The 576,716-nt window shown below is 38.4% G+C and overlaps 4 protein-coding genes, 2 long non-coding RNA genes and 1 pseudogene across 27 annotated transcripts in view; 4 read left to right on the top strand and 3 right to left on the bottom strand.

Moving 5' to 3' along the window:
- Positions 1-13,878, bottom strand: part of MARCH7 (membrane associated ring-CH-type finger 7) — a 55,651-nt gene extending 41,773 nt beyond the window's left edge. For 2 of the 6 annotated variants that reach the window (XM_025405446.1, XM_025405442.1), the window contains exon 1: positions 13,486-13,635. The gene's annotated coding sequence lies outside the window, so the exon portion shown is untranslated. The other 4 variants (XM_025405440.1, XM_025405445.1, XM_025405443.1 and 1 more) reach the window with 3 other exon arrangements.
- LOC112636649 lies at positions 13,657-32,796 on the top strand. The gene is made up of 3 exons (XR_003122211.1): positions 13,657-13,778; positions 15,190-15,367; positions 30,573-32,796. It is a non-coding gene; the product is annotated as an uncharacterized LOC112636649 (long non-coding RNA).
- Positions 32,797-99,924: 67,128 nt separating this feature from the next.
- BAZ2B (bromodomain adjacent to zinc finger domain 2B) lies at positions 99,925-410,399 on the top strand. 4 transcript variants are annotated; one of them, XM_025405435.1, is made up of 37 exons: positions 99,925-100,929; positions 161,084-161,126; positions 240,051-240,197; positions 274,790-274,957; positions 276,195-276,388; positions 284,021-284,224; positions 284,538-284,933; positions 290,583-291,189; positions 292,796-293,089; positions 294,687-294,747; positions 295,524-295,632; positions 295,900-296,001; positions 311,198-311,408; positions 318,619-318,711; positions 318,828-318,889; positions 322,796-322,861; positions 324,593-324,658; positions 326,083-326,127; positions 326,371-326,397; positions 327,644-327,709; positions 341,205-341,345; positions 343,969-344,223; positions 345,208-345,422; positions 346,882-346,956; positions 347,760-348,003; positions 355,809-355,871; positions 357,353-357,497; positions 379,003-379,652; positions 380,075-380,348; positions 380,522-380,677; positions 381,845-382,005; positions 391,508-391,818; positions 392,204-392,339; positions 396,588-396,734; positions 403,604-403,869; positions 404,458-404,601; positions 408,947-410,399. In XM_025405435.1, the coding sequence occupies exons 3-37, from the start codon at positions 240,053-240,055 to the stop codon at positions 409,098-409,100; spliced, it is 6,453 nt and encodes a 2,150-aa protein (XP_025261220.1). In that variant the 5' UTR covers positions 99,925-100,929; positions 161,084-161,126; positions 240,051-240,052; the 3' UTR covers positions 409,101-410,399. The 4 variants fall into 4 exon arrangements, with proteins under 4 accessions (XP_025261220.1, XP_025261219.1, XP_025261222.1 ...); XM_025405434.1 differs by lacking the exon at positions 326,371-326,397 and adding an exon at positions 269,383-269,571 and having other exon boundaries at positions 391,508-391,713; XM_025405436.1 differs by lacking the exons at positions 99,925-100,929; positions 295,900-296,001 and adding exons at positions 101,575-101,776; positions 269,383-269,571 and having other exon boundaries at positions 391,508-391,713.
- LOC112636648 lies at positions 100,082-101,873 on the bottom strand. Its single transcript, XR_003122210.1, has 2 exons — positions 101,717-101,873; positions 100,082-101,423 (listed from the first exon to the last, which is right to left on the bottom strand). It is a non-coding gene; the product is annotated as an uncharacterized LOC112636648 (long non-coding RNA).
- On the top strand, positions 260,070-261,052 carry LOC112636412 (annotated as a pseudogene). Its single transcript, XR_003122177.1, has 2 exons — positions 260,070-260,086; positions 260,185-261,052. The product of XR_003122177.1 is annotated as an F-actin-capping protein subunit alpha-1 pseudogene (transcript).
- A 30,394-nt stretch (positions 410,400-440,793) lies between the features above and the next one.
- Positions 440,794-491,013, top strand: WDSUB1 (WD repeat, sterile alpha motif and U-box domain containing 1). 9 transcript variants are annotated; one of them, XM_025404619.1, is made up of 11 exons: positions 440,794-440,999; positions 444,602-444,803; positions 447,312-447,496; positions 451,642-451,734; positions 455,447-455,540; positions 462,037-462,070; positions 463,924-463,964; positions 464,041-464,147; positions 465,528-465,707; positions 472,595-472,735; positions 490,620-491,013. In XM_025404619.1, the coding sequence occupies exons 2-11, from the start codon at positions 444,667-444,669 to the stop codon at positions 490,775-490,777; spliced, it is 1,170 nt and encodes a 389-aa protein (XP_025260404.1). In that variant the 5' UTR covers positions 440,794-440,999; positions 444,602-444,666; the 3' UTR covers positions 490,778-491,013. The 9 variants fall into 9 exon arrangements, with proteins under 9 accessions (XP_025260404.1, XP_025260408.1, XP_025260400.1 ...); XM_025404615.1 differs by having other exon boundaries at positions 440,800-440,999; positions 444,382-444,803; XM_025404616.1 differs by having other exon boundaries at positions 440,993-441,230; positions 444,382-444,803.
- A 2,852-nt stretch (positions 491,014-493,865) lies between these two features.
- The window catches only part of TANC1 (tetratricopeptide repeat, ankyrin repeat and coiled-coil containing 1), a 262,804-nt gene continuing 179,953 nt past the window's right edge, over positions 493,866-576,716 (bottom strand). Inside the window, exons 7-27 of one of the 5 annotated variants that reach the window (XM_025404493.1) lie at positions 576,001-576,187; positions 562,960-563,223; positions 557,162-557,284; positions 555,728-556,009; positions 554,245-554,396; positions 551,347-551,578; positions 550,024-550,190; positions 547,389-547,996; positions 540,950-541,058; positions 539,583-539,705; positions 532,106-532,342; positions 529,620-529,805; positions 527,346-527,424; positions 509,230-509,363; positions 507,508-507,631; positions 506,691-506,866; positions 502,178-502,310; positions 500,758-500,849; positions 498,568-498,714; positions 497,638-497,738; positions 493,866-496,954 (exon numbers count right to left, since the gene is read on the bottom strand). In XM_025404493.1, coding sequence (XP_025260278.1) covers positions 495,523-496,954; positions 497,638-497,738; positions 498,568-498,714; positions 500,758-500,849; positions 502,178-502,310; positions 506,691-506,866; positions 507,508-507,631; positions 509,230-509,363; positions 527,346-527,424; positions 529,620-529,805; positions 532,106-532,342; positions 539,583-539,705; positions 540,950-541,058; positions 547,389-547,996; positions 550,024-550,190; positions 551,347-551,578; positions 554,245-554,396; positions 555,728-556,009; positions 557,162-557,284; positions 562,960-563,223; positions 576,001-576,187 — 5,088 coding nt within the window. In that variant the 3' untranslated portion in view covers positions 493,866-495,522. Of the gene's footprint in view, positions 496,955-497,632; positions 497,739-498,567; positions 498,715-500,757; positions 500,850-502,177; positions 502,311-506,690; positions 506,867-507,507; positions 507,632-509,229; positions 509,364-527,345; positions 527,425-529,619; positions 529,806-532,105; positions 532,343-539,582; positions 539,706-540,949; positions 541,059-547,388; positions 547,997-550,023; positions 550,191-551,346; positions 551,579-554,244; positions 554,397-555,727; positions 556,010-557,161; positions 557,285-562,959; positions 563,224-576,000; positions 576,188-576,716 lie in introns of all 5 variants that reach the window. The other 4 variants (XM_025404494.1, XM_025404498.1, XM_025404495.1 and 1 more) reach the window with 4 other exon arrangements.

The following is a 576,716-nucleotide window of genomic DNA, read 5'->3' as shown; positions in this document are numbered from 1 at the left end:
TCCATTCCCCTAAAGATAGAATATTTATTCTCTGGAGAATAAAGATTTCCTAGATAATACTCTTGTGTCCTCCACACCTCCCATCTCCCACACACGACGTACAATCACCTCTGCAGGAGTTTAGACATGGGTCAGTCTAAGGAATAAAAGAAAATTTATACACTCAATATTGAGACCCAAAGACTCTTTCATGGTCCTGTTTCTACAATGCCATCAGGAGACTAAGGGATTCTACTCTTGGATCACCAAACACCAGTGACAAGATTTCTGAATGTCATTTGCAATGTCTTCACTTCAATAGCTAGCCTTTCACTAAACCATTCTATCCTACAGCAAAGGCTGCTAGTCACCAAGAGTTTCTCATCAGGACTTTTAATGCTTCCTCTAACTGACAAACATCAAGGACTACCATGTAATCAAGGAAGGCCTCCAATACGAAAGAAGGACCAAAGTAAACAATAGTAACAACAAAACTTTAAGATGCTGCAGGGAGAGGAAAATTTGGGGGAAAGGGGCTTATTTCTATCCTCACAGAGATCAAATAACATTCATTCATTGGGACGAAATGTTTGCCATCTACCCATCTGACAAAGGGCTAATATCCAGAACCTACAAAGAACTTAAACAAATTTTATAAGGAAAAAATCAAACAACCCCATCAAAAAGTGGGCGAAGGATATGAACAGACACTTCTCAAAAGAAGACATTTATGCAGCCAACAGACACATAAAAAATGCTCATCATCACTGGTCATCAGAGAAATGCAAATCAAAACCATAATGAGATACCATCTCACACCAGTTAGAATGGTGATCATTAAAAAGTCAGGAAACAACAGGTGCTGGAGAGGATGTGGAGAAATAGGAACACTTTTACACTGTTGGTGGGACTGTAAACTAGTTCAACCATTGTAGAAGACAGTGTGGCAATTCCTCAAGGATCTAGAACTGGAAATACCATTTGACCCAGTCATCCCATTATGCAAAGGATTAGACCCAAAGGATTATAAATCATGCTATTATAAAGACACATGCACAAGTATGTTTATTGCTGCACTATTCACAATAGCAAAGACTTGGAATCAACCCAAATGTCCATCAATGATAGATTACATTAAGAAAATGTGGCACATAAACACCATGGAATACTATGCAGCCATAAAAAAGGATGAGTTCATGTACTTTGTAGGGACATGGATGAAGCTGGACACCATCATTCTGAGCAAACTGTTGCAAGGACAGAAAACCAAACACCGTATGTTCTCACTTACAGGTGGGAATTGAACAATGAGAACACTTGGACACAGGGCAGGGAACATCACATACTGGGGCCTGTCGTAGGGTGGGGGGAGGGGGGAAGGATGGCATTAAGAGAAATACCTATTGTAAATGACAAGTTAATGGGTGCAGCACACCAACACGGCACATGTATACATATGTAACAAACCTGCAAGTTGTGCACATGTACCCTAGAACTTAAAGTATATAAAAAAATTCATTCATGAAATAAGAACAGGATGGGTGAGAATACAAAGACAGCATAATCAAGAGCTTATGGAAATTCAAAATGCCATATACTTGTTAAAATGAGATACACTGAAATAAATTCAACATAAGGATTGGGAGTAAGCTGCAGAAACCTCCTGGAAAGCAGAACCAAAACAAATAGCAAATGTAACATGAAAATAATTATCCAAAGTTATCATTTGACTGTGGTTACAGAAAAAGGAAATATAGAGAAAATTACCAAATAAACTTTTCTAGAAACGATGAACAGAACTCTCCAAATTGAAAGGGCTCAACACTACGTAAGAAAAAAGACCAACACTAAGCACAATATATCACCGTGAAACTGCAGAAACCAGAAGTAATGGAAAGATCCTGTAAGTTACTAGAATGGAAACAATGGGTCACATACAAAGAGAATGTAATCAGAATGGCTTAACAGCAACAATAAAGACTTAAGACAATGAAATAATGCTTATAATACTGAGAAAAATGTTTCGCCTTGAATTCCAATCTAGCAAGTAAATTTGAAGTGGAGAACAGAACATGTTTTCAGACATGGAAGGTCTCAACAAAACAATAAGACCAAAAACACAACCAGATGAAGCTAAATGAAAAGCATGTCCTAGAAATAAGGGATTGTGAGGCAGGAAATAACAAGATACGAAACTCAGGAAGGAGCAATAAAGGGGAAGTTAAGGAGGATGGTATGCAGAAAGCATGGGAAGCAAACAATTCAGACTGGAGCAGGACCTCAGGTAGCAGAAGTTCTAAGGAAAAAAAAAAGCATCACATGGAAACTATATCTCATTGGCATGTGGTAGAGATGATGGTATAACTAGAAAAAAGAAGGTAATTTTAAGAATTAATTTTTTAACTTGGAAAAACTTAGCTGTTCATGAAAGGAGGCATGATTGTACTAGGTGAGCTCTTTAATATTTATATACTCATAATAATGTAAATACAGACTACTGAATCAATTTGTTACATATTGTGAGATGGAAGTGGGCAGTGGGAAATAAGAATGGTAGGAAACAATGAAAAACCATGAAATAACCATATAAGCACCCTGTTTAGAAAAATGAAAGTATGTAAGTCCTAAAAGAAATAGTAAGTAGTAGTGGGGCACTGCCTTTGCAAAGTGGGACTAGAGATGGGGTAAAGGGTAAGGAAAAGGACTGCTCTTTTCCTTAGAAGCAGGATGACCATATTTCCCTATTTGCCCAGAACAGTCCTAGTTTATGTGCTGAAAAATTCTAATTTATGCTTATTATCCCAGAAAAATTATTAGTAGTGCCTATGCTGTCTCTTAAAAGTGGCCTCATTTGGATGATAAAGCTTATGGTCACCTAAATTATAAATCTTTTCTACCATCGGCTTTTTACAAACTATATACGTATTTGGTAAGTCGATACAAAATACTTCATTAAAATAAGAGGTAAATCCTGAACTGGAAATTTAAAAAGGCATTCATTAGGGGAAAGAATATTAATGGTTAAACATTGACAATGCAAAAGCCCACGAACAATTTAACAAGTAGCAGATGTGGTATTTTATCAAGGTAGCTAAGAAGACACTAAAGGTATATGCAATCTGAGAATTTTTGGGAAACAAAATGCTTTAAAAGACATACGCCAATATTAAGTTCTACGACAATAGTGCTTCCTAATAATACCTCTCATGGTTTACTCTGACTACATTTATACCCAGTTCTTACTTGTAGAACTAAACTAACCTAGTAGGAAATCTGCTTAAAACAAACCTCCTTGGGAGAAGGCAAAGAGGCAGAGTCCTCTGAGAGAGATAATTTGATACTGTATGAAACTATTTTTGGCAACTCCTCCACATAAATTGATTGAATTTTGACAATGTAGGTGTTACAGGAAAACTTACGTAATTTGGTTGCGTAAGTTGTAGGTCAAAAGCACAAAATATAGTGAAAAACAAAAATGTGCAGTCCTTGAGAAACTTCTATCGAATCACTTAGAAGGTTCTAAGATGCATCTTTCTAAGTTCATTCATTCATTTAACCAAGTTTTTTGGATACTCATGCACTAAGCACAGTAATTAATACTCAGCAAGCGAATGAGGTAGGGGGATAACACTAAACATTCTGAGATGGTGCCTGTAAAGAAACTGTAGTCTAATAGGGAACAAACTACACAAATAATTACATAACTTCAATAGCTCTAAGTGCTACAAAGGAAAAGGTATATAGGCCGGGTGTGGTGGCTCACAACTGTAATCTCAGCACTTTGGGAGGCCGAGGTGGATCACTTGAGGCCAGAAGTTTGAGATCAGCCTGGCAAACACAGTGAAACCCTGTCTCTACTAAAAATACAAGTTAGCCAGGTGTGGTGGCACGCGCCTGTGATCCCAGCTACTCAGGAGGCTGAGGCACAAGAATCACTTGAAGCCGGGAGGTGGAGGTTGCAGTGAGCTAACATCAGGCCACTGCACACCAGCCTGGGCAACAGAGAAAGACTGTCTCAAAAACAAAAAAAAAAAAGAAAAAGGTATAAGCAAGAGCAGACCAGTGGAAAGAGGCATTTGAAGCTTAATGTTTTAAACCAAGACTTAAAAACAGTGCAAAAAAAGTTCACACATACACTCTTTCTTCAATGGTCAATGAAATGGTCTTTCCTTCTGTCACTATATCACGTTTTTTAAAATTCAGATTTCATTTCAGAGCTGGACAGTTAGGCTATCTTTCTGTCCGGTAATAAGAAACTTATGACCAGGGCTGATTGCAGGTATGGGCTCTGAGCTTCATTAAAAGTTTTGCAACTGCCATAGTGAAGTACGCCTCACTGAAGTCCCAGTCATGATAGATCCACTAGAATTTTATGCTCATATTCCTCATTAACAAGACTATGACTGAGGAAGGCAAGGCACTGACAAGAGGCTACACTTTCTATTCTCCAGAATTGGTACTGAGTGTGTAAGGAATGCAATTAGCTACAAAGCCACAAAAAAAATCGTATGATTAGTATTTGAGATTTTTCACTTATTGAACTTTTTGACTTGTGAGATGAAAGTTTCTGGATGAAGATTCTCTGAAGCTGATAATGCAGCTGCTAGTTTACCTAATAAGACATACTTTTACTCTGTTAAGTATGCCTTCACCTTAAGGCATTTTAATAGTGGCTGACACAGCAACAAGAGTAAAAAACCTGTATTCATACCAATTCAACAATTTATGTAGTCCGTCTGTATCTCAAAAACCTGTGGGCTTGCTTTAGCTACGAAAAAAATGAACTGTTTTTTAAATGGGTGACTCCACTCCTCTGGGCATCCTAAGAAACTCTGAAGAAATCCAGGACATAAACAAGGTAAGGACTCTTAACAGGCCACCTCCTCACAATAAGGTGGACTCCAAAAGACCACAACCTCAGATTAAGAGTTAAGCTATTAGGCCAGGCGCAGTGGCTCATGCCTGTAATCCCAGCACTTTGGGAGGCCGAGGAGGGCAGATCACAAGGTCAGGAGTTTGAGACCAGCCTGGCCAATGTGGCGAAACCGTCTCTACCAAAAATACAAAAAAAAAAAAAAAATAGCTGTGCGTGGTGGCTCGCATCTGTAATCTCAGCTAACCCAGAGACTAAGGCGGGAGAACTGCTTGAATCTGGGAGGCAGAGGTTGCAGTGAGCCAAGATCATGCCACTGAACCCCAGCCTGAGCAACACAGCAGGACTCCGTCTTGAGGGGTGGGGGAAAGCGTTAAGCTATTAATAGAAGTAAACCAGCTCTTGTGCAAATTTGCAGCCCAAGTTAATGTTGCCTGCTTGGTAAATGGAAGGTCAAATCCTGAATTTGGTTTAAGGTGGTCCCAATTCAGTAATCCACCAGGAACATGGCAGAAGCCAACATAAATCTTGCTAGAGGAATATGCCTTCATGCTAACTTTCAAATTATTTCTACAAGTAATTTTTCAAGTATAACGAACAAAGGATAACTAAGTATACAGCAAAATAAGATACCACAAACAAGGTCTTCGAGACACGAGATGAGAGAAAAAAATGGAGTAGCAAAACATCAACTGAAGCATTTTAGGCAGATTATAAAACTATGCTTTGTGTGTTTAAATAAAGAGAAGTTTGAAAAATACAGGCAAGCAACAGGAAACTGCAATAAGAGCACTTTTTAACAAATACACAATAGCCATAATATAAACAATACTACGAGGATAGGACACCCAAAATGGAAGACATTATGTAAGATAATTGGCCTCGACTCCAGAAATCCTCCATGGCTGGGTGTGGTGGCTCATGCCTGTAATCCCAGCACTTTGGGAGGCAAGGCAGGAGGATCACGAAGTCATGAGTTCAAGATCAGCCTGGCCAATATGGTGAAACTCCATCTCTACTCAGAACACAAAAACTAGCGGGGCATGGTGTCACGTGCCTGTAATCCTAGCTACCTGGGAGGCTGAGGCAGGAGAATCGCTTGAATCCAGGAGGTGGAAGTTGCAGTGAGCCGAGATCACACCACTGCACTCCAGCCTGGGCGACAGAGCAAGACTCTGTCTTGGGTTGGGGTGGGGGGAACTCCTCCAATATTCTTGGCCTCATACTAAGCACTACGCAGTGGCAGTCCACTACTGGAATACTCTGAGGGTAAATAAAGCAATAATAAAGCTCACACCCATCTCAACTACAGACAAAACAAAGTCAACCCATCATACTGATAACCCCAACAGAAGTAGAATATGCCCGTATCAATGCATAAATATTATTTATTTCAGTCTCTAATCTGTTCTTAGTTTAGCATTTAGTCAAAACTTGTACGATGCACAAAAATGCAAGGAAGAAAAAATCAATCCATTACCAAGAGATAAAATGGCAGAAGCAGACCAAGATTCGGCCCCAATGTCAACAAATGAGCAAACTGATGGGCTTAACAGTAGACTAGGTAAAACTGAAAAACTGGGGAAGGAGGAAATAAGCTAGAAAAAAATCCCCTCAAACTCAATTAGTATTAGGATTATTAAAGGAAGAGACATGTTGGCTCCATGGGTGAGGACCCAAAGTCATGGAAATGGATAAAAGGCAGATTCAACACAAACTTCTTAAGTCAGAAAGGATTTACCTAACAACTGGGAAAGGAGGGAATTATTTATAATACTGATGAAGAACAAACATTTTACTGTTTTTCTTTCAGGGGGCTGGGAGGGGGTGGGGGGGTTGGTCAACGAAGCACACCAAGATTAGTTGGTTTTAAAGAATGAGCTGTCTGGACGGTTGTGGTGCCTTCCAGCACTGTGGGAGGCCAGGGCAGGACTGTTTGAGGCCAGGAGTTCAAGACCAGCCTGGGTAACACATTGAGACCCCGTCTCTACAATAAAGAATAAGCAGACCAGCCTGGCCAACATGGTGAAACCCCGTCTCTACTAAAAATAAAAAAAAAATTAGCCGGGTGGTAGTGGTGCATGCCTGTAATCCCAGCTACTCGGGAACTGAGGCAGGAGAATTGTTTGAGCCTGGGGAGGTGAAGGTTGTAGCAAACGGAGATCGTGCCACTGCACTCAGAGTAAGACACTATCTCAAAATAATAATAATAATAATAATAAGCAATCAATCAGAAGTGCCCAGAAGGTCCAGTAGAATGCTGTAAATAAAGTTTTGAAAACACGAGAGCAGTGTGGCTGACAGTAAATTTTTCAGTTACATACACTGATTTATTTACTTTTTTCCAGATATATATGCTACCTGCTTGCCTTCTACTTGTACTGTACCTTCTATTTGGCACTCTTCCCACCAACTTATCTCTAGTAGAATTTGGGGTACTATGAAAAAGTCAACTGAAAAACTTCAGGCAGTTTAAGAAAACATTAGGAGGAAAGGAGTTCTACCAATTACCGTACTTATGATTAAAGCTTTCTCTGACCATAACCACAAGCTGCCTACCAGGTAGAGCTTGGATTTTTAGTTTACCAAATTTGGAAAGCTGTGAATTCCTAAAAGCAGTACAATGTCCAAAAGTTTTTCTTTGATTCTGCTTATGAAGATTTTTCTCAAGTATTATATATCCCCTTCCATTATGCTACAGATCACTGTGTCCCATTATTACAATGGCCTTGTTCAGATATGTCAAGAGTCACACAGTAGTCATAAAATAACCAGCCTAACAAAAATGCCTCAGCCCTATTAACACATGCTACCTCCCACACCTAAAAGTCTTTTCCTGTATGTTAATGTATTAATAAATATGTATTTAACATATTAGTAAAATTCGTATCACATTTTTTTCCAAAATAGAAAACTGAGGCTAGGCTAGGCAGGAAGTAAGTTAATCTTTGTCTAATTTTGCACATCAGCCAATTTCTATTTGTAGAAATATGCTAGTTGAGTGGAAGCTTTAAAGTCTGCCCCTCACTTGGTATGCTTGGGTATGACTCCAGGTATAAACAAATGCTTAATCTCCTCACCTATAAAATGGTGAAAATGATAGTATCAACTTCACAGGTATATTGTGAAGTTTGCTGGCACACAGAATGTGTTCAGCAAATACTAGCTGTTATTAACCAATACCATCAGTGTGAAGGTTTTCATATAAACAGCTCAGTAGAAATTTTGTTGGCTTTTTCATTATTTGAAATTTACCTTTAACACATAGTAAAACATCTTTCAAAGTCATTCAGATTTACGTACAGGATATTCACTGCAGGGTAAAGAAACCTATACAGGATTACTTATATTAAGTGTATGCATTAAACAATTGGAAAGAAAGAGCCATTTTTATCATTTTACTGTTATCTCAGGTGATGGCATTATTGATGTGTTTTTTTCTTCTTTATACTTAGTTTTCAAAAAATTTCTTTAACGTACTTTGTTAATTGAGGGCAACAATTATTTGCCAGAGGAAAAGGCATTTTTTAAATAACTTGTATTACGTAAGTTCTAAGGAGAAGAATTCCCATTCTAACTTGCTGGTTTACAGCCTTAGTAGCTACATACCACAAAGTAGTAAATACTAAGTAATACTCTTCTAGTAAAGACTAAGTAAAAGATAAAGTTAAAATACCTCACAAAACGAAGTTCAGATTACCTGAGGATGACTTAAAGTTTTTATCACGAAAAATTGTAAACATACACAAATAATGATCTTCCATGTACCAATCAAGTCTTCAACTATTATCCATATTCAACCTCTCTAACCTATTTTACCAACCACTCTATTATTTTAAAGCAATCCCAAGCATGACATTTTTGAGGCTATCTATTCTTATAGTGGTCTAAAGAACCTATCGTAAATTACAAAATATGGCTACAAATTTCCCCCATCCTAGTATTAGCCCTCTTTGTAATGCAATGTTGCTGCTCTGCCTAGGATGAGGCAGTCTTACTTCCCCACCCCAGTCTTGCGTGACTAAGAGAATGGATTGTGACATTGTAAGATTTGCAAGGTTGTAAGAGGTCTTACAAGCTTCCCTTAGAATGCTGTCCCAAGACTCCTGTGTCATAAATGATCACACAGAGCAAGGCCTATATGTCCACCAACACTAGCTGCCAAATATGAGTGATGCCACCTTGGACCTCCCAGCCTGGGAAATCCTCCAGCTGAATGCTGGTACATGAGGAGCAAACCCCGGCGAAATCGGTAGAACTGCCCAACAGGCACCTAGAACTGTAAAAACCAGTTGTTTCAATCCACTAGGTTTTGAGGTGGTTTGTTATGCAGCCATAGAGCAAAGCTTCATAACTTATCCTTATTTTCTACTGTTACCATACTATTATCTTATGCTGGCAGTCTCTATAAACTCTGATTTTAACTGAGTCTAACCAGGGAATTATCTTAAATATCCAAGGAAGATTACAAGTATTGAATTACTAAAAGTACACCACTACTATAGGATAAACCCATGGCACATAGGCCAGAGTAACCACACAAAATACCAATGTAATCTTTCTTTTTTTTTTTTTTTTTTGGAGACAGGGTCTCACTCTGCTGCCCAGGCCAGAGTGCAGTGGTGCAATCACTGCAGCCTCGACCTCCTGGGTTCAAGTGATCCTCCCACCTCAGCCTCCTGAGTAGCCTGGACTATAGGCACGCACCACCATACCCAGCTAGTTTTTGTATTGTTTTTTCCTAGAGACAGGGTTTCTCCATGTTGCCCAGGCTGGTCTTGAACTCTTGAGCTCAAGCAATCTGCCTGTCTCGGCCTCCCAAAGTGCTGGGGTTACAGGAGTGAGCTACCATGCCTAGCCCCAATGTAATATTTCAAGAGTCTCGCAGAAATACAAACACACAGTTACAATTTCATTATTTACGTATACTTTGCATATCCTTTTCTTAAACAAAAAAAAAATTTGCTTCTGAGGAATTTTTTTTTTCTTAGTGGGAAATCATAGTAAACATGGAGACTTGGAAGCTAAGGGTGGGTCAATGAGGGAATCGCTTTGAAAGTATACAACATTTTGGGCCTTAAAATGAAAAAGTGTCTCTTAATTTTTAGCTGACACATATTTAAAACACAAAAATATGGTATGCCCAAATCTTAAAAAATTAGAAAAAACTTTAACATCCCATGAGAAAATATGACTATGATGTTAAGTCTACACTACACCACTTTAAAAGACAAACTGTTCTCCTTGAAGTGAATTTAATCTGTAAGCATCAAGTTTCGATCTTCATTCAATGAGTGGAAACCATTTTAGGGTTCTTTCTACAAAGTGTGAAACATCACACTAATGTACAATGATCATAATGGAAAGATAACTACTTTTAAGGTTCAAAACTTGCCTTCTTTTTAAGCTGTTGACAAAAATGGGTGTAGAGCAGCAAGCAGGTGATTTTAAAACTAGGTGTTCGACTTACCTAGTCTAACCAGTAGAGTCAGAGAAATATATTTGAGGGCAGGAAAAACCAGCTCTGACCATGTAAGTTCATGCCAGGGCAGAAAAGTTGAAAATTTAGATTAATGAAAATTAAACCCTGGCATGCTTTTACTCACACTCAGGCCTGTAATCACAGCACTTTGGGAGACTGAGATGGGAGGATTCCTTGAGCTAAGGAGTTGGAGACCAGCCTGGGAAACACGGTGAAATCCTGTCTCTATAAAAAAAATATAAAAATTAGTCAGACATGGTGGCGTGACAAGCTACCTAGGAGACTGAGGTGGGAGAACTGCTTGAGTCTGGGAGACTGGGGCTGCAGCAGCCTGAGAAACAGAGTGAGACCCTGCCACAAAAAAAAAAGAAAAAAAATGTATTAACCCCCCCCCCCCCAACCTAAACTCTCAAATTATAATTTCATCCTCCCCAATCTCAGACTTCTTGGCTTATCCTATTATTAGGAAATACTGTATATTAAGATAAATTTTTTGACAGCAATTGAATTCTGCTTTGGTGAATTCGAGAAATCTTAGTATGAACTTAAAATCTAATTCCTTTTAAATTGTAATCATTCTAATACGATCAGTTGATTCACTTATTTAACAGTTAAAAGCTTTGTTAATTTAATTTGTTGTTTAAAAGTGAAGTCTAATGCAACACCGCGCATTTCATTCATGCATGTCCCACTGTTCTTTATTACTGGCACTTAATTATCTGTGGTAACAGAAGGATGTATCAGCAAAGATCATCTAAAAAATACTTTGATTTTGTTAAGGAACACAATAGCTCTCCATTCCACAGCATAGAGCACTAACTTTATTTTTATTTTTTTAGACAGGGTCTCACTCTATGGCACAGGCTGGAGTGCAGTGGAGCTATATCATACTTCACTGCAGTCTCTCCAACCCATGAGCTCAAATGATGGTCCTGCCTCAGCAGCCCAAGTAGCTAGTAGTAGCAGTGTGCACCACTACACTCGCACCATCATGCCCGTAGAGATGGGGTCTTTGTGGCCTGGCTGGTCTCGAACTCCTGGCTTTAAGCGATCCTCCCACCTTGGCCTCCCAAAGTGATGGGATTACAGGAGTGAGCCACCACACCCAGACACTAATTTCCTAGTACAGTACAGAAAGTCTTTTATGTCAGGCTCTAACTTACCATTCAATGTATGTTTCAGCTACAGGAACAAATCATGAATTCCTAAAACAAACCATAATATCATGACTTTGCACAGTTTATCAAAGTCCTAGTGATCCTTCACATCTTAGTTCAAGCAATAAATAAATCCCGTAAAATTTCCAAGAGTAAGCACCCCTCCCCTATGCTCCCACAGAATTACTGTACAGTCATACTAAGATAATAATAGTTGTTTATACATTAGTCTGATGACTAAACAGTGAGTTGTGGAGGGCAGATGCCACATCAAGCTCATTCTTGTAATGTGAAGCTCTCCATAATTTGTAATTTGACTACAACAAATTACAAATTATCCAAAAATGTTTAAAGATATTTGACAGATTTTGCATTACAAAATTATTTTCCAACAATAAAATGTCCAAATGTAGACAATTCTTGAACATAAAGCAGATAAAGAGTTGTGTAAGGTGGGTATTGAGCGGACTAAAAATTGGCTACATGAGAGTCATGGATGACTTCTGGGTCCAGTTTGTTACCTGACACCTTCATGTAGAACATAATCTGGGCATTCTCGTGCTTTATCTGGGAAAATAAGCCCTCTTCTAAAGTGGCAAAAAAAAAGAAATCATTTGTACTTGAATAAGTAGGAATTGTTATTCAAGACATCTGACCCAGCATGAAACTGGAAAAAAACCAAGATTAGTATTATGTCCCCCCAGTGACTGCTTCACACACCACCTCAGCAAATTTAATCCTCTCTAGAAATGAACTGCCATGTTTCTGAGACAATCTCATGAACATAAACAACTACGGCAAAAATGAAAACTCAAACCCAGGTCTTCTGAGTCTGGTGCTACTGCCTCATGCACCAGTCCTGTCTCCCGAAATGCTGTAGAGCTGTTAAATAAAAATATTATACTGACCTCATTTCTCAAACAAACTTTTTGCTACCTCAAGAAAAAGATCTAGTTACACTACATATGTTCCTTCTTAATAACTGTACACTATTGGATTTTTAAATCCAAAATTCGTATTTAACCCTACATCTTGGATCTGGACAGAAACGTGGAGATTTAAAATAATATATAACCAGAAAAACATCTAATCAATCGTACAAAATAGGGGAAAAAACCTCGCCAAATTCAGTTTTGACACATTTAACTAATAGTACCAAACAACATTAGTCGTGACGAATTTATTACCCAGATAGAGACTTTCCCAATATATTTACTTTGGTACTTGGGAAAAAGTATTAAGTGCAGCATTTTGGGGTGAGTGGGTGGACACATTCATCTTCAATACGCAGTTTCACCAAAATGAGGGAATTTCCTACTCCCAGTGCCTTTCATATTTTTACTTCTTAGGCCAACAGGTCCATTTGTAATACAACTACCTACTTCGAGTTGCAAAACCCACAATTCACCACAACACAAAAATAACTCTCAGGGCGTCACGATATTCAAAAACTGACGTTACCAATAAGACAATCTTGGCCGAATCTAAGGCGCTGCCGAAGTCACTTCGACTCGAGGCCCGGCTGGCCGAGCCGGAGCCCTGCCCACCTTTGCCCCGCGCTCACCGGCGAGCTCACGCGCGACGCCCACGGCCCGCAGGGCTCCGAGGACCCCCCCGCCCCGCGGCCCAAGAGGAGGCCGCCCCGCGCCAAAAGAGGGCTCTGGCCTCTTCCCCTCACCCACCACACGTTCCTGAGGAAGACACACTATCTGTCCCCTCCACCCGCCACAAACTCCACCACCCGACAAAAGGCGCCTGGCAGAGGAGGCCTGTGCCGTGACCCGCTTTGCACCAGTGGCCCCGGACCAAGCTCCTCCACCTCATCCTGAGAGGAAGCGGCCTCCGCGTCCCCAGGCCTCTTCGTTTCCTCCCCTCCCCCACTCGCGGCCTGGTCCCGAACTAGCTCCCGGGACGAAGAACGAGCTCCGCAGATCTTTACCCCGGCTCCTGAGCCGGCACTGACCAGTGCGCGTCCTGCTCGCAGCGACCAGCACCGCCGCCTTCCTCCTTGGAGTTCTAGGCCTGTGACTGAGGAAAAGCAGTCCGCAGCGAAGCACAATGGCGCCCGCCCCTCTCCCGGATCCGGCGCAGAACCAGCCGCCACCGTTAAGTGCCCCTCCCTGCTCCTCCTCCCCCCACTTCGCGGACTTCCTAGCTTCTCGCGAGAGTGGCGGAGCTGCGGGGACCGAGAGCTGCGGGCGGGCTGGAGGTACCCCACCGCGGGGTGGTGCTCTGACTGCTGGAACCGTTGAAGAGCTGCCCCCGGGGAGTCAGCGAGGCGCCACTGGTAAGCGGCAGCGGCTGGCTGGCTGGCGTACCGGCAGCTGGGCTGGCGAGTGTGCGGGCGTCGGACGCTGGAGGCCCGGCCCTGGGTGGCTGTCCCCGCCCGGCTAGCGTCTCAGAGCCAGCCCCTTCCCTCCCGGGCGCCGGGTCCCCGCCCACAGGCCAACCTGCAGGGCCCCGTGCTCGAAATAACGCCCAGCTCGTTGGCTTTTTTTTTCTTTTTCTGGCGCTTGGTAAGTGGCGCAGTGAATGTTGAATTGAATCAAGCACTGCCTTTTCCGACCTACCCCTCCCCGCTTGCTTCCCTGCCCTCCCTGTGTGATCTGACTGCAAGCTCTTTCCCTTAAGAGTTGGAGCCTGTTTGTCCAACCTTGTGATAATTTCCTTGTGGTAAGTAAATCTTGGTGATGGTGATCATGTCTTTTTAAATCGTGATAGTAACCTTTAATAGCGTAGCCATCGATTTTGCAGTAAACAAATTCACCTATTTAGAAAGAGGGAGGAAAATTGTGAGGTGAATGGTCAGGTGAATATTAGATGAAACTTTCAAAGAACTGTAAATGTGGCAAACTAAGATGTGAATGAGTACTAATAAATAAAAGGAAATAGTTTAGGGAAAATCTACATCTAAATATGTGGAAATATTTAGATGATATGTTGATTTGGAATAATGAATCAGAAATTCTTTAATGGAAAAGATCAGTTATTGAAACTTGGAAGAATACTGAAAGGCACTTGATTTTTTTTAATGACCTATTTTGTTAGGGTATTAAAAGCTATCCTTTGGATCCAAATAATTCCAATAAGTGAAACACAGTGTTTCTATGTATTTGTCATTACATCAGAAGGGAATGGAGTATCAATCACTATCCCTATTTTACTGTACTGGGGACAAACGACTGTACATGTTTCACTATGATAAATTCTAAAATACTATAAATTTTAAAGATTTAAAGTTTAGTATTTTAAGTTAGCATGTAAGTGCCAATCTAACTTTTAGGATATGAAATGAAAATAAGCATCTGGTATGGGGTAAAGTGAACAGAGATTACTTTTGAGGAAATTAATTTGCCCTTTAAAGAAAAATAATTTTTTTCCAGCCTGTTTGTGTGCCCCTGCATTATTGTGGTTATAGATACACGGATGTATACACCCTGAAGAACCAGACTATATGGGTTCAAATTCCAGCCCTGCCTCTTACTACCTTTGTTATCTCAAGCAATTCCTTAATCTTGCTAAACCTAGGTTTCCTGTAAAACGGGATTAGTAACAGTACCCATGCCCTATAGGGTTGTTTAGATGAGATAATGCATCAGTTCCTGAAACACAGTAAGCATTCCATAATTGTAAGCTATTACATTCCATGTCTAAACCACCAATAATATTTTCTCTTTCTGTGACTTAATATTACATAGGTCCCTTAGACATCTTCTCAAGATTATGCTAAGAGAAATGACTGCTCCCTCTTCCTGAGCTATGGCAGTCAGACCTGGCAGTGGTAACTACTCTACAGAACTCCCAAACCTGGCAAGGATGGTGCAGATTGTGGCAGATTATGGCTTTGTCTCCACCCAGCACTGATGATATTATGAAGTGAGTATGACACCAATTTCCTAGGTTAAACAGAACTTCTGATTTTTTATTGGTGCTAGTAAATAAAGAGCACTGATGAATATGTTTTTATTATTTAAGAATGGTTATTGTGTTTCTTTTTAATGTACTCTCTCTGATTTTAGTATTCAGGTAATTATCGTGAGTGATAAATAATTACTGAGATTTTGCTACGGTAAAGACATTTTGCGGCCGGGTGTGATGGCTCATGCCTGTAATACCAGCACTTTGGGAGGCCAAGGTGGGTGGATCATGAGGTCAGGAGATGGAGACCATCCTGGCTAACATGGTGAAACCCTGTCTCTACTAAAAATACAAAAAATTAGCTGGGTGTGGTGGCAGGCGCCTGTAGTCCCCGCTACTTGGGAGACTGAGGCAGGAGAATCGCTTGAACCCAGGAGGCGGAAGTTGCAGTGAGCCGAGATCACACCCCTGCACTCCAGCCTGAGTGACAGAGTGAAACTCCATCGCAAAAAAAAAAAAAAAAAGACATTTTGCTAGGAATTATGGATGTGAATAGGTAAAACATGGTCATGGAAAATGACCATAGTTTCTTAACTAAAAATCATTACAAAGTGATTTGACAGGCAAGTGTTTGAAGTCAGAACTGTTCCAGACAATCTAGACACCATGTTTGCCTTTTATCCACAGAGTTCTCCCACTTGACCTTTCCTTGCTAAACTTTTTATCCTTTATGAGTGACTCTGATGTACCTTTCTGTATCTAAATATCTTTGTTCACCACTTGCGCTCACCACTTATCTTAGTTTTCATTTTTGAACTTGGCTTCTTCTCTAAGTTAGCATCTTATTGACTATTACTAATTTTTCCCCTTTTATTTTATAAACTTGTCTGTCATTTACCTATGGTCATTCAGCCCTTTACTTTTAGGTTTTGAGTATTTCTTCCACCTGATAGCTTAGAATGCTCGTTCAGATACTGAATTTCAAAGTTCTTGTGTTCCCCTCCTTTATTCATCCCACAACCTAAACTTCTAAAAAGCTTCTCTTTGGTAAGGGCAGTTGTAGAGATATCCTTTACTTTGCATAAATAGTGATACATTGAAAAGATGTGGGTTCATTTGCTTTTTGCAAATCATATAATTTTTTATTGATACATAGTATTTTTATATATTTATGGGGTACATGGGATATTTTGTTACATACATAGAATGTGTAATGATCAAGTCAAGGTATTTAGGATAACCATCATCTAGAGCATTTATGACTTCTGTGTTGGTAGTATTTCAAGTCTTCCCTTCTAGCTATTTTGAAATAATACAATATGATGTTGTTAACCATAGTCACTCTACTATCAAACATTAGAACTTACTCCTTTTATCCAACTTTATATTTGTACCCATTGACTATCTTCTTTTTGTCCCCACCCCCCACCACACACATACCCTTCGCAGCCTCTGGTAACTATTGTTCTACTGTCTACCTGCATGAGAACAACTTGTTCAGGTGATCTGCCTGCCTCGGCCTCCCAGTGTGCTGATTACAGGCGTGAGCCACCGTGCCTGGCCGAGGATCCCTGCTTCTTTTTTTTTTTATTTTTCTATCCAGCCCAAAATGTCATGAGGACTTCTACTTCTAAGGGATATATTACTTAAAGGTCCACTGTTTTAAGTCTTTGATGTAAGGAATTCCTTTCATAACAAAAATAATAAACTCTTGATTTAGTGCCTTTATGCATTTTTATTTTCCCCACATCAAGTTTTATTTAAAGTTGCCACATTTAGTACATGAACATCCAAAACATTCTGTTGGTTGACTTCTGCCGGATTAGCATCAAAAACTTTCAATTCTCCAAGCCAATATTTAAAAGAATATAGAGGCCAGATGTAGTGGCTCAAGCCTATAATCCCAGGACTTTGAGAGGCTGAGTCAGGAGGATGCTTGAGACCACCCTGGGCAACAAAGCAAGGCCCCATCTCTACAAAAAATTTTAAAAATTAGCCTTGTGTGCATTGGTGCATGCCTGTAATCCCAGCTACTTGGGAGGCTGAGGCAGGAGGATTGCTTGAACCCAGGAGGTTGAGGCTTGCAGTGAGCGGTGATCATGTCACTGCATTCAGGCTTGGGTGACAGACTCTGTCTCTAAATAAATAAATAAATAAAAGGATATTAAAACACATAAAGAGAGTACTATCTTGAAACCCTCTCTGAGAAACCTCTCTTACATCTAAGCTTACAGTCTAGATCTCACTGCTTCTAGAAAGATCATTCCTGCTTTTAGTTGCTCTAGAATATCTGGCCTCACCATGAATAATCCCCAATTTGTGGAACACTTGGAATTCAAACCTTGCACACTGTCTGAAATACATAGAATGCTTAAGAAAAGCAGATACATTTTATTCATGTTTTTAAGTACATGAGGCCTCATTCCATTTCCCAGGCTGGAGTGCATGGTGGTACCATCATAATTCACTGCAGCCTCAAACTTCTAGGCTGAAGCTGTCCTCCTGCCTCAGCCTCCTGAGTGACTGTGACTACAGGTGTGCCACCACTGTGTGGGACTAGTTGTTTTTAAATTTTTTGCTGCCCAGGCTGGTCCTGAACTCCAAGCCTCAAGTGATCCTCCCTCCCCAGCCTCCCAAAGTGCTGGAATTACAGGCATCGGTACCACATCCAGTTAACAGCTATATTTTATTTTATTTATTTATTTATTTTGGAGACAGAGTCTCACTCTTGTCTCCCAGGCTGGAATGCAGTGGCTCAATCTCGGCTCATTGCAACCTCCGCCTCCCAGGTTCAAGCAGTTCTCCTGCCTCAGCCTCCCGAGTAACTCAGATTACAGGCGCCTGCCATCATGCCAGGCTAATTTTTCTATTTTTAGTAGAGATGGGGTTTCACCATGTTGGCCAGACTGGTCTCAAACTCCTGACCTAAGGTGATCCTCCCAAAGTGCTTGGCCTCCCAAAGTGCTGGGATTACAGGCGTGAGCCACTGCACCCGGCCAACAGCTATACTTTATTATTATTTTTAATAGAGATGAGGTCTCAGTATGTTGAACTCTTGGTCTTGAACTCCTGGTCTCTCATGATCCTCCTGCCTTGGCCTCCCAAAGTGCTGTGATTATAGGTGTGCTCCACCATGCCCAGGCTTATTTTTTTATTATTGATAAAACTAGGAGTTGGAAAACTGTGGTACACGGGCCAAATGTAGCCCACTACCTGTTATTTTAAATACTTTTATTGGAACACAGGCACGCCCGTTAGATTATGTATTGTCTGTTGTTGCGTATTATATATTAGGGTTCTCCAGAAAAACAGAACCATAGTATAAAATACATTATCTGTCTGTGAAGATATTTATTTTAAGGAATTAGCTCACGTAATTGTGGAGGCTGACAAGTTTGAAATTTGTAGGGCAGGTTCACAGGCTGGAAACTAAGACCAGAGTTGATGCTGCATTCTTAAGGCAGGATTTCTTTTCTAGGAAATTTCCGTTTTTGCTCTTAAGGCTGATTGGACGAGGCCCATCAACATTATCAAGAGTAATTTCTTTAAAGTCTACAGATTATAGCTATTAACCACTTCTACAAAATACCTCCACAGCAGCCCAGATTAATGCTACTTAAGTAACTGGGTACTCTAGCTTTGCCAAGCTGTCATATAAAATTAACCATCACAGTTTAACTGCTTTCACCCTACAATGACAATAGTTTAGTAGCTGTGACAGAGATGGTATGACTTAGAAATCCTAAAATATTTAGTACAGAAAGTTTGCTGACCTCTGGAGTAAACCATAAAACCAAATTGAACTAACCTCTGTTCCTGTGATAGAGTTCAGCCAAATGTGCACGTGCGTGTGCACTCGCACACACACACACAGACAGACACACACGAACTTCAGAATTATAATAATCAAGGACCATGCTTGGCCTCCATGACCACTTCAGATTACATTTTTTTGAGATTGGAAGCAGAAGGGGATACTGATATAAATTCCTTGAGCATTCCTTCTGCCAAGTTAGGCAGCATCCTGTTTTATCTTAAATTTTTTTTTCATGTCCACATATGTGTACAATTTTATAAAAAGCTATGTATGTGATTGTATCATACCTACTATTTTAGTGTAGTCCTTCTCTTTTCCGTTTTTCACCTTTTCCTTGCCTTTTTCTTTTCCTTTTTAATTTGGCTCTTCTGCCTCTGTCTACTACTGCACAAACATCCTTTGCAGCTCATGTTGACCAACTACTGTGTATCTTCCCACCTTATTTTCTGCATGGTCACACAATCATAAAAGAGTGTGTGTGTGTGTGTCTTACATATGTTTATAGAAATACTGGTATTGATGGAGTTTTTTTTTGCCATTTAATTTATAAAATGAAATCAAATTTAAGCATGCATCTTCATCTAACTTTTTTCATTCTATAGTACCTTTTCTCTGAATCCCTATTGATATTTAGTTGTTTAGCCTTTGCTTTTGATTTGTAATAGATATTATCACTATGCTGCTTTCACAGTGTTTTTTTCATTTCTATTGATTTTACATGTATTTTTTGCCATGGATAGGTTTATATGGTAAAATGTGTCAATGATTTGTTTAATAAGTTCTAGGTTTCCAATTTGTCTTAAAAAATCTTACTTATCCCTTGATATTATCATGCAGTATCCTACATTTTCCAGATTGTGCTTAATTATTCTCAATTGATCTCTTACATCTTAAAAAATATCATTTTTGTATATGGAGTAAGGTAATAGGATCTAATTTTATTTTATTCTCAATAGATAGCCAGGTGTGCCAGTAGCATTCCTAAATAATCCATTCTTTTCTCTGTAGTTAGAAAGACCACCTTTGTCATATATTGAATTTTTAAATTTATGCTGAATATATTTCTGGGTTTTCTATTCTGAAAACTAAACTATTCAGAACTATAAATGTTAAACTATTCAGAAAACGAAATACTGTTTATGTATCTTTTGAATCTTTCTCATTTATTAATACTGTTCTGTTTTTCTGTCACCTACTTGTTCATTTATAAGAAGTGGTAACTAGGCTGGACGTGGTAGCTCACACCTATAATCCCAGCACTTTGGGAGGCTAAGGTGAGCAGACCACTTGAGTCTGGAGTTTAAGACCAGCCTGGGCCACACAGTGAGACCCCATCTCTACAAAAAAATACAAAAATTAGCCAGACTTGAGGCGCACACCTGTAGTCAAAGCTACTTAGGGGGCTTAGGCGGGAGAATTGCTTGAGCTGAGGAGGCAAAGGTTTCTGTGAGCTGAGATTGTGCCACTGCACCCCAGCCTGGCATCCTGGGCGACAGAGCAAGACCTTGTCTCCAAAAAAAACAACAAAACAAAAAAGGCCGGATGAGACTGGGAGCGATGGCTCACGCCTGTAATCCTAGCACTTTGGGAGGCCAAGGCGGGTGGATCACGAGGACAGGAGATCGAGACCATCCTGGCTGACATGGTGAAACCCCATCTCTATTAAAAATACAAAAAATTAACTGGGTGTGGTGGCAGGCGCCTGTAGTCCCAGCTACTTGGGAGGCTGAGGCAGGAGAATGGCAAGAACCCAGGAGGCGGAGCATGCAGTGAACCGAGAGTGCACCACTGCACTCCAGCCTGGGCGATAGAGCAAGATCCGTCTCAAAAAATAAATAAATAAATAAAAAAGTAAAGGCCGGACACGGTGGCTCACGCCTGTAATCCCAGCACTTGGGGAAGCTGAGGTGGGTGGATCACCTGAATTCAGGAGTTTGAGACCAGCCTGGCCAACATAGTGAAACCCATCTCTACTAAAAATCCAAAATTAGCTGGGCGTGGTGGTGCACACCTGTAATCTCAGCTACTCGGGAGGCCGAGACAGGAGAATCACTTGAACCTGGGAGGTGGAGGTTGCAGTGAGCCGAGATCGTGCCTTTGCACTCCAGCCTGGGCAACAAGAGCGAAACTCCATCTCAAAAATAAAGAAAAAAAAGAGAGAGCAAGTGAGAGAGGGAGGGAGGAAGGGAGGGAGGAAGGGAGGAAGGGAGGAAGGAAGGAAATGGTAACTGTGTCCTCCAGAATCACCCAATACACCTAACTGATTTTGCATTATACAGTGCATGTTATACTACCAGCATGCCTAGGAATGATGTTAACTTATTTTTCCCACTATTCCTGTTTCACTTTCTTAGCAGTTGGATAAAGCCATTGAGTACATATACTCCAGTTATTTAGAAACACCTCATCTGTACTTTTGCATATTATAATAATAATTTAAAAACTATATACATACAGCATATGTACTACTTAACTAGTTTCTCAAATAACCCTATTTTTTATCCCAGAGTCCATTCTAAGTTTCTCACCCTGGAGCTTCAATGCTCTTGACAGCAAGCATGCCATTTATACCAAGGACAGTATAGAAGAAATCCTGCATATTTTTTTATTACATCATCATAAAATGGTATGGGAATGGTAACACACTTAAAATATTTATCTTATATTTATGTTTGTAAGTCTTAACTTTAGCATGGCACATAAGCATGTTGGTGGTAATGGTTGATTGTTGTCTTTGAAGCTGAGACCTCTGCACTTTTCAAATTTTTCTTTTTTTTTTGAGACAGGGTCTTGTTCTGTTGCCCAGGCTGGAGTACAGTGGTACGATCACTACTCACGCTAGCCTGGACCTCCTGGGCGCAAGAGATCCTATCACCTCAGCCTTCCAAGTAGCTGGGACTACTGACTGACTTTTGTATTTTCTTTAGTGACAGGGTTTCGCTGTGTTGCCAAGGCTGGTCTTGACCTCCAGGGAGGTCAAGCAATCTGCTCACCTCAGCCTTCCAAAGTGCTGGGATTACAGGCGCAAGCCACCACACCTGGCCCAAAATTGAATTTTAATTCTGTTTTTAGAGGCTGTGTAACTCAGCGCTTTTTTTGTTTGTTTGCATAGGATTAATTTTGCCTACATTTGTGGGAAAGCTTTTTCTTTTGCAGGGGCGGGGGGCGGATGTGATTATTTCATTGTTTTAAAGTCCATTTATTAAGGTATTTTTTAAACTTATGTTTATCACAAATAGTTACTTAAATGGAAAGTTTTGGCTGGGCGCAGCCGCTCACACCTATAATCCCAGCACTTTGGGAGGCTGAGGCGGACAGATTACTTGAGGTCAGGAGTTCAAGACCAACCTGGCCAACATGGTGAAATCCTATCTCTACTAAAACAAAATACAAAAATTAGATGGGTATGGTGGCAGAAGCCTATAATCCAAGCTACTTGGAAATCTGAGGCAGGGAGAATTGCTTGAACGCAGGAGGCAGAGGTTGTAGTAAGTAAAGATTGCGCCACTGCACTCCAGCCTGGGCTACAGAACGAGACTCCATCTCAAAAAAAAACCCTCCAGCCTGGGCTACAGAGCGAGACTCCATCTCAAAAAAAGAAAGTTTTTTTTTTTTTTTTTTTGAGATGGAGTCTCGCTCTGTAGCCCAGGCTGGAGTGCAGTGGCGCAATCTCGGCTCACTGCAAGCTCCGCCTCCCGGGTTCATGCCATTCTCCTGCCTCAGCCTCCCTCTTGAGTAGCTGGGACTACAGGCGCCTGCCACCACACCTAGCTAATTGTTTGTGTTTTTAGTAGAGATGAGGTTTCACTGTGTTAGCCAGGATGGTCTCGATCTCCTGACCTCGTGATCTGCCCACCTCGACCTCCCAAAGTTCTGGGATTACAGGTGTGAGCCACCGCACCCGGCCAAAAGAAAGAAAGTTTTAAACATGTTTTTGCATATTGGGGTCCTAAGATAGGAATGAAAATGTGAAAAATCATTTTAATGAATATATGATTTCCTTGTAAGCCCTGGAACAGTCTTATAAGCATAATGATATGACTGTTTTGCATTAGGCTTCACTTTCTTGTGTTAATAACCAAATACTTTCCGGATCCATCTATTTCGTTATTACCGATAATAATACAAATTGAAGAACTATTAAAATAAAAATTTTTTTGTAAAGTTTTATGTCAAGACTTTAATGGGATGTATTAATAAGTCATTAATTAAATGGTAGCATTAAAAATTGGGCAGATGAAAATCTGTCTTTTCAAAGTCTGGGTAAAGAGTTTTTAAGTTAAATTTTAATAATTCTTGATAATATCCAGAAATGAAAATAGCTAGTGTTTACTCTTGTCTGTGCTTAGAAGAAAGCTACATAGACATAATTAGCATTAATTCTGATTGAAAGAAAAATGTATGGAAAGAACTAAAAATATGATAACACTTTGCTTTTTAATCAGCCAAAATGGGAGGAAAACAACTCTTACACATTGAATAGAAGCTTTTACATCTTGCTTAGAAGTTTTTGGATTTTGCTAGCAGAACCAACAAAATTAGCACAGATACGTAGTGAAAAAAATCTACAAAAACTAAGGTAGATGTGGATATAAAATATAAAATGGCTGGGCACAGTGGTTCATGTCTGTAATTCCAGCACTTTGGGAGGCTGAGGCAGGCAATCACCTGAGGTCAGGAGTTCAAGACCAGCCTGGCCAACATGGTGAAACTCTTTCTCTACTAAAAATACAAAAATTAGCTGGGCATGGTGGTGTGCGCCTGTAGTCCTTCCTACTCAGGAGGTTAAGGCAGGAGAATTACTGGAACTTGGGAGGTGGAGGTTGCAGTGAGCCAAGATCACGCCACTGCACTCCATCCTAGGCGACAGAGCAAGACTCTGTTTCAAAAAATATATACATATAAAATACATAATGTATTATAAAATATATTGTGTTATAAAAATATACAATATACAACATTAAAATATATTATAAAATGTATATTATGTATTATATATACATAAATAAGACTAAAATATGAAGTCAAATTTTAAAACTACAAATACGACTATTAAAAAATACATCATACATTTTTAATTAGTTGTAACAGAACATTTCTCTCTTCCCTGAATTTTTTAAAGTTTGAATTTAGCATCCATCAATCCATAGAGATGAGTAAGTTTCCTCTATTTAAAAAAAAGAAATGATATAGATCCTCAATGTTTAAGAATGAGACTATATACTCCTATTAAAAATCAAGAAATAATTAGAGTAGCCTTCATTATTATTTACAGAAATTAATGAGAAGAGGAAAAATAAAAAAAGAACAGATTCTGTTTGTGTCTATAACACTTTGTTTTAAAATTCTTGCTTGAAATCGTATGTATAAATTGTATTTTACAATAAATGTGTCTTTTTAGTGACATTGATGTTTCATTTATAGAATATATTAAAACTTTTTTTATTGCCATTGATTAGAAATAAATTTTATTCTGTAGTTTTTATGGGAGACCAAGCATTCTTCTATTTAGTACAGTAAAATTAAGTTTTGTAATATTTTTCTTTAATGAAGAATGTGTTTGCCAATTAAATTTGCTCTAATGTTAAGCATGATTAAATCACATATTTAATCTATGTAACAACTAGGAATTTAATATAAATTTTACTTGAATATCTTTCTCTCATAAAAACGAGATATCACTTTATGAAATTGAGAAATTATTTGTCTTGCCCATTAGTGTAAAAAGATTCTGCTAAATGGAACTTAAGTTAGATAGAATTCATCTGTGTGTTCCACATCCTTGGATTCAACCAGCCACCTATCAATAAATATTCGAGGAAAAAAACAAGAAGAAACGACAATATAGGGCAGGACATGGTGGCTCATGCCTGTAATCCCAACACTTTGGGTGGGCGGATCACGAGGTCAGGAGTTCGAGACCAGTCTGGCCAATATGGTGAAACCCCCTCTCTACAAAAAAATATGAAAGTCAGCCGGGCATGGTGGCGTATGCCTGTAGTCCCAGCTACTTGAGAGGCTGAGGCAGAGGAATCACTGGAACCCTGGAGGCGGAGGTTGCAGTGAGCTCAGATCACGCCACTGCACTCCTGCCTGGGCCATCGGGGCAAAACTGTATCTCAAAAACAAACAAAAAACAGTAATAAAAAAATACAAATTAAGGAACAGTATAACAATTTTTACGTAGCATTTACATTGTATTAGATATTATAAGTAATCTAGAGATGATTTAAAGTATACAGGAGGATTACGTAGGTTGTATGAAATAGTACACCATTTTATATAGGGGACTTGAGCATTCATAGATTTTGATATCCACTGGAGGTCGTGGAACTACTTCCCCCCTATAATAAGGAACAACTGAAATTGTTTTGTAAATTCTAAGTCTGCTATTAGTGAAGTTCTGTGGTCTGAATGTCCTCCATAATTCTTAAATAGTATTATAATACTACCAATGCGATAGTTAAGAGCTGGAGCACTTGTGAGGTGATTGAGTCATAAGGGCAGAGCCTTCATGGATGGGATTAGGGCCCTTGAAAAAGGGCTTGAGGGGAGTGGGTTCACTGTCTTTTCTGTCATGTTAGGAGACAACATTCCTCCTCTCTAGAGGAAGCAGCAATAAAATGCTGTCTTGAAAGCAGAGAGTAGCTCTCACCAGATACCAGTCCAACTGGCACCTTGATGTTGGACTTCCCAGACTCCAGAACGTTGCAGATAAGCAGCATAGATAAAATTCTAGGAGTTGTGAGTTGATAAAATTCATTGTAATTAAGAGTGAATAAAATATATTGTAGGTTTTGTGGATATGGCTTTACAACTGGGCCCAGAAAAGGATGGGATTCAGATGGGTAGAAAGAAGTAAGAAGCAACATTAGGAGTGACTGATTAATCAAAGTGCTGAGGCAAAATATTAAACAGCATTTTTCCACTGATTTATTGTAAGCTCTGTGAAGAATAAACTTTGAAAATTCATTTTGTTTCTAACCCCAGCTCTTTTTTTTTCCTCTAAGAGACAGGGTCTTGCTCTGTCACCTAGGCTGGAGTCCAGTGGTGTGATCATAGTTCACTGCAACCTCAAACTCCTGGACTCGAGTGATCCTCCTAACTCAGCTTCCCAAGTACCTAGGACTACAGGCGTGCACCACCACACTCAGCTCATTTTTTAGAAAAAGATGGGTCTCACTGTGTTGCCCAGGCTTGTCTCAAACTCCTGGCCTAAAGCAGTCCTCTCATCTTGGCCTCCCCAAGTGTTGGGATTATAAGTTTGAGCCACTGTGCCTGACCCTGGAGCTTTTAAATAAGTGTTGATGTGCTTGGACCAACCTAAATATTGATTTTCTATACAATCCAAAAACTTCCAAGGAAAGTATATCACAATTTTACAAGGGAGGTTGAGACTGTCCTCAGTTGTATGTTCTCAGCCCCACTGAGGATACTGGGTATGTCTGCTACTACCCTATATTCCTTGCTCTGTTACCACATGCTACTTCTGATATCCAGGATTACCAGAAGACAGTTCTTGCAAGCTATAGGCACTCAATAAATGTTGAAGTAATGAGCAGACACGTTGCTGTAGTTTTTTGTGTTTTAAATTGCTTAAAGAAGTGAAGTAGTAATTATCTGGCACTAATATGTTTTGGACAGATAGAGTAAATATTGTTTTGTTGCTAAAAAAATCTTCAGTTCAAGTTACTATTCAATTATGTAAGAAATATTTATAACTATTAGAAATTTAAAAATTACTATTGCTTTGGTTAAAATTATAAAATGAATAGTCAGATTTTTTACTCCTAAGAAGCATTGAGAAAAAAGCTTTGATTTAGGGGATTATTAAAGTCATCTCACTATTTTATAAAAATATGATGAGAAGGGCTAAACATTCTTAATACATGAAGTAGCAGTACATATTAAAATATTTTTGTATTGAGAAAAACTAGGCAGTTTGCAATACTATATAATATATAGTACTTACTAGAAAGGGCTAAATATTCTCTTCTTTTTTTTTTTTTTTTTTTTTGTGGGAAGGTGGGGGACAGGGTCTCGCTCTGTTGCCCAGGCTAGAGTGCAATGGTGCAGTCACAGCTCACTGCAGCCTCAAACTCCTGGGCTCAAGTCATCTGAGTAACTGGGACCATAGGTGCATGCTACCATGCCCAGCTAATTTTTTATTTTTTTTGTAGAGATGGGGTCTTGCCATATTGCCCCGACTGGTCTCAAACTCATGGACTCAAGCAATCCTCCCCCCTCAGCATCCCAAAGTGTTAGGATTACAGGCATGAGCCACTATGCTTGGCCTAGTAAAATATTTTTATACTAAGTAGAGAGAGATTTGTGGAAAACTCTTAAACTTATACGGTACTGCAACGAAACTTCTAGCATTGGTGATTAGCATGCTAATATGTACTGGGCAAATTTATAATTGTTAGTAATTTGCAATGGAGTCTTTTCATTCTGATACTCAAAGTATTTTACAAACACTAAACCTTTCAAAATCTCTCTAATAATAGGTATTGTTAAATTAATTACATATTTCATATGAAAAAACAAAAGCTGAGGGAGGCAAAGTTACTTACCTAAGATCACATAGTATTTAACTGATGGAACCTGAGTAGTTCCAAATTTCCATTACTCAACTTTAACCCCCATATAAAATAAAATCAGTGTAATGCTAAGAAATGCTATTGTACCTCCAAGAATAAACTTGACAATAAAAATATTGTCATGACAGTTTAAAGAGATGTCTTTATTAAAATGAGTATTCCAAGGTAAAATCCTCTAAGTATAAACATATGTAAGATATTTATATTTAAGAAGTTAGTGATTTCATTCAATGTTTGTTTTTAATATCATGATCATTAAGTTACATAGATTCTCTTCTGGTAAGCAAAGTGCAAAAAAAGCCAAAATTGCTATAGACCGTGATTCAAATACTCTTTTCATATAGCCAGGGTGATAAACTACTTATTTATTGAATTTGACTGTTTAAATATAAAAATGATTGTCCTAGTGGAGAGAGCCCCTAAACAAAAGCAAGTAGCTCGTTTTGCATAAAAGACTTTTACATTATTTTGTATTTTAGTGAACAGTGTTTTTTTCTGTGTAATTTCTGATATCACATGATTTATGAATTGTTTGTTATGGTAGGAGTATAGTATCTTTTGGAAGAATTTATCTTAGTATATATTAACCAATGAGTCCATTAAGATTAGCCAATTTCAATATTATCCTTAAGCAGGTATTACCATTGCAATACTAGAATAGACATATCCCAGACCATTAAAAACCTGATAATTCTTTATCCAGAAAAAACAAGCAGACAAAATATTTACAAAACTATTAAAAGATTGACTGGGGAACTAAAGTAATGGCAAATGCGTTACTCGGAAAATCCTCACACATCTTCCGAAAAACTATAAAGATGAACACATGAAACTACACATAACCAGGCTGGACACAGTGACTCACACCTGTAATCCCAGCACTTTGGGAGGCCGAGGTGAGTGGATCGCCTGAGGTCAGGAGTTCAAGACCAGCCTGACCAATATGGTGAAATCCTGTCTCTACAAAAATACAACAATTAGCCAAGCGTGGTGGCATGCGCCTGTAGTCACAGCTACTTGGGAGACTGAGGCAGGAGAATCACTTGAACCTGGGAGGCAGAGGTTGCAGTGAGCCGAGATGGCGCCACTGCACTCCAGCCTGGGTGACAGAGCAAGACTCCGTCTCAAAAAAAAAAAAACTACACATAACCATATGTTAATATTAGAAGGCAGAGAATGTTCCAACTTCAAATTATGTGTAAGTAGAAAAATACATACTAAATCCTAGCCAGCCATTATTCATGCCTTTGTGCAAGCTGTAGTGGAAAGCAAGGGTGATCTGGGAAAAACTGCAGAGGAGAAGAAAGAAGCTAGTGACAGGCTTAAGATATTCATCTAAAGACATTTCCAGAAGAATTTCCTCCTAAGAAATACTGATAGATCAGAGGAGACTACAGGGAAGGGACTTACAAGTGTATATGGGCTCAAAAAGGTAGTTTTGGAAAGGCACTCATTAGGGGAGAAGAGGGTAAAAAAGGAAGGGTTAAACTGAAAACTAAACAGTTAAGAAAAATAGAAGGGGCCGGGCGCGGTGGCTCAAGCCTGTAATCCCAGCACTTTGGGAGGCCGAGACGGGTGGATCACGAGGTCAGGAGATCGAGACCATCCTGGCTAACACGGTGAAACCCCGTCTCTACTAAAAAATACACACACACACACACACAAAAACTAGCCGGGCGATGTGGCGGGCGCCTGTAGTCCCAGCTACTCAGGAGGCTGAGGCAGGAGAATGGCGTAAACCTGGGAGGCGGAGTTTGCAGTGAGCTGAGATCCGGCCACTGCACTCCAGCCTGGGCGACAGAGCGAGACTCTGTCTCAAAAAAAAAAAAAAAAAAGAAAGAAAAAGAAAAATAGAAGGGGAAAATTTAGGATCCTGCAAGACAGAAAAATATTTTTTAATTGGAGGACAAATCTCACACTGCCTTGCCCCCAAATCCAACTAATAAAGAAACCATACTTTACTAAAAGCAGAAGTCATTTTTGAACTAGGAATCTTGTAAACTATTTCAAACAGCCAGTCCTGTTCACAGAAAAGAAGTGACAGGATCTTTAACTATATAAATAATTTTGAAAGAAAATAGAAAATGAAGGTAAAATAATAGGAAATGATGTTCATTTACTGAAAATACCTATAACCCCCTCCTAAGAAACACAGGCATAAAAATAGATATATAGGCTAGGTGTAGTGGCTCACACTTGTAATCCCAGCACTTTGGGAGGCCGAGGCTGGGTGATCGCTTGAGGTCAAGAGTTCAAGACCAGTCTGACCAACATGATGAAACGCTGTCTCTACTAAAACAAACAAAAACAAAAAAACTCAGCCAGGCATGGTGGCATGTGTGTCTGTATTCCTAGCTACTCAGGAGGCTGTGACAGGAGAATCACTTAAACCCAGGAGGCAGAGGTTGCAATGAGCCAAGATCACGCCACTGCATTCCACCCTGGGCAACAGAGTGAGACTCTGTCTCAAATAAAATTTAAAAAAAAATAGATATATAGATCAATGGAATAGAACTGAGACTTTATAACTAGACCCTTATATTTATGGTCAATTCATTTTCTTCAAGAATGCCAAGATAATTCAATGGGGGAAGAAAAACCTCTCTAACAAATGATGCTGGGATAAATGGAAATTGACATGCAGAGAATGAAGTTGGACCGCTACCTCACACCATGCACAAAAATTCATTTAAAATGGATTAAAGATCTAGCTTTAAGTACTAAAACTGTACAACTCGTAGAAAAAATTGTTATGTGAATATTACATGTAAGTATTCTTGACCTACTAGTGGTTTTTTTTTTTAAGATATGACACCTTCAAGTATAAGCAACCAAAGAAAGCTGGATAAATTGGACCTCATAAACTAAAACAAACAAAAACCTTTTGCTTCAAAAGATACCATCAAACAAGTGAAAAGACAACACACAGAATGTGAGAAAAAGGTTGTAAATCCTATATATGACAAGGCATCTGTATCCAGAATAAAGAACCTCTTAAAACTCAACAATAAAAACACAAATAATCTAATTGTAAAATAGGTTACAATTATTGTAAAATTGGCAAAGGATTTAAATAGGTATTTTTCTAAAGAAGATATAAAAATAGCCAATAAATGCATAAAAAATAGACAATAAATGTATGCTCAGCCTCCGCAGTCATTAGGGAAATGCAAATCAAAACCACAGGGGAAGTATTTCTTCACACACACTAGTATGGCTACAATAAAAAAGTTAGTAACAAATGTTGATGAGGATGTAGAAAATTGGTACCTTCATATATTGTTGGTAGGAATGTAAAATGGCACAGCTGTTTCAGAAAGCAGTTTAGCAGTCCTCAGAAGTTTAATTATAGTTACCATATGACTCAGCAATATCATTACTAAGTATATACTAAGGAGGACTGAAAACACATGTCACACAAAACCCTATACACAAATGTTCATTCATATCATAATAGCCAAAATGTGGAAACAACCCAAATGTGCAACAATGGATAAATGGATAAACAAAATGTGGTATATCCATCCAGTGGAATATTATTTAGCCTTAAAAAGGAATGAAGTTCTGCTGCATGGTGCAGCATGGATGAACCTTGAAAACATTATCATTAGATATGGGAGCCAAACATAGAGGGTCACATATTGTATTATTCCATTTATATCAATGTCCAGAATAGGCAAATCCATAGAGCTAGAAAACAGATAAGTGGTTCCCAGGTACTGGGAAAAGCAAGAGGTAGAAGTGACTGCTAAAGAGTATAGGGTTTCTTTTTGAAGTGATGAAAATATACTGCAACTAGATACTGGTGTTTGTTTTATGAGGTTGTGAATATACTAAAAGCCACTGGATTATATATTTTATGTATTTGTTTGCTAGGACTGTCATAACAAATAATACTACAGGCTGGTGGCTTGAGCAACAGAAACGTATTTTCTCACCGTATGGAGTCTAGAAGTCCACAGTCAAAATGTCTCAAGGGTTGTTTTCATTCTCAGACCTCTTTCTTGGCTTGTAGATGGCTAACTTCCCTGTGGCCTCACATGGTCACCCCTTGGTCTGTGTGTTGTCTGTGTCCTAACCTCCTTGTATAAGGACACCAGTCATATTGAATTAGGGCCACATACATGACATTTTGCCTTACTTGTCTATTTAAAGGTCCCGTCTCCAAATACAATCACATTCTGAGGTAGTGGAGGTGTTAGGACTTCTACACATGAATTTAGTTGGGGAGGGAGACACAACACTTTAAAACACATGGGTGAATTTTATGATATGTAAATTATGCCTCAATTTTGAAAAATATAAGAACCTACTTTTCTTTCCAAATAAATTTGAAAACTTAAATGAAAAAGTCACTTTCAGCCAGGCACAGTAGTACACACCTGTAAGTCCCAGTTACTCAAGAGGTTGAGGAAGGAGGATTGCTTGAGAACAGGAGTTTGAGGCTGTGCCTGTGAATAGTGACGGTACTCCAGCCTGGGCAACATTGTGAGACCCCATCTCTTAAAAAAAAAAAAAAAAAGATGGCCAGGTGCAATGATTCACACTTTGAGAAGTCGAGGTGCGAGGATCCCTTGAATCTAGGAGTTTTGAGACCAGCCTGGGCAACATAGTGAGACCCTGTCTCTACAAAAAATGAAAACTTAGGTATGGTGGCACATGTCTATGGTCCCAGCTACTTGGGAGACTCAGATGGGAGGATCGCTTGAGCCTAGGAGGTGGAGACTGCAGTGAGCCATGATCTCACTATTGCCCTTAGCCTGGGAGGCAGAGTGAGACCCTGTCTTAAAAAAAAAAAAGTTTATTTTTAAGGCAAATATATTTCATCAAAATTGGCCACATTTGAGAAAGTTCAATTTCTGTAGAAGAAATAGAAAAGAATGTCAAGGATCCACCTCATTAAAAAGCACCAGTCCCAGATGGTTTTGTAGAGATAATCTATGAAACACTCAAAGATAGTCTCAGTGCTCCATAAACTGGTGCAGAGCCTTGAATGTGGATAATACCAATTCCTAAAGACAGCACAAAAAGGAAAAAAAAATTATAAACCAATATCAATTGTATATATTCATACCAAGTACTAAATAAAATATTAGCAAACAAATTCCGATATCATATATTAGGAAAATAAGCTGGGCATGGTGGCTTACACCTATAAACCCAGTGCTTTTGGAGGTCAACACAGGAGGATCACTTGAAGCCAGGAGTTCAAGACCAGTGACACCCTGTGTCTATGAAAAAATTTAAAAATTAACCGGCATGGTGGCATGTACCTATAGTCCTAGCTACTTGGGAAGCTGAGAAAGGACGGTGGCTTGAGCCAAGGAGTTAAAGGCTGTGAGCTGTTGTACTCTGTAGTGCTACTGAGCTGTAGTACCATTGTACTACAACCTTGGTGACAGAATGAAACTCTGTCTCTAAAATAAAATAACACATTATGACCATATGGGATTTACAGTTGACCCTTGAGCAAAACAAGTTTGAACTGCACAGGTCCATTTATATGTAGTTTTTTGTTTTTTAATTTTTTATTTTAAAGAGACAGGTCTCACTATGTTGCCCAGACTGGTCTTGAACTCCTATCCTCAAGTGATCCTCCAGCCTCAGCCTCCTGAATGACTGCGATTGCAGGTGTGTGCTGCCATGCCCAGATTCTACAGACTTGTTTCAATAAATATATTGGAATATTTTCTGAAGATTTGTGACAATTTGAAAAAACTTGCAGATGAACCACATAGCCTAGAAATATTGAAAAAAATTAAGAAGCCAGGCATGGGGGCTCATGCCTGTAATCCCAGCACTTTGGGAGACCGAGGTGGGCAGATCACCTGAAGTCAGGAGTTCAAGACCAGCCTGGCCAACATGGTGAAACCCCCACCTCTACTAAAAATACAAAAAATTAGCAGGGTGTGGTACTCTGCATGCCTGTAATCCCAGCTACTTGGGAGGCTGAGGCAGGAGAATCACTTGAACCTGGAAGTCGGAGGTTACAGTGAGCTGAGATTGTGCCACTGCATTCTAGCCTGGGCAACAGAGTAAGACTCCGTCTCAAAAAGAAAAAAAAAATTAAAGGTATATCATGAATGCATGAAATATATGTAGATACTAGTCTGTTTTATCATTTAATACCATAAAATATACACGAATCTGATATAAAAAGTTAAAATTTATCAAAACTTACACATATAAACAGGTCATACATAGCATCATTCACAGTGGAGAGAAATGTAAGCAAGCAGAATGATGCAGTATTAATAACTGCATAAAGTTATTTGTAGCACATGTACTGCTGTAGTAATTTTGCAGCTGCCTCATATTGCTATTGTGGTGAGTTCAAGTGTTCATAGTAGATGCTTAAAAGGCCTTATGAAACTTATCATCTCCAGATGAGCAGTTCATCTCTTCAGTAAATGGCATTGTATCACAGTAAAAAGTGATCTTTTGCAGTTCTTATGTATTCTTTATCCTGTTTAGTGTAATACCGTAAACCATGAGTAACACTATAGGATCCATACAAGGTGCTACTGGTGATGCTGGAGTTGCTACCAAGAAGCAGTGAAGTCATGACATTACAATAAAAAGTCGAATTGCTTGAGATGTACTATAGATTGAGGTGTGCTGCTACAGATGCCTTTTTTTCCATTTCAGACGGACAATTCTGTAAACAATCTTGTAAACAGATGACATAAACTTACAGTATCAGTAAATACAGTACAATACTGTAAATGTATTTTCTTTCCCGTATTTTCTTAATAACTTTTTCTCTAGCCTACTTTATTGTAAGAATACAGTATTGTATGTAACATACAAAATATGTGTTAATTGACTGTGTTATAGGTAAGGCATCTCAGTAGGCAATTAGTAGTTAAGTTTTTGGGGAGTCAAAAGTTATGTGCAGATTTTCACCTGAGTGGGGAGTCAGCACCCCTGCCCCAACATTGTTCAAGGGTCAGCTGTTTTCCAAAAATACAAGATTGTTTCAATATTGGGAAATCCATTAATATACTATATTAATACATATGGGGATAAATCATATAATTATCTCCGTAGATGCTGCAAAAACCTTTAACAAAAATCAACATCTTCTGATAAAAGCACTTAGGAAAATAGGAATTGATGGGTATTTTCTTAACATGATAAATATATATACACACCTTATATGTATAGGTACACACACACACACACACACACACACACACACACACCCTTTAGTCTTAAAGTCATCATAATGGAAAACGCCAAGGGCATTTTTACTAGTACCATCAGGAGCAAGGCAAGGATATCTAGTAACTACACTGTTATTCATCACATTACTGGGGATATTAGACAGTACAGTTAAAGAAGAGGAATCAGTAGAGGCATAACAGAAGAGAAGAAATAAAACTATCTCTATTTGCAGATGATAAGATAGTATATCTGGAAAACCCTAGAGCAAGGGTTAGCAAACTGAGAGCCAAATTTAGCCATATATACTTGGTTTTGTATTGCCTCTGTCATCTTTTGCACTACACCAGCAGAGTGGAACAGTTGGGATAAGAACTTTTTGGCATACAAAAATGAAATATTTACAGTCTGGTGTTTTTACTGAAAAGATACAGTGTGTGGACTTCTGCACTAGAAAATCAATGATAAAACTAACTCAAATAATTAAAAAATCACTAATAGGCTATAAAATTAGCGTTCAGAAATTAATATTTTGTATGTATATAAATAACTATCAGTTAGAAAATAGAGTGGTAAGGGATACTCCAATTAAATAACAATGTAGAAGATAAAATACTTAGGAATAAATGTAACCAGAAGTATGTAAAAGCTATTTGAGAAAAGCTTTAAAATATTTGTGAAAGACAATCTCAATAAAAATACCAGCATGGCCTTTTGGCTCTATGAGCAGCACCACCGCAGTTGGCAAGAACAAGCGCCTTATGAAAGGTGGCAGAAGGGAGTCAAGGAGAAAGTGGTTGATCCATTTTCTAAGAAAGATTGATATAATGTGAAAATACCTGCTATGTTCAATATAAGAAATGTTGGAAAGACGCTAGTCACCAGGATCCAAGGAACCAAAACTGTATCTGATGGCCTCAAGGTTCATGTTTTTGAAGTGAGTCTTGCTGATTTGCAGAATGATGAAGTCGCATTTAGAAAAATTCAAACTGATTACTGAAGATGTTCAGGGCAAAAACTGCCCAACTTCCATGTCATGGATCTTACTTGTAACAAAATGTATTCTATGGTCAAAAAATGGCAGACAATGATTGAAGCTCCTGTTCATGTCAAGACTACTGATGGTTACTTGGCTTCATCTGTTCTGTGTTGACTTTACTAAAAAACACAACAATCAGATACGGATGGCCTCTTAGGCTCAGCACCAGCAAGTCTGCCAAATCTGGAAGAAGATGATGGAAATCATGACCCGAGAGGTGCAGACAAATGACTTGAAAGAAGTGATCAATAAATTGATTCCAGACAACATTGGAAAAGACATAGAAAATCCTTGCCAATCTATTTTTTCCTCTCCATGATGTCTTCATTAGAAAAGTAAAAAAGCTAGTCGGGAACAGTGGCTCATGCCTCTAATCCCAACACTTTGGGAAACTGAGGTGGGCAGGTAATTTGAGGTCAGGAATTTGAGACCAGCCTGGCCAACATGGTGAAACCCCATCTCTACTAAAAATACAAAGAAATAAGCTGGGCGTGGTGGTGTGCACCTGTAATCCCAACTACTCAGGAGACTGAGGCAGGAGGATCACTTGAACCTGGGAGGCAGAGGTTGCAGTGAGCCAAGATCATTCCACTGCACTCTAGCCTGGGAGACAAGAGTGAGACTCCATTTAAAAAAAAAAAAAAAAAAAAAGAAGAAGAAGAAGAAAAGTAAAAATGCTGAAGAAGCCCAAGTTTGAATTGAGAAAACTCGTGGAGCTTCATGGTGAAGGTAGTAGTTCAGGAAAAGCCACTGGGGATGAGACAGATGCTAAAGTTGAACGAGCTGATGGATATGAACCACCAGTCCAAGAATCTGTTTAAAGTTCAGACTTACAATAGTGCCAAATAAAAAGTCCTATTTGTGAGAAAAATACATGCTTTTTTATGGAGCTGGACAAGTAGATGTAGAATGGAATTCTAGTCAGAAATTGTTTCAGGCAAAAATCAGCAGTGTATTTTACAGTATTTTGTGAAGAGTTGATTACAAGGAGCATGTTTTTACATGCTCAGAATATCTCCCCACAAGATAGTAATCAAGAATGGAAAAAATAGCAACTATACAATGGACATGCATGACATATACCACCTTTACGAAGTTGCAAAAGTTAACACTAACAGTAGTGGAACCAATAGCATGCATGTTGACAGGATGCACAAAGAAGAGCACATCACTTCTGCCGTATTACTGCAAAAATGCATAACCTGAACATAAACATGAAGAACCATCAGTAAAGCCCAAATTGAGAGACATTTCACAAAATAAATAGTTTGTACTTTTCAAAAATGTCAAGGTCATGAAAAACAAAGACTGAAGAATGCATTCCAGATCCAAGAAGTCCAAAGAGGTATGACCTTTAAAAATAATGTATGACCCTCGATTGGATCATGGGCTAGGATGGAAACAATTTTTATTTTATATTACTCTTTTATCATATTTTTGTTATAAAGTACATTAGTGAAACAAATGGTGAAATGTGAAGGTCTGTATTGGATAGTATTGTATTAATGCTCATTTCCTTATTTTGATAAATGTACTTTTAACAGAAATATACATTGAAATATTCAGGTGTAAAAGGGAATGATGAGAAATATGTTTATAAAGGGAGCAGAAAGAGACTGATAAGGTAAATGTGGTAAAATGTTAAGTTTGGGGAATCTGAGTAACATGTATATGGAACTTCCTTGTACTTTTTAAAAAATGAATGTCTGGGCTGGACCTGGTGTCTCATGCTTGTAGTTCCAGCACTTTGGGAAGCTGCTTGAGCTTAGGAGTTCAAGGCAAGCCTGGGCAACATAACAAGACCTCATCTCTACTAAAAATTAAAAAAAAAAACTAGCTGGGCATGGTGGCACATGCCTGTAGTCCCAGCTAGGAAAGCTGAGGTGGGAGGATTGCTTGAGTCAGGGAGATCAAGGTGGCAATGAACTATGATCTCACATTGACTTTCAGCCTGGGTGACAGAGCAAGATTCTGCCTTAAAAAACAATAATAAAATAAAAAATAAACTTTTACTTTAGAATAATTTAAGATACGTAAAAGTAGATAAAGAAAAAAATTTGTCCTATACTCACAACGTTTCTGATACCAAATGTGTCAATTTTCCACGCCAAGCAATTCTCCAGTTTACTGTGGACACCAGTGCAATTTAATTTGATTCTGATACTATCTACCTAGGGTTGGCATCAGACCCCACAGGCTAAGTAAGGCCTTAGTCCTACAAGACTGCCTCAATCCCAGCTTCAGACACCAATCAAAATCCCAGGTCTCCAGTACTTCTGACTAACTTGACTACAAATTGGGAGTTCCCATAACCTCTGCCTCATGTTCAGCAATTTATTATAATAGCTTACAGAACTCAGGGAAACACTTTACTATTACCAGTTTATTATAAAGGATACAAATGCACAAATAGATAAAAAGGCATATAGGGTGAGGTCTGGAAGGGTCTGAGTACAGGAGCTTCTGTCTCCATGGAGCTTTGGACACATCCTGCCTCCTGGCATGTTAATGCATTCAACCTAGAAGCTCTCTGAACCTGTTAGATTAAGGTTTTCATGAAGGTTCCATTACAGAGATGTGATTGATTAAATCATTGGCCATTGGTGATTGACTACAGTCTCCACCCTTTCTTCCCTCCCCCAGAGGTCTGGGGGAAGGATTGAATGTTTGAACCATCTGATCACATGGTTGGTTGCCCTGGCAACCAGCCTCTGTCTTGAGGCTTTTCACCTTAGTAGTATAAATTCAGGTATGGTTGAAAGGAGCTTGGTATGAATAGCAAAACATTCTCCTCCACCTCATTATTACTGAAGAAGCTTCCAGAGTTTTATAAAGTTTGTTCCAGGAACTGGGGACAAAAACCAAATACTCTATTTATCACAGTCGAAAAAAATAGTGCAGTGAGTTATTATATAATACAACCTCAGTTTCAGTTTCCTGTAATGTTAATATTTTCAATTACTGTAGTACTTTTTTTTTTCTTTTTTTTTTTGGAGACAAGAGTCTCGCTCTGTCACCCAGGCCGGAGTGCAGCGCCGCGATCTCGGCTCCCTGCAAGCTCCGTCTGCTGGGTTCATGCCATTCTCCTGCCTCAGCCTCCGGAGTAGCTGGGACTGCAGGCGTCCGCCACCATGACTGTCTAACTTTTTGTATTTTTAGTAGAGACGGGGTTTCATCGTGTTAGCCAGGATGGTCTCGATCTCCCAACCTTGTGATCCGCCCGCCTCGGCCTCCCAAAGTGCTGGGATTACAGGCATGAGCCACGATGTCCGGCCTACTGTGGTACATTTTTTTAAACTAAGAAACCAACGTTAGCACATTACTATTATCTAAACCCCAGACTATTTGGATTTCACCTGTTTTTCTGTTAATGTCTTTTTAAACTCCAGACTTCATTCAGATTTCACTTATTATTTTTTTAATATCCCTTTTCTGCTCAAGATCCAATTCAGGTTACTACGTTGCATTTAGTTGCTACATCTCTCAAATCTCGTCTGGTCTGTGATAGTTTCTTAGTGTTGTTTTCCGGTGAGGTAAACCTTGATATCTTAGTTAAGGTAGTACTCTGCCATATTTTCTCTCTCTCTCTCTTCTCTCTCTCTCTCCTCCTCCCCCTCTCCCCCTCCCCCTCTCCCTCCCCCCCCACCCCCATCCAAGCTGGAATGTAATGATGCTATCATAGCTCAATGTAACCTTGAACTCCTGGGTTCAAGGGCTCCTCCTGCCTCACCCTCCTGAGTAGCTGGGACTACAGGCACATGCCACTACACTCAGCTAACTATTTTTAAATTTTTTGTAGAGACAAGGTCTTTCTATGTTGCCCAAGGTGGTCTTGAAATCCTGTCCTTTAGTAATCCTCCTGCCTCAGCCTCCCAAAGCATTGGGATTACAGGTGGGGGCCACCAGGACCAGCCTCTATTATTCTTTCTTGTTAAATTCCAATTTTTTCTTCTTCTTTTCTTTGGAAAGGAATCACTAAGTCCAGCTCACTCTGAAAGGAAGGAGTTGAGGTCAGGGGGTGCAGTTAAGTTTCTCCTGGAGGGAAGAGTTTCTATATATCTTACATATCCTGTAAGGAATATTTGACTCTTATTTATTATTCATCATATATTTATAACAGTATGAGCTTATGTTTATTTATTTTATTCTTTGCATTATAGTGTAATATTGCATTATGTATAGTGTAATAATGCCATTATGTATAGTGTAATCATGCCAAATTATTCCAGCATTGGCCATGGGGAGTTCTCTGTGGTAGGCTTCTATGGCCCTTTAACATGGCCCCATTCCTTTGTTTTTTGAGCATTTTCTTGCTTTCTGGTACTACAAGATGCTTTTGCCTTTCCTTCTATTTTCTCTCTTCCAGCCCTATAATCAGATATTTCTTCAAGGTTTCTTTGTTCCTTTTTTTAGAGAATGATATTTAGAAACCAAGACCTTGGCACTAAGTAATTTGTACCATGTTTTCTTTAAGTGTAAAATTATTGCAAAAAAAAAAATTTAAGAACTGAATGTTGTAAGATGCACATCCCATTTGTAATTCTTAAGTGTTCTACCTTAGTTAAGCTGTTACATCAGTTACCAAATGTTACCTTATTTATAGATACTTCTTTCTAAATAAAAATTGTATTTATACTTCACTTGGTATCTGGAAGTTGTTAATAAAATTAAACTACAACCTCAGTACAACATTTTTGTATATTTTATTTGTAACGTTTTCCATAAGGTAGAAACACCTTGTCATGTTTTGCTCTTATGAAAAGCATAGAGACCTGTGATTAAATCCATAAAACTTTATATAACAAAACTAATCAGTAAGCAGTCTAGTTTAATATGCATACATAAAAGGGCATAGCAGAGCCATAAAGGAAGGCGTTCTGGACATTACCATGACTCTTTCATGCAATGATACCTCTACCCACAAATTCTACTTTAGTGAATAAGCAGGATGAGGACAGCTTGGCCTGTTTGGCAGGAAATTCTGTGTATGAAAATATAGCATTTCTTTCAGAACTTTTTAAAAATACCTCTTTGATCTATGATATATAATAAGGTTACTACTAAATCAAATTATTTTATTCTGTATCATAGAATCTCATTGTAGAAAATAAATTATTTCTTCCAGAATATATTAGAATGGATACGGAATGTGTGCAAATAAGAGTATAGCTATGCTTTAACTTTTACTGACACTTAAGAGTATATTACCAAATAATGTAAAGGGGAATATGAGTAAAGACAGTTACAGTGTATGGTCTGATCCCTGTTTCCCAGCTACTTGGGAGACTGAGTTGGGAGGATCACTTGAGCCCAGGACTTTGAGGCTACAGTGAACCATGATTGCACCACTGTACTCCAGCCTTTACAAAGAGAAAAAGAAATAATTCATTCTGTCATTGTGTAGACAATATAGTCCAACTAATTACTACTTCTTCCACTTTTTCTTTATTTAGTGGGTAACCAAGGGTCAGTTTGGCAATTTCTTAGAAACATTCCTAGGTTTTACTGAAGAGAAATGAAAATTTTATGTTCACACAAAAAGCTGCACATCAGTGTTCATAGCAGCTTTATTCATGCTTGTCAAAAACCCTAAACAGCACAAATACTCATCAACTTTTGAATTGTTAAAGTGTGGGACATCCATGCAGTGGAATTATTCAGTAGTACAAAAGAACAAACTACTGATAAATACAACAGCATGGATGAATCTCATGTGTATTATGCTAAGTGAAGGAAGCCAGACCCAAAAGGCTGCTTACTGTAATTATTGCATTTATATGACATTCTGGAAAAGATAAAAATAGGACAGGACTAACAGCAGTGGTTGCCAGCAGCTGGAGGACAGAGGAGTTGCCTACTGTGTAGGCTGAATAATGGCCTCCCAGAGATATCCACATTCTAATTTCTAGAACCTGAAAATGTTACCTTATAGAGCAAAAAAGACTTTGTAGATATGACTGAAAATCTTGAGATGGGGCAGCAGTTGTCTTGGATTATCTGAGTAAGCTCTGAATTTAATCACAAAGATACTTAAAGAGAAAAAAGTGTTAATAGGGGAGAAGGTGGCAATATGAAGACAAAGCACACATTGCAGTAATGTAGCCAGGAACCAAGGAATACTGGCAGTCCCTAGAAGCTGAAAGGAATAAGAAACAGATTATCTTCCCTGAAGCTTCCAGAAGGAACCAGCCCTGTTAACACCTTGATTTTAGCCTCATACAATTCATTTCACACTTGTGATATGAGGAACTATGTTTGTGTTATTTTAAGGAACCAAGTTTATGGCAATTTTTTATAGCAGCAACAAGAAAACTAACACAACTACAAAGGGGCATAAGGGAGTATTTTGGAGTGATGAAACTTCTATATTTTGGTTGTGGTGGTGGTTATAACTCTGTTTGTTATAACTTATAAAACAATATGCTAAAAAGTGTGATTTTAGCTAAGCATGGTGGTGCATGCCTGTAGTCCCAGTTTTTCAGGAGGCTGAGGTGAAAGGGTTGCTTGAGCCCAGGAGTTTGAGACCAGTCTGGGAGTTTGAGACCAGCCTGGAGAGCGTAGCAAGAACCCATCTCTTAAAAAAATTGTGTGAACGTGCTGTATGTTAGTTATACTATAATAAACCTGACTAAATTTTAAAGAAATGTTTCATTCAGAACGTGTTTTCCCAAAGAAAAAAATATACATTAGACATGCTGCTTGGTGTCTTGGACAGCCCAAGGAAAGTCTATACATTTGTCGAAAGTATAATACAGATGGCAACTCTATACAAGTAAATAGAGCATAAATAATAATGCTCCATGGAGGGAATGCACTCCGAATGCTTATACAGTTAGCCAAAAATATCAAAGAGTTTAAAAAAAAAAAAGACAATGTAAGGGAAAGTCTGCTGGGAGGACTCCTAGAAATGTGTGTGTGTGTGTGTGCATGCGTGTGTGTGTGTGTGCATGCGTGTGTGTGTGTGTGTGTGTGGTTTTATCTCTAAAACAGAGATGCACGAGAAGAAATGGTGCTTTTTTTCCTCTTCTGGAATAATTTCAAGAGAATGTGGTGTTTGGAACTGCTGCAGCCAAGAAGAAAATAGAGGAAATTGTAGAGAAGTTGAGCTGGTATTCTATTATTGAGTTGATGAATTAGTCAACCCTGGAACTGTTCTATCTTCTCGTTATACGAAATAATCAGCATTCTCTGCCCCCGCCTCACCCAATGCCCCTACATAGTTGGCTCTGCTATTTTGCATAGCCAAGAGCTTCTGTGCACGGTATCTTCTATTGTCTCCCCAAGATTTACTTCAGCATTCTCCTTTCTGCACTCCGTTCTGGATGGTTGAACAATATTAGTAGACTCTCTTGCCTTCTAGTTTCAAATGTTTTGGGTGTAACCCTGACTGTATGTTATCCAAACTGATAAAACTGTCCTTCGATACAGTAATTCTCTCTTTCAATCTAGCATTTATCAGATCTGTTAAGGTTTTTATTTCAATGACTATGTTTTTCTTGTCTAAGATGTCGATTTGTTTCTTTTTCCTTCTTTTTGTTTTTTGGTCAAACTGTGTCTGGTCTGTTTCTTTTTCATATCTATGTATTGTGTCATTTCTACCTGATTTTGTTTTATAATTTATTATCTTTTTTGATGAATGTGAATTCTTTATTACTCTGAACATCTTAAACACTTAAACACTGATTTTTAAAATCTGTCAGATTTGTATAAAATTATTTTTTATAGTAAACTAGGGTTCTGATTATTAATTTTGATAGCTGTTTTACCATGAGATATTCTCTTATGGTAATTTTCTCTTACGGTAAATTTTACCATGAGATTTTCTCTTATGGTAAGACATATGGTATTTCTCTTATGGTAAAACTTACGGTATTGGAATTTAGCAGGCTCGTTTTAAGTAGAAGGAAATTTTAAAGTTTTTCTTTTCCCCCCTTTCTCCTTTACTTCTTGATCTATACTCAGAAGTCTCTCCCTAGCAATTTTGAGGTTACCTCTACCCAAGTCTTGCCCCAGTCTATGAATGGGTTTTGTGTCATCATTTCAGAGCTGTTACACTGTCATAGTATTTAGGGATACTGCTCATCCTGACAGGCATGATCATGAGCTATATTTTTGTCTTCCTGTCTGCTGAGCCAATGTAACTCCACAGAACTGGAGCCCAGGCAATAGGTTGGTAGCACATTTTGTAGCCTTATTTTGCAATAGGGGGTAACAGCCCCTACTGCAAAGGACAGGAATAAGGATAAGGAATATATACAAGGAATACATATTATTCCTGTCCTGCAGCTACCTGTAGTTTCAAATAGTGAGCCTGTCTCTGAACCCTTATTATCACATACAGCATATTTAGTGAGCATTTCTCCACAGAGGCTGAATTTTCAGCTGCTGTCACTGCCTGCTTTTGAACTGGAGACTAGCGTGCCCAGGGTAACAACCCATTCATTAATTTGTATTACTCTTCAGTTTTTGGTCCATATGCTTGTTTTGACTTTGAACCTGATTGTACCTTTTGGTTTTGTACTTTAAAATTTTATTTGACATTTTAATCTATTTTGGAATATAGGAAATAAATCCATGTATATACTTATTCTATCAGAATCTAACCCTGGTATCTAACAAATAGGTAGTATGAAGACATAAAAGCACAGATTTATTGTCAAGTAAGTACAAGACACAAAGCTCAAAGAATTAGCTTAACGCAGTGGATAATAAAAAAGATTTTTCAATTTCTTAACAGGTTGTAATCTTCATCTTCTTTTCCTCTTTGTCCTTGCTTTCCTTTTTGTAAGATTATACTTTTTTCTCGTGTGCACATTGGATTTTGTTCTGGTACTAACCGATGGCAGTCCAGAACTACCCCAGCAGTTTTTCTTGCTCAGTCTTGTAAAAAATCACACATTATTAACGTAATAAGCCTAGGATTAAGAATGTTACAGAACGTAATTTTTTCCTTAAAGCGAAAATAATTTTTATAGATTAGAGTTTATTGAGAATAATTTTTCCTAAGCCAGAGATACAAAATTCATCACAATGGGAGTCCCAACTCTGATTATGTAGTAATTACTGCCTAGAACTGTGCATTGAGCATTGAGGCTGCATCAACAAAGCAAAGTGCACTTTGAATGATTTTTGATGTATGCCATGGGCAGAGAAAGAGGGAATAGTGGCCCAAGTATTTGGCATTTCCTTCCTAGGTTTTTAAGTAAATTATTATATATTCTCATGTTTAAAAGAAGTTTAATTTTCCTATTTCACTTTTCTCGTATATAAATATGAATAACTGTCTTCTTAATGCCAATTCCTGAATAGTGATGAAGTAATTTAGGCATTGAAAGCATTTATTTAAATTATTACTTTTATGGAAGTTACATTTTCATATCACATTCTGTATAAAGGTCAGAATTAGGAAAGGCTTATAATGTTAAATCACCTACATTTAAAAATTATTTAATAGAAGAGAACCTAGATACAAACGCTTATGGCCATTTTATTCATAATCACCTAAGACAGAAAACAACCCACATGTTCTTCCATGGCTGAATATATAAACAAACTCTGCTATTTTACTTTATACTATACTATTCTGTATACTACCACATAGTATATAATATACTCTGGAATGCTGCTCAGCAATAAAAAAGCATGTCACCTTTAACAGAGTCAGAAGAAAAAAAAGGAATGAACCCACATTCGACATCTTGAGTAGTGAATCTCAAAGTCATGCAGAATAGAAACTGTTCTCAGAAAGGTTGCTTCTGTATCATGCCATTTATAAGCTATTCTTGACAAGACAAACATATATTGTTAGAAAACAGATCAGTAGTTATCAGGGGTTAGGGATTGTGAAACTGCAAAAGTAATAGTACAAGGGATTTTGGAGGTGTGTGTGATAGAAGTGTTCTGTATCCTGATTGTGGTGGTAGTTACATAAATCTGTATATGTTTTTAAGTTTACAGAACTATTTACCTCTCCCACCATCAAATCAGTTTCATAATTTTAAGTCAATTTTAGGAAAAAATTGTAGAATAATACTTTTTTTTTTTTGACATAAGGTGGTCTCACTATTACCCCAGCAGGCCCCTAACTCCTGGGCTCAAGCAGTCCTACCTATCTCAGCCTCTCGAGTAGCTGGGACTATAGGCATGCACCACTAGAATGGAAAATAGTACTATTAGTATAAGGTTATAAGTGTGCTGTGTAGGAAGCACACTTTACAGGTTGTAAGTGTGCTGTGATATGAAGTAAAAAGGAAATTCTGGAAGTTAGAATAAAATGTCTAAGAAACTATATGCAAAGAATAAAGTATATTGCAATTAGACACTTGGGATTGGTATTTAGTATTTGTATTTTGTAATGTAAAAAGTATAAAATATCTGTATTATTGATACTGCTCTATTATGGTCTGGTTGAGGGAACTTGATCAAGTAACTTAATTGCTCAAGTTATTAGGTTCTTTTTCAATGGAATGAGAAGTTTGTGCCCTGTGCTTCTCAAACTGAAATACTAATAAAACATTTTATTCCAGACTATGTTTGCATTAACACAAAATGTTTTAAATTATTTAGCATTACGTAAAATAGATGCTCCAGAAAAATGCTCCTTGTTTTTTCTAGTGGCTTCACATAGTCTCTGCCATTCCATTCCATTCTAATTGTAATAGCATGAGACTAGGTAACATAATAGTATTTCTCATAGCTGTAAAGTTTTGGTTTGTGTTAATTTTTGTCAGATAATTTTTTTTAAGTTTTCATCTTTAAGTATTTATTTTTTGAATACTATGCAGAACAGAAATTTAAGACCACTAGATGGGGATGTAAACAATACAGCATCTGTTTCTGGTCCTCTGAAGTAACTTGGTGCAGCTTTAAGTGTAATTCCCAGAAAAGAGGGAAGAAAACAAAGAACAAATCCACTTGTTTTTATCTTCCTAAATGTTACAGTAATCTGCATTTGGGAAAATTAAGCTTCTGAACTAAGAATGAAGTCCTCTCTGCTCAAATAGCATATTGTGAAACCCAAATATGAATGACTTTAAATGACTGTCTTTGAATGACTCTCCATTGTTGCAATATGTGGCATTATTTGTTTTATAAGTGTATTTTGTCCTCACAGATGTTTAATGATAGATACAAAATTAGAAATAAAATGTAGCACTTAAGACACAGTGCAATTTTTTTCTCCTGGGTTTTTCTGCCCCTGTCTTTGATACCATAAAAAATAGTGAATGATCACTTGCCTCTTTTAAAACATACTTTAAAAACTTATATTAATTTCATGACTTATTATTTTAAGTCTTCTACCTATAATTAGCAAAAGCATAGTTACACAAAATATTAAGGATTTCTTTAAAACAAAGATTTGAAACAAAATATCATTGTGTTGTATTCAGTCTTTTAAAGAGTTTAGAAAAAAAATATTAGAAAAGGACAAGGCTTTTTGTTTTTGTAGACTTTTTCCTCTTTCTTATCTTTAAAATGAAGGAAGCTGTGTATTCTCAGGAGTTCAAATTTTTTCTTGAGAATTTTTATCATGTAACTATATTTTATTACTTTTCAAGCAAATATATGTGTTCGTTGGTAATTATATAAGCTTTAATCTTTATCCATCTTTATCACTGTTGAAGATTCCCTTTCAGCACAATACAGGACTTCTGTCCAATAAGGGCTGACAATTTTATTTTAATTGACAACTCAATTTTTAAAAATTGTAATATATATATATGTTACTTATGTAACATAAATTTAACCATTTTACTCGTTTTAAGCCTATAACTCAGTAGCATTAAATACATTCACACTATTGTGCAACCATCCACTGTTTCCAAAACTTTTTTATCACCACAAATAGAAACTCTGTAACCATTTAGCAATAACTCCCTATTGCACCCAGTCTCTGGTAGCTTCTAATCTACTTTCTGTCTTTATGAATTTGCCTTGAATTACTCAACTTTAAAACAACTCTGTGTGTGTGTGTGTGTGTGTGTGTGTGTGTGTGTGTGCGCGCGCGCGCATTAGATACCACTGTGTTACCCAGGCTGGACTTGGACCACTGGGCTCAATCAATCCTCTCACCTCAGCCTCCCAAGTAGCTGTGACTATAGGCACCCACCGCGTGCTCAGCTTAAAATGACTATATGTTTTAATTTTTCCACTTGAATGAGAAAATTTAATATGGTAAAGGTTTACTATTGTCATTAGGAGAAATATAATACCATGAATAGTGGTGTGTGCATATATACAAATAGTTGTGAAGTATCACAAAGAACCAAGCCACTACTATCAGTAAGTTTACAAGATACCTTATTCAGAAAAGATAATTGAAGCCAGGCATGGTGGATCACACCTGTAATCCCAGCAGTTTGGGAGGCTAAGGTGGGAGGATTGCTGGAGTTCAGGAGTTCAAGACCAGCCTGGGCAACATAGCAAGACCTCGTCTGTACTAAAAAAAAAAAAAAAATAGCCTAGGCCAGGCACAGTGGCTCACGCCTGTAATCCCAGCACTTTGGGAGACTGAGGCGGGTGGATCACGAGGTCGGGAGTTCAAGACTAGCCTGGCCAAGATGGTGAAACCTTGTCTCTATTAAAAATACAAATATTAGCTGGGTGCAGTGGCAGGTGCCTGTAATCCCAGCTACTCGGGAGGTTGAGGCAGGAGAATCACCTGAACCCAGGGGGCGGAGGTTGCAGTGAGCCTAGATCGCGCCACTACACTCCAGCCTGGGCGACAGAGTGAGACTCCATCTCAAAAAAAAAAAAAAAAAAAAAAAAAATTAGCCGAACGTAGTGGGGTGCGCCTGTATCCCCAGTTACTTGGGAGGCTGAGGTGGGAGGATTTAGCTTAAGCCTGTGAGATGGAGGTTGCAGTGAGCTAGGATCATGCCACTGCATTCCAGCCTGGGTGACAGAGTGAGACTTGGTCTCAAAAAAAAGAAAGGTAATTGAAACCTTTCAGATAGAAAAGCTGGGATTTCATTATATTCTCTAAAGAGGTGATATATGGGGAAATATGAAAATAGGTAGATAATTATGAAATCAGTTGGGGAAATCTGGAGAATCATTTTCTGTACATTATTTTAGATAAAATTGTACTTTAATTATCTCCCAAAAAATTGATCTGTTTCATTAATATTTCTTCAGATTGTCTTTCTTGGGTTTCACAATTCTATAACTGGAGAGGTTTCCCTATATAAAGCTCTACATACATTGCTATCACATTTTTACCTTAAACTTATTCCCTCATATCCTATCTTCACCAGAAATAGTGAATACTTTCACTAAAGTATACAAATTTTTCCTATCTATGATTCAGGAATCAGAGGATTTTTACAGTTAATAGGCTCATTTAACATTTGTTAAATTGTATTCTGTTGTGCCTTTTTTTTTAACTGAAGAAGTGTGATGTGTTGATAACTTTAAAAAAATGTAATATTTTATTGCCTCTTTAATTTACTTATTATAATAGAGACAGTCTCAAATTCCTGGCCTCAAGTGATTCTGTCACCTAGGCTTCCCAAAGTGCTAGGATTACAAGCAAGAGCCACTGTGCCAGCTTATAATAAGTCTTATTCCAGCCTAAAATGAGAGGATTCTGTCTTGTTTCCCCAGTTCTGTATTTGTGTGTTCCTTCTCTGCCAGTGAGGTACTCTGGCTCCCCAAGAGCATTTTATATGTTTACTCATTTGCTTAATGCTGCAACAAAGACAAAATCATACAAAAATGCTGCTCCAATGTCATTACAAACAATAGACTTTTAAGGTAGAGCTCAAGAAATTTTTGCATTTCTCTTTATTTTCCAGTGAAAGGTATATACTTCAAACACTGTATTCAGAAATTATTTGGATTAGTTATTTTCCTTGTTCTACATGGCTGTATTATTTATTCAAAAATCCTTATATTTATTTGTTTCTTCAGGTATTCACCTTTAGGTTTTCCCCATTCTTTTTTTTTTTTTTTTTTTTTTTTTAAGATGGAGCTTCACTCTTGTCGCCCAGGCTGGACTGCAATGGCGCAATCTCAGCTCGCTGCAACCTCCGCCTCCTAGGTTCAAGTGATTCTCTTGCCTCAGCCTCTCAAGTAGCTGGGATTACAGGCACATGCCACCATGCCCAGCTAATTTTTATATTTTTTAGTAGAGACACAGTTTCACCATGTTGGCTAGGCTGGTCTCGAACTCCCAACCTGAAGTGATTGGCCCACCTCAACCTCCCAAAGTGCTGGGAATACAGGCATGAGCCACTGCACCCAGCCTTCTCCTCTCCTCTCTCCTCTCTCCTCTCTCCTCTCTCCTCTCTCCTCTCCTCCTCTCCTCCTCTCCTCCTCTCCTCCTCTCCTCCCCTCTCCTTCCTTCCTTCCTTCCTTCCTTCCTTCCTTCCTTCCTTCCTTCCTTCCTTCTTTCCTTCCTTCCTTCCTTCCCTCCTTCTTTCTTTCCTTCTTTCCTTCTTTCCTTCCTTCTTTCTTTTCTTTTCTTTTCTTTTCTTTTTCTTTTCTTTTCTTTTCTTTTCTGAGACAGGGTCTCACTTCGTTGCCCAGGCTGGAGTGCAATGGTGTGATCACAGCTTACTGCTGCCCTCACTTAGTGGGCTCAGCTGATCCTCCTATCTCAGACTCCCAAGTAACTGAGACTACAGGCACATGCCACCACACTCAGGTTGTTTTTGTAGAGACAAGGTTTCACCATATTGCCCAGGCTGGTCTTGAACTCCTTGGCTCAAGCAATCCGCCCACCTCAGCCTTGCAAAGTGCTTAGGATTACAAGTATCAGCCACTGCATCTGACGTCCCTGTTCTTTTAAATTAAAAAAAAAAATTAATTATATCATTTACTCTTAAATGTTCTTAAATAAAAACTGTACAAAAATATATAATCAATGAACTGTCATTCCCTCTTCTGTCCCTCTTTCACTCACCTGCTTTAGATAACTAGTGTTTTTCATTTCTGGTTGTCATTCCTCTAGAGGGTTTGTTTGTTTGTTTTGCTTCTTGGTTTTCATTCTGTGTGTGTGCGAAAATATGTATATCTTCATATGTAATTATATATTCTTCTTATGTCTTTCAGAAAAGACAGCTACTCTATGTACTTTTTTATAGTTTTGATTTATTTGATTTTTGGCTAATATATCCTGGATATATTTTTATCAGTTCATAGAGATCTTCTTTTTTTTTTTTACAGCTACATAATTTGTGATGTACAGTGTGTGGGTGTCCGTAGTTTAACCTACTAATGTAAAAGCATTTATGTGTTTTTCCTATGTTTTGCAATTGCAAATAATGCTGCAATTCATCACTTTGTACATACATATTTTTATACATTTAGAGTTGTATATTCAGGGTAAATTCCAGAAATTGAATTGTTAAATCGAAGGATAAACACTTTTGTAGTTCTGTTTGACATTGCCAAATTCTTCCCTATAGAGATTATAGTATTTTATATCCTGCCAGCAATGGTTAAGTTCCTATTTCCTCACAGCTGCACCAACAGAGTAATTGTCAAACTTTGGAGTTTTTACTGGTCTAAAGGTGAGAAATGGTATCTTAGTGTAGTTTTAATTTGCATTTGCCTCATGAAAGTGAAGCTGAATGTATTTTCATATGTTTAAGAGCCATTTCATATTATTTTTCTGAATCATCTGTTTAATTTTTTTGCCTGTTTTTCTGTTGGGATTTTAGAGTTTTTAATTGGTTATCTAAGAGTTCTTTATATATTAGGAATATTAGCCTATTACTTGTAGTTTATGTTGTAAGTATTTCCTCCCTGCTTATCATTTGTCTTTGGACTTTACTTACGATGTTTTTTGCCATGCAGAAGTTTTTCATTTTTATGTAACAGATTTGTCAATATTTTCTTTTAATGAATCTGGAGTTTGAGTCATTTATATAAAGTCTTTCTCAATACCTAAGTTATAAAGAAATTAATATATGTTTTCTTTCACTCTTGGTATCATTTCATACTTTACATTTAGAACTTAGTTCTACTTGGGGTGTATGCATATGTATAGTATGCAAAATTGATCCAGATATATCATTTTCCAAATAGCTATCTATTTGGTTATCCCAACATTATTTATTTAAAAGTCCATTTTTCCTCTAGTCTTCTGAGATAAGCCCTTTACTGCATACTAAATTTCTAAATCTATACTTGTCAGTTTTTAAAATCTTATTCTTCCTCACTGGTCTTCTGTCTATTCAGGAGGAGGAGTCAGGAAGCCGTAATACCTCCCTCTCTCCAAAAGTATAAAGTGGATGCTGCTTATATCTGGAAAAACCTTCACTCTGGTTAGCATCACTGGCAACTGTATTTCCATGAGGATTCTAAGGCCCCAGGATTCTGTACAGGATGTGGTGTTGTTTACTTTCTATTTTCATGAAAATTGCATAGTTTTGTCTTCTTCTTTTTATCTTTCCAACTTGGGAGATTTATGGGGAAGAAAAAGACAATATTGGCCATGGTTGAACATCGTTTATGTGGGTGAGATCCATTGGATTTAACAACTAAAACATTACAATCTGTGTGTTTATGCGACTGACTGGTATAAATTAGCTAAAATAAAATCCTTAAATACATTCATGGTTGTTGACACCACTTCCTCTTCAACATTTTTGAAATGTGTACCATAAATCCTAATTGTCTCAATTGATTATAAGCAGGCTTATATTCTAAAGCAAAATTATTATTTTGTTGCAACTAGAAAACTATTCTTACATCTTATACAAAAGTTTAGAATGTTTATATGGAAAATGAAATAGTAATGCCTAATATAAACTTTATACAAAAGTTTAGAATGTTTATATGGAAAATGAAATAATAATGCCTAATATAACATAACAATATGTACACAAAGGAAAAAAGAAGCAAAATGTTTCTGGGATGAAAATGAGGTGAAGAATTTTCAAGTCACGCTAAAGTTTGACAACATGGTTGTATTCTTGAGTGGCTCCCAAGAGAACTATTCTAAGAGTTGTGGAACAATATTACATACAGTTAGGATTAGTTGTTTTATAAAGGAATTTGTTGATATGATTAAAAATTATATATCCATGAAAGTGGCCATTAGAGGGAAAAACAACATGCTATCCAAATCTGAAAGGCCATTAGCTTGAGCATCTCTAGTGTTTGGTCTTCATTATATAAATATATCAGATTATTTACTAAGAATACGTAAACTATTTCTGCTAGTTTGACCAATATACTGAGTATTCCTGAGCAGAAAGAGTTCATATTTATTGACTGACCAGGCCTCTGAAAACTTCAGCAGGATGGGACAATTATTATTTTTTGTCTAATTGGTGAAATCATCCCAATAAATAACTATTGTACCTGATCTCTTATTTTTAAAATTGAGATATTTATATTTAAACTCATTTTAAAAACATTGCCTCTCTGGATTCACTTTTAAAAGTATTTGAGGTAGTACCTTCTAGAAAGAATTAATTATTTATGTCCTGTATAGCTACCAATTATTTTCTATCTTAATGTATATCACCCTTGCATGCATTTTTTTTTTTTTATTTGAAATGGTTCTTTGGGAGAACAAAAGTATTGCAAGGAGCTCCAGTGGCCCAAATGAATTATAAAACATTAACCAGTAAGTCAGCAGTTCTGAACATCAACCTTGACAGCTTATGAGTGAAGATAGTAAGGGAGGGCCAGATTTAAAGGATCAATATATTTGACCTGACAAAATCAAGGGATGAGGCATATTGAGGTGCAGTTTAGAACCATGAGTACTATTCTTAGAAAAGCAGGCCTAGACACACTTATAATCTGAAACCTAAGATAAAGAAAAAATTATGAAAGCAGACAGAGAAATGTTTGCTTTACATACCAAAGAACAATAATTTGAAGACCAACCTTTTTTCGTCAGGAAACGTAGAGGCCAGAAGACAGTATAAATCATCTTAAAACCTGAAACAATAAATCAGTCATTCCAGAATTCTGTGTCCAGTGGAAGTATCCTTCAGAAATGATGGCAAAATTAAGACAATTTTACAAATGGGAAACTAAGAGAAATTTGTCTCCAGCAGACCTATACTACAAGAAATGATAATGGAAGTTCTTCAAGTGAACAGGAAATGATACTAAGAGAAAACTTGGATCTTCAGGAGCAAATGAAGAACATCAGAAATGGTAAATATCTGGATAAAAATAAAAGACTATTTTTATCCTCTTAAGTCCTTTAAAATGACCTTTGGGTATTTAAAACAAAATTATAACATTGGAGTTTTGGAGTTTTCAGTGTATGTAGATTAATACATATTTACATTGTTAATATACAATAAAAGTAATTTATACAACTACTATAAAATACATAAAACTATAACAATGTATGGTATGTGGCAAGGGGGCAGGTGATTAAAGGGACCTATATGCTTACAAGGTGTATATATTTTACATGAAGAGAAGAGATACAGTGTTCTGCTTGAACTCTGAAAGATTAGAGATGTATATTGTGATCCTTACAGAAATCGCTAAAAATAAAATACAAAGAGGTACAGTTCATGAGCCAATAGAATTGTTAAAATGCCATACTAAGGAGTATTTAAATTATCTTTCTTAAAAGTAGAAAAGAGGTAGCTCGCGCCTGTCATTCCAGCACTTTGGGAGGCCAAGGCGGGTGGATCACTTGAGGTCAGGAGTTTGAGACCAGCCTGGACAACACAGTAAAACCCCATTTCTAGTGAATATACAAAAATTAGCCAGGCATGGTGGTGCATGCCTGTAATCCCAGCTACTTGGGAGGCTGAGGCAGGAGAATCACTTGAACCCGGGAGGCAGAGGTTGCAGTGAGCCGAGGTCACACCACTGCACGCCAGCCTGGGTGACAGAGCAAGACTCAATCTCAAAAAAAAAAAAAAAAAAAGAGGAAAGAAAGAACAACAGGAACTACTGCAACAACACATAGAGATAATAGAGCCAAGTAATAAAATTATTAAATGCAATTCAGTGATAACAATAATCACATTAAATATTAAACATCTAAATACTAAACTGTAAAGGTAGATTGTTAGAGCAGATATAAATGAAAGAACAAACTATACTTCCTACAAAAGATTTATCTTAGGCCTAAAAATACAAATATGTTGGAAGTAAATGAATAGACAAAACTATACCAGGTAAACAGCATAAAAAGAGGAAGCACCTATATTAACATCAGATGAAATCGCTTTTAAGATTGAGAGTGAGTGATATTTCATCATGATAAAAGGCACAATTTGAGAAAACATAATCACAAATGCCTGTGTAACAGCAACTTAAACATACATGAAGCAGAAATTGAGACCATGGTAGAAGATTTTAACACCTCCTTCTCAGTAATTGATAGAACAACTGAAAAAAAAAATCTGTAAAGACATAGAAGATTTGAACCGATTTGATCTAATGGATACATTTGGAATACTATACCTAAATAACTGCTAAATACATATTTTTTGGGGGTTCACATGGTATATTCTCAAAGAGAGACCATATGATAGACAATAAAACAAAACAACAAATTTAAAAGGAATAAAATTATGCAGTTTGTTCTCTTACCACAACAGAATTAAAAATCAATGACAAGATAGGAAAATACCAAATATTTTGAAACTTAACACCCCCACCAAATAAAAAATAGGACAAAGAAGAAAGCAAAAAGGAAATTAGAAAATACTTTGAAGGGAGTGATAATGAGAATACAACAGATCAAAATTTGAGGAATGTAGATAAAGCAGTGCTTAAAGGGTGACATAGCTTCAATTTCTTTCTTTTTTTTTTTTTTTTTTTCTTTTTTTAATTTGAGACGGAGTCTCTTGCTCTGTTGCCCAGATTGGAATGAAGTGGCATGATCTCAGCTCATTGCAACCTCCACCTCCCAGGTTCAAGCAATTCTCCTGCCTCAGCCTCCCGAGTAGCCTGAATCACAGGCATGCACCACCATGCCCAGCTAATTTTTGCATTTTTAGTAGAGATGGGGTTTCGCCGTGTTGTCCAGGCTGGTCTCAAATTCCTGACCTCAAGTGATCAGCCTGCCTCGGCCTCCCTAAATGCTGGGATTACAGGCGTGAGCCCATTTCAATTTCTTAAATTAGAAAACAAAGCTCTAAAATTAATGACCTGAGATTTTAAGAAGCTAGACTAGGAAAAGCAAATTGAACCTAAACTAAGTAGAAGGAAGAAGGAATAAAGATAAGAACAGAAATCCATCACCCAAAAAACAGATGAGAGAAAACTGACAAAACCAGTATCTGATTATTTGAAAAGAAAAACAAAATAAACATGTACCTACCTAAATGATTGAGATAAAAGAGAAAGCAATAAACAAAATTAAACATGCATTCATTATATAAACTCAGTAAACTTGGAATAATAGCGAACTTCTTAACCTGAAAAGGGGTATATACTGGAAAACCCGCAATTAACATCATACATAGCAGTGAAAGATGGAATATATTACCCCAAGGATTAGAAACATGGAAAGAATGGGCCGGGCGCGGTGGCTCACGCCTGTAATCCTAGCAGTTTGGGAGGCCGAGGCAGGCAGATCACGAAGTCAGGAGATCAAGACCATGGTGAAACCCTCTCTACTAAAAATACAAAATTTTAGCCAGGCGCGGTGGCGGGCGCCTGTCGTCCCAGCTACTCGGAAGGCTGAGGCAGGAGAATGGCGTGAACCCAGGAGGCGGAGCTTGCAGTGCGCCTATATCGCGCCACTGCACTCCAGCCTGGGCGACAGAGACTCCGTCTCCAAAAAAAAAATAAAATAAAATAAAAAAATAAACATGGAAAGAATGACCTAATGACCTCTTTCACCATTTATATTTAACATTGTAACAAATGCTGTAGACATTGCATTAGGGCAAAAGAATAACAGCAATAATGTGTATAAAGATCCTAAAGGACAAAGTAAACAGTCCCTCTGCAAAAGCAACTACTAGAACAAATGAATGAATTAACATTGTTAAAGAATATAAGGTTAATATAAAGTGAGTTGAATATTTTATATACTAGTAGCAAACAATTGGTATTTTTTTAAAACTTCATCAAAAGAATAATAGGAATAAATATAACAAAATACATCTACAGTCTCTACCCAGAATACTATAAAACACTGATGAGAGAATTTTTAAATGACTGAATTTAATAGATATACCATGTTCATGAATTATAGCACTCAAGATTGTTGACATGTTGCTTCTAATGAAATTGATTAATAAAACTAATATAATTTCAATTAAAATTTTAGTAGACCATTTTGAGAGAATATGAAAAGCTGATGGTAAAATCAATGTGAAAATGCACAAAAGCAAACAAGCAATGATAGACAATCCTACTTTTAAAATGATAAAATTGGAGAACCTATCCAGATTTCAAGACTTCAAGTTATAATCATAACTCTTTGTTATTGACAAAATGAAAGGCCCGTGGAACAATGGAACAGAATCCAATCTTAAAATAGGCCTGGCACACACATATATAATTAACTGATTTTCACCAAGGATGCCGAGATAATTTAGTGAGGGAATAGAGTCTTTTATTTATTTATTTTTGAAACAGTCACACTCTGTCACCCAGGCTGCAATGCAGTGGCACAGTCTTACATCACTGCAACTTCCGCCTCCTGGGTTCAAGCAATTCTCGTGCCTCAGACTCCTGAGTAGCTTGGATTACAGGCAGGTGCCACTATGCCTGGCTAATTTTTGCATTTTTAATAGAGATGAGGTTTCACCGTGTTGGCCAGGCTGGTCTCAAACTCCTGGCCTCAAGTGATCCACCTGGCTTGGCCTTCCAAAGTGCTGGGATTATGGGTGTTAGCCACCATGCCTGGCTGGAGAGTCCTTTCAATAAAATGTTGATATAATTGACTGCCAAAATGGGGGAGAAATTATTATTAATTCCATCTTATATTGAAGAAAAAAAACTCAAAATGAACTATAAATTTAAACCTAAAGCCTCACACTGTAAATCACTGAGAAGACAAAAAAAAAAAAAAAAAAAAAAAAAAAAGACCAGGAGAAAAATCTTTGCAATCTAGAAATGGGAAAATTTTTCTTAGTTTTATTTTTAATTTTTTTATTATACTTTAAGTTATGGGATACATGTACAGAACGTGCAGATTTGTTATATAAGTATATATGTGCCATGGTGGTTTGCTGTACTCATCAACCCGTCATCTAGGTTTTAAGCCCCACGTGCATTAGGTATTTCTCCTAATGCTATCCCTCCCCTTGCCCCCCAACCCCCACCAGGCCCCGGTGTGTGATGTTCCCCTGTCTGTGTCCATGTGTGTTTTGTTTTGTTTTGTTTTGTTTGCAGATGGAGTCTTTGCTCTGTTGCCCAGGCTGGAGTGCAGTGGCCTGATCTTGGCTCACTGCAACCTCCGCCTCCTGAATTCAAGCAATTCTCCTGCCTCTGCCTCCCAAGTAGCTGGGATTACAGGCATGCGCCACCACACCCAGCTAATTTTTGCATTTTAGTAGAGACGGGGTTTTGCTGTGTTGGCCAGGCTGGTCTCGAACTCCTGACATCAAGTAATCCACCCACTTTGGCCTCCTAAATGCTAGGATTACCACATCTGGCCTGTTCTTAGTATTTTAAAAGTATGAATCAGCTGGGTATGGTGGTGCATGCCTGTAATCCCAGCACTTTGGAGGCTGAGGTCGGTGGATCACTTGAGCCCAGGAGTTTGAAACCAGCCTGGGCAACTTGGTGAAACCCCATCTTTACAAAAAATACAAAAATTTAGCTAGGCGTGGTGGCATGCCTCTGTAGTCCCAGCTACTTGGAAGGCTGAGGTTGGAAGATCCCCTGAGCCAGTGAGGCAGAGATTGCAGTGAGCCAAGATTGTGCCATTGCACTCTAGCCTGGGCAACAGAGCGAGACACTGTCTCAAAAAAAAAAAAAAAAAAAAAGTGAATCATAAAAGAAAATATAATAAATTGGCCTTTTTTTAAAGATCAAAATTTAAATTTTTTGCTCTTTGGAAACACACTTAATAAAATGAAAATGCAGTGAATGCATGGAGGAACAATATTGTAAATATATATTAAAGGACTGGGACTTGCTTGCAGGATATTAACAGAACTTTTACAACTCACTAACAAGAAGAAAGTGACCCATTTAACAAATGAACAAAAGTTTTGCCTAGGTACATCATAAAAAGATACGTGAATGTGAAAATAAACACATGAAATTATGCCCAACATCATTAGTCAACAGGGAAATGCAAATTAAAACCAAAAACACCCATTTCACACACATTACAGTTGTTAAAACTAAAAAAGATGTCCATATGGAATGCTGTTTAGGATGTACACCAACTAGAATTTGCACACACTGATGGTAGACATGTAAAATGGTAATCCACCTTAGAAAACGGTTTGACAGTTTCTTAAAAGTTAGTAACAGGCAGCTGGGTGCGGTGGCTCACGCCTGTAATCCCAGCATTTTGGGAGGCCAAGGCAAGCAGATCATGAGGTCAGGAGTTCGAGACCAGCCTGGCCAACATAGTGAAACCCCGTCTCTACCAAAGATACAAAAAATAGCCGATGTGGTGGCATGTGCCTGTAATACTAGCTGCTCGGGAAGCTGAGGCAGGAGAATTGCTTGAACCCGGGAGGCAGAGGTTGCAGTGAGCCGAGACCACACCATTGCATTCCAGCCTGGGTGACAGAGTGTGACTCCATCTCAAAAAAGAAAAAACACACACACATGCTGGCAACAGGCCATGCATGGTGACTCACACCTGTAATCCCAGCACTTTGGGAGGCCAAGGCGGGAGGATCACCTGAGGTCAGGAGTTCGAGACCAGCCTGACCAACATAGTGAAACCACATCTCTACTAAAAACACAAAAAATTAGCTGGGCATAGTGGCACACGCCTATATTCCCAGCTACTCAGGAGGCTGAGGCAGGAGAATTGCTTGAGCCCAGGAGGTGGAGGTTGCAGTGAGCTGAGATCATGCCGCTGTACTCCAGCCTGGCTGACAGAGTGAGACTCTGTCTCAAAAAAAAAAAAAAAAAGAAAATTAGATAAATTAGACTTTGGCAATATTAAAACTTTTGTGCTTCTAGGGACACCACCAAAAAGGTAAAAGACCACCAATAGAATGGGAGAAATATTTCAAATTATATATTTGATAAGAAACTTGTATCTTGAATATATAAAGACCACTTACAATTCAATAAAAAGCTTATTTTAAAAAATAGACAAAAAATCAAAATAGACATTTATCTAAATAAGTTATATAAATGGTTTATAAGCACATGAAATGATGTTCAACATCATTAGCCATCAGGGAAATGAAAATCAAAATGACAATAAGATACTAATTCACAACCACTAGGATGGCTGTTTAAAAAACAAAAGTAAGGGCTAGGCGCAGTGGCTCACTCCTATAATCCCAGCACTTTGGGAGGTTGAGGCAGGTGGATCATGTGAGGTCAGGAGTTCAAAGCCAGCCTGGCCAACATGGTGAAACCCCATGTCTACTAAAAATACCAAAAAATAAAAAAATTAGCCAGGCATGGTGGTGGGCACCTGTAATCTCAGCTACTCGGGAGGCTGAGGTAGGAGACTCACTTGAGCCCAGGAGACAGAGGTTGCAGTGAGCAGAGATCACGCCATTGCACTCCAGCCTAGGCGACAGCAAGACTTCATCTCAAAAAGGAAACAAAACAAAACAAACTAAGAAACAAGAATCAGTGAGAATGTGGAAATATTGGAACCTCTCATATGGTGCTGGTAGGTATGTAAAGTGGTTCAGCCACGGTGTGGAAAACAGTTTGGCAGTACATGAAAGAGTTAAACATAGAAATATCATATAACCAAAAAATTCTCCACTTAGGTATATACCTTAAATAATTAAAAACAGATACCCAAACAAATACTCATGCATGAATGTTTATAGTAGTACCATTATACAATTGCCAAAAGATGGAAAGAACTAAATGTCCATCAGCAGATCAATAAGCAAATTGTGGTGTATTCTATCCAATGGAATATTATTTTTGGCCAACAAAAAGGAATAGTGGTACATATGCTACAGTGCAGATGAGCCTTGATATCATGCCAAGTGAAAGCAACCAAATACACAAGGCCACATGTTGTATGATTCCATTTGTATGCAATATCCAGAATAGGTAAATCCAGAGATAGACAGCAGATTGGTGGTTGCCAGTGGCCAGGGAATACCTGTTTCATGGGCCTGGGTTATTTTGGGTGGGGGATGGTCAGGGAGTAATGAAAATCTTTTGCAATTAGATAAGATTGTTGGCCAGGCACTAGGACTTACTCCTGTAGTCCTAGCACTTTGGGAGGTGGAGACAGGAGTACCGCTTGAGCCCAAGAGTTCAAGACCAACCTTAGCAGTATACTGAGACCTTGTCTCAATTAATTAAAAAAAAAAAGACGATGGTTTTACAACATTGTGAATGTACTAAATGTCACTGAATTGTTCCCTTTAAAATGGTTAATTTTATATTATGGGAATTTACACAATAAAACACATATACAAACATACACTCACACATTGAGATATCACTACACATCAAATAGATGGAATAAAACTTTTAAAACGGACTGCACTGGGTTTTGACATGGTTGTAGAGGAATTAGAACCCTATGTGTGGGAATATAAAATTGTAAAACTGTGTAGGAAAACAGTTTGGCTTTAAAAAGCTTAAAAAGCTGAACAAAAACCAACCACATGATTCATTCACTCTTTTCTTGGGAATTTGCCCAAGAGAAAAAGAGGATATGGCCATACAGACCCTTGAACTAGAATATACCTAACAGCTTTATTTGTAATAGCCCCAAAATTGGAAACATCTGAAATGTCCATCAACAGGTTAATGAGTAGAGAAACTGTAGTATATCCATACAATGGAATACTACTCAGCCATATAGAAAGATGAACTAGTCACATATTACAATATGGCTGAAGCTGAAAGTAATTTTTCTAAGTGAATTAACCCACACAAAAAGGGAATATATACTATATGATTTCATTTATGTAAAACTCTAAACAAAATAGACAAACCTCTAGTGGCAAGAAATAGATTGTTAGTTGCCTGGGGATAGGAAGAAGGGGAGTAGGGAGGGAGAAAGGATTACAAAAGGGATGAAAAAACTTTTTGGAGTGATGAATATATTCACTATCTTGATTATGGTACTGTTTCACAAGTATATTCATAAGTCAAAAATTATCAAATTGTATACTGTACATATGTGTTATTTTGTATATCAATTATATTTTAATAATGCTATTTTAAAAATAAATATTGGTGGCCAGGCTCGGTGGCTCACGCCTGTAATCCTAGCACTTTGGGAGGCCGAGGCGGGTGGATCTCTTAAGGTCAGGAATTCGAGACCAGCCTGACCAACATGGTAAAACCCTATGCCTACTACAAATATAAAAATTAGCTGGGTGTGGAGGTGCACGACTGTAATCCCAGCTACTCAGGAGGCTGAGGCAGGGGAATTGTTTGAACAGGGAAGGTGGAGGTTGCAGTGAGCTGAAATTGTGCCAGCCTGGGCAACAGAGTGAGACTCTGTCTCAATATATAGGGGAGGATGTGGAGTAATTGGAGCCCTTGTACACTGCTTATGGGAGAGAAAAATGTGTAGTTGCGTTTCACAGTTTGGCAGTTCCTTAAAAAGTTAAACATAGAATTACCATTAAATCTATCACTTCTACAATAGGTATATGCTCAAGAGAAATGAAAAGATATGTCCACAGAAGAAGTCACAGATTAATGTTCATGCAGCATCATAATGGCCAAAAGATGGAAACAACCCCAATTCTATTAAATGAAGAAAGAATAAACAAAATGTTATATATCTATACAGTGGAATATTATTTATCCATAAAAAGGAATGAAGTACTGATTCATGGTACAAGGTTGTTGACTCTCCAAAACATTATGCTAACTGAAATAAGCCAAAAATGAAAGGACAGATGTATAATTTCACTTATTTGTGATATATATGATACCTCATAGAGGCAAATTAATAGAGACAAAATAGAATAGAGCTTAGAGCTTACCAAATACTATGGAGAGAAAGGAATGGGGAGTTACTGTTTAATGGATAAAGAGTTTCTGTTTGGCATGATGAAAAAGTTCTGGAAATGGAAAATGATGATGTGGTTGCACAAAATTATGAATGTGCTTAATTCCACTGAATTGTACACTTCAAAATGGTTAAAATAGTAAATTGATGTTTTATTTATTTTACCTCAGTGAAAAAGTGATGCATGAAATTATGATACTGTAATGAATAGAGGACTTCCAGTTATGGTAAATGGAAATAGTTGATGACTCCTCTTTACAAAAAAATAAGTATAAAAATGGATAAATTTGTCAGAAACAACAACTTCTGTGCACTGGAAATCAACCCAAAGCGGGCAACACATTGAGAAACATTAATTCTTGAAAAACTGTTGCAGTTTTGGGTATGAATAGTGAGAGTCTGTGGCCTTCTTGTCTGGAGTTCTTCCTATACCCCTCCTCCAGGGAACTTAGTGGACAAGAGTGGTAGTTTTACCAGCTTTTGACTGGTCATGGATACTATGACATTTGATGTCAGAGGAATACTCAGAAGTGGAGAGTAAAAATTTGTGTCTTTGCCAGCTAAAATTATCAAATTAGGTTTAAAATGGTGGGGAAAACCCCCAGTTTTGTTAACTAAAAGTTAGTTCCACTTGGGAGACCTGGAAATGAGATATCTGTATAGGGGTTCTCCACACATCCCTTGCTAACTAGCAAACTACACATGTTCAAAGAATACCCAAGAGCATCTGACAAAAAGTAAAAAGACAAAGGACACTAAAGATTTGGCTCAAACTTTTAGTAGGTTCTGCAACCCACACACAGATAATTGGCAAGTGGTAGAAATCTTATTGGCTCAAGGTATTTGAGCACAACCCTGAGGCTGATTGAGCCACACCCGTTGGCTGACCACTGAGTAGTGTTGAAACAGGCAACTTCTAGGAAGCCAGATTACAAAATAATAGTAGGAATAAAGAAACGGAACAGAAACATTCACGGAATAAATTATACAAATTCTCTACAATCTCTTCCAGAAAATAGAAACAAAGGGAATGCTTCCTAACACATTCTGTCAAGCTGGGATTATTTCAGTACCCAAACTAGACAAAAGACATTACAAGAAAGGGAAAGCACAGATCAAAATCTCTCATGAATGTAGATGCAAAAATCTTCAGCTGAGGCCAGCCACGATGGCTAATTCCTGTAACCCCAGCACTTTGGGAGGTCGAGGCGGGAGGATTGCTTGATCTCAGGAGTTCAAGACCAGCCTAGGCAACATAGGGAGACCCCATCTGTTCAATACAAATAAAATTTACCTGGGTGCAGTGGCTCATGCCTAAATCAGACCACTTTGGGAGGCCAAAGCAGGTGGATTGCCTGAGCTTAGGCGTTCAATACCAGCCTGGGCAACATGGTAAAACCCTATCTCTACTGAAATGCAAAGAATTATCCAGACTTCGGTGGAGCATGCCTATAGTCCCAGCTACTTGGGAGGCTAAGGCACAAGAATTGCTTGAACCTGGGAGGCAGAGGTTGCAGTGAGCTGAGATCGTGCCACTGCACTCCATCCTGGGCAACAGAGCAAGACTCTGTCTCCAAAAAAGTATAAATAAATAAAAATAAAATTTAGCTGGACATGGTGGTACATGCCTGTGGTTCTACATACTCGTGAGGCCTAGGTGAAAGGATCTCTCGAACTCAGGAGATCAAGGTTGCATTGAACCGTGATTGTGCCACTGCATCCCAGTCTGGGTGACAGAGCAAGACCCAGTCGCAAAAAAAAAAAAATTTTTTTCAACTAAATATTAGCAAATCAAATCCCACAATGCACAAAAACAATTTTATACCATGACCAACTGGTATTTATTCCAGTTACGCAAGGTTCGTTTAGCAAAGAGCAACTAATGAAATTCATGACATCAACTGGCTAAAGAAATGATATGATCATATCAATAGATGCATAAAAACAATTTGACAAAGTCCAACACCCATTTATGACAAAAATCTTTTTCAAACTGAGAATAGAAGGGTACTCCCTCAAGTTGATAAAGGACATCAACAGAGAAACTACCTCTAAAATACTTAATAGTGAGAGAATAGATGCTTTCCCACTAAGATCAGAAACAGGGCAGAGATGTCCACTTTCACCATTCCTATTCGACTTCATACTGAAGTGCCTATTTAATTCAATAAGACAAGAAAAAGAAACAAAATGCCTGCGGATTGGAAAAGAAGAAATGAAACTATCTTTATTTGCAAATTTAAAGAATCAACCAAAAAATCTGGAACTAATAACTACTTGTATCAAAGCTGCAAGATACAAAGTTAATGTACAAAATCCAGTTGCCTTCTTATATTCCAGCAATGAACAATTTGAATTTGACATTAAAAACACAATACCTTTTACATTACCATCAAATCCGAGAAGTACTTAGATATAAATCTGACAAAGTATGTACCAGAACTATATGAGGAAAACTATAAAACTCTGACAAAAGAAATCAAAGATCTAAGTAAATTGTGAGATATTCCACGTACATGGATAGGAAGAGTCTACTATGTCAAGATTTCAGTTCTTTCCAACTTGATTTATAGATTTAACAGAATCTCAATCAAAGTCATTGCCAATTATTTTGGGGACATCAACAAGCTGATTCTGAAGTTTATACATAAAGACAAAAGATGCATAATAGCCAAGACAATATTGAAGAACAAGGTTAGAGGACTGACACTCTCCAATTCCATGGCTTACTGTAAAGCTACAGTAATCAGCACAGTGTGGTACTGATAAAAGAGAGGACAAATTGATACAGAACACAGAAATAGACCTATGCAAATAATAGTCAATGGATCTTTGACAAAAGAGCAAAGGCAATTTAATGTAGAAAGGATAGTCCTTTCAACAAATGATGCTGGAACTGGACATCTACATGCAAAAAAATTAATCTAAATATAGGCCTTACAGCTTCCAGAAAAATTAGTTAAGCATGGATAGACCTAAAAGTAAAACTGCAAAACTATAAAACTCCTGGAGGATAACACTGGAGAAAGTCTAAGTGACCTAGAGTTTGCAGTGAATTTTTAGATACAATACCAAAAGCATATACTCCATAAAAGAAAAAAATTGGTAAGTTGTACATGATTACAATTTAAGACTTCTCTGCAAAAGACACCATTAAGAGAATGAAAAAAAGAGCCACAGAGTGGGAGAAATTATTTGCAAAATACGTATCTGATGACTTATTCAAACATTCAGAGAAATATTTAAAATTCAAAAATAAGGAAACAGACAACCTGATTAAAAAAATGTGCAAAGGATCTAAACATATAAAGAAAAGATACATATGGCCAATAAGCATATGAAAAGATGCTCAGCATCATATGCCATTAGGGAATTGTTACTTAAAATGAGAGTGTTACATCCAGACAATGGAATATTATTCAGTACTAAAAAGAAATGACCCTATTAAGAAATGAAAAGACATGGAGAAACCTTAAACACATATTGCCAAGTGAAAGAATCCAATCTGAAAAAATTACGTACTGTTTAATTCCAACTATATGACATTCTGCAAAAGGTAAATCTATGGAGACAGTAAAAAGAGCAGTGGTCGTCAAGAGGTTCAGGGTGAGGTAGGGAGAGAGGGATAAATGGGTGTAACACATAATTTTTAGAATCATGAAACTATCCTGTATGATACTATATTGGTGGATACATGTCATTATGCATCTGTCAGAACTCATACAAAGCAACAGAAAGCATACCCCCAATGTAATCTGTAACTTCAGTTAATAATGTATCAGTATTGGCTCATCAGTTGTGACCAGTGTACCACAGTAATTCAAGATATTAATAACTGGGGAAGAGATTTGAGGGGTTATATGGGAACTCTCTGTACTTGCAACTTATTTTTCTGTAAAACTAAAGTTGCTTTAAAAAGCATATTAATTTTTAAAAGAATAATCAGAGACATCAGTAGCTACACACCGCATGAGAGACAAATTCTGAAGTTTAAGTCCAGGCAAGTTACTAAAAATAAATAAACAACACTTTCAGGAAAATAAAACAGAATTTAGAGTTGCTACATGCTCTCTAAAAGTCAAAACTACTAGATATGCAAAGATGAGACATGCTCTGGAAATAAAGCAATCAATAGAAATTGAATCTGAGTGGGCCCAGAAGGTAGATTTTGCAAAGGACCTCAACACGGCTATTAGAAATATGCTGAAAAATTGTTTTAAACTTACATTCAAAGAACTAATGGAAAACATAATAACAGTGACTCAATGTAAAGGGGGAATCTAAATAGATAAATAGAATCTATAGAAAAGGAACCAAATAGAAATTCTAGAACTTAAAAGTAAGAGAACTGAAATGAAAAATTTACTTGATGGACTTAGCAGCAAATTGAAACACTCAGTAAACTTGAAGATCATTAAAAATTACCCAGTGAGATGAGATCATTAGAAATTATCCAATGCGATGTCAGGTAACCGTTATACATGTAATGGGCATCCTAGTATGAGAGTGAGGGGGGAGAAAAAATAATTGAAGAAATAATTAATGAGCACCTCCGAGTTTTGGTAGAAACTTGAGGTTCAAGAAGCTCAACAAATCCCATAAAGGAAAAACACTAAAGGACCACACCTGGAAACATTATCGTGAAAGTGCTGACAGCTAAAGACAAAAAGAAACTCTTGAAAGAAGCAAGAAAAAAACAACTCATCATGAACGGGGAAACAGCAATATGATTAATAGCTTACTGCTGTTGTCAGAAACAGTGATCTCCAGAAGACAATACAATGGCATATTTAAAGTCCTGGGGGTGGGTTTGTGGAGGCAACTGACAACAAAGAATACTATATACTATAAAATTAACCTTCGGAAATGAAGGCGATATAAAGATGTTTCCAAGAAAATAAAAACTGAGAGATTTGGTTAATAACCAGCCTGTGCGACAAACACTACTTCAGATTTCTTCAGATTTCTTCAGATTGAAAGAATGTGATACCTGATAGTAACTCATATCCAGAGGAAAGAATGAAGAGGACTGGTAAAAGTAAATTTGTGTGTAAAAGACTTTAAAATATTTTTTTCTATTTTCCTAATTTCTTCAAAAAACAAAGTGTTTAAAGCAGTAATTATGGCACTTTTTTGTTGAATGCATAACATATAATTGACAATAATGCTAAGGAGGGTGGTAGAAATGAAACATATAGGAGCAAATTTGTTAAAATAAGATTGTTTTAAAGTAGATTGTCATAAATTAGAGACTAATCGTATAATTCCTAAAGTAATGGACTGAAAATAAGCTCTATATACATGTGCGCGCACACACACATATATACACACACAAACATGTGTTTAGCATACTTGTTTAACATTAAAGATCATATAGGAGTAATGGAGAACAAAAAAGGACATAAAGGAAAAAAACAGCAAGATGGGAAATACAAATTCAACTATATCAGTAATTACAGTGAAGGTGAATGGACTTCAGGCAAATGGTAGAGATTTACATCCCTTTATTCCTATGCTACACTATTGTGGCTATATTCCATTTGCCCCTGCAAATTCACTATTCTTAGTCCACTTTGCTTTTTACCCTGGGAGTTAGATTTGTGTGAATTATATAGGTCCATATACTCGCTGCCGTTTGGTCAGTTTCCACCAATGAGGAGCCCTTGAAGAATATCAGGGAAAAGGAGGAGTATGCGGACAGTTATTTATTCCCCTGGCTCCCTTCCCATATGGGTACGTCAGGCTCACTATGTCTCTTATTGGCCATGGCCTTTTCTACACTATTCCTTCCTTCTGGCTACAGCAGCTAATTTTGCTCCCCATAAGGACAGTAAGAACTCCACTGATATTAGCCCTGTGTTATTGTACTGTTTCTTATGGTTCCCTTTCACCCTGTTTTATGAATACATAAACCCTTCTTGAATTATCCAAACTTGAAAGTGTGTATGTGTCCTAAGGAAACCTGGGCTGATATATATACCTGTAATTTTTACGTAGGATGTTTTTTTCACATTCCTTTATATTAGCCATCTTGTCCTTAAGTATTCTTCAAATATCCTTCGCATTTTTCTTTTTCATTCTGAGAACTATTTTAGTCTGTCTTTCACATCTTTCTTCACTTTTTTTTCTTTTTTTTTGAGATAGACTTTTGCTCTTTTGCCCATGCTGGAGTGAAGTGGCGTGATCTCAGCTCACTGCAACGTCCACCCCACCAGGTGCAAGCAATTCTCCTGCCTCAGCCTCCCGAGTAGCTCGGATTATAGGCGCCTGCCACCACACATGGCTAATTTTTGTATTTTTAGTAGAGACAGGGTTTTGCCATGTTGGCCAGCCTGGTCTCAAACTCCTGACCTCAGGTAATCCACCTGCCTTGGCCTTCTTTCTTCACTTTTAATGTGACCGTAGTGCATGTTTAAATTATTTTGTTATTTTCCATTAGCTAATTCCTTACATTGTACTAATAGCCTTTGAATTCATGTTATCATTTTATTTTAATTCCTCTCTTTGACTTTCCTGTTGCATCTTCTTTGAAATAACCAAGCACATGAAACATAAATGTTTGTATTTTCCTCAGAGGAAACTACAGAATATATGCTATTTTACATGTCTTTTTATCTTTTATCTCGGCTCACTATAGCCTCTGCCTCCCAGGCTCAAGCGATTCTCCTCCTTCAGCCTCCCAAGTACAGGCATGCATTGCCTTGCCCAGCTAATTTTTGTATTTTTTTGTGGAGATGGGGTTTCACCATGTTGCCCAGGCTGGTCTTGAACCCCTGAGCTCAAGTGATACACCCATCTCGGCCTCCCAAAGTGCTGGAATTACAGGTGTGAGCCACCATGCCTGGCCTGTAGTTTCTTTTCAAAACATTCTTCTCCTTTTTTTTCTTTTTCTTTTTCTTTACTTCATTTTTTTCCTACATACTTAGCAAGTTCTTCTGGCATTTTTTTCAATAGAGAGCATTGAAGAAGAAAACTTAACACTTCCTCGCTTTCATATTACACTGCTAGCAAATTGTGCTCTTAGTGCTAACTTAGAAGGCAGATTTCTACCTTTCCCTGCAATACCTGTTGACATTTATCTTAAATGGATCTGTTAGCGCTTCTTGGGGTTTTCTTTTGTCTTGGTTTCTCTGTCTAAATTAGTCAGATCTCAGTTCACAATGCTTTGATAATATGTAATATATTCAAGCCTATCTTTCCATCTTTTGTCTACTACTAACATATATCATATATTTCAACCCTGTGCTCCTGCTGCTTTATGTGTTACATGCTGGGAATTATAAACTCTGTAGATACAACAGAGAAAAGCGGCTATGGTGGAAGCTTTGGCAGGCTTCTCGTTCTGGTTTCCTCAGAGTATTACTCCGTGCAGTTGGGATACAGTTGTCTTTTTATTGATCAGTATATTACAACATGTAATGAGAGTTGAGTTCTTTTTCTGCCTGTGTTAGTCCAAGCTGTTCTTGTTGATAGAATGTATTTCTGATTGCATTCCCACTATTATAACAGGAAAAAATTCCACTAAGGTTTTGGCTTATTATTTGTTGTTTAAAGCTCCTGTACTCTTTTTTTGGGGTTAACTTCCAAGTCTACTTAATGCTTTTTTATATTCCAGTGAATCTTTTAAATGTGGAAGAATTTGAAGTTATCTAGTAGAATTTCCTATTTGATGAAGATATGGTACAGAGGTTAAATTAGTATTCCATAGGCTCAGCCAAATGTTGTAAGATACAAGTACATTTTCTGATTACTAGTCCATTACCCTTGCCATTGTTTCATGATAAATCTTTTATTATTTGAGTTTGTCAATAATTCCTTTAGAAGGAACACCAGTGTAGAAGTCAGCATATCTAGATTTTAGTGACAACTGTGTCAATAATTAGCTAAATTATTTTGAAGTCACTGAACCTTATTTGTAATTACATCATGTATCATATAAGCCAGAAGATCCAGATTTTCTTTAGGAACTTTTTCACTTGTAAAATTCAATTTCAAGTTGTTTTGATTTCTAGGATGCCAAGCAAAGACTATCTCAAGTTTCATTTAGAGGTACTAAGTAACATAAAACCTGTAAGATATGATTGTTTCCAACTCTTTGATATGTTCTATTAAAAGAATTATAGAATATCTGGGTCACCTGCATATATGAGGCTAGGTATACATTTGAACAAATTCCCAAATAGTTTAATAGAAGAAATGTTGTAGAAATGATTTTTTAAAAGAATATTAATATAATGTGTTTATTGAATATTTGTTAGGTAAAATTCTTAAACAGAATTTTTAATAAAAAGGTGGTATAGGAGGTTAATTAAAAAGGACACTTGGAGCCAGGTGTCGTGGCTCACGCCTGTAATCCCAGCACTTTGGGAGGCTGAGGCGGGTGGAGCCCTTGAGGTCAGGAGTTCAAGACTAGCCTGGCCAACGTGGTGAAACCCCGTGTCTACCAAAAAGTATAAAAAATTAGCTGAGTGTTGTGGCATGTGCCTGTAATCCCAGCTACTTGGAAGGCCGAGGCAGGAGAATCACTTGAACCCGGGAGGCGGAGGTTGCAGTGAGCTGAGATGGCACCCCTGCCCTCCAGCCTGGGCAACAGAGTGAGACTCTGTCTCAAAAAAAAAAGAAAAAAAAAAAAGGACACTTGGGCCAGGCACAGTGGCTCATGCCTTGTAATTCCAGCACTTTAGGAGGCCAAGATGGGAAGATTGCTTGAGCCTAGGAGGTTGAGACCAGTCTGGGCTACAGAGTGAGACTCCATCTCTACAAAAAAATAAGCTAGGCATAGTGGCACACACCTGTACTTCTAACTTCTTGGGAAGCTGAGGCAGGAGGATCACTTGACCCAGGAAGTCAGGACTGTTAGTAAATCGTGTTTGTACCACTCAACAATGCATGAAGCCTTTGGGCAAAAGAGCAAGATACTGTCTCAAAAAAAAAAAAAAAAGAAAAAGACTTCTTGCATGCTCAACATCATTAATTACAGGGAACTGCAAATCAGAACCACAATGAGATACCACTTTATGCCCACCAGAATGGCTGTCATCAAAATGATAGACAGTGGCCAGGTGCGGTGGCTCACACCTGTAATCCCAGCACTTTAGGAGGCCAAGGAGGGTGGATCACCTGAGGTCAGGAGTTTGAGACCAGCCTGGCCAACATGATGAAACCCTGTCTCTATTAAAAATACAAAATTAGCCAGATATTGTGGCGTGTACCTATAATCCCAGCTATTTGGGAGGGTGAGGCAGGAGATTCACTTGAACCTGGGAGGTAGAGATTGCAGTGAGCCAAGATCATGCCATTGCACTCCAGCCTGGGCAACAAGAGCAAAATTCCATCTCAAAAAAAAAAAAAAAAAAAAGAGAGTAACAAGTGATGGTAAAGATGGAGAGAAATTAGCATCCCTGTACATTGCTGGGCAGAAAGTAAAATTGTATAGCCAGTTTGGAAAGCAGTCTGTCAGTTCCTCAGAAAATTATAGTTATTGTATGACTCAGCAGTTTTACTTCCAGGTATATACCCAAAAGAGTGGAATAAATACATTTTCACACAAAAACATGTACATGAATGTTTATAGCAGTATTATTTATAATACCTCAAAATTTGAAACAATTTAAATATTCACTAATAGATGAATGGAAAAAGAAAATCTGATCTATTCATATAATGAAATATTATTCAGCAATGAAACAGAATGAGGTATCAATAAATGCTATAATATGGATCAAACCTGAAAACTTATGCTATGTGAAAGGAGCTAGTCACAAAAGACCACGTATTTTATGGCTCCATTTATATAAAATATGTGGAATAGACAAATTCCACATATTTTTCAGGAACTGGGGGAAGAGAAGAGTCAGTAGTGATGGGTAATGGGTGTGGTGTATCTTTTGTGGGTGATGAAAATCTGTAGTGATGGTTGTACAAATTTGTGACTAAAAAACACTAAATTATATCTTTTAAAGGTGTAAGTTTTATGGTAAATGAATTATATTTCAATAATGTTTTAAAACCTCAAAAAATGATATCTTCCTGCCAATCCTGACATAGCTGACCCCACGAATGTACTCTTGAAAGCATAATAAATGAAAACCTACACTACTGCCAAAGATTACGATTGGCAGAAAAGTGGTTATGAGAATGTACAAGGTTTTTTCACTAACACTAAGGAGAGAGCTGGAATGAGAAAACACATAAATCACATACTTTTCCTCATAAAATAAAATCAGTTCTGATCCTTGAAAAAGAGATAAACTTTTTCCCCTACTATTAACTCCCCTTGATTGGAATGAGGTTTGTAATAATCAGAAGGCTCTATAGCCATCCCACTACTCGTTTTTGAGATGGCCATAATACTGTACCAACCCATTTCTATTTTTTTCTATATTCACAATGTAAGAGTAATGGTAAAATAAGTGCATTGCAATTCTTGGATATATGATTTCCCACATAAGTGAGGAAAGAAAGTACCTTGATAACATTTTGTGCTGGGGATTATAATCACAATTTTTTAAAGGAATTTTAAGGCTAGTTAATAAAAGGAATTTTTATCAATTAAATTAAAAATACACAAAAAGGATCTTATATTTCTAGATGAGATGGTGTAACTGGACAAAATTTAACCTGCTACCTGAAATAAAGAATAGGAAAATGTGAAACAAGGGGTTTTTAAGACATTGGGCACTGGGCAACAAAGGACATTGTTTGCTGAGAGACATTAATCAAACAAGGTTGGCCCTATTATTGTCTCAGCTTACTGCTGTGAGAGACTTTCCAGGCTCTGTCACAGAAAAGGGGAACAGAGGTAGCACTCAGAGACTCATGTCTTGAGGAGACATTGATGATAGTCTGTAGAGACCAAGGTTGCTAGATATCACAGGGTGCAGTACTGAAGTGGTGAGAGTCACTACAAGAACTCCAGAGATTTGCAGAAGATCCTTGTCATGTTTGCAGTAGAGTACTAATCAGTGTATGAATATGAGGGAGCTACCCAAGGTTAGGGAAAGAACCACTGAAAAGGTTTAGAAGAGAGAAGAGTGTACGCAGTTCTCACAGGAATAGGAATAGTGCCTTTTGCCACCTATCAGAATAGAAAGCCTCACAATTTGTGGGGCATTGGGTACAGTGTTTTAAAAGATCTTGCATCAATAGTGTGGAATCCTTAGCCCTAAACTTAAATGCTCCCGTGGTTCTGTCTGACAAATCTTAAAAGCAAGACCTGAAAGGATTAAATCGTTTCCAATTTAACTGCAACCCAGAAAAAAAGCCCAGGAATCTTTATAGTAATACAAACATGTTCAGCACCTCACAAGGTAAAATTCACAATATATGACACCCAGTAAAAAAACTAGCAGGCATGGAAACAACCAAAAAAACAAAAAACTAAAATTGTGAAATTGACAGATAAGGATACCAAAACTTCTTATAACTGTATTCTGTATGTAAGATAAAGCTGGAGAAAAGATCAAACATGTTAAGTAAAAAAATGAATGATATAGAACAAATCCAAAACAAACTTCTAGTGCTGATAACTATAATGTCTGACATGGAAAACACAAGAGATGGGATTAACTAGAGGTCATATCTTGTAGAAGAAAAGATTGGTGAAGTTGAAGAAATTACAATAGAAAACATTCAAAGGAAGGCATAAAGAGAAAAATTAATTATTAAAAAATGAACATCACTAAGCTGTGGGACACCTTCATAAAAGTTGTGCATCACTCGTATTCAACTATATATATAGCATAATATATTTGTAATGGGACCCCTTTAAGGAAGGGAAGGCAGAAAAAAATACTTGAAGAAATCATGGCTGAGTTTTTCCAAATTTGATGATAGCTTTAAACCCAGAGACAGAAAAAACTCAAACCAAAAACCAAGAAACATGAAGAAAACTACATCAATGTAGGTCACCATCAAATTGTTCAAAAATAGTAATAAGAGAAAATCTTGAAAGCAGCCTGAGGAAAAAAAAGACACATGACCTATAGCAGGCGTCCCCAATCCCTGGGCCATGGACTGGTACCAGTTCTGGTCTGTGGCCTGTTAGGAACTGGGCCGCACAGCAGGAGGTGAGTGGTGGGCAAGAGAAGCTTCATCTGTATTTACAACCACTCCCCAACACTCATACTACCGCCTGAGCTCCACCTCCTGTCACATCAGTGGCAGCATTAGATTCTCATAGGAACACAAACCCTATTGTGAACTGTGCATGTGAGGGATCTAGGTTGTGTACTCCTTATGAGAATCTAATGCCTGATGATCTGTCAGTGTCTCCCATCACCTCCAGATGAGACCATCTAGTTGCAGGAAAACAAGCTCAGGGCTCCCCTGATTCTACATTATGGTGAGCTGTATAGGCCTTGTACCCAAAATGTATAAAGAACTCTCAAAGCTCAATAATAAGAAAACATATAACACAATTTTTTAAATGGCCAATAAGTTGAACAGACATTTCACCCAAAAAGGTAAAAGGATGGCAAATAAGCATATAAAAATGCTCAACATCATTAGTAATTAGAGAAATGCAAATTAACACCACAATCAGATAATACCACACACCTATTAGAATGACTACAATTTTAAAAAACAGACTACCCCCTCATTTTGGCTAGGGATGTGGGATATGTGGAGTACTTAGTCACTGTTGGTGGGAATGTAAAATGTTATAGCCACTTTGGTAAACAATTTGGCAGTTTTTAAAAAAATTAAATACATACCTACCATATGATCCAGCTATTCCACTCCTTAGTATATACCCAGGAAATGTAATGACATAAGTCTGCATAGAGTTTCTTATATAAACGTTCATAGCAACATGATTTATAATAGCTAAAAGGTAGAAAAAAATCTAAATGTTAACCCAAGAGTGTAGGTAAATAAAATCTGGTATCTGTATAATGAAATACAATTTAGCAATAAAAGAGAACAAACAATTTAAACATGCAAACTGGGTGAATCCGAAAATAATTATACTGAATGGAAGAAGCCAGACAAAAAAGAATACATAGTATATGATCTTATTTATATGAGCTTCCCAAAATGCAAAGCAATCTATTGTGATTGAAAGCAAATCAGTCATTGCATGGGATCCATGGAGTTGGGTAACATGGAAGAATGAGAGGAAGCACTATAAAGGAGCAAGAGGGGCTGAACACGGTGGCTCACGCCTGTAATCCCAGCACTTTGGGAGGCCAAGGCAGGTGGATTAGTTGAGGTCAGGAGTTCAAGACCAACCTAAGCAACATGCTGAAACCCCATCTCTACTGAAAAAACAAAAATTAGGTGGGCATGGTGGCATGTGCCTGTAACCCCATCTACTTGGGAGGCTGAGGCAGGAGAATGTCTTGAACCTGGGAGGTGGAGGTTGCAGCGAGTCAAGATCATGCCACTGCACTCTAGCCTGGATGACAGAGTGAGACTCTTTCTCAAAAAAGAAATAAATAAATAAATAAATAGTGGGGGAAGGTAAGAGGAAACTTCAGAAGTAAAGGATATATCCATAATCTTTACTATGTTAAGGTTTCCACGACTATATATGTGTGACAAAATGATCTAATTATGCATTTTAAGTATATGCAATTTGTTGTATGCAAATTACAGTAAGTTTTCACTTTGCATGGTTCCAGTATGCACAAATTTCAGTCATCATACTTTGGTTAAATCTCATCCATCCCCTAAAAACCTTTAAATTTACCACAGAATATTTATTATGAATAATTGCATAAGGTAAATTGTTTACTGCTAGCTCGAAGTCCACAAATCATTATAAATAACAGATGTCTGGCATGATCAGTGGCCTGTCACATTACTTTTTCAAAGTCATCTGGTGGTGATTTTTTAATTTTATTGGTCGTTGTTCAATTCATGCACAGACAGCAAAGCATGTAGTTGTGTTGTCTTCTTGTCTCACAGTGATAAATCTACATGACGTTTTACCAAAATGAATAATCAAGGGAATTGGCTGTGATAGTTAATTTTATGTATCAATTAATCTGGGCCATGGGGTGCTCAGGTATTTATTTGGTCAGTCATTATTCTGAGTGTGTCTCTGGCAGTGTTTTTATATGAAATGTACATTTGAATCAGTAGACTGAGTAAAGGAGATTGTTCTCCCTAATGTGGATGTGAATCAATTGAAGGCCTGAATAGAACAAAAACATTGATCCTACTGTAAGTAACAGGAAACACCTCCTGCCTAACTATTGAGCTAGGAAACTGGACTTTTCCTGCCTTCAGACTTGAACTGAAGCATTGGCTCTTCTTGGGTCTTGAGTCTGCCAACTTTCAGACTTAAACCATTGTCTCTCCTGGATTTCCAATTTGCTGACTGTAGGCCTTGGTACTAATACATAATTGTATGAGCGAATTCCTTACAATAAATATCTTTATACATACATTCTTTTGGTTTTGTTTCTCTGGAGAATCCTGACTAATATAGATTTTGGATCCAAGATGTGGGGTTCTCCTGTAACAAATAACCTAAAATGTGGAAGTGGCTTTGGAACTCGGTAAGTATAGTACCAAGTACCCAGTAAGTGGAACTGGGTAAGCTGGAAGTTTTGAGATGCATCCTAGAAATATATATGTTTAATGAATGATTGTGTAAGGGCTCAGAAGGAAAACAGCAGAGCAGGAGAGAAAGCTTCTATCTTTAAGAGAACACATAAATAATCATGAGCAGAATGTTAGAATGGTAGAAATATGTATGTTAAAGACCATTCTGGTAAGCTCTCAGGTATAAAAGAGGAACAGGTGGCAATCCTTGTTATAAAGGGGCAAAAATATTGTTTGAATTATGTTCTAGTATTTTGCAGCAAGTAGAATTTTTAAGCCAGGGGTCCCCAACCCCTGAGATGCAGATTGGTATAAGTCCATGGCCTATTAGGAACTGGGCCACATAAGCAGGAGGTAAGCAGCAGTTGAGTGAGCATTACCACCCGAGCTCCACCTCCTGTCAGATCAGCAGTGGCATTAGATTCTCAGACGAGCGTGCACCTTATTGTGAACTGTGCATTGGAGGGATCTAGGTTGCACACTCCTTATGAGAATGTAACTAATGCCTGATGATCTGAGGTGGAACAGTTTCATCCTGAAACCATGGCACCCTCCCACCTCGCTCCATCTGTGGTAAAATTGTCTTCCACGAAACTGGTGCCTGGTGCCAAAAAGGTTAGGGACCACTATTTTAAGCAATGAAATTGGGTATTTAGCAGAAGTGACTTTTTAAAAAACTGTTTTTTAGAGACAGGGCTCTCTCTGTCACCCAGCCTGGATGGAGTACAATGGCACGATCATAGCTCACTGCAACATTTACCTCCCAGGCCCAAGTGATCCTCACACCTCAGCTTCCTGAGTAGCTGAGACTATAGGCGCATGCCACCATGCCCAGCTAATTTTATTATTTGTAGAGACAAGGTTTCACCATGTTGCCCAGGTCTCGAACTCCTGGGCTCAAGCAATCTACCTGCCTTGGGCTCTCAAAATGCAGGAATTACATGTGTGAGCCACTGTGCCTGGCCCAGAGGTGAGTTTTAAAGCCAAGTGTTGAAAATGCAGCATAGATTCTCCTTACTACTTATAGTAAAATATGAGAGGCAATAAATGAAGAAGGAATTATTAAAGAAAAAGTTATCAGAACATGGAGATTGGGAAAATTCTTAGCCTATCCATACTGCACAAAACTTGTTCTGAAGAGAACATGAAGGGTGGTATGGCTGAAGAACCACTTGATAAAGAAATCGTGGGTGTACCTCCTGAGTGTAATCGTCCATCTCAGAAGAAGCTAGGAATAGAAATGCAATTATAACAACAAAGACACTGCCAGTTTGAACTGAGGACAGAGAAAGGCAAGACAGAATGAAGGAAGGCGTTCGGACTTCTTGAATTCTACCAGGCAGGAACGTAGAGCTGTTCAGCTGCAAATGTGCACTATTCTCAAAGAAAGGGAAGAGTAACACCAAAGGTGACTCAGAAATTATGAGTACTGCTACTACCAGCAGTAGCCTAAGGGTGTAAGACAGCTTCTTAGTTGGTTTCAGAGGGTAATGCTCTCATAGACAGCCACAGGTGCATGCAGGATCAGACCAAACAGCTGTTGGCATGATATTGCCATCCCAGTAGGCCTGGAAGGTGGGATATCAAGCCAAACACACTCATCTCCAGCCTTAAGATCTAGTGAAGTTTTTCTTACTAGGTTTTAGAGTTGCTGGGGACCTGCCATCACATTCTTCTTCCCTACTTCTCCCTTTTGGAATGGGAATGTCTATCCTATGCATAGCCCACCATTGTATTTTTAAAGCATATAGCTTATCTGGTTTTACAAGTTCACAGCTGGAGAAGAATTTTTCCTCAAGATGAATAGTACCTTGAGTCTCACCCATATCTGATTTAGATGATGCTTATTTAATCCTTTATTAAAAGAGATGTGGTCTTGCTCTGTCACCCACGCTGGAGTACAGTGGCATAATCATAGCTAACTGCAGCCTCTACTTCCTGGGGTCAAGAGAGCCTCCTGTCGCAGCCTCCTGTGTAGCTAGTAATACACGTGAGAGTCACTGTACCCAGGTTAGATAATATTTAAATGAGACTTGGGCTTTAGATGTTTGAGTTGATGCTTGAATGAATTAAGACTTTTTTTTTTTTTTTTTGTGATGGAGTTTCACTCTTGTTGCCCAGGCTGGAGTGCAATGACGCATTCTCCACTCACTGCACCCTCTGCCTCCTGAGTTCAAGCGATTCTTTTGCCTCAGCCTCCTGAGTAGCTGGGATTACAGGTGCCTGCCACCACACCTGGATAATTGGATAATTTTTTGTATTTTTAGTAGAGACGGTGTTTCACCATGTTGGCCTGGCTGGTCTCGAACTCCTGACCTCAGATCATCCACCTACCTTGGACTCCCAAAGTGCTGGGGTTATAGGCATGCGCCACCGCACCAGCCAAGTTAAAACTTGTTGTTGTTGTTGTTGTTGTTGTTGTTGTTGAGATAGAGTCTGGCTCTGTCTCCCAGGCTGGAGTGCAGTGGCGTGATCTCAGCTCACTGCAAGCTCCACCTCCCGGGTTCACACCATTCTCCTGCCTCAGCCTCCCGAGTAGATGGGACTAAAGGCGCCTGCCACCACACCTGCCACACCTGGCTAATTTTTTGTATTTTTAGTAGAGACAGGGTTTCACCGTGTTAACCAGGATGGTCTCAATCTGCTGATCTCGCGATCCGCCCGCCCTGCCTTCCAAAGTGTTGGGATTACAGGTGTGAGCCACTGCGCCCGGCCCAAGTTAAGACTTTTAAGGCATGTATTTTGCATATGAGAAGGATATGAATTACGGGGGACCAAGGATGGAATGTTAGGCTAAATATTTAGATCCTCTGAAAATTCATATGTTGAAGCTCTAAACTCCAATGTGGCTGTTTTTGGAAATTGAGCCTGTACGGTAAGTGAGATTGTAAGAATGAGGCTTGATCTGATAGGATTAGTGTTTTTATAAGGAGAGATGATAGAGAGCTCACTTTCTCCCTCTGCCATGTTAGGAAAGAGCAAGATGGTGGCTGCATATAAGCCAAGAGAAGAGGCTTCAGAATGAAACCAGCCTTACCATCACCTTGATCTTGGACTTAACCAGCTTTCAGAACTATAAGAAAAAAATTTTGTGGGTTAAACCACCCAGTGTATTGTATTTTGTTGTGGCAACCCAAGCAGACAAATATACTCACAACAATGAAAGTGAAGCAAACAAGTAAAATGTGATAATGCCATTAGTGATATTCAAGTCTATCATAAATTGAGTTATAGAAAAAATAGCTGATATGAAAATGTTGACATTGCTGTCATTCAAAAGGTTCTAGATATTAAGTCAGGAACTTAGTATTGGTGAAGTTATCAACATAAATGAGGAAAGTGATTGTGAGGAAAAGTATTAAGATGTCCCAAGGAAAGTGATACAGCAAAAAAGTTTCAAGATAACTCATGAGATACTTGATAATATTGGAAACACAAAGGATAAAATGATGGAACGTGATCCATACTTAGAAAGGAGTATGAAATTCACCAAGGCATAGAAAAGGTGAACATTCCCTACGTTAATTTATAGGAGAAGAAGGAAAGCACTGTTCATCCCAGGAACTCTTGATAGGGTTTTTAACAAAGATAAAACATTTTAATCTCATTTTTTAATGTTTTAAAATATTTCATACAAGATAAATATTGTAATCTTTTTTCATTTTTCTGTAATTTATTCCTACATTAGGAAAGTTTTCCATGTTTTGCCAAAAATTAGTAAAAGTCACAGGACGATTATAATTTCCCCCATTAATTATTAAGAATGTTTTGGCTGGGCACAATGGCTCACACCTATAATCCCAGCACTTTGGGAGGCCGAGGCAGGTGGATCACCTCAGGGCCAGTGGTTCGAGACCAGCCCAGCCAACATGATGAAACCCTGTCTGTACTAAAACTACAAAAATTAGCCAGGTGTGGTGGCTGGCACCTGTAATCCCAGCTACTTGAGAGGCTGAGACAGGAGAATCACTTGAACCCAGGAGGCAGAGGTTGCAGTGAGCCAAGATTGTGCCATTGCACTCCAGCCTAGGTGAAAGGGTGAGACTTTGTCTCAAAAAAAAAAAGAAAAGGCCAGGTGCGGTGGCTCAAGCCTCTAATCCCAGCACTTTGGGAGGCCGAGACGGGCGGATCACAAGGTCAGGAGATCGAGACCATCCTGGCTAACCCGGTGAAACCCCATCTCTACTAAAAATACAAAAAACTAGCCGGGCGAGGTGGCGGGCGCCTGTAGTCCCAGCTACTCGGGAGGCTGAGGCAGGAGAATGACGTAAACCCGGGAGGCGGAGCTTGCAGTGAGCTGAGATCCGGCCACTGCACTCCAGCCTGGGTGACAGAGCAAGACTCCGTCTCAAAACAAAAAAAAAAAAGAAAAGAAAAAATAGAAAACAATCAATCTATGGAAAACATACTGTAGAACAAGAGAAACATTCTCATCAAAATTCAATGTGTATAACACTGAAAATTAAGTAGAAGAAAATCCACATTTTCAATTTCTGCTATAAAGTTAAAGAGTTAAAGACAGGCGTAGGAAATCACAAGGTTGATCTTAATAGAACTTGAGCAGAAAATGCTAACTAAAATAGAAAAATTTCAGAATTAGGCTGGGCATAGTGGCTCAGGCGTGTAATCCCAGCACTTTAGGAGGCCAAGGAGGATGGATCACGAGGTCAGGAGATCGAGACCATCCTGGCTAACACAGTGAAACCCCTTCTGTACTAAAAATACAAAAAATTAGCTGGGTATGGTGGTGGGTGCCTGTAGTCCCAGCTACTCAGGAGGCTGAGGCAGGAGAATCACTTGAACCTGGGAGGCAGAGGTTCCAGTGAGCTGAGATCAGGCCACTGTACTCCAGCTTGGGTGAGAGAGCGAGACTCCATCTAAAAAAAAAAAAGAAAAATTTCAGAATTAGGTAAAAGGGAGTTGAATGATACAAGGAAAGATTCTGAGTAGATTAATTCTTCACTGATATAATTATTTATGTCTATATTAGAGGCAATATGTACCTAAATGTGCAGACATTGTGATACTGAGTTTACCTTGTGAGCAGAGGAGAAAAAAGGAAAAATATGAAAATAATATTTTATTTGAGAGATAACTAAGGTATGTTTATCATTTCAAAATAAGAACAATGTTGGGATGACTGGCTAGCCATATGTAGAAGATTGAAACTGGACTCCTTCCTTACACCATATACAAAAATCAACCCCAGATGGATTAAAGAATTAAATGTAAAATCCAAAACTATAAAAACCCTGGAAAACAACCTGGGCAATACTATTCAGGAGATAGGCACAGGAAAAGATTTCATGACCAGACTCCAAAAGCAATTGCAACAAAAGCAAAAATTGACAAATGGCATTTAATTAAACTGAAGAGCTTTTGCATAGCAAAAACAACTATCAACAGAGTAAACAGACTGCCTACAGAATGAGAGAACATTTTTGCCAACTATGCATCTAACAAAGTCTAAGATGCAGTGTCTATGAGGAAATTAAACAAATTTACAAGAAAAAGAAACCCCACTAAAAAGTGGGCAAAGGACATGAACAAACACTTTTCAAAAGAAGACATACATGTGCCCCACAATCATGTGGAAAAAAGCTTAACATCACAGGTAATTAGACAAATGCAAATCAAAACCACAATGAGATACTATCTAACACCAGTCAGACTGGCTATTATTAAAAAGTCAAAAAATAACAGATGCTGGTGAGGTTGTGGAGAAAAAGGAATGCTTTTACACTGTTAGTGGGAGTGTAAATTAGTTCAACCATTGTGGAAGACAGTGTGGCTATAAATCATTTCTTCTAAATTTTCCAATTTATTGGCATATAGTTGTTCCTGGTAGACACTTATGATCCTTTGAATTTCTGCAATATCATTTGTAATGTCTCCTTTTTCGTCTCTGATTTTATTTATTTGTTTTTTTTTTCCTTTGTCTAAAGGTTTGTCAATTTTATTTTCTTCAAAAAACAATGTTTTTGTTTTGCTAATTTTTTTGTATTTTCTTCATTTCTATTTCATTTATTTCTTCTCTGAGCTTTATTATTTCTTTTCTTCTACTAATCTTGGATTTGATTTGTTATTGCTTTTCTAGTTCTTTTTTTTTTTAATTATTTCATCCTGTCTTATGATGCTGAGCTTTTCCAGTTCTTTAAAATGCATCATTAGGTTATTTATTTGAAGTTTTTCTTCTTTTTGATGTAGGTACTTACAGCCATAAATTTCCTTCTTACAACTGCCTTCACTGTATTGCATAGGTTTTGATATGTTGTGTTTCCATTATTTGTTTCAAGAAAGCTTTCAATTTCCTACCTAATTTTTCATTGACACACTGGCCTTTCAAGAGCATATTGTTTAATTTTCATGTGTTTGTATAGTTTCCAAAATTCCTCTCGTTATGGAGTTCTGGTTTTATTCCATGTGGTTAGAGAATGTATTTGATATTATTTCAGGTTTCTTTTTTTAATATTTTAAGATTTGTTTTGTGACCTAATTTATGGTCTATCCTTGAGAATGATTCATATGCCGAGAAGAAGAATGTATATTCTGCAGCTGTTGCATGAAATGTTCTGTAAATAGCTATGAGGCCCATTTTTTTCTGTATAGCAGATTAAGTCTGATGTTTCTTTGTTGATCTTATGTCTGGGAGATCTGTCCAATGCTGAAAGTGGGATTTTGAATTCACTATTATTGTATTGGAATTTCTCTCTCCCTTTAGTTATAATATTTGCTTTATATATCTGGCTGCTCCATTGTTGGGTATATATGTATTTAGAATTATTATATCCTTTGCTGAATGAACCTTTCTGATTATGTAATGAACTTCTGTATCTCTTCTTACAGTTTTTGTTTTGAAATCTATTTTGTCTATTGTTGCGGGGAAATCAGGGACCCCGAACGGAGGGACCGGCTGAAGCCATGGCAGGAGAACATAAATTATGAAGATTTCATGGACATTTATTAGTTCCCCAAATTAATATTTTTATAATTTCTTACATCTGTCTTTACTGCAATCTCTGAACATAAATTGTGACGATTTCATGGACACTTATCACTTCTCCAATCAATTCCCTTGTGATTTCCTATGCCTGTCTTTTCTTTAATCTCTTAATCCCATCATCTTCATAAGCTGAGGAGGATATATGTTGCCTCAGGACCCTGTGATGATTGCGTTAACTGCACAAATTGTTTGTAGAGCATGTGTGTTTGAACAATATGAAATCTGGGCACCTTGAAAAAAGAACAGGATAACAGCAATGTTCAGGGAACAAGGGAAATAAGACTTTAAACTCTGACTGCCGGTGAGCTGGATGGAAGAGAGCCATATTTCTCTTCTTTCAAAAGCAAATAGGAGAAATATTGCTGAATTCTTTTTCTCAGCAAGGAACATCCCTGAGAAAGAGAATGTGCCCTGAGGGTAGGTCTATGAACGGCCCCTTTGGAGGCGGCTGTCTTTTACCGTCAAAGCCAAAGGGATGAAATAAGCCCCAGTCTCTTGTAGCGCTCCCAGGCTTATTAGGATGAGGAAATTCCCACCTAATAAATTTTGGTCAGACAGGTTGTCTGCTCTCAAACCCTGTCTCCTGATAAGATGTTATCAATGATAATGCGTGCCCAAAACTTCATTAGCAATTTTAATTTCACTCCATCCTGTGGTCCTGTGATCTTGCCCTGCCTCCACTTGCTTTGTGATATTCTATTACCTTGTGAATCATGTGATCTCTGTGATCCACACCCTATTCGTGCACTCCCTCCTGTTTTGAAAATCGCTAATAAAAACTTGCTGGTTTTATGGCTCAGAGAGCATCACGGAACTTGCCGATATGTGATGTCTCCCCCAGACACCCAGCTTTAAAAGTTCTCTCTTTTGTTCTCTTTCCCTTTGTTTCTCAAACCAGCGGAGATGCTTAGGGAAATAGAAAAGAACCCACGTTAACTATCGGGGGTGGGTTCCCCCGATAGTCTATGTCAATATAGCTATTCCTGCTTTTTTTGGTTTCCATTGGCACCAAATGAATGTGTTTTTCCATCCCTTTATTTTCAGTCTATGTGTATCTTTATGGGTGAAGTGTGTTTCCTATAGGCAACAAATCACTGGGTCTTATTTTTTTTAATCCATTCACCTACTCTGTGTCTTTTGATTGGAGAGTTTAGTCTATTTATATTTGTGTTATTATTGATAAGTAGGGACTAACTCCTACCACTTTGCTACTTGTTTTCTGGTTTGTTTGTTTATTTGTTTTGTGGTCTTCTCCTCCTCCTCTCCTTCCTTCCTGTCTTCCTTTTAGTTAATTTGATTTTTTTCTAGTGGTACGATTTAATTTATTTTTATTTTGTGTGCATCCATTGTTTGTTTTTTGATTTTAGAGTACTATGAAACTTGCAAATACTACCTTACAACCCACTATTTTAAACTGATGACAACTTAACACTGCTTGCATAAACAAATATGAGAGAGAAAACTAATAAAGCAATATAAGTTCATCTCCCTGCTTTTTAACTTTTTATGGTTTCTCCTTGTTTCATTGTAACTGTCTATGTCTAGAAACGTTCTTGTAGTTATTATTTTTGACTGTTTATCATTTAGTCTTTCTACTTAAGAGTAATTTACATACCACAATTACAGTGTTATACTGTCCTGGGTTTTTTAAATGTGCTTACCATTACCAGTGTTTTTTAACTTCAGACGATTTCTTCTTGCTTATTAATGTCCTTTTCTTTCAGATTGAGGAAATCCCTTTAAGATTTCTTGTAGGACAAGTCTGGTCTTGATGAAAGCCCTCAGCTTTTGTTTGTCTGGGAACATCTTTATTTGTCCTTCTTGATTTGAAGAATATTTTTGCTGGATATAGTATGCTAGGGTAAAAGTGTTTTTTTGCTGTGTGTGTGTGTGTGTGTGTGTGTGTGTGTGTGTGTGTGTTTTCCCAGCACTTTAAATATGTTATGCTACTCTCTCCTGGCCTATAAGTTTCCATTGAAAAGTCTGCTGCCAGACATATTGGAGCTCCATTGCATGCTGTTTATTTTTTTTATCTTGCTGCTGTTAGAATCTTTTATTTATTCTTGACCTTTGGGAGTTTGATTACTAAATTTCTTGAGATAGTCTTCTTTGGATTAAATCTGCTCGGTGTTCTGTAACCTTCTTGTACTTGAATGTTGATGTCTTTAAGTTTGGAAATTTTTTTGACATCCCTATGAATAAAGTTTCTACCCCTATCTCTTTCTCTACCTCCTCTTTAAGGCCAGTAACTCTTAGATTTGCCCTTTTGATGCTATTTTCTAGATCTTGTAGGCATACCTCATTGTATTTTTATTTTTTTCTTTTGTCTCCTCTGATTTTGTATTTTTAAATAACTTGTCTTCAAGCTCACTCATTTTTTTCTGCTTAATCAAGTCTGCTATTAAAAAGCTCTGATGCATTCTTCAGCATGTCAACTGCATTTTCAACTCTAGAATTTCTGCTTGATTCTTTTAAATTATTTCAATTTCTCCGTTAAACTTATCTGTTAGAATTCTGAATGCCTACTCTGTGTTATCTTGAATTTTTTTGAAGTTTCCTCACAACAGCTATTCTGAATTCATTGTCTGAAAGGTCATATGTCTCTTTTTTTCCAGGATTGTTCCTATTTAGTTCATTTGGTGAGGTCATGTTTTCCTAGATGATGTTGATGCTTATAGATGTTCATCAATGTCTGGACATTGAAGAGTTAGATATTTATTGTAGTCTCCACAGTCTGGGCTTGTTTGTGCCTGTCGTTCTTGAGAAGTCTTTCTAGGTATTCAAAGGGACTTGGGCCTCAAGCCCAATAATGCTGTGGTTTTTGTGGACTCATGCCTAAGGTATCACCTTGGTGGTCGTAGATAAGAGCCAGAATTCTCTGGATTACCACACAGAGAATTGTTCTTTTTTCTTACTTTCTTCCAAACAAACAGAGTCTCTCTCTGTGTGTGCTGAATCACCTGGAACTGGTGATGCGAGTGCCCTTGTAGCTACCACTACTCTTACTGCAGTGGGTCAGACCTAAAGCCAGCACAGCAATGGGCCTTGCCCAAGGAGCTTTCCTTCAGGGTGGCGAGTTCCTCCAGGTCCCCGGAGATGCTGTCTGGGAGCCAGGGATTGGAGTCAAAAACTTTAGAAATTTACAGTCAGGTGTGGTGGCTCACACATGTAATCCTAACAATTTGGGAGGCTGAGGTAGATGGACTGCTTGAGCTCACAAGTTCAAGACCAGTGTAGGCAACATGGTGAAACCCTGTCTCTACAGAAAAATAGAAAAAAAATTCCTCTGGCATGGTAGTGGGCACCTGTAGTCCCAGCTACTTGAGAGGCTGAGGTGGGAGAATTGCTTGAGCCTGGGAGGTTGAGGCTGCAGTGAGCTGTGTTCATGCCACTGCACTCCAGCCTAGGTGACAGAGGGTCTCTAAAAAAATAAAAATAAAAAGCCTTAGCAATTTACCTGATGTTTTATTTTACTGTGGCTAAGCTAGCACTCAAACCACAATATAGAAGCCTTCCGCAGTGTTTCCTCTCCTTTCCACAGGCAGAGGAGCTTCTCCTTGTGGCCAGCACCAACACCAGTCCTCTGCGGGTTCTGCCAGGCCACAGCTGATGTTCAGTTCAAGCCCAAGGACTCTTTTATCAGCTTGTGGTGAATGCTGCCAGGCCTGGGACTCACCCTCAGGACAGTGGGCTCCCCTCTGGCCCTGGGCAAGTCCAGAAATTCTTTTCAAGAGCCTAGGCCTGGACGTAGGGACCCTTAGAGCCTGCTTGTTGCTCTACCCCACTGTGTACAAGCTGGTACCTAAGATTACAAGACAAAGTCCCCTTTACTTTTTCCTCTACTTTTTTCAAACAGAAAGAGTCTGCCACCATAGCCACCACAGCTGGGAATGTGCTGGGTCCCACCTGAAGCCAGTACATCTCAGAGCCCAAGGCCCAGTGTGTACTCCCCAGGTATTGCTGCTGGTTATTCAGGGCCCAATGACTCTTTAGTCAGCAGGTGATGAATCTTCCCAGGACTAGGTCCTTCCTTGAAGGTAGTGGATTTCCTTTTGTATGTCTAAAAATGTCATCTGGAAGCTGGTGCCTGGAGTGGGGGCCTCACAACTCTGCCCAGTGCCCTATCCTATTGTGATTGAGCTGGTTTCCAATATGCAAGGCCAAGTCCTCTTTATTACTCTTAGCTCTCCTTAAGCAAAAGGAGGGAGGTCTCTTTCATTACTACAAGCTAGACTGCCTGGATTGGGAGAGGGATGGCATAAGCACTCCTATAGCCACCCCAACTAGTATCTTCCTAGGTCACATGCCACCATAGTTCACCGGCTCTAAGCCCAGCCTAGCATTAGGATTTGCCTAGGAATTGCAGTCCTTGTGTCCTAGACTGTCTTTCAAGTTTACCTAGGACCCCAGAGCACTTCAGCCCACAGTGGTGAGGCTTGTCGAGAAACTCAAGTGCTGACCACCGCGATGAGTGATTTCCCTCTGTCTAGTTCTGATCCAAATGCTGTAGTCCAAAAGCCCCCTCCATGCACAGGTGCCAGCTAAGCCCAGCACAGCTTTGTTCTCTGCTATGACAGGGCATCACTGAGTTTAGCGTAAGTCTCCCAGGAGCTGCATTCTCCCTCCCCACAGTGGTGAGAGTTTCTCTCCATGCAGCACAACTACAGTCAGGAGGTGGGAGCAGGGAGGCAGTGGCAATTCAAGACCATCTCTCCTGCCCTCCTCAATGCTTCTTTCAGGAATATGAAGTTAAAGCCAGGTACTGTGATTGCTCACCTTACTTTTGGTTTTGTGATGGTGATTTTCTGTGTGCAGATAGTTATTAAAATTTGGTGTTCCATTTGGGGGTTGAGCAGTGTAGGCTTCTATTCTGCCACCATGCTCTGCCCCGTTACCCATGTTATGTTTTTGTATTTGTTTTGTTTTATTTTGTTTGAGATGGAGTCTTGTTCTGTCACCTAGGCTGGAGTGCAGTGGTATGAACATGGTTCACTGCTGCCTTGACCTCCCAGGCTTAAGCAATCCTCCCACTTCAGCCTCCCTAGTATCTGAGACTGCAGGCATGTGCCACCACACCTGGCTATTTTAAAAATTTTTTATAGAAACAGGGTCTCCCTATGTTGCCAGGGACTTTATGTTTTAAAGAGTAAGATATCTCAGCCGGGCGCGGTGGCTCAAGCCTGTAATCCCAGCACTTTGGGAGGCTGAGACGGGCGGATCACAAGGTCAGGAGATCGAGACCATCCTGGCTAACACGGTGAAACCCCGTCTCTACTAAAAAATACAAAAAACTAGCCGGGCGAGGTGGCGGGCGCCTGTGGTCCCAGCTACTCGGGAGGCTGAGGCAGGAGAATGGCGTGAACCCGGGAGGCGGAGCTTGCAGTGAGCTGAGATCCGGCCACTGCACTCCAGCCTGGGCGACAGAGCCAGACTCAGTCTCAAAAAAAAAAAAAAAAAAGAGTAAGATATCTCTTGATTATCAGCTTTGCCATTTGTATTATTATCTAAACAATGCTTTAGATATTCACATGGTTTCAATTAAGCATCTTTTCAATTAGGAAAAGAGACTCCTTTTTAAAGCTGGTAAAAAGAAGCTACAGAAATGTCCTCCTATGATACCTAAAAATATGCACTATAACAGTGTTGAAAAGGGGAAGGGTAGAATAGCAGAACCAGACAAGAAAAAAAAGAAGAAACAAATTATTCACCAGCAGCAACCAGAAATAACAAACAGGATAGAATTTCATCATACATTTCAAAAGATGATAGCTGAGGAAAGAAATAGGAAATTTCCTGAAGCATAGTATGGCGCCCAGCGCCACATCTGCTCTCAAAAAACCGTGACCTTGAGACACATCATTAATATACCTAAAATAGTAGAGGAATAGATTAATGGAGTTTTTGTTTTGGGGTCTGTTTTTTTTTTTTGTTTTTTGTTTTTTGTTTTTGTTTTTTTTTTTTACATTTTTCTTTCTCTTACTCTGTGAAAGTAGAAACAGCTGCTGAGAAGAGATGACTAAAAGCTGAACAGTGAAGAATTAATACTGATTTATTGGCAGAAGCAGAAGCTTCAGGACTCTTGAATTGAGGGAATGATCTAAATTCCAAGGATTATCTCTCAGTGAGAACAAGGTATGTTCCCTTTTCTGAGTAGATAGGGTAAACCTCCCAGAAAATCTCATACAACTGAATCCCATTCCTCTACCCAAAGCTGCACATTAAAGTTGCCACACAATTCCAGCGGACATGTCTTCTTTCTATTCCTCGACTGTAGCCACACTAAACTGCTCATGGTATGGCCATTTTTCTTTGCTATTTGAAAAAGTCCTGTTTGTAGCACCTTGTAGCCATGTGACTTCTGCCATTTGTTTTGTTTCTCCAAAGACAATTTGCCTCTCTTTGGATTGTCTCTTCATTAAATATATGGAGGGAAAAAGAGAGACGTTTTAAAAAGTAATTTTAAGTCATTCAGGTTAGGGATATTTTAAAGTCATTGACTATCTTTTAAACAAAACTCAGTGACATTTTCCGTAAACATTGCTGGTAAAACAGTAAACACTTTCCACAATAAGCAGAAAATAATGCTTTTTAGTATTTTTGTCTTCAAAGGTGGAGAAGAAACTAAAGCTAAGGAAGTTATTCAGTATTGCACTCCTCAGAGTAAAATCCGACATAAAACCACACAGTTGGTAAATTCATTAAACCAGCAGCAAAATAATATTTTGTCTATATTGAAGGCAAAAATCAACTCGTCAAAACTCTTTATACACGTGATACTTTTGGACATTATAATATTAACAATATATAATATGAAAGCACAGTTATTCTAACATGTGCATGCTAATGAATAATTACCATTACAGTTGGATGCAGATTTTCTATGTGAAGGGTATGAGCAAATCTTTGATCTGTATGCAGTTCATATTGGGGGGAAGTACTTGACAACTTGTTCCTTTCGTATTGAAAATTCATGCAAAAAGGGGATGAGATTTTTAAAAATTGACTTGTGATTATTTTGTGAGTCAAAAAAGTTTTCTAAAAATGATGTGTTGAGATCAGTATTAACAGAGCAGCAGCTAAGGAACAAGAAAGATCACCATTACATTAGTTAAAGAAATTGCGCTAGAATATTCTCACACTGCTATTCCTAGAACATAATTGTCTATAAATGTGAACTCTGATATTGCTTCTCTTATTAAAGGTAATAGTGAAAATTGTACTTGTTATTGAATTTTGGTCCTTGTGTATGTATTTTTTAGAATACAGTGAAAATATGGCTGGGCACGGTGTCTCACACCTGTAATCCCAGCACTTTGGGAGCCCGAGGTGGTTGGATCACTTGAGGTCAGGAGTTCAAAACCAGACTGGCCAACATGCCAAAACCTCATCTCTACTACATATACAAAAATAAGCTGGACATGGTGGTATGTTCCTGTAATTCCAGCTACTCGGGAGGCTGAGGCACAAGAATTGCTTAAACCTGGGAAGCAGAGCCGAGATCATGCCACTGCACTCCCGCCTGGGTGACGGAGTAAGACTCTACCTAAAAAAAAAAAAAAAAAAAAAAAAAGAATACAGTGAAAATAAATAGGCAGTGAATATAAAACTCTGGTTTCCAACCTGAAAGATACTGGCTGTCAAGAGAGAAGGTAGTCATGAATTTTTAAAATCAGATATGAGATAACATTTCCTCGTGGCCCTAAAAAAGACGATTTTAGTGATTTCAGGGAGCTTTCCCAAATGGCGTGTGGTAGTACCATGAATAGCTTGAAACTGTCCTGCAGGGCTAAACTATTATGAATTTTAATGCTGAAGATAATATGTGAGGACAACCTATGATGCAAACATGGTTTAATCACTGTCAGGTGGCTTCTTTAACACACTGAGAATATGTATTCTCCTTCCCCTGTCTCCACCCAGAAAAAGTAGTCATTCCTTACTGAGTAAATTGTGTACTCATTTTACTTTGAATATTTATATTAGAGTAATTATCACATTGTATCAGATACTTTGGGGTTATTGTTAACATTCAAATTGTCTCATCTTTGGCCAATGGGAGCCACCTCATATTGGACCCTTCAAATTGGCTACCAAGTCCTTTTGACATGACACCAATAATCTTTCATAATTTCCATGCTTACTGGTGTGACAGGTATTCTAAGCTCATTTTTTTTTTTTTTTTTTTTGAGACGGAGTCTCGCTCTGTCGCCCAGGCTGGAGTGCCTAAGCTCATTTTTTAATATTTCTTGACCCAAATGTGGAGTCAGCCATTGCTTCATGGAATTTTTTAGGGGCAGTTGATGTATAGAGACCATAATCTGTATACTGTGGGTGTGTGCTCGTTGCTATACACTGGTCCCTGTTTTTAGGTATTTACAGTATGCAAGTAAGAAATATGTATTTTTAAGTATAAAATATATAATGAGTTCATTCTAACACATACATTTTAAATTCAGCATCACAGAGTTTTTATGCAACTCAAAAATTAATTTCCCAAAAACACCAGCGTATTCATTCTTTTCTTTTTATTTATTTATTCATTTATTTTTTGACAGGGCCTTGCTCTGTTGCCCAGGCTGGAATGCAGTGGCACAATCATGACTCACTGTAGTTTTGACCTCCTGGGCTCAAGCAGTCCTTCCACCTCAACCTCCTGAGTACCTGGGACTACAAGTGTGTACCACCATGCCCGGGTAATATTTAAAATTGTTTGTAAAGTTGGAGTTTCACCACGTTGCCCAGGCTGGTCTCTAACTCCTGGGCTCAAACAATCCTCCTACTTAGGCCTCTCAAAATGTTGGGATTATACACCGTGAGCCACTGGTGTATAATGGGTCTGGCCATTTGCTTTTTCTCAGACTGTGCGTGCAACAATGTCACAATAACACCACCAATAACAGCCTAAGAATATGGTTCCTGATAATTTCAGTTGCTGTTTTGTCTTGTTGCTTTGAATACTATATACTGTTAAATTAGTGTGTTTTTAGCTGTTGTGTTTTAAAGTCACTTGGAATAATTCTCTGGTTATGCCACCAACTTCACATACAAGTAAGTTCATTTATTTATTTGGGTTTCACTTTTATGGGATTCTATTTTGTTTTTTTGGTTTTTGTGAGATGCAATCTCACTCTGTTGCCCAGGCTTTTAGTGGTGTGGTCATAGCCCACTGCAGCCTTGAACTCCTGGGCTCAAGCAATCCTCCTGCCTTGGCCTCCCAAAGCACTGGGATTACAGATGCAAGGTAGTGCACCTGGCCTGCTTTTTAACTTTCTTTCTGTTTTATAATAATGTAAGTGACTTTATATGGTCCCAAATTCACATCTACAATACAGGTTTTATGAGATACCCACATACTGTACTGTTTCTATTTTTACTACTCTGCTCTCTTCCTCCTTTTAGGTAACCATTTTTTTTTAAGGTTTTATCCTTTCAATTAAAAAATAAGTAAATATTTAGATGAATGGTGACATACTCTACTACGTTTTTCTCCAACTTGCTTTCTTCACTTAACAATAAATACTGGAATTCACTGTAAAGTGCTTCATACTGTATATGTCCCTCATGCTTTTTAATTTTTATTTCTTTATATTTTATTTTTTATTATACTATAAGTTCTGGGGTACATGTGCAGAATGTGCAGGTTTGTTACATAGGTATAAAAATGCCATGGTGGTTCGCTGCACTCATCAACCCATCATCTACATTAGGTATTTCTCCTAATGCTATCGCTCCCCTAGCCCCCCACCCCCCCAACAGGCCCCATTGTGTGATATTCCCCTCGCTGTGTCCATGTTTTCTCATCTCCCACTTAGCTCCCACTTAGGAGTGAGATCAGTCAGTGTTTGGTTTTCTGTTCTTGTGTTAGTTTGCTGAGAATGATGGTTTCCAGCTTCATCCATGTCCCTGCAAAGGACATGAACTCATCCTTTTTTGTGGCCGCATAGTATTCCATGTTGTATGTGTTCCACATTTTCTTTGTCCAATCTATCATTGATGGGCATTTGGGTTGGTTCTAAGTCTTTGCTATTGTGAATAGTGACACAATAAACATACGTGTGCGTGTGTCTCTATGGTAGAATGATTTATAATCCTTTGGGTATATACACACTAATGGGATTGCTAGGTCAAATGGTATTTCTAGTTCTAGGTCCTTGAGGAATTGCCACACTGTCTTCCACAATGGTTGAACTAATTTATACTCCCACCAACAGTGTAAAAGCATTCCTATTTCTCCACATCCTCTCCAGCCATCTGTTGTTTCCTGACTTTTTAATGATTTCCATTCCAACTGGCATGAGGTGGTAGCTCATTGTGGTTTTGATTTGCATTTCTCTAACGACCAGTGATGATGAGCTTTTTTTCATATGTTTGTTTGCTGCATAAATGTGTTCTTTTGAGAAGTGCCTGTTCATATCCTTCACCCACCCCACTTTTTGATGGGGTTATTTGTTTTTTTCTTGTAAATTTGTTTAAGTTCTGTGTAGTTTCTGGATATTAGCCCTTTGTCAGATGGATAGATTGCAAAAATTTTCTCCCATTCTGTAGGTTGTCTGTTTACTCTGATGGTAGTTCTCCTGCCTCAGCCTTCCATGTAGCTGGGATTACAGGCATGTGCCACCACGCCTGGCTAATTTTGTAATGTTTGATAGAGATGGGGTTTCTCCATGTTAGTCAGGCTGGTCTCAACCTCAGGTGATCCGCCTGCCTTGGCCTCCCAAAGTGCTGGGATTACAGGTGTGAGCCACCGCGCCCAGCACCTAGCTAATTTTAATTTTTTTTGTAGAGACAGGATCTAGTTATGTTGCCCAAGTTGGTCCTGACCTCAAACAGTCCTCCCTCCTTGGCCTCCCAAAGTGCTGGGATTACAGGCATGAGCTACCATGCGTGGCCTTGAACACCAATTATCAAAAACTCCATCTCTTCCTCACTGTTTTGAGATACAGCTTTTATCTATACTAAATTTCCATATGTACTTGGGTCAATTTCTCATTTTTCTATTATGTTTTATTGGTTTTTTATGCATGTGCCAGTGTTAACTATTAAGTTTTAAAGGTTTTATAATGCTTTAGTATCTGTTGTGATTGTCCCCTCCACCCCCGGCAAAGCTCTCTTTTTCAAGATTTCCTGTGTTTTTCTTGTTTCTTTTTCCAACTGAATTTTATAACAAATTTATGCTTACAGCCATGTTCTTAATCAGGGATGTTTATCAGAAGCACCTTTAGAGTTAAAGAGGAAAAGAAATACTTAACCCCCACCCAGACATAGTGAATTCTGGACGTTAGGGACATTTAAATTCACATAGTGAATTCTGGACACTGGGGACAATTCTAGATATTTAAAACAATCTCTACAGTTGATTCTGATAATCCTATTTTTTAAAGAGGCCTATAAAGCATCATAGCCAGGTTTTAATTCCAGACTACTTTATGATTTGTTTTCCCTTATGTATTCTGGCCCATAGTTAATGACTCCACCATCTACTGTAAGCCAGAAATTTCTCTAGTCCTCTTTCACTCCTTCCTCTTCCTTAATTCTATTTTCAGTTAGTCACCAAACTGAAATTTTACCTCAGAAATATCTGGCTGTAAATCTCCAACGCCACTGTCTCTTACCATCATTCTTATGGACTGTTAAGCAATCCCTTCATGCTGCAGTCTATCATTTGCACTGCCTATACAGTTATTGTTCCCTCAAAACAAGGTTCATCATACCACTCCTTTGCTAGCCTTTGTTGGCTCTTAGGATAAATTCAACCACTTTACCAGGGTACTTAGGCCTTTTACTCTCAGGTCCCAGCCTTCATCTTGGTCATGACATCCCTATCATCCCTTTATCTCTGTCCTTCCCCATACTGAATATTCCCACATACAGAATTTCTCACTAGTGGATAGACACCAGATCTAGTATCTCTGCATATTTACACTTATTGTTTCTTTCATTTAGAAGACCACCTCCCACCCTGAACTTCTTTGCCTGGTAAGCTCTCAGTATATAAGATGCAATTCAAATGGCATCTCTTTGATAAAGCCTTTTCTAGTCTCCCAGTGAGAATTAGTTGCCTTATCCTCTTTATTCTCACAAAACTTTATTATTTGTATCTTTATAATGTGATTTATATGAGTCTCTAATCTCCCAGGAATTTCACACTTTCCACATCAACCAAAATGTGAGCTTTTCATGTTTTTCCAGCCTGTAGCATAGCACGTAGCATATAGCAAGCACTCAAATGTTTGTTCAATGAATGAAAACAAATAAAGCTTCATTAGTCTGTAGTGACTGAAACAGAAACAAGATATAACAGTGGCCAGCTTGTTATACTGTTGAGATCTCTCGTTTGTTTTTCTTTGTAGTCAGCCTTCTTAGACTTCATTCTCTGTACATGGCAATTCCTTACTCTTTGAGAAACCATCTACAATACCCACAGTAGTAAATTAGATAGCCATCCAACTCTCTCTCTATATCTACCTATTTAAGAAGTTCTGTCTTTGTCCTAAAAACAGATGCTGCTTTATAGAAGAAAGTGCAACAATTTAGTCCATATTGGTGGCATAATTAGTCTGTGGGATGGGTAAATAGATATAGAATTTCAGAGTTAATTTTTCACTAAAATTGGAAAAGATCTGCTTGATCATTAAATTCTTTCACAATTATGTACATGATGCAGTACTAATATAGATGATGATCTTGGGTAGAAGACTAAGTGTTGTTGGGAGTTAAGTTATTTTATAACTATAGCAATTATTTTATCTGAAGTTTTCCCCCTCAACTGTATGATTATGTTATAATCTCTGAAAAGATCAAGTATGATAACATGAAAAAACGGAAGGAATCATATTTTTAAAATAATTTAAGCACAATTTCTTAGTAAGAAGGTATCAAATACTTGGAGTAATTCACTTTAAAATTTCTAGGACATCATTTCTTTTTTAAGAAGAATCAGTTTAAAAGTACAGATTAAATTGAATAGTATATCTGAATTACCAAATAATATTAAGTAATTTTAAACATATATTTTAATATAAAATCAAAGTTTTTATTTTTACTGAAATAGAGAAATAGATTTATGAATTTGAGATATCTGTCAGTCGTTTACCAACTATTTTGTTAATTATTGATTTCCACATAACTTCACCATTGAGAATGTCACAGATATTTCCTGAAGTATATAACGAGCCCTTCATAATAAAAATATGTTTTAAAATGTTTTTAAAAGACATTAAAATCAAGGTTTTCACTGTCACCCCTTTTCTCCTTTTTTCCAACCTTTTGATGATAAGATTATTTTGTTATAAGTTACTTCCTTGTACAATCAAGTAAAAGACAACTTTGCGTTGTATGTGGCTCCAGCTTGAAACTGCATATACATATTCTTATAAAAATTTTTGAATTATGATTCTAAAATTACTCAGGGTAATGATTTGAGTTTTTATATAGTAATCACTTTCATTACATATATTCTGTTTTTTCTGTTGATTAGACATATTTCCACAATTTAAATTAATGAATTTTATTACTTAAAATTTTTTTTTTCACAGCTTTCTTTTCTAAAATCCAGGCAATATAAATTACATATCCTTATGAAACCACTGTTTGGGAAACCAGTGTGGCATCTGCAATGCCAATATTTCAAAATATTATTGTCACCAAAAATTGAACCATGCTTTGCAGTATATTGTTTGAAGTATTTAAGTAAAGGATGTATTCTTAATTATTCAAGTTACAATGTGCCACTTAACTTTATTTCAAGCAAAGTATATTGTGGGAGAATTCTTTATGAAAATCAAGATAACTTGAATCTAGCACATTTTCCTTATCTTTTCAAAATTAAATATTTTCAACAGTAATGCTAATGATTAGGTAAAGTGTCAGTAATAGATTGTTAAAATATTAATATTCAATACTTTACACATAGAAATATCGTTGAATTCCATTTTTTAGTTCCACATACTTAAAAATATTATTTATTTAATGACCACCATTATAGAACAATGCATTAACTTTTTTGTATGTGACTTGGGATAGAAGTCTTAGATACTAAGTGCATTAATACTTATATTTTAATCTATATTTTTCTTCTGGAACATTATTAGTAAATTTTGAGATTATAGAACTGTTGACCCAGTCACACATGTACAGAGCTTGGCCTCCGAGTTAATTAAATATGAGTTAATAATATATTATAAGGAAATTATTGTCCTTATTACAGTTATTAGGTAGTTACTCAAATTATAGCTTGAAAGGAAAGCAGAGCATGGAAAACTCAGGATTAAATTATGCATTTGAACCTTAGGCCAGTTTTTACTGTAGAGACAGTTTGCTGCTAAAAAAGAAATTGTATGTCATTGAAATTAAATGCTTTTCTGGGGATGGAAGATTCCACTTTTTAATGAAATTACTGAGTGTGGTGTAGTGAAATGATTAAAATCTGTATTCCGGGAATGTGGCAGGGAAAAAAAATCAATAAGTGCTAGCACAGCTTTGCTGCTCAATGTGAATCCTGAGAATGAAATAAACTACTACAAAAATAATAATTAAAAACATATCAGCACATTAATTTATTTAGCATCAGTCTCCTGAGACATCATCTTCACTAATTTTTAGCATACATTTTACTATGTAATGAGCAGCCTTCTTTTCAGATATCCCTATTAGACAGGCAGTATTTCTGCCCTTCCCCCAGAGCTCCTGCATTGCAATCATTGTACTTGCACTTATTATGTTACAAATGACCGAGGTAAGGCTGACATTCTCAGTGCATGCAAAAAGACCTAGTCTGCCAAGCTTTTTTTTTTCCTAATGAAGCAGCTTTGTGAAATCTCCCCATGTGTTAATACTAATGAAGATCCTCCAGCACAATTAAAATCACAGCCAGTGGCTGAAGAGGAAACATAAAACAATAGCATCTTTTAAGATACATCTATCTACAAATGTATAAAATATACATAGATGATCAAATTATTCTCCGATAGCTTAATTTTTACTTACTCTTCATCCTGAAAATTAAATTAGGCAATATTTAGTTATATGAACTTTGAGAGTTTCTTGTGTTCTGGAGGGAAAAAACGGTACCTCAGCGAACTTACAAAAAAAAAAAAAACGTATCTTCTTGGCTAACAAAGTGTTATCAAGATTAAGGCTTTCAAAAAAAATTGGTTTTTTTTAGGAATCTATAGGATGGGGTGCGGGAGGGAATGGGGCACCCATTACTACCAATAACTAAAGATTATTGTATCTTTAGTTTAACTTGATTGGTTGCAGGATTTGGGAATTGGGGTTGGGGGAGTGGAAGGGTAAAAACAGAGTTGGAAGAGATTCTGGGGATAGACACATAGCATATGACTGCGTGTGTAGTTTAAAGGAGCAAAGGGCTACCAGTCTTACTCATAACTTGATTTTTTAAAAGTGTTCAGTGCCTACAATTTGCTATGCTTTTTTCTAACCTCTCAGAAACTGGAAAAAAAGCTATCGAGATTAACTTTTACAGTGTGTGCATGTAACTTTAAAACAATTGACTATTTTAACATCTTTTATTTAAATTTTATTTTAACTTAGTGCGTAAACATTACAGCCAGTTTAACTTGTTCGTAGAAAGGCAGTAGAATTTTACCCCGGGACCATCTTGCATCCTGCTTTTTGAGTTTTAACATCCGCGAAATCTCGGCATATTAATTTATTTGGTTTGTAGAATTCTGAGTTTAGGAACAAAAAAAAGTTTAGGTGGAGATGGTAGTTGACCTATGCTCCCTACTCTGTAGCTTTTGTTTTTAAAAAACTAAGTTTTAAGTCCCATTTTCTGTCCTGTCTTCTTTAAAAGCAAAACAAAACATTTTAAGTTGCTTAACTTTTTCCTGGGACAAGGAACGGTGCAAACTCAAAGCTACAGTATTCTTGGAAAGAAGCAGCAACCCCCTCCCTTAGCTCCTTTAGGAGCTGATAGGTCATTTATTATTGGAACTGAAATGGTATAAACAATTCTCTCTCTTTTTTTCCCTTGTTAACAGCAACTTTCATTGTTAGAGAGAGGAGAGAGAGAGAAGCCTTGTTGGTTGACGTCACTTGGTTCATGAAGCCTTCGCCTAGAAGTGAAGCTGCTGAACAAACCTTGAGAAGAATCATCTCCTGCTTCAATCTGCTGCTGGATAGGAACTAATCAGAGAGAGAGAGGCGGAAGACGGAGAAGGAGGGAGTCGAGGGCTTTCCCGATCACAAATCTCACCTCCACTACAACTCTCTTTATACTTTTCTTGCAGAAATAATAATAGAAATAAGGAGGTGGTGGGGTTTCCAAAAATCTTAACCTTCAACCATCTGGGGAAAAGGCAAAAATCCCATCTACCGCAACTCTCAGTTCGAAAGTAAAGGTGAGTTTAAAATCCTCGGGCGTGAGGGGTGCGGGTGAGGATGTAAATTCCCAGTGTTACAAAGCTGGTGGAAACAGCAGCGGAGAAACTGCGCTCGGGCAAGCGGGGGACTCCGGAGTCGCTGCGTGGAGGCGCTCGCCCCGCCGCCCTCTCGCCCTCCGCCGCTGTTTACCCTCGCCGGTCGGTGCGGCTCTTTGTTGTGGTGGCCGGAAGGCTGGGGTGGTTCTCGGGGTCCCGGGTGGAGTTTGGGGGAGGAGGCCGCGGAGATGTGCCGTCCTGGGTGGGAGGTGGGGGGTGCGGCATCAGGAGAACGTAAACTTTATTCCTAGAAGCCGGTGCGGGACTTCGCTGGAGTAGGGCCGCGGGGTGTGCTCCCGGCCGGGCAGGCGCTGCCGCCGCGAGTCCGCCGCCTTTGTGCCGGCCGCCTTGGCTTCGTGTCTCCTTCCTCTTCCCCTTCGGCTTCCAGCGCTAGGTCGCGGCCAACAGTTTTGCTTCTTAAAAAACCACCTCTGTCAGCGTTGCGATGGCCGTTCCTACCCCGGAATATCCGCTGCTCCCCTACTCCCTGCTGGGGTAGTTTCTGGATAACCCCCCACCCCCGTCCGCCTCCTGCTGCCCTTTTTTGCCTCCGCCCCCTCTTCCCTCTCGGACTGATTAGCTGCGCCTGCCACCCCCACTCCCCGGCTCGGGCCTCTAGCTCTCCCGTGTGTAGCTGGAGGCTCTGAGTTTACTGAAGATGAGCGGGGGTGGGGGTGGGGCAGGTGGGATTGGGAAAAGATCTGGATACCTGGGAAGGTCTATGTCAGGACGCAGAAGGTTTGAGGAGCATTGCTTCTCATACAGTAAGGTCTGTGCCTTGGTCTCATCTTTTAGCAGTTCTTCCCCGGGAACGACCGCCAGCTCCCAACTCCTCTGCTTCCCTCTTTTAATCTTCTCGTTACCCCTCCCGCCCGCCCCCGTTCTCTTTCGCGGCTCCCTCCCCTTTAAGTAGTTTCACGAACCCCAGAACTGGGATTTGGGAAGGGGAAGGAAGTGTTTGAAGAGTCAGAGCTGGGTCTGTTGTTTGGGAGATTTTCTCTTCTTTTCTTTCTCCCTCTGTATTTATCTTTTGTCTGTTGCTTCCTTATAAAGAGGGAAGCAGCTGCAGTCCTTGGCCGAGTTGTTGAAATTTATCCCTTTGTGTATATTACAATATCCTCCATTTTTTTCCCTGCCCTCTAAACAACAAGCGTTTCGCCATCTTGGGCAATTTTATTCCTAAGTCTCTTTTTTATTTTTGAGGAAAGGAAAGAAGCATTAGGAAGTGTGTCTGGATAAGGCTCAAAGTTTAGGGAATGTTCCGGGGGCCCAGTGACGTCATGTAAACTTTATGGAGAAATTTTCCCAAGAGTACATTTTTTGCTTAATTTTTCTCCTGTTGTATAGGATTGTGTAACTTACAGGTTACTGATAAGTTGTGTGGCTTATATTTGTGTTTTGCTCTCAAAATGAGTATACGAAGTCTGCGTATTGTATGTTTTGGTAACAGGTGGAAGATTTTGTGCAAAAAATGGTAAACTTTTGTGCGTCATTTGTTATTTACCTAGTTTTTGCGTATTTTTTTCAATTTAAAGGTTTCAACTGTTACCTGTAGTCAGCATATCCCTTTCTTATTTGTTCTACTCTCCCCTATGGATTTTTTGAAAATTAGCTTGGTTAATATTTATGTATGGTTATTTTAGATTATCTGGCTCCCCGTTTATAATAAAATGATGTGAGGTTTTTTTTTCTATTATTTAGATTTTGAAGAGAAATGACTATGGAAAATACCTTAAGATAATGGATACTTTTAAAATTTAGTAGCAGATATTAAGTCAAACAATTGAGTATTTAAGAGGCAGAATTGATTTTAAAAGATATAATCGCTAGCTATAAACTCTTTGTCAGCCATTATGAACAGATAAACAATAAAAACTAGCACTGTTTTAATTTGCTTGTCTAACATAGTTTTTCGCCTCACAAAAGTTGGTTTGGTCACATGACCAAACTTAATGATACACTGACTAGTATATAAATAAGAGGCACTGTAAATTGAATGGGAAAGTGGAATTCTGTCTCCTGTAGTCATTTTCAGTCAGCATATTTACGTCTCTTCTAACAAGGACATGAAACTGTCTGTATTTAATTTGCATTCTCTTTGTCTTCTGGGTTGAGGGAAAAACACTGACTACAATTAACTTAAAAAAAGCTAATAGAAACAATTCTGAATACATTGAAAAGATTTGTCTAACACACAAAAATTTATGTTCTATATGGTATGTTTTTATTTCTGTAGCAGTCTTCTTTGGTGTTATTTATCCAGGAATTTGCTTCATGTAATATGCTATATAGAAAGTTGAATGTCTGCCATTTATGTGAATTGTAGGTAGGTGAAAAATGTTTAAATAGTTAAAAGCACATAGAACAGATGGTTCTAAATTATACATGCAACAAAGGACTAGAAGATTTGGCAGATTATAAATGGCAAGCAACAGAGGATAAGCAGTTTAAGAAAATGGTAGTTAAGTACATTTGATGTCTCACACCTATTGTAAACACTGTACATATTATTGTCACTGTGCTGCATAATCAATAATTTGGACAACATTAAGACACTTGTATGGTTCAGATAGAAAAAAGTAATTTTTACAAGTATTTGAAACAAGTGGTTGAATTTAAAATTATTTTAAACCTATGATGATGATGAAGTTTTTTTTTTTTTTTTTTAGGGAATCAAATTGTATGCTTCAAAAATAAAAAGTTATTTATGAGAACTTAATATTGTGTTCTTACAATGATTGGAGAGAAATAGGAATGGGTACATATTTTAAAATCCAGATAATAGTAGCTTCACTGTTCTCACATATTAAATTAGTGCCGAACTGTAGTACCATTTACTCTTGCAAACACTAATGAAAAAACACTTCTAAACTCTTCAGTCTTGAAAGTGCATTTATTGGAATACTGCTGGCATCATTTATGAAATACTTATTAAGTGAAGAAAGGATATATTTTAGTTTTAATTTTTGAGTTTTGTACATAACAGTATGATACTGATTTTACTTGAATATAGTTTATTTTGAATTTTTAGAATAGATGGATTCTTACGCAGTTTTTTCTTTCTAGAAGAGTCTGTGAGTAATTATATTTAGCATTTTCAAAAAATTTCGAATAGCTTAAAGTATTCAACTTCGTAGAAATTTGTTTTTATTTTTTATAAGCCATTCATTTAAAATGCACATAAGACTGTAATGGAAACCTTAGAATTTTAATTCTGTTGCCCTTTCTCCCATTTCTTTGTTTGCATGTTTATTATAGAACTGCAGTGTAAAGGAGCAGATGTTTTGCCAAACATCCTGATGTGTTGCTTTTTCTTATGGGAGTGCATAACTGTTCCTTCTGATGCATCAACTTGACAGCTGGTTGATTTCATGGAGCTGCTAAGAAGCCATTAGTGGTGTCATTGAATTGAAACAGAACAGTCACTCCCAGCTTGAACTGCAATTGTTAATGTCTTTGTTGCTACTTTTGTGTTACTATACAAGATGTAGGATATCACAGTTGCATGAAAGTTCAGGATTTCTGTCTTATCTCCTTGAAGTAGTGAAAGTATATTTTGGAACTTGATTACTTTTAGGTTTAAAGGTTTCTCAGAGAAGGGATTTTAAGTTATAGTTTCTGAGTAGAACTACCAAAAGAAGAAATATGATTTAGCACAAAGTAATATGGTGATTTTGACCCTTAAGAGGAATTATGCCATCAAGTTTTAGTGATTATTAATATATTTGATTTCCTGGGGGATTAATTAAGTTACCTAGTTAGGTATTTTAAGAGTTTTTTTGGTTACATAAAATTAAGTATTTTGTACCATGAAGTTTTAAAAATACTGCTGCCCTGTTTAATAAATGTTAATCCATGTGGCCGTTTCTTTAAACTTTTGTTGTAGGAGGTAATCAGAAAAGAAAAGAAATAATTATTGGGGAAAGAGGCAGTTTTGTATTTAATTTTTCTTTATAATGAGGCTAGAATGTTATTTAAAAATTCATACAAACTATGATCTAAAATAATTTACTGTAGACATTCAATGATTTTTAAAAATTGAAATTATGTTTTATTGTTATAACTTTTATTGATAGTTTCAGCTATCATACTAAAATGTGTGATACTAAATATGTGATACTAAAATGGTGTGATACTAAATATGTGATACTAAAATGGTGTCATCCCATTGGTGCCTACACATATTCTACTTTTTCTAATTATTTGCATGGTGTTTTTTGGTGGTAGAGGAAATGGGAGGGAGAAAAGAGGAAGAATGAAAAGTGATAATCCCAACACAGAAAAACACATTTAAAAAAAATACATGTAAATAAGATTTAAGGATGTAATATAGTTTATTTATTACTATGTTAAGAGAATTTTTCTAGTCCCAGTGTTTATTGACTTTTAATTTGTAGGTCTTTAGGTGTATTAGGCATTTAAATAATTCTTCAAAGAGCATAACATTTGTAACACTTAAAATAGTTTGCCATTACAAAAATAAAATATGAAATTGATTAGAATATATAATTTGCTCAAAACTTCCTCTACAATATAAATTTTTAACACTTTTAATATGCCACTGATTCCAGAATTATGATTTCCTGAAATCATGAGTTTATAGAGACACTTTCCTTTTAAATAGGTTGTACATTACTGTGACTAAAGCTAAGATTTATATTCAGGCATTATGCTTTCTCAACCCTTTTTATATAGTAGCCATACAACTCCTTAAAAAGAAAATAATTCTATTACCTTTGACTATGACTCAATATTTAAGAAATGTATTTACTCATAACATATTTTTGTTGAGGTAGATACTCATATAAATCAAATTATGGTACATTGAATTGTGTATGAAATGTGAAAAATTTTTTTAAAGTACTCCTGGTGCTTAGTTTATTTTTAGAGATAATATAGTCTTAATTGTACTACACATAAACATCCTGTAGTTTAAGGAGAAATTTTCAGGCATCAGATTTCTTAAAGGAAGGTAATTCTCAATAGAAAGGTCATTTTAAAAGTTAAAACTTCGATTTACAGGTTTTTCTGTTGACCGTAGTAAGTATGAAATTATGGGTAATAAATATATTTAATTCATTTTCAACTACATATTGAGTTATAAAATATTGGCCACATCTTTATTGAAAACAGGAAAAGTAAATGAATATATATGACTTTTAAATGTTTTGAGTGCTATTTGATTTGTGGCAGTCATTATAGAGTTTGAAATGTAAAATATTTAAAAGTATGGATATTTACAAGTTAAATATTCAGTTTTTAACATTAATAGGGTTTTATAAGAGTATGAGGTGAAAATGTAGTTTTTATTCCACATAAAGTTTTACTATATAAGGTAAGAGTATTTCAATTTGTTTTAAAAGGTAAAGTTAATTTTTAAAAATAGTTTTTATAATTTATAAAATTCAACTTGTACTTTGGCTTTTGAATGCGTTTCATTCAAATAAAAATTATTGCATATTGGGGATAAATAATAATGACGGCAACATAGATATGAACCTTTACTAATTTTGTGTTGTGCACATGTGTGCATGGTATATAAGAAAAAGGAGCATTTGGTTTGAAGATAAATCTATTCTTGCATTGGTACTTCAGCTATGTGTAGACATAATTGTGTGTTTTTTCCTGTTTTCTCCTCTTAACACTTTTCCACAAACATGCACTCATTAATCAAAGACGGTGCACTCCTGCTGAGGGCAGAGAGGTTCATCAAATTGGCAGTCAGTTTGGTGTAAAGAACGGTGTACTGAAGCTCTTAACTCGCTAGGACATAAATAAATCTAAGGTCTTTGTATGCAAACCCTAGAGGTTAATACTGTATAATTCAATGTCCTGTCTTTGTTTTTATGATTGATGTTTTTAAATGTTTCAAGCTTGGTGAAAGTCTTCTAGTAGGTCAGGTCTGACAATCTGATTGGCTGTAGTAAGAAAGCATTAGGTTGTCAGAAGGACTTTGAGTATGCTGCAGAGATTTTGATTTTTTTTTTCCTACGAGATCATTGTCATATTGCCTGAGCTGTTATAGGAATGTACCAATGATTGACATTCCCTGCTGTGATAATGGACCTAGTGCATGAAATGCCAATAGTTTGGTCCTATTTGTTCAGAAGCTTACTGCTATTTGTATCCTTAACAGAGCTAACATGTAGAACAAGCAAAACTACTGGGATTTCTCTGTAGAAATAGTGCTGGGATTTGGCTTTAACATGAATTGGTTGCATATTCATAATTTAAGAACAGCTGGTTACAGCAAGCACATAGTCATTTGCAAGCTATTATAAACCATTCCACTCACATGGAGCCTGTGCTTGGTGATTTTTTTTTTTTTTTTTTTTTTTTTATTGATCTACCTGCATTTAAAATCTGGTCACTGCTGCTACAGAAGCTCTTCATTTTAGCTGTGTTTGCAACACAGAACAGGTTTAATTTTAAATATTTAATTTAAACTTAATGCTGAATAAAATGAAGAAGCATTGCAGGAAACAAGTGTAAAAGGTCATGTCTTACCTGTCATATAGTTAATCTTGGCCAGAACCGAACAAACAAACCTAGATTTTACAACTATTGTAATTTTTGGAATATGTGTTTTATTATTTTGTCCATAGATCAGTAACAGGATTATCCTTGATTTGAAAATATTGCTAATAATATTTTAATAGTTATACATAGTTTTGGGAAACAACATTAACAGTAGATTGTGATTAATTAGTCTAAAACAATGTCATCTAATATTTAGAAAAGTAGTAGTATAATACTTTTAGCTTATGAGTGGTGGTGTAAAGCAAGATAGAAGGGAAAATTGACAGGACTTTATAATTGGATTAGAATAATGCTAATCCTAAAACTGTAGAGTTACTGTAGTTTTTTAGAAGGAATCTAATAAGGAGTCTCTTTTGCATTTTGAGTCACTTTTGGAATATTAAGCACAGGTAGGCTCTTACAGTATTTAGATGGCATTGGTAAGTTAGGACAGCTATAATAGTTTCCTGCATGTTGTCAGTAATAACTGTAAGGAAAGAGGAGAACACCTTTACATCTCAAGCTTTCAGTGAGAAGGGTGGGAGGAGAAAATGTTAGATGCTATTTCAGCTCTCCTTTTAGGAATCACAGGGAGCTGTGTTGATTTGTGTGTGTTAAAATAAGTGAATACCTGAGTGATTTATAATGATGCGTTTCCACACATGGTGTTAGGCTCACATGTGCATGTATGTGTTTGTCCCCACACTAGATGATAAAGTAGCTCTCAGCACTTCAAGGTTGAGTTCCAGTCCTAAGAGTGCATTTTACTCTTTCTTGGCTTCACAAATGGCTGGATAGGTTCGTAATATAACAGAATATATGGCCAAATTTAATCTAGCTGATAGTAGGCTGTACTTTTTTAAAAAACAATAAATCCAAAGGTTATTAAAGGATGATGCATTATGTTTTAGTTTTGAGTTGCATAGGATCATAACTGTAATTAGTTAACTTCCCATTATTTGAGATTACATCAGGCGTTTTGTAAATTATTTTATGTCCTCTTCTCTCCCTTTTGACTATTGTCCTTTCATTTATTTCTCTGTTCTTTAGCATCTCATCACAGAATAAAGGAAAGAAAATTCAAACAAATCTGGTTTTCCCTGCCTTCCCCACTTCTTGATGAAGAGGAGTTCTTAGTTTTTGACTAAAATGGAGGTTTAGGATTTTATTTGTCTGCCTTTTCTGGTTCTCATTACATAAATAATTATATTTAGAAAAGAAGAAGTATGAGTTAATAGACTGAATTTTTATTTTTACTTTTTTTTTTTTTTGGAGACAGGGTCTCACTCTGTTGCCCAGGCTGGAGTGCAGTGGCACGATTCCAGTTTACCTCAACCTCCTGAGCTCAAGTGATCTCCACTGCCTTAGTCCCCCAAGTAGCTGGGACTGCAGGCTTATGCGACCTTGCCTGGCTAATTTTTGTATTTTTGTAGAGATGGGGTTCTAGCACGTTTCCCAGGCTACCCTTGAACTCGTGGACTCAAACGATCTGCCCACCTTGGCCTCTCAAAGTGCTGAGATTACAGGCATGAGCCACCACGCCTGGCCTGACTGAATTTTTCTATACTGTGTTAGTAACCCAGCAAAACAAAAAATTTAGTCATTGTTTGAAAAAGTGAAATGACTCAGTGACACCCACGAGAGGAGAATTGCACATATTTGATACACTTGTATTCTAGTATTAATAATAGGAAAAGGAGGAGGCATCTACCTTCATTCTTCAAGCTTTTATTGAATGCTCTCTCCAAGCATGCTCTGGAAGAGCTATGGATAACAATTTATGAAAGTACATAATAGGAGAGAGATGGTTTCTCGTTGGATTAATTAGAAAAGGCCCTTTGGTTTAGGTAGCATTGAACTAGATCAAGAACAATTAAATTTTGAATATTCACAGATCAGGAAGAAAAGATCCAAGAAAAGAAGGACTGCATAAGCCCATTATAGAACAAATGCAGAGCTAGAGCTCTATATTAGAGCCAGTCCATTTGACATCTGGGATGGTTCTGCCTTTTCAAGGTCACCCCAACCCATCCATGCCTCTTCCACTAGAAGGAAAAGAAAATGTCATGGGATCCTTCCTTTCCTCCATTGCTTTCAAAATTGACTGCTTGGCTTTTTCTGGGGAAGATGGGTCAATCAGTTTCAAATCCTCCATTTCAATGATAGGCTTCTTTGTGGAGGCCGGGTTAAAACTGACAAAACCGCCCTTTCTGATCAGAGGTATTTAAATCTTCTGTTTTGAGATTAACTAGAATCCCTCCCTTCTCCTTGGTTCTTTTCCTATGCTTTTGTGAATAGTTTTTCTGGAAACCTAATGCATGATCACCCCTGCTAAGAACATTGAGTAGGCCGGGCGTGGTGGCCCACAGCACTTTCGGAGGCCGAGGGGGGCAGATCGCAAGGTCAGGAGATCAAGACCATCATGGCTAATATGGTGAAACTCCGTCTCTACTAAAAATATAAAAAAGAATTAGCGGGGCGCAGCGGTGGGCGTCTGTAGTCCTAGCTACTCAGGAGGCTGAGGCAGGAGAATGGTGTGAACCCAGGACGTGGAGCTTGCAGTGAGCAGAGATTGCGCCACTGCTCTCCAGCCTGGGCGACAGATCAAGACTTCACCTCAAAAAAAAAAAAAAAAAAAAAAAGAAAAGAAAGAAAGAAAGAACATTGAGTGGAGAACAGAGGGTGATATATGTGTATCCCTTTTCTCCATGATGATGGCTATGGCTCAAAAAAACACTTTACTTCTTTTAGTTCCTTTGGATGAATGCAGAAGACAAGCAGACTGCTGGACTGCTAGTAACGGGCGTATCTGTAAAGACAAAAAGGAGGGCCGGACCCGGTGGCTCATGCCTGTAATCCCAGCACTTTGGGAGACCGAGACAGGCAGATCATTTGAGGCCAGGAGTTTGAGACCAGCCTGGCCAACATGGTGAAACCCTGTCTCTACTGAAAATACAAAAATTATTTTTTTGAGGCACAGGTTGCAGTGAGCCGAGATAGTGCCACTGTACTCCAGCTTGGGTGACAGAGTGAGACTCCATCTCAAAAAAAAAAAAGCACGATTTATAGCCCCTATTTTCATAACATCAATACTGGTTTTCACTAAAAATAGAAATCCCACTAAAAGAGTATGCAAAAGGAAAGATTTAAAAAATTTTCAAAACACAAATATATGAAAGATCTTTTACATAATGTCTTGGCCAAGGACAATAAATTTTAGTGGTTAGTCTTTTCCTAACTTCATTACTACTACATCATAATAATGATGAAATTCATTATTACTGCATATTAATGAAATGTGTTTTATTTGCAGTATTGTGATGAACATTTACTTGCAAGAGATTTGTCATAAGAAAACCTTAAAACTTTTATGTAACCATTTTTTATCTTGTACAAGGATAAGTTTTGAGGTAAATTAAAGATGGAAAACAGTGGAATAAAAGTTATCTAGTGTCTAAGTTTAGTTCGAAGCCATACTTGCTATCTTTTCTGGTTTCTATGATGACATGGTTGTTGATACATGCTTCTGATCTTTGGGTAATGTCTTGCTGTTAACATTAACCATTGTGATGACATAAGCAGCACCAAAACCTGTCTTCAATATTTGAAAAAATCAGGAGCAGCCTGTATGTAAGTCACAAAATGACCTTTTCTTCCTCTCTGGGTTGTTAGTGCAGCATGCTGAAAAAAAACAGGGTCTGCAAGACAACAGTAACTGACAGAGGTGTGGGTCAAATCTCTTTATTTTAAAAGAGGAGTTGCTTTGGAGCCAAAGTTAAGTGTTCTTAGGGTTTGGGCAGAAACAACAAAAAAGGAGACAATTTTAAATAAGATTTCTAAATGCAGTCAGAGTGGAGCATTGTTAGGTAATCAAATCCTCTTGGAACATATCAAGATTGTGTCCATAGTGGTGTAAGTATTTTAGCATTAAATTTCTGTGCCTTGTCATTAATATTTTCTGCGACTTGTTGGAAAAATAACTTATCTGTAGTCATGCCTTGGGGATTTGAAGTAAAAAGTTGAAGGGTTAGGGAAGGGCAGTGTAAATAGTAAACACTTGATCCAGGAAGAGAACATGTAATAACTTTGGACAGTTAGATAAAAGTTTTCTTTGCCCTTTCCCCTGCAGAAAGCCTGTTCGTAGGCACACTTGCCAAAACTCACAAAAGAGAAGAATTGTTTTAAAAAACGTGAAAATGTTTTTGTACTATGTGTGAAATGGGAAGGTAGGAATAAGGCATGCCTGGGAAGAAAAGCTAAATTGAATGTGACCAGAATTTTACTGTTTTTAAATTTTCATTATTATTAATTTTTTAGAGACAGGATCTTGCTCTGTTGCCCAGACTGGACTGAACTGGGAACAAGAGATCCTCCCATCTTAGCCTCCTGAGTAGCTGGGACTACAGGCATGCACCACTCGGCCTAGCTGTTTGTTTTTTTTTTTTATAATGAAGTGTTCTATGATGTAGTACCTTGAATTTGACCTTTTGCATTTTAATATGAAACACCTTTTGTGAAATAGATTATTTTTGCAAATATTTTATTTGTTCCAAGTAGCATTTAATATATTGCAGGTACCAACTAAAGTAATTACATGTACATGGGTAAAAATACATGTTTGTTTCTATATTTACAATCTCAGCACTTTAAAAGTGAGCTAAAAATAATCCTACAGCTACCCATGGAAATAAATAAAAATCATCAAGCCAGGCGCAGTGCCTCACACCTGTAATCCTGGCACTTTGGGAGGCCAAAATGGGAGGATCACTTGAGGCTAGGAGTTCAAGAGCAGCCTGGTCAACATAGCAAGATCTTGTCTCTACACCAAATTAAAAAAACAAAAACAAAAACCAGCTGGGTGTGGTGGCATGCACCCGTAGTCCTAGCAACTTGGGAGGCTGAGGTGGAAGGATGGCTGGAACCCAGGAGCTCAAGGCTGCAGTGAGGTATTATTGCATTCTCCAGCCCGAGTAACAGAGTGAGATCCTGTCTCTGTTTCTGTCTCTGTGTCTCTGTCTGTCTCTCTGTCTCTCTCTCTCTCCTCCCCCACCCCCCATCCTATCTCTCTGTCACACACACACACACACACACACACACACACACACACGCAATATATTGTCAGTTCTTTAGTTGTTTTTTTTTTTTTTTGAGAGCAAGTCTCGCTCTGTCACCCAGGCTGGAGTGTAGTGGCATGATCTCGGCTCACTGCAAGCTCTGCCTCCCAAATTCACGCCATTCTCCTGCCTCAGCCTCCCCAGTAGCTGGGACTACAGGCCCCCGCCACCACGCCCGGCTAATTTTTTTGTATTTTTAGTAGAGACGGGGTTTCCCCACGTTGACCAGGATGGTCTCCATCTCCTGACCTCGCGATCCGCCCACCTCGGCCTCCCAGAGTGCTGGGATTACAGGCATGAGCCGCCATGCCTGGCAGTTTTTTAGATTTAAAAGTAATTTTCCTACTTTTAAGCTGAAAAATGCCCTCCTCACCAAACTTTTTATAGTTATTTCTCATATTTTTAATGTTTTGACATTTAATGATTTTGCATTCCTTTCTGCTAGTAAAACTGTCCTTTTATGCTCATATTAAGGCCCAACTTCCCATCGACACTTACCTATACCGTATTTTCATGTTATATTGCATTCTCTAAAACTTCCGTTATAAGGAATGTTGAGTTAGATAACTAAAGGTCAGTTTTTTAAAGCATTGTCATGTTTTGGTTGTAATTTTGTTTTAACCTCTTGTGATAGGAATCTTTCAAAAAAATACCAATTTTATTAAATATATTGAGAGTATTCAAACTGCTTTCTTTGATAAGGCAGGCTTATGCTGGTAAGTAATTTTATTACATTTTAGATGCCTAAATTAAAACTATTTGAGTATCAAAATATTTTACTCTATAAATATGTACAATTATTATGTGTCAATTAGAAATAGCTGGGCATGGTGACTCACACCTGTAATTCCAGCTACTCGGGAGGCTGAAGTGGAAACATCACTAGAGGCCAGGAGTGTGAGACCAGCCAGAGCAACATAGTAAGACTCCCATCTCTAAAAATAAAATAAAATTAAAAATACACATATAAGAAAGGGAAAAAAACTACTTGAGAATATAACATGGAATTAAAAAAATAAATTCCCATATCATATTTGTGTCATTTGCTTCTTTATGATAAAAGGGTATATGCAGCTGTACAACTTGCCAGTTACTTATTCCTTCTTACAGTTAATCATATTCATTGTCCTTTGACTTTTCTTCTTTAAAAGTGTATTTCTTCACTATAAAATATTAATAAAAGTTTTAAAAAACAGAAAAGCATTAAGATAAAAATTTCAAATGTTCACAATTCTATTATTCACAGGCTACTGTATGCATTATTAGTTTGTTTTATGTTGAAATGAAATATTTACTGAAATGAAAGTGTTCATTAATGAAACAGCAGGTTGGTGTCGTGAACCTATCCCTGCAAAAGATGAGAATGACAGGAGTGGGCATAGAGTGAAATGCTTCTGTGGTATTACCTAAGAAAGAACTAAAATAATCCACTGGATTAAGTGACAAGGACATTAGTGACCTTGGCATTAATAGTTTCAGTGGAGTGGTTTGGATTAAAGCTATAGAAATGGAAACATGTTTAAATAGTTGTGGGGTATTTTTTTGTTTTTTGTTTTTTTTGTAAGGAGCAGGAAAAGAAATTGGGTAGTTTCTGGGAAGGAAATATAGGAAGATGTTTTTTGTTTTTTGTTTTTTTTAAACCGGGGACTGAAGATATAGGGGCAGAGGATATAATTCAGAGATTCTGTGAGAAATGGGAAGAAATGGGTTCCAGACCCATGTTAGACTGATTATCATGAACTGGAATGAGGGATACTCTATTATTGTAACTAGAGGGAAAGAAAAAATGTGGGAATGCATAGTAGTGAAATTGGAGCTTGAGGAAAGAAATTTCAGAGAGTTCTAGTTCCAAATGTTAGCACTTCTTTTAACAGAAATGCCTCCTTATGGCATTTTAAATAAAACAAGTTTTAATTTCCATTTTTAAAATGTAAATTTATGTATTTTTACAAAATGGCTATTACGTAGTTTTTGCATTCTACATTGTTTATTAGCTCTTTATTAGTTATTTGGATTATATCATGAGCATTTTTTTGTCATTAAGTATTTTAAAAGACTGTATAATAATTTATCCAATCTTAGGACATTTAAGTTTTTTTGTTTTTGTTTTTGTTTTTTATGAGAAGGAGTCTCGCTCTGTTGCCTAGGCTGGAGTATAGTGGCACAGTCTCGGCTCACTGCAACCTCCGCCTCCCAGGTTCGAGCAATTCCCCTGCCTCAGCCTCGTGAGTAGCTGGGACTACAGGCACATGCCACCACGCCCAGCTAATTTTTGTATTTTTATTAGACATTGTGTTTCACTATATTGTCCTGGCTGGTCTTGAACTCCCAGCCTCAAGCAGTCCACCCTCCTTAGCCTTCCAAAGTGTTGGGATTATAGTTGTGAGCCACCATGCCTAGCCTCACTATATGTTATTATATGATGGAATGAAATAACATCAAACATCCCTCAGCTTTTTTTATTCTAAGTTATTTCTGTAGGATTCATTCTTAGCGATTGAATTGCTAGATCAAAGAATATGAATATTTTATATATAGTGGTATTCTGGAAAATATTAACTGGTTTGTATATGTGGCAAAGAGAGCCTTGATTTGTAGTGTCTACTCTTTTCCTGTGTAAATACTGCCACCATGGCCTGTTTCAATCCTACAACTTAATGCAACTGAACAAAGTTGAGAAATGTAGTTGTACAATCATTATATAGTATTTTCATCATAATCATACTATAGATGTAAAATAACTTCCTACAGCATAAATAATAAAATGTAAAATAATTAGGAAGTGATGTTTTGAGTGTTTATTACCCTATTATAATTTATTGACTGTAAGTTTATATAATTTATTTAATAATGATTGTTTTTAACAACTAGATTGCAAGAATTCCCAAGAATTAACAGTTGACTCTTGTGAGCCACTATGAGCAAGCTCTAGCATGCCAATGCTAGGTTATCTTTTTTAGTTCTCCTCTTCCTGTTTCTTACTCCCATTTCTGATATGTATGGTGGAATTTTTTACTGCTAGATTGTTGTTTACAATATAGCGATAAATATGGGTGTAGAAGACCAGTGTATCGTTTTTTTCACTTATGGCTCCTAGGTTTATCTTGCTTTAAACTGAAATCTTTATGCATGATGGAGTCTGTTTAAGTGAAAGAAGTGAAGTTTAGATTCCCAACTTACTTTTTTTCCAAAAGAGTCCAGTTTTCCCCAAAACATCCTACTGACTGTTGATTGAATTATTCAACTCTTATGGTTTTTAGTAATTTTTCAGTTGATTTTCTAGGGTTTTCTAGATATATAATCATATACAAATAAAGGTAATTTTTCCACCTTCAGTATTTGTAACTTTATTGTATGAAGAATGAAATTAAGCTGACTACTATTTGCAATGTATTGGTAACATTGGACACTCTTATCTTTTCCTGACTTTGGAAATGATTCTAGTACTTAGTCTTTTTTTATGGTATTACCTTTTGGTTTGTTATACGTGTTTTTAAAGATCATGTTAAGCAAGCATGCATCTATTTCTATCTTGGTTTTTTTTTTTTTTTTTTTTTTTTTTTTGAGACAGAGTTTCGCTCCTGTTTCCCAGGCTGGAGTACAATGGCACAATCTCTGCTCACCGCAACCTCTGCCTCCCAGGTTCAGGTGATTCTCCTGCCTCAGCCTCCGGAGTAGCTGGAATTACAGGCACCTGCCACCACACCTGGCTAATTTTTGTATTTTTTGTAGAGACGGAGTTTTACCATGTTGGCCAGGCTGGTCTTGAACTCCTGATCTCGTGATCCACCCGCCTCGGCCTCCCAAAGTGCTCGGACTACAGGCGTGAGCCACTGTGCCCAGCCTTTTTTTTTTTTCTTCTTCTTTTGAGACAGGGTCTCACTCTGTCACCCATTCTGGAGTGCAGTGGCACAGTCTCGGCTTACTGAAGCCTTGACCTCCCGGGTGCAAGTGATACTGCAGACTTTTTAAATCAGGAAAGGAAGTTGAATTTTATTAAATGCTTGGGAAACATGGTAATGCTTTTTTACCTCAGTGTTGTTGAAGGGTTTTTTTTTTTTGTTCCTTGTTTTATGATTTGTGCTACAGGTATAGATGTTGATCATTTTAAATACTTGGAATAAGGGGCAAGAAGAGCTAGGCAACAGGAAGTATAGTTTCCATATGTTTTTTCCTAGAACTTTTTCTCTGAGTCTGTTGAGATCTTTGCTGTTGTTCTGTATGTGAGGGTGGAACTCTGATTTTAGCAGTTTCCCTGCTTTAAGGAGAACTTGGCACACCTGAAGATGTGAGTGGGAGGAGGGAGAGAATGACTCTCTGTAATCCTGTGGATTCTGAGTTTTGTATGATGAGTCAGAGCTTTTGTCTGCTTAGTCAGATTTGATCCTCACCTTCAAAGCTGTCTCCTCAACCCTAATGAAAGGTTGAGAAAAATAAAGACGATGAGGCCAAAAAAGTAGCTCTATTATTTTCTGCTCTGCGAACATGTGTCCCAAGATCTGTGATTCTCCACTTCTCTTTATAGGCCCCCCATGATTCTAAACATCAGCTATGAAAGTTATGCGTTAGGACATTTCTGAATATTCTCTTACTTACTAAATTGTGAACTTTGCCCTCTTAGGGCATATGCTTATGGAATCAGTGTTATTAAAATAGTACTGGTGTTTTCCTTGGTTCCCACACTAATTTTGGTCCTTTTTGCCCTGTTTGGTGGATTTCGGGACAGGATCATGTGAATGTATGTTATTCAGATTTTAAAGGCTCTTTTCACATATCCACAAAAATCCCCCTCAGAAGAATTAGTGTCATTTTATATACTCTTGCAATTGGAAGTTGAGAATATTTTTTCATTTTTTTAAACAATGAGAATATTATTATTTTAATTTATATATTCTTGATTGTTATGGATAATCATATATGCCTCAATTTGTTAGGGAATTATATTTGTTTCTGAATTATTTGGCAGGAATGGTTCTGGTAAGATTTTTGGAGCAATGTGATCATATAATTATCTTAAAGATTTTTCTTGATCCCCCCCAAAAGGCTGGTCTCATTATGAGGTATGGCTTATTTACATAGGTGTGCAAAAATATTAACCATATAGGCTTCCTTGAGTTAACTTGTGCATATCTTGAGCCTATGCACTATGTACAACTACTAAAGCTACAAAATTAACTTTGTAACTTTTTCTAAGGAATCTGAGCTAGGACATTTAAAAATTACTGATGTTTCCTCTACTCAGGCTAGAAAGCAAGCCTGGGACATTCTACCAGATTTTACCTACTATAGTACCCCCAACTATCCCTCAGATTTCTTTTTTTTTATTTTAATTTTTTTTTGAGGTGGAGTCTCGCTCTGTCGCCCAGGCTGGAGTACAGTGGCGCAATCTCGGCTCACTGCAAACTCCACCTCTCGAGTTCACGCCATTCTCCTGCCTTTGCCTCCCGAGTAGCTGGCACTACAGGCTCCCGCTACCACACCTGGCTAATTTTTTGTATTTTTAGTAGAGATGGGGTTTCACCGTGTTAGCCAGGATGGCCTTGATCTGCTGACCTTGTGATCCGCCCACCTCGGCCTCCCAAAGTGCTGGGATTACAGGCGTGAGCCACCGTGCGTGGCCCCAGATTTCTTTTTTTTTATTTTTATTTTTTTGAGACAGAGTTTCCCTCTTGTTGCCCAGGCTGGAGTGCAATGGCGCAATCTCGGCTCATGGCAACGTCCACCTCCTAGGTTCAAGCGATTCTCCTGTCTCAGCCTCCCAAGTAGCTGGGATTACAGGCATGAGCCACCACCCGGCTAAATTTGTATTTTTAGTAGAGACGGGGTTTCTCCATGTTGGTCAGGCTGGTCTCAAACTCCTGGCCTCAGGTAATCCACCTGTCTCAGCCTTGCAACATGATGGGATTACAGGCTTGAGCCACCATGCTCGGCAGTCCCTCAGATTTCTTAAGTTTGTGGCCTGCCAGGAAGTGATCTTCCTTATCACTTAAAAGGCTGAGTCCCTGTAAGACAGGGACCAGGCTAGTTTTCTAGGGAGGGCTCGTAAAGTCGACATTAGTTCCTTAAAAGTAACTTGTTATACCTGTTTAAGTGAGCATAGTTCTCAAATATGACACTTTAGGTAAAATGTCAGTTGCTCAATAGGTTGAGTAGCTGGGATTACAGGCGTGTGCCACCAAGACCAGCTAATTTTTTGTATTTTTAGTAGAGACGGGGTTTCACCATGTTGGCCAGGCTGGTCCTTAAGTGATCCTCCCTCCCTGGCCTCCCAAACTGCTAGAATTACAGGCATGAGCCACCATATTCGGTTAACAGCTATATTTTATTTTTTATTTATTTTTGAGACAGAGTCTCACTTTTGCCACCACACCCAGTTAACAGCTATATTTTATTTATTTATTTATTTACTTATGTGACAGAGTCTAACTGTTGTCACCCGGCTGGAATGCAGTGGCTCAGTCTTGGCTCACTGCAACCTCTGCCTCCTGGGTTCAATTCTCCTCCCTCAGCCTCCCAAGTAGCTGAGATTACAGATGCCTGGCTAATTTTTGTATTTTTAATAGAGACAGGACTTCACCATGTTGGCCAGGCTGGTCTGTTTTACCAGGCTGCTCTCAAACTCCTGACCTTGTAATCCACCCACCTCGGCTTCCCAAAGTGTTGGGATTACAGGTCTGAGCCACCACACCCGCCCATAATTATTTCTTGAGTTTTCGATCAGTATTTCCTCCGAAAGTAAAATTATAATGGACAGTAAAGACATTGATACATTCCCAGGGATTTCTCATAAAACATAAGTTTTCTGAAATATTTGTACTAATAACACATTATCTATATAATATTAACCTAGGAAAAGCTAAATATCTCTCTTGATTTCACACTTTTCCCATGCAGTTCTTGTGAGAGTAACATATCAAGTACACCCAGTTCTTTCCAGCAGCTCTTTTTCTATGAAGTAAAAGAGTAAGTCGGCCAGGCGCAGTGGCTCACGCCTGTTGTCCGAGCACTTTGGGAGGCTGAGGCAGGCGGATCACAAGGTCAGGAGTTCAAGACCATCCTGGCCAATATGGTGAAACCTTGTCTCTACAAAAACGAGCTGGGCGTAGTGGTGGGCACCTGTAATGCCAGCTACTCAGGAGACTGAGACAGGAGAATCGCTTGAACCCGGGAGGCGGAGATTGCAGTGAGCGGAGATCGTGCCATTGCACTCCAGCCTAGGCGACACAGCAAGACTCCGTCTCAGAAAAAAAAAAAAAAATAGGTCTATGTGGTCTTATTGAGGCACACTGGGAAATCTTAAAGATAGTTTGGTGTATTTAGTGTATTGTGAAAGTTTTATTTTATTTTTCTATATTTAGGATCTGACTGGGGGAACACAAATAGAGAGTTGTTAGGATATTTGGGGTTTGAGTGAGATAGAGTCGTGGCTGCCTGAGAAACAAGCTTTGGTTACTTATTTAATCAGAGTAACAATAAAACATAGACAGGAAAGCCTGGCTGGACGAGGTGGCTCACTCCTGTAATCCCATTACTTTGGGAGGCCAAGGCGGGCGGATCACCTGAGGGTATGGTGACACATGCCTGAAATCCCAGCTACTTGGGATGCTGAGGCGGGAGAATCGCTTGAACCTGCAAGGTGAAGGTTGCAGTGAGCTGACTTGCGTCGCTGCACTCCCCTGGGCAACGGAGCAAGACTCCATCTCAAAAAAAATTTAAAAAGGTGAGACCTTACCTCTTTCATACCTGAGGAGGAACCTATTCATTTTTTTTTTCCTTTAGATGATCAAGGACATCATGAACTCAACCTAAGCACAGAAAATTATTCTGTTAGAATACAGGATTTCTGCTATTTAGGTACTTTACACAGAAGGTATAGAATAGCCTTTCACATTGAAGATGAAGGAATTAACTGGTATTCTAAGGAAGCAAGTCCATCAATGTTGAGTGAAATTTTCTAAAATTTAAAATGTTTCGAACATTTTAAATACTCAAATGAATTAGCAAGAAAAAAAACAGTCCCATCAAAAAGTGGGCTAAGGACATGAGTAGACAGTCCTCAAAAGAAGATATACAAATGGCCAACAAACAAGAAAAAAATGCTCAACAGCACTATTGATCAGGGAAATGCAAATCAAAACCACAATGCGATACCACCATTCTTACTCATGCAAGAATGGCCATAATCAAAAAGCCAAAAAATAATAGATGTTGGCTTGAATGTGGTGAACAGTGAACACTTCTACACTGTTGTAGGAATGTTAACTAGTACAACTACTATGGAAAACAGTGTGGAGATTCCTTAAAGAACTAAAAGTAGAACAATCATTTGATCCAGCAATCCCACTACTGGATATCTACCCAGAAGAAAAGAAGTCATCATATGAAAAAGATATTAATTAATGGCGTTTGCAGCAACTTGAATAAGATGGGAGACTATTATTCTAAGTGAAGTAACTCAGGAATGGAAAACCAAACACTGTATGTTCTCACTCGTAAGTGGGAGCTAAGCTATGATATGAGGATGCAAAGGCATAAGAATGACACAGTGGACTTTGGGGATTCAGGGGGAAAGGTCGGGAAGGGGGGCTGAGGGATAAAAGACTACAAATTGTGTGCAGTGTATACTGCTCAGGTGATGGATGCACCAAAATCTCACAGATCACCACTCATGTAACCAAACCCCACCTATTCCCCAGTACCCTATGGAAATAAAAAATTTAAAAATATAAAAACAGTGGAGAAAGAACAAAAATAAAATGTTTGGTAGCTTCTTTTCTATGTTAGCTGTTATAAATCAAGACAAATAAAATTTACTTTCTAGGTTATGTCCTTCATTTTTATATTCTTGAACAAACAGACATTTAGGGCAGTGCTTCTCTCTAACGGGATCTGTGGTGTCACACATATTTTTATAAAACTAAAATTTGCTAATATGCAATATATTAATCATTGTTGTCTTCAAATGGAACAGTAAATAAGCACTTAAAAATATGTCTCAGTCTTAATTTCCAATATGGTAAACATCAAGAGTTACAACCTATGTAAAATAAAAGCTCTTTTGGAGTCTTCCAACAAGTCTTAAGAGTATAAAGAGGCCAGGAGACCAAAATGCACAAGAATCCCTTCTTTAGAACAATACTACTCCTTTTTGAAAATAAATGCACACTCCGAGCTGTGATTCCGTGTCACTATTGCTCCTGGTATAGTCTGGTAAAAGAAAGACTTCAGCCAAATTTATTTAAGTGTTTAATTGAGCAAAGAACAATTCATGGATCAAGCAGCCTCCCGAGCCAGAGTAGACTCAGAGACTCCAGCATAGTGAAGTGGTGGAAGAAGATTTATGGACAGAAAAAGGAAAGTGACATACAGAAAACAGAAGTGAGGTACAGAAATAGCTGGATTGATTACCGCTTGGTGTTTGCCTTGGTTGAACACAGTTGGAACAATTAGCCACATTTGATTTGCCAAAACTGGGTGCCTGGCACAAGAGCGGGCTATGAACTGTTTATACCTCCACTTGTTAGATATAGTTCAGAATGTACAGAGAAACCTTTAGGCTGAACTTAAAATATGTAAGGAGGCAGCTTTAGGCTAAACTTATGTAACAAATCTCAATGAATCATATTAGTTGTAACTTTTAGTTGAAGTGACTAATTTCTGTTTTACAGAGAAAAGTTGGAGATGAATAATTGAGAACTGTGTCATATACCAGCATTTTAGCAGGCAAGTAGAGTTCATGAGCACACACAACACCACTTTTTACAGCACACATATCTCTTTTTCACCTCTTAAAGTGGCAAAAATTGACACTTCCACTAACAGGACCTAAAACAGCTTGTCATTAGTATATAAAAGCAAGAAACAAAAGCATATGTTTAGCCTGTAATCCCAGCACTTTGGGAGGTTGAGGTGGGCAGATCACCTGAGGTCAGGAGTTTGGGACCAGCATGACCAACATGGAGAAACCCGATCTCTACTAAAAATATAAAATTCACCAGGTATGGTGGCGCATGCCTGTGATCCCAGCTACTCAGGAGGATGAGGCAGGAGAATCACGTGAACCCAGGAGTTGGAGGTTGCGGGAAGCCGAGGTCATGCCATTGTACTCCAGCCTGGGCAACGAGCAAAACTCCGTTTGAAAAACAAACAAAAAAAAAGTGTATGTTTAAAATGATGCATAGTAATCAATGTTTCAGTATTTTATCTTAATTAGAAGTTATTATCCATTGAATAATTATTTTATATCAGTCCAAAGTTTTAGGTTACCTAAAGATCTGAAAAGTATCTTCAAGCCACCATGCTACAAAATATACTTATTGTTGAAATAAAAATTTGCTGGGCCATGCCTAGTGGCTTGGGCCTGTAATCCCAGCACTTTGGGAGGCTAAGGCAGGCAAATAGCTTGAGGTTAGGAGTTTGAGACCAGCCTGGGCAACATGGTGAAACCCTGTCTCTACAAAAACTACGAAAAATGCACTGGGTATGGTGGCATGCACCTATAGTCCTAGCTGCGTGGGAGACTGAGCTGGGAGGATCCCTTGAGCCTGGGAGGCGGAGGCTGCAGCACGTCATAATCACACCACTGCACTCCATTCTGGGCAACAAAGCAAGATTACATGTCAAAAAAAAAAAAAAAAACCTGTCAAAATAATGATTCAATTTACATGAACATGGAAATTTATCTGTTTCATGTTGTAAACATATAGGATTAATCCTAGCTTGTCTGATTGGTTAAAGCCATACATTTTTAAAATTTGAATTTATTAAATTAGTCCCATTTGCCAAAGATTTACCTTTCTTTTGTAAACTTGGGTTCTTAAGATCTTAAAAACTAAAATACTTAGTTTTTCTAATTATTTTTTGTTTTTTAATGCACATGCAGAATATTGGAAGTTCAGTGTTTTTATTGTCTGAGAATTTAGTTCAAAGAGAATTGAAAGGCCTGCAAATGGATAGTGGTGGAGGTTGCACACTGTTGTGAATGCACTTAATACCAGCTAATTGTACACTTAAAAATGGTTATAGAATGTGCCTGATCTCTAATCTCTAAAGCAAAGCAGGGACAGGCCTGGTTAGTACTTGGATAGGAGAATGTAGGCTTTTTAAAAAACTGGCAAAAATGGCAAATGTTACATTACAGTAGTCCCTGCCTTGTCCCCGAGGAGATACGTTCCAAGACACTCAGTGGTTGCTGCCCAACCCCCAGTGGATGACTATGTTTTGTCAATCTAATAACTAGACAACTATTAGATGACTAACAGGCAGGTAGCGTTTATAGAGTGGATATGCTGGACAAAGGGATGATTTGTGTCCCGGGCAGGATGGAGGGGGAAGGCATGAAATTTCATTATGCTACTCAAAATGGCACACAATTTAAAACTTGTGAATTGTTGATTCCTAAAATTTTCCTTTTATTATTTTTGGACGTTGGCCAACTGCTCGTAACTGAAACCTCACAGTAAAAACATGGATAAGTGGGGACTACTGGTATGTGTATTTTACCATGAAAAACAACCCCCAAAACATTTCTGAAAGGGACAGATAACTTGGTATGATGCCCTAGATAGGACATAATCTTTTTTTCCCTTTGTTAAAGTCTTCCACAATTTTTCCTCGCAGGAACATTATTGTTAAGAGGGGTAAGATTTCAACTGATAGAATACATAGAAGTACATTCCAGATTCTACAAAGGTAAAATACAGAGATTTGGCCAAAGTTTGCATGATCACTGAGGAAAATAATGATAGATAAAGGTGAGAATATAGATTTTGGCCATACTCTTTGTTCTCTGATGGCACAGATTGCATATCATATGTTTTATTAAGTGAACATGAATTTTCTTTTTATTACTTTAGTTGTCATATGGAGTTGGGGGCTTAAATTTTTGTTTCCCTTGGCAGTAGAGTAGGCCCATGTGGCGTGAGTTTTGGCCAAACTGCATCACAAATCTTAAGACTTTGCTTAGTCGTTTATTTACTAAGTATCTTCTCCAGGCAGGGAACTCAGTGTTGGGGTGAGAGGGAATAAAGAGATGAATAAGATACTTTATTAATTTATCTAATTCTGTTTAGCAAATATTTCAAAACTTAACAGGTTAAAACATATTTGTTATTGGAGTTTCTGTAGTTCAGGAATCTGGTAGTGGCTTAGTTAGGTGGTTTTGGCTTAAGGTCTCTCAAGAGGTGGCTGTCACACTGTCAGTTGGGGCAGCAGTCATTGCAAGGCCCAACTGGGGCTAGAAGATCTGCTTCCAAGTTCATATAGTCCTTGGCAGGCCTTTTTTCCTTGTCCCTGTTCTGTTGGTGGGAGGCCTTAGTTCTTGATCACATGGTCATTTCCATGGTGCTGTGTCTGACATGGCAACTTGCTTCCACCAAAGTGAGTGGATGAGATTGAGACAGACAGTCTCTTTTGAGAATGGGAATGTTGTGAGAGAGGAAAGAAGATAATTTTGAATATAAAGCAACTTGGAAAAGAACAAGCAGTTTTAAAAAATCTGTTAAAGTCATGATATTGGGCCAGGTGCAGTGGCTCATACCTGTAATCCCAGCACTGGGAAACTGAGGCAGGAGAATGGCTTAAGCCTAGGAGTTTAAGACCAGCCTAGGCAATATAGCAAGACCCTGTCTCTAAAAATAAATAAATAAATGAATAAATAAAATTCATGATATTGAATATTTACAGACTTAACATGATCCCAGAATTTCTTAGTAAATCTACTGAGGAAATGTCCATTCCAGACACATTGTATGTAATTTATTGATACACAGTATATCTATGTGGAAGATTCATATTAACAGATAGGTCTATTTGTTTTTTTTTCTTTTTCTTTGTTTTTTTGTTTGTTTGAGACAGTGTCTTACTCTGTTGCCCAGGCTGGAGTTTGGTGGTGCAAACATGGCTCACTGTAGCCTCAACCTCCCAGGCTCAGCAGATCCTCACGCCTCAATCTCCTGAGTAGCTGGGAATACAGGCACCCACCATCATGCCTGGCTAATTTTAATAATTTTTGTAGAGATAGCGTCTTGCCTTGTTGCCCAGCCTGGTCTCGAACTTAAATGTAGCTGCTTTGCTTAGCTTAAAGGGCCATGTTAGAATCAATTATTTTAAAGAAAGTAAGAGTTTAAAGTGAATTCCTAACTAGGATCACAAAATATGATAGAATATTTTTTAAAAAGCATTACTTCAAGTACTGTGATTTTTGCTAGAAAATGAATCTGGGCATTTGATAATTTCTGGTTTTGTTTTTTGGGTTTTGGGCCACCCATAGTAGGAGTGGAATCAAATTTCTAGAAAAGTTATCAGTAAAATTTAAATATGTTTTCATGAAAACAATCAAGGAAAAATATTGGAATGGCAAGGTCCTCCCTTTGAGTATTTTTAAGGTTGTATGAACTGCAATTTCCTTCTTTTAAAAAATATTTTAGATTATTTTCTTAAAATTAAATTACTGTATATGCCATTCAATACTTTGACTCTCCCCACTTAGCTGTTATCTGAAAGTGGTTCCTTCTGTTTTCCTTATCCTACCTTTGTTGCCATAGAAACAGAAGTAGACTGGGGAACTGGCAAGAAACCCAGCAACTGAAATTAATGAGATAACTCTTCACCTGTAGTTGCCATGTCCCATTACAACTCCTGTTCTAATGGAAGTAAGTGTGTAATGGAAGCCTGTTGATCAGAAAAAAAAAGTCTGGAACTTAATTTTCATTTGCTTCAGAGTTGTTCACTTGCCTAGAAAGCTTTTAGGAAAGAGCTCTTTTAATAGTTGGAAAAGAACTTTTCATTTCTATGTAATGGTTATACTTTTAAATGTTTATAATGTGATTTTTATTCATAAGTAGTAACATCTACTTTTTAGGCAATGAGATTTGATATTATTTCATGTCAGCCCACTGTGGACAAAATGTTTTCACAGATACTACTTAAGTGAACCTAGAAACAGAGATATAGATTTTATAATCTGATAAGAATGCATTAAAATACTATTAAATGTAAGCAGATTTAATGTTACATGTTTATCAACTCAAGAAATGTTTAAAAATAAAAATTTTAAATGTAAAAATGATTTTTAAAAGCTAGTTAGAAGCCTTTTAAAAGTGCTGTTTTACACTTTTTATTTTCCTCTTGAAATGTAAGTAAATCTGATAAAGTCCAGATTGTGAATAGAAGAACTATTAGAGATTGCTAAAAATTTGCTTCTTTCCATTTCACCATGCCCCCCCGCCATTTTTGCAATTAGGGAATGGCATACCGTTTTAAAATTATTTTGCTTTGAGACCCTGAGTTAAAGCATCTTTTCACTGATTGTTATCTTTAAAATTTTCAATTCTTGTATCTAATCTATTCCCGTATATGCTTGTTTGTTTGTTTATTTATTTATTTTTAATCGGACTTTTGCTCTTTCTCCCAGGCTGGAGTGAAGTCGCACGATCTTGTCTCACTGCATCCTCTGCCCCTGGGTTCAAGCAATTCTCCTGCCTCAGCCTCTCTAGTAGCTGGGATTATAGGCACCCACCACCACGTCTGGCTAAGTTTTTGTATTTTTAGTAGAGATGAGATTTCACTATGTTGGCCAGGCTGGTCTTGAACTCCTGGCCTCAGGTAATCCACCCACCTTGGCCTCCCAAAGTGCTAGGATTACAGGCGTGAGCCACCACACCTGGCCTATTTTTGAGGAGCTTTTACTTGTTTTTTGTTTTTGTTTTTTTTTGAGTGGATGATTAACAATAGCCAGTTCTTGCTGGGTGGTTTTTTGTTGTTGTTATTGTTTGTTTGTTTGTTTGTTTGAGATGGAGTCTTGCTCTTGTTGCCCAGACTGGAGTACAGTGGCGTGATCTTGGCTCACTGCAACCTCTGCCTCCCAGGTTCAAGTGATTCTCCTGCCTCAGCCTCCCAAGTAGCTAGGATTACAGGTGCCTGCCACCATGCCTGGCTAATTTTTGTATTTTTAGTAGAGATGGGTTTTTACCACATTGGCCAGGCTGGTCTCGAACTCCTGACCTCAAATGATCTGCCTGCCTCGGCCTGCCAAAGTGCTGGGATCACAGGTGTGAACCACTGGGCCCGGCCTTGCTGGGTATCCTTAAATCTGGTTGACTTAAAGGTTTGGGAAATTCTTCTTAGACTACGTTATTTTAGACTCCTGTCTTCTATAATGATGGTCTTAGAACTATTTTGTGTTTCCCTATCAATAAAAATGTTTTGGAGCATGGATCACCAGTATATTTGTTTATGGATTATATAAATTTACTAATATTCTAGTATTTTATGTCAGATATACACTAATATTATATAAACGAAATAGGATGACATAAAGATTATATAAACAGTGTCTTAAGATATTTTGCTAACTGCAAATGCTTTATATTCTTATTAGCCAGTTTCTCAAAGTGAATTAGAAACTTAGGGTGATTGTTAACAATAATAAATATGGTAACTCAAATAGTTTCTTCTTAAATTTATAGTTATTTTTTGGCTGAGATCATTGTTTTTTCCTCACAGTGTGGCTGGTAACTAGCAGCAAAAGCATCAGCTTTCGCACTTTGTGTTATTTCTTGTGATCCTGTTAACTAGTATTATGTTTAATCCATGTGTTTTTTGGAACGAATCTTTTTAAAGACCTCTCACTTTTTATGAAAGTTTGCTTAGAATAGTATAATTTATAAATCTACTTCATTATAGACCCATAAATTATGATTCTGAGCAGTGTGAGTAAGGATACCACTGTGAGTTCCTCTACAATGTGGAATTCACACTCTTCCTGCCAGGTAGCTTGGCATAAAAAGCGTAATATTCAATCCTGTGAGTGGCAGCAGTCTTCATCCATGTGTTAAATATTAGTAGTTAGCAAACTTTTCTTGTTCTCTTAATAAAAGTTAGATTCTTTATGATTTCTTCCCACATTTTAAAAGACCATCTTGAAAATCCTGCTTTTGAAGAAATTAGTTTGTTTAATTCTGGCATCTGCATGTAGACTTTAGATGCCATATTTTCTTTCTGGTCCTTACTGCTTCAACCTGCCTTTAGTCTTTTTGCTTATGTATATCTCCCTAAGGTAGAGTGGCTGACTATATAAAATGTGTTCCCAGTATTTGAGGAAATAATTTCATATTACAATTTTTATTTTACTTACATTTTGTTTTTGTTTTAGAGATGCATGGCAAGTATTTTCTATGGAATATATGATTTATTTATAAATAAAGTCAAAAAGAGCTACAAAGCTAAGCACTGGTTCTCATCTCAGGGTCTGCTTATTCACCTAGGGAGCATTTTTTAATGTGTTGTATGTTTTGGTTTGTCATAATGACTAAACCGAGCTATTGATATTGAGTCTGCAGGGCCAGCAGTGCTAAACATCTGCAAAGTTTGGGATGGACCCTCCCCACTGAAGAATTGTCTTCGTTGGGGAAATAATGGACTGTGGTCATATTTAAGAGAGGGGTGTGTGTGTGTGTGTGTGTGTGTGTGTGTGAGTGAAGATCTTACTCTGTTGCCCAGGCTGGAGTGCAGTGGCCAGTCATAGCCCACTGCAGCCTCCAACTTCTGGGCTCAAGTAGTTCTCTCACCTTGGCCTCCCAAGGTGTTGAGATTACAGGCATGAACCACTACACCCAACCTATATCGGAGTTATTGTTGGCTGAGATGATTCACCATTAATTCATAAATATATCTTATAGATTAAAATGAAGGCTCATTTAAATATGGTTATATAATGGTAAGGTGTTACCACATTTTGTTTCATTTGGCAAGCAGTTTTTTTTTTTTTTTTTTTTTTTCTGTTGAGCCAGGGTCTTGGTCTGTCTGTTACGCAGGCTGAAGTGTAATGGTACAATCATATCTCACTGCAGCCTCAAGCTCCAGACTCAAGCTATCCTTCTGCCTTAGCCTCCCGAGTAGATGGGACTACAGACACATGCCACCATGTTCAGTTAATTTGTGTAATTTTTAGTAGAGAGGGGGTCTCAACTGTGTTGCCCAGGCTGATCTTAACACTCCAAGGCTCAAGCAGTGCGCTCACATTGGCCTCCGAAAGTGTTGGGATTACAGGCGTTACCCACTGCTCCTGGCCTTTTTTTGTTTTGTTTTTGCTCTTGATATATTGTATACAATTGCAGCATTGAACAACTACTTTGGTAATTCATTTTGCTTCTTTCTGTTCGCAGACTAGTAGGGGAAAACAGTCATGTAAATAATTACTGTATAGTATGATAAGTACATCCGGAGAATTAGATAATGTAAAAGGTAGCTCTGAGAGGGGTAAGGTTTTAGGGAGAAATGCACCAGATTGTTAAACTTTGAGGGCAAGGACTGCATCTTAAAAGTTACATATTTACAATACAGCACTGGGCCTTAAACTTGGTAATTTAGTCAATAAATATTAGCTGGTTAAAAAGTTTCGATTTTAGTGAATTTTTGATGAGTGAATTGAAGTATGTCCAGATGTGCAAAGTGGGAAAGGACAGGCAGGTTTAAAGTTCAGGTATTGTAGGAAGTGCTGGCACATAACATTGGAAGGTGAGGTTTAGATAGGCAATTAAGAAAGTTGCAGGTGATAGGATATTATTAAAGTTTTTCCTCCCATTTTTATGTTAAGTTATTAAAAAGGGGAAGAGACATGATTAGGTTTAGTGAGATTTAGGTTTTAGGAAGGTATGTCTATTGGCATTGTGGAAGATGTACTTGAGGGAGGAGAGAAATGTTATTTCTTAGGTAGTGAACTCTTCAGATCTTAGGTAGTGAACTCTTGTAAGATCTTGTAGGATCAAACTGTTAGTGGAAAATCTAAATTTTAGCTTTTATACATCAATTTATTTTTTAGTTTTAGAGTTTATATTATGCAAACCTCAGTATATTCTATCTGGAATAATTTTAATTTTTCAATACATTTTTATTCTTTAGTTTTTAAAAAATGTTTTATGCTATTTTTAAGTAGGGACAGGATCTCATTTTGTTGCTCAGGTTGTTCTTGAACTCCTAGTCTCAAGCAGTCCTCCTGCCTCAGTCTCCCAAAGTGCTAGGATTTAAGTCTTTTAACGTTCAAGATAAATAATTCATTTATATCAGTAGTGTTTGGATACAGAACAAAAGTAATAATTATTGGTCTTCCTTAAATTTTTTTTTCTTTAGTAAGATACTTAGAAGCCTGAAGTTGATAAACTGGTTCAACTGAAAATGGATTGATAACACTTTTAAGGTAGCTTGGTAGCAAGGTTAGTAGTAATTTACAAGAAAAATTCTGAATTCTATGTAGGTGATTTATTTATGTTTGTTCAGCAGATTTGCGTATACAGCCGAGCACTTTCCCTACAAAAAATCAAAACAAAACTGTTTGGGTCACAAAATAAAACACATTTTCAAGGGTTAAGTAATAACTTTTAGTCTTGAGATCCTCACAAATTCTTTTTTGCTGTGTCAGATGTAAAAAATTATAATCGTAATATCATTACCACAATGTATAGATGATCAATAAACAGTAAATAGCAATGGGTTCTTAGGTTTAATGTGAAATTTTAAAGTTAAAGCTGATGTTGTAAAATAATTACTATAAAAACAATAATCTACTTCTAAGCACATATAAAATGACTGACTTGTACATTCAGATTCTGAGTATGAAATCTGCCTTACTGATAGTTTCTGAGTTAGCAGTGTAAAGGTGACTTTTGCCAAAAATTTGGCATAAGTAGACCTGTAAAAAAAAGTCATTTATTTAAGCCAATAATGTTGAAAAGATTAGCTTTAAATAAGCATTTAGGCAGCAAGCAGGTCACACCTTCTAATAAGAGAGGAAACTGAAAAACTTGAAAGCAGTCTGGCTGGGGCCATTTAGCATAGGGACAAAGTCCTAGTCATTGAATGAGGGCATCACTATATTACAGTGATAAAACTAACACGTAGGAAATATCAAACTGATTTTATTAAATAATTCTGGGTATCAGAAATTGACAATTAAGGAGAAAGAAGTCTGTTAACCATTTTATTTAGAATATTTCTAGTATGGATACTTAACATATTTAAAAATGGCTTTTAACCATTATTTGCAAAATTTACAGCAACAGATTTCTTATCCAATGCAATTGGATTTGATAGCTATTCATTTAATCAAAAAGGTCAAAACAGGAAATCATAAAAAATATATATGCATATAAATGTAAACATTTAATGCAATTTTCACATTCATTTACCATATTTTTTTATGTGTCTGTTGAGGGCCAGACAATATTTTATCTGTGAAGATGGATCCCCTAATTGTAAATCATTGTGTTTTTTGCAACTACATCCCTAAAATAGAAGTTTCATATCACATTCTTTAAAGTGGAGCAAGCCACTTTACTCTTACAGCCAATTGTCTTCCTGTCTTCTTGACTTCTCTACCTGCACACTGATGAGGCATCTTAAATTTAACATGTTCAGTGTCAAAAGTTTGACTTCACCACTCAAGTCTATCCCTATAACAGTCTTCCCCATCTTAGTGACAACTCATTCTTACTGCACATATCGAGAAAACGCTATTGTATTAGTCTGTTCTTGCACTGCTATAAAGAAATACCTGAGACTGGGTAATTTATAAGGAAAGAGGTTTAATTGGCTTATGGTTCCGAAGGCTGTACAGGAAGCATAGTGGCATCTGCTTCTGGGGAGGTTTCAGTAAGCTCCCAATCATGACAGCAGGCAAAGGGGGAGCAGGCATATCATATGGTGAAAGCAGGAGCAAGCGAGAGAGTGGCCAGGTGCTATACACTTTTAAACGACTAGATCTCCCAAGAACTCACTATTGCAAGAACAGTACCAAGGGGATGGTCCTAGGCCATTCATGAGAAATCCACCCCTATGATCCAATCACCTCCCACCAGGCTCCACCTTTAATATTGGAGATTACATTTCAACATGAGATTTGGTGAGGACACAGATCTAAACCATGTCCTGTCATCCTTGACTCCATTCTTGTCTACATTCTTGACTCTTCTTTTCTGTATCTTAACTCCTCCCATATCCCACTTATAAGGCGTCAACAAATTGTGTTGATTCTACTTTCAAAATCTATTCGAATTCTCACCACGTTTTTCATCACCTTCACTGTTCTGTGGCCCAGGTTACTATCATCTCTTGGTTATTTGTAGTGGCCTTCTGAATGGCTACTACTCCTACTCCCGAGTCTGTTCTCAACATAGCAACCAAAGTGATCCTCTTAAAACCTAAATCAGGCTCACGCCTATAATCCCAGCACTTTGGGAGGCCGAGGCAGGTGGATCACCTGAGCTCAGGAGCTCTAGACCAGCCTGGCCAACATGGCGAAACCCCATCTCTACTGAAAATACAAAAATTAGCTGGGTGTGGTGGTGGCGCCTGTAATCCCAGCTACTTGGGAGGCTTAGGCAGGAGAATCATTTGAACCTGGGAGGCAGAGGTTGCAGTGAGCTGAGATTGCGCCATTGTACTCTAGCCTGGGCAACAAGAGCGAGACTCCATCTCAAAAAAAAAAAAAAAAAAAGAATATATTTCAGATTTTTTACAGGTAAAATAACAAATTATGCATTGGAATTTTTTTACTTATATGTATAAGTATTTTGTGTTGCTGTGTATTCTACATAATTATACAAATTTTGTGTTGCGTTAGCTTTCAAAATCCTTATAAAACTGTAGGCAATTCATAAACAAAATAGGCAAATTGAAAAATTATCTTGGGTTGATATTTAGTCATTTACTTAACTATTGATTATTATAAGCATTTAAGTGTTCCCAATGTGTATTTTTATAGGTAACGCCTCAGTGAATATCTTATGAAGTCTTTAATTCAGTAATCTGGAGATACATTCTGTTAGAAGAAATGCATTAAATTTCATATTTATAAAAGAGCCAATATATTTTTGTTGTGAAAAATTTATTTTAAATAATATGAACAGCCAGGCCCAGTAGCTCACACCTGTAATCCAAGCACTTTGGGAGGCTGAGGTGGGCTGATCACTGGAGTCCAGGAGTTCAAGACGAGCCTGGGCAACATAGTGGGACCCCATCTCTTAAAAAAAGTACAAAAATTATTTAGACATTTTAGTGCTGGCCTGTCGTCCCAGCTACTCCAGAGGCTGAGCTTGAACCTGGGAGGTTGAAGCTGCGGTGAGCCGTGATCGCGCACTGCACTCCAGCTTGGGTTACAGAATCTCAAAAAAAAGTATGTGAACTTACCCAGTGCATTTATGTTTTCTGTTGGCTACTTATTTGTATTACAAAACGATATATTCTTACCGGAGAAACTCAAATCTGTCCATTCATAAAGTAGATGTATTCCCTTTGGCCCTGCTGATTGCAATTTCCAGAATTACTTTAAAATGGTTTGCTGTGCATTCTTTCAGACTTTTTTATATGCATATGAATATATATACTTATTTTTTAAAAGCTAGTTAAGTATGCATTATTTCGTAGTTTGATTATATATTTTACCTATGTCACAGAAGTCTGCCATGTGAATATGTATAAATGTGTTTTCTTTGAAAAGATTATACAGTGACGTGTAAGCATTTTTTAAATTATACTTTAAGTTCTAGGGTACATGTGTACAACGTGCAGGTTTGTTACATATATATACATGTGCCATGTTGGTGTGCTGCACCCATTAACTCGTCATTTACATTAGGTATATCTCCTAATGCTGTCCCTCCCCACTCGCCCCGCCCCACGACAGGCCCCCGTGTGTGATGTTCCGGACCCTGTGTCCAAGTGTTCTCATTGTTCAGTTCCCACCTGTGAGTGAGAACATGCAATGTTTGATTTTCTGTCCTTGCAATAGTTTGCTCAGAATGATGGTTTCCAGCTTCTTCCACGTCTCTACAAAGGACATGAACTCATCCTTTTTTATGGCTGCATAGTATTCCATGGTGTGTATGTGCCACATTTTCTTAATCCAGCCTATCATTGATGGACATTTGGATTGGTTCCAAGTCTTTGCTATTGTGAATAGTGTCGCAGTAAACATACGTGTGCATGTGTCTTTATAGCAGCATGATTTGTAATCCTTTGGGTGTATACCCAGTAATGGGATGGCTGAGTCAAATGGTATTTCTAGTTCTAGATCCTTGAGGAATCACCACACTGTCTTCCACAATGGTTGAACTAGTTTACAGTCCCACCAATAGTGTAAAAGTGTTCCTATTTCTCCACATTCTCTCCAGCACCTGTTGCTTCCTGACTTTTTAATGGTCTCCATTCTAACTGGTGTGAGATGGTATCTCATTGTGGTTTTGATTTGCATTTCTCTAATGGCCAGTGATGATGAGCATTTTTTCATGTGTCTGTTGGCTGCATAAATGTCTTCTCTTGAGAAGTGCCTGTTCATATCCTTTGCCCACTTTTTGATGGGGTTGTTTGATTTTTTCTTGTAAATTTGTTTAAGTTCTTTGTCAATTCTGGATATTAGCCCTTTGTCAGATGGGTAGATTGTAAAAATTTTCTCCCATTCTGTAGGTTGTCTGTTTACTCTGATGGTAGTTTCTTTTGCTGTGCAGAAGCTTTTTAGTTTAATTAGATCCCGTTTGTCAATTTTGGCTTTTGTCGCCATTATTTTTGATGTTTTAGTCATAAAGTCCTTGCCCATGCCTATGTCCTGAATGGTATTGCCTAGGTTTTCTTCTAGGGTTTTTATGGTTTTAGGTCTAACATTTAAGTCTTTAATCCATCTTGAATTAATTTTTGTATGAGGTGGAAGGAAGGGATCCAGTTTCAGCTTTCTACATATGGCTAGCCAATTTTCCCAGCACCATTTATTAAATATAGGGAATCATTTCCCCCATTGCTTGTTTTTGTCAGGATTGTCAAAGATCAGATGGTTGTAGATGTGTGGTATTATTTCTGAGGGCTCTGTTCTGTTCCATTGGTCTATATCTCTGTTTTGGTACCAGTACCATGCTGTTTTGGTTACTGTAGCCTTGTAGAATAGTTTGAAGTTAAGTAGCATGATGCCTCCAGCTTTGTTCTTTTGGCTTAGGGTTGTCTTGGCAATGCGAGCTCTTTTTTGGATCCATATGAAGTTTAAAGTAGTTTTTTCCAATTTTGTGAAGAAGTCATTGGTAGCTTGATGGGGATGGTATTGAACCTATAAATTACCTTGGGCAGTATGGCCATTTTCGTGATGTTGATTCTTTCTATCCATGAGCATGGAATGTTCTTCCATTTGTTTGTGTCCTCTTTTATTTCATTGAGCAGTGGTTTGTAGTTCTCCTTGAAGAGGTCCTTCACATCCCTTGTAAGTTGGATTCCTAGGTATTTTATTCTCTTTGAAGCGATTGTGAATGGGAGTTCACTCATGATGTGGCTCTTCTCGATTGTTGGTGTATAGGAATGCATGTGATTTTTGCACACTGATTTTGTATCCTGAGACTTTGCTGAAGTTGCTTATCAGCTTAAGGAGATTTGGGGCTGACACGATGGGGTTTTCTAAGTATACAATCATGTCATCTGCAAACAGGGACAATTTGACTTCCTCTTTTCCTAATCAAATACCCTTTATTTCTTTCTCTTGCCTGATTGACCTGGCTAGAACTTCCAACACTATGATGAATAGGAGTGGTGAGAGAGGGCATCCCTGTCTTGTGCCAGTTTTCAAAGGAATGCTTCCAGTTTTTGTCCATTCAGTATGATATTGGCTGTGGGTTTGTCATAAATAGCTCTTACTGTTTTGAGATACGTCCCATCAATACCTAGTTTATTGAGAGGTTTTAGCATGAAGGGCTGTTAAATTTTGTCAAAGCCCTTTTCTGCATCTATTGAGATAATCATGTGGTTTTTGTCTTTGGTTCTATGATGGATTACGTTTCCTGATTTGTGTATGTTGAACCAGCCTTGCATCCCAGGGATGAAGCCAGCTTAATCGTGGTGGATAAGCTTTTTGATGTGCTGCTGGATTCGGTTTGCCGGTATTTTATTGAGGATTTTTGCATCGATGTTCATCAGGGATATTGGACTAAAATTCTCTTTTTTTGTTGTGTCTCTACCAGGTTTTGGTATTAGGATGATGCTAGCATTAAAATGAGTTAGGAAGGATTCCCTCTTTTTCTATTGATTGGAATAGTTTCAGAAGGAATGATACCAGCTCCTTTGTACCTCTGGTAGAATTCGGTTATGAATCCATCTGGTCTTGAACTTTTTTTCGTTGGTAGGCTATTAATTATTGCCTCAATTTCAGAGCTTGTTATTGGTCTATTCAGGGATTCACCTTCTTCCTGGTTTAGTCTTGGGAGCGTGTATGTGTCCAGGAATTTATCGATTTCTTCTAGGTTATCTTGTTTATTTGCGTAGAGGTGTTTATAGTATTCTCTGATGGTAGTTTGTATTTCTGTGGGATCGGTGGTGATATCCCCTTTATCATTTTTTATTGCGTCTATTTGATTCTTCTCTCTTTTCGTCTTTATTAGTCTTGCTAGTCATTTGTCAATTTTGTTGATCTTTTCAAAAAACCAGCTCCTGGATTCATTGCTTTTTTGAAGGGGTTTTTGTGTCTCTATCTCCTTCAGTTCTGCTCTGATCTTAGTTATTTCTTGTCTTCTGCTAGCTTTTGAATTTGTTTGCTGTTGCTTGTGTAGTTCTTTTCATTGTGATGTTAGGGTGTCAATTTTAGATCTTTCCTGCTTTCTCATGGGCATTTAGTGCTGTAAATTTCCCTCTACACACTGCTTTAAATATGTCCCATAGGTTGTGGTATGTTGTGTCTTTGTTCTCATTGGTTTCAAAGAACATCTTTATTTCTGCCTTCATTTCATTATGTACCCAGTAGTCATTCAGGAGCAGGTTGTTCAGTTTCTGTGTAGTTGAGTGATTTTGAGTGAGTTTCTTAATCCTGAGTTCTAGTTTGATTGCACTGTGGTCCTAGAGACAGTTTGTTATAATTTCTGTTCTTTTACATTTCCTGAGGAGTGCTTTACTTCCAACTATGTGGTCAATTTTGGAATAAGTGCGATGTGGTGCTGAGAAGAATGTATATTCTGTTGATTTGGGGTGGAGAGTCCTGTAGATGTCTATTAGGTCTGCTTGGTGCAGAACTTAGTTCAATTCCTGGATATCCTTGTTAACTTTTTGTCACGTTGATCTGTCTAATGTAAGCATTTTAAAATCATTCCATTGTTGAGGGACATGTAGTTTGTCTCCCATTTTGGGAAACATTGGGTTACACAAAAATATTTTCTTTTCTGCATTATGGATCTCCAAAAGGGGCAAAGGGTGTGCACAATTTTCTGAACTTATTTTACCCTAGAACTTTTCTTTTTTTCATGGACTGTGAATTTTTCAAAGAGTGTATTATATCACTGATACTCCATTAAAAGTATTTTAGGCTCTTGTCAATCTTCTTGTTTTACTTATAAGAAAATTAAGACTGAGTTAATAGATAATTGAAACCACAGTCTGTTTCTTGACTCTGTTGTTCAGTGTTGTTCCTTTTGCTTTGAATTTTTATCTTCATTTAGTACTCTTTCCTGAATTCAAATAAGAAAGCTAAGCACTAGAGTTTTTATAAGGGAAAAAAACAGTTTTCATGTGTTGATACTAGGAAGTGTTAAAATTTGTATTTCTTTAGGTTTTTCTTTTTGTTAGCAGGTGATATCTTGGTAGGTAATTAATGACAAGTAAAAACAAGTGAGGTTTCAGACAGTTTGATGTAGCTTTCTTTAAATTACTTAAGTCCTCTAACACAAATGAACCAGTTCTTTTCTCATATTGAATCATTCTTTTAATTACTTTAAGAATAGCTTGAAAAGCAGTATTATAAGTTTCAGTGTGTTTAGTAAATTTCTTAGCTGTTTCTTTAGCTTTTCTCCTTAAGGTGCCTACTTTTATTTCTTGTGGTGTATAAAAGGACTTTGGTCAATCTAAACTGAAGCAGATATGTTTTAAGATGAGATATTGTTGAGTCTTGTCACATAATTGTTATTAGTTTTCATCTTTCCCTAGGCTGTCAGGTTCCTCTAATCTTAGGGCACATTTAAAGTACTTTTCCTCCCTAACTTAACATTTGCTTGGATCAAGCAAATCATTTTGTGTAGTGAAAACAATCATTGGACCAAGAACTGGTATCCGCTTTTAGTTCTTTTTCAAATTTATTTAAAGAAATCAAAATAGTATTTTTCTGATTATAAAGGTAATGCATACTTATAGAAAGTGTAACTTAATGCAGAAAGAATTTTTTAAAGACAGTTAAATCCCTTAAAATTCTACTATTTGGAGCTAACCTTGTTAACGTGGTAAATGCTCTTCCCTATAAATATACACACACATTTATAAGAATAAGGTCATAGTCTATTGGTTTGTAATTTACCTTTTTAAACAATAATATGTTCTGGAATATGTTATTTCTTAAGTTAATTTTTTTTAGAGATAGGATTTCACTCTGTCACCTAGGATGGAGTGCAGTGGTACCATCATGGCTCACTGCGGCCTTGACCCCCTGGGCTCAAATGATCCTCCTGCCTCATCCTTACGAGTAGCTGGGACTAGAGGCATTCACCACTGCACCCAACTAATTTTTAAAATTTTTGGAAAAATGGGGGTCTCACTGTGTTGCTCAGGCTGGTCTTGAACTCCTGGGCTCGAGTAGTCTTCCAACCTCGTTCTCCCAAAGGGCTGAGAATACACGTATGAGCCACCGTTCCTAGCCACGCTTTCTTTTTTTTTTTTTTTTTTTGAGACACAGTCTCGCGTTGTAGCCCAGACTGGAGTGCAATGGCGTGATCTCCGCTCACTGCAACCTCTGCCTCCGGGGTTCAAGCGATTCTTCTGCCTCAGCCTCCCAAGTGACTGGAACTACAGGCGTAGGCCACCATGCCCGACTAATTTTTTGTATTTTTAGTAGAGACAGGGTTTCACCATGTTAGCCAGGATGGTCTCTGTCTCCTGACCTTGTGATCCGCCCGTCTCGGCCTCCCAAAGTGCTGGGGTTACAGGCGTGAGCCACCGCGCCTGGCCACACTTTACTTTTTAAACTAGTGTAGAGAATATAAATTATTAATAACTGCAGATCATTTTATGGATATACTGTAATTTAATTATTGTCCATTAATAGACATTTAAATGATTTCTAAGTTTTCCAAACTATTAAAGTTCTATGATGAGCATTTTATGGATGTGACTTTTTACCCTTGTGATTATCTGCACAGGTTAAATTCCTGAAAGCGAAATTGCTGGATCAATTTTTTTTTTTTTTTTTTTTTTTTTTTTTTTTTGAGATATGGTTTCACTCTTGTTGCCCAGGCTGGAGTGCGATGGTGCAATCTCGGCTCACTGCAACCTCTGTCTCCTGGGCTCAAGTGATTCTCCTGCGTCAGCCTCCCGAGTAGCTGGGATTACAGGCGTGTGCTACCACGCCTGGCTAATTTTGTATTTTTAGTAGAAACGGGGTTTCTCCATATTGGTCAGGCTGGTCTCAAACTCCTGACCTCAGGTGATCTGCCCGCCTCGGCCTCCCAAAGTGCTGGGATTACAAGTGTGAGCCACACCACCCAGCCAAAACTTTTATACTTGTTACCGAACTGTCTTTCAGAGTGGTGGTATCAATTTACACTCCCTCTAAAACTACTAATTCTGAAGGCTTTGTTTTGGTTTTTTTTTTAAACCTTTGATAAAATCTGATTGGTGCATAATAACTCAAGATTGTTCAAATTTGCATTTCTCTATTCATAAGAGTTAGTTTATTTTCATGCATTGGTCACCTTTATTTCTTTCTTATTTATTAGTTGGTTTTTATTTTTTGTAAAGATGGAGTCTCACTTTGTTGACCAGACGGATCTCTTTTATTTTTTCTATAAATTATCTGTCAACATCTTTTGACCACATTGATGTTATGCTGTTAGAGCTTTCCATATATTTATTTGTGTAATCCTCACAAGAATTCTCTTAGGTGGGTATATTTGTTCTACTTACAGTTGAGGAAACTGAGATGTGACTAAGTAACTTGCCCAAGATTACATAGCTAGTGTATAGTAAATCTAGGAATCAAATTCAGATTTCCTTTACTGATTCTCAGTAAGACCAGCTGGGTTTAGTTGACCTTTTAAATAAAATTGTGGAGCTAATTTATATTCTTAGTAATGTTGTGAAGCTGTTTGTGTCTCAGGATTTCAGTTTCTAGATCTTAAAGGAAAGATATTTTACTACTGTATGTGAATTTTGGTCCTAGCATTTTAGTATGCTGTTTGTAGAATTGAGCTTTCTGTCCTCCAAACTTCATATAGTCTAAAAGCAGTTGCTATGATTGAAGGAAAACATAGAGATTCTTAGATTTTCTAAGAATGTATTTTTGGAGATTTCATATTCAATCATATTAAAATTTTTATCTTTTGAAAATGATATTCTTGAGGACATACTAGTATCACTACAAGAGTTTTATAATCATGTTAATAAAATGCATGTAAATATAGGACTAAAATCATACTTTTTGTGAATTTTGACCTATTATTCCAATTTCTAGTCTGTCAACATTGTTTTGACTCTTCAAATTTTAGAAGTGAGTGATCTAGGGTCTCCATTCCTCACTTTACAGATTAGGAATCTTAGACACAAAGAGGTTCAATCATTAAGTAGTGGCAAATACTGTGGTCCAACCTTAAAAGCAGTTTTAATTTTATTTAAATTAAATCATTTGGGTGTTGGCTTGTTTGGAGGCAAAGGTTTGTTAAGCCTTCTCGACTTAATGAATTCCTCCATTTACCTTTATATCCTTAATGTTATAGCTCTGTATAACTGTGTCTATAATATGGTAAGCACTTGAAACATACCTGTTGAATTGACTTCACTTCTGTTTTTTATCCAGTATATTTTAACCTCTTTCATGCTATCCACTCTTCCTTTTCGCATGGTTTTTTTTTCTTTGGGAGACAGAGTCTTGCTCTGTCGCCCAGGCTGGAGTAACCCTGGTATATATGAGGGAAGGTCCAAAAGGATCCTGAGCATAGGACTCCCTGTGGAGTCACTCTCCATTTCCTGTTCCCCCAGCTCCCATTACCCACTATCCTACTTTCTCTCTCTATGGATTTGCCTACTCTGGACATTGCATGTAAGTGGAATTATACAATGTATAGTCTCTTGTGACTGGCTTCTGTCATGTAACATAATGCTTTCCAGGTTCATCCTTGTTGCAGCATGTATCACAACTTAATTTTATTCCTTCCTTCCTTCCTTCCTTTTTTTTTTTTTTTTTAAATGGAGTCTTGCTCTGTTGCCCAGGCTGGAATGCGGTGGTGGTATCTCGGCTCACTGCAACCTCCGCCTCCTGGGTTCAAGTGATTCTCCTGCCTCAGCTTCCTGAGTAACTGGGATTACAGGCGTGCGCCACCGTGCCTGGCTAATTTTTGTATTTTTAGTAGAGACGGGGTTAGGTTGGTCTCAAACTTTTGACCTCGTGATCCACCTGCCTCAGCCTCCCAGAGTGCTGGGATTACTGTCATGAGCCACCATGCCCAGCCTTCATTTCATTTTCTTACCAAATAATATTTCATTGTATGAGTATGTCATATTTTTGTTTATCCATTTATTATTTGATGAACACTTGAATAATTAGAAATAATGCTGTTATGAACATTCATGTACAAAACCTACATACATTTTGTTTGTGGACATATGTTTGTAGTTCTCTTGTGTATATACTAGGAATAGAATTGCTGGGTGACATAACTCTATGTTTAACTTATTGAGGAACTGCCAAAATGTTTTTTGTAGTGGCTACAATATTTTGCAATCCCACTGGCATTGTGTAAGGTTCCAGTTTCCCCACATCCCCACTTATTAGTTTTTTTGTTTGTTTGTTTGTTGCCATTCTAGTGAGTGTGAAGTGCTATCTCATTGTGGTTTTGATTTGCATTTCTCTGATGGCTAATGATATTGAGCATCTTTTCTTATGCTTATTGGCCATTTGTGTATCTTCTTTGGATAAAATGTCTATTCAAACCCTTTGCCCATTTTAAAATTGTGGTCTGTGTGTGTGTGTGTGTGTGGCTGTCTGTCTGTCTGTCCATCTGTTAAGGTCAGGGTCTCACTGTGTCACCCTGGGTAGAATGCAGTAGCACATCATGGCTCACTGCAGCCTCAACCTCCCAGGATCCAGGCATCCTCCCCCTCAGCCACCCGAGTAGCTGGGACTATAGGCACATGCCAACACACCCAGCTAATTTTTGTATTTTTTGGTAGATAAGGGATTTTGCCACGTTGCCCAGGCTGGTCTTGAACTCTTGGGCTCAAGTGATCTACCTACCTTGGCCTCCCAAACTGCTAGGATTATGGATGTGAGGCACCTGTGCCTAGCTGTGTTGTTTTTAATTATTAAGTAGTTATAAGAGTTTTTTAAAAATATATTTTGGATACAGCTGTCTTCAGATATATGATATACAAATATTTTCTCCCATTCTGTAGGTTGTCTTTTCACTTTCTTAATAGTGTCCTTTGAAGGATGGAAGTCCACATTATCTATTTTTCCTTTGATTGCTTGTGCTTTTGATGCCATATCTAAGAAAACATTGCCTAATCCAAGGTCAAGAAGATTTATGCCTTTATTTTCTTCCAAGAGTTTTATGTTTTTAGCTCTCATGTTTGGGTCATTGATTCATTCTTAGTTCCTTTTTGTGTATGGTGTGGGGTAGGGGTCCAATTTCCTTCTTTTACTTGTGAATATTCAGTTGTTCCAGCACCTTTTGTTGAAAAGATATTCTTTCCCCATTAAATTGTTTTGGCACCCTTGTAAAGTATCATTTGACTATACATGTAAGTAAGGGTTTGTTTCTTGAATCTCAGTTCTATTCTGTTGATCTAAAGGTCTAGCATTAAGCCAAGCTACTCTACTTTGATTACTGTAGCTTTGTTGTAAATTGAAATCAGAAAGTGTGAACCCTCCAACTTTATTCTTCCTTTTCAAGATTATTTTGGCAATTCTGGGTCTATTATTACCAGATTTCTTGCAACAGGTTCTCCTTTCATATCTTACCTCTGTACAGTCTTATTAACTTTTCATGCTAATTTATCTGAAGTTACTTTCTTCAAAGTCACTTATAATCTTTGGCCTAATTCAGTCATATCCCACCCCTCCTTTTTAAATCCTTTTTCACTTCTCTAGAAGACTTTCTGCTTTCCCACTTTCTGGTCCTCCTTTTGATATTTTGCCCTCATAATATTTCTTTTTATTTTCCAGCAGGTAGTGACCACTTCTCATGTTCTAAACACCCTGTTAATCTCTGGAAAAGAAAATTCCAATAAACACAATCCTCATTCTCATGTTGCTTATGATAAATAATATTAAGAGAGAGGCAGGTCCGTTCATGCTAATCTCTGTCTTGCATAAAGGAGAATCTGATTTTTGTTTTTGTTTTGATTTTGATAATGCATGTTGACTTAAGTGTTTTTAAACTTGAAAATAATAGTTTAAAAGAGTGTACTTATATTAAAATAATTGTAAAATATAAAGCAAGCACTATCTATATGGAAAAGTTCAATACAAATTAATTGAACGAACAGCAAAAATCTAGCTCTAAAAAGTGTTACAAACATACCTACGCATAATAATAATAAAATATATGAGTAGTTTAATATATCTTTTATTTATTGTTCACTTTCACTCATTTATTGATTTATCCCAAATAAATGTATTGAGTATTGTGTGTGTTTTTCCAAAAACAAATTCTCCAATTATTCAGCACCAACTTGGTCTCCAACAATTGAATTCCATTCTGACAGTAACTGTTCGAAGTTATTGTAGACCCCACGGTTTAAGGTCTCAGTCCCGTAAGACTGTCCCCACTTCGGATGCCAGCCACCAATAGGGTCTCAAGGTTACTCACACTTCTGACAGGCTGAAACTAATCAGAGGTTCCCACAACCCCCTGCAGTTTCAGTTATTTGCTGGAATGACTCATTGAACTCAGGAAAGTGCTATGCTTACAGTTTATTATAACAGATACAAATGAGCATCCAGTGGGTGAGGTATATAAGGCAATGTGTAATAGGATCCTGAGCATAGGAGCCTCTGTCCCCATGGAGTCAGGGTGTGCTACCCTCTCAGCACATGGATCTGTTTACTAACTTGGAAACTCTACAAATCCCATAATTTAGTGGTTTTTATGGGGGTTTAATTACATAGGCATGCTTGATGAAAATTTGTACTGGGTTTGAATGTCCCTTCCAAAAATCATGTTGAAACTTGATGCTGCCATTGTAACAGTATTAAGAGGTGCAGCCTTTAAGATGTGATTGGGCCATAAGGGCTCCACCTTTATGAAAGGATTAATGCGCTTACCTGGGAAGTGGGTTTGTTATCTTGGGAGTAGGCTCCTGATCAAGAGGTGGATTTGATGGATATCCTCTCTTTATCTCGGGCACTCCCTTGCCCTTCCATCCTGTTATGATGGAGCATGGAGGCTGTCACAAGATGCCAGTGCTATGCTCTTGGAGTTCCCAGCCTCCAGAACTGTGAGCAAAATAAACTGCTATTATTTATAAATTACCCATTTGGTGCCATTCTGTTATAGCAGCAAAATAGGAACTAAGACAATTGGCCATTAGCAATTGAACTCAGTCTCCAGCCCCTTTCCCCTCTCTGGAGGTCAGGAGTAGTACTGAAAGCTCTAACTCCCTAATCATGTGGTTGGTTTTTCTGCAGAGCAGACCCACGATGATGCTGTCCAGCTCTCCCCACCCCATAAATCATCTGTTTAGCATAAAAGACAGCGAATTCCAGGGTTTTTAGGATTTCTGTACCGGTAACTAGGGGTAAAGAGCAAATATTTATTACTACACCCCAGCATCTACTGTATATTATAGGGAAGGAAAAATATATTTCTTTCTACACATCCTAGATTCATGGCTAAGCTTCCTGCACATGCTGTTTCTCATATTTCTTTAGCTTAAAATATTCAGTATGTTACAGTGTCATGTTTTTTGGGAGAGCATTTCCTAAACCCCATCAGTATCTGACATAATCCCGGCTTTTCTGAAATTTGAAGACAGAAAACAAATTGATAAAAAGAAAATCCTGACTGAGGCTCACTGGTTCACTTGCAGTCAGGAGTTCAAGACTAGCCTTGTCAACATGGTGAAACCTCATCTCTATTAAAAATACAAAAATTAGCCAGGCATGGTTGCAGGCACCTGAACCTCAGCTACTCGGGAGTCTGAGGCAGGAGAATCTCTTGAACCCAGGAGGAGGAGGCTGCAGTGAGCTGAGATCATCGTGCCACTGCACTCCAGCCTGGGCAACAGAGTGAGTCTCCATCTCAAAAAACAAAAAACAAAAAAAAAACAAAAAAAAGAAAATGCTAACAATAGGGGATAAATTATTCAATGATAAAGATATGCATAGCATCTTATGAAATATTAGGATTACCACACTTATCCAACCTGCAGGGAGTGCGATGGAGTGCAGCTAGAGTTGGAAGGGAGAGGTCAGAGGTTAAAAAGTATTTCTGAAGAAGGTTGCTTTTTGCCTGACAAGTGGAAATAAGACAGAGACAGAGAAAGGGTGAAAAATGTGCTGGGATATAAATGGCAGGAAAAGGTCAGTCAAGGTGAGGTCACTATCTTCTCAGAGTGATATATAGGAAAGATTTTCAAATTGAGTATTACTTATACTTTTTATGTCCTGCCTTCTGTACTGTGAAATCCCATTAAAAATACTGTAATGAGGCTGGGCACGGTGGCTCACGCCTGTAATCCTAGCACTTTGGGAGGCCAAGGCGGTCAGATCACGAGGTCAGGAGTTTGAGACCAGCCTGGCCAACAGTGAAACCCCGTCTCTACTAAAAATACAAAAATTAGCCAGGCATGGTGGCAGGCCTCTATAGTCCCAGCTACTCTGGAGGCTGAGGCAAGAGAATCGCTTGAACCCAGGAGGCGGAGATTGCGGTGAGCTGAAATTGTACCACTGCACTCCAACCTGGGTCACAGAGCGAGACTCTGTCTCCAAAAAAAAAAAAAAAACCTTTAATGAAATTCTGTTTTCTAAAGTGAAATTGATTTCTAAGTAAGAACATTCTAGGTTTTAAGTTTTAAACCATAGATAAGAATCTTTATTCTCTTTACACTGGTATTGTACCTCAGAGTAAGGTGAGGCACAGATAATATATACAACTTAGTTTAACAGATGTATATTGAAAGCATACTATATGTCAGACACTGTGCACAGACTTTATTTCATCATGGATTTTTTTTTTTTGTATTTTAACCTATTGACCTGGCTTATTTGAATTAAGGTAGACAACAATAAAAATGATCTCACAGGTGAATTAACTGCTGAAAATGACCTAATTTTCATTTATGAACTTTTTTTTTTTCTTTTTATGAGACAGGCTCTAGCTCTGTCACCCAGGCTGGAGTCACTGAGGTGGTCATAGCTCACTGCTGTCTCAAACTCCTGGGCTCAAGCAGTCCTATCACCTCAGCCTCCTAAAGTGCAGGGATTACAGGTACGTGCTACCACATCTGGCTACGTTTTTGAAATACTATGACAATAAAATAGTTAGAAAAGTGAAATCATTTTTTATTTTGAATCTAAAAAGTATATTTTTAAAGTTTAAATATCTCTTATTATATGTTACTTTGTAAAATCCTAAATCTAACAACTTTTTAAAATGCGTATATTTTATTTGTATCTTTTTATGTTTTTTCTGCTTAGTATTAGAAAACTTGCTAGGGAGTTGGGTAATTATAGAAGTTTAGCATTCAATTTGTTTCTTATTTTTATTAAAAGTTTTTTACCTGTCTTGCCTAGGTATGATAGGAAAAGGAAGAACAGAAACTGCGTGTGTTGCAAAAGTTGATATTCTTTGAATTGCTCCCCAATCATTGTTTCATCTTGAATAGCTCGTGTCATAATTTTTTCAGAGACTGTGGGTAGCCATTCTCTGTGAATAATTCTATCTTTTATGCTTGTTTAATTCATTAGCAGTTTGAGAATAATAATCTATTTTTCATTTAAATCTTTTTTTGGTTGTTTTGAGAACAATGCTGAGTGGTGTAAATATGTAATGCTTATGTATCATTTATAATAGAGATATATGTTGAAATTGTAAGTCAAGGCATAATTTGTTATGGAATAGATGACATCTCTTAATCGTTTAGTAAATGCTGCCAGTGCATCAATAAGTAGAAAAAACAAAGATCATCTCAAGTAATCTAGTGTCATGAAAACCCTAATATAAGGGAGAACTTAAAATAGTATAGTAAAACTCATGTACTAAGATAGTAGCGAATTCAAATTTATACCTAATCAATTTAGATATTCAAGTGATTAAGTTTGACAACTTTTCATGATCTTGTCCTCTTCTCCCAGTATTATTGTTTTAAATTCAGCTCTTAAGACTCACAATTAGGAAACTCAGAAGTTTTATTTTCACTTTAGCTGCTAATTGAATCTGGTTAATTAGTTTGAGCATTTATCAGTATCTTCTATTCCTATAACTTTAAAGAAACATGTTGCCTGTTCAGTCCAGAGTAATTCAGGCACTGTCAGTCCAGGCAACCATCTTAGCCACTGTTGAAAGAGAATAAAACTAGTATTACTTTTAAAGTTCAAAATAAAAGAGCTTTTTTTTTTTTTTTAACTTTTCAGTCTGCATGAACTCCTTTCTCATGAATGAGAACTTAAGAACTCATTTAAATAATTTATAGTTAAATACATATAAATACAAATTTGATCATTTTCAGCAGTTGATTCATCCGAGTGATAATTTTTTTTGTTGCATACCTTAATCCAGTCATGATGAAAAAATTACATGCTTTTTCTTTTTCAAGCTATAATCTATTGATTTTGATAGTTTTTGTTGAAAGGCTGCAGCTGTTTTAATATCTATCTTTTTCTGATTATTTAACAATTTCAAGTTTTTGTCGAATGTTAACAATATGATTTTCTATGGACATCAGCTGTTCATTAGCTAGGCAATACATCTGATGGGTGAGGAGGAAGAGAATTCACCAGAGACAGATGAAGGAATGGAGAGTGACTGCTTAATTGGTATGGTGTTTCTTCTGGGAATGATAAAATGTTCTGGAATTAGATAGTGGTTATGGTTGCACAACATTGTGAATGTACTAAAACCGCTGAATTGTACACTTTCCAGAGATTAAATTGGTGAGTTTTATCTCAAAAAAATTTATTGTGATTTTTATTTTTAGTTATTTTTAGTTATTTAAGACCGAGTCTCGCTCTTTCTCCAGGCTGGAGTGCAGTGGCCCAATCTCGGCTCACAACAACCTCCGCCTCCTGGGTTCAAGCAATTCTCCTGCCTCAGCCTCCCAAGTAGCTGGGACTACAGGTGCGTGCCACCATGCCCAGCTAATTTTTGTATTTTTAGTAGAGATGGGGTTTCACCATGTTGGTCAGTATAGTCTCAATCTCTTGATACCGTGATCTGCTGGCCTCGGCCTCCCAAAGTACTGGGATTACAGGCGTGAGCTACCACGCCCAGCCTGATTTTTAAATTGTAATATTGTAGGGAGGAATACCTGAAACATGGGGAATACTGTTACTCTGGATATTTTAAACTTGTCCTGGAATTAAAATAATGTACAACATTCTCAAACCCTCTTATTTTAGCTGCCAAAATGCCCAAGCAATATGCCATGATGAATTCTGAAAGATGTTAAAGAAATAGTCCTACAAAACACATTGAATTTATTACTGGAATATTTTTTTTAATTATTATTATACTTTAAGTTCTAGAGTACATGTGAACAACATGCAGGTTTGTTACATGTATATACTTGTGCCATGTTGGTGTGCTGCACCCATCAACTCATCAGCACCCATCAACTTGTCATTTACATCAGGTATAACTCCCAATGCCGTCCCTCCCCTTCCCCCCTCCCCATAATAGGCCCCGGTGTGTGATGTTCCCCTTCCAGAATCCAAGTGATCTCAATGTTCAGTTCCCACCTATGAGTGAGAACATGTGGTGTTTGATTTTCTGTTCTTGCAGTAGTTTGCTGAGAATGGTTTCCAGCTGCATCCATGTCCCTACAAAGGACACGAACTCATCCTTTTTTATGACTGCTTAGTATTCCATGGTGTATATGTGCCACATTTTCTTTACTGGAGTATTTTTGACAATTCAGCAGAATGACTTACCTCAGATCTCAGTAACAAAAAAATGTGCTTCTTTCAAGAAAATGATTTATTTTTACCTTATGAATACTGTAAGTGATATAAACAAATAAAAGCTGTATATGACAGCCATTTCTTCTTTGCACTGATGACCAGGAAACTAAAAGCCATGTATTTATAGGTCCCCTCAGTAACAAAGGCTACAGGGTCTTGTTAAATGATTTTTTTTCTTTTTTTCTTTGAGACTGGGTCTCGCTCTGTCTCCCAGGCTAGAGTGCAGTGGCGCTATCTCGGCTCACTGCAACCTCTGCCTCCTGGGTTCAAGCGTTTCTCCTGCCTCAGCCTCCCAAGTAGCTGGGACTACAGGCACACACCACCATGCCTGGCTAATTTTTGTATATTTAGTAGAAACAAGGTCTCATCATGTTGGCCAGGATGGTCTGAAATTCCTGACCTCAGGTGATCCACTTGCCTTGGCTTCCCAAAGTGCTGGGATTATAGGTATTAGCCACCATGCCTGGCCCCTGATTACATTTTTAATTCCATCCTTATTCTTAACCTCATCCTATTTTTCTTTCTCCATTTCCTTAGTGTGCGTTTTATTCTGTATATTATGTACCTTAGTATTTTACCTCACATCTTATTTTAGAACAGTAAAAGATACAAAATTACAAAAGGTTTAAAAGGATCTTATAATTAGAGGGGGGAAAGTTAAAAATGCAAATGTGTGTTTGAGTAACTTATATATATTATACAAATATGTAATTAGTAGTCTTTCTAACTTTCAAATTCTTAACTTTTTTAAGGAGACAAGAGAACAAGTGGCAAATAGTTAAATAAGCAAAGGGAAGGGTACTCTGGAAATAAGGAAAATTAATGTAAATGATTGATATATGAATGGCCTCCTGTTAGGTGGTGAATTATAGAATTCAGGGATAATGAAAATTCAAAAATGGAAATGGGTCAACACTGCAGAGGGAGAAGGGGAAGCACAGTGGAGATATTTTCTTAAATTGCTGGCTTTGCTTTTTGTCTAAGGTTGATTCATCTAAATCCAACTGTGATTAATTAAATCAAAGGCTGTACATGACATTTTTATACTGTTCAACTGCATGTATATAGCTTAGAAGGACATGGCTGTCACATCATAAGATACGTCAACATTGCCGGGTGTGGTGGGTCACACCTGTAATCCCAGCACTTTGGGAGGCTGAGGTGGGCGAATCACCTGAAGTCAGGAGTTCGAGACCAGCCTGACCAACATGGAGAAACACCATCTCTAATAAAAATACAATGTCAACTACTTGGAAGGCGGAGGCAGGAGAATCGCTTGAACCCAGGAGGCGGAGGTTGCTGTGAACCCAGATCGAGCCATTGCACTCCAGCCTGGGCAACAAGAACGAAACTCTGTCTCAAAAAAACAAAAAACAAACAAACAAAAAAAACACATGTGTCAACATTGCTTTATGTAATATTTTTAACATGGCAGCCTATTACAAAATAATATTGTTTCTAAATGATTTTTTAATTATCTATTTGTGGTATTTCCCTTCATGATTTTCAATATAGTTTCCATAGAATCCTTCAATTAGTTTCATGTCTTATATTTACTACCTTTTTATTTCCAACAGCAAGGACAGATATAAGCTTTCTTTCTTTTTCTTTTCTTTTCTTTTCTTTTTTTTTTTTTTTTTTTTTTTTTGAGACAGAGTCTCACTCTGTTGCCCAGGCTGGAATGCAGTGGGGCAATCTCAGCTCACTACAACCTTGCCCTCCCTGGTTCAAGCGATTCTCCTGCCTCAGCCTCCCAACTAGCTGGGACTACAGGCGCACCACAACGTCTGGCTAATTTTTGTATTTTTGGTAGAGATGGGGTTTCACCATATTGGTCAAGCTGATCTTGAACTCCTCTGACCTCGTGATCTGCCTACCTCTGCCTCCCAAAGGTCTGGGATTACAGGTGTGAACCACCATGTCTGGCCTTAAGCATTTATTAGATGCTTAGTAATCACTGATTTTGCTTCTGCAATTTTTGCCATCATTTTTTCTCTCTCTCGATCATCTCATCAGCATATGTGTTATACTGTCTCCCATTTTAATACAAAAATAACTTTGAAGACTCCACTCCCCCTCCAGGTATAGTACGATTTCTTTTCACCCTTCAGAGCAAAACTCCGTCAGAGTTGTCCATATATGCTGCTTTCATATCCTCATCTCACTTTCTCTGCTTTTTACTGTATTCATTCTTTTGTCCTTACCACTTCACTGACAACATTCTTGTCATGGACACCAGTGAAATTTATCTTGAGGCCGGCATGGTGGCTCACGCCTGTAATCCCAGCACTTTGGGAGGCCGAGGCAGGTGGATCATCTGAGGTCAGCAGTTCGAGACCAGCCTGGCCAACATGGTTAAACCCCGTCTCTACTAAAATTACAAAAATTAGCTGGGTGTGGTGGCGCACACCTCTAATCGCAGCTACTTGGGGGACTGAGGCAGGAGAATCACTTGAACTCACGAGGCGGAGGTTGCAGTGAGCCGAGATTGTGCCACTTCACTCCAGCTTGGGTGACAGAGTGAGATTCTGCCTCAAAAAATAATTTATCTTGCTAAATCCAGTGGTCATTTCTCAGCCCTCATGTTGTTTTCCCGGCAGCATTTGTCACACTTTGTCATGTTGTCTTTCCTGAAACACTTTACTTGAGTACTTAACTATGTTAAGATCACACTCTTGGTTCCTTGCTACTATTACCACTACCACCACCAGCAATCCTATTTCTATCCCATTGTTCTTTATCTCAAAATTTGGCAATGTCATTTACCCAGTTGACCTCACCAAAACCTTGGAATCATCCTTAATTATGTTGGGTTTTTTTTTTCTTGTTTAGTCATCAGCAACCAAATATAAAAAATAATTACTTTTTTCACCACCAATATGGCTACCACGATAGTCTTCTTTTTTCTACCTGAGTTACTATAGTTGCTCGACTGGTCACTGTGTTTTGATTCTCCTTTCTGTCCCATATCCCCAAGATTATTCCATATGCAGTGGTTAGAGTGTTGCTGGTTTTTTTTTTAATCGAATCACATCATTCCCATAGTCATAACATCCCATATGGCTTTCAGCACATGTGGAATAACATCTAGAGTATTTACTGTTGCTTTCCAGGCCTTCTATGGCCTCTGCCTTGCTCTCCTACCCCCTATCTTACTCTGCACTAGCCCTGGGCATTCTTGTCATTTTTTGAAAACACCAGGCCTTCTCCCCTCAGGGCCTTGGCACTTCTGTTCTATCTGGAGTCTTCCTTTTTACTTCATTAGCAGGGTAATTATCTTCTCAGAGATGTATCCTTGCCATCATTTCACCTCTTTACCCTTCAGTGTAGTACTTATCACTGTAAGAAGGATAGTTTGCAAAAATGATATTGTAGGTCTCTACTGCGAAAATGTAACTTCTATGAAGCAGAGCCTTCGTCTTGTTGACTGCTATACTACCAGGTCTAACACAGTATCTGCCACATTGAAATCATTTGATAAATATTTACTGAATGAACAAAAGAATGATTCGATTCATGTCTTAATGAGTGAATCAGAAAATGTTAAAATTGGATTGTGATTCATATTCTGATTTTCACACTTGTTAAGTTTTTTTTAATTGTAGTAAAATATACATAACATTAAATTTACCATTTTAGCCATTTTAAAGCGTATTCAGTGGCATTAAGTACATTTATTCATATTGTTGCACAACCACTACTTTTTTCATCTTCTCAAACTGAAACTCTGTACCCATTAAATAATAACTCCCACTCCTCCTTCCCCTAGTCCCTGGTAATTATCATTTTACTTTCTGTCTCTATGAATTTGACTGTTCTGGGTGCCGTATATATGCAGAATCATACTGTATTTGTCCTTGACTGGCTTATTTTACTTAGCATATAATGTCTTTAAGGTTCATCCATGTTGTTGCTGTTAAATATTTTTAAGTGGCATTTTTTCACCAAGTACATATAAATTAATTGTATGTATGCCTTACACCCCTCTTTCATCCGTGACCCTCAAAAAATGTTATAAATGTAATTAACTAAACCACAATATCCCTTGTGAAGTCAATAATTACAGTATTGCAAACTGAAGAAGTACTGATAGATTGCCTAAAGTACATAATGAATATATGCCAAAATTCTGAGTAAGGACCAGGGTTATGTAGTCCGTGTTGAAAACATTAGACCAAATTTTTTGTTTGTGATGAAATTATTCTAAGTTCTAGGAAAAACCAAGAGCAGTAATCATTATTTAATTTCTCTAAATATTCATAGCAGTGTTCTTTGAATAAAAGAGTAAAATACAAATTTTCTGAAACTTAATATTTATTAGTGATAACTTCAGTTATTTGATCTGACTAAATATGTCTTTGACCTCTGTATTATTAGAGTCCATGATTAGTTTTCCAGTCTTCACAGCCATAGTCTGAAATTGATTTTTGAAGATGTGGGTTGGGATAGCATCATGTCTGTTCTTTAGCTATGGTGCTTGAAAACTTTATAAAACTGTTACCTTATGTTTGTCTTGATTGCTGGCTTATTCGAGTGATATTTTTGTAAAAAAGCAATCTTGTGAGGGTCAAATTATCTATCAATTTGGCATTTGTGGGCAGGACCAAAATGGACTCTAATTTTGATATAAAAAACTAAAAATTTCTATAATCAGACAATGTGCTTTAACTTAATATTAATTCCTAAAGGTTTAACGTAAAGCTGTCTGTGGGTTGCTACAATTTGAATTGAATTCCCTAAAAACTTATAGTTAGAGAAATAAAAGTATATGTAACTAAAACAACACATAATTTTTCTCAAATGAAACTTCATTGTATTACTTCACCCAAGTGATTGGTTCACTTTTGGATATTGTGTATACATTAACCTCAAGAATGTTTCAATAGCAGTTGGCAGTGCTACTACCTCCTTCCTCTACTGGAAGCCCATTTGTGGCTCTAAAATGGAAACTTAAGAGGGAGTGAGTAAAGATGTTGAGAAGTGCTAACCAGTCTTGAAAGAATAGAGTGGTAAAGTGTGGGAAAACAGGCAGCTTATGTGTGTGTGTGTTTTTAAATTTACACAGTCTAATAGCCAGTTGTGCTTCATTTCTGTGGTTTTTTATCACCAGCAAAACAAAGAAGTTGTCATCTCAGCTCTCGCTAAACTTCATATAATAAGGCTTTTGTAAGCTGTCTGAAAATTTTGTGATTCAACCTATGGGAATTATACCTTTTTTTAGAGAAGTTTCAGTCACACAGAACAATAAAGACAAGTGATGCAAATGAAGAATGAAATGCTTTTTGATGGAATGCCAGTTTTTTGCAGAAAGGATAGTGTAATTATTGATACCTCTCAGTAATTTATGGAAATGCAAATTTAGTTTCAGTCATAATAGTACATGAGAAAACAAAGTAAAGCAATTCTGCCCAGCTGACCAATGTAAAGCAAATTGCAGCTTTTAAATACCAAGCAATAATGATGCAATCTGAAGAGGTTAAAAACTCAGTTCTCCAAAACCCAAGATTCGTTTCCCACAGAAGCTCTATTATACATTAAAGATTCTATGGTAAAATAAACCCATTTCCCCAAACATAAATTTGAAAGACATTTGAAGATGTAAGAATTCCTCTCCTCCCAACTTGGAGCACTTTTATTGAAATGTACATATCCTACCAAATAGAACTGAGGTTTTCTTTTTCCAGTTATAAAAAATGGAGAAAACAATTTTTCAAATATTTAGGAGCACCATTTATGGTTCAGTCCAGGGATGGTTTCTGAAATACATAGTAGTACCATCTGATATGGTAGCCATAAGCCACATGTGGCTATTTAAATTTGAGTAATTAAAACTAAATAATATTTAAAAGTTAGTTCCTTAGTAACACCAGCAATATTACAAGTGCTCAGTAGCCACATTTCACTATAGGCTACTGTCTTAGTTGCTATGAAGGAATACTTAAAACTGTGTAGTTTATAAAGAAAAGAGGTTTATTAAGCTAACAGTTCTGCAGGCTGTACAAGAGGCATGGTGCTGTCATCAGCTCAGCTTCTCATGAAGGCTGCATCAAAATATGGTGGAGAACGTCAAAGGGGAAGCTGGCATGGGTGAGAGGGACCAAACCCAAAGGTCTCTTGGCTTTATAACAACTCAGTCTCACAGGAACTAACCCATTCCCCAAGAACCAATCAAGTCTTCAAGCAAGAACTCACTCATTACTGCCAGAGCAGCACCAAACCATTCATGAGGGATCCACCCCCATGACCCAAACACCCTACCTTATGCTCCACTTTCCTGCAATATCACACTGGGGATAAAATTTCAACATGAGATTTGGTGGGTACAAACAAACCATATCCAAATCATAGCAGGTATATATTGGACAGCAAAGGCACTGAACATTCCCTTCATTGCAGAAAGTTCTGTTGCACAACCCTGGATAGATCACATTGTCACCAGTTTCCCAGTATATAATTTTCTATTTTTTTCAAGTATCCTCCCCTCCTGCCAAAAAAGTATTGCTTATATCCTAAGCCTGTGATTTTTTTTCCCTACTGAATAATAATCTTCAAATTTAAAAAGTCAGTATTTGAAATGATTAGCAAGTTAGGGTTTTAGCCGGGCGTGGTGGCTCACGCCTGTAATCCCAGCACTGTGGGAGGCCAAGGTGGGTGGATCATGAGGTCAGGAGTTTGAGACCAGCCTGGCCAAGACGGGAAACCCTGTCTCTACTAAAAGTACAAAAATTAGCCGGGTGTGGTGGCAGGTGCCTGTAATCCCACCTACTCGGGAGGGTGAGGCAGGAGAATCGCTTGAACCTGGGAGGCGGAGATTGCAGTGAGCCGAGATCACACCACTGCACTCTAGCCTGAGTGACAGAGCAAGACTCCATCTCAAAAAAAAAAAAAAAAAAAAAGTTCTATAAAAATATTGTTAAACCTTAAAAATAAATGCCAAAATATGTACAGTTGACACTTTAAAAAGAGAATGATAAAAACAGTCCTTAACTTCTCCATGTCCATGGTCTATAATCTAAGATAACAACACTGATACATCTACAAATAGCACATGATTTGTGAGATTATTTTTCATATATAAATTTTGAAAATAATTTTTTTATTGTATAACCATACCTTGAAAAGAGCATAGAGCACACAAATAAAATCAACCTGATATATAAATGAATGATTAAATATTTTGTGTTGATTACAAACAAATTTCAGGATTAATCAGCATTACTTCTGTGTTAAGATTGAGCAAAGTGAGAAAAAGCAGATAGATATTCTATTCATTTATTTCATTGATTCCTTTTACTGAGGTAGGTATGGATGAATGTCCATCCTTTGTAGGTATGTATTATTGTAGTTATCCATAGTTTGTAGGTATGTAGTATTGTCAAGGAAAGGTTAAAACTTGAGTATGTTAAAATTGAGTACATAAAGAAAGACTTTGTTTTGGGGCAGAGCATGAAGAAAAATAAAGATAGTACATGCTGATTGCTAGAAAAATACTCATAGGATTGCATATCATGACTTAAAATTCTTTTCCCACATTGGTAGGTGGGTAATACTTGTAGATGTTTTCTGGGGTTAATATTATTGAGATTTTTCTCTGTGCATATTTACTAAAACAGTGACTTGTAGAGAAGTAGCATATAACCAATACATTAGTTGAATTATGTTTTCATAAAATGTAACATTACTTTTTATATGTGTAATTTGAATACGTTTCTTAGTTTTGAAATGATTTGAAAGAATTACCTTTTGCTCGTAAAAGCCACTTAGGATTTTTATGAGCAGCTTTAGGATTAGTCTGGCTTCATCCTCTAGTGTCGTTTTAATTTCACGTGTTTTTTTCCTCATGCAATTGCAAGTACCTAGTGAGTCATGTATAAAAATTGCTATCATGAGGAAGGAATGCCTTTACTAGTTTTTTATCCTATGAGCTTTAGTACTTTAAGTAAACTGTATATATTTTAACTGTAGATCTATCCTTAATTAACTTAAAATTTTTCCAAAAAATCAAAAGTAAAATGGAATTTATCTTTTATTCAGATATGCATAGTTTGAGTGTAACTGTTTACAATAGTTTTAATACCTGTTTTGAATCACAGGGTTTTATAGAAGTAGTTTTTTCCTTCACAAGACTTCTTGTATTGACTCTGTTACCATCAGAAGACTTATTTTTGCATTGATTAAAGTTGAGAGCTTAATGTTAGGCAAGTAGGTCCTTGAAAGCAGTTTTTTGGATACAGAGAGAATAATGTATTTTATCTACGCGGCCACCTTCTTTTTTTTTTTTTTTTTTTTCTTTTAGACAGGGTTACTCCTTCACCCAAGATAGAGTGCAATAGTACGATCAGAGCTCGCTGCAGCCTTGACCTCCCTGGGCTCAGGTCATCCTCCTACCTCAGACTCATGAGTAGCTGGGTGGGACTACAGGCATGTGCCACCATGCCTTGCCAATTTTTCTATGTTTTGTAGAGAGAGGGTTTCACCATGTTGCCCAGGCTGGTTTTGAACTCATGGGCTCAAGCCATCTGCTTGCCTCAGCCTCCCAAAGTGCTGGGATTACAGGCGTGAACCACCTGCGCCTGTAACTGCCTTCTGATCTGATTTGGTATGATAGGGGTAGAGAAGGTTAGTTTAAAGAGAATGTTTCCTGTCTTATCTTCTTTTACCCCTCTAACATTTTTACCCCTCTAAAACTGTTCAATATGTTTTTCTCTTTGGAAATCTTTCTTCATGTGCCTTTATTCATTGTATTTTCTATGTCTCTACTTCTTGAACAGAAACAAAACAAAAAACCCTGCAATTCTACTTCTTATTTCCCATGGGCCCTACTTACAGGTCTCTGCCAAATTATGCTGGCTGTTCTGTTTTTTCTCCATATTCCCTTGGTGAACTCACCCACAGTCTTGGCTTGAACTGTACTTTTATGTAACTGATTTTCAAATCTTAGACTCTTCTAAATTTCTACCTGCTGGTGGGAAGTATCTTCATTTGAATGGCCTCTGGTAACACTGGCCTGTCCTACTATTCTAAACAAAAGTCACCCCACCCTACCGCTGCAGATTTCTTTCATTATGTTAGTGGGAAACTTTGATGTAATCTTTCACTCTTTTGCTGTCCTTGTTCCTAATACTTAGTTTAGCATGAAGCCCTCTGGTTTCACCATTTAAGATTTGGGTTTCCCATTCCCTCTGCGTTTTCTCATCTTCACTATCCAGACCCTCATTATTGTACACCTTTAATTCACTACCCCCGCTTTCCCATCACCCCCTGCCTTGCTTTTTTTTTAAGCTTCCCAAATGCTTCTTGCAGTGACTTAAAAACGCATACCAAGTTGTTATGGCATATTTTCTTTAAATAGGTAGTAATTCTTGCAAGAGTTTCTACTTAAATTTTCTTTTGGCTCCTTTGTAGCTCTTGACATAATGCTGGATGTAGTAGGAACTTGATAAGTACTTGTTCACTCATTCATTCAGCAGCTAATTAGCTATTGGGTTCCAGGTACTATATGTTCCTTCAGGAAGTTAAAGCTGACAACAGCCTCTGGTGGTAAAGAAAGGCCTCTCTGAGGAGGTGGCATTTGCTATGAGACCTGATTGAAGTGAGAAAACCGGTCCTATGAAGAGGGCAGAGGGAAGAGCAAGTGTCAAGGCCCTGAGGTGGAACAAATTTGATATGTTTGGGGATTATCAAAAGGGTGCTTGTGACTGGAACATGGTAGAAACAGGAAATGCAGTCAGGGCACAAGGTAACAGAGGGCCTATGAGGTCATGATAGTAAGCATTGTGGGTTTTATTCTAAGAGCTGCTAACGCCATTGTACAGTTTTGAATAAGGGAATGATGTGATTTGATTTACTTGCTTTAAGAACAGATGTAGGTACTTGAGACCGGGAGTTTGAGACCAGCCTGGGCAACATGGTGAGACCCTGTCTCTCCAGAAAAAAAAAAAAAAAGAAAAGAAAGAAAATTAGCAAGGTGTAGTGATACACACCTGTAGTCCCAGCTACTCAGGAGGCTGAGGCAGGAAAAAAAAAAAAAAAAATAGAAGTAGGGAGGCTATAATGGTAATATAGGAGAGCCAGTAATCATGAACTAGTAAGGTAATAGCAGTAATAGTTTTTGAATTAAGGACAGAGTGAGGAAGAGTAGTTGGTAGGGTGGACTAGGTGAAAGGTCAGAGGTAAAAGAGAAACCAGGAAAAACTCAGTTCTTTGTGTTTAGACAAGTCATGTATCATTTCTAAATTCTGTTTTCCTGGAGTCTATAATAAGGAATATCTCTTTCCTGCCCCTTTGAAGGAATCGTTATGAGGATCTGATGAAATAACACCTGAAAGCCCATTAGGAACCTTAAAATGCCATAACCATGTCTTACTTTTTAACACTAAACGTTTAAGGGCTCATCTCAAATTAGACTTGTTAATAAAGAAATTTCCAGGCCGGGTGCGGTGGCTCTTGCCTGTAATCCCAGCACTTTGGGAGGTCAAAGTAGGTGGATCACTTGAGGCCAGGAGTTCGAGACCAGGCTGGCCAACATAGTGAAACCCTGTCTCTACTAAATATACAAAAAGTTAGCTGGGTGTGGTGGTGCACACTTGTAGTCCCAGCTACACAGGAGGCTGAGGCACAAGAATCGCTTGAACCCATGAGGCAGAGGTTGCAGGGAGCCAAGATCGCACCACTGCACTCCAGCCTGGGTGAGAGTGAGACCCTGTCTTGAAAAAACAACAACAAAATTCTAAAAATTTAGATTTCACAGGGATAAACTGGAAGCCATTTATAGCTTAGGAAGTATTTTTTTCCTCTTCTGAATTATTCCCAGTGATATTTTCAATTTTTTGATAATTTTGTCACTATTCATAAACATTAGCTTGTGGTAATGTCTCCAGTATTAAGTAGATGACATTTTGGTTCTCATCTGTACTGATAATCATAGACAGAAAAGTATTTATAAATAATACCTAATTGTCTTCAGTTTGTGACATATTTAAGATATTGTTTTGCTCTTCTTAGTACATTTTTATTTGTCTTGAAGACAAATAAAACTTGTAACCCAAATGTCCTATAGTTTATTTTTTAATATGTTATGTTCACTCTAGGGTGTTGGTGATTATAAACAAAAACATAACCTGCCATACTATAATAAATAATGATCTATAAATAAACTCCAGTCCTTTTGTGCTTATTTTTGTCATGCTAATTATATGGACCCTGATACTGTAGGTTAATTTCAGTATGACTTATGGCATCAAGAAAGACACAAATTTTGAACAAACTTTTTAGTTTCTGAAATTTCTTAAGTATGCTTCAGCTGATTGCTAATTCTGTTTTCCTATTGCAGGTTTCCCAACAGTGATGTCACAAGATTGACCACATTGATCACAGTAAGACCAAAATGATAGTTAAGCTTTTAAGGAAGTTTGGTTTTCTCTGAGAATGAGAATTGACCTAGAAAACATTTATAATTTGAAATTATTATTTCTTTTGCTAGCCAGTTGAGTGTTAACATTTTTAATGAATCATATCTTATACTTCTAGCTAGTTATTTAAATACTTTTAAAATATTGCTTTAAAGGATTTAAAAAACATTTAAAATGAAAATTACTTTTAATTTACAACTGAAATTATAGGCCTAAATATACTAAATTATTTCAGTGTGAGTTAAACTCTGAATGTCATCTGTTTTGAGTTTTTAGTTTTACTGAAAAATGGCAGAAAAGTTAAGGTGATTCCACATTAGGAAATACATATAGAAGTAAATTACTTGAGATTGTAATGAATTATTAAGGAAAGATTATAAAAATGTAGCATTGGTAGGCTGGGCGTGGTGGCTCACGCCTGTAATCCCAGCACTTTGGGAGGCCGAGGTGGGTGGATCACCTGAGGTCTGGAGTTTGAGACTAGCCTGGCCAACATGGCAAAACCCCGTCTCTACTAAAATACAAAAATAGCTGGGCATGGTGGCACACACCTGTAATCCCAGCTACTCGGGAGGCTGAGGCAGGAGAATCACTTGAACCTGGGAGTTGGAGGTTGCAGTGAGCTGAGATTGTGCCACTGCATTCCAACCTGGGCAATAGAGAGACTTGGTCTAAAAAAAATATATATATATATATAAAATATATACACACACACCCCCCACATATATATAGCCTTGGTAGAGTTTTTAGGCATCTTGCTTAAATTTCTTATTGATATTTATAGGATTTGTAGAGTCTTCCAGATATGGAGCATTTTTTGATAAAGATGGTTCTCTTAAGGAACTGATACTTTTTAATTTTAAGTGTTAATTTCTGTTGTGTATAAGGACATATATTACCTAAAGAAAAACTTTACCAGGGCCTTTATCCACATTAGAAAATTCTAAGTGATAAAATCTGAATTACAATCATGAACGTTATATCATTTTAAAAAAATTCTCTTAAATAACAGATAAATTTGTACTAAATTATTTACTCCATGATCCTGCTGCTTCTTTAACTCTGTTTTAATTTAACTCATTAAATCCAGAAGCATTATTAGAAGTATAAATTCACATATAGATAATGTTTGTATTTATGTTCAATCATTTTTTTTTAAACTGGTTCATTTGTTAAGTTTAACATTTTGCAGAGGCTAGAGAGAAATTTTATTTTTAAAGGCTTTATCATCATAATTTTGTCTACTAATACTTATAGCATATTTATTCATTTTCCTAAGGCAGCATTTTAGCTTTGTTTGATTTGTAGCTCTTTCCTTGTTTATTTTTTCTTAATTAGAACTTTATTGCCCTAACTGAATATTTCATAAGAAAATATTGACATATTTCTATAGAAACCTTCTGTTCAGCATCTAGTGCTTTAGACAACCAAAGAAGTTAACATTAGCATTAAATAAAACCTTTTTTAAAACTGAAAAATGCTGACTCCCACAGCTTATTTTTGCTTTAAATTTTTTTCCCACAGTTTATTTTTAGGGTAATATTAAGAGAGTAATTAATTGCAACTGATCAAAATCCAAGAATTTAAGGAAGAGAAGTGATATTTAATATTATTAGATGTTAAATATCAGTTAAAGAGTAAGAAGTGTTCATTTGAGAGGTTCATAAGTGACTGATACTAGAAACCTTAACTTTGTTATGTCACTGTTGTGAGGCTTTTGCCAGCCCTTTGAGTTAAGAAAAGAGGGTAGATTTCAACATTGATTCAGGTTGAGAGTACTAGTGAGAGAGTAGTTCAAATATATGTTTACCATGTGGCTGGAATAAAATGAGGCCAGGAAAGGGCTGATTTATCCAAAGGAAGTAGAGAGGTCAGGAGACTAGTCATAGATACATAAACTGGTATAATGAGATGACATAGTAAGAACTAAAGGTAAAATGTTATGGTTAGAGAGGGGGATTATATTATGGGCTGTTTCAGAGCTGAAGTGTAGTAGCTATTTATATATTATGTAATATACACTTTATATATGTTTTAATCAAAATTTTCAGAAGTCAGGAGAATTTCTGTTTTTTTCTTTGATGTCACAATGTATATAAATGTCAAAACCTTTTAACTGATCTCCCTTCTTCCTGGCCATTATCAATTCCATTGAAACTTGTACACAACTCCCAGTTTAATCTGATTAAAGCATTGCTCGGTTCCTTTTATTTCTCTACTTGAAAACGTGTGGTGGCGGCCGGGCACGGTGGCTCAAGCCTGTAATCCCAGCACTTTGGGAGGCCGAGACGGGCAGATCACGAGGTCAGAAGATCGAGACCATCCTGGCTAACATGGTGAAACCCCGTCTCTACTAAAAAAAAAAATACAAAAAACTAGCCGGGCGAGGTGGCAGGCGCCTGTAGTCCCAGCTACTCGGGAGGCTGAGGCAGGAGAATGGCGTAAACCCAGGAGGCGGAGCTTGCAGTGAGCTGAGATCCGGCCACTGCACTCCAGCCTGGGCTACAGAGCGAGACTCCCGTCTCAAAAGAAAAAAGAAAAAAAAAGAAAACGTGTGGTGGCTTCTCATTTTCTGTGTGATCAAATCCAGACCTTCTAACTTGGTATTTAAGATCCTTCCTCAGTTTGTCTTCAGCATATTTTCTTTTCTTTCTTTGTTTCCTTTTGTTTTTTTTTTTTTTTTTTTTGAGACAGAGTCTCACTCTGTTGCCCAGGCTGGAGTGCAGCGGTGCAATCTTGGCTCACTGCAACCTCTGCCTCCTGGGTTCAGATGATTCTTCTGCCTCAGCCTCCCAAGTAGCTGGGATTACAGGCACGCGCCACCATGCCCAGCTAATTTTTGTATTTTTAGCAGAGACAGGGTTTTACCATGTTGGCCAGGCTGGCCTCGAACTCCTGACTCAAGTGATACACCCACCTTGGCCTCTCAAAGTGCTGGGATTACAGGAGTGAGCCACTGTGCCCAGGCTGTCTTCAGCATATTTTCTATTATTCAAGAATAAGAACGGTATACTCTACCTAATGTGGACTACGTTCCCTACCTTGGATACACGTTTTGGCTCCACACTTAACATTCATGTTATTCTCTTTACCTAGAATATTGTTTTTATTTTCACACCTAAAAATAATTTCTTCTGGTGAAATCAAACTTTCTCTCTAATAGCATATCCACATATAATCATCTCCCTGAGGTGTTCCCTAATCAGCCTAGTTCTCTGTTCCTAATAATTTGGTAATGCTTAATTTTTATTACTCCAGTGTTACTGATAACATAATTGTATTTAAGATACTTATTTTAATACACATCTTCTTACTTTATTCAGCAAATGTTTGTTGGCATTCATGATAAAGCAGAAAGTGCTAAATCAATTACTATCTTTAGTGTTCTTATGTTAAAATTGAAATAAGGATATTAATAAATTAATATAATTTAACCACAGGAAGCAGGATGGATAGAAAAGAGCTTAGATTTTAGAACCAATAGAGTTCAAGTACTAACGTCACTGTGTACTAGTGGTGTGATTTCCAGCAAGTCAGCCTCTTTGTGCCTCAGTATCTTCACCTATAAAACGATGCATTATTTGAATTTAAAAGGATTATGAAATTTAAATTCAGTTTTTTTTAGCTTTCCTCCCTCTTCCTGATAGAACTTTATGGCTTACTCCTTTACAGATACACAAGGGACGTGAAATCAACCATAAAGATCAGTGATATATCCTAAACATTCAAATTTACCTTACTTACAAATTGTGGCCATTTTGTCTGTTTTAATAAATAGATTTCCACATTATGTATATTAGTGATAACTTTATTGACTTTCAGCAAGTTTCAGCAAGGAGGCCAATTGGACCTGTTAATGTTCTTTTATTTGAGGAAAAGGGAGTGACAACTAGACAACTAGACAGACAACTAGAATGGCAACATCTTAAAAAACCGGAATGAACTATAGAATAGTTTAGAGTACTGTGCATTCCCCTTATGTAATGGGTGAGAAAATCAAGGTTTAGAGAGCTTGAGGGAAAGTAGTGCACATAATAGTTAAGGACATGGACTTAGGGTTAGAAAAACCTTTGTTTTTGTTTGTGTTCTGCTACTTCTGTAACTGTTGTGATCCTGAGTCAATTTCTTAGTCTAAGACCCAATTTTTTCTTTTCTAGAGTAGGGATAATATTATTATGTCTGGAATATTAAATGAAACATTGCTTATAAAGCACTTAGCACAAAAGATGGCACATACTACATTTTTCTTACTCTCATCATACTCATCAATATCTGTAAAGTTACTTGTTTAAAATCACGTGATTTGAGAACTTGGACTAACCTGACTTTGCTTTATCCTGTTAGAATTTTTACTGTTCTGTTTTGTAATTAGTTCTTACTTGATTAAAGATGTCTAAACAGCATTTATAGAAAGTATAATGAAATAATTCAGAGGTTATTTTCTTAAATCTCCCTTAATCCTCTCTCTTCTCTGAGTGTATTTGTGCAGTTTCATATACATGCAGTTTTGTTTGTATGTAATTTCATTATTAGAGTGGCTATATTTTATCTTCAAATATTCTTACTTAATATTTTACTATATATTTAATAATCTGTCACAAGGCAATCTTTTTTTTTTTTTTTTGAGTCTGAGTCTCACTGTCACCCAGGCTGGAGAGCAGTGGCACGATCTCGGCTCACTGCCAGTTCTGCCTCCCGGGTTCACACCATTCTCCTGTCTCAGCCTCCTGAGTAGCTGGGACTACAGGCGCCCACCGCCATGCCCAGCTAATTTTTTGTATTTTTAGTAAAGATGGGGTTTCACCATGTTAGCCAGGATGGTCTCGATCCCCTGACCTCGTGGTCTGCCCACCTCGGCCTCCCAAAGTGTTGTATTACAGGCGTGAGCCACTGCGCCCGGCCGGCAACCTTTTAAATAAAGTGACTTTCTGTTTTTATTAAAATTTCTTGGTTGGGCACAGTTGCTCTCATTCCTGTAATCCCAGCACTTTGGTAGCCCAACATGGGGGATTGCTTGAGCCCTGGAGTTAAAGACCCACCTGGGCAACATAGTGAGACTTTGTCTCTACAAAATAATAAACAAAATTAGCTAGGCATGGTGGCTCAAGCCTGTAGTCCCAGCTACTCGGGAAGCTGAGGTGGGAGGATTGCTTGAGCCCAGGAGTTCAAAGCTGCAGTAAGCCAAGATTGTACCATTGTACTCCAGCCTGGGCTACAGAGGAAGAGCTTGCCTCAAAAAAGAAAAATTTTTTTTCCATTTTTCTTCTTGGTAATTTTATTATGAATATTACTTAAATTTTGTAGAGATACATCTCTCCCAATAGTAATACTTAATAATTGAGGTTTAGAAGGAATTGCTATATAACGTTATAGTATACATACTGTCAGAAATATTGGTGTTAGATAGTAAATTTAAAATGTCAGGTACCTACCACAGAGAAGATATAACCAAGTATGGCAATGATTGATAGTTGTCCTTAATACTGATTTTCCCCCCTCTTCTAATTTTTTTTTCCAGTATATTACTACCTAGAATAAAAACATCGTTTCCCCAGTCTCCCTTGCAGCTAGATATAGTAATCTGACTAAACTTTGGCAAGAGATATATAGGCAGAAGTAGTGTGTGCAACTTTCAGGATGTGTCCTTAAAGGAATGGGTGCACATCCTCTTTTTTGCCCCTTCCTCCTTGCTGGCTGAATTGTGAGCATAATTGGACTGTGAGTGGAAACCCTATACTGAGAATGGATAAAGCAACGGTAAGAAAGAAAGTCCTTACTAACAATGTTACACTGTCCATACTGGCCTGCTTATCCCTGTACTTCTTTGACATGACAGAGATAAAACTCTATTGTATGAGCCATTCACTTTTGGGCTTTCTGTCACTCGTGGCCAAAACTAATCCTGATAGACCAAGATAGCTTGACGAAGAATGTTTATGCCATTGTGGCTGGGTGCGGTGGCTCATGCCTGTAATCCCAGCACTTTGGGAGGCTGAGGTGGGTGGATCAGGCAAAGGTGGGCAGATCACTTGTCTGGAGTTTGAGACCAGCTTGGCCAACATGGCAAAACCCCATCTCTACTAAAAATACAAAAATTAGCCAGGCATGGTGGCACATGCCTGTAGTCCCAGCTGCTCGGGAGGCTGAGGCAGGGGAATTGCTTGAACCCGGGAGGCAGAGGTTGCAGTGAGCTGAGATTGCACCCCTGCATTCCAGCCTGAGCTACACAGCAAGACTCCATCTCAAAAAAAAAAAAAAAAGAAAAAATGTTTATGCCATTGTTAAAATGTCTTTTTTTTTTTTTTTTTTTTTAACATCTCACTTGTTTTATTTGAACTCTACTGTCTCCATGGTTTAAGTCAAGCTTGTTCATCCTGTGGCCTGTGAGCCACATGCAACCAGGACAGCTATCAGTGCAGCCTAACACAAATTTGGAAACGTTGTCAAAACATTATGAGATTTTTTTTGTGTGATTTTTGTTTTTTGTTTTTTAGCTCATCAGCTATCGTCAGTGCTACTGTATTTTATGTGTGGTTCAACACAATCCCTCTTCATCCAGTGTAGCCCAGGGAAGCCAAAAGATGGGACAGCCCTGGAAGTTTTAGGAGAAGAATGGAAAGGGAAATGATTCATTCTGTGTAGCACAGGGGATCAAGAAACATTTACAGAGGAGTGAGACATGTGGTCTAGATTTTTGAAGTATAATGTAGAAGAGAATCTAGAAAGAGGAAATAGGCATATAGACTTGAAAGAACATATGTTCAGAGACATGTAGATGTTTTAGTTTTTGTTTGGTTGTTTGTGTGTTTTCAGACAGAGTCTCGCTCTGTTGCCCAGGCTGGAGTGCAGTGATGCGATCTCGGCTCACTGCAACTTCCGCCTCCCAGGTTCAAGCAGTTCTTCTGCCTCAGCCTCCCGAGTAGGTGGGGTTTCAGGCACATGCCACCATGCCCAGCTAATTTTTATATTTTTAGTAGAGCTGGGGTTTCACCATGTTGCTTAGGCTGGTCTCGAACTCTTGACCTGAACTAATCTGCCTGCCTCGGCCTCCCAAAGTGCTGGGATTACAGGCGTGAGCCACCATGCCTGGCCTTAGTTTAATACTGTTGAAATACAACATTTGAGGAAGTAAATGAGCCTAATGGTCAGCTCTTATAGGAATTTATAAACTAAAAACTTAAAAGTGCTAGATACCTAGTGATGAGTTATTTTATTGTAAATAATTTTAATATTATTTATTGCTTTTCCATTAAATTTTAGTGGGTTTTTTTGTTTGTTTGTTATGTTTTTATTTTTAGAAACAGGGTCTTGCTCTGTCACCCAGGCTGGACTACAGTGGCACAATCATAGCTCACTGTAACCTCAAACTCCTGGCCTCAAGCAATCCTTCCACCTAGGCCTCCCACAGCATGGAAGTTACAGGTGTGAGCCACTGTACTCGACTATCATTAAATATTTTTAATAAATATATTTTGATAAATGTGTTGAGGAATGAAGAACAAAGCTAATATTTATTTATCCACTGATCTTTTAAGATGCTAGGTACTTATTTGAACCTTTAACAATTTTAAAAGACATATCATTACATTTTACAGATGCCCAAACAGACTTGGAAAGGTCAAATATCTTTCCTAATGTGTTGTAAGTGATAGTTAAGTCATTATCTGAAAAGCGCAAAAAATAGTCATTTCCAGAACAAGTTTACTGTGTACTGTCTGACCTTTATTTTTCACTTTTCTAATACCCAAAGTAGAGTTATAGTCAATTTTAAAATATCTGTAGTAAAATATAACAGTAATAAAACCAGAAGTGAAAATCTTTTTAAAAATTTCTATATTTTATAGCAAGTAACAAATCTAAAAGTGTTAAAATTTTTAAATGTAGTACAGTAAAGTTATAAAATATGTCTTAAACATTTTGTTTTACAGAGTCTGAATATTTTGAATAGTATCTTCAAAATTAGTATGTAGCAGCCATTTAAGTTACTTCATATAAATCTATTTCCCATTGCTATTCCTAAATGTATTTTTGGATGAAAGAAACCCTCTGTTTACTTGTACTGCATTTTCTTATAAGTTGTACTGTTTTAACATTTAACAATTAATGGAGCTAAAAGCATGCATGATGTTCTCTGTATGAGTGGCTGCATGTATAAATAACACCATGCTGCACAGATTCAAGTTTAACTTCTTTTGAACAAGTCAAAATGTGTAATGTTACACAATCCCTTGATTTAAAGATACATTCTTATTTATCAGAAAATTCTAAATGAGCTACTGTTTAATAAATCTGTCTTTAAAAAAGAAACTTTACAGATCTAGGAATAATTATAGAAACATCAGAGAATATAAAATGAAAACCAGTTTTCTGCTGTGGTTTGATGTTTTCTTATTGTAATCAGCAGTGTCTAGCATGTAGACTAGGTAAATATTTCCTGAATTAAGGCGACTTGAAATTTAATCTGGCTAGTAAATTGTTTTCTTCCACTCACACTTTGTAGAACACTAATGCACACTTCTGCTGTGAGATGTAAGAAACGTTCGTAAGGGAGTGGATAAAATATAACTGTAGTCTGCAGAAACTAGAGATGAGAAAATGGGTGATGTACACTGAGTTATGGGTTTGTGATATTTAACCTCTTTGTTCTTTTTATATAAATATACACAGAAAAAACCATGGAGGAGAAAGAATTTTGACAAAAATGGAAATTTTTTTTGTTGTATAGTATCAAAAGTTTGCGTGTCATGAATGTTAAAAAAAAGTTTAACTGATACAAATATTCCTGAAGCTGTCCTTATGTGAATGCATTTTTAAATGCATTTTAAAACATTACATCAATGGGTACATTTGCATCAAAATGTAAGATAGTATGTGTAAACTTTACAACATGCAAAGTATGCTGTTGATTTTGCAAATAGCACATCTAATGCTTGCAATTTTATTCTCTGATTTTCTTTCTCCTCAAAAGAAACCCGTCAACTTTTGTTCATAAAATTCATGATTTTTGTCCTCACTCCCCTTACCACTGAATATTTCCTGTTTGTCTTTTTTTCTAAACTCTAGTAGCTTTATATTTTCAGTGTCATCTTTATGGAAAGGAAATTTCAGAAAACGTAGACACTTGGCACTAAACTCAAATGTCACAGTTCATTTCAAATGTTACCTCCTCCATAAAACCTTTGGATCCTTTTCAGTTGGAATTAATCTCTGTATCATTTCTGCCTTTCAGATTTGTTATTTCTGTTATAGCAATTTATTTCAACACGGGGTACATCAACCTGAGTGTGCAAATGTATTCTCCACAGGGAGAAAGGGCTAAAATTTTCAATGTTAATATAAAATAAATTAGTGTGAGCATATTCTTAGATCATGTGGTATGCCATGCCTACCTTATAACCAATTACTACCATGTATTTTCAGGGCTATGATTATGTTAGTCTAATGAGAAAAGAACAACAATAGACTTAATATTATAAGTGGTTCACTTGTATTAGGTGAAAGCCTGATGACATCAGAGTGAACTAAAAGTTTTGCAGTCATTTGAGTAGAAACAAATGATATTAAATCATTAGGGCATACTAGATGTATTAGTTCATTTTCACGCTGCTGATTACCCGAGACTGGGCAATTTACAAAAGAAAGAGGTTTATTGGACTTACAGTTCCACATGGCTGGGGAGACCTCACAATCCTGATGGAGGAAGTCACGTCTCACATGGATGGTGGCAGGCAGAGAGAGAGCTTGTGCAAGGAAACTCCTGTTTTTAAAACCATCAGATCTCATGAGACTCACTCACTATCACGAGAACATCGCAAGAAAGACCCGCCCCCATAATTCAGTCACCTCCCACTGGGTTCCTCCCATGACATGGGAATTGTGGGAGTTACAATTCAAGATGAGATTTGGATGGGGACACAGCCAAACCATATCACTAGACTTATAGGCATGTCAAACCAAAATGTAACTGAAAAATAATGGAGAAATAGCAGTCAGTACCATTTTTATGTTGACTATAATGATATATTTTCATGAAAACATTGTATTCGTGAACACAATACACAGTTTTTGAACTGTGTATTTGAACTGTGTTGTTTGTAGCTTTTATGTGCCTATTTGGAAATCCTTTTGGTATTTGAAAGAAGATCTGGAAGCAAGAGGAAGAGTTTATCCTTATCCATAGCTTTATTTTTCTGTATTTCAGTAACAATATAATAAGTCAGTGGGTGGAGGGTGTTTCACAAAACCTTTTTTCTGTCTTCATAAGGGGTTTATACATAGGTTAAGTTTCAGAAACATTGTTACAGAGTCCTTATATATCTTATGTGATGATTGTGTGTTCAGTTGTTTCACCTATTAGGCTATAAACTCCTTATAATCTAGTAAAGGCATAGATTATATTTCATTCATCCTTGCAGTTTCATTAGAGTCTGTCTCAGTACTTTTTCCTAGTAGTGACCCAGTAAATATCTATGCAGCAAACTTGGCTTTGCTGGTGTGCAAAGTGTAATATAAGGAAAATTAGTGACTTTTTTTTGTCTTTTACTTTGTAACTGGAATGTGTAGTACAGAAAACAGAGAGATAGTATATATTTTAACAATTTGAAATTCATAGGTGTTAACAGATTCCTCTTTTTGAAATTAAATATCTCCTAGGATTTTGATCACTTACAGTGTTGTATGCACTACCTTAATTAGATAATCAATTTTTGTTTTTTTCTTAGCTGAGATCTGTAGAGGGGCGACAGAGAATGAATGATTTCCTGGGAGAGTAGAACTGAGCAAGGAGATGTAACCAGAGTACTTCAGGGAACAAGACATTGCATCATTGCAAAAATGTAGTTTTTTATATTAGAGCAGATTGAGAACATTGGTTCACCAGGGAAGTGGAGAGGCAGGAGAAGGGACTGGGAAGAGATATGGGAAGGTACTAAAGATAACATTTTCCGCCTTTGGGCTGTTGCCTAAAGTTACAGTGCCTAGACAACATTCCTTTTAACTTCAGTGGAAATAAAACTGGAATAAATTAAAATCCTCTCGAATAATATAGTAAGTACATTTTACTTTTCATATTCTGTTATGATAGGTTTTTGTATAATGTTGCCACAGCAGAGTTCAGCTGTCTTGCTAACTTTTTCAGTGTCTTATTTCTTACTTAAATTGCATTACCTATTCCTGAATTTCAAAGCCATTTAAATGTAGCCTTGTCCCTATCTACATAAATTAATTTCCCTCTGCTTTCCAACACACATTATTTTATAGTCAAAGCACTCCTTTAGCCACAAATATAAATATACTGTCGATTTTGTCAGAATGTCTTTTTCCACATATTTCCTTTTCTTGAAGTGCTACTAACTCTCCTTACCCAAAGCCAATCCATTCTTCAAAGAGGTCTTGTAGTCTTTTGTGATAAATGTGACCTTCATTAAGTTCCCTTTCCGCTTGTCATTTGATCCTTATCTGTAGCTCCCCAGACCTCTCTTTTAAATTGCAGAACCTCCATTTGCAGCTCTCTATATAGGATTGGTACCTGGTTATCCCACAGACATGTAATTCAACCTATTCAAACTTGAACTGATTTTCTTCTAATTTTCCAGAAACCTTTTCCTCTTTATATATTCCCTGTATTAGTCAATGATATCAACATCTACTTAGCCACTCAAGGTAGAAATATGAGTTATCTTCAGCTTCTTCTTCACAAATTCATATCTAAGCTGGTATCAAATCCTATTGATTCTCTATATGCAGTGTAATAGTAAGAGCTAATGTTAGTGGAGTCCTTACTGTGTGCCAGGTACTAATCTAAACATTTGACTGGTAGTAAATTAATCCTCTTAACTTTAAGAGTTAGACACCATTATTATCACTGTTTTACATAAGAAAGAAATTATGTACTTGCTAACAAAAGTATGTACCTCCCATAGGAGGCTGTCCAGCCAAAAGAAAAAAAAAAAAAACCAACCTAAATATGATCAAGCCTAATTTACAGGAAATAAGAAGGACACAAGGACATATTAAATTACACCAGGGGGATAGAGTCAGGAAAATCCAGACTGTGGAAAACTCTAAAAGGCAAAGAACCTAGTTTCTTGAGCTAAAAATAATAAGGAAGGAAAAAGAAAAGATTGGCTAGAGCATTTAGAGATTAAAAGAGACTTGAGTCATTATCAGCCAGATCCAATGTACAGATTTTATTTGAGTCCAGATTCAAACAAACAGGCAATTTAAAAATACAAGACGAAATGTGTACATCAACTGAGTGTTTCATATTAAAGAATTGTTGGCCAGGTGCAGTGGCGCATGCCTGTAATCCCAGCACTTTGGGAGGCCGAGGCAGGTGGATCATGAGGTCAAGGGATCAAGACCAGCCTGGCCAACATGGCGAAACCTTGTCTCTACTAAAAATACAAAAATTAGCTGGACGTGGTGGCATGCGCCTGTAGTTCCAGCTACTCAGGAGGCTAAGGCAGGAGAATCACTTAAACCCAGGAGGAAGAGGTTGCAGTGAGCCGAGATCACACCACTGCACTCCAGCCTGGTGAAAGAGCGAGACCCCATCTAAAAAAAAAAAGATTTGTTAAGATTTTAGGTATGATAATAATTTGGGGCTATTTGTTTATAGAAAAAGCATAAGTCCATACCACAAAAGGATAAGCATCTCTGTCAGAGGCAAAGCTTGAGAAAAAAATAAAGTATATTCATTGATCACTTATTTTACTTAGTGTCTCTGATAATAAAGGATTTGCTAAAGGAGGTGATAGAACATTTAGCCTGATAGCATTATCATACATAAAATAAATTTTTATTATTTTACCAATTCATACTACTACTGCAAACAAAAAGATTATTATTGTGTCATACCTCCTCAATAGTCAGTGTTTGTTTCACAGAAATATGGGAAATTCAAGGAAATAAGAATTAAAATTTTTAGAACCTCTATAAAGTGATAATGATAATAATAAGTAATAGTCAACATTTGAGTGATTAATTATGTTCCAGGCAACCTGTCATGAATTTATAGCTTTAATTTATTTCATCCTCCAAACAACTTTGTGAGGGGGAGGTATCATTATTCTTATTTTATAGATGGGAAAACTTAGCTATGGAGAAGTTAAGGAATTTTCCCAGAGTTACATGGCAATTAGTGAAGTTTAGGATTCAAACCTAGGCATTTGACATGGAACCTGTGTCTTTATTGTTATGCTGCACTGCTTGTCTTTTACTACGATACTAGGTGCCGGCACACCTGGCTTATTAATCTTATTGAAGATTCCTTGTACATAAGAACATAACAAGTTGCCTTTCTCTTGCTGCCTTCAAGATTTTCTCTGTGGCTTTCAATAGCTGATTATAATGTGTCTTTGTGTGGATCTCTTTGAATTTATCCTGCTTGAAGTTCATTGAGCTTGTTGGATATGGATATGTAGATTCACGTCTTTCTTCAAATTTGGGAAGTTTTCATCCATTATTTTTTCAAACATTGTTTCTACTCCTTTCTCTCTGTCTTCTCCTTTTGGCATATCCATAATGCATATTGGTTCACTTAATGGTGTCTTACAGGTTCCATAGCCTCTGTTCACTTTTGTTCACTCTGTTTTCTTCCTATTCCTTAGACTGAATAATCTCAATTGACCTATCTTCAAGTTTGCTGGTTCTTTTCTTCTGCCTACTCATATCTACTGTTAATCCCTCTAGTGAATTTTTCATTTTAGCTATCATACTTTTTAGCTCTGTAATTTCTATTTGGTTCCTTTTTGAAATTTCTGTTTCTTTATTGATATTCTCATTTTGTCCATACATTGTTTTCCTTGTTTCCTTTCATTCTTTTGTCTATGGGTTTCCTTTTGCTCTTTGAGCATATTTTAGATAGGGAATCTGTTGCTAGTAAACCTGCGTACAAGAAATGCCCTAATGGGAGATCTTCAGGCTGAAATGAAAGGAACCTAGACAGTAACTTAAAGGCATCTGAAGAAAAATAACTCCAGTTAAGGTTACTACTCAGATAAATAGGAAGGGAACATAGCACTTTGAAGGAAAGAACTAAAAGCCTATGTGACTGGCGTACAGAGAGCAAGAATTGCAGTTTGAGGTAAGCAACCAGAAAATACAGGACATAGTAGACCATAATGAGAACTTTTGTTTGTTTAATAGTAAGGACTTTTGGCTCAGTGCAGTGGCTCACACCTGTAATCCCAGCACTTTGGGAGGCTGAGGTGGGCAGATTGCCTGAGGTCAGGAGTTCGAGACCAGCCTGGCCAACATGGTGAAACCCTGTCTCTACTAAAAATACAAAAAATTAGCCAGGGATAGTGGTGGGTACCTGAAATCCCAGCTACTTGGGAGTCTGAGGCAGAAGAATCACTTGACCCAGGAGGCAGAGGTTGCAGTGAGCTGAGATCATGCCACCGCACTCCAGCCTGGGCAACAGAGTGAGACTTCACCTCAAAATAATAATAATAATAATAGTAATAATAATAATAATAATGGATTTTGTTTGTTTATCCTAGAGCAATGGGAAATGTTTGAAGTATGTTTAAATTATCAACAACTCGATTTTCATTGAGGTTTATAGAAGTTAAATAACTCTCTCAAGGTCATACAGTGATTAAGCGGTAAAACAAAGGTCATAATCCAGGAATGTTTGGATCTAACATCTGTATCACCCCATTTCTTAGAAATACAAATCTAGGAAATGTGTAAAACATTTAAAGGCTGAAGTTTCTGTGACCTGACATCATTATTTCAGCAGATGAATGCCTACTATGTTGAGAGATGTGAGTTTGCCCTTTGCAAATGTAGTCACATTTACATTAATTTTGTTAGCTCTGCTTGTGACCTGTTGCTTCTCAGTAAACAGGTGAACCACAGTGTTCCACAGTGAACATTAGAATAAAGACACGTTTCATCTATTATGATTTCTTCTACATTTCAGTTCCTGCTCTCTAAGGGAGAACTAACAATGAAGGTACTTCTATACTAGATAGTTTCCAAGTGTCATTTTGTGTTAGACTTATGGATGTTAAGTAACTGCTCCTTGTTGACATAACTAGTACTGGTTGTAACTAAGATTCCAATTCATATTTCACTAACTGAAGACCATGCTGTTTCTACTACAATACTCGCAAAGAATATAAAACTAACTTGTGTTCAAGAGACCTTAGTATGGATATTTAGAAATAGAAAACATCATCCTCAGTGCATACTTTCTAGTTGATTGAATGACAGAAACAGGATTATGAAAGAAAAGAATTCTAGAATCAGCTAGCGTGTGCCCTGAGGTGATCTTATGCGACACATTCTTCAACCCACTTATATACTGCCAATCTCTCTCATTTAATTATCTTTATTTTTGTGTACCTCAGTTATAGTATTGATATTCAGTAAGGGAAGAGACATAAAGAAAGCTATCAGATGAAAAGTTGTTTGGTCTCAAAGATTCTGCCTGACAGCACATTCCTAGGTAGGAATTTTTAGCCATTTATTCATTTAGTCATTATATTGTATGCTTCACATACTGTCACTCATTCACTCATTTATTCATTCTACAAATATTTATGGAGTGCCGCTTATGTGTTTCCACTGTCTAGATATTGGGATTACTGTGGTCAATAAGATGAAGTTTCTTTTGTTATTAAGTTTACTTTCTAGTGGGGAGAAGTAAACAAATATATAAGTAAAATATTCTCAATTATTGATAAGAGCTCCAAACAGGAATGGAGGAAGGAAAATGTGATAGCATCTACAGGGAGTCAGGTAGAATTGAGGGCAACATACATATAACAGTCAGGGAAGGTCTCCCTGATGAGGTGACACTTGTGTTGAGAAATGAATCACCAGAAAGAGCCAGGTGTCACATTGTGAAAATCTGAGGTTATAGTGATCACAGTGCCAGTGAGGCTGGAATGTAGTGAGCTGTGGGAATAAAGGTAGGCAGATATAAAAAAAAAATAGTTTACTGGCCGGGCGCGGTGGCTCACGCCTGTAATCCCAGCACTTTGGGAGGCCGAGACGGGCGGATCATGAGGTCAGGAGATCGAGACCATCCTGGCTAACACGGTGAAACTGCGTCTCTACTAAAAATACATAAAACTAGCCGGGTGTGGTGGCGGGTTCCTGTAGTTGCAGCTACTCGGGAGGCTGAGGCAGGAGAATGGGTGACCCTGGGAGGCAGAGCTTGCAGTGAGCCGAGATCGCACGACTGCACTCCAGCCTGGGTGACAGAGCGAGACTCCATCTCAAAAAAAAAAAAAAAAAAAAAAAAGTTTAACTTCTTTCTAATGTGAAGAGAAGCCACTGGAAGTTTTTTTTGTTATTTAAATTTTTTTAATTAAAAAAAAATACAGACAGGGTCTTACTATGTTGCCCAGGCTAGTCTTGAACTCCTGGGCTCAAGGAGTCCTCCCATCTCAGCCTTTGACTCCAAGTGCTGGGATTACAGGCATGAGCCACTGTGGCTAGCCGGGAAGATTTTTTTGGCTGATTGATATTAATAAACCCTCCCCCACCATGTTTAATTTGAGAATGTTTCATATTCAACTTTTCTACTAGTGGAGGTTTTTATGGAGGACACTAGTACATAAATGGTATTAAAGCATTATTATAAATTCTTTATGCTGTGTATGAATTTATATTTTTGGTTGCATTCTCCTGTGTTGCCCCTAAATTATTTACCCTTGATAGCATATTTAAGAAACTTCCATTATCTTGAAGAGAAATTCATGGTTATGATTTATTCCTTGATTTAATAAGCACTGTGGTTGTTCTTTTTGAATTACTTACTAAATTTATAAAAGTAGAAAATGCACTGCTCTTTTTTTCTTCATTAGGAGCTTATCGTCTACTGGAGAGACAGACACATAAACTGGTCATTATAGCTGTGGTAGATGGCACAGTAGAGGTGTATGTTTAATGTTTTTTGAATATAGAAAGCATGATATGATCCTTATGGGTAGAAAGGGCCACATCAAAACTATTCAGTCTATGGAGATTCCCCCCCTCTGCATTTTGAAGCAGAGTATAGGTATCACTATTTGAACAGTGATGCTGATGCTGCAAAAAATCTGTAAAAAGAGTTTATGTTTTCCAACTTTATAGGGAAATAAAGTAGTATCTGTCTTAAGACAAGTGAAAAAGTTGAATTCGTTTGGAAGTAGAGAGTGAAAAAGCGTTATGTTGCATTTTGTTACTGTTGTCCTCTTCCCCTTCTGTTTTCCCTCATCCCTTTTCTTTTGTATTTGTAAGTTTGCATGAGGTGAGAAGATAAAGTGTTAAAAGTTTTGAAGGAAGACTTGGTAGCAAATTTTGCCCCTATGTTTTTTGAGTATTGGGCAGTATGATTATAGACAAAGGAATTGATTTATCTCTGATCGTGTGATAATGTCCTCTGTTGGTCCTCAACTGGGTGCCTAGATCTTTCCCCAATTCAAAACCCTAGGTATAAATATACAGTGCTTTTCGCCATAATATTAAGCAGGCACTTTCATAACTAAGACATACCAGAGTGGTGTGAGAATGCCTGTACAACTGGAATGGGCAACATGACCATAGAGAAAATGATGTGATTTTTTAAGTGTGTTTGCTGAGAAGCAGGAGGAAGGCTCTTAGAAAGTTAAATCAAGGCAGATTCCTAAAATAAAAATGCAGTTACAAATAAATGCAGAGTATCACATGCAAGGATTAAATCAAAAAAGACTGTGGTGTGCAGATATTTCATATATACAGTGAGTATTAAAGAAGTGATAAAAACAGCAGATGTAGCAGAATTTCAAGTGAAGATCGGAAGCCTTTATAATAAAATTGACCTTTAAAGTTAATTGCACATACAGGAGTTCGAGACCAGCCTGGGCAACGTGGTAAAAACCCTGTCTCTACTAAAAATACAAAAATTAGCCAGACATGGTGTTGCGTGCCTATAGTCTCAGCTACTAGAGAGGCTGAGGTGGGAGGATCCCTTGAACCCAGGAGACAGAGGTTGCAGTGAGCTAAGATCGGGCCACTGCGCTGCAGCTTGAGCAATAGAGTGAGACTCCTCCTAAACAAACAAACAAAGAAGTTAATTCCACATAGTATTTACTCATAAAACCAGCATCTTCCTACAGAAGACAATTTCTAACATAGAAAGGATTTCATGAGACTGAAGAAGAGGACAATAGGCTTCTTAAAAAGATGGTAGATTAACATACATGCTTAATTCAGCTAACTGTTGAAGCCCCATTGATTATATAGAAAAAAAAAGATTTTCAAAAAGGCATAAGCAAAGAAACAGGAAAAGAATGAATAGCAACAAAATTCTGGAAGCTGGAGAGCGATGGATAAATAGTAACTGATTTATCAGATTGAGAGAACCCAATAACTGAATTATCAGATGACAGTGAAGAAAGCCTAGAAAAAACAGTTTACACATTTGAAACTCCTAAAGGCTCAGCAATGAGCAGTTCTGTGTATCTCTGGAATGGGCAGGAGGGGAGAAAAAGGTTATAGTTATAGGTACAGGTGAAAGTCTACATATAAAAACTATATGAAAATGGGAAATATTTATTAAGCATTCATGAAACAAAGTCTGTTCAAGTAGTTAGATTCCTCAGTCTCCTCCACTTAACACAGTCAGGTAACAGTGCCTCCTTTATCCCTTTCTCCAGAAGAAGACTGAAAGTCAGACCTTTGGGGATGTACAGTGCAATCACATTCATGTACAGTCATCACCACCATCCATCTCCAGAATTCTTTTCATCTTTCAAAACTAAAATTCTATAAACATTAAACAATAATACCTCATGCCCACTTTCCCCTGGCCCTGGCCCTTGGCCACCCACCATTTTACTTTCTGTCTCTATGATTTTGACTACTGTAAGTACCTCGTATATGTGAGATCATACAGTATTTGTCTTTTTGTTACTGGATTGTTTCACTTAGTATCATGTCCTTGAAGTTTCATGCATGTTGTAGCATGTGCTAGAATGTCCTTTCATTTTAAGGCTGAATGATATTTCTGTGTGTGTGTATGCCATATTTTATTCATTCTTTCATTTGTGGATGAACTCTTGGGTTGCTTTTGCCTCTTCACTATCGTGATATCAACATTTTAAAGTAACATTTTTATTTTGTTTGTTAAGCATAGATTAAATTTTGCTGTACCACATTTGAAATATTAAAGATTGCTTTCATTTGCTGATGTTTGAAGTTCTTTCAATGTCAACAAATAAACTGGTTTTGTCCTAATTCAGAAAACAGATAATTGTATCCACTTTGGTTATTATATAAAAAGAATTGTCGTTACTTTTTTTCTTAACATTGGTTTTTGAAATAAAGACATCTTGGTGTGCCATGTAAAATCTTTGAGCAGATACGTGCAATTGAGGAATTTAGTGAAGATCTTCTTCCTTCATTGGCTTTCATTTTCCTATTAGTTCACCTCATGCTTGTATTATTTTAACAAATTTTAAAATGCAAAAAAGTCAAAACCATCATGGTAGCTATCTTAGTGCGACACAGGGATTGAACACTCTGATCTGATTGTCACTCACTAACACACATGGTATATATTTAAATTTCTCAACCTGTTCTTTCTGGGTTGCTGAGAAATATTCTTATTTTACTTATTATTAGAAATACAAATTTAATACGCTATTATTTCATTAAAAATATGAACACTTTAGAAAATTTTCCATTTAAAGTATTTGATTGTGGCTGGTCTGAGAGCCCTGGTCTTTACACCGAATTGATCACAACCAGTTAGAGATTTCTTTGTTTTTCTTCCTCCACTCCCACTACTTCACTTGACTAGCCTTAAAATAAATAAATTAAATAAATAAATAAATATTTGATTGTGAGCTCCTTGTGGACAAAACTACCTTATTCACATATGTCTTTTCAGTGTTGGAACTTAACCCCTCAAACTTGTTTATAATAAATATTCACTGGACTAAATGAGTTTTTAATGTATGTTTGTAGTCAGTTGCTCATGTGTTCAGCAAATCTATATATAATTTCACACATACTGTGTATCAGTTACTTTCTATTAATTATTCTTTTCTAATGTGCCATTTAAAGATAAAGCATTAATATATGAGAACTTGGGGACCAATTACCAAATCACTGCAGCAGCAATAAATCACAGATCTTTGCCACACAGATATGGTTAGCACTGGCTAAAGATTCAGACAGACAATTGCAGAAGTGATCTGGTAGCTGCAGACCATTTTCTAACATGGATTTTGCTTTGAGGAGTGGAGAAATAATTTTATTTTAGTAAAATGTTAATAATGAAGAGAGAATATTAATGTCTTTAAAGAGAGCTGGGTTCATTATTATCTGAAGTTGTATTTTCATAGGTAACAATCAAAACATTTCTAATTCATTTTGTTTGTCTTATTTTAAGTACTATACTGTGATCATTTTTACATACTGATAATGAGCTTTTAAAGCAAAATAGAGAAAGTTTATTGAGTCATAATATTCTTCAAATAAAATAAAGGTGTATTTTTCTTTTCTTTTTGAGACAGAGTCTCACCGCTGTGTCACCCAGGCTGGAGTGCAGTGGCGCAATCTTGGCTCATTGCAACCTCCGCCTCCCAGGTTCAAGCATTCTTCTGCCTCAGACTCCCCAGTAGCTGGGATTACAGGCACACACCACCATGCCCAGCTAATTTTTGCATTCTTAGTGGAGCCGGGGTTTCACCATATTGGATAGGCTGGTCTCAAACTCCTGACCTCAAGTTATCTGCCCACCTCAGCCTCCCACGGTGCTGGAATTACAGGCATGAGCCACCGCGCCCAGCCAGGTGTATTTTTCATAAGCAAGAGGTCATCTTGGAGATCAAAGTCCATGAGTATGTAGAAATATTTTTCCCAAAGAGCAAAAATTTACCTCACTGGAACATGTGTAGCACTTGCCAATTTAATTATATCTTTAGTTGAGTATATGTTAATAGTAAGTACTGAAAAATTAAGAGTAATAAGCTCTGGTATATGATTTTAATTATTTATTATCGGCATACTGATTTTAATGGAAGAAATAAGACAAGTTTCTAGAAGTTAACTTTTCCCTTTTTTATGTTTGTTAAATTTACTTTCCTATAAAAATTGTTTATTAATTTAGAAATTATGTTTGGAGACCAGGTGTGGTGGCTCACACCTGTAATCCCAGCACTTTGGGAGGCCGAGGTGGGTGGATCACCTGAAGTCAGGAGTTCGAGACCAACCTGGCTAGCATGGCGAAACCCCTTCTCTACTAAAAATACAAAAATTAGCTGGGTGCGGTGGTGCATGCCTGTAGTCCCAGCTACTCAGGAGGCTGAGGCAGGAGAATTGCTTGAACCTGAGAGGTGGACGCTACTGCCCTCCAGCCTGGTGAGAGAGCAAGACTCCGTCTCAAAAAAATAAATAAAATAAAATAAAGAAATTATGTTTGGAGTATAAATTATTTCAGAATACAATGTACTGTCACAAGAGGCATAATGATGTTTTTGGTCAAGGACAGACTGTATATATGACAGTGGTCCCGTAAGATTCTAATACCGTAATTTTACTGTTTCTTTTCTTTTTTAGATATGTTTACCTCTATAAATATTTTTCGTATTCACATTTCAGGCCTATTTCTATTAGAAACACCATTGTGTTACAGTTGCCTACAGTATTCAGTACAGTATCATGCTATACAGGTTTGTAGCCTAGACATAACAGGCTATACAATATAACCTAGGTGTGTAGTAGTCTTTACCATCTAGGTTCATGTAAGTACACTCTGTGATGTTCATACAACAAAATCACCTAACAACATGTTTCTCAGAACATATCCCCGTGGGTAAATTGTAATGATGTTTAGTAAATAAAATTATTTTACTCTATTTGCTTTATACATCCCTTCAGAAACACACTTTATAAGTCCTCCCTGTATTTGGAATCATGACATAGGAATAGATACAAGGTTTTTACTTGAAATTGTGAGGAATCATTGTGCAAAAAATAACAGTATGAAATATTTATAAAATTTTAATTCGATTATGGCCTCTCGTTAAAGGAAAACTTCTAATAATATTTATTCTGTTAACCACAGTTTTCAGATTATAGTTCAGTTCTAGCTTTCCTTAGAAATGTTAAGTAATTTTCTTAGTATGTAGCTTAGTCTACATTACAAGGCAGTTTTTGTTTCACATACGTTTTTATATCACCAATAAAGTTATGATATGCTTAAACATGAAAACTGTATATCTTTTGGCTTATTCTTAGTTGCTCATAAAGGATATTTAATGAATGACCAGCTAATAGCTAAAGCAGGATCAGAAATACCAGGTTAATTCTGAAATCTCTGTTTCTGCCTTCAGTTTTGTGGCAGTTGTGTTATTAGTTATACTTGTTTGGTGAAAAATATTTCTTCCTTTTTGTTTATAAAGTACTTTGTATTTTTTAGCCTTTCATATGTGTAAAAAATGTTAAATCTTAAATCAGTCAGGATTAAGAAGGGATTTTGAAAGATTGCCTGCTTCTACAACTTAAAGTTTGTGGGGAAATTAAGATAATGTATTATATATAAAGCTGAAAATAATGATAAAAATGATCGTAAGTTTAGTACTTTCATTTTGGAAAACCAAACCTCAGAGTGACTTGATCTATATTGCACAGCTAGTTTATGGTGAGACTCTGGTATTGGTGTCGAATTTCCTAGTCCAGTGTTCTTTTTCTGAAAATTAAGTGACTTTCTTCATTTCTCTTTAATGTATTCTATTCTTTCCGTATTGTTTTAGAAAAAGGATTATGTATCAGGCCTATTACTGTTAATGGTATCACCATTTCCCACAACAAGATATCAACTCTTGATATCACTTTAGATTGCTCTTTTCTCTGGCTTCAGATAATCAAAACCTAAAAGTGCCTGTGATCTATCTTCAATATCTTTTTCATCCTTTGTTTTCTTTTCACTCCCACCACCACCCTATCAGGTCATACTTAGATTGCCATATTAATTTACTTTCTAGTTTCTCTTTCTCCAGTATCATGTCTCCTCTTCTTACTTTTTGTGGATAACAGTGCCACATAAACACATCTGAAGTCATGATTTTTTTTTCACACCTTTGTTTATACTATTTCCTTTTTCTGGGAGATACTTTTTCTGTCTCTCCATGTATATTTTAATGTTGCACATTCTTGGAGACTCAACTGAAATCTCATTTCCTTCTCTGTACTGGCCATGTCTACCTAAAAGGACTGTGACTTGTAAAATCTGGGGCCAGGTAGCATGTGTGATCATTTGACATCTTGACACAGAATCCTTTTATCAGAGAGTGCTAGAGCAGAAAAAGACCTTAGATACCACTTATAATAGTCACTTAACTACAGGTGAGTAAGTGGTTTTCCTGGAGTTAAATGATTAACATAAGTACTTAGAGAGTTCAGGGCAGAGATGCAAGTAAACTTAAGTCCCTAACCTCTAATTCCAAAATTCGTTCCTATGTAACACACTTCCTATCACTGTAAAGTGCATTGTCTTTTTAGATGCTTGTTCATGAGTGCATTTGTTATTTCTGCAGTTTGAGGCCATGAGTCTTGTTTTAAACTTTTTTTGTGCTGCCCTTATTATTTTGCACATAATAGGCTTTAACTCATTTTTTCTTTATTTGGTAGAGAACATTTACTTTCAGATAAAAGTGTAAGACTTTATTTCCATTTGTACAGATATTATAGCCAAGGATTATACTGCTTTTGTTTAAAAGGATGGAAGAAGTGTTTTTAATAGTTCTTGGTAGTTAGCATTCTACAAAATATAATTGAAAAATTCTCTGGTTTTATTTTATTGCTATGTAAATGGGTTTTACTTGTTTAAAATGTTAAAAACAGTGATTAGAGTACAAAACTAGAAATGTTATCAATATTTCTTTATTGTTTTAATGTTTTCAATTTCTAAGGAAATAAAATATTTTATAAAAAATAATTTTGTGACTGATTGTTAAATGGAAATATAATATACTTCTCTTGTCTTAGTTTCTAAGCCATTATTGAAAACTACTTAATACAGTCATTTTAGATTTTAAAGTTTTGTGAATATATTTAAGGTACATAAAGCAAAAGGAATTATAGGAAAGTATATATAAGTGTATAGATAATTGAATATATACACTTTAAACTTCTTTTGCAAGTCAGCATGAATAAAAATGGTACTTTAGAGAGCAGCTTAAATACCTCTCAGGTGAATAAAGCATGGGCTTCATGCTTGTAGTTGGGGATATATGTATCATCTGCTGTAGATGTATTACAAAGGTAATGTCAAGGTGAAAGCAGGCTTGCAGAATGGTTGGAAATCATTGATATTCTGACTTGGAGGCTGTAAATGGCTCGGTGGCAGATGGAGTCTTTGTCAAGGAAGAAAAATGGCAGCTTTGGAGCACATAGATGTTTTGCTAGCAGCTCAGCACATAGGCTGTGACCTTCTAGTATTCAGGAGTCTTTTCCATGGTCTAATACATTGTTCTCAGCTCTTATTCACCTAAAGTAGATAAATAGTAGTCATCACATTTCAGTACAAATTGAGGTGTTTCATTATAAAGAAACGTAAATATATTTTATTGTCTACTTTTTAAAGAAATAAGCTTTTAAGAGAATGTGCATTTCCTGTATCAGAAATATTTCTCAATTGGTTTGCAAAAGTAAAAACATCTCGTAGATGTTTTTCAATCAAAAAAATTGATTGAAAATATTTTTTTTAGAATCACAGAATATTAAACCCTAACAGTGTCTAAAAACCCTGGACCAGTCCACTCATTTTCCAGATGAAGAAAGTAAGGGTCAGAGATTGTGACTTAACTAAGACTGCTTAGCTAGTTTATGACTCTTAAATTATGACTTATTATAAAATATCTTTAGTTACAGGTAAAACTCTCTTTAAATAAAACTTACAATACCCAGAGAATACACCTAATTATTCATAACGATGCATAATGATGATAATAATTTCAGAGACTTTTATTTATTTTTCAGTTGCAGATATTTTTACTGGAAAGAATTCAGAATTTTCATTTAATTTCCTTTTTTTTTTTTTTTTTTTTTGAGGGGGTGTTTACTCTTTTTCCCCGGCTAGAGTGTAGTGTCGCATTCTTGGCTCACTTCACCTTCACCTCCTTGAACACCTTCACCAGGGTTCAAGTGATTCTCCTGCCTTAGCCTCCTGAGTAGCTGGGATTACAGGCATGCGCCACCATGCCTGGGTAATTTTTGTATTTTTAGTAGAGACAGGGTTTCGCCATGTTGGCCAAGCTGGTCTCAAACTCCTGACCTCAAGTGATCCACCCACCTTGGCCTCCCAAAGTGCTAGGAGCCACTAGCACCTGGCCTTAATTTGCTGTTAATGTATTGCTATATAGAAAAATTTTGTTAAATGGAGAGTTTATATCTGGATTATAAAGTTATGTATGCATACCTCTGTTCTTACTCCTCAACAAACATTTTATATGAAGCAGAACCTATTAAAGTATATGTCTTGTGTTGACTTATTTGGGTATTTTTAAAAGTCCTTTCTTTTAGAAATATTGCATTTTATATTAAAATATTTAAGGGTTTTATAGATTATTTATAGATATACTGAGACATTTTGAAAAAGTGCTGCATTTATCAGTGAGCATTTCTTTCCGTTTTAAGGAGAATATATGTCACTATGAGAATATTATGTGAAATATGTTCAGTTGGACACTTGATCTATATTGAAGAGTAGTAAGTCATGGTTAAAATTAAAAGTAGAGGCATTACACACCTAAAACCTATGAAAGCACTTGACAATTACAAAAGTTGTAGAAAGAAATCACTGTACATCACAAAAGAAAGTGACTCTGTTTTAGAGGGTGAAGGTTGCTACTTTCCATATTATAGGTAGTCCTTTGCAAGCCAGCGTCTAAGGAAGTGCTAAAGAGAAATTTAAGAAGTTATACTAAAATGTCTGTGCATTTTCTAAAGATATAATTATGTAACAATTTTACATTTGTTTTTGATTAAAAGAAAAGTTTGAAAAGTTAGAGTTGAAAGCTTCCAAAATCCTCAATTTTTTAAAGGATAAAACTGGTCAGATCTTTCATATCGAATGTGGACATGAAAAATATGAACAACAAAAGCTTAAGTGAAAATACTGTTTTTATCAATGACATGTTGATATATAGGTATTTTACCTGTTATCTACTTTAATATAAAATAAATACAATCAGAGGTTATATGATGATCACTAAATTATTCAACAACTATTAAGTGCCTAGTTACATGCATGTGCTAAGGATAAGGTACTAAACAAAACAGCGACTTTGCACTCATGAAGCTTTTCATTCTATCGGTGAAAGAGATAAGTAAGTTATATGTAGTGTATTAGATGGCAGCTAACACTTAGGAGAAAGGTAAAGCAAATTAAGAGTCATGAGTATGAATTAGCCAGGGGTATGAATTAGTATTTGTTACAGATTGGCCATTGAAGACCTCTCCAATAAGATGACAATTTTGCAGAGATCTTAAGGAAGTGAGGGAATTGAGTCATGTAGATACCTGGGTGAGAACTGTTCCAAAGAAAACTATAAATGCCATGATACTGGGAGAGATTGTGCTTAGCATTTTCCAAGAATAATAGGGAAATCAGGATGGCTAGAGTTGCGTGAGCAATGAGAGAGAGTTACAAAGGAAGCCAGAGAGATTTCACATAAGTCAACATTTAAGCATTTAAGTCTTTTTTTTAAAGAGAAGATTGAAAAAAACGCTCTTTAAGCTTAACCAAAGCCCACATTGTTGCCAAACCAGTGGTACCCAAAGTAGTTTTGGTAGAGCATTGGTTGTATGGAGTATTTCATGAAAAAAGTTTCCATGAACAAGTAAGTTTGGAAGATGTAGAGTTAATGTTAAAGTTAAAAGTTTTTGTTTTATTTAAAAACGTTTTCTGAGCCTTTTAAAATGTGCTAATGTGTTTTGTGAATCTCCATCTTATTTGACCCTTCCTTCAAAGAACATCTTATGGGACTAGTGTTTTTCATGCTTTGGTAAGTGCTGTATTAGACAATCCTACAGGTTAACTTGAGGGTAATAAAAGGATTTTCTACAATCGATTGCTATTTCATAACTTCTTTACTATTCTTTTTTTTTTTTTTTTTTTTGAGGCGGAGTTTTGCTCTTGCCACACAGACTGGAGTGCAGTGGCGTGATCTCGGCTTACTGCAACCTCTGCCTCCCGGGTTCAAGTGATTCTTCTGCCTCAGCCTCCCAAGTAGCTGGGATTACAGGCACTCACCACCACACCTGGCTAATTTTTGTATTTTTAGTAGAAACAGGGTTTCACCACGTTGGCCAGGCTGGTCTCAGACTCTTGACTTCGGGTCATCCCACCGCCTCGACCTTCCAAAGTGCTGGGATTATAGTCATGAGCCACTGCACCCGGCCTTCTCTACTGTTCTTAAGCCAACACCTTTCTCAGCCTATTATTAACAAAGACTACATTTCTTTTTTTCCCCTGAAATATTTCTCAAATCCATCTTTTCTTCTCTGTTCATGATGCTTAAATCTTAATGTAGATTTGCATCATGTCTCACCTGGGCTGTCACAGTAACCCCCTAACTAGTGTCTCTGCCCCTCATCTTACTGTGTCCATGTTAATCATCCTCTCAGTGATGACATAATTGACATCAAATTGACAAATCATACTAGGTTATTTACCTACTTAAACTCCTTTATTATCTTCCAACCACTACAGAATAAAATTTAATCTCATTTACAGGGTATATGCAATCTTCCACAGCCTGTCTCCTGCTTACATCTAAAAGTAATGCCTCAATGTCCCATACTTAGTCTCCAAATGTTAAGTGATTTATACTTCCTTAAACCAAGAGGTGGGTATGTAGTCCTTTTGTCTTTACTCAGTGCTGTTATCCCTTCCTGACGTAGCCTTCCTGTGAGAAGGCTTCCAAGTTATAGCAAAAGTAGTCTACAGAAACACTCTCAAGCTCTTCCTAAGTCAGGTGCACTCATGTATAACTCTTATCAAAACACTGGAAATAATGAAATAAAAATAGATATTTGTGTTTTTTCTGCTGCGTATATCTGATACTGATACTTTGTAATGGTGCTAAGTGCCTAATACTTTAAGTGGATACCCAGTAAATGTTGAAATTATCTTGACTAACTAGTTGAAGTCCTGATGAAAAGATTGTTCAGTTCCTCTTCTCCTGTAGTTCAGAACCTGTATGGATCATACATTTAAATGTAGAACTATAAAGCTTTTAGAGGAAGACATAAGTGAAAACCTACAAGACAAAACTTAGTGAAGAGTTCCTCCATATGATGCAAAAACGTGATTCATAGAAGAAAGAAATCTGTAAATTGGACTTTATCAAATTAAAAACATTTGCTTTGCAAAATGCCCTGTTAAGATGATGAAAAGACAAACTACATACTGGGAGGAAATATTTGAAAACTGCTTATCTGACAAAGGACTCTTATCTAGGATACATAAAAACTAAAAACTCAATAGTAAAAAGGCAAACAGTCCAATTAGAAAATGGGCAAAAGATATTCATTTGGCCAAAAAGGATATACGGATGTCAGCTGAACACGTGAAAAGATGTTCAGCATCACTAGCCATCAGAGAAATTAAAAATGATATATTACCACACACCTATTAGAACAGTTGAACTCTTGCTTGAACCCAGGAGTTTAAGACCAGCCTGCGCAATACAGCAAGACCCCGTCTAAAAAAATTAAAATTAAAAATAGCAACAATATGAATTGCTGGCAAGGATATGAAGAAATCAGACTCTCATACATTACCAGTGGGAATGTAAAATGGTACAACCACTCTGAAAAATAGTTTGCAGTTTCAAAAAAAAAAAGAAACACATGCTTACTATATAAGCTAGTGAGCAGAGATTCCACTACACTCCAGCATGGGTGATAGAATGAGACCCTGTCTCAAAAGCAAAAAAACAAAAACTATTAGGTTTTTTCCTTCTACCTCCCTACCCATATCTGAGAAATAAAGTGTTTCACCTCCTTACTAAACCTAAAACTTCATGCTTTTTAATTTTTATTCACTTCTGCCTCCTCTAGAGGCTTGCTTCATTGATCTGCCAAAAGACATTCATTTTTCTCCCTCATGACTGGTTTATTTCATTGTTATCCAAAGGATTGTCCTGGCATGAAGTAAAGTGATAAACAGAAGTGCAAACAAAACATTAAACCTTCACTTCCCTCAAGTGTTTGTGTTAGCATATTAAAGATATACATCTATGTTAATATAAGTAGCTCTACTTATATTAACTACCATATAGTATTCCATTATAAAAACATACCATGATATTTTTATTTATTCATTTTCCAGTATTTCCAAGGTTTTACTTTACAAATAGAACTGCAGTTTACATTCATATACATGACTTTTTATGTGCCCGTATGGGAACTTTTCTGGGTGAGATATCTAGAATTACTGTATTATAGTCTACATGCAGCTTTACTTTACTATATGTTGCCTGATTTCTTTCTATATAATTGTACCAGTTTATGTGACCAATGCATAAAAGATTTCTGCTCTACTTTTTAGCATTTGCTTAATTTTTGTATTCCCACTTTCTGCATATAGAGCCTGCTTTGAAGTCCAATAAATTTTACTTCTACAATACAATTTTTAAATTTCTTTCTCTACTCTAACCAGCTAAGAAGTAAAAAAATAAATTTATCCCTACTTTTATATATGAATAACTTTTATATTTATCCATCCCCTCATTTCTCACTCTCCTGCCACACCTTAGTACAAAACGTCACTTTTGCCTAAATTATCTCAGGAGACCAAATACTGCAATATCCTTATTGTAAATTTCTTCCTGCTTCAATTCATCCTCCTTAAAACGGCTAGATCAATATTTCTAATGCAAGTAGTTTACCATTGTTCACAGCATTAACTTTAAACACTTAGTATGGTATTTAAGGTCATCTCCGATAAGGTTTTAAAGTACGTTTTCAGCCAAATAAATATCTCTCGCACTATTTTTTACGTATGTCCTTTGTACTAGCCAGACTATATTACTTTACTGATTGATAGAGTCATTCAAACAGTTTATACATAACAAGCTTTTATGCTGCCCAGGTACAGGTTGAGTATTCCTTATCTGAAATGGTTGGGTCTAGAAGCTTTTGGGATTTCAGATTTTTTTCAGACTTTGGAATATTTTCATATATATAATGATATATCTTGGGGAGGGTAGATACCCAGGTCTAAACACTGAATTTATTAGTTTCATCTATACCTTATACACATAATCTGAAGGCACTTATGTATGATATTTTAAATAATGTGCAACACGTCACATAAGATCAGGCATGGAATTTTTCACTTGTGGCATCATGTTGATGCTCAGAAAGTATCAGATCTTGGAGCTTTTCAAATTAGGGATGTTCAACCTGTATGTTAACTCTTGGGTGTCATAGGTGCTACTGCCATAAAAGGAGCAACTCATGATTCCTGTTATTAGGGAGCTTGGAAGTCACCTTAAGCTAGTCTCAGAATACATCCAGTGCTTTTCAGCTTTTGATCCTTAGCTTATGTTCTCCTTCCCCTTGGGATGTCTCTTTTCCTAGTTCCTCCACCTACTCACCTTTGTTATTCAAATTCCTATACTACTTTGCAAAGCCTACTTCAGGTATCATTTTTTCATAAAGATTCTTTCTGCCATCCTCAGTTAATTTTGCTCTCAGAGTACTTTATTTATACCACTCTTATGGTATAAATGGTAGTATGTTCCATGTATTTATCTTTATTTTAGAGATAGGGTCTCTCTGTGTTAGTCTGGCTGGTCTGGAACTCCTGAGCTCAAGCACTCCTCCTGCCTCAGTCTCCTGAGTAGCTGGGACTGCCATGTATTTATTTTATTCTTCCAAGACAATAAATAGAGTACTTTGTCCATTCATCTATATTACTAGCATTTAACATAATGCCTTGTAAATGATAGGCCTTCTACTGATTAAAATAATTTAATTGAAGATAACCTTAGTTACTTCTAACTTCGCCAATTGGATTTATTTAGGAAAATATCAATTTTATTTATAAAAAATTTATGTAATTTTAATCCAGTGTTCTTAGTTTAAAATACTACAGAACAAACTTGAGGACTTGCTTTGATAAATAGTAAACTTTGTGATTAGTACAACAACTTTCCCACTTGTTTTTAGACTCTTAGGTAATCCCCTTTGGTCAAGTCAGACTGTCCTCTGTAGAACCATATGAATTGGTTGTATTGAAATACCTTGGCAGCTGCTAGGCACCTCCTCTACCCCAAAAAGCAGCTCTTTATTTTCTACTATTCTGGGTTTGTTTGTTTGTTTGTTGTTTTGTTTTTGAGATGGGGTTGCACTCTATTGCCCAGGCTTGAGTGTAGTGACATGATCACAGCTCACTGCAGCCTTGACTTCCCAGCTCATGCAATCCTCCCACCTCAGCCTGCTGAGTAGCTGGGACCACAGGCATGCACCACCACCACGCCTGGCTAATTTTATTTTATTTTATTTATTTTTTTAACGCCTGGATAATTTTTTAAAATTTTTGTAGAGATGGGGTCTTGCTGTATTGCCCAGGCTGGTCACAACCTCCTGACGTCAATCCGTCCTCCCAGCTTGGTCTCGCAAGAGTGCTGGGATGACAGGTGTGAACCTGTAATCTCAGTGTGTGCCCATACTGGACTTCTTCACAGATTTTATTTGAAGAAAGGCCTCTTCTGCTGAAACAATTTAAAATCTTGCTAAGTGAGTGTAAATTCTTGTTTTTTATATTTTTTCCAGTAATTTATAGAAACATATTATTTCTGCCCACTTATTCCTCATATTACCACAAATTTTAAATCAGTAGTCCATATGAATGAGACTTTAGATGAATAAGCAAAAGATAGGCAGTGGACTTTGGGTACAACAAATAAATTCTCTTGAGTATTCTGTCTTTTAATATGGATTTTTGAGGAGTTGTTAGCATATCAGAAATTACTGAAATTGGTGTATAAATTGTTAGGTACTCTGAAGCATTTTCTAGATCAGGGCTTCCTAAACTTTAATGTACAGAATATTCTGAGTAAGTCTAGTCTAGTGCCTGAGTTTCTGCATTTCTGTTTCTTTTTTTTTTTTTTTTTTTTTGAGACAGAGTCTCACTCTGTCACCCAGGCTGGAGCGCAATGACATGGTCTCAGCTCACTGCAACCTCTGCGTCCCGGGTTCAAGCAGTTCCCCCACCTTAGCCTCCCGAGTAGCTGGGACTACAGGCATGCCACCACACCCAGCTAATTTTTGTACTTTTAGTAGAGATGGGGTTTCACTATGTTGGCCAGGCTGGTCTCGAACTCCTGACCTCGTGATCCGCCTGCCTTGGCCTCCCAAAGTGCTGGGATTACAAGCGTGAGCCACTGCACCCAGCCTTGTTTTTTCTTTTTTCTTTTCTTTTTTTTTTTTTTAGAGACAGGGTCTTGCTCTGTCACCCAGGCTGGAGTGCAGCGGTGCAGTCATATAGCTCACTGTAACTTCGAACTCCTGGGCTGAAATGATCTTTCCACCTGAGTGTCCTGAGTTGCTAAGACTACAAGTACGTGCCAACATACCTGGCTAATTTTTAGTATTTTTTGTAGAGACTAGGTCTCATTATTACCCAGGCTGGCCTAGAACTCCTGGCCTCAAGGGATCCTCCCAGTTCAGCCTCCTGAGTAGCTGGGACTACAGGCACACATCACCACATCTGGCTAATTACTTTTTTTATAGAGATGGGGTCTCGTATTGCCTGAGCTAGTGTTGAACTCCTGGCCTCAAGTGATCCTCCTGCCTTGACCTCCCAAAAATGTTGGGATCACAGGTGTGAGCCACCGTACCTGGCCAAGATTCTGCATTTTTAACAAATAATTTCCATGTTGCTGGTCTATGGACTGTACTTGGAGTAGCAGCAGTGAGCTAGATGACTTTCCAAACCCTGTCACCATGTTTTAGGTTTTCTGGTTTTTTTTTGGTACTAGTAAAAGTAGGCTTTTGGTATCGCACAGATACTTGTTTACAGTGTGTTTCTCTACAGTCTAATGTATAATTTGACATTTTAATAGAAATTTCTGGATTTTTAAAGGAAAATCTGTTGTGTATAGATTGATCTGTGGTTGTGTGGTTTTTTCAAGTCATTCTTCAAAGTTTTAAAAATAGACGACAATTATTAGACTGTCAGTGGCAACTTTCAGAGTTTACATTTAATAAGGAATGTCTGTTTACTTATTTCTGACAGAATTGTAGTTGATATTGCCTTTGGTTATTTTTGCAGGATATTGTTTTAGGTTACACGTTAAGGTAATATAAAAATTTAACAGGAAACTTAATCTTCTGTTTGACTCTGGATGTTTTAGTTGGTATAAGTACTGCTTCTTCTTGTTGTTGCTGTTAAAGCTGTTATTATTATGAATTAGTAGCAATTGTATACCAGAGATTAGCCTGTTAATTTTATCTGTAGCACAGGTGAATTGAAAAACCTAATTTGTGTAAATGGACAACCAATGGTATAGAGATAGCTCTTTAAATAGCCCATACTCAAAAGGATACAAATTGATTCTGGGGGTACATTAATACTTATTTTTTCTTTAAGATATATCACATTAAATACTTTCATAGTTTTGTGCTTTTATTGAAAATTATAACTAAATCATAGAAAATTCCCAGCATTACTTACTTTTGACAAATATTAATTGGTAATCAACATTTTCAGACCAGGATAGTAAAACATTTTGAGGGAAAAGTATTATTTTATTTTAAAAACTTGAGAATAATTTTCATTTTAATGATTATATTAGCTCTATATTATTTCATTTAATAATTATCAGTAGCCGAAATTGTCGAGGAAATTACATTATTACAAAACTGACTTTAAAATATATTTATTATTTTCTTATTTCTTATTAAATAAGTAAGCACTCACCTTGCAATTAAAGTTTCCACATAGAATTTATGTGAAATATTGATAAAAAATTTTTTGGACCTGAGATCCAACAATTCTCTATAGAAATAAACCTCCTTTGTTTCTTCTGGTAGCATCCATTGATTTCTTTTTTCTAAAGGTACACTAATAGTGCTGATAGAAGCAGAACAATTGGAATTTACATTAAAAATAAATGTGATGAATAAAAAGCAATACATTGTAATATAGAGTTGATTTTGCTTCACCCATAAGTTCTAAAATCTAAAGGACAAAAATACTGAAAGGGTCGAGAAAAAAATAAAGAACAAACGATGCAAAAAGAAAATGACACTGAGGTCTTGGTTTAATACATATGTATTTCAGGTTGATGGTTGATTTCATTAGCAAATCTCATTGTTATGCAATGTCTGTTCTTCTGCAGCAAAATGAATATTGTATTCTCACAGGCTCTGTGTGTATCTATTATATTGCAATAAATGAAAATATATACATCTATATCTGTCTTTGGCTTACTCTTTCCATTTTGTTTTTAAGGAAAAGAAAGAAAATTGAATAATCTTTTGTTGTTCAATTTGTTCAAAAGCCATTTCAATTTATATTATGGATATGTTTCCTACTTTTGTTCTTTGAAGTAAACAATTAGAAGGTGGTTAATAATGTAACCATGATAATTATCCTATAACTTTTTAAATGAATAGAATTAATCTTGATTGATTTAAGTTGGTAATATGAGATACTTAAGCATATGTTTTCTAACATATTTTTAAATATTAGGAGTGGTTTTCCTTACTGCAGGAAAGTATGGTAAGGGAGTGTATATATTATGCCAAATCTAAAGACTACTCCTTTTACAATAGCAAAATTATATATTGAGATTACTAAGATTTGAATTTTTATAAAATAGGAAGTTCAGAAATAAATTTCAGTGGCTACACATTGGAAGACTTCATTGAATGGTAATAAAGTAGTAAGCTTCATAAATTTTATGAGTTCAAATATGGATCAAACTGTATTGGATGAAAATTGTCATTTAATCTTAGTCATTTTGAGGTTTGACAGAAGCTTACAAAATAGATTTGGTTTTTGGTAGTGTTCTCAAAAGTTGTCTCACAATTGAAATTATTTTGACAAACTTGAAAGTAGAAAAGCCCAAGGTTTGATTAAATATGGGTTGATTGTATACCATGCAGAAATCACCTTTATGGTAAAAATTTGCCTTCTGGTTCAATTGATGCAATCATAATAAATATCCTAGTTACGCTGAATAAATATGGTCTGTTATAAATATACACGCAGTTTATTAATGCTTTATACTAAGTTTATTTGTATTTAGAGTATTTTCTACATATTGAGCATTTTGTTATTCATGGTGGGTAATATAAAAGAAGAAATTTCAAGATCTGGTAAGGAGATTCCCCAAATAATTATATAGTAATATATAGCTAAATTATGTAGAGAAAGGTTTTATGGGCCCTTCAAATGGAGTCTGAGAGACAGCCATCCTGGAAGTGATGAGACCTAAACTGATAATGAGGTAGGAGCAGAGATACGAAACAACATAAGCATAATCTGGGAGGCAGGAGGACATAAATTTAGGATCTTTGGGAGGCAGAGAGCAGACCAACCCTAAGTAGTAAGGAAGATATGATTTGCTACAACCTATTTACCTGACACGAAAACCAGAATGCATCATTGTTACATTTTATTAGTGTTCAGTCCAGATACTATACCATGGTAGCATGTCGTTTGACATCACTGGTAGATCTTGTTTTTTTCTTGTATAATAAAATAAGAGATAGGAAATTTCCTTGGTATCGATTTTGCTGTCTTTCCCCTCCACCAGTAACAAAAAGTAAATGTTCTGAGAGTATGCAAATATGAATCTAAATTGATGCAAACTGAATGTGAAGACAGAGTCACATTTATCTACTATAGTTAGAAATACCAAACTGGGGAGGATTACAAATCATCATAGATTGGACTCCCAGCTGTTGTAATGAGCAGGATCATGGAAGGAAGATCACCAACGAAAAGAGGAACTCATTTCATTGAAAAAGAAAGGTCCCTTGGCCGGGCGCGGTGGCTCACGCCTGTAATCCCAGCACTTTGAGAGGCCGAGGCGGGCGGATCAGGAGATCAGGAGATCAAGACCATCCTGGCTAACACAGTGAAGCCCTGTCTCTACCAAAAATACAAAAAGGAATTAGCTGGGCGTGGTGGCGGGCGCCTGTAGTCCCAGCTACTTGGGATGCTGAGGCAGGAGAATGGCATGAACTCGGGAGGCGGAGCTTGCAGTGAGCCGAGATCGCGCCACTGCGCTCCAGCCTGGGCGACAGAGCGAGACTCTGAAAAAAAAATAAAAAAGAAAGCTCCCTTATCTTTTGCCTGATCTGGAACCCTGGTTATCACATTTTATGTGATCTGCTGCTGTCATCTAGCATAAGAACCTGACTTTAGAAAATAGAATATGAATTTGGAATTTGAAAATGGAATTTAACATAAGATTCTGGGAATTGTTAGTGTATGTTTAAAGATCCAGATGAGAATTGCAGACTTCCTAGCAAGATGGCTTATTTTTGGGAATCTTTCATTATGTTATCACTCTGACTTGCACTGACGAAATGTTAAAAGAAACTTTTATGTGAAATTTGTTATTTTAATTGCTGTAAAGATTCTATTGAGAAAACTGTTGTGTGCTCCATTGTTGCATTTTTGAAAATTATTTTTAAAACTTCTCTCAATTCTAAGTACTAGAGAAGGCTTTGGAGCTTGTTTGTAAATTACATCTTATAGAGAATGAGAATTTTGTAATTTGATCTCGTCTCCCACTTTACTTTGATTGCTAAGGAGCTGAACCACCCATATCATAGACTTGTGCAAAACCTTATGATAGGTGTTTCTTTGTTCCAACTTTACCTTGTGTTTTCATCTTTCTCATATCCTCTTATTTTCTCTTTTATTCATATTAGTTTTAAAGACGGCATTCTGTTCTTCTTATAGTTTTGTAAGTCATCTTAAATTATGTTGGAATAAGATGGGATATAAATAATTATGTAACACCTATTTATTGTAGCAGAAGGCAAGCAAGTAAAAAGTAGGAAACTTTCTTCCTCCTCTTGTCTCTCCCTCTGCCTTCCCACCTCATTTTGCACATAGTTCTTAATATGGAGGACTTATCTCTGTGGTTTCTTGGACTTTCCAGAGGATAGGGGAATTCACTCTGAAGCTTTTTGTCTATATAGCACTACTAGGTCCAGTTAAAGAATGCCTGAGAGGACAAGTGGGGCTGAAATATACCCAAGAGAAGGAAAAGGTATATTTCTCTAATTTGTCAGCTCTGAGGGCAAGTCTTTTTCCAACTGGTTTTTGTCCCTTCCCTTTTAACTGCATTGTAAATTCATAATATCAAAACTTAATGGCTCTTGATAAAAACCACCTTCAATGAAACCAAATATCATATTTATTTGCTGTACCTCTTTATGTTTTCATTTCATCATGCTCTAAATTTGATACATTATAGGAAGCTAAGATGGTCATAAATCATTGAAACAATTGAAATAATAATTTTCTGATTTAAAATTTTGTTTTGTTTTGGTGTATGAATTACATACTCAAAGCTACTTATGTGGTAGGAATTACATCTTAAATTTTCTATAAAGGAAATAAGAACTGTGTTTTGCATTCCATGTGACTACTATGGTTTTTAAATTATTTAATGTTAATGTGACCAAGAAATTCAGCTGGAAATGTTAACTTCGTAATCATAGTTTTTTGAAAATTTGCTATTTCATGTGTCATTGTAGTAAATTTTAAGGTGGTGATTAGTGATGTTAGCAACTTAATGTGGTTCAATACCGAGTACATACTCCTTGAAATGACATATTAAGTATATGTAATGAGACTTGTTCTGAGATTCTATACCCTTGGCACAGTCTTCTCTCCTGGGTGTTTTTTTTGTTGTTATTTATTATCATTCTGTTTTGTTCTATTTCAGTACATTAGAACTTTATTTTGCAAACTGAATAAATATAAACCTAATTTAAGTAGTATAATTTTAATATCTTAACATGATTATATTGTTGTAAAGGAGTCTTAAGAGCTTTTTGCATTGAAATCAAATCTTACTGTGTTCATAATAGTTAGGATATTGATGCATGGCCTTAGTAAATATAGAATTTTAAAGATAAATGCAAATTTTGTGGATTTACAGAATTATCTAGATTTTTTTATAAGTAGTAAATTAGTTTGTCATTTTGATGGAGTTGGGTTTTTTGTTTGTTTCATACCCATGGCTAATTTAAACCAGCCCTCATCAAACTATACTAGAAATTTCAGAGCACGAAAAAACAGCAATTTGGGGGATTAAAAAAAAAAAAACTATGGACAAAGAAACTTAGTTTTCAAGCTTAACAGTGTTTTTAAAAAATGCTCACAGGTTAAATATTTTACGTTTTGTTTTCTTTTTGATATATGAGTTTAAAATGATGTAGAGAATAGTTTCAAATTATGTAAACTTTCTGATCATAGGAATTTTTTTCCAAAGACTGCCACATAAATTATAAAGCAGTCTTATTTTGCAGGAAGTTGTCCAAATAAAACAATAAACTTATGCTTTGACCACAAAACAATTAATTTTGGTCTTTTATTATAACTCAGATATTTATTTTACATAGTTTATTGTAGCAGCTGAAATGTAAAGACTTTTCTTTATATTTAGCAGGTTTTTGAGCAGTTATTCTTATTTGTTTTTTTTACATCTTTTTAGCATTGCTTTGTTTTTATAGTTTATCTGCCAGAAGTGATTTTTGAAACCTGCTTTTAAACAGTGCCAGTTTTCAAGCATTCCTATCATGTGAGTTTATGTGAGGAATCAACCCTTCTTTAAAAAGGAAGAAAGACAGACCTCTTTATTGTCTGTTTGACATTAATAAAATTAAGAAAAGAACGATTACTTGAGACATAGCCTTACCTGGCTTAGTTTTATCACGTGAGCATTCACGCTTGCTGGTGATCTAAGTGCTCCACCTGCCTTTCAGTTTGTTTACCAGGAAATCAAGATGTGTAAACTGCAGGAAGTACTATTTGACCCTCTCCGACAGTATCTCATTACAATAATTGCTAATCTCTGAATAAGACAGCCATGTTTTGTGAGTAACTGAGAGAGAGAGGGGTTGTGTTAGGTAGATTTTAGGTGTTTCAACAAATAGAGCATTGTAAATGCTTACTTGGATTATGTTTTCAAGATAGCTTTTGATAAAAGACATATGCTGACCTTTGGGGTCAGCAAAGCTAGGACACAATAGTAGGTATTCTTTCATGCCTTTTAACTGAAAAATATCACGGCTTGTTGTTTTGGAGTGCTGTCACTGCTCTGAATCGAAAGGATAATGGCTACTTCCTGATTAAACCCACTCTCCACAGTAAGCTGTTAATGTTATACTCTATGTCTTTTTCTCCTGTAAATGCAAGGGTATTTGGTGTTTTCTTTACTTTTTAATATTGCTTTTTCATGGAAAGATCTCTTAGAAATATATCCTGAAGTTAAAGTTTACAATTAGAGTAGAAACTACTGTTTAAGTTTGGAAGATTTCTTAAAATGAAAAAGTATTTCTGTTTGGTATCTTAAATCCAACCAGCTCATACACATACTGTAGGTTTTGGTTACAGAAATTAGCTTTATTAAATAAAGACATTGAAATGATAAATGATATTAAGCTGCCACTTTCTTGCCACTCTAAGCAAAATTTTAAAAATAACTTTTGTAGTAAAAAGATTATTTTTTTCAGAGACTTTGGATAAACTCTAATTTTATCTTGATTTAATAAATTTCGTAATTCTATTTACATATATTCTCAAAATATATCGATAATTTTAATTATGAAATTAACTTATTCTGAAATTAGCAAAGAGATCCTTATGATATAAAAACAATGTTAAGTATTGAGAATATAAGAAGGGAATAATGAGCTTCTTAGTTTTAATCCTAAATCTGGCCGTCACTCCATCTGTAGTCTTGGGACAATCATTTAAACTGCTTACCTCAGTTTTCTTGTCTACTGCCCTTGTGAGTGCTTAGGTAAAATGTGTATGTTTGTTAATTTCTTTATAGTGTTACAAACTACAAAGCAAATGAATTTTACAAGTATTTTATAAAATGGAGAACTGACTCTGCACGTAGGAAAACATTAGCAGTAACAATAGACAGAGAAATAATTTTTTTTAAATTTATGACTTTAAAAGAAACACCATTACTTTGGCTTTTTAATTTGAAACAGAACTCTTAGTTTTGCTCAATCTTTAATATAGTATTACCAAAGGAATATACATGGGAATATACATGTTGTTGGATACATGACTAAAATGGGAAGTAGAAAGCTTAAAGGTAATTTAGTAAAGAATGACAAATATACTTAAAATTATTTAACTCTTTCTTAGAAGTCTTATTTCTGAAAGTAAAATTGTTCAGAGTAGAGGGAAGAATGTATGTATGTATATATTACGGACATATAAATGTAGGTGATCTACATAGTAAGATGTTTAATTTTTAATCTGTAGTATTAGATATGTTGATTATATAAAAAGAAAACATACGATTATGAAAAATCAAAAGTAGTTACTGAAGAATGTTATAGAACCTAACATCGAGGAATGTTAAAAAATGGAATAATGTAAATAGAATCCTACTTTTGTTGAAAGAATTAAGTTAGTTTCTTTCACATAATGCTTATCAGGGTTATTTTAGGTAACTCAGTAATTTTTGATATAAATTGGCATATTCTGAGGAGATTCTAAAGGTTAAGTTTTGTGAGTATTCTAGCTTAGTCAAGTTATCAAAGTAAAAGTTATAATAGTGCCTCTATTTTAATTTACAATAACAAGTAATTTATGTCATTTATTGAATACTTACTATATGCAAACCTCTGGGCTAATTCTATTGTCATTTAATATTCATGATAATCACATGAGGTGGAGGTACCATTATTACTTCCATTTTTATCAATGAGGAAGTAATTGTAGAGAATTTAAATAATTTGAGTAAGGTCCTTAGCCAGTAAATACCAGAGCCAAGCTGAAAACACACAATTCAGAATCCAGAACAGTCTCCAGTGTCATACCCTTAACCATTGTGTTTATATTTTGGAGATAGTAAAGGTGCTTATACATTTGATTCAGATGGTTTTATTTTTTTCATGAATTTATCAAATACAAGTATCAGGCACTTTAAGGAATTAAGGTAATAGCATTATAAAGCAATACAAAATCCCTTGTCTCAAGAAGCCTGCAGTCTAGTGGAAGAGGCAGAAAATTAATAGGCTGTTAACAGTACAATGTGATAACTGATAAAATATAGGTCAGTACAGGATGCTAAAGGTGACGCCAAGGAGAGATATCCAATGTATTGTTTTATTTCCATATTTAATTTGCATATTTGTGTGTTGTTCTAGGTACATGGGAAATATCAGTAAATGAAACTTTCAAAGGTCTCGGCTTTTGTGGCACATATAGTAGGAGTGGAGATAAATGATAATAAGTAAACTGCATAGCATTTTAGAAGATGACAAATATTATGAAGTAAAGAAAAAGGAGCAGGATGTGAAGGTTAGGTGGTGATGGGATTCGGGGGCTGAGGAAGGATTCACAAAGAAGATGATATTGAAGAAAGATTAAGGAAGTTAGCCATGTGGATACCTTTGGAAAGTCTTCCAGGCAGAGGGCATGAGGCAGGAGCATGATTGGTTTGCTCAGGGAAATGAATGGTTGTCACTGTGAGTACGGGTATGGAGAGAGAAAGAGGAGGTATTGTCAAAGGAAATGAGTGAGTGGGTTATTCATGTAGGGCCTCCATGGGGACTTTGAGGAGCCACTCCAGGGCTTTCAGTATTTTTAAAAAGGATCACTCCAGTTGCTATGTTTAGAATAGATTGTATGTAAAGAGGCATGGACCACCAGATAGAAAGTTCTTAGAGTAATCTAAATGAGAGAAGGTAGTGGCCTAGTAGCAGTTAAATTCTGGATGTTTTTAAGGTACAACCAAAAAGATTTCCAGATGGGCTGGATGTGAGATGCAAGGAAAGAGGAGAAAAGATGACTTTAAGGGTTTTGGCAGCTGGAAGGATGGTGTTGCCATCAGCTGTGACATGGGGAAGAATTTCAGGTGGAGAAGGTTTGGGATGAGGATGAAGAATCAGGACTCTGGCTTTGGATGTGGTAGACCAAAATGTTTATTAGATATGCAAGTGGAGATGTGAGAAAGCTTTACAGAGAGGGTACAACCCAAATTGAGACTGAAGAATGAATTGGACTTACCTAGTCAAGCAGGTAGTTTGTGGTGAAATTTGAGAGCATTTGCTACATACTTGAATGAATCTTGGCATTATCTACTTTGCATATTTACTAATGAAAGTAACATCTAAACATCTAATAAGTAAAAACATTTAAAAAGTAATAAAAATATTTCAAAGAACAAAATTATTCTGGGTAGTCAACTTTTCAGAGTATTTCACTGACTACTATTTTCATGAGTTGTACTGTCTGCTTTTACATATGTTGATTCTCACCTTAGTACTGTAAGGTAAATAGTATTTCTGCTTTACATTTGGAGAAACTGAGTATGAGGGTGATTAATATTCCCTAAGGTCATTGATAGATTAGGTGATAGGCCTGGATTCAAATCCAGGCCTTTAGATCCCATTGACCATGCTCCTTATTTTAAAAATGTATGATGTTAAAATTAAAAAATTTTTAGACTTTTGTTTGAGGTCTCAAGGAGTTGTCTTTTTAAAATGTTAGTTATCATTCTGTAGTGTAACACAGTGATACCCTTGGGACATAAGGTTTTTAGATTCTTGATCAAGGAGTCAGGTCATTTGTTGTTGTTCTTTGAATAACTACAGAGCTTTGAGTATAGTTACCTGTTATAGACACTCCCTCTACTCCTGGTTCCCATCGCTGTGTATAGTGCTTAGTAAGTGCTTAGAAAATTACAGCTGATATTATCATCATCTTTTTCTTTGTACTCTACTGTGGCCTCGGGAATCAACCCAAGCTTGTTGGAATCATGTGTCAATTATAAAACTTCAAAGATTAAGGGCACAAAGACATTCTAAATAATGAAGAATGAGTTTGAATCCACACATTTTATCAGCTTGGAGACCATCTTTATTTCTTTTGCTTTTTTGGCTGTTTTTTAGGCAAGTGAATTTGCTAAATAGCTGTGTTTCTTACTGGAAAACCAGTAATCTCTAAGATGCCACTGGGTATTTTCATTGTAAAATTGAACATAAGTTGTTCAACTTTAGTAGGGAATAAAAGTATAGTTGTTCTTTGAAACATACTTACTTTTGAGGTGACAATGCCGTATTTTAAAACCTTAAACCTTTTGCCTTCTGGATCGAAATAGAATTTATTTCATGTGAGTTAATACTGTTTACATTTATGATGTTTTTAAAGATACTTAAGAGCAAGCATTCAGAGAAACTGCAGGAAAGAAACATTTTTATGAAGCCATATCAAACATATAGAAATACCACTTTTTTAAAAAACCTGTTGTAGATTAAAATAGGATATGAGTCTAAATGGTCATTTTAAGTATATACTAAGGGAATAGGTAGAAACTTTACATTGTCTATATATTTATGTTCTATAAATACATGACTTTACACTAAGTCTGATGTTTTGATACATTTCTCAAAATTTTATGCTGTTTTTTCAAAGGAACAAAGAAGATGTATTCATTCTTCCTATGCCTTTCTCTAAAGTTTTCCTTTTATTTTATTAACTTAAAGATTTCTTTAAGTATAACTTTTTTATGGTCACTGTAATCATTAAACAGATTATTTAAGTAAACAAAAATGTTGGTTGACCCCTACAACATTCTTTATCTAAGTTATCTATGTAATTTCATATTTTAATTAATTCTGCTTATGATTAGAATTATATTTCCTGAGCATTTCTACTTAGTCATAAAAATAGTAGTGTATATGTTACATGTTTGTGTATCACTTCGTTTTAAAATTTGTTTTATTTGGACTATGTCTTTGGTTCAGTTGGGGAAAAGGAAATGACCTGTTGATCAGAAAAAAAAATTCTGTTCAAAGTACTTTATTAGTGCCTATTTTTAAATAATTATACTGAACTAAATGTTATATCCTTTATAAATTTAAATGTCCAGAGAGGCTGGGCGCAACACCTCACCTCTGTAATCCCAGCATTTTGGGAGGCCAAGGCAGGTGGATCACCAAAGTTCAGGAGTTCGAGACCAGCCTGGCCAACGTGGTGAAACCCCATCTCTACTAAAAATACAAAAAATTAGCCGGGCATGGTGTCAGGCGCCTGTAATCCCAGCTACTTGGGAGGCTGAGTCAGGAGAATCGCTTGAACCCAGAGGCAGAGGTTGCAGTGAGCTGAAATCACGCCATCCAGCCTGGGTGACAAGAGTGAAACTCCGTCTTAAAAAAGAAAGAAAGAAAGAGAGAAAAGGAGAGAAGGAGGGAGGGAGGGAGGGACGGGGGGAGAGGGAGAGAGAGAGAAAGAGAGAAATAGAGAGAGAAAGAAATGTCCAGAGAATGAGTATTCTGATTTATTTTTTCTGGAATAGTTTGTCTTAACATTATTAAAATTTAATGTATTTGTGCAAGTATAAAACCATAGAGGGCTACTGGGTCCTGATTTGAAAATCTGCGCTACTACTAATCTAGTTTGGTAAGTAAAGTACAAACAAATATTAAATGAGTCTTGATTTGATAATTTGAGCAACTAATCTAGTTTTACAAGCAAAGCGTAATCAAATATTAAATGTGTTACAGTAATTAAAAAACACCAGAGATGTCAAAAGGAGCATAAGATTAATTGCTCAATGAGTGATATGTAAGCAAAATACTATGAATTGACAGTAAGAGAGGGGTCATTTGAATGACCAGGGAAGGCTCCTTTAAGGAAAAGGAACTAGAACAGCGTCTTCAAGCACCAAGCAGGACTTCAAACATACATTTTTACAAATAACTTTATTGAGATATAATTCACATACCATGCAGTTCACCCATTTAAAGTATATAGTTTAATGGCTTTTGGAATATTACATTTTTTTTTACATTGCAGTAAAACGTCTATAACATAAAATTTGCCATTTTAACCATTTTTATGTACACAATTCAGTGGTCTTAATTACATTCATAGTGCTGTGCAACCATCGTTACTGTCTATTTCCAAAATTTTTTCATCATGCCAAGCAGAAACTCTGTAACCATTAAGTAATAATAACTCCTGGTCAGATGCAGTGGTTCATGCCTGAATCCCAGCACTTTGGGAGGCTGAGGCGGGAGGATCACTTGAGACCAGGAGTTCAAGGCCAGCCTCGGCAATGTAGTGAGATCTCTGCTCTACAAAAATAAAATAGCTGGGCATGGTGGCACACGCCTGTAGTCCCAGCTACTCAGGCCTTGAGCACAGAAGGTGATCGCACCACTGCACTCCAGCCTGGGTGACAGAGTGAGATTGTGTCTCAAAAAAAATTTTTAAATAAAAAAAAGCAGTAACTCCCCATTTCCCTCACCATCTGCTATCTCCTAGTAACCTCTAATCTACTTTCCATCTCTGCAAATTTTCCTCTTCTGCATATTTTTCATAAGTGGAATCATACAATGTTTGTCCTTTTTTGGGTTGGGCTTATCTCACATTAGAGTTTTCAGGGTTCATCTATGTTATAGCATGTAGCACAACTTCATTTCCTTTTATAGTTCAATTTTATAGATATATGTATGTATGTACATATATACATATAAATGTACATGTATACATACACACTTGTATGTATATATGTACATATATAAACAATTGCTTATATATACATGTACATATATACGTATATTTGTGTATCCATATCCATATATTTGTACATATATACAAATATATATAATTATATACATATGTATTTATATGTATATCACATTTGTTTATTCATCTTTTGAGGGATATAGGTGTACAGGTATGTTTTCAAGTCTCTGCTTTCAATTCATACAGTAATTTTACATTAACTTTTTGGAGGAACCACAAAACTGTTTCCAGATAGCTGAATCAAGCATTGATTTTATTCTGTTACACTGTGTAGTGAATGTAAAAGATTAGGCTGAATGAATACTGGCTTCAGCACATATGGGCTATTTTTCTTAAAAGAGAGTAAAAAAGCCATATGTGTGGCCGGGCGCGGTGGCTCAAGCCTGTAATCCCAGCACTTTGGGAGGCCGAGACGGGCGGATCACGAGGTCAGGAGATCGAGACCATCCTGGCTAACCTGGTGAAACCCCGTCTCTACTAAAAAATACAAAAAAAACTAGCCGGGCGAGGTGGCGGGCGCCTGTAGTCCCAGCTACTCGGGAGGCTGAGGCAGGAGAATGGCGTAAACCCAGGAGGCGGAGCTTGCAGTGAGCTGAGATCCGGCCACTGCACTCCAGCCTGGGCGACAGAGTGAGACTCCGTCTCCAAAAAAAAAAAAAAAAAAAAAAAGCCATATGTGTTATGTGTGAAAACATATATATGTGTAAATAGCCACCTCTTAAAGTGAATTTTTAAAAATAAGCATTCTGGTTGTATGTAACCCCAGTTTTGTAATATTTTCTAGAACATGGTCATTGAGTTTGAATTTCTTAGTCCCTAGGAACGATGTTATAAAAGGATGTTTCCACAAGTAATTAGAATTAACAGTGTATTTCTGCCTGTTTTTAAGATATCTATTAGTTGCCTTTTTTGCATTATAATATAAAATCACTCAATTATATCTGACTGGAAAGTGTTTCCAGTATATTCTTTTTAGTCAATTTATTTTCCTTCATATATGTTAATGTTTTATATTTTATAAGTGAGAGAGAAGACTATAGTCATTTCATTCAGCATTTTTGAGATCACTCTTACAAGTATAAATTCTGGAATTCCATATGGATTAGAACAATGTTTATCTGTCTTTTTGTAGATCAGTGAGGGACCACTAAGCCAAAAGGCAGGGTTTATTTCACTGGCTTGATTAGGTTATAGGACTGAGGAAATGGGGTGCAATATTAAAATAGGGAAACTTTGACCTAATTACAAGTTTCCCTAAGAGGGATATATAATATCACAAACCCACAAACAGTAATGAATTACCACTTGTGGATTCAATAAGGAAATAAATGGTAATAACAGATATAATGGGTCATACTGATGAGGATATTATTTAGGACATCAGAGAGTAATTTCTGGAAATAAAAGGAAAGCTAATTGGAAGTTTTCTTTAAATTTCTCATCAGGGGGCATACATGAGAGTGTGTAATGCATAGGGAGATTGAAATAGCCAGCAATTTTGAGAAAATTGACATGGATAGCTCATGGAATTTTTTTTTCTTTTGGCAAACCTCTGAGGCAATTTGCCTTAATATGAATTTGAATCTTAAGTAGGAACTGGGAATGAGATTATAGGGTGTTTAAATCATTAACCAAAGTTGGACTTGGAGAAATCTTTTGGGAAATAAGTTTCCACTTGGTTAAAAGCAAAATTTCAATAATCTATAGAGCATATAATTGTAACAAACTGAATACTCTGAATAACTTACTGAATACAAATTCAATAATTAGATAAGTAGTTTAAATGTTTTTAGTTTGACATTGCTGATCTGCAAGAAAGTAAGGAGTCACTGTGACTAAAACTTAAGTGAAATAGAAAATTTAAAGAGGATAAGAAAGTGTCAAAGCCAACTTTCATTTCAAGGAACCTGCTGAACTTGTGATGGAAGTATCTATTTACCAGGCTGTACAATAGCCCATATTCGAAATCAGATAGATAGGCCAGGCGTTGCGGCTCATGCCTGTGATCACAACACTTTGGGAGGTCAAAGCGGGTAGATTGCTTGAGGCCAAGAGTTCGAAACCAACCTGGCACCGGGCGCGGTGGCTCACGCCTGTAATCCCAGCAGTTTGGGAGGCCGAGGCGGGCGGATCACAAGGTCAGGAGATCGAGACCATGGTGAAACCCCGTCTCTACTAAAAATACAAAAATGAGCCGGGCGCGGTGGCGGGCGCCTGTAGTTCCAGCTACTCCGGAGGCTGAGGCAGGAGAATGGCGTGAACCCAGGAGGCGGAGCTTGCAGTGAGCCAGGATCGCGCCACTGCACTCCAGCTTGGGCGACAGAGCGAGACAACGTCTCAAAAAAAAAAAAAAAGAAAAGAAACCAACCTGGCTAATATGACGAAACCTCATCTCTGCTAAAAATACAAAAATTAGCTGGGCTTGGTGGCACATGACTGTAATCCCAGCTAATCGGGAAGCTAAGGCACAAGAATCATTGAACTGGGAGGTGGAGGTTGTGGCGAGCTAAGATCATGCCACTTGCACTACAGCCTGGGCAACAGAGGGAGACTCTAAATAAATAAATAAATAAATAAATAAATAAATAAATAAATAAGTTAGATAGTGCTGTTACTTTTATTTCAAAACATCTCTACTTCCATTTTGAAACAAGGTGGTCTCTTTTGAACCTCCCTTTTTAAAATGTTTAAGTTCCTTCTTTCTAAAAGTAATCATACCTTTAGTATAACTCTTACTCACTTTGTCCCTTCTCATTTTCTTAAAGTTTTTTTGTTATTCAATTTAGATTACTTCTCATAATAAGTATGAGATTGTAGGAAGATTGTAATGAATCCTAGATCTAATTTGATTCCTAATATCTTAGTGCACTGATTGAAAAACATATCTAATTTTCCAAAGTCATATTAATCCCTTATACACAAGCAGATACACATTCAAAGAACCTTAATGCCTTAGAACTTTCTGGACCTCTAGTATATGTGAAATGCAAATGAAATTTTTTTAGGGAGACCACTGCTTTTCTCTTCAAAGAAACACCTTTCCAATTCTTAGTTTTCACCTGAAACTTGGAATTAATATTCTTTCTAGATATAATTGTTTAGATTTTTTTTAACCTCCTCACTTTCATAGTTGTTTGAAGCCTAACTTTCATCACTAAATCAACTGTTGACCTGTTGCCTAATAAACTTTTTCTGGAGCCTATTTCTTCAAGTTTTGTACTTTAATGTATCAGGCTATATGTTACACAGGAAACCTCAAGTTTTTTGTTCTGAAAACCATTTAACTCTCCTTTGCAGCCATCTAATCTCTCTTTGATGACCATCTAAGCATTTTTCAGAAGGCCTTAATTTGTTATTATCCCAGACTTTATTTTGGGGCCCCATGAATCTAAAACTTTTATAATTATAGTTTAGATAACTGAGTAGAAGTACCATTACTTTTATGTTGACCTGTTCCACAAAGTATTACACCTGACACTGAACAAGAGATTTGTGTGTGAGTGATAGGTTATTCATCAGTCCCACCAGTAGTGCCAGTTTTCAGACTCTGATCTCTTTGAATAGTTTATCTTGCGTGTTAGATTCTCTCGCTTGAATTGCTCTTTCTCTTTTCCTTTTTCTTATCCTCCTTTCATTCTAGGACACAAATTACTGAGGGTGGAAAAGAACTCAGTACTCTCTATTATTTGTGACCCCAAAAGGAAAGTTTTCAGGGTTAAAAATCGAGAGGAGAAAAGACATTGTGGTAATGGTGTTTCCCATGTTGGTCCTGTATTCTTATAGATAACACAGTTTCTGAAATGCAGGCTTTCTCTTCTAAGCTTTTCTAAGCTGTGCCTGAAGTATTCATAGTATTCTTCCTGAAGGTTTGGAGTTTTTCTGGACTGGGCCGATCTGGTTCTTTGTGGAGTTACTGCCCAAGTACCAGGAGATATTCCTTCATCTAAGCAGCTGACAGAAGTCTACATCATCCCTTTCTGGATGCTTTTCTTTTTTATTTCCTAATAAGTATCTGTATGTTCAAATCTGCTTATTAATCATTCCTTAGACATGATGTTGAAATGGAACTTTGTGGATATTCATTTATCCCGTGTAATACAGTGTATTACAGCTCAGATCTCCTGGATAGCTGGGTCAGTAGTTCCATTGCTAAGTCCAGTTTCCCTCCTGTCATCCTGGCTCCCTCTGGATATAGGTGAGGTGGAGCCTCAAGAAGCAATAGACCATGGTAAGGATTACCTAGCAAGGGATTCATGGGTAGAGAGCCTTACCCAGGTAGTCACATGTCCTTGTAGAATTTTTTTTGGAGGGGTGAAGGTCCTGCTACCACCTTTCCATATGCCTACTCTAGTTATAGCAAACTTGCCAGACAGCCCTTATAAGAGTTTTTTTGGGGAGGGGCAGAAGACTCTTGGAAAGGAGAGATCTGTGTTTCAGATTCTCAATTATTACTTATTAATAATTATTAATAATTAATTATTAATTATCAATTATTATTACTCAATTATTATTTTCGTTTGAACTTCAAAATTGACATAATCTGGCAATGGTGAAGCTTATAAAAGCTCCATGGCAGTGATTCTTAACCTTGGAATCTTCTGGAGGGCTTCCCAACCTGTTAATGCTTACCTCCCCACCCCCAGAGATTCTGATATAATTGATCTAGAGATCTGCCTCGTCACAGGTTTATATATTTAAGATCCCCCACGTGTTTCTAATGTGCAGCCAGGCTTGTGAATCATTACATTAAAGGAATTGTGTGATAAACTTGTTTATGAAGTAAAAAATTCATTTTACACTCAGAAAATACTTGAAAAACTACTAGATGACAGGACACTCTGCTGGAATTCGCTTCTATGAAATTACGTATACTTCTTTGCTTCACTGTTTTCTAAATTAAGATTTTTATTGGTCAAGTTTTCTCTAAGTAGATGACCCCCTCCCTTTATAGTGGGCTTATTACTTTTATCTGAAGTTATTGTGTAAGTCATTTTCATAATGTTACTCTTTGTCCATCAAGATTAAAATAAGTTGAGCTTGATTATATAATAAATATGTAGCTTTATAAATTAAGTTCTATCATCTAAGACAGATTGTGAAAGATAATTGCTCTCTTCACCTTTGTTTAAAATATAACTTATATATACAGATTGAACTGGAGAACCAAATAAGTTCATGTAGAACTTTGATAGCTAAAGGAATGTTCTAGACTTGTGTTTTTATGTATTTGTGTGTAGTATTTCATATGTATATAAAAATTGTCTTACTGTTTAAGCTGAGTGGAACCCTATTTGCCTTTTATGAGATTCCAATATGCCTTAAGAGAGAAGGATGTTCAATATGGGACTGATAAACCCAATGTGACTCGATTGATCCCAAGGTATTGATGTGTTTTTAGTAAAATAAAATTAGCTTACACAAATAAACCAGTGGTGCCTAACTCCCTGCCTTTAGTGAATTTGAGAAGTTTGATATAAATACAGAAAAGCAGAGGGTTTTTTGGCACAAATAGATTTCTTGGATGTCAAGTTAAATTTTAAGGTTCAATCTGGACAGAGTGCCATGTGCCTGTAGTCTCAACTATGCAGGAAGCTGAGGCAGGAGGATCGCTTGAGGCCAGGAGTTAGAGGCTGAAGTGCACTAGGATCTGCCTGTGAATAGCCACTGCACTCAGGCCTGGGCAACATGGTGAGACCCTCATCTCTTAAAAAAATTTTTTTAAGATTTCAACACTTTATTAAAATTAAGACGCCTAAGTGCCAACATGCATCTCAGAAGAATTTGTATAATATTCTTTGCAAGTCATGTTTATTTAATGTTAGTATAAATATACTAATCAGTATTAATGCTGTTGCCTTACCAAGTTTACAGTATATTCAAAAAACATTAAAGCAAAATATAGACATTTGACATATTTTATTCAATTCACTACTTTGTGGAAACTTTTGAAGAGATTTTCTGATTTGCCAGAGGAAGCCAGATATCAGCTGGGCGCAGTGGCTCACACCTGTAATCCTAGCATTTTGGGAGGCCAAGGCAGGTGGATCACCTACGGTCAGGAGTTTGAGACTAGCCTGGCCAAAGGGGTGAAACCCTGTCTCTACTAAAAATACAAAAAATTAGCCCAGCGTAGTGGCGGGCACCTGTAATGCCAGTTGCTTGGGAGGCTGAGGCAGGAGAATGGCTTGAACCCAGAAGGGGGAGGCTGCAGTGAGCTGAGATCGCACCATTGCACTCCAACCGGGGCAACAAGAGTGAAACTCCGTCTCAAAAAAAAAAAAAAAAAGAAGGCAGATAACAAAATAAAAAATTGTTATATAGTACAATGTTATAAGTGACTTAATTAGGGAATACACAAGATTAACAAGAAAGGACCTAAGACTTCCTTGTGAGTCAGAACGGTTCCTTAGAAGAAGTTACACATGAGCTGAGACCTAGAGTGTATGTAGGAGTAAGGCAGAGAATAAGGGCAGGGCATTTGAGGGAGAACAAACATCATGCACCAAAAACATAGTGTGGATACAGGAGGAGACAGTTGTGTATTTGGGAATGGCAAGAAGTTTAGTCACCTAATATGTGAGAAGAGAGTGGAAAAGGAGACCAAAGAAGCCAGAGGCCTATTAAACAGAGCTTGTTATGCTTAGCAGAAGACCTGGGATTTTATCATACAAGTGACATAGAAACACAGAAAGATTTTAAGTAGGGGAGTGGCAGGATCAGATTTTTATATTAAAAAGATTACTGCTTACAAAAAAAAAAAACGAACAAAAAAACAGGATTACTCTTGGTAGAAACAGGATTGAAGGAAAGAGAAGCAGAGAAACTTCTTGGAAGGCTACTGCATTATTTCCAATAAGAATTGATTTAGCATTGTACTAAGATGATAGTGGGAGTAGAGAGAAGATATATATGCTTCTAATGTTGGATAAACTTGTTAGTCCCCAAACTGAATTAATATAGCTTTACCAAGTTTTAAAAAAATATATGTACTATGGAGGTGCAAGATTACTAAATGGATGAGCACCTGGGAGAGTTTGGTATGGGTTCGTGACTTGATTTTCTGTCTCAGCATATCATTATATAGCACATGAAAAGTCATGTTAGAGACATTCTACATTTGGTCTTGGATATAGAGTCTAGAATCAAGAATATTAAATTTAAAATTCCCATAGAGAATTCATTAAGTCAAATGGCATTTTGTCATTGAGTATCATTGAGAGATGCAGATAGTCTTTTATTTTGGAGACAAGGTCTTGCTCTATTGCCTAGGCTGGAGTATACAGTGTCATGATCACAGCTCACTGCAGCCTCAGTCTCCCAGGCTCAGGCATCCTCTTGTCTCAGCCTCCTGAGTATCTGGGACCTCAGGCATATGCCACCATGCTTGGCTAATTTTTTTTCCTTTTTGAGGGATGGGGTTTTGCCATGTTGCCCAGGCTGGTCTTGAATTCCTGAGCTCAAAGGATCCTCTTACCTTGGCCTCCTAAAGTGCTGGGACTACAGGTGTAAATCACCTGGCCAGCCTTTTTTTTTTTTTTTAATAGCTTTATGGAGATATAATTCATATACCATACAATTTTTCCATTTAAAGTATACAATTCAGTTTTTAGTGTATTCACAGGGTTGTGCAACCATCAACACAATCAATTAGAACATTTCATAATCCCCCAAAGAGACCCAATATCCATTAGCAGTCACTCTTCATTTTCCCCCAACCTACCCATAGTTCTATATTTTCTGTCTCCACAGAGTATCCCTTTCTAGATGTTTCATTTAAATGGAATCATGAAACCCATGGTCATTTGTGACTGGCTTCTTTTACTTATCTCAATGTTTTCAGAGTTCTTCCATGTTGCATCATTTATCACTTTATTCCTTTTTATTGCTGAATAATATTTCATTGTATGGATATACCACATTTATTCATTCATCAGTTGATAGCCATTTGGGTTATTCTGCTTTGGGGCTATTATGAACAATAGTTATGAACATTCAGGTACCAGTTTTTGTGTAGACATATATTTTCATTTCTTTAGGGTATATGCCCAAGAATAGGAGTAGAATTCTACCTAAGAGTTGAATTGCTGGGTCATACAGTAACTCAGAATGTTTAACCCTTTGAGGAACTCAGATATTCTTAACTTTTCAACATTTGAAGTAGAATATTTAGATGATCATATAAAGTAGAGACAGTTTTGTGATTAAATTAGGTATTATGGTTTTATCATTAGATGACATTATTTTAGTAATCAGAAAACTGTGTTTATAAAGGATACTTAAAAGTTTTTAAAATCATGGTAATGCTCATTTTTAGAATAATGTTATTATTGAGTTTGTACTTTGTTTTACTTTGTAGAAATACTAAAAAAAATTTGGCTCATAGTTATATTCATGATATCACTGTGTTTAACCATTGAATATTTTCACACTAAAACACACACACACGGTGTGTGTGTATGTATATAACATATATATTTGACACAGTATCTCACTCCGTCACCCAGGCTGGAGTGCAGTGGCATGATCACAGCCCACCGCAGCCTCAACCTCCCCGGGCTCAGGTGTTCCTCCCCCATCAGCCTCTTGAGTAGCTGGGACTACAGGTGCAAGCCATCATGCTCAGCTAATTTATATATATATATATAGAGAGAGAGAGAGTTAATTTTTTTTTTTTTTTTTTTTAACAGAGATGGGGTTTCACCATGTTGCCCAGGCTGATCTTGAACTCCTGGGCCCAAGCAATCTGCCTGCCTCAGCCTCCCAAAGTGCTGGGATTATAGGCGTTGGCTATCGTGCCCAGCCATTTTCTTTCTTTCTTTCCTTTTCTTTTTTTTTTTTTTTGAGATAGAGTCTTGCTCTGTCACCCAGGCTGGAGTGCAGTGGCACAGTCTCAGCTCACTGCAACCTCCGCCTTCTGGGTTCCAGCGATTCTCTTGACTCAGCCTCCCAAGTAGCTGAGATTACAGGCATGCACCACCACACCCAGCTAATTTTTGTATTTTTAGTAGAGATTGGGTGAAACCCAGTCTGCCAGGCTGGTCTCGAATTCCTGACTTCAGGTGATCCGCATGCCTCATCCTCCCAAAGTGTTGGGATTACAGGCGTGAACCACCACACCTGGCCTCCAAGCTGTTTTCATATTTTAATGCAGGTTATGTTTAGACATGTTTAGGATGTATACTTAGGGCCTTGTACTATGAAGGAATTTATTTCCTCTGAGCATTGTCACAGAGGGTCTTCATTCTTCCATATAAAAACTAGGAATATTATGATAAAGAGAAGGCCAAGACAATAAGCAAAAAGAACAAAGCTGGAGGCATCACTTCAAAGAGAACATCACGGGAGGCGCCCCAACTTCAAACTATATTACAAGGCTACTGTAACTGAAACAGCATGGTGCAGGTACAAGAACAAACACAGAGATGAATAGAACAGAATAGATAACTCAAAAATAAGATCACACACCTACAATCATCTGATCTTCAAGAAACCTGACAAAAATGAGCAATGGGAAAAGGACTCCCTATTTAATAAAGGGTACTGGGAGAGCTGGCTAGCCATATGCAGAAAATTGAAACTGGACCCCCTCCTTACACCATATACAAAAATTAACTCAAGGTGTATTAAAGACTTAAATGTAAAACCCAAAAGTATAAAAACCCTAGAAGAAAATCTAGGTAGTACCATTCAGGACATAGGCAGGGGCAGAGATTTTATGATGAAAACGGCAAAAGCAATTACAACAAAAGCAAAAACGGATAAATGGGATCTAATTAAACCAAAGAGCTTCTGCACAGCAAAAGAAACTATCATCAGAGTGAACAGACAACCTACAGAATGGGAGAAAATTTTTGTAGTCTATCCAACTGACAGAGGTCTAATATCCAGAGTCTACAAGTAACTTAAACAAATTTATAAGAAAAAAAAACACCATTAAAAAGTGGGCAAAGGACATGAACAGACACTTCTCAAAAGAAGACATACACGTGGCCAACAAACATACAAAAAAAAGCTCAACATCTTGCCAATCAAAACCACAGTGAGATACCATCTCACACGAGTCAGAATGGCCATTATTAAAAAGTCAAAAACAACAGATGCTGATGAGGTTGCAGGGGAAAAGGAATGCTTTTACACTGTTGATGGGAGTGTAAATTATTTCAACCATGTGGAAGACAGTATGGCGATTCCTCAAAGATCTAAAAGCTGAAATACCATTTGACTCAGCAATCCCATAACTGGGTGTATACCCAAAGGAATATAAATCATTCTATTATAAAGATACATACACCGTGTATGTTCATTGCAGCACTGTTCACAATAGCAGAGACATGGACTCAACTTTAATACCCATCAATGATAGACTGAATAAAGAAAATGTGGTACATACACCATGGAATACTATGCAGCCATAAAAAGGAATGAGATCATGTCCTTTGCAGGGACATGGATGGAGTTGGAAGCCATTATCCTGAGCATTCTAACATAAGAACAGAAAATCAAACATGACATGTTCTTACGTATAAGTGGAACTGAATAACGAGAACATGTGGACACAGGGAGGAGATATACACACACTGGTGCATGTCGGAGTGGCAGGGGTGGGGGTGAGAGAGAGCATCAGGAAGAATAGCTAATGGATGTTGGGCTTAATACCTAGGTGATGGGTTGATCTATGCAGCAAACCACCATGGCACATGTTTACCTATGTAACAAACCTGCACAGCCTATACATGTACCCCTGAACTTAAAAGTAGAAGAAAAAAAATATTAATAATAAAGAGAGGGTGTAGCATGCCTCCTGTTAGGTATTTTGTTACGTATTTGGCCAGGAGAATATAGAAAGAAAATCTTTTCAAACTTAAGATACATGGGTAGAAAAACAGCTCAATAAAAGTCAACATTATTTATGTTGATATTTGGGTATTGCCAGTACAGTAAGGCATGGACAAGTGTATGCAATTCAGAAAATAATAAAAATTATGAGAGAAATGGATGAGGCATAATTGAAACGATAAGTTAATACATAATTTGACCAAATGGTATAGTTAAGAGAATGGTAGGGGGAATTATAACTTTTTTGTGTATATTTGGAGATTATCAATGTCAAAAGGAGAAAACTTGGTCGCTAGATTACTGAAAAACGCACGGCTACAGTCTGAACAAAATTAATTTTGTGTATAATGAAGGTTATAAAATTATGTATTAACTTCTCAGGGAACAGCAGTTTTACTATTTTAGTTATCTAAGAACTAAAATAAAAATCACTGTTATCTAAAACAAAATTTCAAATTATACTATTATCTAAAGCTAAGGTAAAGATGGTATTTTTGAAAGCTAGCTTGACAGGCGATCGCCTAATATACTCTTGAACACCTCTTTAGGTTTACCTGTGAACTAAATCTGCTTGGAATTGAAAATTACCTTGACATTTTAAACATATGTTTGCTCACATTTAACTTATAAAATAAATAATGTTGACTTTTATTGAGCTTTTTTTTACCCTTGTATCATAAGTTTGAAGAAAATATTTTCTTCTTTGTATTCTCCCGGCCAAACACATCAGAACAAAATACCTAGCAGGAAATGTACTAGGCCCTCTCTTTGTAAATAACTCTTTGAAGTAAGCATAATTAGTTTCACTGTACTGATTCAGCAACCAAAGCTCAACAGACATACTGGTTGTGTGCTGAATAATACAGTATATTCATAAAACACATACAGAGCTGTAAAAAAGTCATGTAATTAGCAGCTTCCTGGGTAGAAGCTAAAGTGCTCCATAATTTAAAGATGGGAAGTTGGAACCCAAGATTAGTCAGATCCAGCTTTATGGGTAAAGGGACTCTAGGGCCTATATTTAAAGGAGTATAGTGTTTGGATTATTGGAACTGAAAACCAGAATATGTCTCAGTGGTGTAAATGGCATGAGTGAACATGAGAAAAGACAAATAAGCATATTTGTTAGGAAGTTTTCTACTAGGCTCTTTAGCTGGCAGGGAACAGTAACAGAGGAGTATCTTCTCTCCCTCAAGGCCACTCAACTTCTCTGTACATTTACTCTTCCATTATTTTTTTCCAACTTGTATACTTAGGCCCCCAGCCTTAAGGACCTCTTATCTCAGCAACAACTTTCCCTGTTTCTGTGAGTTAAAATGTTTATATCAGAAAGAATCTGATTAGAGTATAGAATCTTTTAGAGACCACCAACACATAGATTTCTGGCCAACTATTGTCTCCTTGGGTTATATCTGTTTCAGACAGCTTTAACCACAGGAATGGGATCATGTGGCCCACTGTTAAGAGACAAGGATTTCCTCAACATCAGGAAGTCCTATCTGCTGAATTAGGTCTGTAAAGAGGAAGCCTGAGTGAAGCACAGGGAAAGCATAATGAGTCATGGACCTTCCTACTTCCTGGATGGGGGTGGAGCGTGGAACTTGTATGAAAACTGTCATCATTTAAAAATTACATCAAGGCAAAAGATCTTTTTTCTTCCTGGTAGTTCGTCAGTGACACTGCCTGTCTCCAAAATCTTTGTGTTTGCGTCTCCTTTGTACTTCTCTCACTACTCTGAATTTAGTGAAGTGAGCACATACATTTCTGTTTCTCAGAAAAATTTTAAAAATTATAGTAATTGAGATTGAGGTTGAATTATGGAGATAACAGTATGACATGAAAAGAAATTTAGAGAAAATTGAGTAGTGAGAACTGTTAAATGATGAACTTTTATAAGGCAAGGACTGATTTATCTTTATTTCCTAACAACTAAACCAGCGTAGAGATTTGTACTTAATGCTCAAAAATAGTTGTTAAATAAATAATAGACCAGCTATTTCAACACAGGAGGCAAAAAAGGAATAAATCCTTAATGTATAACAATTTTTTCTTGAGTTTTTATCAGAATTCTCAAAATTCTCTTCATTATAGTAGCATTACATTTTGTTTTGTTTTGTTTTGAGATGGAGTTTCGCTCTTATTGCCTGAGCTGGAGTGCAATGGCACAATCTTGGCTCACGGCAACCTCCGCATCCCAGGTTCAAGTGATTCTCCTGCCTCAGCTTCCCGAGTAGCTGGATTACAGCCATGCGTCACCATGCCTGGCTAATTTTGTATTTTTAGTAGAGATGGGGTTTCTCCATGTTGGTCAGGCTGGTCTCAAACTCCCAACCTCAGGTCATCTGCCCGCCTCGGCCTCCCAGAGTGCTGGGATTAAGGCGTGAGCCACCGTGGATGACCGTTTTTTTGGTTGTTGTTGTTTTGCTTTTTTAAGACAGAGTCTCACTCTGTTGCTCAGGCTGGAGTGCAGTGGTGAAATCTCGGCCCACTGCAACCTCCGCCTCCCAGGTTCAAGCGATTCTAGTAGCATTAATTTATTTAAAATTTATTATTATTTTTTTTTTAGCCAAGTCTTGCTCTATCACTAGGCTGGAGAGTACAGTGGCACGATCTTGGCTCACTGCAACCTCCACCTCCTGAGTTCAGGGGATTCCTCTGCCTCGGTCTCCTGAGTAGCTGCGACTGACTACAGGCGCACGCCATCACGCCCGGCTAGTTTTTTTTTATTTTTTAGTAGAGATGGGGTTTCACCGTGTTGGCCAGGCTAGTCTCGATCTCCTGACCTCGTGATCTGCCCGCCTTGGCCTCCCAAAGTGCTGGGATTACAGGCATGAGCCACCGTGCACAGCCTAATGTTTTAAAAAGTATTTCTTCTGGCCAGACGCGGTGGTTCACGCCTGTAATCCCAGCACTTTGGGAGGCCGACGCGGGCGGATCACGAGGTCAGGAGAAGAAGACCATCCTGGCTAACACGGCGAAACCCCCGTTTGTACTAAAAATACATAAAAAAAAAAAAAATTGGCCAGGCCTGGTGGCGGATGCCTGTGGTCCCAGCTACTCGGGAGGCTGAGGCAAGAGAATGGCGTGAACGCGGGAGACGGAGCTTGCAGTGAGCCGAGTGAGCCACTGCATTCCAGCCTGGGTGACAGAGTGACACTCCAAGTCTCAAAAAAAAAAAAGTATTTCTTCTTTGATTAAAATTTATATATAGTTTTGGATACTCATATCTGTTTCTCCTATTTTACTCCAATACTACCACATGGTCTTTGTAGATACTAAAATTTATAAGTAAAAATGAACCATAAATTTGATAATTAGAAAATAATTAAAATTATATAATGTCTTTTATATTATAAAAACTATTGTAGATCTATAATATTAGATTCTGAAATGGCAATCTATTTTCAGAAGCACTTTCTTTTTTCATATTAAATGTTTTTATATTTTTTGGAGTATGAGAAAATGCATAACTTTTAATATAGATACCCCTAATAACAAAATTAAGAATAAATGGAATATATTCCAACTGCATATCTTACTTATTTTCTTAATTTGTTTGCTCATCTACACATATGACCCCTGAAAAGACCGCCCCATTTCCTAAATTTATATAATACCATCTTCTAATCCCTAGTACCCAGGTACTGTCACTTAGCTCAATTTCTTACTAGTAAGAATCTGTTTAACTCAGTGTTGTTTAGGTTTCCACTATTGCTCCAACCTACTAGAGTATAAACCCTTGAGGTAGAGTACTTGACCTAATTGACTTATTCATTATACCCCAAGCACCTAGCATGTTTCATGGTGTGGCAAATGCTTTCTGAAAGGTTGAACATCAGATGTTTTCATGAATGGTTAAAGTTTGTATAATTATCACTTAGAGCATCTGGGTGAAATAACTTTGAAGTATCTTTAATTAGTTGAGTATACAGAATAAAAGACTAGTATTTAGGTGGCATCTCAGGTGGCCAGCCAAACTAAATACCCCATATTTCTTTGTCATAGACTGGAAGGTTAAGAGTATATGCCACTGAGCCCTAGAGGAATTCTTAGAATTTTGTGCAGCTGCTCTCATCAATGAACTGTGTGCAGAAAGCCTGAATTCTGCTAGTGTAGTAGTAGTAGTATATGCATTTATATGTGAGTGTGTATGTGCATGTATATGTGAGTATGTTTATATAAATTTATTTATATGTATAAACAGTAGTTTGTATGTGTATATACTAGTAATCATTCTAATATAGCAGCTAGTATGATTAGGGATTGTAAAATCCTTCTGTGCTTCCCTGTAGAAACCATACATTACTGGGAAACCAAATAGATACGTGTTTTTCAAATATCTCTGAGAGTGACCCAGAATATTTCATTTTTTTATGATTCTACTATGTGAATTTCATGACCTTGAATGAGTTATGACCCAAAGTTTTAAAAATATTGCTGTAACTGGGACTGAAGAGTTCAGTCAGTAGAAATGACTTCAAGTTTTAGAGTTGGTAGCCAGCACTTCCTATATATTATTTATGTTTGCTTGGCCTACCTAGTAATAGGCCCTTCTGGAATTCTGATGTAAGTTCTAGCGTAAAAGGGCAGTGGAATACCTAGGCTTTAGTGTATAAATAGGCAGTGGAATACCTAGGCTTCAGTTTCTTTTCAACTCTTGAAGACCCTCCCTGTACAGAGAGTGTCATCAGCATCAATGGAAGGGCAAAGGGAAACCCATGCACACATAACCTATTTCTGCTTTTTTTCTACAATGGCACCTTTTTTTCCTGTTCAATTCTTTCTAACTAAATACATTGAGCACTTATAGCAGGTATATGTTTATGGCCTCTTCTGCCAATAATAACTGGACCTACAATATCGCAAATAGAACAAAATTCTTCCAATTTGTGCTAGGGATATTTCAGTGGAAACATTTGAGAAGTAATGAAAGATGTAATGAGAGTTATTTCAGGTTATCTTCTGAGTGAATAGTTTAAGCTTTTAAGTGAATATAAATAAGCTAAACTCCACCTCAAATAATCTCCCACTGATTTTAATGAAATTCCACCATTTTAGTAATGGTAAGTATATCCTGTGAAGAAAACATGGTAACATTATATTAGTTTAAGTTTCTTCATAGAGCTAACTGCTGATTTGTATGTAATACTTTGTATCACATCCCTCTTTCTCAAGAAAACTTCTGTAAGGTGGTATCTGCCCTAAAGCTGCCAACTCATGTTTCAACAGCTTATTAATAGTCGAGTTACTCAATATGAAACAGGCTTCCTCACTAAGCGAGAGGATTTCGGTGTCTGAGGGAAGAATGTTATCATTTAGATATACACTGTGTCATAAAACTTCCTATAATGATGCGATAGCTGTTGAGCACTTAAAATATGGCTAGTGTGACTTTTAAATTTTATTTAATTTTAATTGATTTAAATGTAATTTTCTGCATATGGTTAATGGCTGTCCTATTGGAACGTACACTTTTAGATATTACTTTTGATACACTGATTTTGGGTTCCTCAGAATTGCTTGTTGTATAGTTGAATGCTGTCCTTAAAAATTGGAATGAGCCGGGCGCGGTGGCTCACGCCTGTAATCCCAGCACTTTGGGAGGCCGAGGCGGGCGGATCACGAGGTCAGGAGATCGAGACCGTCCTGGCTAACATCATGAAACTCCGTCTCTACTAAAAATACAAAAAATTAGCCAGGGGTGGTGGCGGGCACCTGTAGTCCCAGCTACTCGGGAGGCTGAGGCTGGAGAATGGCGTGAACCCAGGAGGCGGAGCTTGCAGTGAGCCGAGATCGCGCCACTACACTCCAGCCTGGGTGAGAGCAAGACTCCGTGTCAAAAAGAAAAAAAAAAAAAAAATTGGAATGAAATGTAATGAGTGAACCTGATTTTGTGTCTAGTTGAAGGTATAACCACACAAAAGAACTGTTTAAAGTGACTTAAATATTTTAGTTTGACTAGTTGACTATATTTTGAGGATCAAAATAACTGTGTTTTCAGTAATTGTATTATTATGTCAGTGTTGGTGCTGAAAGTGGCAAGAACGGAGGTTGTTGGCACATTAACTGAGATTTTTGACATGTTAAAAGCAAGGACTACAAACGTAAAAACAGATAACAAAAATCCTATAGTTCTGAGTTTGAATTGAAAGTCTTGGTATGACCTCTGTCATTGAAGTGTGAAATACAATTATTTTTTATCAATTATTTTTCTTTGAATTTTAAAATCTATGATAATTTTGAAACAGATTTGATAAAATACCAGCTCCAATATCAGGATTTTATAACTTAATAGTTACAGTGTTGCTGTTTTTCTTGTCATATTTTTGTTTTAAAATATGATGTATTAATTTAAGACACATAAATAATGAAGACACATTTTCATTTATTCAACAAATTTTTAATAAACAACTGTTTTGAGTAAAGTATTCCTCTAAGCCTCCGGGAAATATAAGATACTAAAAACATGATTTCTTCTCCCATAAGCTTACTAATTCTTAGGCAAATGTATGCAAATTCATAGTTGTAATACAGGATAAAATATGGTAAGTGCAGTGAAAGAGACAGTGATAAAATACTTTTAAAATATTATGGATTTAGAACTTTGACTTCTTCAAATTGTCAGCAGTCAACAGTGCTAAGGGTTTGGGGTCTCTGACTTTCAGCTTAGGTAATTTATGGGTGTCCATGTCATGGGTGTCATTCATGGTGCCACTTGGACCTGGGGTTTAAAGAATAGGGAGGATTTGATATGCAATTATGGGGCAAGGGATGAAGAACATGTTAAGGAGAGGGATGCAGTTGGAATTAAAGATTTGGGAAAGTATGATGCAAGAACCAGATGATGGTGACTAATTAAGTTTGATTGGAAATACATAGAAAGTAAGTTTTGAGAAATAAGCAAGCCTATAAGGTCAAGCCTAAGGAGTTTGGGTTTAATTTTGTTGTTAATATGAATGGGAGAATAGATATGTGCTACCACAATGACTTTTTTCAATGAATTGGTTCAGGGGAAAGAGGAATCAATTAGATGACAGTTCAGGTAAGAGAAATAAAAAGAAGAATTAGGCTAGTAATAATGACTATCTTCAGCAACAGTTGGCTATAATAGTTAATTATTAATAGGAGAATTTTGACTCCTATTATAGCCTATGGGAAGTTTCAAAGTAATATGATTGCTAAAAATTTAAATTTCAGTTTAGAGCTCTAAAATGCGATAACCTTTAGCAGAAGACTTTTAATACTCACCAATTATAGAGTTAATTTTCTCCCAAACCCTAGTATTATTATATACCTGCTTTCTAGCAGATAGGCACATGTTAAACTAGCAATCATTAGTTTAGAAACCATTAAACATCAGAAATGCACATTACTTACTTTTGGAATGTTTAAAATTACCTTTTAAATCTATAAGCAATTTGGTTGTTGCATATTTTCTAAGCCTTGTTATTGATATCAATAGCCAACTAAAGGAGGGAGGACATAGGTTAGTGAGCGTTGATAGGACTAGAATAAATTTTTGTGAGCCTGCTTTAAAAATTTTTTTCTAAGGTTGATATGACCCTCAGACATATTAAACAGGTAAAATTTATATAAACTTAATAGTAGCTGTAAAATAGCCTCCTGCAAACTTCTGTTTTTTTTGCAGATCTTAACAGGTTCTGAAAAAGCTATTTTTGAGGAAAGTTTTCATGCATTCTAGACAAGACCAGTAATGTCAGAAAGCATGTTATAGGTGCATTTTGTTGTCAATCTTGCCTTTGTTAATGGAGACCTCTGAGAAAAACGGAAGCTGACCAGGGATGCATGCTGGAGCTCCAGAGGTTTGCAGTGTGCTAGCCAAAGCACAGTATGTGTTAAATGTTAATTTCTTTATGTGTCTATAGCGTCTATGACAAGGGTTATCAATATCACCTTTAAAACCTTCAAGTTACTAGCCTAAGCGACATAGGGAGATCTCATCTCTATTTAAAAAAAAAAAAATTAAAAAAAAAATAGCCAGATGTGGTGGCACAAGGCTGTGGTCCTAGCTACTCAGGAGACTGAGGTGGGAGGACTGCTTGAGCGCGTACGGTCGAGACTGCAGTCAGTAAGCTGTGATCACGCCACTACACTCCAGGCTGGGAGACAGAGTGAGACCTTGTCTCAAAAACAAAACAAAACAAAACAAAAAACACTAAACCCCAAAACTTCAAGGTTTACTTTTGATATTATCAATCTGGAAAGAATTAACATGAAATGTTCATATGAAACCATAATACTTAGCCGGGCGAGGTGGCGGGCGCCTGTAGTCCCAGCTACTCGGGAGGCTGAGGCCGGAGAATGGCGTGAACCCGGGAGGCGGAGCTTGCAGTGAGCTGAGATCCGGCCACTGCAGTCCAGCCTGGGTGACAGAGCGAGACTCCGTCTCAAAAAAAAAAAAAAAAAAAAAAAAAAGAAACCATAATACTAAGATTTGGTTTAGGTTAGATGGGTCATACCCATGCAGTAAACTTCTAGGAGGTTGGACAGATTCTATTGCTATTTTGGACTTCTGCATTATAAAATTTTGTTTAAAATAACTGGACCATTTTTTAAAGCTTGGATTGAAAAGTGTAACAAAGGGAGATTTGACTACTGTCTTACATGTTTCAGCTATGTATTTCATATCTGTTTGATGTATGGTTTCTCAATTAAGAATTATTAATTATAAGTAAATTTAGTATTTACAAAAAGAATGTATGGATTTTGCTGTATATTCTTTTAGACACTAGCATTTATGAAATTTTGTCATAAATTTAGGAAAAAATTAACATTATAGGAAGTTAGTTTTTGACACTGACTAAAAAAGAATAGGTGAAAACCAATATAATATAATTCCAAATTTCAGCTTACTTTCAGGAGATAAATTGATGAAAGCTGTATACTTAGTTGAAAATTATCCATTTTGTTCATTTCTGTCTAGATTTCTTTTTCTTACTTTTTTGAGACAGGGTCTCACTCTCACGCTGGCTGGAGTGCAGTGGTGTAGCCAAACCTCACTGCACCCTAAAACTCCTGGACTCAAGCAGTCCTCCTGCCTCAGCCTCCCAAATAGCTAGGACTACAGACAGATGCCTGTAGTCCATACTGGCTGGCTAATTTTTTTTTTTTTTTAATTTAGTAGGGATGGATTCTTCTAATTTGCCTAGGCTGGTCTCTAACACCTGGCCTCAAGTGATCCTCCCACCAACCTCCCAAAGTGCTGAGATTATAGGCATGAGCCATCAAGCTTGGCATTTCAGTCTAGATTTCAGTTTCTTGTTGGGTTTATCTGGTTTGGGGTTCGCTCATCTTCTTGAATCTTTAGGTTTTTATGTCTTTAACCAAAAATGAAGTTTTTAGCCACCACCTCTTCAAATAATTTTTCAATTCTACACCATTTTTCCTCCCCTAAGATTCTGTTGACCTGAATCTCAGACATTTTGTTATTGTCTCACAGGTCCTTGGGTCAGTTTTAATTGTTTTTCAATGCTTATTTTGTCTATTGTTCAGACTGGATAATTTCTGTAGATTACCTTTGAGTTCATTGGCTCTTTTTTTTTTTTTCATCATCTTCATTTTGCTATTGAGTCCATCCAGTGAGGTTTTTTATTCAGATTACTTTTGTCAATTCTAAAGTTTCTATTAGTTTTCTTTATGTCTTCTATTTCATTGCTGTTCTTCCATTTCTATCAAGTTTGTTCTTGATAACTTCAATAATCAGCAACTCGTTGGTGTAACACATTGGGCATCAGGAAATACCTATCCGTAGATAGTATGCTGTCTCTTCATTATTAGGGGAAAAGCATAAATGAGAGGAAATAGGCTCTATGAGTTAATCTAGAATCTTGCTTTTTGGTTAGGAAATAGGCCAGTAACACTGATAGGTTGGTTCTCATGAAATACATGTGGCTTTTTAATGAAAAATCATTTCTTTTTAGTGTTACTAAAATTCTGTGACTCTTCAGGTTAATGGTACCTGGAAATGAAGCTCCAGAGTTTGTGTCTAATTCGTCGCTTTTGGACCGTCCTGGAGAAATGACTATTAATCAGTTTCCTAAAGTATCATCCAAAATAGATTTTACATCTGTAAAATAGCTCATTTCGTTGTTGATCACCTTGTGATCAGTAATTTTTCCTATGCCAAATATAAATTTTAAGGTTAGTTCTTACCCCTAAAAAAATAAAAATGGGTGTGTTTCATTTTTGTGTAATATTTTTTAATATGGAAAATTGAAATAGACTGAGAAGTACAAAAAACAAATGAAAAGTATAAAAACAAATTAAAGTCATTTATAATATCACCATTCTGAGAAATGTTGTTAACATTTTGGTGTATTTCTTTTTTTGTTGTTCTTTTTTCAAATTTTGTAGGTACATGGTATTTTGTGGGTATTTTGTGGGTACTATGGGATACATGAGATATTTTGATACAGGCATGCAATGCATTATAATCACATCAGGGTAAATGGGATATCCATCACCTCAAGTGTTCATCCTTTCTTTGTGTTAAAAACAATCCACTTATTGGCGGGTGTGGTGGCTCACACCTGTAATCCCAGCACTTTGGGAGGCCAAGGCGGGTTGATCACTTAAGGTCAGGAGTTCAAGACCAGCCTGGCCAACATGGTGAAATCCTGTCTCTATTAAAAATACAAAAATTAGCCAGGAGTGGTGGCAGGCACCTGTAGTCCCAGCTACTTGGGAGGCTGAAGCGGAAGAATTGCTGAAACCCAGGAGGTGGAGATTGCAGTGAGCCGAGATTGCACCGCTATATTCCAGCCTGAGCGACAGAATGAGACTCTGTCTTAAAAAAAAAAAAAAAAAAAGGCCGGGCGCGGTGGCTCAAGCCTGTAATCCCAGCACTTTGGGAGGCCGAGACCATTGGATCACGAGGTCAGGAGATCGAGACCATCCTGGCTAACACGGTGAAACCCCCTCTCTACTAAAAAATACAAAAAACTAGCCAGGCGAGGTGGTGGGTGCCTGTAGTCCCAGCTACTCGGGAGGCTGAGGCAGGAGAATGGCGTAAACCTGGGAGGTAGAGCTTGCAGTGAGCTGAGATCCGGCCACTGCACTCCAGCCTGGGCGACAGAGCAAGACTCCATCTCAAAAAAAAAAAAAAAAACCACACACACACACACACATAAAAAATCCAATTCTTTGTGGTAAAAAAAACAAAATTCCAATTAAGCCGTGGCCTATAATCCTAATCTTTTTGTGATTAATTTTCCGGGTGTCCTTTGAGCTTCTTGTATTTGGATGTCTAGATGTCTAGCAAGGCCAGGGAAGTTTTTCTTCATTATTCTTTCAAATAACTTTTCCGAACTTAGATTTTTCTTCTTTCTCAGGAACACTAATTATTATTCTTAATGTTTGCTTATTTAACATAATCCAAGACTCCTTGGAGTCTTTGTTCATTGTTTTTTCTTTTTTTTTTTTTTTATCTTTGTCTGATTGGATTAATTTGAAAGCCTTATCTTCAAGCTCTGAAGTTCTTTCTTCTGCTTGTTTGATTCTCTTGTTGAAACTTGGAAAAAAAAAAGTGGATAGATAATAAAATAAATCACTTAAAACTTCCCCAAGTAGGTGATTGACTCAACAGGTCAGAGTCTAGATGTTTAGCATGCAGAACTAGGAATATGACCACCATGAGGAAATAAGATTTCATTTTAAGATACCATGGGCAGTGTTTTGAAATTAGAAATTAAAGACCAGAGAATAGTGAAAGCACCTCCTACTTGAAGGTGAGAACTCAGATTCTGACGTCACGATGAATAGTGTTAGAAAGATAGCCGTGTTATTAAGAACTGGAATGAGACAGATATTCATTAGACCAGTGGTTTGCCACCTTTTTAAAAAAGCACTGGGAGCTTTTCTTTAAACAAAATCTCACATAGAATCACAATATACAAAACATATAAAGGAAGATCCTTGACACAAGCAATTGGTATGTGGGTCAGAGCTAGAGCCTCTATTTCAAGGTTACTGGGAGTAGGTTCCCTACTTCCTAACACTTAAAGGTAGCCTAAGACTCTGGAGCATTTTGAAAGGTAATTTCTAGCAATAACAAACCTTTAGAAATCTTTCTCTTTTTGTTGACTTAACGGTCATTAATACAATCACATGGTAAAACATTCAAGCACAAAAAATATATGGTGAAAAATAATTCTCCCACCCTAGAATCCAATTTCTCCATTGCCTAGTAAAAGCAGTTACCAATTTCTTATATATTTTTCTAGAAATATTCTGTGAGCATACAAGTATATGAATATATCTTCCACTTATTTGTCTTTATTACAAATGAGATCTTGCTATTTATAGTCTCCCCCACCTTGTTCTTTATATTTAACATATTAGCTAGTATAGGTCTACCTCTTTTTTTTTGAACACCTGCATAGTAATCTAATAAAGATTTTAAAAATCTAATTTAACTATTTATTGATGGAAATGTGTTTTTAAAAGTCTTTTGCAATTATAGTGGTGTAATGAATATCCTTTATGTATACCTTTACCAATAAATATTTGAGTGTATTTCTGGGATATATATTCCTTTGAAGACTTTTGAGTAGGAAAGTAGTAATATTAAAAAGACAAACCTAATCTGAGGGTGACCAGCACCAAGAAAAAAAAAAGAAAAAGAAAAGCCCACATTTTTTGCATGGTATTCACAACCTGTTATCCTCACTTTGTTCTTTAAGACTTAGATACTTTGTTTCTGCCATGTGGTTCTGCATCTTTCCTATTAAAGGGGACTTTTTATTTTAGTTCATCAGACATGTAGTACTTAGACTTTGCTTCCTGGGCTTCTGAGTATACACAGATATTTTATATAGAGTAATACGATTTCTGTTTGATTCTCTGCTTTATTTTTTCAATCTCACGCATTGGTCTCAGTTGCTTTTCAGAACTATCTTAAATATTCTAATTAAAATTTTAATTGTATTTCTTAGTTAAGCAAAGTTTTAGGTCTTTTGCTTGTTCTTTGGAGCCCCTTGGATTTGTAGATGAAAGGATCATCTAACCATACACTGTCTCTTTTTATCTTTCTAACCTTTGTTTCCTTGTTAGACATTTCTAAATCTAGTTAGTATTTAAAATCACAGACTATACCTACAGTTTAGTTGATCCATAGATATTAAATCTTTCTCAAATCTTATTATTCTTTTACATCTTTTTCATAAGTCTTAGGATAACGTCTTCCCCACAGATAGCTCATTGCAAAGGAATATTTAATCCTTTGGATGGAAAGGGATACTCTCTGAATAGATTATTTGCTGAGCAATATGAAAACCAGTGCTTTTGCCCTTGGATAATTTCTCACCATCAGGTCTCTTGAGATAAAAGTACAACAAGAGTAAATCTTTAAAAGATTTAACAGAAATCTGTAATTTAACATGATACACATTTGGAGATAGAATCAAGACCGCCAATGAAAAGAATGGTAAAGACAAAGTGGAATTAAATTGTTAAATATGTTAATGCAGTATTAATTTTGTGTATGTTTTTTGTTGGTTTTGGGGGTCAGTTGTTTTTTAACCACCAAGTTTGTAAAACTCTGATAGGAACTTGAGAGCTAGTTTAATTCAATCTCATAATTTTTTAGGTAAAGAAACTAGTATTTAGGGGAGTCTGAAACTTGCTCAGTATCACAGGTTAACACACAGAACACCTGGTTGCCATCCAGTTCTGTTTGAGGATGTAATGAATTGTTTGTTTATAATGGTAGTTAAAATGTGTCAAATGACAGAAAAAGCAACTCATTTTACATATTCACATTTTAAACCACTATATACCATACTTAATTCCTTGAAATTCTGTTTCAGAAAATGTAGGTAAATAAGAATTTTATGAATAGAATCTTTTTCCTATGAACATATTATTTTCAAAGAATAATTTTATCTGCTGTCTGATAAGGTATTTTGGCCACATCCCCTATTTCTGAATGTCCTTTAACAGACAGCTTTTCATTTGTTGCCTGGTTTTTGTTTTTGTTTTACTATTTAATATCTTGAAGTTTTATATGTTCACATGATCAATTGCCTGGAAGTTATCTAAACAAATAGTTATATATAAACCTTTCTCAGAATTTTTAGAAAATACTGAACTTATATAATAAAACTCTACTCTTAGTGGTTCTAATAAACCAAAAGAAGTAGCATAGTGACTACCTGCTGATATTCTTCCTAATTATCATATTTCTCTGAGGTTACATTATAAAGGAAAAGTAAGGACTTACTGAATCTGCTGTGTTTTGAACTCCCACAGAGAACTTTTGCTACTGTTAGTACAAATAAAATCATTCTTTAAAAAATGTCCTTTCAGGAAAAATATGAGTCTATTTTGTTTGTAATTTCTGCATTTTTAATCTATGCCTATACTTTTTTTTATTACCCTGTTTTTCTTGACTGTATATGGCAATACTAAAGTATCAGTGCACCTGAAACACAGGGAACTAATCATGTTTACATATCTCAAACAACGTGTCTTGGACTCCCTGTTAGCACCTGTTCAGGTTTACAACTACCAGCTGTCAGTGTTCATGAACTCTATGATTACACAAAACAGGAATACTTGAGATACATAAACTTGAACAATATTATCATTAACTGATCATCGAATCCTTTTATAGTACATAAAATCATCATGCAGGGAAGAAGTTGTGGTCTGTCATTTTCATAATTTGGATTTTTATTTGCTCTCAGAATTGTTATAGATAAATGTCATTTTAGTAAAATACAACAAATTTATGTTACTCAGTATGAGTGAGCATTGTGATGTGTGTTAATTGCATGTGATACATTGTCAGTGTTTAAAAATTTGGATAAGATGTAAAATATTAGACTTTTAGAGGGATGCTGACACAAAAGATATCAAGTATAATTTTATCACTTACTACAGTAGCTTTGGGTCATCAAAATCAGCTTGATTGATCTTACTATTATAGTTATACAGAATTACTATTAAAGTTTTAGCTAGTTGAATTTCAAATAATACCCTTTTTGATACTTTAGATCAGAGTTTTTCATCCATAGCAACACAACTTAGTTTGGATAATTCTGTAGGGGGAAGACTGTTCTTGTCCATTTTAGGGTATTTAACAGCATCCCTGGCCTCTATCTCCACTGAATGCCATTAGCGCTCTTCCAGTTGTGACAACCAAAAATGTCACCCATATGTTCCCTGGTGGGAGAGATGGTGTGTCACAAAACCAAAATCATTGCTTTAGGCTACAGGAAAGATCTATAATGAATCAAATGATCTGTAGGCCCTTCATCTTTTGCACATATTTCTCCCTTGGTTCACAACATTTTTTTTTCACTACAGTGTTTTGTGTTAATTTGTGGTTGTAGTCATCTTTAACTAGTTAATTTTCTTTTTTCTTTTCTTTCCATTTTTTTGTTTTGTTTTGTTTTGTTTTGTTTTTGTTTTTGTTTTTGTTTGAGACAGAGTCTCACTCTGTTGCTCAGACGGGAGTGCAGTGGTGCAACCTCGGCTCACTACAGTCTCCGCCTCTTGAGTTCCAGCAATTCTCCTGCCTCAGCCTCCGGAGTAGCTGGGATTACAGGCACCCACCACGTGGGTCTCGCTAATTTTTGTATTTTTAGTAGAGACAGGGTTTCACCACTTTGGCCAGGCTGGTCTCGAACTCTTGAACTCAAATGATCTGCCCACCTCAGCCTCCCAAAGCTCTGGAATTACAGGCGTGAGCCACCGCTTTCAAAAGTTAACTTTTGAAATAAGGAATCCCAGCACTTTGGGAGGCGAAGACAGGCAGATGGTTTGAGCTCGAGTTCAAGATCAGCCTGGGCAACATGGCAAAAACCTGTCTTTACCAAAAAATGCAAAAAATTAGCCAAGCATGGTGACATGCACCTGTAGTCTCAGTTATTTGTGAGGCTGGGGTGGGAGGATCACTGGAGCCCGGGAGGTTGAGGCTGCAGTGAGCCATGATCACAACACTGCACTCCAGCCTGGGTGACAGAGTGAGATCTTGTCTCAAAAAAAAATTAAAAAAAAAAAAAATGACCAAGTTATACATTAGAAACTGTAATCTCTTGAATGGCCTTAAGTTAAAAGATGTACCTACTAGATATTCTTCCTTTGGTGAGTTATAGATGGGAAGTCATGTTATTATACTCTGTTTGTTTTGATCTTGTGATATCTAGGCTGCTTTTGAACACGAAGAATGGATTAGTTCATGATGATTTGGAACCCAAGATGAAAGTAGTATTCTTAACACAAAGGGTCAGAATGAGAGGCCGTTATAGAAGCATAGGTGTCAGACGTGGATGCTCTGGCCCTAACAGAAATCTAGGAATAGATGGTTCTTGGATACCTAAACTGTTTTTATTTTAATGAATATATTTTTCTTAAAAGATCTGAATGAATGAGTTTCTGCAGATTTTTATGTACTATGCTTGAATTATAAATAATAACTCATGTGATAACAGATATTATATTTTGTCAACAAAATGAATGTATTAATTTTTCATCTGTATTTGTATTATAGATGAAAAATCAGTTTATTTGGAAAATTTTAAGATAACATACCTTACCACATTGGTATCTATACTATTGTGAGACATTTATTTTAAATTCTTAACACATAATCTATCTGGCTAAAAAATATAATGCCATGGTAAGTATATACGTAATCTATACATGGTATAAGTCTTAAATATTCACTTCAACATGAATAATCTAGAACATCTTAAGGTTTCTTTTCTTGCCACGTATACACATGGGTAATTATATACATAGATGTTCCTTCATTAAAAACAATAGCTAACAAGTATTGAATGCTAGGTACCCTGCCCTTTACATGCATTATCTCATTTAATCCTCTCAACTACATCTTCTTCAAATCACTTACGAGGAAATTGAGAACTGAGAGAAATTACATAATTTTTACAAGATCACAACTAATAAACTTCAGGCATAGTGTTTGAACCCAGATAATGTTTATTAGCAAATATCTCACCGACACAATGTAGTCTGTTCTTCATTCCTTCAAGGTGTAGGTTTTTATACTCTTTAACTTCAAAGCATTTTTTTTTTTTTTTTTTTTTTTTTAGTGCTTACTATATGGAAGACTTTGTGTTTTTTTGTTTGTTTTTTACTTTTTATTTTGAAATAATTTTAGACTTAATAATAAAAAACACAGTTCACATATATTTTTCATCTAGCTTCTCTTAATGTTAATAACTTATATAACCAGAGTACAATTATCAAGATTATAAACATCAGGAAATTAACATTGATAGAATGCTATTAAGTAAACTACAGACCTTATATAATTTTCACTAGTTTTGCCGTTAATATCCTTTTCTTATTCTAAAATCCAACTTAGGATCCCACATCACATTTAGTTGTGGGATCCTAGGTCTCACACTAAGGAATTCCTAGTCTCCTTAGTCTCCAACCTATGGCAATTCCACAGTCTTCTTTCTTTCTCTTTCTTTCTCTTTCTCTTTCTTTCTCTTTCTTTCTCTGTCCTGTCTCCCCTTCCCTTCCCTTCCCTTCCTTTCCCATGACACTTTCGATGAATACTGGTCAGTTATTTTGCATATCGTTTTTCAATTTGAGTTTGTGTGGTTTCTCATGGTTCAGCTGAGATTGTATATTTTTGGGAAGAATATCACAGAAGCGATGGACTCTTCTGAGGCATCAGAAAATACATGATGTTGATATTTTGTTATAGGTAATGTTGTTTCCCCACTGTGAAACTATTCTTTTCATCTTTTTCTTTAATGGATATTTTGGAGGAGATACTTTGAGACTATGCAAATGTCCTTTTTCTCCTCAAATTTTGACCCACTGCTTTTAGTTACCTTTGGTGCATATGTATTTTAAATCTTGTTCTTGGACTACTTCTTACAATATGGTAAGCCAATGATTGTTTTGTGGATTTTTCACAATTATACAGTTTCACAATTACAAAGGTATTGCCCTCTCAACTTTTAACTATCGAGTTAATGGCTAGGATTTCTTGTGCTTTAGCAGGGGATGATAGTAAATAAAACTGAAAGAATAATATTTAACTTAAAAAGAAAATTTGAAGAGCTAATCCTTGTAAATTCAGGCATAAGACAATCTTCATTCTAGAGTAGCAAAGGGTAGAGTGGATTTGTTAAATTTCTATAAAATGACAAAAGATTATGTATAAGATGAACTTGGAGTAGTTGACCCAATTTTTGATTATTAGAACTAAGAAATGCCTATTAAAAACAACAACTACTTAAGACTAGTGTGAGAGAATTAGTACTTTACATGCAAGAAGACTACTCAGCCACCTAAGAAATCTTAGGCTAAAAATAAATATCTAATATCAATATAGTTGAAAGAAAATAATACATTAATAATGTCTATAATAGAGCTTCTAAGGAAAATGGTTACATAAACATATGTTTTGTTGTTGTTGTTGTTGTTGTTGTTTTTGAGACAAAGTCTCACTCTGTCACCCAGGCTGGAGTGCACTGGCGTGATCTCGGCTTACTGTAGCCTCGGCCTCCCAGGTTCACGCTATTCTCCTGCTTCAGCCTCCCAAGTAGCTGGAACTACAGGCACCCGCCACCACGCCCCGCTAATTTTTTTCTATTTTTAGTAGAGACGGGGTTTCATCGTGTTAGACAGAATGTTCTTGATCTCCTAACCTCGTGATCCGTGCACCTCAGCCTCACAAAATGCTGGGATTACAGGCATGAGCCACCGTGCCTGGCCATAGGCATATGTTTTTAAGAAGTTAAGCCCATTTGTCAATTTTGGCTTTTGTTGCCATTGCTTTTGGTGTTTTAGACATGAAGTCCTTACCCATGCCTATGTCCTGAATGGTATTCCCTAGGTTTTCTTCTAGGGTTTTTATGGTATTAGGTCTAACATTTAAGTCTCTAATCCATCTCGAATTAATTTTCATATAAGGAGTAAGGAAAGGATCCAGTTTCAGCTTTCTGCTTATGGCTAGCCAATTTTCCCAGCACCATTTATTAAATACGGAATCCTTTCCCCATTTCTTGTTTTTGTCAAGTTTGTCAAAGATCAGATGGCTGTAGATGTGTGGTATTATTTCTGAGGGCTCTGTTCTGTTCTATTGGTCTATATCTCTGTTTTGGTACCAGTACCATGCTGTTTTGGTTACTGTAGCCTTGTAGTATAGTTTGAAGTCAAGTAGCATGCTTCTGCACAGCAAAAGAAACTACCATCAGAGTGAACAGGCAACCTACAGAATGGGAGAAAATTTTTGCAATCTACTCATCTGACAAAGGGCTAAATCCAGAACCTACAAAGAACTCAAACAAATTTACAAGAAAAAAACAACCCCATCAAAAAGTGGGCAAAGGATATGAACAGACATTTCTCTAAAGAAGACATTCATACAGCCAACAGACACATGAAAAAATGCTCATCATCACTGGCCATCAGAGAAATGCAAATCAAAACCACAATGAGATACCATCTCACACCAGTTACAATGGCAGTCATTAAAAAGTCAAGAAACAACAGGTGCTGGAGAGGATGTGGAGAAATAGGAACACTTTTACACTGTTGGTGGGATTGTAAACTAGTTCAACCATTGTGGAAAACAGTATGGCGATTCCTCAAGGATCTAGAACTAGAACTACCATTTGACCCAGCCATCCCATTACTGGGGATATACCCAAAGGATTATAAATCATGCTGCTATAAAGACACATGCACACGTATGTTTATTGCGGCACTATTCACAATAGCAAAGACTTGGAATCAACCCAAATGTCTATCAGTGACAGACTGGATTAAGAAAATGTGGCACATATACACCACAGAATACTATGCAGCCATAAAAAAGGATGAGTTCGTGTCCTTTGTAGGGACATGGGTGCAGCTGGAAACTTTCTCAGCAAACTTTCGCAAGAACAGAAAACCAAACACCGCATGTTCTCACTCATAGGTGGGAATTGAACAATGAGATCACTTGGACATGGGAAGGGGAACATCACACACCGGGGCCTATTATGGGGAGTGGGGAGGAGGGAGGGATGGCATTGGGAGTTATAACTGATGTAAATGACGAGTTGATGGATGCTGACGAGTTGATGGGTGCAGCACACCAACATGGCATATGTATACATATGTAACACACCTGCACATTGTGAACATGTACCCTAGAACTTAAAGTATTAAAAAAAAAAAAAAAAGAAGTTAAGCCCTTTCTTAAACAAGCAAAAAGAACCAGAAATAGAAGAAAAAAATTACATCTTTACTGAAACAAAAAAAGGCCCCAGCTTTGTACTACTAGCACTAGTTCTACTCTCATTGCCAGGTTTAAATTTTATTTTTAAGTAGTGCTGTAGCAAAGAACGTTGTATATATCACTTTACCTAATGATACTTTATTTCTCTGTGTGTGTGTGTGTTTGTGTGTTTGTGTCTGTGTGTGTGCGCGCGCATGCGCGTGCATTTGTGCATGTGCGTTTATTTTATTTAAATAAATATTCAGATTAATTCTTCAGGGAAAGTAATATCCATTAAGCAGTATGTATACAAGACTGCTTCTTTTGCCTTCTTGATCTTCCTTGCATTAGTCCTGAATCAGGTTTTATCAACAATAAGAAATACCTATACTTTATAGCATAATATCCTGTAAAAAAGATAATGACGATTTTATATTGAGCTCTTATATGTCAAGTACTCAGCTAAAGTGCTTATCTTATTATGTCACCAAATTATTTCTGCTGTGGAGTACAAAGGCAAACTTTTTAAAACCCTTTTCATCTTTTTTTTACATAATATATTTAAGTAGCAAGTAGAATTCTTGAAGACAATGAGGTTACCAGCTATAAAGAAAAAATAGCCTTTTCTTAAACTCTCTTCTAGGTAAAGAGTAAATATTTTTCTATTTGGTGAAATTGAACTTGGTAAAAATAATTTTTATGGGCTTTACCATCAGACAACCACATGTGTCAGAGTTCATTAGTTACTGTTGTTGACCCAAAACCTACCCTTTGTACATTAGTTGCATGCAGCCATCAGTAGCAACTATGCCTTTCCCATGATGAATGCTGATAAAAAGAAATATAAATTCTGTAAGAATATGGACAGACTCATCATAGCAGTACTGTAGTCTATGGAAGTGATTTACAGCAATACCAGAATATGAAGACAAGTTTTTGAATTCTGTATGCTTGGAAAGCTCATTGAAATGGTCTTTCTAATGATGTTATATGTCGATTTAAGATTACCTTCCCCATATGTATCTATCTTATGAGAAAAATTATCTACATACTTTATGGATTCAATCAACAATTAGGCAAATGCTAGCCTTGCATTATTTTAATTAGTCAATATTTTAAAATGAAATCCAACTATTTTTCTTAGTAAATCCAGTTATTCTGTGAATTGCCTGTAGAATTCAATACAGAAATCTTTCTGTAGTTAGATTATTTAAATGGTGAGAGTTTTCATGTGGCTGATTATAAATTCACTTATAGGCAAGCAGTATCTTTTTCCTTATTATAGATTATGTTCTCTTTAAAGCATCTGTGAATTTAATGACTTCCTTGCTTGAGTGTGGGAACAGTGCATGCAGAGTATTAAAATGAATATAAAATGCCCATTATAGTCCAAATGTTTAATATCAGCATTAGTTATTGCAGTAAAACCAATGCAAGGCTACATCCACAAAGCCCAAAAAATTAATAAAGATGATTAGAAGTGCTTTTGTCATTTTAAATGGGTCACAACTGAGGCCATTTTGAAATCATGGTTTAAACTTGCCTCCAGTTAAACTCTGAAATGTATTTCCCTTTGTTGAGGGGTATGGGGGGTGTTCACTTTATTGGGGACTCCCAGGCCAGAGTCTTGGACACTTAAAACCTACAAGTATATTGCTATCTGTATTTAGAAGATAAGGGTGCAACCCATTCAAATGTGGTGGTATTTTTTTTAAATTATTCATTAAGGTAACATAGGAATTCTGTTGCAAGTGAACAGATGTGAGGTGATTTGGGATGAATAAGATGAATATAACATGTTAATTGATGGTTGTGGCAACACGCATTTGTGTGAAATTACTATATTCGAACCACTATTAATTTGGGGGGTATAAGAAAACTCAAGAGGATTTGGTATACTTAAACTTATTCTGTAAATTGGTATTTTAAATTATATTATTTTTATCTACTCCATATTTTATCTTTCAAAAGACCATATATTTAGAAATTTATATTTTTAAAAGTATACAGAAAGTTTAAATATGTTGAATTATTTTGAAAAAAATTTTTATCTGATACTGAGAATTAACATTTTCCCCTCTCATAGATATGGAGTCTGGAGAACGGTTACCATCCTCAGCAGCCTCCTCTACTACACCAACTTCATCTTCGACACCTTCTGTGGCTTCAGTAGTTTCAAAAGGTGGCCTTTCCACTGGAGTTGCTTCACTTAGCTCTACAATCAACCCATGTGGTAAATACCCTTTTTAAACTCAGTTTTAGAATGCCATTCTTTAAATAATTTGCATAGTATTTTATTGAGCTCTGAATAAAATGTTCTCATGACTTGCATTGACCTGTTGAATAAAGGCTAAGTTAAACACCTAGTCTTTTTGCTTTTTCAGGATTTTACAGTGGGAAAGCACTGGTTATTCTATGCTGTTAGAAATTGTCTTTGAGAGTTAAATCTTGATACCATCATTTGTTTTATCATTTTAATTAATAAATTAGTGAAGTCTTTTAAAACAATAGGCCCAAGAGGGAATGAAATAGAAGGAAGTCCTTGGTAGATACTTTGCTCTAGATTTCCTTCCAGTATTTGAAATGACCTTGTAAGCTCCAGCTACTCCAGTTCACAGATGTACACTAAGGCAGATCATTTACTTGATGGAAAATGTTTTTAAAGTTTAGAGCATAACAAATTTCGCTTAAACATGAATAAAATTTGGCTGAGCGCAGTGGCTCACTGTGTAATCCCAGCACTTTGGGAGGCTAAGGCGAGCAGATCACCTGAGGTCAGGAGTTCGAGACCAGCCTGACCAACATGGGGAAACCTCATCTCTATTAAAAATACAAAATTAGCCAGGCATGGTGGTGCATGCCTATAATCCCGGCTACTCAGGAGGCTGAGGCAGGAGAATCGCTTGAACCCAGGAGGTGGAGGTTGTAGTGAACCAAAATTGCGCCATTGCACTCCAGCCTGGGTAACAAGAGTGAAACTCCGTCTCAAAGAAAAAAAAAAAAAAGAATAAAATTTATATTTGCGTAAAAGGAGAGCTTTATTTCAGAAGTGAAAATATCCTCAATTTTGATTAATTATGTAGAGGATATCTTTAAGCACCTCCCAAAATCACTTTTGGCTCTTTTACAAAGGTGTGGTAGAATACATTCCTTTTATTAAATACTTAAAGTTATTTAACTCATTTATTTATTGGTAGGAAGCATTTTAACTTTAACTATTTCTTATAGATTATTTCATGTTTATAAGCAGTAAACTAAATGATATTTTTCTTATTCAGAATTAAAATTGAAACTTTTGCATAAATGTAATGCATAAATGTTTAATATTTGCTTACAAAATACCCTAGCAAATTGTCAAATAAATGTTTTCATTCATTTTTGTTTTTCCAGTCAATGGAATGACAAGAAGGATGCCATTCTGTCATTATATTATGATCAAACCATTTTCTAATATATTCTTAGGGATTACAAAATAACTAAAATAGCACTATATATGTGTGTATATGTATATGTGTGTGTGTATATATATATCTATCTATACATATATAGATATAGATATAGATATAGATTTTTTTTTTTTTTGAGATGGAGTCTCGCACTGTCACCCAGGCTGGAGTGCAATGGCACGATCTTGGCTCATTGCAAGCTCCACTTCCCAGGTTCACGCCATTCTCGTTGCCTCATCCTCCTGAGTAGCTGGGACTACAGGTGCCTACCACCACGTCCAGTTAATTTTTTTGTATTTTTAGTAGAGACGGGGTTTCACCGTGTTAGCCAGGATGGTCTTGATCTCCTGACCTCGTGATCTGCCCACCTCAGCCTCCCAAAGTGCTGGGATTCCAGGCATGAGCCACTGCGCCCAGCTGCACTATATATTTTTTAAAAATCAATATAACTTCTCTACCCTGTGGACAATCTTCATCAAATAATTAGCAAGTTTGTTCACATTTTCCTTATATGCAAAATGATGGCTGGACTCTAAGTGTCCAAGGCTCTGATGATATACCATGCTCAAAAATAGTGATGCTTATGATTGACTTTTTACCTCAGATAACTTTGTGTAAATGATTGTACTCAGCTGTACTTATGTAATTATATTTTGCTGATTTTTGTAACTCTTCTTTCTCTTTCCCTTGTTGTGAGCTCCTTTCAGTGTATTCTAATCTGCTGTCTTTATATTTATTTCTGAATTAGTCTTTTACATAGTATTCCTAAAGAAATGTCTTTTCTTATGTTGAAGGCTTCAGTAGCATCCTTGAGTACAGATTCTGAGTTTTCTGAACACTTTTTCTCACTTAGTTTTCTGAATTAGTGACATTGGAATTTGCTTGCAGTTCTCATGAGTCACATGTTGGGCACTATTTTTTGTTTATTAGTGGATGGTTGGAAACTGCAGAAGGGATGGAGTGTGCTGAGTTGCTGAATAACATTAGAAATCTTGTCTAGAAAGGGATGCATGTTTTTAATCGTTATTTGCTGCTAGTAAGAAAGGGTGTAGAGTATTTATATTGGGATGCTTACATTGAATGAAAGTATAATTCCATTTACGCAGAAATGTGTCATTTATTAACACATATTTTTAGTACCTACAACATGAGTGTTTTTCATTTTGTAGGTAAAATAAATTTTTCTAAACTTTCACAGTGTTGTAGTCCATGATTAAAATGAAGCCTTTTACAGCAGCCCCAGTCAGGGACTTACAGATAAAACTCCTGTCTCCCTGGAACAAAGCACCTGGGGGAAGGGGTGGCTGTGGTCACAGCTTCAGCATACCTAAACACTCCTGCCTGCCAGCTCTGAAGAGAGCGGCGGATCTCCCAGCACAGCACTGAAGCTCTGCTAAGGGACAGACTGCCTCCTTAAGTGGGTCCCTGACCCCCGTGCATCCTGACTAGGAGACAACTCCTAGCAGGGGTGACAGACACCTCAAACAGGAGAGCTCCGGCTGGCATCTGGCAGATGCCTCTCTGGGATGAAGTTTCTAGAGGAAGGAATAGGCAGCAATCTTTGCTGTTCTGCAGCCTCCACTGGTGATACCCAGGGAAGCAGGTCTGGAGTGGACCTCCAGCAGACCTGCAGCAGAGGGGCCTGACTGTTAGAGAGAAAACTAACAAACAGAAAGACATAGCATCAATATCAACAAAAAGGACATCCACACAGAAACCCCATCCAAAGGTCAACAACATCAAAGACCAAAGGTAGATAAATCCACGAAGATGAGGAAAAACCAGCGCAAAAGAGCTGAAAATTCCAAAAACCAAAATACCTCTTCTCCTCCAAAGAATCACAACTCCTCGCCAGCAAGAGAACAAAACTGGATGGAGAAAGGAGTTTGACTAACTGACAGAAGTCGGCTTCAGAAGGTGGATAATAACAAACTCCTCCGAGCTAAAGTAGCATGTTCTAAACCAATGCAAGAAAGCTAAGAACCTTGAAAAAAGGTTAGAGGAACTGCTAACTAGAATAATCAGTTTATAGAAGAACATAAATGACCTGATGGAGCTGAAAAACACAGCACAAGAACTTCGTGAAGCATATGCAAGTATCAATAGCCAAATCAAGCAGAAGAAAGGATATCAGAGATTGAATCAGCGTAATGAAATAAAGCATGAAGACAAGATTAGAGAAAAAAGAATGAAAGGAAAGAACAAAGCCTCCAAGAAATACAGGACTATGTGGAAAGACTGAACCTATGTTTGATTGGTGTACCTGAAATTGACAAGGAGAATGGAACCAAGTTGGAAAACACTCTTCAAGATATTATCCAGGAGAATTTCCCCAAGCTATCAAGACAGGCCAACATTCAAATTTAGGAAATACAGAGAACACCACAAAGGTATTCCTCAAGAAAAGCAACCCCAAGACACATAATCGTCAGATTTACCAAGGTTGAAATGAAAGAAAAGATGTTAAGGGCAGCCAAAGAGAAAGGTCGGGTTACCCACAAAGGAAACCCCATCAGACTAACAGCAGATCTCTCTGCAGAAACCCTAGAAGCCAGAAGTGGGGGCCAATATTCAACATTGTTAAAGGAAAGAATTTTCAACCCAGAATTTCATATCCCGCCAAACTGAGCTTCATAAGCGAAGAAGAAATAAATCTTTTACAGACAAGCAAATGCTGAGAGATGTTGTTACCACGAGGCCTGCCTTACAAGAGCTCCTGAAGGAAGCACTAAACATGGAAAGGAATAACCGGTACCAGCCACTGCAAAAACATGCCAAATTGTAAAGACCATCAACGCTATGAAGAAACTGCACCAACTAACGGGCAAAATAACCAGCTAGCATCATAATGACAGGATCAAGTTCACACATAACAATATTAACCTTAAATGTCAATTAAAGGCTGAATGCCCTAATTAAAGGACACAGGCTGGCAGATTGGATAAAGAGTCAAGACCCATTGGTGTGCTGTATTCAGGAGATCCAGCTCACAGGCAAAGACACACATAGGCTCAAAATAAAGGGATGGAGGAATATTTACCAAGCAAATGGAAAGAAAAAAAAAAAAAAGCAGGGGTTGCAATCCTAGTCTCTGAGAAAACAGACTTTAAACCAACAAAGATCAAAGGAGACAGAAAAGGACATTACATAATGGTAAAGGGATCAATGCAACAAGAAGAACTAACTATCCTAAATATATGTGCACCCAGTACAGGAGCACCCAGATTCCATAGAGTTCGACTCCCACACAATAATAGTGGATGACTTTAACACCCACTGCCAATATTAGGTCAACAAAACAGAAAATTAACAAGGATATTCAGGACTTGAACTCAGCTCTGGACCAAGCAGAACTAATACACATCTACAGAACTCTCCATCCCAAATCAACAGAATATAGAGCCCTCTCAGCACCATGTCTCACTTATTCTACAGTTGACCACATAATTGGAAGTAAAACACTCCTCAGCAATTGCAAAAGAATAGAAATCATAACAAACAGTCTCTCAGACCACAGTGCAATCAAATTAGAACTCAGGATTAAGAAACTCACTCAAAACCACACAACTGCATGGAAACGGACCAACCTGCTCCTGAATGAGTACTGGGTAAATAACGAAATGAAGGCAGAAATAAAGATGTTCCTTGAAACCAATGAGAACAAAGATACAATGTACCAGAATCTCTGGGACACAGCTAAAGCAGTGTTTAGAGGGAAATTTATAGCGCTAAATGCCCACAGAAGAAACTGGGAAAGATCTAAAATCAACACCTTGTCAGAAGACAAGAAATAACTAAAACCAGAATAGAACTGAAGGAGAGAGACAAAAAAACCCTTCAAAAAAATCAATGAATCCAGGTGCTGGTTTTTTGAAAAGATCAACAAAATAGATAGACTCCTAGCCAGACTAATAAAACATAGAGAGAATAGAATAGATGCAATAAAAAAATGATAAGGTGGATATCACCACCGATCCCACAGAAATACAGACTGCCATCAGAGAATACATCTCTATGCAAATAAACTAGAAATCCAGAAGAAATGGATAATTTCCTGGACACATGCACCCTCCCAAGACTAAACCAGGAAGAAGTCAAATCCCTGAATAGACCAATAACAAGTTCTGAAACTGAGGCAATAATTAATAGTCTACCAACCAAAGGAAGCCCAGGACCAGATGAATTCACAGCCAAATTCTACCAGAGGTACAGAGAGGAACCGGTACCATTCCTTTTGAAACTATCCTAAACAATAGAAAAAGAGGGAATCCTCCCTAATTCGTTTTATGAGACCAGCATCATCCTCATACCAAAGCCTGGCAGAGACACACACACACACAAAAAAAGAGAATTTTAGACCAATATCCCTGACGAACATCAATGCAAAAATCCTCAATAAAATACTGGCACACCGAATCCAGCAGCACATCAAAAAGCTTATCCACCACAATCAAGTTGGCTTCATCCCTGGGATGCAAAGCTGGTTCAACATACACAAATCAATAAACGTAATCCATCACATAAACAGAAACAACGACAAAATCCACATGATTATCTCAATAGATGCAGAAAAGGCCTGTGATAAAATTCATCACCCCTTCATGCTAAAACCTCTCAATAAACTGAGTATTGATGGAACGTATTTCCAAATAATAAGAGCTATTTATTACAGACCCACAGCCAATATCATACTGAATGGGCTAAAGCTGGAAGCATTCCCTTTGAAAACCGGCACAAGACAAGGATGCCCTCTCTCACCACTCCTATGCAACATAGTGTTGGACGTTCTGGCCAGGGCAATCAGGCAAGAGAAAGAAATAAAGGGTATGCAAACAGGAAAAGAGAAAGTCAAATTGTCTCTCTTTTCAGATGACATGATTGTATATATCATCTCAGCCCAAAATCTCCTTAAGCTGATAAGTAACTTCAGCAAAGTCTCAGGATACAAAATCAATGTGCAAAAATCACAAGCATTTTTATATACCAACAGTAGACAAACAGAGAGCCAAATCATGAGTAAACTCCCATTCACAGCTGCTACAAAGAGAATAAAATACCTAGGAATACAACTTACCAAGGGATGTGAAGGACCTGTTCAAGGGGAACTATAAACCACTGCTCAAGGAAATAAGAGAGGACAGAAACAAATGGAAAAACATTCCATGCTCATGGCTAGGAAGAATCAGTCATGAAAATGGCTATAATGTGCAAAGTAATTTATAGATTTAATGCTATCCCCGTCAAGCTACCAATGACTTTCTTCACAGAATTAGGAAAAAAACTACTTTAAATTTCATATGGAACCGAAAAAGAGCTCGTATAGCCAATACTATCCCAAGCAAAAAGAACAAAGCTGGAGGCATCACACTACCTGACTTCAAAGTATACTACAAGGCTACAGTAACCAAAACAGTATTGTACTGGTACCACAACAGATATATAGACCAATGGAACAGAGCAGAGGCCTCAGAAATAATGCCACACATCTACAACCATGTGATCTTTGACAAACCTGACAAAAACAAGCAATGGGGAAAGGATTTCCTCTTTAATAAATGGTGTTGGGAAAACTGGCTAGCTATATGCAGAAAACTGAAACTGGATCCCTTCCTTGCACCTTATGCAAAAATTAACTCAAGTTGCATGAAAGACTTAAATGTCAGACCTAAAACCATGAAAACCCTAGAAGAAAACCTAGGCAATACCAGTCAGAACATAGGAATGGGCAAAGACTTCATGACTAAAACACCAAAAGCAATGTCAACAAAAGCCAAAATTGACAAATGGGATCTAATTAAACTAAAGAGCTTCTGCACAGCAAAATAAACTATCATCAGCGTGAACAGGCAACCTACAGAATGGGAGAAAGGTTTTGCAATCTAGCCTTCTGACAAAGGGCTAATATCCAGAATCTACAAGGAACTGAAACGAATGTACAAGAAAAAAAAAAGAAAAGAAAGAAAATAAAAAACATCAAAATGTGAGTGAAGGATATGAACAGACACTTCTCAAAAGAAGACATTGATGCAACCAACAAACATATGAAAAAAACTCATCATCTCTGGTCATTAGAGAAATGTAAATCAAAACCACAATGAGATACCATCTCATGCCAGTTAGAATGGCAATCATTAAAAAGTGAGGAAACAACAGATGCTGGAGAGGATGTGGAGAAATAGGAACGCTTTTATTTATGCTGTTGGGAGTGTAAATTAGTTCCACCATTGTGGAAGACAGTATGGCAATTCCTCAAGGATCTGGAACCAGAAATACCATTTGACCCAGCAATTCCATTAGTGGGTGTATACCCAAAGGATTATAAATCATTCTACTATTGTGTCCAGAATTGGTGGGTTATTGGTCTCACTGACTTCAGGAACGAAGCCGCAGACCCTCACGGTGAGTGTTACAGTTCTTAAAGATGGTGTGTCCGGAGTTTGTTCCTTCAGACGTTCAGATGTGTCTGGAGCTTCTTTCTTTTGCTGGGTTCGTGGTCTCGCTGTCAGGAGTGAAGCTGCAAACCTTCGCGGTGAGTGTTACAGCTCATAAAGGCAGCGTGGACCCAAAGAGTGAGCAGCAGCAAGATTTATTGCAAAGAGTGAAAGAACAAAGCTTCCACAGTGTGGAAGGCGACCGGGGCAGGTTGTCACTGCTGGCTCTGGCTGCCCTATCTGACCCCACCCACATCCTACTGATTGGTCTGTTTTACAGAGAGCTGATTGGTCCATTTTGACAGAGTGCTGAGCTAGACACAGAGTGCTGATTGTTGCATTTACAATCCTTGAGCTAGACACGGAGTGCTAGAGGGAAAAGTTCTCCAAGTCCCCACTAGGTTAGCTAGATACAGAGTTAGCTAGATACAGGTACCAGTTGGTGTATTTACAAACCCTGAGCTAGACACAGAGTGCTGATTGGTGCGTTTATAATCCTTGAGCTAGACACAGAGTGCTGATTGGTGTATTTACGATCCTCCAGCTAGACATAAAAGTTCTCCAAGTCCCCATCGGGCTCAGGAGCCCAGCTGGCTTCACCCACTGGATCCTGCACCAGGGCTGCAGGCAGTGCTGCCTGCAAGTTGCCAGCCCTCCCTGAGCTCCTGAGTCCTTGTGGCACCTGTGGGGGAGGCTCAGGCCACACGGGCGCCCACCTCAGCGAGGGGAGCTCAGACATGGCGGGCTACAGGTCCTGAGCCCTGCCCCGCGGGGAGGCAGCAAAGGCTCCAGGAGAATTCGAGCACAGCCTCGGTGGACTGGCTCTGCTGGGGGACCTGGTGCACCCACTGCAGCTGCTGTCCCGGGTGCTAAGCCCCTCACTGCTCTGGGCTGCAGTGCTGGCCAGCCGCTCTGTGTGCGGGACCCGCCAAGCCTGTGCCTGCACCCGCCAGAACTCACAATGGCCCCACAAGCACAGGGCGCAGCCCCTGTTCCCACCCTTGTCTCTCCCTCCACACCTCCCTGCAAGCAGAGGGAGGAGGTTCCAGCCTCAGCCAGCCCAGAGAGGGGCTCCCATGGTGCCCTGGCGGGCTGAAGGGCTCCTCAAGTGCTGCAAGAGTGGATGTGGAGGCTGAGGAGGTGCTGAGAGTGAGGACTGCTAGCACATTGTCACCTCTCACTATAAAGACACATGCATACGTATATTTATTGTGGCACTATTCACAATAGCAAAGACTTGGAACCAACCCAAATGCCCATCAGTGATAGACTGGATAAAGAAAATGTGGAACATATACACCGTGGAATACTATGCAGCCGTAAAAAAAGAACGATTTCATGTCCTTTGCAAGAACATGGATAAAACTGGAAACCATCATTCTCAGCAAACTAACACGGGAACAGAAAACCAAACACCACATGTTCTCACTCATAAGTGGGAGTTGAATAGTGAGAACACATGGACACAGGGAGAGGAACATTACACACTGGGGGCTGTCGAGGGGTGGGGCAGCAAGGGAAGGGAGAGCATTAGAACAAATACCTAATGCATGCAGGGCTTAAAACCTAGATGATGTGTTGATAGGTACAGCAAACCACCATGGCACATGTATACCTACGTGGCAAACCTGCATGTTCAGCACATGTATCCCAGAACTTAAAATTAAAAAAAAAAAAAAAAAGTATATGGTTATTAGATATCAAACCAGTGTGACAGACTGAATTGGCTTTTTGTTTTTAGAATTCTCATCACTTTGGACTGTTGGTTAATGTTTCAGTCAATTCAACTAAAGATAATAGAAATCACTGAAGTTATTTTAAGCAGAAAGAAATTTAATATAAGGAATTAGGTACTCAGAAAATTATTGAAGAGCTGGCCCCTGGCCCCTATGAATGATTTCAATCCAGTGGCCATAAACCACTGACAGAACTCCAGGGCTGTTTTGCATTGCCTGCTGGATCTGAACTTGCCAAAAGGATACTTCATGAGCTACCATTTACTCAACTTAACAGTTTTTAATTCTTCCAAATACATCCCGATGGCAGAATCTAAATTACTTTCAGAACCCTGGCTGCAAGAGAGACTGGTAAATGTAGTTTTTAGCTGCCAGCTCCTGCATCATTGGAAGGCATGCTAAAAATAAGTTGAAACAAATCTTGAATGAACCAATTATCTACCCATTTAAACTCATCTGATTATAGCTCCTCTGCCATATCTCCCCAGCTCTGTATTGTAATAAACTTTCCTGATACATGTATATGAACTTTATTCCCATTTCAACTGCCCATTTCTTTAAAATCTATTTCAGTAGTGCATCTAGTAGCTTATGTGTATTTATTACAAATCTCCTTTGAAATCCTGTTCTGTGTAAGAATATAAATTAAACCAAATAGAATAAATGCTCAACTCAAAGTGATATGGCTCTTAACTTTCACAGACAATAGCAAATATCTATTGGTTTTTTATTAAAGATTATAAAGGATTTTTTCAGTACTTCATTTCTTCTGTACTGTGTCATTAATTCTTCTTTATCTACTGGATCATGCTCATCAGTATAAAAGCATGCTGTTAGTATCACCCATCCTAAAAAAAGCAGTATGTACAAAAAAACCTTCTTTTTAGGGGGAGCCAGGGGGAGACAGAGTCTCGCTCTGTTTGGCTAGAGTGCTGTGGTGTGATCACACCTCACTGCAGTCTCAACCTCCGAGGCTCAGGCAACCTCTCAACCTCCGCCTCCTTAGTAGCTGGAACTACAGGCAAGCCCAGCTAATTTAATTTTTTTTTTTTTTTTTTTTTTGTAGAGACTCACTCTGTTGCCCAGACTGGTCTCAAACTCCTAGGCTGAAGCGATCGTCTTATTTGAACCTCCCAAATTGCTGGGATTACACATGTGAGCCACTGCGCCTGGCCCCCAAACCATTTTTACATCCCAATACTCTTCTGGCTATTGCCCTATTTTCTGCCAGAACGTTCACAGCCCAACTTCTGAAAGGAGATAGTTACATATGCTTTCTTCTTGTCTTTTGCACACGTCCCAACTCACACCAATGTCACCTTTCTATCCTCATCTCACTCAACCTCAGCAGAATTTGACATAGCTGATCACTCTCTTCTTGAAAATCTTTCCTTTTAGCTTCCATTATACCACTCATAGTTTTTCTCCAAATTTTTTTATACAACTCCTTCTTAAGTTTTTTTTTTTTCCCCCAGATTCTTGTACTCATAAATGTTGCATTTTCTAAGCCTTGATTCTGAGGCGTGTTATCTCTTGTATTTTTGTTTAAATACACCTGTAGGAAGACTCTGCCCAGACTTTCTCTCTGAGCTCCTGAACATATACATTTTACATAGATATTTCATAGGCATCTCAAACTTAACAGATTTAACATATCCAAAAACCAAACTTTTGGTTTTCTCCCAAAACCTGTTTCCTTCACATTCTCTATCATAAAATGATACCACAATTCATCCAGTAGCTTAAGCCATAAAGATAGTGATCTCTGGATTTATCTATTTCTCTTTCACCCTCACATCTAAAGTCTGTTGATTCTACCTTCAAAATAAAGCTTGAGTCTCTACACTTCTTTCTGTCTCCACTACCACTACCCTAGTCTATTCTGAAATTTCTCATCTGCATCATTGCAGTTCTTTCTAACTGGCTTCCCCACTTCTATGCTTGCCCTGCTTTTATCTGTTCCTCTCAGAACAGAGTGAAGCTGCATATGCAAACCCTCCTTTTAGTTTCTTTATTTTGGTGTGATTTATGTACAATATAATTCACCATTTTAAATGTATACTTTAATGAATTTTGACAAGTGTATATACTCATGTAACCTCCAGGCTGTAGGACAATTTTATTACTCTAGGAAGTTGCCTTGTATCTTTTTGAAGTTAAATTCCTCCCTCCATCCCCGCCCTGGCAATTACTGAGACAGTTCCCTTCTATTCATTGTTTGCTGAGAGTTTTTTATTATGAATTGGTATTAAATATTGTCACATGCATTTTCTGCGCTTATTGAAATGATCATACGGCTTTTCCCTTTTAACTTGCTATTTTGGCAGACTATGTTGATTAGTTTTTTATAGTTAAGCCAATCTTGCATTTCAAGGATTAAACTCACTTGGTAATGATGGGTTATCCCTTCAAAATACTGTTGGTCATGCTTGAAGCAAGTCTAGAAATAAAGCACTGTTGAATTCGATTTGCTAAAATTTTCTTAAGGAATTTTGCACCCGTGTTCATGAGGGTTATTGGTCTATAGTTTTCTTGCAGTTAATTTGTTGGAAATGAGTGGGTAAGATTCCTGCCTCTCTTGTGTTTTTCAAAGAATATAGAATTGATATTATTTTTTCTCTAAATGTTTGGTAGAATTCACTGGTGAAACATCTGGGCCTGGAGAGCTTTGGTTGTTTAAGTTGTTGTTGTTGTTATTGTAAGATACTAAATCATGAGTTCGCCTTTTAGAATGTAGATATAGGCTGGGCGTGGTGACTCACGCCTGTAATCCCAGCACTCTGGGAGGCTGAGGCAGGCAGATCACTTGAGGTCAGGAGTTCGAGACCAGCCTGGTCAACATGATGAAACCCTGTCTCTACCAAAAAATGTATTAAAAACTTAGCCAGGCATGGTGGCGGGCACCTGTAATCCCAGCTACTCGAGAGGCTGAGGCAGGGGAATCGCCTGAACCTGGGAGGTGGAGGTTGCATTGAGCCGAGATTGTGTCACTGCACTCCAGCCTGAGCGACAGAGCAAGACTGGGTCTCAAAAATAAATAAATAAATACATACATACATACATACATAAAATAGTAAAAAATGTAGGTATAGAACAATTCAGGATATCTTTTTCTCCTTGAATGAACTTTGGTTGGTGTCTTTCAAGGAATTTGTTCATTTCATCTACATCATTAAATGTATGGACCCAAAGTTGTTCCAGATATTACCTCATTCTTTTTATGTCTGTATAATTGCTAGAGATGTTTTTTCTTAATCGTTGATATGCATAACTTATGTCTTTTTTTAGTGACTAGAGGTTTTTCAATTTTACCGATTTTTTTTAAGAACAAGCTTTTGGTTTCATTGAGTTTTCTCAATTTTCTGTTTTTTTTCTCTCATTAATTATTTCCTTGTGTTTTCCTATGGGTATTATTTTCTCTTCTTTTTCCTTCCTCTTTTTTTTTGAGACAGAGTCTCGAACTATCGCCTGGGCTGAGTGCAATGGCGCAATCTCAGCTCACTGCAACCTCTGCCTCCCGGGTTCAAGTGATTCTCCTGCCTCAGCTTCCCGAATAGATGCAATTACAGGCACCCACCGCCACCACGCCCAGCTAATTTTTTTAATTTTTAGTAGAGATGAGGGTTTCACTATGTTGGCCATGCTGGTCTTGAACTCCTGACCTTGTGAACCACCCGCCTTGGCCTCCCACAGTGTTGGGATTACAGGCGTGAGCCACAGCACCAGGCCTTTTCTTGTTTTCTAGAGGGAAGCTTAAATTGTTTCTTTAGCACCTTTGTCCTTTTCTTATATATGTATTTAATGCAATGAATTTCCCTTGTAATTGCTGCTGTAGCTGCAGCACATAAGTTTTATGTGTCATTTTCTTACCATTCCAGTAAAAATATTTTCTAGTTTCCTGTGTTAATTCTTCTTTGGCTGATGGGGAGTTTAGAAGTCATTAACATTTAGTCTTTAAAATCGATATCCATTTTAGTTTTACTGTGGTTAGAAAATGTACTGATAATATTTGTGCTATGATTCTTTTGACTTCCTACTTCTGCTTTTTCGTAGTAGACTTCTCTGGGTCTCCTCTGTACCTGTGAAAATTCTTGATTGGCAAAGTATTTAGGCAGAGATAGGTCTCCTTTCCTCTGTGTTTCTTTATTGGGTTTTGTTTTTGCTGTTGGTGGTGGTGGATTTTTTTTTTTCTTCTAAGATTACCCCCTAATCTCCAGTTGCTCTGCCAGTTTGGGGCTCAGTGCTGTGACACTTCATACTTCCTACTGCCTGAGATAATCATGATGAGGGAGTGCACTTAATAAATAAATACATCAAACCCAACAGATCTGCTGTATATAGCTCTGCTTTTCAAGAGTAGATTTATCTTCATTCTCTGCCAGCTAGTTTGTGCTGACCCTGGAGTGCTTTTTTATTCATCCACCGTATACTTGCAGCTAGGCATTTGGATATTAATTAAATTGAATTTGGGTCTCATACTTTCTGTGGTTTGCTCACTACCAAGATTTCCCCTTTACATCTCAAGATGCTGCCTTAGTTCTGAATTCTGACCTCTTGCACCTTTAGTTGATAAGCCTGCTGTTTTTTATATTTGACCATCATTTGTACTTACAACTATGTGGTTTAGGCAGCATTATCAGACCAGAAAGCTACAAAGTCGTACTTTTTACTTCTTGTTAACCATTTTTCCAGACTAAACTCTCCTCTGCCTTCCTTCTGCTTTTGGATGCTTTCCAGTATCTTCCGGGTTTTTTTTTTTTTTTAGCCCAATTTTAGTAATTATCCTCTGTGGAGGATTCATATGACCACCTCACTCCTCCACCATTACCAGCAGTTGTCTCCAATGCCAAAATAAATCACTTACTTTAAAAACATTTTTTACCTAAGACACTACAGATGTGTGGCATGTGATCCAACCTAGCCAATCCAAATATCATCTTTCCTAGACAAGAATGATTGATTAAGGAATGGACACAACATAAGTCAATTAATCAAAGCAAAGAGATTCCATTCTGGGATTTTTCTTGGTGCTGGGGGAGGAAAAATACCTCCCCTTGCACTGGCACCTGCAGCTTCCTGCTCCAGAAACCTGGGAGGAAAGGCCCATCTGAGGAGGTAGAACCAGAAGAGGAGAAATTAGGTCTTGGTAAAATGTTCAGTCTAGCTTCTTCATCTATAAAATGAGCCTTTCCCAAAAGCTTTTGAGTTATGTGAGTCATTAGATTAACTTTTTCACCTAGCCATATCGAGCTGGATGTTTTGTACTTACAATTTAATTTTTACATAAGGCTCTACACTCTCCATGACCTAATCTTGCCTGCCTTCTCAAATTTATTTGGTACTGTTCTCATTCTGAACCCTTATCTTTCAGCCTCCCTGACCTTTTACTTCTTCAGATACAAAACATTATTTCCCAACTCAGAATTTCAAATATGCTCTCCCTCTGTCTGGAAGGTCTTCATAAAGCTGATTCTTCCTCATGCTTTGTCTCAGGTTAGATGTCCTGAGATATTATAATAATTAATTTGATGTGTCCACTTGACTAGCTCATGGGTGCTCAGGTGAAACATTATTTCTGGGTGTGTCTGTAAGGGTGTTTAGCAGTTGAATCAGTAGAGTGAGTAGAGCACATTGTCCTCCCCAGTGCAGTGTGGGCATCATCTAATCCATTGAGGACCTGCAGAGAAGAAAAAAAAAGGAGGAAGAGAGAAGTAGTTCTATTTGCCTGACTGGTTGATCTAGGACATCAGTCTTCTCCCATGGCTGGGACTTACACCATCAGCCCTTTGGTTCTCAGAATTATACCACCAGCTTTCCTGGGTCAGCCTCCATAATCTCAATTCCTTATAATCATATGTAATAAATCATATGTAAAAAACAGAACCTGTTGGTTCTGTTTTCTGAAGAATCTTGACTAATACAGACCTTAATTAGACCTCTAATTATAGTGTCTAGGTAATTGCTGCACCTATCATTTCTTCCATAGCACTCTTCACAATTTATAATTAGACATTTGGTGGTGTTTTACTTATTTGTCAATTCTTCTACATTTAAAGAGCAAGGACTTTATCCATTTTACCAATATGTATCCAGTCAGTGCCTGGCACAAAATATATAATAATAAGAAACAATTATTGAAGAAAGGAAGGGAAGGAGAGATGAATTTGCAGGACTAAGACTTAAAACTTAAACGATAATTAACTCTGATTAATAAGTTTTCTGAGCTGTGCTGTGCATTGCTCTGGTAATATCAAGTAACTATGCAGATTTTAGTTAAGGGTGGGCATCATAAGCTACAGGATAAGGAATTTAAAAGATCAGTTTAGATTACTGAAGAGGCAATGTATGAAAAGCAAACCTGAGGCCGGGCGCAGTGGCTCAGCCTGTAATCCCAGCACTTTGGGAGGCTGACGTGGGCAGATCATGAGGTCAGGAGATCGAGACCGTCCTGGCTAACATCATGAAACTCCATCTCTACTAAAAATACAAAAAATTAGCCGGGCGTGGTGGCAGGTGCCTGTAGTCCCAGCTACTCAGGAGGCTGAGGCAGGAGAATGGCATGAACCCAGGAAGTGGAGCTTGCAGTGAGCCGAGATTGCACCACTGCACTCCAGCCTGGGTGACAAAGCAAGACTCCATCTCAAAAAAAAAACAAAAACCTGGAAGTCAAAAGTTATGGTTTAACTAGAACTTAACAGACAGCCAAGACTTAAGTTTATACTTAGTAGGGAATCATCAGGGAATGAGACAGGCCTGTCCTTGGTGGTTTGTGGATAAAGCCAAAGTTTCTTTGAGTATTTATGTTATACTCTGAACTATTACAACATGATTTTCTTTTTTAGTTGATGTGTTAATGTTGTAGGCATCTATAAATCCTAAATAAAGGCTCTTGGATTTTCTTTCTTTTCTTTTCTTTTCTTTTTTTTTTTTTTTTTTGAGACAGGGTCTCACTCTGTTGTCCAGGCTGGAGTGCAGTGGTGTGATCTCAGCTCACTGCAACCTCCGCCTCCTGGGTTCAAGTGATTCTCTCACCTCAGCCTCCCAAGTAGCTGGGTGCGTGCCACCATGCCTGAATAATTTTTGCATTTTTGGTAGAGACAGGGTTTCACCATGTTGGCCAGGTTGGTCTTGAACTCCTGACCTCAAATGATCCGCCCACCTCGGCCTCCCAAAATACTGGGATTACAGGCGTAAGCCATCGCGCCTGTTCAGGCTGTTGAATTTTCAACTGTCTAGCCTTTTTTTGCAGTGGGGTTTATTTAATGAAAGATTAATGAAAGTATTTTTGGACTATTACTTTACTTCACTTTTTAGTAGAACTTTGTAGTTTTAATTTGGGATTTTAGTAGTAGGTTACTTGAGAAAGGTAATGTGTTCAAGTCAATTAAGTTCTCTTAAAAAAAATAAAGAAAATGTTATAGGTTAAATTGTATCCTCCCCCTCAAAAGACATAGGTTAGAGTCTTAATCCCTTAGTACTTCAGAATGTGACCTTACTTGGTTATAGATACCTTACAGAGCTAATCAAGTTAAAATGAAATCATTAGGTTGGGCCCTAATCCAATGCATATCCAGTATTTCTATCAAAGGAGAAATGTAGACACAGAGACATGCACAGCAAGAAGCACATGTGAAGGCACAGGAAGAATACCCAAGGTTATAAGAAACTAGGAGAGAATCATGGAACCCATCTTTCCTAGTGCCTTCAGAAGGAACATGGCCTTATTGACACCTTGATTTCAGACTTCTAACCTCCAGCACCATGAGACAATACATTTCTGTTGTTCTAAGTCACACAGTTGTGGTACTTTGTTATGGCAGCTCTAGCAAATTAATACACCCAGTCTGTACTTTCAAAGCTAATTGTAATAATTTATGTTCATTATGGGAAAACTAAGACTTTCTTATTTATTGAAACATAAGATGAACAAGATTTAGAATAAGGTAAGTAAAGTAAAACAAGAATTATATTATTTTTAGTTTTTTCTGTTTCCTTACTAGAAGTACAGCTATATTTGAATATAGAAACGTATATAAAATATTCCATATTTTTAGCGTTTTAATCTATGAACTCTAATTTTTTTCATTAGATCCAACAAAAATTATCACAAAAGAGGAACTGTCCTTATCTTTTAAGAATAGTCATTTGCCTGAGTATTGATGCATCATTTCTTGAACAAGGCTTGTTCAGCATGTTTGATGTTATTAAATGGCAGCTTTCGTTCCCAAAGTTAACACGGCTCCCAGTGACTTGTTTTCTAATAAAAATGCTGTTTTAGAAGAAAATGGTAATTTTACAGTGGCAAATCCTAGCAGATACCAGCTTAACCAAGTGATCAAAGTTAATGTCACCAGCACTACATAGTAACATTATGGGCCCTAGATATATTGCTCTGAGAAGGGCACATTGACCATCTTTTCTAATAATGCATCACCTCTTCTAATCATGAGAACACATCAGACAAACTCAATCAGAGGGACATCTTACAAAATACCTCTGACCAGTGCACTTCAGTGTATTATAGTCATACCAAACAAGACTGAGGAAATATCACAGACTACAAAATTAGGGAAACACAACACCTAAATGTAATATGAGATGCTGGATTGGATCTTGGGATAGAGAAGTAACATTGGTGGGAAAACTGATTAAATCTGAATAAATTCTTTATTCTAATTAGTTAATCAAAGTTAATTTCTTAGTTTGGAAAGTTGTTCTTTAGTCATGTAAGATGTTAACATGAGGAGAAGTAAGGTTGGACAGAGAGTATATAGGAACTCTGTGTACTATTTTTGCAACTCTTGTGAGTCAAAATAATCTCAAAATAACTGCTTAAAAATAAAAATAGGCTGGGCACAGTGGCTCACACCTGTAATCCCAGTACTTTGGGAGGCCAAGGCGGGCAGATCACGAGGTCAGGAGTTCGAGATCGGACTGGTCAACGTGGTGAAACCCTGTCTCTACTAAAAATACAAAAATTAGCTAGGCGTGGTGGTGGGCGCCTGTAATCCCAGCTCCTCGGGAGGCTGAGGCAGGAGAATTGTTTGAAAACGGGAGGTGGAGGTTGCAGTGAGCCGAGATCGCACCATTGCACTCCAGCCTGGGTGACAGGGCGAGACTGTGTCTCAAAAATAAAAATAAAACCCAATCTGAATAGACATTTCTCAAAAGACATACAAATGGCCAGCAGATATATGAAAAAACGCTCAACATCACTAATCGTTAGGGAGATGCAAATTAAAATCACAATAAGATATCATCTCACACCTGTCAGATTGGCTTTTATCAAATAGACAAAAGACAAGTATTGGCAAGGATGTGGAGAAAAGGGAACCCTTGTACACTGTTAATGGGGATGTAAATTAGTACAGCCTTTATAGAAAATAGTATGGAGGTTCCTCAAAAAACTAAAAATAGAATTACTGTATGATCCAGCCATCCTGTTTGTGGGATTTACCCAAAGGACTTGAAAACAGTTTGTCAAAGAGATGTCTGCACTTCCACGTTCATTGCAGAACCATTAACAATAGACACGTTAAGGAATCAACCCAAGTGTTCATCAACAGATGAATGTATTTTTTTTTAATCTGGTATGTACACAATGGAATACTATTTGGCCTTGAAAAAGAAAGAAATTTTCTTATTTGCAACATCGTGGATGGAATCAGAGAACATTATGCTAAGTGAAATAAGATAAATCAGGCACAGAAACACAAAATACTGCATGTCTCACATGTGAAATCTAAAACCATTGAACTCAGAAACAGAGAGTAGAATGGTGGTTACAAAGGCTGAGGGATGGCCAGGCGCAGTGGCTCACACCTGTGATCCTAGCACTTTGGGAGGCCGAGGCTGGCAGATCACAAGGTCAGGAGATCCAGACCATCCTGGCCAACATGGTGAAATCCTGTCTCTACTAAAAATACAAAAATTAGCTGAGCATGGTGGTGTGTGCCTTTAGTCCCGGCTACTCGGGAGGCTGAGGCAGGAGAATCGCTTGAACCTGGGAGGCAGAGGTTGCAGTGAGCTGAGATCACGCCACAGCACTGTGGCCTGGCAACAGAGCGAGACTCCGTCTCAATAAAAAAAGAAAAAAGAAAGAAAAACAAAGACTGAGGGATGGGAGGAATGGGAAGATGATGATCAAAGGGTACAAAATCTCAGACAGGAGAAATTTTATTTTCTCTTTTTTGAGTTCTATTGCATAGTGTGGTGAATATTCAAAATAGCTAAGAGAGTAAATTTCAAGTGTTCACACCACAAAAAGTTAAGTATTTGAGGTGATGGCTGTGTTAATTACCTTGATTAAATTATTCTACATTGTATTCAGAGGTTATAATATCACTTTGTACCCTATAAATTTATGTCATTATAAATTTTCAATTTATAATTAAGAAAAAACACTTGGGGCCAGATTAGCATCAGAAGTGATTTTTTAAATATTTACAAGATACAATACATTTCATATAGTGTATGGCATTTCATATAGTGTATGGCATTTCATATAGTGTAAGATAAATAAAAGCTATTTATATCTTAGAAAAAAAAAGACCTTGCTTCCATTCCATGCATCTTTTTAAGTGTTAAAATATAAATGTTGAGAACAGCGCAAGATGGCCAACTTCATTGTGTTGTGTGTTGGATGAGGAGAAGGTACGCATAGCTGCTGAATTCATCACTCATGCACCCCCAGGGGAATTTAATGAAGTATTCAGTGATGTTCGGCTACTACGTAATAATGACAACCTCCTCAGGGAAAGGGCAGAACATGCATTTGCTCATTACAACGTGAATCAGTTCACACCTGTGAAGATAGAAGGATATGAAGATCAGGTCTTAATTACAGAGCATGGTGACCTGGGCAATAGCAGAGTTTTAGATCCAAGAAACAAATTTTCCTTTAAATTTGATCACTTACAGAAAGAAGCAAGTGACCCCCAGCCAGAACAAGTAGATGGAGGTCTGAAGTCTTGGAGATAATCCTGTGACAGTGCTTTAAGAGCCTGTGTGAAAGACCATTATTCCAACTGCTTCTGTACTGTTTATGCTAAAACTATCGATGGGCAACAGACTATTATTGCGTGTATTGAAAGCCACCAGAGTCAGCCTAAAAACTTATGGAATGGTCGTTGGAGATCAGAGTGGAAGTTGACCATCACACCACCTATAGGCCAGGTGGTTGGAGTGCTTAAGATTCAGGTTCACTATTATGAAGATGGCAATGTTCAGTTGGTTAGTCATAAAGATATACATGATTCACTAACTGTTTCAAATGACACACAAACTGCCAAGGAGTTTATTAAAATCATAGAGAATGCAGAAAATGAGCGTCAGACAGCAATTAGTGAAAACTATCAAACAATGTCAGATACCACATTCAAGGTCTTGCGCCGGCAGCTTCCAGGTACCCGCACCAAAATCGATTAGAACAAGATACTCAGCTACAACATTGCCAAAGAAATGCAGAATGCCTAAAGGCTGAATGTAGGATTCTTCACTATGTGGAAAGACAAGGATTCAACGTGTGGTCATATGATAAATAAGTGATTTATAAACAAGAGTGCTATTTTGCTAGAGCTTTTAAAGTTAACCAGTTTTCTAGCCTCATGGAATACTGTTGAACCTATAAGCATTGTCTTGATTCTTTTGTGTTCTCTGCCTTGCAATTTTCTATTATTGCTATATCCAAGTGTAAGTCTTTTTTTTTTTTTTTTTTTTTGGTTAATTCTGGCACATTTTATGTTGGAGAGAGAGATCTATCCTAGAGACATTTTACTGTTGAAAAAAGTTTCCTAGCCATGAAGCCCTGCTGCTGATTTAGACAAGGTATTATGGTCATTACTTTCTACCCCATCCTTCCAAGCACTTCTGGTACTTCAGTGGTTTTCACTGATCCACCAGCACCTAAAGAGGCTATACTACAATCTATAGCTAAATGGAAGACACGTTCATCCTTCTCCCTCTGACTGCTTTGATCATCATTTATTGCATCTCAGAACTGTAATTTTCGAAAGTTTGGATTGGGACTTTTCAGGTTCTTTTTGGAGGGCAAAGGAAGTGTCAGCTTCTCGGGAACTTGTTTTTAAATCCAAAGACTTGAACCACGTTCCCTGCACATGAACATGTTTGCTTTTATCCCTTCTCTCATTGTCTCCTTTCCATCTTAGTGCCATTGTAGTTATAGACATCTGCATTTTTAGAAGAGTTTTACCCATTTATTTTTTTAAACAGTCAAGAACTACTGAAATACTGTGGATATAGAGTATAAAACTTGAAAAATGCAGATGTTGAGGGAATAATAGGTATCTTGTGCTTTAGTACTTTATGGCAGGATTGCACTATAAGCAAATGAATTAAACAGCTATGTAATCATAAACAAAAACTAAAAATGAACCAAAATGAAAAGGATAAATTCCAGGCAGTATCTTTCTATTGTAACCTGTTATTTAAGTAAATGCTAGTGATTTCTTCTAAATAGGATGTAAAACTTACTTCAAATTACTCTTCCTCAGTCCTGCCTTTCAAGAACTCAAGTGTAACTGTGATAAAATAACCTGTTCCAGGTATATTGGCAGGTATGTGTGTAATCTCAGAATACACAGATGACATAGATATAATATAACAACTGATAATGGTGGATTCATTTACATTGTTTATCGTTCTATGACCCGGCCTTAAGGGAAGGTCAGTTTTTAAAAGAAACAAGTAGTGTCTTCCTGTCTATCTCCAGATACAGGTTTAAAAAAAAAAAGTGTTTGTGCTTTAGTTTTGTTTTTGCTCAGTAATATAGTCAAGCAACAGTTTGTTTCCAAGTGACCCATTGAGCTGCGTATGCATTTTTGTTTATTTCAAATAAAATATATTTGTATTATTTGTCATTCATACTATCCATCCATACCACACTATCTTCTGTATCAGGTAGTCTAATAGAAATATACCTGTTTTGTTCTAAAAAAAAAAAAAAAAAAAAAAAAGGTTAACTAGCTCAAAACATTTTGAGAATTCAAGAGTGAAATGAGAATTACTTGGAGAGAAATGTTTTGTCACCAGTAACTGTAGACTTCTTTCTGTTCTTTAATCAAAATTCAGGTTTACAAAATTTGGACATTTTGAGTTCAGAAATGTTTAAATATTAATATACTGAAGAATTTTAATGTGTGAGCCAGTAATTTGAATATTGCTTTGATTTACAGTAATTTTGATGATGTTCATTTTGGTATTACACTCACTTATTACTGATATTAACTAAAGTCCTCATAACAACTTTATTTGAATATACTACCATTTTTAATGAATAGCCATACTTTGCAAGATGTATATTAGAGCCTGATTTTGTAATGTTGTAAATTTATACTTACCATTTTAAGGAACTAGAGACAAAATTTGAAGACAAGATATAACAATTTTGTGTAGCATTGAAAGATTAAAAGACATTTTTAGCACACAAAAAAACATAAAGTTATGTCATAGTAAGCAATTTTCTTGACTTTTAAAAAGATTGAGTGCTTTAACATACTTAGTTCTTACAATTATTTTGTTTTATTTACTTTCTGGACTTTTCCTTAGTGATGGGAGATTTTGTTCACTGGTAGTTTAGATTCAAAGCATTAGTTCAGTACAATTTCAGGTAGAAAACCTTAATGAATTATTCATTAATACCAATAAAGACATTTGTAGTTACCATGCCTTGTTACTGCCACACACCAGCATTTGTGTACTGATTTCAATCACTTTTATATGTAGTGATTTGATTTGGCCAGTAGAATTTGAAAAGCTTTGCTGAAAAGTATTCGGCTCATTATAATCTGAGAACATAGGCATTGCAGATGTATATTAATTTTTATTATGTAAAATGTATACAGTTACCTCTCAAAATAGAAACTAAAATAATATTTATATTCATAATATTGAAACTATGTTTCAATGTTAATATCTGCAAAAAAATTGTGATCTTCTAAAAATATTGTTTTATGATATAATTCATCAGCTTGCAAATGTTTTCTCTGAGCAGAACTCAAATGTTTTCTCTGAGCAGAACTCAGAAGTTTTCATCAAGACAGGTTTTATTTGTGAGCAATAAATCTGTTGATATTAAGTACATTAATATGAGAAACATTTGCTTTTCTAAAAGTGGAACATTGTAATATCCAGATAATTTTGTTTTGTACTCATAAGGTTAATAGAGCCTATTTGACTTGAGTTGTATTTTGTTTTGTGGAATAAAGTATCTTTCTCCTTTTTTATTAATACTGAATATGCTTTGTTTTAAATGTAATTATAGGATTGACTGAGCCATCATCAGTCTATGATCAAAATTTTCCTTGTGAACAGTAGTTTGAAATGTTAAGATGGTTGTAGACTAAGGTTATTTTTCTGGCAATGGACCAAGGGTGTAAACAAAACAGCAATCCCTGCTGTATAAAAAGATTAAAGCCACAAAAGAGACATCATTCTGAATACCCAGTGAGCTTTTACTAACCTTGTGAGTGACTTTTGCAATTGGAGCAAAGTGGCATGTTATATTTTAATCATTTAAAGAATAATTCCTGCTTATTCTAGCCTTTTAAAAGAAAAGTGAAACAAAGAATTGAAAACTATTGTTGTGGAGATACCTAAACAGGTACTATGAAGTGTTGTCTCTGCCAACTGATAGCAGTTTGCTTTGTGCAATGTTTTGTAAAGAGTAAAAATGGTTAAGACATGGCTATTTCCTTCATAACTTTTATACCCTAGTAGTGGTATGATAAAGGACAAATGGCCAATAATCTATCATGAACAAGGAAAGGAGGCCCCAAACATATCTGTCTGGAGACTCAGGAATACTTCTTGAGCAACAGGTTTTTGAAATAGTAAAGAATATAATTATAAAGGGTAGAAATCAAAGAGCATGTTATACAGGCTTTGGAGGTTCTCAAGTGGAAGAAATAATGTGACCAAAAATACAGCAATGAGAAACAGTTTACTAGATACTTACTGTGTTTCAGATTATTGGAAATCCTGAGCTAAATAAGATTCAGTTTTTGCCTCAAAGATCTAAAATCCTGGCTTATAATTCATTTGCATAGAGGTGATAGTTTAAACATTATAAGCATGTGAAATATTGAAGGGGAACGCATAAGAGAAGGAAAGAGACAGCTGGACAAAATCTTTAGGAATACTTTACATTTAGTGGGAAAAAAGCAAAAGAAAATCCAATCAAGGAGATAGTATTATTGAAAGATGTACAGTTAAGAAGAGGATCAAGAGGATTCCATGACCTAAATCTTAAGGATGATAATGGGTTTTGAAAAGAAAGGACCAGGCGCAGTGGCTCACACCTGTAATCCCAGCACTTTGGGAGACCGAGACGAGCGGATCACGAGGTCAGGAGTTTGAGACTAGCCTGGCCAACGTGGTGAAACGCTGTCTCTACTGCAAATACAAAAAAAATTAGCTGGACATAGTGGCACACAGCTGAAATCCCAGCTACTCGGGAGACTGAGGCAGGAGAATCACTTGAACCCGGAGGCAGAGGTTGCAGTGAGCTGAGATTGTGCCACTGCACTCCAGTCTGGGTGACAGAGTGAGACTCCATGTCAAAAAAATAATAATATGAAAGACGCAATCAGGAATGCCAGACATAAGAGGTTGAGAATGAAAGATTAGAGGGATCTAGTGATTAGGAAAACTTCCATTTTACAGACCAAGTGGCAGGGAGGCTTGGGGCTTGGCACAAATGATGAAACATTCTGAGAAGTGAGGAGGAAGTAGACATAGCAGGTATAAGACTTTTCCTTTAAGGTTAACACAGGAGAGATATTGATGGTATTTAGAGGGAAAGAGACAGATAAGGTCAAGGAGTGGCCCTGGGAGAGGCTAAAGGTCATGTTGAGAAATAAGGGAATGGAAATGTGAAAATTGTGGTTCAAGGGTGAAACTTTAAGAGTTTAAGATCCTGGAGGTGGTAGGATTTTGTGTGATGAAATCCAACATGTGACCTAAATGGAATCAAGGAGGAATAAAGGGCCAGTGGTAATGTTAACAAATTAGGACGAGGGGTTAAGGAAATAAGGCAAAGGAATCTAGGAACCATAACTGCAAGTTTGCATAAAGACTCAAGACAACTTTTTGTTATGATTGAAAGCCTTTGGAATGAGTCCCATGGATAGGCCTCTTCTACTTTAAATGAGTAGTGAATTAATTCATTTAAAAAATTTTATTTTATGTTTGTTATATACTAGACATTGTTTTAGGTGTTTGGGTTGTATTACTGAGTCCTGTATGTGACCGTACCAATTTGTAATATTGAAATATTAACAAACTTGTTTTATACATTATGGTATAAAAATGGTCTTGCACTGTTTAAATTATGCTGAAAACATGAGTTCCTTGAGGTCAGAGATTGTCTTACTCATCCTTGTAGGCCAGTTACTTAAGCAGAGCACCTGATATTTAATAGGTATGTTCACGAAGTGTTTGAATTTCAGAAACTGTTAAATAACAGAATAATTCTGTAAGATTTTTACACGGAATTACTATCTGTGTTTTGTAAAAGGTGGAAGAAAAGCTATTAAAATTATATATATATAGCATTACAGAACTTTTTAATGAGAAAGATTACTTTTTAAAAAATATCACTGAGTTCTCAATTCTTGCTATAAAGGCAAAATATAGTAAAATTGTGAAATGTATTCTTAAATTATTTCCCTTCTGTAGTATAACTTCTCCCACATGAAACAGAGGAAGTCTTTTACTTGGGTATTTTTTTAATGCATGGTATTACTACAATCATGTTAAGTGATCTTAGTATATTTCACTAAATACAAAGGTGAGTCTTTTTCTCACCAGCAAAGAATGGACCTGTAGGATTCAGTCGTCACTAAGGGTGCTTTCCATGCTTTGAACTATTTTAACCAAGAATTTTAGAAGAAAGAATTAGGAAGTAGAGTTGAAGTAGCCTTGATCTGAATGCCCACCTCTGCATTCTTGCCAGGCATGGATGTCATTCTTGTGTACAGATTTATATTTTTTTTTCATTGGAATCTGTGATGTATACAGCTCATTTTGCTGAAACTTTCTACTCAGTTGCTTCCAGATGCCATTCCTTTTAGAGTTAAAAAAGAACTTTTTGTTGGCAAATTATGTATCATTGGTTCTTAATTGTTGCTGCAAGAGTGGTAACTTCATTTACTTATTGCTTATGTTTTCTGCTTGTGAGACTACAAAGTTTAGCTTGTTTGCTTCTTCCCAATAATGAAATTAATGCTGTAACTATGCGTCTAAGAATGCTGCTTACTACCAATTATGTATTACTTATTATTTATTACTACCAATTATTTATTACTACCAATTATTACCAATTATTTATTACAACTAATTGTAATTACAATTAGTTATTACAGAAGTGTTTCTATCAGTTTCTAATCCTTGGCAATTTCAATTATTCTGGATTTTTATAATATTTAATATAGCTTTTGTAGTTTTGAGGTTACTTCCCTCAAATTTCTTTGTATTAAATCACGACTAAATACATATAATTGATATAATTTAGGAATTGTTATTTGTAAAACATAAATTACAGATGACTCCAAATTCTCCAAAACTGCAATGTTCAGTTCAACTTGCTTACCACACTAATTGATGGAGAAAGAAAAGAACTGATCATAGTATGTTTATAAATAAAACATTTAAGTACATTTGAGTCAGGAAGTTGAATTGATTGGTGAGAACCAGAGATTTTGTGTGTAATAACAAATGAAAGTAAAAACTGGCTTTTACAGTTACAAGCTCATTTTTTTGAGAAACTAGCTGGGTTTCTGAGAAGTTACCAGAAAAAAAAAAAAAAACTTAACACAATATTTCTGGTAGCTTATCACTGGTCTTACAGATAGTGACATTTGGGTAGCCTTTTTTGGCAGTAGCATACTCTGTTTTATTTTGACTCATCTTCAGTTCTAATGCAGTCCACTCTGATACACAGAAGAACCAATTCAACAAAAACAATGATTAGCTGATTTAGAAAAGGCACCCAAGTTTATGCCCTTTCCTTGTCCTCTTACCTCACAGTTTCCTTGTGGGCCTTCCTTGTAAAGATATGAGGATTTTCCCTGTGAAATCTAGTTACTGCTTTGTTGTAGTGGGAGCACTATCCTGATTCAGAACTTTTTTCTTAAATAGCCTGATACAAAACATACTTAATGCAATTTATTTAAATCTTATTTTTAAAAGTCATTCAGATCTTCCTGTTTCAGTAAAGAATATAGCATTATTTTAATAAACAGTATAGGTTTTATATCAGACTTTGGAGGGTACACGCTGACCGTTTTTTAGGACTACCCCTTGGTTTTCAGGAAGCAAGAAAGCCAAGGGAAGAGATTTGGTTGATAACTAAATAATAACAATAAGTATACTATTTTTAACTTACATTTATAAATTTCATACATACTATATTAAAACTAATTAAATTGCAGTGCAGAGTCAGGACTGATATAATATAAACAAGAGATAATAAGGAAGCTTTATTGTAATTTTACACAGAGCACAATACTGTTCACACAGTAAATTCTTAAGATAACCTAGAGTATTCTATTATCACAAGACAGGGTACCTTAATTATTTCCTGGAAGTAAAGGGAGGATTTCCAAGTATTAGAAAATTTTTCTGCCAAATTCCTACAAAGTATGAAAAATAAGTCATGTTTTTTATCATACAACATTCCAACCTGGAGTTGTAACACTTACTATTAGATTTTCTTCAGATTAAAAATAGAATTAAAAAGTCAGACTCATTTGAATTGAACATTGTCTTACTCTGAGAAAGTTAAAAATGATATTTATATTGATAACCACTTGTGAATTCATTTAGAAATATCTTTGTAAATTTATTAAGTACTTATGTTGTCTTGTGCATTGTTTTGTTAGACTAGAATATATTCCCTTTTTGGTATCAAGATACTCTTCTTACCTAAGAAGTACAGTCATACACTGCATAATGACATTTTAGTCAATGCCTGACCACATATTTGACAATAGCCCCCTAAGATTATAATGCCATATTTTTACTGTACCTTTCTTAGGTTGAGATATGTCTAGATATACAAATATTTACCATTGTGTTATAGCTGCCTAAAGTATTCAGTTCAGTAATATCCTGAACAGGTTTGTAGCCTAGGAGCAATAGACTGTATCCTATAGCCTAGGTGTGTAGTAGACTGTACCACCTAGGTTGTGTAACTACACTGTACAATGTTTGCACGATGACAGAATCACCTAACAATGCATTTCTTAGAATGTATCCCCGTCATTAAACAACTCATGACTGTATAGAGAACAGAGCTTCAACTCTGGCTCATTGAAACTGGGATCCCCTTGCTTAGAGTGTATAATAATTTGAGTATTGACCTGGTGACAGATCCTGTACTTATTTCAGTGGCTTTCCACCTTAGATTAATAGGATGTTTTTTATTTCCCTTCTTATGAGTAAAATATATTGATAATATATTAATGTATATATATTAAGAGAAAATTGGCCTCACTTCCTCAGGTCAGACAGTTTTAATTAGTGAAAATTATTTACTTAAAACATCGGTTCTCAAATCTCAAATTCAAAGTAAGTAAAGTTATACCATTCATTTTAATGATTTTCAGCATGCCTTCATGTTTCTAGAAACATTTCATAGGGTTTGAAGAGTAGAAAATGCAGCAGGAAAAAGGTAAAACAAAATGTAATAGGTAAATTATTATAAATTTTAACTACAAACACTGAAATCAGATAAATCTCATCTGTTTTTTATAGTACAACTTTAAGTGTGTTTTTTTCCCTCCCAGGACATTTATTCAGAACAGCTGGGGATCAACCGTTTAACCTGTCCACAGTGTCGAGTGCCTTCCCAATGGTCAGCCACCCAGTCTTTGGTCTACATTCAGCCAGCTCAGGGCATTCAGAATTTGGTGGTTTGGGGACACTTGGTACACCCACAGCCTTAGCCGCACATCCCCAACTAGCATCTTTTCCAGGTAAACATCTGTTACAAACAGTGTTCAAGGAAAGGAGGAAAGCTTGAGAATGTTCAAGCAGTAATTTGTCTATTGAATAAAAGGAATAGTCTAATGCCTGGTATATTTAAAACTTTGGTATAAGAATTGGCTCAATCCTATTTATCATGTGCAAAAAATTAAACACCCTACGTGTGTTAAGTGGCAGAGCAGTTAATTAGATATCCAGGTATTTAACTAGAGAAATAAGTGTCTGTCACAGGACAGAGTAATTCAGGCAAGTTTTTCTCATGTTTTTTGTTGAAGTACAATATACAGAAAAGTATACATATTATAAATGTAGAGTTAAATGAATTTTCCTCAGCCTTATTTGATTTTTTAAAAAATTATTTAGTGTGAAACTGAAGTTGTTTTTATGAGTATTTTTACACCCCTATTTCAAGTTCTCACTTTTCTTCACCATAAGGAAAATGAGCTAGACTCTCACCTTTCTTTATTTTTCTGGTTTTTGTTTGTTTTGTTTTGTTTTTTTCTGAAATGGAATCTTGCTCTGTTGCCCAGGCTAGAGTGCAGTGGTACAATCTCAGCTCACTGCAACCTCTTCCTCCTAGGTTCAAGCAATTCTCCTGTCTCAGCGTCCCGAGTAGCTGGGATTACAGCCACGCACCACCATGTCTGGCTAATTTTTGTATTTTTAGTAGAGACGGGGTTTCGCCATGTTGGCCAGGCTGGTCTTGAACTCCTGATCTCAAGTGATCCGCCCGCCTCAGCCTCTCAGAGTGCTGGAATTACAGGTGTGAGCCACTGTGCCCAGCCTGTTTTTCTGTATTTGATCAAAACAACTAGAGAGTTGTACCACTTACATGGCAAGAGGACCAGTATTATCCAAAATTCTATAGATTATGAGGATTTAGTAGTTCAGTAAGACATCAGTTAATTAAAACTTTAGACAGACATGCTTTAATTTGTTATATTATCTTGAAAGCTTAAATTTGAATGTGTTTTCTATAGATTAATTTGACTTTAATAAATTTTAGTAAGGTCTGCATGTATTAGTGTATGTAAAATAACTTAAAACATTATAGCATAATTCTAGAGACAAATAGGCCTGAATTTAAATCTGGCTTTGTTATTTCATAGCTGTGTGACTTTGAACAAATTATCTGACCTCTTAGCATCAGTTTTCTCATCTGAAAAATGAGGATCATAATAATAGTACCTGACTTACAGGGTTCTTGTGAGGATTAAAGGAGTTAAGTCATATTTAGTGCCGAGTACAGTATCTGGTGCACATAATTAGTCCATAATTGGTAACTATCATTATTTTATTTTGCCTACTTTAATGGTTAATAATTTATCAAATGCTTTCTTAAAAGGAAAGAAGTGTTTTTAAAATAATATGTAGAAAGGATAGATGGTTAAATGTATATTTCAAGTACTATTTCTTGAGTCATATTACTTCTTTAATTCAGTTGACTGGGAAGCAGAGATGCTGAGGAGGAGTATTGTGAGTAGGCAGTTAAAGAAGTCTTAAACCAAGTTTTAACATTTCCTTCAAAAATATTAATAGGAATTTAGTCAGTTTCTAGCATGGTTGCTTAGCAAGATAAGCATTCCATAGATATTTACTGAAATATAAGTATCTGAATTTACTGAATAAATATCAAAATAAATAGCAATATAGATAGTGATATCTTAAATATTTTTATTGCTTTATCATGGCTTATTACACTGTTGCTTTTGAACATTTCTAAACCACAATGTAAATACTATATTATTAAAATCAAATATCTTTTGTACTAGAATGATGGTTAACACATTTAAAAAATTACTCATCTGGATTTCAATAATGTTGATACTTCTGTATAGAAAAAAATTTGATAGCTTCCTCAGCCAAAATAAATTATTCACTTTTTCATTAAATGCACAAAATTCTTTGGGCATCTACTATGCTCTGCACACAAGGCCAAAAACAGAAGAATAAACATAATATATTATATTTTATGTTGCTTACAGTTTTTAGGAGATAGATAAACAGACAATTGCAAGACAGAATCTTTAGTGATAAAAGTATGCCTAGATGAGCATACTTTTTGCCAGATGGGCATAGATTATGCCTAGTTTTCAAAGATTCATTTTGTTTAATTTACAGTTTCGTACAGTAACTTAAATATAAATTTTCTATAATTGGCTTTATTCAGAAGGGTGACCAAATTGCCAGACTTTTAAATCACCCAGTAAATAAATAAGAACAAAACAGGAAGATATCACTAGGAATTTTTAATGAGGAATAATTTATTTTTACATTTTATGTAGTTTCTAAAATATGCATTTCAAATTAAATCAATAAATGTAAAATTATTTAATGGATATTAGCATAATAAAATTATTTCCATTTTATATTGAAATAGTATTTCATGGTAATTTTTAAAATATTTGTAATTTTTTTGGTAATTAATTTTAATATTAAATTACCATGAATTTTTGCAAAGTATTTTTGGCTGTATCAAGTATGAATGATTTTTAAATTCTGCTAAATCTTCTAGGTTCAAATTGAGATCTATTATGTCCTCTGAAATATTATTAATAGACTCTTTGAGTTAAATATGTCAAATATTGGCTGGCCATGGTGCCTCATGCCTGTAATCCCAGCACTTTGGGAGGCCGAGGCAGGCGGATCACTTGATGCCTCACCAATATAGCTAAACCTCATCTCTACCAAAACTACAAAAATTAGCCAGGTATGGTGGTGCATGCCTGTAATCCCAGCTACCCTGGAGGCTGAGGCAAGAGAATCACTTGAATCCAGGAGATGGAGGTTGCAGTGAGCCCATGTCAGGCCACTGTACTCCAACCTGGGCAACAGAGCATGAATCTGTTTCAAAAAAAAAAAAAAAAAAAGTTAAATGTTGCTACTATGCTGTTCTTTCTTTTGAATATACTTAGAAATTTACCATATGCTGATTTATGTTATCCGTATTTTGTATTTTTCATTTTATCAACAAGCTGATTTGTGACGAAATTTTGTTTATTTTCCTAAATTTGGAAGACAAGCTTGTCACTTAACAAAAATTATATCCTATGAAATAACATCAGACATTTGTAAAGTTTATATTCAGAAGCTCTACCATTCGCATCTTTTTATTTAACTAATCTTCTTTTCTTATTTTGTATTTTCTTCTGTGGTGTCAGGTTATTTATAACACACATTTTCCCATTGTTTTCTCTAATCTCTACTGTGTACTTATTTACTTTTTTTTTTCTTTGAGAGAGAGTTTCACTCTGTCACCCAGGCTGTGGAGGGCAGTGGTGCGATCTCAGCTCACTGCAACCTCCACTTCCCAGGCTCAAGTGATTCTTGTGCCTCAGCCTCCCCAGTGGCAAGGATTACAGAAGTGCGCCACAACACCCAGCTATGTGCTTATTTACCATTGACATTCTCGAGTACTTTTTAAAATGTTTTTTTCTGAGTTTGATTATGTCTAAAATATTTGAATCTTTCTAGACTTTCATTACCTTACCAATTTTTTGGTTGTTTACAAAGTCTTTGAATTCCACTTTCATTACAGACTCTGTGTTAAATTATATAAATATCTTTGGGAAACCTCAGTCCCTCCCTGCTTTTTAAAATTTTATATAGCAACACGGTCTCTCTCTGTTGCCCAAGGCTGGTCTCAAATTCCTGGCCTCAAGTGAACCTCTCACCTCAGCCTCCCAAAGCTCTGGGATTACGAGTGTGAACCACTGTGCCTGGTCCTCAGTACAGTAACTTTTTATCAGCTAGGTAGAACCTAGCTTTCAAACCTGTAAATAACAAGATTCTGACTGTGCTGATACAAGCCTAAAACACATACTTTGTCTTCCTATCTAAATGTACATCTTTCATCTAAACAGTGGATAAATGATCAATGCTTTTGTATAGTTATTCTTGGTTCAGTTCCCACTGTTCAGGCATGGCTGAATATACATTGGTATCATTTTACTAGTAACACCTTCCTGCAGTGCAGAAGAATAGCTTTTGCAGTTTTCTACTTATACTGTTTTTCAGACCTTTGAAACTGGCAACTACCATGAAAATTTCACTTTTCTTTTAAACTACAGATTTTGCCATTAGATAATGAAGGTGCATACCACTTTACTTTCTATTTTTAATGAAGGATATTCCTAGAAAAGTTTTAACGATTATATAATACAATAGCCTGACAATTTTGAGTTTCTTCAGTACTGTATTGTTGTGGGGTTTTTTCCTCTAATGTTCTTATGGTTGTCATAGTCAATGAAAAATACCCCATATCTTTTGGAAGTCTGGTCTGAAAGATAATAACTGATTTGGTAATCTAGCAGACTAGCCAGTTGGAGAAGATTGTTTTTGAGATTTTAGATGGGGCAATACAAGATTACTTCATCCTTCCTTGAAAAATGTGTAAAATTTGGCTTATTTCCTTTTCTAAAACTTTAAAGAGATACTCTTTAAGTATTTACCATTTATTGAATGATTTTCTACCACTGGTCATTTTATATCAATAAAACAGTCATTGTTATCTGTAATTTATGAGTGGAAGTAAAAACAAAATTCAGGCTTTCATCATTAACTTTAAGGGGGGAGGCTTTATAAATCTTTTATATTTTAATGTGAAATTACTTGCTTTTGAAATCTCCTTTGAGAACTTATTTTTTAGAACATAAAAAGGCCTACTGATTTTGCTGTATTTATGGGGTTATCTTTAAGTATAGAAGTTTTCTTCCATAAATGTACTTAAGGTATAGTGGATTACAGTAGTCTTATATTATTATTTAGACTATCTGATTTATCGGAGCCAGATTTATATTGTATGTAATCTGAGGAAAGTCTTAACATAAGTTGTAGATGTAAACTTAAATTCTAAGGGTTTAAAACAGATGAGAATGGGATAAGTCATCGAAGAGTGAAATACTTCTTTCATATTCCTAGTTTTCACTTTCATTTTTTAAACTGTGGACTACCTTTGTCCTTTACAAGCTTGAACTCCACAAAGCTGCCAAGTGAAGATCCTTAGATAGTGGCCTAATGAGAAGAGTGTTAAGTGTACAAGTTCTACTGTTTAAAATTAGGAAAACAATCAGAAGTATGAGCAATTCAGCAGTTTTGTTCCAAGATGAAACTTGAATTATTTTTGAAATAAAACATAGAAAGCCATTGTGATATTAACTGGAAAGTTAATTTATATATTTTTGTTTGGTTGGTTTGTTTGGTTTTGAGGTGCAGAATGGTGGCGAACAACCGATGCTCATACACGTACAGGAGCAACCTTCTTTCCACCATTACTGGGAATTCCACCTCTATTTGCTCCCCCAGCCCAGAATCATGATTCTTCTTCATTCCATTCAAGGACTTCAGGAAAAAGTAATCGAAATGGTCCCGAAAAAGGTATCCGCATTAACATAAGTGAAGAGCTATAAATCTTCCATTCTCATATATTTTCATAATGTTCAGGTTTAATACCTTTTTTTCGTTTTTTGTTTTTGTTTGTTTGTTTTAATAGAGACAAGGTCTCACTCTTTTGCCCAGGCTGGAGTGCAGTTATGTGATCATAGCTTACTGTAGCCTCATCCTCCTGGGCTCAAGCAGTCCTCCTGCCCCAGCCTCCCAAGGACTACGGACATGTACCACTATGCCCAGCTACATTTTTAAATTTTATTTTTAATTTTTGTAGCAACAGGGTCTCCGTATGTTTCCAGAGGTCTCAAACTTCTGGCCTCAAGCAATACTCACACCTCAGCCTCCCAAAGCGCTGGGATTATAGGCGTAGGCCACTAAACCCGGCCTTAATAACAGTTTTATAATGTTATACTAGACCTTTTCACATTTTCTTGCTTAATTCTTACAATAATTCTTTGAGATTAGAAGTATTTTATTTTTACAGCCAAAGTCAAATAAGTTGTTCAAGAAAATACTGCTTACATATGGATGTGGCCTAGTCAGGATTTTAGCCCAATTCCACTGCTTTTTCCTCTGTATTTCATTACCTCCCTATATGTAACCCAATATAGTGTGTTACTTCTTCTGTAATTAAGTATTAACTTCATTAAAACTAATAACCTAGTACTGTTTTTTAAATGATCACTAATATTTCTGCAATTAATAACTTGTTAGAATATAATTTGAAAATTATAACAACATTTTAGATGGTTTATTATCTTTTCACTTAAGTGTTTTACAAAGTTTGTTCTAAAAGGAGAACATTTGCATTTCATTATCTTTCTAAACATTTTGTTTAATTGAGGTGAAATTCAGTTAACATAATATTAACCATCTTAAAGCGAATAATTTAGTGATATTTAATGCTTTTGCAGTGTTGTACACCACCACCTCTATCTTGTTCTGAAACATTTTTATCACTGCAAAAGGAAACTTTATACCCATTAAGCAGTTGCTCCCCATTCCCCTCTCCCTCAGCCCCTGGAAACCATCAGTTTTCACTTTGTCCCTATAGGTTTACCTATTCCGAATATTTCATATAGATGGACTCATACAAGATGACCTTTTCTGTCTTCTTTCACTTACCATGTTTTCAAGTTCATCCAATTGTACATATATCTGCACTTTATTTTTAAATGATGCAATAATATTCCATTGTATAAGCATGTTTATTTTTATTTTCAAGGAGTAAATGGGTCAATAAATGGAAATAATACATCATCTGTAATTGGTATCAACACATCTGTACTATCCACTACTGCTTCAAGTTCCATGGGACAAACTAAAAGTACAAGCTCAGGTGGAGGAAATCGAAAATGTAATCAGGAACAAAGCAAAAACCAGCCTTTGGATGCTAGAGTTGACAAAATCAAGGATAAGGTAAGTTATTCTTGGAAGGACTAATATATAACAGATGTATATATATAAGGTTAGCATTCTGAAGGTCATATCAACAAAATCTATGGTTTAATTTCTTATGAATTACCAACTTTTATTTTTATAGATATGTATATTTATGGTGTCAGTACAAGTATAAATAATACAAATAGTAACAATAGATAAAATGTATTGAGAATTTACTGCATATCAGCTCTTCTCTAATTGCTTTTCATATAATATATATTAACTCCTCCCTATATCCGAAATGAAGTAGCTACTGTTATTACAAATGGAGAAGCAAAGCACCAAAATAATTAGCCACTAAGTGACTGAGCCAGGATTTGAGAGCAAGTGGGTTAACTCCAGTGCATTAGAAAAGAGTGAATAAGAAAACCTTTTATTATGGAAACTTTCAAATATACAAAGTAGACAGAATAATCATTTGTACCTATTATTCAGCTTCAACAGTTATCACATCATGGCCAGTTTTATTTCATATATATCCCCAACTTTGCAAGTTATCAATTTATTGCCTCTCAGCTCTAAATCACTCTCTTCCGGTTTGCCACTTGTTGCAATCTTAGTCCTTGTTAGTAGACGGTCCTGGAAGAACACTAGAAGAAGATGGTACTTCTTTTTCTTCTTCTTTCTTCTTTTTTCTTCTTCTTTTCTTCTTTCTTCTTCTTCTTTTCTTCTTTCTTCTTCTCCTTTGACAGGGTCTGACTCTGTTGCACGGGCTGGAGTGCAGTGGCAGAATCTCAGTTCACTGCAACTTCCACCTCCCAGGCTTAAGTTATCTTCCCACCTGAGCTTCCCTAGTAGCTGGGACTACAGGTGCATGCTACCACACACAGATAATTTTTATATTTTTTGCAGAGATGGGATCTCACTATGTTGCCAAGGCTGGTCTTGAACACCTGAGCTCAAGGGATCCACCGCCTCAGCCTTCCAAAGTGCTGGAATCGCAGGCATGAGCAACCACATGTGGCTGGGACTTCTTTTTCTGGTTCTAGTGTTTTCTTCTTTTAATTATGCTGTGGCTGCCAATGGGTGATTTCCTTGCTGGCTGACAGCTTCTCTACTGGTGGTAGCCAGAAGATCCATTGGTGGTCGGGAGACCCAGTAGTATACACCATCTAGTGAGTTTCACTGGCATCTCACTGGCATTTCTGAAACTATCAAGTTTCGGAAAGTAGGTGGCTTTCAAGCTAATTTTACTGCCACTGTAGCTGACAAGTTCCCAGCCATGTTTTTCTGGTATCTTAGCAAGCAGTGTTTTATGTGTGTCAGCCTTGACTGTGATACCTCATTGAGTTTCTCTGCCATCCAATGGGCAATAGCCACATCCTCTCCTACAAAGTGAAACTCAGCCTTGGGTGAATGAAGGGGTTGGAGGAAAAAGTCCCTTTTCCAAGTTTATCTTTATTTCATTATTCTACCTTAGCCCTATGAAAAGTACATATTCCTACATCTCCTTTGCCTGTATTATTTAGAGGTCACTTTATCCCTCCTAGTAGTTAATCTTCTGTTATTAATCCATAATTCTTTATGTTAAATTTTTCCTGTTCAGATTGTTAATGTGGTTTCTTCCTCCTGAGTAGATCTTGTTGGCTCTTTAACTGGTTCCAGTAGTAGGGTGGGTATGCAGTTTGCAGGTGGTAAATTCATTTCTACATTCTGAGCACTCCACACTTTTGGATTCCCTCTTCTACATTATGCCAGAAGCTGTGACATCTCAACTTTATAAAATGTACGTCATCACTGAGTCCAGGTTTCATTTATCTAACCAAGTAAGCTGAGAAGCCTCTAACTATATGATCTAGCATATTATGTATTAGATCACTCTTATCAGTGGATTTGGTCTGCTCCAATTTCTGATTTCTTCTTGAATGAGAGGTCCGAGTTAAAGCCTTGTCATCAACTGCAAACATTTGGGAAACAAAGATAAGAGTTGTGTCTTCTCTTCTATGTTTTATAAAAACTGCTTTCAGGGCCTGGTTTTCCAGTGGAAGACAGTCGAAAGTTTGTGATCCTACACACATGATGTTCTTCACCATCTCAGCTGTAATATTGTGACAGGAAGCTTCTGATACATCATAACAAGAATAGCAAGATATGGGTAGCCACTGACTGCAGATGACGTTGATCTGAACTTTAAATCTGAGCTACATGCCTCTTATACTCCAATTTGTAATCCTAAGAACTACTTTATCAAACTTTTCTTTATCATTTTTCAAGGCAGCACCAAGCTCCATATATTTTCGAGAACAAATGAAACAAAACTGAACAAATACATTTATTTTCTTTTGCTGAGCATATTTCATAGATATATTTCCTCTAAATCTTTAAATTTCCTTCTCAATAGAAAACATTTTCCAGAGTATAGCATGCTTATATGAAGACTTGGGGGAAGGCCATCTGGTAATGCTAAGAAGCTTGACAGTACCCATCACAAAAATGCAAAAGTGCTGTACACAGACCCCAAGACAACCATTTTATTTCCCTTTCAACCCACACCACTGAGCACTCAAGCAAACATGATAAAATATTCTTGTTTCCTCCCAGGGACACAGGTATCAGTGTCATACTCTCCACCTGTTGCTCTTTACCTGCTCTTGGCTCTTCTCCCATAGAATTTGTTTCAATGGCAGTCTCATTAGTGTAAGGACTAAGGGCCTGTCTCTGAGCTGCTGCCAGTTTCTCTGATGCCAGACACTGACTGAAACCATCCATTTCTGATTCCCATACTATTTTGAACCAAATCCCAGACATCATATCATTGGATGCATTTTTATATGTGCTTCTAAAAGTTAAATGCCCATGCTTTTAACCCTTATGCTATCCTACCTCTTAAGAAGTAGTGCTGGCCGGGCGCGGTGGCTCAAGCCTGTAATCCCAGCACTTTGGGAGGCCGAGACGGGCGGATCACGAGGTCAGGAGATCGAGACCATCCTGGCTAACACGGTGAAACCCCGTCTCTACTAAAAAATACAAAAAACTAGCCGGGCGCGGTGGCGGGCGCCTGTGGTCCCAGCTACTCGGGAGGCTGAGGCAGGAGAATGGCGTGAACCCGGGAGGCGGAGCTTGCAGTGAGCTGAGATCCGGCCACTGCACTCCAGCCTGGGCGGCAGAGCGAGACTCCGTCTCAAAAAAAAAAAAAAAAAAAAAAAAAGAAGTAGTGCTAAAATCAACTAAAATCTCTGGTGCCTCTACAATGTGTAAGGCATTGTACAAGACCTTGGAGGCATGAATATGACACAGTTCCTGTACTTAGTTCTAATGAGGAACCTGCATTGACATTCCTAAACAGAGTCAGTGCTGTCATACTAAAAGCTATTACTAGGAGAACATACTGAAAACTCACAGAGGCACCTCTTTCTGCCCAGTTTTAGAGATAGATTCTGAGGTGTACCATATTAGTGTCTAAGGCAACTAAGTGGAAATAACATTATAGAGAGATTGTCTATTCAAGTGAGGCATGCTAGAACTTAAGATTTCAAAAGAACAGCACTTTCAGATGATATGTGGTTCAGCATGTGTTTGTGGGAGTGGGTTGTTCAAGTAAAATGGAGATAAAGGGCATTGGAACTAAAGAAGAAAATCCTATACTTTTTCACCCAATATTTTTTCAGTTTTCAAAACTTTTTTTAAAAGTTGCTTCATTCATTCTTTTCGTGTGTAGTTTGAAAAAAATGTTCTTCAGCTAATTTTGATACCTCCCATGGGTGGTGGGGTACTTATCTCAGCCGTTCTCACTGAAAGTCACTGATTAAGTCCAATCCCCTCATATAGTCTACATATGCATTTAGAATAAATATTGATATTTTAAATAATTAAATTAAGACTAAAATATACAGACTGTTAAGAAAAAAATAAAACAATTCAAGGTTGAATGAGTTTTATTCCAACCGTCGTACAAATTATTCTTACCACAGCAACCAAAATAACCTTTACAAACATATCTGGTTTTTTATGGTTTGAAAATATTACATGTTAGAGAATAGTAAGTGGTACTGCCACTGTGGAAAACAGTATGACAATTCCTCAAAAAACTAAAAATTAAATTACCATGTGATTCTGCAATTCTGCTTCTGGGTATGTACCCCCCAAAATTGAAAGCAGGGTCTCAAAGAGGTCTCTGTACACCCATACTCATAGCAGCATTGTCCAGAATAGCTGAAATGTAGACACAACTGAAGTGTCTATCAACAGATAACTGGATAAGCAAAATATGGGGGGAGATGCATGTGTATACATACATACATACATACATACATGTTAATATTATCCAGCTTTAAAAAGGAAGGAAATTCTGATATTTGCTACAACATGGATGAACCTTGAGGACATTATTATACAAAGTGAAGTAAGCCAGACACAAAAAGACAAATACTTTACTGTATGATTCCACTTATTTGAGGTACCTAGACTCATCAGAATTATAGACCAAAGTAGAACGATTGTTGCCAGTGGCTAGCATGGAAGGAGGTGTGCAAAGTTAGTGTTTAATAGATATAGAATTTCAGTTTTACAAGATGAAAAGAGTTAATAGGTATAGAATTTCAGTTTTACAGGATGGATGGCACTGATGTTTGCACAACATTATGAATGTATTTAATATCACTGAACCATACACTTTAAAACGGTTAAAATAGTAAATTTTATGTTATGTGTATTTTTAACAGCAAAAAACGGGGGAGAAATATGCATCAAATGTCATCACTCCCTCCACTAGTGGTCTATCCCACTGGGAATAAAGTCCTTGCCATGGCTTATAAGAGCTGTGTGATCTGACCTCTACCAGTTCATACATGCTTATTTCCGTCCACTGTCTCTCCTGATTCATTATGCTCTAACTGGTCTGCTGACCTTTTCATTTTTGAACACACCCAACCAACTTCTAGCTGGTGGCTTTTTCCTTTGCTATTTCCTATCTTGAAAGGCTCTTCTCTTATGTCCTTGGGTGATTGGCTCTTGCTTTCCCTTGGGAGATGACTACGTGTAAAGCAAAGCCCCACTCCACTCCCCAGCACACACTGTCTATCCAGTTATTCTGTTTTACTCATGGTATTTATCACTCAAAACAATTATTTAAATTGTTTGTTGATTCTCTTCTTCTAGTTCTCACTAAGCAGAGCTGGTGTCTGTTTCTCACACCCTTGTATCAACAGAGACTTGAGCAACTATGCCTGGTACATCATAGCCTTGAATATGTATTTGTTTTGTTATTAAAAGAAATAAGTATACAGTGAAATGAAAGTTCAAGGAGAGGATTCTGGAAAGTTTTCCCAGATTGGATGGGGGAAAATTAATAAACTGTGATACAAACCCATCTTTTCCCTATTTCTCTAATACTCACACTTCTCATTTCTCCTTGTTTTAATGAGTGCTAAGTGTGTTACCTTATCAAACTAGAACTCTTTACACATGGCGAAAGTATGCTCGGCACACACTCCCTGCATCAGAATCACAGTAAGTGCCCAGTTTAGAAGTGGGACTCAGGAATGTTATGCACCCTAAAGCTTCAGAACCAGCACCTCTGGATGACTACTCCTGGGGAGTATAGTCCCCATTTCTCATGCCACCTTTAAATAAAAAGCTACACACTTATTCCTTGGGCATTTAAATAGGAGTTAATTTTTCTCTGCTAAATCACTGTCACGTCACTCTCTTATTTCTTTTCTTTCTTATCCCTTACTAAAACAAAAATGTTTATTTCCGTTTAGGTACCTTATGCTTTTCAGTCTTACTATACATGCTTAGAAAACAACAACAGATTTTGGTTGCAAAGAAGTAGCCGTTTCTTTGACAAACAAATGGTAGTCTTAATATTAATATATTATTATTTTCCTTTAATCTCTACCTTGTGATCTTTCTCATCTTGTGGTCGTTCCCATACAATTCCAATTCAGTTTCTCATTCCTGCCTGCCCCGCTTTGAGGGAAGAAAACTCAAGAAATGATGGGAACTATTAGTCTGCTTATTGAAGTGTGTATCTTTGAAGAAGGCCTTCTGTTAGCTGGTTTGGAGCAGTTAAAACAGAGTCATTGCAAGGCTGGCTGTGGTGGCTCATGCCTGTAATCCCAGCATTTTGGGAAGCTGAGGCGGGTGAATCATAAGGTTAGGAGTTCAAGACCAGCCTGGCCAAGATGGGGAAACCCTGTCTCTACTAAAAATACAAAAATTAGCCGGGCGTGGTGGCGGGTGCCTGTACTCCCAGCTACTCGGGAGACTGAGGCAGAGAATTGCTTGAACCTGGGAGGCAGAGGTTGCAGTGAGCTGAGGTCTTGCCACTGCATTCCAGCCTGGGCGACAGAGCGAGACTCTGTCTCAAAAAAATAAAAAAACAGAGTCATTGCAAACAGAATGTAATGGCGGGAGTGACTCTCCTCACTATATGAATGTTACCTGAATCAGTGTTCAGAAGACACAATAAAAAGACTATAGATTTGCAATCTGTAACCGTGGCTTCAATGTGGCTTTCTGTTGTGGAGATATATTACTGTATTTCATTCCCCAATCCTGAGTAGTCATGAAAGGATGTATTTCTGTTAATATCATAACTTTTGTAATTTATTGTTATTCTTTCTATATTTTGTTCTTTATCAGCAAATGCTATTAAATGTTCCTAGATCGTACTTAATCTTCTTGCTCCATCATTTCACTGTTTCTCCTTTTCAGTCTTTCTATTGGTGAAATTTTAACTTTCCCTTTGTTAAATAATTATAAATATTTTCAATGTTCTACGTGACAGAGCTTGTACTTTTTATTGAGGAATTCTAAGTTACTTGATTGGTTTGTTAATTTGTTATAATTCATCTCATGATTTTTGCTGTTTTTATCTACTACTATTGTGTGTTCTTGAACACAAAACTTCACTTTTATGTGACCTAATGCCACTTTCTACCAGCTTTAGATTTTATTTTTCTTGCAGAGTCTTAACTGTTCCAGAAATAAATATCTCTCTTTATATTTATCTACCTTGTCTTCTACCTTTTTTAATCTTTTCTGAAATGAAACATAAAGAGTTAAATTCCTTGACCCTAACTAAAGCAGCCGCATAAGACTGTTGCTACCCTACTTTATCTTCTCTACAGCACTTATTATTATATGGAATGATTTGTTTTTATGTTAAGCATCTGTCTATACTCCCCTATCACCAGCACTGGTAAGTTTCTTGAAGGCAAGGACTCAGTCTTGGACACACCCAGAAAGGTGTGTGTGGCATGTTATAGGTAAATGTTTGGCTACTGACTCACTGTCTGCAAAAAGAAAGATTAAATGTGTAACTTTTGATGTATGTATCATAGTTGGAATCATTTTGTGAACTGATCTTTTTAGTCTGTCGCACATTTTGAAGATTAGCAGCCATGTGAATACATCTACACATATGCTATATTGATATTTTCAATATTCTACATGACAGAACTTGCACTTTTTATTGAGGAGTTCTGTCATGTAAGTTAAGTTGATCAGTTTGTTAAATAATTATCCTTACAATATGTGACTTTTTCCTACAATAACATTTTGAGATTGAAAATAGCATTTGAAAATTAAAAAGAGCATACCTTTTATTGAAACTTGAATGTTTTCGAAAAATAAAGTCTTGCCAACTACCTTGTCATTATCCAGAAACCAAGGAAGAAAGCAATGGAAAGTTCCAGCAACAGTGATAGTGATTCAGGCACATCATCAGACACCTCAAGTGAAGGCATTAGTAGTAGTGATTCAGATGATCTAGAAGAAGATGAAGAGGAAGAAGATCAAAGTATTGAAGAAAGTGAAGATGATGATTCTGATTCAGAGAGTGAAGCACAACATAAAAGTAACAACCAGGTATAATTTTTTTCATGGACAGTATCCAAACATTATTCATATTTAGAAATTAACTGGTTTATCTTGACTCTCAAAGTCTGTAGTTTTAAAGTTAATCATTACTTTGAGTTCATACTTTTGCCCAAGAAAGAAGATGAAGAAATATTTTTAAAGGGACATATGGTATTTCTTTTATGAATTTTTAGATTTTTAGATATTATCATAAGGCATTAGGAACACTTTTAAAGTATCCGTTTTTATCTCCAGGTTTTACTGCTTGATAATCTTTATCTTAATAGATGTTAGGAACTTACCTTTTCATTTTTATTTCTAGGTGCTATTACATGGTATTTCAGACCCAAAAGCAGATGGACAGAAAGCAACTGAAAAAGCCCAGGAAAAAAGAATACACCAGCCATTACCTCTTGTGTCTGAATCCCAGACTCACTCATCATTCCAATCCCAGCAGAAGCAGCCTCAGGTTTTGTCACAGCAGCTTCCATTTATTTTCCAAAGCTCTCAGGCAAAGGAGGAATCTGTGAACAAACACACCAGTGTGATACAGTCTACGGGATTGGTGTCCAATGTGAAACCTTTATCTTTGGTAAATCAAGCCAAAAAGGAAACTTACATGAAACTCATAGTTCCTTCTCCTGATGTTCTTAAAGCAGGGAATAAAAATACCTCTGAAGAATCTAGTTCATTGACCAGTGAATTGAGATCCAAACGGGTGAGTTACAAATTATTTATACAAGAATTTTACTACTAGAAACAGATAGAGCTTCTATATTGTCTTATAATACACAAGTTTAAGTTAAATTCTACCCTCATTTTTATACCTTCTTAGTCTCCAGGAATAGAATATGTACATCAGAAAACTAAATGTCTCTCATTTTATATTCATATATGTATCTGTTTAATGTATTTTTGGCAATGCAATCATGTTATTCCAGCTCCCCTGCAACCCATCCCTAAGATAAGCCCCCACACCCAAGATCTAAGGATTTAGAAATAAGGGGATAAGTATGTTTGAATAAGACAAGCTTCACAATTACTTGGGTTTAAAATTAATGTCCTTTTTTTCCTAATACCAATTTTTTTTTTTTTTTTTTTTTGAGACAGGGTCTCAATCTGTTGCCCAGGCTGGAGGGCGGTGGCTCAATCTCAGCTCACTGCAACCTCCACCTCCCGGATCCAAGTGATCCTGCTGCCTCAGCCTTCCTAATAGCTGGGACTACTGGCGTGCGTCACGACACCAGGCTAATTTTTGTGTATTTAGTAAAGATGGGGTTTCACCATGTTGGCCAGGCTGATCTCGAATTCCTGACCTCAAGTGATCTGCCTGCCTTGGCCTCCCAAAATGCTGGGATTACAGGCGTGAGCCACCACATCCAGCTAAATATATTCTTTTTCAAAGAAATGGACTCAAGTAATTTACCTCTATAGTTCTAGAATGTATACATTTTAAGTGTAAAAACCCTTCATAAAGAATCACTTTTCTGGCCAGACATGGTGGTTCACACCTGTAATCCCAGCACTTTGGGAGCCAAGGCAGAAGGACTGTTTGAGCCCAGGACTGTTTGAGACCAACCTCCGCCACATAGTGAGACCCTGTCTCTACCAAAAAAAAAAAATTCCTTTGCCATTCTTAATGAATTATATGAAATATAACTTCTACTTACACAAATACTGGAAACACTCTTCAGAGAATTTTCTCATCTTTGTTTTTCTTGCTGTTGATTTTACTACATAGACTACCTTCATATGTCCAGCAAAATTCTAATAATTAAATGAGTATTGTTTTTTATTCTAGAATCAGCCTAGAGTAACAAACCATTATGTTTGAACACAATATCACAAACATTATCATTAGGCAACTTAATTAGATAACACTTGTAGAGCATTTACTGTTTGCCAGCCATTGTTTTAATTGCTGAACATACATTAACTTATTGGTCATAACATCTATGAGTGCTACTAATATTATCCTCATTTACAGATGATAAAATTGGACATTCACATTAGACTCAACTCTAAAAGATTACCTTCTCTTTGTCAGTACCTGTCATTGAGTTAGAGGTACCTACCTGCATCCCTCATTAGTTCGTTATTTTCTTAAAGGTTATTTAATCACTGAATCCTTCAGTACCCTTACACTGAAGACAATGTAACTTAAATCCATATAGATTGATTGAATACATAGACCAGGAGTGGAATTTTGTAGATCTTATGTCAGCTTTCTTTTATCAACTTTTTTTTTTTTTTTTTTTGAAGCAGAGTCTCACTCTGCTGCCCAGGCTGGAGTGCGGTTGCGGGATCTCGGCCTCGGCTCACTGCAAGCTCCGCCTCCCGGGTTCACACCATTCACCTGCCTCAGCCTCCCAAGTAGCTGGGACTACAGGCGCCCACCACCACACCCGGCTATTTTTTCTGTATTTTTAGTAGAGATGGGGTTTCACTGTGTTAGCCAGAATGGTCTCAATCTCCTGACCTCATGATCCACCCGCCTCGGCCTCCCCAAGTACTGGGATTACAGGCATGAGCCACTGCGCCCGGCCCTCTTTTATCAACTTTTATCTGGAGGACTTTTTGTGATCTGCAGGGTCTCGGGGAGCAAGAGCTTGGAGGTAGGACAGGTTTTGGAACTCGTCTCCTCTTCCCGTCCAAATGGGTTGGTTTGTTTTTTTTAGGCAGAGTCTCGCTCTGTTGCCCAGGCTGGAGTGCAGTGGCGCTATCTCGGCTCACTGCAAGCTTCACCTCCCCGGCTCAAGCATTCTCCTGCCTCAGCCTCCCAAGTAGCTGCTACTACAGGCGCCTGCCACTACCCCCAGATAATTTTTATATTTTCGGTAGAGATGCGGTTTCACCATGTTGGCCAGGCTAGTCGCAAACTCCTGACCTCAAGTGATCTGCCTGCCTTGGCCTCCCAAACTGCTGGGATTACAGGCGTGAGCCACCGCGCCTGGCCCCAAATGGATATCTTAAAGCAGCAAGAGGTTTGCTACTATACAGGTCTCAAATTTCTCTCCATCTCCTTTTTACACATCACCCCTGATTTTAAAAATGATAATATGTGTACTATAAAAGAGCAATTTGAATAAAATATAGAAATCTTTGGCTGTTGTTAAAAACTTATTGATGTCAATATATGGGAAGTGATTCTTTAGAATTACAGTGAGGAACACTGTAATTGTTGCAGAAAATTAAAATACAAAACTAAAGGGACTTTGGTTTTTATGGCCCTTTGGACCTGTATATTTAGAAGGAAAACTTACTACCTATTAAAAAAGGTTACAAAATTATTACATAATTATGTTCTAACAGACGAAATCACTCATTTTTCTGCTGAAAATTTAAATCTTGTATATATTAAAGTATTTTATGTAAGAATTTTGCTATAAAATTACATCGAAAAAGTACATCTAACTAGTATAATTTTCCGTAATTTACTGAATAATTACTAGTTAAGCACTTTCTCTTTGTAAGATATTGCCTTAGGTACAAATATTTTGTGACAGTTTTTATTTGCAGAGATTATCTTAATTTCTAAACTAATACGGCATAGTTGTTTTTCATAAATGAAAAAGTTTACATTGCTTACTGCTTGTTAGTACTGCTGCTTTAAAATATTTAATAAGTATTTTAGGCTGAGTGCAGTGGCTCATGCCTGTAATCCCAGTACTTTGGGAGGCCAAGAGCAGGTGGATCATGTGAGGTCAGGAGTTCAAGGCCAGCCTGGCCAACATGGTGAAACCCCTTCTCTACTAAAAATCCAAAAAAAAGGCTGCGTGCGGTGGTTCACGTCTGTAGTCCCAGCACTTTGGGAGGCCAAGGCAGGTGGATGACAGGGTCAAGATATCAAGACCATCCTGGCCAACATTGTGAAACCCCATCTTTACTGAAAATATAAATATTAGCTGGGTGTGGTGGCATGCGCCTGTAGTCCCAGCTACTTGGGAGGCTGAGGCAGGAGAATCGCTTGAGCCGGGGAGGCGGAGGTTGCAGTGAGTCAAGATCGCACCACTGCACTCCAGCCTGGAGACACAGTGAGAGACTCTGTCTCAAAAAAAACAAAAAACACCAAAAAAAAAAAACATTAGCCAGGTATGATGGCACGCGTCCGTAGTCTCAGCTACTCAGGAATCTGAGGCAGGCTTGAACCCAAGAGGTGGGGGTTGCAACGAGCCAAGATCGTGCCACTGCACTCCAGCCTGGGTGACAGAGTGAGACTCTGTCTAAAAATAATAAGAAGAAGAATAAATACAATATTTAGTAAGTATTTTATATAACGTTCCATCAGCATTTACACTTGCGAAATCTCCATCACAAATCTTTGCTGATTTGAGTGTTAGGAGCCCAAGTCTGATGCTGACAACACTGCTGATTTTAATTTCAAGGCAATCATTTTCAATGTAGAATTTTACCTTAGATTAAGAAATTCTACTCCTTCTGTTAACTGAAAAGATCTTAATAATTCTGCTGCTGCTTATTTTTATGTAATATTTTAATCATAGTAGCTTAATAAAAACCATGATTGTATTGTTTTCAAGGAGATTCTAATAGTTAAATAAGTTTTTATTTCTTTATAGACATAAATTTTATGGCTTAATGGTTTATAATCTTTTCCAAGAAAATTGTATTTTTCTAAATTGTTTACTCTGGAATGTTACTATGCAAAGGCACACTAAAGTAGAACCCACAGAATGTCCACTTCCACCAGCTTAGTGTCTTAAATCTTTGCTTCAAAGAAGTTCTTGCTCAGGAAGTTACTCATTCAGCAACCTAAAATTGTTTTTTGAGCACATACCAAGCACAGGGTTCTGAGCAATGTCTTAGGAAGACCATAAAGGTGAATAAATGAGTGTTTCTACCCTGAGGAATTTATCAAAGATGTTAAGTTATCTCCTTAGAGATTTCAGGCATATAGGCATATGCTATGTATACTAAAGATGGTGTGGCATAAGAGTACATATAGTCGCCAACTTAAACTTGTTTGACTTGGCTGGGCGCAGTGGCTCACACCTGTAATTCCAGCACTTTGGGAGGCCGAGGCAGGCGGATCACAAGGTCAAGAGATCGAGACCATCCTGGCCAACATGGTGCAACCCTATCTCTACTAAAAATACAAAAATTAGCTGGGCATGGTGGTGCATGCCTGTAGTTCCAGCTACTTGGGAGACTGAGGCAGAACAATCGCTTGAACCCGGGAGGTAGAGGTTGCAGTGAGCCAAGATCGCACCACTGCACTCCAGCCTGTCAACAGAGCAAGACTCCGTCTCAAAAAAAAAAAAGACTTGTTTGACTTATGATCTTTCAACTTTACAATGGTGCAAATGCTATACACATTCAGTAGAAATCGGTACAATAGTCCCTTGATGCTGGGCAGCAGCAGTGAGCCACAGCTCCTGCTTGGCCACATGATAATGAGGGCAGACAACCGATACTCTACAGTGTACTGTGTTGGTAGATTATTTTGCTCAACTTTAGGCTAATGTAAGTGTTTTCAGTATATTTAAGGTAGCCTAGACTAAGCTGTGATGTTTGGTAGGTTAGGTGTATTGTATCTATTTTTGACTTAATGATATTTTCAACTTTCGATGAGTTTATGGGGAAGTCACCCCATGGCAAGCTGAGGAGCATCTGTATAAAGAGGTAAAGGAGCTCAAAGGAAAGAGGCAAAGAATGCTGGGAAATTTGGAAAGCTTCTTGGTTTGGATCTTGAAGAATAAACAGTATTTTGTCAGCTTGAAATTTCTTTTTTTTTTTTTTCTTTTTTTTTGAGATGGAGTCTCGCTCTGTTGCCCAGGCTGGAGTCCAGTGGCCGGATCTCAGCTCACTGCAAGCTCCGCCTCCTGCCTCAGCCTCCCGAGTAGCTGGGGCCATAGGCACCCACCACCTCGCCCGGCTAGTTTTCTGTATTTTTTAGTAGAGACGGGGTTTCACTGTGTTAGCCAGGATGGTCTCAATCTCCTGACCTAGTGATCTGCCTGGCTCGGCCTCCCAAAGTGCTGGGATTACAGGCTTGAGCCACCGCGCCCAGCCTGTCAGCTTGAAATTTCTAAGAGGAGGCTATTTCATGCAAGAAAATGGTTTTAGGTTTGGATTATTGTGAAAATGGAAGCAACAGTAAAGCAAGGAGGATAGTCAAAAGGCGTATAATTTTTAAGGGGTAAAAGCTAATTAAATTTTATTTAGTTACAGCCAAAATGTAGCAACCAACTAGTCATAGCTGTTGCTACTTTTACAGCACTTGTATATCATGATTTAAATTTGTGTGTGATATGATAGCTGTAATTTGTTTTCAGATATTGAAAGCAAATAAAAGCAATCTTTGTTTTGTGGTACATTTTGTTGTGTTTTTTAACTTATGTTTCAACAGGAACAATATAAACAGGCATTCCCATCACAGTTAAAGAAACAAGAGTCATCTAAGAGCCTGAAGAAGGTTATTGCAGCTTTGTCAAATCCAAAAGCAACCTCTAGTTCACCAGCACATCCAAAACAAACATTAGAAAACAACCACCCAAATCCATTCTTGACAAATGCACTTTTAGGTAATCACCAACCAAATGGAGTTATTCAAAGTGTCATTCAAGAAGCTCCTCTAGCACTTACTACCAAAACTAAAATGCAGAGCAAGATTAATGAAAACATTGCTGCTGCAAGTAGCACTCCTTTTTCCTCACCTGTAAATTTGAGTACAAGTGGGAGAAGAACACCTGGCAATCAGACACCTGTAATGCCCTCTGCCTCTCCCATCCTGCATAGTCAAGGGAAGGAAAAAGCAGTTAGCAATAATGTAAACCCGGTGAAAACACAGCGTCACTCCCATCCTGCAAAACCTTTAGTGGAACAATTCAGAGGAACAGATTCAGACATTCCCAGTAGTAAAGATTCTGAAGATTCAAATGAGGATGAAGAGGAAGATGATGAGGAAGAAGATGAGGAAGATGATGAAGATGATGAATCTGATGACAGCCAATCAGGTTATTTTCATTTTAAAATTTAAAGTATTTCTCTAAATGCTATATGAACCAGACATTTTAAAGCATTTCTTAATTCAGACTTAAAATCACTGTGATTTACTGTGTTTCACACAGCTTTGTGCATTTCTATAATGAGCTCGTAAAATACAGGAGTAATTGATACTGGAAATCCTAAGTCAGATTCTCAGCTTGTTATTCATTTGACATTAAACAAATAATCACTTTAGGATGAATACAAATGATGCATAAATTAAGACATAATTTCATCAACTTGCTTAATTTTTATTTCATTCAGGACCACTCTTCTTTCATTTCTTCTGCTACTTGTTAAAATGTATCACCAGGTGTTTTGAACAAAGATAGAATTATAGTCATAGTCATTCAGAAAGTACCAAAAACCTAAATCTCTATGAATGTTCCATCAATAACAGAAAATTTGTTAAATAACATATAGATGACTCTCTGATTTAATTTTGAGTCACTTTTTTTTTTTTTTTGCTGGATCGGGGGTTAACTTCTTTGCATTTTTATTTTCCTTCCCTCTCCTCATTCCACAGAAGATTGAAAACATAAAATACAAGAGAGCTTAAATTGTGAATACAAAAATGAAATACGTATTATAAACATTTGTGGATTTGTTACTGGTCAACTACAGATTCAACTAATTTTTTTAGCAGCTAATCTGAATAGGAAAATATACTCAGCTGTACAATTTATAGTGTCTATAAGTTAAAAACAAACTTCGTGCTCAGGGTAAGAACCACTCTTCCTGGGGTTTCCATAAAACAACTTTGTATGATAGATCATAAATATCAATATTCATTACTTTAAAAACTAACTTTTATAATGAATTTCAATATAGGCAAATGATATCACACAAACCAGAATTCCACAGAAGCTATTGTTCTGTGAACTATGAGGAAACAGTCTAAGTATTACTCCTATGTTTATCAAGTTTAATCTAGTAATAGATTTTACATATCTAGAGGAACGGATGCATCATACATAGAACTACATAGCTAGAACAAACTTAAATTATTGAATTATCCTACTATAATTATTTCTGTAGGCCTAGTTTTTTGAGAGGCCGGAAAAGCCTGATGAAGTCTTGTATGTAAATGGAAAAACTGCAGCCAAAAAACCAAGAATCTCCTGTTGAAACTGGTTTTCTTTTACTCCAGAGCCCAAATGGAAGTATGATGGTAGTTCCAGATTTCTCTTTCTCATATTTGACTTACTGTACTTCATAAGCTATTGGAATCTGTTAGTTTGAATAGTCAATTTAATCCCCGTTTACTTTAGTTTCTCCATTAAATAAAAAATTATTTTGACACCAAGCAGAACTCATCATGTGAATAGTGTCACATGAGAACTGTTTTATGATTAAAGTGTTGAGTAAAACTTACACTTTAAAAAAATTTTTTTGAAGATTTATATCCTGCATACACTGTTCTCAAATAGCTTATAACATTTACTCTGTAGGAAAATTGCTCATTTGAGTTCTCATTCACAGTTGCTGGTTCCTGAGCTACTCCATTTAGATACAAACTGCAAATTATTGGTGATTATCTAGTTATAATATACAAATGCTTCTTTTACTTCCCAGAATCAGATAGTAATTCAGAATCAGATACAGAAGGATCAGAAGAAGAAGATGATGATGATAAAGACCAAGATGAATCAGATAGTGATACTGAAGGAGAGAAAACTTCAATGAAACTGAATAAAACAACTTCCTCTGTCAAAAGCCCTTCCATGAGTCTTACAGCTCACTCAACACCTCGTAACCTCCACATAGCAAAAGCCCCAGGCTCTGCTCCTGCTGCCTTATGTTCTGAATCCCAGTCACCTGCTTTTCTTGGTACATCTTCTTCCACACTTACTTCAAGCCCACACTCTGGTACCTACCCTTTATTTTTATTATTCTAAAGTAGAAGTCAAACCATAGCAAGAATTTTTATTGATAGAGTGTTCTGGAGATGATCTCACTGGAATCAAGATTAGAGTTAGATTTTAGGTTGGCTAAGGAAGGTCAGCATGTATTTTCAAAGAATATGACTTATAACCTGGTCTTTTTTTTCCCCCTGATTTTCCAGTTTAAGGATCTGATTAATGACAGTTCTTTTGGTTTTGAACCTTTTCTGCTTTTGTGTTCAGTTTGTGCTTCTAGAATGTAGAATTTAATTGACAGTTGGACTTTTTTGTACACTTGACCCTTGAACGCAGGATTTAGGAGCACTGGCTCCACACACAGTCGAAAATCTACATGGAACTTTTGGCTTCTCAAAAATTTAACTGTTAGCCTACTATTGACCAGAAGCCTTACTGATAACATGAATAGTCAATTAACATATGTTGTATGTGTTCTATGCTGTATTACAATAAAGAGAAAAGACAAATGTTAGTAAGAAAATCATAAGCAAGAGAAAATATATTGACTCTTCCTTACGTGGAAGTGGATCATTATAAAGATCTTCATTCTCATCTTCATGTTGAATAGGCTGAGGAGGAGGTGGATTGGTCTTGCTGTCTCCTGGGTGACAGAAGTGGAGGAAAATCTGAATATAAGTGGACTCACACAGTTCAAACCCATGTTGTTCAAGGGCCAACTGTACTTTATAAAAAAGCTCACTTGGTTACTTAAGATGCTATCTGCCCAACATGTAGCCAGTGTCGTTTCTATTAGAGAGTAGCAATCTTATTCCATTAACATGCCATGTCCTTTTTTTTCCTATTTGACTTTTTATAAATTCCTAGAGGTCTTCATTAAACATTTCTACATTTAATATTCCAAAACTACTCTCAGTTCTCATTCCATGTCTAAGAAAATATAGATATATACAGTAAAATATTTTGTTATTTTACTTACTTCATTCTCCTCTTGTCAATTTCTAGCTTTGCTTTCATTTACCACATACCAGTATGATAGCCTACTAATTTTAGATGAGTTTATTTATGTTTGTGAAACTTGATCTCGGTCTTTGAAAATTTTTACATAAAATCATAATCCTGATCCTTGGTGGTTTAGGTTAATTAAAAGACCTGGTAGTGGTTTTGACTATGGATGTATATGGACATAGAAATTAAATCATCTTTAAATGTATGAGCCAGCTGTTGAAATTTTTCAGCATCCGAAAACTCATATTTTCAAAGTCAACAATTTAAAAAAGTTTTCTGAAACCTCTTTCTGTCCTGCTTCTCTAGGCATTTCTTTAATAACAAAATGAGAGGAAAGGTATATATTTTTACCTTGAATTGTATTTTCTTTAGAGAGAAAAACTAGTTATTCTGTCATTCAGACCTAAAAGAACAAAAAAGCCCCCTGCCTTATACAGTGTTTTATTGAAAACCATCTAAAAATAATGTATAAATTATAGAAATACACTAAATAATCCAAGTCATTAACATATACTTTTTAAAAGAAAACTTTCTAAACGATCAAGATTATTATCTCTATTAATGAATTTTTTATATTAACCAATTGAATTTTTTTAAAGGCACTTCCAAAAGAAGAAGAGTAACAGATGAACGTGAACTGCGTATTCCATTGGAATATGGGTATGCAAAATAAGGTTTCCCTTTTTCTTTTTCCCCCATATATTTATGCACGTTTGATGTATACTTGATTTCTCATTCTCTACAATTAATAAAAGAAGTACATAGCTGCATAGTATTTATTAGAGCAGAAGAGCCAGAGCAAAGGGCAAGGAATTTGGTATATCAGAAAACTGAAATTAATCCTGTTTCCTGGAGGTATGGCAGAGCTGGGGTGGGATGATACAGCCAAGTAGGAACATGACTGATAAAGAACCAAGAGCAAATCAGATGGCAAAGGGCAGGAGTACAGCGAGATTGTGAGAAGTTTTTGTGAAGATAGAATTAAAGGACAGTAAAAGCTACTTTGGTCAAAATTGAGGGACTCAACCAGAGTTTGGCTAAAATGGTTTAATTAGAAATGACAGCTTTTAGACTGAATGTACGTGAACCCCAACCAGCAGAGAGCCAGGTTTACTTTACTCCTCCGTTAAAGCTTTTCAGATGTAAAAATCACTATACGTTGACACGTTACTGAAATGTCAGAGTACCCAAAGTAATCAATTACGATTTCTAAGCATTTTGATGGAGTTTAATATATAAATTGAATAATTAATTTTTTAGTTGAATTAGCTAGAAGTCTAAATAATTTTGACAGTTAATATATTTGGGTTGTTTGAGGAGTTTTTGTTTTCATTTTTCATGTTTTCTAGAGAACATGTATACTTTAACTTATTTTTAATTTTTAAAAGCTGTCTTAAAATTAAGTATGTTATAACCTTCATTTCTGTTATGTGTAGCTGGCAGAGAGAGACAAGAATAAGAAACTTTGGAGGGCGCCTTCAAGGAGAAGTAGCATATTATGCTCCATGTGGAAAGAAACTTAGGCAGTACCCTGAAGTAATAAAGGTACATACTTTTCACCAAATAATGTACATTTGGTGCCTATTAAGCATGATCATGTACAAAAAAAAGTGTACTCCTTTCTCAGATAAAGTTCCTTGATACTAAATATTCTCTTGTATGGGACTATTGTACTTAACCTAAATTGATCTCCTATAAATTTATAGCCCCTTGATAGAATATGCAAAACATTAGTGTCCTGAAGCTAGCTATACATCAAAGCTGGGTTGTAATTATTAAAACCTGAAGTGGAAAAATATGTGATTTTTTCAGTATCTCAGCAGAAATGGAATAATGGATATCTCAAGGGACAATTTCAGCTTCAGTGCAAAAATAAGAGTGGGTGACTTCTATGAAGCCAGAGATGGACCGCAGGTATCCACTTTTTAAAAAGTATAGTCTTTGAACCAAAAAGTAGTACCATAACCTAAATGAAGTAAATTTCACTACACTCTGGAGCATTGCCTTTCTTTAATTAGTTCATATGGCTATACATATAACTTTGTGGTAAGCACTCATTAAGGCCTCAATTAACTATGTTTCAGTAACAAGGAGCTTTGACATAATAGGTATCTTTTTCATAAATAAGTAAATTTTTTCTGTTTTTATTAATTCAACCAATAACTTTACAATTTATATAGGTATAAAAGCATCTGCATATTCATATGAAATATAGGAAAACATTAGTTTCCTGAAAAGTACAGCTAGTTTTAAAAACTAATTTGAATATGAAGACCCTATTATAATCAGTCAGTCCAAAAGAGGATATATATGTCCTAGTGTTTTGGAAGAATCTTGTCCATTTGATTATGCCACACTACATGTTGCATTTTCACAAGTTTGATAAGTTTTTTTGTCATTTCTTAAAACTAGGTGAATGAAATTTCTGGTTTTTGCAGAAATTCAGTTTTTACATTAATTGGTGCACATTTCTGAACATATCACCACAGCTCCCTTTGAGCTTATAGTGTTAAGTATACATCCTCACTAGTCAGCAAAAAGAACTCACCAAGGAGATCTCATTTCCTATATGTTTCTTTTAATGCTTTCTCTTTGTTCCTTAGTTGTATTCAGCTGCATGTGCTTATTATTCCCTTTAGCTGCATTGAAAGGGGTCCCAGTTAAGGAGTGATGAGACCTAGATTCTTGTTAATCTGTGAAATACTCTTGTAATTCTGAACAGTGACAAAATAGTGCCCCCTTTGCCCACAACTTTGTTATCTGCCAAATAGAAACAATTTTAATATATATAAATATATTACACTTCTGTCTCATAGAATTATGGCAAGATTAAAATGAGATCATATGCATAACAATGTTTCAAAAAGGCTAAAATGCTCAGCCACCTAAAGTTGATATTTTCCTTCTTCATTGAACCTGTCTCTCTTCTGTCCCATCATAATGCATAGAAAAAATTTTTTTGCCAATTAATATTTTCTTTGTGAATAGGGAACTTTTCTATCCTATCTTACCCTTAAATTTTATGATTTAGAAATGGAAAAGGTCTCCCTCATTCTGTAAGAGGTTTATTTTGAGTTTGGAAGCTTAAAGGAATTTTTTAAGGTCACACACAAGGCTGAGACATAACTAGAACTCAAGGTTTCTGAAAAAGTAATCTTTTGCATACATCATGTAACCTATTTTCTATTGTAGTCCATGACTTTTAAAGAAAGAAGTTATGTCCAGATCTACCTGTCTCTTTATTGGTAGTTCTAAAATGTCAAAATGTGTTTATCTGAGATTTATAGAAATATATGGAAATATATTCTAGGGTTTTCTATTTTTTTAAACAAAAAAAATTTTGACTTAGACTAAATCTGTCACCAGATTCTTAGAATTTTAATGAACCACAGTGTTACACATTCCATATACACTGCATCAGTTTTAAAGTCATTATTAGAAACTTTAAAAATTATCATTTTAAACATTTTTGTTTCATGTTGTCACATTCTTACTTTTATTATTTATGCCAAAGATATCTTCGTGATTTTAAGTTCCATAGATTTTTGTTCTGAGAGGAAAGCTAATTGGTATTTAACATATAAAGGATTTTTAGTTTTATATCAGTGATAATTAGACCTAATCTATAAAGCCTCATTACACAGAATAGAATGTTCCTTGACATGCATTCACTTTTTATTAAATATAATCAGTGTTTTCCAAATGCACACTGTCTTGTTGAGATCAATTCCAATCAAGGAAATAGGATGAATTACTAAAGCCAAATATGTTAAGCTGCCAACATTTCAGCAGAATGCTAGGGGAAAATATTCGTAATTTTGAGAGCATTTCTTTTAGCTAAAACCAAAATTAGTACACAGGAATTCAGGATACTTTTAGAAAACAACAATTAAAGGTAAGTCATCCAAAAAAGTGTTCTAGTTAGTTAATTAGAGATGCATATAGTTATAAAACCATGTACATTTTTATATACTGGATTATGTGATTAATAGGTTTAAGCATATGGTTAACTGGAAATGTATGTCATTATATAAGAATGTTCTCTGAAAACCAAGATTATATATTTTTGTTATAGTAATTATGATGTGAAATAATTTTGATCACACTGAATTTTGTAGAAGATGTAAAATATAGGGTGGCACAAAGCTACTGTTACTATGCAATGATGATCCTATGTATTTACAATATGTCTGCTTTTATGCAAATTGTATAAATGGTTTGATGATGAAACATGTTTTTAAAAGTGTGCATATTAAAAGACTAGAAGGAAATGTGTCAAAACTAATAATGGATGTAATGGTGATAGCAATGGATTTTTTTTGCTTTCTACGTTTTTTGTATGTTGTGTCTTTTCAAAAATTTGCTTGTTTTATGTATATAATGTGAAAAACAGGCCAGGCATTGTGGGTTACACCTGTAACCCCAGCACTTTGGGAGGTCGAGGCGGGCGGATCACTTGAGCTCCAGAGTTCAAGACTAAGCCTCAGCAGTGGCGGGCGCCCCTCCCCTGGTCTCGCTGCTGCCTTGCAGTTAGATCTTAGACTGCTGTGCTAGCAATGAGGGAGGCTCCGTGGGCATGGGACCCTCCGGGCCAGATGTGGGATATAATCTCCTGGTGTGCTGTTTGCTAAGACCCTTGGTAAAGTGCAGTATTAGGGTGGGAGTTACCCGATTTTCCAGGTGTTGTGTGTCTCAATGTCCTTCGGCTAGGAAAGGAATTACCTTCCCCCTTGCACTTCCCAGGTGAGGTGATGCCTTGCCGTGCTTCACCTCTCCTTGGTTGGGCTGCACGGGTGGACCAGCGCCAACTGTCCGACATGACACGCCCCAGTGAGATGAACCCGGTACCTCAGTTGAAAATGCAGAAATCACCCGTCTTCTGTGTCGCTCACGCTGGGAGCTGGAAGCTGGAGCTGTTCCTATTTGGCCATCTTGGGCGCGCTGACAGCTCTATTCTTAATCACTCTCCTATTAAACCATTTTCCTGGGAAGTATATTTTTTTCATCATTTGTTAATCTTAAAAGATATCCCAAAACCCCCAACATTAGTTCTATATGTTCTAATTTTACTTAACACATTACAAAAATTGCATCAGCGGAATTCCAATTCTCCATATATTATATATAAAATTTAGGAGATAACACTCTCCTAGAAGATAATATCTGCAGTGCAGAATTCTGGATTTTTCTCTAGTTTATTGAGACAATGATTTGTTCCTTCCAGGAGTATAATTTACATCAAAGGCCATTCATCTCAACATTAAATACTAAAGAGTAAAAAAGTTAATTCAAAACAAAAAACAAGTCCCCTCACCCCCAAAGTCTATACAGCAACCTATGATAAATCTGAAAGAGAAGCAACAGCCCATCAACATTTTATTTCAGAATAGATAGAATCGTTAATTTTTTCTTACATTTAAGAATTTCTTTGTTGTTGATATTATTTTTAAAGAAAATCCCTAATTGAAAAAATTTTTTTCTTTAAAAAATAATATTATTGTGGCATATTTACATGCAATAAAACAAAATCATTTTTAAGCATGTAGTTTGGTAATTTTTTTAGTGACACAGTGCTTTGTTTATTTTTCTTTCAACTTTTATTTTAGGCTCAGGGGTACATGTACAGGTTTGCTAGGTGGGCAGGCTGTACATCACTGAGGTTCAGTGTGCAAATGATCCTGGAGCACAGTACCTGATTGGTAGTTTTTCAACCCTCACCCCCATCCCCCCCGCCACCACTCTCCCTACTCAAGTAGTCTCCAGTGTCTGTTGTTCATATCTTTGCATTTGTGGATATTCAATATTCAGCTGTCACTTGTGAGAACATGTGATATTTAGTTTTCTGTTCCTTCATTATGTTTCTTAGGTGATGGCCTCCAGCTGCATCCATGTTGTTATAAAGGATAAGATATCATTCTTTCTATGGCTGCATAGTATTCCTGGGCATATGTATACCATTTTCTTTATTCAGTCCACTGTTGATGGGCATATAGGTTGATTCTATGTCTTTGCTATTGTGAATAGTGCTGCAGTGAACATGTGAGGGCATGTGTCTTTTTGGTAGAACAATTTATTTTCCTTTGGGTATATACTCAGTAAGTGGGATTGCTGGGTCTAATGATAGTTCTGTTTTAAGTTCTTTGAGGAATCTCCACATTGCTTTCCACAGTGGCTGAACTAATTTACATTCCTACTATCAGTGTATGAAGTGTTTCCTTTTCTCTGCAATCTTGCCCACATCTATTGTTTTTTGACTTTTTATTAATAGCCTTTTATTTTTGAGATGGAGTCTTGCTCTGTCACCCAGCTGGAGTGCAGTAGTGCCATCTCAGCTCACTGCAAGCCCCACCTCCCAGGTTCACGCCTTTCTCCTGCCTCAGCCTCCCGAGTAGCTGGGACTACAGGCACCTGCCACTGCACCCGGCTAATTTTTTTGTATTTTTAGTAGACACGGGGTTTCACTGTGTTAGCCAGGATGGTCTCAATCTCCTGACCTCGTGATCCGCCTGCCTTGGCCTCCCAAAGTGCTGAGATTAGATTACAGGTGTGAGCCACTGCACCTGGCCAACAATAGCCATTCTGACTCGTGTCAGAATGAGATAGTATTTCATTGTGGTTTTAATTTGCATTTCTTTGTGATTAATGGTGTTGAGCATTTCTGTGTATATTTGTTGGCTCCATGTATTTTTTTTTCAGGAGTGTTCGTGTCCATTTTTTAATGGAGTTCTTTTTTGTTTTTGTTGAATTAAGTTTCTTATAGAGTCTAGATATTACACCTTTGTCAGATATATAGTTTGTGAATATTTGCTCCCATTCTGTAGGTTGTCTGTGATAGTTTCTTCTGCTGTACAGAAGCTCTAGTTTAATTAAGTCTCACTTGTCAATTTTTATTTTTGTTGCAGTTGCTTTTAGGGACTTAGTAATAAATTATTTGCCAAGGTTGATGTTCAGAATGGTATTTCCTAGGTTTGTTCCTAGGAATTTAAGTCTTTAATCCACATAGAGTTAATTTTTGTATATGGTGAAAGGAAGGGGTCCAATTTCAATATTCTGTGTACATCTAGCCAGTTATCCCAGCACTATTTATTGAATAGGGGAGTTCTTTCTCCGTTGCTTGTTATTGTTGACTTTGTCAAAAATCAGGTGGTCATGGGTGTGCAGTCTTATTTCTTGATTCTCTGTCCTGTTCCATTGGTCTGTGTGTCTGTTTTTGTACCAGTACCATGCTGTTTTGGTTACTGTAGCCTTGTAGTATAGTTGGAAGTCGGGTAAGTGTGATGCTTCCAGCTTTGTTCTTTTAGCTTAGATTGTTTTGGCAATTTAGGCTCTTTAGGTTTCATATGAATTTTAGAATAGTTTTTTTCTGATTCTGTGAAAAATTGCATTGGTGGTTCGATAGGAATAAGCATTGAATCTGTAAATTACTTTGGGCAGTATGGCTATTTTGACAATGTTGATTCTTCCTATCCATGACCATGGAACGTTTCTCCATTTGTTTGTGTCTTCTCTGATTGCTTTCAGCAGTGTTTCGTCATTTTTGTTGTAGAGATCTTTTACCTCCTTGGATAGCTATATTCCTAGGTATTTTGTTCTTTTTGTGACTATTATAATAAATGAGATTGCGTTCTTGATTTGGCTCTCAGCTTGGATGCTATTGGCATATAGAAATGTTATTGATTTTTGTGTATTGATTTTGTATCCTCAAACCTTACTGAACTTGTTTATCAGTCCTAGGAGCCTTTTGTGAAAGTCTCTAGGGTTTTCTAGGTATAGAATCATATTGTCTGTTAAGACAGATAGTTTGATTTCCTCTCTTCCTATTTGGATGCCTTTTATTTTTTCTTGTTGAGTACCATGGATATTTTGCTTAATCATTTTTTGATTCAAGATATTTCTGGGCTTAAGATATGATTTTATATGTATTTATTAATATTAACAGCAAGCATTTGTTGAAAATATTAACTAACTTTTGTATAGTACAATAAGATGAGAGATGTGTGAGCTTATATTATTAAAATTTAGGTAAATTAATCATTTACTGAAGGACGACAATGTAATTATTACCTTTAAAAAAAGAGATGCCCTTAATTCAAGAAAATAGGATTACAAATGAAATGGGGATAAAAGGCCCAGCACGGTGGCTCATACCTGTAATCCCAACACTTTGGGAGGCTGAGACAGGAGGATTGCTTAAGTCCGGGAGTTCAAGACTAGCCTGAGCAATGTATCAAGACTCCATCTCCACAAAAAATAAAAATATTACCTGGGCATGATGGTGCATGCCTGTAGTCCCAGCTACATGGGAGGCTAAAGTAAAAGGACTGTTTTAACCCATGAGTTTGAAACTGCAGAGAACTATGACCATGCCATTATACTAGGAGGACGACTGCCTGGGTGACAGATTGAGACCCTGTCTCTAATTTAAAAAAAAAAAAAAGGGAAGAAAGAAATAGGGAATAAGATACACTTAATGTATCCATTATCAGTTTTATTCATTTTGGTCCACAGATGTAGTGAGGAATTTGTAGAATCGGCTACTTTTCAGCATACTGATAGTTTTCAAGCACTTCTTACCAGCTTCTGTAAAAATCTTGATTTTAGAAGAGTGATAGACTTCATGGAACAAAACAATTGTAATAATCTATATAAGCCCATGCTGTACTGGCTGGCTGCCTTTTAATGAACTTCTGTTGGCAGTTTTAGAAACCCGTTTGAAAATGGTGTGAGGTAAATAAATTTCTTATAGACTTCTGTTTCATCACATTATAAAAACTTGTTGAATAAAATGTTGTTGTTTTTATTTTACTTTGTGTTTGATTGTCAGAATAAAAGAAAGTAAGGTTGAGCTAGACATGTTTTGGTAATAAAATAGCATTATTTTTATTGACCTAAATATAATATTAAGGTAAGAGGTATTTATATATTTCTTAGGAATAGAGGAAGGCATCAAAATAAATTGTTAATGACATACTATTTTGAAATACATGATGATCTACCTTGAAATGCATTTTTTGTTAATTGTAGAAAGCTATACATCTAAGCATGAAGACCTTAACTTTATTTTTTTCAACCAGGACGTTTAGAAGCATTAGAGTATGGAATGTCTACTGTTATCAGGCCAAAAAAAGCATAAAATTGAAAGATGCAAGGAAGAAGCAAGTTTAAAATGACTCTGAAAATGTTGCTTTTTTTCTTTGAGATGTTGCATTTAGAAAAAAGTACAGTGTTTCTTCTTTTTAATGCACAAGTCCATAAAAAGTAAAATGTCTACAGTTCTTAATGAAAAGAGCCTTTTTTTCTGAGTCATTTAATCAGTAAATATTTGTGACAAATACTTAATGTGCCAGGCATTTTTTTCCCTAAGTAGATGTCCCCTAAAGGCATTTTCCCATAGACAAATTGTGAACACACCTTTGAGTACAGAAATGAAATTGAAAGCCTGAATTTGAAGAAAAACTAATGTTCATAGAGAAACTGAAGAATACAAAAAAATGATTGTTGGTTTAGAGAAGCTTATTCTCTGGGGAAGATAAAACAGTAGGCAGAATACTGCCCCAGCTAAAAATTAGGGTTTTGTTAAGAGGAGGCTTCACAGTAAGGTAGGCAACACACAGTTTCTGGCACAATTTAATGCTGGTAATTATTTCAAATTAAGTGAAGAACAAAAGATTGGAAGTCAACAACCAGAGTTCTAATTCAGCTCTGCTGTTAACTGTCACACCTAATGCAACATAGCCGTGGGCACGAATGGACACTGAGAACATGAAAGATCAGTACCAGAAGTCTAAAAGTCTGCAAATTTATGTCACTGATCAACCAGGTAGGATTTTTGTGGCTAGGCAAGGCCTATACTGGGAGGACGACTGTATGAATCCAAGGATATAGGAGGAGGAGATATTGAAAGTCGTTGACTATTAGAGGATGACATACTTTAAGTAGAAAACATAGTCAGCATTGTGGAAACAGTTGTATCAAACCACATCTTTCTCACGTGTTTTTAATAGATGACACCTTTCCTCACGGTTCTTACTCTTTCACATCTAAAGTGCTATGTAGTGTATGGTATAATAAGCTATATGACTAGGGTGGCTTAAGAATATCTGTCATAAAGTTTGTAATCTATCACCCTTTCACTACCTACCTCTGGCACTATTAAGTAGCTAGAAATAGACAAAATACTGAATTGTGAAAAGGCATAAAGAAATCCTACAAAATTTTGATTTTTTTTCATGATGTTAATTTTTTTATGTGAATTGTCAAATTTCGTCACAAATATCTGATACCCTTTCTTTGCTCATACCCTAAGAATTTTTTTTAGTTCTAGCAGGGTAATTTAGTATCTTACATTACTTACGCTGAAGCTAACTTAATTCTCTCATCTGTAATATAAATGCATATAAGAGGTCTTTAAGATCGATTTGCTTTTAGGTGTGACATTCTAAAAGTTTCATATAAACAAATTGGGAAGTAAAGGATTCTGAAAGTATAGTTTCAAAAGGAAAAGTAGTAAAAAATTAACTTTGTTTACTTAAGCTATGATTAAATTTACTGAAAATTATTTAACCAGAAATCAATTTGGTAAATGATCAATCCACTGAATGACTGATAGGCCTTACATTGTCAGACCAATTGCCTTAATCCAGATTTAAAACATGCACCACAAATATTTTACTACCAGAAGCAAGGACTGGGATAGATACAGGTCTCAATCCAGAAAAATATGAGAAGAGTAGGGGAAAGTCTCTCCATTCACTTATATAACACTGAGCATTCAAGAAGGACAGTACTAGGCATCTCAAATATTAACTTGGGAAGCTGGGCATCTAATGGCACAGGACTGTAAATCCATGGTGAAATTGCTGCATCAAAGTCTTGGTGATACTAAAACTTTTTTAAAAAGTCATCAATAACTTGGCAAATAAATCATTCAGCTAATCGGCTTTTAGTGGACTGGGATACTGCATTTACATAATTATATACTGCTTTTCCCAAAAAATAACTCGGCTTACAAGTATTTAAAAAATGGGAGCAACAAAAGAAAAAGTCAAGCCAGAATGTGTAAAATTGAATCAGGAATGAGACTTGAGAACACATCCCATTAAGACTAAACATGTGGCTGCTAAACCACATATTTACTTTAGCTTTCAGTGAAACGTGGGAAACCCAGTTAATTAGGCAATTTACTGTCTATAAGATAAGGTGAAAACAAACCAGTCCCTCATGAAGGGTTCACCTATCCTTTGGAGTCATTTATTTATGAAGACTGTATAACAGAAATGTTGAAATAGGAAGGTCATATTGCAAATAAATTTCATGATCTCTTTTGAATTTCTGAATACAGAAAATATTTAAGAACTCACTAAAAGGAAATATTTTCTTTCTTTAAAAGTCTGTTTATAAGTCATAAAAAAGTTGAGCAATAAATTTATTTTCCAGTTTTCTCAAATATTTCTCCATCCTTATTTGTTCAGTAAGAAAACCTCATTGCCACTTGTTTCCCTTTTCCATGTTGTTTAGAGACTACCCCAAACTTTAACTGCCTTTCTGGTCTTTGGCTTTCCTCCTTCACATCCAGGCAGTGTTCAATTTCAGTCAGTTCTCTCTCCCAAAAGACCAATGTACTATTCATGTCTCTTTCCAGCTCTAATTTCTGTGCTCTAATCCAGGCCATCATAATTTTTATATGGGCAGTTGAGATGGCTTTCTCTCCCAAGCTCTAAACTCTTTTTCTAACGCATTACTGAGGGTGTGGTCCTACGGTCACCTGCCTTAGAATAGACTGAGCCTGAGGTCCTTCTTAAAAATGTGGTCCTTTAGGGAAAAGGACTCTCTCTAGCTGACCTGTAGGTAATGTTATGCCTTGCTCGGAGTAAACGTGCCTCAACAAATATTTAAGTAGTGAAAACTTCATTTTTATAATATATTACAGCTTTACAGTGTACTTTCACTTATTTCATTAGCTTGTTTACCTGGATTATTCCATCTTCCAAAATAAAACATAAACGCTTTTCTTTTTATCCTTCTTTCTCTTTGTAGTATTTATAGAAGTGAACGTATTATTCACTAAGAATATAAATTACCAACCCTTGAAAGCAGAATTAGAATAATGTAATTAACATAATCTGGTCCAGGCGCGGTGGCTCACACACTTAATCCAAACGAAGGCCAAGGTGGGTGGATCACCTGAGGTCAGGAGTTCGAGACCAGCCTGGCCAACATGGCGAAACCCTGTCTCTACTAAAAATACAAAAATTAGCCGGGTGTGGTGGCAAGTGCCTGTAATCCCAGCTACTTGGGAGGCTGAGGCAGGAGAATCACTTGAACTTAAGAGGTGGAGGTTGCAGTGAGCTGAGATTGCACCACTGCACTACAGTTTAGGCCACAGAGTGAGACGTCATCTCAAAAATAAATAAATAAATAATAGTAATAATAATAATCTTTTGCTATCTCCATCTTGTTGATCATCTTTTCTTATCCATGTTTTAAAAATCTTAACAACAGTTATGTTCAGGAAATATATACTATCTTAAGTCTTAGAAATCAAGAAAAAATTCTTTTGATATATATTAAATTCTTATAATTAAATTGATATATAAACATTAAATTCTTCTGATAAATAAAAAGCCAATGGCACGTGAATCAAATGATATAAATTGTATTTGCTTTTCCTGAGGAAAAATTTATTGAGAAAAATACTATTTGTTCTCACCCACAATTATTTTGGCTCTTCAATGAATTAAAGCTGTAGTATAAGTTTCAGATTTTCCTAATGATTCTTTTCTCATTTTCTAAAATCTAGGAGTCAGAAGACATTATAAGTAATCCAGTATATGCAATCCCTTTAGAAAGTATTTACTTTTTAAATGCCAAGGGCAAAAATGTGACTGATATGGTCACTATATTTGTCTGGTAAGTTTTAGGCACCAACATATTTTGTTCCTCTTTTGACACAGGTGTATTTTCCTAGCTGAATAAAAACATAACTATGTAAAAATTATATCTGGATAAGAAAAGTTGATAAAACTCTTAAAATTTTGGCCAAAAATTGATTTTATTACTAATAAGATACTTTAAAAACCAAATGCAGATTTGTTTATAGGCTTTTATTAGTCCCTCTTCTCTTCCAAGTATCATGAATGTCACCTTTATATTTTTCAATTTATATGATACATGCTGCCTTGGTGCTTAAGAACATAATAAAAAAAATGAAAAGCTAAACTAATCAAAAGCTTCCTATGCTGGTGAACATAACCTAACATAAAACTATTCTGATGTCTTCCTTTTTAGTGACTTATGGCCTAAAAATACACTTTGTACGTCTATTGTTCCTACTGACTTCATTTGGAATCTCAGCAAAAGATTTTCATTTTCCTCAGAATTAATTTTTACAATTATTTTAACATAAGAATTACTGAAAGGAGTTAGTATAGATGTTATTTTTAGCATATATATGTATGAACATATGCATTAATTTTTTTCTGACAGTCTTTTCTTGACATAATCTTGGCTGTGCTTTCACAGCTAAATGTTATGATCTGTCACTTATCAAGTATAAGAACATCTTTATAACATCAAGTACTCATAGTGGTCAGGAGCACAGGTTTTAGAGTGAGACAGTCATGGGTTTCAATCGCAGTCTGTTCTTTGCTGTCTATTCAACCTTGCTCAGCCTGAATTTCCTCAATTGTAATATAAAGACGATAAAACCCACCATATGAGGTAGAAATGTTGTGAAGATTAAAGTGTAGCCTATTCAAAGTATCTGGAACAAAACACAATACTTGGAATGTGGGATGTAGCTATTATCCATAATCATGTACAATTTAGTACCCATTAACTGCAATATTCATAGACTTCTTGCCCCAGGTTAGGCAAATCATGTTTAACCTAAAACTCAAGAACTTTGGGTTATTTTTGGTTACACAGTTTCTTCTAGTGTCTCAAGCAAAATTTCTACTTCAAGGATATTTTTAGAGAAAAACACATTTAAAAAATTTCCTTAACCTTCATACTGAAGGAATTAACTCTTAAAAAGAAATAGTAAGACAGTTATTTTTAAAATATGTCTCCTATATCTGAACATATTATTTTTGGACTATAAGGTAATATAACATAGTATATTTATTTTGATTGACACATGCAGGATACATGTATTTATGTGCTAAGCTGTATTATTATTATTTTTTTTATTTTGAGACAGTGTCTTGTTCTTTCACCCAGGTTGGAGTGCAGTGACGTGATCTCAGCTCTCTGGCGCAATCTCAGCTCACTGCAACTTCCACCTCTTGGGTTCAAGCGATTCTTCTGCCTCAGCCTCCCAAGTAGCTGGGACTACAGACACACGCCACCATGCCCAGCTGATTTTCGTGTTTTTAGTAGAGATGGGGTTTCACTGTATTGGCCAGGCTGATCTCGAACTCCTGACCTTGTGATCTGCCCATTTGGCCTCCCAAAGTGCTGGTATTATAGGCATGAGCCACTGCACCCGGCCACAAAATTATTCTTACAATACACTAGCATTGTGTTGGTGTGTGCTTCCACTAGGAGGCTTATAATGGGAAATCTCAAATATATACAGAAATAGATGGACTGATAATATATACCTTGTACCCATCATAAGCTTTAGGAATTATCATTTTGACCAATATTGCTTTACATATACCCTCATCTACTTCTCCCTTCCAAAATTTGTTGAAGGAATGTTTCCATTTGTGACTCTAAAAGGTAAGGACTCATGACCACAATACCATTATTATACTTTTAATATATAATTTCTTTTTAATTTTTTCATTTTTGTGAGTACATAATAGGTATATATATTTATGGGGTACACGAGTGTTTTGTTTTGTTTTGTTTTTGTTTTTTTGAGACGGAGTCTCGCTGTGTCGCCCAGGCTGGAGTACAGTGTGCCATCTCGGCTCACTGCAACCTCCACCTCCCGGGTTGAAGCCATTCTCCTGTGTCACTCTCCCAAGTAGCTAGTACTACAGGCACCCACCACCATGCCCAGCTAATTTTTGTATTTTTAGTAGAGATGGGGTTTCACCATGTTGGCCAGGCTGGTCTCAAACTCCTGACTTCAGGAGTTCCATCCGCCTTAGCCTCCCAAAATGCTGGGATTACAGGTGTGAGCCACCGCGCCCAGCCACATGAGATACTTTGATACAGGCATACAATGCAAAATAATAACATCAAAGTAAATGGGGTATTCATCACCTCAAGCATTTATCCTTTCTTTGTGTTACAAACAATCCAGTTACACTCTTTTAGGTTTTTTTAAATGTATGATAAATTATTGTTGATTGTAGTCACCATGTTGTGCTATCAAATACTAGATCTTATTTATTTTACCCACCTATTTTTTATAACCATTAATCATCTCCACTCCCTTTCCCCTCTCCTCTCACTATCCTTCCCAGCCTCTGGCAACTATCATTCTGCTTTCTATCTCCGTTGAGTTCAATTGTTTTAATTTTTAGCTCCCACAAATAAGCGAGAACATGCAAAACTTATCTTTCTGGGCCTGGCTTGTTTCACTTAATGTGATATTCTCTAGTTCCATCCATGATGTTATTGCAAATGAAAGGATCTCATTTTTCTTAATGGCTGAATAGTGTGGTGTATATTGTGTGGTGTATATTTACCACATTTTCTTTATCCATCTAACACATGGGTTGCTTCCAAATCCTGGCTATTGTGAACAGTGCTGCAGTAAACATGGGAATGCAGATACATCTTCAATGTATTCATTTACTTTCTTTTAGATATATACCTAGCAGTGGAATTGCTGAATTATATAGTAGCTCTATTTTTAGTTTTTTGAGGGACCTCTGAACTGTTCTCCATAGTGGTTGTACTTATTTACATTGATATGTTCTTGATATCATCAACTCTCAGTCATTGCTCAGATTTTCAATTGTCTCTTTATTATTCAAATTTTCTTAACAGTTTGTCTGTCTCTGTATTTATTTAGAGATGAAGTCTTGCTCTTGACCCCAGGCGGGAGTGCAATGGTGTGATCTCGGCTTACTGCAACCTCCGCCTCCCGGGTTCAAACCATTCTCCTGCCTCATCCTCCTGAGTAGCTGGGATTACAGGTGCCTGTCACCATGCCCAGCTAATTTTTGTGTTTTTAGTAGAGACAGGGTTTCACCATGTTGGCCAAGCTGGTCTCGAACTCCTGACCTCAGGTGATCCGCCCGCCTCGGCCTCCCAAAGTGCTGGGATTACAGGCGTGAGCCACCACGCCAGGCCAGTTTGTCTATTTAAATAAGTATCCAAGTAAGGTCCACAAATTGGGCTTGTTTGATACATATTTTAAGGTTCATTTAAACTTCCTACAGCTTTCTTCTTGCAGCGTATTTGTTGAAGAAACTAGGTCATTTGTAGAATTTCGCACAGAATGGATTTTGCCATATAGTTTAACGTATACTTCTGTGTCTCTTTTAAAGTTATTGTAATTAAATCTAGAGGCTTGATCAAATCCAGGTTTGATTTTTGTGTGTGTGTGAGGGGCAGTACTACTTTGTAGGTAGGTGATTGTATGAACCTCCATTAGGAGGCTAATATCTGTCTGGTTGTGTCTCTTTTTGATGATAGGCAACCATTCAAGTTCAATTCTTCGATTCACTAATTTATTAGGTATTGCAGAATCCTGATATTCTAACTCTTTCTGTCTTAATTTATTAGCTGTAATATTTATAAAGAGAAACTTTCATGTATTATTTTGGCTTAACTGATAACCCGTAAGAGCAGTCTATAGTGGCATCAATCCACAACTAGTATTTTTAAATATCTGCTAACTCGATGGTCATTATAGTTCAGAAATTGTGATTAAGATTTATAACTATATGTTTATAGATACAGATACAAATCTCTCTATATATTTAATTAAAGCTTAAGTCATTAAAGTAAGAATATTAAAGCTATACCAAAGGCCATGAATAATTATACATCTAAGTTTAATTTAAAAATGAAATACCTAAAGTTTATATACCAATGTTATAAATTCCAAAATATATGCAATTTTTAGCTAGAATTTTCTGAGATATTGGTCTCTTGTGTGTATTTTGTTTGTAATATATTATTTCTATAAAATGTTAATTAAAAGGGAATGCAGTGGTGTCTTTTGAAAGAAGAGGATGTCATTCCTCGTATCAGGGCAATGGAAGGCCGTAGAGGAAGACCACCAAATCCAGACAGACAGCGAGCAAGAGAGGAATCCAGGATGAGACGTCGGAAGGGTCGACCTCCAAATGTTGGCAATGCTGAATTCCTAGATAACACAGATGCAAAGTTGCTAAGAAAACTGCAAGCTCAAGGTAAGAAACATAATGTGTCTAACACTAATAATCATACTAAAAAGTATACTAAAAGTATTTCTAATATTTTTGAATTAGGATTGACACTGCTCTCAATTTTTAAAAAGTAAATATTTGTGTTAGAATAAAATGAAAAAATAAGGAGTCCCACTGGTAACTGGAGTTCTTTGATTAGGTAATCTTTCCAGAACCATTATTCATAAACACATCCTATCCTGTCTATTTAGAATGACAAAGGTGGGTGTTAAGCTTTTAAGGCTTGCACAGAAAGGGAATCAACCAGCACTTGGCACATGCCTTAAGGTCGTGCCAACCTTCTGGAAATTCTCATTTTAACAGCTCCCGATTCCTTGAGGTGGTACATGGGAATAACTCCAAAATATGTGGATCTGTGGAGTAAATTTTCAGTCAGAGAACTCCAATTACTGGTAAGTAACCCCAGTCTTTTAGTTCGGGTTCTCCTGTAAGTCCAGATGTAGTATATATATTTTCAGAATACCAAATTAATACATTTAAATCAAAAAGTAAGATAACCAGAAAGTATCATTTGTCAAGTTCAAAATGCTCATAATAACCTAAACTGTATTAATGATTTGACATTATACATAAGTTCTCAACATGAAAGTCCCATGCTATGTATGGCAAAGAGAAGGCTGAGTAAAATAGAACAGTTTGGCTTTGCAGTTTGTGTTACTAGTTACAAATGTGAAGCCGCTTAAGGCTGTCTGAATATATCAACATATGTGTAGATACCTTGTATTTGCAAGGCATATATGTAAAGATATGTAACGATGTAAAATAAAGGTTTAATAATGAAACTGACTTAAAAATCTAACAGAATTTTACTTCTCATGGGTTTTTATTATGCCTATAAATAAGCAAAATGTTGAGGAAATGTATAAAAGACTTGTTTCTATGTATTGTAAACACCATCATAATATTGACTTCTCTGTTGCTGCTTTGCTTTTTGTTATAAAACAAATATCCATGACAAAACTCATACTATAGAATGCTTTAAAGACACATGTAATCTTAGTGCTTTGGGAGGCCAATGTGGGAGGATTGTTTGAGGCCAGGAATTTAAGACCAGCCTGGGCAACAAAGCAAGACCCCATCTCTACAAATAAAATTTAAAAATTAGCCAGCTTTGGTGGCACGCACCTATAATCCTAGCTATTGTGGAGGCTGATGTGGGAGGATCCTCTGAACCCAGGAATTCAAGGTTACAGTGAGCTATGATCATGCCACTGCACTCCAGCCTGGGTGACAGAGTGAGATCCTGTGTCTAAAAAATAAATAAATAAAATAAAAGACACTGTCATTCTTATCAGTGGAATAATTAATCTTTCCAGAAATATGTATACACATACATACACATGCGACCATTCACATGTACATGTATATCCTTTTTGATTTTTAAAATAAATGGACTTGAATCAGTCTCTTTTTGATGACTGTTTAAGCTATTTCCAGATCTTTGCTATCATACAATTGTAATAAATATATATTACACTTTTCTAAGCATATATTATACAAATCTAAACATATTATACAAATCATTTTCAAGTTTTTGTGGATAGCAGGCAGATATTGTCTCCAGTTTATACTTTGACTAATAGCTTAACTGCCTAGCATATAACTTAATATCATATAAGTTTTTTTGTCTTAGTGTGTATATTAGTCTATTCTCACACTGCTATAAAGTTACTACCTGAGACTGGGTAATTTATAAAGGAAAAGAGTTTTAATTGACTCACAGTTTCGCATGGCTGGGAGGCCTCAGGGAACTTACAATCATAATGGAAGGGGAAGCAGCCACCTTCTTCACAAGGCACCCAGAAGAGAGACAGAGCAAGGGAATCTGCCACTTAGAAAACTCAGATCTCGTGAGAACTCACTTACTATCATGAGAACAGCATGGGGGGAACCCCTGCAATGATCCAATCCCCGTGCACCAGGTCCCTCCTTCAACACATGGGGATTACAGTTTGAGATGAGATTCAGGTGCGAACACAGAGCCAAACCATATCAGTATGGTAGTCAGATTTTTTTTATTTGATTTGATTTCTTATAAGACTTTCATCCCAAAGAGTTACTGGTGAAGGTTAAAAAGAAAAAGTCAGTAAATTAACAGGCATAGATGGGTTTTAAAAATTGATATTGTCAGTAAGCTATTGACTCTTCTGAATAATGTTTAATGCTGGGGAATGTGGACATTGTTTGCATAAAATAAGAAAGTTTGAAATTAACTGATAATCAAAACATGGGCTCTTCATGGATATTTGGTATATCTAAGTATCATTATAAGTTAGAATCTAAAATAGCAAATTTAAATTTGGAAAATTAACTATATTTTTGTTGTAACAAAGTAAAAGTTAATTATTCAACTTTTACCAAATGTATATTCTCCTTCCAGATTTCAAATTGATTTGTATTCAATCACATAGTTTATCCTTGTTATAATATACTGGGTTGCATTTTGCAAGTTCTGTTACCTTTGACCTTATTGTATATTGCATGTGCTCCTTTTCAACATGTATGTAAAGATTATTTAACAGTGAGTAAATAATCATTATTAATATATACAAGTATATGGAGTATTGTTTGCATTTTTTCTTGGGAAGAAAAGAAAGTAAAAATGAAGCACTTTATCACCTCTTTCATTTCTAAAAGCCTTCTACGGTAACACTTTGGGGGTTATCTGAGAGGATTCTAGAAGAAGTTTTTGTTATATATTATTATCCTTCTCTGACCAAGTAGACTGAGAAACCGGACTTAATTTGAAGAAGGGTTCAGAATAGTGAGATAAATGTGAGTTTAGAATGTACATCCAAACATTGTGAAATGAGAACTCTAATTTCTCGGTGTATAGGTAAAAATCTGACAAAGTTTGAATATGATAAAGACTTCCATTCTATATAAATAACCTGCTTATTGATTGACTGATACTATTAATATCTCAAATTTTCCAAAATAACAAGTACACCTATTCATTTCATATGTGATTGAAACTGAGATGCCTATAAGTAATCTATACCAGGCACCATTATTTTAAGATGTACACTAAGAAAGAAAAGAGCTGCCAGTTGTCAGTTACATTCTGACCTTAGGGATATCAAGATGTTTAAAAAAGCATCTTAAAATCAAAGAAATGAGTTATATCCAAAATATCCCTAATTCTATATGAAAATAAACTTCATCTTTGAAATTAAAGTGGACAATTTCGTAAGCCACAAAAGATACTTCTCAAATTAATATTTTAAAAGGTGATTACAATATATTCACCAACCAAAAAACCAAATAAATGAGAAGATACTGGAAGTAGTTTATTTCTACAGCTTGGACAAACTTTTCAAGGTATCTAACTCATTCTCTTTCCTTTGTATTCTCTTTTTTTCCTTTTTTTTTTTTTTTTTTTTTTTTTTTTTTTTTTAATTTTAAGATGGAGTTTCACTCTTGTCACCCAGGCTGAAGTGCAATGATGCGATCTTGGCTCACTGCAACCTCTGCCTCCCGCAATCAGCGATTCTCCTGCCTCAGCCTCCTGAGTAGCTGAGATTACAGGCACCCATCACAATGCCCAGCTAATTTTTGGTATTTTTAGTAGAGATGGGTTTTCATCATGTTGGCCAGGGTGGCCTCAAACTCCTGACCTCAGGTGATCCCCCGCCTTGGCCTCCCAAAGTGCTGGGATTACAGGCGTGAGCTGCTGTGCCCGACCTTTTTCTCATGTCATCTTCTTTTCCAACTGCCCATAATGTAAAATTTAAGCTATGTAAATTTTTAATGATTAATTAAAATTTTATATTTCTTGCTAAAGTAAAAAGATGTGAATTGAACTTTAAAATTTTTTTGGTCCAAAGATTTTTCTAAATTACTGGCCAGACACAGTGGCTTATACCTGTGTAATGCTAGCACTTTGGGAGGCCAAGGTGAGAGGATTGCTTGAAGCCGGGAGTTCAATATCAGCCTGGGCAATAAAGCAAGACCACAAAAAGAAATTTTTTAAAAATTATCTGGGCAAGGTGGTACACTCCTATAGTCCTGGTTATTCAGGAGGCTGAGGGGAGAGGATAACTTGAGCCCAGGAGTTGGAGACTGCAGCAAGCTATGATCATGCCACTGCATCTGGGTTACAGAGTAAGACCTTGTCTCAAACAAATAAACAAAAATTATTGTGGACTTGTGTAGGGCTTGAAATTGACTGATACACTCATACACAAACATGGTTCTATATATATTATAGAATTTTCTTATTAAAAGTTAAACTTATATTAGAGAATATCAGTTTAGCTTGGAGCAAAAGAGCATACTTATGCCATATTTTCTATGAAACGTTTTTATCAGTACATCTTTACATCTCAAGACAGAGTCAGGTCTCTATTGTAGAATTCAAAACTTTCCATCCTTAATGTTAAAGAAATATTTATCTGGCATTATTATAGATGAGAATAATATTCTTCACCCGTATTATTATCAGAGGTTGCTGACCCTGCAGGTCAGTTTATAAGTTTTTATGTCCCAGAGTATTTAGTGAACAGGAGATCCTTTTTGTGTGACCCAGAAATTTTTAATGATGCCTGTAACCTCCTAATTTTGAAAACGGTTGGGACATTGGAGATAAAACTTTATAATCTTCCATTTTATTTTTCAATAACACTTCTAGTTTACTAGATGAAATTTGACTCTTTTCATTCCTTCTCCTTCTTAAAAGTCTCAGTGATAGAAAATTGGCCATAGTGACCAACTTTACTTCAGCTATTATGAGGACATACAGTTACATTCTTAGCTAAAATCTTAAGGCATTTAAACTTTGCTTAAAGATTTTTAGAGATAGTAGCATATAGACTGTGGCGTCAGAAAGTCCTGGGGTTTCTTTGGGGGTTTTTTTGAGAGAGAGTCTCACTGGAGTGCAGTGGGCAATCTCAACTCACTGCAACCTTTTTCTCCCGGGATCAAGCGGTTCTTCTGCTTCAGCCTCCCAACTAGCTGGGATGACAGGTGCCCACCACCATGCCTGGCTAATTTTTGTATTTTAGTAGAGGTGGGGGTTTCATATGTTGGCCAGGCTGGTCTCGAAGTCCTGACCTCAAGTGACCCACCTACCTCAGCCTCCCAAAGTGCTGGGATTACAGTCATGAGCCATCGTGCCCAGCCAGTCCTGGGTTTTTTTCTTGGCTATGCTATTTAACCTCTAGGAGCCTTAATTATTTTACGTGTAAGTGGGGCAATAATGTTGATCTTATAAAGTAGCTGTGAACATTAAACAAGGTGATATAAATTTAACACAACAGGCCGGGCGCAGTGGCTCACGCCTGTAATCCCAGCACTTTGGGAGGCCGAGGCGGGTGAATCACGAGGTCAGGAGATCAAGATCATCCTGGCTAACACGGTGAAAGCCCATCTCTACTAAAAATACAAACAATTAGCTGGGTGTGGTGGCGGGCGCCTGTAGTCCCAGCTACTCGGGAGGCTGAGGCAGGAGAATGGCTTAAACCCAGGAGGCAGAGCTTGCAGTGAGCCGAGATCGTGCCACTGCACTCCAGCCTGGGCGACAGAGCAAGACTCTTTCAAAAAAAGAAAGAAAGAAAAAGAAAAATTTAACACAACGGTACCTGCAATCAATAAATGGTGGAAATTTTTAAGAGCTCAAGTGATTCACGTGTTAGCAATTATATTCATTGTCAATGAACATAATTTAGGTTTCTGTGTTCAGTGGCTACAAAATTTATAACAATGTCTAATACAAAGTGATGCTTTCTAAAATGATGATATGATCAACATTATACACCACTTTTAGCGTTAGAAGTATTCAGACCAAGTTTACCAGCAGAAGAAAGCAAGGATATTGCATGGTTTCTTTGTCTGTTATACCCTTTGCCACAATAATGCTCGGTAACAACCCCCAAACCTTAGTAGCATACAACACTTTCTTAATCACTTGTGCAGATGGAATCAGCTGGAAATTAGCTAGGCAGCTTTGCTTATCTTGGCTGGGCTTATTCACATTTGTGGGGTCAACTGGCTCCCTGTGTCCCAATCTTCCAATAGCCTAGTCCCCAAATCATATCTTCAGTCATGGACAAAGCACAAGAACAAAAGCAGAAAGAATATAACTAAACTTTCAAGCTCTGTTTTCATCACAACTGCTAACAACCTCTTAACCATGGAAAATCACATGGTTGACTTCAGAATCAAGGGACAGGAAAATATATTCCACCTCTTGATGGGAATTGCTCCAAAGTCACATTACAAATGGCACGAATAAAAGGAGGAATGAAGAATTGGAGCCATTAATTTTGTTCATCTACCATAGTTTCATACATGTGTCCTTGAAGATAATAAGAACTAGGTTGTCTTTAAAAGTCATTGAAATTCTGCATTCTTTTCATTTAGGAGATTTAGTCCCTCTCCGTCATAAATGAAAATACCACTGGATTCAGGAACTTAACCATTATAGCTAATTGAAATACTAAGTTTGGGTGGGAGGGGACTTTTATATTTGTTTTAATTGGAAGTCTTCCTTTTTTATATACGCTAGGACTGAAGCTACATTACAATTCTTAAAATACTAGCAGCTATTTTCCCACTAAGTGGGATTTACTTGAAATGTGAAAAAAAAATGTACTTAAATAAGCCTCTCTGATAAAGATTAAAAGAAACCTCATTTTTATGTAGTCCTAGATATGGGATCATATTTGATGAAATAATTTGATTATTTCCATTGGAATGAACACGACATTGTCTACCACACCACTCTCCTACTTGGTATCTGTCTGACCTTAGGCAATTTTCTTAAATATTATATCCTCAGCCGGGCACAGTGGCTCTCACCTGTAATCCCAGTCCTTTGGGAAGCCAAGGCGAGCAGATCACGACGTCAGGAGATCAAGACCATCCTAGTCAACATGGTGAAACCCCATCTCTACTAAAAATACAAAAATCAGCTGGGTGTGGTGGCGCGTGCCTGTAATCCCAGCTACTTGGGAGGCTGAGGCAGGAGAATGGCTCGAACCCAGGAGGCGGAGATTACAGTGAGCCGAGATCGCACCACTGCACTCCAGCCTGACCACAGAGCGAGACTTCGTCTCAAAAAAAAAAAAAATAAAAAATTATATCCTTTATGATGATACCATTTTCACACAGTTACTGTTTTAGGTTAGTAGTTACACAAAGTTGTTAATATTCTTTGAAATTTTGTGTTTTTCAGAAATAGCCAGGCAAGCAGCACAAATAAAGCTTTTGAGAAAACTTCAAAAGCAGGAACAGGCTCGAGTTGCTAAAGAAGCCAAAAAACAACAAGGTGAGTGATTTAAATGATAACATAAACTCGAAGAGTCAGTACTGGGGAATTCATGAGAGGTTTCTTTTCTTCATTCCCTTTTTGATGATATCTAATCCTTTGGCTTCTTGTTGTAGCAATAATGGCTGCTGAGGAGAAGCGAAAGCAAAAAGAACAGATAAAGATTATGAAACAGCAGGTATGTGTATGTATTGGAACTGACTTTTAAAATATGGGACTTATTTTGAGGATTTGTTAATAATGTACATTATTTTTTATTTCTTAAATAACTGTATTTCACATTAATGTTTGTGTCTTATTTAGAAAATTGCTATCTTCTCTTAATTAAAATTTTACCTGTTTAATAAAGTATTCTACTTCCAAGTGTTTAAAGAAATGATTACCAAACAGTAAATTTGTGTAAGTACTTTAATATCCTTGTAGACTTTGTATAAGTTGATATCTTGAACAATTTTCAGAATTTTTAAATTAATATATCAGTCAATGAAGTATATTACCCAAATGTTCAAATTTTAATAAAGCCTGTTGTTCTTAAACATGTAAAATATTAGTAGAAAATTAAATTTAAGTTATACAAAATAAGATTTGCCTTCATTGCTTCTGAATGCTTTCAGGGTTACTTAAAAGTTGTCACTGCAAAAAAAAAAAAAAAAAATAGATGAGAGCATTATTTTAGCAAATCCAGAGTTCTCTGTCTTGTATCTACAATATTTCTCCCCGTGTGGTTTTCAAAATTAAGTTTAGGTAAGAGAAGTAATTTTTAAATTTTCATAGATAAAAATTAAGTGAGAAGGTATTCAGCTTCATTTAAGATGAGAATGTGTAAACTACTCTCCCATCTCCTCATATTCATGGTAACATTAAAGCAGAAAGGAAATGGGAGAAAGTACTATTCTTTTAAAAATGTTAGGAAGCAAGTAGTTATTTCTGAGAATGAAATGAAATCAATTATGTTACTATGTAAATACCTGCTAAATAAGGGGCTTGGGTTGGATTTGATGTGATTATCTCTAAGGTTTCTTCCAGTATTAACTAAAGCAATATGACTAGAAAAGTTGCTATAGAGTTGGGATTTAGGATTTGAGTTTGTAGTCAGGCAGCCTACGGTTAAATATGGGCTCTGCTACTTAATAATTTTGTGACCTTAGATGAATGACTTAACCCTTAAGTCTTTATTTCTTCCATCGTAAAAGAAGTTAATTGCAATATCTGAATAAATGAGATAATGAACATAAAGTGCCTACTGCAGTGACCGGCAACAAAACACATGCTCAACTTTTTAAAAATAAATATAAAACATCCAACTACACAGTATACTCTTTTACCACCATAATTTAAAGTAGCAGTTGTAAACTTGAATTCCATCCTTAGTTTGTTAATTGTGACTGCTAGACATTGTAAGATTGACCTGAAATAGGCTAATGAATGCATTTGTTAAAATATATTTACTAAAGAGTATATATGAAAAAATAAGTTCATATTTCATTTTTAAGTGAAATACTGTTGTTTCTGTTATACTTTTATTTAAAAAGTTTTATAGCTTATTCTATTTCCTAATGGCTGGAGACTCATTAGATCCCATCAGTACTTTAAATTCAGCTTTATGATCTTAAAGTCTTACAGTAGCTACAACCTAAATCCACATGGTCTTTGCTACTCATTGAAAAAGCATTGAGCTCCAAAGTTTCCAGCAACATTAATGCAAATGAACTGGTCTTAATATTTATCAAGATATTTATCTGAGGCCAATCTCAGAATACCATCTCATTTATTTGATTCAACAAAGTGAATCGAAGTATAGAGTAATTCTACTCATACTATCTGTTATATAGGATCTATTTTAAAGTCAGCATTTGATCTAGAATAAAATAGGGTATGTGTTTTCATCCTTTGGATTATTTTTTCCACCTAGTAGACCAAAAATATCACCAGGCAGTCCTTAAGACAGTTTTCTGGAAGATTTCAGAAACATTATTACAAAGCAGGAGGCACACAGGCATTGGGATCTGACCAGGACTCTGTATTACTACGTATTGGACTTCAGACAAAATATTTACTTGCTGAGAACCTCAGTTTTCTCTTATATAAAAAGAAGATAATTTAAGCTTCTATGATTTTTTAATGATTGATAAGATATTAAATGTAAAGTGACCAGCTCAGTGGTTGAGTACCCGACATTGTAAAGTTAACCTGTATTATAGTAATTTACCATGTTTATCTTATCTACATGCTAATGATAACACTACCAAATATATATGGATATATATAAAAGTCACTTGAATAGTTAAGATAAAGCTTTAGATTGTGTATGTCAGCCCCAACATTCCCTGCCTATCTGTGCTTAAGAGAACAATGAATGACTTTTGCTGACTTGAAAACATAGCACCTTATAATGTTATAACTGACAAGAGCAGGAAAGTTAGATCAAGAGTATACTTTTCTCAGATATCAAGTTCTAATTCAAATAAATACTGCAAATATGGATCAAATACAATCTTTTCTAAGACTTGGAAATTAAACAAAAGATACACTTTGGGGTTTTGGGTTTTATTTTTTGTTTTGTTTTTCTTTGTTTTGTTTTTTGTTTTTTTAGACAGAGTCTCCCTCTGTTGCCCAGGCTGGAATTTCAGTGGCATGATCTCTGCTCACTGCAGCCTCCGCCTCCGGGATTCCAGCAGTTCTTCTGCCTCAGCCTGCCAGGTAGCTGGGATTATAGGCATGCACCACTACACCCGGCTAATTTTTTGCATTTTTAGTAGAGACAGGATTTCACCACCTAGCACTGTTCATTTCTCGAACTCCTGACCTCAGATGATCTGCCCACCTCGGCCTCTCAGAGTGCTGGGATTACAGGTGTGAGCCACAGTGCCCGGCCCACTTTGAGGTTTTTATTTTTGACAGCCTACAATTAATACTCAGTACCAAGATAGGATCACCAAAATCAAAGAATGTGATCATTCTTGTGAAATCAGAACAGTAATCCCTAAAATTTCATCATCCTGCAGTAGACTCCTGCAGGGAATCAATAACATCAGTGTACATAAAACAATTAAAATGTATATCAAAGTATAACTTCAATAAGTACAACTAGCATCTGGAGATAGGAGCAGGCATTGTGAAATACAGGTGTATAAAATGTGTTGGCCCTGGAAATTCTAGGATAAGTACAGTTTTCAATTAGGAAACTTTGAATTTTCTTTTTTAACTTGTATTTATTCCCATCAGTGCCAATTTGGGACTTCTGAATGGATTAAAGAACATGAAATTTCTAAGAATGTTTTATAGAATATGAGATAATTAATATGAGATAATTTTTTAAATTAAAATGTAAATTTTTGTCAAAATTTATATGATCACTAAGTTATAAAACATATCCAATAATCAGGTTATTAAATTTAGACAATGTGTACCCCAATTATGTCCTACAAATGATTTCCTGGAATGTTAAATTATAATTAATTAATTTTAAAATAATGTTACAGGTTATTTCTGAAATGGGCTAATTGTGATAATTATAAGCAATGTTATATTGTCATGCTATTCAACATGTGAAATAAATTTTAGAATGGAAATTATTGTTAATAATGTTACAATTGTGTCACTGTATACTTTTTAAAGCATTTTATTTAATCATGACAAATGAGAAAGGGCAAACACCTCTCACTATTTTACACAAGAATAGTTATTATTTGCTCAAGACCATTCAATAAATGACTGTAATCCAGAACTGGCTATATGTTTTCTGACTGCTGATACATGATTTTTCTACTATTAAGTACTATATTTATTTCAAGTTAAGTATTATTTGTAATTGCAAATATTTATAAAGATCTTCAGGGTATATAGTTTAATCAGCTTGCTTTGCTGAGTTTCTGTTTATTTAGCATTTGCATTTTACAAATTATGAGAAACTTTATCAAATCATATTAGTTTCAGACATGAAAATATATATGATTTTATACTAAATAATTAAATTTTTATGTCCTGCCTTTGGTAATTTTGTACTTATATTTTTATTATTTGATTCTGCTCAAATACTCTTTACTCAGTTTATTATCTCAAGTTATCATAACTTTTCCTACAGGAAAAAATTAAGAGAATACAGCAAATCAGAATGGAAAAAGAACTTCGAGCTCAGCAAATTCTAGAGGTAGAATTCTTAATTTAACATAATTAAAGTAATATAGCCATATATTTTTAAGTCTGCAAAAATAAAGATTTTACATGCATGTTTTCTCACGTTTGTCAGATACTCTCTTTAAACATTCTGCATAGAATAAAACTTTATCTGAGCCTTATTTAGCAAGCTAATCTAATCCCAACAATAAAGATATACAAAATGAGACAAAAGAAACAGGAAAACTTCTGAGCAGTCAATGGAGTTGTCATAAAGTTCATGCGGTAAAATGTTTTACTTCTATAAAAGTAAACAACAAAAGAAAAATCATTAGGGCTTATAGTCCGATATTTACTTTTAGTTTAGAAACAAATGTTTACAGAAGTAAACATTTCAAAAGTAAAAATAAATTTTAAATGTACAAAGTTTTATCAGATTGTTTTTCTGATTTCTAGCATATCCCTCTTCCTTGCAAGGCTAATTAGAATAGAGATAGAGGGGACATCTGTTGGCAACAGCAAAAGTAATAGGCAAAAGATAGCAAGGAAAAAATACAGGAAAACTTCAGCTAGCACATATAGGAACTGAAAAGCCTAGCAACAGCCTGTAATCTTTTATTTGAATAGCAAGCAATTTTCAAAACCTTAATAGCCCAAAGGCATTACTCTTTGGAGCTGTGCAGTATGACTGATGTTCAAAATAATTGCCCTGAGTCATCAAGAATACGCCAAATTAGACACAGTACACAGTACACAGGCATAGTGGTGTCTAAGCAGGCACGTCTCAAAATTATTTCCATCTGAAATAGTGAAAATAAACTTCATGTTTAAAATTATTACAACTTCTCCACCATTCCAGAAACTGCTGCCTTATAGAGCAGTTTATTCCCTGAGGGCTCCAGATAACTGAGGTTTTCTCTGTTACAGTTTTATTCCTTCTAGAAATACACACATATTTTCTTACCCATTTCAAATTAATTTTAAAAACCAGAAATTGAAAATATTATTTTAAAGTAAACTGACAATAACTGCTAGGTAGTTATGAAACTTCTACACAGTTCATGATTTTAAGATTATGAAGCTTATGTTTGATAAATAGCATGATCTTAATAGTCAGATTGTGACTCATGAAAGATAAGATTACAAGTTTTCATTCTATTAAAAAAAAAAAAAACACTTGAACTTAACCACACTATACAGAGATGGGGAAAATCAGACCTAATATGCTTAACTTAAAAGATATAATCCAATAATGAATTTCTTTATCTCAAATTTTTAAGATTTAAAAGTAAATTTTAAATAAAGTTAACATGTTCATTCTCAAATATTACTAATTCTTGAAATAATTTTTATTTATCAATTAAAATCTATTCTGTTTTCTAAATGTTTTACAGTGATTATGTTTTACTTTTAAAATCAGAAAAACAATAAATGACATAAAATCATTTTTCTGTGATTAAATTTTAAGGTAAAAGAACATAAACACTCAATTATTTCAGACTTTTAACAGAGCTTGAAGAAGAAAAGCTGTCATATTCTTATGAATCTAAGAAATTTTTGTGTATTCTAATGCTAACCTATAAATTAGAAACACAATTATTACATTAAACATAATGTTAACTGGGGGGAAATCTGTAATTGTCTCCATATATGTTACATATTGTTTCGTACCTTGTGAGACATGTAGCTTCATTTCAAGTCTGACATTATTTGCAAGTTGTAGTGGTGCTGTTGCATGACTTTGAGACCTGTTTTGCATGCACAGGCTAAAAAGAAAAAGAAGGAAGAAGCAGCAAATGCCAAATTATTGGAGGCCGAGAAACGAATAAAGGTTAGTTTAGATGAGAATCAGAGCTTTTACTTTTGAAAAATAAAAACTGTATGTTATACTGGCATCAATTATATGAAACAATATGTCTTCAAAATGACTATCTGAATATATGTTTAGCAGATACAGCATGTGTATAATGTATGTTTTTATTTGTATGTATACTGTATGTGTATTTTTATTTTATTATGCAGGGTTTTTTTGTAACGCTTTGAGCTCTTTAGGAGACATCAAATCAGAAATGCAAATTGTTGCTTAATACCTGTATGTAGTTTTGCTAAATAAGAATGACTCCCCCAAAAAAACTGTTTTGTGTGTTGTTTATGTTTATGTTTAGCCATAGACTAGATATGGTATAGGTATGTTTATTTTTGTGTCTCAGTCTGATTCTCCCCTTTATAACTTTTTCTTTGTTAATATTCAGCAACTGTTTTATCTATTAAAAATGAAAAGCCTACAGAAACGAAAGCCAAACCTCATCAACTGTTATTTACCAATAACAAAATTAGCTGTTTTTAATTATTTTAACTTCAAGTATTTGGGGGTGTTTTGTTCTGATTTCCTGGCATGGAGTATAAGAGAGATGTCCCCTTCCTCCCCTCCCCCACCCTGCCATCCACCAGTAACTGAATACTGAAAGCGGGTAGCTGGGTGAACCTACTGGTACTGGAAAGAGCCACCACAGTTATACTTTGTAAAGCCAGGGACTGTTTATCTTTTCTACATAGACTCTCTTACTTTATTTTTTAAATTTCTACCTTTTCATGTTTGCCGTTAATATTAATTTCACCATATTTTACCTTTATAAAAATAATGAGATTGGTGACGTTCCTTGAATGGTTTGCCTTACGCCCCATCCCCTTGGAATGGTGCCCTGAATCATAGGTGGACATGAAAATTTCACACTGCTTGCCTAGTTTTTATCACTTTAATTCATATGTAGTGTATAGAAATGAAAAACATGATGTTAATTATAGAGTATATTTGAGAGTTCATATTCAGAATGGAGAGAGTTCTAATTGGCTAGATTTGAGCGTTGCACCATAATGTATCACACTGATTAAAAAATACATGTGTGGGTTATATCTGATAGACTCTGACCATCTAGCTAGTTAGTTCAATGAATGTGCCATTGAAATGTGCAGTTAGATCAGTCATTCATTAAATTTTAAGTAAAAATGACTGCTGAAGAAAGATCCTTGCTACCATATTTGCTATGTTATACACTTTGTATGTAAGTATTTGTTGGGTAGAAGCATACAAAATCAAATTGACATTTTATAAGTAAAAAATTATTGAATATTGGCCATTTCATATGGTTCAACCTAATGGAAGACTATAGAATCTCAGAAAAAGAACTTTTAACAATTTTAGCATGTTCTAAATCTTCTCTAAAAATCATGTATTAAAAGTTTCTTATTTTTAAGGAAAAAGAAATGAGAAGACAACAAGCTGTTCTTCTGAAACATCAGGTCTGTAATGTATAGTTATACAACTGTTGAATGTACATTTTATACCATTGCTTAAACCTATTTGGGGGAAAATCTTCAAAATATTTTCTTTAAAATTTCTGATATAATTTCTGCTTAAGTTTTTCCTTCAACCTACAGTTTATTGCCTTGCTTTGGTATTGGTGTCTTTTTGGGGGGTTGAAAAATTGGTTTTATGACTCTGTGATTTCTGTTTCATAATGTTGTGCCAACTCTTTCTACCAGGAGTTGGAGAGGCATAGACTAGATATGGTATGGGTATGTTTATTTTTGTACATCTAACACCGCATTGTGATTTGGTTGTGATATGGTTGTCATAGCAATGCATAAAGTGTAGCACTGGCTGCTGTCATATTACATACTGCTGCATGGCTTACAGCACAGTGCATTGCATACATCTGCTTGTCTGTCTATAAAGAAGTATGATGCATCTCCAAGATTTTACACTGAATTGTACAAGCCTTAAATAAGGCTGCTGTCTAAAAATTTACATTACTGATGTCACAAAGAAAGTTGGATCACTATACAATTAGGTATAATTATGACCAATATTCTCCCATCATTCTAGATGCAAAACTGCCATTGAATACAGTGGGAATTTTGAGTTTGCTTGATGAGAGAATATGAAATATATTCTGGTTTCATAGACAAATTTTAGAAATAATTTTGGAAATATCCCTTTGGAGAAACCAAATATGCTTAAACAAAAAAATCAATTAGATATTATAAATATGTGATTTTTTTATTTTAAAAGTAAAGTGAGATTATCAAATTAAACCAGTGCTTACCTTATTTTCATACTGTGCCTTTAAGATTCCACCTGTTAGCCCATGGTGCAGCTTTTGTGGCTTTAAATAGTGTATCAGGTGGCAGACATCAGTAAATAGGAATATCCCATTTCACTGGTGTTGTATGTGAAACAAGACTAGTTTAACTAAATTGGTATAAAAGCCTTAAAAAATCTTTAATTTGTTGGTGGCTTATTGGATTTACAAAATGATTTTGTAGTTGAAATAAAATAACCAACTCTAAAATCATGAAGTTAAAGTGACTATAAATCAATTTCTTCCTGATCTAAAATTTTAAGAACAACACAACCTTTGGTTTAATTGGCCATAGTATTTGTGGTTTTTCTAATAGCAGATGTAAGGTAACTGACCTGTTCCAGCCAACCATTATGCTTTTCGTTCTGCCAGCTTTTGAAGGAGCATCACAACTGACCATAAGTAAATCTTGTATGCTTCTGTTTACACTGTCTCCATGTTCATTGCTTTACCTTTTTGCTTTTGATTGTTCTTGTATTTGCTTTCTAAACCTGAACTAAAACATGCACAGACTGGCCATTCTTGTCTTATATTTAGTATTTACTGTGACTTGTCTATAAATGCTAAACATGCTATACTGAGTTTTTGTTTTGTTTTTGTTTTTGTTTTTCCATTGGAAAATCAAACTGTTAATTGTGGTTGAGTTATTTTCCACATTTTATCTGGCCTAATAGGAACGAGAGCGAAGGCGACAGCACATGATGCTTATGAAAGCTATGGAGGCTCGTAAAAAAGCAGAAGTAAGTGTATCTTTCTACAAAAATATTACCTTATAAAGTAACACTTTTTCCTAAGGCATTGGCTCTTCTAAATATAAATTTTTCAGAATATAGGTTTGTTGTGATTTACTGGCTTTCATATGCAAACCAGAAATTTAGAGATAGCAACTGAGTGTTAGAACATAAAAGAATGTAGGAAGAGTTCCAATGTATGTGTTAGTTTTCCTGGCTAAGATTTTAATTGTCTTTTTTTAGTGTAGTAAATGACATTGGTTTAGATAAAGGTAGCTATTTATTACACCAGAGTTTCACAAAACTAGTATTACAGCATGCCTGGACAAGTCCTGTATGTCGTAATTCAAACACAAATCATTCCGACCATGGATTCCTGCCCTAAGAATTATTCTTTAGTATTCTCTATGTAAAATTAGGCCTAAGTACTTTTCTTAAAGTAACTTTTAACAGATAATTCAGAATAAGAAAATTATTGCAGTACATCAGAATGAGCTTATTTGGAGTTTAATGGAAATCACATAAAGGTTAAAATAGATATATGTTACAAAGGAATAACATTGTGTATTAAAACAGTTGAATAGAGTCATTATAACTGGGGTTTTGGAGGTTGAAAGACACAGATTCCCCTGCTGGTTCTGCCACCAATTTGCTTTACATTTTCAAGCCATTTCTTTAAAATTGAGATGATACGTACCTCCTAGGATTATGGGATTATCGAGTGAGATAAGCATTTAATAAGTGAGAATTAATGAAAATGATACTGTTTGATCTAGAAGTTGGGAGGCCTGTATTTCAGTATTTTGGTCTCAGCTCTAGCTTAAATTAGCAATATAGATTTTTGGTGTGTATAGAAAATAAGTGTATTGTTTTGGAACCTGTGCACAGTAGCCAGATTATCTGAATTTGAATTCCGATTTCATTACTTTCCAGCTATATGCCCTTGGGCATGTTATTTAATTTCTCTGTGATTCATTTCATCTATAAAATGAAGATAATACTAATTTCTGTTTCATAGGACTGAAGAGATGATTAAATGGATATGTGTCTCTGTGTGTGTAAAGTTCTTAGAACAGTGCCTGGCACCACATAGTACCTAACCATTGACACTACATATGTATAGAATGGGCCTAGCAAGATGCATCCCAGGTTGCGAACTACTGACACAGATTACCTCTTAGCAGAGACTTAACATAGCATGTAACATATATTACAGCAATCACTTTCTGTGACTTTTCCTAAAGGTTATGGAAGTTTTACTCCAACACTTTTCCTGCTGTCTTTTTTTCCCTAACCTTTTGATTACCCAGGCTTATTGACACCCACTATACCTAACATAATAATTGAATCTATACATCTGTGCATGGAAATATAACCATAATCTCTGAAAAATGACAGTCACGGAAAGAGAGAGGTAACGTATTCCAGGAATTGGCAGGGCTGCTCTGTATTCCATTATGGAAACAGTACAGTGAAGGGAAGAGTAGGGAAGGGGACTAATTAAAAGCCTGAACACTGAATCTAATTCCCTCAATCTGGAGAGATGGAAATGGAGGGAGCAATTAGTAATTCAGGAAAAAGACCTAGAAAATTCCTCAAGAGACAAGTTCTTCCCTACCAATTGTGGGTTTTGTTTTTTTGGTTTTTTTTTTCTGTTTGTTTGTTTTCTGTTTTTTGTTTTTTTATAAGAAGGAATAAAAAGAACCAGGGCTTGCCATTCTGGTTTTTCTTGGCAGGGAGGAAAGCTAACCAAAATAATCCAAAACGTTATCTTCAGGCATACTAGGATTCATTAGAAGAGAAGATCCTGTAAAATAGTAAGAATGAGATCATCTGAGAGAGGGAATATCCAGGTGAAAGAGGCACCCCAAAGGCCTCAAAGACATGAACCCTCCCGCTGGTTTTTCATATTAGCCCACTAGGGCCTGGGGAGAGTGGGGGAAGCTGCTGCAGAGAGGTGAGGAAGATCTGGGTTGAATGGAGGGTGATAGCCACAGGATAAATAAAGCTGATTAAAATTAGATATTCTAAGAATCCATCAAAGCTCAAGAGCACCTCTCAAGAGGAAAAGGATATACTCTTGACTAAATAGAGTGAATCTGCTACAGTTCTTCCAATAAAACTGAGAAAGAGATTCCAGATACCTGGTACAGCTCTTCCTCTCCTAGCTACCTTTGTCCTGAGCGAAAAGAAGTGGAAGTAGAATACAGAATACTCACCCACAAATCTGAAGTACTTGTAAGTCTAAAATCAGGTAGCAGATAGAGAAGAGCTGCAGGAAAATTAACCCACCTACATTGGAACAATACAAGTTGTGAATAGGGCTGGACATATTAAGCATAAGTACTTTGAAAAGAAATGGTAAGGCAACTGTGTTAAAATATTGAACCAAAATAAAGCCAATAAATGCATATGTACATAAATTAATTACTTAAATTCTAATGGCTGAAAGAGTGAGCCTGGTTTCTCGGTTCTCATTATTGCTATCCTCAGCACTCCCTATACATTCTCTACAGAGCAGCTAAAGTGATCTTTTCAAAAAGTAAACCAGGGCTGGGCGCGGTGGCTCACGCCTGTAATCCCAGCACTTTGGGAGGCCGAGGCGGGCGGATCATGAGGTCAGGAGATCCAGACCATTCTGGCTAACACGGTGAAACCCCATCTCTACTAAAAATACAAAAAAAATTAGCCGGGCGTGGTGGTGGCGCCTGTTGTCCCAGCTACTCGGGAGGCTGAGGCAGGAGAATGGCGTGAACCTGGGAGGCGGAGCTTGCAGTGAGCGGAGATCGCGCCACTGCACTCCAGCCTGGGCAACAGAGCGAGACTCCGTCTCAAAAAAAAAAAAAAAAAAAAAAGTAAACCAGATCATATCCTGACACTATCCAGGGGACTCTCATTGCAATTACAACAAAGTTCAAACTCCTCACCATGGCATTTTCCCACTGACCTCTGCCTCTCACTCCAGTTTTACTTCATACAATTTGTCCCTTATGCACTATATTCTGGTCATTTTTGTCTTGTTATTATTCCTGAATGAATGGTCTGTGCTATTGCTGTTTTTCCACCAAATATTCAGATGGTTCCTATTTGTTGTTCAATCATCAATCAAATGTTAACTTTTCAAAAAGGCCTTGCCAGCAGGAGAGTCGCTTGAACCTGAGAGGCGGAGGTTGCAGTGGCCGAGATTGCGCCATTGCACTCCAGCCTGGGCAACAAGAGCAAAACTCCATCTCAAAAAAAAAAAAAAAAAAAGACCTTCCCAGAAACCTAATTTTGCTTTATCTTACACCCCACACCATTCACTCATCTTATTGTTTGTGGGCTAGTTCCTCCCAGAATATAAGATCTATGAGAACAGGACTCTTGTCTGTCTATGCCATTGTATTGCCAGTGCCTCAGTTAGAACCAAGTAAATAGGAGGTGCCTAGAAAATTGTAAATGAATGAATGGATAGGGTAAAATTAAAGTGATTGTGGCAGAACTAAAAAATCAAATTAAGTACAAAACAATCATTAAATTTTGAGTATATTATTATGTTTTCTATGTAATTCTCTTTGTATGATAGAAAACTCTTTTTATTTTATTTTTCTCCAGATGATGTTCTTTTGTTACAGTCAAACACTCAAGGAACTATTATTTAACAATGCAATAACATATGCCACAAATAATACTCAATCAGAATGTTTCAGAAAATTTCGTAGATAAAATTGAGTTCTTAAAATGTTATTGGCCAGGTGCAGTGGCTCACACCTATAATCCCAGCACTTCTGGGAGGCTGAGGCAGGAGGATCACCTGAGGTCGGGAGTTCGAGACCAGCCTGATGGAGTAGTGAAATCCCTCTCTACTAAAAAATACACACAAAACAAATGAGCCAGGCCTGGTGACACACACCTGTAATCCCAGCTACTCGGGAGGTTGAGGCAGGAGAATCACTTGAACCTGGGAGGCAGAGGTTGCCATGAGCAGAGATCATACCACTGCACTCCAGTCTGGGTGACAGAGTGAGACTCTGTCTTTAAAAAAAAAAAAGTTATCATCTGCCATAGACCCATGAACAGGACTCATGGACTGGGTAATTTTATCAGTCATTTTGATTTTGAATTGTGTTCCTCTAATGTGGGGGTCCCCCGGGGTTTCCGACCAGTACCTCCACCTGAGCTGGATGCCAGAGCCTTACCTCCTCCCAGATCAGTGGCAGGATCAGATTCTCATAGAAGCGTGAACTCTATTGTGAACTGCACATGCGAGGGATCTAGGTTGCATGCTCCTAATGAGAATCTAACGATGATCTGAGGTGGAACAGTTTCATCCTGAAACCATCCTCCCCACCACCCCACCCCTGTGTCTGTGGAAAAATTGTCTTCCATGAAACTGGTCTCTGGTGCCAAAAAGGTTGGGGACCACTGCTCTAATGAGTGGTGCCCATAGATCTGTGATCAACTGTTAATCTTTCAAACTACTAGTATGTGCCCAAGATTAAATTAGATACTGTGGGAAAAACAAAATATTCAAGATGCAGCAATCATATCAGAGAGATAAAATGAACAGTATAAGTGGTTAGGCAATAAAAGACCTATTTTTAACAACGATCAAAACTTTCGCCCAGTCTTTTACTTAAACCTCAGTATTAACAAAGCATTCCTATATGTACTTGCCCATTTCCTCATTATTACTTAACATGCACAAGATGTAACTCATGGAATGTCAACAATGGGCACATTGTGGCTTTATATTCTGCCACCCATTACCTCCTGATAGCCCAAATCTGTAATAATTTTCTGTTATTACCTATTTAAAGAACAAACTTTATTATAAAATGAAGGCCAAATGATACTTAGGCAAGAACAGTTCAAAATTCTGAATTGGCTTGTGCATAACCCTGATTATAAATATTCATACCTTTAAATCTTTAATTATTCTATTGTAAAGAAAGAAAACTAGGATTAAAATGAAAATGTTATGAATAGTGTTTAATGAGTAATGAAGTTTAAAAAACAAATTGATTTCACCATGTTGATTAAAAATCTCCTATATTACCTGAAATTATTCGAAGAAACTCCCCACACCTATCAAAGGAGGTAACAAAAACACCGCTTGTGTGATTCTTTGTGTACACTACACTGATCTTTTGGATTTAGTACTACTTTAGTATATTTTTCACTAAAAAGCTCTCAAATTTCTCTTGGTTTTCTAGTTGTGAAATCTAATTTTTATAGTTTTTCCATTACACAAATTTATAATTAGTAAAAAAATTCTCAGATTTATATAAATTATCTCCTTATTATTATATTAACATTAAAGGGCCATTAGTATATCATCATAGTTCATAAATATTTTCATAATGTAAGAAATAGTCTTTAGCCTCATGAATACAAAAAGCTTATTTTCTAATATAATTTAATATGAAATACATCTGCTTTCATTATTACTAATCCGTAGAAACAAGGTTGGTTTAAGCAACATGAGAAAGTAACATTTAACTCAAAATCTTCAGTTTCCATTATGAAAACTTCAAACTATACCAGTCACAAATTTATAATCAATTTGCTCATATTAACTAAATAATCAACCATAGTAATTTTAACACAGTCTTCTGCATGTCTCCCCAATGATCAATAAACTGCAAAAAGTTGTTAAACGTGTATCTATCACAGAGTGACTATGTCAGCACTTTAGGAGACAAAGCCATAAAATGGAAGAAAGTTTCAGGTTTCAGAAGTCATGTAATAAACAATTAGAAAGCAGAAAAAAATGCATAATGATTCAAGTAATAAAGAATATTTCATAATTATATATTTACACCAGTCATTATTTGGTAAAAACAAAAAAAGCAAAATTGCACATGTAGACAGTTTTTAAGCAAACACATTTTTAGTTGACAAAATAGTAAAGATACTTAAACAATACTTATGCAAATGTACTTTATTTCAATTTTAAAATTGTCTTTATAAACAAATATTAAATTATTCTATATAAACAATTTAACGTTTAGCACCATAGGAAAGATAAAAAAATTTTTTTAATTAAATTTTAAAAATTCAGGGGCTGGGTGTGGTGGCTCACACCTGTAATCCCAGCACTTTGGTAGGCCTAGGTGGGCAGATTGCCTGAGCTCAGGAGTTCAAGACCAGCCTAGGCAACACAGTGAAACCCCGTCTCTACTAAAATACGAAAAATTAGCCGGGCGTGACAGCGTGCACCTGTAGTCCCAGCTACTTGGGAGGCTGAAGCAGGAGAATTGCTTGAACCCAGGAGGCGGAGGTTGCAGTGAGCCAAGATTGCACCACGGCACTCCAGTGTGGGTGACAGAGTGAGACTCTGTCTAAAAAAAAAAAGAAAAAAATGTGGAATGTTAAATGTCATGTAAAAAAGTAGACCTTGGAAAGAGTTGTTTTTATACTTATTAAAATCTGTAACTCTAGAATTATTAACAATGTCAATTTTAATTTAGGAGACATTTATGTAATAGTAGCTATCCTACATAATATTTAAGATAGTTTATCTAAGTAAGTACAGAATAACCAGAATACGTAAGGAGCTCAAACAACTCAATAGGAAAAAATCTGATAATCCAAGTTAAAAGTGGGCAAAAGATCTGAATAGACATCTCTCAAAAGAACGCATACAAATGGCAAGGGAGTGTATGAAAAGATGCTCAACATCATTGATCATCAAGAAAAGGATATGAAAACTATATTGAGACATCATCTCACCCTAGTGAAAGTGGCTTTTATACAGAAGACAGGCAATGACGAATACTGGCAAGCATGTGGAGAAAAGAGAACCTTCATATGCTGTTGGTGGGACTGTAAATAAGTGCAGCCACTATGGAAAACAGTATGGAGGTTCCTCAGAAAACTCAAAATGGAACTACCATATGATCCAGCAATCCCACTCCTAGGTATATACCCAAAAGAAAGGAAATTAGTATATCAAAGAGATAACCTGTACTCACATGTTTATTGTAGCACTGTTCACAATAGCCAAGATTTGGAAGCAACCTGTGTCCATCAACAGTTGAATAAAGAAAATGTGGTACATATACACAATGGAGTACTATTCAGCCAAAAAAAAGAATGAGATCCTGTCATTTTCAACAACACAGATGGAACTAGAGTAGAAGAAGCCAGGCAAAGAAAAACAAAATTCACATGTTCTCATTTATTTGTGGGAGCTAAAAATTAAAACAATGAATATGGCCGGGCACAGTGGCTCACGCCTGTTTTCCCAGCACTTTGGGAGGCCAAGGTGGGTGAATCATGAGGTCAGGAGTTCAAGACCAGCCTGGCCAAGATGGCAAAATCCCATCTCTACTAAAAAATACAAAAATTAGCCGGGCATGGTGGCAGACTCCTGTAGCCCCAGCTACTTGGGAGACTGAGGCAGGAGAATCGCTTGAACCCGAGAGGTGGAGGTTACAGTGAGCCAAGCTTGCGCCACTGCACTCCAGCCTGGGTGACAGAGCAAGACTCCGTCTCAAAAACAAACAAACAATGCAGGAATATAGAGAGTAGAATGATGGTTACTAGAGGCTGGGAAGGGTGGGTAGTGGGGTGTTGGGGGGAGAGAGAATGGTTAATGGGTACAAGAATATATTAGATAAAATTAATAAGATCTAGTATTTGATAGCACAACAAGGTGATTACAGTCAACAGTGATTCATTGTATATTTTAAAATAACTAAAAGAGTATAATTGGAATGTTTGTAACACAAAGAAATGATAAATGCCCAAAGTGATGGGAAAAAATACAAATAAATAAGTACAGAATTTTTCATGTAATATTTTTGTAAGAACATGTGATAAGTAGAAAGTTTTATTCTTTTTAAGTATTTTGTATCTATAAAGTATAAGAAGTATCTTTAGGGTTTCTGGAATCATGTGCTTCATGATTTTTTCCTTTAATTTTTATAATTTATAAATATAAATTAAAATGTAAAAATAATAGGCCTTTTTTAAAAAATTACCTGAAATACTCACAGTCAATATTGGCCCATAAAGCAGTGTCATTTTTGTTCTTTACATCTGTCATCTATAAATGGCTTGTGTTATTAATCTTATTTACACTTTTATCCTTCCTGTACCCTGAGGTAAACCTGTGTCTCTTAAACTATATTTTTGTCTTTTAAATTGGAGTACAGATTTCTGTCAAATGAAATGTTTTCTTCTGATTATGCCTAGAACAAACACCTAGGAGACCCGGTAGAATCATCAAATGCGAAAACCATAAGTCTCTGTGCAACATGATCTCTTCAAAATGGCCTGTTTTGCAATCTATAAGTTATAAACTTCACACTAATGGGCCATTCTACTACATTTCTTGTTTGGATTTTTAACTTAAATAATTCTAAAATAGAATAAATTTATTCTTGTATTTGTTATTGTGCTATTGAATTGTGGAAATCCTTTGATTTATGTTTTAGAGTCCCTAAAATAATCTTTTCATGTAAATAAAAAATTGATTTTTAAATTTTCACCCTATGTGAAACCAGACTCTTTAGGATAATCTAAATTTAATGCATTTGCTATCAACAGATGTTTCAACTTTGAAATGAAATTTTGACTGACTTCTTAACTAAGATATTAGTAAGATTTTGATACAAAAAGATCCCATTATATAATATTATATTTCTTCATAGAATATATAATTACGATGATAAAAAAGATATTTTATTATAAATGACTTATAACCCAAGAGCCCATATTTATTTCAAGAATTTCTGTATCTGGAAAACTGGGTGGGGATAGAGGGAAAAAGAAAAAAAAATTAGGATGATGCATGCTGCTTTGCTTGTAATAATAAAAATAAAAATAAAAATAAATTATTATTATTATTATTATTATTATTACTTTGAGATGGAGTTTCGCTCTTTGTTGCCCAGGCTGGAGTGCAGCGGTGCAGTCTCAGCTCACTACAACCTCCACCTCCCAGGTTCAAGCAATTCTCTTGTCTCAGCCTCCCAAGCAGCTGGGATTACAGGCGCCCATGACCACACCCAGCTAATTTTTGTATTTTTAGTAGAGACAGCATTTCACCGTGTTGGCCAGGCTGATCTCAAACTCCGGACCTCAGGTGATCCACCCGCCTCGGCTTCCCTAAGTGCTGGGATTACAGGCGTGAGCCACCAAACCCATCGCTTGGAATTCTTTATAGTTAATCTAAAATCCAGAGCTACATTTTGTAGTCATTGGTAGACAGTCTAAGTTACTGTCCTGCGGTTTTACCAATATTAACATAAAATATGTTTTAACTTTCTTTTCATATTAGGATAGGTTTAATATGTCTTATCTCTGGCAAATCAGAAGTCTGTTATGAACTGACCTTGGGAAAATCACAAAATTCCATTGTAAAATCCTATTATTTGGCAGAGCAACAAAATATAATGTTATAGAAATTAGATATAGGTTCATAATAAGGCAGCTTACTTTGTCAAGAAAAGGCTAAGGTAAAAAGTAGATAAATAGATTACTCTTCCGCTAGGAGCAAGAGTACTATACAAATTTACATGCCTTCATTTTTGGCCTAAGTAGTGCTGCTACTTTAAACTTTAGCTTTTGGCAAAATTATTGGGTAATAAATCTGTTTAATTTTTATGGGAGGGGTATCTATTTGCAAGCATATCAAATCACAGTACATGCTATATGGCTAAGAAATTAATAATGTTGAAGTAGGTGTTAGAAAAATATACTTTAGATAATTTTTAAATTTCTAAACGTAATCTAAATATTCTTAATAAATGTATTTAATTCCACTTTTGGATTCAAGGTTTCTAAATACTCTTAACTGAAAATGGAAGACAGCAATTATGTTTGCCCACAGAGTAAAATATTAAAAGTGAAGAAGAAATTGCCTATTGAATTCATTTAATAACCAGTTCAAAATGTTACCATAATTTTAGTTTATGTCATTTGAAGAATTAATTATTCAGCAAAGTTATAAATGCTCAAATAATTTTTATATGCCATGGTATATCAAACGTATCTATTACAGTCATATCACTACTGTAATAAGAAGTAAGAACAATACTTAGACTGTGGAGACCAGTGGGAGAGGAAAGTTGGACTGATACAGGCTCAAGAGTCAAAGAGAAAGATAAAATAATTAAAAACTTTTTCCAGGTGTCCAGGGGGGAATTGAATAGGTCCGTGAAGAAACAGGTGAATAAGTTCCTCTGCCCTCTAGAAGAGGCTTATACTTGAGTGAGAGAGATCAACTTTAAAGAAATAATTGCTACACAGTGCAACAAATGCTGTAATAAGTTATATGGAAGCTCAAAAACAAGAAGTACTACCATGTCTAAAGTAGTTGTGGGAACGATTTTAAAAAGTGGGAACAATTTAAAAATTAAAAAAAAAAAAAAAAACAGGCTTTATACAGACTTCTTGTGAAGGAACTAGGTATTCTAGACACTAGGAATGGCATATACAGAGGTATAGTACTGTGACTAAACAAGACCTGGGGGTGGGGTACAAAGAGGGTATTAGCCATTTTAACCTCGTGTACATGCCCATCTTGGCTTTGTTGTTGCTTCATCGTCATTATTCATCCAAGCAGTAGCTTCAAAGGGGCTACACTGTCTTCTCCACACAGGTGTGTCACACAGTGTGGCTGGAACATGGGAAATCCACTGTGAATCGTGAGATGTGAGACTAGCACTTGTGTGGGGCTAGATTGTGACTGGCTTTATACGTCATTATAAATATTAGTTGGTGATTGAGGGGACCTTGGAAGTTCTGGCTCTTTAAGAGTAAACTTGTACCATAACCACAGAATTTATATTAGTTCTATACAATTCATACTGAATTGAGAGACTCCACATTTCCATTAAAGTATGCCTGATAGTAGACAGTAATAAATGCTTGTCTTTAGCTGATAAAGGTCACAATGATTTCTATAATTTTTTTGGAAATCTCCATTTTATCATAAATATCGATGTGACTTTTGCATTCTATTCCATATTATACTTTTTCAGTTGGAAAAAGGTATTGCATATCACCAGCTAAAATTGATACTCCAAGCATATAATCCATACTTATGGCATTCCGTGCACTCTAGCTTGTTGCCTGTGTGTCTATTGAGTATGTATGTACCTCCAAGATTGCTACCAATGGGAAGTTGACACAGTGAAAAGAGCATCAGTGTCACACTTTTTAAAAAGTAATAGTAACTATTTTTAACAACTAGTAACTAGTAATCTCAATTATTATGTTTATAATTGCTGTTATGGACATCATTAAGAGATCTGAGTTAGCTCTATGTAAAGCCATGTATCACTTAATGATGACAATACATTCTGAGAAGAGTGTCATTAATCAATTTCATTATTGTGCAGACATCATAGAGTGACGTACCCAAACCTTAGATGGTATAGACTGCTACCCTGGGCTATGTGGCATAGACACTGTAGTACATGCAATTCTTTATTGACAAACATCATGTGGCATATGAGTGCAGCAGAAAATTATACAGTATCTACTTTCAAATCAGTAAGAGATATTTAATATGCTTTTTTCTATTAGTGATCCTAATTCATTACTCTGGTAAGGAACCAAAAACTTAAATCTTCCCTTCTTTGGAAAGTTATTAGAGCAACAGTTCATGTGTTTAAGAATCGAAATTTCAATTCTAGGGGGAAAAAAATTATTCTACCAGTGACTCTGCTGCCCTTTTGTAAGGGCTAGTAATAATAGTACTTCAGGCTATTACCTAATAATTTGATTTGAAAATCAAAACCTCAGAAACTGCTTTTTGGTTTATAATTGGTAAAATTAATTATAAAACTTTGCTGGTGTCAACAATCTCATAAGTTTCCTTATAGTTTGTCCTCCCAGAATGTCTGCATGCATCAATAACCCAGAAATTCAGAGGCAGTATAAAAATGAATAGTAACTTGTGCATGTCATATAAGACGTCCCTTATGATCTGGCCCTCTGACTATCATAATATTCAGCAACTATTCAACTCACAACCTACACTCCAGTTTTGAAACTGCTAACAATTTTTCAAACACACTGTGCTTTCTCTACTCTCTGGTCCCATGTTCTTTCCCACTCCTCTCTTTCTCCCTCTTGGCCATTCCCTCCAGCAGCAGTCAGGGTGCTCACTTACCAGTGACAATCGAAATGGAGATAATTAGAATATGGGCAAAAATAGTAATATAGTACAGAAAGCAATGAGTGCTGTGTTAAAATCAGAGTTAGGAGCTATGAAATGTAATAGAAATTGGTAGTGTTTAAGATTTAAATATGCAAGATGGGAAAAATGAACTTCTTGATTGGAGTGAACCAATATAAGCAGCTAAGGAAATAAATGTTCATCAGGAATAGGAAATTCTAAACCTACACAGAAAAAAATATGAGAGGTAAGATTAGAAAAGAAGAGTCCGGAATTCAAAAGTAAAGACTTAGACCTTATTTTGATAGAAAATCGAAAGACGGCCAGGCACGGCGGCTCACGCCTGTAATCCCAGCACTTTGGGAGGCCGAGGTGGGTGCACCACAAGGTCAGGAGATCGAGACCAATCCTGGCTAACACGGTGAAACCCCGTCTCTACTGAAAAATACAAAAAATTAGCCGGGCATGGTGGCAGGCACCGGTAGTCCCAGCTACTCGGGAGGCTGAGGCAGGAGAATGGCATGAACCCAGGAGGCGGAGGTTGCAGTGAGCCGAGATCGCCCCACTGCATTCCAGCATCCAGCCTGGGCAACAGAGCGAGACTCCGTCTCAAAAGAAAAAAAAAAAAAAAAAGAAAATCGAAAGACTTTTAATCAAGGAAGAGATATAATGAGCCTTACAAAAGTAAACCAATTAGCAATGTGTGGCACATGTGCGGTAATAGGTTAGAACTGACTGATGATTCTACTGTTATTTCTCCTCTAAATAAATGAGAGCTATACTTGAGATAGAATGAAAAAGTAATGATAACGGTATTATAATAGAAAATCACTTCCTCCAACAAAAAGTCATTCCCTACAACAGACTGACAAGTCAGTTATTTCCATATTGTTGCCATTACCAGAACATTTTTAATGCTTTTGACATTGCCTCTCTTAAGTGGTGTTTATGGTGGTGAATAATATTTTTCTTTCATCACAGGTGCTATCTTAAGACTAGCTAATTCACTTTGAAAGAACTGCTTTTGCACATTCAAACGTGTACTTCCATTTTCCTACTGTAAATCATATGCTTCCTGGAGCCGCACTAAAATTTGTACTAATAACTATTTAATAAGATATGTAGTTGCCCATGTGCATTTTATGTATCTGCTTTTATTAATAAGTATTTTATTCTTATAACTTGGCAAATGATTGAACAAATTTTGAGTAACAAAATAGTCTAGGTTGAATCTAATATATTAAATATATACAGTCATAAGATTATTTTGAAAATTAGAGAGTAAGATTAATGAAAAGCAAAGTAATTCATTGTTGCTACATAATTCTAAGTTTATTCCAACATATATAATGATTAAGAAGAATATGTGTACATGATTTTCTTTTTAAGGAAAAAGAACGGTTGAAGCAAGAAAAACGTGATGAGAAAAGATTAAATAAAGAGCGTAAACTAGAGCAACGAAGATTAGAATTAGAAATGGCGAAGGAACTAAAGAAGCCTAATGAAGACATGTGCTTAGCGGACCAAAAGGTAATTTATACGTCATGTATACCATTTCCATTTATAAGTTTAATTTTTCCAGTTTTCTTACCTGATTTCTTTGCCAGAGCTGCTACTGTGAAAGCCTTTCATTTTTAACTATAGCAGTAAATTTCCAACTCTAGGTCAATTTGCCTTTCCTAGATAGCTACCAGTAAACCTCTCTGGAGCTCTTGTGCTGGTAATGGCAGTTTTTTTGTTTGTTTGTCTGGTTGGTTGGTTGGTTGGTTGGTTGGTTGATTGGTTGGTTGGCTGGTTGTTTTCAGACAGGGTCTTACTCTGTCATTTAGGCTGGAGGGAGGGCAGTGGCAGGATTATAGCTTACTGAAGCCTCAACTTCTCATTCCCAGCCTCAAGTGGCCCTCTCATCTCAGTCTTCTGAGTTGCTGAGACCACAGGCACTTGCCACCATTCTTGGCTAGTTTTTTGGGGTTTGTTATTTTAATTTTTTGTAGAGATAGGCTCTTCTGTTGCCCAGGCTGGTCTTGAACTCCTGGGCTCAAGTGATCCAGCCACTTCAACCTCCCAAAGTGCTGGGATTCCAGGCACAGAAAAATCTTAACTCGTCCCCACACCCCTATAGATATTTAAATAAATTCAGATTTATAATCTATGACCTCCTTCAGTGCTTTAGGTGACAAACCTTTATTGAACATGTTTACTGCATGCTAGGACTATGCTAAGCACATATTTGAATTTTCTTATTTAATCTTCAATATAATCCTGTGGAGTTAGTATTTCTTCCCATTCACATATGAGAAAACTGAGACACAAAGAGGTTAAGGAACTTGCCCAAGATTACACAACTAATAAATGGCAATTTGGATTCAAACTCCGGTTTGTTAAACTCCAGAGCCTATACTGTTTATCATCCTGAAAGCCAAGAAACTGTGTCCAACGAAAGTACCTCATATGTGTTTTGTCTTCCATAGTGCTTCACAGATGTGTAATGTTGCTGAAATACATAAAAGTATAAATTTAGAAAGATTGCTGTAATCTTGGCAACCAGCATATTTTCATACATTTTTGAGTAAAAATCAATTATGTTTTGACTATAATTAAGAAGATGGTACTTCTAGAAAAATATCAATAATGCATTTCATCTCTATATTATTATACTTCCTTAGCAGGATATGTATTTACTTATATGCAATATTCAAATGATATGCAAATAATGGTTATCTCTTGATTTATGTAAGCTCTTTTCTAAAGTGCTTAAAGCAAACTTTTAGTACACTAAAATGGATTGAACTATATTAATATGCTATTTGTTTACTTAGCATAAATGCTTCTAAATAAAAATGAGAGTGTACTTACTAGTTTTAGTCATTTGAATGTTTAAATTTTCCTAAGCAGAGAATGGGTATGTAAATTAGTTAACACATTTAATAAGCTCATAGTGATCAAGCTTTTTAAATCCTAAGTGAGCTTCATTTTCTTGTATCTTTTATTTTCATTTAAATTCATATGTACTATATCAAATATGTAAGTTCATTTTAAGCCATATTTTATTAGCTCAGCTTTGTTATATAAATTTTCAGAATTGCCTAGAAATGTGTATGTTTCATGTGGTTCAAGAAAAAGGGAGAATGAGAATTAACGGGTTTTCAAGAAGAATATAAAATATTTGTATGAGATGAGCTATTATCTATAGTTTTGTGTTTCCACACAGTATTAACAGAAAAAGTCTCAACTGGTTACCTCAATAAATGCAGGGTGGAGAAATATTTTTGAACAAGGACCAATTCAGTTAAATAGAAATATTTATGTCACTTTTTTTCCAGTTAAAATATCAAGTACTTTTTAAGGCTCTCATTAACGGGCAAAATATTTTTAATTTAGATTACCTATTTATTGAATTTTTAAAATGTTGATGACAACTGGTACTGCAATTAAGTCATTAAAATGTTAATATGTGAGCATATTTGAGAAATAGCAACAGAGATAGCTAATTTTAATACTGAAGCTGATACTTGCCTAAATACAGGGAAACCTAAAGACCTTTAGTTGCATTATAACTGGGTTTATGTACAGGGTCATGGCTTCTAGTTATGTGGACCTAGTTATTTATCTGCATTCATTAGCCATAGATGATACCACTTTCTCCAACCATAGAGCCCACAGATGCATGCTGTTAGTTTCTAAGCTACAGAAAAAAGTGTGATTTTTAAATGTCATCATCATTAGAAGAAATTGGTACACATGCCCCTATAAGTATGTCCATGGTTAAGTACTTACAAAATGTTTATATTTTATTTAATTTTTGCTCTAGTTTTATAATCCATGTTTTTGTTAATATGGATATGTCAGTTGATTGACTATGCAAGCTGATTAAAATTAATGTCTCTTTTGCAAAAATCTAAGTCCATAATTGAGTTCAACCAAAATTTGTTAATGGTTGCTTACTTGTATGATGATACTCCAAGACACTATGCTTAGTTCCATGGGGGTTACAGAAATGCCCCCAGAGAATTTAGCATCCCAAAGGAAGCTACTGGTACAATACAAGAGGGAAAAAAAAGGTAGCAGCTTATTTTACTTTAGAAGATATGAAATCATGGCTTTTAGAAAATTAAGCTATTTTTATTTTATTTATATTTTATTTTATTTTCAGCCTTTGCCAGAGTTGCCTCGTATTCCAGGACTTGTTCTCTCTGGAAGTACATTTTCAGACTGTCTCATGGTGGTGCAGTTCTTACGAAACTTTGGTAAAGTTTTGGGCTTTGATGTGAATATTGATGTTCCAAACCTGAGTGTTCTTCAAGAGGGATTGCTAAATATAGGGGACAGCATGGGTGAAGTACAAGACTTGCTTGTGAGGCTCCTCTCAGCTGCTGTATGTGATCCAGGTCTAATAACAGGATACAAGGTAAAAAAAAACAAAATATAAAATGTTTTAAATTTGTACTGTCAGTGCATTGGTAGATAGCTTTAGCGTATTAGCAGAAGGTTATGTATATTGATCTAATTTTTCCACATAATGTCTCACAAAGTTAAATGTAGATTCGTGTCAGGTTACACTTCATACAAAGAAAAGCTGGTTATAGAGCTTAAGGAATATAGACCATTCTCAAGTTACTCTTTTTTTCTCTAGCTGTAGGCAAAGACCAAGGTAATTTAATGCAATACTTAAGCAATATTCATCAACAACAGAATTGATAATTCATAAGGCAACTAGAACTTGTATGTGCCTTCTGATATTATACCTTGTTCTCTCTCAATCACTGTGAATAACTGAAGCTAATCAAGGCACCTATAGACCAGCACATTAAGACCCTGTGCTGCTCAGTGGATGCTCAATTAGTTCACATTTATCTTAATTCCAAATACAGTACACATTCCACAGAGCTTTGCTCTAGATAATATTGTGGAGAGAGAACCTCCCAGATGCACCTGTTTTTCTTCTATCTCCCTCAGTGTTTCCCTATTTATTTTCCCTAGCCAGTAAAACCTATGACACCTTAAAGGTAGAAAACACAATACTGTTTTTTAACCTCCCCACTCTGTCATTCCTGATAAAATGTCCGGATAAAACCTAGGGAAAGGTTAGTGTTGCCTTTGTAGTCATGGAAGACTTGATAGGTAGTTTAAAACTTCTGCTACCCATGAATTTGCATACTCTTCTCCCTGCCTGACTTGGAACCAAGGATTTGAAGTGGGAAAAGAAAGATACAAGTACTTGAATATTTGTCTGTTTTCTATTGACTATTTTTGTGTCTCTTTCATTTAAAAAAAGTGAATAAAGCTCTTGTCAGTAATATCTAAATTAAATAATATGAGGATTTTTAATCTTACTGTTTTTATGGTATAAATGGTTATGAGCAATACTGATAAAAATGCCAAACTTTTATAGGCTAAAACAGCTCTTGGAGAACATTTGCTGAATGTTGGTGTGAATCGAGACAATGTTTCCGAGATTTTACAGATATTTATGGAAGCCCACTGTGGACAAACTGAGCTTACTGAAAGTCTGAAGACCAAAGCTTTTCAGGCTCACACTCCAGCACAGAAAGCTTCAGTTCTGGCTTTCCTGATCAATGAACTGGCATGCAGCAAGAGTGTGGTCAGGTGAGCATATGCTCAGGCTTATCCGTGTTTTTTTCCATTTTGAATTTTTCTAATCACAAAGTAATACAAATTGATTATAGAAAATTGGAAAGTTACAGACTAGCATAAAGAAGATAATTAAAATTGTACTTATCTCAATATTTAGAGATGGCCACTAACAATATTTTCATGTATTTCTTTGTAGTGTATTGAAAAAAAATTTGGGTCATACTGTGTGTCTGTAATACATGGTCTTTGTCACCTGTTTTGTTTAATAATTTTGTTAATTCTTTATACATAACTTCTTTTATATTTTTACTTGCTGTGGTACCAGAATGTGGTACCACCACAAGAATATGGAATTTTTTTTTCCTTCACATTTTTTAAGAACAGATGACTACCTGATTTTGCTTTACCTGATTTTCCATTCATAGAATTATGTAGCCACTTTTTATTTTGTTGTATGCTAATAGAACCATAGAGTATTCATTTATCACTGTATTAATTTATACTTTTTTTAAAGTACTTGGTCTTATTTAAAAGTCAGAGTTCTCACTCTAGCACTTGTTACTAATAAAATATTAACACCAACATGTACACTAGTATTCAAGATTTCTGAACAAATTCATGTTCATCTTGTCCTTGTTATTCATTATTTTACAAATTTTTAACAACTTTTAGGCCTTCACCTTTCTAGAAAAAGGATCAATCCAAATATTCAGAGTCATGCATTTCTACGAGTGTAGAAATTTTAAATTTTCTGTGCCTATCTTAGCTATGATATTGTATTAGTGTAATTTTTTGTTTGTTTCCGCTATTCACTGACAGTCATCCCAAAAAACATAATAATATTCACATCTTACAATTTTATGGAAGAATAAGTTCATTTAAGCATGAGCATGGTAACAAATAGTAATGCTGAGTGGCACTTATTCAAAACACATACACCCAAATTCAGTGAAAATGGTACACTACAGTTTTTACCTTAGAAAGAAAAAGCACCCCATTTGACTTTACCAGATATCATAATATTCTTAGTTTCTGTTTGGTTGTTTATACATATACACTTAGATAGTGTATATGCATATGTATGTATGTGCACTTATGTAAATATCCATGTGTGTTCTGGTATCCTGCTTTGATTTTGGAAATTATCACATCTTAAATACATGCAACAAAACTTGGAATGCTGGCTTTCTAAGGCAATTGGTGCATAGTTTCTTTCTTGGTTTAAGATAGAAACCACAGTGAATTTTCTAATACTAATGTTGTATCCATTGGAGAAGTTACCACTTTTCAACATATGTGTATACATATATAAACACATATATATATGAACGTGTATATGCATGAGGGCAATTGTATCATTTTTATTTACTCAAAAATGCATTAATTTACATATCAAATTTATTGCATATCAAATTAGTGCATTGCATAAATTGATTAATTTATATTTTTTAATAAATTCTTGCATTGGCAGTGAAATCGACAAGAACATTGATTATATGTCAAACTTGAGGAGAGATAAATGGGTGGTAGAAGGTAAACTCCGCAAGTAAGTCCTATTTTATTAAAGTTAATATACTGTTTTCTTTTTATACAAATTCCCAGTAAAGCATATGAATTGCAAAGATAGAATTTAAACTTTTATTGTCTAAAGAATAGATAATGCTCAATTTAGATGGGATATAAAATTAATAAAACTCAGGGGCAGAATTTGCAGTGGACAAAAGATATAATGAGATTCATTGAGCTTATATTCTTCATACTTAGAAGAAAGTCATTTTCTCTTTTTTCTTTTAAACAAGTCAAGCAATTACATTTTCTAAGATTATGGTTGCTATTAAGTTGCTTTTATCACAAATAGAATGTTTGGAACTGTAACTTTCTTTCTTAAGTGCTTTCTAATTAATATTTGCTTTTACGGAATCTAACTAAACTTATTCAACATTAAAACTTAATTATCTTCCTGCCAGAAAATATCATGCAGAAATTACTCCTATGTTAAGAGGTTCGTTTCTTTGTAGTAATTTGAATTGAAATTTATTCAGTCAGTTAGTATGGGATCAGAAATTATTACTCAACCGTTGTTAGAATTCTTCTTTTCAGTTTTCATCATTTTTTTTAATGAGTCTAATTCCAAAGAGATATCCAGAATAACTCTTGAAAGTTAATGCATCCTGTAATTTATGGAAACATTTCTTAGGTTTCCTAATTCTGATTTTTTTAACATTGGTATATTGCTTAACACAAAAGAAATGCCATAAGGTATTTTTGCATACAACTCATGTTTTGCTCTTTTAAAAGTATATTGAGAAGTCTTTTTTTCCATGTCATCACTTTTCGTAATATTTAAAGGCTCAGAATCATTCATGCTAAGAAAACAGGCAAAAGAGACACTTCAAGTGGCATTGATCTTGGAGAAGAGCAGCATCCCTTGGGCACACCCACTCCAGGACGCAAGCGAAGAAGGAAGGGAGGAGACAGTGATTATGACGACGACGATGATGATGACAGTGATGACCAAGGTGATGAAGATGATGAGGACGAGGAAGATAAAGAAGACAAAAAAGGGAAAAAGACTGATATCTGTGAAGATGAGGTAATCAAATTTAGGTTGATTTTAAGACAACTAGAACTGCATAACATAGTTTTAAAAACAGAATTTGGAGTCAGATGGATTTGGCTTTGAATTCAGTTTTGACATTTACTTGCCTCAGTTTCTTCATCTGAAAAACAAATATTACAATCTGTGTCCCATAAAGATTTTTGTGATGGTTATATAAATATTTCATAGAATGTCTATACATAAAAGACACTAAGACTTAATTTTAAAAAGTTTTTTTTTAATATAATTACTTGAGAATTCTCCAAAGAGATATGCAGATTTTTAATTTCAGGTATTCTGTTTCATTCTGTTAACATACTGTGTTACATTTGTACAGCACTTCATGCCTTTAAAAGTGTTGTCAGGTTTAGTGAAAATAATGCATTCCTCAAACACCAATTACTATTTCTGTAGTTCTAGGTATTTTTAATCAAAGACAAATAAGGCACTGAACGTCCCATTTCAATTTACAGTCTCACTGAGGAGGATTTGCAAAAAGAAAACATAATGTGTTAACTGCTTTGAGAGGGGTATTGACAGTGTACTACGCGGATACACCTTAAGAGCATTTAGATTTTCTGAGTGATAAACTCCCACAGAGTTTCTGGATCCATCAGCTGAGGCTATAAGCTGAGCTGAACATTAACCTGGGTAAAGGTCTAGGGAAGAGTGTTCCAGGCAGAGAGAATTGCTTGAGCCAGGGGACAGAAACAGGAAACCACAATGTGCTTTAAGGGGATTGCAAGTGCTTCAGTGTTACTGGAGTCTCATACGCAACAATGATGAACTAGGATCTTTTGCTTTTTTAGTGACAGGAAGCCACTGAAGGGTTATAATCAGAGAATGGCATGGTCAGCATTAATTTTTAAGTTACTCACTCTGGCAGCTATGTGAAAGAAAAAAGGTGGGGCAAAATCAGAGGTGCAGAGATCAGTCAGGAGATACTGCAATGGTTTAGGTGAGTTGTGAGGGGTAGAAACTAGAGCAACGGTAGTTAGGATGAGGGAGGAAATGATTTAATAAATATTTAGGAGGAAGAATGGGCAGGACTTGAAGATGGAAGGTGAACCATGTAGGTTGATAGAGTGGTAGGACTGATTTCCAGCAATCTGGTTTGGAAGACTTCATGCTATTGTTGCCATTAACCAAAATAGGGAAATCAGGAAGAGAGTAAATACATACTTGGGGGCAGGGGGAGGTAAGGGAACAGGTAATTGAAGACAGGAAATGATGATTTATTTTTGGACTTGCTGAGTTTGAGGTACCTGTGTATAGAAACTCAGCAGACAGTTAGATTTAGGAATCTGAGGCCTGAAGAAGAGTTCACTCTTAGAAGTATAGATCAGGGTGTTATTATCACGTAGATGATAATTTAAAATCACAAGGTAAGTAAGATTGCAGGAGGGGATTGGTTTAGTGAATAGAGTAGTGGGCTGAGGTTGGAACCTCAAGGATCATCAGTATTTAATAGGAGCCCACAAGGCTCCTTGTTCAAGAAGCAAAAGCAGACAGGTTGGAGATTTCTATAATGAGTTGGAGGTCCCCAAGACCACCTTCAGGTTCTGTGATTCACTAGGATGATTCACAGAACTCAGCATATACTTGTGCTTATAGCAATGAATTACTACAGTAAAAGGAAACAAAGCAAAATCAGCAAAGAGTGTATGGGCAAAGTCCAGAGGAAACCAGATACAAGCTTCCAAGAGTCATCTCCCAGCGGAGTCACACAGGACAGGCTTAATTCCCTCAGCAACAAGTTATGACAACATGCATGTAACGTTATCTACCAGGGAAGCTCATTAGAGACTCAGTGTCCAGGTTTTTACTGGGAGCTGGTCGTGTAGGTACCCTCTGCATAGCATGTGCCAAAATATCAGATTCTCTGAAGAAGAGCAGGTATTCAGCATAATCCACATTGTTAGTGCAAATAGTACAGGTCCATGTTAAGAGCTCATCTTAACCCTCCCAAAATCCAAGTTCCCATATGCCAGCCAAGGACCAATCTTGTAAGAAGGCCTTCCAGAGGATACCAGTCAGGCCTGCTGTATTAAGTCTTTTCTACACATGTAATAATAACAGTAATCAAGAAAATCAAACATTGCAAAAAGGAGAGTGATAAACAATGTTAAAGCAGTAAGAGGCTAGTGTGATGTGGACCTAAAATGTTGATTGAATTTGGCAACATAGAGGTCATTGGTAAGCAGTGTCAACACAGTTTTTTTAGAGGGATGAGCACACCTACCAGGCTATACTTGATTGATTACAATAGAAAGTGAGAAAGTGAAGATGACTGTTTCAAGCATTGTGTCTCAGAAGACAGGGAGTTCCTAGAGAGGAGAAGGAGCCAAGGATTTTTCAGATGTTAGACTTGAGATGATTTTTGATGGAAAGAAAAGAGTCAGTAAAATGAGAGACGGGGATTTAAGATAAAAGAAATTTAAAAAGCACAGTGCTATAAGGTTCTAAAGATTTTGGAGGGGCTTCAATCAAGGTGAAGGAGCTACCTTTGAAGAGTAGGTCAAAGGGAAGAAGGCAAGGTCATAGAGGGATGTGTGTGTGTATGTATGTATTTGAGTTTAGGGAAAGCTACCGTAAGTCATGAAAATGGACATGTATAAAAGGTTGAAGTTCACCTTTTATCAGAAAAGAATGCTAGCTAGAGCTGTGGAATTGAACTCAAAAAACAACATACAGCTAACCATTTCTTCTGCTCTCAATGCTAAGGGTACTTAGCTAAGGAAGTCTAGAAAGAACTCTTTTCCCTTCTTGCATCAACTCAGTAATGCTGGAGAAATAAAGAAAGCTTAGAGAGATGAATTTATCAGTGGAATGTGAAAGAAAGCTGAGAGATGAATTTTATTGATGGAATGTGTGAAAATAGTATCTAGTTGACACCAATGATAATCAGATTTATGAATGAATATAGAACTTATACTATGCAGTTCTCTTTCTTAAGTAAAAATATGAGTACAAAATGTTGTCGTAATTTCTTCCTTTCCAATGTTATATTTTAAACCAGAATGGTAAAAATTATTAGAATGAACTTTTCTTTTTTGTTGTTTAATTTTGGTAAAACATTTAACATGAGATTCACCCTCTTAAGAAATGTTTAAGTATACTGTATACACTATTGGTAACTGTGGGCATGAGGTTGTACAACAGCTTTCTAGAACTTATTCATCTTGCATAACTGAAACTTCACACCTATTAAATAGTAACTCTCCAATTTCCCCTTCCTCCCAGCCCCTGGCAACCACCATTCTACTCTCTGGTTCTATGAGTTTGACCATTTTAGATACCTCATATAATTGGAATCATATAGAATTTGACCTTCTGTGACTGGTTTATTTCACTTTGCATAATGTCCTCAAGGTTCACCCATGTTGTTACATGTGGCAGGATTTTTAAAGGCTGAATGATACTTCATTGTATCTATATATCACATTTTGTTTATTCATCCATCCATCAATGGACACTTGAGTTGCTTTCACCATTTGGCCATTGTGAATAACATTGCAGTGAACATGACAGCACAAATACTTCAAGATCCTGATTTCAGTTCTTTTGAATAAATACGCAGAAGTGGGATTGCAGGATCAGATAGTTCTACTTTTAATTTTTTGAGGAACCTTTATACTGTTTTCCATAGTGGTTATATCATTTTACAATCCCACAACAGTGTATGAGAGTTCCAATTTCTCCATATCCTTGCCAACACTCCTCTCTCTCTCTTTCTCTTTCTTTTTGAGAGTAATTACCCTAACAGGTGTGAGATGATATCTCATTGTGATTTTGATTTTACATTTCCCTGATTAGTGATGTTGGACATCTTTTCACATACTTGTTGGCCATTTGTATGTCTTCACTGCAGAAATGTCTATTCAGGTTCTATGCCCATTTTAAAAATCTGGTTATCTGGTTTTTGCTATTGAGTTGTAAGAGTTACTTATATGTTTTAGATATTAACCCCTTATCAAATATATGGTTTGCAAATGTTTTCTCCCATCCTGTAGGTTCTCTTTTCAGTCTGTTGTTTCCTTTGCTATGAAGAAGCACTTTAATTTGATACGGTGCCACTTGTCTATTTTTGCTTTTATTCCCTGCGTTTTTCATGTCATATTTAAGAATTCATTGTAATGAATTTGACTTTACTGCTTTTAATAGTACCAATCTGAAAATGAGTCTACATTGAGATTCCTTGCAGAAATAATTTATTTCATAATATTGTACTATTGAAACTACCAAATTATGTACATTCATCTGTGACAAATAATATGAAGGGCATATAATTTGAGTATCAGAAGTGTAATTACCCAAACAAAAGATAACATTTATAAGCAGTCTGCTTCATTTGGCAAGTGGACCTGTTTCCATAGCAGGAATTAAGACTTTCTGACCAAAATTAATCACCTTTTCATAGAATTAGTGGCCTCTTTTAGCACTTCACATTATAAATTGTTTTAAAGTGTTAACTCGTAAGTTCAATAACTTGGACAACTATGTACTGAGATTTTAGTTTATTCCACTGTATAGTTATCTCACTAAACTAGAACTTATTTACAGAAATTATTTGTTTCACTTGGTTTCTTTTTTAACAGAGAACTAACAAACCATACGTTTTATTCTTTACACATAAACTATTTGAAAATCATTATTAAAGTTTTAAAGGAGATGTGTCATTTAAGGTAGTATTTCACTTTTTTTTTGAGACAGAGTCTTGCCCTGTCACCCAGGCTGGAGTGCAATGGTGCGATCTCAGCTCACTGCAACCTCCGCCTCCTGGGTTCAAGCGATTCTCCTGCCTCAGCCTCCCGAGTAGCTGGGATTACAGGTGCCTGCCACTACACCCAGCTAATTTTTGTATTTTTAGTAGAGCTGGGGTTTCACTATGTTGGACAGGCTGGTCTCGATCTCAACCTCATGTTCCGCCCGCCTTGGCCTCCTGAAGTGCTGGGATCACAGGCGTGAGCCACTGCACCTGGTCGTGTTTCACTTTTTTATGAGTGTTGAATTATAGAGTTAAATAGATTTTAGGATTTCACTGGCAAAGGTAGATCTTGTTAGTAATGTGAGAAAACAATTTCACAATTTTATAAAGTAATAAATGTTAGGACCTAAGAAGTCAAATTAACATTTCATGTTAAATGATTTGAATTATTCTTTATAATAAAGAACTGGCAGACACATCAATTTCCTATATAAGTAAAATTTTGACTACTTAATGAAACTGATAATTTAGGCACATTAGTTCTCAAAAAATAGATTTGACCTCTCAGTTAAATTGTAAGTAGAGTATTGGTAGTTACCTTCCTTAAAGGATTGATTGCAGGTAGGTTTTCTTATTGAGACCCATATGATCCCTTTCGATTAGAAGATACTGCCCTTGACTGGATCATAGCACCTTTATCTCAAAGAGGATTCCCTCTTCTCCTCACTCTTCATTCCTTCATTCCATAGAGTTGTGTTGAGACCTATGGGAGTTGAACCTTACAAGTTGGCCTGTGAGAGGTTATGTGGACAATTAAACTCTGACATATAGGGACATATAATGACACTCTTTTTTGGTTGGGGAACTGTGGTATAGATTCTGTGTTCTTAGTTTTGTTGTTGCTGCTACTACCTTTCTCTCTGTTCTTCCACGTTTTTTTAATCTCTGAAAATTTTAAGTACTATTAGCCAAAACTCCTTTAAATAAAACTTTAGGAGACATTTTATTTATTTCTTTTTGCATTGTAGGAAAAGTCTTAAAAATTGCAGTTAGATTATTTGGCTGATACATGGCATTTTCAAATATTCGATATCTTATTTTGAATATTTATTGATTGAATTGTATTTTTGCATAAACAGATTATCAGACATTTGTCCTGCTGATCAGAAGATCACTTTAGAATCTATTTATAAATATTCACATAAGAGTCAGGATTTAAGAGTTGTTGAGCTACTTATCTTTTAAGGTTTCTTTTAATTCCAAATAGAATTCATGTTACTGTTAGCACAAATAATGTGCCTGAACACCTTTGTAACTTGGTTCCCTAAATTTGGGTAAGGAGTGGATGAGTGAGAGATAATGGTGAAACTATGGCAGTCTTTTTTTCACTTTTTTTTTCATTGGGTATGTAGCCACACTAGTCAGAAATACATGTTTGTGTGTGGTTGGTGGCAGTGTGGCTTTTTATGAATGCTGATAGGAAGTAAACATCAAAAACAAGTTGTTATTTTTCTTTAATCTGAGCTGTACCTCCGTCTTGTTATTAAAGTAGGAACACTGTTGGTTACTTTCAGATCTGTTCTTACTTAGTCCTCACAAAACCTTCATGTAATAGGTAACATTATCACCAGATTTACAGATGAATAGCCTTACAAAGGTTAAGTAATTTGCCTATGTCTAGTAGTGCAGCTAAGATCCAAAGAAACCCATGTACCTTCTGTTCATGCTTTCCCTCTAAAACCTAAAATTTGGAGATAGTTCTTCTGTTGTCATTTTCTAGAATGAAAAATTTCACGTAATTACTTACAAACCTTCTATTTATGCAATTAGTACTATGCATGTTAGGAATTATTTTTATTCTAAAAGCTCAATGTGTTCAAGTATAACTAATCTTCTTCCCTTCAAAAATAACTCCTTCAATTGATGGTATCAGTATTTTTCCAGTCTCCTAGATTTAAAACCTTAACATCGTGATTTATTTATTCCATCATCTCCCTTGCCCCTCTGTGCCACATATTCATGAGTTGACAAGACTCAACAGCTCTATAACTATGTAGTATCTCTTACATTCATTCGCTTCTCTCCATCTTTATTTCTTTTGCCCTAGTAAGAACCATATCCCTCCTTCTCTAATCTGTTAGCTAGTTTTAAACCAAAACTAGTCTGTTAGCTAGTTTTACCAATTTTAATCCCTTCTCTGCTCCAGGCCATCTTACAACTATTGCCAGAATAACCTTTGGAAAGCGTAGTTCAGATGTTTAACCCTCCCTCAAAGGATCATTTTGTTAATTGACAAGCATTTACAGGTCTTCAAAATCTAGCCTTAAACTCATTTTGCCTCATCTCCTACCTTACCTCTTTATGTACCTCTCATGTCAAGACATGAGACCTGTCCTTTTTCTCTGATGGATGCATTTCTAACCATTCTTTAGTAGCTAATTAAAACATGACTTCTTCTATAAAGCCTCCCTTGGTATACATTTCTACTAAAAGTAATCTTACTCTGCCTTGAACTTCACAGGTTTTAATCACTACCTCTCTTTGAGACCCTTATACTTTTCCTGCTTTTGGGGGAGTTTATTGTGTGTGTGGTTTGTTATGTTTTGTTTTGTTTCTTTTGGGGATAGGGTCTGCAGGCTGGAGTGCAGTGGCATGATCATAGCTCACTGCAGCCTTGAACTTCTGGGCTTAACCAATCCTCCTGTATCAACCTCCCAAGTAGCTGGAACTGCAGACATAAGCCACTAAGCTGATTTTATTTTTTGTAGATACTGGGTCTGACTATGATGTCCAGGCTGGTCTCAAACTCCTGGCCTCAAGTGATGATCCTCCCACCTCAGTGTCCTAAAGTGCTGGGATTACAGACATGAGCTACCATACCTAGGTTTTTGTGTGTGTGTGTGTTTTTTAATATAACGTTTTATGTATCTCTCTACCAGATTATTAGTTTATAGAAAAGAACTGAGTCTTATACCTTCTTATACAGTGCCTCTTCTAGTATTTTGCATATAAGAGACTTTCATTAAATATTTATGGATTGAATAAATAAATCTTAAAACAGATAAATGACACTGTATTTTCTTATGTATAGGATGAAGGTGACCAAGCAGCAAGTGTTGAAGAGCTGGAAAAACAGATTGAAAAACTGAGTAAAGTAAGCACTTTTCTGATTAACATTTAACATCTTCACAGTGTTTTAGAAATCTACATTGTATGGGGATTAGTTTTTCTGACTGCTAAGCAAAAACAAGCTTTTGGGGAGTAATTAAAAATGAAGATTCTGAATAGCATTTTTGTCACCAAAAAATAAGATGACGAACTCTAGAAACATTCTTACAATTGAACTTTGCAAGCTTAATGCTAAGGTTAAAAGCCTGCCTCTTAAAACACGATATTGAACTTAATCAGAGCCTAGAAAGAAAATATTCTATATTCTTCAGCTCTTCATATAAATATGAAATATCAATTAAGGCATAGTTTTATTTCTTGGAATTAATTACTAAAAAATTCAGGTGAATTTCTTAGTGACAGTTTCAGCATCTTAGGTCTTATTTTACGTTTGTGTATTTGTGGGTTTTATTTGCATTGGATTTGTAAAGTGTACGTATTTACATACTTCTCATTAAAGAGAAGTGGTTTACACCTGTAATCTCAGCACTTTGGGAGGCTGAGGTGAGAGAATTGTTTGAGCCCAGGAGTTTGAGACAAGCCTGGGCAACATGGCGAGACCCCATCTCCATTTTTTTTTAAATTAAAATAAAAATAAAAACTGAATTTCATAGCATTAGTGAAATTTAAGATGAGCTTTTTATAAGAACAAAAATGAGTTTTTTAAAGGTATTACAACATGCCTGTGTATGGTATTAATGTTAGATTCTTCACAGACCTATCCCAAAACTTAAATATACGATGTCTAGGTTTACAACCTGAGTGTAAAAATAGGCAAATACAGGCTTAGCCAATTACATATATATTATTTGTTTTTTGTTTTGCTTTGCTTTTCGAAACAGAGTCTTGCTCTGTTACCTAGGCTGGAGTGAAATGGCATGATCATGGCAGCCTTGACCTCCCAGGCTCAAGCGATCCTTCCGCCTCAGCCTCCCTGGTAGCTGGAACTACAGGCATGTGCCGCCACGCCCAGCTGATTTTTCATATTTTTTTTGTAGAGATGGGATGTCACTATGTTGCCAAGGCTGGTCTCTGATTCCTGGGTTTAAACGATCCACCCGCCTCGGCCTCCCAGAGTGCTGGGATTACAGGCATGAGCCACTGTGCCTGGCCTATATGTATTATTAGTTATATACTGTAATCAATAAGAGTTGAATTGAACCAGTTTGCTTTGGCTCCATAAAATACTTGATCCCATTGTTTATTATCAAGTAAAAGGATAAGTTTTATTTTCTCAGGTAACTTATCCTTTTACTCCATGGCAACAAAAATAATTATCCTTAAAATGATTTCTATCTTTATAAATGTTACTGAAATTGAAGTCGGGCATGAATATTTAGCCCTTTTGCTCTTTTCCCAGTAGTGAAATTTATGTGCTTAAAGGTATAAAAGTATAAAGTTACTTATACATTAATTTTTAAAGTATTTAACATCCCAAACCTAATTATATGTACCATTTTTTAACAGCAACAGAGTCAGTACAGAAGGAAGCTCTTTGATGCCTCTCACTCATTGCGTTCAGTGATGTTTGGCCAGGATCGTTACAGACGCCGGTACTGGATTCTTCCCCAATGTGGGGGGATTTTTGTAGAAGGCATGGAGAGTGGTGAAGGTAAGAACTAATAATCCGATACAAATTGTTAAATAAGAAACTATATATTTTAAAACTCTGTTACTTCTTCAATATATTTTATGTTCCCATAATCAATCTTTGGTAAACATGTAAAACCTTAATTCTCATTCCTTTTGAACTCATAATGCCCCTTCACTGATACACACTTCCTCCTAGCCGTTGATATTTCTTTTGCTACTCTTTCTGACATCAGACATAAGCTGTTCTTTCTTTCTTCTGTGGACAAAGACTTGTATTTGTATCTATATTACCTTTTATAGCTGCTGTTCCATTTCTCTTTCTTCCCATTGTCAAACTTCCCAATAAGTGGTTTATTCTTTTAATAAGCATACATCCTGACAGTAACCCCCTGCAGGTAACTTGCTTAAATCTAAGATCATCATAATCCTCATTCCTTTTCAAATCTTGTTAATGTTTGAAGTTTGTGATCACTTCCTTCTCCTTCAAACTTCTTCCTTTTTTGAATTTTGTGTTACTGCAAATTCATGATATTCTACCTTTAGACTTCTCTCGCTGGCTCCATTTCTGTTACATTAACTAGCAGAGTACATTGTGCATTTATGTGCTTAGTAAACCTTCTTGAATTTAACTTTTCAGAACTCCATATCTGGATATTTTCAAATGCCAAATTCTGATGAAAACAAAAGTGTTATGTTAGTGCTTATAGATTTCAAAATAGCTATTGACTCATGTTGGTACAAGGAAGCAAAAATGTTTTTACATTCTGAAAATCTGTAAGCACTAACATTAACACTTTTGTCCCCGTCAGACATGGAAGAAAAAACACATTTTTGAATGCCTGCTATGTGCTAGACATTTCTAGGCACTGCAGGAGATACAAAGCTGTATAAAATAGAATCCATGTCATGTTTATAGTCCACTGGGGAGAGAAGACTGGCTAATCATATAGACGACTCTAATAGAAAATATAAATAAAGCAGTTGCTTTTAAGCGTTTTGTTTTTAGTAATGGGGTCACGTTTTTTTTAAATGAAAATGTTATGCAGAATCTCAACATCTAACAAAAACGAATTGTTCTGATTGATCTACTTGGGAGAATTTTCTAGCTTATACAAATAGACCTCTGTTCTGTATACTTGCTTTCCGATTCAGTAGTGACCCCAGAGGCATCTCTAATGATGTTAGGATTCTGCAATAAGAGTAAGCTCAGAACCTATGAAAGCAAAGTGCCTAGAGGGATCAAAGCTGAGAAACATTATGTACCTTACTTAACATTTTGTCATAATGTTTGGTACAGATGGCCATCTCTGCCACTAGGCTGTGAGCTCTTGGAGAGCAGAGATTAATTTTGGCAGGGGAATTACACTGAAATAGATAACCTGGGAGCAAAGTATGCATTGGATTGGAAGAAGAAGTAAAGAAACTGATTGTGCAACCGTTACAATAACCCAGCTGAGAAGTAGGGAGGCCATAACCTCAGGAGCAAACAGGGATAAAAGGAAGACAGAAAGAAGGATCTTCAAGGTTGAATTGCTGTAAGAAATTATTGAATATGATGTAGGAAAGTGGAAATTAGAGATAAATTTAATGACTTAATTCCCAATAGAAAATTTGTGGGCTAGACATGATGGCTCACACCTTTAATCCCAGCACTTTGGGAGGCCAAGACAGACAGATCCCTTGAGGCCAGGAGCTTGAGACCAACCTGGGCAACATGGCAAAACCTCGTCTCTAGCAAAAAATACAAAAATTAGCCAGGTGCAGTGACATATGCCTATAGTCCCAGCTACTCTGGAGGCTGAGGCACAAGAATCACTTGAACCCGGGAGACAGAGGTTGCAGTGAGCCAAGAGTGCACCACTGCACTCCAGCCTGGGTGACAGAGTGGACACTGTCTCAAAAACAAATAAATACATATATACATACATAATAAAAGTTATGATACTTTGGCCGAGCACGGTGGCTCACATTTGTAATCCCAGCACTTTGGGAAGCCAGCATGGGCAGATCACCTGAGGTCAGGAGTCCAAGACCAGCCTGAACAACATGGAGAAACCCCATCTCTACTAAAAATACAAAAAAACTAGCCAGGTGTGGTGGCGCATGCCTGTAATCCCAGCTACTCAGGAGGCTGAGGCAGGAGAATCGCTTGAACCCAGGAAGCAAACAGAGGTTGCAGTGAGCCGAGATCGTGCCATTGCACTCCAGCCTGGGCAACAGGAGTGAAGATCCGTCTCAAAACAACAACAACAAAAAATTATGATACTTTAAAATGAATTAGAGCAGTCAATAGAAGGGGTTGTTTGAAATGAAATTAAGTCAAAGTTTTAGTATAGGATCTAATTTAAAATGACAAAATTATGTGTCATTTAGAAGTACAGAGGCTGGGAGACTTAAGAGCAGTTTTTTTTTTTTTTTTTTAAATGCCCAGGTGAATGGCTTTTTAACCTTAGGTGTAATTAGAATCACCTGAAAAGCCTAAGAAAACGACTAATCTGAGCCCTACCCCAGACCAGTTAAATATTCAATATGATTAAGAGCCACGTTCTTCTTAATCACTTGGGCATGTAAACTTGAAGTATCTAGGACATCAACTTTCCTTCAAAATACCTGAAATCAGTCTCTTTGCAACACTCCTGAAATCAGCTCTTCGTCATTGTATACCTGGATTATTTCACCTGTCCTCAACTTCTCTATATACAATTCCCTCCTTCCATCACATTCTGTCAACATACCATGTCTCTACTCTGAAACCTTAAATGACTCTATAACCTGTAACATGAAGTAATAAATATATACTTAGCCTGGCATTCAAGACAGTATACAATTCTGACCCCAAGCTATCTTTACACTGTTCTCTTAATGAGAATTCACCTAGTCCAATCTACTCACTCAATACATGTGTGTTCCTCCCCTTGCATCTTTGCCAAATCTTGTTTATTATAATAATCTGCTTTTCTTCTACCATCTAAATTTCACCCATCCATCTTGATCCAGCTCAAATCCTAAGCTTTTCCACAAACTTCCCAGCTTATTTAAGTGGACCTTTTAATATACTTGAAATTGAACCCCCAGAAAAGCAGGTAATTAATTAGACCATTATTTTAGCACATTAATATGTATACTATTTCCTTATTTAAATCTTATAATCTTTATCTGTACTTTTAATTTTCCACAGTGTTGGAAGGATAGTACTTTATATATCACAGGCACACTTAAAATACTCTAAGATTTAAATAAACAAATAAATAATTTAATGTCTTTATAAGGTTTACAAGAATAGCTTATAGGAGACAGTTTTGTTTTTTGTAATTTTAGGTCTCTCAGATTAACATAGATTGAATTTACATATTAGATCTCCTTTTCCATCCAGGCTCTTCTATGTAACCTCTCTGGACCCTGATTTCCCTTTCTGCAAAAAAAAAATTAATAAGCTGTATATGAATTCTTTGGTTGTTACAAGGATCATGTCAGATAATGGATCTAAAAGAACTACAAAGTGATATATAAATAGCAGTTGTACTTTATACTCTTATTTGTGGTCATTGCAGAGCAGGGAGAAGTAGGGATAATTTTTCACTTAGTTTATTTTCTTCTAAAGTTTTTTATTATTTCATTAATAGATATATTAATAGACATTAATAAAATAATAAGGGAATATATGTCTGCTATATTCTATGTGCTATGAACTTAATAGGTAATACATTCCTTCTCTTTATCTTACAGCTAATTAAAATGAGGAAAAACTCAGATGATTTATTCATCTAATGTTTATTTGCGCCTGTATTGTGCCTTGTACTAAGTGCTATGGAGATGCAAAAGAAGACCAGGCTCACTGGTTCATGCCTGTATTCCTAGCACTTTCAGAGGCTGAGGCAGGAGGATTGCTTGAGCCCAGGAGTTCACAACGAGCCTGGGCAACATAGCAAGACCTTGTCTCTACTAAAAATCATATATATATATAGGCACCTGTAATCTCAGTTAGTCAGGAGGTTGACATAGGGGGATCACTTTAACATAACATGATGCAAAAGAATCAGTTAACCTGTCCCTATCCACAAAGAGCTCACAGTCTCATTGGAAAGATAGAGCACATATGAAGACAAAGAGAACATACAAGTATATAATATGAGCAAGTAGTGCTCTGACAGGCAAGGCTGATAAGGATCAGTAAGTGTCAAACTAGTAGAAGCTACCATAAATAAACAGGTGCTGAAAGTTAATTCAACATTAACAATATACATTATTGTCATCATCTTATTTATTACTTTTTTTTTTTTTTTTGAGACAGAGTCTCGCTCTGTTGCCCAGGCTGGAGTGCAGTGGAGTGATCTTGGCTCACTGCAAGCTCCACCTCCCGGGTTCATGCCGTTCTCCTACCTCAGCCTCCCAAGTAGCTGGGACTACAGGTGCTCACCACCACTCCTGGCTAATTTTTTTTGTAGTTTTTTAGTAGAGATGGGGTTTCACTGTGTTAGCCAGAATGGTCTCGATCTCCTGACCTCGTGATCTGCCCGCCTCTGCCTCCCAAAGTGCTGGGATTACAGGTGTGAGCCACCGCACCCGGCTGCATATTTATTCCTTTTAAAAGTTCCTTAAAAGTATAATGTGTTCTTAATAAAGAAAGGTTAGATTTAACATTAAATATACAAGTTTTAAAAAAATATTTATAATAACATTAACATCAATTAATATTATGGGGAGAAGATATCAGACATTGGATTACCTTCACAGAAAAATATTAATTAACTTCATGTTGTACAAGAGGCAAGGTAATATATACCACAAGCAATACATATGGTGCTAATAACAACAACGTTTATTAGTGTTGATAACTTCAGAGCAGATAAATAACAGAGCACATGGGATCTCTGAGCCCCTACAGTGGTTCCACAAGGGTGTGCCTTGTCCATTTGGAGACTGGACAAGAAACAAGATCACTCAAAGAGAGAAAACTCTACCTTCATAACACTGTATATTTTGAGGTTAGTCCAAGTCCTTCATTATTCTAAGAAACAACATATATCTCAAAGGACCTCTGGGCCTAGGAACAACACTAGGAAGTATGCATTACAAAGGACCAGGGTCTACATACCAAGAACTTTGAGAATAGCAGCTAAAGACCCTACTGTTCCTCTGCAAATCAGCTTAATGGCTAAGCAGGTTTGCTGATGGGTCTTGGGAACGAGAGAAGGAAGAGAGCCCCCATGACCATTTAGCTAAGACTGAGAGTTTATTCCTTCTCAGTCCACCCCCTGACCCTTGGTGTGGCTCACTAGATAATAAGCGTCCTCATCTGGAATAGAAAGCAATTAGATTTTACATGGGGCCTTCAGTGTTTGTTGAGAGTGCTGAGTCATTATATAGCCAAAGAAATTCCAAAACAAACAATATACCACAGCATTAGGAGATACAGAGCTCCCCTGAGCAATCTGGCTGCATATCCAACAAACAGTTCAAAGCTATGCAATTCTCTAATATTAACTCAGGTCAAGCAAGCAATGCTAATTTGTTCAGTGATATGATCCCAGGCTCTCTTAATGGTAGCGTTTCCCACGATAGCAATTGCGGGTCATACCCTCAGCTTCATAGGTGTCTATTCAAGGCAAGAGCCCTTGTACAAAGTAATGAAAGCCTGTATCCTTAACACCTGCGGATAGGCTCTAATGCTAGCACTGGAGACCACCGCTGGGAAAGTGACCAGTGTCTTAGATTTTGAGTCACTATTAAAGGTCTCATAGTATTTCCAAAATGTGCAGTGTTATGTACAGGTGGGAAGCAGGGAAAGCATGCCTTTCACATAAGACTAGTTCCATTGGATTACAGAGGTTTCATGCTACATTTTATATCCACTTGGTATTTATGCTTTCCTGGGGTTAACACACTGTTGGCATGCTATTAGACTCAACTGCAGGTCTGAAGTGGAAGTATTTGGTTGAGAGTTTTATGCTGCTTTGGGGTTCTCCTAATGTGGGACATGGATCCACTGGGAGCCAAGATGTCAGAGTACATGTTTCTCTGCACCTGAGAAGATGAATCGAGTTTTACACAGTATGACTAGTAAGGGAAGAATTATGGAGGGCCAGGGCAAATGAGAACTCTGGGAGTAGAATTTCCGGAAGGTCCTCCACAGTTGAGTATGTTAAGCATAACAAATCCCACACTGTGATAGTTTTGCACTGAGTGTCATTGTGTGGGATTGCTGCACAGGATTATTTGGTACAGTTTGTTAATATCTGCAAGAAAGGTGAAGAGAGAGTCATTCCTGCTCCAACCACCCTTTCACTTTTTTTGGTCAGGCACGTTTATGCCCAAAGCACAGTCCATCATCATCTTCAAGGACAACCTATATGGTCTGTTCTTTCTTTCTGGAACAGTAAATTCCACATGAAAGCAGGAGTTGTACTTTCCCACCAGAGATACCCTGTGGATAGAATATACTACATGGATATAGAGACTGCAGCAAAATCTCCCACTTGCAGAATAAGCATACAACAGAAATTTAGAATGTTTGGAATAAAGAGAGAATCAAAGTTGCTCTTCTGTAGGTGTAGCTAGCAAGTGTCACCAGGAAGTCAGGAGGGCATCCAAGTTTGTATCCATCCATTTGTCTGTAATATGAACACACAAACCTCCCAGCCACCTGTTGAAATTATGACAGGTACAAGGAAAGAACTATTGAAGTGTAAAAACTCAGGTCTTGGCATACCAAGTAAATTCTTTGTCTGTTTCTGATTTTTGACTCCCAGGTGCCAAGGAACTTCACCAAAGTGGAGGGACCTTTATGAGTATAAACAGCAGAGGTAACCCAGACCAGACAATCTTACAGAAGTCATTGTTAAAGGGATGGGCACAGCTGTCTTTCAGAATGCTGTTCCACTATTCTATACTGCCTGTGGATAAGAGGGAGCCTAGAATAGCCACTTAGTACCATGTTGGCAATACCATTCTACATGGTCCCATTGTAGAATGCCAGCAGCTGTGAAAGCACTTTCACTGCTTGATTGTGTCACATCTGGAAACCCCAATATATAACAGTATGCCTCAGTCTTGATAGCATGTATATTATCTGCAAATGCAAGAGACACAGTAACTCCAAAGGTGTATACCATTCATTAGCTAGAGGAGATCAAACACCCAAAAACTAACACATGCCATCAGCGTCTCTGCCTGAGACCAGTCATAGATCACTTGTAGTTCCAGTGTCAAACAGGGTTAGGCAAACGGGTTTGTTAAATTGTGAAATGGTGTTGCGCAGTACCCCTGCCTGAGTCTGTTCTTGTATAAGAAGTGCAACCTGTTTCACCTCTAGGTGTGCAACACTGTCGCACGATGTCTGCCGACCTTGTAAGTATAGGTGGGTTTTGGCAACATACCTGGCCAACAGTTATAGAAGCTACCAACAGAAGTCACAAAAAAAAGGTCTAACTAAGGGCAAGGCATGGTGGCTTATACCTGTAATCCCAGCACTTTGGGAAGCTGAGGTGGGAGAATCAGTTGAGCCCAGGAGTTCAAGACCAGCCTGGGTAACATGGTGGAATCACATCTCTACAGAAAAATTAGCCAGGTGTAGTTCCAGCTACTCAGGAGTTTGAGGTGGGAGAATCAATTAAGCACAGGAGTTCGAGGCTACAGTGAGCCACAATCGCATCACTGCACTTCAGCCTCGGGGACAGAGCAAGACCCTGTCTCAAAAAGAAAAAAAGTCCAACTGACATGTCGACTTAAATACCCCACCCTGATAAAGGAACAACTAAAGTTCATGCAAAAGGTCCAAAAGCCTTCATAGTGATTGTAATTCTAATCTTTCAGCCATAGGTAACACGGAATCCAAACCCCAGTTGAGGAATTTGTTTGCCAGAGCTCTTTTGCAGTCTGGAATAATAGATACTGGTCCTCCATTTCTAGTAAACCCATAAATATTGGAGGCTGTTCTCTTTTCCAGCATAATCATCTAGGGTACATGGTTAGTGATCCCTTGGAAGAGATTAAAGGGGAATGAGCCCACCCGTATTTCTCCTTGAGTTTGAAAGGGCTCAGATTAGGAACAAAGAATCTTGGCTTCTAGAGTTGACTCAAATTCATAAAGTAGAACTGATGACTAGGAGCATTCCCACCAGCAATGCCACTTCCAGAGTCAAGGTAATGCAGGGTATCTCCCTGTCTCTATGTCCTTTTCTGGAGAGTCTCGAGGTTGTGAGATCTTCCAAGTTTGTGTGGATGAGGCTTAATAGCCCTCGTCCTCCCCAGGGACCTTCTTCACATAATCTTCTAGTGAATCCACCTCTCCCAATAATTACTCAAGCCTGTAAACTATTCAGTATCACGTTTCATCTCACATGTCCCTTTTCCACAGTCTCAGTGGGTCTTTTAACTTTTTGAATAGGACCACACTCCCACACGCAAGAATTAGGCCACCTCTCAATTTCTGTCTTATTCCTTCTGAGCAATACCACATTTATTGGTGTGAGGGAGACTGCCTGAAGTTGGGCCCATCTGTCTATTCCTTCTTTTGTTCCTTCTTTCTTTATATTTTGGGCAGAAACCTGTGCATCTCGTGAGACCCTGTCTCTTTCCATTTCCACCCCTGCTGGGGGGCTTGTATGACCTAAAAGAACTATTTCATGTCCAACATTGCCTCCCAGATGAAGGAATAAAGTCAAAGCCGTTGTCCGCTTAGGAGGACCTGCTCTGATTCGGTCATCCAACATTCTCTGCACCGAGAGCATGTTGTTAGGGATTCTGTACTCAAACCCTGGATTTTCTTATAATTATGCTAACACAGCCGGTTGTCTCAGAGTGTGTCCAAGTAACTACACTATCTGTGGATCTAGTCCACTTCACATTCAAGTCTCAGGAAAATCACCGCAATGGTAATATGTATTACCCATGCTACCAAGCATCCAGTTTAGAAGCAGGGTGACAACATCAGCCCCGTATTATTCGTCAACCCAGACTGCTCATTGTTCAACCAGGCCATGTGTTTCCCTTTACTCAGCTTCACTTAACACCACTGTTGTCTCCTAACCATGCAAGTTAGCAGGCCAAGCCTCTGCTATCCCTACAGTAGTGAACCTATTAAGAGCCTTGCTCTTGCTCTGTATAATGCTGGACTCCTCCTGCTGGTGTTCCCACTCAGGCTCCTGAATACCGTGCCTCACAGTAACTGGCTTCACATACAGCAGGACCAGCTGCCTCATACTGTAGATAAACAGTGGGTATTTGTCCCACCTTCCCTTCTAGAGAGACTACCACACCCTTTCTAGTGTACCCTACCCCTTTGTACTCTTGAAAATCTCTTAAGTTGATAAGGAGAAGAGAGAGAACTTAATTTCAAGCCACCTTATTACACTGGAAACCCTCTTTACCACTTGAGGGCTTCTGCCATTCTCAGGCATAGCTGCTGAGACCATCCTAACTGCCAAGTGAATGACCACTGTGCCCAGAAGAAATTATTTGACCCATAGGTTCTCTTCTTTCAGAAAGCCATGACATCGGGACTTTGTTGGGCACCAACTGTAGTACAAGATGCATAGTTACGCAAACCACTGACCCACATGGTGCTAATAGCAGCAAAGTTTGTTAGTGAGAGTAACCTACAAGCAGAGAAGTAACCATACACAGAATTCCCAGCCTCCATAATGAGTCCACAGGACTTGGACATGCAACAAGACTACTCCAAGAGACGAAACACTGTACCCCACACCTTGCTCTGTATGCATTAGTGTGAGAAAGAGTAGAAAGCACTTAATTTCTGAGTAATGATAAACATTATCAAGGGACCTTTGGGTTTAGAAACAGTGCTAGGACATATGCATATCAAGGGTAAAAGTCCACATAGGGAGGACGCTGAGAACAGTGTTGATGTCAGCTGAAGGCCTTCTGACCTGCTGCTGCCTCTCAGGGAAGTGGGAAAGAAGAAATCCCCCATGGCCTTTCAGCCAAAACCAAGGATTTTTTTTCCAGTTCAGTTCACTGTTTTTGTTTGTTTGTTTTTTGTTTTGTTTTATTATACTGTAAGTTCTGAGATACAAGTGCAGAACGTACAGGTTTGTTACACAGGTATTCGCGTGCCATGGTGGTTTGCTGCACCCATCAAACCGTCATCTACATTAGGTATTCCTCCTAATGCTATCCCTCCCCCAGACCCTCACCCCACCAACAGGCCCTGGTGTGTGATGTTCCCTTCCCTATGTGCATGTGTTCTTATTGTTCAACTCCCATTTACGAGTGGGAACATGCGGTGTTTGGTTTTCTGTTCCTCTGTTAGCTTGCTGAGAGTGATGGTTTCCAGCTTCATCCATGTCCCTGCAAAGGACATGAACTCATCCTTTTTTATTTCTGCATAGTATTCCATGGTGTATATGTGCCACATTTTCTTTATCCAGTCTATCATTGATGGGCATTTGAGTTGGTTCCAAGTCTTTGCTATTGTGAACAGTGCTGCAATAAACATACATATGCATGTGTCTTTATAGTAGAATGATTTATAATCCTTTGGGTATATACCCAGTAATGGGATTGCTGGATCAAATTGTATTCCTGGCTCTAGATCCTTGAGGAATCGCCACACAGTCTTCCACAATGGTTGAACTAATTTACATTCCCACCAACAGTGTAAAAGTGTTCCTATTTCTCCATATCCTCTCCAACACCTGTTGTTTCCTGACTTTTTAATGATTGCCATTCTAACTGGCATGAGATGGTATCTCATTGTGGTTTTGATTTGCATTTCTCTAATGACCACTGATGATGAGCATTTTTTCATGTGTCTGTTAGCTGCATAAATATCTTCTCTTGGGAAAGTGTCTGTTCATATCCTTTGCCCGCTTTTTGATGGGATTATAAATTTGTTGAAGTTCCTTGTAGATTCTGGATATTAGCCCTTTGTCAGATGGATAGATTGGAAAAATTTTCTCTCATTTTGTATGTTGAGTTTATTGAGAGTTTTTAGCATGAAGGCTGTTGAATTTTGTCAAAGGTCTTTTCTGCATCTATTGAGATAATCATGTGGGTTTTGTCATTGGTTCTGTTTATGTGATGGATTATGTTTATTGATTTCTGTATGTTGAAACAGCCTTGCATCCCAGGGATGAAGCCAACTTGATCATGGTGGATAAGCTTTTTGATGTGCTGCTGGATTCAACTTGCCAGTATTTTATTGAGAATTTTCACATCAATGTTCATCCAGGATATTGGCCTGAAATTTTCTTTTTTGTGTGTGTGTCTCTGGCAGGTTTTGGTATCAGGATGATGCTGGCCTTATAAAATGAGTTAGGAAGGAGTCCCCCTTTTTCTATTGTTTGGAATAGTTTCAAAAGGAATGGTAGCAGCTCTTTTTTGTACCTCTGGTAAAATTTGGCTGTGAATCCGTCTGGTACTAGCTTTTTTTGGCTGGTAGGCTATTAATTACTGCCTCAATTTCAGAACTTGTTATTAGTCTATCCAGGGATTCGACTTCTTCCTGATTTAGTCTTGGGAGAGTGTATGTGTCCAGGAATTTATCCATTTCTTCCAGATTTTCTAGTTTATTTGTGTAGAGGTGTTTATAGTATTCTCTGATGGTAGTTTATATTTCTGTGGTATCAGTGGTGATATCCACTCTATCATGTTTTATTGTGTCTGATTCTTCTCTCTTTTCTTCTTTATTAGTCTGGCTAGTAGTCTATCTATTTTGTGATCTTTTCAAAAAACCAGCTCCTGGATTCATTGATTTTTTTGAAGGGCCTTTTGTGTCTCTGTCTCCTTCAGTTCTGCTCTGATCTTAGTTATTTCTTGTGTTCTGCTAGCTTTTGAATTTGTTTGCTCTTGCCTCTCTAGTTCTTTTAATTGTGATGTTGAGGTGTCGATTTTAGATCTTTCCTGCTTTCTCTTATGGGCATTTAGTGCTATAAATTTCCCTCTAAACACTGCTTTGGCTGGGTCCCAGAGATTCTGGTACATTGTGTCTTTGTTCTCATTAGTTTCAAATAACTTATTTATTTCTGCCTTCATTTCATTATTTACCCAGTAGTCATTCAGGCACAGGTTGTTTGGTTTCCATGTAGTTGTGTGATTTTGAGTGAGTTTCTTAACCCTGAGTTATAATTTGATTGCACTGTGGTCTGAGAGACTGTTAATTATTATTTCCGTGGTTTTGCATTTGCTGAGGAGTGTTTTACTTCCAATTATGTGGTCAATTTTAGAATAAGTGCCATGTGGTGCTGAGAAGAATGTATATTCTGTTGATTTGGGGTGGAGAGTTCTGTAGATGTCTATTAGGTCCCCTTGCTCCAGAGCTGAGTTCAAGTCCTGAATGTTCTTGTTAACTTTCTGTCTCGTTGATCTGTCTAACATTGACAGTGGGGTGTTAAAGTCTCCCACTATTATTATGTTAGAGTCTAAGTCTCTTTGTAGGTCTCTAAGAACTTGCTTTATTAATTTGGGTGCTGCTGTATTGGATGCATATATATTTAGGATAGTTAGCTCTTGTTGTGTTGATCCCTTTACCATTATGTAATGCCTTTCTTTGTCTTTTTTTATCTTTGTTGGTTTAAAGTCTGCTTTATCAGAGACTAGGATTGTAACCCCTGCATTTTTTGCTTTCCATTTGCTTGGTAAATATTCCTCCATCCCTTTGTTTTGAGCCCTATTTGTATCTTTTCGTGTGAGATGCGTCTCCTGAATACAGCACACCGATGGGTCTTGACTCCTTATCCAGTTTGCCAGTCTGTGTCTTTTATTTGGGGGCATTTAGCCTGTTTACATTTAAGTTTAATATTGTTATGTGTGTATTTGATCCTGTCATTATGGTGCTAGCTGGTTATTTTGCCCAATAGTTGATGCAGTTTCTTCATAGTCTTGATGGTCTTTACAATTTGGTATGTTTTTGCAGTGGCTGGTACCGGTATTTCCTTTCCATGTTTAGTGCTTCCTTCAGGAGCTCTTGTAAGACAAGCCTGGTGGTGACAAAATCTCTCAGCATTTGCCTGTCTGTAAAGGATTTTATTTCTCCTTCACTTATGAAGCTGAGTTTGACTGGAGATGAAATTCTGGGTTGAAAATTATTTTTTTGTTGTTTTTTGTTGTTGTTGTTGTTTTTGTTTGTTTTTTTGCTTTTCAAACTTTATTATTATCAGTAAGCAACTTTATGTGTTATCACAAACTCTTCTTTAACAGTACTTTTCCTGGCTGTACACTATTTCCAAAAAATGACCTAGCTATTCTTTTTTTTTTTTTAAATTATACTTTACGTTCTAGGGTACATGTGCACAACATGCAGGTTTGTTACATATGTATACAGGTGCCATGTTGGTGTGCTGCACCCATTAACTCATCATTTACATTAGGTATATTTCCTAATGCTATCCCTCCCCTCTCCCCTGTCCCCACAATAGGCCCTGGTGTGTGATGTTCCCCTTCCTGTGTCCAAGTGATCTCATTGTTCAATTCCCACCTATGAGTGAGAACATGTGATGTTTGGTTTTCTGTTCTTGCGATAGTTTGCTGAGAATGATGGTTTCCAGCTGCATCCATGTCCCTACAAAGGACATGAACTCATCCTTTTTTATGGCTGCATAGTATTCCATGGTGTATATGTGCCACATTTTCTTAATCCAGTCTGTCACTGATGGACATTTGGGTTGATTCCAAGTCTTTGCTATTGTGAATAGTGCCACAATAAACATACGTGTGCATGTGTCTTTATAGCAGCATGATTTATAATCCTTTGGGTATATACCCAGTAATGGGATGGCTGAGTCAAATGGTATTTCTAGTTCTAGATCCTTGAGGGATCACCACACTATTTTCCACAATGGTTGAACTAGTTTACAGTCCCACCAACAGTGTAAAAGTGTTCCTGTTTGTCCACATCCTCTCCAGCACCTGTTGTTTCCTGACTTTTTAATGATTGCCATTCTAATTGGTGTGAGATGGTATCTCATTGTGGTTTTGATTTGCATTTCTCTGATGGCGAGTGATGATGAGCATTTTTTCATGTATCTGTTGGCTGTATAAACGTCTTATTTTGAGAAGTATCTGTTCATATCTTTTGCCCACTTTTTGATGGGGTTATTTGTTTTTTTCTTGTAAATTTGTTTGAGTTCTTTGTAGGCTCTGGATATTAACCCTTTGTCAGATGAGTAGATTGCAAAACTTTTCTCCCATTCTGTAGGTTGCCTGTTCACTCTGATGGTAGTTTCTTTTGCTGTGCAGAAGCTCTTTAGTTTAATTAGATCCATTTGTCAATATTGGCTTTTGTTGCCATTGCTTTTGGTGTTTTAGACATGAAGTCCTTGCCCATGCCTATGTCCTGAATGGTATTACCTAGTTTTTCTTCTAGGGTTTTTATGGTTTTAGGTCTAACATTTAAGTCTCTAATCCATCTTGAATTAATTTTCGTATAGGGACTAAGGAAAGGATCCAGTTTCAGCTTTCTGTTTATGGCTAGCCATAAATTCTTTTCTTTAAGAATGTTGAATATTGGCCCCTGCTCTCTTTTGGCTTCTAGGGTTTCTGCAGAGAGATCTCCTGTTAGTCTGATGGATTTCCCTTTGTGGAACCCAACCCAACCCAACCCAGAGAAAAAACCCAACCTTTTTCTCTGGCTGCCCTTAACATTTTTTCGTTCATTTCAACCTTGGTGAATCTGATGATTATGTGTCTTGGGGTTGCGCTTCTCAAGGAGTATCTTTGTGGTGTTCTCTGTATTTTGAATGTTGGTCTCTCTTGCTAGGTTGGGGAAGTTCTCCTGGATAATATCCTGAAGTATGTTTTCCAGCTTAGTTCCATTCTCCCCATCACTTTCAGGTACACCAATCAAACGTAGGTTTGGTCTTTTCACATAGTCCCATATTTCTTGGAAGCTTTGTTCATTTCTTTTCATTCTTTTTTCTCTAATCTTGTCTTCACACTTTATTTCATTAAGTTGATATTCAATTATTGATATCCTTTCTTCTGTTTGATTCAGCTATTGCTACTTGTGTGTGCTTTCCAAAGTTCTCGTGCTGTGTTTTTCAGCTCCATCAGGTCATTTATGTCCTTCTGTAAACTGGTTATTCTAGTTAGCAATCCTTCTAACCTTTTTTCAACGTTCTTAGCTTCCTTGCATTGGATTAGAACATGCTCCTTTAGCTCAGAGGAGTTTGTTATTACCCACCTTCTGAAGCCTACTTCTGTCAATTCGTCAAACTCATTCTCCATCCAGTTTTGTTCCCTTGCTGGCAAGGAGTTGTGTTCCTTTGGAGGAGAAGAGGCGTTCCGATTTTGGGAATTTTCAGCCTTTTTGTGCTGGTTTTTCCTCATCTTCGTGGATTTATCTACCTTTGGTCTTTGATGTTGGTGAGCTTCGGATGGAATTTCTGTGTGGACGTCCTTTTGATTGATGTTGATGCTATTCCTTTCTGTTTGTTAGTTTTCCTTCTAACAGGCCCCTCTGCTGCAGGTCTGCTGGAGTTTGCTGGAGGTCCACTCCAGATCCTATTTGCCTGTATCACCAGTGGAGGCTGCAGAACAGCAAAGATTGCTACCTGTTCCTTCCTGTGGAACCTTCGTCCCACAGGGGCACCCACCACATGCCAGCCAGAGCTCTCCTGTATGAGGTGTCTGTCGACCCCTGCTCTGAGGTGTCTCCCACTCAGGAGGCACGGGGGTAAGGGACTCAATTGAGGAGGCAGTCTGTCCCTTAGCAGAGCTGAAATAGCGTGCTGGGAGATCCTCTGCTCTCTTCAGAGCCAGCAGGCAGGAACGTTTAAGTGTGCTGAAGCTGTGCCCACAGCCGTGTCTTCCCCCAGGAAGATGGGAGTTTGATCTGTAAGCCCCTGACTGGGGTTGCTGTCTTTCTTTAAGAGATACCCTGCCCAGAGAGGAGGAATCTAGAGAGGCGGTCTGACTACAGCAGCTTCGCTGAGCTGCAGTGGGCTCCACCCAGTTCGAACCTCATGGCAGTTTTATTTACACTGTGAGGGGCAAACCGCCTACTCAAGCCTCTGTAATGGCGGACGCCCCTCCCCACACCAAGCTCAACCATCCCAGGTTGACTTCAGACTGCTGTGCTTGCAGTGAGAATTTCAAGCCAGTGGATCTTAGTTTGCTAGGCTCTGTAAGGGTGAGATCCACTGAGCTAGACCACTTGGCTTCCTGGCTTCACCCCGCTTTCCAGGGGAGTGAATGGTTCTGTCTCGCTGGCACTCCAGGCACCACTGGGGTGTGAAAAAAATTCCTGCAGCTAGCTCAGTGTCTGCCCAAATGGCCACCCAGTTTTGTGGGTGAAACCCAGTGCCCTGGTGGCACAGGCACCGGAGGCAGTCTCCTGGTCTGCAGATTACAAAGACTGTGGGAAAAGCATAGTATCTGGGCCGGCGTGCACCATTCTTCAAGGCAGAGTCTCTCATGGCTTCCCTTGGCTAGGAGAGGGAGTTCCCAGACCCCTTGCACTTCCCAGGTGAGGCGACGCCCCACCCTACTTCGGCTCACCCTCTGTGGGCTGCACCCACTGTCTAGCCAGTCCCGATGAGATGAGCCAAGTACCTCAGTTGGAAATGCAGAAATCACCCACCTTCTGCGTTGATCGCGCTGGGAGCTGCAGACTGGAGCTGTTGGTGTTCAGCCATCTTTCCTGGAAGTAGTTCACTGTTTTTTAGAAAACCATTTGGAGTATGTTAGATTGTAGATAATTTATTCACTATTGGAAGGAAACTGAAACATTTATTGTTAATTATACTGTGATATGAATACTATTCTTCCATTTTGTATTAGGATATAGTTACAGCATTAAGTTTGCAAGTATACAGTGTAATTGCTACCATGGAAATACGAAAATCTTACCTTAAAGATAATGGTTTTATGTTATCATCTTAAAATTTTTAGATCAGCCTGGAAAGGAACAGTCTTAAATAGACATAATAAGAATCTGCTTCCTTTAGTCTCTTCCACAATAATCTCAAGATGCTTCCTAGCATCTTCCTTCCATGATCTTCAAGCTGCTTCCTAGGAGCTGGTTTGTGGTAACACTGCCAACTGAAGACGGGAAAGCTCTGCAAGTACTCCTAAGGCTTAGCGGTACTGAATGGGTAGGGGCGCTTGAGCCCTAGGAAGAGGCCATTTGTGATTGCACCTCTCTTCAACCTGTACTCTAAATGCCAGTGCTTTTACATTTCTTGCTTTTTCTGTTTTGCTTAGAGTTTAGTAAAGTCTCACTGAAAGGTTTAGCTTGCTTCATTCCAACTAAGGAGAGCCAAAGGAAAGATGTTTCACTTGAACCAAGAATGGTGGACCCCCAGAATCCCGTGAGAACTATTAGGTGAACCCACAGGGGTCAGAGTGCTTCTGGTAAAACTCAAGGAGACATAGCTTCTTTCCAGTAGCAAACTTTGCTACTTTTAGCATTTGTTTAAATTAGGAAAGGCTATTTTGTCATTATGTACTACAGTTGCTGCCAGGGTAGTTAATTAAGTGAGGAGTACTTCCAATTTTCTCTCTTAGTTGTCTTCCTCTCCTTTCTTCTGCTTTGAAGATGGTTATTTATAGTCATTGATACATGTCAAAGAAGTAAAGACTGGAAAGACCAAGGGATTATATGAGATAAAAGATAGAAAACTATTTAAAATTAAAGACTCTCTTTACACTAAATATCCCATATATATTTTCAAATGATTAAAAGTAATTTTACGGCCAGAGGCGGTGGCTCACACCTGTAATCCCAGCACTTTGGGAGGCCAAGGCATGTAGATCACGGGAGGTCATGAGTTCGAGACCAGCCTGACCACCATTCGAATGTAAAAGTCAAAGATAGTCGTGACTTTTGAAATTACCATCAGCTCAATATTAGATACAAATAAGTCATCAATGAGTATCAAACTAGTAAAAAATGGTGTGTTTCTTATTTGTTTTAGAATATATGACAGTAATTTTTGAAATTTTTTTAGTTCTCAGAATACAAATATTAGTACTCCCTTACTAGGTAATACATCACCTAAAGTTAAAAGGATTGGAACACACAGGTATATGAGGAGAATATTTGTGACTATTTTCACATGTGCCTAACTGGAGGTAAAAGTGTATGTCTTGGTTTTTTTTCTTCTTTGCATGCCTGCTAACTTTGATTGGATGCCAGAGATTGTGAATTTTACCTTGTTGGATGCTGGATATTGTTAAGTTCCTATATTCTTGACATTTGTTTAACCGAGGCACAGTTAAATTATATCCTTGGAAAAGTTCGATCTTTTCAAGTCTTGCATTTAAACTTTGTCAGGCAGAACTAGAACAATGCTCATTCTAGGGCTGATTATGCCCTGCTACTAAAGCAAGATCCTTCTGAGTACTCTACCCAATGCCTATGAATCTTGAGGTTTCCCACTCTGGTGTGTAGGAACAGAAACTATTCCCAGCCTGTGTGAGCACCTGGCACTTTCCCCTCTAATCCTTTAAGGTACTTTTTCCCCCCGAGTCTCACCCATATGTGCTGATCAGTATTTAGCTAAATACTTGAGGAGTTCCTCTGCAGATCACTGGAGTTCTCTGCGCAGCTCTCTCCCTTCCAGAATATTCTCCTGAGCACTCTAGCCACTTTGGTCTCCCTGAGCTTTCAGTTCCATCTTCTCATCTTAGGGAGTTTGCCAGGCTCCACCTGGATTACTCCTCTCCTTATTGCTGTATCCTAGAAACTATCCCAAGGCACTAAGCTGGGGCAATCACAGGACTCACTGAGTGTGTTTTTCATCTTTGTTATTTGATGTTCAGTTTCCTGCAACGGTTGTTTCATATATTTTTCTGTTTCTGGTTGTTTCATACAAGAAGGTAATCTAGTCCCTGTTACTCTATATTGGTCAGAAGTATAAATCTGATGTATATGGATTTAATTTCAACTAGAAACTAATTTGAAGAGAAGGATGTGAGTGCTATGTCAAACATTAATAAAGGACTGGCTGGATAAATTATGGTATACCTATATAACAAAATTATGCAGCTGATCACAAAAATGAACTACAGATGAACTACAGTTACATGTTTTGGAAAGGTCTCTAAGGAATATTGTTAGTGAAAGAATTAAACTCATCCTTTTATTTCATTATTCAAGGAATATTTATTGAGCACCTCCTTTTGTTTTCTTTGGAGACAGGATCTCACTATGTTGCCCATGCTGGACTCAAACTCCTGGGCTGAAGCAATCCTTCCACCTCAGCGTCCCAAGTAGCTGAGACTACAGGTGCATGCCACTGTGCCTGGTTTATTAAGCCACTGTTTCGTAGTAGCCACCATGCTAAGCATTTAGAATCTAATAGCAAGATACAGACATTGACCGGGCGCAGTGGCTCATGCCTGAAATCCCAAAGCTCATGCCTGTAATCTGCAGGTGGATTGCTTGAGCTCAGGAGTTTGAGACCAGCCTGGCAACAGAGTGAAACCTCGTCTCTACAAAAAATACAAAAATTAGCTGGACATGGTGGCGTGCACCTGTAGTCCCAGCTACTTGGGAGGCTGAGTTGGGAGAATCACTTGAGCTTGGTAGGTTAAGGTTGCAGTAAGCCCTAATCACACCACTGCACTCCAGCCTGGGTGACAGAGTGAGACCCTGTCTCAGAAAAAAAAAAAAAAAAAGATACAGACATTGCTCTGCCTTTAAACAAAGCTTGTTGATTTAAATTCTAGTACGTGGGAGGGGGAGGTAATAGAAAATAAACAAACATCATGATTAATGTTAAATTCTGTAAAGGAAATATATAGAATGACATTCTAAGATGAATGGGGGGTCCTAATTTTAGATAAGGTGATCAGAGAAAATCTCTGTAAGGAAATAACATTTATTATCTGAGACATGAAGGATAAGGAGTCAGACAACAAAACAGTATCCCATGCAGAGGGAAGAACAAGACCAAAGGCTCTGAGAAGGGCAAGAACTTAGCATGTTCAAGAAGCTGAAAATACAGAGCAAGAAGAGGAGCAGAGTTATCAAGGACAAGAGTGGTGCAGAGGTGGTGGAAGTTTTCAGGAACCAGATTATAGAATTTGTAGGCCTCAGTTAGGAGTTTGGATTTTTCTCTAAGCTGCAGAAAAGTGAATAGTAGTATTCCATTTATGTAATAATGCAAAACGATAGTCATAGATAATGTGTATACGATTTTTGGGAAGATATTATATAGATGTAATTAACCATGGCTACCCCTGAAGTGTAGAAATAGAGACTGAAGGAATAGGTAGAAAGGCCTTTACTTTATACCCTTAATGATTGAATATTTTAACTTAAGAGCATATTACTTTTCAAATTGAATAAAGTAGTGGATTTATGTTTTTAAAATAGTTCTTATAAATTATTTTTAAAACAATGAGCAAAAATATGAACCAGAAATTTACAAGAGAGAAATACCAATAAACCTATGAAAAGATATTCAGCCTTATTAACGACCAGAAATAATGCAATCTAGATTTTCACCTCAAATATTGACAAAGACAAAACATATTGACAGCCTCCAGTTTCAATGAGGGTGGAGGCACGCGGATGCTCTCAGGTACTTTAATATGAGTATATATTGATCCAGACTTTCTAGAGGACAGTTTGACAATATATTTCCAAAACTCTGAAAAGTACACATCTTTTTTTTCTAGGAATTTGTTTTAAGGAAGTAAATCAGGAGAACAAGTCTAAAAATGTAGATAAAAGGTCATTATTTACAGCATTGTTTAGAATCGTAAATAATTGGGACCTATTATATATCAGTAGAAGATTGTTTAATTTATGATACAGTTCATTCTGTAGCCATTAAAATTTATGATGAAGTTATGTGTTTATCGACATGTCAAGGTGTTTACAGGCTATTATTCAATAAAACCCTCTAGCAGTTTAGAATATTATATGTATGTAGTAGAATTTCTTTCCTTAATTATGTGGACTTAAGTGTGTATGTATCACATAGAGAACTCCTAGAAGTTTAATACAAAAATATGAAGGGTAATTTTTGCTGTGTAGTAGGGCTTGTAATATTTGTTGAACTTTTAATATTTTTGGATTTTAACTTTTTATAACAAATATATGTTAATGCCAGCCGGGCGCAGTGGCTCACGCCTGTAATCCCCACACTTTGGGAGGCAGAGGCGGGTGGATTACCTGACCTCAGGGATTGGAGACCAGCCTGGCTAACACGGTGAAACCCTGTTTCTACTAAAAATACAAAATATTAGCCAGGCATGGTGGTGCACCCTTGTAATCTCATTTACTCAGAAGGCTGAGGCAGGAGAATTGCTTGAACCCAGGAGGCTGAGGTTGCAGTGAGCTGAATTCGCGCCATTGCACTCCAGCCTGGCGGAAGAGTGAGACTCCATCCATTTCAAAATAAAATCTAAAAAAAAAAAAATATATATATATATATATATGTTAATTTTCCAGTGAGTGAAAGCTATAATCCATAAAAAAGGAAAATATAGGGAGTAAATAGATAATATAGAAAAGTTTAAGTATTTATGCATGTAATTTGATAAAGAGTAATGAAATTTACAGTATTGGTTTGATCCGGAGTAACTGATCTTCATAATGCTTTTTGATTTTGTAGGACTAGAAGAAATTGCAAAAGAAAGAGAAAAACTAAAAAAGGCAGAAAGTATCCAGATCAAAGAAGAAATGTTTGAGACTTCTGGGGACAGTTTAAATTGTTCAAATACGGATCACTGTGAACAAAAGGAAGATCTTAAAGAAAAAGATAACACAAATCTATTCCTTCAGAAACCTGGCTCTTTTTCCAAATTAAGCAAGCTTTTGGAAGTAGCTAAGATGCCTCCTGAGTCAGAGGTTATAACCCCCAAACCAAATGCTGGTGCAAATGGGTGCACATTATCTTATCAGAACAGTGGAAAACATTCACTGGGCAGTGTTCAGTCAACAGCAACGCAAAGCAATGTGGAAAAGGCAGACTCGAATAATCTGTTTAATACTGGTTCAAGTGGTCCAGGGAAGTTCTACAGTCCTCTCCCCAGTGACCAGTTACTAAAAACGCTGACTGAAAAGAATAGGCAATGGTTTAGTCTTTTGCCACGAACGCCTTGTGATGACACTTCACTTACTCATACTGATATGTCAACTGCTTCTTTGGTGACTCCTCAGTCTCAGCCACCATCTAAGTCACCTTCACCTGCCCCAGCTCCTCTTGGATCTTCTACTCAGAATCCTGTTGGCTTAAATCCATTTGCTTTATCACCTCTTCAGGTTAGTACTGCTAACTGTAACTCATTTTTATATTGCTTTATGTAATCTTTGACCCCATGGAGATTTTCACTCTAGGGGGATTACTCAAATAGTTAAAATATTCCTGCTACAGTTTGAAAACTGAAGCAAGTCAGAATTTCTGTCACCAAGGTTCATTAGAACTACTGATCTCTAGCCTTGGTGTAAGTCTTCTTTAATTACTTTTTAACTTATTACTCTAACAGTATATCCGAAAGGAAAATTACTTTGGGGAACAAATAAGAACATGGAATTTAACATTTTTGTTGCTAATGTATTTCATTTTCCTCTAATTCTAATAAATGAAAGAATATTTTTCAGAATTTGAAAAATAATTTCATATTCCAAATATTTTTCCTAACTTCTTAATCTACTTTTCATTAATAAATGTTTTCTTTTTGCAGGTGAAAGGTGGAGTATCTATGATGGGACTTCAGTTTTGTGGGTGGCCCACTGGTGTGCTTACTTCTAATATTCCATTTGCATCATCTGTACCTGGTCTAGGATTGGGGTTAGGGTTATCAGAAGGAAATGGTAATTCGCTCTTGACTTCCACTGTTGCTTCGAGTAAAAGTGAGTCTCCAGTACCACAGAATGAAAAGGCCACTTCAGCTCAACCTGCAGCTGTTGAAGTAGCAAAACCAGTAGATTTTCCTAGTCCAAAACCTATTCCAGAAGGTAGGTACATTGAGATGGTTTATAGCAACTTACTCAATTTCAGTATTATGGATTCCTATATTGTAACTGAATATTTGACGGTTCTATATGTAGTTAATAAATCTTTTTATTTCCATGGTATCATTTCCTATTCAAAATATTTGTAAAAGATCTACTTATTTATCTTGACTTAGAAATGCAGTTTGGTTGGTGGAGAATTATTGACCCAGAGGACCTAAAAGCTTTGCTCAAAGTGCTACATCTCAGAGGAATAAGAGAAAAGGCATTACAAAAACAAATTCAGAAACATTTGGATTATATTTCTCAAGCCTGCATCAAGAATAAGGATGGTATGTACCTAAAAGAGATTTCAGCTTTCTTTCTTGCTTAGTTATTAGAATTCATTATTTTATTCTCAAGCATATTTTAGTACAGTCTACTGGTCCTTCATATTCATGAGTTCCACATCTGTGGATTCAACCAATCATAGATCAAACACTGTCAAAGAAAAGAAAGATGGGTGCATCTGTACTAAACATATACAGACTTTTTTTTCTTATTCTTCCCTAAATAATATAGTATAACAACTATTTCCATAGCATCTACATTGTCTTAGGTACTGTAAGTAACCTAGAAATAATTTAAAGCATATGGGAGGATGTACATACATTACATGCAAATAGTACACCTTTTTTTTTTTTTTTTTGAGACGGCGTCTCGCTCTGTCGCCCAGGCTGGAGTGCAGTGGCCGGATCTCAGCTCGCTGCAAGCTCCGCCTCCCGGGTTTACGCCATTCTCCTGCCTCAGCCTCCCGAGCAGCTGGGACCTTTTTTTTTTTGGTGAGAGAGTCTTGCTGTGTCACCTAGGCTGGAGAACGGTGGTGCAGTCATAGCTGACTGGATTCTCAAAGTCCTAGGCTCAAGCAATCCTCCTGCCTCAGCCTTCTAAGTAGCTGGGACTACAGGCACATGCCCCCACACCCAGCTAGTTTTTTTTTATTTTTTGTAGAGACAGGGTCTCACTATGTTGCCCAGGCTGGTCTCGAACTCCTGGCCTCAAGTGATCCTCTCACCTCAGCTTCTCAAAGTGCTAAGATTATGGGCATGAGCCACCACTCCTGGCCAACACCATTTTATATAAGGGATGTGAACATCAAAAGGTTTTGGTATTCATGGGGGTGGGCGGGGGGGTCCTAGAACCAATTCCCCACAGATAACAAGAGAGAAATGATATCTTAATGCACTACTATTTTTTTCTGTTTTACTCAACAAACTATTTATATTTTTTAAATTGGTGTTACTGTCTTGTAATTTTTTACACCTGCAGACATATTGTTTTGTGTTTCTTAGCATGTTTCTACTTTTAAGAGTAAGCTGCGTGTACATACACAAGTGCATTTGTATATCTTAAGTTAGATGTACATGGCTCCCCTAGAATTTTATTCACTTTCTGGAAGAAATCTCTGAGGAGAAAAACTTAATAAGTGGATTTTTAAATTAATTTCTTTTTAAATGTAGTTGCTATTATTGAACTGAAGGAAAATGAAGAAAACCAAGTAACTCGAGACATTGTGGAGAACTGGTCAGTAGAAGAACAAGCAATGGAAATGGATTTGAGTGTCCTTCAACAGGTAGAAGATCTAGAAAGGAGAGTTGCATCAGCAAGTTTGCAAGTGAAGGTAAAATCGACTTGGAATAAAATCTGTTTTTAGGATAATGGAAGGTAACTAATGCTTATTACATGCCTAATATATGCTAGCTAATGTGCTAAATGTTCTTACTTTATCTCGTTTAATTCTGAAAACAATCCCGGATTATTTTGCCCCATCTGGTAAGGAATCAGGCTCAGAGTAAGTAATGTGCCAATGGTCATATAGTAAGTGCCTAAATGTGCATTTAAACCAAGTGTGACTCCAAAACCCATGTTCTTTTTAGTAATCTTGCTACCTCCTTCATGGTATTCAGAAGTATTATTTCTGATGTGCAGTTCTTTACTACCAGCAGAATTCCAGTTTCACTGAGATGAATGTGATGATCTAGTACAACATTATCAATAGGAGTTATCAGACTCCTATTGTAGTGTTTCATATAAGGCTATGAACTTCCTTATATACAAGCCATGTTATGTGTCAGACTTTTACACTATATAGTTTAATTTGGAGACCAATATAGATATATCCAAATATATGTTATAGAGCATTATGATATACTGTCACATGTACACATACCCTACATATATATGTAAAGTTTTTATATACTGATTTATTCATTTCTTCATGTATCTGCTGGGCATTATCATGTCACAGGTAATGATCAGAACTGGTTTCCAGTGAACAAACAGAAGGAAAGCTTTACCCTTGTGCAAGAATTTTTGGTTTTGTGAAGAAGCGTATAAAGATCTCCTTAAAAGCATGAAAGGTTTAGAACCTGCTAAGGTTCTGTTTTGGTTTTTGGTTCTGTTTTGTTTTGTTTTGTTTTTCTTTTTTTGAGATGGAGTCTCACTCTGTCACCCAGGCTGGAGTGCAGTGGCACAATCTCGGCTCACTGCAACCTCCACCTCCAGGTTCAAGTGATTCTCCTGCCTCAGGCTTCCAAAGTACATGCCATGACGCCCCGCTCATTTTTGTATTTTTGGTAGATACGGGGTTTTGCTACGTTGGCCAGGCTGGTCTCAAACTCCTGACCTCAAGTGATCCACCCGCTTTGGCCTCCCAAAATGCTGGGATTACAGGCATAAGCCACTGCACCTGGCTAGAACCTGCTAAGGTTCTAAAGGTTTAGAAAACTTAATCTCCATGTAATTTGATTTGAAATGCCTTGCTTTATTCAGAATGAGAAATTTATGGCATAATGCTATCCTATTTAATAATTGAGATTTTGCTTCATAATCAGTTTAACATAGGCATTTGGACACTTTTAAGGATCTCAAAAAATGTAGTTTTCCAGAGCTAATAAAATATCCCTTTCTTGTGACAAACATAATTACCAACCTTGGGAAGCAAAAATTTATTATCGAAACTATTGTGCTAGTAAACTATGTGTCTCCTCCTCCTGGTTCTATAATAACAGTATAAAAGTGCCTCGTGTATTGTCATCTTTCTGGCATCTTCAACAAATGAACCCTTTCACACTATTTTATTTTCTGGAGAAATGAAAATTATTCCATTTAGTGCTGGAATTTTTTAACATGTTTTTGGATCACTTATGTTACACATTTCACTGAAAATAACAAACCTGATTTAAATTATCATGGTGGCACAGAATCATCAGTATGAAGATCAATTATTAGACAATAATTCCCTCACGAAATGAGAAGAGGTTTGGCACCTAACCTAATGATCTTAGTGTGCTTTGCTTTTAAAACTGCTACATCTACTTTCTATAACCTGTGGTTGCCCTTTCAGATTGTCAGTTGATACTACTTGCTGATTTAAATTTGATTGGTTCCACAAGAACTATTTTCCTCCAGCTTTTTCCCAACTCATTTGCCAATTCTAATTGACTGTTGGTTGGGAAACTGTATCATCAGGCTTTTTAAAAATATGTGTAAAGTCAGAGTGTGGGCCTGAAACATTTTCCTGGTGACATACTCAGATTTTGGTCCTTTGACCTTATCACATTGCTGGCTGCTTAAATGTTCTTGGTTGTGTTATCAGTAGCTAAGTAGAATTTGCTTCATAAATCGTTTTAAATTCATAAATAATAATGTACAGTATCATGGAGTACATGGTGATATTTTGGTACATATAATATACTGACCAGATCAGAGTAATTAGCATATTCATTATCTGAAACATTTTCCATTTTTTTCTGTTAAGAATAATCTCCTTTAGCTACTTGAAACAATATATATTATTAACTGTAGTCATCCTGCAGTGGTATAGAGCACTAGAACTTATTTCTCCTACCTACCAGTAATTTTGTTTTTTGTTTTTTGTTTTTGACACCGAGTTTCGCTCTTTTTGCCCAGGCTAGAGTGCAGTGGCGCGATCTCGGCCCAGGCTAGAGTGCAGTGGTGCTATCTCGGCTCGGGCTGGAGTGCAGTGGCACGATCTCAGCCCAGGCTAGAGTGCAGTGGTGCGATCTCGGCTCAGGCACCGCAACCTCCACCTCCCGGATTCAAGCGATTCTCCTGCCTCAGCCTTCCTGAGTAGCTGGGATTACAGGCATGCGCCACATGCCCGGCTAATTTTTGTATTTTTAGTAGAGACGGGGTTTCTCCGTGTTGGTCAGGCTGGTCTGGAACTCCTGACCACAGATGATCCGCCCGCCTCGGCCTCCCAAAGTGCTGGGATTACAGGCGTGAGCCACCATGCCCAGCCAGTAGTTTTGTATTCTTTAACAAACCTATCTTTATCCCTCCCTGCCCCCACTTTCTCCAGCCTATAGTATCCTCTGCTCTATTTTTTGCTTCTATGAGATCAATTTTTTTTAAGCTTCCACATGAATGAGAACATGTAATGTTTAACTTTGTGTGCCTGGCTTATTTCACTTAATGTCCTCCAGTTCCATCTATGTTGCCTCTAATGAAAGGATACTTCATTCTTTTTGGGTTGTGTAGCATTCTGTTGTGTATTTTTGCCACATTTTCTTTATCCATTTATCTGTTGTTGAACCCCTGGATTCATTCTGTACTTTGGCTATTGTGAATAGTGCCACAGTAAACATGGGGATGCAGATGTCTCTTCAATACAACAATTTTCTTTTCCTTTGGATAAATTCCCAGTAGTAGGATTGCTGGATCATATGATAGCTCTATTTGTAGTTTCTTGAGGAACCTACATACTGTCCTTCATGGTGGCTATACTAGTTTACATTCCCACCAACAATATGTAAGTGTTCCCTTTTCTGTGCATTCTTACCAGCATCTCATTTTTTTTTCTTTTTTTTTTTTTTGGTGGGGGGGGCGGAGTCTTGTTCTGTCACCCAGGCTCTGGAGTGCAGTGATGCGAACTCGGCTCACTGCAAGCTCTGCCTCCCAGGTTCACGCCATTCTCCTGCCTCAGCCTCCCTGGTAGCTGGGACTACAGGCGCCCACAACCATGCCCAACTAATTTTTTGTATTTTTAGTAGAGATGGGTTTTCATCGTGTTAGCCAGGATGGTGTCGATCTCCTGACCTCGTGATCCGCGTGCCTCAGCCTCCCAAAGTGCTGGGATTACAGGTGTGAGCCACCACGCATGACCTTTTTTTTTTTTTCTTTTTCTTTTTTTATAATAGCCATTCTAACTGGGGTGAGATAATATCTCATTGTGGCTTTGATTTGCATTTCCCTGATAAGTAGTGATGTTGAGCATTTTTTCATATATTTGTTGGCCATGTATATGTCTTCTTTTGAGAAATGTCTGTTCAGATTATTTGCCCATTTTTAATCGGATTTTTTTTTTTTTTTTTTTTTTTTTTTTTTTTGGCTGTTGAGATGTTTGAGTTGCTTGTATATCCTGGATATTAATCTCCTTTCAGATGTATTATTTGCAAATATTTTATCCCATTCTGTGGCTTTTCTTTGCACTCTGTTGACTTTTTCCTTTGCTGTACAGAAGTTTTTTCATTTTCTATAATCGCATTTGTTTATTTTTGCTTCTGTTACCTGTGCTTTTGAAGTTTTATATATAAAATATTTTCCCAGACCAATGTCCTGTTTCTCCTAGTAGTTTTATCATTTGGGGTCTTACATTAAGTCTTTGATCTATTTTGAGTTGATTTTTGTATAGAGTAAGAGGTGGGGGTCTAGTTTCATTCCTCTGCATATGGATGTCCAGTTTTCCTGGCACCATTTATTGAAGAGACTATTCTTTTTACAAGGAGCATTCTTGGCACCTTTGTTAAAAAGCAGTTGGTTGTAGAGGTATGGATGAATTTCTGGGTTTTCTATTCTATCCCTTTGGTCTATGTGTCAGTTTTTATGCCTGTGCATTGCTGTTCTGGTTACTACAGCTTTGTAGTTTATTTTGAAGTCTTGGTAGTCTGATACCTCCAGCTTTGTTCTTGTTGCTCAGGATCGCTTTAGCTATTCAGAGTCTTTTGTAATTCCACACAAAATTTAATATTTTTTCTTTATTTCTGTGAAGAATGTCATTAGTGTTTTGATAGGGATTGTGTTGAATGTGTAGATTGCATTGGGTAGTGTTGTCATTTTAACAATATTTATTCTTCCGATCCATAAGCGTGGTTGTATCCTCTCATCCTCTTCAGTTTTTTTCATCAGTGTTTATAGTTTTCCTTGTAGAAGTCTTTCACTTCTTTGGTTAAATTTACTCCTAGAGTTGGGTTTTTGTTTTTGTTTGTGTTTGTTTGGTAGCTGTTGTAAATGGGATTGCCTTCTTGATTTCTTTTTTAGTGAATTCATTGTTCATGTATGAAAATGCTGCTGAGGCCGGACATAGTGGCTCATGCCTGTAATCCCAGAACTTTGGGAGGCGGAGGTGAGAGGATCACTTGAGCTCAGGAGTTTGAGACTAGGCTGGGCAACATGGCAAAACCCCATCTCCACAAACAATACAAACATTAGCTGGGCATAGTGGCACGTGCCTGTAGTCCCAGCTACTTGGGAGGCTGAGGTGGGAGAATGGCTTGAGCCCAAGAGGCGAAGTTGCCTTGGCTATTTGTGCTCTCTTTTGGTTCTATATGAACTTTTAAATAGTTTTTTCTAGTTCTGTGAAGAATTTCATTGGCAGTTTTATAGGAATAGCATTGAATCTGTAAATTGCTTTGGTCAGTATGGCCATTTTAACGATATTTATTATGCCTATCTATGAGCATGGGATGTTTTTCCATCTGTGTCATCTCTGATTTCTTTGAGCAGTGTGATGTAATTCTCATTGTAGAGATCTTTCACCTCCCTGGTTTGCTACATTCCTAGGTGTTTTATTGTTAGCAAAAGTAACTTTTTGTTTTGTTGATCTTTTGTATTTTTGTCTCCATTTGGTTTATTTCTGCTCTGATCTTGTTTCTTTCCTTCTAGTAATTTGGGGTTTGATTTGTTCTTGCATATCTAGTTCCTTGAAGGGCATTGCTAGATTGTTTACTTGAAATCTTTCTACTTTATTAATGTAGGCATTTATTGCTATAAACTTGCCTCTTAATACTGCCTTTGCTGTGTCCCATACATTTTGGAATGTTGTGTTTCTATTTTCATTTATTTCAAGGAATTTTAAAATTTCGTTCTTAATTTCTTTTTTTACCCAGTGGTTGTTCAGGACCCTGTTGTTTATGTTACATGTATTTGCATAGTTTTAAATATTCCTTTTGTTATTGATTTATAGTTTATTTCCATGTAGTCAGAGAAGATACTTGATATGATTTCAAATTTTTAAAATTTTTCGAGATTTGAGTCCTAACATATGTTCAGTCCTGGCATATGTCCCATGTACTGATGAAAATAATGTGCATCTGCATCTGATAGATGAAATGTTCTGTAAGTGTCCATTTGATCTATGGTGCAAAGTGATTTTCTGTCTAGAAAATCTATCCAGTGCTGAAAGTGGTATGTTGAAACCCCCAGCCATTATCATATTAGGATCTACCTCTACATTTCGATCGAATAATATTTTGCTTTATGCATCTGAGTGCTCTGGTATTGAGTGCATATATATTTACAATTATTATATTCTCTTGTTGAATTAATCCCTTTATTATATAATTTTCCTTCTTTGTCTCTTTTAACAGCTTTTAACTTGAAGTTTTTTTTTATCTGACATAAGTATAACTATTCCTCTTCACTTTTGATTTTCATTTACATGGGATATTTCTATCCATCCATTCACTTTCAGTCTGCATATGTCTTTACAAGTGAGGAGAGTTTCTTACAGGCAGCATGTAGTTGGCACTTGTTTTTTTAATCCAGCCAGCCAGTCTATGTCTTTCAAATGGGAAATTTAATTCATTTACATTCAGGATTACTATTTATAGGTGAGTGCTTACTCCTATCATTGTATTGATTGCTTTTCAGTTGTTTTGTATAATCCTTTGTTCCTCACTTCCTTGATTATTATTTATTTTTGTGGCTGGGTGTTTTTCCATAGGGATAACAGTTTATCATCAGGCTTTTTAAAATTATGTGTGTAATAATTGCCTTTCTCTTTCTCCTTTGTGTATTAGCTTTCCCAGTGAGTTTTATAGTTTCATATTTTCATGATGGTGGTTATCATCTTTTTACTTTCATGTATAAGAGTCTTTGAGCATTTCTTGCATGTTTAGTCTAGTGGTGATGAATTCCTTCACTTTCCCTCAGTCTGTAAAAGACTTTTTTTCTCCTTCATTTCTGAAGGCTAGCTTTGCTGGGTATAATATTCTTGGCTGGCAGGGTTTTTTTCTCTTGCTGCTTTGAATATATCATCCCATTCTTTCCTGGCCTATAAGGTTTCTGCTGAGAAATCCACTGTTAGTCTAATGAGGATTTCTTTATATGTGACTTGACACTTTTAATGCTTTCAGAATTCTTTGTCTTTTGACTTCTTACAGGGTGACTATAATATGCCTCAGAGAGGACCTGTTTGGGTTGAATTTCTTGGGATTCTTCGAACTTTCTGGACCTGAATTTTCATCTTTCTCCCAAGACGTGGGAAGTTTTCTGCTATTATTTCATTAAATTTGTTTTCCTCACATTTCCCTTCTCTTCACCTTCTGTAACACCCACAAGAATATTTGTTTGCTTAATGGTGTCCCATAAATCCTATAGACTTTTTCATTCTTTTTTCCTTTGTCTTTGTTTTCCTTTCTTTCTTTCTTCCCTGCTCCCCACCCCCTGGGTCTGCCTGTGTTATTTCAAAAGACCAATCTTTGGGTTCAGAAAATCTTTCTTCTTGGTCTAGTCTGTATTTTTGGTCCAGTCTTGTATTTTTTATTTTATTCATTGAATTATTTAGCTCTAGCACTTCTATTTGGTTCTTTTTTGTATCTGTCTCTTTGTCGATTTCCTCATTCAAATCATGATTTGTTTTCCTGATTTAGTCTAATTGTCTTTATGTATTCTCCTATTTCTTCTATCAAACCATATATTTGTACCCATTAATCAATTTCTCTTACTCTCCCTCTCTCACTACCCTTCTCAGGCTCTGGTAACCACCAGTCTACTCTCTACATTCTAGAGTAGAGTAGCTTTTTTAGTTCTCACACATGAGTGAGAACATATAATAATTTGTCTTTCTGTGTCTGGCTTATTTTACCAAGGATAATGTCCTCCAGTTCCATTCATTTTGCTGCAAATAACAGGATTTCATTCTTTATGACTGAATAGTATTCCATCCTAAAAATATGCTGCATTTTCTTTATCCATTTGTCTATTGATAGGCATTTAGGTTGATTCTATATTTTAGCCATTGTGAATATTGCTGCAGTAAATATGGGAGTACAAGTATTTCTTCCATATATTGATTTTCTTTCTTTTCTATGTATATCTACTAATGGAATTGCTAGATCATATGGTAGTTCCATTCTTAGATTTTTGAGGAAACTTCACACTGTTTTTCATAGTGAATAAGTTGGTTGTCTACCTTGATCTCACTTTTTTCAGTCTAGAAACTGTGAATTGGGGGGAAATTTTCTGTGTGCTTGGTTCCCGGCAGAATGAGGGTAGAGAAGCATCATGGATGTGGAAGTCCAATTCTCTTACCATCTGCTCAGAGTTTTTTCACTTCTCTCTTGCCCCCGGGAACTGTCTCATCCTCATGTCTGAATTTTGGGATGTTGCTGGTGATCATCTCAGTGCCGTATATTTATTTTTGGTTTTCTGAGTGGTTGGCGGCAGGGGCAGGGGGGCAGTGGGGGCAGGAACTGAAGCCAGCTTGCATCTGTGCCACTATTTTAAGAGTCCATTCTTCCTTTCTAAATATAAATATTCTGCTGAGTTAAAGGGGAAGAACTGATCCTAGTATATAAAATAAAATAATTATATCTGAAGAGATTAAGTTCATTCTGTTTTTCATTTAATATGCATTTATTAAATACCTATTGCATCTCAGGCAGTGGACACCAAAAAATTGAATAAAATTTTGTTCCTACCATCAGAAAGCTTGTCATATAATAGGGAGATCAGGCATATACATATATGCAGAATCTAGTACCTGATTGTTGAGAACAGAGTAATGCATGAATTTAGAAAAAGAATACTGACTTCTGGCAGAGATATAGAAGAGATCATGGAAGATTTCATGTAGAAGTTGAAATGGAACTTAAGAAAATGAGTATGGTTTGGACAGTTAGAGACCAGGGAATATCATACTAGGAAGTGGGAACAGCATGAGCAGAGCATGAGGATTGGGAAGCTTATCCCATGTTTGTGGAATAGCAAGTTATAGAATTTGACTGCAACATAAGATGTGTGATTGGGAACATGAAAAGGGATAGATTGAGGTGCTTGAATGCCATGGTGAACATTTCCTAAAGAATAGGAAATCTTTGAAGGATTTTGATTACTCAGTCAGCATACATGTATTGAGTGCCCATTATTTGCCTGCACTATACTGGAGATAAATGAGTAAAAGCAGACATAGTCCTTGGTCTCATGGAATTTAGAAGTAGAAAAATATTCATCAAATAATCACACTAGTATAACATTGTATTTATGACAAGGCTAAGGAGCATGGTCCTGTGAGAACCTGTCAGAGTGCGACTTAGCTCCTGAAAGAGGTCAAGAAAGGATTCCTGTCAGGGGATCCTTTCATGATAAAGTGAATCTTAACATGAGAGCTACAAAATGAGTGGTGTTAATGAGGTGAAGAGGAGCAGAGAAAAGCAATACAGATAAAGGTAATAGTATTTATGAAACCCCTGCAGTCAAAGGAAAAAGAGCACAGAAGGACCTGTACAGAAGAATAATGGAAGGAATGAACACAGAAAGGAAGAGCAAAGCTCAGAGGCTACCCAGACATTTCCATTTAAGTGATCCGATGAAACTGATAAGCATTTTAGTCTAAAATCCTTCAAAATATTTTGCTGATTGTTCTTACACTGTTTATAATATCAAAAGTTTTTAAATTTTATTTTTCAAACTTTTCTTACAACTATTTCTTTTAATTTTTTCTTCTTATTTCTACCTAGTTTTAGGAAACACAAGGTAAAATCTTTTAGTAACGATCCTTGAGATCTGCCCGTATCCAATGCTGTTTTTTAAGTAAAGGTAATTCACCCATTTGGCATTTTAAGAGGAAACCACAATAACACTGTTCTCTTGATATATAGGGTTGGATGTGTCCAGAGCCTGCATCAGAAAGGGAGGACTTGGTATATTTTGAACATAAGTCATTTACTAAATTGAGCAAGGAGCATGATGGAGAATTTACTGGCGAAGAAGAAAGCAGTGCACATGCACTAGAACGGAAGAGTGACAACCCCCTAGATATAGCTGTAACCAGGCTGGCTGATTTGGAGCGGAACATTGAAAGAAGGTATCTGAAGAGCCCCTTAAGTACCACCATTCAGATCAAACTGGATAATGTGGGCACAGTTACTGTCCCTGCTCCTGCACCATCCATTAGTGGTGATGGTGACGGGTAGGTTATTGAGATTAACTTGAAAAATTATTGTGCTTCTTTGCTAATTGGAGCCTATTTTCTATTGCCTGTTATCTATGTATCTTCTTGTATGTCTGTGATCCATACGGATCATGCTATTTGCATGGTGCTTTGTAAAAACTTTTTTTTTTGTTATGTGCGTTGATAATCCTGCAAAGTGATCTTACATTTACCTGGTTGTGACTAAGCTTTGAGGCACGTAGCCACAGTCTGTGCACTACATCAAATTTAGTTGCTTAAACCTTATACTTATTGGCTGTTACATGTTCTTGTCATTGCTTGGCTTTCAGTGTGATGATTGTTTCACATTCAGTAATCGTAAGTGTGGACATGACCTACTTAATTTTTCTATATTTCAATGCAGAATTGAAGAGGATATTGCTCCAGGGCTCAGGGTATGGAGAAGGGCATTATCAGAAGCTCGCAGTGCTGCACAGGTAGCTCTGTGCATTCAGCAATTACAGAAATCAATAGCATGGGAAAAATCAATTATGAAAGTTGTAAGTGTTTTTATTTAAGAAATATTATAACTAATTTACTTTGTCCTGTTTCTTCCAACCTCCAGATCTTTCTTAATTATACATTACCTACTGTCATAATAATGTATGCTATATTTGAGAGTTTTTCTAATTCTAAAAGATTTTTGATACTTTCCTCCTCACTGAAGGAATCTTTCAAATGTGTTATCTTTTATTTTTTTAAATCTTGCTTCTGCCTCCTTTGAATATCGTTTATAACTCTAACTGAAGTTGTCTCCCACATTCCATCAGCACAATAGTTGTTAATCTAAATCTTGAAGGCCGTTTCACTGTTGTAAACAGTTCCATTGCTAACATTACCTGCTATATTACTGCATTGCTAAAATGTCTTTTTCTATCAGTTTTCATTTTTTAATTCTAAGAAGCACTTAGATTAGTAAATACAAAATAAGCAGAGAACTCTTAGTTTATGTGCTTATATCATGTGTTTGGCATCGGATGTGGTTGACATGAATAGTAGATCCTTTAATCTTTCCTCTACTAATTAAAATTGGTTTTTCACCTTTCTACAACCCCAATTATTTATCATTTAGTTTATCACAAAAATCTCTATTTTGTGTAAGGCACCAAAATGCTGTGTGTTCAAAATGCAAAGCTATAATTCATGTTTTCCAGAGAAATATTTATTTCAAATCATGTACAAGTGTCCCTCTTGCCTCTTTTATACTATCATATATAGAATTATCTGTTATATGTAGTCTTTTATGAATTACTTTAACATTTACTCTTTTTTTTTTGAGACAGAGTCTCGCTCACCCAGGCTGGAGTGCAGTGGCACAGTCTTGGCTCACTGCAACCTCCGCCTCCTGGGTTCAGGTGATTCTCCTCCCTCAGCCTCCTGAGTAGCTGGGATTACAGGCACCTACCATCATGCCTGGTTAATTTTTGTATTTTTTAGAAGAGACGGGGTTTCACTGTATTGGGAAAGCTGATCTCAAACTCTTGACCTCAGGTGATCCGCCCACTTCAGCCTCCCGAAATGCTAGGATTACAGGCGTGAGCCACCGTGCCCAGCCACCATTTACTTTGAATTACAGACTAGCTTTAAAATTTAAACATTTGAGATTCTTTTCATGAATGGCTAAAGGTGAAATTCCTCTATTTAAAATGGTTGTTTCCCTGAAGAAAAGAAGTGATTCTTAAATAACTTAGCATTCTTTCTTTCGTTTTTATCTTTATGCTTAGACTACTCAAGGTCTTATTAATTCCAGAAAATAAATTACATTTCTTCTATGGTTTTTCACTGCTTCCTAAAATATCTATGAATCTGCAGTTTCATAATATGCTCGAATACAGGCCTTTCTCAATTCAGATTGGAATTTACTATAATTTTTTTTTTTTTTGAGACAGAGTCTCTGTTGCCCAGGCTGGAGTGCAGTAGCACAATATCAGCTCACTGCAACCTCAATCTCCTGGGTTCAAGCGATTCTCCTACCTCAGCCTCCCAAGTAGCTGGGATTGCAGGCATGCACCACCACGCCCAGCTAAATTTTGTATTTTCAGTAAAGACAGTGTTTCACCATGTTGGTCAGGCTCGTCTTGAATTCCTGAACTCAAATGATCCGCCTGCCTTGGCCTCCCAAAGTGCTGGGATTACAGGCATGAGCCACCACACCTGGCCCAGAATTTACTATAAATTTTAAGGCACTGTTCGATTCATTTAGTATTGTTTTTACCAGATACAAATATTTTTTCCTTCTAAAAATTATTATTAAAACCAGCTTGAAAGTCACCTTAGACAAATATATTTGGTAAGATCTAGGCAATAATGATTTTTTTAAAAAGAGAGAAACTGAGACTGAGTTCTTGCCAGGTATGGTGGTACATGCCAATAGTCCCAGCTACTCCAGAGGCCAAGGCAGGATCATTTGAGCCCGAGAGTTCAAGGCTGTAGTGCGCTATAATCACACTTGAGAATAGCCACTGCACTATAGTCTGGGCAACATAGTGAGACCTTGTCTGTAAATAAAATTGAAAAAAAAAAGATTAAGTCCTAGATCAAAATGAAATTTGTATTTATATTTTTCTCATCTACACCAAAGCAATCATCATGATGTGTTCAGTTTTATTATAAACTTATACACAGAAACCTAAAACTTGTATCAAAACCTGCTTTTATATTGATATATTTAAATTTTGCAATCTATAGCTTTATTTCCATTTTTGCAAATTCATTAACCTTTCCCCTATTCTTCATCTACCCTTATTAATCATATAATTCTAGCTCTCACAATCTTCATTTCCTTTTTAAAATGCTTAATAATACACTTTTTGCTATGAAACTATCTTGAAAAGAAGGCAGTGTTTCATATTCAAAGATTAAGAAGCACTTTATAACCTTTAGAGACATTACAGTGCCTATAGTAATCCTCATAGTAAGTCCTAACAAAATATTAAAGTGCTCAATATCTTTAGAAATACCCTGTTGGACAAAGACCAAGCTTACCAAGAAAAAGAGGGAGTTGTCATAATTTGCCTCCAGATAATTCTCTGCCCACAGTATACTTTATATTGTTGTTATTAAACAGTAGGCAGTATCCACTATTTTTTACTGTAGTAGCAGAGGAATTAAAACCAAATAATAATATATTTATTGTAACATATTATGAGCTATTACTATAATTTTTCAAAATTGTTATGAGTTTGATATCTGTCACTCTTTCTTTAAAAGTATCAGGAAATAATTTTATTTTTAAATCCTAAGTGTGAGATGTAAGACAGACCTTGTAGTATTTATAGTTACCTAGTAGTAAAACAATGAGTATTTACTTATGTTCATGAATCTCATTTTTAAATTGTGTTGTTACAGGGATATAAATATAACCTTGCATTGTTATTTCTCAGTGAATACTTTTACAGTAGAAGTTTTAACGATGTAACTCAAATATGGAGAAATAACACCATCTTAAGGTATTCAGTGATGGGGATGTTAGGAAAGGTCATGAAATAGATACGGATTGTTGGAATGTTAAACTCTGCTGCTTTTGCTCGTGGTAACCATGCCAATGTTAATATGAAATATGTAATATATACATTTGATAAACATTTGTCAACTTGAATAGTGTGTCTGCTGTTTTAATAAGATTCTACAACTATCATTGGTATACATACTAAGTTATATAAGAAGACCATTTTAGACTTTCCCAGACTGATACAATGTTGCATTGAAAATTAAAGTAAGTTTGAACGGTTAAGCTATTTTGTTTTTAAGAGCATATAAATACCTAACTTAAAGTAGTTTAAATGGTTTCTGGTTTTCATTTTTTAAAACATGGACTGCAGGACATTTTCTTTTGTGACTGGAATATGAACTAGTTGTCAAAAAACAATGTTAGTGCTTACCATCTTTTACAGCCATCTTGAAAGTTTTTACTTGTCTAACTTTTCTTCTTTCCTTTGTAAAAGTTACTGTACAGAATATGTGTACATGGAAAAAGTCTTCTTTTTGCAGATTTAAAGTTTTTAATTATATTAGAAAATTTTCAATAGAAAATAACTAGTTTTATTTTTAATTCTAAAAAAATAAATAATGACCTCTTAATTTCTTACATGTATTGTATCTTTTTTCCTTAGAAACTGTTTTGTAGGATCCATTTTCTGCACTATGACAATGTTTGATTTGGGTTGATTTTCAAAGTTTCCCAGTTTGAACACATTTTCCAATCTATCACAATATATATAGATGAATTAGTCAAAAATCTAGGGTTATCTTTTAATTATACATAATTGTGATACTAATACAAGTTTTCTAATTTTGATTTTAAAAAATACTCTAACTCTTATTTCTTTCTCAGGATATCATGAGGATGCTAAGATAAGCAAAAGATGAAGCACATTAAACAAAGAAAACACCATGTATTAAAGCTATTCATTGCTTTATGTGCTCTAATGTCATGTTAATTATTTCATATGTTAATGTGTACATGCTTCTGAAGTGTGTGCAGGCATTCTGCCTCTAAGCTTTGTTCTTTGCAGTGTACTTGAAATGTGCATTTACCCCACAGCATTTACCCCAACAGAACTGCTCACCCGTCATGTGGTCCATATCTGTGTAACGAAAGATACATAGATGTGTATGGCTACTATATATTTGTTAGCAAGCGGAATGTTCATTACTAATATAAATTAGGAATTATGGTGCATTGAACATCCCAATAACTATTATTCATGGCAGATGGTTAATTTTAAATGATTTTTCATGTATTATAGTACTGCCAAATCTGTCGAAAGGGAGATAATGAAGAACTGCTTCTTCTTTGTGATGGCTGTGACAAAGGCTGTCATACCTACTGCCATAGACCCAAGATTACAACAATCCCAGATGGAGATTGGTTTTGTCCAGCTTGCATTGCTAAGGTAAGACGATCTAAAACTAAACTTTTTATTTTATTTTATTTTATCTTTTTTTTTTTTTTTTAAATACAGGGTCTCAGTTGCCCAGGCCGGAGTGCAGTAGTATGATCATAGCCCACTACAGCCTAAAACTCCTGGGCTCAAGCAATCCTCTGGCCTCAATCTCCTGAGTAGCTGAGACTACAGGTGTGCACTGCAAGCTAATTTTTTTTTTATTTTTCTTTTTTTTTTTTTTTTTTTTTTGTTTTGAGAGAGATACGGTCTTGCTATGTTGCCTACAGTGGTCTCATATCTGACCTCAAGCAATCTTCCTACCTCAGCCTGCCAAGTCACTGGAATTACAAATGCAAACCACTGCACCCAGCTCCAAACAACTTTTTAATTACTAGATTAAAATGCAGAGTTTTATGGTGTTTATGTTTTGAAGGCAGACTCTAGGTATTCCCTACCTCAGTTACTTTCTCCCATATTTAAACTCTTAACCTAATTATTAACAGTAAGCTAATTATTAACAGTCTTTTAACCTAATTATTAACTACCTCTCCATAAACTCACTTCAAACATCCATCTGTCCACCTCCTTTCTTCCCTTCCACTTCACTCCCTGTAGCACTTCAACTCCAACAATCCTTTGATCTCACCAGGACTTACAGTTTGTCTTAAGACTTTTCACTGTTGCTCTCCCATTTCATGTCCTGTCTTTCCTCCTAATCTGTCTTAGGTGTCATTATCCCATTATCATCCCAATCATTGATTCCACCATTAGGTCCTTTGCCTGCGCCTGCCCTTGGTAAAAACCATTATTCTGGTTAATACAACTCTCTGATTTCTCTAGCACCTATACCTTTGTATCTGAATATAGCTGTGCAATACTCAGCCTTTAAATTCAAGGCATTAAGGCCCGGGTATGTTGGCTCACGCCTGTAATCCAAGCACTTTGGGAGGCTGAGATGAGCAGATCATTTGAGAGGAGATCAAGGCCAGCCTGGCCAACATGGCAAAACCCCATCTCTACTAAAAATACAAAATTTTAGCCAGGCAAAAATTAGTGGTGGCACATGCCTGTAGTCCCAACTACTTGGGAGGCTCAGGCAGGAGAATCGCTTGAACCTCGGAGGTGGAGGTTGCAGTGAACCCAGGTCATGCCACTGCACTCCAGTCTGAGCTACAGAGTGAGACTCCATCTCTAAATAAATAAATAAACAAGGTGTTAGAGGGCCTTTAATGATGTCAATAATTTATCTCTAGCTCTGTCTCCTCCATCTTAATTCTCAGCTTATTGTCATTCATCGGAAGAAAATATCTCATCTTGCCACCACATCTGCTGTCCTTCTGCTTCCAAGGCTCACATACCTTACCTTCTCTGCTGTTGCCATGAACTCCTAACTAAGCGAATTTTCCCACTTGTGCCTCAGATTCCATCCCTTCTTACCCCCTTGGGAATGTTATTCCAGCAGTTCTCCCTTCTCCTGCATCACCGATTTCTCCTTCTCCGCTGGGTTCCTGTCTTTAGCCTACTGATGTGCTGCTATCTCTCCCATCTTAAGAAAACTAAACAAAAACCCTCTTCTGTCCTCACTTCTCCCTTAATCCAGTTCCTCCATTTTTTCCTTCCATTTACAGAAAAACACTTGGAAAATGTTTTGTTCTGGTTCTATCTAATATCTCTCCTCTGGTTTATTCTTTGTTTAAGACAGAATCTTGATCTGTTGCCTTGGCTGGAATGCATTGACACTATCACGATTTATCGCAGTCTGGAGTCCCTCAGGTTCAAGTGATCCTCTCACCTCAGTCTCCCAAGCAGCAGGGACTACAGGCCTGTGCCACTATGCCTGGCTATTTTTTTTTTTTTTTTTTTTTTTTTTTGTAGAGATGGGTTCTCACTATGTGCCTAGGCTGGTTTCAAACTCCTGGGCTCAGCTGATCCTCACACTGCAGCCTCCAAAGTCTGGGATTACAGGTGTGAGACAGCACACTCGGCCCTGATTCACTCTTGAGCTCACTATAGATTTTCACCTCCACAGCTTCTCCAAAAGTGCTCTTATCGTGGCCACAAACAGCATTCACATTTCCCACTCCAGTGATCAGTGCCTGTCATCTGACCTATTACATTTGGTAGAGCTGAACACTTTCTCCTCCTTGAAACATTGATTTTCACTTGACTTCTAGCATACCATACTCACCTGGTTTTCTTTCCAGTCTTTGCTTCTTCTCAAATCTCCTTCACTGATTTTTCCCCACCTCCCTGATCTGTAAACATTGGAGTGCTTTCTTTGCCTCTAGGTTATCATCTGTAAAATGGGATAGTATCTGCTTTGTGGGGATTTGTGAAGATCAAATAAGGTCATATATGTAAAAGTTTTTATAACTTTATAGTTATGTGAAATGTTAATTTTAATACTTTATTATATTTTAGACTATATTTCACAAGATAGCAAGTGGTCTTACATGGCATCATATTCACTAATAATCATTTTTTGATTATTTTGATTATTCTCATTACTTGATCATTTTTGTCATTCATAGTTAAATATAACAACAGCAGTCTTCACTGATTGTACATAAAATTACCTTTTAACTTCATAACTGTTAAGTTATAGAAAGTTTCTCTAACACTCTATGAATTACTAACAGATAAATGTTTTCGGTCTTGGGAGTATTACCTGGTAGGTCGTTGGATGTTTGTTTTCAATAAATTTTCTTAAATTAGTATCCTAGCTATCTGCCATTCAAGGAGTAGACTTGGAGACATAAGATCTGTAATCTCATTTGAGCCTTTCTATGTGAATACAACTTTCTAAACTTCTGCTTTTTTTTTCCTAAATGTAGTGAACTAGATGTTTCTCACAACAATAAAACTCTAAACATTGATTTTGATATATAAGGAAGAGTTAAGGTTTTTAAAGTATCTTTCCAGTTAATTCATAGTTATTTAAAAATATTTATACTATACATACACCTTGCTCTCAAGTGGGTTTTTCTGCATACATTACCCTGATTAACTGTTTTTACTGTGCATGTATGTATGTGTGTATGTATGTATATATGTGATCACAGGATCACAGAATTGAAAAGATGTGTATGTGTGTGTTTGTGTGTGTGTGCATATATATACAACATAGCTATACCTCATTATCTGCAAGGGATTAGCTCCAGGATCCACCATGGATACCAGAGTCCACAGATGCTCAAGTTCCTTATATAAAATGGAATATTATTTGCATACAACCTACACACATCCTCCCATATACTTTAAGTCATCTCTAGATTATTTATAATACCTAATAAAACATAAATGCTATGCAGATAGTTATTATACCATATTGTTTTTTATTTATTATTTTTTATTGTTTTGTTATGAGGGGGTTGGATTTTTTGTTTTATATTTTCTTTTTTTTTTTCTATTAAGACAGAGTCTCACTCTGTTGCCCGGGCTGGAGTGCAGTGGCATGATCTTGACTCACTGCTGCAACCTCTGCCTCCCGGGTTCAAGCGATTCTCCTGTGTCAGCCTCCTGAGTAGCTGAGATTACAGGCATGTGCCACAATGCCTGGTTAACTTTTGTATTTTTGGTAGAGACAGGGTTTTGCCATGTTGGCCAAGCCAGTCTCGAACTCCTAACCTCAAGTTATCTGCCTTCCTCGGCCTCCCAAAGTACTGGGATTACAGGCATGAGCCACTGCACCCAGCCTTTGTTTTATATTTTCGATTTGCAGCTGGTTCAATCCATAGATGTAGAACCTGCAGATATGGAGGTCCAATTGTATTAGTACACACTCTTAGATACACACACACATACACACACAAACTCACATATTAAACATTTCAAACTTCGTTGCCTACAAAAGCCAAGTAAATGACATGAAAGAGTTCATTGGACCCCTCGTGGGTGCTGTGGCAAAGAGGGGAGTCATGGCCCTATTTAAATTTAACAGTCAAAGCTCAACTTCACCCAATTGCTGTCATGTAGGAATGTGGGCCCCATGTTCCAGAACCCACTCATATTTCAAGGGAAGTCGAGACTATGGATTTTTATGTCCTCCCAAATATTAAATATTGGAAACAAATTCAGAATTTTTACAAGCATTATATGAACCAAATACATTCTGTGGCCTGTTTGGAGCCTGCGAGCTACCAGTTTGTGACTTATATCAATATATAAACAAGAAAGATATGTGCTGTTGTTCATGAAATCTGGTAAGTGTTGCTTAAGACCCACTAAGTTCCTCTTTGAATTTGTACTGTAGCCAAGAAAAGGTGATGGGGATTGGGTGGATGCCCTGCCCAAGAGCAAAATAATAGGTAATGGAGTAACTTGATGAAAGTTTGCTTTTGAAATATGTGTATTTGCGCTATTTAATGAGATCAGTTTACACACATCTTTTTTTTGTTTTTTTGTTTTTTTGTTTTTTGAGACGGAGTCTCGCTCTGTCGCCCAGGCTGGAGTGCAGTGGCCAGATCTCAGCTCACTGCAAGCTCCGCCTCCCGGGTTCACGCCATTCTCCTGCCTCAGCCTCCCAAGTAGCTGGGACTACAGGCGCCCGCCACCTCGCCCGGCTAGTTTTTTGTACTTTTCAGTGGAGACGGGGTTTCACCGTATTAACCAGGATGGTCTCGATCTCCTGACCTCGTGATCCGCCTGTCTCGGCCTCCCAAAGTGCTGGGATTACAGGCTTGAATCTTTTTTTTTTAAAATCATAAGTTTTTTTATTCTGTGATTTTAATTTCATACTTTCTTTTTTTTTTTTTTTTTTTTTTTTGAGACAGTCTCTCATTCCATCACTCAGGCTGAAGTGCAGTGGTGTGATCTCAGCTCACTGCAACCTCCACCTCCTGGGTTCAAGTGATTCTTGTGCCTCAGCCTCCTGAGTAGCTGGGATTACAGGCGTGCATCACCACACCTGACTAAATTTTGTAGTTTTGGTAGAGACGGGGTTTCACCATGTTGGCCAAGCTGTTCTAAAACTCCTGACCTCAAGTGATCTGCCCTCATTGGCCTCCCAAAGTGCTGGGATTACAGGCATGAGCTACCATGCCTGGCCCAATTTCATATTTTCTTATTGTGAGTATTAATTTGTTAGAAAATTATCCCAAATAATATTTTAGTTCAAGTAGAAACTAGATGTTTTGGCCCACTATTCATAAAATTTTTTCTGTTTTAAGTAACACAGCTATTTAATCTAACTTGTCATTAAATGGACTTTTTCTTCATTATATTAAGTACTCTCTTTTTTAATGATTTCAGAGTGCTAAAAGCTAAGTGTAATATAAAAACCCAAAATAATCAGATTTTAATGAATATAAATAAGTGGAGAAGAGACTGAATAAAACATATTAATTATTTCAGTTAGTGACAGGGATTGTGATTCTTTGATATGATATGGTGAAAGCGTTGAATTTATGGTTTGCCTTATTTAGTCAATTAAAATATCTCCTTAACTATACTTTAACCTGCCAATAAAGAAGCAAATAATTTTAACTGCTTAAGAGCATTTTTAAGTAATGTACTGGCAGGGGTCATGAAATCCTCAAAGAAACTGCTATGAAATACTCCAAAGAAATGTTTTTCAGCCAGTTTTAAGGATACAGCCAACTTTATTAGCCAGGCATGGTGGCACACACTCGTAGCCCCAGCTACTCGGGTGGCTGACGTGGGAGGATCTCTTGAACCCCAGAGGTTGAGGCTGGGCAGTAAGCCATGATTGTACCACTGTACTCCCAGCCTGGGCAACAGAGTGAGACTGCCTCAAAAAAAAAAAAAAAAAAGAATACAGCCAACTTTAAATTATTGCTACACTGATTATGTGACTTTGCAGTCTAGGATTTCTTAACAATCTGGTTAAGGTAACAGTTTTCTAAAAGTGTTTGGTGTTAACCACATATTTGGAAAATAAAAATAAAAGTCATACATTGCCAGAACTTTACCTACCTTTCTTTCATGATCTATTACATTTATTATAACATTTAACTCTCAAAAGGCAGATTTTTTTTCTCTATGAATACAGGGTGGGGCACCCTTCTTGTTGCAGCAGTGTGCTGCCTGCAATTTGTAGTTACATTGCATAAGACCACGTTGAGATTTCTTTTTTCATGTAATTCTAGAGCTAGAATGACTAGCAAGTATGTGGCTTGTCATCCTTATTTTTAAAATGAGAAAACAGGGCCTCACAAATATTTTTGCTTAAAGTTAGTAGCAGAGCCATAGCTGGAATTCATATCCTTTGATTACAAGTATAATGTCCTTTATGTCTTTCTTTCTATGTTGTTTTTCTCAAAAACAGACATCTTTTTACCCCATCTTTCACCACTGCTTTGTTCACACCTGGGAACCACAAGTTTGTGGAACTCTCTTCTTATTGCAAATACCTTTTATTTTTTATCCAGGAAAAAAAAATCAATTTCTAGTAGATTTGATCACTTGGACTTCTCTATTTGACACTTCCTTAGCTCTTTTTCATTTTTTGGCCTGGCTTTTTATTACCTCCTCAACTTTCTTATTAACAATCTCTATGTTTTAATTTATATTCATCTTTGTTCCTAATTCTTTTGTATCTTTAAACTCATTCAAGTAGTGACCTAGACTGAAAGAATACTGCAGACACCCTCTGTAGATGAATTACCATGGGATCAACATCTTCAAGTTTTAAGAATTCTTAAGATGAATAGACCTTTCATGTTTTATTAGATTTTATCCTTATATTATGAAAGGAAGAAATACACAGAACGTTCTTAAGAATAATAGAGTTATCAACATTCTAAATCCAAGTTATTCTTTTTACTTGTTTGTCCTGTCAGACTTTTCATAATTTAAAATAATAGAAGGTCTGTAGATAGTCACTTTCTTACACCTCATTTACTTTTTTAAAATTAAAGGCAAGTGGTCAAACTCTAAAAATCAAAAAACTTCATGTCAAAGGAAAAAAGACTAATGAGTCAAAGAAAGGCAAGAAGGTAACTTTAACAGGAGACACTGAAGATGAAGACTCTGCATCTACAAGTAGTTCACTAAAAAGAGGAAACAAAGACCTCAAGAAAAGAAAAATGGAAGAAAACACTTCTATTAACTTGTCAAAACAAGAAAGTTTTACTTCAGTTAAGAAGCCGAAAAGAGATGACTCCAAGGACCTAGCTCTTTGCAGGTATTATTTCCGTTTTCATGCAATGTATATTTCTAATGTCCCATTTTATTTGTTTAGAAACCTCTTACCATATCAAAGCTTCCTTTCTGACAATTTGTGGAAATAAAAAAATGTAAAGCATAAATGTTAAGAAAATGTGTAAGTATAGCAAATGTATTCCTTTATCTTCTTTTAATGTTAATTTGCATTGAGTTTTATTTGAAAGATTATAACTGGGCCTGGCACATTGGCTCACGCCTGAAATCCCAGCACTTTGAGATGTCAAGACAGGCAGGTCACCTGAGGTCAGGAGTTCAAGATCATCCTGGCCAACATGGCAAAACCCTGTCTCTACTAAAAATACAAAAATTAACTGGGTGTAGTGGCATGTACCCGTATTCCCAGCTACTCGAGAGGCTGAGGCAGGAGAATCACTTGAACCCGGGAGGCAGAGGTTGTAGTGAGCTAAGATGGTGCCACTATACTCCAGCCTGGGCAATAGAGCAAGACCCTGTCTCATATATATATAAAATAACTGAAAACTTTTTTAATTAAAAAATAAGACAATTGTAAAGTAGGGATACTGATTTCAATCATTATTTTCTTTAGTATGATTCTGACTGAAATGGAAACTCATGAGGATGCATGGCCTTTTCTACTTCCTGTAAACTTGAAACTTGTTCCTGGTTATAAGAAAGTTATTAAGAAGCCTATGGATTTTTCCACAATTAGAGAGAAACTAAGTAGTGGACAGTAAGTAAATCATTTCAGTTCACTAAATATTTATTGAATACCTGATATATGCTAGGCATATTTGTCGTGAGCCAAAGATATTTTAATCAACAGCAAGATCTAGGCCCTGCCTTTGAGGCAGGTGTGTGTGTGTGTGTGTGTGTGTGTATGGTGCACGCACGTGCGTGCACACGCGCGTATTTGGTTAGAGTAGAATGCTGTAGAAGAGAAACCAACTAAAATTATTTAAGAAATTAAAAACCAGTGTAATAGACCTGCTTTTGACATTGAAAGAGCACCACCAACCCAAGCTGAAGGTAAGGAAAAGTATTAGGAGAGCCTCCCAAAGTAAGTAACATATAAGCCGGAATTTGTATTCTGCATCCATGGAGTATCGACCACACGTCACGTGGATTTAACAAAAATTGACTCAAATATTGTTAGATTATTACAATGTAGAAATAGAAGATCTTTGGAAGCTTTACACATTAAGAGCTTTAATGTGAGTTATTGGAGAATACCAAAATTCCATTTATTAAATGTGGGAGAGAAAACTATTATTTGCTCTTCTCTACCGTATTATCTTTGCAATCCTATTCCAGGAATAAAGTTACTTATTTTGGGAGGCTTTCCTGATACTCATACAACATATATTTTAATTACATTGTTATTATCTAGTATATATTTAGTTCTTCCTATACATTCTTTTGGTGAAAATAACTGTACTCTATGATTTATATTCAATTTAGAAGAGTTAAATAGAACTTATAATGATCTGTGTCCCTCACATATATCAAGTGATTTACTAGGTTGACCAAATGACTAATTTATTTCTTTGGAGGATGAAATAACAGTCGTCTAAAGGTTTATGTCTGTTTTGTTTTATTATTTTTTAATTACAGAAGGGACCTGCCTAAATTCAGGAAGCATTTAAAACCATTAAAATGATTGATTGGTACTTATTGGTTCCAATATGTAAACACTGTTATGTAGATATGGACTAGTTCTTTTGTTTGTTCTTTTTTTTTTTTTTTTAAGACGGAGTTTCACTCTTACCCAAGCTGGAGTGCAGTGGTGCATCTCGGCTCACTGCAACCTCCGCCCCCCCGGGGTTCAAGCAATTCTCCTGCCTCAGCCTGCCAAGTAGCTGGGATTAGAGGTGCGCGCCACCACGCCTGGCTAATGTTTTGTATTTTTAGTATAAACGGGGTTTCACCATGTTAGCCAGGCTGGTCTCAAACTCCTGACCTCAGGTGATCCACCCACCTCCACCTCCCAGAGTGCTGGGATTACAGGCGTGAGCCACAATGCCCGGCCTCTTTTGTTTGTTCTATCAAAATAGTCAGTTGTCTAGGTGGATGGCACAATGAAATTTGTAACTAACATGGCCGAGAAAAAGAATTACACATGAAGACTTTACTAGTATTTAAGTTAACTCTTGATTTTAACTTCCATCATCTTCCAATTCCTAGATAAAAGATTAACGTAAACCTCAAAATTGTTAAAACAAATAGGCTTAGAAATATATATATATATAAAATGCTACAAAATCATATGGGCCAGGCGAGGTGGCTCATGCCTGTAATCCCAGCACTTTGGGAGGTGGAGGCAGATGGATCACTTAAAGTCAGGAGTTTGAGACCAGCCTGGCCAATATGGTGAACTCTCGTCTGTACTAAAAGTACAAAAATTAGCTGGGCGTGGTGGTGTATGCTTGTAGTCCCAGCTACTCAGGGATGAGGCACGAGAATCACTTGAAACTGGAGGTGGAGGTTGGAGTGAGCTGAGACCACGCCACTGCACTCCAGCCTGGGCAACAGAGTGAGACTGTCTCAAAAAAAAAAAAAAAGCTACCAAATCAGAGCTCCTGTGGGGAAGAGGAAGAGAGAAGGAAACAGTCTGTGTAATCCTGTTTGTGATGCCAGCTGTGTGGGAAGCAAAACTCAGTGGATTCAAGCTCCTTGAACTCTCCACTTTGGGTTGTTTGACTAAACTGAAATTAATGAGTTGGAACCAAAACTCACAAACCATGTTTCAAATTTTTAAACTAGAAATTTTTGGAATAGAGGGAGGGGCCTACTTAAATGAATTTTTCTGATTTCCATCAGCTGCCCCATCCCATAAAGGAAGGACACACATATGAGTTGTATACTTTTTTCACCTAGAATCTCACCTAGAATTCTCTCCTGGATTCCACTCTCCCTAATGTTGATCATTAACCTTTTCTTTGGGCAAGGAACAAAGAGAGAAGTAGTTCTCAAATTAACTTTAAAATATTTTATAAAAATTATTCCCACACATATTGTATGATTCCATTTATATGAAGTATCTAGAATAGATAAATCCATAGAGACAGATAGAAGATTGGTGGTTGCCAGGTGCTAGGAAGAGGGAGGAATGGGGAGTAACTGTTCAATGAGTATGGCATTTCCTTTCAGGGTGATGACAGTGTTTTAGAGGTGACAATAATACAGTGTTGTGACTTAAATGCCACTGAATCATCCACCTTCATATGGTTTATTTTATGTGAATTCCTTAACCTCAACAGTAATAAGCAAATAATTCCTAGGAAAATGGATGAGGTTACCTAAGGGCTGACTTAACTCTGTGAGCACATTACACATAGAGAAATATTCCTTTCATTATCACACAGAAGAAGGGAGTGAAAGGTCATACAAGATATGTCACCAAAGAAATAGAATTCCACTTCGACAAGTTCTCACAGCGTCAGTGCCTCATAGGGTATTTCTCTTTTTTTAATTTTTATTTAAGTTTTTGTGGCTACACAGTAGGTGTATATTTATAGATACACGAGATACAGGCATGCAATGCGTAATAATCACATCATGGAAAATTGGGTATTCATCACCTCAAGTATTTGTCCTTTGTGTTGCAAATAATCCAGTTCTACTCTTCTACTTATTTTAAAGTGTACAATTAAACTATTATTGACTATAGTCTCCTTGTTGTGCTATTACCTACTTATTCTTTCCTTCTATTTTTTTGTGCCCAGTAACTATCCCCACCTCCCCACTGCACTTCCCAGCCTCTGGTAACTATCCTTCTACTCTGTTTCCATGAGCTCAATTGTTTTGATTTTTAGATCCCACAAATAAGTAAGAACACATGATGTTTGTCTTTCTGTGCCTGGCTTATTTCACTTAATATAATGACCTCCAATTTGATCCAAGTTGTTTCAAATGACAAAATCTCATTCTTTTTTTTATGACTGAATGGTGCTCCATTGTGTTTAAGTATCACATTTTCTTTATCCATTCATCCCTTGATGGACACTTAGATTGCTTCCAAATCTTGGCTGTTGTGAACAGTGCTGCACCAAACGTAGGAGTGCAAATATCTCTTTTGTATACTGATCTCCTTTCTTTTGGGTATATATCCAGCAGTGGGATTGCTGGATATCATGGTAGCTCTGTTTTTAGTTTTTTGAGGAACCTACAAACTATTCTTCATAGTGGTTGTACTGATTTACACTCATGGAATATTTTTAATGGTTACATTATTTTAGTATCCAGCTTGTCATAGGTTAGAGTTAACTTAAAATTTGCATTTCTAAAAGCTGTCTTAAAATTTGTTGAATTGGCTTGAAATGACCATTCCCTTCTTACTAATAAGCTTACGTAGATTCATCCACCTTTCTTTTCTCTTTTCTGTTTTTCTACAGAGAAAGAGAATTGAGCTTATCCCACCAGAAAAGCACAGAAGCCATAGTACTTCTTGTTGAAAGACAGACCCTTGTAATGTTACCTCTAGTAGAGACATAGCATATGCTTATTTTGCTTGTTTGAGTTCGTCATACTCTAATGCTTGGGCAGAAGAGCATATATGAAGAGAAGAGAAATGGGAAATGGGGAAGACTTAACACAGAGCACCATATCTTGGGGTGTATATAAAAGCTACAGGAAAAGTGTAATTTTTATCGTTGCATGGGGAGCATTGACATGATTTCTACTGCAGCTGAGCATTTTCAAATACAGATAATAGGATCCCGCAAGTGATACATTTGGTCAGAGAACTTAATAAACTAGTCAAGTGGGATAGGTCCTGTGACAGAATTGTGTGATACAGGTCAAACAGGAGACGGGTTATGGGGAAAATGCCTGTTAAAATATGTTTTGATCTTCGGAGAAATCTATTTTTCCATTTAACCTGTTCTTTAAATCCAGTATGTTTCAGAACACATAAAAATTTTTAAATGTTCCATTTATAAAAGGGTATCATATATATCAGTTTAAATGCAGTTATCCTAATCATTTTTCTTTCATTGTTACCCTTTATTACCTCTTTCTTTGTTTACAAAACAAATCCACTCTATGAAAGCAATCTCTAATTATGTGTTTTCTTTCAGGTATCCAAACCTTGAAACCTTTGCTCTAGATGTCAGGCTTGTTTTTGACAACTGTGAAACATTTAATGAAGATGATTCTGATATAGGCAGAGCTGGCCACAATATGAGGAAGTATTTTGAAAAAAAGTGGACAGATACTTTCAAAGTGAGCTGAAGTTATAATAATCTCTTTATTTTTTTCCTTTTAAACAAGGACAAATGAGACCAGCAATGTGAACTGTATTTACATAAACGTGCAAGGCACATACATAATGACTTTCTTTTTCCTTAAGATAAGTATAAAAAAAAAAAAGTATCAGAAGAATGATACCATTTTTAAAGGCTTCACTCCTACAACAACCAAGGCCCTCGGTTATTGGTTTGTGTGATTTATCAGCTAATTTAGGTAGAACAGGGAAGCACACCCAAAGAATTTTCAAAGGAAGGGGTGTTATAGTGCAATAGCAATTAAAATATATCAAATCGCACTGAATACTCAACACCAGAGCTCTAACATGGGAAATGGTTCTCCTTTCCCTCTCAATAAATATCTATTTTTCATTTTTTTACTTTGTAGTTTATTTTTTAGTGAATGTATTTAATTTTATGAATTATTTATGATTAAACCACATCCAGAATCTTCGTTTTCTGTGAAAAGGAAGAACTAGAAAATTGCTTTAAATCTTGAAAATACAACAAGGAATGTTTTAAAATATAAAACAAAGCCAAGTTAAACTGTTTACACTGATGTGCTATAAAAGCACCAAAAAGAAACTTTACTGTAGAGTTACAAGTACATTTATATATATATGTTGCTGCATCACTTGTGTAGTTAAATTGTATTTCAAAACAGTGAAAACATTGACATGTATATACTGTTCATTCTTGTTTATATTAAGTCTTGTTTTAAATATGTATTATGTGTATATATTGTTTGCAGACATTATTGTTCATGCCTTAGAGGATTGTAGCATTTTATTTTCGTCTGAAGGTAATGATAGCTATACAGTCTGTACGGTCATTATCCTCTACCAACACTGTGGCGTCTCCTTAATCTTGGTAGTGCCTGCCTTTGAAACAGGGTGTAGGGGATATTAGTTTTCCATTTTTCTATTTTGTTATATAATTTTAAGCCACCAGGGCCTAAATTAAAGTATAATCATTTGTATCCATGTGGAATAAAATTGTGACAATTTCCTACGCACACAGTATTTTTTCATAGAAACATTTCCCTCCCATTTGCCTTGCCTCAGAAATAAATTTAAAAGACATTTGTAACCACTGTGTTTTATCTACTGTGTGTTGTGGTGGCCTGTTGGAGGCAAATAGATCAGAATTTTTTTTGTACCTATGTAAGAGTACTTGAAGTTTTATTTAAAATAAAATGTTGTGGAAAAGGTAGCATTCTTTTTTTTAGGAGTGTTATTTTTCACTATGTATGGCACGGATACAATAAAAGACTTTTACAAACTAATTTTTTAGTTTTTCTTAATACACCTGAAAATATATTCTTTTTTAAAAAGCCAGTTGATTTAAATTTGATTTTTACAGAGACCTAAAGGAGGAACAGTGTGTAGAGTGTGGTTCAAAGAGCACTGGGCTGGGTGGAAGAGGGTGAGTTTAAGTCAAGTGGCCAAACTTCTGTAGCCTGTAAGCCTCACTGGTCTGTAAACTTCTCTGGACCTGGTCTTCTTTCTTATTTCACATTTTCAAGATGAAAATATTAGAATACATTAGATCTTGTTCTGGTCTGAAAAATGCCTCTATGGGTAGCCAAACAACTCAATTGTCAAGAAGAAAAATGGATATATGAATTAGTCTAATAAGACATGTATTTCTCCAAGAATTCAAGAAATATAGTTTGCTGCCCTGCTGGGGGCCGCCAGACTCCAGAGAATCATTGACATACAAGACAGGCCCTGCCTTCATGGAGCTAATAGCCCCTTGAAGTGGGCCTTAGATAATGTCCACTGCTTTTCATCATGAAGAGAGAATAGAAATGTTTTGAAAAAAGTTTTAACTTCACAAAGCTTCAAAGCCACAGAGTATTTTCAGTATCCCTAGATTGTTTGTGAAGACTTACATGAAAATCAGCTGTTATTATGTAAATATGTCAGTTTCTGTTAACCAGATATTGCAGTGATGTCTTAAAGAGGCTGATGTTTAAGCAAAAATGCCTCATAGAGCAGGGAAGAAGGCAGCACCGTGAACAACAGTCTCTGGTTTTTGTGTTTCTACAACTACCTGATGCTCCATGAGGATTCTTCATGGTGATTTTTTTTTTTACCTTAGAGATTATATATGCTTATGTTAATTTATATTAGATGGTATATAAGGGGCTTGATAATAACATGTCTGGTGCCTGAGGGGCTCATAAATAAGAAAGTACTTAAACACACACACAAAATTTGTTGAGAGTGATAATTTTAAAAATAGGAAAAAAAGGAAGGCTTGGTAAACACTGGCTACTTTGGACTGGTGTCTTCATTGTTATTACTCAGCAGACGTAGCTGTTAAACACTGAGTGGACATGATCCCACGAGGGCTGCGGTTGCAGTAGGTGACAGTGGTTACTATACATATGTGGATCACTTGTTATGTAAGTGACTCATGCACTCCCAGGGCCCTAGGTTGGGCTTATTCTCAATAAAAGTAGTATCATTGTTCTCCTCAAATTAAAAAAAAATTATCCTAACTCTCTGCTGTCACATAATTGCCAGTATATATAACATATTTTCATTAAGATAAATTAGGCTTTCACCTGACCCTTCTTCATTTTAGTCCTAACATGCACTGTGAATTATTTACAAACCGGTCTACTTTCAAGTTTAGATTTAGATTATCACTCAAGTGGTGACCCACCAAGGATAACCAAACAATCCACTACTGCTGAACACAGAAGATAATCATCAGTTTGAAACAGTATGTAGACACTAAATTAATATTTGAGTTGTTAACCACAGTGAAAATTAAACAGGTGAAAATGTGTCTATAGATACACCTAAAACTCAAAAGAAGTAAATTAGCCATAAATGCAAGGTATTCTTTTTCTTGTTCCAACTCCAAAATAAAATTTTTCACAAGCACCAGTTTTAATCTGAATTATCAAGGATCTAATCTGTCTGTAGTACCTTAATGTAACCCTCCATGCTCCTTCTCTTTTCCAGCCCCTCAATCCCCATAGTCTATAGGGAAATTCAAAATTCTGTTCCTTTAGCTTTCTCCCGTTAAACACTCCTCAACAGGGAAATCTGCTGTCAAGACATTTATTCATAATTGTACATTTAATTTATGAGCTACCTCTTTCAAGGTTATTTGCATTTCAAATATCTCCATTTGAGAAATGAAAGAGGTTTGTGTCTTGCTAAAAGAATTTTATTTCAACAAGGAGAATAAAAGAGGTATTTTATTTTAATTTATTTTATTTTTGAGATGCAGTCTTGCTCGATTGCCCAGGCTGGAGTGCAGTGTGTGATCATAGCTCACTGCAGCTTCTATCTCCCAGCTTCAAGTGATTCTTGTGCCTCAGCTTCCTGAGTAGCTGGGACTACAGGCATGTGCCACCACACCTGACTAATTTCTGTATTTTCAGTAGTGATGGGAGTTTCACCATATTGACCAGGCTGTTCTCAAACTCCTGACCTCAGATGATCTGCCTGTCTCAGCCTCCCAAAGTGCTGGGATTACAGACATAAGCCACTAAATTTTTTTCTTTTCTTTTCTTTTTTTTTTTTTTTTTTTTTTTTGAGATGGAGTCTCACTCTGTCACCCAGACTGGAGGACAGTGGCACAATCTCTGCTCACTGCAAGCTCTGCCTCCTACGTTCATGCCATTCTCCTGCTTCAGCCTCCTGAGTACCTGGGACTACAGGTGTCCGCCACCATGCCTGGCTAATTTTTGTATTTTTAATAGAGACGGGGTTTCACCATGTTAGCCAGGGTAGTCTTGATCTGCTGACCTCGTGATCCGCCCGCCTCGGCCTCCCAGAGTGCTGGGATTACAGGCGTGAGCCACTGCACCCGGCCGAGCCACTAAAATTTTCTTTCCACAAGGATGTGACTTTAAAAAATAGGGAAATGAATAGAATCTTATCTTCTAGGAATCTTGCTTCAACAAGATCTCTTAGACTTGCTTTGGCCACATTACAACTCTACCAAAAAAAGGAATTTTTTAAACCTCAACCAATTGAGGTAATTAGTTCCTTTCTTCAATTCATGGCACACTCTTTACATTATTCTTGCAAAGCCCCTCTTTGTTACTTTTTTTGTTTTATTCTTCAGTTCATCTCCACCTTCCCCCATATACAACTACTTAAAATACGCCTTTCCAGATGACCCTTTATGTATTTATTTAGCAATATGTTTCTTTGTATGATATGAAAAATACATATGTACACAGTGGTTTTTAGACATATCAGTTGCATTATGCTATCAATCTTATTGTTTTTAAATTCTGTTTCTGTTTCTTTTTAGTTGAAAAAATGTATAACTCTAGTTCATTGGTTTTGATTGCTATAAGGTATTCCATCAGAGGCATACACCACTTTTTACTTCCAAGTTTCTCTAGAAACGAAAAACCTAGGTTGCCTGCAACTCATTGTCACTGCAAATAATACTGCAGTGATTTTTTTAATACATAGACTTGTATATGGAATCCAGTTTCCAAAATATCCCCAAGTGATCCGTGCCTTCTAGTATTCATGCCCATGTATACTCCCTTTCCACATTGTATCAGGGTTAATCTTTGTGACCAACATAATATGGCATAGTGATAGCTTGTGAATTCTCAGACTAAGCCATAAAATAACACTGTTGCTTCTGCCTTGTTCTCTTGGATTGCTTGTTCTCTTGGATTACTTGTTCTGGGCAAAACCAGCCACTATGTTATGAGGATGCTCTAGCAGCCAAGCCCTATGGAGCAGCCAATAGCTACCACCAACTTACCAGCCCTGTGACTGAGGCATCTTAGAAGTGGATCCTTCAGCCCAAGTTATGCATTCAGATGACTGGAGCCCCAGGCAACATCTCGACTGAAACTTCATAAGCAACCCTGAGCCAGAACTACCCAGCTAACCCACTCCTGACTTCTTGACCCACAGAAACTATGAGATAATAAATGTTTATTGTTGGTTTAAATACTCCGTTTTGAGTAATTTGTTATCTGGCAATAGATAACTAATATCCTAAGGTAAGAGTTTCTCTAGGATCTACATGGGGGAGTATGCCCTGATTGTTAGGTCTGTACTTGCTGAACTTGCCATCATAGTGCCATGCTACTCTCCAGACGACTGCACCAGTTTAGCCTCCTACCATCAACAGAAGAGGGCTCTTTCTCCCTACCGCCCAACCAGTGCTCAATATTTGGACTCTTTTTTCCTAACAACTTATTATAGATTTTGAACTTTGAAAAGTATTAAACATTTCTTACTATTATTATTATACTTTAAATTCTGAGATACAAGTGCAAAATGTACAGGTTTGTTACACAGGTATTCACATAGTGCCATGGTGGTTTGCTGCACCCATCAAACCGTCACCTACGTTAGGTATTCCTCCTAATGCTGTCCCTCCCGTAGTCCCCCACCCCGACAGGCACCAGTGTGTGATGTTCCCCTCCCTATGTCCATGTGTTCTCATTGTTCAACTTCCACTTACAAGTGAGAACATGCAGTGTTTGGTTTTCTGTTCCTGTGTTAGTTTTCTGAGAATGATGATTTCCAGCTTCATTGATGTCCCTGCAAAGGACATGAACTCATCCTTTTTTATGGCTGCATAGTATTCCATGGTGTTTATGTGCCACATTTTCTTTATCCAGTCTATCTTTGATGGGCATATGAGTTGATTCCAAGTCTTTGCTATTGTGAACAGTGCTGCAATAAACATACATGTCCAAGTGTCTTTATAGTAGAATGATTTATAATCCTTTGGGTATATACCCAGTAATGGGATTGCTGGTTCAAATGGTATTCCTGGTTCTAGATCCTTGAGGAATCGCCACACTGTCTTCTACAGTGATTGAACTAATTTACACTCCCACCAACAGTGTAAAAGCATTCCTATTTCTCCACATCCTCTCCAGCGTCTGTTTGCTGACTTTTTAATGATCGCCATTCTAACTGGCATGAAATGATACCTCACTGTGGTTTTGATTTGCATTTCTCTGATGACCCGTGATGATGAGCTTTTTTTCATGTTTGTTGGCTGCATAAATGTCTTCTTCTGAGAAGTGTCTGTTCATATCCTTTGCCCACTTTTTGATGGGGTTGTTTTTTTCTTATAAATTTGTTTAAGTTCTTTGTAGATTCTGGATAGTAGCCCTTTGTCAGATGGCTAGATTGCAAAAATCTTCTCCCATTATGGAGGTTGCCTGTTCACTCTGATGATAGTTTCTTTTGCTGTGCAGAAGCTCTTTAGTTTAATTAAGTCCTATTTGTCAATTTTGTCTTTTGTTGCCATTGCTTTTGGTGTTTTAGTCGTGAAGTCTTTGCCCATGCCTGTGTCCTGAATGGTATTGCCTAGGTTTTGTTCTAGGGTTTTTATGGCTTTAGGTCTTACATTTAAGTCTTCAATCCATCTTGAGTTAATTTTTGCATAAGTTGTAAGGAAGGGGCCCAGTTTCAGTTTTCTGCATATGGCTAGCCACTTTTCCCAACACCATTTATTAAATAGGGAATCCTTTCCCTGTTGCTTGTTTTTGTCAGGTTTGTCAAAGATCAGATGGTTGTAGATGTGTGGCATTATTTCTGAGGCCTCTGTTCTGTTCCATTGCTCTATATATCTGTTTTCATACCAGCACCATGCTGTTTTGGTTACCATAGCCTCATAGTATAGTTTGAAGTCAGGTAGTGTGATGCCTCCAGCTTTGTTCTTTTTGCTTAGGATTGTCTTGGCTATACAGGCTCTTTTTTGGTTCCATATGAAATTTAAAGTAGTTTTTTCTAATTCTGTGAAAAAAGTCAATGGTAGCTTGATGGGGATGGCATTGAATCTATAAATTACTTTGGGCAGCATGGCCATTTTCACAATATTGATTCTTCCTGTCCATGAGTATGGAATGTTTTTCCATTTGTTTGTGTCCTCTCATTTCCTTGAGCAGTATCAAGCATTTTTTTTCTAGTCACATGAACAGCTTTAATTTTCATTTACCTTTTTGTAGTTTTTATCTTATGTAGACATAGCTTAACCCTATCTGCTTTCTAGACTGTAGAAACTGCCCCAAATTTTACTTTCAGCGAGTGATATTCAGGAGATGGAACATTCGCATTTGCTGTGGTTAGCTGGAAAGACTGATGGTGCTAAAGAAAAAGCTCAGGTAGGTATACAGAGGTTCCTAGAAAGTAGAGATTTTGGGTAAGACTGGGGCTAACAGATGTTTGAGTTACCGTAGCAAAAGAAGTATTTATAGGTGTGCTAGATGGGCAGTTGGCTAAATCCAAGGTGAAAGGAAAAAGCTCATTGCACCTTCACTGAAAGAATTTTGCACCTTAGCATTTAAATCCATGGAAGGCAGTGGCAAAATCACTATATGATATCCATTTGTAGTTTCTCTTCCTTAGCCATACACATGAAGATTAGCTAGGCTGTTCTCATTAGACGCCTAAAGAAAAAAGCATTATAGGTATACCATAAATTGTGCATAGTTCATTCCTTAAATGTTTTTTAAATTTAAAACCTTTTTTCGCCGGGTGCAATGGCTCACGCCTGTAATCCCAGCAATTTGGGAGGCCAAGGTGGGCAGGTCACCTGAGGCCAGGAGTTCCAGACCAGCCTGGCCAACATGGCAAAACCCCATCTCTACTAAAAAATACAAAAATTAGCCAGGCGTGATAGTACACACCTGTAGTCCCAGCTACTGGGGAGGCTGAGGCAGGAGAATCACTTGAACACAGGAGAACGATGTTGCAGTGAGCCAAGATCGTACGACTGCACTCCAGCCTGGGCAACAGAGTGAAGCTCTGTCCCACAGAGTGAGGTTCTGTCCCAAATAAATAAATAAAATAAAACCTTTTTTTAAAATCAAGTATTAAGCTGGACTTGAAAGAATATCCTTATTGTCTCTGAACAGACTCCTCGTTACGTCCCTTAGTAAAAATAGCCCTAATAATCATGGTAGTGGCTATCAAAAGAATGTGGTTGAATCTTGAAAAGGGATTCAGTAGTAAATGAAAAAGAGAAATAAGGCTTATTCCCATTTGGGAATAGATCTTGGGCAGAGGTAAAAGGAAAGCTCTGACTTCAGTAGGCCATTAAAAACGAGTGAGGCATTCACATGACACAGATTTGCATGGAGACAGTAGAAGGCCTGGAGAGGCTATAGACTTAGTCTAGTCACTTTTCTAATCTCCAGATATTTTCACAGCTTTTTCAAGATTGCATTCAGCATTCGTGATGCACTTTTATGACTATCTTCATTGTGCTGAATCTCAAATTCTTTTGAATAGAGAAGTGACTTTTTTGAAACAAAGATTCTACCCAACCATTAAAACATATTATGTACATCTATGTAAATATTAGTAAATTAAGTCGAAAGGCTGGATATAGTATAGAATGTATAGTATTTCTGTAAAATATATTGTACTTAGCTTTGAGAAAATTCTGAAGGGGATGTATGTATGTATTTAAATGTTAGCTTTTTCCTCTAGTTGGTAGAATTTGGGAAAACTAATGTTATCTTCCTTATCTGTATATAATATGTCTGCAGCCAATGTGCATTGTTTGCTTTTTAAACATTTAAAAAATCTTTTACAACCAAGTAGGGTCAATTTAGCTAGTAGATATAACTGGTGAATTTACTAAAAAATGTCATTTAAGGATTAAAATTGATACAACATTACGTAATGATTGAGATGCAGGTTAACTTCACATATAAGATCTAACTTAAGTTAGTTTTTTATTGCATAGGTATTTACATACAAAATATCTATACAATAAATAGATACTTCAATTGCCTATTCAGTAGCAGTTTTGTCTATCTTCACTCCTTCCTTCCACTCTTTTTAGATGCTGGTTAGCCATAGGATTCCGGGGGTGAGTCTTTGTTAGTAAGCCAACCATAGTAATTCCATTCCTCTTGAGAGTGATCGCTTAATAAAGGCATGTGATAGAATTCTAGGTAGTGACAAGAGAGCAAGTCTGCTGGGAGACTTCTGGAGAAGTGTCCGGTGGAGAACTTGTGTCCCAAAGAGACATACTCTCTTGTCTTTGGAGATGGTTGTCAGAGGCCATGATGCTTGGAACTTCTGTAGCCATTGTATAACTATACAGAGAGAAAAGTAACTGAGGAGCGGGGTGAGGACGGGAGGGGGAAAGAGGGTTCTTAATAACATGAGCCATCAAATTAACCTTGGAACCACCACTACATCTGAACATTTTGCTAGGTAAGATAATAAATTTATTGTGTAAGCCATTTTGATTTGAATCTTTTCTTTCGGATGAAAGTATCCTGATATAGCCAGGGCTGCTCCTTCATAGTTATTCAGGCTACATGCTGTACAACTCAAGAGTGCTTCATTTATGTAGATCAGGGTACAGCTGACTTTACAGGTAAGAAAACTAATACCAATACTGCTACTACTCATTGCCACCCAGCTTAGTAAACTTGAGTTAGGACTTAAACATTTGTTTTTGGCCTTCAAAATCAGCATTCCTGAGAACATGGTATGACTGATTTTCTTGATGACCTTAAATATTTGTTGAATGCATTTTTCCACAAAATATTCCAAAACTGATTTGGGCACTGGTAGCATTACAGAATAATATCGAGCTATTTATTTTTATTTTTATTTTTATTTTTATTTTTTGAGGTAAGGTCTTGCTCTGTTGCCCAGGCTGGAGTGTACTGCTGCAACCATGTCTCACCACAGCCTCAACCTCCTGGACTCAAGCAATCTTCCCCTCAGCCTCCTGAGTAGCTGGGACCACAGGCCCATGCCACCACACCTGACTAATTTTTTTTTTTTTTTTTTTTTCTTTAAGAGATGGTGTCTTGCCATGTTGCCCAGGCTGGTCTCGAACTCCTGGGCTCAAGTAATCCTCCCACTTCGGCCTCCCAAAGTAGCAAGATTATAGGCGTGAGCAACTGTGCCTAGCCAGGATGTTTATTCTTAATTTTTTTTTTTTTTTTTTTGAGACAGAGTCTTGCTGTGTCGCTCAGGCTGGAGTGCAGTGGCGCCATATAGGCTCACTGCAAGCTCTGCCTCCTGGGTTCACTCTGTTCTCCTGCCTCAGCCTCCCGAGTAGCTGGGACTACAGGCACCTGCCACCACGCCCGGCTAATTTTTTTGTATTTTTAGTAGAGACGGGATTTCACTATGTTAGCCAGGATGGTCTTGATCTCCTGACCTCGTGATCCGCCTGCCTCAGTCTCCCAAAGTGCTGGGATTACAGGTGTGAGCCACCATGCCCAGCCTATTCTTAAAATATTAATGCATACTAGTTTATTTAGAAACAGTTACATTGCTTTGGAATGAAAATATAAAAAGAAGAATGAAAGGTAACTTTGCTTCTGTACATGAGGAAGAAACTAGGTCTAACTTTAAGCCTCCTACTGTAATCAATCAGGCAACTGGAGAAAACGTATGAAATAAATGTGTTCAGACATTAGATTATAGGCAGTTCAAGACTCTAATTCCTAAAATAAGTGTAACAAATGAAGCTGACCTTGTGTTTTCCCTGGCTTCTGCTGAAGGCACTTTCTGGACTTTAGTGAAAGAAGTATATTCTAAATAGAGCACAGAAATCACACTAAGTTGAGGAGACAGAGGTCAAAGTTTAGGAAGGCTGAGGCTGCTGGTGTTTCCAGGTTATAATACCAGAGAAGAGAGGGTTACACAGAAACAGCTCCAGAAATCAAGTCCGCCCCAAGACACTTGATAAATACCAACCTGCACACGAATAGGGTGAAACTCTCCAAGGCCATGCAAAGAGTGACCAGGGATCCATAAGTCCAACAATCCCCAGAGCTCACACAGGGTTGGGAGACATTTGAGTTCTGACCAGCCCAAGTTCAGAAGCTTCATAGAACTTTTAGGAAATTCAGTAGAGACACCAAGAGTCACTCCTTAAGAGTAGGGCTAAATTAGCCCTAGATAAAAGGCTACTATACTCCTGCCCTAACGAAGTTTATAAACAATCCTCAAAAGGATCAAAATGATCTACAAGTAACTTAACTGGCTACTAGAACAAAGTCCAATACTCTTCGGAGAAGACAACACAATTCAGCACTCAACAAGTAAAATTTAATATGTTTACCATTCAATCGAAAATCACTATACCTAGATGTGAAATGAAGGAAAACATGACCCATCCTATGCTATAAAGTGCTGATAAATAAAAATGATGGATAAAATAATAAAATTCAGGATGTAACACATCCAGATACCAAATCTTTAGGACTCTGAAAAAATGGACTACATTAAAATTTAATTTAAGTAAAATAAAATGCAACTATTTAAACTGCACAGTATGTTGAGTTTTAACATCGTTTAAATAGTAGAATAATTCCATCGCACAAAAAATTCCCATGACACTTTGCAATGAATCTTTTTCCACCCCTGGTTGTAGGCAACCACTGATCTGCATTTTTTCACTGTAGATTCATTTGCCTTTTCTTGAATTTACATTCAAACTTGTTGGCATATTAGTAGTTTATTACTTTTTATTGCTGACTCATGTTCCATTGTACAAATGTAGTACAATTTGTTTATTCATTTGTTAATGAACAGTTTTTTCCCCCAAACTCTGGCTATTATGAATAGCCAGATGATGGAATTAAGAGGAAAGGACTTTAAAATAGATATTATAAATATTTAAAGGAAAAATGAGCATGATGAAGAGAGAATGAAATATATCAAAAACAGAAGCCCTGGAGATTTTTTTTTAAGTACAATATACAAAAAGAAAATACATCATGATCAAGTGGGATTTGTCACAAGAGTACAAGTTTAGTTTAACTTTTGAAAAACATCATAGTAATAGAACATTAGAAAATTTACCATATTAACAATATAGGAAGAAAGCCAGTTATCTCAATAGATGCAGATAAAGCATTTGAAATTTACCATTTCATGTTTAAAATTCTAAGCAAATTAAGACTAGAAGAGAATCTCCTCAATTTGATGAAGGGCATTATGAAAAACCTATACATGGCATCATATCTAATGGTCAAAGACCAAATACATGCTTTCGTTCTAAGATTGGGAACAAGGCAAGGATTTTTTTTTACCACATATCTTCTACATTACACTGAAAGTATTAGCCTTTACAGTAACAAAGAAGAAATAAAAAGCACTCAGAATGGAAAGGAAGAGGCAAAATTGTCTTGATTTGCAGATGCCATGATTATTTATATACACAATCCCAAGGAGACTACAAAAAGATCATCAAAACTAATAAGTGAATTTAGCCAGGTCACAAGGCCCAAGAAAAAAATACTTAAGTTAGATTTCATCAAAATTAAAAATGTATGCTCTTCAAAACACATTATTTTTTAAAAAGAAAAGAAACTACTGACTGGGAGAAAACACAGAATTGGGAATACACCTGTTTTTGAAAGGTTTGTATCAAAAATATGTTAAAAACCCTTATAAAATATAACTCCACAAAAGAAGATACACAAATGGACAGTAAGCGCACACGAACGTGTTTAATTTTATTAATAGCAAAGAAATGGGAGTTTTTAAAAAAGTGTGATGAGATACAACTATACACTCAGTACAATGGCTAAAACTGAAAATGCTGAAAATAAATACCACCTGCTGGCAATGATGTAGAGGAATTTGAAACTCTCATGTAGTACTGTTGGAAATAGAAGATGGTATGACCACTTTGGAAGATTGTTCAAGTTTCTTACAAACTCAAAGATACACTTTCCGTAGTAATTCCAGTTCTATGTATTAATCAAGAAAAATGGAAACATGTTTAGACAGAGACTTGAACATAAATGTTAATAACACTTTTATTCATAATAGCCAGAGTTTGAGAAAAAAACTGTTCATTAACAAATGAATAAACAAACCGTACTACATTTGTACAATGGAACATTAGTCAGCAATAAAAAGTAATAAACTACTAATATGCCAACAAGTTTGAATGTTAAAAACATAATGATGAACAAAAAAGCCAGACATAAAAGACTATGCACCATATGATTCCATTTACATGAAATTCAAGAAAAGGCAAACGAATCTACAGTGAAAAAATGCAGATCAGTGATTGCCTACAACCAGGGGTGGAAAAAGATTCATTGCAAAGTGTCATGGGAATTTTTTGTGCGATGGAATTATTCTACTACTTAAATGATGTTAAAACTCAACATACTGTGCAGTTTAAGTAGTTGCATTTTATTTTACTTAAATTAAATTTTAATGTAGTCCATTTTTTCAGAGTCCTAAAGATTTGGTATCTGGATGTGTTACATCCTGAATTTTATTATTTTATCCATCATTTTTATTTATCAGTACTTTATAGCATAGGATGTGGTCACCACCACAGGTAGAGGATTTTCATGGTAGTTCATCTTTCAATGTTGATTTTTTTTCAATGTGGAACCGGTGCTATGGTGGCATAAAATATGTTTAAGCCCTTTAGATAAGTTAAGAGTCATATGAAAGACAAGTGGAAAGGAACTTTCTTTTGAAAAATGGGGCACTTCAGCTTTGAATATAACAGGCTGATGCCTTATCTGACCCAGGAATAAAAATTACATCCCTTATTCATCTTCATACAGTTTCAAATATTACTTCCATGAGTGTTTCTCAATGTTTTTAACATTAAGTACAGCCGGGCACTGTGGCTTACACCTGTAATCCCAACACTTTGGGAGGCCAAGGTGGGTGGATCACGAGGTCAGAAGATTGAGACCATCCTGGCCAACATGATAAAACCCTGTCTCTACTAAAAATACAAAAATGAGCCAGGTGTGGTGGCGTGTGCCTGTAGTCCCAGCTACTCCGGAGGCCGAGGCAGGAGAAACACTTGAACCCGGGAGGCAGAGGTTGCAGTGAGCCGAGATCGTGCCACTGCACTCCAGCCTGGCGATAGAGACTCAGTCTCAAAAACAAACAAACAAGCAAACATTAAGTACATCTATTGTACAACAATTGTTGTTGTTATTGTAATTGTTCTTGTTGTATGTCCATGATGCCATGCCTAAAATGTTATATTTACCAAATAATGGCATTAAAATAGTTATAGCTTATGTGATATCATGACAGGCGCATGTACCATTCATTTGCGGTTATTTGGAACATTGAAAGTAGCACTAAAACACTAGTTATTTTATTCAGAGACATGAAAATGCTGGAAAATCTCAGCCTTACTTATCATTGATGATTCCTATATCAATTCATATACAGATGGCCCCTGATTTACAATGCTTGACTTACAATTTTCCAACTTTATCATATTGCAAAAGCAATATGCATTCAGTAGAAATCATACTTCATTAAAGTATTCAAATAAATTCCATGAGCTATTCAACAATTCACTATAAAATAAGTTTTGTGTTAGATGATTTTGGCCAGTAGGCTAATGTAAGTGTTCTGAACACATTTAGGGTAGGCTAGGTTAAGCTGTGCTGTTCAGTAAGTGTATTAAATGCATTTTTGACTTACGATATTTACAACTTGCAGTGGATTTTCTGGGAAATAACCCCATCACAAATTGAGGAACAACTCTACTCCTTGTCTTTCTTCTGACCTCAAACTCTTATCTTTACTCCCCTACCAGGACATACCACAGGTAACACAAACTCAACACATCTAAAATTGAGTTTATAATCCTCCTACTTTCTGATTTGCTCTTTCCTCTGCATTCCACACCTCACTTAACAGGATTAACACATATTTAGCCACCCAAGGTTAGAAACCTCAGAGTTCCTATGGACTTCTCATTTTACTTCCCCTCTCCACAATATCCTGTTGAGACTTCCTCTAAAATTCCTATAGTGTGAATTCATTTGCAACTTTCTGTTCCCACTGAGACTATACTAATTTAGCACTCACCATCTGCCAGGTACCAATATTTCACTTTTTCTAGTTGCCTCTTTTTTCTTTTAAAAAATTGTGATATAGGCCGGGCGTGGTGGCTCAGACCTGTAATCCCAGCACTTCGGGAGGTCAAGGCGGGCAGATCACCTGAGGTCAGGAGTTTGAGACCAGCCTGGCCAACATGGTGAAACCCCGTTGCCACTAAAAATATAAAAATTAGCCAGGCATGGTGATAGGTGTCTGTAATCCCAACCACTTGGGAGGCTGAGGCAGGAGACTCGCTTGAACCTGGGAGGTGGAGGTTGCAGTGAGCCAAGATTGTGCCATTGCACTCTGCACTCCAGCCTGGGTGACAGAATGAGACTCTGTCTCAAAAAAAAAAAAAAAAATTATGATGTAATCACTTCTCAGTCTTTTGGCTAAGATCAAGTGTAAAAAATTGTGATACAATACACATAACATAAAATTTACCATCTTAATAATTGTTAAGTGTCCAGTTCACTGGTAATTAGTGTGTTCACATTGTTGTACAACCACAACCACCATCCATCCCCAGAATTCCTTTCATCTTGCAAACCTGAAACTCACTATTTTATTGAGGATTTTTGCATCTATATTCATTAGTGATATTGGCCTGAAGTTTTCTCTTTTTTTGTTCTATCTCTGCCCGGTTTTTGTATTAGGATGATGCTGGCCTCATAAAATGAGTTAGGGAGGAGTCCTTCCTTTTCAATTGACTGGAATCATTCCAGTAGAAATGGTACCAGCTCTCCTTTGTACCTCTGGTTATAATTCAGCTGTAAATTCATCTGGTCCTGGGCTTTTTTTGGTTGGTAAGCTAAATACCGCCTCAATTTCAAAACTTGTTAATCGGCTATTCAGGGATTCAATTTCTTCCTGATCCAGATTTGGGGGGGTGTATGTGTCCAGGAATTTATCCATTTCTTCTAGATTTTCTAGTTTATGTGCACAGATGTATTTGTAGTATTCTCTAATGCTTGTTTGGATTTCTGTAGGGTCAGTGGTCATATCTCCTTTATTATTTCTGATTTTGTCTATTTGATTTTTCTCTCTTTTCTTCATTAGTCTAGCTAGCTAAATTTCCCTCTTAACACTGCTTTAGCTGCATCCCAGAGATTCTGGTACCTTGTCTCTTTGTTCTCATTAGTTTCAAAGAACTTCTTGATTTCTGCCTTAATTTCATTATTTACCCAGGAGTCATTCAGGAGTAGGTTGTTCAATTTCCATGTAGTGTGTGGCTTTGAGTGAGTTGATTAGTCTTGAGTTCTAATGTGATTGCACTGTGGTCTGGGAGACTGTTTGTTAGGATTTCAATTCTTCTGCATTTGATGAGGAGTGTTTTATTTCCTATCGTGTGATCAATTTTAGAGTAAGTGCCATGTGGTGATGAGAAGAATGTATATTTTCTGTTGTTTTTGGGTGAAGAGTTCTGTAGCTATCTATCAGGTCTGCTTGATCCACAGCTGAGTTCAGGTCCTGAATATCTTTGTTAATTTTCCGTCTTGATGATCTGTCTAATATTGTCAGTGAGGTGTTAGCGTCTGGAACTATTGTTATGTGGGAGTCTATGTCTCTTTGTAGGTCTCTAAGAACTTGCTTTATGAATCTGGGTGCTCTTGGATTGGGTGCATATATATTTACAATAGTTAGCTCTTCTTATTGAATGAATTCTTTACCATTATGTAATGCCCTTCTTTGTCTTTTTGATCTTTGTTGGTTTAAAGACTGTTTTGTCAGAAACTAGGATTGTGACCTCTGCTTTCTTCTGTTTTCCACATGGTTGGTAAATTTTCCTCCATCCCTTTATTTTGAGCCTACAGTGTGTCTTTACACATGAGATAGATCTCTTGAAGACAGCATACCAATTTGTCTTGACTCTACTCATCTTGTCATTCTGTGTCTTTTAATTGGGGGCATTTAGCCCATTTACATTTAAGGTTAATGTTATCATGTGTGAATTTGATCCTGTCATGATGATGCTAGCTGGTTATTTTGCAGACTTGTTATGTGGCTGCTTCATAGTGTCACTGGTCTGTGTATTTCAGCCCTTCAGGACATTGGCACAGGCAAAGATATCATGATAAAATTGCCAAAGATAATTGCAACAAAAGCAAAAATTGACAAATGGGATCTAATTAAATGAAAGAGCTTCTGCATAGCAAAAACAAACAAACAAACGAACAAAACAAACAAAAAAAACTATCATCAGAGTGAACAGACAACCTACAGAATGGGAGAAAATTTTTGCAATCTATCTGACAAAGGCCTAATATTCAGAGTCTACAAAGAACTTAAACATATTTACAAAAACAAAACAATCCCATTAAAAAGTGGGCAAAGGGATGAGTGTGGTGGCTCACGCCCTTAATCCCAGCACTTTAGGAGGCAGAGGTGGGCAGATCACTTGAGGTCAGGAGTTCAAGACCAGCCTGGCCAATGTGGTGAAACCCAGTCTCTATTAAAAATACAAAAATTACCCAGGAATGGTGGTGCATGCCTGTAATCCCCATTACTTGGGAGGCTGAGGCAGGAGAATTGCTTGAACCCAGGGAAAAAGGAACACTTTTACACTGTTGGTGGGAGTGTAAATTAGTTCAACCATTGTGGAAGACAGTGTGGCAATTCCTCAAAGACATAGAAGCAGAAATACAATTTGACCCAGTAATCCCATTACTGTATATATACCCAAAGGAATATAAATCATTCTATTATAAAGATACATGCACACGTGTGTTCACTGCAGCACTATTCACAATAGCAGAGACATGGAATCAACCCAAATGCCCATTAGTGATAGACTGGATAAAGAAAATGTGGTACATACACACTATGGAATACTATGCAGCCATAAAATGGAAAAAGATCATGTTCTTTGCAGGGACAGGGATGGAGCTGGAAGCTGTTATCCTCAGCAAACTAACACAGGAACAGAAAATCAAGCACCAAATGTTCTCACTTATAAGTCAAAGCTAATTGATGAGAAACATGGACACATGAGGGGAACAACACTCACTGGGGCCTATCAGTGGGGTGGAGGATGGGAGAGCATCAGGAAGAATAGCTAATGGATGCTGGACCTAACACTTAGGTGATGGGTTGATCTGTGCAGCAAACCACCATGGCACACGTTTACCTATGTAACAAACCTGCACATCCTGCACATGTACCAAGAACTTAAAATAAAAGTTGAAGAAAAAAAAATACAATGTGGAGGCAAATACTGAGAATGCCCATCTAAGACACTCAAGCAGGAGCCCTCCAGACTAGCTGGAGTATTATGTGAAGACAGATACAGTTATGTTATACATCCAAATCAAATAACCAACTTTCCTTGCTCAGATTCCTCACTCAACAAGAACCTTTCTATTCAGTTGGCTTTCCATGTAGCTCACCTTCAGGGTGAGATTGCAGCAGACAATGAAAGCTCTTATAAAATTAATGTACAGCATAGTGACTATAGTTAATGATGCTATATTATGTACTTGAAATTTGATAAGAGAGTAGATCTCACCATACCCACACACACACCATACCCACACACACACCCCCGTACACACACACCCATACACACACACACACAAACACACCCACACAGTAACAATGTGAGGTGATGGATATGTTAATTAGCTTGATGATGGTAATCATTTCACAATATATACATATATCAAAACAGTACTTTGTATATCTTAATACACATAATTTTTATTTGTAAAGAAAGCCCGAAACTCTACACTCGTTCAATAATAACTCACCATTCTCCCTTTATCTAAGTCCCTGGAAATAACCATTCTACTTTCTGTCTATGAATTTGACTATTCTAGGTACCTCATATAAGTGAAATTATACAGTATTTGTCAACAAAATGGACAAAGTTTTAGCTAGACTGAGAAAAACAAGACACAAATTACTGAAGTCAGGAATGAGAGTACATTACTACTGACCTTACAAAAATGAATAAAAAGGAGTATAAGTGAATACTGTGAACAAGTGAATCCCAACAAATTAGATGACTTAGGTGTAAATGGACAAATTCTTAGAAGACACAACGTACTGCAAGTCAATCCAGGACATAAAGTGACTAGAAATATAACAAGGAAACAAACTGAAATAATGAGAATTTTTAAAAGTTTTCACAAAGAAAAGCCCAGACCCAAATAGCTTCACCACTGAATTCTGCCAAACATTTAGAGAAGAGCTAATACCAATTCTTCAGCGATGATTCCAAAACATTTGGAGAAGGGATTACTTCCCAACTCATTATGAGGCCAGTATTATCCTAATACAAAAATCAAATGATATCACAAGAGAAGAAAACTAGAGGCCAATATCTCTTATGATTATAGGTGCAAAAATTCTCAACAAAATATTAGCAAACTAAATCCATCAACATATAAAAATAATTATATGCCATAACCAAGTAGGGTTTATTCTAGGAATAAAAGGTTGGTTTAATGTCCAAATAATTAATGTAATACACTAAAAACAAAACCCCCATGATCATCTCAATAGATGCAGAAAAAAATCATTTAATAAAATCTTACACCTTTTCATGATAAAATACTCAACAAAATACGATGGAAGAGAACTTCTCCAACCAGATGAAGGATATTGACAAAATACCCATAGCTAACATCAGACTTAATGATGAAACACTCAATGCTTTCCCCTTAATATAAGCAAGAAATAAACAAGTCATGTACTTCTAGTCAACATTGTACTGGAGGATCTAGCCAGGACAATTAGGGAAGAAAAAGAAATAACAGGCATCCAGACTGCGAAAAAGGAGTAAAACTATCCCTATTTTACAGTGGCTATATTCCTATATAGAGAAAATCCTAATAAATACACACACACAAACTATTATACCTAAAAAACAGGTTCAGCAAGGTTGCAGGATATAAGCTAATAGACAAATATCAATTGCATTTCTGTATACAGCAGGTCTTTGAATAACATCAGTTCCTTCTATATTGTTTCATTATAACGATGAGAAAAAAAATTGATTCCACCGGAGCTGCTGTCCCGTGTGGAGTTAGCACGTTCTCCCTTTGTCTGTGTGGGTTTTCTCCAAGTATTCTGTTTTCTCCCACCTCCCAAAGACGTGCACATTAGGTTAAACGGCGTGTCTGAATTGCCCCAGTCTGAGTGTGGGCGGTGTGTGTGAGTGCACCCTGTGATGGAATGTTGTCCTGTCCAAGGCTGGTTCCCGCCTCAAGCCCTGAACTGCTGAGATAGGCTCTGGCCACCTGTGCCCCTGAACTGGAATCAGCAGGTAAATAATTACCTTATTTGTTTTTTATTAATCTGTCTTAAATGTATGGATAGCTCACATTTATTTCAATGTTTAATATTATTACAAGTGTTTAAGTCTTTATTTAGAAGTTTAGTGATGTTTTTGTGACCAGAAATATGCTGTAGGAATTTAATTCTTGTTTCTATCAATAAATCTATGGCAAAGTTTGTTTCATTATACATCATTTCACTTAAAGTTGCAATTTCCAAGTATGGATCCATCATGTTAAGTGAGGACTTACTGCGTTAGCAATGAAAAAATCTGAAAATGAAATTAATAAAATAATTCCATTGGTAATATCATCAAAAAGAACAAAATACTTAGAAATAAATGCAACAAATGAAGTATAAAACTTGTGCCATAAAAACTATAAAACACTGTGGAAAGAAATGAAAGAAAACCTAAATAAATGGAAAGACAAACCATTTTTACAGTTGAAAGACTTAATATTGTTAAGATGACAATAATCCCAGGTTGATTTACAGATTCAACACAATCTCTGTTAAAATTTCAGATAGCTTCTGTGTGTGTGTGTGGAAACTGACAAGCTGTTTCTAACATTCACATGGAAATGAAAGTGGCCAAGAATAGCCACAACAATCTTGAAAGAGAACACTTTCATGAAAGTTGGAGGATCACATGTGCTGATTTGAAAACTTACTAAAAAGTACAGTAATCAACACAGTGTGACAGTGCATAAGGATAGACATATAAATCAATGAAATAGAATTGAGAGTCCAAAAATAAATCCTTATATTTATGTTCAATTGATTTGAAAATGGTGCCAAGACAATTCAATAGGAGAAACAGCCTTTTTAACAAATGGTGCTAAGATAACTGGATACCTACATGCAAAAGAATAAAGTTGGACTTCTCCCTTAAACCACACATAAAAATTAAATCCAAATGATCACAGACTTACATGTCAGAGCCAAAATGATAAAACTCTTTTTTTTTTTTTTGAGACAGAGTCTTGCTCTGTTGCCCAGGCTAGAATGCAGTAGCTTGATCTTGGCTTACCACTGCAACCTCCGCCTCCCGGGTTCAAGCCATTCTCCTGCCTCAGCCTCCTGAGTAGCTGGGATTACAGGCACCCACCACTGTGCCCGGCTAATTTTTGTATTTTTAGTAGAGGCGGGGTTTCACCATCTTGGCCAGGCTGGTCTCAAATTCCTGACCTTGTAATCCACCCGCCTCAGCCTCCCAAAGTCCTGCGATTATAGGCATGAGCCACCACGTCCGGCCTAAAAACTCTTAGAAGGATGCACAGAAGTAAATCTTTGAAACTGTGGGTTAGGCAAATTCTTCCTATATACTATATCAAATGCATAAATGACAAAAGAACAAAATAGAAAAATTGGACTGCATGAGATACCTCTTCAGAACCATTAAGATGGCTATAATAAAAGAGACAGACAATAGTAAGTGTTGGTGAGGTTGTGGAGAGATTGGAACTCTCATACATTGCTTGTGGGATTGTGAAATAGTGTAACCGTTTTGGAAAAAAGTTTGACAATTCCTCAAAATGTTAAGCAGTTACTTTATAACCCAGAAATTCTACACCTAGGTATATACTTGAGAAAATTGAAAACATATGTGAACCAAAAACTTATACACAAATTTCATAGCAGCATTATTCATAATAGTTAAAAACTGGAAACTCAAATTCCATCAACTGATGAATAAAATAAATGTGGTATATATACACACACACACAATGGAATATTACTTGGCAAAAAAAAGTAATGAAGCATTGATATATGCCATAATGTAGGCAAACCCTGAAAATCCTATGATAAATGAAAGAGCCACTCACAAAGGATTACATATTATTCCATTTACATAAAATAACCAGAATAGGAAAAACTGTAAGAATGGAAAGTAGATTAGTATTTGATCAAGTTTGGTGGTAGAGTTGGGTGGATCAGGTAGTAACTGCTAATAGGTATAGGGTTACTTTTTGTAGTTATAAAAAAATTCTAAACTTAGATTGCAGTGATGGTTGCACAATTCTGTGAATATACTAAAAGTCATTGAAATCTATATTTTAAATGGATTAATTATATGGTATATAAATTATGTGTCAATATTATGCACGTCCGTGTGAAGAGACCGCCAAACAGGCTTTGTGTGAGCAATAAAGCTTTTTTTTTTTTTTTTGAGACAGAGTTTTGCTCTGTCGCCCAGGCTGGAGTGCAGTGGTGCGATGTCAGCTCACTGCAAGCTCCGCCTCCCGGGTTCACGCCATTCTCCTGCCTCAGCCTCCCGAGTAGCTGGGACTACTGGCACCCGCCACCATGACCAGCTAATTTTTTTTTTTTTTTTTTAGTAGAGACGTGGTTTCACCATGTTAGCCAGGAAGGTCTTGATCTCCTGACCTCTTGATCTGCCTGCCTCAGCCTCCCAAAGTGCTGGGATTACAGGTGTGAACCACCGCGCCCGGCCGCAATAAAGCTTTTTAATCACCTGGGTGCAGGTGGACTGAGTCCGAAAAAGGAGTCAGCAAAGGGAGATGGGAGTGGGGCAGTTTTATGGGATTTGGGTAGGTAGTGGAAAATTAGAATTTAAAAAGTTGTTATCTTGTGGGCAAGGGTGAAGGTCACAACGTGCTTGGTGGGGAGCTCCTGAGACTCACTGTCCAGGAGAAGGAATGTCACAAGATCAATTATCAGTTAGGGTGGCGCAGGAACAAATCACAATGGTGGAATGTCATTGGCTAAGGCAGGAAGTGGCTATTTCACTTCTTTTGTGGTTCTTCAATTGCTTCAGGCCATCTGGATGTATATGTGCAGGTCACAGGGGTTATGATGGCTTAGCTTGGGCTCAGAGGCCTAACAGTCAATTAAGCTGTTAAAAAAATGTCTCACTGACTCACTGTTGAATTTCAAGGTGATACAATTATTGTAGGTGGGGACACAAGTATTGCCTATTCCCTAAAGAACATGCCTGAGAAATTGGAAGGCAAAGGAAAGATGAAGTATATTAACTATGATGCAGGCACACAGTGGCTAATGCCTGTAATCCCAGCAACTAGCGAGGCTGAGGTGGGAAGATCACTTGAGGCCAGGAGTTTGAAACCAGCCTGGGTGACAAAGCAAGGTCCCGTCTCTACAAAAACTAAAAATATTTTTCCAGTGCAGTGATGCCTGCCTATAGTCCCAGCTACTTGGGAAGCTGAGGCAGAAGGATGGCTTGAGCCCAGGAGTTGGAGGCTGCAGTGAGCTATGATTGCACCGCAGCACTCCAGCCTGGGTGACAGCCAGACCCTATCTCCTAAAAACAAACAAACAAACAACAGTAACAACAACAAAAACAGGCAAACAAAAAAGTCCAGGCCTATTATATATTGGTCTCATAGGATACTCTTTCTTGGGTATGATTATCTTAGATAGGTAAAGGTGGACAAGATTCATTTAAGCCACAAATGCTTTGTCTGTACCAAAATGGAATCACTTATGTCAAACCCTAACAAAATGGAGCTGGAAGGTTGTAAAGGAGGTACCCTCAGTCACACATGTGCCTGCAACAGGAACTGTCACAAAGGACTTTCCCAACTGGAATTTCCAGTTAAGCCACTTCAATGATGGCACTCTTCTAGTAATAGCCAGTACCACTAATGAACAAATGCCACCATCTGTAATAGGCCCCTGTAGCACAGGATGTTGTTTCATTACAGTTTAGTGGATTTCTCCTTTTTTCTTTTTTTAGAGACAGGGTCCTGCTGTGTCACCCAGGCTGCAGTACATTGGTGGTCTTAGCTCACTGCAGCTTCAAACTCCTGGGCTTGAGCCTCAGCCACCCTAATAGCTGGGATTACCAGGCATAAACCACCATGCCTGACTGATTTCTTCTTTTGCCTCTAACCCCCAACCCCCTCTGACACATCTATGGTGGCCAATGCATTCATATTGTGGATTGCAAGCCCTTGCCATTCTCCAACAACTTCTTCGTTTCTTTCTTGGTCTCTCTGTGGCTCAATTTGGGTTGACACTGCTTTTGGCAGATCTAGTAACACTGATTTCATAACCATCACCATGGAAGACTCCATAAGACAAAATCTATACCTGTCAAAAAAAAAATATTTTTTCTTTGGAAAAATAATTGTATTTAACTTAAATTCCTTTGACTTTTTATGCCTTTGGACTTTAATTTTCAAGGAGATTTAATCTTAGGTCCTTAATTTTATTTTATGAATTTCCTAACAGGGAGCAGTTAGTCATATTTTAGTCATTCTGTTGCTGGAATATTTTAATTTAGTTATTTAATCTCATTGCAGAGCCTCTCATGAAAAAATCTGGACACTATGGCAGCACGTAGTTTATAACGGGAATAAGATTAGGGAATAATTATTCAGTTTGGGGTATAGAATGGCCCCAGAATTGATTTAATTAATACACCATTCTGACCTATGTCAGAGCTTTCTGGGGGCAAAAATCAATATTGACCTCTGCTGACTAAAAATGATCCACAAAAGAACAACAGTTGGTATTAGGGGAATAACTTAGTGAAAGTCAGGAGCAAGACAATCCAGGAGTGTGGGACCTTCCCACAATACCCTCAGGAGATGGCTACAACCTTGGCTGGCCTTCCTCAGTGCTTCAGTGAAGAGAAGAACAAGTTGCAGAAGGCTGGGGTTGGAAGAACATTCCACTCCTGGGTTCGCTTTCCCCATGAAGGGGCCTCTAGCAGTGTGGTACTCCCGGTCCTTCCACACTTTACTCATGCCTCCCCTCTGTGGTAGGTGTGTTAAGGTAAGAGAATGAGCTTGTATAGCTCATTGCCCCCTCCTGTCTCTTTGGCCTGCCTCCAGGAGCATGTATTCTAGTTGACGTGGGCTGTGCTGTAAGCCTGGCAGCAAAACCTCTGTCCTACGGATGGAAGCTTACAGTTTTTCGGCACTGTCTGGGTGGGCAAATCTGTTTGCTTCTGGGGTTCGGAATTAAGAAGCCCATTGTGGCATACCCCTCGCCCATGTCACCAGCTTAGACTTTTTCAGTATTAAAGGGAATGTTTTGATCTCTGTTGTCTCTGTAGTCTTCAATTGGCATGGAATCCGGATGGAAAAACAGATGTTATCTGCTGGCTTCTTCAAACTGTATGTGTAGACGAAGCACATCAACTGATAACTATATTACAGAGCCAGGAAGATTCTTTCACAAATGAGATAACCATTGGTCTCAGTCTTGAAAATTATTTAGATTGTAATATTCGAAAAAGATAGAAAAGTCACTCCAGAGAAAGGGACACATGTTCATGGTGTCAGCAGTGGCAAGACAATCCAGGAGTGTGGGACTGGATAGAGTGTGCAGCAACTTACCTCCTCAGAGGAAAGAATTCATCTGAGGGATATAAGGCAGAGTGAGAGACCAAGGCAAGTTTTTGAGCAGGAGTGAAAATTTATTACAACGTATTAGATGGGCTGGGTGCAGTGGCTCACACCCGTAAGCCCAGCACTTTGGGAGGCTGAGGCAGGCAGATCGCTTGAGGTCAGGAGTTTGAGACTAGCCTGGACAGCATGGTGAAACCCTGTCTCTATTAAAAAAATACAAAAATCAATCAGGCATGGTGGCGTGCACCTGTAGTCCCAGCTACTCAGGAGGCTGAGGTGGGAGGATTGCNCATGGTGGCGTGCACCTGTAGTCCCAGCTACTCAGGAGGCTGAGGTGGGAGGATTGCTTGAGTCCGGGAGGTCGAGGCTGCAGTGAGCTGTGACCATGCCACTGCACTGTAGCCTGGGCAACGGAGTGAGACCCTGCTTCAAAAAAAAAAAAAAAATACAAATAAAATAAAAAGAAAGTAACCAAATTACAAACATAATTATTTCCCCATAGTAGTTTTCAAATTTTGGACAAATAACTATAACCAACAAGTTTGAGTTTAATCCATTTTAAGCAAAGAGATATTGTGTTGGCATATTTCTATTCATAATTCACTGAAGTGATAAGGAAATTCTAAACAATGCAAAGTTCAGCCTTTTCTACACTTCTGTCTCTCTGGAAGTTATCTAAGTACAAAACCAGGTACCTCAAAACTTAGTTGTTTAAAATAATAATCTGCAACTTGGACAGGGCTTGATAGGAAGGTTCACCTCTGCTTAACATGACATCAGCTTTGGCGGCTCCACTGAAAGTTAGCGACTCCTCTGCCCAGAGGGGTCACTCACAGGCACTGGTTATTGGCTGGGAGCTCAGCCTGGATTGAGGGATGGGAACTTCATTCCTCTCCATGTGGGTTTCTTCATGTAGGCCAGGTTTCCTCACTGCACAGTGGCTGGCTGCTGAGAGAAAGTGACTCAAAAACCATATTGCCTCTTACGACCCAGGCTTGGAAGTTATACAGTGTTCTCTATCTTGTGTAGCAGTCTAATGACACACAAATTAAGGGGAAGGGACATAACCCCCAATTCTTGAGGGTGAGTGGCAAAGTTCTGGAAGAGCATGTGGGATGGGATATATTACTGTAGTTATTTTTGAAAAATACAATTTGCTACATCAGTTATGATATTTTATTACATTCTTTTTCTTTTTTTTTTTTTTTTTGAGATGGAGTCTTGCTCTGTCGCCCAGGTTGGAGTGCAGTGGTGCGAGCTCACTGCAAGCTCTGCCTCCCGGTTTCACGCCATTCTCCTGCCTCAGCCTCCCGAGTAGCTGGGACTACAAGCACCCGCCACCAAGTCTGGCTAATTTTTTTGTATTTTTAGTAGAGACTGGGTTTCACCGTGTTAGCCAGGATGGTCTCAATCTCCTGACCTTATGATTCGCCTGCCTCGGCCTCCCAAAGTGCTGGGATTACAGACGTGAGGCACCGTGCCCGGCCTCTTTATTACATTCTTTAAAATGTGACAATCGTCCTTCCCTTTTCAAGTTACAAACAAAAAGTAAAACTAAAGGAGTATCTTGATTTTCTTTAGGCAAAAATCAGTCAACTAGTTTGAAAGTCATTAGTGAAAATATGGAGAAATATTAATTCCAGATAATCAAGTTAAAATGGAGACCTAACATTATTTGGTCAATTAATTGGCAGAATGTTACAAGATGCCAAAGACTGGCAGCATCAAAATACTATATTCCAGACTACAGCGAGCGGTAAACTGGAAACAGAATCTGTAATTCTGGAAATTGAACTATTGCTGAATGAATTTAATTTTTCCATATCTGCAATATTTTTACCTTATGTAATAAAAATCATAAATCTGGAAACAAAAGTATATTTTTTTTCAAAAACGCATTAACATCTTGATCTTGAAGAACGTGAATAATAGTATCTGAAAATAAAGAATTTGAGAAAATGGGACAGAATAAGAAAATGAAAAAATTTAAATTGCAATTTAAAATTTCATAAACAAAAGCTGGGCACGGAGTGGCTCATGCCTGTAGTCCCAGCACTTTGGGGGGGCCAAGGTGGGAGGATTGCCTGGGCCCAGGAGTTGAGAGCAGCCTCAGCAACATAGTGAGACCCTGTCTCTCTACAAATAAAAATCAAAACATGACCTGGGGTTTGTGCTGCTTGCCCGTAGTCTCAGCTACTCAGGAGGCCGAAGTGCGAGGATCGCTTGAGCCCAGGAGTTGGAAAACAAAACAAAAACGAAAACCAACAAAACAAAAGAAAAATTTCATAAGCAAAAAATATTTCTTGTACCATAAATGGAGAAAAGGGTACAGTGAGAATTGCAAAAAAATTTTTAGTAGGTACCAAATACCAAGTTTCATACATGTCATTACATTTCTTCCTGGTATTCTGACTTCCAGCCATACGCACATTTTCTGCTGTCAGGCAGTTCTCACTGTGCCCACTCTACACCATCTCATCCCAACCCTGTTTTGTTGTTAGGCAGCCCCTGGATCTTTCTTTTTTCTGTATGGAGTTCCAGGTGTTCCTAAAGAACTCTGCTAATTCTTACTACTTGGTTGGCACACAGGGACTCTGAGTGGTTTAATGAAAAGATGGCCAGTTTGAAGGTGTAAAGTTTACATAATGGCAAAGGAAAAGGAAATCTGTAGAACATTTTATCATGCAGAAGATAACACATCACACTCCCAGGCAGAGTTGCAGCTTTCCACATCCCCAGAGTCCTCTACAAGCAGGTGGCACTGTGGCTGATACCAGTTTGGAGAGTTAATGGTTGCATCAGATATGAGATAATCTCTGGGCAAACTACCAGGATGTTTTTAAAAATGTCTTCTGCAGTATAATACACACATAGAAAAAGGCAAATTTCATGTGTTCAGCTTGATATAGTTTCATAAACTAAACACCTCAAGGGAGTTTTTATACCTTGAGCTCTACCTTGTCCAACTGTCCTGGAAACTCTGACATTGGGTTTGCCTGCAAAGGAAAACAACCTCAATACATGCCTGAGTATTTACTGTGAAACTGGGTATTTCCAAAGCTCATCCCTTAGCCGGCCCAGACTTAGGTCTATTTGGCACACATTCTCACGCCGACCTTTTCCAATTTCACAGGTGCTTCTCATCTCTCCTTTAAGCTCTTGTTTACTCAGGACCACATTTTAGTAATTGGTGGCTCGCTCATTGCTTCACATCTATTCTGTTCCCATTGCCACTGTATTTTGACAACATGTATTGCTTACTATTTAATTAAAAAGTTGGTTTTTCTTTAAATATATCATTTAAAATTGTTTTCTATATTCTTCAAGTAGCATTATTTTAAGGAGCAGAACAAGAAATTAATGACAAAATGGGATTTTTATCCTTTAATAAGATTTTCTTTTTCCTTTTTCTTTTTCTTTTTTTTTTTTTGGAGACACAGTCTCACTCTGTTGCCAAAGTCGGAGTGCAGTGGCTCAATCTCGGCTCACTGCAACCTCTGCCTCTTGGGTTCAAGCAATTCTCCTGCCTCTGCCTCCTGAGTAGTGGGTATTATAGGTGTGCACCACCATGCCTGGCTAATTTTTGTATTTTTAGTAGAAACGGGGTTTCACCACATTGGCCAGGCTGGTCTCGAACTCCCGACCTCAAATGATCTGCCCACCTCAGCCTCCCAAAGTGCTGTGATTACAGGTGTGAGTCACTGCACCCAGCCTTAAATAAGATTTTCACAGCTACACAATTAAGGTGAGGAATGCATAAAACATTCAAATCGTTAATATTCCAAATGAAAGGTCTAACTACTTTAACACTCTCTCCTGTATCAGTTCACTTTACAAATTTATAAATTCTTATAAATTTATCTTTTTAAATTCTGTTTCTATAGTATATTGGCAAGATATTTTAGTTCACATCTCTGAAACTGCAAATCTGTTGTCTGGAGACCAGCCTCAATGAGGCTTCTATCTTTGAAACTGCCTGTCCCTGTAGGACAGGCAAAGCTGACTATACTGGACTTGAGGTCATGGTGCTAAACTACTGGCAGGTGTAGTCACAGGCTTCTTTTACATGTTTTACTTAAAGAATATTATAACCAATTTGGCTTATCAAATTAGTGTAGACAGAGGCTGAGGCGGGCAGATTACTTGAGGTCAGGGATTCGAGACCAGCCTGGCCAACATGGTGAAACCCTGTTTCTACTAAAAATACAAAAAGTTAGCCGGGCGTGGTGGTGGGTGCTTGTAATCCCAGCTACTTGGGAGTCTGAGGCACGAGAATCGCTTGAACCCGGGAGGTGGAGGTTGCAATGAGCCAAGATTGTGCCACTGCATTCCAGCCTAGACAACAGAGCGAGAGTCCATCTCGCAAACAAAAAAACCCACACACAAATTAGTGTAGATAAAAAAGGTATCCCTCAAGTTTGACAAGAAAGTGGAGAGACAAACACAACTACATATTGCTGAGAGTGTAAACTGTACAACCTCTCTGAAGAGCAGTGTGGTATTACTTATTAAAACTGTCTACACCTTTATGCCCAGTGATTCCATTTCCTTTTTTTCTTCTTTTGTGAGACGAAGTCTCACTCTATCCCCCAGGCTGGAAGTGGAATGACGCGATGTCTGCTCACTGCAACCTCAGCCTCCTGGGTTCAGGAGATTCTCCTGCCTCAGCCTCCTGAGTAGCTGGGATTACAGGCGCGTGCCACCATGCCCGGCTAATTTTTTGTATTTTTAGCAGAGACGGGGTTTCACCATGTTGGCCAGGCTGGTCTCGAACTCCTGACCTCAGGTGATCCACCCACCTTGGCCTCCCAAAGTACTGGGATTACAGGCATAAGCCACCGCGCCAGGCCTCCATTTCAATTTTTATCCTAGGTACATATTCATAAATATGAATAAACATTTATGTACACAACGTGGTAATATATTGAGGCTAAAAGAAAAAAAGATTTAGGTACAAAGATATTTAATCCAGCATTATTTATACTAAGAGCAAAAATGTTGAAACCATTCAGTAACAGGGAAAATGTTAAATAATTTATGGTATGTTTCCATGTAGACCATTAGGTAGAAAAAAAAAAGCTAATGAAATTTTAGACATGGGGAAAGCTCATGACACAAGTTTGTTTAAAAAGGCAGTTTCCAGGACTTTTTGTAAAATTGCTGTTTTTTCTGAAAGACTGAGAGAAAATGTTATCTCTGAGTGCGTTATCTCTGAGTATGTAATTTATTCACTATTTTCCCCGTTATATAGTCTGTGTTTTCTACAGAGAGCTCTATTATTTATACAATCAAAAACTTGTTTTTAGAAAAATACTGTTTTAGCAATACTTTGGAATGGAATTTGGTGTTCAAAGTCTCAATCATGATGCACTCCGCTAATTTTAAAAAATTACCAAGAGCTTCGCAAAATCATAAATTTTGATCTCCCCTTTCCCCTTAGTCTTTTTCATTACAAATAGTTTCCCACGGTCTCAATTTCATCTTTAAATGTGAGCATTTTAGGTCATTACTCTTCAAATGTAACTTTGGTTTCCACAGGTTGATATATTTTTAATGTTTCCTCACGGATTAAAAACAAAAGCTCTCTGTATCTTTGATTTTCATCTGAACATAGTCCCACACTATGTCGTGCATTTAGTTAACAAGTGGCAACTTGCCCAGGAACTTTTTTCTCTGGATAATTTTTATCTTAAAAAGGATGGCAGGGCCACTTCGTAGTCAGTGACACATGGAAACCCGTCTGCCGTTAGCCACTGGGGCGCACTGGGAAAGGCTGAAGAAAAGGCGCCCGGGGTTCCAGTGAGCTCAGGATACCCACTCAGCGGCAGGGCTGGGGCCCGGGGCAGGCAGCCTGCCAGGGAGAGACCTCTGGGGGAACCCGAGTGCGGAGGCGAGGGCAGAAGAAGCCAAGTCACGGACCGCCCAGGGTGGCCGAAACCGAGAAGGCCAATCCGGGAGACCGGCCTCGGAGAACACAGTGCAGGGGGGAGAATGGGAGAAAGAGGTAAAAACTTTCAGCAGGGATGGACGAACAGTCGATGCAACGCCCCCTTTAAAACGACGTTTCAGGCGATCACTAGGCCTTGCCACCGCAGCTTTAGCAAAACAGATAGAATTACGATGGAAGCCCCTTTCCAAGCCTGAACTAGCCTTGACCCTAGAGCCAGAAGCCGGAGAGGAACTCGCAGTCCGGACGGAAGGGCGCGCATGCGCCGCCTCAAGGGCCAGCCCCGGGGGCGGGGCCTGTTCCCTCCGCCCTGGGTCTCCACGGGCGTTCGCGGGGCGGGGCCTGTTCCCTCCGCCCTGGGTCTCCACGGGCGTTCGCGGGGCGGGCCTGGTCCCCAGTCTCTGGGTTTCAGAGGGCTCCGCCCCGCCCACCTCACCTGCGCGGCACGTGACCCGTGGGCACCAGATAGAGGATCCGGCGCGCCCCGCGCCCTGCAGGTGAGGGGGGCCGCGCCTATGGGCCGGCTCAGCGGCGGCAGGTGGGGGAGCGCGGCTGGGCTTAGCCGGCTGGGCCTGCTCGCGCGGGGCGTCTGAACCCTCCATTTCCCGGTTCTAACTGCGCAGCAGGGCCCTGCCGGGACTTTGAGTGCAGCGAGGCCTGGTTCGTGCACCCTTGGCCTGGGGCTAGGGCGGGCGTGCTGGCGCCGGGTGGAAGGAAGCCCCCTGCGGGTGAGCTCCCTGCCTCCCAAGCTGCCCTCCTGCCTGGGTCGCTCCGTCCGCAGAGGCCCGGCCGCGGTCAGAGTGGGGCACATTCCTGGTCTTTCGTGCGTGGGGGGTGTAAGTCGCGGACTTTATTTTGGGAGCGCTGGGCACCTTTCAGGTTTGCTTTGGATGAGATGGGATCCATATGTTTACGCTGGCAAGCTGACCTGGCGTGCCAGGTAATTTACTGTTCGCGTGACAGCGGAGGCCCGAGGGGACGCCCACACCCCCAGGCAGGTCCTGTGTAGGCCTGAGAGCTTTTTCAAAACAAACTGTTCAGCTGAAGGTGGCTCGGTGCTTCCACTAAATCCACTGGAGCTGCAAAGGGAGCTGAGTGCCGCAGAGGGCTGGGAGCGGAAGTTTGTTTGGAAAATCACCTGTGCGCACTTGTACAGCTGTGATTTGCGAGCTCCCCAGAAAGCACCACCTGGTCTTAATCGTTTTCAATGCAACAGTACAGGGATAGTCTCCCAGAAATTTTCGTGTTTGGTTTTTAGGCTTTATTGGTGTTTCTGTTCGAAAAAAAGAGACTGAACTTATTCTAAAAAGGAGAAAATTGTGATGGGGAAAGGCATGGTCCTTATGTCTTAATTGTTTGATTGGTTGATGGGATCCTGCTCTGTTGCCCAGGCTAGAGTGCAGTGGTGCAATCACAGCTCACAGCAGTCATCACCTCCGGGGCTCAAGCGATGCTCCCGCCTCAGCCTCTGAAGTAGCCGGGACTGCAGGTGTTCGCCACCACACCCAGCTAATTATTTTTATTTTTAGAGAGATGGGGTCTTGCCTTGTTGCCCAGACTGGTCTCAAACTCCTGGGCTCAAGTGTTCCACCCGTCTCGGCCTCCCAAAGTGCTGGGACTACAGGTGTGCACCATCGCAGTCAGACTTTTATTTATTTTTTTTGGTAGAGGTTTTTCCGTAAATAAGACTAGGACACAGGATTATCAATTTTACAAGTCAAGGTTATACCTGCCCCTTTCAGAGCTGATTCTGCCTCTACACCAATTTTCCACCGTCAGTTATGTGTGTGTGTGTGTGTATATATATATTTAGTCTTGGTAGATTTTCTAATTTCATATTACGTATAGATTATTTAAAGGCTGGAACTCAATTGGGCTCGAGCAAAATAAATACTCAACATATATTTATATAAGTACATTAGATGCCTGACAGTTTTACATGGTGTGGCTACAGAAATGAGCAAGATGGCAAAGTCCCTAGTCCTTTGGAGTTTACATCCTAGTCGGGGGAGACAATTGAACAAATATCCGATGCTAGTGGTAATTGCTGAGAATATAGGGTGATGTGCTAGCCTAGAAAGTGGCTACTTTAAATAGGGAAACCCTCTCTGAGGAGAGACACTGAAATTGAGATCTAAATGACAAATAGAATCCGAAGAGCAGAGGGAAGAGCATTTAAGCTCGAGAAAACCGCTTTATGGAGACGAAAGATTGTTTGGCCAAGGAGGCTGGAAAGAAGAGAGGGAGACTGACCAGAGTTGAGATCTGAGAAGTGGGCAGGCGGGAATTATATAGGATTTTGATTATATAGGATTTTGTTTGCCATCGTGAGGAGTTTGATTTTATTCTAAATTTGTAAATTTGTTCTTGAATGTGGTCTGCCTAAGTTCATTTTTTGACACTTTCTTAGGTTTTCTTTTCTTGGTTTCCTTGATTCATTCAGAGGTGGTTCCTCACCTCAAGTCTTTTGTATAATTACTGTTTATCAGACAGGATGACAAACCATGGTAGGATAGCTTTCAACATGGCCCCTTATTAATAAATTTTCAGTGAGACTTTTGTTGGTTTTTTTAAGAGCAAATCCTACAGTTTCATTTTAAAGGCGGAGCAGATAGCCTTGGCTCCATCCTGTGAAGGGAGCAGCTAAGATAATTATTAGAATAGAAAATACTTTTTGAGTTGAGATGAGCAGATCTGGAATGGGATATTTTTGAGAACTCCTTATGAGAAAGACTTCAAAGGTGAAATAAACACCTTAGGTTTTGAAAGCTCAACATCAAATCAGTTTGAAGTTATTTGACAAGGTTCTTTTTGAGGAATTGTGGAAATTTATTGGTATAACAAAGGTGGTTGTGAAAATCCGAGGTTATAGTCTTAATAGATTTTTTTTCCTCCAAATTGTTCTTATCCCAGGTAACAGGTTGTCCTTTAAAACAGAGCTCCCTTGGCTGGGCACAGTGGCTCACGCCCATGATCCCAACATTTTGGGAGGCCAGGATGGGTGGATCACTTGAGGCTAGGAGTTCAAGACCAGCCTGGCCAACATGGGGAAACCCCATCTCTACTAAAAATACAAAAAATTAGCCGGGCGTGGTGGGGCACGCCTGTAATCCCAGCTACTTGGGAGGCTGAGGCAGGAGAATCACTTGAACCCAGGAGGCAGGAGTTGCAGTGAGCTGAGAACATGCCACTTCACTCCAGCTTGGGTGACAGAGGGAGACCCTGTCTCACAAAGACAAAACAGAGCTCCCCAACCCCAGGGCTGAGGACTGGTACCCATCATGGCCTGCTAGGAACTGGGCTGCACGGCAGGAGGTGAGGACATGAGTGAGCTCCACTTCTTGGCAGATCAGCTGCGGTGTTAGATTTTCTTTCTTTCTTTCTTTCTTTTCTTTTTTTTTTAAGATAGAGTTTCGCTCTGTCACCCAGGCTGGAGTGCAGTGGGGTGATCTCGGCTCACTGCAACCTCCGCCTCCCTTCAAGGGATTCTTCTGCCTCGGCCTCCCAAGTAGCTGGGACTGCAGGCACGCGCCACCACACCCTGCTAATTTTTGTAGTTGGGGCTACAGGTATCCACAAGCCCTGTTGTGAACTGCGCCTGCTAGGGATCAAGGGTGTGTGCTTCTTATGAATCTAAAGCCTGATGATCTGAGGTGGAACTGTTTCATCCTGAAACCATCCCCCACACCCCAGTCCAGGGAAGAATTGTCTTCCATGAAACTGGTCCCTGCTGCCAAAAAGGTTGGGACCACTGCTTTAAAATGTTGATGTGGAAGAATTCATTGAGCAGATTAAAACATTTTGGCCCTTTTATATAGATTCAAATTGCATTTATCTGATTCCTAGAATAAATAACCTTTATCTGCTTAAAAATTTCAGGCTGTTTTACTTCAAATAAAGAACATGGTGAAACTGATTCACACATTAGCTGATCATGGTGACGATGTCAACTGCTGTGCCTTCTCCTTTTCCCTCTTGGCTACTTGCTCCTTGGACAAAACAATTCGCCTGTACTCGTTACATGACTTTACTGAACTGCCACACTCTCCGTTGAAGTTTCACACCTATGCTGTCCACTGCTGCTGTTTCTCCCCTTCAGGACATATTTTGGCATCGTGTTCAACAGATGGTACCACTGTCCTATGGAATACTGAAAATGGACAGATGTTGGCAGTGATGGAACAGCCTAGTGGCAGCCCCGTGAGGGTTTGCCAGTTTTCCCCAGACTCCAGGTGTTTGACATCAGGGGCAGCTGATGGAACTGTGGTTTTGTGGAATACACAGTCATACAAGTTATATAGGTATGGATATTTAAATCCTTCCTGTTTTAATCCTGTTGACTAGGTGTACTTAAAAAAAGCTGAAAGCAAAATATTTTGATATTCTGCACAGTCTAAGTGATGTAGAAAAAAAGAAAAATATTTCGATGACCCTAGGAAGCCAATAGTTTTCAGGTAGCACAAGAAAAAATATTTTAACTGGACCGGGAGCGGTGGCTCACGCCTGTGATCCTAGCACTTTGAGAGGCCAGTGAGGGTGGATCACGAGGTCAGGAGATCGAGACCATCCTGGCTAACACAGTGAAACCCTGTCTCTACTAAAAGTACAAAAAATTAGCCGGGAGTGGTGGTGGGCACCTGTAGTCCCAGCTACTTGGGAGGCTGAGGCAGGAGAATGGTGTGAACCTGAGAGGCCGCACTTGCAGTGAGCCAAGATTGCACCACTGCACTCCAGCCTGGGAGTGAGACTCCGTCTCAAAAAAAAAAAAATTTGTAACTGGCCTTCTAAAGGTCAAATACCCAGAGAGATGTTTAATATGATTCTTATAGTACATTTGCTTAGCTCTGAGAGTTTTATATTTCCAATCTTAAAATTAAGAGTTAACCTTGTTAGATTTTTATGGTTTTTTTTTTAATTGTAAGAGTTAAACAATGCAGCATTTTAAAGGTTCAGTAAATTTAGGCTTTCTTTTTTTTTTTTGTTATACTTTAAGTTCTAGGGTACATGTGCACAACATGCAGGTTTGTTACATATGTATACTTGTGTTAGGCTTTATTTTTGTCACTTGTGGTTTAAGTGTTTTCTTTCTTTTTTGAGACAGCATTTTGCTCTTGTTGCCCAGGATGGAGTGCAATAGTGCGATCTAGGCTCACTGAAACCTCCGCCTCCCGGGTTCAAGTGATTCTCCTGCCTCAGCCTCCCTAGTTGCTGGGATTACAGACTGCCGCCACCACGCCCAGCTAATGTTTTGTATTTTTAGTAGAAACCAGGTTTCACCATGTTGACCAGGCTGGTCTTGAACTGCTGACCTCATGTGATCCACCTGCTTCGGCTTCCCAAAGTGCTGGGATTACAGGTGTGAGCCACTGCGCCCGGCCCAAGTGTTTTCGATAATAAAGTAATAGTATGTAAAGCTCAGCTAAGAGATGCAGTTATTTCTCTGACTGCAATTCTTGCTGGGTGAATGAACAAGCCCAGAAGAAAGAACCTCATGCCTGGTGTGGTGGTGATGTGTTATTTATCATTTCTTAAAAAAAAAAACAACTCACCAGAAAGACTCTTTTGGGAAAAAAACAGTCAATTAATTTACATTGGTAATGTTGTATTGCAATTTAACAACATTAAAACTATTCACATTTATTTATATTGTGGCAAAATATACATAACAAAAGTTATTTTTATTAGCTAGGCGTGGTGGCGTGTGCCTGTAGTCCTCGCTACTCCAGCGGCTGAGGTGAGAGAATCGCTTGAACCCAGGAGTTTGAGGCTGCAGTGAGCTAGGATTGCACTACTGTACTCCACCCTGAGTGACTGAGTGACCCTGTCTCAAAAAAAAAAGTTAACACTTTTAGATGACATTAAGAACATTAGAAACCATGCGCTTTTAAGTAATTAACAATTAAGATAGCCTAGTGTACCTCCCCTTCCTCCTATCTCCCAGCATCTTTCAGAGCGCAAATGCCAGTTGGTCGACAACTATTGCTCATTTAAGCTTAGGTCTGGGTTGAAGAGGGTGATGTGTTTTAAGTGGTGTTAATGAACACTTAGGCCAGATATCTTTTTTATATGCATGAAATCCAGCTGTCAGCTAAGGAATCTTATCCAATGACAACTTCTGGCTGTATAGCATAACTATCCCTAAAGAATGTAATTAATTATATATAAGTGATAGATACCCTGCTGGATGGGACAGTGCGTTAATTGTTGGGTTTTTAACAGCTTATTTTTCCTAACTGATCTAATATTAATATCTTCAGCACAGTGCCTCCCTGTCTTCCTAACATAATTTTAACTTGCCCACAGCATTTTCCTTTCATGAATAATTTATATTTGAAGACCTCACCGTTGCTTCAAGGTAATTTTTAATACAGACATTGAAAGTACCATTGAAAAATAACATATTTTCCAATAAAAATACTTTTATCTTACCTTTAAAAAAAAAATGTTTGTAGTTGATGTTGCTTGTCATTGCTTTTCTGGTTTAAGTTTTACAGATTTTAATGTGTTTATACTGATTTGCCCTGTGGAAAAATATGAAGATATGTGGACTTTGGTTTGTAATTTAAGCTTGAACATACCAGTTAAAATGTTTAAGGGAGGGTATTTAAATCCTCCCTTGCTTTTGGACAGTGTATCTCAGTTCATAGCATATAAATGATATTTTATTTCTGTAGGCATCAATTGTCCTTTCTCTCTAGATCTGTTATGGCCATTTATTCTCTTTTTACTGTATCAAGCTGCTGTTAGAGACTGTGGTATAAAGTAAAAGATACTCTGAAATGAAAACCCACTTTTTACTTTTATTTCAGATGTGGTAGTGTTAAAGATGGCTCCTTGGTGGCATGTGCATTTTCTCCTAATGGAAGCTTCTTTGTCACTGGCTCCTCATGTGGTGATTTAACAGTGTGGGATGATAAAATGAGGTGTCTGCATAGTGAAAAAGCACATGATCTTGGAATTACCTGCTGCGATTTTTCTTCACAGCCAGTTTCTGGTTGGTTATTTTATTCTTTTAAGCGCTAGAAATTCCTGTTTGTAATTTGTGCTGTATATGACTTGTTCTTTTATTCTTTTGTATGTTATCATTAGTAGAGTGAGGAGCCCTCTTAATTTATTCCTGTAAAGGGATTATCCTTCTCTCTTTTTTGACCAAAATGAAATCTGAAAAAATATATGAGAAAATCACATTCTTTTCTTTTTTTGGGGGGGGGGGCTTGGAGTTTCCTGCAAGAAAATTACATTCTTTATTATATGCAGGGGGTGACTCAGATTGGTACAACAGATTCAGATTCCTTGGATATGGCAATTTAGAGGACCTAACCCTATTGATAGGATTGCAATTAAAAAAAAGAAAAAAACACTATGTTGATATTCAAGTAGAAATGTAAACTTTAAAAATTGGAAATAGAAGCTATGTTTTCCATTTACTAATTTAATCTTCCAAAAGCTAAATTTACAAAATGTTTGCCAACACAATTGATTTTTTAGAAATAAACAGAGATCCTGAATATAGTCTCTTGCTTTTAAATAGGTACAGTGAATTGGAAAGTTCTTTCTTTAAAGTTTTCATTTTCCATGTTAGTGGGTGGGAGTTCTGTAGCTCTTGTTCCCCTGCAGTCTTGTTGCCAGACCAGTGCTGTCCATAACAACGTACTGCAAGCCACTTAGGAAAATTTAAAATGTTGTAGTAGTAGATGAAATTAATTTTAACAGTATAATCCCAGTATATAATGTAATTTCAATAATTGATAATAAAAATTATTAAGATACTTTATCTTTTGTACTAAGTCTTTGAAATCTGGTGTGTATATTATAGATAGTACATTTCAATTTGGGCTAGCTGCATTTCAAGTCTTTGGTACCCACATATGGCCAGTCAGTGCCTTATTGGACAAAACAGGTCCAGAGAGTAGACAGGAAGATTGTGGTATTCCGCCCTTTTCAAGCCCATCAGTGGCTTGTTAAGACATGATTAAGATCCCAGATCCCAAAAGCAAAACATGTTCTGCTTCCCCCTAATCTCAAATTGCTCTTGGCCTCATGCATTTTTTGCCACATTGACCTTCTTTAATTCCTGGAATGTTTCTAAGATTTTTCCAAGGGTTTTATGTGCAGACCCTTTACCTGGTTTGCTGTTATGTCCGTTAGAATTTGGCTGAAAATCACTAAAGATAAGCCTCTCCTGCTCTTAACTCCTGCACTAAATCTGTATAATTTTGATATAGTCTTTTATTTGCATGCTTTATTTGTCTTTCATAATACTATCACAAGTTTTAATTCTGTATTTATATGGATAATATTTAATGGTGTTTTTCCTATTAGCTTGTAAGCTCCAGGCAGGCAGGGCCTGGGTCTCTTTTATTCATCGTACCTGATACAGAGTAGGCCTTGAAATGTAGATTGATGAGTAAGATTCTTTTTAATGATTTGCTGAAATAATAGATTTTCTTTTCATAAACCCATTCTTATGTTAAACTGCCTCCCTAATTTAATTAAGGCAGTTATTCTTTTAATATATTGTTCTGTGCTGTTTTACTCTAAGGACAGCTTGTAGCAAGTCATTGCTTCCATTTCTGTGATACCTTCTCCACATCTTGTAGGCACTCAGTGAATCTGGTGAATTATATAAGTGTGGAGAGATCTAGGTTCCTTTTTTGGTTCTAAATGATCTGAAGATAGATTGCCAATGAAAAGACCACTATATTAGTTTTAATATTAGAATGAAAATAAGGGCTTTTTTGTCCTGCGTTTAGAGAGATTGGGAGCTTCTGGGGTCAGGAAAGGCTCACTACACCAGGCAGAGAATTCTAGATGAGACTCTGAAATGATACCCACATCCCCACCCTGCCTTTAGAACATATTATACACTTCTCTCGGTAGAATTTTAATCTTCGTGCCTTCTTTAGTTCCTTCAGTGTTGCTGTTGAAATATATCTTAACCTTATGAGCAAATTCTCTGAAACAAATTGATACATGCTTTAAAGTGATTATTGTAGGAATTTGTGGGAACAACTGTATTTATTTAGAAGACAAAGTATATAATTTAAATTTGTTTAATTTAGTATTTGTTATTATCTGTAAATACTTACGATATATTAACTCATCTTGTGACATTTTGCTGAAATAAGGAAAAATAATCCTGTTTGCACCTGAGAGTAAATAATCATTTCTCTCCAGTTTTTAAATGATAAAGTGTGGGTTATTAGGTTATTATAATTTAAATATTTTTCCTGAAGAAAAGTATGTTTCTAAATATTATATTTAGATACTGAACATAAGCACATTTTAAGCTGTGTAATTTTCCATTGTCTTAGCTGAATTTTCACTACTTAAAGAACTTTAGAATTAACTTCAAAGGATCTATTTAGTTAAGAAACAATGAAAAAAATAGGTTTGGTAATTAGGTCTAATACAGAAATATTTTGCTCTCAGTCATTTATTGAATAAAATGTTTTGCCTTAAAAAGACAGTGATTATCAGGAATTGCTTGTATCCCTCAAGATCTCTCTTAGAAAGGATACATTTTGGGTAAACCTATGTTACAGAAAAAGCAAAAATGCTATTGAAATATGGAAGTCCCGTGGAGTTAGAAAAACTTTCAGTGAAATGGAATTTAATTCGTTGTTTGTTAGTAAAGTGTTTGTACTTTCAGAGAGGCAGAGTCCATAGAAAAAATTTACATGCCCAGGTGTATACATTTGTTAAATTTTATATACTGAATATTTGGTAAGCCGGAGTGCAATCTCAAGATGGATATTAGATTTCTGTTTTGGTGACAGGGTCTTGCTCTGTCATCCAGGCTGGAGTGCAGTGATATGATCATAGCTCATTGCAGCCTCAAACTCCTGGGCTCAAGGGGATCCCCTGCCTCGGCCTCCTAGGTAGCTACAACTACAGATGTGTGCCACTACACCCGGCTAATTTAACAAAATTTTTTGTAGAGACAGGGTCTTACCATGTTCCCCAGCCTGTTCTCAAACTCCCGGTGTCAGCCTTTTGAAGTGCTAGGATTACAGGCTTCAACCACCATGCCCAGCCTCAATTTCTGAATTGTGCTTTACTGCATATGAATGCCAAAACTTACTTGATGAAACTACATGTGATATTAGGTACCACTTGTGTAAAATTGCATTGATGATATCAATATTTACATTATCCAAAATTGTTTAGGAACTTAATCTAGCAGATATATAATGATACGCTAAAATGAAGTAAGTGTAAAGTAGTAGTGCTTCTGGGACACCATTTAACTGATTACTTTCCCTCAATAATATAATATTTTCAACCAAATGGAGTGAATTGATGTTATTTTTGATTTCTGTAATTCCAGCTTTTGGCTTGATTAAATCAAATGGAAAAAAATTCTCATTATTCCATATGAACTATAGACCAGGCTTTTAAGAAATTGATAAGACCTTAGGCCGGTGCTATGGCTCATGCCTGTAATCCTAGCACTTTGGGAGGCTGAGGCAAGCGGATCATGAGGTCAGGAGTTCAAGACCAGCCTGGCCAACATGGTGAAACCCCATCTCTACTAGAAATACAAAAATTAGCTAGGCGTGGTGGCACATGCCTCTAATCTCAGCTACTTGGGAGGCTAAGGCAGGAGAATTGCTTGAACCTTGGAGGTGGAGGTTGCGGTGAGCTGAGATCGCACCATTGTACTCCAGCCTGGGCATCAGAGTGAGACTCTGTCTCAAAAAAAAAAAAAAAAAAAGGAAGAAATTGCTATGACCTTAAAAAAAGGTTGGGAATGATGAAACATTTAACACTGTCAAAGTAACTGACTTTTCTTCCTAATTTTTCCCATCAATGCTAGCCTCATAGACTCTAAAATTGGGTTAGAGGATGCTCTATTTAGTGGCTCAATATTGGTTCTTGCAGCCTTGAGTTCTATTCTTTGAGGAATGTAAATGAAAGGTATTTTATTGTAGCAACTTGAGGACTAATAATCCTATATAGTACCTTGTTTAAAAGAAATTCCTTAATCAACATTTTGTTAAATGGTATAAGTTAACTAATAGCTTGTGAACATGGTTTAAATGAGTAGAATTAACAGATCTCAGTTTAAGAAATGGAAATTTTGGGGGGATTTCAGTGTTTTACAAATTCTCTGTATTTATTTTTAACAAATTTTAGATGGAGAACAAGGTCTTCAGTTTTTTCGATTGGCATCATGTGGTCAGGATTGCCAAGTCAAAATTTGGATTGTTTGTTTTACCCATATCTTAGGTAGGTATGCTAAGTAGCACTTCTCTGAAATTATTTGTGGTCTGGATAAAATTTCTGTTTAATCTTTTTACTTAAGGTAGCCTGAGTATCTAAAAATAAGTACAAAAATATGGTTTAAGAAACTTTTAATCAAAGTAATACACATGATTGAAAAATCAGGTGCTCATTGCTGATCATGACCTCACCCATACTACTGCCATGCACATTTCTGCTCACCAGAGGGGACCACTTTGCACTTGATTTCAACTCCTTTGGTGGTTTTCACAGTTTCTGTGAACATTGTTTATACCACTATATTTTTTATTCATTCACTGTAGGTACTGCTTTTTGTTAGTGTGTGGGTCTTTTCCCTTCCATTGTACTATTCCGTCAGGTGACCCTTTCAGTCAGGAAGCTTATTTTGTGCAGTTTTGGAATAAAGTATTCCGTTATGCTATTTCTTTCATCCTTCTCTCTTTTTACAACTTCCATTAATTAAGAATGTTGGGCCTCCTGAATTGATTCTCTTTTTTTCCCCCACATTTCTCTCTCTTTTCTTATACTTTAGGGAAAAATTTCTCTGCTTTTTCTCTTAACCTTTTTTTGAATCTTTTATGTCGTTAATCATATTTTCAGATTCTGAAAGCTCATCATCTTCTTCGTTTCCTTTTCATAGTGTCCGTTATAAAGGTAAGCTCTCAAAACTCTCAGGATGTCTTTTAGGAGTTTTTGCTTTGTTTTTAAGTTCCCTCCTGTTTTCTGAGCTTTGTTTGCAGTCGAGTCCCCTTTTTGCTTAGTATTCTGTTTGCATTTAAGAATTAGACAATAATGTTTAGAAGCTCTGTGCACAGGGGTGGTTTGTTAGTGCTGGCTTCCCTCTAGGATGAGGAGGTGGGTAATTGGCCCTTCTGGGTGAGGGACTGGGGACTTGGGGAGTAGATACTCTGTCACCCTAGGGCTTCCCAGGCAGTTGTTTGTTTGAAAGGTTTCACTGGGGGATAAGTGCTTGGCTTTTGTGCAGCATACTAAGGGTGAAGTTGGGGAGAGATTGGAGGTAGACGCCAAATGATCTGTATACAGTCAGTCAGTTTTTCTCTTTTCAGGTCTATGTCTGTGTCATTCTAATTTTCCTTTTTCCTGGCTATTGATATTCTGGAACCTGGAGGTATTTTCTTCCTACCCTCTCCACCTCCTCTCCCTGGTCTTGCCCTGGCTAATTTTTAAATTTTTTATAGAGACAGTGTCTCAGTTTGTTTCTCAGAATGGTCTCGAACTGCTGGCCTCAAATGATCCTCCCACCTTGGCCTCCCAAAATGCTGGAATTACAGGTGTGAGCCACTACACTTGGCCAGTCTTGGGGTGTTTCCTAGGGCAGAATAACTTTCTTGGCTGTACCCCCGTCTCTTTGTACACTGGGCTGTTAATTCTTTTATACTTCATTACTTAATGTGCTTTCTACCTTCCCAAAGTTGATTCAGTGTCTGGTTTGCTGATGCCCCTCTTCCCACTCTCTTTACCAGTGTACATTTTTGTCTTTAATAATTCCTTCATTGACATTTTCATGGGAATCTGAAATATTGTGGTCATCTTGATTGATTCAGGAGCCTCAAAATATTATTTGTTACCTAGTACACTTCAGTTAAATGACAAACTACATTTTTGTTGTTCATAATTATTCTATAGTGTATAGAGAAGAACCTTTTATCAGGAAATAAATATGTTCCTTTGATAACTGTTCAAAAGTAAAGCATTTCACATGTTTACTGGAAAATATGTTGACACTGACTTTTTCACAAAAACATACATGACAGTTTATAAACATGCAGTTACAACCTTTTCATAAGGCTGGGCATGGTGACTCACGACTGTAATCCCAGAACTTGGGAGGCTGAGGCAGGCGGATCACTTGAGGTCAGGAGTTCTATACCAGCCTGGCCAATGTGATGAAACCCAGTCTCGACAAAACTACAAAAATTAGCCAGGTGTGGTGGTGCACAGCTATAGTTCCAGCTTCCTGGGAGGCTGAGGCAGGAGAATCACTTGAACCCAGGAGGTGGAGGTTGCAGTGAGCCGAGACTGCACCACTGCACTCCAGCCTGGGTGACAGAAGGAGACTCTCTGAAAAAAAAGAAAATAATAATAAAACCATTTCATAAAGCATTTATCACCATTGGTACCTTATTTGCTTATTTGTAGGGAGGAGCAGAGAGACATATGGGTCTTATACTTGAGGACATAACCTATTCTTATGGTTGTATTAAAGTTTTGTAGTCTTAATTTGGTTTGCACCTTAATATGTTTGCTTTGTTTGATTAATCATGCCTACTTATTGCTCTGTTCCCAGTTAGAATGAAAGCCTTTTGAAGTTCATCATTGTGTTTCTAGCACTTGTATTTCTAGCATGGTGCCTTTAGTGTGTCTCTGCTCTCCCAGATAAAAATATTTTTTTCCTGTTTTGAGCTTGAAACTCTTACTTACTCTGATGACCTTTTTCTTTAGTTAAATGCTTGTTATCCTCACTAAAAGACATTTAACACTTCAAAAAAGGTTTTATTGTGTTTGATGTAGTTATAAATTTCCCTTGTGTATTTCCTTTTCCTTTCCTCCAACCCTTGCCAATTTCTTAATATTTATTTTTATAGGTTGTCACCAAAATGTATTGAATTCCCTCAGTATACTTTTAAAACAGTTGTGATATTTGTGTTTAGTAATTCTAAAAGCATAAAAGGGATTTTACACTTTTTATACTTTGTAGGAGTGTTATAAAGATAATGTTGGAATTACAAGATGTGTAAATTACCATTGATTATTTACAGGATGACAAAATATTTTTAAATGCCAGATTTAAAAAATTATAAGCATTTTTTTACGTCTTTTGGGCAGTTGGCGTATTTTGTTTTTATCAGACACCAAAATTGTGGTATAGTTTAAACGTTTAAAAATTTTGGTAGTTACGAAATTACCCCATCTAGCCTTTGTTGAGCTGCTTTTTAAAATCCATTACTGAGCTTTTGAAATGTGAGACAGAGTAACAAACAGGAGAAGCCGTGTTTGCTCCTTTCTGCTTGCCAGCATAATTTCACAAAACCCCCGACTCTGTGACAACGTGCAGCTCTCCGGAAGAATGCCTTGAAGACAAAACAGAGGAGAGCACAGAGTCCCCCATGTCTCTTGCCTGAGTCACTACATTCCTTAAAAGATAAACGAGCCCAGCCTCGCCTTTTCTTACCTGAGATAACGTCCGGAGATCATGTTTCTGCAATCTGTAACCGAATGCACTTTGGTAATCTATAACCAGATGTGCTCTTACACCCAGACCTTGATGTGATTCTGCTTTAATGTAACCTCTGTGTGATGTGATTTTGCACGTACTAAGCCTCTCCCACCTGTATATGAGCAGCAGGCTGAAGCACCACTTTGGAGTGGTCTCACAGACTGCCCTGTAGTTCCCAGGCCATAGGCCTTAGTCTATAGTCCTCAGAAAGACTTTTGAGTAAAACTACTTGAATTCTTTAAAAACTTGACTTTTTTCTTTAGTCAACAGAAACCAGTTAATCATACTGCATCCCGATTATTTCCTTATAGATATCTGAACTGCATGAGGGTTTTTAATTTTTGTGTCCTTTAGGCACTCAAAGATTATTCGTTGAATAAACAAGTGAAATGGCGTTGACTTAAAAATCAGTTCTAAGCATGGTCAGCTTTCTAATCTCTGTTACCTTGTTATTTGCAGGTTTTGAATTAAAATATAAAAGTACCCTGAGTGGGCACTGTGCTCCTGTTCTGGCTTGTGCTTTTTCCCATGATGGGCAGATGCTAGTCTCAGGGTAAGCTAGTTGGTTTAATTTTCCTAAACCATTTTTATAAGAGATCAAACAGACATACGGAAAAGTACGTGAAACCTCAAAGAAGAGCTTGATGAACCACCGCAAAGGGCAAGAAATAGAACATTGCTGGTTCTGACTCAGAAGCCCTCTCCTTCCGAGTGCCCCTTTTTGGTGACAACATGTTAGATCATATGCACTACTCCTGTTTTCTTTAAAACTGGCCTCCAACAAATTATGCAATATGAATTATTTTGTCGGGCTTCCTGTACCCAACATTACACTTGTGACATTAATTCATATTATTGCCTGGAGCTGTGGCCCATTGATTTTCATTGCTGTGTAATATTCTATGGCGTGGATACATTATAATATATATAATAGTTCATTTTAATGTTAATGGTTATATGATTGTTTCTGGTTTGAGAGCATTACAATAATCTGTGAATCTATCGTATGGCCTGGTACACATGTGCATGCATTTCTGTAAGATAAATACATAGGAATGGCCTTGCTGAGTCATAGAATATGTGCATTTTCACCTTTGGCAGATAACAGTTTCCAAGTGGCTGAACAGTTACTACCTCTGTAGCAGTGTTGTTTTGTATCCTCGTCTATAGTTGGTATTGTGAGTTTTAAAATTTTAGCCGTTCTGATGAGTGTGTAGTGTTGCCTTAGTATGGTTTTAATTTGCGTTTCGCCAAAGTGGTTGGAACCTTTTTAGAAGTTTATTAGCCGTATGTGTTTTCTCTTCTATGAAGTGCCTGTTCATGTCTCCAGTCCATTTTTTTCCCTGGGTTTTTTTCTTATTGATTTGTTGTTATATATGTATATGTGTGTGTTTGTGTGTATTTTTATATTTGAGCCATTTGTTGCTAGTTGTAAATATCTTTTCCCACCTTCTAGATTTGCCTTTTCACAGTTAATTATTTTAGTGTAGTCAGCTTCTTCATGTTCTGAGGTCATGAAGATATTTTCCTGTATTATCTTCTAAGACCTTCGTTGTTTTGCCTTTCACACAATTGATTTATGTGTATCATGTGCAGTAGGAATTCCATTTTATTCCTTTCTACGTGAATATCCCGTTGTCCTAGTACTATGTATTGAAAAGACCACTCTTCTCCTCCATTTTGTTGTACTCCCTTGTCAGAAATCACTGACAATATATTTGTGAGTCTGTTTCTTAACCTGCTGCTTTGTTCTGTTTCTGTCCTTTTTTTTTTTTTTTTTTTTTTTTTGAGGCGGAGTCTTGCTCTGTCGCCCAGGCTGGAGTGCGGTGGCGCGATCTCGGCTCACTGCAAGCTCCGCCTCCCGGGTTCACGCCATTCTCCTGCCTCAGCCTCCCAAGTAGCTGGGACTACAGGCGCCGCCACCTCGCCCAGCTAGTTTTTTGTGTTTTTTTAGTAGAGACGGGGTTTCACCGGGTTAGCCAGGATGGTCTCGATCTCCTGACCTCGTGATCCGCCCGTCTCGGCCTCCCAAAGTGCTGGGATTACAGGCTTGAGCCACCGCGCCCGGCCCTGTTTCTGTCCTTGCTCTAATATCATTCTGTCTTTCCCAGGCTTTATATTTTGTCTATTCCTAGCTATTGACATTTTCATATAAATTTTAGAATCAACTTGTTAAATTGCCCCAATTCCTGTCTCCACACACAAACATGTTTGGGTTTTAATTGGGATTATATAGAGTCTGATGAATTTGGGGAGAATTGACATCTTTGTGATATTGGTCTTGTAATCTGAGAATATTGCATATTTCTTCATTTATCTTTGAATTTCAATAATTGTCTTCTATGTAGAAGTTCTCATCTTTTATTAGCCTTCTTTCTAGGCACTTGTTGTTAGTATATGAAAGATGTGGCCAATATAAGGAAATATATAATGGGAATAAATTGGACTTATCTAGAAAATTTCTTATTTTGGATTATATATATATGAAATCAGATCATTTGTGGATAATGATAGTTTCGTTCCTTCCTTTCTAATTCTTCTATCTTTGGTATCTTCTGTGCCTTACTGAACTGTTGATGCTACCAGGATAATAAAAGCAGTGATAACAGGCCTTGTTGTCTGATTCCTCACTGCACAGGGAAAGCTTTCATTATTCAATATGATCAATTTTGGGAGATAAGCTTTATTATTCTATTCCTTTTAGTTTGCAGGAGCTTTTGTTGTTGTTTTTTTAATCATGCAAGGGTATTGTATTTCATCAGATGATTTTTCCTACATCTTTTGAGATGATATAATTTTTCTCTGATACTCTGTTAGTGGAGTGAATTACAAGATTTTAAAATGTTAAACCAATCTTGCTTTGTTGGAACAAACACATTTTAGGAAGTCAGTTTCATTCTAACTGTTGTTCCTTTGGATGTAATTCATGTGTTTTTCCCTGGCTGCTCATGAAATTTTCTGTTTTGAGGTTTTTGCACATCCACTTTGTATCTGTGTGTGAGTTTCCTATTTAGTTTGCTTGGAATTCATTGAACTTCTTAAATCCGTGGAATGATATTTCGCGGTGCACAGTGGTTTATACCTGTAATCCCAGCACTTTGGGAGGCCAAGGCGGGCGTATCATTTGAGCTCAGGAGTTCGAGAGCAGCCTGACCAACATGGTGAAACCTCATCTCTACTAAAAATACAAAAATTAGCCAGGCATGGTGGTGGGCACCTGTAATTCCAGCTACTCAGGAGGCTGAGGCAGTAGAATTGCTTGCACCCAGGAGGCAGAGGTTGCAGTGAGCTGAGATCACACCACTGTACTCTAGCCTGGGTGACAGAGCAAGACTCCATCTCAAAAAAAAAAAAAAATGTGGAATGATATTTTACCACTTTTGGAAAATTCTTATTTATTATCTCTTCAAATATTGCCTCTGTTCCTTTCTTTCTGTCCTCTAATTCTGGGATTCCAATTAAATGCACATTACACCTTCTCACTGTAAACTTTATTCTCTCTTTTATATTTATGCTTCTGGTTTTTTGTTTGTTTGTTTGTTTTTTCCTGTTTCCTGTGCTTCGTTCTGGATGGTTTTCCCTTTCCTAATTCTTTCTTCAGCTAATATGATATTAAACTGGTCCATTGAATTCTTAATTTTGCTTATTTTATTTTTTGGTCCTAGAATTTCTATTTGGCAATTTTTTTCAGTGGTGTCACTCTTTATGATTTCCAGTTCTGTGTTGAAATTTTCAACCTTGGCTTTTATTTTTCAGAGCTTTATTCTGTTAGGCAATTGGCTGGAACATAGTTGCAATGATTCAATTACTTTATACTGTTTTCCTTTTGAATACTTTTGTATATTTTCTCCTTGCCATTAGATTTTCTAAAACTTTCCTGTCTGATCTCACAGGTCATAGTATTCTGACCCACATTTATGGCTCTTCATAGCAGCTTTCATTCCAGTTAAGATATTGAGGCTCCTAACCTCCACTTAGAATGTCTGGACTAAGGCTGATGGTTCTTTTTTCCATATGCTCCAATTCTTGCCAAACAGCCAAATTACTAGTTATGTTGTTATTATTGTAGATGTGGCTCTTTCATCTCTAAAGATGAAGATTATTCATCATCAAAAGGTATTTATAGTAATTGTCTTTTGACCTAGAATTTAAATCATTGGAAAGTTTAAACAAATAAAGTCGAACTCTGTCTGCTGTGTTAGGGGACAGGTTAATTGACAAAATGATTATGTGCCCAGCTCTCTGCCAGTTGGAATAGGGCATAGAAAAGGAAGTACAAGACAGTGTTTGTGCTCTTGAAGACATTTTAAGTCTCCTCTTTTCTATTTAATAGTTGATGTTCATGGTGATGAACTAATAGCACTGCAAGACCCTGATATGTACTTACCCTCTGAGTCATGGAGGAAGTGTTAAGTGATACTCAATATTGTTTTAAGTTCATTTTATAGCAGTATAATTCTTTGTCAGTTTGTATATATGTGTGTCTTAGTTAACATTATATTTATGGAAATGTGTCTTTCCTAGTCATTCTGGATAAATGGAAATTTACATTATCAAGTGCTTTTGGGTATATGGTGTTGCCCAAGGTCTCATTCAAATATTTTTCTGAATATTTTTAGTTTATTTGGACAAATATACAGGCAAATGAATGAGAAATGTAAATTAATAAACTTAATAAACATTTAGTTTTTAGAAGAATTGACAGGCATATTTAAATCATACTTAGTAGATGCAAACAGGTCAATTAATGATACATTCTATTTGTGACTAAAAGTCATTGATAAGATAGAATGGATACATATGGGAAAGAGGGAGACTGAAAAAAAGTGAGCAGGATAAAAGGTGGCTGTATATGAATATAAGTGGCTAGAGATGAAAAGTGAATAGACAGCAGAATGCGGTTGTAGGTCAGAATGTGTACTGAGGCCTGCTGTGGTAGCTCATGCCTGTTATTCCAACACTTTGAGAGGTCAAGGCAGAAGGATCACTTGAGACCAGGAGTTTGAGACCAGTCTGGACAACACAGTGAGACCCAGTCCCTACAAAAAAAAAATTAAAGAAATTAGCTGGACATAGGGGTTTGTGCCTGTAGTCTCAGCTACTTGGGAGGCTGAGGCAGGAGAATCCCCTGAGCCCAGGAGTTTGAGGCTGCAGCGACCTATGGTCATGCCACTGCACTCCAGCCTGGGCAACAGAGTGAGAACTTGTCTCTTTAAAAGAAAAGAAAAAAGAAAGAAAAAAGAGGTGTACTAAGGAAGGTGTGTAGGGCATAGTTGGGGTGGCCTTGGAAAAGGCAGTATAGAATTTCTGTGCAGATATGGGAAGATTGAGGAACAGAAAGAGCATTGCAGGAGGCAGGAAATTCTTGAGTAGATTAAAATGTATGATAAGCATTCAAATAAATAAGGAGAAATGAGGCCGGAAAAACAGATTGTAGAGATAATAGAGAACCTAGGATGGACCGGGCATGGTGGCTTATGCCTGTAATCCCACCACTTTGGGAGGCTGAGGCAGGAGGATCACTTGCACCCAGGAGTTTGAGACCAGCCTGGGCAACATAGGAAGACCTGGTCTCTACAAATAATAAAAAGTTAGCCGAGCATGGTGGCGTGCACCTGTGGTGCTAGCTCCTCAGGAGGCTGAGGTGAGAGGATCGCTTGAGCCCAGGCAGTGGAGGCTGCAGTGAGCCATGATCGTGCCACTACACTCCAGCCTAGGCAACAGAGTGAAACCCTGACTCAAAACAAAAAACAACAACAAAAAACCCCTGAGAACCTGGGATGGTGTTAGAACTTATTCAAACCTTGTATGTTAAATTTAGGAGAACTTCTGAAACTTTTACAGCAATTCTAACATGCAAAGCCTAGCTATAGGAGACTAGTGTCTAGAGATGAATATAAGTGACTAGAGATGAAAAGTGAATGGACAACAGAATGCAGTTATAAGTCAGAATAGAGAAGTGAAGAATTGAATCATGATTTAGGTCAGTGGTTCTTATACTTTTTGGTCTTAAGATTCCTTGACACTCTTAAAAGTAAGATTCCTTGGCTGGGCGTGGTGACTCACGCCTGTAATCCCAGCACTTTGGGAAGCTGAGGCAGGCAGATCATGAGGTCAGGAGATCAAGACCATCCTGGCTAACACAGTGAAATCCCGTCTCTACTAAAATTACAAAAAATTAGCCAGGTGTGGTGGTGGGCACCTGTAGTCCCAGCTGCTCGGGAGGCTGAGGCAGGAGAATGGCGTGAACCCAGGAGGTGGAGATTGCAATGAGCCGAGATAGCGCCACTGCACTCCAGCCTGGGCGACAGAGCAAGACTCCATCTCAAAAAAAAAAAAAGTAAGATTCCTTGACGCTCTTAAAAGTTATTACCCTAAAGAGCTTTTGCTTGTATGAGTTACACCTATCACTTATTTATAATATTAGAAAATACAATTGAGAATATTCTTAAATATTTTAAATTCATTTAAAAGCAATAGATTATTGCATATTAGCTTTTTGAGGAAAAAGAGTGAAAAAAGTGGCATTGTTCTAATAAAGCTTATAATTTTCTGAATTTTATATATGGCATTTTTTTGTTTTTTTTGAGATGGAGCCTCACTTTGCCACCCAGGCTGGCGTGCAATGGCATGATCTTGGCTCATTGCAACCTCCACCTCCCAAGTTCAAGCCATCCTCTTGCCTCAGCTTACCAAGGAGCTGGGATTACAGGTGCATGCCACCATGCCCGAATAATTTTTTTCTCTATTTTTAGTAGAGATGGGTTTCACCATGTTGGCCAGGCTGGTCTCGAACTCCTGACCTCATGATCCGCTCGAATCACCCTCCCAAAGTGCTGGGATTACAAGCATGAGCCACTGCGCCTGGCCACGTGTAGTTTTTTTAATTAAAGTTTTCATACATACGAACAAAAGGATTGCATTCTAAATGTATGTTAATATCTGTCTTTTCTAGAAAAGTTACTAAAGTTACTTAAAAATACTAATTACATAAATACTGTACTTTGTTTTTATAGAACTTTTCACCTATAATTTCTTTTCTTTTAAAGGTCAGTGGATAAGTCTGTCATAGTATATGATACTGTAAGTATTTAAAAATCTTGTGATCTATGAATATTATGTTTATTAGACTACTGAACTTCAAGTTAGGCATGGTAGAACAAGTATGTATTTTTTCTGTTTAGTATGACTAGGATCATATATCTTTTCACAAATGCTAAAATAGTTATGCAAGTAAGATATCGGTTCTGCAACAAGCCCTTAAATATTTCAGTAATGATTTTAAGATGGATAGATTTTAAATGTGATCATAAAATATACATATTTAAAGAGCACCAGTGTTCAAAACATCACATACAATCAATTATTAAACTTTTACACCAGGCTTCCATAATAGCAAAGGATGAATGTTTACCCTAGGGTTTTTTGTGAATATGGTTGAAAGTGACCTACCATTTTTAGAGTCCTGGCTGGATTTAGAGAGTGGTGTAAGAAAGAATAGGTTATCATGGACTTGGAAAATGGGAGTTTTTGACTGATCCATGTGTGAGTAAAGACCAAGTTGTGGCCGGGTGCAGTGGCTCACATCTGTGATCCCAGCGTGTCAGGAGGCCGAGGCAGGCAGATGGCTTGAGTTCAGGAGTTCAAGACCAGCCTGGCCAGGATGGTGAAACCTCGTGTCTCCCAAAAATACAAAAACTTAGCTGGCCGTGGTGGTGCATCCCCGTAGTCCCAGTACTTGGGAGTCTGAGGCGAGAGGATGGCTTGAACCCCGGAGGTGGAGGTTGCAGTGAACCGAGATCGTGCCATTGCATTCCAGCCTGGGCAACAGAGTGAGACTCTGTCTCAAAAATAAATAAAGTAGTTGAAAAGAATATTGTCCAAGAGAAGTAAATGTTGAGTGGAGCCTCCAAATGATTGGATTTAGGCTGTAGCTAGGCCAGCAAATAAATGGAGATATAAGTAATCAAAGGGTAGCAAATTAAGCAAGTGATCTAAGCTAGTGTTCCACACAGAGGTTCAAGCCACTGAGTGTTCCGGCAGGAAATGGAAAAGAATACTCAAGGTAGGTGAGGTAGATGTTTAATATTTCTCATGAACATTTCGTGAGATTTTACATTCTCAGAAACAATTATAACACTAAATTGTCTCTGTAAAATATGTATGAGTCCCACTTAAATACACCTAAAATGTTGGATGGCCACCTTAGTGTACTCAAAATCTAAGGGACTTATTTATTTATTTATTTATTTATTTATTTATTTGAGACAGACTCTTGCTCCGTTGCCCAGGCTGTAGGCAATGGCACGATCTCAGCTCACTGTAACCTCCGCCTCCTGAGTTCAAGCAATTCTCCTGCCTCAGCCTCCCAAGTAGCTGGAACTACAGGCACGTGCCACCATGCCAGCTGATATTTTATATTTTTAATAGAGATGGGGTTTCACTGTGTTGGCCAGACTGGTCTCGAACTCCTGAGCTCAAGTAACCCACCCGCCTCGGCCTCCCAAAGTGCTAGAATTATAGGTATGAGCCACCGCACCCAGCCAAGGGACTAATTTCTAGTCACTGGTCCTATAATGTGTACAAGTCAAATGCCATAGCCAAAAATATGAATTATTTCAGGTAATAGATGTTTAGGATACTATTAGTAGGTTCCAACAGATGAGCAAATGCCAAGGGTCTACTGTATTAAAAATTGCTAAGGAGATGGCTAGCAGACAATAATGCCGATAATTGACAAAAAGCGAAGTAAGTACCTGAGAATGCTGTTACAGATGCCGTTTCTACTATTCATTGAGTAAAGTTTCATCTTATGTTAGTTACTAATAAATATTAATGTATTCACTTAGTGTACAACCCATTTATGTCAAAGGAGTCTTCATCAGTGACTTTGCTCTTCCCTGAGTGAGTGTAAAGCTGCTGTTGTTGTTTTTCAGAACACTGAGAATATCCTTCACACGTTGACTCAGCACACCAGGTCTGAACTGAACCTCACTTTGTATTAATACAATTTAAACATTAGAACATGCATAATAGTTGTTTTTATTAACTAGGTATGTCACAACTTGTGCTTTTGCACCTAATACCCTTTTACTTGCTACTGGTTCAATGGACAAAACAGTGAACATCTGGCAATTTGACCTGGAAACACTTTGCCAAGGTTAGTAAGGACATCATTTTTCACTCGTTTCAACCCCACTCACCATTAGGGTCAGAAAGTTAGTAAATCGGGCCAGGCACAGTGGCTCACACCTGTAATCCCAGCATTTTGGGAAGCCAAGGTGGGCGTATCACTTGAGGTCAGAAATTCGAGACCAGCCTGGCCAACATGATGAAACCCTGTCTCTACTAAAAATACAGAAACGTAGATCAGCAGGATGGCGCATGCTTGTAATCCCAGCTACTCGGGAGGCTGAAGCAGGAGAATCACTTGAACCTGGAAGGCGGAGGTTACAGTGACCTCAGATCGTGCCATTGCACTCCAGCCTGAGTGACAAGAGTGAAACTCTATCTCAAAAAAAAAAGAAAAAAAAAGTTAGTAAATCATTTGACAGGCTATTCACATTGCTTTTCTCAATAGAAAGTATGCATCCAAATTTAATGTCATTTAAAAATAATTTGGCCTGGCTTGGTGGCTCACACTTATAATCCCAGCACTTTGGGAGGCTGAGGCGAGTGGATTACATGAGCCCAGGAGTCTGAGATTAGCTTGGGCCACATGATGAAACACCATCTCTACAAAAAAGACAAAAATTAGCCACACATGGGGGTGTGCACCTGTGGCCCCAGCTACTTGGGATGCTGAGGTGGGAAGGATCACCTGAGCCCAGGAGGTCACGAGGCTGCAGTGAGCTGAGAACATGCCACTGTACTTCAGCCTAGGCAAGGGAGTGAGACCCCATCTCTAAAATAATAGTAATTTTAGAGAAGCCAGTGTTGAAGTGGCTGGGCTGTGTGAAAGCTGTTGGTAAATGCTTTCGGTGCACATTCATGTGTCCTACACCTCCCATGGTTTGTAAGTTATTTGTTTATACTCCATACTAATTTTTCAGGTAAATATAGCCTCAGGACAAAATAGAAATTATCATTGTATTTTGTTGGTTTTATTTTTGGCATCAAGCAACACTGGCACATAATTTAGGAGTTTTATTTTTATCACTGTCAGAATTAACCAAATAGTGGTGCTGATACAGAGATGATGGAGCAAATAGAATACCTTTGCTAGTATGAATTTTATATAATAAAAAATTGTTTTCCTGATGTGAAAAAGAAAATGTTCCAAAAGGAAGTTAAAGTGGTAAAACAATTTTTTTTTTTTTTTGAGACAGGGCCTCCCTATGTTACTCAGGCTGGTCTTGAACTCCTGACTTCAAGCGATCCTCCTGCCTCAGCCTCTCGAATAGCTAGGATTATAGGCATAAGCCACTGTACCCAGCTATAAAACACAGATTTAAGGAAATTTTGTTTATTTTTAATTCAAAGTGAGATTGTTTATAAAGGAAATACTTTTTTGTTATCTCACTTACCTGTTTATTTTAAGCAAGGAGCACAGAAGATCAGCTGAAGCAATTTACTGAAGATTGGTCAGAGGAGGATGTCTCAACATGGCTTTGTGCACAAGATTTAAAAGATCTCGTTGGTATTTTCAAGATAAATAACATTGATGGAAAAGAACTGTTGAATCTTACAAAAGAAAGTCTGGCTGATGATTTGAAAATTGGTAAGCTTAGTGAAAGATAGGCAATCTTCAAAACAACTTTTACCAAATTACTCTGCAGTTGGATTTTGTTGCATTAATGGTTTCTTCTTAATGTTCTGGCACTACACTAATGACCCATCTTCTTGATTATGGCCATCCTAGCAGTTGTGAAGTGGAGTTTCATTGTGGTTTTGATTTTCTTTTACCTAATGACATGCAATCTTTCAAGTGCTTATTGGCCATTTATATATCTTCTTTGGAGAAATGTCTGTTCAGATCCATTGCCCATTTTTAAACGGGGTTGTCTTTTTGTTGTTGACTTTGTAAGAGTTGTTTATATATTCTGGGTACTTGATCTTTACCAAAAACAAGTTGGTTTTTTTTTTTTAAATTTTTATTTATTTATTTTTTTGAGACGGAGTCTAGCTCTGTTGCCCAGGCTGGAGTGCAGTGGCGCGATCTCAGCTCACTGCAAGCTCCGCCTCCTGGGTTCACGCCATTCTCCTGCCTCAGCCTCCCGAGTAGCTGGGACTAAAGGCGCCCGCCACCACGCCCGGCTAATTTTTTGTATTTTTAGTAGAGATGGTGTTTCACTGTATTAGTCAGGATGGTCTCGATCTCCTGACCTCGTGATCCGCCCGCCTCAGCCTCCCGAAGTGCTGGAATTACAGGTGTGAGCCACCGCGCCTGGCTGAGTACAGTCACCGCGCCTGGCCGAGTTACAGTCACTTTTCTATCTCTTTGTGTGTGTCGGGGAGGGGGGTGGGGGAAGGGATAGGAGGGTGTCCCTCCGCTGCCCAGGCTGGAGTGCAGTGGTGCATCACAGCTCACTACAGCCTTGACCTCCCAGGCTCAAGTGGTCTTCCTGTCTCAGCCTCCCAAGTAATGGACCACAGGCACATGCTATCATGCCCAGCTAATTTTTAAAATTTTTTGTAGAGATGAGGTCTCCCTGTTGCCCAGGCTGGTCTTAAACTCCTGGGTTCAAGCAGTCCTCCAGCCGTGGCCTCCCAAAGTGTTGGGATTATGGGCATGAGCCACTGCACCCAGCATCTCTCTCTGATAAAATATTTCCTTTCTAACTTCCTCTTTTTTTTCTGAGAGTAGGTAATAGAGTAGGAGCTTTATTTTTTAAAAACACAAACTGCTGACCTCAAGTGACCCTCTTGGCTCAGCCTCCCAACGTGCTAGGATTACAGGCATGAGCTGCTGCGCCTGGCCAAGAATAAGACATTCTTGTAGGATTCAGTTAATGATCAATTAATGATTCAATTAGTTTTTGAAGGATGAGTCTCAGGTTTAACCGTAGTAATCATTTTACTTCACAGTTCAGTGAAATGGGTTTTGGAAGTGTCAGGCCCAAGCCAAAATTAAAATACAATTTAAACAAGTTCTGTGATGGTCTAATAGGTGAATTTGAAAAACCATTAAGAATGGAGACAAAAATGTTGCACATTTTCTAGTCAATAAGGACTCTTAAGCTTGTGTTTAAGATTTGGAGATCTAGCAAGCTCAACAAATTAGACATAGAATAAAGTAGTAAAAATAGACTATAACATTTATTTTTGATATCATTCTAATGTATTTTAAGGTTTTTGCAACCTTCATTATAAAGAATCAAGCAGCTAACTAATCTATAAATGGTATTGTAAGCTATAATGAATTTCTTTTAGTCCTGAATTTTAAGAAAAATAGACCCTCAAAATAGTAAATTGCACAAATAGAGAATTAAATTTGGTCTAGAAGCAAATGTGTTGAGGTGAACCAACAAGTATATATGCTACTGAATTTTGTTTTAATGCATATCTATTTTACCTGCATTTGCCTTGAACTGTTTAAAACAGCTGCTATGTCAATGTGAATAAATCTGAGTTTAACATTCAGCAAATGGAGGAAGTTGATTAACTGTGCAGTAAAGTACATTGGAGGGTTTGAGACCAATGTCGTATATCTATTATGTTTGACATTTAAATTATTTTTAAGGAATTGAGCAGTTTATCAAATCTGTTTTCAATGGGTCTTTTGTAAATACACAATAAATGAAATTTCTGCAGACTTGAATATGTTTGACTTTGGAGCTTTACCCAAGGATAATAGTCATTTTCTAGGATTGTGTTAATGGAAGCCTAGGGTACAACAGACATACAGCTTTAGTTAGGAAATAATTCCTTATATCTAGAACGGTTTGTATAAGGAATGTCCAGACAGAGTACAGGTTCAAGAGATCCTTGATGTTGAGAGGGATATATCTTAAGACATTTTCTATGAATTTGTGACTACTATAACATTTAATATCTCATTCAAAAGGCATAAAGTGTGAAAGGTTAAGAGTAGGAAAGTCACTTTGAGATGTGATATTACACAACGAGTGAGTCTACTACTAGCCACACAGCTGCCATCTAGCTACTCATTGGCCTCAGTTTATATCTAGGCTTTGGGAATATGGCAGATTGCTACGTATCTTGGAGTTTGGAATTGCTGTATAGAAGATAAAATGATAGAAACTTAAAATGACAAATGCCAAGGAACTATTGTGTATCATGTTGGTATTTATGATTATATTCAGATAATCATCAACCATAGATGCCTAATTGGGAACGAGATTTTTTTCAAAGGGTTCACTCTCTGTTTACTCTTCTTTCCAAGAAATCATAAAAGCACATAAGACATTTTTATCATTTTCTAATTTAAAATTTAGAAATTTAAGTACATCACCTGTCTTTATATCCTCGGATTTTGAAAGTTTCATGTTTCAGTTCTTATTAATTCGTTATGTAGATTTCACTTGTTGCCTGGATAACTGCATTTATTGTTAAGTAATTGAACATTTACAGTTTTTGTTTGTTTGTTTATATGTGATTAAAGTGAAATAGGCTGTTCAAATCTAGTTACTGTGCACTGACCCCCTGTTGGAAGGGCATAACCCTCCGTGGTCAGCTGCTGTCTGAAGTTGGCTCACTCTCCTTTCCAGTGCTTACTTGCTGGACACGCTGGGGTCTCATTTGCTCAGGCCCATCAGATGTCCTGTTGCTTTCTTCTACACAGATGCCAACCACAGGTCTTTATGGGTGTTAATGGTTTGTCCTCACTCAGGCATATTGTAGGGTTCATGAAGATGTCTCGCTACCTTGTTTTGTTGGAAATGTCCATGCAATTTGAGTTTATCTAGTTGCTCTGTTTTTTTCAGAGAAATTAAAAAACTATACTGCTTCTATCCTGTTCTTAATATCCTCTTAAAAATTCCCCCTGTACCTAAGCTGTATTTTCCATTCTTAATATAGGTTTCGTGTCTTCTCTTGATCATTCTATGTAGAAATTTGATTTTTAAATTAAATATAATTTTTAAAAGCAGATTTTTAGTTTTCTTTGTAAGAAACCAGCGTTTGGTTCTGTTGTTCTCTGTCAGGGCCGGGAGAGGTGAGTCAGTAACCAGCTTGGTGGCCTGTGCTTGTTCAATTCCAGGCGCTCGTGCTGTCCTGGTAACTGGCCTCCAGCTGGGGCTGCTGTGGCATTGGTACTTACAGGACAAAGTTGGGAGAGTAAAGGGCACATGTAGGAAGGTCTCTGTCTCATTCATGCACGTACATCTCTGCTCTACACTGTCACTTCCCAGCTCTCACTCCAGAACCCAGTTACCTTCTGTTTCGTCAGAGGTTTTCAGGGTTGAGTTTTATATCCGTTAGTTTAGTCTTGTATATTTGATGGTTATTAGTTTCTAGATTCCATCAGACTCTCAGTGATGTAGCATTTCCAGAGTTGGGTGGTTTTAACTTGTCATGAAGATGTCTTTTCAGGATTATAGTCAGTAATAGCCGGATATTGCCCAGTACTGGTACCAAGGGTTTACTAGCTTAGCTGGTAAGGGTCCTTTCTTTCTCAGCAATTGTATGAGTGTATAAGACTTATTCTGAACCCCCAATCACAAAAGGAGATGTTTGTTTCTGGTAGAGCTCTGGGGATGTGGTTTAACTAAAAGCATCCCTGAGGGCAAGGTGATCTGACTTCATTTCTAAATGACATTAGGATTGGACAAGGATAACACCCAGTTTAACCTTATCTGGGGAATTTTGAATTAGGCCTTCTGTGTTCTCTATTGTAAATATGATAAGCATTTTAAGTATTAGCACACATGTAGAATATTTTTGACAGGAAGATATACTTTTTAAAGAACATTAGTTGCTCCTATATTTTTTTCTTTTTCTTAATTTTTTTAGAGACAGTTTCACTGTCTTGCCCAGGCTGGAGTGCAGTGGCATGAACATGGCTCACTGTAGCCTCTACCTTCTGGGTTCTGTAGCTCCTCCTGCCTCAGCCTCCTGAAGAGCTGGGACCACAGGTATGCACCACCACGCCCAGCTAACTTTTAAACTTTTTTTGTAGAGAAGGAGTCTTGCTGTGTTGCTCATACTGGTCTCAAACTCCTGGTCTTAAGCAGTGCTCCCACCTTGGTGCCTCAAGTGCTGAGATTATAGGCATGAGCCACTACACCCAGCCTCCTTTTCTTATTATAAGTTATATAATTATCTCTTTAAACAAGATGTCTACTGTCTTCTTGCAAACATGTTCTAGAAACATTTATGACAGTTTTTGAAGTCATGTCTCTACCCAGGTGGAAGATTTTCAGGAAGCATAACCCAGTCATGATAGATTTTCTACCATCTCATCCAATACCCCACTTCAGCAAATCTTGATCTTATCCTAACCTTTATTCTGTTAATCTTGTGTACCTGTTATCTATCTCTACTCTTATTTTCCACCTTACTTAGCTTTGAATACATGATCCATCCTTATAACTCCTCTTAAGCCTTCCATTGTATTTGCCTGGCAAAGTAAAAACACACAGCCCGCTAACCCTTGGAAAACACACATTGTGAAACGGGACATTCTGGGAAGAGGTGGACTCGATATCTCTGATTTGTTACATTAAAGGCTGGCTGTGGCGATCAGATAACACTGTGCTGCGTTTTAGAGGTACTTCCCTAACTAAGCACTTTTAAGTACTTGTGTGTTGAAATAGCTTTCTCTTGAATATGGATGGTGATTTCATAAAGAATTTGAGGGAATCTTTTTGAGTCATAAATATTTTTGCACAGTCATATTCAACATGTAAGGAAATCATTGATTTGTTCGTGGCGCTTTAAAAAACTTGTTTTAAAAATCCTCAGTTCGGTTGCAGCATGTCCCATTGGAAGGAAGTCACAGGAAAGCAGACCCTCGGCGCCAGGGAGCTGCTAGGATAACTTGCCACATTCACATGAATGTGGGCAGTGAGCGCAGACTGACTCAAACGGTTTATTACTCGTGACACAGCAGACACTCGCACTTCAGGTTCTGATTGTTTCCCCTTCCCCTCTTTTTTTTTTTTTTTTTTTTTTTGAGGCAGTCTCACTGTGTCACCCAGGCTGGAGTGCGTGGTGCAATCTCAGCTCACTGCAACCTCTGCCTCCTGGTTTCAAGCGATTCTTCTGCCTCAGCCTCCCAAGTAGCTGGGATTACAGGCATGGCTACTTTTTTTTTTTTGTATTTTTAGTAGAGATGGGGTTTTGCCATGTTGGCCAGGGTGGTCTTGAACTCCTGACCTGAAGTGATCCACCTGTCTCATCCTCCCAAAGTGCTGGGATTACAGGCATGAGCCACTGTGCCCAGCCTCCCCTTTCCCTCTTAAGTTTCATGGTGGTGGTTTATGTTTGTGTCACAGCTGAGGAGCCCTGAGCTTGGGAAACCCCCAGTCTTATAAGGGGGTTACCAGCAAAATAGCCCCCAGGAGGCAAGACATTATAGTGGTCAGGAAACATCTGCGCTCCCACAGGGAGGGACGCACTATCTCCAGCTTCCAAGGATGTTTTCAGACATCCTCGAAAAGACCATCTGAAACAGAGGGTGTCCTAAGACCTGTACAAACCTCATGGAGCATTACCTCCTGACAGAAAGTAAGTTGGTTTGGTTTTTTCTCGTAACTATGTGAGGCATTCTGAAATCTTAATTCTTCTACCTACTTCAACCTAAAGTAGAACTGTCAACTAGTTCTAAAAGTGTAAACAGCCAATAATTCTAAAATTCCTAAAATTACATTAGACTTTCTAAAACTAAAATTTTTTTTAAGTTAAGAATAAAAACAAGTGAAACATGCATATGGTTTGGACAAACAGATGAGCTTCATTTGTGATTGTGCTTCTTATAAGAATCAGCAAATATATCCAATTTCATTAAGTTTAAAAATATAACATGGCATTTTTATGTTTTGAACTCAAACATATTTAAAAATGATTTTTAGGAAATTTTCTGTTGTGTAAGTAACGAGTAATGAGCCTTTTCTGATTTTGTAGAGTATATTAGTGTCTGGCAACCTGAAATTCTTGAACTTTCAGAATCTAAATTTATTTAAAATTAGCTATTAACTGCTGATATATTTTAACCAACAGTATTCTATACAACAGAGATTTGTTAAGGAATGTATAAAGAAAACACTAGTTCATGTGGTAAAACAGTATGTCAGAAGATTTCTGGTGGTAGTAGATAAAATCTCCATTTGTGGTTGGCTGCGGTGGCTCACACCTGTAATCCCAGCACTTTGAGAGGATGAGGCGGAAGGATCACTTGAACCTAGGAATTCGAGACCAGCGTGGGCAATATAGTGAAACCTTCTCTTTATAAAAAATACATAAATTAATCGGGCATGGTGGCGTGTGCCTGTAGTCCCAGCTACTCAGGAGGCTGAGGTGGGAGTATCACTTGAGCCCAGAAGGTTGAGGCTGCAATGAGTAGTGATCATTATGCACTGCATTCTAGCCTGGGCAAAAGAGTGAGCCCCTGTCTCAAAATCAAAAACCCCAACAACAAACTATTTGTGAATGACTAGCATAAGGATTACTAGTAGTTTTCCAGCCCTAACAGTAATTTCTTTACAGAATCTCTAGGACTGCGTAGTAAAGTGCTGAGGAAAATTGAAGAGCTCAGGACCAAGGTTAAATCCCTTTCTTCAGGAATCCCTGATGAATTTGTATGTCCAATAACTAGAGAACTTATGAAAGATCCAGTCATCGCCTCAGGTATGTGTGATGCTATACTAAGTTGCAGGGGATGTTTTGTGCTAAATGAATAAGAAGTTTAGACAATTCTCAGAAGTTTGCTTAAATGTGAAGAATTTTAAGTAGTTTTTTTCTTTTTTTTCTTTAAAAAATTTTTTTTATTATGCTTTAAGTTCTAGGGTACATGTGCACAATGTGCAGGTTTGTTACGTATGTATACAGGTGCCATGTTGGTGTGCTGTATCCATTAACTCGTCATTTACATTAGGTGTATCTCCTAATGCTATCCCTCCCCCGCCCCCTCCCCACAATAGGCCCAGGTGTGTGATGTTCCTCTTCCTGTGTCCAAGTGATCTCATTGTTCAGTTCCCACCTATGAGTGAGAACGTGCGGTGTTTGGTTTTCTGTTCTTGCAATAGTTTGCTGAGAATGATAGTTTCCAGCTGCATACATGTCCCTACAAAGAACACGAACTCATCCTTTTTTATGGCTGCATAGTATTCCATGGTGTATATGTGCCACATTTTCTTAATCCAGTCTGTCACTGATGGACATTTGGGTTGATTCCAAGTCTTTGCTATTGTGAATAGTGCTGCAATAAACATGCATGTGCATGTGTCTTTATAGCAGCATGATTTATAATCCTTTGGGTATATACCCAGTAATGGGATTGCTGGGTCAAATGGTATTTCTAGTTCTAGATCCTTGAGGAATCGCCACACTGCTTTCCACAGTGGTTGAACTAGTTTACAGTCCCACCAACAGTGTAAAAGTGTTCCTATTTGTCCACATCCTCTCCAGCACCTATTGTTTCCTGATTTTTTAATGATGGCCATTCTAACTGGTGTGAGATGGTATCTCATTGTGGTTTTGATTTGCATTTCTCTGATGGCGAGTGATGATGAGCATTTTTTCATGTATCTGTTGGCTGTGTGAATGTCTTCTTTTGAGAAGTGTCTGTTCATAATCCTTTGCCCACTTTTTAATGGGGTTGTTCGCTTTTTTCTTGTAAATTTGTTTGAGTTCTTTGTAGGTTCTGGATATTAGCCCTTTGTCAGATGAGTAGATTGCAAAAATTGTCTCCCATTCTGTAGGTTGCCTGTTCACTCTGATGGTAGTTTCTTTTGCTGTGCAGAAGCTCTTTAGTTTAATTAGATCCCATTTGTCAATTTTGGCTTTTGTTGCCATTGCTTTTGGTGTTTTAGACATGAAGTCCTTGCCCATGCCTATGTCCTGAATGGTATTACCTAGGTTTTCTTCTAGGGTTTTTATGGTTTTAGGTCTAACATTTAAGTCTCTAATCCACCTTGAATTAATTTTCGTATACGGAGTAAGGAAAGGATCCAGTTTCAGCTTTCTACTTATGGCTAGCCAATTTTCCCAGCACCATTTATTAAATAGGGAATCATTTCCCCATTTCTTGTTTTTGTCAGGTTTGTCAAAGATCAGATGGCTGTAGATGTGCGGTATTATTTCTGAGGGCTCTGTTCTGTTCCATTGGTCTGTACCTCTGTTTTGGTACCAGTACCGTGCTGTTTTGGTTACTGTAGCCTTGTAGTATAGTTTGAAGTCAGGTAGCGTGATGCCTCCAGCTTTGTTCTTTTGGCTTAGGATTGTCTTGGCAATGCGGGGTCTTTTTTGGTTCCATATGAACTTTAAAGCAGTTTTTTTCCAATTCTGTGAAGAAAGTCATTGGTAGCTTAATGGGGATGGCATTGAATCTATAAATTACCTTGGGCAGTATGGCCATTTTCACAATATTGATTCTTCCTATCCATGAGCATGGTATGTTCTTCCATTTGTTTGTGTCTTTTATTTCACTGAGCAGTGGTTTGTAGTTCTCCTTGAAGAGGTCCTTTACATCCCTTGTAAGTTGGATTCCTAGGTATTTTATTCTCTTTGAAGCTGTTGTGAATGGGAGTTCATTCATGATTTGGCTCTCTGTTTGTCTGTTACTGGTGTATAAGAATGCTTGTGATTTTTGCACATTGATTTTGCATCTTGAGACTTTGCTGAAGTTGCTTATCAGCTTAAGGAGATTTGGGGCTGAGACAATGGAGTTTTCTAAATATACAATCATGTCATCTGCAAAGAGGGACAATTTGACTTCTTCTTTTCCTAACTGAATATCCTTGATTTCTTTCTCTTGCCTGATTGCCCTAGCCAGAACCTCCAACACTATGTTGAATAGGAGTGGTGAGAGAGGGAATCCCTGTCTTGTGTCAGTTTTCAAAGGGAATGCTTCCAGTTTTTGCCCATTCAGTATGATGTTGGCTGTGGGTTTGTCATAAATAGCTCTTATTATTTTGAGATACATTCCATCAATACCGAATTTATTGAGAGTTTTTAGCATGAAGGGCTGTTGAATTTTGTCAGAGGCCTTTTCTGCATCTATTGAGATAATCATGTGGTTTTTGTCTTTGGTTCTGTTTATATAATGGATTACATTTATTGATTTGCGTATGTTGAACCAGCCTTGCATCTCAGGGATGAAGCCCGCTTGATCATGGTGGATAAGCTTTTTGATGTGCTGCTGGATTCGGTTTGCCGGTATTTTATTGAGGATTTTTGCATCGATGTTCATCAGGGATATTGGTCTAAAATTCTCTTTTTTTGTTGTGTCTCTGCCAGGCTTTGGTATCAGGATGATGTTGGCCTCATAAAATGAGTTAGGGAGGATTCTCTCTTTTTCTATTGATTGGAATAGTTTCAGAAGGAATGGTACCAGCTCCTCCTTGTACCTCTGGTAGAATTCAGCTGTGAATCCATCTGGGCCTGGACTTTTTTTGGTTGGTAGGCTATTAATTATTGCCTCAATTTCAGAGCCTGCTATTGGTCTATTCAGGGATTCAACTTCTTCCTGGTTTAGTCTTGGGAGAGTGTAAGTGTCCAGGAAATTATCCATTTCTTCTAGGTTTTCTAATTTATTTGCGTAGAGGTATTCATAGTATTCTCTGATGGTAGTTTGTATTTCTGTGGGGTCGGTGGTGATATCTCCTTTATCATTTTTTATTGCATCTATTTGATTCTTCTCTCTTTTCTTCTTTATTAGTCTTGCTAGCGGTCTATCAATTTTGTTGATCTTCTCAAAAAACCAACTCCTGGATTCATTGATTTTTTGGAGGATTTTTTGTGTCTCTATCTCCTTCAGTTCTGCTCTGATCTTAGTTATTTCTTGCCTTCTGCTAGCTTTTGAATGTGTTTGCTCTTGCTTCTCTAGTTCTTTTAATTGTGATGTTAGGGTGTCAATTTTAGATCTTTTCTGCTTTCTCTTGTGGTCATTTAGTGCTATAAATTTCCCTCTACACATTGCTTTAAATGTGTCCCAGAGATTCTGGTATGTTGTATCTTTGTTCTCATTGGTTTCAAAGAACATGTTTATTTTTGCCTCCATTTCGTTATGTACCCAGTAGTCACTCAGGAGCAGGTTGTTCAGTTCCCATGTAGTTGAGTGGTTTTGATTGAGTTTCTTAGTCCTGAGTTCTAGTTTGATTGCACTGTGGTCTGAGAGACAGTTTGTTATAATTTCTGTTCTTTTACATTTGCTGAGGAGTGTTTTACTTCCAACTATGTGGTCAATTTTGGAATAAGTGCGATGTGTGCTGAGAAGAATGTATATTCTTTTGATTTGGGGTGGAGAGTTCTGTAGATGTCTATTAGGTCCGCTTGGTGCAGAGTTGAGTTCAATTCCTGGATATCCTTGTTAACTTTCTGTCTCGTTGATCTGTCTAATGTTGCCAGTGGGGTGTTAAAGTCTCCCATTATTATTGTATGGGAGTCTAAGTCTCTTTGTAAGTCTCTAAGGACTTGCTTTATGAATCTGGGTGCTCCTGTATTGGGTGCATATATATTTAGGATAGTTAGCTCTTCCTGATGAATTGATCCCTTTACCATTATGTAATGGCCTTCTTTGTCTCTTTTGATCTTTGATGGTTTAAAGTCTGTTTTATCAGAGACTAGGACTGCAACCCCTGCTTTTTTTTGTTTTCCATTTGCTTGGTAGATCTTCATGCATCCCTTTATTTTGAGCCTATGTGTATCTCTGCATGTGAGATGGGTCTCCTGAATACAGCAAACTGATGGGTCTTGACTCTTTATCCAATTTTCCAGTCTGTGTCTTTTAATTGGACCACTTAGTCCATTTACATTTAAGGTTAAGATTGTTATGTGTGAACTTGATCCTGCCATTATGATATTAGCTGGTTATTTTGCTCGTTAGTTGATGCAGTTTCTTCCTCGCATCGGTGGACTTTACATTTTGGCATGTTTTTGCAATGGCTGGTACCAGTTGTTCCTTTCCATGTTTGGTGCTTCCTTCAGGAGCTCTTGTAGGGCAGGCCTGGTGGTGACAAAATCTCTAAGCATTTGCTTGTCTGTAAAGGATTTTATTTCTCCTTCACTTATGAAACTTAGTTTGGCTGGATATGAAATTCTGGGTTGAAATTTCTTTTCTTTAAGAATGTTGAATATTGGCCCCCACTCTCTTCTAGCTTGTAGAGTTTCTGCTGAGAGATCTGCTGTTAGTCTGATGGGCTTCCCTTTGTGGGTAACCCGACCTTTCTGTCTGGTAGCCCTTAACATTTTTTCCTTCTTCAACTTTGGTGAATCTGAATCTGACAATTATGTGTCTTGGAGTTGCTCTTCTCGAGGAGTATCTTTGTGGCGTTCTCTGTATTTCCTGAATTTGAATGTTGGCCTGCCTTACTAGGTTGGGGAAGTTCTCCTGGATGATATCCTGCAGAGTGTTTTCCAACTTGGTTCCATTTTCTCCATCACTTTCAGGCACACGAATCAGACGTAGATTTGATATTTTCACATTATCCCATACTTCTTGGAGGCTTTGTTCATTTCTGTTTACTCTTTTTTCTCTACATTTCTCTTTTTGCTTCATTTCATTCATTTGATCTTCAATCACTGATACTCTTTCTTCCAGTTGATCGAGTCGGTTGCTGAAGCTTGTGCATTTGTCACATAGTTCTCGTGTCATGGTTTTCATTTCTATCAGTTCTTTTAAGGTCTTCTCTGCATTGATTATTCTAGTTATCCATTCATCCATTCTTTTTTCAAGGTTTTTAGTTTCTTTGTGCTGGTTACGTAGTTCCTCCTTTACCTCTGAGAAGTTTGATAGACTGAAGCCTTCTTCTCTCAACTCGTCAAAGTCATTCTCTGTCCAGCTTTGTTCCGTTGTTGGCGATGAGCTGCATTCCTTTGGAGGGGGAGATGGCTCTGATTTTTTGAATGTCCAGCTTTTCTGCCCTGCTTTTTCCCTATCTTTGTGGTTTTATCTGCCTTTGGTCTTTGATGGTGGTGACGTACTGATGGGGTTTTGGTGTGGGTGTCCTTTCTGTTTGTTAGTTTTCCTTCTAACAGTCAGGACCCTCAGCTGCAGGTCTGTTGGAGTTTGCTTGAGGTCCACTCCAGACCGTTTGCCTGGGTATCAGCAGCAGAGGTTGCAGTAGATAGAATATTGCTCAACAGCGAGTGTTGCTGTCTGATTCTTGCTCTGGAAGCTTCGTCTCAGAGTGTACCCAGCCGTGTGAGGTCTGATGTGTCGGTCTGCACCTAGTGGGGGATGTCTCCCAGTTAGGCTACTCAGGGGTCAGGGACCCACTTGAGCAGGCAATCTATCTGTTCTCAGATCTCAGCCTCTGTGCTTGGAGAACCACTGCTCTCTCCAAAGCTGTCAGACGGGGACTTTTACATCTGCAGAGGTTTCTGCTGTTTTTTGTTTAGCTATGCTGTGTCCCCAGAGGTGGAGTCTACGGAGGCAGGTAGGCCTTCTTGAGCTGCGGTGGGCTCCACCTAATTCGAGCTTCCCTGTGGCTTTTTTTATCTACTTAAGCCTCAGCAATGGCGGGCGCCCCTCCCCCAGCCTTGCTGCCACCTTGCAGTTAGATCTCAGACTGCTGTGCTAGCAATGAGGGAGGCTCCGTGGGCATGGGACCCTCTGGGCCAGATGTGGGATATAATCTCCAAGTGTGCCATTTGCTAAGACCCTTGGTAAAGCACAGTATTAGGGTGGGAGTTACCCGATTTTCCAAGTGTTGTGTGGCTCAATTTCCCTTGGCTAGGAAAAGGAATTCCCTTCCCCCTTGCACTTCCCAGGTGAGGCGATGCCTCGCCCTGCTTTAGCTCTCGCTGGTCGGGCTGCACCTGGGGACCAGCATCAACTGCCAGACACATCCCAGTGAGATGAACCCGGTATCTCAGTTGAAAATGCAGAAATCACCCGTTGTCTGTGTTGCTTTTGCTGGGAGCTGGAGGCTGGAGCTGTTCCTATTTGGCCATCTTGGGCACCACTCTCCTTAAGTAGTTTTTTCTTAAAAAACTAATTAGACCTTGGGTGAACAAATGAGTGTTGTATATTTCATAATGAAATTGGACAGAGTAGTTGTGGAGCTGACACACAATGATTAAGTTTTACTTAAACTTGTGAAGTGTGTATTTAGTTGCTAGGATGTAAAGATAAAATACTATTTTTTTAAGATTGTTGAGATCTCTTATGTTTGTCTATCATGAATTTAAACAATCTTATACAAAGAATATAAAGTTGTATCATTCCATATTCCTAATCATTAACAGATCCACATACTTTATTATGCAGGGAATCCAAATTTATATATATATATATGTCTTTTTTAATTTTGGCCTACAGCTTCCTCTGGAGTTTTCACTTTGAATAGCTTCACCCCATTGTGGCTGTATGATACATTGTGTTTGACTTTTCTGTTAGTTGATGTGTATGTGCTTGCATATCTTTACACTGTAAATGGCATGCTGACATCTTGGCACATTTCTTTCTGTTTTTACCATTACTTAGGGTTATTTACATGGGTTATATGTTACAAAGCAGAATTAGTCAATTTGAGGATGTTTTATGAATGTGAAAATAGTTAGATACATTTTGTTAGATGTGTTATTTTCCAGGGAAAAAAACAGTTTAGAGTGCTGCCAGTGATATATCTAATTGTACCTAGTTTTCCAGTTTTGTGATCATTGTATATTATTTTATAACTCCATTTACTTTTGCCAGCTTAATAGTTGTTTTGAAACTATATTCCTTACTTTGCTAGGGAGGCAATGAATTTTTTTTACGTGTTAGCTTACTATTTACATATATTTGGGTATAAAACATCTATTCATCTTCTCTGATAATTAGCTGAAGGACTTACTTTGTATACGCTGTCCACCGTTCACATTATTAGTGGAACTAATTATGTAGTGTCTTATCGTTATGAGTTCATCTATATTAGGTCCTTAAAGCTGTACCTGCATATAATAAACAATAAAAGTCAATTAGCTATTTTTATTTCAGGCTATGAAATTTGCTGTGAGTATAGCAGTGGCTGCACATTTTTTGACTTTGGTTTATCAGGACTCTTGTTTGCAGTTGAAAGCAGCTCAACTCGAGTTAGTTTAAGCAGAAATGGCAATTGAGGTATTAAAAGTGAATCTCAGGAAAACCTGGCAGCAAAGAGTGTAATAGGGTTCTGTCTCTAATTTATTGAGAGGTTTCTTAATATTCACTCTGATGTTCAGTGTGCTTTTTTTCTACAAAACAAAAAACAAACAAAAAAAACACGACCATAGACAGGTCTCAAATTTTAGTTTCATCCTTGAGGGAAGACACCAATCTGACATTTCCTTCTGGCTGCTTTTCTCAGCTTTCCAGATTGATGTAGCCTGTAGTATCAGTAATTTATATTTATTGCTGAGTAATGTTTCATTGCATAGATATGCCATAATATGTTTATTCATTAACCTGTCAGTGGACTTTCAGGTCTTTTCTACTTTGTGGCTATTATGACTGAAGCTGCTGTAACATTTACGTACAGATCTTTGTCTGGATATTTCTCATTTCTCTTGGTTAAACACATAGGAGTGAAATTACTGGGTTGTATCATAAGCAGATGTTTAAAGGGACTACCAAAATGTTTCTCAAAGTGGTGGTACCATTGAAATTTCATAGCTGAGACTTCCAGTTTCTCCACATCCTCTCCAGCACTTGGTATTGCTAGTCTTTTAAATTTTGCCATTTTAGTGGATATGAAGTGGTATCTCAGTGTGCCTTTTTTTTTTTTTTTTGAGATGGAGTCTCGCTCTGTTGCCCTGACTGAAGTACAGTGGTGGGATCTCGGCTCACTGCAAGCTCTGCCTTCTCGGTTCACGCCATTCTCCTGCCTCAGCCTCCTGGGTAGCTGGGACTACAGGCACCCGCCACCATGTCTGGCTAATTTTTTTGTATTTTTAGTAGGGACGGACTTTCACTGTGTTAGCCAGGATGGTCTCGATCTCCTGACCTTGTGATCGGCCCACCTCCCAAAGTGCTGGGATTACAGGCGTGAGCCACCATGCCTGGCCTCTCATTGTGCTTTTAATTTGCATTTGCCTCTTGACTCATGATGTTGAGCATCTTTTTGTGAGCTTATCTATCCATTCATATATCTTTTTTGTAATGTATATCTTCAAATCTTTTTCCCATTTTGTGTTGGATTATCTTACTGTGTTGTGAGAGTTCTTTAGATGCAAGTCTTTTGTAAGGTAATGTATTGCACATATTTTCTCTTCTCTGTAGCCCGCCTCATCACTTTCATAATAACGTCTCTTATAGAGACGAAGTTTTTAATTTTAATGAAATCTTATTTTTCACTTTCATACTTTTTGAGTTCTAAGAAATCTGCCTATCCCAAGGTTTCAGAGACCTTTATCCTGTTTTCTTCTAGAACACTTAAGGTTTAGGTCTAGGACTTATTTCACATTTTTGTATATGGCTTTCCTAAATGAATATCCAGTTGTTCCAGCATCACTTGTTGAGAAATCATTTTATTAACGAATTACTTGGCATGTTTGTTGAAATCATCCAACTTACATCACAGGTCTATTTCTAGACTTTGTATGATGTGTGATTGAGTTTTATGTCTATCTAGGGGCCAGTTACCACAGTGCTTTGATTACTGTAGCTTTATAGTCTTTTTTTTTTGAGACAGTCTCGCTCTGTTGCCCACGCTGGAGTGCAGTGGCTCCATCTCGCCTTACTGCAACCGCCGCCTCCTGGGTTCAAGTGATTCTCATGCCTCAGCCTCCCAAGTAGCTGGGATTACAGGCGTGCAACACCACACCTGGCTAAATTATTTTTGGATTTTTAGTAGAGATGGGGTTTTGCTGCGTTGGTCAGGCTGGTCTTGAACTGCTGGCCTCAAGTGGTCTGCCCGCCTTGGCTTTCCAAACTGCCGGGATTACAAGCGGCCGTGCCTGGCCGCTTTTATAGTAAGTCTTGAAGTCAGGTAGTGAAAATCACATGACTTAGTTCTTTTACTGTTCTGATTATTCTTGCTGCTTTTGCATTTCCACATAGATCTTAGAAACACTTTCTCAGTTTCCTGGCCAGGATTTTCACTGGGATGGTGTTTAATCAGTTTGGAGTTGAACTGCTCTAATCCATGAACATGGTGTCACTCTGCATTAGCATTTGCTTAGGTCTTCTTTTCCTTTATAGGTTTTGCACATTTTGTCAAAATTATCTTTAAGTAACTCATTTTTAAAAAATGTTTAAATGTTTACTTTTTAGAGATGAGGTCTCATTCTGTGCCCAGGTTGGCATGCAGTGGCACAATCTTTTTTTTTATTATTATACTTTAAGTTGTAGGGTACATGTGCACAACATGCAGGTTTGTTACATATGTATACTTGTGCCATGTTGGTGTGCTGCACCCATCAACTCGTCATTTACATCAGGTATAACTCCCAGTGCAATCCCTCCCCCCTCCCCTCCTCCCCATAATAGGCCCCGGTTTGTGATGTTCCCCTTCCCGAGTAGTGGCACAATCTTAATTCACTGCAGTTTTGATCTCCTGGGCCCAAGTGATCCTTCTGCCTCAGCCTCCCAAGTAGCTGGGACCACAGGCACCTATTACCAGCCTGGCTAACTTTAAAAAAATTTTTATTTTTGTAGAGATGGGGTCTCTGTTGCCCAGGCTGGTCCTGAACTTCTGGCTTCAAGCCATCCTCCTGCCTTGTGCTCCCAAAGTGCTAAGAATTGGGAGCTCATATTTTTATAACACTGTACAATCTGCTCAAATAGAAATACAATTTTATATATTGACTTTGTGACCTTGCTACATTGAGTAGTAAAGTCATCCTTCAGTAACCATCTCCCTCAATACAAAACTCTGTGGATGCTCAAGTCCCATATATAAAATGGCGTAATATTTGCATATGACCTACACACATCCTGTCCCTCCAAATCCTCTCTAGCTTACTTACGCCCAATACAATGTAAGGGCTTTGTAAATAGCTGTTATCCTGTATTGGCTTTTTTTTTTTTTCTCTCATCAGCAGTTAGTTGAATCAGTGGATGCAGACCCCTTAGATACGGAGGGCTGGTAGTAGCTTTTTAACAGAAGCTTAATAGACTTTCTTCATACAGGAGCGCGTCATCTGTAAGTAATGTCGTTCTTTCCAATCTTTTCCTGTTATTTTTGGTCAGAATTTCCAGTACGATGTTGAGAAGAAGTGGTGTGCAGACATTCTTACCTTCACCTGCACTTAGAGGGAAAGTATTCAGCTTCCACCATTATGTCAGCTGCCCTTATCAAGTTAGTTCCCTTCTATCTCCAGTTTGTTGAGAATTTTTAGTCTATTGACATTTTTTTTTCTCCTTTAGACTGTAGTAGGATAGATTGCTTTATTAGTTTACTATTGGATGTCACTCTCTTGGGTCTGGCTTCTTAAACATGTTTGTGAGATTCATCTATATTGTTGCACAACGCAGTTTAATTTTCATTTCTGTATAGAAGTCCATTCTGTTGATGGGCATTGTTGGCTGTTACAAATAGTGCTGCTATGAACCTTTCAGTACATGTTTTTGGTTAACATATGTATGCATTTCTGTTGGCTATATTCCTAAGAGTAGGTATATATAAACAGCATTCCAGAGTGGTTAAACCACTTTCTACGCCCACCAGCAGTGTATGGGAATTCTAACTGCTTCACAGCCTTACTTTTTCCTATTTTCCGTGTCTTTCATTTTAACCTTTCTGGTACCACACACATTTATTTTTAAATTTAATCGATGCTGTTATAAGAGACAATAGAGACACATACCTTGTATAATCTGCCCAGCTTTCCCCACTGGTAACATTTTTCAAAATGATACTATTATATCACAACCAGGATATTGACATTGCTAGAACCCACAGATCTTAGATTTCCCCAGTTTTACTTGTACTTAGTTGTGTGTGTGAAGCTCTACACAGTCTTATCCTGTCTAGAGGTTTGTGATTACCTTACTACAGTTGAGACAGAGTACTTCCAAATGATAACTGCACCCATCATCTCCCTACTGTCTTCCAACCCCAGCCCCTGGAAACCACTAATTTGTCCTCCATTTCAAAAATGGTATTATCAGTGGAATCATGTAGTAAAAGAGCTTTCAATTGGCTTTTTTTTGTTAGCATAATCCCTGTAGATTTACCACTCATTTATTTTTAACCTTCCTGTGTTTTATAAGTGGTTCCTATGGGAAACGAGGATTGGGTTTAAAAAAAAACAAAAAAAAAAACTCAATCCTCATCATTAATAGCAGAATTGAACCGATTTCTATTGTGATTATTGATACATGTGTGGAGAAATTCCTGCCAGCATAATTCTAATTTCTCTTCTGTTTTCCTTTTCCCACCTATATTTTTCTGAATTGAACACTCTTTTTTTCAGTTTTTCGTTATGTATATTTTTATATCTATTGAACTAATTGCCTCAGAAAAACTTTCAGGACCTGTTTGTATTTCTTGTACGTCATTTTTATTTTCTGTATTCTCATGTAGCAATGATATGATTTAGGTATATCCTTCTAGATATTTTTCCATCCATTTACAGTGTCCTGTAACAAATGGGTTATGATGCATACTTTGTTTATTTTTGAGAGGGAGTTTCGCTCTTGTTGCCCAGGCTAGAGTGCAGTCTTGGCTCACTGCAACCTCTGCCTCCTGGATTCTCCTGCCTCAGCCTCCTGAGTAGCTGGAATTACAGGCATGTGCCACCATACCCAGCTAATTTTTTGTATTTTTAGTAACGACGAGGTTTTACCGTGCTGGCCAGGATGGTTTCGATCTCCCAACCTCAAGTGATCTGCCTGCCTCGGTCTCCCAGAGTGCTGGGATTACAGGTGTGAGCCACTTTGCCTGGCCCGATGCATACTTTTAAAAAGTTGCTATCAACAGTGTATCCGAGAAAACACCATTTGTCAGTATATTCAGAAGTACATGCTTCATTCTTATCTGCGGGATAGCATTTCCTGGTATGGATGTCGGCAAAATTAACTCTTACTCTGATTCTATAGAAAACATCCAGCTACTTGGGAGGCTGAGGCAGGAGAATCACTTGAACCTGGAAGGTGGAGGTTGCAGTGAGCCGAGATTGCACCACTGCACTCTAGCCCTGGCGACAGTGCAAGACTCTGTCTCCAAAAAAAAAAATCCCCAGTTACGTATTTATAGGTACATTTGCATAAATTCCTAATACTGATAGGCAGTGCTGTACATCTGTAGTTATGTCTAATCTTTTAAAAAATTTGGCTTGGTCATTTTTGCCAATTTAGCTGTCAAGATAATCTGTTTTGAGACAGGGTCTCACTCTGTCACCCAGGCTGGAATGCAGTAGCATGATCTCAGTTCACTGAGACCTCTACCTCCTGGGTTCAAGTGATTCTCCTGCCTCAGCCTCCCTAGTAGTTAGGATTACAGGCACGCACCACCATGTCCGGCTAAGTTTTATATTTTTAGTAGAGACGGAGTTTTGCCATGTTGGCCAGGCTGGTCTCGAACTCCTGACCTCAAGTGATGCGCCCGGCCAAGATAAATTTTAGAATCATTTTATGTTACAACATAAAGTGGTATTTTGGTTAGAATTACAGAAAACCTAAAAACTAAATGTTACCTGGGGCTAAAGAGTAGAAATGCCAGCCCTGCACTGGTAGGTGTTCCATCTAGATTATTTCTTTCAGGTCTATTCAAACCTGATCTGCCCACTCTGCTTTTTAGAGCCTTTGCTGTGTTTTAACTTGGTTATACTCTGACTTCAGGTATGCTTTTCAGTTGCAGTTCAAGTATACTGTCTAATTCCTATTTGTCTTTGTAGACTTTTCTCTTTCATGCCCTTCACCAGTTCTGGAAACGTTTCAGCCATTCTCATCCCTTGCACCTTCTCTCTCAAGTCTTTCTAGGTGTTTTTCTTGGACCTGTCTACCAGTTGTCTAACTGCCGTTTACCTGTCCAGTGAGATTTTTAAAAAATTTTAGTTACTATAGTTGTCCTTTCTGGAAGTCCCATGTACAGGGAGAGTAAGAGCATTGTCTGTGGAGCCACACTGCTTGGATTTAAATCCCAGGTCAGTTGCTGCCTACCTGTGTGACCCTGGAAAGTTATTCAGGCCATGCCTCAGTTTCCTCATTTGTAAAATAAGAATGCTAACAATATCTTACATCATAAGGTTGTTGTGAAGATTAAAGAAGTTAATATAGGTAATGGTGCCCTGGAACCGTCTAATGATACGCTATTTGGCAATAAGCACTTCAAAAGATGGTCAATGTCATTGATGCCAATCAAAACCATGTCATACCTGTTAAGATGGCTAAAATCAAAAAGTAGGAAAATACGTGTTGGCAAGGATGTGCAGAAAATGGAACCTTCGCATGTGGTTGCTGTTGAAAGCAGTCTGGAAGCGCCTCAGAAAGTTATCACAATTCCACTCCTAAGTATATAGGCGGGATAATTGAAAACACATGCTCATACCAAAAGTTGTACAGGCATAGCAGCATTATTAGTAGCCCAAAGGTGGAAACAACCCAGATGTCCATCAACAAGTGAATGCATGAAATGTGGTATAGCCATACAATAGAATACCAAGCCATGAAAATGCACAAATATATAGAGGATAGACCTTGGAAACATTATGGTAAGTGCAAGAAGCCCGATACCAAAGGCTGCATAGTGTATGAGTCCCATTATACGAAATACCCAAAACAGGCAAAGCCATAGAGACAAAGTCAGAGGCGCCCATGGGCTGAAGGGGCAGTGACTGCTAATGGGTATGGGATTGATGGAGTGATACACAACTCTGAGATACACCAAGAACCACAAATGGGTGCATTTTATGGTGTGAAATATATCTGAAAAAGAGCAAAACGCAGTCACAAGTAACAGTTTCTGCAGAAAGCATGTTTCCCTCTCTAGGACGAAGGAAACAAGTTGAGTTTCTTAGAACCTCAGTCTCTCAGGGCCAGAACTCAGGACCCCAAGGTGGGGGAGCTACACAGCTGGTGTTCGTTTCTATAAGGAGGCAAAAGTAGCACAGATGTGAAGCAACCAAAACAATCCAGAGACTGGGCTTTCACCATGTCGCCCAGGCTAGTCTTAAACTCCAGGGCTCAAGTGATCCACTCACCTCGGCCTCCCAAGTGCTGAGATTAGAGGCGTGAGCCACTGAGCCTGGCCGACTTTCTTGTATGATAAAAAATACATATACCTTGGCCCACAAGCCGGTGGAAGCATTCCCATTACAGTCAGGAATATAAAGGGTGCTCTCTCTCAGCTATTGTTTTAGAAATACTAGCCACCCCTTACCCCCCCCCCCCCCCCCCCCAAAAAAAATTTGAAAGGGAAAAACCCTTTCTATATAACTGTATATGTAGAAAGCCGAAAAGAATAGAAAATCTACAGACAATATGAATTTTGTAAAGTAGCACGTTAAACAAGATTCAGTGAACCAAAGCACTTAAAAGTTGTAACTGAATACTTAAGTTACAATAACAAAAACTAGAACAAATGAGACCTGAACTTGGCTGGGTGCAGTATAATCCATGTCTGTAAACCCAGCACTTTGGGAAGCCAAAGTGAGAGCATTGTTTGAGCCAAGCTGTTCTAGACCAGCCTAGGCAACATAGTGAGACCCCCTTCTGTACAAAAATTTTTAAAAAATTAGCCCAGTGTAGTGACGTGTGCCTGTAATCCCAGGTACTTGGGAGGATGAGGTGGGAGGATTGCTTGAGCCTGGGAGGTCGAGGCTGCAGTGAGCTGCCATCATGTCACTGGACTCCAGCCTGGGTGACAGAATGAGACCAGGAAAAAACCACACACACCAAAACCCCAAACTTATTATGTAAAACTTTCAAACCTACATAAAAACGAAAACATCGCTGTGAAAGTATAATGGCAGCATGCTGAGGGCTAGGAAGACTCAGTGGCAGTGGGATGTCAGCTTTCTCCATTTCATAGGTTTGACGTGATCCTGATAAAACTTTTTACCGAGAGATACGCAAGGTGATTCTTACCGTGCAACCTAATAAGAACAGCAAAAATAACCTAGAAAAAAACAATGAAGAAGGTTGCTAGCCCTATGAGATGTTACATGTTGAGAAGCCTCCGTAAATGAATGTTTAGTGTTGGCCCAGGAATAGAACAATGGAAAAGTTTAAAATCCAGAAATCAATCCATGTGCATTTGGAAATTTAGTGATTGATAAAGATAGAATTTTAAATCAGTGGTAAAAATTACTTCCAACAAGTGGTATTTTGACAATGGAACCACCATGTGGAAAAGGATAAAACTGGATCCATCCTGCATACTGTACATTTAAATTTCAAATGAATCAGAAACCCAGACATAAAAAGGGAAACCTGCAGAGCGCAGCAGCTTGCACCTGGAGTCCCAGCTATTCTGGAAGCTGATGTAGAAGGGTCACTTGAGCCCAGGAGCTCGAGACCAGCAGGACCCCATCTCTTCAAAGACTTTTAAAGTTCCAAAGACAGTGTAGGTAAATTCCTTGACAGAATTGGGAAAACTTCGCTATCTGGGAGTCAAGGGAGAAATTGATCTAGTGTTGATATTCCATATATATGAAATCTTAAGGACAACCTAATAGAAAAATGGGCAGAAAATATGAATAGCTCACAGGAAAAAGAAAAGCAAATAGCTCAAACATATGAACAAAAAGATTCTCCATCTGATGTATTGTACCATTGCTTACCTAGAGACTGGCAAAAATCCAAGAGTTTGACCACATCTACTGTTGGTTAGGCTGTAGGGGAAAAAGGCATTCTCAAACATTGCTAGTAAGAATGAAAAACGTAGAATTCCTATGGAAGGAAATTGGAACTATCTAGTGAGATTACATATGGTGCTTTAGCAATCCTACTTCTAAAATCTCCCCAAAACAAAAGTGACACATGCACAAGACTTCATTGTAGCACTATTTGTATTTTGTGTGTGTGTGGTTTTCTTGGGGTTTTGTTGGTACAGCACTATTTGTAAAAGGCAAAGATTGTCCATCAATACATCTTTACAGTGGAGTACTGTGGGGAAAATAAACACACCAAGGTGCAAAACAGTGTGGCTAGTATGCTAGCTTTTATGTAGTGTGTGTATGTACTGTGTGCACATATACATATTTGAAAATGGATTGCACATAGTAACTTATATGGGAAGGGTGGGGAACAAGGATTGGACAGGTTAGATTAGACCCCTCTGAAGGTACCTTGTTTTATAGTTTTAACTTTTTTTTGAGATGGAGTCTCACTCTGTCTCCCAGGCTGGAGTGCAGTGGTGCAATCTTAGTTCACCGAACGTCCGTCTCCCAGGCTCAAGTGATTCTCCTGCCTCAGCCTCCTGAGTAGCTGGAATTACAGGCACCCACCACCATGCCTGGCTAATTTTTATATTTTTAGTAGAGATAGGGTTTTGCCATGTTGGCCAGGCTGGTCTCAAACACCTGACCCTCAAGTGATCCACCCGCCTTGGCCTCCCAAAGTGCTGGGATCACAGGTGAGAGGCACCACGTCCAGCCTATGGTTTTAACTTTGAAACCCAGTAGGTGTGGTTTTCATACACAGTATTTTGGGACCACTCTAGTGAATCTACCTTGATGACAGAAAGAACCATAAAGTAATCTTAACATTTCTTTCAATTTTATGTTAGTAAATATACTGGCATTATTTTGAAACAATGACATGTACTATAGATTAAATGTGTAAATGAAATCAGGAACCCAGATTTTCAGCTTGAGAAAGAGCTACAAGTATAAAAATGAAAGTAGTGAAGCAAAAGTCCAATCTTTACCTGTATAAAGGCAAGTAATTTTGCAAGAATATGGTTTTAAAAAAAACCTTAGCGTCTGGGCATGGTGGCTCACGCCTGTAATCCCAGCACTTTGGGAGGCCTAGGCGGGTGGATCACCTGAGGTCAGGAATTCGAGACCAGCCTGGCCAACACAGTGAAACTCTACTAAAAATACAAAACATTAGCCGGGTGAGGTGACGGGCGCCTGTAGTTCCAGCTACACGGGAGGCTGAGGCAGGAGAATCTCTTGAACCTGGGAGGTGGAGCTTGCAGTGAGCTGAGATCTCGCCAGTGCACTCCAGCCTGGGCAACAGCATGAGACTTGGTCTCAAAACATAACCTAAGTCCCTTCACTGTCAAATCCTTAGTGGAGTAAATTCTGTCATCTCAGGGTATCTATCCGTTTTCCTGACTTTTCAAGGTGTTGGAAAATTTGCTGAGTCATAAGGCTCTTTTCAACAGCTCTGATGGGCAGTTTATCCTCACTCCCACTCTACCTAGCTCTGTTCCTTTCTTCTCTTCCACTGTGTCTGAATTTGACAGGATCCCGGTCTCAGTGGTATTGTTCAAAGAGTTTATAATGTTATGCTTCTGGGTAATTTTTGCTTCATATATCTCCATCCAATCAATGCATTTCAGATGTTGTGGTAGAGAGATTTTTGGGGGTGGTGGTACAAGACAGGAATAACCCTTAAGTCATAATAAAGGCCTCCGCAAGGAGTTTTTACATTCACTTCATTTTAATAATCCTCATTTCCCTTTCCTACGTCATGTAATTTGTGCAATTTTTTTTTTAGATGGCTATTCATATGAAAAGGAAGCAATAGAAAATTGGATCAGCAAAAAGAAACGTACAAGTCCCATGACAAATCTTGTTCTTCCTTCAGCGGTACTAACACCAAATAGGACTCTGAAAATGGCCATCAATAGATGGCTGGAGACACACCAAAAGTAAAATTGTTGATAGTGTATTGTTTATATTTTCCGTGGTCTCATTTGAATGATTTACAGGTAAATATTAATCAGACATTATTAAAAGCAAAACAGGAAAAAGGTAAACTTAAATTTAGTTACCTATAAACATTGTGAATTTTCATTCTTTAAAAACACATGGACTTACTATAAAAGCCTTTTTGTACTAGTGAAAAAAGTCTTCAGCTATGTAGAAATAAAGTTATACTTTAAATTGCAGTGCCCTAATTTTTTTAAATTCCTCTTAACATCATTCCCAACAGTGCCCACATTTATTCTTGTTAGATGTAGGTCATCTCTATAACTGAAGATTGGACTACTCTAGAATAATAGATGTTTACATTCTAGTTAATAGCCATTTATTCAATAACTCTTTGGAGCCCTTTTAAAGAGAATTTGTAGCAAAATGGTTGTAGATTGTTTATGATTAAATTGAGAAAAATCACTTCAGATATTTAAGCAATTTTTTTGGATTTTAAGTTTTCAGGATAATGATTTTCTTATTTTCCAAACCTAGGTACGGGTTAGGTGAAATGAATCCTGAATAAGTTGACTTTGCGGAAATATATAAAGTGGCAAACTCTAGCCTCCCTTCAGAATGAAGAATTATTAAAAGTCCTCACATATAATTCTAAGCTGGAGTAACTATACAAAGGCATCTTTACACAATAGCCTGATATGTTCACTCCAGAAAAAAACTTCAGGTTCAGGAAGTGAAGGTGGTGCTCACTTCTTACTTGCCTGTCCAAAGTTGTTACATTTGGAAGCTATCCGCGGGAAGCTTGTTAGAACTGCACCATCAGTGCAGGCTGGGTCTCTGGGCCTGCACCCTTCTTTGCACTGTTACCCCCAAAACTCACAATGGAGAATTGTTCAAGAATGCTGAAACTTGGAAATAAAAAGGGAAAAGCAATGTAAATATAGGAAAAGGCTGACTACACATTTTATAAACTCATGGCTAATATGCCGCATGTTCACAGAAAGGCAGCAAGCCTTGCTAACATGGAAATCTCCAAACACCATTTCTTTATAATTCTTTGTAAACATTTTAACTTAGTGTATTACTAAACTTTGTTAACCTTTACGTCATAACTAGGATTCATGATAAATGGTTCTAGAAAACTTTTTTATTCATATGACATGCTTCTCACATTCTTACTATTGAGGACTAGAAAGGCTGGAAGCATGTTCTTGGTGTTTTTCTGTTGTATTCTTTTAGAGTCTCAGTCTGTCGCCCAGACTGGAGTGCAATGGTGTGATCTTGGCTCACTACAACCTCCGCCTCCTGGGTTCAAGCAGTTCTCCTGCCTCAGCCTCCCTGGTAGTAGCTGTGATTACAGGTGCGTGCCATGACGCCCAGCAACTTTTTGTATTTTTAGTAGAGACAAGGTTTCACCATGTCAGCTAGGCTGGTCTTGAACTCCTGAGCTCATGATCTACCTGTCTTACCCTCCCAAGGTGTTGGGATTACAGGCGTGAGCCACCAGGCCCAGCCGTTTTTCTGTTGTACTGTTTAGGGAAAGTATGCTAATTTCAACAGAACACTTTTTAAACTTGAAAGAACTTACCATTGGTCCAACTGTCTCTGTTTTGATAAACAGACTTATTTTCCAATTGAGGTTAGCTGTTTTTTAAATAAAAGTTACTAAAATCATTCAAAGTCATTGCTAGAAAACGCAAAAAGGCATTTTTAAAATAAGTGTTAAGGTATTTTGCTTTTTTTTTTTTGGAGACGGAGTCTTGCTCTGTTGCCAGGCTGGAGTGCAGTGGCATGATCTCGGCTCACTGCAACCTCTGCCTCCTGGGTTCAAGCGATTCTCCTGCCTCAGCCTCCTGAGTAGCTGAGACTAAAGGCACACACCACCACACCCAGCTAATTTTTGTATTTTTAGTAGAGATGCGATTTCACCATGTTGGCCAGGATGGTGTCTATCTCCTGACCTCATGATCCGCCCACCTTGGCCTCCCAAAGTGCTGGGATTACAGGCGTGAGCCACCACGCCCAGCCAGTATTTTGCTTTCTTTTATACTTTACCAGGATAGTTTCTTGTAAAACAAAACTGCTGAAAACTAAGATGCCAATAATTTACCTGACACACCTCTTTTTGTATAAAGCAAACCAAAGCTGAACAACTGTCTTCCATACAAGCAAACCAAAACCACCAGTAACAGGGGACACGACACAGCCCCCATGCTGGGCACTCCAGACCCCACTGTTTGTTAGTTCAGGGCAATGTGGAGCAGCAATACCTACCCACCACCCAGTCCTGTCGGGACTGACCATGAGCTTCCTATGGATGTGTTACCTCTTCCTGGCTGGGCCAAGTACCTCACTTACCTTTACTAAGTATATATCAAAATCATAATGTACAATAACTTACGAGAAGATTCTTATTAGCTCCTTTACAGGAAAAATCATCATCTAATGACAAGAATTATGTATTAGGCGATACTTTCCTTCCCATCCCATTTTTGTTTTTAGCCTTCCATTGAATATAAAGCTGTAAAGCACTGAAACTACTTAGTCTTGCTAGCAATAGCAGTGACTAGATAATAACCTAAGGTATTATGATGTTTAAGATTCCAAGAATGTTATCACAATACAACACAGTTTAATGTTCTCTCTCATATTACTTTGAAAAGTGTAGGCATAAAGACAAACATACTTTTAACTGAAAGATAATACAAATGTGTTAAAGAACAAACTGTCATAACAGTGTTCAGTGTGTTGCCAAAGTGTTTGAGAGTTGCAGTAGTAAAGATGTCCTGCTGCCAGTAAAAACAGACACCAAGATGTCTTGAAACACATAGGAAGTATATGTTGCTTTCCTGCATGCTTGCTTTCTATTTGAGGCAAAAAGACTAATTTGGCCCTTGAGTATTGTGGAATTTCTAGCAGCTGTCACCCTTATTCTGAAATTATAAAACGAAATTAAATATGCATTTTGTAGTGTTAATATAAAATATGCTTTTCACTATTCCCTCTAGGGTAACAAGGATTAAAAGCAACAGAGATAGCTGTCATCAGGCTGTTCTCTACTTATCCACTGACTCATTTAGTGCAGAACACATTCTATTAATAGTCTTTATTCCATATGGAAAAGTACAGTAGTTGTGCAGAAACAAAACTAACAAAAGAGTAAGACTTTCACAAATATTAAAGAAAATAAATAAGCCATAGTAGTTACAGCAAAACTCATGGAAAGCCTATAAAAATGATAAAGCTGTCCATACGAAGTACAATTGTACACACAGGAACAACCATTGAAGAATGACATCAGAGGTTCCTATTTGTACAAAACCATAATGATGTTCACAGGAACTTCATTACAACGATTCATTTTAAAACATTCTGCAAATATATAACTTCCTTCTCCTCAATTTTAGAAAATAAATTTCACATCCCAACATATAAAACAAATACACTCCTACCTCTCTCAAATTAGCATTTTAACATCTTCCAATAAGACACCATTTTCATATAAAAATACCTTTAAACCAAGGTTCATTCCTGTACCTTATCTTTACAAATGAATTAATACATCAGCTTGAACTTAAGTAGCACCTCAAAGGTGTTCATATAAATGAGATAAAGTGCTGTTACTGGTATACTGTTAACATGCCATAATACATCATTCAGTGCAATAACCAGCATGGATGAAGCTTATAGAGAACATGCAAATCATGACTGGGGTTTTCTTTTTTGTTTTTAGATTAACTACATTGAAATAGTTCTATTTACAAGTCTGAATAAAACTGGGCTATTTAATATATACAACATGTGACTATAAAGTACTAATTGTACAACAAAACAAAAGCAACAACCAGTCCTATCTTTAGTATCTGAATTAAATATTGTCCTTAGAGGAGCTTGGAAGGATTGTTCCAGAGCACTATCATTGTTAAAAGCAGTTTGGAAACCAGGTGAGAGCTAACTTTTAAGCGCCACTAAAAATGCTGGTCTTAGCTAAAATTTAGCTTGAATCCACTTGACCACCAATCATGATTCCAAATGGCTTATACTGTTTCCAAATATCAAAAACACCTTCAAGCACAAATATAGGTTCCAAAAAAAGGTGCTATAAAAATATATGAATAAGAACCATAACACAGAAATAAGTGTTTAATCCCTTTATAGAAACTGCTATGAAGGGAACAATACTTAGGTGTTCTCATATTTTGCTTAAAAAAATTGGCTGCGTTTACAGTCACACTTATATTTAGCTAGAAATCACTCAGAACTTAATTTATATGTATATATTAAATGGGATTTGACTCAATGGAACTGTAACTGTAAAATTCCATTGTTTCCAGAATACATCCCTCGGATGTACATCACTTGGGCATGAGTTAAACCTGTCACTCTTTAACAACAGACACATTTACTCTCTAAGTAGGTACTGTGATTTTACCACATAGCAAAGGCAAGGAGGAAAGTGGCAAAAGCCAAACAATTTCGTAACTGAAAGTCATTAGTTAATGTCTTCTGGGCTGTCTCAAAATTTTAAGTTGATATAGTTTTCAATTCTGTTTAGCATTCTTATTTATGGTGACTTCTAGCTATTAAAGAAGTTTTATCCCACATTTTAGATATATCAATGGCATCAGATCCACCCCAAAGGAAAAAAAAGGGCTAAAAAATAATTTTTCTGATGAAAAAACTATTTTAATTTACCACCAGGATTAAACACACTTTCCCCAATTCCACAAATGGAGCTTTTTTAAGGCTCACACATTTGACTCTATGAATGATCGCTTTGGTTTGGCTGCAGTGAGGTGGCTCCTGTGGGCTTCATTACTGATATGAGGCTGCTGTTTGGAGATACTTTCCTGGTACAGGTGAGACACAGTCTTAGTTATCCTGTTCTCTTGACAGTGGACTGGAATTTGGCACTTGTTTTCTTCTAGCTCCTTCACCTGTGCCCCATTATGGACACTTGCACTCAGGGTAGAAACGGAACAGGTTTTGGCTTGGTTATTACATCCTCCCGCTTGCACGAGGGAGGGCTTCTCAGTGGCAGCGGACTGCAGGCCAGCTGCAGATGTGTTTGCCAGCAGCCGCTCTGGGGCCGGACAGTGCCAGGCGCGGCTTGGAGGATTGCTCTGCTGTTGGAACCTCGCAGTCTTATCCATGATGCCCATGAATGGCGTGTTGCGGGGTCTGTGCTCCGCTGTACCGCCCTGAACGTGGGTTACAACCTTGTCTTTAATTCGAGTATCTGGTCCTTGGACCTTGAAGCCATCTGAAAAACTGCTGCTCGAAGTCAAACTACTGGTTGAACTTGACATCTTTATGCTGCTGGATGGAGAACCAGAAGAACCTGAGCTGGTGAGGGAAGCTGGGTGTCTCATGTCGCTGCTGGTCGCCAGCCCACCTTGGTTTGGAGGGGCTGCCTCCACAGGCATGGAGGAATGAGACAGAAGCCTCTCTGTGGTTTTCGTCTTATTTGGTAAAGGGTGCGCAGAGCCACTCTCACCGCGCTGCAGGCGGACATTCTGGCTGGGGCCCAGCCGATCCCCAAAGTGGCCACAACCAGCTCCGGCAGTGAAAGTACCTGTTCCCTCTAAATGCTGGGTTCTGCTCCCAGCAGGTGTGGCAGCGATTCTCCCTGGCATGGGACTCGGAGGAGGGTTCTGAGAAGAGATCTGAACTTTTGTGCTGCCATTTCTCAAGGCCGACTGGCCAGAGCCCAGGTGCTGGCTGGTTTTCACGATCTGGGCCTGCTTGGAGGGCTGCAGGACCAACCCTGGCTGGGCCACAGGCTCTCTCAGGGGCTTGCCAATTCCTGCCCTGCTCTGTGGCGATACTGGCCTTCCTTTGGACTGTAACCCTTCTTGAAGGTTTCGGATGTATGGGGAAGGGACAGATGAGGATGGCTGGGATCTGGGAGTCGGGGAAACAGATTCTTCCTGGGGAGAAGTTTCTTCCTCTTCAGTCTCCTCAGGGTGAAAGTGGTCACTTAAGCCAGGGGTTGGGGCGTCCTCTTCGTTCTCAGAGTCATTGGGTGGAGCTGGTGGCAGGCCCTGCTGTTTTTGCTGTTGACTCCTCTGGAGTTGCTTGCACTCCTCTTCTACACGGGCCAGAAGCCTTTTGATTTCCTGATTGGTGGGACAGAGTTTCACAGCCTCTTGCAGGTCAGCGAGAGCTGCCACGAATTGCCTTCGTAGGAAAATGTAAGGTAACATTACAAGTCACACACAAACATGCTCAGAGTATAACTGTTCATAAAAGAGCTGTGCTCAAAGGAAAGAGAAGTTAGCAAGTGAGTTTTGAACACTACAGTGGTGGCCAGGACCCATTTAACCAGCCCAGAGTTACTCAGCTAAGTGGCAGTGCTAAATTCTAACCTAGATGGGTGTGACTCCACAGCCCTGCTCTCCATAAAGACTGGGCCAGGAATAAGGGGAAGCATGAATCCGTGGACACCAGAATCCTTTTAATATTGTTACCATCCCATGGTAACACTGTGCCCACCTCTCATTCAACAGGCTTATATCACTCTTCCCCTCCCCTGAATTTCCTAATGCCCCTAGTTGGCAGTTTCCCTGAAATACGGACTAAACTAGGTAGGAAGTTCATGTTGCAGTAAGTTCATGTTGCACCTGGGGGGAAGGGTGGGAAGGAATAATTACTGAGATGGCAGGAGAAAATAGAAGTTTACTCATCACTGATAATGTCCACTGCCATGCCTCTTGGAAGCAGGTAGTAATACTAATTCAGTATTTAAAAGGATGAGAGGCACCTGAGCCTCTCTACAGCAAAACCTCCCCAAATTCGACAGACAGGTTTGATCCCATAGGAAAAAAGTCTTCTCTACACACAAAGATAACTATGGACAGTACCTGCTGTTTCTCTTTGCTCTTGCTCTGGCATAAAAGGCTTCATAGGACTTGGGCTTCATTTCGAGAGCCTTGGAAGCAAATTCCTCTGCCATGCCAAAGTCCTGGTGTCAACAAGAAATACAGGAGTCAGAAGCACTGTGGATACACGATTATGGGAAGCCCTTCTAGCTTTGTTAGAAAGGGTAGAAGTGCCCTAAGGCACAGCCAGAGAGGGAGGAAGGGAAAGGTCTGTTTTCTGTTCATTTTTAAAGTGAGGAGATAATGACAGTTGATTAATATCATTAGGAGAATAATCCACTACAGAAAACAGTGGTAGTAACAGTGCCCAGAAGGCCAGAGGGTGGAACCTCACACCCCAGTGGAGAGGCAGCCTCAGAGAGGAGTGCAGACGCTGCATCCATTCTGGCAGCAGGGCACAGAAGCAGGCAGCTCAACAGACTGGGGCACGAGGATGCAGTTAAAAAAAAAAGGTAGGAAGTACAACTGAAACGGATCTACTAGTTACAAATTGACTATGAGTTCCCCACGACTGGTTAGAAACGAGTTACTGGCAGATCCTCTGAGCAAATCTAACAGAAGGCAGGCCCACCACACTAGGCTTGGGTTGGACTCTCGTGAACCTGGGGATGGCAGTGCTGGCAGCATCACTGTTGGGAAGCTGCAGAGGAACAATCTGCATTTGCTTCTCATCACTGAGGCCAAGGAAATGAAACCCAAGTGCATTCCTTCAACATCACGCGAGGAGCGTAGCAGCAGTGACCAAACGATGGTCATGGATAGGAGCTGTTTCCCACATGCCAGGTTCACATAAATGTGCAAGCAGATTGGACAGGAGGGCCCAGGATTTGGTCTGGAGAAGGGCGGGCCTTCACCGCTGGGGAAGGGCTCTGTTGCTGGAAGACTGGGTTGGAATAAAGGGGCACAGCTTACATTTGTTTTTCTTCGGCATCGAGACAGATTGAGATAGAGGGAAACCCTTAATTCATTGAAGGGTCTCATGTCCTCTCCGAATCCTTCTCGAGGAAACTTCCTTAAGGCATACTGGTACCTCTGGGCTGCTTCTTTCATCTTCCCTTTCTAGGATTCAAAAATCACAAACATTTGTCCTTTTTCAGAGGCTGTAAGATGAATACCCTCCCACACCCGGAACACCCTGGGGAGTTTACTCCCCGCTGCAAACCCATGACAGAACATTGAAAGCATCCAAATAAGTGTCAAGGTGGGAGCTAGTTCACTAACTGGGCTGACGCACGTGGGTTTCACTGTCCTCATACGCACCCGCATCCTGTGGTTACACCGTGAGAAAGAGTCTGTGAACTGCTAGATTGATAACTATCAAACTTAATGCATCAGATTATCTTCTGGTATGTATTTTTGAAAATTATTTCAAGAATGATCTCATATCTAAAGATATTTTAATGCTAAGCATAACAGAAATCAGATGAAAAAACTGATCCTATTCCTAGGACAAGTAGCCTCTTGTAGATAAACCTAGAGAGCTTGCTGCAGAATAATTTTTCTTCTAAGAGGAACTAAAACATGGGATTTAAAAATCAGAACAGCACCACACATCATTTTCAAAGCTAAAAAAATCCATTTGCTCAGTCAGTCCCACTGCACAGCAGGTATAAAGCCTGTTGAAAATGGCTTCGTATTTCCGACATAATTGCCTACTAAAATCCATATTAAAAGCACTTCAAAGCCACAACAATACACACTCTCAACTCAATTTCAAACTGATTCCAAGCCAGGAACCCTGCTGGGTCATGCTATATTGCCTATTTATTTGTTACTATTAAAAAAAAAATGAGAAGGAAAAAGTCTACAACATAGCAAGTACAGCTGCCTAACAGTAAAAAGGATGAACACGGTCATCATCTAGTTTTTCCTATAATCTTTTAATTCTGTCTGGTCACAGAGCTTCAAAGAATAGTGACCTATGCAAATGGCCTGAATATCTATCTAAACCAGGGGTTGGCAAACTATAGTTTGGAGGCCAAGTCTGGCCGACTGCCTGTGTTTACAAATAAAGTTTTATTGGGACACAGCTGTGCTCATTCACTCTGTGCTATCTGGGGCTGCTTTTGTGCCCCCACAGCAGCACTGGGGAGTTGTGACAGAGGCCACACAGTCTGCAAAGCCTAAAACATTTACTGTCTGGCCCTTTACAGAAAAAGTTTGCTGACCTCTGACCTAAACTGTTGTCTTATTTTAAAAATATTTAAAGTGAAGTTTATTGATCTGAAAATTGTATTTCCACTTCCAAGGGAAAATGGAAAAAATTAATTCAGTCTCCTGAGTAACTGAGGTGTTACTTGACTATATTAAGTAAAAATATCTCTAAAACCGGTTTCAAATTCTAGAAATTCATAGATATTAAAAATTAGATAGGAAAGGCTTAGGAGACAGAATGACCCTTTTCTTCTAGAAACATTTGCTGGGTGTTCCTCTCCCACATCTCATGACGGTGCCTCAGCATGGTGTTCTGAACTCAGAAGATGAAAGGCTGAGGAACTTCCTCTATGACGTTCAGTTGACCTAGAGGTGACTCGGCTTCACGCATGGCTTCAGACAGTAAGCATCACTACAGCCTCAAGGATTAGCTCAGAAATAATGGTTCTCAGACACGAAGAGAGGTGCTTTCTACCTTTAAGATTCTGCCAGTAAGATATTAAGCCAACAAAGTGGGCATGAAGCCAGGTCAGCACCTCTTGGCACTTTTTTTTTTTGAGACTGAGTCTCACTCTGTTGCTGAGGCTGGAGTGCAGTGGTGCGATCTCAGCTTACTGCAACCTCTGCCTCTTGGATTCAAGTAATTCTCCTGCCTCAGCCTCCCGAGTAGCTGGGATTACAGGCACCTGGCTAATTTTTGTATTTTTAGTAGAGATGGGGTTTTGCCATATTGGCCAGGTTGGTCTAGAATTCCTGGCCTCAAGTGATCCGCCCACCTCGGCCTCCCAAAGTGCTGGGGTTACAGGCGTGAGCCACCACACCCAGCCACCTTTTGGCACTTCTATTACATGGATTCTGTGCAGCAGCACAGCTATGGCCATTATATACCCAGTTAAGAGCATGCTCCGAGGCAGTTTCAATGGCAAAGAAAAGGGCGGCACAACTTACTTTGTACATCACATTTCCTTCCTCCATTAATTTCTGTAAAAGTATAATCAAGATATCAGGTTTGGAAGTGGCCATCGCCCAAGCAGCATTTCCTGCAAAACAAACACACATTCAGAGGCACTTCAGAGGCCCAGGGGAAAGGATTCCAATTCCTCCATGGCCCCACAGCTGGAGGTCAGCACCAGCAGGAGCCCAGCTGCAAGGACCACAACATGACGAGGGAGGGAGCAGGACGCTGGCGAGGCTCAGTTGCTAATCCTTTCCACTGACCTGGGCACTCGAATCTGTCCTTGTTATTTTACTGAAAAAAGTAATGAGAAACAAAGGCATCCAAGCAGCGAAGACTCATCCCTCCCTTCCGAGTGGGATGTGGGGGAAACTGATTAAATGAGACCTCAGCACAACCTCCTCAGTTCCTGCAGCAGCCACCGTGCAGGCATGTGTTCTCAGCATGCAGTCCCTGCGCCCTGTCACCGCGCTCTACTCCCAGATGTCATGGCTTCTCTCTCCTACCCTACAGCTCGGCCACAACCTCTCTAACCCCTGCCTGAACTCTCGGGACACTGTGGGAGGAGTGCTGAAGAGCACAGCCCTGGAGCCAGCCTGCCAGGTCCCCATGGCGAGTACCACACAGCAGTCCTAGGGGAAGCCATTTAGCTGCTGGGTGCCTTGGTTTCCTCATCTGTAAAATCATGGGATTGTCACTGAGACTTTCAGGGCTGTGGTAGGGATTAAGGCAGAAGATGAAACTGCTTGGATAGTTCCTGGCACTGTTCACTGCTTGACAGTACTAGTGAATAGCATTTCCCTCACAGTGCCCTACCCAGAGCTAATCTTGACCAAGGGCCCCACACATCGAACCAAAATAGGGACCCTCCCCACATCTGGAATGGTGTGTTGTGTCAAAGCCAGCCACGTGGAAAGGGCTTTCCCTACTCAGGGGCCCTCCCATGATCCTCAAGTATCGTCCTAGTTTGTCTCCATGAAATCATACTACTACTACTTCACAGAAACTTGCTGTGGTGGCCACTTCCCCACACAGCTGACTGGCTGCTCTAGAAGAGTGGCTCAGCCTCTGCTGCTGCTCAGAGTCACCTGGGGAGCTTTCAGCAGCACCGCCCAGCCCCACCCCACAGCAAGAGGCTGAGCCAACTACTCTCTGGCATGGTTCCTGGCCACTGATACCACTCCAGACTGTCCTTCAACACCAGTCTCTGCTTTCCACACCCTCTGCCAGAAACACCGTGAGCTACTTACACATTGTGTATAATGATGATTAAGTGAGACTGAGAGAGAGAGATCTGCAAACATCTGACATCTTACTTCCTAACCTGGGAGCAGGTCACTCTCTGTGCTCTCTAGGCTTCTACAATCGGGAGCTCACCCCTCCTCCTGCTCAAGGGAGGCAGTGCTCACTGACCTAATTTGGCTCCCTTTCTGAGTAGCGCCACCACTACGGACGTGTTTCGGCAGCCGATGGCTCTGTCCAAGGGCCGCATCCCGCTGTGGTCCACATGCTCGATCACAGCTCCCTTCTCCACCAGGTACAGCACCTGTAGGGACAGCAGAGGCCTGAGCAGCAGCTGGGGGCAGGAGTTCAGGGGTGCACATGGATTTGGCGGGGGGCAGTCTTAGTTTCAGTCTGATTGTAGATGCCTCTGCCTATTAAGGATCCTAGAACAGAAATAAAGTGGACACGAAAGAGAGAAGAGGAGCTGCAATCCCCAGCTAAAACCTTCACTGCTGAAGAGATTTTGCTGTCAGGGATGAGGAAAGCAGGGGACACGCTGCCATAGGTGGGTGTGTGCACACATGCATGATCTGTCATCTCATACCACTCCCCAGGTCACAGAGATGGGACACAGTCACCTTTGCATCTCCAATGAAGTAGGCAGCAGACTTCTGCAATGAGCTCCAACAAATGAGCAGGCCAAAGCAGTGGTGACTTGAGAAATACTCAGACCCACACAACCTGAGCACGGCAGACTGTTAAGATTGGCAGCTTGGGACTGGATGGACCTGAGTATAATCCATTTCAAAGATATTTGAAGGAAATTGGGAAAATAAAGATGGCAAGTTTGATACCACGGTACAGGGACTGATTTGATGTGACAAAACAGCTGTCACTTGAACTAAACCGGAAATAAGAGGAAGAAACACTGTGGTCACTCAAATTTCTCCATTTACTGGAGTGATTTTAGCCTATAACCATTTTTTAGCCTGTGGCTATTTTAGATTTTCATGTGGATCTAAAAAGATATGCTTCCTATCATCCACTCCACTATTCAAAATGACACTAAGTAGAGGGATTATCTATATAAAGAACTAAACCCAACTACAAAAACCAAATAACCTCATCTTTAGCATGGGCAAAGGACTTGAATAGATTTCTACAAAAATGATCAACGAGTGGCCAACGAGCATATGAGAAGATGTTCAACTCATACCCATTACGATGGCTACTATTTTAAAAAAAAAGAAAAAAAAAAAGCTACTATAGAAAAAGCACCAAGACCCAGACATGCAGGGCCATGGCTTCCACTGCCAGGTTTGCAAGCACCTGTCTCTCTAGCTAGTCCTTCCACAAGTACTGGCTGGGTGCGATGGCTCATGCCTGTAATCCCAGCAATTTGGGAGGCCGAGGTGGGCGGATCACCTAAGGTCAGGAGTTCAAGATCAGCCTGGCCCACATAGTGAAACCCCATCTCTACTAAAAATACAAAAATAAGCCAGGTGTGGTGGCACAGGCCTGTAATCCCAGCTACTCAGGAAGCTGAGGCAGGAGAATCGCTCGAACCGAGGAGGCGGAGGTTGCAGTGAGTTGAAATTGCATCACTGCACTTCAGCCTGGGTGACAGAGTGGGACTCCATCTAAAAAAAACAAAAAACAAACAAAAAACAAGTATTGGTGATGATGTAGAACAATTCTGGAAAACTTGTGCACTGTGGTATGAATGTACAATGGTGCAGCAGCTGTGGAAAAAACGTAGGGCAGTTCCTCAAAAAATTAAAAATATAATCACTGTATGAGCCAGAAATTCTGCTTCTGGATATATCCCCCAAATAACTAAAAGCAGGGTCTTGAATAAATACTTGGCCACCCATATTCACTGCAGCATTATTCACAATAGCAAAAAACATAGAAGCAACCTAAGTGTGCACTGACAGATGACTGGAAAAACAAGATGTGGTATATACGTACAATGGAGCAATATTCATCCTTAAAAAGGAAGGAAATGCTATTCTAACACACGCTACAACATGGGTGAACCTGGAGGACATTATGCTACGTGAAATAAGCCAGTCACAAAAAGACAAATACTATATGATTCTACTTACATGAGATCTCTAAAGAGGTAAAAAACTCACAGAGACACAAAGTAGAGTGGTGGCTGTGATGGGCTGGGGGAGGTGGAGAGTTGTTTAACAAATACAGTTTCACCTTTGCAAGATGGAAGGTTCTAGATACTGGTTGTACAACAATGTGAATATACTTAAACTACTGAACTCTATATGTTTAGAAATGGTTAAGAGTAAATTTTATGCTATGTGTTTTTGCCACAATATTAAAAAAATGATGTTAGAATGCTAAGTTCCTTCACTGTTCTCTAATTTTGATAAACTACAGAATGTGGAAAGGTAGCTGAAAAATAAGTGTAGACATGTGAGATTTAGTTGAGTATGTTTTTGAAAACTGACATGAAATAGAGTTTACAAGGTATTGGAGTTGATACCATTTAACTCTGACAGCGCTGCCTTCTAAAAGCACCAAGGCACAGAGGTGCAGGGCCATGGCTTCCACTGCAGGGTCTGCAAGCACCTGTCTCTCCAACTAGTCCTTCCATTAGATGTATTGAACTACTGGAAACTGGTAACTCTCATGTAGCTGACTATTCCTCTGGCACCTACTGGGTGCCTAGGGCATGCAGCCTGACAAAATCACAGTTTCTGCCCTGAAAGACATTTCAGAGTTCTCAGTTTATTAAGGTTTTATTCCCTCAACCCTTGATTAGACATGGGCATTTGGCAAAGAGATAAAGATAGTGTCCAAAGCTTTCCATATTATTTTTAGGCAATGCCATATCACTTTAAAAACAACCAGTATATGTACATGATGAAATACTATGCAGGCTTTAAAAGAAGGAAATCTTGCCATTTGCCACAACATGGATGAACCTGAAGGACATTATGGCTAAGTGAAATAAGCCACGCACATAAAGAGAGCATGATCTCACTTATATGTGGAATCTAAACAAGTTGAACTCACAACAGAAGCAGAGAATAGAAAGGTGGTTACCAGAGGCTGGGAGACAGAGGGACCTGGGGAAAGGGTAGGCACTGGTCAAAGAGTACGAAGATTCAGTTAAACAGGAGGAGTAACTTCTGGAGATCTGCATTGCACTGCAACTAGAATTAATAACTTTAAAAAATTATTTTATTTATTTAATTTTATTTTATTTTTGGAGACTGAGTCTCACTCTGTTGCCCAGGCTGGAGTGCAGAGGTACGATCTTGGCTCACTGCAGCCTCCACCTCCCGGGTTCAAGCAATTCTCGTGCCTCACCCTCCCGAGTAGCTGGGATTACAGGTGCCCACCACCACGCTCAGCTAATTTTTGTATTTTTAGTAGAGGTGGGTCGCTTGATCTCGAACTCCTGACCTCAAGTGATCTACCCATCTTGGCCTCCCAAAGTGCCAGGATTACAGGCATGAGCCACTGTGTCCGGTCAATACTGTATTGTTTATTTCAAAACAGCTAAAAGAGATCTTAAATGCTCTCACCAAAAAGAAATAATATTTGGGTGACAGATACATTAATTAGCCTGATTTGATCATTCCACAATGTATACATGTATCAAAACATCACACTGCACCCCATAAATATACACAATCATTTGTCAATTAAAAATAAAACTTTGTCTGGGCATGGTGGCTCATGCCTGTAATCCTACCATTTTCAGAAGCCAAGGTGGGGAGATCACTTGAGCCCAGGTGTTCGAGACCAGCCTGGGTAACATAGTGAAACCCTGTCTCTAAAAATTAGCCAGGTGTGGTGGTACATGCCTGTATTGCCAGCTACTCAGGGAGCTGAGGTGAGAGGATCTCTTGAGACCAGGAGAGCAAGGCTGCAGTGATCACAGCACTGCACTCCAGTCTGGGCAACAGAGCAAGACTCTGTCTCAAAAATTAATAATAGGCCAGGTGCAGGGGCTCACGCCTGTAATCCCAGCACCTTGGGAGGCCGAGGCAGGTGGATCACGAGGTCAGGAGTTCAAGACCAGCCTGGCCAACACGGTGAAACCCTGTTTCTCCTAAAAATACAGAAATTAGCTGGGCATGGTGGTACGTGCCTGTAATCCCAGCTATTCAGGAGGCTGAGGTAGGAGAACTGCTTGAACCCAGAAGGCGGAGGCTGCAGCAAGCTGAGATTGTGCCACTGCACTCCCACCTGGGCAACACAGCAAGACTCCATCTCAGAAAAAGAAAATAATAATAATAAAAACAAAACAAAACAACTTTTTAAAAAAGCAACCAGGTAGTCATTTGATTAGTCACTTACCATATATAAAAGTACTTTCTAAATGATCTATGCAAAAGTTTTATTTATATGGATGACTGAGAAAATCACGTATGGACATGCATACACATATTCACGCATGTGTCTTTTGTATGTGCTGTTTGTAAGCAGGTATTTTTCAGCTTTTATGAGTTGACTAAAATCCTAAGTCCTGGAATAGATTGCATGTCACAGAATTAAAGAAAAATGAAAGATCCCCGACAAGACACACACACACACACACACACACACACACACACACACACACTCTGACGACCCTGAGACACAATCTCATGCAGGCCCTGGAGTGAGCTGTTCACTTCCTGGGGTTTCTTTCCAATGCAGGTGGAGGTGGGGAACACCTGCTGGTACTCACAGTCTCGGCATCACCATAGAAGGCAGCCAGGTCCAAGGGCGTGCGGCCATTCTTGTCCATCTGGTCTATCGCAGCTCCTTCTTCAACCAGATACTGGACCACTGCCCTGTGACCTTTCAGACAAGCCCAGCTTAATGCTGACAGACCCTCTTTGTCTAGAGAAGAAAGAGCTGCACCTGAAAGGAAAGCCCATTCACAGAACATGAACCTTATGAGATGACAAAGACAGAAAGCAAATAATTGCACACCTGCAGAACACCTGGCCTGAACCGAGTGTCAGTCAAGCACTGTGAAGGGTGACACTGGCCAAATGGGCTGGCAGAATGGTCATCGCTGCTGAAGAGGAATACCAGGCACGTGGCTGTGTTGCCTATTCTCTCTACTGTATATCAGAAAATTTCTGTACAGCCAGGCGCGGTGGCTCACACCTGTAATCTCAGCACTTTGGGAGGCCAGGGATCACGAGGTCAGGAGATTGAGACCATCCTGGCTAACATGGTGAAACCCCGTCTCTACTAAAAATACAAAAAAAATTAGCCAGGCGTGCACCTGTAGTCCCAGCTACTCGGGGGGCTGAGGCAGGAGAATGGCATGAACCCGGGAGGCAGAGCTTGCAGCGAGCCAAGATCACGCCACTGCACTCCAGCCTGGGCAACAGAATGAAACTCCGTCTCAAAAAAAAAAAAAAAAAAAAGAAAGAAAGAAAATTTCCATAACAGAAAACTTAGAATTTGAATCAGAAAGCACTGAATGGGTCTGCTAAAGTTCTCTCTCTGTGTCCGTCCAAAAGAAACCTTTGAGGGCATGATGCTGCTACCTTTTGAAAGGAGGAATTCCACGGTGCTCAAGTGCCCTTCACAAGCAGCCACCATGAGGGGCGTCCGGCCTTGCTTGTCACTTAGGTTCACATCACAGCCGCGTTCCAACAGCAGTCTAACAATCTGGAAGAGACACTTGAAATTACCATCCTCCTGCTGCCTTTTCAACCACACCTGCTATACCCAGACAGGTTTCTGAACCTTTAAAAGTAGTCAAATGACTTTCTTTCAAAAATCCCTAAGTTGCGTGAACCATGGGGCCTGGAAAATCTTTCCACTGTATTCCTTTGAACAGAATCTTTTCCAAAATATATGCTCTTTTCAACATGCTCAATTCATTGCTGTTATCTACTAAATATACACATACTAGACAGAAATGGTAATTTGCGGGAGGAGGGATGCCAATTACAATCTCCAAGGACAAGACAGCCACAGGGGCATGGGAAAATGAGGCACAACTCAGGGGGGCAAGCAGCAGTCACGGGGTCCCCCATGGGCACTGAAGCTAACTAAGTACCTACAGCTGAGTGCAGGGCAGGAGGGGGTCGCAGAAAGAAGCTCGCCCACTACACACCCAAGCCATGGGCTTTCTTAAGATGCAGCACTAGCGGATGGCATGCCCTCTGGGGAAGGCAACTTTTAGCAAAGCACCCTGAGAAGATTCTCAGCCCTAGAAATACACCTTTCAACCAGGCATGGTCATAAGGTTGGGGAGGAAAAAACCTCAGAAAACCAGATGGGTATCTCATCACCACCATCCCAGCAGAAACTGCTTCACCCACAGCTTAGCCCAAGTTTTTCCCCAACACATCACCTGTTACATGGCCGCAGCAATAGGAGGTGACACATTCCCACTGCCTTCTTGCTTGTTTATCCACTAACAAATGCTTTCCAAACTTCCCCGTGACTTAGGACACAGCAGAGCCAGGAAAGGATTAGCCAGAGGATCAGGGTGAAGCAGTGAGGGTGACAGGGAACAGATGGTACAAACCAAGCTCTTAGGAATGGAAAGGGGAGAAGAATCCTGCCAGGAAGCACTCACAGCTCCTACCAAGGGAGCCAGCAGGCATCGGCAGAGATGCGATTCCATGACCAAAACTTTGGTCTAGAACATTCTTCTTTGTAATGGTCATAACATCCTTTGTATCCGTAGTGTATGTGTAACCTGGTGCTAGGTGAGGGGTAGGTATGTGGTCACTATTTATGAAATGAAGGAACAAGGATCCCCTGGCTCCCTTGAATGAACCACAACAATGGATCATTCATAGTAAAAAACAAAACAAAAAAACAAAAACTAAAACCCAGCCCGAATCAGTGCTGGACCAGAGGGAAACATTTTCTTTTCCAAAGAGCACAAAAGAACTGTGCTTCTTCCAAGTATGTTGGACAAATGCGTCCCAAAACTACAACACGTATGTTAGAGCAAGTCTCTTGTTACCACGATGAGTCCACCCACTCCACCTCCCTCCACAGCTGAAGGCAGTGGCTGTGTCTCTGACCTGAATAGCTCGGCCTTGAGCAGCCTCGCTCCCCAGCCTATGTGGCCAACTGTGTTATCTTGTCAAACGTGTGGCTCTATCAAGTAATCCCGATGGCACAGAAGCCGAGGATGGGGAACAGACAGGTTCAGGGGAGCTGCATGTGTCCTCAGGGGAGCCAGGCAATAGTGAACTCCATCCTCACTCATTGCTTCTGAAGCATTCAGGGGCCCCCCCGGGTACCTGCCAATGCCCCTGGCGTGCTGCACAAAACAAAGGTGGAACCCCTCTCCTGTTTGTCCGCGACACAGCAGCTCCACGCCCCAGCAGCAGCTCGCAGACCTCCAGCTTCCCTCTTCCTGCGGCAGCAGTCAGGGCTAAAGGAAAGTCACATAGAGGGGAATCTGTTAGCATGTGGTGGAGCACAGATGGCCAGAAATTCTTTGACAGTTCTCTCCCCCAGTGGGAGGTAGGGTCTATATGTCCTCCCCCTTTGAACCTGCGGGGGCTCTGTGACAGCTCTGACCAACAGAACACAGCAGAACAAATTCTGTGTGAGTGTCAAGGCCCAGGTCCTAGGAGATGGGCTGCTTGTACATCCCTGAACACTCTTTCCTGGAGGCCGGATGCCATGCTGAGAGGAAGCCCAAGCAGTCCTGTGGTGAGACCCACAGAGAGAAGAACTGAGGCCTGGGCATGGCTGCCAGTTCCAGATGGGCTCCCAGGAGACAGCCAGCACCAGCCGGCCAGCCACATGCATGTGCCATCTGGAAAGGGATCCACCAGCCTGGGTCAAGCTGCCCCAGCTAAAGCCATGTGAGCAGAGGTGAGCCATCCCCACCATGCCCGGCCCAAACTATAGATTCAGAGGTGGCTAAGTTTTTTTTCTGTTTTTCACAGGAAGAGATAACCAGAATACAGTGCAACGCAAACACAGGTTGGAATTATTGTCTAGTTTGGCCTCTTACCCTAAAATCGTAAAATTTCATTCAACAAGAATAATCACTCAGGCAGTCTAGCATGCATGTCACTCCCCCCTCGTTAAAGAATCTCCTTAACACATCAAGATTCAGGGTTAAGAAAGTCAAGAAAGAAAAGAAGATCCAACTGTAGAGGGCCGGAGTGAACATGCTGGCCCAGAGGCAGTGAGCTGTCGTGGTGATGCTGCGGGAAGTCAGCTAAGGATGAAAGAAAAATGGCACGCAAGGAGAAAGGACAATGAGACCGGGCACTCATGGCACTCTCCCATCAGCCTGGGCCTCCCCGCTCCCCGATTCTTAATTTGGGGGTAACAGGCAGGGGGTATAGTTCGAAGAGTTGCTTCTGCTCATCACGGGAATCACTGTCTAGAGAGAAGGACGGAGGAGATGGCAGAAACAACCCCAGGCCAGGACGATCGGCTCTTCAGTGGGACCAGAGGCCAGCAAAGGGCTGAGTGGCGAGGGATGGCTATTCTTCTGGAGGGAGGGAGGAGATGGAGCGCCGCGCCTTGGCTCTATTCCCAGCACATGCCTGGGACGACCCTGTTTCTAAATACAGCCTCCAACCTATACATTTCCAGTTTCCAGAATAGGGAAGTGTTCTTAAAAGTCAGTCAGGCAGACAGACCTCTCAGGCTGAAAATGGGGCAACACAGAAACAGGCCTTCAAAAGGTGTGGTCCGCATGCCAGGGAGCCTATGAGGAGCACCCAGCCCCATTAGTAACCAGGCTCACTAACGAGAGACAGATGTGGAACAAGAAAGCTCACACCCTGCTAGCGGAAAGGCACACGGTGGCTGCTCTGGAAAACAGGCTGATGCTACGAGTAAGTGGAAGATGGGTGTAACCCCCCACCCAGCAACCCACTTGCAGAGATGCACCCTGCAGGCACTCTCAGGGTGCGCCAGAAACACAAGCAAAAATGCTCACTGCACCCCGGGCTGCAAGCAATCCAAACAACCATCATCAGCAGCAGCAGTAGGCTTCAAGAAAGTGGCACCATCAATCAGCAGAACACTACATGTCTACAAAAATAAACACCATGTGGCTAAACACGACTGACCAAGTCAGTCTCACAAACTTAACAAGGATTCGAAGAAACCAAACCCAAAAGAAAACACAGAGGACTTTGTTCATACACAGTTCAAAAGCAGAATGCTATGACAGCCGTCTCGGGAGAGGGTCACCTATGGGCTTCCGATTAGCAAGGGTGGGACCTGGTTTGTCTCCTGTGCACCTTCTGAGCTCGGGTCTCAGAGCTAAGCCCCAGGAGCCAAGGGCTCAGGGATGCTGGTGTCTGCACACACCCCTTGGTCTACCTGTCCTCTTTGACACCCCTCAGGGCAGCTAACAGATGCCTGCTTCCTCTGGTTCCTACAATAAAGCCCAGGGAAGCTGGGAGTCTGTTGCTGATTTGTGACCTCCTCTGGTCACACAAGTCAGCATGGCCATGGTTTAACCTCCAGGAGCCACATACACAAAAGGCGGCAAACCAGTTCTCTCCCTGCAACAAACTAGCTCCCCTACTGAACAGTCTCCACAGACTGTCCTCAGGGCCATGGTGCAGTGTGGCTGGCGACCTCACCTCTTCACATGTCACAGAGAGGTAGCCACATCTGTCCCATGGATCACCTGAGCTCTGTGTTCAATCTGGGGCCTTGTCACCGGAAAGTGAGGGAGTGAGCGTGGGCAGCAGGCAGTCCTGGTCTTGTGGACCTAAGGATGTAAAGGTCAGGCCCAGGATGACCATGGGGAAAGCATCCCCTTCTCCATCCTTCCAGAAGGGCAACGCAGCTCTCACTTTGCTTCTGGTCCTCAGTCAGTGTGGACCTCTCATCAGTGAAGGGACCTTCTTCAGTGGCCTCATCATAGACCAGCCCCTCGTAAGAGTTTACACAGCAGCCCAGGGAGCTTAGGGCCAGTCTGCAGGCCTGGCCGATCCCTCCCACACCCTATTCCTCACCACCCAGATGACGGCCTGTTTCTTTTCAGAAAGGAGGCCACCACATTTCTCCAGAAAAAATGCATTTAAAGAGCTCTGTCCTGATGGATGTCCTCAAGCCTATTCATCTATGTTTGCAGCAGACAGCACTACAGCGGTGGGGGACCAGAGGAGGTAACAAGTCAGGAGCTGACTCCCAGCTCCCCAGGCCTTGTCTGAGCACCAGAGAGAGCAGGCATCTGCCAGCTGTCAAGATGCTCTGACACCTGATGCTACAATATTTTTCCATGAGGCATAACAACTTCAGTTCTCTGTGGTAGAACAGTCCTTCACATGCACTGGGACATGGTCCCTTGCAGCTCTTCAAGGAGGTAGCTGGTAAACTCAGCCAAGGTCCTCATGAGAAGTCAGTGCTGGCACCAACATGTGTGTTCAGTGAGTCATCCTAGTGGAGGGCACAGGGGGCCTGTGCACCATGGTTCTCAGAAAATGAGAGACTGCTCAGCTCTGGAGTCCCAAGGTCGAGGATGTAACACAGCACAAGACACCTGAAGACATGATCTAGTCTCAGTTGCTATGTGTGACCTTGGCAAATCCTCAAGGTCTGTGAGCTTCAGTTTTCCCATGCAGAAAGCTAAGGAGTTGAGCCTGACCAGAGTTATGAAAAGGCCAAAGTTTCCGCAAATGCTTAGTCCTCATTTCATTCTTTAAATGCACCTTATTTAAAATTTTGTAATAAACACAATACCCATCCCCCACCCAACCACCACCACATTTGCAGTTACTAAATTCTTTCTTTTTGTTTTTGAGACAGGATCTTGCTCTGTTACCCAGGCTGGAGTGCGGTGGTGCAATCTTGGCTCACTGCAACCTTTGCCTCCCAAGTTCAAGGGATTCCCCTGCCTCAGCCTCCCGAGTAGCTGGGATTACAGGCACGAGCCCCCATGCCTGGCTGATTTTTATATTTTTAGTAGAGATGGAGTTTCACCATGTTGGCCCGGCTGGTCTTGAGCTCCTGACCTCAGGTGATCTGCCCACCTTGGCCTCCCAAAGTGCTGGGATTACAGGTGTGAGCCACTGTGCCTGGCCGCTGTCACTAAATTCTGATACCCTGGGGCCCAGCGCATTACCATGGGTGCCCAGAATAACTTACCACTGGGCAGTCTTTATAATAGTGCTTTTCCTGTCATCTTTCTAGTTAGATAATTTCTTAGAACTACAGGAAGAGCCGTTTTTAACAACAATTGCCATCTGCATCACTGATCTGGATGACGAAGTGGATTCTTTCAAGACAGTGCAACCAGAACAAAATACTGAAGGGCACGGATGCTACAGCTGATCTGGACTGCAGGTGCCATTCATATTTGTGTTATGCAAACAGGCCCATTGCCCTTCCTGAGCAGATATTTAATCTCAGTGCGTCGGTATGTAAAACTGACATCAATACCATTAACAGGATGCACTGAGACAGAGGTGAGGAGGCGGTTCCCATACCTAAAATGTTTGGAAACCAGGGTCGAAGGTGATCCTATCTGTACTCTGAGAATCTACACAAACCAGTTCTGGTCCCTGCTGTCCTGGGAATTCCCGCTGTAGTCTCTTCCTGCCACAATGATAATGTTAATGATTCCTACTAATATAAGGCTCGGGGTACTTTTATATTGTGAGAGACCAGAATATGCCACCCCAAAATATGTCTTTTTGCATAAAGATTTTGAGCTGATTATTTTGAGATACTGAAGACACAGGAGGTATTCCAAAAACAGAGAAGTTATCCTCTTGTAAGACAAAATTCAAGGGTGTCTTCCTTTCTATACCAAGAAGAGAAGGATGGCTACATGACTAGAGACTTCTATCAATGAAGAATCTGGCTCACAAACCTTACCCTTGTTAACCGCTTTTCTTGGGTACCTCTCCATAACTGGCCTTCCCCACACCATTTATCTTTGTTTCAGGGGATTTTTTTTTTTCCCTTAGAGATGGTTTCTCACTCTGTCACCCAGGCTGGAGTGCAGTGGCACAATCTCAGCTCACTGCAACCTCTGCTTCTCGGGTTTAAGCAATTCTCCTGCCTTGGCCTCCCAGTTAGCTGGGATTACAGGTGTGTGCCACCACGCCCGGCTAATTTTTGTATTTTTAGTAGAGACAGGGTTTCACCATGTTGGCCAAGCTGGTCTCGAACTCCTGACCTTGTGATCTGCCCGCTTCAGCCTTCCAAAGTGCTGGGATTACAGGTGTGTGCCACCGTGCCTGGCTGGGATGATGGCTTTTAAGCCTAAAATCTAAGCCATCTCTTGGACACCGACTCATTTCTCTGGGTATCTCCCACAGATACAACACAAGATAACAAGATACACCTGCTATTCAACTTCTGTTTGTGTAAATCTGTCTTTCATTGCTGCAGTCTGTCCCAAGAACTGTGAAGGGTAAGGATAAAGTGATTTCTTCCTCTACTACAATATACATTATCTGGATTGATCTGATCATGTGATTCTTACGCTGGCAGATCTGGGTATTGAACCACTACCTGGATCTGCTGCTGCTCTGCCATTTTCCTCCAGGCAAAGAACAACTCCCTCTTCCTCTTCTCCCCGGTTAACCAGAAGAAGGAATGAATCAAAACACAGACACATTGGCTCCATGCTGAGGCAGGGCCCAGGTAAATGCATGATGCCATGCAAAGGAATAAACACAGGACTCTTCCATTTGATGAGATCTGAAGCAGCCCATCCACCACAGCATTCTGCTCTTTTATTTAGTAAACAAGTTTCATCTCCATTACAAACGGGGCCTTTAAATCAGGATTTCTGTTGCAGCTGCTGCTGAATTTTTGCAACAGCAGCACATCAGAAATGATAGTCCAGCACTAAAAATAGGGACCTCTGTTTCACAGAGGCGTCAGAGAAGCCACAAGTTGGAGCAAATGACAAGGGGCGAGCGTGCCACCCTGGGCATGGCAACGGGGTTGGACCCTGTCCACCTCCTTTTCCTTCACAACTCTTGCTATGGTATTTGGTGACTTCCTCTTGAGGCAACTAAAAACCTGTAAGTACAGGCAGACTTTGCTCAGGCTTAAAACAGATCACGTACTACACACAAATTCCTGACGAGGCTCTCGTTTACAATTGATGCAGACAGACAACAAGATCTGTGTTTTCCTTTTTCTAAGCAGATTGAGTATTCTGGGGCCATCGCTGCAAACTCCTGAGGCTCTGCCATTTTCAGGGGATCTCAAGTTTTAGCAGCCACAGGGACTTACGAACACCATATACGGAAACAAAGAGACTGAAGAATAGCCAGCCACATGCTTAAGCAAACAAGACCACGGCTAAATTATGCTCAGGAATTCCAGCTATTCTGCTGCAAAGGCCGACCTCGGGTGCTGCCCACCAGGCTCCAGTGAGGGTTAATGCATTCCGCCCGACCCGAAGGAAAAGAGGGCAGGGGAGGGCAGGAGAAAAGAATGCCCTGCTATGGGCAGTACCTTGCCTTCTGGCCAGTGAAATACAAAGATGGAGAAAAAAAAAGACTTGGTATGAAATGGGAGCTCAAAAATCAACGTGAACAGATGGCACTTTTTAGGACTCAAATTGGACACAATTTACTCTACTTGCAAAATCCTTAACAAGATGGCATTTGTGAATTAGATTCCCATGAAAGCACATATTTTCTGACGATCTGAATAATTTCACCTCAGCAACTTGCCTTCTGTCTTGAGAAGGCAAGTAGGTTTGTAATGGCAGACGTTCATTTTACGAACAACCTGACTGGCCGGGCACAGTGGCTCACGCCTGTAATCCCAGCACTTTGGGAGGCCGAGGCGGGCAGATCACAAGGTCAAGAGATAGAGACCATTCTGGCCAACATGGTGAAACCCTGTCTCTACTAAAAGTACAAAAATTAGCTGGGCATGATGGCACACAGCTGTAATCCCAGCTACTCAGGAGGCTGAGGCAGGAGAATCACTTGAATCCAGGAGGCGAGTCGCAGTGAGCCGAGATCTCTCCACTCCACTCCAGCCTGGTGACAGAGCGAGATACGGTCTCAAAATAAATAAATAAATAAATAAATAAATAAATAAATAAATAAATATAAAACTGACAACAATCTGAACTTATTGGAAACAGCAGCAAGAGAGTTTTTTGCACCATAAAATGGATGGTTTGCAGGAATCTTTTATATACTAAAGTTCTCTGGGAAAAGATTTGATTTGCAAAAACTCCATTGTCAACTTGCCGGGGACACAGTTATTCCACAAACAGGGCTATTCCTAAAATTTTATAGCAGATCTGTCACTCAAATTCACGGGATGTGTTACTCAGGCTCAGGATGGCTTGGCTTACAGATCACAACAATGGGTCTGTATTCCCACCCACATTTGGTTTTGGACCCAACTTGGGGGCTTAGAGAGAAGGGCAGCATAGTCAGTGCACACAGAAGCAGCTTCCTGCTGGCAGACTATGACCTTTTCATGCATTACCCATGGATGTATGAAAACCATTCTGCAAGCTGGAACGAAGTACCTCCGGAGAACAGCTCACACCAGGAGAACCCGCTTTCTGCTGGCTGAGAGGGCACTGCGGGCAGGGCAGGGTGGCTGGGCTCTGCCTGTATACTTGTGTTCACATGTGGAATTTCCTTCCTATTATCCTGGCCTCTCCCATATTTTATAAAAATGAGTGGAAAATGAAAAAAATGAGTGTCAACATTAATTGAAAGCAGCAGGGTTCTCATAAATGTCATCTAATTGTGGCCAAGGTGAGAACTGTGAGATGTGATGAAGGTAGTGATGCTTGACCCTCAGCCCCAGGCCCGACGGCCACACCCTGCTCAAAGGCAGAGAACACCAGGAAAGAGTGTGCCTGACACATTGCACATTTCTCAGCTACTTTATCTCAATGGTAAAATGTAATGAGGGATTTTAGGATTTCTTTTTTTTTTTTTTTTTTAAACTCTGGGAATGACTGCCCGCCCCGCCTTTGTAACTGACTCTAAGCGGCTACATGGAGGCTGACCAGTCAGACTTGCTTTGCTGCCACTGGGCGCTTGGCCATCACACTGAGGGCCTCAGGGAAGCTGGCCCCCATGTCCTCTGGCTGAAAGCAGCAACCCCTCCCCAAAAGGCCAGGCAATATGCCGCCCCGCCCCACCTTCTAGACATAGGACTAAGATTTACAGAAGCCAAATGTCATAGCCTCGCTTTGTTCTTTGTTAGGCATTTCCTCCTGTCTCTGAGGGAGGGGAAGGCTTCTATTAGAAGAACATACTTTCCAAGAGCTATAAATTTTTCACCTCTACAAAGACCAGGCAGTTATCTAACCATGAAGGTAATCAAGATGGCTCTTCCAGAAAACTGTACTTGCACTGGGAGACAAACATCCCAAGCCTTGGGGTCTGGGACAAGCCTCCAACACTGCCAGCCTCAACTGAAGCTTCTGCAGGCTGGGGCACTGCTGTTCAGTGACCTCACGAATGGGAAGCCAGCACTGCCCAGGTACAGTCACAGGCCGTGTGACGATGTTTCAGTCAGTGACAGACTGTGCATACAACAGCACAGTGGTCTCATAATACCGTATTTTTATACCTTCTCTATGTTTAGACACACAAGTATTTACCTTTGTGTTATAGCTGCCTACAGTATTCAGTACAGCAATATGCTGTACAGGCTTGGAGCCTGGGAGCAATAGGCTGTGCCATCCAGGCTTGTGTAGGTACACTGGAAGATGTTCACACAATGACCAAATCGCCTAAGGATGCATCTCTCAGAACTATCTCATGCACAAATTTAAAAAGTTGTGGTTTTGAACACCTTGCTTATTGTTTCCCATTTGGTAAAACTCTCCCAGGAGGGTCAGATCTCCCAACAGCCATGATGGGCCTGCAGAAGCAGCCTGGCTGGGGCCAGATACGGGGATTCTGTGTTATAAGGCAACAGGCATCAACCAAGCATCCTGGAAAAATGTGGCTCCCTCTGCTGACAGACATGACCCTGTTTTCACCGAGCTATCTATGGGAGGTGAATACACGGCAGAATCCAAATCTGGGGAACCAGAACACTCCTGACCATGTTACAAATTCTACTGTAAAAACACTGTCAGCCTGTATGTGCATTCGAGATTAAAAAAGAACCTCAAATTGCCAACTTCTTTTAAAAAATAAAATGTGTAACTGCACCTGTAAACAGGACTTCACACGTGTGACCAACATTCCTTTCTTTTCCACCCTTATGACTCCATCTTCCAAAGTAATTGCAAAGTTGAAGATTCCATCACTTACACATCCACTTACTCAACCGAAAAATGTATAGCATACATTAATAACATATTACAATAATAATATTAATCAACTTATCACAACCCTGACAATACATAGCATTTACTGAACACGCATCAACTGCTGAGAGCCGCACAAAATACCCTGGGTGGATTCTCATTTAATCTTGTTAAGAACCTTTTGAACCAGGTGTCATGATGATGCCCACGTTACTGAGGTGAAATAACTGAGTCACAGGAGTTACATCATCTGCCCCAAATCACAAAGGGAATCAGTGTCAGAGTCAGAAATTTAACCTGAGCAACGGAATGGACCTGAAGTCATGCTCTTGATCAAAACAGGAAGATGCTATTGGATTTAAATAACATACCATGCCATTTGTAAAGGGCTGCCTACACAATGCTCTTGGTCCTCCATATTCATAAATTCAGTGAACACAATCAACTTCTATGAGGCAAGCACTACTCACAGTTCTCTGTTACAGATGAGGAAAATAAGCCCCAGAGAAATTAAACAACTTACGTAAGGTCCCACAGCCAGTGGGAGTATAGCAGAGTCTAAGGTTTTTGTTTTGTTTTGTTTTTTGAGACAAGTATCACTCTGTTGCCCAGGCTGGAGTGCAGTGGCAGGATCTTGGCTCACTGCAACCTCTGCCTCCTGGGTTCAAGCAATTCCCTGACTCAGCCTCCTGAGTAGCTGGGATTACAGGCACCTACCACCACGCCTGGCTAGTTTTTGTATTTTTAGTAGAGACTGGATTTCACCATGTTGGCCAGGCTGGTCTTGCACTCCTGATCTCATACTCACCTCGGTCTCCCAAAGTGCTGGGATTACAGGCATGAGCCACTGCACCCGGCCAGTCTGAGTTCTTAGCTCCTACACTGCTGCCTCCAGGAAGTCGCCTTTAAAAATATCTAAAGCAATCAACAACCTTCTATGAGTGTTGTTTAGAATGAAAGTACCAGAAAGTGCGTCTCTTTTTTTGAGGAACTGCTGTGATTTCTCCCATGGACAATAAAAATAGTTTACAAGGAGTGTGTTCCCCTCTAATTCTGGCCACATGGCATTCTACAGCCACAGTAGTAGCTCAATTTAGTATGCCACGGCACGAATGTTTGAGCGGTTCTTCATGTCCTATTCCTGCCTTAGTGTTTTAAAGTTCTTATCTGCATCATTTCAAGTAAGCTGCTTCAAATCCTTTGAGGAATAATGTGTGTGCTATAAATAATGTAACCTCAATTTAAAAATAATTTCCTAAAAGATAAACAACATAAGCCATCTTTCATACAGACTTTGTTCTTTTAAGAATCCATGAGAAGACTAGACCTTTGGACAGCTGTCACTTCTAAAGTGTGCTGAGAATGTTCACATGTGGAAGGCTGGGTTACACACCAAGTTATTTAAAGCAGGCATAAAGTTCTCTCTCTCCTCTCAGTAAGGGCTAAGCTTGTGCTGAGGACTTGGTTACATGCCAGGACACCACATGAGTTCTCAGTGTAAAAAGGGGGCATTTCCACAAAAGCATTTTATACAATCTCACATCTGGCCCCCAAAACACAGAAAGAATCCAAATATCATTTCAAGAATTTGAAAGAAACAAGGATGATTTTTCTGTGGGAGTGTAATCCTTCCCAAAATATGAATGAATATATTTTTCTGTTGAAGGCAGAAGTATTTTTTGTTAAACATTCAGGGTTCACTCACTAGAAAAATGGACTCTATGTACAGCAAGAACAGCTTGATGAAGGTGGTCAAGGGGCCAATTCGTTCGTGCTTGAGACGCCACCCCTGGGTTTGTACCTGCTCACTGCTGGCCACTCAGCCTGCCCTACAGGGTGGGGACATGCTGACCTGACCCCTCTGCCCTCTTTGCAGAGAGGAGTGGTCTCCAGAACCCACCCACATCAGGGGCAAAACCCAGGGGTCTGTGAGACCAGGAGGACAGGGTGTGGACAAACCCAGTGCCCTCAGTTCTGATCCCCCATCTGCCTCCACTGGTTGGGGGACCCCTGTGCCCATCCTTTCCAACCAGAGCCGTTACCCCTTCCATGTTGGTAACCCCACTTTGTCCCTTACAGGGCACAGGGTCACCCCACCCCATCTTGCTCCTTTCAGGATCCTGGGTAGTCCCTCCCACGCACCCTTGAGGGTACTGGCTTACTCCCCATCGTGTTGTTATGCTGAGGACAGTTCCGACTGACAGCAGCCTGGATTTCCATGCCCACTAACCTTACTGAACCTTCTTAGAACAAACACTTGCAGAGGAAGGAATGCCTTGATAAAAAATTTCCAAATACTGTTGAGATGCTCAGGACCTCTGAAAAATCCAGTATCTTCAGTATTCGACAGCAAGTCACAGTTTTCCCTACAGGATCCTCCATGTGTGTTCCATGTAACACATATTCTCCACATGCCCTAACAAGCCATGGGCAAACACTTTCCTTCCAATCTCTCACCTGAAATTCTGTCCTGAGATGTGCATGCATTACCTAATGAGGAGGATACTTCCTGATAAAGGTCACACATCATCAATGACAGGGATGCATCCTGAGAAATGTATCATTAGGTGATTATATGATCGTGCTAACACCACATGGTGGACTTACACGAACCTCGATGGTGTAGCCTACTATATACCTAGGCTACATGGTACAGCATCTTGCTCCTAAACTGCTAACCTGTACAGCCTATTACTGTACTGGATACTGTAGGCAGTTGTAACACAGTGGTACTTGTGTAACTAAACACAGAAAAAGTAGCAACACAGAAAAAGTAAAGACACAGTATTTTTATGGGAACACCTTCTCACATGTAGTCTGTTGCTGACAGAAACATCATTATGCGGGGGATGACTGTATATGTGACTGCAAGGCTTAATCCAGTAGGCCTGACCTTTATTTTACATTCTTACCAAATAACAGCCCCTCCTCTCTCCAAAATGCCTAAGGTAAATTCAAATGAGGAATGGGTCATTTTTACACCAACAGTAGTAAGGCATCCAGCTTCCTGTGTTCTGGGGCGGCTTTGGATGTGGGAAGCCCACTGTCCATGCCTGGGGGCCCCTGTGATGGAAGCCAAAAGAGTCACAAAAGGGGAAAGGAAAGCAGTCCCATGGAAACAAGAGGGAAACGAAAATCATCAAAGTGTCAAATACAACAGGACCCAGCTTCACAGCCCAATTTGGAAACAGGTGCGAGGATCCCGCCCCCAAGAGGGGCCTGGAAACACCCACCCCAGCTGCAGGGCACTGCCTGAGGGCTCAAGATCCAGAGGGAGCCAGGTTCTGTCCAAAATTCCATGCAGAATTAGTGAATAGTGAACTACAGTGATCACACATGCTGAGTGGAACTGCTTCAACGCGCTACACAAAGGGAGGCCTGCGATGCGGCTAAATAGCCCATTCAACTGACAGTGGAGAAAATTCGGCCCATCTTAGGAACAGAGGCAAATAGTTGCTTTGGCAATAAAAATTAATTACCTGACTAAACTCCTTTAGAAAGTATTCAACAATTAAAATAGTACTGACTTAACATAAAATAACACTTCACATGAAGTATTTCAGTCATACTTTTAACCAACTCTGATAGGGCATCCCCTTCCAGAAATTAGGGAAGGGCAGCCCTGGGGAGCCGCCATGGTCCTGTGCACGAAGCACGGGGCTCTGGGTGTGCTGGTGACCTTCCTTCAAACAGAAGGACCTCTGAGGGGGTGACCTTGACAGGGCGGGATGGCTGCCAGAGATCTGCACGAGGGCACAGCACACCCAGGCTGCAGAGATGGAGATGTTATGGACACAGATGGGGCTATGCCCACTCTATGCTTGGCTAATAGCTGTGTTTCCAAAGATCCAACCCAGCAGCCCACCGAGGACTTGGCCAGAGGATCTGAGCCATCCTGGAGTCCAGCAAAGCATGGTCTGAGCTAGGACACCAAGAAATCAGGACACTGGGTCTTTATGCGTGACCAGGCCCCTTACTCCTCCCCCTGCAACCACAGGTATTTCTCCCAAATTATTCTGCAGGTGAACATCTCCCTCCCTAAAAATGAGTTTGTTTCATGTAAATCCACTTGTCCACTTGGTCAATACCTATGTGACAAGGACCAGGCTATATCTGCACTGTCCAATTTGGTGGCCACCTGTCACATATAATTTAGATAAATTAAGATGAGATTTTAAACTACTGTTCCTCAGTTGCACAAGTCACCTTTCAAGTACTCAATAGCCACATGTGGCTAGTAGCTACCATGCGGGACAAAACAGATACCACTTCCATTACTACAGAAAGTTCTATTGGGCAGCACTAGAACCGACGGTTGCCATACATGAAGGTGAGGACAAAAGACAGGGACACTTCTGCCCTCACAAAGCCCATGACTGGCTAGGTGTGGTGGCTCATGCCTGTAATCCCAGCACTTTGGGAGGCTGAGTCAGGAGGACTGCTTGAGCCCAGGGATTTGAGACCAGCCTGGGCAACATGGCGAATCCCGATGTTTTGCGTCTCTACAAAAAATACAAAAATTAGCCAGGTGTGGTGGCTCATGCCTGTAGTCTAGCTACTCAGGAGCCCAAGGTGGGAGGAGCACCTGGGCCTGGGGAGGCAGATGCTGCAGTGAACCGTGATTGCGCCACTGCACTCCAACATGGGTGACAGAGTGCGACCCTGTCTCAAAAAACAAACCCAAAAAAGCCCACAATTTGGGAAAAGCAGCCTCCTATCAAATAAGCCTATTAAGGCCAGATGCGGTGGCTCACATCTATAATCCCAGCACTTTGGGAGGCCACGTTGGGTGGATCATGAGGTAAGGAGATCAAGACCAGTCTGGCCAATAAGGTGAAAACTCTCTCTACTAAAAATACAAAAATTAGCTCAGCGTGGTGGTGCATGCCTGTAATCCCAGCTACTCGGGAGGCTGAGGCAGGAGAATCCCATGAACCAGGGAGTTGGAGGTTGTAGTGAGCCGAGATCGCACCACAGCACTCTAGCCTGGCAACAGAGCGAGACTCTGTCTCAAAAAACAAAACAAAAAGTCCATCAAATATGATGTACTGATGGTAAGTCCTATGAAGGGAACTGCAGAGTGATCCAAGGGAGGGGAGAGGGGTAAGGCTTGATACCACAGGCCCATCTGCCTACATGGCAAGTGCTGGAGCAGAAGGGCCTCTGTTCTCTTCAATTCAGAGCAAGGTTCTAACCCGAAGCCCACAAGCAGGCTCACACACTTGAGAGTGGCCTGGAACTTACAAACACAGTCCTTCTGCCAATCCACAGCAGCATGAGGTCACCAGCTAACCATCTCTGGTCACTTCAGCTTGGGCTAATTCACAGCAAACACTGACATGGAGATAGTAACTCAGTGTAGCCAGAACTTTTTGGGAGGCAGCATGGAGTTGTCACAGCTGTGGAATGCCTGAAACAGATGCCACAAGCATCTGGTGGGTTCTCACCATGTTTCAGGCTGCCGAGAAACTACGGAACAGACACCGACCGAGTCTGAATATCACTGAGCCAAGGGCCTTGGCATCCTCAGGGTGGTGCTGTTGGGTGCAGGCATTCATCATCTGCTCTGAGCTTTCTTCTGACGAATGGATCATACTACTTATTCTCCGCTACAGCCTTTTGTTTGAGGCTGCGGAGGATGCATGGGGAGAGGGAGAGCTTAAGAGCTACTGAACTACAGCACTGAGTTCTGAATGGCTTGTCCCTAAACATTGGACAGACAAAAAGCAAATGATCCCAGATGCTGGTGAAAACAGAAACTTACACAAGTTAAGCCCTCTGTTCTCCAAAACCAGTAGAGACAGTCTGCAAGTTTTCTAAAGGCTGTGGGTTTACTGCAGTAAACTCCCAAACTAAATACTGTTCCTGTTTTTTATGAATGTCTTAAAATTCTATTGTACATTTTCTTGTCTCCTTCAACCTAACACAGGAGCCACCTACTTCTGTGACGACATTTGTTGACTCAGGGTCACCAGCAGTCAGATGTGCAGGGCTCTGAGGGTGGAGGGCTGCTGCTGTGCCCAGTGCCACCACACTGAAGGCCTGAGTGAGGGGGACCTCCACGGGGCTGCTGTTCCCTGACTGGTGGCTGTCATTCTTCCTCACCAAGAACCCACCGCTTCCAATCAGCAACAGGTATGACAACCACATTTCCGCCATGTGGAACAGATTCACTGAATTGCAAGGCTCTCCTGGCAGAAAACTGGAGGAGGAATTTGTGCATGAATTTAGCTCCCGCGCCACTGGCTCTGGCAATGGCAGAGAAGAGATGGGCAGGTAGCTGTCCTCCTAACGGGGGTGTCCCTGCAGGAAAACCAAAGGCCGGCAGATGAGTCAAAACAGAAGAGGAAGCTCTGCCTTGTCACCTCATCAGCTAGCATTTTAAAGCCAAGCTGTTCACAGCTAAATCTATGCTGGGCAGACTTCTGTAAACATACTTAAGGTTTCAAAAGAAATAATGAACTACTATCCACACAAAGCTTCCAGTTTTTCTGCCACCTTCCCACATCCCAGATAGGTATTACTCTTGGGATCCTATCCTTATGCTGTGGCTAGGGACAGATAAGGTTCATCCTAGAGTGTTTTGGACCCAAAACACCATTGACTACACTCAGGAATGAGGACCAAATGAGAACAGGATGCAAAACCACTCCTTTCCCTTCTGTGGGTCCCCACAGCAACAAGCAACAATGCACACAGCAGTGCAGTCACACAGGCTGGGGAATCCCAGGGCCCATGGCTTGAAGTTGAGCCTTGGTGAGAACCAGGACTGCGAGCTCACCGATTCACTCGCAGGATCCTTACCAAGGCCTTCAGTTCTCTGTACGATGCCTCATCTGCCTTCATTCCTACATTTAGGGTTGGTAACAGACCCCAAGTGGCCAAATCCCAAACACGGATGTCACATTCCAGAGCATGTAGTATACATCTGTGTAAAGACCCATATTTGCAGATGTTCTCTCAGCTGAAACCCCCTGCAAGATTTCAAGGTATTCCTCTGACAAATGCAGGCCTGGAAAGTAGGAGGGCTTGGGGCAGTAGACGATAGTGGTTGTCTTTGAAGGAGCACAAGAGAAAGGTACCAGACAGAAAAATGCACAGAGAAGGTAAGGTGGATTTTGTTGAGATGCAGTCCACAGAGAGCCACTGTGGCTCTTTTAGCCTGAAAAATAGCACTTAGCTTGCTTCTTTTTGGTTTACATTTTAACAAGCGTCTCAAGTAAACTCTTGCCTCATGAAATTCACCCTGATGTCTGGTGAGGAAGAGTGTGAACTGCTTCCCAGGTTGCAAAGTGGTTTGAAGGTTATGCATGAGGCTTTGGAAAAGAGGGGCCAAGTTACTGTTTACCTTCTCATTAAGACCCAGGGGCAACTACAAAGAGATGAATTCTACCAACAGCTGAGAGCTTGGAAGTCGGTCTTTCCCCGGTGGAGTCTCTGAGAAGAACACAGCCCCAGCCAATACCCAATTAGGAGCCTGGGAAGATCCTGAAGTAGAGAATCCAGCCAAACTGCCAAGAATTCTGATCTAGATAAAGACTGGTGGGAAGTCTGTTGTTTCTCATGTGTCTCTTTAGCCATCAACTGATGGGCAGATTCTCAAGGCAGGAGGATAATGCAATTCAGGACTGGTCATTGAGAGAATAGAGCTCACAAAAAGCCTTCAAAAATCAGCCCTTTTCTGGAATTTTCTTCCAAATAAAAAAGTCATCTTGAATATTAAAGGTTAGAAATTCTCACTTAAGCTAAATGTGTGATGTCATGGCTGCTAGACCTGATGTCCATCGTCTTCACGGGTACCTCTCACTGTGTGTCACTCTACGTCAGGCTTTCTAGACAGCTCTGCGGGGCGCTAGGAGTCACCTGAAATGACTTGGGATGCTTGTTAAGAAAATCACATGCTGGGCTTTCCCCCTAGTGAATCAGAATGTCTAAGCCCAAGTACCCCAAGAGGCTCTTATCACTAGGCAATGAAAGAACAGAGATTTGGACCTTCTGGCTGTCAGTAGTCATGCTCTTATCCACTCAGCAACACTCCTGCCCACCACATCATTTGGAATGTGATGGAAACTTTTCTTTCACCAAATGATAGAGCAGCCTATACTATTTAAAAGGGAAGGGGGAGGACTCCATAAAGAATTAGGCAATATTTCAATCCACATACTTTTACCCGTAGACATAATCCAACTCCGCTGGAATTCTGTACTTTCTCTGCACCTGGGAGCACACCCAGCTCCTTCTTTGGGCCCACAATGGGGATGGAACAAACAGCTCTGAGGCTCTGAAGGACAGGCCTGCACTCCTGCCAGGAGGTGAGGCTCTGTGGCTTTCTCCTAGAGTGAGCTATCTAATAAGCTCTCCACACCACCATTTGGCTTGTTAGGAAATAATTTAGGAGCATTTGGAAACAAATCTGTGCAAGAGAAATGGAAGTCATATATACCAGGTACACAACAGAAACATAACCTGGAAATTCATTTTAAATACTCTTGCTGACATCTATTTAAAAACAACTTGTAATTTAAAGTCTCAGATTCCTAACACTAGTCCAGTCAAGTGGAAAACTGGAAAGCAGCATTACTGATTTAGTCTCACAAGTAACAAACTCAGATCTTCACCAGGATGTGCCCAGGCTTCTCACTGTAAAGACCAATGGAAATGACTTGATAGCCTGTATTTGTATAGTAACGTGAGTAAACCCCATGAGGCTGAGTTTTACCCTCATTCTATACAGGGCAGGGCAGGCCACTCCTGCCTTCTGTGCTGAGCCGCCTTTGATTCATGTGACAATGGGGATAAAAGTTCATGCCTAGCTCACTGTGCGCAGGTCACAGGAAGATCACATTGGTGAGATGTGTGAGATTCGGCAAGCCAGAAAACACCTTACTTAGGTACTTCCACCTGACATTCATCTGAGGCACAGTAACTGCTGGTCTAATTCAAAATAATCAGTTAATAGGATTGCTTTAAAAAATAAAATCTTATGCTTCCAGCAAAGTTTTGCTACTCATTTAGAAAGTTCAAGGAGCTCTAAACTTCAAATGCCTGTGATAAAATAAAAATAGGACTACATACATCATAGTCATTCTTAAGACAATTAGGCCAAAATAGGGCTAAAACATCAAGCAAGCTGCCCCAGACTACAAGCAGTGGCATTATAATTACCTGTTTCTCCCCACAATGTGTCGGTGCCATTGACTTCTACTTCATGTTCCTTCTCCATCTCCAGCAAGCACTGGACCACCTGTCAGAAGTGGCAAGGTGATTTAATGAGCTCTCATAGCAAGAGGTGCTTATGATATAGCCCATGTATCAAAGGAGAGAGTGTGTTGTTTTTTAACCATTATCTCATGCTACACAAGGAGAGAAAAATATAATGAAAACTGTTTTGAAGCATAATTCATATGCTATTCACACTTTCAGTTGAAGAATAATTAAAAAAAAAATCTCTGAATTTCAGCAACATGGTTCAGGATTACTAGGTACTCAGAATTGTAATGAATTCCAACATGACCCAAATATGCCAGCCTCATCAACAAAGGACACGGCAGATCACACCAAGTGCAGTTTCTGCATAAATCACAAGATAGTGAATCAATTTTTCACAAGGAAGGAAAACAAGGCAATATACCTTTTTCAAAATTTTTACAAAGTATGGTTCAAATACATTTTCTACTGGTAGCAGTATTCTTTTTCCCTTATGAGACTCTTCCTGTCAAAGGGTAGGTCAGGTCACAGGTATGGAGGCAGGAATCCTGGCTTGCAGGGAGATGAAGCATCTGTGCCCTGGACCTGAGCCAGCGTTCACCCTGAGCAACAGCAGCAAGCAATGGGAGAACATGACAAAGCCACCTTCCAGTCTCCTAGCCCACACCCTTTGTGGTAGGCTGAATAATGGCCCCCAAAGATGTCTACATCCCAATCCCCAAAGCCTGCGAATGTGACCTTACAGGGCAAGAAGGAATTGCAGATGTGATTATGAACCTTGAAACGGGGCGATTATCTCAAATCATCAAGGTCTATATCTGATACACATCTGATCTAATAAATCACAACCATCCTCTTAAGAGGAACAGGAGGAGTCCAGGTCAGAGGACAGAGGAAATGAGACGACAGAGGCTAAGATGAAAGTAAGGCACTCTGGAGATGGAGGAAGGGTACACGAGCTAAAAAATACAGGTGGCTTCAAGAAGTGAGAAAAAGCAAGGAGACAGGTTCTCCCCTAGAGACTTCAGAAGGAAGGCTGGCCTCCCAATAGTGTGATTTTAGACTTCTGACCTCCAGAATTCTAAGAGTAAGTGTGTGCTACTTTAAGCCACTAAGTTTGCATCCATTTGTGATAACAGCATTAGGAAACTAACAAACCATCCAAGTCTTGTGGTGAACAAACCCTGCTTTTTTCACCCTACTGGCTGTGCTGAGGTGGTTTTCGCTCAGCATTTCCTCCCAACAAGCTTTAAAACAAGGGGGTTTGCATGGGTTAAGACAAAGGTCATTCCTAGGCATTCATGGTCCTTCCAATGACGACTTTTCACACTTAAAAAAAGGAAAACATCTATATTTTCATATGTGTGTTTAACAGTATCTCTCTCTGTGTGTGTGTATATATATGTGTGTGTGTGTGTTTAATGTTTTAAATGCCAGAAATTAGCCAGCCACTATTTCATCCTTGTGTGTGTGTCCGCCCATGAGTTTTGAATGCCAAAGTCAGCCAGCCAGCTTCGCACTCAAATTTACTAAAGTCATTTTGGAAAAAGAATCTTACCAAATACTGGCACCTCTAATTGCCTGAAGGTAATTCAGAGTGAGAAATACACAGGAGGGCGCGAGCAAAACGTTATTAAATTCACAGATAAAGAAAGCCAAGACACACAGGTCAGGAGGTTGACAATTAAATCTTCAAACTGAGGAATACCAACATCTGTCAGAAATAAATGCTCTATTTAACTACCGCATGGAGTTTTCATTCAGTGGAGGAGCTGTAAATGACAAGCATTCTTGCGTGCTATCAAAGCATTAAAGTTCTATTTTTAAAAATCCTTCAAATACTCAGGAACGATTTTAGAATCAGGATTCTATGTGATTATTTTTAAATGAACACAAGGACAGAAGAATGAATCAAAGGGGAAAAAATGTAAAACAGCAGGTCTAGAGGGCAGAGCAGGGAAGGGGGAGAGACATGAGCAAGAGCTGAGAGTTAATGTCATCAAAAGGCTTCCCACAGAAGAACAAGCCTGCCTGTCCCCATCACGTGTGCACAGGAGTGTGCACTGTCACTCATGGGAAGGATGCGATGCCCGTAGAAGACCTTCTACTGCAGGTGGTCAATGCCAACTGCTAGTTCCTGGAATCCTCATTCTTTCAGTCCTTCGGTGTGTCAACTGACTTGCTGAGCTACAGCTTCTAGTTTCCCAGTGGGGAAACCCCTGCCCCACTCACCGAGCTGTGGCCCATGCTGGCGGCTGCGGTCAGTGCCTGCTGCAGGGCGTGGTTCTTCCTCAGGGCGCCTGGCTGGGGAGGACCTGGCGACCACTCACAGGTCAGCAGGTACTGGAGAATGTCACCATGGCCCCGTAGGGCACTGTGGACAAGCGCACACTGGCCCTTCTTATCCAAGTGGTCCACCTGGGGGCAGGAGTGGGGGAAGGTTATGGCTGAGCACTACTTTCCCTCTGAGCATGCGGATACACCATAAGCTGTTATAAGTGTAAAGCACAGCTGGGATCTGTAAATGGAGGTGCAGTGATGTGCAGCAGTAACGTACCCACTGCAAAGGCTTAGCCACACATTGCCCTTCTCCATGAACTGAAGTTTATGTATGTCCCAAATGTTGGATTTGAGAGAAAAAAAATAAAGCTCCCATAGCTGTTATAAGCCTAACTGTGTGCAAACCCCACTCCCTGTAAGCATACATGGGGTTCACATTCTGACTTGTCTTTCTGGAGAACATAGAACCTTAGTCTGGATTACTTCCAGACGGTAATGAATGTACCATTCCAGGCCTCAGGTTCCCTTTGCAAGACTCGGTCACAAAACTCTCTCCTTAATCCCATGTCCCTGCAGCAAACTACACAAAGCTCCTAACTCTGTTGTGAGTATGTATGGAGGCACACACTAAACACTTGGACAAAGCCCTGTACTTCCCGACTTTGGTAGCTTGGGTGGGGCATTCTAAGTCTGCTGTGACAAGCTATAATTTGGGGGAGTAAAGCCGCTCTCTGGTCACTGAGCCAGGGGATCCAGAGAAAGAGAGGGATGTGGAAAATCAGCTGAGTGTGGAAGGGCAGGAAAAGAATCCAAGTGGCATCTGATTGGGAAGGAGGCCTTATGCAGGTTGGCGGCCTGGGCATGCTGGCAAGTAAAGGGGGGGTGGCCACAAAGTCAGGGCAGGCTAGCTAGGCAGAAAAAGTGAGTGAGTGCCATACACCTCCTCAAGGCCCAAAAGCAGTGGCAGCCCTTCATGCCCTGTCTAAACCCCAGAGTACTGGGCCTGGGAATGGAGCCCAGGGCCTAGCCTTGCATGCCTGCCAAATCTGGGGATGCCCTGTACCCTCATTCAGAGGCTTTGCCAGAGCCCCCCAAAATAGCACTCAGCTTCCTACTCCAGAGCTTTCAGCTGTGATAGGGGGAGGCCTGCTGGCCTCAGAATAAAGTGTAAAGCACAGCTGGGATCCGTAAATGGAGGTGCAGTGATGTGCAGCAGTAACATACCCACCGCAAAGGCTTAGCCACACATTTCCCTTCTCCATGAACTGAAGTTTATGTATGTCCCAAATGTTGGATTAGAGAGAAAAAAATAAAGCTCCCATAGCTGTTATAAGCCTAATTTTTTTGAACTTTAAATATCCTAATTAAAAGATAAAAGATAATTAGCAGTTTATCTCTATTGTTATTCAGAAGACACATTTCCCAAAAAATTGCTTCCAGTAAATCTAACATTTACTGTGAGCCCGATATCATTCTCATTCACCCTATTAAAGCTGACAGCTCCTGGCCAGACGTGGTGGCTCACATCTATAATCTCAGCAGTTTGGGAGGCCAAGGCAGGCAGATCATGTGAGGTCAGGAGTTTGAGACCAGCCTGGCCAACATGGTGAACCCCGTCTGTACTAAAAATACAAAAATGGACCAGGCATGGTGGTATGTGCCTGTAGTCCCAGCTACTTGGAGGATGAAGCAGGAGAATCACTTAAACCTGGGAGGGGGAGGTTGCAGTGAGCTGAGCTCATGCCACTGCACTCCAGACTGAGCGACAGTGAGACTCTGTCAAAACAAAAAAGAAAGCTGACGACTCTAGAGTAACTTGTATAGTAATACATACTTATTTCATATATGACTGAATGCTTACTCGACAGCCCTGTAGTAGGGACTGCTGTTATGCCCATTTTACAGATAAGAAGCCTGAGTCATATAGAGGCTCAATAATTTGCCCAATACCCTAGAGCTGGCAAGTGAACAGATGAAGATTCCAGGCAATCTAGTTCCTGCAGCTCAGGCACATGGCTTCTTCATGAGTTCATGGAATTCATCTTACTGTTTTAAAAGGACATAAAATGGGATAAGAAGAAGAAAGGGGAAAAAAGCAAACATTTAAAATATTTTAAACCAATCTCGGTGCTTTCTAGGTCAATACTTGCAGGTTTTTTAAAGGCTGGCCCTCCTTATGTGGCTAGGATCCAGAGTCTCCCTGGAATTCTGCCTTCCCCTGGACAACATGAAGCAGAGTTGCTATGTATGAGCAAACACACCTCTCTGAGGCTGCCCCAGTCAGGCACATTACAAACTGACCAATCCCGGGAGCCCGACCCTTTCTGTGTATGCTATAGTTTCAGAGACAAGAGAGTCTGGTCCAGCAGATAACAATTCTAGCAATGAGATGAAGCCATTTCCCTGCCTGAGCCCCAAAAGAGCAGGCTGCCGCTTACCCTCGCTCCCTTCTTGGTCAGCAGACACACCAGCTTCATGTGGCCGGCAGCTGCTGCGTAACAGAGGGCAGTCATGCCGTTCTCTGATGTTCCGTCCAGGCAGGCACCAAATTCCAGGAGCAGAGTGACAACTTCCTCGTGGCCAAGGTGAGACTGGACGCACAGGATTGGGGCATTATTTAACACTTCTGTCCTGTAGTTCACGTTGGCCCCTCCCAAAATCAGGAGACGGCTCACCTGTTGGACAAGGCCCCCCAACAAGACTGTCACATGTATGTCATCTAAACATTTACGGAAATGGGCAGTATTCTCAATTTTCAGTATCATTTTAATCCAGTGGTTCTCAAACTTGAATGTGCACCAGTATCACCTGGGAATACATTAACAATGCACATTCTCATTGGTGGGAATGTAAAATAGTGTAGCTTACTGGGAAACAGTAAGATGGTTCCTCAAAGATTAAAAATAGAACTACTGCCCCAGGCACGTGGCTGTAACCCCAGCTACTCAGGAAGCTGAGGTGGGAGGATTGCTTGGGGCCAGGAGTTTGAGGCTGTAGTGCACTATGATCATGCCTGTGAACAGCCTGCTGCCCTCTAGCCTGGGCAACACAGCAAGGCCCTGATCTGAAAATTAAAAAAAATAAATTAATTAAAAAATTCAGTAGAGGACAGGTGCGGTGGCTCACGCCTGTAATTCCAGCACTTTGGGAGGCCAAGGTGGGCAGATCACGAGGTCAAGAGATCGAGACCATCTGGCCAACATGGTGAAACCCCATCTCTACTAAAAATACAAAAATTAGCTACACATAGTGGTGCACGCCTGCAGTCTCAGCTACTTGGGAGGCTGAGGCAGGAGAATCGCTTGAACCTGGGAGGTGGAGGTTGCAGTGAGCTGAGATTGCACCACTCCACTCCAGCCTGGCGACAGAGTGAGGCTCAGTCTCAAAAACAAAAACAACAGCAAAAAATAACAATAGAATGGCCATGTGATCAGCCATCCCACTTCTGAGTATATATCCAAAAGAACTGAAAGCAGGATTTCAAAGACATATTTGCACACTCATGTTAATTGCAGCATTATTCACAACAGCCAAGAGGTAGTTGCAGCCTCAATGTTCATCAGTGGATGAAGAAAATGTGGTACATATACATACAATGGATTATCACTCAGTCTTACAAAGGGAGAAAATCCTGCCATATGTGACAATATGGGTAAACCTTGGGGAAATGAAATAAGTGAAACAAGCCAGACGCAAAAGAACAAATACTGTGTGATACCACTTATGAGATATATACAGTAGTCAAATTCATAGACAGTAGAATGAAGGTTTCTGGGCCTGGGCACAGGGAGAAATGACAGTTGTTGCTTAAGGGATATAGAGTTTTAATTTTGCAATATGACAAGTACTGAAGATCTATCACACAACAATGTGAGTATTGTTAACACTACTGAATTGCACACTTAAAAATGGTTAAGATGGTAAATTTCCATTTATGTGTTTCTTAACCACAATTAAAAATAAAAACTAAACAAATGGCCAGGCACGGTGGCTCACGCCTGTAATCCCAGCACTTTGAGAGGCTGAGGCGGGTGGATGACCTGCAGTTAGGAGGTCGAGACCAGCCTGGACAACATGGTGAAACCCCATCTTTACCAAAAATACAAAATTTAGCTGGCGTGGTGGCGCACGCCAATATCTGGGATAGGTGGCGTATCCCAGATATTCAGGAGGCTGACACAGGAGAATCGCTTGAACGCAGGAGGCGGAGGCTGCAGTGAGGTGAGATCACATCACTGCACTCCAGCCTGGGGGACAGAGCAAGACTCCGTCTCAAAAACAAAACAAAACAAAAACAAAAACAAAAACAAAAAAACTAAACAACTGCAATTTCTTAGGCCCCACCCTGATTTCTGATTCATTATATCTGGGTGGTACATTTTTAACGAGTTCCCCTTTGATACTGACACTCTTGGTTTGGAGAACCACAATTTGAAAAATCACTGTTTAACCTCAACAAAACCAGGAAATTCATTTTCCTGGCAATGAAGTAATAATTGTGGCTGGGTACAGGGGCTCACAACTGTAATGCCAGTATTTTAGGAGGCTGAGGAGGGAGGACTGCTTGAGCTCAGGAGTTTGAAACCAATCTGGGCAACATGGCAAGACCCCATCTTTATAAAAAATTTTTTAAAAAAGAAAAAAACAGTCATGGTGTTAATAGTGACATAAGGCCAAAAGTAAATACAAATACTTTATGGGGATGTGTTCCTAAAAGAAACAGAAAATATGGCAATGTCCACATGTGCCAGGATTGTCAGCAGCATAACGCTGCTAGAAAATAATGTGCTGCTTCCACTAATTACTATATTCCCCAGTTAGTAATCTCCTTGGATCTAGGTATTGGGAAAAGCTTTACATCTCCAGGTTTTAAAATAAAATCACTGAACATATGCAAATTTCAGGTATATTAATATTTTTTCTTTCAGATCTCCAGATCATTAGATAAAAATGATGCTCCTTTAACAGCTGTTAAAATGTCCAGTGTGTTTCTTTCAAAGGCTCACTTCAATGGTCCTGACCCACATCAATCACTGCCCCTGCCAAAGCCTGGCAGGTCCTCCACCTGCCCACTAAATGTGAAAACCACAGAGACTGTCATTTATTGACCAGAGACACATGGGGATCGTTAAAAGATACAGAGAGACGACAAGGCATAAAAAATTCAGGATATTTCAGTGATACGTGTCCACAAGAGTAGCTGACAAACAGAATATTTACAAACAGATGGGTCTGGAAAATTATACTACCAGGTGGTAAAACCATAACTCACAATGGCATAGCGACAGGTTAGAACCCCAGGTGTCAAATTTGAAGATGTCTTGGCTACTGAAGCTTACCCCTATGTGATTCAGGTCTCCAGCTTCCTCTCTGATCTTCTCTGCAGAATCCTTCCCTCACTGCAGCCACCTTGGACTCAGCATGTGCTATGACGATGCCAGGCAAGGCCAGCCTCATGGCCTCTACCCCTTTTAGTTCCCTAACTGGAATGCCCATTCCATACATATAGATTGCCACAGGATCACTTCCTGCAGGGTTCTGCTCCAGTGCCAGGACACAGGGGAGAGAGTACCCTGCCTCCATGTACACACCTGTGCATGCACCCGGGCCCTTTCTATCCCTCAGCATGCTCTGTTTTCCTGCTTAGTCCACTGCACCAGACTCTGGTTCTACAATACAGAAGTTCACAGGGAAGAAAAGCAAACAGAGCCCCTCCATGGATGGGGATGGCCTACACATCAGATTCTTCACACTGCTGGGACTGCCACCTACATTTAAGGAAGAACAGGTCATTTGCAAGTGACAAGGAGGCCCTGAGGAGCCAGCCGACCACCTGATGACCACCCCGCTGTTTACCCCATCAGAGAGACCACTGTCTAGCCAGATCCAGGTGAGCACCAACCCAGCCTCTAGGGTCTCGTTGTCAACTTGTACTCGTGGAGGAACAGATGAGAGATCAGAAAGGGTGTCATGTCCTAACACTGCTGTTTCATGGGCAACTTCAGGCAAATGACCTAATTAATCCCCACCGAGCCTTCTTTACAGATCTATATAGGCTTGCTTTTAAAAATGCCACCAGACTCCGATCTAATTCAAAAGCATTTTAAGATTGCATTACACTACAACATTAATAAAAGTGTGGCCAGGCGTGGTGGCTCATGCCTATAATCCCAGCACTTTGGGAGACCGAGGTGTGTGGATCACCTGAGGTCAGGAGTTTGAGACCAGCCTGGCCAATATGGTGAAACCAAGTCTCTAAAATACAAAAATTAGCTGGTTGTGGTGGCATGTGCCTGTAATCTCAGCTACTCGGGAGGCTGAGGCAGGAGAATCACTTGAACCCAGGAGGCGAAGGTTGCAGTGAGCCAAGATCACGCCAGCCTTGGCAACAAGGGCAAAACTCCATCTCAAAAAAAAAAAAATTAAATTAAATTAAATAATAAAAGTGTTTTTAAAATCCCTTTGAATAACTTAGTGTGGACAGAATCAGATTATGCTGAAGAAATACGTGAGGATTTTATTAAGGCCGATGAAACCAGTCCTCAGCAAGAGGAACACAGAAGATACACATGTCTGGACAATACGTGCAATGCCGCAAGGGGCACACCAGACTCTGATAGCCACAGGACGGGCAGGATCATTCGTACATTCCCTGGATGATTCTGCCAGACAGTTACATTCTCTCCTCCCCCATCAACCCCATACCTTCTTGAGATCCATGAGCCTAAAAGATAAAGGATTAAGTGGTGTGAGTTCTCAACCAGCCCCTAAACTAACCTACCGTGTGATTTTCAGAAAATTCCTCGACCTCTCTGTGCTTTAGGTGCCACCTAAGAAAACAGCAGCATGCCATCCTATTCTAACAGGTACTCTTTTGCTAATAATAGTGGAAGGTACACTTGGAGTGCCATGATGAATCCCTTACAAGAGTTTACCTGGAAGGCATGTGCTCAGGGCAGGTTTCCTAAAGATGTCCTCAATTCACACGTCATCTGCTTCTGGGAAAAACATGTTCCTTTGTTGGTGTAAGGCTGTAGTTGTTTTTACCACTTAACCCTCCATCATCTTCCCCCAAACTATGGTTCTTAACCTTGATGCATGCTGAAACCACCTGGGAGCTTGAAAGTTTCCAATACCCTGGCCCCACTCTTGGAGATTCTGACTTAACTGGGGCTGGGGCTGTGGTACCCAGAGCTCCCAGGTGATTTTAGCTGGCAGCCAGGGCTGTAAACACATCAAGTGATATAGGCACCTGCAGAGCAAGGGCTTGCTGAGTATCAGGAACCCTTCCAGCTGTGTGATTTTGGAACGTTATCAACTGCCCTCAGTTTTCTCATCTAAAAAAACGAGGATAAAAGTTTCACTTCACTTGGTGGTTATAAAGATTAAAAATCAATGTGTAAAAAAAGTATGTATGTACATGTGCATCAGGCATTTAGCACAGCACTCAGCATCCTGTACATGCTAAATAAACATTAATCGATGTTATAATCAACCTTTCATGGAGTCTTCAGAAACGACAAGAACTCATGTCCCTGACCTCTGGAAGGCACAGGAGGGAGCTCTGCCCTCCTGTCCACATCACCCTGCATGCCCACCCTGGGTTGTTCACCAGCACAGAGCAGCAGGGACACCTCATGCCAAGCTGAGGGCAGAGGTAAGTCACCTGCAACCATCACATCCTCAAGGTAGGCAGCTCTTGTTAACAAGCACCAACCGACACATCCAGAAGTTCCCAGGTGCCCACAGCAGAACCAGTTTCCAGAGATGAGGCAAAGCACTAACAAGAATTCATGTAAACATAATAAATGCCAAGTATGTTCCCAGTAACTTTAACATCTCAGTAAGGTTTCTCATCACTCGAGACACAGTCTCTTTTGTGTCTCCACTTTATAGGTGAGAAAGCCAGGGCTCAGAGGGAGTAAGGCAGAGCTGAGTGCTAAGCACAAAGCTAATGATGGTCACAGGGCAGTCAGGCAGCAGAGGCAGCAGTCCTGGCTGAGATTGCGCTGCGCTGAAGGAGCCCGTTTAAATAACTAATCCTATAGATTTTCCCCCAACAATATGGACATTTTCCGATCATGATCACAGAAACTCTCCTTGGACAACACTCGGAAGTGGTGGTATCTCTCAACTTCTGGATTTAATGAAAACAGGAAGGGAGGTGGGGGTATGCAAAGCAATACCATCATGAGGATGAGAAGAGGTTTGGCCAGGGTTGTCATGGGGCTGCATCAACATTCCCACTAAGTACACTGGAAGCTCACACAAGCACAGTTGTTTTTAAATGTGTCCTTCCTGACTATGATGCAGGATATGACTGGATCTCCCAGCCAAAGGAAGTTGGGCCAAAGGCCACGCCTAGCTCATGTTCTCCTCTCCTTTCTGTTGTCAGCTGAGAAAAGAATTGCAACCTAAGTCCTCCCGAGGCCACAGCCTATGAGATGGTGCAACAAAACCACTGGCTGGATGGGACCCCAGTGGGCCAGCGGGGCCCAGGCTGGCTCATCCTGGCCTGGCCACAGGAGATGATATGGTTAGAGACTGCTGGCATGCCACTGCAACTAAAATCCATCTACCAAGTAATCATCCCAGAGCAAGTCACTTTAATCTACCAACGTGGCAAACTGCAATTATTGTTCAAAATGACATTCATTCTTGTACGACAACATTTAAGACACTCTAAAAAAAGTTCCTTAATTGCATGCATAATTTAAAATTACTGTAATTTGTTCAGGATCCTGTGAAAACCTTCCCCCCCGCCCCGAAAGATACAAGAAACGGAAGGATAATGAAAAGACTTAAGATTCTATAACCACATTATAGAAATAATTTGGGGGATGGTGTAGATGTAACACTGGAGTTTTACAAAACGAAGTAAAAATGATTAACTCTTAAAATCACACATACATTAAAGAGGAAAGTTTATAATCCCAGGAGGGCCATGCTCATTACACTATTATGCTGTACCTTTAAATTTACTGTCTTAAAAACTTGTACTCAACAGATGTTTCCCATTTACTTATCACTGTATTAAAATAAATTCTATGCCCAGAAATTCATTAAAGTATGAAAACAGATATTGCCATTTTTATTCTTGTCTTTCTTCCTTATGATTATAGAATTTCATTAGTTATGGAGAAGCAAAAAGATACACTCTTAGCTGAAATGAAAGATAAAACAATGTGAGTGATTCAGGAGGAAGACCTGGCTCACTAAACTGCCCCAGAGCTTCCACAGGCAGCCGGGCACATCAGGGCCTGCAGCTGAAAGGCCTGGACACTGTCTTTGTGGCCTTAATAGGCCACTTGGCCTCTGTGTGCTTCAGATTCCCAGGCTACATGAAATCAGGAAGAAAAATCTACCTTAAAAAGCTGAGTGGAACATCATGACATGACAGCCGCTAACCAAGAAGTGAAGAAGCTCTTGGCTCCACAGAAGGCCATGCTGACATCCTTTCCATAGGCAGAAATGTGTGTACATGAAACCTTGATGATTGTTTTTCTGTGTACTTATCTCTATGCATCGCGCATCAAGGCTTAATTTCCCATGAACTCTAAAGAGATGGTCCAGATTAGTAACCTAGGACACTTAAAAAACCCATTTTCCCTAGAAATCTCTCTGATCTTTGATCTCTTTTGTAAATTGCTTCCTTATCACATCTGCTGCGTAACAGTCACCACATGTGCCCAGAGCAGCCCTGACCACCCACATCTTTCTGCCAAAGAAAAGCTAAACTTCTGGGAGAATGAGTAATAGAGTGCCCAAGCCTGCATGATCAGGGAAGCACATCATTAGAAGCTCCTCTGCATCCTCTCACCACCACCCAGGGCAGAGGGAAGCAGGGCTGTTGGAGCAACAGCCAGCAGCCGGCCAGGCCTGGGTCTCCGGGTCTCTGTGCAGAAGGTTGCTCACCTTCACGTTGGGAGTATAAAGATTCCTGAGAGAGGCCAGGGCGGCGGACAGCCCCTCGGTGCTATAGCCAATCCACAGGGCTTGGAGATGGCTTGAAGAAATTCCCGTCTTCTTACTGAGGCCCTGGAAACAATCAGAGACAGACCTGCCTGAGCATCTCGTTCCCACCTGCAGGGTCACTCTGACAGTAGATCTGCCGCAGAGGGTGCAGATACCCGCAGAAGGCACAGGGTCTCACACAAAGAACGCCCGGACACGCGAGCTTTCACTACCTGAAACCAAGGGTCAAGGAACCAGCCTGTCTTCACTAGGTTAACTGTGTGCCTGGGGAGAAAGATGGCAGATGAGAGTTTCTCTTTTTTTGAGTCAGAGTCTTGCTGTGTCGCCCAGGCTGGAAGTGCAGTGGTGCAATCTCAGCTCACTTCAACCTCCACCTCTCAGGCTCAAGTGATTCTCATGCCTCAGCCTCTCAAGTACCTGGGATTACTGATACATGTCACCACTCCCAGCTAATTTTTTTATTTTTAGTAGAGACAAGGTTTTGCCATGTTGGAAGCAAATTAGAGGAAGAATGAATGACAGAATTAGAATATCACCATCTGAGCCCCGCAAGGTGATGCGTGCCTGTAGTTCCAGTTACTTGGGAGGCTGAGGTGAGAGGATTGCTTGAGCCCAGTGAGCTATGATCGCACCATTGCTCTCCAGCCTGGGCAAACAGAGCGAGACTTCATTTCAAAAAAATAAAAATAAAAATATAAAAAATCACCAGGTGTAACCGCGAATGAATAAGTCCAGGCAGTGACCAGAAATGACTGATGGCACCACAAAATGAGAAGCAAACACAAATGCTGTGCCTCCTGATATAAGAAACTTACAACTGGAACCTTGACATCCTAAAAAATGATCAATGTGATTAAGCCTGTGAAAACCCAGGGGAAAGAGGAACATGTTAAACTGCATCATGAAAAACAAGCACACAGTTAGAAAGTCCAGGTGGTATAAAATCACACAGGTCAAGGAACTCAGGTTCTCGGACAAATCAATAACAAGGAAACAAAAAGTAATGAACAAAGTGGAGCCTTTAGATAAAAAGAAACTTATCAGAGATTTAAAGGTGGGAAGAAGTAAAACTTAACTCCAGCACTCAGATATACACTTGAGCAATCAACTATAGCAAGATGCAAGGAAATGCCCAGGCTGAGTCAGAACAGTGGTTACTTTTGGAGAGGGGAGGAAGGAGGAGGTTGCATTTGGGCTGAGGTGCGTGGAGTGTTTCTTGGATGGCTGACAGAGCTCTCTAAAATCTCCAAAGCAAAACCTCAAAATGACAACAAAGAAACCCTTCCCCAAGCTGGTGTGCATCTCACCTTGAAAATGTGTGCCTTCAGGATGTGGTGGCCGAGCTCCATGGTCTGCTGGCGGTTCAACTTGCCCTCCTGACGCGAGAACATGAATGCCAGGAGCGCGTGCCCATTCCTAGGGGAAGGAATACAAAGGCTCATAGCAGAAGAGCCCATTCCACCACACTGCAGACCCACTCTCAATTTACCACCCATTGCCTTAGTCATTGATTTATGTCTGTCACAAAGATGTAAACTCTGGGAGGCTAAGGGTCTCGTCTGAGTCATAATGCCTAGCAAAGTGCCCAGCACTTGGTGAATATTCAAATGTGTTTCTGGGATGCATGCATGAATAGACACAGAGCACAGAGCCATCCCTGGGCCTGGCCTTCAGGTCCCCTCAGGATCACCACCACTGGGGGCAGACAAAAGACAAGGCCTCACAGTGGGAAGGAGAGAAAAGCCAGGCCATGCTAGGTGACAGCTCATGATCAGGAAAGCAGAGAATTCTAGGCTTGGATGGCACACAAGTCCTTGTGGTGAGAAGAAGGCTAAGGCCTCTAAGTGGGTTTGCAGTGGCTGGCACATGGTTGACATCCAACCAATAGCGCCCATTTCCCTTTTGTGAAGGTGCCATCCTGCCCATTTCCCTTTTGTGAAAGGGCCATCCTGCCCATTTGCCCTCTATGTCCATAGGATTCACTGTCTTCCTGTGGACCCCATGCCTTTGTCTGAGCCAATTAATTTCTAAATGACACACAGAGTTGCTTATTCCAATAGCAGTGACTTCTATGCAATGTAAATTACTTTCATTTCTATCATCTTGTCAACTTTGAGCAGTTTGATTGCGGAAAAGCAGGTAGTTGTGGAGGGAAGAAAAGATAAACATTACATATATTTTAAAATATATGTAATGTTTCCAGGTATCAAGCTCTTACTCTATGCCAGATGCATCCTCCTACTAGTTGCTAATCTAGGATTAAAGGCACGCATTATTTAAAGTGCATTTGTCTATCCAGATGCATGCCTGCTTCCCAAATAGGTTATAAACCATGTTAGAGATGAGTAAATCAAGGCAGGTGGAGGCCAAGGAATCGGTTTTTATACTACAGGGGAGGGCATGACGTTTAAGCCCACACTGCTCCCTGAGTCCCGTCCAATGTCTTGTAATGGCCTGAAGTTTTCCCATTAGCACATGCCCTCTCATCCCCTGGACACCTTCTACGTCCCAGATCTTGACCCTGGGATTCCCCTCCTCCCTTGTTCCCATGGAAACCGCTGTCGGCATCTCTCTAGTGCTCCAGGCCCCCAAGGTCTCCCCAGGTCCTACCCATGGACTGATCCCAGGATTCAATGTGGCCCAAATCATGTCAGTTGCGGGCTACTCTCCCAACCACAGGCTAAGTCCTCCTAAGTCTCCCAGCTGGCTGAGCTCTGTGGCCAGGCCAACTGTGTCCATCACAAAGACACACTAAGTATCACCTTATAGGGTAATGACAACACACCCCTTGGTGGCCGGGCCTAAGGTTTCCAGTGCTCCCAGCTGAGCACAGGGCATCCCACCTCTCTGAGGAGACAACTCCCCATGCCACTGTTGCCCACCTATGCTCCTGCAACCCTGCTCATCATTCCTCTCTGCCCTCTTGTTCTTGAAACCAAGCAATCCCCTTCTAAAATCATCTGCATTCATGATTCTGTTCATTTCCAAAGCTTCCAGGTATCAAGCTCTTACTCTATGCCAGATGCAGAAACTTAACTGAATTATCTTGATACATTTACCTGCACAATCCTATGACCCCCATATGCTTACATGAAGAGGCCTGAACAGGTAAAGCGACTTGTCCAAGACCACATGGTTAGATGACAGAGCAGAGATTTGAATTAAAGTTGGTCAGATAGGAGAGCCTGTGCTCTTAACCAGTAGAGCTTGAGTCCTCCTTCATTCATTCACAGCTACACCTTATCACTGGCACCACGTCTGACGGCGGGGATTTTATGGGGAACAATGCAAGGTGCTTCCTTGAGAAGCTCTAAGCGATGGGAGGGGACACGCAAACGAAACGCAAGTTAGCTAACTGGGTGCTGTGAACAGATTCCACAGGAACAAAGAGGAGGCAACCTGCCCCATCGCTCAGGTCCCATTCCCTCCTCCTCGCATTCCCAATTTCTCCTTCTTTATGGATCTTTCTCTACACTATCTTTCCGTGATGTTTCCGACAATGTCCCAATCTCCTGTGTTATTAAAAAACAAACAAACAAAACCACCCGTCCCCTAAGCCCTTCCACCTCCCATCCCAAGATGCTGGCTCCCTCCTTTCTCTCCTCTCAACTCAATGGTCAGAGTCTCCTAAGGATCCAGGACCCTCCTCCCTCACTAAAAATCCAATGGCTTCCTCTTAACCCTCATTTCCCTTCACCTCTTGGCAACACTTTACACCCATAAGGTCCCTCCTTGAAACCCTCCTCCACGCCCTGGAAGCCCAGTGCTATCTTTTCTCTAATGACATGAGCTTCCTCACCGAGTCACGCCAGACACCTCTCCGTCAGTGATGCTAGATCTTCAACCGTCAGTTTCTCCTCCAAACTGCTGACCCACCCTGCCCCTGGAACCTGTCTGCCTGGGACAGATGGCTATCTTGCAATCTCAACTGCTGACAACTAAAACCAGCCCTGTCCCTGCGAAACCTGCTGCATACCGCCTGCCTTTCTTACCCTTCTCCAGAGCAAAGCCACACCTAGTTTCTGACTCCTCTTCCTCTACTCTGCCCACGAGGCCAAGCCACAACAGCTACCTCATGTCAGCAAGGCCCGTCTCTATCCCCAGTCCCCCCCAAGACCCCACTCCTGACTGGTACAGTAGGCCCCACACACTCTGTGCCCTGCACACTCCTTCTGTTAGCTCTTTCCTCTCCTCTGTTCCATGAAAAAAGGTCAAGTCAACCTAGATTTGCTGTTGCAGAATGTGGCCTCCTCATTCTGATGCAAGGTCTTCAACAGCTCCTCCTGTCTTCAACAGCCTTGTTCTACCTACCTACTAACAACCTATTCACTTCTCGAGTTAACAGAGAACAGAGCTAATAGGGGGCTGTTCTAGATGAGACTGCCTGTGCAACCAAAAAAAAGCTGATGGATCTTAGAAACGGTCATCAGTGGCTTCTAGTGCCTACAGAGACATGAGGATGTCATGCGCCTCCTGAGAGAGGTACTCACCACCACCTACTAAGTGTCTTTGTTTAAAAACATAGACTCTGAACAAGCTCTAAACTTCACTACCAATTTATAGCAAATAGGGGTGAGAGGAACACATGAAAAAACAACATGAGGACACAAAATTCAGACTATAGAAAACTATACAGGACGAACTACCCAGTTGCTCTTTTTAAACAAATAAATTGTGAGGAAAAAGAAAAAAAGATGAGAAGAGAAACTATAGATTAAAAGAGACAATCGAATGTATTTTATGGACTTTTCGGATTCTGATGTGAACATACTAAAAAATAGAAATTTGAGCATGGCTAAATGTTTAAGATTAATAAGAATTTACATTAATATTTTAGGTGCAGTAATAGCATGGTTAAGTATGAAAATATCTCTAAGATGAATATTCAGTTATTTAAAGTAAAATATCATGCTTACAATTTAACATCAACAAAAAAAGGAAACAGATGTAGCAAATATTGCAAAATGTAAATATATTTAAGTCTAGGTGGATATGAATGAAAACTCAAACTATTTTTTTTTTTTTTGAGACAGAGTTTCGTTCTTGTTGCCCAAGCTGGGGTACAATGGCGCGATCCTTGGCTCACTGCAACCTTCGCCTGCTGGGTTCAAGCGATTCTCCTGCCTCAGTCTCCCAAGCAATTGGGATTACAGGTGCCCGCCACCAGACTCGGCTTTTTTTTTTTTTTTTTTTTAAGAGACGGGGTTCACCATGTTGGCCAGGCTGGTCCTGATCTCAGGTGATCCACCCATCTCTGCCTCCCAAAGTGCTAGGATTACACACGTAAACCACCACACCCGGCCAGACTCAAACTACTTTTTAACTTCTTAATTCTATTTCTGGAATGCTAACCTAGGGCATAATCAAAAATAAGAGGGAAGAAAGGAGAGACAGGAAGTAGTACATCGCCTTAAGATCTTATTTAATAGCTACCAACACTCAGTGAGAAGACACTCATTTTTTATAGCTAAGGAAGGCAGGCATGGAGAATTAAAATATATTTCATGCACAGAAAAATACACAATCAATGGAGGATTTGAATCCAGATCTGTAAGGCACCAAGACATGACAGGTTGTTCTGTTTGTAAGTAATTTAGAAACAACTTAAAAATCCAACAAGGGTATAGTGAAGTACATGATAATTTGCCTCCTAGGAGGTTTGCACAACCATGGAAAATGAAAATGATACTTTTCTAAGGCTTCTAACAGCTTGGTAAAATGCCTGTGACGAGTAAAAACCCAGACAAGAATTTCTAGAGAAAAAGATGGTTGGTATATTATTTAAAATGCGGCAGAAATAAAAAGTGAACTGTTCTTGTCTGGGGGTTGAAATTTTCTCCCTTTATAATTACGGCAAAAATACATCAATTGGGAGTGGGGGAAGAAATGCTACCATTTTTCGAGGCCCAACCCACCATCACCAATTTTTAAAATCACCTCCCCAGGCCCCTCTACTGCCACTGGAAGCTTCTGCCTCTTGTGAGGTCCACAAGAAGTGTGCCTCCCTCTTGCATGTCACTTCCTGCCTCCCCTGCCCTGTGTAGGAAGCCCTGAGAGCAGGGTCCTCGTTCCAGGAATTCCTGTGTCTGCCACAGTACTTTGCACATAACTGCATATAACAAAAACTGTTGCTGAACTGAATCCAGTAGCTTCCTTCCAACATTGTTCTATATCCTCTCAATTGAATGAAACTCAAATACTACAGGGGTCTTGGGAAAATGCCAACAACTCGCACCACCCTAGGAGTGGGTGCTTCCTTAAATTCTGTACCCTTGGTGCCTCTCATGCCTCCACCTAGTCCAGGGTCCTGCCTCAGGGGATGTCCCCACACCTGCTTTTAAGAACACAGTGGCATTCAGGAGCCTATAGGCACCCACCCTAGCTCTGGCCTAGGCTACGTAACGTCAAGGCCCACCAATACCCAAAATGAAGTGAAGCTTAATGAAGACTACAGTCCAGTCACTTTAGCCTCCAACCCAGTAACAACCTACAGTCCTGATGGAGTCTTTCAATTTGTTTTTATGTCTCTACAAACCCAACTATAGCCAGTCTTCCTAGAAAATGACTGGACTTTCCCTAGAAAGTAATCTGACTTGGCTAGAAATGTCATAGCACACGTTTCACCTAGCTATTATGGTCTGGCTAAATAAGGAAACATTTAGCCAGACCATATGGATGTTAGTTTATTGCCCCAAACCAGATTCAAAAGATAACAAACCTTCAACCAGCGTTACTGAAGAAAATAATAAGAACCCCAACATGAACAGCAGCCAGGCCTATCAGGTGGATGTTCAGTCAATATTCACAGGGAGGAAAGTGGCTGTGAGGCTCGCAGGGCTCACCAATGCTTGTTCGCCTCTTCATTCTGGATCCCAGCATCTGGTCAAATGCCTAAGGGGTCAGCTGAGCAGCCTGCCAGCTCTGTTACTAGAGCAGGGGGCAATTCTGGCTCACAGAGAGCAGAAGCCACTCAAGACAGCAGAGACACAGGCCAAAGCCAGGGCCAAGTGGAAGCTGAGGGCTTGCCATACATATATCTGAAAGCATCTGCACCCTCAAACTTTCTGACCTCTCACGCTATTACGAGGCCACACAGCAGACAGGCTTCCCTCCCCATCCCACTGTGATAACAGTGGCCCAGGCAGCAAGGAGAACTGCAACCCAGCCTGGTCCAGTCAGCCACACAGAGCTCACCGACGAAGGGTGAGGGGTGTGGAGCAAGGAGGCTAGATTGGATCATGGTGCTTCCTCTGGGCTCACAGATACACCTGATCCCTGGGACAAATCACTCCATGTTCAAGGAGTGGTGGGGGAGTGGAGGTGCTGAGGACCCATGACAGTTAGCAGACACACAAGGAACACCCTTTAGAGAAGCCCCCTGTTCCTGGGAGCTGATCTCACATGTTCCCATGCATGACCCTGCAGAAGCTGGGTGGGGGAGGGGACGGGGCTCCATGAGAGAATGGACAGCAAGGAAGGACCACATAGGCACTACCCAGTTTCCCTTTTATCCACATGTACCATCCATAAGGGAGTACTAGCAATTACAAGGCAGCTTCTGTACAGAGAATTCCCCATTGCCCATCCTTCTGCCAAAAAGGAGGAAAAATAAGAAAACAAAGCAGTAACACTGAATTAGTCGTTCTGGATTGCCTTTCCATTGAGACACGTGCATCACATTTAAATCCTTTCCCCAAGTGCACACGAGATTCCCTGCAAAGAGCTGACAGAAAGCGCCTGTCATACCTGGGCTCACACAGGAAGGCCGTGTTTTCCCCGTCTGCTCTCCAAACAAGCCACTCCCTGAAGGATGGGTGGCAGAACATGCGGGTTTTGTCTCGCCTCTTAATGAGGAAGCAGGAGAGGGCGTCCATCCTCTGCTGAAAGTCTTCCCATCCCTGCTCCCCCTGGATGTGGCCGGCATTAATAGCCTGAAAGATCTGCTCGTCTGTCATGGGGTGGAGGGATGCGAGGGCCACGTTGAGAATCGGAAGTGCCCTCTCAAAGGCGGACTGGGTCATGAACTTCATGTTGCACTGCAGCAAATAGAGCTCAGAAAGAGACACGGGCACCACCTTGTAGCTGGCGCTCTTAATGACCAAGTGGCCTCTCTGGAAGAGGTCCAGGGTGAGCTTGAGGTACAGGTAAGAGCCCAGGCTCCGCAGCACCAGGTGGCTGCTCACTTTTCCAATGAGCGTGGCATCAGCCTTGCCATTCAGGGAGATGTTGCTGAGGATGTCCTGGCTGCTGTGCACCCTGTGCTGGACATAGGCGTGCAGGTCGCTGTGGATGTCTTTGTTGTCTGGGAAGTCATCTAAGGAAAGCTTGACAAACGGCAGTGCACTTATTATTTCCTGGGGGAAAAAAACAAAAACCCACAGTGTCACTCTACAGAGAGTCCTTTTTTATTTTAGCAGCATTTTAAACCAGATTCACTAGTTTTCTTTCAAGGAGGATTTTCATGGATTACAGGGACTCATTGTTTTGTATTAAAATGTGTAATAGGATAAGGTGAAGATAAAAAGCTTATGTGAAAGAAATCCTAATGGGAGATGGAATCAGTAAATGCTCTCCCAAGGCCCTCATCTGAGGACCCTGAGCCTAGCGAGCAGAATAAGAGCCCTGTGTAGACAGCGGCAGCGAGGCCAGGGCCAGTAAGGGCAGTGAGACTCTGCAGGTGACCTGATACCCATAATCCTTACACTGTGCAACTGCTTATATAACAAGGACAAACACCAACCAACACTACATCTAAGAACATGGCCAGACGCCAAGATAAAAGGCATCCTTCTTTATGCATCAAACACTGGGGCTATGTAACCCAACCAGGAAATCTGAGACGGTCCCTGGGCTGTCTCTCAACGACAGCACATCTTAACAAAGCTGCCTACTTTGGTACAGCATGTTATTTTATTAATTGCTTTCTTAAAGTAAACTTTTAAATTGAAGTCTAACATATGAACATATGATTTGTGCACAAATCACAATTGCACAGTGTCACTAATTTTCGCTAAGAATACCTGTGTAACCAGCACCCAGAAACAAAACATACTCAGCTCCCAGAAGCCCCGTGTGCCCTTCCCATCTCTTCCCCATTCCAAAGATTAAGCACATCTGACGCCTAACAGCAAAGAGCTTTGCCTTTTTAAAAAGACTTCCCACTGTTGTTTCTGAAGTATTTAAATGCATGTGCTCATTTAATATAACAATATAGATAAAGAGGGCAGAATACAATCACTCCCATTTTACATGGATGCTATCTGAAGCTCTGAAAACTTACACAGCTGAGAAGAAGAGGAACGTAAGGTTCCTGGTTCCTATGCTCTACTGATTGTGAAATTGTGCTTACTGTGTAAAAAAAGACTGAAAAATATACAAATTGAATGTCCAAAAAACACTCATCAAGTTCAACTGAGGTATAATTTCAGTTTTTATAATGAAAAAATTCCAAATGCTGTTTTTAAATAAATATCATAAAAGGGCAAAAATCAAAACCTAATGTCTAAAAGTCTTTACTGAAACACGATAGGTATAGAAGGAGTCAATGGTTAAGATACAATTTCAGGATTCAAGTGAGAAGGAAGATGGAGGGGAAAAAAAATCACCCTACCGCTCGCTGCAAATGTTACCTCATGTTTAAGTTTTACGAAAAAATAGACTTCTGAGAATAGGCCTTAAAAATCTTTCACCTTCAGCTGGGCACAGTGGCTTGCGCCTGTAATCCCAGCACTTTGGGAGGCTGAGGCGGGTGGATCACCTGATGTCAGGAGTTGGAGACCAGCCTGGCCAACATGGTGAAAATCCATCTCTACTAAAAATACAAAAATTAGCCAGGCGTGGTGGTGGCTGCCTGTAATCCCAGCTACTCGGGAGGCTGAGGCAGGAGAATCACTTGAACCCGGGAGGCAGATGCTGCAGTGAGCCAAGATCATGCCACTGTACTCCATCCTAGGCAACAGAGCAAGACTCTATCTCCAAAAAAAAAAAAAAAAAAAACTTTCACCTTCGTTTTTCCCTTCAAAAAAACACAAAGCCCCACAGCAAACCCATGCAAGTAACTACCAGCAGGAGTAGGTTTAAACTCTGGCAGGCCTCTTGGCCCCACACACTCCATGACGGTAACCAGGGCTAGATGCCACCATTTGAAAATGTGCAATTCGATGCCAACAGGAAACTTACCTGACATCTTGATAAATATGCCTTGAGCTAAAAAGGTCAGAGTTTCACCCATGTGGGGCTCTCTGGACTAATTTTTCAAATTCTTAACATAGTTTCCAATTCAAGCAGCTGAATGGTTTACAACAGTTTTATGTTATTAATATTTATCACTGTAAAATTGGAATATAGGGACTTGGAGAAAGATTTGAGAATTCTTTGTTACCTGAAAATTTGCTCTTACAGTCACAATCAACTTCAACCAGGCAGGAAATTTAGAAATAATTTTGGTAATAAATGAAGAAAGCGTATCTCCATAATCAGGTTTATGAAACTCAGCTTCATTTAAGCCATCTATCAAAATAATGTATTCTTCTTCAGGAATTTTCTGCTCTACAGGATAAAATAATTTTTTCAAATTAAGAAATTATACATTTCTCTAAGACAGCAACACCCAGTGTATTTTAGTGCCCAGTTTAATGTTAGAAACTAAAAAGGTTTACATATGGCACAAGAAACAGTTTTCACAGAAGCATATTTTCTATTAAATTTATAGTGAAAACTGGAGCACAGAGCCAAAAGAAAACCAATTCTCACAAAACAAACATATTGCATGACACACGTTAGCAGAATCTCACTCATGTATATAATACAGTTAGCTCTTCATAAACCATTGTCACTGGGGTGAGCTACACAAAGATAATGAACACATAACAGACTCCCAATCCGGAAAGGTCACTAGGTCCCCCATGAGAGCTCCTTAGTGGATTCCAGGGAAGGGAAACTGACACCCTCGCTGCCCCCAACCCAGGGCAAAGTGCCCGGCCCAAGCCACACAACCACACAGTGTGAGAGCTCCACACTACTGACTCCTCCAACAGGGCTCTTCTCCGCGAGCCGGAATCTGGTTTTCTATTTATTAGTGCTGATTTTCTGCCCAGGAAATAGAGAAGAAATGATGACATATCTGTTTTCTATCCCTCTAGCACCTTCCAGCAGAGGGGCCATGTGGGCAGATAAACAAGCTCAAAAGGTGAGGAGGTGAGGGGAGAGAAGATGGGAAACTGAAGGGACCATCAGGTCACTGATACCTTGTTGGGGACAAAAAATTAAAACGGAAACCTTTAGAAGTCACTTTAAGGTTTCAATTCAACTGAGCAGAGGCCCTGACAAATATATATTCTGGAAAATTCCTCCAAATAATCCACTTATTCCCTCAGATACTTAGGAGTGCAAAATACGCAACAGTCTTCTGTGGTGCAAGTCATCTAAATAGCCCACAGTTACAAACTACTTTGGAACCGCTCAGTCATCACATTCATTCTTATCAGGGTGCTCCTTTTAACACTATACCACAGGGGTGGTGTAGGAGGGACCTCATGGGGCTGGTTCTGAGAAAGAGGAGCGGATGGGCACTGACGCTTCCACATTCTCTCCCTGCTCCAGCTCACTTCTACCCCAGGGCCCTGCTGACCACCTGCCTTCTGGGGACCACCTGTGTATGCTGTACCACTACTGAGAGGGGCTGTAGGTAGCTGCTATGAGGTACCATTTCTCAGGTTTGTGAGTGGCTCCAGCACTCCCCTCTTGAAAGCTGCCACCGGGTCCTGCACACAGGATCGGAGACTCAGCATGCTCTGTAGTTGGGGCTCCTTTATCAGAAGGTCTCTGTAGGCGGCCAGCTGATGGGACCGGCAGAGCAAAGCTGCGATGCTGTGCACAAACTCGGGCACCAGGCAAGTGTATGTGTTGTCAGCCTGGCAGTAGTGGTAGGCCACCACCTAGGGGGAAGCAGAACTGTCAGCGTCACCTCACCCTCTTCACACAGCTCCTTGTGCGATCTCAAACAGGAACACAACTCTGCTCGTCCGCTGATAACAAGATACATAGCATCTATTGCCCAAGACTGGGTCATTTGTTAGCATAATTGTTCCATTTATTCCTTCCTTCCCTTGTGTGGTTTGCGAACCTTTAACTGCATCCACAAAATCCATCTTGATTAGCATAAAAATCAGCACGTTACTTTGTATTGAATATAAGCAAACAGCATTCATAAAATGTAAAATTTACCCTGGCTTAGAGCAGCTCCAAGCCATCCTAATATTCTCAACATCAAAAAGTGCCATCTTCACTAGGCTTCTGTTCTCAAGAGCAGCAGCACCTCTTTAGGAAACCCTTTTGCTGATCCCAAAAGGCAGATGATAAAGCCAGAGGCTGTGAGACCGGGGCTGCAGAGTCACAGCAGCTCCTTCTCCTGGTCCGGAGGGTCAAGACGTTGGCCCCTCCCCACACCCGCACTGCATCAAGGGACACTGTGGAGAAGTTCAATAGCGACGCTGTCTGAAGAATGAAACCCGAAATCACCAAATCTCTGCCCATCATGTGGAGAGACAAGTTGGACGAGAGAGGGAGCTGCCTGGGTACTGAGAGGAAAAGGAATCGTCCTGTTCCAAGGGACCTGCAGCATCAGCAGGCTGCTTGTGAGAGGGACGCCAGGAAACGGCCAGACACAGAAGTGTTGGGAATGGGAGGCATGCAGTAGATAGAAGAAAAATCCAATACTTTTCCAAAGAAGGATGATAGGAGAAACACAAGTACAAGGTAAGGAAGGCAAAGAAGAGCAAAACACTTGTGCCAAGAGATACATGTTTTTTGGAAGTATCTGCCTTGCTGCTGTCCCACTGGACGCAGCAAGACCCTGCAGGAAGTAGGACAAGAACCACTAGCCACAGTTCATCACTGAGGGCACCAGACACTGAGGTTAGATGCCTTGCCAACCTGACACAGATAGTCAAGGATGTGGGATTAGATCCCAAGTCTGCAGACTCTTTAAAAGACAAGTGGCAAAAGTAAATGTGCAACAGCTTTCCTCTGGCCAACCTAGAGCTGCCATGAGACTTTTGGTTTAGATTAAATTTATCGTCAACACTCAGAGGAAAGCTGGCTGCTCTCCAACTCTCACCTGGACAGAAATTAGCAGGGATACATGTGAGGATTCTGTAAGCTTGTGCAAACCATCATGAGATGTCCAGTACTACAGTCTTGCACGGCGTTTCACAAAAGCAGCTTTGCTTTTTTTTCCATGACCCAACAGTGGGTCATGAAATCTATTTATTTATTTACTTTTATTTTTTATTTTTTTGAGATGAAGTCTTGCTCTGTTGCTTGGGTTGGAGTGCAGCTGCACAATCTTGGCTCACTGCAACCTTCGTCTCCTGGGTTCAAGCGATTCTCCTGCCTCAGCTTCCCTAGTAGCTGGGATTACAGGTGCCCGGCACCACGCCCAGCTAATTTTTGTATTTTTAGTAGAGACGAGGTTTCAATATGTTGGCCAGGCTGGACTCGAACTCCTGACCACTGGAGTGATCTGTACGCCTCAGCTTCCCAAAGTGCTGGGATTACAGGCATGAAATCAATTTAGAGCCATAATTTTTTAAAAATAAACTCAGGAATACTAGAGTATATTATAGAATATAAGAATAAATATAGTTCTAAAATGCTTTAGTTATGTGGGCAATTATGTGTGAGTGATCACTAGTGTAAGATGTCTCTCTTATGTGGGTCACAGTCAATGGAATTTGAAAATCACTGTAAGCAGGGATGGCTTTGAAGCCTGCACTACATCACTCATCTCAAATTACCCACCCATGACCAGAGGACTGTTCTGAACCAGGGGTCAGAAGCATCAGGGCTGACGGTCCCAAGGGCAGTCATCATCCAGGAAGGAGAAGGGACAGGGATCTGGTGCAGAACAGGATTCTATTCAGCTGCTCTCACCAACCTCCCCGCAGGGTCTCCTCACAATGTGTCCCCATGGCTGCTGGCTCCAGCAGCTCTCCAGCTCCACTGACTCACACCACCACTGGCCAGGGAAACTTAAGCAGCCCACTAGAAGCAAGGGAAGTAACTGCTTTAATGCAGGAGTGCGGCTGGTGAGCCAGTGATGGGTGCTGAGCAGAAGAAAAACTTCAGAAAGACCTTGATGATCATGAATTTAAGAAGGGAAAGCCAGCCAAGGAAGGCTGTATTACAAGTTCACGAGAAACCTCAGTCACAAAGCCGAGGGAACCAAAGGTCTCAGGCAGTAGAGTGCAGGGGAAGAGGTCTGGGTCAAGTCAGAAGCTCCCAATTTCCTGCTCACATACCAAATTAAGAAGAGCACATGGAGGTAAGCATGGATTTGTGGCGAGTGCACGTGCTACCTTCTGCTGCCTTGAGGAACTCTCAACCCATTGTTTAACATGGATCAAGTCCACTGCCAATGTCTTAAGACAGATACTGTCATTCATACTTTTACTTGGATAACTTAATCACTATTTCATCAAAAGCTATACTTTATCATTAAGCAGTTGTCTCTGTTTTAAGCTCCCCTTTCCAATTTACTTCTCAGAGACCAAACTAGCAAATCTCTCTATCTGGAAGGCTCCCATAAAACAAGAGAGCTTACCTTAGAAGCAAGATATTTCACTGCATCCTCTCTTGGTCTCTGGTTTTCAGCACTGACAGACCCAAGAGGTGTTTTAGCTGTGCTGGAAGCACTTGTGGAAGAACTCGGTGAAAGCAGCGGGGTGAAAGGAAGATCCTGAGTGGGGTCAGAAGCTGCAGAGAAAGACCCATTTCATTATGTACATCATAGTAGGAGCAGGGTGGGGTGTTGACTATATTTCTTGATTCGCCCCAGGGCATATCTTAATAAGTAAGGAGTGAACATGGTCCAAAATTCAGAGGTCCACATGACAGCACAGGTTCGCCTCCCTGGAGAACAGCCATCTACTATTTCCAGCTTCCTCTATTAAATTTTTTTTTTTAGACGGAGTCTTGCTCTGGTGCCCAGGCTGGAGTACAGTGGCACCATCTTGGCTCACTGCAACTTCAACCTCTCGAGTTCAAGTGATTCTCCTGCCTCAGCCTCCCGAATAGCTGGGATTACAGGCGCCCACCACCACGCCCAGATAATTTTTGTATTTTTAGTAGAGATAGGGTTTTACCATGTTGGTCGGGCTGGTCTTGATCTCCTGACCTTAGGCGATCCAGCCACCTCAGCCTCCCAAAGTGCTGGGATTACAGGCATGAGCCACCGTCCCTGGCATTTTAAAATTTTTTTTGAGACAGGCTCTCACTGTGTCGTCCAGGCTACAGTGCAGTGGCACAATCCCAGCTCACTGCAGTTTCGATTTACTGGGCTCAAGCAATCCTCCCACCTCAGCCTCCTGAGTAGCTGGGACAAAAGGCGTGCACCACTATGACTGGCTAGTTTTTTGTAGAGACAAGGTCTCCCTATGTTGCCCAGGCTGCTCTCAAACTCCTGGGCTCAAGTAATCCTCCCACCTCGGCCTTCCAAAGTGTTGGTATTACAGATATGAGCCACTGTGCCTGACCTATTAAATTCTTTTGGGTCTTAAAAATCTCGCATGATTCACTTGTTCACCATGTTTAGAGTGAGTTTATTGCATATGAAATAAACAGTAAATAGTCAAACATTTGGCTACTCTGTCCTATGTCTTTATAATTTTGGAAAATCCAATACAGAAGACGAAGGCTGTGCCAAACAGGTTCTAATGTGCCAAAAGAACTCCACATTAGACTCCATCTGAGCTTGTTCTGCCAGGAGCCCAACTCCTTGCTCTCAGGGCCCCAAATTCTCCAGAGCACTTGATCAAGCCTCACTGGCCCAACTCTGCCTGTATCTAAAGGAAGAAGGGGTTACAGTTCAGGAGGACATCAGGGAACACTGGTCTCGCCCCAGCTTATAGCTGAATACACATCATGACAGAGGGACGTATTCAAATAGTTTACTTCACACGATTGCAAACATGATATAGTAGCTGCAACAACTTGAAGAAAATTGGTATTTTATGTCTATGTGAACAGCAATTTCCTCCATCTATCTTATGTTAATAAACTACACATGTAATTAAACACACACATACTTTTAGGTGATGAACTCGGGCTGTTGGAAGCAATCTGCCTCATGCGGCTTCCGTGGCAGCTCAGGGCCACCAACTTGGAAATGATTGCCGTCTTCCCAAATCCCACATTGCCAACCACCACCGCGCCTCTGTTTTCTGCCAGTTCTGTGTTCCTCAGGTTTTCTTCTATCTGGTGAAAGAGCCAATCCCGTCCCACAAACACAGAGTCTGTTGTTATGCTTGGTACTTCAAACAACAAGGGTTTCAACAAAATGTCTTGTGGCTTGTAGGGAGCAAATCGTGCTTCAGAAGAAAAAAAGAAACATTATTTTAGAAAAATGTCATAATTTTATAAACTAAGAAACTCAAATATCATTGCTTATGTGTTACATTAAATCCTTAGCTTTACCCCCACTAGGATCTGTCTGTAAGCATTTCCAATCTGGTTCTGTTAATACTTCTGTAATACCTCAATTATCATACCCTGGTGGACCAACAGGACACTACAGAGTCTCCTATTGAAATTACTTTCTAGTCTGGTCATGGCTTTGAGTTATTCTCAGGACTCAAGGACAAAGAGGATTACAGAAAGCCATGTAAGGGGCCAAATCGTGTCTCATGGGTTTTTCTGGAACTGCATTTAAGTCGTGCTTCTTCCCTGCTATATGAATAAAATAGAAACATGTTTTCCCTAGAAATAGGGCTCTGTTCTCATCCAGGTGTGATGATACTTTGCCCGTACGGTGAGGCTGCTGTGTACCTCACACAACTGTGTTACAGGCAGACAGAGAACATGGCCAATACAGTCCAAGGGATTTTTTCTTTTTCTTTTTTCTTTTTTTTTTTTTTTTGAGACAGTTTCATTCTTGTTGCACAGGCTGGAGTGCAATGGCATGATCTCAGCTCACTGCAACCTCCGCCTCTTGGGTTCAAGTGATTCTCCTACCTCAGCCTCCCAAGTAGCTGTGATTACAGGCACCTGCCACCATGCCCAGCTAATTTTTATATTTTTAATAGAGACAAGGTTTCAACATGTTGGCCAGGCTGGTCTTGAACTCCAGACCTCAGGTGATCCACCCGCCTTGGCCTCTCAAAGTGCTGGGATTACAGGCATGAGCCACTGTGCCCAGCCTAGTCCAAGAATTGAAACAAAGCTTATACTTTGTTAATAATAAGCACCTAATGAGTGTTAAACTACCCCTCACTTCAAAATAACTTACTGCAGAATTATTTTTTCAATTCCAGAAGCAAGTTAATCACATATTTTAAGGAAGAAGCCCCAAACCGTTGAGGATGACCTCTTAGCCCACCTCACAGATATGCTTTTAGCACAAACACACACACTTTCCCTCATGTTATAAATACAGTTGGCTTCAATGCTGGTTATCACAGACTTTCAAAGTCACTGATTGAGTTCATCATAACCATTATCGCAGTGGATGTGAGGATAAATACCTTTAACTTCCTGTGCCCTACCTCCGGCCGTATTGTGCCACGGTAATCTAATTGACGTCCGTAGAGGAGCATTTCTCTGCCCGTCTAAATAACTCAGATCTTCCAGTTTGGTTGAGCTTGTTGCTGTAATATTAAACTGAAGTTTAGGATCTTCAAAGGTGACTTTAATCACTAAGCAATTCAGTTCAGGTTTTCAACAAAATTTACTTAAACGTCATTTTGGTATTGTTTGCCCCAGTTTATTTTTCTGGCAGTATCAAGTGAAAAGTGGTAAAAACCAAGTGCTTCTTTTTCTTAAAGTTATGTTGACTGAGTTGCCAGAATTCTCCATTATTCTTGGAAAGAGACAGAATTTACCATAAATTGTTTGATGAAGAAATCTGACAATCATGTGGCACACAGCAAAGCTTCAGTACTTACACCACAAGCAGGTGGCATGCTGCTGGATTCTTCTCTGCAGCTCTGGGGAGCTTTCTGCTGTTTGGAATGCCAAACTTATTAATTAAATGGGAAGATTCTATGTGTACAATTCCACAGCACCCAGAACACTAAAAGTTGGCTCAGTAGTAATAGTATAATCATATTCCTAAGCTTCGAATATGTGTAGACTTATATAAACATTATATATCATACTGCATTTTATAGGTGTATTTTTTTAATTCTAAAAATAAGTTACGTTTACCTCTGACCAAATCAGTAAGACTCATATCATGTAAGTATTTGTTATAAAGCGTTAAAAAGCCAGGTGCAGTGGCTCATGTCTGTAATCACAAGACTTTGGGAGGCTAGGGCGGGTGGATCATTTGAGGTCAGGAGTTCCAGACCAGACCAGCCTGGCCAACATGGTGAAACCCCATTTCTACTAAAACACAAAAAAAAATAGCTGGGCATGGAGGCGGGTCTCTGTAATCCCAGCTACTTGGGAGGCTAAGGCAGGAGAATTGCTTAAACCCGGGAGGCAGAGGTTGCAGTGAGCCAGGATCGTGCCACTACACTCCAGCCTGGGTGATAGAGCAAAACTCTGTCTCAAAAAAAAAAAAAAAAAATTAAAGATCTATTCAAACATTCATACAAGTTAGATTACAAAAATAACTAGCACAAAATAATTTTGCTAATTCTCAAGAAATCTTAGAAGCAAGTATATAGTACACGTTTTTGCCTTTTAAAAACCCCTCCTGTTATTACACTGAGGAAAATCTAAAATTAACCTAATTTGGTTTATGGGTTAAGCCCAACATGAAGTACTGTTGATCTTAGTCAGATTATTATCTTCCAGGACAAGAAAATATACAGTGACTTGAGGGCAAATGAGAGCCTAGAGGGAGTCATAGTGCCTGGGTAAAGGCTTCTTAGGACTGGGGACATCTTCAGTGGGACCAAGGTGCAGGGGACAGAAGTCAAGTTGGGCCACTTGTCTTCGGAAAACCCTCTGGCTGCCCAACAGGCTCTGACCCAGCAACCGGCTGCCGACCAGTGCCATCCATCCTACCTGCACCCTTCCTATTTCCCCCCACTAAGATCTCAGTCCTTCTCTTCCTCACTGTCTATATCATCCTCTCTCACTCCTTCATTCAACAGCTACCTGGGTGGCTCCAGGCCTGACTGTGTTGGCATATCCCCTCTCACTGCATCCTCCAGCGGGCAATCCAACACATGCCCTGCCTACTCATCCTCCCAGCCAGCAAGAAACACCTGAAACCTTGACTTCACGACAGCATGCACCTATGCCTCTGTATCCTCCTGGTGCATATCCACAGTGTATACACATTTATGTGAATACTCTGTGCACATTGCCAGTTACCACACAAATCTTTCCCATTAGAAAGCCTCGGCTAATTCCTTGTCAGGGCTTTTAAATGGATCAAATGTATAGTAATCCAAGGGCAGCCTCTAGCTTCTCTCTAGGTCCTTCGTAAGCAGGGTGTATAAAACCTCCCGGAGGGTCAACAGGACTACACTGTCTTCCCCCAACCTTCTTACCTCCCTGTAGTAACACAGCTTGGAACATTTCTAGGCTCCTGCCTGAGCCCTGGGACCCTTCTCCTTACACGCCTCATGATAAATGCACCCACTAAGGCACAGGTAGAAGGGGCAGGCAGCCATATTCATAATCTATAACTCATTTCAGAGCCAGAACAGTCATGAACATCTGACATAATGCTGCAGCCCTAGAGAATACAAAGATGCTTTAGAGCCTCAAACATGTTGCCTATGTCCCTTCTTCCCCTGACTCCTTAGAACATAACAGTTTATAAATTTATAACAGCTGAAAGGATTAAAAATATGTGACCACAAAAGACATTCCAAATAAAGGATTGCAAAAATGCCCTAGATTGTATCTAAACAGATGCAGGAGATGGTAAGATTTCACAGGCCTGTTTTCAGATTCCCAGTCACTAGAGCTTCGGCACCAAAATCTGCAACAGAGCAGCCTCAGCACTTCCACAGCTCTTGGCTAATTCTCAATTTCAAATACGATTACGCTGAGCTGAAAGTTGCAGCAGGGCCATAAGCCACCACCTGCCAGCTATCTCAGCTTTCTGAGGCATTTTCGAAGCCACCAACAGAGGTGCCAGTGAATAGGGCAGGCAGATATCTGTGGCTGAGCTATGTCCCCAGGTGCTCCCGACCCTCTGAGCAGGAAACGTGGGCCACTCTGCCCTCTCAGGCATGCCTAAGATTCTCAGATGTTACCTGTGCAAAAGTCAGACTCACATTCAGTATTTACCCATAAATGCTTTCAAAATCCTGAACACTACTCAGGGCCCAAAAAACCCAAAGGTAAAGCAATAATTTCATGCAACAATAAACCCACTGCTAGAATCTCTACAGTGAAATTAATGATACACTTGTTGTGCACACACACACTGTATCTAACATCTGGATGAGAAGCACATTTCAAGATGTGGAGGAAAGTTTGTTTTCTGGTGAGGGTGGGTTTGGTGGGGCAAGGCAGAGGGAAACATCTCTAAGCTGAACAAAGAGGAACATTTGCTAAAGTTGTGGACCAACCTATGGAAAGTCCATGCCAATAAGTTCAGGGAAATAACCAGTTTTAGGAAAACTGGATAGCGATCATGCTTGTTTCCTGGAAAATTAAACACAGTGTTCTATAATCCACTCAGAAAGTACTTTGAAAGGAAAAAAATAGTAAAAAATAGAACCCATTACCTAACTTCGATATGATTTAAAACATACTTTTAAAGGCTTTTAGGTCTGTTTTTAATAAAGCAAAGAGGTGTCCATGTCATGCATTTTGATGTGATATATAGTTGTACAAACCAATCCCACTCTAACAAATATCTTTACAAAGAAAATCTGTATAGTGAAATAATCTTTAAACCTAGCCAACTTATTTTTATAATCTTTGACAAAAAATCAAAATAAAAAAACCTGCCACCGTACTACATGGTTAACAGACAATTCCAGTTCTTGGTAGCAAGCTCAGTAAAGGACTTTAGGAAGAAGTTCTGCACCCAACCCCCTAGGGGTCAGCCCCATGGGGAGGCTGTGAACAGAGGCCTGGCATCATCCTTCCTTTACCTGCCAATCCTCATGTGCCAAAACACCTTTCCCACCAAAAGGCAATTTGTTTACTTGGATCATAATATGCAAATACTTCTAAGAGATTTCTCTATATGGTCCTTCACATATTATTCTGATTCTTCTAACACTGAGAGTTCTCTGCTGCCCTGTTTGTAGCAGCCTGCCTTCTAATCACTAAATAGAGCTGCATAGAGTCTATACAACCTGAATCTTACTCTTCAATGGTACTTGAAAAATCTTGCCATTTCCTCTTAACTAAGGTTCAACTTCAGGGGCAGGAAGGGAGGCAATGAAGAATATACCAGACCCCTAGCTTGTTAACAGATACCAGGGAATAGGCCTTTGCTCATGTCTTTTCAAAATACACATTTAGTTTAAAAAATACGCAGCACAGAAGAAATGAGCAAACCCATTAGGCCAGGTAGACTTTGCTCAAATCTAGAGGTAAAACCCTCCCATTCCACAGGAGGTCTAGCTCAAGGGCACACGCAGAAGCTAATGAATGCGCACAGCAGAAATCAGAAAGCTCTGCTCTATAATCACGGCAGCCTACTGGAAAAGCTCAGCTGACACCCACTGTCACTTCACATGGCAGGAGACCCATAAAGAACACCGAGCAGAAAACAACCCCAAATGGGATGCTTTTAACACTGTTAAAATTAAGGCAGTAATGTTTCCTAATTTTAAAATAGCTTGACTAAATTGAGCACAAGTTCACTATTTTTGTTGAAGTCAATAAAGTGATCAAGTTCTGGGATAATACAAACGACCCATTCATCAAAACTAGGTAAATACGGTCTAAAAGCGCCTTGGGTGCCACATACTCTTTCAAAGTGGTGGGACAACGGTGGGAGGACAGGAAAGTTTGTGGGAGGACAGGAAAGTTTGTGGAAGGACTATCAGTCAACTTGTTTAATGTTCTCTAGTATTTCTCTCTGGCAGACATGCCAAATCCCTCTTCTGGAACAAGGCCATTTCACTTCCTTTGAAAGTGAATTAGAGTTATGCCTCAGAACTTTTCCATTAGGGCCGCTTATTTATCAGCTACTTCAGAGTCCCATTGTAAAAAACACCCAACAACCACCAGAGTGACCCACCGCATTCTGAAAGCATAGTATAAATCACAGAGAAATTATCTGGTGTAGGAGCAGAGAATCTAGGTCCCTGCATTAGTAGAAGAGAAATGTTAAGTGCTACACTGATAACAAAGAAAGACTAGCAAGTTCCTCTTTTAAATTCAGCACAGGGGCATGCAGAAACCTTAAAAGCAGGCACCACAGCTCAGATGCAGAGAGCTCCTTTCCCCACCCATCTGGAGCTACAGTCATCCTTCACTATGCACTGGAGATCAGTTCCAAGGCCCCCTGAGGATACCAAAATCCTTGGATGCTCAAGTTCCTTATATAAAATGGTGTAATATTTGCACATAACCTACATTCTCCTATATATTTTAAATCATCTCTAGATTACTTATGATACCTAATACAATGTAAATAACTGTGAGACTGTATTTTTAAATTATTTTTTATCGATTTTTTTCCTTGGTTATTTCTGCTACATGGCTGGATGAATCCATAGATGTGGAACTATAGATACAGGGGACTGACTGTATTCTCCTTGCTTGACACACACCTGGCAACCAGTCTGACTACTGATAGTCGCCAGCCTTTGTGCTCTTCTTTGTTCCAGCTGCTGCATCTTGGTAAAGCATGCCTGTCTCGAATATTTTCATTTCCTTGATTGAGAGCTCTTACTTCCATAGCTTACATTTTAAGCTGTGAGCTCCATTTTAACTGAATTGTACAGAAATTTGGCCCTCCTGCCTGTACGATCGGACTCAATTACACAAAAATAAGTTTGTAAGTTTGGTAAGAAGTTCCTTGAGCTGATCCTAACAAACTCACTCAACAATTCCCATTTACCAGGAGGTAATAAACAGTCATGAATTTTCTAAGGCGTAAAATAACAAAAACGGAGAGGAGAGTTTTTATACTTTCTTCTCTTGTATACAAGAGTTCAATAGTCCAAGTAATCGATTTAAAGAATTCCAGAGTAGAAGGATCACTTAAAAACCATTAAGTACAGCCTTATTGTGTTTACAGATTAGTAAACTGAGGCTTAGAAAAGGTAAGTGCCTGACCCAGGGCCACGAAGCTGGCTTGTGTCTGGAATGTCTTCCCACGTGAAGACAGTGAACACAGGGCACCTCGGTCTCCCTGAGATAATCCTTCCAGGGAAAGGTGTGGCCTTACCTGCAACTGAGTTGGGCCGTGGCATTATTAGCGAGCTGGAGCCCTGAGAATAAGGGACCGGACCATCTCCAGCTGAGGATTCTGCTTTGGGCAGCGTGCTCTCTGCTGACCCGGTGGTCTCCTCTTCCGCCACTGGGGAGCAGTTATCTGCCCTGCGGTCATGAAGCACTCCCTTCTGAACCCCTAATCTTAGGCTTCCGTCTTTATTCCATTCCAAACTGGAGCCACTCCGGTCATCATTTTCGGATGAACTTGTAATTGTGGCTGAAATGAAAGACCAAAATACTTTGAAGGAGGCCAGGCACAGCTGGGGCTGAAGAGTTAAAACATGCACACTGCCCTCCCCAGGATCAATGGAAAGTTTTCTGGTCCACACAGATTTTTATTCAAGTATGTTCCATACAATGTATTTTGGTAAATTAGAAGAATGTGGCTCACCAGGGGAAATAAGCTGCTAAATCACTCTACAGAGAAGAGGGGCAAGGGAGAAAGTCTGACAGGAAGATAATGAAAAAAATTGTCTAAAAAGTATCAGAGTTAAGAGTAAATTTATGTAACCTTATAATACATCCTCTCTTTTTAACAAAGATTACTCACAAAAGAATTCATGTCTCATTAAATCCCTTTGAACCTTTAAATATACTTTCCAAATTAATAACATTTGTTGGGGGTGGGGGAGCGGGAATGAACAACAGAATGTTTAATGCAGAAACGGTGCAGGAGAAAATCTTTAGAAACAAAAATACAATTATAAAGTCAAACAGAGAATTTGACCCTTAAAGCTTATAACATCTTTTCAAGATGATCCAGAGAGACTGACTTATTATTTCTTCAGCGGCACGAAATGGAAAACCTTCCCGTACCCAGCGCAGGTGAAGCACCAGCATGAGAAGGTATACTACGACTGCAGAATTCACATTTAATCTCCAAGAAAGAAAACCAGCACAGAAAAAAGGTACAAAAAATCTTTTGTAAACATCTTGGCAAAAAAGCAGAAAGAACATGGTCAAAGAGCGAAGCAATAATCACCCTACTTAGTTTCTACAAAGAGTCACTTTTAATTTAAAGATGCTGAGCCATATGGGATCCTCTTGCAACCACAAGTCATCACCTGGGCCACTCACGCCCACCCCCCCCGCAACTGTTAGAACTAACGCTGGCTGCGTCCTTGAGAACAGGGGCCATGTCCACCGATGCCTCTTTCCCTATCTGGATTCCAGTCCCCTAGGCCCTCAACCCCAAGCCTGTTAAATGGGAGCGCGCAGGGCCAAAGTGCATTTAGAACCCAGCTCCTGGATCAGGCCCCTTTAGCCACATACCAAGATGATACACACTGAATCAGAAGGTGGTGAATTAGGTCAGGGTCAGTTATTTAGGATCAAAGGGTCTGAAAGGGTTTAGAAGTAAAGACAAAACTATTTCCTTGCGGTGGCCACAGGACATCCTGTCATAATTCTGACTGTCTTTACTCCTCCTGCTGCTGCAGCCTGGACTCATCACCCTCCCTGGTTGCCTATTTTAAAAATTCCCACATAAATGCTGAAGCCTTCCCTAGAGTATCCATGGCGATCTTTTCCTTTTCTGAACAGCACAGCACAGCACAGCACAGCACATAGTAAGTGCTCAATAAATGCTTGCTAATTGAATGAATGGGCAAATGAATAAACTTCAATTCCATTGTGGTCAGAGACACTACACTTAGAAGTTCAGGATCTGATTTTGGTGCCCATTGTTATGACTCCCAGCATTTGCCAGTGTTCCATCAGCAGTATTAGACCCTATTTCCATGTCTTTGGAATCAATCACAGCCTTCCTTGTGTTTTTAAATGGACCATTTATATGAACATAGGCACAGCAAGTATGACTCTTTCCATTACAAAAATGCCAACAGTGTTGCTAACAGCAAAAGCTAGCATTTACTGAAGGTTTGCTATATGCTAGAAGTGTGCTAATGTTTTTCAGGAATGGTCTAATTTATTGGTAAGTTTATTGCTTATTAATGGTAATTATTAATGGTAATCTTGTTAATAAGCTGGAAGTATAAAAATGCAGGCAGTCCCATAACACAGATTGTGGTGTTACAAACCTTCACGTTTAAATCCAGTGTTTACAACTCAGAATACTTTTCTCAGACATATTGTAATAAGTTAGGTTCCCAGGCTACTCCAACATCCAAGTGACAGGAAGAGTTCCAGGCAAGGGAGACAGGGGATTTGTTTGGTTTTATTTCTGTGGCTGTTACATTGGAGAGCACATATTTGTAAGTTGAAAAATTAAAACAAAAGTCAAAGTACTCTCCCTAAGTGCCAAGCACTTCTGAATCAAACCCCAAAGATTTGAGTCCTAACTAGGACCTCAAGCAGGGGGAACAAGGACTTAGCTCACTTCCTGTTACAAGTGACAGCATTGCAATCAGGACCTCAGGGACCCATGGAGCAGCTGAGGACGGCTGGGAAGGCCAGGTCAGAGCTCCTGATGGCAGGACAAGTGGAAGGTGTGGCTCTCGCTGGCAGGCATGTGCCCTACACTGTGCCCAGCATCTCATGGCAGGGGCGTGGCGGGGGTGGGGGCGCGGGCCGGGCGGGGCAACACTCAGGTCCTGGCAGGGAGAAGAAAGAAAAGGGGTGGGGGAGGAAGGGCCCAGCTGCAGGAGCAGTCACTGGGAAGAGAAGTCCCAGATGGGGTAACTATTTAGAAATGAACATATTGTAAGGTCAGCGTTTATAAGAAGGAGACTAGTGAGGAAGAAGAGGCAGCCCTTCTGCTGCCCTCACAAAGTTCCTGTGAGAGATGCATTCCACAGTCCACATGTCCCAGGGTTCTCAGAGGCAGGGAGGCTGGTAATACTGAAGCCACTCCACAAACACTCCTTCCTGGGATTCAATACCAGATGTAGCCAATACAGCTGGAAGCCCAGACACTCTCATCTTGGCTCAGCTCCATCTGAGCCCTGAAGCAGATCCAGCTGAGCAGATAAAGGCCAAATCAGTCTGGCTTCCCCGCACAACCTAAGAGCAACACCAAACATGGCAGCCCCGAAGTCCCCGAGAAAGAGAAAGCTGGTTCTTCCAATAAAGACAGGCTGCTCAAAAACATCTTTCTTTCTTCCAAGCTTACAGAAATTCAAACTCCTCATCAGGTTAACCCAGTCAGTCACTCTCAAGAATGCTTGTGGGTATACACACACAAGGGCAGCATCTTAACTGTGATGACTTTTTAAAAATAATCTCTGAAAAGTGCTATTTGACATTTCCCAGAGACTGACTAATCTTTATAGCGGCTTAATAATTTTAAAATTCTAGCATTTTGTTTTTTTGGACTAGTATAGATGGCAGCTTCTGTCAATTACAGCTTGCTGTCATCACCCAAACTGAGTCTCAGCCACCCTTGCGACACAGAGCATTCTGAAACTGAGCAACTTATCAGGCCTTAAATTTCATAAAGCTGTGCCTCACAATTTAGTGTTAAATTCCATTTGGTCCCAAGGACAGTGTCTTATCTTCCTTTGTACTAGCGTACAGGGGTAGAATACTTCCAAAACATTTTTTTTTTTTTGCATAATATGGGGTTTCACTATGCTGCCCAGGCTGGTCTCGAACTCCTGGCCTCAATCAGTCCTCCTGCATCAGCCTCCCAAGTAGCTGGGACTACAGGTACACATTATTGCACCTGGCTCACTTTCTTAATATAACAGGGCATGTACCTGATCACAACCCATGAGAGGAGGCAGATAGGCAGAGAACCATCGACCCCGCCTTACAGAGATGAAAGGCTCCAGAGAACCTGATATCTCTCGATTCTCTCTCTCTCTCTCTCTCTCACACACACACACACACACACACGTACGTGTATGCACAATTAGTGGTATAGCCAATACCAATTCTTCTGATACACACAGCATATTTTTAAAACACCATTTGCTTGCACGGTGCTCAACACATAAAAGGAGTTAATTACCTGTAGCTAAAAGTTCATGAAGTCTGCCTTGTTAAAAAGTCATCCACTCAGTCATCAAATGCTTTGCTCTATAAGGCTCTGAAACACGACTGCACTCTTTCCTCACCTTCTCAAGGTTGTTTTTTTTTTTTTTTTTTTTTTGAGACAAGGTCTCACTCTCTTGCCCAGGCTGGAGTACAGTGGTACAATCTCGGCTCACTGCAGCCCCAGCCTTCCAGGCTCAAGCGATCCTCCCACCTCAGCCCCCAAGTAGCTGGGACTACAGGCACCACACCTCGCTAATTTTTAAATATTTTTTGTAGAGACAGGGTGTCGCCACGTTGCCCACACTGGTCTTGAAGCGATCCACCCACCTTGGCCTCCCAAAGTGCTGGGATCCAACTTTTCTTTACCCCTTGCCTTCTGAAGGTTCTATGTTGAATGGACACTTAGAATCAGCAAAAGAAAAATAAAACCAGTGTAGGTCCAGGACCCTATGGGTAGTTTGGTGGGATCCAAATCAAGTTAATAGGCTTAAATAAACATCAAGAAGAAAGCTAACTATAACCTGACTACAGCATTAGCCCAGAATTGTTTAGAAACTAAGGGCCAGCGATATCAAACATACGCCCACAAACAATTCATCAGATGGACCTTTGAGCTACAGAAGAGACAAGAGGTGAAAAGAGCAAGGGGCTTGCTGCAACCTTGGCTTCTCCCCTCTAGGGGGTCCACAAGGAGGTATGCATCTCCAGACCCGGTACCATTTTGGGCACTGGACATTTTGTCCTTATAAATATCACCTTCCATATGTGCTTTCTCTCTTTCCACTGGCTACCAGGAAACTTAGTTGTAAAGCTTTCTGCCCACTTACAAGAAGCATACAGTCTTATGAACGTGACTCCTCAATGCATCTTTTCTCTTGCCCTTCCTAGTTCATATGTTCCTCAACTCATACCTTTGTGGAAAAAGGAAAAATCCTGGTTTATTACATGTCTGTTTTTGAGCATTTCAAATCCACTGATGAGGAATTAACTAATGATCCTTAGGAAATCACAACAGTGGCTAAGATGAATATTGGAATACTGCTTACTATATGCCAGGCTTCACTCTAAGTTCTTTTTGTACTTCAACTCACTGACTCTCGTTAACAGCCCTATGGACAGGAAAGCCCCAGAATGCCCTAAGTCCCACTGTATCCCAGAACAGTGCTCTACACAGTTTTTTTGTTTCGAGACAGGGTCTCGCTCTGTTGCCCAGGCTGGAGTGCAGCAGTGCAGTGACAGCTCACTGCAGCCTCGACCTCAAGGGCTCAAATGATCTTCCCACCTTAGCCTCCTGAGTAGCTGGGACCATAGGCACGCACCACCAGCACCCCTGGCTCATTTTAAAATTTTTTTGTAGAAACAAAATCTCCCTATGTTGCCCAGGCTGGTTTTGAACTCCTGGGCTCAAGCGATCCTCCCACCTCAGCCTCACATGGTGATGGGATGACAGGCGTGACCCACCATGCTCGGCCTCTCTACACAGCTTTGATCATGCCATACTATTAAGACTCGGCATGCATCCCAAATACATGTACTACAAATTATGTACATATACTACTTTATTATAATAGAAAATACACATTTTGAGAGGATAAAAAAATCACAAATGAAAATTTTCTCCCAGAACATTATAGACTGTCTTGCATTCCCCATTTTCAAGAGGAGGACTCTGTAAACAGAGTGATTTGTCCTTTCCTGGGTGGCAGAGAAAATCAGACATGAGGGCATATGTCAAGTGCCTTAGGCATCATGAATGCTCAGGAATGTTTTCCTCCCCTCACAACGGAAGAAAAATAAAGTAGCACTTAAAAAGCAAACATTTTTTAACCTCTATATTTAGCTTAGTGGTTGACAGGAAGAATTTAAAGTTAAAACACTGGACCAATGAATTAACGATCAAACAAGAAAGGAACATAATGGTCGCTCCTAAAAGTGGGTGAAAGGAAGAAGTAAAGAGAAAAGGAAAAGCCCAGCACTTTAGAGAGACTGCCTCCCGTGACTAACAACTTTCCAAATTAGGTTTCACCGCTGCAGAGGAAGTCAGATCAGGAAAAGATCAGAGACAAGTCAAGGCAGCGAGCGCAGAAGTCTGTAGGCCTCTTGGCTGACAGGTGGCGTCCCTCTCTTGTGCACCCATACCTCATACCCAGCAGGCATTCAGGCCGCCAGGCCACATTTTGGATTTTCCCCAGTGTCTGAGGGAAAGCCCGCACAATGAAACCGGCCTGCCTTAAACCTTTCTGGCCAGAAATGCCAGACTGTACTTTTCTTTCCATCCCACCTAGACCCGGCCACCTGCAAACTAACCAACCACAAAGAACAAAGCCCCTGGTTCACCTGCGGTCACAGCTTTTAACCTGAGGGGTCTAGTGAAGACACTTAAGCCACCTTGCCTGGAATGCCAACAGAATGTCCCAGGTGGGACCCCTGCCTCACCCCTGCATGGTAACCTTCAGCTCCAGGGGACTTCTGGCTTCTCTTCTGCAACCGCCCAGCCCCATCCAATGCACCACAGGACCCTGCTCCCTCTCTGGCCTTGCACTGGGAGCTGTGTATGCTGGCTTGTGACAGCCAGATCTCTGCACCAAATTTCTAGCTCGGTGCTCACCTGTGTTGCGCAAGGCATGCTCTGCTATGACATGCAGCAAGGCCAGGGACCCGAGCCGCGCATTCCCAGCCACATTCATCAGGCCCTTCAATTCATCAGGCCCACCTAAAGGAATAGCTGGGTAGCAGGCGGTGCTGGAGGGGGAGGATGCGACCCACCACACTGCCCAACTGAGTCTGACACAATGAAGAACAGTCTCCAGAGACAAGCCTAAGGATTTAAATAATATGACATTTTCCAGAAAAAGCACAATGTTTTGGTAAAGCTTCACATAACCTGTGCACTGAATGCACAGACACTGGAGCTTCTCACACAGTCTAGTGACCCTTTCCCAGACTTTGGAAGAGTTCGATTAGTGGTATCATTATGCACCCACAGCATACATCTTCAGTCAGAGGTATCAATCACTGTCATGTCTTAAACTCTTCTCAGTAATTGACAACTTGCTCAGACTCTCCACAGAACAGAAGACCATTTTGTAGTCCCACAAGTGGACAAGTTTTGACAATAGATGCTGTGCCTTATCTTTATTGTGCCAGTAGTGAACATGCTTGCTCCTGGTACACAGTAGGCGCCAATAAATGCTTGCTACACCAACAGAACAGTCTGAAGAATCCAACCACAATCTGAATAAAAGTACAGCAGGCTTTTTGCTGACTCAAATCATTGCCAAGAATTTCTTTCCCACATTAAGCATATTACCAAATTATATACATAAAGAAAAATTCTTCTCTTCACCCAAGAGATTTTAAAAAAAGGCTTCTATAATTAAGGATGATTTTAAAAATTACAGGCAATGTAGCAAAATGAATATTAACCCAGACTTGAAACAGTCTAAATAGTTATTACCAAATCAATTTCAAAGCATTTCAATTTAGTAGTGAGCAGGGCGATACAGGTGGCAACAAAGCAGTATTAGCATAAAATCAAAAGGGCAGGATTTACAACAAGTCAAAAAGGAAAATAAAGTACAATTAATTCATCTTTGTGTGCCTCTGCATCTGATTATCTCCCTTGGGACACAAAGTCCAGGAAATAAAAGGTCTAAAGCTACCTCTGGAATCACTTTCATTTTATAAGCCTTGCAGGAGGTAGGAGAGAGTCAGAGGAAGATAAAAGTCAGCCTGTGATAATTTTTTTAAACATCTTAAGCAACTAGGCAGAAAAATAAGTATTATCAAACTCTAGCAAGCACCAGCAGGATACTAACCAGGTGTCTAATATTTTACTGCAAGCTACTTCTGCAAAACTGTTTCTACAAAGGTATTTCCCTGTCTAAATGCATACCTGCCTCTCTTGCTTCAAACTGAGCAAGAAGAAAACAAATGTAAGCATGAGGAAAGCAAAGGAAAGGCAGTAGGAAGAGCCTGAATTCCGAGCACTTAATCACCCAGAAAGCCACCGAGCCAGGTGGAATGTGGTGGCTCATGCCTGCCAGCTCAGGTGCTGAGAGCCAGGCAGGTAGATGATATACCTGCTCTGTGTGGCAGACACACCCAGTTAGGGAGAGGCAGCCACGGTTCCCTCAGGGTCCCCTCCCTTCATGGAACTCTTCTAGCACCGCTTCTCCAAAGGAGGCAGATTCAGGACACTACAAAAATACTCCGGAGATTACACATCTCAACAGGTAAAGGCAGATTAAAAAGACAAATGGAGAGAGTGACTGACTTAACGGCCCCTCCCTCAGCCAGAATAAGTCCTCCCCTCTGCACATCTATCATTAATGGATAGGAAGGATTTCTTTTTATTTTGACAGGAAAGCTGGGTTTTTGTTTGTTTCTTCTCATCCAGGCTCTATCCTCTTTATTCCTAAATGCAGAAATAGCCTATTTTCTTGAAACTAATACACACACTTAAAATTTTATGATATGTACATAAAAATTAAATTTATCTCAAAGCACTTTAAAACACATTAAGTGATGCTTTGTTTGAAAATCAGATTGGTTTTCACATATTCTAATGAAAACATACTTTATATTTCTTTCTAAACTGGGATTAATACAGCTTACAGTTTCCATCTGTAACAGTAGGAAGCAAGTCATATTCAAAGGGATGTTACCAAGAAAAAATGTTTTCTCAGACAAGGAGGAAACACCTTTAAAAGCATACTTTGTAAAGTTTTTCTTTTCACAGTAAGTAACTGAAAGCTATTTTATGGTGATCGGCTACAGTTGGGTTTCACATTGAGAAAATTTTCACATTGCAAATATGAAAATCAGACACTAACTTCTAGATAATGCCAATGATTTTAACATGTAAAGAGTAAGGAAGTTCACTTAAAAAAAAAAAGACAATCATAGGGAATTCAATTAATCCCATTCAGCTTCGACAGTCTTTCTACATGACAGAATTATTATTCTTCGAAAGACATTTATGTCAGAAGAACTTGGACCTCCTGAAAGAGGATAAAGTGGGACTTCCCTCCGGATAAGATAACACAGTTGAAACAGGGGCAGGAAGGGTTTACGAAGCCCTGGCCTCCAGAGAGGAAGACTGGAAGGGGCCCAATAAATTCTTCAACTGGTCACTAGCCTGCCCTTTCTCCTCCTAAGCAGTGGAAACAGAACACAGGCAGGGCACCTTATGGCAGTCCTGATGAAAACACATACTTTATATTTCTTTCTAAACTGGGTGCCCAGGCATGTGGGAACACACGCTTCCTGTCCCTGCATCTGCTGGGCAAAAATATTGAGATTAAATATAACCAACATGATGCAAATCAGCTTAAAGAGTAAAGAAAGGTCCAGGAATTTTAAAGGATGGTTTAGCACTGTCTGAAATTTCCCTGAACTGCTCTGAATAAACCATGCGAATACTGTACGTGGAATCCTGCTTTGAGCCCACCTGCTGCCCAAAGCTTGCAAGGCCTCGGCAGCTGTATGCACTTTGTACCAGTCCACCCCCAAAGCCTCTGCCATTCCAACCCCAGTAGAGCTGACAAATATTAAACTACTTAAAATGGAAAATTAAATGGAAAACCTCCTCCTGCCTTCTCCAGGCCCTATGTAATTGGGAGCATGGGTCCTCACCAGCCTGTTTTACAAGCCACTGTTAGATCTTCCAAAGTAGGAAGCCAAAGTATCTCATCTTCATCTCCGCCCACTAGGGTCATGGTGCTCCTGAATACTTTACTCTGTGAAACACTTAACGATGCCCAAAAGCTGCCATTCCCAGGCTACACCTTATAAAAACAGGCATGTTCTTCAGATGGAAAAAGGCACACCCCTAGTCCAGCAATCATAGAACCACAACTGAGTCATAGATAATCTGCTCTGTGAAGAGGCAGTGGAACCTGCACACCCTGTATTGATTTAAGAGGAAGCTCTTCCCCTTTCTGTCGCCACCACTCCTGCCTCAAAGACCTGTGGCTACAGTCCGCCTGGAGAGGAAATTCTTGTGTCTTTCCCTTCTCCTCCCTACCACACCTCCAGCGTGTCCTTTGGCAACAGGTTCTAATTCTGCAGGTCACGGAAGAAGAGAGAACACAGGAATGTTGTCAATAGCACTGCCTCCCTATCATCCCTTCTACAGCCTTTGCAACCTTCAGGAAAACATGGTGGGAGGCATGGTCTCCAGAGCGGGGGTTTTCTGGATGAGAGGGACTTACCAGCCACTTCCTAATTCCTTTTGCTTTCACCTCCAGTTGCAAGTTTTCATGCTCAGCCGAGTTAAGGGAACATGCTGGCTTGAGCAGAGGAAAAACGCAGCTTCAACGTCATGAAATGTACTACTTTGTCATCAAGGCAGAGGTTACAACACAGACACTGAAAGGTTTGACAAAGCCCACGAGGGATGGGGATCCTGCATAGCTTCTTTCTAAACTGAACGTTCCCTCACCCGATGCAACTTGACAGTGGCAACACTTCCCTTTCCTTAACTGATCATTTCCAACAGCATGCTAGGAACCTAGTAGATAGCTGGATTAATGAGACCCCTGTTTATATCTGGAGAGAAAATTAAATAACAGAATAAGAACAAATACTCTGAAGGGGAATATTGAGACACTATGGGGAACATATAGGAAGGTGTCTAATCAGTCAGTTACTGGGTGGGACTATATAAGTATTAAGAACCTCCTGCAGCTTAATCTTTCATTGACAACATACACAAAAAAAACCAGAGCCATTTCTTTCCTCTGCTTAGAATACCTTAAAAATTGTGGCACTGTATCTCAGTGAGAAAGAGAAATAAATGAATGGGTGGCTCTCAGTTGTTAGAAGTTTGGGCCGGGCACAGTGGCTCATGCCTGTAATCACAGTACTTTGGGAAGTCAAGGTGGGAGGAATGCTTGAGGCCACAAATTTGAGACCAGCCTGGGCAACATAGTGAAATATGTTAAAAAAAAATTTTTAATGAGCTAAGTGTGGTGGCACATGCCTATAGTCCCAACTACTCGGGAGCCTGAGGTGGGAAGATTGTATTAGCCCAGAAGTTTGGCTGTAGTGAGCTACAATTGCACCACTGCACTCCAGCCTGGGCAACAGAGCAAAATCCTGTCTCAACAAAAGTTTGTAACTGTCAAAGCAAAAAAAAAAAAAAAATATTTGGTTATAATCAGAGGCATGTAATGCCAATGGCCAGGACGTTCAAAAGAAAAAGCCTGTCAAAACAACACTGCACTGGCCACATCCTTGAAGATAAATTATCTGCAGGAGATGAAATTTCAGAAGAACTGAGAATACTGTGAAGAAAGTAATCTGGTTATCTCAGAATAAATACCAAAGATGTATCTATGGTGGACAGCTCAGAAGAGATAAGAACATAAGAACAGAAGTAACAGTGGGAAAAATTAGCTGAACTAGACTAAACAGCAGCTGGGGAAGCAGGGTAAGATGAGAATGGGGAATTAGCAGAATAAGCTCACTGGAAGGCCTTCAAGCTGAGTGAAAATAATTTAAATTTGCTACACAAAACTCAGCCCATGATTTATATGAAATGTCCAGAATAAGCTACAGAGACAGAAAGATTAATAGATTACTGGTTGACTAGGACTGGGGAGCTTGGGGTAGGAAAGAGTGTGCCTTCTAATGGTCACAGGGTTTCTTTTGGATAATGAAAATGTTCTAAAATCAGATAGTGGTGATAGTTGCACAACTTTTTAAATATACTAAAAACCATCCAGTGGTTCAAATGAATGAATACTATGGTATGTGAATTTCATCTTAATAAAGAATGAAGGCAAAATAAAACAAAAATCCACTAAAGATTCTGATTCAATTGAAAATTATGGCAAGAAGCTGCCTTCCTTAAGCTGAGGGGTCCCTCACGAAGCTATAGTGAGGTCTATACCAAAGAGCCCACAATCCAATCGCAAGAATCTCACTGACCTTCTGGGGCAATCCCCAAAATGCAAACTGGATGAACCTGCTGTCTGGTTTTCCAAATTACACTTGAAATAAATCACAGGTGACTAAAGAAAATAAGGAGCTCAAATGTCGTTCATTCCATTTGATTACATATTAACGTGGAAGCATTCAGTTCACAATAAAACAAACTATCCCTCAAAGACATGTGGAATGGGGACTCAGCAAAAGGAGAGTTAAATCTTTCAGAAGAGCTCCCTGTAAAACTGCAGTATAATCTTGGAACAGAGGAAGGTCTGAACAATCCCCTCCAGGGGTCCCACCCATCTTTATCTGAAAGGCACCAAGCTGGAGACCTGAGTCACAAAGACACTGGAGCCCAGCTGCAGAAACATAAATGCAGTCTGTCTGAGATGGCATGTAAAAATAAAGACTCTTAAATTCCACGGATGATTCTAATATAAACCTGGGACTGAAAACTACTGGATTAATCAAAATCCTTAAATTTCTTAATTTTCTAGAGAAAGAAAGTGTGCAAAAAAGGTAAATTCAATGTTGCTCAAGTCACCTGGCAAATTGGCCTAAGAGTCAGGACTGGAACCCATGTCTCCTGACCCCTAGGCTTCAGGACAACCACACTTATTGCATGGGTGTGGGGGCTCAGGGAGGTCATCCTTAGAAAATTCTGGCCTCAAAATGCAGTCAGATCCCATGATAAGAAACTCTAGAGAACACACGCCTGAGCTATCATCAGGAAAATAAGTGACCTTGAGATTGGGCTAAGACGACGTCTTAATATGCAGGAATTTCATTGCTCTGCTGTGTGCCCCAGTGGGACCTGATGCCCAACAAATGGAACTGAATATAGAAGAGCAAAGATTTTTGTAATTGCACAGACCAGATCTGATCTGGAATTTTTTTTTTTTAACAAATGAGCTGAGTGTTACAAAGTAAACATCAAGGAATGTAAAAGCCAATGCTTAATTCTCTCAGCTACACATGGAGTCAGTGCCGCCTGCAAAGAACAGAGCAGGCGCTGGCAGACTGTCCTTCACAGACCACGCTAAAACCCTCTGAGGAAGTGCCTGGTGAATGCTCTGGTTGACGAGCTTTGAGCCATTACATTACCGAGCAGTGTGCTTCTTACCTATAATTCCACTGTCCTTGCTTTCCAGGGTGGAACTAGGGCTGCTAATGGTCTCACAGGGACTTTTGTTGGCTGCCGTCTTGCTGACACAGCTATTCAAGGTTGAGCAGGGGCTATCGGTGCTAGGAGATGCGGTGCTGCTTGTTAGTGTGGAGCAAGGACTGATGCCTTGACTCAGAGCTGTGCACTGCAAGACGAACGGAAGGAGGAGTTAGCACGGCTTACACAGGATGCTTCGACACATGCTTTTGTTTTTGACGCTCAAACAATAAAACTAAGAACAGGAAAACGGAAGTTTTTTTAAAAAAATCTAAAGAGATGTGTGTATAGATATGGATTCACGGAGCTTTATCTATGTAAATGTATACGTGGTCTTCCAAATTTTAAGAGAGCAGTATCTTTGTTCTGTTCCCCTCCTTTGTGATTTTCTTTTTTATTAAAAGGTCAGTCTTAGCAATAATTTAGTGAGAATGCACATTTGTAAAACAGAAATGGCAAACAGGCAGACTTCCTTTCATTTAAAGTCTGCAGAAGACAAATGGGTTATTTGACCTCTGTACAGAAAACCTGGGAAGTCTGTTTTTGTAATGTTTCACGAACACTGCAACCTGATTCAATTCCTCAAGATTTATGGGCTCTGCATTCAGGGGAAGGAGACTGGTGACCACTGCAGTCTCAATCAATGCATGACACCCTCCCTTGCAGTGCAGAGACCT

Source organism: Theropithecus gelada, chromosome 12 (assembly GCF_003255815.1).
Source record: "Theropithecus gelada isolate Dixy chromosome 12, Tgel_1.0, whole genome shotgun sequence".
NCBI classification, from domain to species: Eukaryota; Metazoa; Chordata; class Mammalia; order Primates; family Cercopithecidae; genus Theropithecus; species Theropithecus gelada.
This window is presented reverse-complemented; position numbering and strand designations above follow the sequence as displayed.

What these genes read in the sequence shown, in the direction of transcription:
- BAZ2B (XM_025405434.1), top strand. Translation starts at nt 240,053, where the DNA reads ATGGAGTCTGGAGAACGGTTACCATCCTCAGCAGCCTCCTCTACTACA. An exon ending in CTGATATCTGTGAAGATGAG is followed by an intron (nt 348,004 to 355,808) that starts GTAATCAAATTT and finishes TCTTATGTATAG; the next exon opens with GATGAAGGTGACCAAGCAGC. An exon ending in AAGGACCTAGCTCTTTGCAG is followed by an intron (nt 403,870 to 404,457) that starts GTATTATTTCCG and finishes TATTTTCTTTAG; the next exon opens with TATGATTCTGACTGAAATGG.
- WDSUB1 (XM_025404615.1), top strand. Translation starts at nt 444,406, where the DNA reads ATGGTGAAACTGATTCACACATTAGCTGATCATGGTGACGATGTCAAC. An exon ending in TTGTTTTACCCATATCTTAG is followed by an intron (nt 451,735 to 455,446) that starts GTAGGTATGCTA and finishes TGTTATTTGCAG; the next exon opens with GTTTTGAATTAAAATATAAA. An exon ending in GGCTGATGATTTGAAAATTG is followed by an intron (nt 465,708 to 472,594) that starts GTAAGCTTAGTG and finishes ATTTCTTTACAG; the next exon opens with AATCTCTAGGACTGCGTAGT.